General features: G+C 56.0%; 10 protein-coding genes, 2 long non-coding RNA genes and 2 other non-coding genes across 87 annotated transcripts; 6 read left to right on the top strand and 8 right to left on the bottom strand.

Moving 5' to 3' along the window:
• Nucleotides 1–56,007: 56,007 nt before the first annotated feature.
• Nucleotides 56,008–60,008, bottom strand: LOC138917048 (uncharacterized). Its single transcript, XR_011424442.1, has 2 exons — nt 59,115–60,008; nt 56,008–56,115 (listed from the first exon to the last, which is right to left on the bottom strand). It is a non-coding gene; the product is annotated as an uncharacterized lncRNA (long non-coding RNA).
• On the top strand, nt 59,257–69,954 carry ZFAND2A (zinc finger AN1-type containing 2A). Of its 6 annotated transcripts, none has more exons than XM_003362685.5 (7): nt 59,257–59,532; nt 61,185–61,281; nt 61,751–61,845; nt 63,491–63,619; nt 67,130–67,281; nt 68,150–68,233; nt 68,562–69,954. In XM_003362685.5, exons 2-7 carry the CDS (start codon nt 61,227–61,229, stop codon nt 68,578–68,580), a joined length of 534 nt encoding a protein of 177 aa, XP_003362733.2. In that variant the 5' UTR covers nt 59,257–59,532; nt 61,185–61,226; the 3' UTR covers nt 68,581–69,954. The 6 variants fall into 6 exon arrangements, 5 of the variants coding, with proteins under 5 accessions (XP_003362733.2, XP_023510859.2, XP_070087458.1 ...); XM_023655091.2 differs by having other exon boundaries at nt 68,150–68,404; XM_070231357.1 differs by lacking the exon at nt 59,257–59,532 and adding an exon at nt 60,090–60,578.
• Nucleotides 69,955–79,627: 9,673 nt separating this feature from the next.
• On the top strand, nt 79,628–229,021 carry C13H7orf50 (chromosome 13 C7orf50 homolog). Of its 12 annotated transcripts, XM_070231348.1 has the most exons (7): nt 197,509–197,602; nt 198,450–198,642; nt 198,829–199,932; nt 200,410–200,515; nt 215,432–215,628; nt 225,187–225,268; nt 228,287–229,021. In XM_070231348.1, the coding sequence occupies exons 6-7, from the start codon at nt 225,251–225,253 to the stop codon at nt 228,473–228,475; spliced, it is 207 nt and encodes a 68-aa protein (XP_070087449.1). In that variant the 5' UTR covers nt 197,509–197,602; nt 198,450–198,642; nt 198,829–199,932; nt 200,410–200,515; nt 215,432–215,628; nt 225,187–225,250; the 3' UTR covers nt 228,476–229,021. The 12 variants fall into 12 exon arrangements, with proteins under 12 accessions (XP_023510855.2, XP_070087447.1, XP_070087446.1 ...); XM_070231347.1 differs by having other exon boundaries at nt 198,829–200,515; XM_070231349.1 differs by lacking the exon at nt 197,509–197,602 and having other exon boundaries at nt 198,435–198,642.
• Nucleotides 133,812–140,828, bottom strand: GPER1 (G protein-coupled estrogen receptor 1). Its single transcript, XM_005598564.4, has 2 exons — nt 138,326–140,828; nt 133,812–136,128 (listed from the first exon to the last, which is right to left on the bottom strand). The coding sequence occupies exon 2, from the start codon at nt 135,846–135,848 to the stop codon at nt 134,736–134,738; it is 1,113 nt and encodes a 370-aa protein (XP_005598621.1). The 5' UTR covers nt 135,849–136,128; nt 138,326–140,828; the 3' UTR covers nt 133,812–134,735.
• On the bottom strand, nt 142,952–154,039 carry LOC102148317 (uncharacterized). 2 transcript variants are annotated; one of them, XM_070231355.1, is made up of 4 exons: nt 153,918–154,039; nt 153,643–153,809; nt 153,225–153,475; nt 142,952–145,607 (listed from the first exon to the last, which is right to left on the bottom strand). In XM_070231355.1, the coding sequence occupies exon 4, from the start codon at nt 145,588–145,590 to the stop codon at nt 144,601–144,603; it is 990 nt and encodes a 329-aa protein (XP_070087456.1). In that variant the 5' UTR covers nt 145,591–145,607; nt 153,225–153,475; nt 153,643–153,809; nt 153,918–154,039; the 3' UTR covers nt 142,952–144,600. The 2 variants fall into 2 exon arrangements, with proteins under 2 accessions (XP_070087456.1, XP_005598618.2); XM_005598561.4 differs by lacking the exon at nt 153,225–153,475 and having other exon boundaries at nt 153,918–154,037.
• Nucleotides 165,879–184,103, bottom strand: GPR146 (G protein-coupled receptor 146). 4 transcript variants are annotated; one of them, XM_070230632.1, is made up of 3 exons: nt 183,961–184,057; nt 176,957–180,466; nt 165,880–171,006 (listed from the first exon to the last, which is right to left on the bottom strand). In XM_070230632.1, the coding sequence occupies exon 3, from the start codon at nt 170,990–170,992 to the stop codon at nt 169,991–169,993; it is 1,002 nt and encodes a 333-aa protein (XP_070086733.1). In that variant the 5' UTR covers nt 170,993–171,006; nt 176,957–180,466; nt 183,961–184,057; the 3' UTR covers nt 165,880–169,990.
• On the top strand, nt 198,996–199,124 carry MIR9131 (microRNA mir-9131). The gene has a single exon (NR_128164.1). It is a non-coding gene; the product is annotated as a microRNA mir-9131 (primary transcript).
• Nucleotides 229,022–230,386: 1,365 nt separating the features above from the next.
• Nucleotides 230,387–246,049, bottom strand: CYP2W1 (cytochrome P450 family 2 subfamily W member 1). Of its 2 annotated transcripts, XM_070231344.1 has the most exons (10): nt 245,922–246,049; nt 241,603–241,785; nt 238,803–238,965; nt 238,281–238,430; nt 238,053–238,210; nt 236,851–237,024; nt 236,421–236,559; nt 236,110–236,294; nt 235,622–235,763; nt 230,387–235,364 (listed from the first exon to the last, which is right to left on the bottom strand). In XM_070231344.1, the coding sequence occupies exons 2-10, from the start codon at nt 241,621–241,623 to the stop codon at nt 235,168–235,170; spliced, it is 1,329 nt and encodes a 442-aa protein (XP_070087445.1). In that variant the 5' UTR covers nt 241,624–241,785; nt 245,922–246,049; the 3' UTR covers nt 230,387–235,167. The 2 variants fall into 2 exon arrangements, with proteins under 2 accessions (XP_070087445.1, XP_014585311.3); XM_014729825.3 differs by lacking the exons at nt 241,603–241,785; nt 245,922–246,049 and adding an exon at nt 240,320–241,014.
• Nucleotides 246,050–248,961: 2,912 nt separating this feature from the next.
• COX19 (cytochrome c oxidase assembly factor COX19) lies at nt 248,962–294,141 on the top strand. Of its 3 annotated transcripts, none has more exons than XR_011424435.1 (4): nt 249,022–249,183; nt 249,780–249,895; nt 251,163–251,334; nt 294,011–294,141. XR_011424435.1 is itself a non-coding variant. In XM_070231343.1 (3 exons), exons 1-3 carry the CDS (start codon nt 249,102–249,104, stop codon nt 251,241–251,243), a joined length of 279 nt encoding a protein of 92 aa, XP_070087444.1. In that variant the 5' UTR covers nt 248,962–249,101; the 3' UTR covers nt 251,244–252,025. The 3 variants fall into 3 exon arrangements, 1 of the variants encoding a protein (XP_070087444.1); XR_011424434.1 differs by lacking the exon at nt 294,011–294,141 and adding an exon at nt 252,554–256,503; XM_070231343.1 differs by lacking the exon at nt 294,011–294,141 and having other exon boundaries at nt 248,962–249,183; nt 251,163–252,025.
• MIR9134 (microRNA mir-9134) lies at nt 253,911–254,025 on the top strand. The gene has a single exon (NR_128167.1). It is a non-coding gene; the product is annotated as a microRNA mir-9134 (primary transcript).
• Nucleotides 266,647–330,299, top strand: ADAP1 (ArfGAP with dual PH domains 1). The gene is made up of 11 exons (XM_023655071.2): nt 266,647–266,921; nt 294,011–294,141; nt 300,488–300,579; nt 307,408–307,490; nt 317,895–318,007; nt 318,990–319,136; nt 327,731–327,814; nt 328,004–328,066; nt 328,743–328,814; nt 329,005–329,233; nt 329,316–330,299. Exons 1-11 carry the CDS (start codon nt 266,840–266,842, stop codon nt 329,342–329,344), a joined length of 1,125 nt encoding a protein of 374 aa, XP_023510839.1. The 5' UTR covers nt 266,647–266,839; the 3' UTR covers nt 329,345–330,299.
• A 1,309-nt stretch (nt 330,300–331,608) lies between these two features.
• On the bottom strand, nt 331,609–350,114 carry GET4 (guided entry of tail-anchored proteins factor 4). Of its 2 annotated transcripts, XM_070231342.1 has the most exons (10): nt 348,397–349,104; nt 347,848–347,965; nt 343,918–343,996; nt 343,488–343,569; nt 342,777–342,926; nt 339,075–339,213; nt 337,610–337,750; nt 337,239–337,314; nt 337,058–337,130; nt 331,609–332,521 (listed from the first exon to the last, which is right to left on the bottom strand). In XM_070231342.1, exons 3-10 carry the CDS (start codon nt 343,954–343,956, stop codon nt 332,436–332,438), a joined length of 786 nt encoding a protein of 261 aa, XP_070087443.1. In that variant the 5' UTR covers nt 343,957–343,996; nt 347,848–347,965; nt 348,397–349,104; the 3' UTR covers nt 331,609–332,435. The 2 variants fall into 2 exon arrangements, with proteins under 2 accessions (XP_070087443.1, XP_023510841.1); XM_023655073.2 differs by lacking the exons at nt 347,848–347,965; nt 348,397–349,104 and adding an exon at nt 349,219–350,114.
• A 487-nt stretch (nt 350,115–350,601) lies between these two features.
• Nucleotides 350,602–405,716, bottom strand: SUN1 (Sad1 and UNC84 domain containing 1). 50 transcript variants are annotated; one of them, XM_023655061.2, is made up of 23 exons: nt 405,579–405,705; nt 387,930–388,026; nt 381,222–381,410; nt 379,581–379,765; nt 378,377–378,403; nt 378,100–378,267; nt 372,273–372,470; nt 371,665–371,748; nt 371,308–371,418; nt 369,743–369,841; nt 369,134–369,227; nt 368,418–368,476; nt 368,129–368,274; nt 367,426–367,665; nt 364,660–364,746; nt 363,313–363,356; nt 361,985–362,120; nt 360,236–360,490; nt 359,560–359,644; nt 357,051–357,166; nt 354,425–354,592; nt 352,738–352,830; nt 350,602–352,356 (listed from the first exon to the last, which is right to left on the bottom strand). In XM_023655061.2, exons 2-23 carry the CDS (start codon nt 388,004–388,006, stop codon nt 352,243–352,245), a joined length of 2,775 nt encoding a protein of 924 aa, XP_023510829.2. In that variant the 5' UTR covers nt 388,007–388,026; nt 405,579–405,705; the 3' UTR covers nt 350,602–352,242. The 50 variants fall into 50 exon arrangements, with proteins under 50 accessions (XP_023510829.2, XP_070087404.1, XP_014585313.3 ...); XM_070231303.1 differs by having other exon boundaries at nt 367,426–367,635; XM_014729827.3 differs by lacking the exon at nt 405,579–405,705 and adding an exon at nt 393,456–393,622.
• Nucleotides 405,717–407,756: 2,040 nt separating this feature from the next.
• LOC138916961 (uncharacterized) lies at nt 407,757–410,547 on the bottom strand. The gene is made up of 3 exons (XR_011424231.1): nt 410,405–410,547; nt 408,446–409,783; nt 407,757–407,946 (listed from the first exon to the last, which is right to left on the bottom strand). It is a non-coding gene; the product is annotated as an uncharacterized lncRNA (long non-coding RNA).
• Between the last annotated feature and the right edge of the window lie 19,810 nt (nt 410,548–430,357).

Below are 430,357 nucleotides of genomic sequence, written 5' to 3'. Positions count from 1 at the left end.
ACCTTCTTCCGTCCCCCTCATCCCGCTCTATCCTACCCCCTCTGTCGAGGATCGCGGGCACCCACACGTGCACACACGCACCCCGTCACAACAAAGCCACGCGGCAGTGGCCCCCCGGCTCAGGCCAGGCGGGTTCCAAGCGGTGCCAGCGCCAGGGCTGTGCAAGTCCCTGTTAAACCAACATTTCTATTAGTCGAAGTTAACAGGCGTGATCTTGTTTCCAGATATTTAGCCACGTAGCAAGGGCTGGAGTTACACGTTTGAAGTTAGGGGGGAAAAGCGAAAAGATCTAAGCAGCCATTCTAAAAATACATTAACAGTTTCCAAAATCTATATCGCTGCTTAATTAAATATGTTATCCTGTTTATAGGATCTGTGGCTAATTATTTAGAGTCATTTAATCTACTCAATTTGCACGTTAATTAAACAGCATCGGTTTGCAGCGCGCGGCCCGGTGGCTCGGAGGGAACCAGCGCCGCCTGGCGGGGATCCCGGCCCCCGGCCCGTGCGCTCGGCTCGCAGCCTGCTGACCGGTCCTCGCCGGCGGGGGCTTCCGCGAGCCACCCGGCCTGGGGGACCGGCCCTGCCCGGTGGGGGCCACGGCCGCGGGAGGGGCTGCGCTGTCGGGGGGTGCGTGTCCAGGCTCTTCTGCGGGAAGCTGATCGGGATTCAGATCTCCCGTCATTCATTGGGAGGGGGGCCATCCATCCATCCCTCCATGCATCCATCCATCCCTCCATGCATCCGTCCCTCCCTCCCCAGGCGCGGGGAGACCGTGGCGCAGAGCCGAGCGTCGAGGGGGCGCAGTGGGGACAGGTCTGGGTTGGGGAGGGGGCGGCGGAGGCCAGGGCGCACAGAAGCCCCCTGCGCCCCTCTGCAGCCCGGGGCGTGGGGCGGCGCCGGCGGCCTGGTTAACTGCGGACTGATGGAGCCGTGCCCCGCCCCCGCACTCGCGGCCTAATTGTTTTCCCGGGCCCGTCCCCATCTGCTCCTCTCCGCCCCGTGTGTGTTTTGGCCTTTGTCTCGCTGCCCTGTACTGACACCCTCTTTCAAAGACCACTTCTGTCGCCCTTCACCGATCTCTTCTGCCCCATTAACCCATCGGCACGAGGCTCCGGGCAACAAAGGCCTGAAACCCGATCGAAGCGAGCGCGCCTCTCCATTGTCCGCCGCTGACCCCTGCGCAGCCCGGCCCGGCCGGCCCGACGGGGCGGGACCCGAGTGGGCCGTGAAAATAAACAGAGGAAGCCGCGCCGTCCGGCCGAGCGGCCCTGAGCAAACAGGGGCGCAGGGACCGCGCCGCCCTTGGCAGGCCCGGTGGAGCAGCTGCCGCCGCGGGAAGGCCGCCCGCCCGCCGGGCGAGAGCTAATCCGCCCGCAGCCCCTTTGTCCCTCCCTGGACGTGACACTGGCGGGCAGCGAGAACCGGCTGCGGCTGCGAGGAGAGAGGCAGGCGGCCGCGTGGCCTGGTAAACAAAGACCAATAGCCTGTTCCTAAGCCACGGGCTGCCTGTCCTCTTCCCCGAGAGAAAGAGAGAGAAGATGCCCAGCGCCTCTGGCCCAGAGCATCAGTCTTCTTGGGGTGCCCCCTGCAGTGAGGGGCCCCCAGCCCAGCCCCTCTGCTAAGGACTTCCTGTGCACAGTCCACAGCCCGGGAGCAGGGCCCACCCGGGGCCTGAAGAACCCAGGGCGGCTTCCTAGGCCGCACAGAATTGTCCCCCAAGCCTTGAGGGAGGCCGGGATGCTGTGGTGTGAGAGTGGAGGCTGCCCTCAAGAAATGCTGCCGAGGCGTCCACTGCCTGCTCGCCGACCGGAGATGAAGGGCCGTCTCTACAACTTCGGGCAGCTCTGGAGAGGCGCTGCATGGGCAGTGTGGAGGGGTGACCCCCCCCCGCCCCCCGCCACCGCCCTTGCCACTTGTGTCTCTGTGGCTGTGGTCTGGCCTCACTCTTCTGGAGGAATTCCCTCCCAGGGCTGCCTTATTCGGACCTGTATGGCAGGAGGAAGGTGGACCGGTGCCCAAGGGTTGGCCATATGTGCCACCAGAAGGTCACTTTTCTCAAAGGTGGGGCTTGGCGTGACCGCGGGAGGCTTCAAATGTGTGGAGACACACTCGCGTGCCAGTAACTGGTGCGGTCTGGGGCAGGCTCCCAGAGAGCCCCCTTCTCTTTTCACCCAGAGCCCACCACCGGCTTTTATTTTTTGTCCTACAAACACCGATCCCGTGGCTCAGCGATGGCCTTCTGCAAGGCCGTCCTGGGAGATGCCAAATGTGTCCCCTGGAGGATGGAGCCCTCCCATGTCCTGGCTAGGTGAAAGGGGACTCCAGCTTCTAACTCTGCCTAGATTACCTTGTTGTTTTAAAAACTCATTTTAGATAAAGAGATTGCAAGAACAAGAAAGGACACACTGATTGCCCAAGCTGCGGCAGGAACTGGCTCCATGGGCCCCTCCCTGCCCTGCCGCCCCTCGGTGCTGTGGCCCAGAGGTCTGATTCTGGGCAGCTCTGCCTTTTCCTGCTGCTGACCTGACGAAAGCGGGGGCTATGGTTCCTTTTAGAGGGTCTGGTGGTTCCCAAGAGTCTAGAAAGAATGGGGTCCTCCTCATCTCCTTCCGTTCCTTTGCGCGAAGCCCAAGGCACCTTCCGCTTTTGGTCCTAAAGGAATTTTACAAGTCGATTTGACGTCGTAGCAGAAGTGCGGGTCCTTTATCTGCTTTGGGTAAGCCTAGAGTGCCCACCCACGGTCGGATGCCCTGGGTCTTCTGCATTTGGTAACTTCTGCAAATGTTCAGGCAAAATCGAGAGATGACTACAGACTCCAGGGGCCACCAGCGGGACCCCAGAGCTGCCTCCTGTGAGCCCTGTAGGCTGAGGACTCATGGTCTCAGTAACTGGAGGCCGGCCAGCAGTGAGAGGCAAGGATAATTTTTAAATAACACCTTTATTGAGTGAGACGTCACTGACACACCAGCAAACTCACCCTTTTACAGTGTACAAGTCAGTGTTTTTAGTACGTTCAGAGAGTTGTGTGCAACTATCGCCACTCTCTAATGCCAGAACATTTTCACCAGCCCCAAAAGAAACCCCATTACCCATTAGCAGTCACTCTCCATTGTCGACCCCCTCCCGCCTCAGCCCCTGGCAACCACTAATCCACTTTCCGTCTCTACGGATTAGACAAGGATAATTTTGCAAAAAGAAATTCTACCAGTCTGGAAAGGAGTGTATAAATGAGGGATGTGGGAGTGAGGCCTGAAAACTCTCTCTGTGGATCGACACGTTCCTTATGAGACGCAAGAGACAGCAAACGTCACCTGGGAGCCAGAGGCAGGGGAAGAGGCCAGAGATGAAGGCACGGGGCCACTGGTCCTCAGCGCCCGCCATGTGTTTTAAACATCAGCAGTCTTCTTTTTCCCAGGGTTTACGGACATGCTTTTGGAATCGCCTCTGGCCCCTGTGTTGTGTGTCTGCGTCTGTGGGTGCAAGATGGCTCCCCAGCCCGGTGGAGACCACAACTTTCCTCTTGGTCCCGTCCTATTCAATTAGACGCCAACATCAGGGGTGGCTTGGCACCCAGATGTGCTCGCTGGGGCGGATGCTCACAGCCACCCCTATTTCCTTTCTCCCCAGCCTTGAGGACCCAATTTGCTATTCGATGGCTGTCTCTCGTCCTGGTGCCTTGCCAAGTATAATCTGGATTTCAATGTGTTTAAGAGGTTGCTCGGTTCGCAAAATGCCGTTCTGTTTCCCCTAAACAAAACATATTTTTGAATATAGCCTGTTTTTAACACCAAATCTTGCCGTCATCCCATTCTTTACAAGTCCGAACTCTTAGCAATCACCGCGTTGGGTTTCTAATGAGTATTTTCTTGATTTACAGCAGAAATGAGCAGTTTTCTGCTAATAACCTCTGAGTCTGAAATTAAAAGGGATAGAGAAAATAAACCAAATTGCAAAGATCAGCTCTTGTTAAATAAAGTCATTGTGAAAAGACATATAACAACATTTTCATGCCTCAGATCAGCGACATGATGGGCTCGTCATTCGAGGGTTGTAATTATTTAATACTACTTAGCAGCCGCAGAGCGCTCACCCTGAGAACGTTTAATGGACATTTGTTAATTAATTCTCAGCAGAGCCCGTCCAGATACTTTACAACAGAGAAACTGAGGCAGGTTGTTCTTTGTGTCTTGCTGTTGTCCTCATTAGAAGAAAAAGCTCTCATTCCCAGAGACACCAGCAGCAGCTGTCAAGGAGAGCCAGCCTGGGAGACCCCAGAGAACACGACTTCTGTCCCAGAAGCATGGAGGGGTCAGCCTGTCGGGCCTGTCAGCCAGGTGGGGGTGGAGGTGGGATCTGCAGAGCCCTTCCAGCCTCACATTGGCCCCATAAGAGTGTCCCGTGCTCAGAACAAGCCACTCTAGAGACAGGAGGAGGCAGGGCCCCATCCCTCTATTTGGTCGCATTCGAGGCTGTGTGACCTATTTGATTCTGGGGCCAACAAGAAGTAGGAGGCGCCCAACCTGCAGGGCTGTGGGGTTGAGAGCCGCTCAGCGCTCCTCTCTGACCAGTCCAACGGGCCAGGGCGAGTTGTCCGAAGAGGCCCCTGGAGCCCCGACTGTCCTCAGGGACTGGGGACCCCGTGCATTCTGGAGCAGCAACTGACCTGCGCCCTGCACACGAGGCTGCCTCCTTTGTTTTCATCAATACAATTAAATGAAAGTGGGCACCGGGCTTATTTGCATTTAAGTGTCAGCTCAGAGCTGCCGGCAAGGGCTCCAGCCCGGGGTGGGGCGGGGGGGGGGGCCAGCCCGCCCCCTTGCTATGAGGACTCCATCAATAGATATCGACGGCTTCGTTTTCCCCACACTCTGGGAACGACCTTCCAGCAGAGCAGAGTTCTAAACGTCGGTGAAGAGGGACGGACGTCAAGGCGGAGAAAACGACCGGCACCCCTGCACGCAGGACACCAAAGAGGGGGACAGGGAGGGCGCCTGTGCCCACCATGTTTCAAGAACTCGGAGAAGATGGGGTTAGAAAGGACTCCTTGCGCTTGGGCCTTTGGGGCCGGGCCCGAGGAGGTGGGGCTGGCTCTGGACCCTGTCGAGAAGGAGGGATCCTTCGGTCATTGGGCATCTCAGTAAATCTTATTGAGAAGAAGGAACGACCAGACCCACGTGCCGGCCGTGATTGGTCCTATCAGGCAGCAGAGGGGGTGTTTGATACTTCTGTGGTCCGCACACTGACACCGTTTTTGTCTGTGCTTAGACAAGGCTATGACATTCCCCTCGTTCTGTCCCAGAAAGTGACTTTTGTCGGATGCGGGTCCTCCGTCCAACAGGATGGCACCGTGGACCCCTGTGGGGCCGGTCCCTGCATGTCAGGGGCTGCTTGTCTTTCTTTCATCCTCCCCAGAGAAGAAAGCCGTTCTGGGCTCGGTGTCACCCAAGTTTCAGTTCTTCAGGTCTGCTGACTTTCTCTCTCTCTTTAAATCTGTTTGAAACAGAACCACTTTTTCACTCAGTCTCGTGCGAAGACTAAATCAGTGGAATCACAAGTTCAACATGCCCGTTGCCTTTCCTCATACCTAGACCGAGATAAACACACAGTCATAAAGTAGAAAATGCTGACTTGTGTGCCACCTACAATCGGCTCGCACGCCACCAGGAGCGTGCTTCCTTACACTTTGAAAAACCCTGGACCGGAGGGCTTTATGACGGATTCGGAAAAAGCAAAGGCAACGTTGGCCCCTGTGATGGAGTAACCACAGCAGCCCTCACTGACTGAGTGACGCTGGAGCGGTCACTCAACTTCTCTGATCCCCACGCTCTCGGCTTTACTAACAGGTGAGCTGGCTATGAGGACCCAGGGAGCTCATACTGGTGGAGAACTGGGGAAAATTGGTGTCATCTTTCTAAGGGGAGAAGGAAAGGCTGTCTGAATGTGAGCTGATCATTGGGCCTCTCCAGGGCATCAAGATTTCTTGAGTCTAAAAACAGTTGAGGACGTTATGCTCGGTGACATAAGCCAGTCGCAGAAGGACAAATCCTGTATGATTCCACTTGTGCGAGGTCCCTGCTGGAGTTCATGGAGACAGAAAGCAGATGGTGGGGGCCGAGGGCTGGGGGAGGGGGCTAGGGAGTGAGTGTTTTAACGCGGACAAGAGTTTCGATTTGGGAAGACGAAAAAGTTCTGGAGATGGACGGTGAGGATCCTCGTACGATAAGGTGAACGTACCTAACGCCACTGAACCGCGCACTTAAAAATGGTTGAGACGGTGCCTGTTATGCTGTGTGTGTTTTACTACAATAAAGAACAGAACGGCGGAGGGAGAGATGAGCGAGCGGGTGACGGGTACACGGGGACTCATGCTAGTAAATCTCCCTATTTTGGTTCATGGTTGAAATCTTCCATAATAATTTTTAAGAGGTTTCTCAGGTTTTCCTCAGCTGATTGTGTTTATCTCCCCATCAGAAGGGAGCTTCTCCAGGAACAGGCTGAGACCCTCTTGAGCTGGTCAGAACAGGCCCCCGGGAAGCCCCACTGAGGCCCTTTTACGGCTTCCTCCCGTTCCTGTGGTCCTAAGGTGCTGGATTCTGAACTAGCTTCCCTTTCTCCACGGTCAGTGCTCGCCGCTCCCCCTGGCAGCAGGGCCCAGGGCTCCCGTTGAAGCCAGCGCCAGTGCTGCTGGCTGCTGGGACCACTGTGTCCCTTCTCGCCTCCTCGCCGGCTGCCGGCCAGGGTCAGGGCGGGACATGCTGGGGGAGCACCCTGCAGCCGTCCTGCTCCCTCGGGCTCCCTCTGGAGGCGTCGGTTGATTGCGTTTAGCCCCTTACTGGGCCCTGAGGAGCACACCTTCCGTCTCTCTCCTCAGCACCGCAGAACGCTGATGTCTGGCGATGTCTCAGGTTTCCGGCATTCAAGATCTAGTTCTGGCGTTTCTGGAAGAGAGCTGGCTGCATGAAACCAGCTCAAAACGCCCTTCTCGGTTCCTCTCGCTGGCCCGCTCCCTCACCTTTAAGCTCCACCTGATCCAAGCTTTCCCCTCTGATCTGGCACCCAGAAGCCGGCCAGCCGACTTCCTGAGCCCAGCGGACGGTGGCGGGAACCCCTGGGCTCTGACACGTGCCTCTCTGCAGCACGACGGTGACCTCCCGAGGACGCTGTGCCTCGTGAGGAAGCCGGCCTCACCTGGTCATCATCGCACCTGCTTACCCGTTGCACCTGGAATTTCTTGACTCATCCCGAGGACAGGAGGACGAGGGCCCCCGGGAGAGAGAGAGTGGGCTCTGGTCCCTGGAAATGAGGGCTGCTTTTGTTTCCCGAAGAGTCAGTGGTCTCCTTCATCCTCTGAGTCCCTGTCACAGTGATGGAAAGAAAAACCAACCAGACAAGCAACATTTAGCCTCTGGGAATGCGGCCCAGAGACTAGGGCCCCACCAAGTTGAAAATCATGCTTTGGTTTTCTTCAACTCTCTCCCCACCTGTTTTCTCTGTGAATATATCACGGTAATTTAACACTTGGCTATTATAATTGCCTCCAACCTTTTTTGTGTTGGGTAAAAATATCTGAATAATTCAAGAAAGCCACCAAACAAGGAGTATTGGTTAAACGTTCCAGAAGTTTCTGACATGCAGTGGGAAATAGGAAATGCATTTGGAGGGCATCCTCCCCTCGCTGTCAGGAGGAGCCGAACAGAGACCGTGTCCCTTCATTTGAGCTTCGTGGTCCCTAGCCTCAGCTGTTTTATTAATTTTTTTTATCTACAGTTCTAAACTACCACTGCATTTATTAGAACAATAGGGAAGCTTATTGAGGTTGTATTTTTATTAAAATTTCTATTAAGTTTTGCTATCCGTGCAGTCGTGGATTAATTAATTTTTACTACTTTTCTAAAGCAAAAAAAAAAAAAAAAAAATATGAGAGCTGATCCCAAATTACTTCAGGTGTGAAACAAGCAAAATGAGAAAAAGAACAGTTCAGCAGGAGTGAGCTCCGGGAGTGCGTTCAGAGGGGGAAACGTTCAGGTGGAGGCGAGTGGACCGGGTGCATCTTGAGGGACGGAGAAGAAAGCCTGTCCCTGTGTAGGGGTGGCTGAGGAGAAGTTCTGCTTGAGTTCCATTCTTGTTGCTTCTCAAACAGAAGCACACTCAGATTTACTCTTTTCATTTCTTTTTTTTTTTGGAGGAGGGGGTGTATAATTCTATGAAGAATTTTTTTTTTCTGGGGTGAAATACACCATTTTAAAGAGAACATCACTTAGCGTAAGGCTGTGCAACCACCATCTCCATCTTGTTCCAAAATGCTTCCGTCGCTCCCAAGGAAACCCCGTACCCGTGAGGCGGTCACTTTCCGTGTCCCCCCTCCTAAGCCCCTGGTGTCCACTAATCCACTTTCTATCCCTGTGGACGTCCCTGTTCCGGACATTCCATATAAATGGAATCACACCCCACATGGCCTTTTGCACCTGGTTTCTCCCACCAAACTGTTTGCTACTCTTTGTTTTTCCTCACCAGTTTCTCAGTTAGGGGAACATGGACGTGAGGAGCAGCGCTGGGGGCGGGGGACAGCAGCCGCCTGCCCCAGCAGGATCGGGTCCCCCGAGGAGCCGTGTAGAGGGAGACGGGAGCTCCTCTGCGGCTGTTTGTGGGGCTGGAATTTTCCGAGACGCCGGCCTGTGGGCCCCCAAGGATGCTTTCTGGCGGAGTATGGCTATTGCCACCAGCCACATCTCCCTCTTCTCTAAACTTGCTCCATTTTGAACTGAAATATGGTAAAATCCTCCAATACTCCAGCTGGAAAGAAAAGCCCAGAATACCCCACCGGAGGGACAGGTGAAGGGGGAACAGGGCAAAGCAGCCCCCCGTCCCGAGCCCCTGGCACACAGCGGGCCTGGGCCCTTTGTTTCACTCTTCTTGAGACCCCGGAAAAGTGAGTGTTACCGTCCCTCGTCTTTACAAATAGAGAAACGGGAGCCGGGGAGACCAGGTCACGTGTCAGGGCCAGCAACGGAGCGGAAGAGCTGGGTCGGAGCCCAGCCTGCCTCCCCTGCAAACCCCATTCACCTGGGAGGGGGACAGTAGAGCACAGACTCCCAGAGGGAAGGAAGAGGCCACTCCCGGGAGCTCGCCCCGTCGAAGGGAGGCAGGAGTCAATCAGCGGTGGGCAGATCCGAGGCAGCCTGCCCTTCCCGGATCACCCTGGTCTGGGCCGTTCCGACTGAGACGGCACTACCAGGCATTCCAGACTGTTCCCGAATGTGGCCGTCGGCCTTGGGCAGTGTGGTCAGCCAGCGGCTTCTTGCCTTACTTCTCCCTGGCTGCCATGGCATGGCGCCTGCAGACCATTATCCGAGTGTCCCCACCTGCTACGTCTTCCTCCAGTGAATTCGAACAAAGACACAGGCACGAAACAGCTACACGAGTGCCGAGGTCTGGGGCGGAAAGCACCAAACCGGGGGCTGACCACAAGCCGGCTTCCTGCCTCCGTTGGGTGGAGAGAGTGCAGTGGGGCTGGGGGCCAACGGGAGGAAGGAGCAGCAGAAAGAGCGCTGGCCGGTCCTCAGCGCGGCCTCGCAGCCCGCTCCCCCAAGCAGAGCAGCTACCGTGTGCGTGCGCTTGTGTGGCCCTGGGTCAACAGTGGGCCTCACGCCCCAGGCACATCTGGCACCCAGGTGTTGGGCCTTCGGTCTGGCAGCCGGCCAGCGGGCAAGGATTCCCTTTCTCCCCTTCGTCTGCCCTCCCCACCGTCAGCGTCACCCGAAGAACCGTCTGGTCTGAACCGTCTGGTCTGGAGTCATTGCTGTAGTGAGATGGAGCCAAACGGCAAAGCGACTTCTGTCTGAGAACCTAGGCTTGGTTTTCCGCTCTCTGCCCTCTCTCAATCTGGCCTTCTTCTGCTCATGCTGGAATTTTCAGGAGAAAGGGCTGGGGGGCGGGGGGAGGGTGGGGGCGGGCTCTGAACTGATGTTTCCAGTACTTTGAAAGCAAGTTTCTTGCCTGATTAGAGCATCTGGAAATGAGAGGTGTCCAGATTCCATAGGAATCCGAAACCAGGGGAAGGCGGAAGATCTTCTGAGGGACGACGTTGTGAAAAGAGGCTTTCTTTCAGCTTTGGGACTATTCCCACGCTCCAGAACAGAAACTTCCCTCCGGGAGCCCTCGGCCCCGGACACGGCAGGAGGGGAGCCCACTGGCTAGTGATGCGGTGGAAAAAAAGAGGTCTACGTGGTCACTCGTGGTTCTTTCAAATATTCACAGATAGGGAGCACTCGTCCTTCCCTTTTATAGAGAGTTTTGGAGTTTAGACAGGGCTTTTGCATGTGACGTTTGTATTTTTTTTTTTTTCCCTCTAGAGAGACAGTCATTCCGAGAGGCTCAATAGCTAGATAACTAATTGCAGAGAACAGACCTGAGCATGCTGGAGGGCGAGCTGCTCCTTCGGGCAGGAGGTGGGTGGAAGCTTGCAACCACGAGGAAGCCCAGGGCGATGATTTGTCTGTCAAAGCTTGGAAGCGTAAATGCAGTTATCAAAATAAACACTGGCTTATATGCATGGGACCGAAAATAAATTAGGACAGGCCTACGAGAAGTCAGGCTGGCTGCCAACTGCAAATACAGGCGGCCTAAAAGAGAAGTCTGTAAACGCGATCCGATCTGTCTTTACGAGGTTCTCCCGGGAAACCTGCCTTGGTGGAATTCTGGGTGTTTGTTGTTGATATTCCTTGAAACAAAATAAAATCAGCCAATGTTTATGGCACCTCTGGAATGAGTCAGGTGTTGTTTTCAGTGCTGTAATTTGGGAGCAATAACGAGAACAAGGAAGGAAGACAGAGACGGTTACGAGGGTTGCCGCGTATGGAGCCAGAGTGGAGACGGGGAGAGTGGACGAGGGCAAAGCGAACTGAAAGGTTGGCAATAAGATGAAAAGTTAAGAGACATGGAAGCAGTGAGGTGACCCAACATACTCCTAACAGGCACCCCCAGAAGAAGGGAATAGAGAAATGGGGTGGAGGAAATACACAGAGATAACACCTCAGAATTTTACAGAATTGGTTAAAGATACACCTTCCTGGGTTCGGAAAACATAATTCACACGCAGGATGCATGAAAAGAAGTCCATATCTAAACACACAGCAGTGAAGAACACAGATTATCAAAGACAGAGAGACGGTCTTGCGAGCTGTCATCGAGAAAAAAAAATTTGGTCACCTGGAGACGAGTGACAGCGACCGCAGACTTCTCAAGCACAGAATAGAATCAGAGATACGATGGAAGGACAGCTGCAAAACGCTGAAAGAAAACGTCAGCGCAGGGCCGTTCACGCGCCGACGAACCATCTTACAGTGCAATAAAGACATGCAGACGTGTTCAAACGGGGGCGTTTACCACGAACAGACCCTCGCTGGAAGAATGGCTAAGGAAACAAGGAAATCCCGGGAGGAAGAAGGGACGTGCAAGACGCAGTGGTGAAATTTCAAAAAGCACAACGGTGGACGTGAGGGAGCCTCAGTGAGCCGTCGACCGACTCTACGACGTATCGTGATAAAAAGGACCTGTTCGGGGCTTTACAAACAGGATGGGAACAAAACTCTGGGTGAAGGAACGTAACCCAGGCATGGGTCATTGCCGCAGAAGCAAGTTAAGGTCCTCCTCTCCGTTAGAAGGAGCGAAGGAGTGAAGGCTGTGTTAACTCAGCGTGTGCGTGTTAAAATGAAGGACGCTCCTAAAAGACCACAAGTATAATTTTATAGTCGTGACGCGCAGTTTCACTTTAAATACATTTATTTAAGCTAAAAGGTAAATAAATGGGCTTAGAGAAACACAGGCAAGTTAAGTTGGTGGTCGCACAGGTGAGCGGAAGATGTGGCAACAGCAGTCGGGGTGGGCTGCAAATGGAGGAAATCTGGAGGACTCTGCTGTGAGTGACGCGTGACAGAGCTTGATTTTAGTTGGAGAGAGACACTGAAAATATCCTCGTTCAAGCGTCTGGGATTTTTTTCTGTGCAACCCCTGAACCGTAGATCCGTTCATGCCCCCATAAAAATCTTTTACATAATTCGAGCAATGTCGACTTCTGTGTGCGGTATTTACAAGGAAGTTACTCTTTAGTGACCTAGAGATCGTCTTCCTTCCTTCAACCAGAATGCACAGCTGAGGGCTCCTGCTTCTGTGCCGGTCTCTCGTTGAGGCTGCAAATCGACATTGTAAATGAGCACAGGCCTCGAGGGCCTGGAACTCAGGGGTCCCCACCCAGCCCAGCTGAGCCCGACGAGACCCCGGAATTCACCATAACACTTATTGCTTTCTCCGTTTGCCACGATAGATACTGAGCACGTCCCACAGCCCAGAAAAAAATCCTGCTCCCTGACTACAAGCGGCTTACCTTTCTCTGCAGACTCAGAATGACAGTGGAACTGCATTGTTCTCTGACACACACACTCACACACACACACACAGCTCCAGCAAGGCCCAGTGGCTGCCAAGTCGGGGTGTGGAAACACATGCGCGCTGTCTCAGGGGCCTTTGTCCGGTCGGCCCTGGCTGCAAAGGCTGGGCGTCCACGGCAGAAACACAGTGGCGTCCCTACTCTGGGTCAGGGTACCGCTCTCCCCTGGGCCTCTGACCAGCCTGATGCCATTTACTCCCCATTTATATTTATTATCTGGGACTTCAGAGCAAATTACTTGACTAGTCGGAATATTAAAGCGATTCTGTTAACACTCAGTCAGCCTAAGTCTCTATCGAAATTTTATCCGTGCTGTCTTCCCCGCGTTGTCGTCGTCAGAAGGAGTTTCTGAGCATGGCTGAAATCTGAATCTGGCAGGCTTTTCTACACATCCGCTCTTTGCAACTATAACTTCCACGCTCACATTTCATGACGCCTGTGCCCTCGGGCGTCTAAAGGACTCGCCTTCGAGTCTCAGAGAGAATAAATTGCTGCCCCCTTTAGATTAAATATAATTTGGTTTCTTTCTGTTGTATGACGCCCCTCACCCCTTACACAAATGTGTCTAATTTGAGTGTTCACGTATTAATTAACCACACCCAATGGCTAACAAGTCCACGTTCAGGAAATGAGGCCGTTTTGCTCTGATAAGTGTATAATGTACACTCTCTTTTTTTCTACTTTCTACAAATTCGCATTAACGAAGTTCTATTCTTTTCTCACCAGGGCTAAGAAGAAGAAAACTGGGAACTTTCTGTTTTGACTATATCCCACACCGTGTCACTGTGGCCGTTTCGGGGGGAAAGGGGAGAAAAAATTTGTTGGCTTCCAGCAGCCAGTGCGAACGTCTGAGCCGCCCCTGTGCGCCCCACCGTCACGTGAAAGGCCAGCGTGGTTGGGTGGTGGCAATGGTGGCAAGTTACTCAAAGAGCGTGTGTGGGGTCCCCATGCCACATTGCGTGGACCAAACCAGCAGTGACAAACAGGGACGCAGACCAGCCATTGTGGACGGCCTCACGACCCTTGCTCCCCACGGCTTCCCATCTCTCGCTTTTGTGCCCTTTACCCACACACGGGCAAGGCGGTTCACGGCAGTTTCCAGATGACAGAGATGGCAAATGTCGTCCTGGCCTGTGCGGCTGCAAAGCGTCGTCCGGCCACTGGCCGTTGCAAATCCTCTGCTTCATCTCTGCGTGGGAACGTTGCTGTTTTTGGTTGGCTGACGTTCAAAACCGATCCTAAAAACACACGAAACCAAACGACTCTGAAGAGCGCGTTCTTCTTGCGCGCCCGTCCCGTGTGCGCCTCGCGCACGAGGCTCCCCGTTCGAGCCGGGGAGGGCCTCCCTCAGAAGGGGAGATTGGCAGATCGGGGGGCCCTGTGGGACGGGCCCACTTTGCATCTTTACCTTAATTGCTTCCATGTGCCATATGTATCTGGAGCTCTGTATAAACAACAGCCCAAAACAACAGGAGGGAACACCACGCTTCTTGCAGGGGGATTCCGTGGCCATTGGGAAAACTGCCAGCGAAACTCAAGAACCGAACGCTCAGCCTTCTGGGGGCTCCAGGCCCAGCATAAGGCAGAGATGGGGTGGGCACGCGTCTCTCCCAGGCCCCGCGCGCCTCCCGGAGCCGCGAGTCGGGGTCCTCCGCCCAGCACTGCTAGGGGCCCACACACGGGTCATCTCTTGGTGGAGACAACACGGTCATAAAACTCTGTGCAGAGGGAGCTTCCGAGTTCTTCGAGGCAGACAGTTTTGCTAGGTGAGGAATTCAGAAAAAATAAGCCCCTTGACCCAAACTTCCCTTCAAATATACGACTTTTCTTTGTAAAGAGTAAACACATGACTCGAGTCTCCAGATTGAAACATCCAGCCTGCGTTTCAGCCTCGGTGGCAGATGTCCTGTGTATTATGCCTGAGAAGCTGCTGTTACCCCATAAATATTTATGGGGAGCTGTAATCCTCCCACGTTACGAGGACTTCCGCGCTCATTTTACTACCCGGGTCGGTGCTTGAGTTTGGGTTAGAAGTCTTTTACCAAAAGTGCATTTCTAACGCTCGAGAAAGCCTGTTCTTGCCCCCGTTCCTCCAGATGGAAACAGAACCACGGCGGGTTTCGGTAAAAATGTTTAAGCCTCTGAAACACCGAGCAGTTGGGCCAGATGGCCGCTGGCAATGCCGCCTAACGCGGCCGTGTTGATCCCGTGCCCGATTCAAAGGTATCTGGTAGGTCTTTCTTTGTGGGTGAGATTTTTATAAGAAAGTTTGGGATTTGTTACTCCATCCAAATTGGCCGCAGATCTAAGGCTACGGAAGAAATCAAGCTGTTTACATAATCCCGCTATGTCTTGAAAAGAATTTAAGTGTGCAGTTAAACTTTAGCCGTGTCTTTAAAATTATCAGGGTGTATTCTCCTCTTTGCAAGTTGTGATGTCTTTCCTGCATTTTTCACTTATCGATTTGAGAATAGCTGGTTTAGTAGTTAATTTAACAGCTTTCTATCGGCTAGAGAAATAGGACAAGGTTTCTGATCACACGGAACCCACATTTTAGGGAAGAAGAAACAGAAAGTGAAAACAGTCATGTAAATAGGAAGGAAAGTACCAAACCCTACGAAGGATGGAGAAAATCAGAATAGGGTGTTCTGGTTCAAAACCGAGAGGGCGGCCAGGGAGGCCTCACAGGGGAGTGAATTTTGATGGGACATCCATGCGACAAGGGAGGCATCCACGTGTGGCTCGCGTGGCCCGCCACTGCAGGCAGCAGAAGTCAGGGAGGCAGGCCCGAGGGAGGAGCTCAGTTTCTGAACTCACGGTCTGTAAACTGTAATGCGTCCTAGGGGCTCCCCAACCCACCCCCACTGTCTCCTTCCTTCTCCAGTCCAGGAGGGGCAGCTTTGGGAGAAAGTGGATTGGGAAATGTCAGCCACAGTCCAAGTCCCCTTACAGCATGTGGAATGTAGTCACAGGACACAACGATGGACCCCGGATTCAGCCATGAAATGGGAAAAGGCCCACCAGTCGACCAGACCCTCCAGATTGGGTCGGTGATGCTGTGCGAGGGCAGGCCATGGGGCCCCACGGCCGGGCGCAATTCTGCGTCTGCCTCATCCTATTCTAGACGCCTCGGACAGGTCCCTTGGCCCCTTGGAGCCTCAGTTTTCTTGCCCATCACGTCATGCCGACTTGCAGTTCTTGTAAAGGCTGGACAGAGTAAGGCGTTTAGGGCATGGAGGTCAGGCCATTCAAGAAAAGGCAGGAATCATCGTTAGTATTATTAGACAAGTGTGAGGATTTAAATAAACAATTCCCCAACCAGACAAATTTCTTCCAGAAAATTTATTTAAGGTAAAGACCGCTTACTCAGGCTGAATGCTTCGCTCCATGAACTGGTGAGCTCTGCAACCCATACGCCCTGATACGGCCCCGAGGGGCTGGTGGGAGACCCCCAGAGCCAGGGCCATCCAGGCGGGGCGCAGGGAGAAATGGGCCGCACCCACCCTCGCCCCCTGGACAGAGAGAGGGGCAACTGTTTGCTCCCCACGAAACTTGACTCATTTGAGAACATGTTCCAGGGGCTCCACTTGGTTTTATCACATTCTCTGCATTTCCAAAACCAGATCCAGGAAACTCACTGACCAGATCAAAGATTTCAAAATGATGTCTTCTACATCCAGCCCAGTTCCTGAAAGAAATTTCTAACTTTTGTTGTCAACCTACAACCATGTGGTTTTAAACTTAAAAATCTGTGCTGACCGAGACGCATTTGGAGGACCGACACCTACATCCAGGCGCAGCGCCGATGCTGAGGCCAATGGCTTGCAAACAGTGCCACCCCATGGCACCCGGCTTGGAAATGCTCGACACGCCGGCTCTGCAAAGCCAGAACTCCTGAGTGAGTGGGATGGATGAATACCGCTCTGAGCTTCCATGCTTCCTACAAAATGCTGCCCAGACCGTGGGGGTGCTCGTCTGTGAGACAGCTGCTCCCGAGGCACAAGCCAGCTCTCTTTCTCCAGCTTACAGTTGTTCTCTGCCCGCAGCGTGTGGACACTCGGCACCTCGGGGACCCCTCACAGCAACCCTATGAGGGAGTCACCGCTAGTATGATCTGTCTTTTGCTGATGAGGAAACGGAAGCAGACCAAGCTTACGCAGCGAGGCAGTGCAGAGACAGGATCCAAACCCAAGCATGTCTGACGCCAGAGGCCGTGCTCTGCCATGGAGGCCACAGTAGTTCCCGGGGAGAGATGCAGGGGGAGAGCCACCACCTAAAGAGAGCAAGATGCTCTGTGGTGTCACTGTCGGCCCCTTCTTACTGTATGCGGGGTGTCTGGAAGGGAGATGCCAAGTGGGAAAGCTGATTAATTAATTACCCATCCATCCGCCCGTCCATCCATCTGTCAGTCCGTCCATCCATCCGTCCGTCCATCCGCCTGTCCATCCATCCCTCTGTCCTTCCGTCCTTCCAAACTTCTATCCTTCTATCCATCTATCCTTTCACCCACCCACTCACACTTCCTTCCTTCCATCCATCCATTCATCCATCCATCCTTCCAACCATCCATCCTTCCAACCATCCACACTTCCTTCTTTCCATCCATCCATCCATCCATCCATCCATCTTTCCATCCATCCACACTTCCTTCCTCCCATTCATCCATCTGTCCATCCATCCATCCATCCATCTATCCATCCATCCGTCTGTCCATCCATCCATCCTTCCGTCCGTCCGTCCATCTATCCATCCATCCGTCTATCCAACTGCCCACAGCTCCCTGAGTGCCTATATGCGGGCACTGCCCTAGGTACTGGGGTGTAGCGGCCACAGTAGGGAATTGGGACTATCCTGACTGCCGCCCCGGCTTCCTCCTATTGTCCCTCTGGCCTAGAAGCGGCAACAGATTCTTGCTGATGTCACCTGGGCTGCCTCTCGATTGCCTCACCGCTGTGTAAACAGCTCCTCCCTTAGACTCCCCTGGCGATACTCGCTCCAAGTCGAGTCTGTTTTCTGGGTTAGCATTTGACCGACATAAAGCCACCAGGAAGTTTTAAACAGGCAAGTGACATGATCTGATTTCTGGTTTGGGCGGTTGCTGTTGGAAGATGGACTTTCCCAGGGCAAATGCAGAAACAGAAAGTCCAGTGAGGGGGCCTGGGAGAAGACGGTGGCCTGGACAAGGGTGTCACAGTGGTGACGGAGACGGAGAGCAGCAAACACGTCTGGGGGGTTGTCATTAGGACGTGTCGATGGATGGAACTGGAGAGTCAGCGAGGAAAAGTTAGGAATCCACGTCTCCTGGGTGCGGGGTGTTGGCCCGAGCAGCCGGGCAGGTGGGGCTGCCATTTACCGAGATGGGTAAGAATGGGAAGGGGCAGCTTTGAGGAGGAAAATCAAGAATTTTGGTTTGGACACGCTTAGTCCAGGACATCAAGGAAACCGCTGGATATTCAGGGCTCCCAATGGCCAAAGGGGAGGCCACGGGAGGCAATCTTCCCAAATTTGGGACTAAAGTTGACCCCTCCTTGAAAGGCACTTCTGAATTCTATGGGAAGAGTCCGTCCTTTTCAAAAGGCTTGCTCCCTGGATCATTGTGGAAACGTCCCAGAAGATGTCCCCGAGATGGTACATCCACTGTCTTCCAGTGAATACCAAGTGTGCTCAGATAGCAGAGCCTTTGGAATATAGCAATGGAGCAAAATCATGATGATTTTGTTAAACTATGAATATATTTTATTCCGTCGTAGGTACCCAGAACAATTTTACAGCAGGAAAGACTATTATGTGCGTATAGTTCTCTGCACTTAAAAAATGTAATATTTCAAGAAATCACATTTTAGCTAGACAGAAATAAATTAGAGAAGCTTATTTACTAAGTCTAATGTGCAGGCTGAGACGCGGAAGGTGTGATGTGGAACACAGGCAGAGACGGCGCTGCCAGCTGCCGTAGGAACGTCTGCCCTCACCAGCAGCCAGAGTCTAAGAAAATGCTATGAGGAAAAAACCTTAAATTAAACGCATTCTACCTGCCAACTTAATCTTCTTTCCCCCCGGGAAGTGTCCTCTTCCTTTGATTTGGGAGCAGCTTGGCTGAGTTCCCCAAACATGAACATTATTCCACCTGGGTCGTAGAGAACAACCCATCTGGTGGGGTCCCCGCGTGGACAGGTGACGGAGGTCAGGTCGGGTGACCGCACGGCCTCGCATTGGAGTCAAAAGGCCGGCCCAGTAACGTCTTTCTGTGCAAAGGCTCCTACCTATTTCTTTTGTGCCAAAGAAAGGAGCTTTGCTACAATTCTGTAAATGAAGGAGATTTATCCCCTGTGGTTTCCTAGACTGAACTGAAGGCATCTTTTCCCATATTTTCATTCAAAGGAGCATCTCCACAAGGTACAAATATAAAACGTCCCAGAAGAACTCATAATGAAAAGCAGCAGTCCCCCGCTCCCGTGGGCCCCCGACTTCCCACAGTCAACCACTTACCTGCTTCTGTTGCTTCTGTCTTTGGGGTTCCCGGTTGAAGGGGTTTCACCGCTGAACTCGTGTGGCCCCACCGGAAGGTCCAACCGCTTCTCCTGACAGCTTTAAGAAGCCGTAAAACCGCTCAGCACACCGAGAGCCATCAGTGAAGACAAATGTGCCAAGAGGTCGTTAAGAAATAGCTTTTTAAAACCCAGACAGAGTTCAGAACTCGAGTCATTCCTCTCCCTGCAGAAGAGAAGTTTTGCACGAACACCCCCAAGTTCACCACGTAAAACCGAGCTGAGCAGGAACATATAAGCAAAGCTTTTAGGGTACTGACGGGTCTTACAAGGTGGTTGGGACGAAGTAAATTTGTCAGTCCGTTTTCCTTCGTAACGCCGTGCTTGTGAGATAGAAAAAGAAATCTCAGCAGGACGGACACGTGGGTGACACCTCCAGAAGAGCATGATTCTGAAGTCAGCAGCCGAAAACCCCTGTGAGCAACAGGGGGTTGATTCCACAGGGCTTGGCATAGCCACATGCAATAATACTGGGAAATTACACACTCTTCTCTTTAATTTGGTCATGGAGAAATATGTCCAATGTGATGTTAAGTGAAAAGCGTGGGCATCAAAACAGAAGATTTTTCTCACCCACGCACGACTCTTGTTAAAGGCAGGGAAATACTCCGAGATGCCCCCCGTGGGTTTCCCGGGGCAGCGGGAGAGTGGGTGCTGTGCATTTCGTTTTCTTCCTCTGGCGTCTGCGTTTCCAGATGCTCAACGGCACGGGGTTTCCTGCGCCTCTGTCGAGCCAGCCCCTGCGCTGTGTTGGGGGGAAGACAACGATGAAGAAGACGCACCTGCCCCATGGAGCTGGGTGTCATGGGAAGAATGGAGGACCACCCACCCATCCTCCCCGTGAGCTCCACAGGCAGCACAATGCAGGCCGAGGCCAGCACCTGGCTGTGACCTGCGCCCCCAGCACCCCTTCTCTCCTCTCCCTTCCCTCCGTCAAGTAAGAACACAGCTTTGACCCGTGGCTTAGACGACCTCCTGGTTGGTACTCAAATACAAAACAAAGACGAAAACTAAAGCGGTGACAACAACATATGACAGTAAGGAAGCCGGACATGAAGGCCAAAATGCCCCCCAGGGTAAGCCCTGAACTATCCCAGAGTAAGGGACGGCAGCCTGGACACTGACACAGTTAGCCTGGCCACTGGAAGACGCGTCCTCGGGCTGCCATCAGCCCAGGGCGTGACACCCGGGACCTCCTGCACACACAGGACAGCTGTGTCCCAAGGATCCGCCCCTCGTGTACTCCGGGAACAAAGCCTGAGGATTTGGGCTCAGCCTCCTGTCTGACCCCGGGCGGCTGTTGACGTGGGTGTCCAAGAGGCCTGGACGCCAAGGAGATTTTTTGCCTGCTTTTTTTTTTTCTTTGAAGATTGGCACCTGAGCTAACAACTGAGGGCCATCTTTTTTGTTTTTTTTTAATTGCTTTTTCTCTCCAAATACCCCCAGTACCTAGTTTTACATTTCAGTTGTGGGTCCTTCTAGTTGTGGTGTGTGGGACGCCGCCTCAACATGGCCTGATGAGCGGTGCCATGTCCACGCCCAGGATCCGAACCCGAGAAACCCTGGGCTGCCGAAGCAGTGTACATGAACTTAACCACTCGGCCACGGGGCCGGCCCCTCCAGCTTTTTCTAAATTAAGCTTTTTGTTGTGAGATAATTGCAGACTTACCTTCCATTCTAAAAAATAATACAGAGGGAGCCCACGTACCATTTTCTCAGTTTCCTCCAAGAGTAACATCTTGCAAAACCCTAGTATAACATCTCAACTGGGCCATTGGCACACTCTACTGACAGCGTCGTTGATACAACGCACCCGTCTCGCTCAGATCTCCCCAGTTTCATGCCGGTTCCTTTGTGCGTGTTTGTGAGCGTTTAGATCTGTGGGTTCATCACGCGTGCAGGTTCCACCACCGCAGTCAAGATACAGAACGCCCATCACGTAAGGATCCTCTCTGCGACCACCCCCGACTCCCTCCACCCTCCCTCCCTCCAATCCTAACCCTTGGCAACTGTCCATCTGTTCTCCGTTTCTGTGATTTTCCGTTTCAAGAATGTTGTATAGACGGACTCACTGGCTTTTTTCACTCGGTAGGATTCTCTGGAGATTCACTCAAGTTGTTGTGGGCGCCAACAGTTTGTTGTTTTCATTGCTAAATAGTATTTTGTTGGATGAGAGTTTCAAAGAAGTTTTAAAGACCGTTTGCCCCCTCTCGGATGAAGGGGGTTCGCCCTGCCAAAATCTGTGTCGCTCAAATGCAGAGAAAGTTTGCGTATCTCCAGAATCTTACAAATCTGCTGGAATGACACTCGCCTATTGCATCTTTCTTAAGCATCGAACTCAGCCCTGATCGTGCGAAACTTCAGCTAAACTTTCTACCTTTTATTTTACTGCGATTAAATAATCTCTCCCCAAATATATTAAAACTTATAGAAGTCATCTTTATTATTTCTCTTTAAGGTTATTTATGCGCAGGCTGTAACTTACATCTAATTTCTATTTTATTTCCTTTTCCTTTGGCTAAAATACTGTTCATTTGTCTCTTATATTGGCTTGTTTTTTACTGTGCTCCTGCTATAATATATGGTCTTTAGTTTATTAGTTTGCGCCTTATATTAAATTATGTTCGTATAAGATTTGCAAGAAAAACGGCTTTTCAGCTTCCTTGGGAATTTGGGTGACTTCATTCGGGGAGGCTGATTCTCAAGAAAGAAATTACAGTCTGAAAGGTAAAGGGTCGGGGAAGAAAAGGAGGGTCTTTGAGGATGCAAACCAGACACTCGGGCTCCTGGGGCCTCGCCCTTTCTCTGAAGCTTCAAGGCACCTGAAGACATTGTCTTCATCGGGAAGAGCGACTGGTGAAGGCAGCTCAAGAGAGCGGCTGTCGGGTGCAGGGACCCCGGGGGGGAAGCAGGCATGGACCGAGGACCCTCCATGTCCCCCTGGAGACCCCGGGGCTCCCTCTTCTCTGACAGTCTCCCGGCGTCTGCACATTCATCTCCTCTTCACCACACAGGGCTCAGCCCAGCTCGTCCCTGTGCCCCCTCTGCCTGGGGCATTGGCTTAGATCCTGCTGCCAGGCTCAGCCCCGCTCTGGACCCGGGAACTGAGAATTGAATCCCCTCGCCTCTGCCCGCTCTCACGGGCCCCCGCAGATCCCGCCCAGCTTGCAGACCGGCCGCCTGTGCCTTGGGTGCCCACTTCTCAGCTGGTCTGTTGTGCTGTGGGCTGACGGTGGGACGGGAAGGGTCAAGGCCACAAGGCCCACAGGACGAAGCAAATCCCCGTGGACAGGGCTGCGGACATGGAGGCGGGCAACACGGCCACCTTGGGACACGTGACCACACTGAGAGGTGTCGTCCTCAGTGTTGCACGACAGATAGGGAGACTGAGTCAGAAGAGAGGTGTGCAATGAGGTGACAGCTCCCGGGGTCCTCACCTGCCATTTCAGCGACGACCAGTGGAAGCTCCTGCAAGGAGGACTCTGCGGTCGCTCTCTGCGTCCTCCCCCAGGACGGGGCCTCCACGCAGAGCATTTTCAATACAAGCCGACCAGAAGACCCGAGTCTGTCACTCATCGCAGTCGATGTGGAAACAACCCCATGTCCCTCAGCATCGGGACTTCATATAACTTACACCTAAATTTCAAATAGTCGTGTGTTTTAGGGGGCCTCACACCCACAGCAAACCTAAGGATAAGAGGAAACGAAGGTCAATACTTTCTCGACTCCACAAAATCGTCAGGGGGTCTCAGATCTTCCCGTGACATTCTCATTTAACAGGTTTTTGGGTTTGTGGGCCAGAGTGTCGGCTCAAAAGCCTGTGAGGAGCGACCTGCTGGGGTCCCCTTTCTCACAGGCCAGAGGGCAGGTGGTGGCAGTGACCAGAGCTCTAAGGGTCCGGTGAGGCTGTTCCAGAAGACCCCAGAGTCACGACCCCAAGGCCCTGCCAGCGGGCGGCAGACAGAGACGGCGACGCGGCCCGTGGCGAGCGCTGACGGGCAGCTCACCAGGACAAGCGGGCGCCCAGCTCTTTCGAGGAGGACCCTGGGCTACAGTATTGTTTTTGAGGCCGGAATCAAAGCAATTGGAAAAGCTTCAAACAAACAGTGCTTTCTGAAAAGAGGATGTGAGCCTTCCCCCAGGAGCTACATATCTGAGGCTGACTTCCGTGTTGCCGTGAGCATCACATGCGGCCAGCCACGCTCCTTCGTGTCATGGAAAAAGCGATGTGTAGGCTGGATCAAAGAACCCTCGAACGAGCGGGATCCGTGCTCCTCAGACTCCCGGGAAACAAGCCAGAGGGTGATCTCGTGTGGCAAAGCCGCTATTTCCTGGCTTTGCAAGGAGCGGTCTGTATTAAAACTGTTTTCCGTGTCCGTCCACACACGGATAAACAGACGTGGTCTCTCCCCACAACGGAGTATTATCCAGCCACAAAAAGGAATGGCGTACTGATACACGCCACAGCGTGGATGAACCTTGAAAACATGACGCTCGGTGAGAAGCCGGACCAGAAGGACGCGTGTTGTGAGACCCCAGAAGAGGCAAATCCACAGTGATCGCCAGGGGCTGCAGGGACCAGAGAATGGGGAGCAACTGCTTACTGGGGGTGGGGTCTCCTTTTGGGGTGATGGAAGTGTTTTGAAACTGCATAGAGGCAGTGTCTGCACAACACTGTGAATGTGCTAAACGCCATCGAATAGTTCACTTTAAAACAGTGGATTTTTGAATTTCACCTCAATTCCAAAAAGCAGTTTTATAAAGATCTTTACAGTATTCAGCCGTTCATTCATTCAGCGGATGCTTGTGCGCTTTTCGTGTGCGAGATGTGTGCCAGGAGCGGGCACTACGGTGGTGAGCAAGAGCCACACGGCTCCTACCTGCCAGGAGCGAACAGCTCCGCATGGTGGTTTTTTCAACCCGTGGAGATTTTCCTTTTTTTTTAAGGAAGACTAGCCCTGAGCTAACATCTGCTGCCAATCCTTCTGTTTTTGCTGAGGAAGACTGGCCCTGAGCTCACATCCGTGCCCATCTTCCTCTACTTTATATGTGGGACGCCTGCCACAGCGTGGCTTGCCAAGCGGTGCCGCGTCCACACCTGGGATCCGAACTGGCTAATCCCGGGCCGCCAAAGTGCGCACTTAACCACTGCGCCACCAGGCCAGGCCCCTCTTGGAGATTTTTAAAATACGGAGGCCGGGGTGGCAACCCTGAGATTCTGACTCAGTAGGCTGAGATGGGGCCCTGGCATCTGTATTTTCAAAACACCCACAGGTAATTCCGATGACCAGCCTGGTGTATATATAACTGGTTGAAAAAGCAGTTGAGATGACCTCTAAGCAAGCCCGTGAAAAGGCCAGCTCTGGGCTTCGAAATACCCTCAGTAAAAGCAGGCACGCCACGCTCTGAAGACGAGGTGATGTCCGTGCCCTTCACGCATGGGAACGGCAGACGTGACTCCGTCTCCTCATCCGTTGGGTCTGGGACATCCCCTTTGAATGGGCGTCGTGCTTGCCTCTTACCACTTGGTGGCAGGACTAAAATGGGTTTGACCTCCGGGGGTGCCTGCCACTCCCCAGAGTCTTCCAGGAGCAAATCAAGCTGGAAAACCAACCCTAGGAAAAGGACGCCAGGAACGACAGTCTCTGGAGAATAAGTGGCTTAGTCCTTAGGATTTACGGAGAGAGCTGGGCGTCAACAGAGGGCCCACGGCGGTTTCCAGAATGGCGACGTGGTCCTGCGTCGGCCACCCTGGGTTTCCGTGCTCTGAGTCTGGGCAGATTAACAAAGGAGGTGAAATTCGAGCTGAGTTGGATAAAAGACGGTGGGCAGAACCAAGTGGTAGGGTGAGGAAGACAAGTGAAAAAGGGACAAAGGGCCGATGCTGCTGCACGAATGGACTTTGAGCGTATCATGCCCGGTGAAAGCAGCCGGTCACAAAAGACCGAGGACTGCATGAGTCCATTCACAGGAATCCTGAGAGTCGGCAAGTGGATTAGCCGCTGCCTAGGGCTGAGACTTTGGGGGGAAATGGATATGACTGCCAATGGGTGGGGAGTCTCTTTTAGAGATAATAAAAGTGTTCTGGAATTAGATGGTGGTGATGGTTGCACAACTTTGCAAACACACTAAAAATCATTGAATTACACACTTTAAGTGGGTACACCATATGGTGTATGATTTATATCTCAATAGAGCTATTAGAAATCGATATTTATTGGACGTTTCTATGTGCCAGGGTGTTCAAGGGACTAGAGAGGTAGCCACGAACAAAACAAATAATCATCTTGTTCCCCATTGTGGTGGGAAACACATCCAGTACATGGGATCAGCAAATGAAAGAGGTAGTAGGTTAAATCGTGAGAATTGCTGCAGATCACAATAAAGGGATGCAGGGAACACTGTGAGGGCAGTGATTCTAGATGGGGAGGTCAAGGAAGGTCGGCCTTACTGAGAAGACAGCTTTTTAAAAAAATTGTGGTAAAATACAAGTAACACAAAATTTACCATCTTAAATTTTTTTTTTTTTTTTTTTGGTGAGGAGGATTGGCCCTGGGCTAACATCCGTTGCCTATCTACGTTTTTCTGTTTGAGGAAGATTGTCAGTGAGCTAACATCTGTGCCAAACCTCCTCTATTTTTTGTATGTGGGATGCCACCACAGCGTGGCTTGATGAGTGGTGTGCAGGTCCACACCCGGGAGCTGAACTTGTGAACCCCAGGCCACTGAATCAGAGCCTGTGAACCTAACCACTACACCACCAGGCTGGCCCCTATTTTTAATTTTTTGGTTTGCATTTCCCTGATGATTAGCGATGTCGCACATCTTTTCGTGTGCTTCTTGGCCATCTGCATATCTTCTTTGCAGAAGTGTCCGTTAAAGCCCTTTCCTCATTTTTAAATCAGGTTGTTTGTTTTTTCTGTTGTTAAGTTTGAGGCATTCTCCATATATTCTGGATATTAATCTCTCATCAGATATATGATTTACAAATATTTTCTCCCATTCTGTGGGTCGCCTTTTTACTCTGTTTATATTGTCTTTTGATGCAGGAAATTTTAAAATTTCGTGAAGTCCAATTTATCTATTTTTTCTTTTGTTTCTCGTACCTTTGGTGTCATATCCAAGAATTCATTGCCAAATCCAACGTTGTGAAACTTTTACCCTATGTTTTCTTTTAACAGTTTTATGGTCTTAGGTCTTATGTTCAAATCTTTGATCTATGTTGAGTTAATTTTTGCATATGGTGTTATGTAAGAGTATAATTTCCTTCTTTTGCATGTGGATATCCAGTTTTTCCAGCACCATTTCTTTCTTTCTTTTTTTTTTTTTTTTTGAGGAAGATTAGCCCTGAGCTAACTGCTGCCAATCCTCCTCTTTTTGCTGAGGAAGACTGGCCCTGAGCTAACATCCATGCGCATCTTCCTCTACTTTATATGTGGGACGCCTACCACAGCATGGCTTGCCAAGCGGTGCCATGTCTGCAGCCAGGATCCGAACCAGCGAACCGCGGGCCGCTGAAGTGGAACGTGCGCACTTAACCGCTGTGCCACCGGGGCGGCCCCAAGCACCGTTTCTTGAAGGAACTGTCCTTTCCTCATTTAATGGCTTTTGGACCCTTATCAAAAATCATTTGACCGTATGTGTGAGGATTTATTTCTAGGCTCTCCTATTCTACTCTATTCCATTCTATTCCACTCCATCCATTCCGCTGCTCCATATGTCTGTCCTTATGCCAGTGCACACTATTTTGATTACCGTAGCTTTATAGTTTTGAAAGTTCTGAAATCAGGAAGTGCGAGTCCTCTAGTTTTGGTCTTTTTCAAGATTGTTTTGGCTATTTGGGGTCCCTTGAGATTCCATAGGCATTTAGGATGAGTTTTTCTATTTTTGCAAAAATGTCATCGGCTTCTTGAGAAGGATCCCGTTGAATCTGTAGATTGGTTGTGGTCGTGTTGACACCTTGACAATTTTACGTCTTTCGATCCGTTTATTTACGTCGTCTTTAACTTCTCTCAGCAACGTCTTGTAGTTTTCATTGTGCAAGTCTTCATCTCTTTGGTTAAATTACTTCCTAAGTATTTTATCCTTTTTGATGCCACTGTACGTGGAATTTTTTTTTTGGAATTTCCTTTTCAGATTGTTCGTTGTTAGTGCGCAGAAATGCAACTGGTTTTCGTGGGTTGACTTTGTATCCCGCTACTTTGCTGAATTCATTTGTTAGTAATAACAGTTTTTGTGTGGTGTTTTTAGGGTTTTCTACACATAAAATCACATCACTTGCAAACAGAGGTAACTTTACTTCTTTCTTTCCAATTTGGATGCCTTTTATTTCTTTTTCTTGCCTGCTTTCTGTGGCTGGAACTTCAGTGCTGTGTTGAATGGAAGTGTTGCAGTGAGCATCCTTGTCTCGTTCCAGATCTTAGAGGAAGAGCTTCAGTCTTTCCCCATTGAGAGTGATGTTTGCTGTGGGTTTTCCTGTGGGGCCTTTACCATGTGGAGGTAGTTTTCTTCGTTTCCTAGTTTGAGGAGTGTTTTCATCATGAAAGAGTGTTGAATTTTTTCAACTGCTTTTTTGTCATCAATTGAGATGATTATGTGGTTTTTTCCCATTCCTTCTGTTAACGTGGGGGTATTACATTGATCAGTTTTCATACGTTGAACCAGCCTTCCAGTCGAGGAATAAATCCCACTTGATCATGAAGTATAATTCTTTGAATATATTGCTGAATTTGATTTGCTAGTATTTTCTTGAGGATTTTTGCATCAATGTTCGTAAGGGATGTTGGTCTGTAGTTTTCTTCTCTTGCAATGTTTTTGTCTGCCTTTGGCGTCAGGGTTATGTTCATCCCATAGAATGAGTTAGGAAGTCTCCCCTCCTCTTCAATTTTTGGAAAAAGTTTGAGAAGGATTGGTGCTAATTCCTTTTGGATGCTTGGTAGAATTCACTAGTGAAGCTTTTCTTTCTCAGGAGATTGTTCAATACCGATTCAATCTCCTTACTAGCTATAGTCTTACTCAGATCTATTTCTTCATGATTTATCCATTTCATCTAGGTTATTCAATTTGTTGGCATACAATTTTTTTTTTTGAGGAAGATTAGCCCTGAGCTAACATCTGCTGCCAATCCTCCTCTTTTTGCTGAGGAAGACTGGCCCTGAGCTAACATCCATGCCCATCTTCCTCTACTTTATATGTGGGACGCCTACCACAGCATGGCTCACCAAGAGGTGCCATGTCCACACCTGGGCGCGCCCTGGGCCACCGAAGTGGAACGTGCAAACTTAACCACTGTGCCACTGGGCCAGCCCAGCATACAATTTTTTATAGCACTCTCATAATCCCTTTTATTTCTGTAGAATTGGTAGTAATGTCCCTCACTCTCATTTCTGATTTTACTAATTTGAGTCTTTTCTCTTTTTTCCTTAATCCATGTAGCTAAAGGTTTGTCAATATTGTTGATCGTTTTGAAGAACCAACTTTCAGTTTCATTGGTTGTCTCTTGTTTGTCTTTTCTCTCTGTCATTTATTTCTTCTCTAGTCTTTAGTATTTCCTTTTGATAGCATTGGGTTTAGTTTGTTCTTCTTTTTCTAGTTCCTTAAGATGTAAAGTTAGGCTGTTAATCGGAGATCCCCCCTTTTTTGTTAAATGTAAATGTTTACTGTTATAAATTTCCCCTTTGACACTGATTTTGCTGCACCCCATAAATTTTGTTATGTTGTGTTTTTGTTTTCAATCATCTCCATGTATTTTCTAATTTCGCCTGTGGTTTCTTCTTCTTCTTTTTTTTTTTTAAAGATTGGCACCTGAGGGGCCCACCTGGTGGTGCAGCAGTTAAGTGTGCACTTTGGTGGCCTGGGGTTCACTGGTTCAGGTCCCAGGTGTGGACATGGCACCGCTTGGCACGCCATGCTGTGGTAGGCGTCCCACATATAAAGTAGAGGAAGATGGGCACAGATGTTAGCTCAGGGCCAGTCTTCCTCAGCAAAAAGAGGAGGATTGGCAGCAGATGTTAGCTCAGGGCTAATCTTCCTCAAAAAAAAAAAAAAAAAAAAAGATTGGCACCTGAGCTCACATCTGTTGCCAATCTTCCTTTTTTTTCTTCTTCTCCCCAAAGCCTCCCACCCCCCATACATAGCTGTATATTCTAGTTGTGAGCGCCTCTGGTTGTGCTATGTGGGACACCGCCTCAGCATGGCCTGACTGAGAGTGCCATGTCCGTGCCCAGGATCCGAACCGGTAAAACCTCGGGCTGTCAGAGCGGAGCATGTGAACTTAACCACTTGGCCATGAGACTGGCCCCGTATGGTTTCTTTTTTGATCCATTGATTCTTTAAGAGTGTATGTTTAATTTCCACAGATCTGTGATTTTTCCAGTTTTCTTCTATTGTTAATTTCTAACTTCATCTTGTGGTCAGAGAAGATGCTTTGTGTGATATCCATCTTTTTAAATCTATCGAGATTTAATCTGTGGCCTAATATATGGTCTATTCTGTAAAATGCCCCGTGTGTACTTGAGAAGAATGTGTATGTTGTTGAAATTGGGTAGAGTGTTCTGTTTACGTCTGTTAGACCTTGTTGGTTTCCTGTGTGGTTTGACTCCTTTATTTCCTTACTTATCTTCTGTCTGGTTGTCCATTATTCAGAATGGGGTGTTGAAGTCTCCAACTCTAGAACTGTCTATTTCTCCCTTCAATGCTATCAGTTTTTGCTTCATATACTTTGCAGTCTGTTATGAAATGTGTAAATGTTTATAATTGTTATATCTTCTTGCCATGTTGAGCGTTTTATTAATATATAATGTCCTTGTTTGTGTCTTGTAAACTTTTTTGATTTAAAGTCTGCTTTGTCTGATATTAGCATACCCACCTCTGCTCTCTTTTGGTTACTACTTGCATGGATATTTTTTCCATGTTTTCACTTTCAATCCATTTGTGTCTTTTATGTCCCTCATTTCCTGCATTAGTCTTCTTTTGTGTTTAGTTGATTTTTTTTGTGGTGAAACATATAAATCCTTTCTCATTTCCTTTTAGGTATATTTTCTAGCTATTTTCTTTGTGGTTACCATGGGGATTACATTTAGCATGCTAAAGCTATAACACTAATTTGAATTAACAACAGCCTAACTTCAATAACATACAAAAACTCTGCCCTTTTACGGTTCTGTCCCCACCCACCCCTTTCAGTTGTTGATTTCACAAAATTACATCTTTATACAGTGTGTGCCCCAAAACATAAACTAATAATTCTCTTAAATGCATTAGTCTCTTAAATCATGTAGAGAAAAAGGAAACCATTGTTCCTGTAATACTAGCTTTTATAATCGCCCATGTGTTGACCTTTATTGAGATTTTTATTTCTTCACATGGTTTCCAGTTACTGCCTAGTTTCATCATTCCGTTTCACCTGGCAAGACTTCCTTGAACATTCTTGAAGGGCGATTCTCGTGGTAATGAACTCCCTCTGCTTTTGTTCATTTGAGAATGTCTTGATTTCCCCCTTACTCTTAAAGGGTAGTTCCGCTGGATATAGGATTCTTGGTCGACAATATTTTCTTTTAGTACTTTGAATACATCAGCCCCTGCCTTCCGGCCTTCAAAGTTTCCAATGAGAAATCTGCTTATAATCGTATTGAGGATTCCTTGTATGTGACGAGTCACTTCTCTCTTGCTGCTTTCAAGATTCTTTGTCTTTGTCTTTTGAAACTTTGATTATAACGTGTCTTGACATGGGTCTCTTGGAGTTCATCTTATTTTGAGTTCATTGAGCTTCTTGGATGTTTATATTCATGTCTTTCATCAAATGTGGGAAGTTTTCAGCTATTATTTCTACAAATATTCTCTCTACTCCTTTCTCCTTTCTCTTTGTTGGTCCCCCATAACGCATACATTGGTCTGTTTGATGGTGTCCCACAGGTCCTTTAGGCTCCATTCACTTTTCTTGACTCTTTTTTACGTTCTGTTCCTCAGACTCAACGATTTCCATAGTCCGATCTTCTAGTTTGATGATTCCTTCTTCTCCCTGCTCAAATCTGCCTTTGAATCCCTCTAGTGAATTTTTCATTTCAGTTACCATGTTTTTCAGCTCCAGAATTTCTTTTTGGTTTCCTATCTCTTTATTAATAATCCCCTTTTGTTCAAACACTCTTTTCTTGACTTTCTCAACATCTTCCTTTAACCGCTGTGCCACCGGGCTGGACCCGCCTTTTGTTTTCTTGAGGAAGATTAGTCCTGAGCTAACTACTGCCAGTCTTCCTCTTTTTGCTGAGGAAGACTGGCCCTGAGCTAACATGCATGCCCATCTTCCTCTACTTTATATGTGGGATGCCTACCACAGCATGGCTTGCCGAGTGGTGCCATGTCCGCACCCGGGATCTGAACTGGTGAACCCCGGGCCCTTCCTTTAGTTTTATGAACATCTTTAAGACAGTTGTTTTAAAGTCTTTATCTAGTAGAGCTTTCATGGGGTCTTTTTCAGTAACAGTTTCTGCTGATTGATTTTTCTCCCTTTAAATGGGCCCTACTTTCCTGTTTCTTTGTATAGTCTGTGATTTTGTCGTTGTTGAAAACTGGACATTTGAATCTAATAATGTGGTAACTCTGGAATTCAGATTGTCTGCTTATCAAGAGCTTGCTGGGTTTTGTTATGGTTTTTGTTTATTTTTTTTCTTTTGCTGCAGCCTGTCTGTGCCAAGGATCAGCCTGGGATGTAAACTGAAGGTCTTCTCGGGTCTTTTCCGAGCCTGTGTCTTTCCCTAAGGATGCACACTCACTTTCTATTTTTCCCCTGTACATGCAATTGCTTTTAAATGTCCTAGTCTTTAATAGCTGCTTCCCAAGTGGGGAAAAAGAGAAAAAATGAAGGCGGGGAGGAAGGATGTCATCCCATTAAATCCCCTTGAATTCATTTCAGCTGGGGGTGGGGGAGTTACAAAAATGGGGAGAGTGCAACAACAATGGCCACTCTCCTCTTTGCACCTCTGTGATCAGAAACAGCAATCAGCAATCAGAGGACGCATCCTTGATATCTGGTGGATATCCGCCCTGTCTGTCTCCTGCAAGCTGCGTGCAAGCTGCTCCTGAAACCCTGCACGAGTACCTGCCACTGGGCTGGGGGTAAGGAATGGGTAGCTGCTACCTTGCTAAGAGCTGAAATTGACCCAAATGAACCACATTTTACTGTGTAAGGCTTCCCCTGGAAGTTGCAAGCCTTCAACAGACTCCAGAGTTCCAAAATAGTTACATGAGACAGAGTCAGCTGGTGCGATTGTTGTCTCGGTCTGGGGACAGATTCCTGGTGCTTCCTCCTCTGCCATATTCCCACAATCCTCCAAGAATAAAGCTTTCTGAGAGAAGATTTGAAGGCAGTGGAGGAGAGATCTGTGTGGACACCTGGAAGACAAGTTTCCTAGACAGAGAGAACAGCCATTGCAAAGGCTCCAGGTGGGAGCTGGAGGTTCAGCTGCATGGTTCCCTTTGTAAATGCTATTATGTTTTTAACTTCAAATCCTAATTACTCATCGCTGGTGTATAGGAAAACAGTTAACTTCTGTGTATTAACCCTGTATCCTGCCACCTTGCCATAATTGCTTATTAGTTCCAGGAGTTTTTCTGTCAATTCCTTGGGATTTTCTACAATCATGTTATCTGCCAACACAGACAGTTTTGTTTCTCCCTTCCCAACCTGTATACCTTGTATTTCCTTTTCCTGTCATATTGCATTAGCTAAGACTTTCAGTATGATGTCAAACGGGAGTGGTGAGAGGGGACAGTCTTGTCTTGTTTCTGATCCTGATTCAGATGGGTGGTATTCATTTCTTCCGTGACTGTCTACTCCTGACACCTGGGCCACCTGACCATGTCCACTTGGAGATCTGGCTCTGCTCCTGGGCCCCATATTTCTCTAATGGGAACCAGAGAGCACTGGATTTGTGAGTCAGAGAAGCTCCTACCGCATGTGTCTTCTTGGCAGCACTGCCCTGATGTCCTGACTTAGGGACTGCGGACCACCTGCTGAGTGACCCAGCTCCTGAAAGCCCAGATCCCTAGTCACTGTCCTGATTTGCCCAACGGACCACATTCCTGCCTCTTTCCATCCACCGCTACCTGCTAGGATGAAGGTTTGCATACTCCTCGGTGAAGGTTCCCATCGCCCATCAGCGGCTCTGTCTGCCCAGGGCGCATTCACCAGCTGTTTCTGCAAGAGACCCCCTCGTTGGGCTAAGGATTCAGTAAGGACTCTGCAAAGATGCTCATCCCTCATGGAAAGAAGTCTTTGTTCTTTCCAATTAAAAGGAAGGGTGAGGAGAGTCATTTTAGCAACAAGTAGGAGTCATTCCTCCCTGCTTGCACTTCCTGTTTAAGTAGGTATTGGCAAAACAAGATTAATCTATCTGCTCACGCAGAGATGAGTCAACAAGCCCCCGCTCTGTGCCAGGCTCCACGCACGGCGTGGGGGATGATCCATGATTCCTTCTCACTTTGCTGCCAACGTAGCTGGCATGAGCATCTGTGGAAGACGCACTGCTTTGGAAATACAGTATTTCTTTTGACATCTTTCCCAACTTCCCACCTTCAGAATAAATCTTTAAGTAGAGCATTATCAAATTCTCCACAGATGCCGGAGACACGAGGCATTCTCGTTGTCTGTCATAAAACGTAATATCTTTTAAAATCTCCAGCACAACTTAAGGGCATGTCCCTCTCATAAATCTAGGCTGCCTGTCTCCGATCAAATTCTGCTTTTCAAGCAATTTTATAGCTAAATCCTCCCACATAATTTGTAATAGTTTCTTTACAAAGGACATGAAGCTAACTATGATCCTTTGCCGGCTTATCTAGCATTTACCACTTTCCTGTTTTTAGAATCCTTATCCCTTTCAAGTGGAATTCTAAAAATATTAGTTAAGCCACCAACTAATTTCTAATCCTCGCTTCTATTAATATTGACTGATGGGCACTTCGTCTCCTAGCCTTTGTCCTTGTTCGATTAAGCAATTCTAATCTCTTCCTGACAATCTGAGAGTTGACAGTATGGCTGAGTCTGACTGGAGCACTGGGCGGGAAGGCATGCTGAGTCCAGCTTAGCTCTGGGAAGCCCTCCAGGTAATTCTTCTATATTTTTTCCTCCCCCTCTCATTCTCTCTTTGGGCAAGAAACCCACAATTCCTGCCCCAAGTGCTTGGTTAATATTTTTAAACGTAGATAAATTCTAAATTCTCCACTCTCTGTATCCTGCATGGTGCAGAACCAGGCCTCCGGACATTTTCATAGCTTCGAAGGTCTTCCCACAGCAAAGTGGCCCCGGCAAGCCACATGACCTGGAGCCTCGTCTATAAACGCAGAAGGCTTCTCTGATGAGCGATGTTTCCGCTGAGATCCGGACAGTGTGGTGGATGCTGTGGTGCGCCGTCCGGAACCCTTCCAGATCAAGGCTCGTTCCCCCCGCTCCGAGGGAACTGCCCTGAGCTAAAGGGAACCTCCTCACCCAAGGCTACACTGCTTCTCGAGGGAGCCCACACCAAATAACTAGGTGATGCAAGGGTACAATGGCCCAGCCCCTCTGCCTCAACTTGGGACTACTAGGAAGGGGCACCCCAGCTCCAGAGCTCCTCATGTGCCCCCTCAAGGAGCCTCTGCACACAGCTCTCCATCTCAGAGTCTGTTTCCGGGGACTACACTTGGTACCCAGCATGATCCCAGGAAGTAAACTCCACAATGGGATCTCTGAGCTGGGTCACCTGTCAACTGGCAGTGAGGCTGGGAACGAGGACGCCCCCACTGGGGGTCTTTGGTTGAGCTCTGATCACACCTGGCGTGTGTAGTGAAACCGCAGTTAAAGGTTCTAATGCTCCCTGACTTCAGGACGTACTGTAAAGCTACAGGAATCATGACGGCGTGACGTTAGCAGAAGAAGAGACAAATAGATCGACGGAACAGAACAGAGAACCCGGAAATAGACCCACACGAATACAGTCAGTTGATCTTTGACAAAGGAGCAAAGGCAGTTTAGTGGAGGAAGAATGCTCTTTTCAACAAACGGGGCTGGAACATTTGGACACCATGTGCGTAAAGAAAAAAGGATCTGGACACAGGCTTTACACTTTTCACAAAAATCAGCACAAAATTGGTCATAACTTAAGAACACCTCATAGTAAAATTCAAAACTATAAAACTTCTAGATGATAACATAGGAAAACATCTAGATGACCCTGGGTTTAGTGACGAAGTTTTAAGACAACACCAAAAACATGATCTATGAAAGAAAATATGATAAGGTGGACTTTGTTAAAATTAAAAATTTCTGCTATGCGAAAAACATGCCAAAAGAACGAAAAGGCAAGCCACAAATTGGGAGAAAATAATAACAAAGCAAGTATGTGACGAAGGACTTGCTCCCAAAATGCACAAATAAGTCAAAATGCAACAAGAAAACAAACAACGCAATTAAAAAACGGGTGAAAAATCGGAACAGACGCCCCCACCGAAGAAGATATACAGGTGGCAATTGCATGCCTAAGTGTTCACCCAATTGAACTGGAAACGTACATTCGCACAAAAACCTGCACACGAGCGCTTATAGGAGCTTTATTCGTGATTGCCAAAACTTGGAGGCAACCAAGACGTCCTTCGATAAGTGAATGGATAAACTGTGATCCATCCAGACGATGGAATATTATTCGGCACTGAAAAGGAATGAGTGATCAAGCCGTGAAAACACATGGAGGAAACTGAAATGCATATTACTGAGTGAAAGAAGCTAATCTGAAAAGGCTACATACCGAACAATTCCAACTGTAGGACATTCTGAAAAAGGAAAACTATGGACAGTGTAAAGACAGTGACGGCCAAGGGGTTCAGAGAGGAGGATGGATAGGTGGGACGCAGAGGATTGTTAGGGAAGTGAAACTATTCTGGATGATGCTGTAATGCTGGATACATGACATGATGCGTTTGTCCAAACCCGTGGAATTGGACAACATAAAGGGAGAACCTTAACATAAACTATGGATTTTAGTTAATAATAATATATCAACACTGGTTCATCAGTTGTAACCAGTGTACCACACTAATGCAAGGTGGTAATAATAGGGGAATTGTCCAGGAGTATATGGGAACACTCTGTATTGTTTGCTCAAGTTTTCTGTAACCCTAAAACCATTTTAGAAAATGAGATCTATTAACTAAAAAAAAAAAAAAGCCTTTTAACAGTGGTGAACTGGGCTGGGATACCAGCGGTGGGGAAGTCCCAAGTATGAGGACACTGGAACAGGATGGCCGTTGCTGGCGCTATCGATGCACAGGAGGAAGGGGATGCAAGGCTGAGGCTGGTTAATCACCACAGTGAGGTGAAGTGTGAACACCCCAGGGCTCGTCTGGCAGCACATAGAGAGACCTCACATCATGCGGGAGGAATCGAGAGTCAGGCCCAGGACTGAGTGACAAGGACAGCAGAGCTCCAGAAAAGGTTGCATGCCCAACCCCAGCAAATCTGCTATGCCAAGGTCAGCGCCCCAACTAGAAAGAGTGGGACCCTGAAACTTGGAATGGAAACAGCTAGGCTGATGCACTCAAAAACCCTTGAACTCCAGGTCCCTCTGAATGCTCTGGCCCACTCCACTCTCTGAAAGGCTGGCAGTCCCCACCTCCCCTCCTGGCCGTCAGGCTGATAATTAGGCTCAAACCACAATAGAACCCAGCCAAGGAAGAGCTGGGCCTGCCAAGGGAGGAAAGAGACGGTATCCTGCAGGCACTGCGAGACCCAGCCAAGGTGTGCCCCCAGAATATCCTGGACCGAGCGGCGGAATGTTAGATAGGGCCAGAGAGGGTTTGTTAACACAGAAACACATTGCTGGGACACGAGATTTGACTCCCTGGGAGACAGTGCTAATTTGCTTCTAGAATGGTTCTTGGAAGTTTGGAAAAAGCGATGACCCACTCTAAAACATTAATGTCATAAGTGCTATGGCAAACGGTGGAGGAAAGAATCAAAAATCTCAGAGAAGTGGGCATGCTAACGTGGGCATACCACATGAGGCTGGAAAAAACCACCAGCCAACCATGTTTCACAGCAGGGCCAGAGGACACTCCATTCACCATATCAGTAAGGACCAGGCTGGTGAGGGGGCACCAGCGTCGATGAGGAGCTCAGCAGCTCTGTCCTCTGTAAGCCAGAGCAGACAACAGCAGGTGAGAGAACGGGCTCCCTTCTAGCAGTGAAGATATTAGAGTCTCAAATAATAACTGGCAGTGCTTAATTATCAGAAGCATGGGGGTGGGGGGCTGGCCTGTTCGTGGAGTGGTTAAGTTCGCATGCTTGGCTTTGGCGGCCCGGGGTTCACGGGTTCAGATCCCGGGTGGGGACCAACACATCGCTCATCAAGCCGTGCTGTGGAGGCGTCCCACACAGAAGAACTACAAGGACTTACAACTAAGATAGACAACTATGTGCTGGGGCTCCGGGGAGGAAAAAAAAAAAAAGAGGAAGATTGGCAACAGATGTTAGCTCAGGGCCAATCGTCCTCACCAAAAAGCATACCTTAAAAAAAAGCAAGGTGCGTGCAATTATTGTAAGAGCAGCAAGGTTGGAGTGTTAAACGGGGAGAGGATGACCTGAAGATAGCTATGAAGATGGCTAATAAAACAGTATTCCTAGGGGACAGATGGATAGGCAGCCAATAAAATACAGGGGCTGAGGGAACCACCCCAATGTGAAGACAAAGTCCTCTGCTCCGTCTCCAGGCCTGAGCTGGCCTTTGGCCTGTTACCCCCTGACTGAAGGAGGGTTGGGTCCTTCTGAGGAAGAGCGACACAGACCACAGCAAAATGCAAACTGTCATGATGCCCCTGGCTTTCCCCAAAGGGATCCCCGTTGCGCTGACGAACGCTTTCTTTTCTATCCCTATCAGAAGGAGGATGAGCAGCAGTCACATTCGCGCGGGAAGGACGACAGCATGCGTTCTAACGTTGTGCTCCACAGCTGTGTTAACTCTCCCGTCTTTAGAAAATTGGCTGAAGGGACCTGGGCCATCTGGACATCCTGCACAGCATCACATTGGTCCACTGTATCAATGGCATCATGTTCCTAAGACCAGATAAGCAAAAAGTGGCGACTATGCTGAAGGCCTTCGTAAGACACCTGCTCCCCAGGGGGTGGGAGACAAACCCTGTCATGACTCAGAGACTCACCACGTTACTGAAAATTTAAGAGATCTCTTAGTCTGAGGCGTGTCCAAAATTCCTTCCAGAGTGAAGCACTGGGGACAAAAAGTTTTGCACCTTGTAGGCTTCCTCAGGTTCTAGAAAGAACATACTTTGGGCTCGGGAACAATGCTCCTTCTCATATCCTGGGTGACACCAAAGGCTGCCGGCTCTGACAGGGACCCGGGGCAGGAAAGGGCAGTGCAGCAGGACCAGGCTGCGGTGCAAGCAGCCGTTCCATTTGAGCCACATGAGCTGGCAGACCCTGTAGCACTAGGGGGATCTGCGGTGGGAAAGGACGTTGTGTGGAACTCATGACAAGCCTCGACGGGAGAAGTACAGCGTCGACCCCTGGGGCTCTGCAGCAAGGCCAGTCTCGCCCCACCCTCCTTTCGCCTGCAGCTGAGAGCCACATGACAGCTCCTGGCACCCTCCTTGGCCCTTATAGAGAGGGACCTCGGACTACGAGACAGGCAGCGACTGCAACCAGAGCTTCCCTCGAGGGCTGGAGGCCGTCAGAGCCAACAAGTGACAGGTGGGAGGGCCTAGAAGCAGCCCATCGTAAGACGGAGGGTCCACGGGGACCCGTTCGAGCAGGTTCGAGTGGCAGCGTGTATCATCTACCCCGATACACCCGTGCCTTTCTCTTCAGCCCCCACCTGTCGCCACACGAGGTGACCAGCTGATGGAGGAAGAAAAAGCCTGCACTTTGCTCCTGGTGGCTGGCTCAGTATTGAGTGCAAGGTGAAAATGGATGGCTGTCACGCGCCGGGTCCACTAAGAGGTGGCCTGAAAGCTGAGGGACAGTCTCCCAGCAGACAGAGCCTCGGGCAGCGCACCTGGTTGTCCCCTTTACGGGAAGAACAGGGACCCAAGGTAAGACTGTCCACGGGCTCCTGGGCAGTGGTTCATGGCTTGGCTGTCCTGTCAGGGGCCTGGAAGGAGAAAGATTGAAAGATGAGAGACAAGGAGGTCTGAGAAGGGGCGCGTGGATGGACCCGTGGAGGCAGGCACAAAACGCACGCCACACGTTGTCCCCCACCGGACAGCATCTACCACAGAGGGGACATCTGACAACCAGGAGACAGAACGACTTGGCCAGCGGGTGTCACCCAGCCTCTGTCACTGCCCACTCCAGCGCCGCCTGGACAGAGCAGCCACGGAGCGGGGGCGGAAACCATGCGCGGGCCCGACAGCGTGGGCTCCCCCTCTCCACGGCTGAGCTACCCCTGCTGCCCCTGAGTGGCCAGTCTGCCGGTCCCGAGACCCATGCTGAGCCCCTGAGACCACATCATCCCTCCAAGAGACCAGCCAGCCGATCTGTGGAAGGACCAGAAGCTCCTCTGGCCGGGGGCTGCTGAGCATTCGAGGTGGGGTTTGCTTTTCCTTCAGCAGAGCGCGGACTGCTCTGCTGTTCCAGGGATTGCAAAGCATCTGTCTCACTGGCACAGGATCCCCCAGAACACCACGGCAGAGGAGGGGCCCCTCTCCAGGAAGGAGGTGTGGCAGTGGGCCTCGGACGCATTGGTCCTGTCCCACCACGCATCATCCCGGAGCCGCTGACCTGATGGAGCAAAGGATGGCCTCAAAGACACGCACACCGAGCTGATACAAACAACATGCCCTTTGCTCTGGCAGGGATTTCCGGCACACCCCAGGCCCAAGTCGTAACCATGACATGGTGACTAAATGTTGAGTCATTATTTGTAACCATCAGGGAGAAAGGATGTCAGATCTCTAGACGGCTAGGAGTCCCCCACGCTTGGATTATCCCAGAGTATCATAAACACAAGAGAAGGACGTGGCTGTTTCTAGGAAAAGCGCACTTGCTCGGTAGAAAAAGAGGTGGAGACATCCCAGACAGAGGGAGGGACGTTGCAGAGGCGCCACGAGTCAGGGACCCGGGAGAAGTTCGGTACTGCCAACCTCAGGGTCGGGGCAAGAGCTATGGCCCCTCCATGACGACTTCCATCCTTTCTGCTCTGCATCTGGGCATTCGTTATGAAACCCATGTCAAGTCTCCAACCAAAACTGACACCCACCCCCTTCTGTGTGTTGCGAGCTGACGGCCTGCCGACACGCCCACAAACGCTGTCTTTCAGTACGTGGCCCTGTTTCCCCATATTTCAGTTCTCACGAAGCACGGGGTGGGGGGGCTGCAAGCGAAAATACGGAAGAGCCATCAGGGAGAATTTTGGCTGCAATAGCGTGTGTTGGAGTCTCTTCTGCTTTTTTACAAAATTTCAGACAGTGTATTTACTGTAGATGAGTCATTTTCCTAGGGCAGACTGACACGGTCTCTGGGCCGTTTGCTCTGAATCTGAGTCAGAATAACACAGTCCATCAAATGAGACGCACCCTCGCCCTGTGTAAACAGCTGCTTACCAACCAGGTTGTGGCAAGGGCCCGGCAGTGAGGCAGGAGACTCAGGGCTCTGGCATCCAGATAAACACAAGGAGGAAAAGGGGACGAAACCGCGCTTCTGGCCAGCACGCCCTCCAGCCGTGTTGGGGCGGATGGGGCGTTGTTCACTCCCTGACTGAGACGTCCCACGTGCGACTTATTACCTAAAGTGAGGAGTGTGAGCCGAGCAGGGGCTACCTTGGCTAGGACCTCGCCCTGCCCTCCTGTCCTGTAGCCTCGCTGAGGACGTGCACCTTGAGAGGCAGAGCAGAGCGACAGCTGGCAGCCTCACTTCTCTTTCGATTGGATCACCTGCCCTCAAGGCTTGTTTTTCTGTTCTCAGGACCAAACCTCGTCTCTATTTCTACGGCCATCAAGAATTTAAAAGGTGGCTCCTTTCAGTTCTTTATTCTACTTGTCCTCACAGAGGAGGACTCTCGTTTCATCTAAACGGTTAGAGCACTGTCTCTACAAGGGTGTTAAAAACCGTGGTGGCACAAACGCTGGGTCTACTCCTCTTAAATGTTAGTAACAGAATATTGATACCCAAGAAAGTTCTTATTCAGAAAGTCAAGGATTTTCCTTGAAAAACAAGCAACTGAGATTTGCACACCCATGTCCACAGCAGCACTATTCACAACAGCCCAGTGGTGGAGGCAACATAAGTGTCCACTGGCAGATGATGGATAAATAAGATGTGGTCCATCCATACGATGGAATATTAGTCAGCCTTGAAAAGGAATGAAATACCGACACCTGCTACAACACAGATGAGCCTTGAGGACGTTATGCTAAGTGAAATAAACCAGCCACAAAAAAGACAAATATTGTATGATTCCGCTTATGTGAGTTTCCCGGAGCCGTCAAATCTATAGCGACAGAAAGCGGAACGGTGGGCACCACGGGCTGGCAGAGGAGGATGGGGAGTGAGCATTTAATGGGGACAGAGTTTCAGTTTTGCAAGACGAAAAAGTCCTAGAGATCTGTTGCACGACGACGTGCCTCTAGTTCACACTACTGTACCGCACGCTTGAAAACGGTTAAGATGGAAATTTCATGTGACATGTTTTTTTTTACCGTAATAAAAGAACAAAACCCCTAGTAGCCGTGTGCTCTCGGTGTGCATTCCGTGCCTTCTCCAGTGACCAGCAAACGGTCTCGTGTACCGGTGAGCTTCCTGCATTTACAATGTAGCCACCGATGTGTCACAGTATCTCTTGACATTAACAATGATGCTCACAGCGAGTGGAGCGCCTGCCTCCCTGTGCCCCGACAGAGGTCACCTACCTCCTGCCCACCCCTTGGAGCGCGCACGTGGGAACACACATACCCCATTTGCAGGGTCAGGAGAAAGCCTGGCCTTTCCGCTGGGTGACGACAATTGGGGTGTAAATGCAGGTGATTTTACCAAGGACGCCCCACTGTGTTCTTCTCATCGTCTCCTAGTTGACACCGGTTCAATGCAGCCACAGCCGGTGCGCTCCGATATCGGCAACCTGGTCTCCCCGTGTGCTCCTTATTTATGACGCCCACGGGAATTGAGTAAAAGCCAATTATTATTGTGAGGAAGAAGGGAAAGAGCCTGAAATGTGTTTTCTACCTTTACCCTGAAGGGGGAACATCCGGCAGAATGGAAAGGATGGTGTCCCGCCAGCACACGCTCCCTCTCACAGTGCCCGAGCCCCCGGCACGCGGAGGGCTGCCTCCCCGCCTCAGTCCTGCCCCTGGATCGCCGGGGTCAGGAAGACTTACCGCTGCTTGCTGAGTTCTGCGCCTGAAGCGCTGGCGGCGTAATTACTCCTTCCCCTCGCTTGTGCCTGTTTTTACCAAGCTCCATTCTCCTCTTGCTGGATCTGTTTACCTTGTGCACAGTCGTTTCGCCTCTCCACCCACCTGCCTACCGTCCTGGCACCCTCGGACCTCTCTCATGCATAGACTTAACAGGAGTGGATTCCAGTGACCGCAGTTTTTAAGATGAGCTCTGGGCCAGCTTACAGGTACTTGGGACGTGCTGAGTCAAGGACAACTGAGGTGACACATCGAGGGGAGCATGAGGCACCCCGGAGCACTGAACGTTCTCAGAGAAAAGACAGGTCTCTAAGACACACGGGACCAAGGACAGAGAGGAGGGCTGGCACCAGGCTGGCTGTGCGGCTGAGAAGGGAGCGTGTGGTGGCTGTGTGGACCTAAGGGACACGGCACCTGCCACTCCCGGCCTCCTGCACCCACGCTCAGGGCCGCAAACACTATCCTAAGCCGGAAATTTAGTCTCGAGAAACCGTATGGAGAGTCCAGCTGTCCGTGGCTGACTGACGACGGACAGCTGTCGAGTGCGTCCACCCACCCGCACGCAGAGCGGCAGCCGCCCTGCCAGGTTTCACGTCTCCCGCCCTCTGTCGCCTCCCGCTCACCACCAACCGCTCAAAAGCCTTCAGCCAGGCCCTCCTGCCCTCTCAGGAACAGTATAAAAGGCCAGGAGATGACCAGAAAGGAAAGGAGCGTGGCCCGCACGGTGGACCCCAGGAGGGGTTGGCTTTGGACCACGTGAAGTGCGCCAGCCCCCTTGGTCCACTTGCCCCTCGAAAAGAGACGGTGGCATAGGCACGTGAGACGCCGAAACTTCCTCTTCAGCTGGACGGGAGTCATTACAGGACAGAATTCCAGATCCCTAATTAAACCCCTCTGGTTTCGTGTGCATGGCGGGGGGAGCACAAGCTCCTTCGCTGTGAACACCAAACTGCGGGCTCCCTTCTGACTCCATAGCGGCAGCCGTCGGCAACTCGGCGTCTCGGTGACTCGGTGCTCCTGCCCTCCCCACAGGCTCAGGAAATCGGAGCCCCTTCTGCCCGGCTTGCTGGCTGTCCAGGGGGACCCTAAAGTGTCAGGGACGAAGCACAGGTCTCCCCCAGCCAACGGTGTCTCACATCCTGGAACAGAATCCACCCGCTAAGATGTGGGAACTCCCGCCAGGAGCTTGGGGAGAAGCCCAGCGGTCGGTGCTCATGGTGGGGATGACCCGCTGAGTGTGCAGGAGGACCCTGCTCACCTGAGCTCTCCTTGGAGGCGAGCTCCCGCACCCCTTGCTGCCTGTGACCCAGGGGCCTCTCGGGAAGGGCCTGATAATTTATCGCTGCAATAAGTGTCTGTTTTTATAGGTTCAGTTGCTGGCAGAGTAGGACCCGGAACCCTTTCCAAAGCATCATCCAGGGGGTCGCTGGAGCTGCTGGGGCCTCGGGGGGCTGGCAGGGGCTGCTGCCTAGGAGGTTCGCACCTGCTCCTTCTGCCCTCCCTCCTTAAGCGCCTACTCTCCCCCCCTTCCCTCGTTTCTTCTTTCCCTTCAGGCGGAACTCTCCAGATCTAATCACAGTGCTCTCAGAATGGCCAAACCAACGCAGTTCAGCTCAGCGTGGGGCTTGACTGTCAGCAACAAAAAGGTAGGATGAATCCGGGTCTTGAAGGAACGAAGTCCGTATAAAGGACCCTGAAAATGAGCCTGAGTCCGTCTGGGAACAGTGTCGAGGGTCACCCCCTTCATTCGAATCTCAGACTCATGGGGATCATTTTCCTCAAAGATTCCGACGCCCAGAGCAGACAGGCCACGGCGGCTGGCCCCTCACTCTGACCGCTGATGTGGCTGAGCTCTGCCCTCGGGGTCTCGCATGCGAGGAGTGGTGCCCTTAGAGGGTCCGCACGCCTCTCCCTCTGCTCGTGTTGCATCCACAACAGTGGTCACTCCTTCCCCTGCACGGATATCAAAGTCCACGACCCTCTCAGAGACCCACCACATCCATGCCACCTCCCACAGGCAGCTTCCCCGGAAGCCTCCAGCCAGAGACGGGCTCCCCTTCCTGCAGACGTCCATGTGGTCAGTGGTCCACAGCGCTCACCCTCTCTGCACTGAGCACCGCTTTGGGTTGGACTGACTTTTTTTTTTAATACATGCTTTCAGGGGCCGGCCCCATGACCAAGTGATCAAGTCCGTGCGTTCCACTTCGGCAGCTCAGGTTTTGCTGGTTCAGATCCTGGGCGCGGACACTGCACCGCTCATCAGGCCGTGCTGAGGTGGCATCCCACATGCCACGACTAGAAGGACCCACAACTAAAATATACAACTATGTACTGGGGGGATTTGGGGAGAAGAAAAAAAAAGATTGGCAACCGATGTTAGCTCAGGGCCAAGCTTTAAAAAAAAAAAAAAAAAGTGCTTTCACTCTCCATGCAGCTTATAAGCTCAAATCTTAAGCTTTTTCTTCTCCCCAACAGCATCCGCTAAAGTATGCTGTATGAACCAGGTCTTCAACAGACCCCTCTGCTGGCAGAACCTAAGTGTCCCTGCCGGGTTAAAGAGAGGAAAGTGTGGGGTGATGCAAAGATCACCTCGTCTGTGCCCAATATTTTTGGGAAAAGAAACATCTCAGTTCCAGCCAATACGCATAGATTAAAATAATGAACAGACCCAGCAGCCAACTGGTAGGACTTAGTCCTCAAAATCGCCGCCGCCGCCTCCAGAATGGAGCCACCAGGGGGTTTTAATATTTAATGGAACGTTCGAGGGGGTAGCAGAGCAGAGCAGCAGAGGGGCCCGGCCGGGAACGGAGCATCGAGTCACTGGGAAATCAGGATGACAATTACTTATTTAGAACCCGCTCAGGAACCGACACAAAGTTGGAAACAAACAGGTGACTTTGCGTCGTCGTTGTTTCGTACCAGACTAGATTCTCCTGGTCCCGAGACTAGGAATCCTGAGACGGTGACAGCTGGGGGCTCAGACCACACTAACGTTTTAAAATCAAGAATGACACCTGTGAGGTGGGGCTGCCATACGTGATTCAGGGTGAGCACAATCATTGCCGAGTGATGAGGGCCAAAGCAAGAGTCTTTGCGTCCTGGACAAAGACATTGGGGGTGGCCACAAGTTGTCCCCAAGTTGATCCAGAACAATTTTCCTATTTCCCTCGATTAGCACAGTATAAAGATTGAAATTCAAAACAAAATTCTGCTTGCAAAAGAAACGAAACCCTTGTTATCTAGTGGACAGAGGCAGCTTCTTTCTTAACTTTTTATACTGAAATCATTTTGGATTGACAGCAGAGCTGGAGAGCAGCTCGGAGGGTCCCGTGTGCCCTCCTCCAGCTTCCCCTACTGTTAACATTTCTGTAAAAACTCAGTGGGTCTTCCACTGTCTCCCGCTCAAGAAGACACACACATAGTCCACGTCGTGGTCTGCCAGGGCTAGAACATCTTTTCTAGAAGCTTCCACCTTGACTGCCGCTGGGGCAAAGTTTCCTCTTGGTGGGAAGAGTGCTGTTTGGATCTCTCTCCCGTCAGCGAACCAGCGCCCGTGGAAAGGACGTGACACCTAATGTTAAAGGAAATCGATGCACAGCCTTGGCCGAGCGGAGTCAACGGAGGAATTGCTCTGACGGGAGGTCGAAAAAATCCTTACGAGGGTGAGTGTCTGGACCACGTTCTCGATGCTGTCTCATCTTTCTCTTTTCTAATTTTGTGTTTGCGTCTCAAGTCATACACAAAATCTTACACGGACAATTGCCAACAGGCAGCCCCTCCTCCCTTATTGTCGGGGACGCAGTAGGCCCTGAACAAAGGGCCCTCCAAGGTCGTCCTTTCTGACAGTATTTAGGAGGATATTGGAACAGAAACCCTTGCGCTGGGTGATTATCAACGGATGGTGTGAGCAAGAGTCACGTGACCCAGATTCTGTGATAAGAGGGGTCCCATATGCTAGATAACATCACATCCAAAAATTAAGAGATGAAAAACGTCAGGCCATCTCTGCTCCATTCGGCTGCTTCGCCCGGGAACCGGTGCGCGTTTATTTTTATTCTGCAGGGCTTTGCTTACTTAAAAATGTGTCGTCAGGCAAATTGTAGGCTGCCTCTCCTGCCGTTTGTCTTATAATCACTTTCCGGAATTAAAAATCTCTGTCTAGCTGACTTTGTGTCTATGAAATATTTATGCTCTGCATCGCACGTCTGGGGGAATACAGAGTTTGATTTCTGTTGGCAATTTCCACTCAGAGCATCACACCTCCCTCGGCGCCTTAGACTCTCAACGCCAAGGCTGGCGGCAGCGACCTAAGGAAGATGTCAGAGGACAAGGTGCTTCCGCTGGCGTGGCTCGCGGCCCGAGGCCGAGGGCTCAGCAATCCCGCCCCAGCAGACCTTTGCTCGTTAGGAAACAAGGGCTCCTAGGACTGGTTCCGGCGGGAAAACTGGCTTAACTAGAGTTTATGGTCATGGTCATCTTCATTATGAGGCCATACTATGCAGACAGATATGTGGCCACTCAGAATCTAAAGAGACACACTCCTTTCCCGTGAGGCCACCTGGGCTTACTTCCCCCTTGATGGCTCTTCCTTCGAGTCCTACGGTGAAGCTCTGACGTCATCTGAGCATCTCCCTCTAGTTTCGAGCCCGGAGGAGCCGAATTCACATAATGGGGTGCACAAGCATCACCTACGAAGGCTTAGAGGCCACCGTCCTCGTCCTCAGGGGGTTCGTGGTCTCATTACCAAGAACAACGTCGCTAACAGAGCAGATACCACGATGGACTGTCGAACGTGCAAATTCCACCGTGTACCCCTCCTTCACCCTGACATCCTACCTCCACCACTGCTCTTCATTTTCCCTCTTCAACAGCTGTTCCGGTTCTCTCCTTCCGGGCACGAGGTGAGACTGTACCTCTCGGCCCCCTGGGGTTGGATGTGGGACTGGTCGTGGCCGGTGAGCCGTGAACCTGACAGGTGGGAGAATCTAACAGCCAGTGTGAGGCCCCGGAGCCGTCTTTGTCTTTCTGCCAAGGTGATGGGCAAGCCTTCAAATAGTGATTGCTCTGTTGGCCCAGGTCTCAGAGGTGTGGACAACGTGGAGCAGAGCTTGTCCACCCTTCGTGGACAGGAAATGTGAGCAAGAGAGAAACCTTAGTTGTTTTCAACCACGTCAACTTTGGGGTTGCGTGGCCAGCCTAACCCAGCCCGTCCTGAGTGCTGTACCACTTTTCCAAAGGTCATCAACATCCCTCTGGCCACACTCCTTGAAGGATTCCCGGTTCTCACCCCAAGTTCAGCAGAGGGTTTGACGCTGTGGGTCCCTCTTCCGCCACTCCTTGATACGGCCGCAACACTCTTCTCTAATCTCGGGGTTGTTTCCTCTGTTTCTGCTTCCTCCCGTTGCTTATCTGCAGGCGCTCCTCGTTCTCAGTTGTGGCCATGTCTCACTCTCTTTTTTGGAGACTTTATCCATTGTCTTGGCTTTAAATAGTATTCCAATTCTAGTTCCGTGTTTTCTCTATTCCTACAGCTTCTCCAAAACTCAGCATGACCTCAAACAGCCTTATCCCATCTCCAAATTTCTACCCTTGGGAACCTCCCTATTCCCGCCCGTTCTTCTGGTTCTCCAAGCTTGAAACTCGGTGCGCCCTCCTTCTCTGTCCTTCACGCCCCATCAGCCAAGAAATTCTACCACTTCTTCTTTCTATTCTACCTGCTTCCTGAATATATCCCTTTCTTTCCACCTCCACTATACTGGTACATTAATACGATCTTAGCTCCTCTCTGAACCTTCTCAATATGTCTGCAGCTCACTCCCGGATTTGTCTCCCCAAACATCGGTCTTATACATCAATTTCTTGGACAGCGTTCTGCCTTTCTTCCCAGTCAAAGGAAGTTCAGATTTGTCTGCCTCGCATCCTAAGCCTTCTGTCTTTATCTGGTTCGCTTGACTTAAATCTTTGTGATTTACTCTTTAGGTTTTCTCTCTACCTTGCCCTGAATTGCCCACTCAGCGTGAATCGTGGACACCTGTTCATTTTATGATTCCAGTGTTCTTGCCCCTCCTTCATCTGTTAGTGGCACCTTAACACTGGAGTCCTGTCTCTCCCCGGTTTCATGTAATTACGGTGGGGCTGTCAACCAGTGGCCACGGAGAATGGACATATGATTATGGCCACCTTGGATCCTAGTTTTCCTGGGAAAGTCCCAGTTTATGCCTGTTACCCCAACAAAATAATTAACAGCAGTCCATTTCACTCTCAACAGTGTCTCAGTTAGGATCACGTGTAGTCACCCTACACATGACCCCAGAAAGCACATGGGAATCCATCCGTGGGATGACGACATGGGTGCTGCAGGAGAGACACTCACGGTGTTGGCCAGCTGTAGCCCAGGCTGCTGGCGCTACATCCCGTCCCAGGGAGGAGGCAGGCTGCTCGGGGCAGCAGAATAGAGAGGCCAGAGTTCAGAGGTGCAGGCGTCGAGGACCTCATCTGACTTCCTGGATCCAGGCACACCTGAAGTCTAGGAGCCAATATATTCCCCTTTTGGGAAAATCTATTTCGAGGTGACTTCTGGTCATTTGCAATCAGGAGTCCCGGCTGACACACAACTTTGGCTTCAGTCGTCGCCTCCCTGCCCAGCCCACTTCCCCCGTCTTTAGTGCCTGCTGGAGCCCTCTCCCACTGTGAAACGTTCCTAGACGCTCCAGCCCAACTTCTTCAGGCTTGCTCAGGCAAACTTTTATTCTCTGAATTCCAAGAATGATGACAGCCTCTGCCCTACAACCTCATAAGTACGACGTTTACACTTAACGTCCAGCTGTTTCAGAATGTGGGGTTTTTGTTTCCTCTCTGAGATAAAGACTATAAGCTCCCGGGAAGAGACAGGGACCCAGTTTAATCTCTTCTCATATTTTCTTGAGACCTAACAGGGTGCTGCGCACACAACAGGCACCCAATAAATATTTGTGGAGGGTATGAATTATAAATGTAAAGGCAATATTGACTGTGTGTCCCAGCAGAAGAGAGAGTCCCGTGGGAAACGGGCGGTGGGAAGTCACCTGTTTGCAGGCTGGACAAGCGGGGATGGGGCAGGGAAAACATGTTCTGTCCTATTTCTTTAGGCGTAAAAGCTTCTCCTGCCTAGACCTCGAGTTCTGTTACCCAGACTCCATTTCTTCATCTTAGACTCTTCACCCTGTTTCAGTCTGGCGTCTGCCTCCGTGTCTGGGGCCATCCTAAAGACAACAGTGACCTGCCTGTTACTAAACCCAGCGGACACTTTCAATCTTCCTCTTGTCTCTCAGCAGCAGGAGGCAGCTAACTGTTTCCCTCCAGAAATCTCTCTCTCCTCTTGGCTTCCATGATGTCTTCTTCTCCTTATTTTTCCAAAGTTCTCCTCCCATTTTCCTCCTAAGTTGCTCGTGCTCCATGGATGAGGGCTGTTCATCGGTCTCTCACCTTTAAACGTTGGATTTCCCTAAGGCCAGGCCTGGGCCTTCTTCTCCTTCACGTTACATCCGTTCGCTAGGCAATCTCATCAACACTTATGGATTCAGTTGCCATCTTCACGCTGACGATTTCCAACTTTATTTCTCCAGGTCAGACCTCTTCTCTGAGTCCCAGACTCATGCATCCAGTTGCTTATTTTCCCACTTTTCACTTTTGTCTCGTGGTTGATATGTCCTAAATTGAAATAATCCTTTCTGCTTATCAGTAAGAATTCTTTTGGCTACTAATAATAGAAAAAAGGAACAAAAAATGCCTTGAACAATAAGGATGTTTGTTGTCTCATGTTACAAGAGGTCCAGAGGCAAGCACGTTGATCATCAGCTCAACAATGTTATCAACAACCCAGACTCTTTCCATCTTTCTTCTCTGCCATCTCAGCGTTTTGACCTGGTGCTTAAGCTTGGCCCTTCATGTTAGCAGGAAGGCTGCTGTTTGCAAGCATCACAAAAATATCTTCTAGAAGAGGGCTATGTCCTCATGGGTATCTCTTTTTTATGAGAGAGGAAGTCTCTTTCCAGAAGCCCCTCTGAAGGACTAGATCATATGCTCATGGCCCACCTACAAGGGAAGCTGTCAAGGTGGGTGAGGTTTCTGCATTTCCGCAGTCGCTGTTATCTCTTACCTCGACTATAGCGACAGCCTCTTCTCTGCTCTCCTAGCTTCCGCTCCTTCCTCTCCTCAGTCTGTCCTCCGTGTATTGCCGCTGAACAAGTGTTTTAAAGTACCATGCATATGGTGGGCATCACGGCCACGTATTTTCTCTTCTCCATATCTGAGAAGCTTCCCACCATCGAGACTAGCCGTCAGGTGACACACCTGCACGGAAGGGGAGAGCACAGAGGGTCTGCCTAGAACAAAGAAGTCATTGCTCAGTTTTGAGTTTTAAACCTAAAATGTAAGAGTTCCCAGCAAGCCACAGTCTTAAAAGCAAGGTTTTCAAGAAAGAGAAAAGGGAGGCTGAACCTAAAAGCAAGATACGATGTAAGAGCAGTTTCCTGCATCACAGGGAGAGAACTACCTCTGGGGCTGGGGAGGAGTGTGAGGAGCTCTGAGAGGGAGGACACCGAGGTTTATGATGCTCCCTGGTCCCTGAGAATGGACTTGAGATGCTAAACAACTCAGGTGAACACAAGGAGGATCTGAAAGCAGAGGGATCCATGCCTGGTTTTCCATGTGCACCTCCAGGAGAGGCCCACGACCTCTCTGTGCTAATGCAGGGAGACTTCAGTACATGATCTCTGATGGGTGGTAAAGCAGCGGGAGGACCCGAGGTTGTCCTCCAGAGCCACACTCCCTACACATGAGCTACAAGAGATCCCAAGGTCCCCATGTGCCCTGGCGGGAAAGCTGAGAAGGTTGCTGAAACACATGTAACCTAGTGTTGGGACAAGCTTACATTGCATGTAATGAGTTCATGATCAGAGGCCATGGGGGGAACCACAGTACCAGCGGCAATGACGGCACATGACCAAAGGCCAGTGGGACGGATGTCAGGACCTGCAGAGGCCAGCGAACACCTGGTTGGCATGTAAACCAGAGCGTCTGCCCCCACTGCCATGAGAGTCTATACGCTCCCCCTGACCCGGATGCCACTGAAAGAGAAGGCAAGGGGGAGTCGTAGGAAGAAGCCTTGAAATGACTGAGATTTGAGCTAGATGGTGACCGAGGTCATGAGCTGACCTGGACTTAAACAGACGAAAAAAGCCAGAAGCACTGGAGGAGACTGGACATCCTATAATGGGCTGGAACCAATTGTCTGCCTGTGGCCGTCTGGGGTCTCCAAAGGAAAGCAGGGTTCGATTGTAGAAAATAGAGAGAGTTAAAATTATTTTTTGTGCGGCTGTGTAAAGTATACGTATATCATATAAATTTTGTTCCCTGCCCACCCCTCAAGGTCGTGCTTAAAACTTTTCAGCGATACCCCTTCGCACTCAAGATAAAGTCCAAAATCTTTCCACGACCTTCAAGGTCCTGCTCGGTCTGGCCCCTGCCTGCCTCTTTGCCCTCACCCCTAGCCAGTATAGACAGCAGAGGAAGAGTCAAGAACGTGGACTCAGGAGGCTAGGTTTGAATCCTGGCTCCTCTTGGGCCTGATTCTTAACACCGCTGTGCCTTAGTTTCCTCATTCATAAAATGGGATCATAACAGCGACCCCTGGGTGAAGGACACTGTGGTCCCTTTGACACGGAACCTCTTAATCTCAAGTTCGTGTGCCCAATGTGCAACAACCACTAAGACACCAGTGCTCAAAGATGGAGAAAGGTTTATTTGAACAGCCGAAACAAGAAAGCAGGAGGAGAAGTTCTCCCAAACCTACCTTCAAGAAAGAAGAAAGCAGGGGTCTCTAGAGAGCTAAGGGGCTTGGGAGGAGGAGTTTGAGAGAAATAAAGGGGAAGTCCATGTTTTTTTCACTCCAGATAAGCCCTCAGGCAACCAGACTTCCAGGTGTCAATGGCAGCTGGGGGCTGGTTATCTGGTGGTCGTAACTTCCTTAAAAGCATTCTTTTTCTTCTGCAAAACAAGATCATAAATCCCTGTGACCCTTGAGTCACCCCTCAGGTTAAACAAGAAGACAGCGAACTGACAAGATCAACTTCTTTTCATCTGTGTCTGTGTTGGGAACAAGATGGAAGGGTAATCGTGTTCTTATTGAATATTTACAGTAATCCTCGGGTACCCGGCTTCACCTTGATAGAGAATCAGTGTATTATTGGACACGCACCGTGGCTTCTTCCTTTCAAGTAGACTTGTTGAGGTTTGCTAACCAAGGCTCCAAGGTCTGCCTCCCTTTCCCTGGGGAGTCATGAGTATTACAAGGTCCTTCCTCCCCTGCTGACCGTGAGGCAGTTCTTAGAGACATCTCAGCAAGTTCTTAACTTTGATGTGCTAAGAAACTTGGGTGTGTGCTGGTTGCCCAACTTATGCTTGGTGGCCCCTCTCTTTGTACGAATGCAGATGTTCAGTGAACGACAAAAGGCTACACTTCAAAATTTTGACTTGACACTCTTTCGCTCCCACGACAATTTGGTGTGGTTTTGGCCAGATGGGGACCAAAAAGAAAAGCAGAGGTGGACCCTAGGCAGTGGACCAGGTGTACTCCTGGCAAAATCCCTGGGTGTCCACTTTCACATCTTCTCCTGACCTTCCCTATGCATCAGCTGATGCTGTGGGTGAATTCTGGTTCTAAAAAGGCATGCAGGTGCTCATCTGTGTGTGTCTGTGTCTGGGGAGGGGAAGAAGTAGCGTCTAACCAATTACATTTCTCTTCATTGGTTAAAAGCTCACTTATGAATCTTGTTTTTTCTAAAAGATTTATTTGAAATTTTTTTTTTTTTTTTTCTGAAGAAGATTCTCCCTGAGCTAACATCTGTGCCAATCTTCCTCTGTTTTGCATAAGGGTCGTCACTACAGCATGGCTGCTGACGAGTGGTGTAGGTCTGTGCTCAGGAACTGAACCTGGGTCGCTGAAGTGGAGCATGCCCAACTTAACCACTAGGCCGTGGGGCCTGCCCCAGAGATGTTTTTTATTAAATATTTCTTACATTTGAAAAAGGAGATTGAAAATGTTGTATGATAACACTGACAGATTTTAACATTTTGCCTTTATTTTAAAGAATGTAACCTTTTTTTCCCCTATGGCAGTGTGGTTACAACCTGTGCTAGGCAGAATTATGCCCCTCACCCCCCAATGATGTCCACATCCCAATACCCAGAACCGTGAATTTGTTACTTTTCATGACAAAAGGGACTCTGCAGGTGTGATTGTGTTAAGGATCCTGAGAGGGGGAGCTGGTCCTGGATCAGCTGGGCGGACCCAGTGCAATCATCGGAGGTGAGAGGAGACGGAGGAGAGTGAGAGTCAGACAAGACATGGCAAGGAAGCAGAGGTCCACGTGACGTGACTGCTGCCCGAGGCCACAGGCCACGGAAAGTGGGCAGCTTGCAGAAGCTGGAAAAGGCAAGGACGGTATTCTCCTGAAGCCTCCGGAAGGAACACTGCCCTGTGGACACCTTGATTTCAGGCCTGTGAGACGCATTTTGGACTCCTGGCCTCCAGAACTATAACATAGTAAATTTGCGTTGTTTTAGGCCACTTAACTTGCAGTAATTTGTTAGCAGCAATAAGAAACTAATATACTACCAAATGCAATATCATGAATTTGGGGCACGGCATGTTTCATTCTATGCAAGAATATGGATTTTTGCTCTAAAACTCAGCAGTTAAAGCTTAATGGAGGGGCCGGCCTGGTGGTGCAGCGGTTAAGTGCACATGTTCTGTTTTGGCAGCCCAGGGTTCACCGGTTCGGATCCCGGGTGCGGACATGGCACTGCTTGGCACACCATGCTGTGGTAGGCGTTCCACACATAAAGTAGAGGAAGATGGACATGGATGTTAGCTCAGGGCCGGTCTTCCTCAGCAAAAAGAGGAGGATGGGCAGCAGATGTTAGCTCAGGGCTAACCTTCCTCAAAAAAAAAAAAAAGCTTAACGTAAATATAATATAAAACTTTACATTTTACGTGTGTTGCAATTGGTTCTAGCAAGACCAGAATATCTGGGAAAACATGGATCTAAAGAAGACCTTTCACTTCAACATTTGGGATAAAGTTTACAGGAAAAGGTAATATCTAACCCATTTTTCTGATAGTAATTGATGAATTGAATTGTATTTTATCTTTAACATTCTGGTTATTTAACATTTTTAACCGACTTGGAAATTTGAGTTCCTATAGCATTAAGGTAATAGATATTTGTAGTTATCAAAAGGGCTGAGAAATTAAAGTTCTATACCAGGGCAGTTGATAGTAATAATAATAATTAATAATAATAATACACATATGATTTTTGATGCATGAATAATGATAAAATCTTAAAGGCTTGTATTTGTATTCATATTTCCTTAGCAAATGCTCTTCTTTAAAAAAAATCCTCCTGGAAGAAAATTAAAGGCTTTGACTGGCATTGGAGTTTGGCCAATGCAGGGAAGGGGGGCAGGGGAGGAGTCCTGTGAAAGCAGCGTGCCTATGGTTGCTCAAGGTGTGGGGTGCTGAGGGGGTGGGTGGAGGTGACGGTCGCCGTGGTTGGTTACATTACGCAAATAAATAAACTGACTCAGAAAATAAGAAAATCTATTGAGGATAATGAAGGCCAGGTTCCTTACTGCTGGAGGCATTTACAAACACAGAAAGGGAGACGGTTACAAAGAAATCCTGAGGTGTTGGATTGGAATTGAAGATATGGGCATGGATTTGTTTTTTAAAAAACAGGCATAGACATAACTATAGATGTGTCTATGTATACAAGCACATATATACATACATTTCCTGGCCTGTGCCCACTGAGAGGGCCCAGAGGCAACGACACCTTAGTAGCAATAAGCACACCACACACTCAGATCTTGGTTTCTAAATACCATCCTCCACTAAAAAGAAACACTGCTCCTTGGAGAAATAGCTGACTCCAGGGCTGGGGCAGGAGGAGTACAAAATGAGCTTGGAGCATCCTGTGCCAGAGGTAAAGATGGGTGTAAAGAAAGATGGTGGCATGTCAAAAGGACTCAGAAGCCAGCTTGAAGGGGCTCTCACTGACCAAGTGGGATGACTTGAACATCAAAATAAATAATGATAGCAACAGAATACTACCCGCTGAGTAAAACAGAAATCCATGTGTCCATATTGATATAAACAAATGAATAAAGGATAAACAAGGAAGGGGAATCTCTCCCAACTAATGTAGAAGAGATGATGGAAATTTTAAAAAGTACTATTTGGCAACGATCATAGTGATTTAGGCAGAAGTCGTTGATGGAGGTTAAGGTTGGCAGGCAGACGTCGGTGAAGAATAAGATAACGGTGGAATCACAGAAGATCTCCCCACACAACACTAATCAATTTACAAATGAAAAAATGGGGAAACCTAACAGACAACAATATGACTAGGTCATCAAGATTAATATTCCACCCCATCACCCCAAATTAATATTACCCATGGTAGGATGGATTGCAATTCTGTGCCCCGAATGAGCACAGCACCATTTCTGCGGCATTCCTACCAAGAAAACGTGACCCGAGTCTGGTCCTGAGGAAACAACAGTGGACCCTGAGAGTCATCGTTATGTATGAAAACTCCGTGATCTTTAATAAAAAACCATCAGGGACAGGAACCACCAAGGATCTGTTCCAACTTGAAGGAGACTGAAAGTCTGACGGTGGATGGGATCCTGGAGCAGAAAGGAAAAAGAGGCATTGTTGACACAGTTGGGAAAGTTGAAATGGGGTCTGCCCAATGGGACCTTAACGTTGTTTCAAAACCGATTTCCTCATGTGGATGGCTGGAGAGTGGTTATGTAGGAATGTGTGCTTTGGGGAAATACACACTGGAGTATTTAGGGGGTGACAGGGCATCATGTCTACAGCATGCTCGCCAACGGTTCAGAAAAAGACTAAGGAAAATGGGTATCTACATGTAGAAATACACACACAGTCGATCCTCATTATTTGTGGGTTCCATGTTTGTGAATTTGCCTGCTTGCTAAAATTTATTTTCAACTCCAAAGTCAATACGTTCGGTGCTTCCACAGTTATTTGCAGACATGTGCACAGTGGTTGAAAACCTGAGTTGCCTGATGAACACATTTCCAGCTGAGATTGAACAAGACGACACCTGCCTTCTTGTTTCGGCTCTGATACTGTAAACAACTGTTGTTTTCTCGGCCGATTTAGTGCCATGGCTTCCGCATTTTTGCGCTGTCTGTCGGTGAGTTTGCTGTTTACAATGGTCCCCCAAGCTGGTGCTCAAGTGCCGTCTAGTTTCCTAAGTACAAGAAGACCGTGATGTAGCGTGTGGAGAAAACACTCGTGTCAGATAAGCTGAATGGAGGCATGAGTTACAGCGCTGTTGGCCGTGAGTTCACTGTTAAGGAATCAACAATACTCATTTAAAATGGAGTGGGGGCCCAGAAGAGGGAGCTCTCAGCTCTACCACTCCACCTCACTTGCAGATCCAACAGGAAGCAGCCTTCTCCACTGTCTCAGCAGGAGGGCTTTCTCCTTGCCCGGCAACAGCCCCAGCTAATGAGAGACTGTCACAACTCTGCCAATGACAAGCCACCACACTTGGCACTCCAGCTTCCTCCAATGGACTCTTAGTTTATAACAGCCCCTCCCAACCGCCCCTCCCCCCCATAAAAGAGCAGTCCTCTCCTTTGTTCTCCAGATTACACTTCAATTTGCCATAGAATGTGTCTCAAATTTCAAGTTTTTGTTGTTCTCCAACAAACCCATCTTCTTGGATGATTTCTTCTTTTCTTTCTTCTCCCCAAAGCCCGAGTGCATGGTTGTATATTCTAGTTGTAGGTCATTCTAATTTATGTGACCTGCTGCCACCAGAGCATGGCAACTGACAGGTGGTGTAGTTCCGGGAGCAGCAAGTAAACCTGGGCCGCCAAAGTGGTGCGCGCTGAACTTTAACCAGTAAGCCATCAGGGCTGGCTCCCAAATAAAACTAGTTCTGCTGGTAAAATAACTGCCATTTTTAAGGCCAACAAATGCATATTAAATAACCTGTCTTTAAACAGAAAAACACGTAAAATAAGGTCAAGGACAAAATAAGGTCAAGTGATTGCTTGATGAAAATGCTGCGACCAGAGGCTCTGGGGAACCCAGCCCTGTATTTCAGCATTTGGTAACTCAGCATCCCCTGGGACCTGACAAATAAAAATGGCAAGTAATAGGATATATTGGAGTATATGAGGAAGCCATTTTGTGTAAACCTAATTCGGCCTGACCTTGTCTTTACAAAAGGGCCTGACCGAGGCTGTTGAGCATGCATTGTATATCTGCTTTAGAGATTTCCTATGGTGAGAGCAAAGGCCCTTGAGATAAAGATGCAACTTCCCTCCCCCTCCCAACGTTGGCATCTCCTTAAGGATTAAGCATCTTTCCTTAGGCTAGAAACTGGTTGCTGCACTCACCTGTGACCGCCCAGCTGAAGACAATAGACTTGCCTCCTGCTACGCCCACCAAGATAGCAGACCCACTACCTGCTGTGTCCATCAAGTGCTGTGCCGACAGGGCAATCTTGTGACTATTGCGGGAGGGACATTTCAACCATATGTGAAATGTCCTGTTTGGGGGTATATAACCACTCTGTATACCTCACTTATTTGGTGCCCTTTCTTCCTTTGGGAAGAAAGGCCCCGGGCCATGGTCCTCAGATTTCAGCTCAGAATAAACTCACCCAAATTTTCATTTATAGATTAGTTATGGATTATTTTCGTTGACAGACTTTATAAAACAGAATGAACTCCAACACCAAGAATCAACTGTGTACCTATTTGCATACGGGTGTCGATGCAAATAATCCTTAAGCAATCTATAAATCAAAATTTGAAGGGCATGTATTAAGAGCCAGGTCTGAAGATTATAGCCTGGAGCTTTGTTCCCCAAGGAAGGAAGCACACCCAAGAAGTGGGGTGCACACAGTGCTTATACACCAGCTTGGAACAAAGAGCATCCCTCACCTGTGACAGCAGCATCTCTTTTACTACTGTCAGGAGATGCTTAGCTGGCATGGCACGCCTGTGGTCAGCAGGTCAGGGGTCACAAGGTGTGCACAGCAGGTGGGTAACTAATCCTCAGTTTCCAGGAAGTACCGCCTATCCTTAAAGAAACGCAGATAGGGGTGGGAGCTACGTCCCCATCTTTAGGGTACCATTCCAGTCTTGGGGACATCCTAAGCGTTTAAAGCGGATGGACAAGGCAGGCCAGTCCAGCCCTTTGGAAAAACAGGGTCAGGCAGAGTTGGTTTGACCCTGATCGGCCTCCCGCTACACCCCACTATCCTAGTGCTTTTCACGTATTCACGGGGGAGGGCGCGATGGCGCAAATAAGGGGACACGGTAACATCGGGGCATCGGGGAGGCGCCGACATCCAAGTCCTCTTGGCGCCATTCCTGCCACGTGTCTGTCAAGGCCGCGGGCCCTGCAAACATGTCCTTTCTGGGGCAGACGCTCTGGGAAGCCGGCGCCCCGCCTGCCTGGACCTCCCCGGGCGCGGGAACGGGTGGACGCGGACCCAGGCCGCCCCCGCTCCTCCTCGCCCTCCCGAGCCCGCGGCCCCTGCACCCGCCGTGGGGCCCCCGCGCGCGGCCTCTTCCGCCGTGACGCAGCTTTCCCGCGCGTGCGGCCGGCCCAGTGCGCCTGCGCAGAGCAGCCTCACCGTGACTCGGCGGCTTCGAGAAGCGGCCGGACTGTTCGAGAAGAGAGGCGGAGGGGCGAGGAGTGGGCGGGCCCACGGGCGCCGCGGCGGGGCTTGATTGGCCGGCCTGGCGGTGACGCTATCGGGGCGCGCCCAGGAAGCCGGGCCTCGGCGGGGCGGTATTGGCCAGCTCGGCGGTGACGTCGTCGGGGCGCGCCGGGAACACGCTGGCCACGGCTGTGAATAAATGGCGGGGAGCTGGGAGCGGCGAGATGCTGCTCCCGGGGGCTCGGACAGGTCTCGGCTGCCGCTCGGATCCCGGCTTCCTCGTCCTTTCGGCCGTGTGCCGTGGGGCTGACCACGGAAAGGGAGAGCCTGCTCTCCGACTCCGCCACCTTCTGCTCGCCTCCGAGGCTGCCCGGCCTCCGACGCGAGCCAGGTACGGGCCGGGGCCGAGCCGGGAGAGCCTGCCGGGGGTCCAGGGCCAGGACTAGGGCTGGGGCCGAGCCGGGAGACCCTGCCGGAGGGCCAGGGTCAGGACCAGGGCCAAACCGGGGGCGCCTGCCGGGGCCAAGCCGGGGGCGCCTGCCCAGGGAAACCTGTCTGGAGGCCAGGGCCAAGCCGCGGGAGCCTGCCGGGGGGCCGGGGTCAAGACGGGGGAGACTGCCTGGGGTCTAGGACTGGGGTCAAGCCGGAGGAACTTGCCCAGGGTCCAGGGCCGGGGCCCAGGGGTCTTGCCCGGGGTCTGCATACGGGTCCAGGGCTGGGACCATGCCTGGGGAACCTGCCCGGGGTCCAGGGCTGGGGCCGGCCACGGGGTGTGTAGGGCCACGGTCGTAAACCTTGCCAGGCACGCGTGCCCCGGCTTGGATGGACGGCTAGGGCGTTAATGCCCCAGCAGAAAGACTCCCAGTCAGCGGCTCTCACTCTGCTGCTGTGGTATTGGGAGCAAGACCTCGTCGGGATTGACGTCGGATTCGCGTCAGTTCTTGAACTAGAGATCTCGGAACACCCTTTGGGTGTCGCACGCTTGCTAGGCCCTTCTGGTGCAGCGATGGGCAAACTCGACGTGGTCCCTGCGCCTTTGGAGTTGGGAGTAAAGAACGAAGCTGAGATTGGAAGCCCGGTGGGTGGGTGCCAGGAAGGGAATGACAGGGACCTTTAAGAGCAGAGGATTTGTGATTTAGGCGAGGCGTGCGAGCTGTTAGGAAAGGCCCTTTTGAGGAAGTGACACTTGTGTGGCCAGAGTCTCCCAGGCTTAGAGGACAGCATAGGAGACGCTCCCAGGAGTGGAGAGAGCTGTTGGGAAGGTCTGGAAAAGGCCCTTGGGACTTGAATTCTGGGAGGGACAAGAGTTTGGAGAGGCTCGGTGGGTACATGGCGGGGGCGGGGGGGGGGTGTGCCACGGACGTTGTGGCGTGTGCTGTGGACTTCAGTTTTCTCCCAAGTGCACTACCTTCCTCGGTTGTCTGCCTATTTTCCAGGGTGAGTTAACACCTTGCTCCTCTGTCTCACCAACTCCAGGTTAACTGTCATTAAAGGATAAGTTCTAAGTAAGACTCAATGCCTAAGGGAGTTACAGGGAGCGGCGAGGGACAGAGTTGAGTCTCTTTGGGGTAGTGTCGTCCACTGATGTGATTTAGCGCCTGGTAACAGAGTTTTGTTTGTGTCAACAAGTGTATTCAGTTGATGAGATTGTGCCTTAAGTGTCACCGAGGCTGTGACTTTCACTGGCAGCTGTGTAAAATTAATCTGGGACGCCTCTGTCAGTATGAGTCAAATATGGTTTAATGAAAACTTGAGTTCGGGGTGAGCTTCATAAAGTAGGAACTAAAAGGACTGAAAAACAATCCGTCTGGTAATGGGGTTGGTTCTGAATGTGAGCTGGTGCTTGTGCCCAAACTTCTGTTTTCCCCTTTGCTGAAAGACAAGAATTTGTGACATTTTAGTCCCCCACGGGGCCCGGGGTGACTTGGGCAGTTAGTGCTGCCTGCAGAGCACATTGGTTTACCCTTTTAGCTGTAAGTTACAAATCCTGGTGACTGGGCCTGGGCAGCATTTCCTTCCTCCTAATTGTTCTCATTCTTGTAGGGGACACTTCGCTCCACTGTCTGGCTTGGACGCTTTCTCACAATGGAGTTCCCTGATTTGGGGAAGCATTGTTCAGAAAAAACTTGCAATCAGCTAGGTAAGCACTTTTAAGAGCATATTCCTAGGAAATGGGTATGTTTTTCCATGTTTTGTGGGGGAGAACTGGCGGTTATCTGAATTAGCTCCTGTTCTCTGGGTTTTGGCTTTTCTGGTTTTCCAGTGTGGGGAACTGGCCTGAGGTGTGGTTCTGTTCAGCATTATCGCTTAGTATCTATAAGGCCTGAGAGGAGGCTGGCTGCCAGGCCGAGTGGATACCAGCGTGTTGCTTGAATGCTTGTGATACCGCCAGGTGGGATCTCTTTTGAAAAGATAGCTTTATTAGATTCTTCAATGTAGCAGGTGGAATTCATGTCAATTTCATGACCCCCAATTTGTCTCTCCTGTGATAACTCGAGGATGTATTTGATGGCATAAAGAACTTAGTGTAGGTAAATGCCTGTTTAATATGCTCTATAATTCTTTTGTTCTAGTTTTTAAAACATGTTACTGTTTTTTCTCTTTTTTAGATTTTCTTCCGTTAAAATGTGACGCATGTAAACAGGATTTCTGTAAAGATCATTTTACCTATACTGCGCATAAATGTCCCTATGCATTCAAGAAGGTAATTGATCATACTTTATTCACAAGGTTCTTATTCTTTGCTCTCTAAAGCGGTGCTGTCCGTAATAGTAGATGCTAGCCACATGTAGCTAATAATTAAAATTAAACAGAATTTAAAATCTAGTTTCTCAGTCACATAGCGGCATTTCAGGTGTTCACTGACCACATGTGGCCAGTGGCTTCTGTAGTGGATGGTGCCATTACGGGGCATTTCCACCGTCGCAGGAAGTGCTGGATAGCACAGCTCTTAACGCAGCAGGTTGTGCTTTCAGGGACTGGGGGAGTCAAATTGTTGTATCCAGACCTCCGAAGCTTACTTTACGTGTCACATGCTTGGCTCCTTTGATCCATTACACCAAGGGAAACACAGCTGTGTCTTCGTGGGGTGTGAGAAATGGTTTAATGCTTGACGTGGAGTCTAATCTGGGAGGTGTTAAAAACGCTCACTTACGTGGGTAACTGCAGCCTCGACATCAAGTGTAAGTGGTTCAAATGGTGCATGAAGGAAACTGGAAGATGACTTCAAGAAACTGACTTGCATAAGTCCACAGGTTTGACACTGTTGTTAGTGACTTTTCACATGGTTCCAAGCCTGTGTCCACTTTGTTTTGGGGTGGCACAGAGATTATTTTAGTGACCGCTTCGTGCCAGCACTCTGCTGCTTCACCATGAGGGCAGTTAGAAGCGTTACAAACTTCGATCAGTGGTGGCCAGGCCCTGACCCTCCAGTGTTTCCTGTGTCATCATGGGGTGGGGGGAGGGTGACTCGCGTACCAGACACTGATGACCAGGTCACACTACCCAGTTTATTTGTTGACTTGACCCTCCCTTGTCCCTAGATAGGGACAGTCTGGCTGGAGATCATTGGTAGTGCTTTGTTTCCTAATTTGGCAGACTTGCCACCTGAGGGAGTGCCCCTGGGTGACTCCTGCAGCCCAGCCCACAGACAGTAGGCCCCCATAATGCTCTGATTACTTGTCACCTGCTGGGTGTCGGTTGTCTCCTCAGTTTCCTCCCTGAGCTAGGTTTCCTCAGCTCCTCGCTGGCCCACAGGTTTTTTAACTGCGCTGGGCTTTCAGCTGCTGGGGGCTCTGTTGCCTCCCTCCAGAGCCCCAGGTGAGCTTGGCCCGTGATCAGGTACCTGCGAGCTCCACCCAGCTGTGTGCTCCCGCATCAGCTGCTGAGTGTCTCCCGTGTGTGGATCATGTGGGAGCCACAGAAGCATCAGGAGATGTGGGCCGTTGGGCGCTGGAGGAGCTTTATGGCTGGTGTGCTCACCTCCACTCTGGAGGCGTTTGGGCAGGTTCTCTTCTCACCTGGACGGTGCTGGACGAGCAGCCCTGCTGTCCTGAGACCATCGGATTGATGTCACCAGCTTCCTTCCTTGGCTGCCTGTGACAGACTGTCTTAGGGTCATTTCTGCCATTGATCAATAGTCCGTCTGTTTAAATTCTACTAGATTCCACTTACAGCTACTTTATCCTCCAGCTCTGGGGATGCCTTACCGTTAATCCATTGTACTAACAACACCTTCTTTTCCTGCGTGTTTGCACTCGGCTTGCTTTTGAATGCGCTGTACCATTGGACCTTTCCTTTTGCGAGTTTTGTCTGAATCTGGAATATCATTTTATATCCATTATTTTTAGGACGTTCAGGTCCCAGTATGTCCACTTTGTAACAACCCAATCCCGATCAAAAAGGGAGAGATCCCAGATGTGGTGGTTGGTGAGCACATCGATCGAGATTGTAAATCTCACCCTGGGAGGAGAGAGAAGGTAAGGACGTGGCTGTGTCAGCTCTGGGAGCGTTGGGATGTCCTTAGGGGGAAAGGCTGGTGACCTAGCGATGCAATTAGCCCTCATGGTTCGTGTGCAAAATGTCACCGCACTGAAGCATCAGCGTCTTCCCGTTTTGGGAATGGCACGGGTGTTTACAGCCCCGTAAACACATTGTTAGGGTCTACTTTAGGATTTGCTTTCTTTGCAGGAACTTCACACCTTCTCCAAGATGGAGAGTTAATGTGGTTTTCTAGACTCGTTCTGTTAGTGTGCACTTTCTCCTGAGCTGCTCCTGGGGAAGCGTCAAGTCAAGCATCTGGCGCTCTTGCTTTGGTGGCATTGGTGATTTTGTTAAAGTTACACGCGTGTGTGTTTGGAGTAAAGCACATTAGGAAAACAGCAGGCCCCTGCTCCCACGGCAGCCGCTTGCCACCTTCAGCCAGTTGTGTCTGTGTGGGCGTCTGCTTCTCTCCAAGAGAAGCTGTTACACCTGGGGGTGTTCTGCGCACCCTTCAGGTGGGGGGTTAGCTGTTTCCCCGCAGTGTGAGCTGAGCACTGAGCTGCTGTCTCCCCCGACGTTGCACGTGCTCTCCCCGTCCTCCACCCTCCCAGCAGGCTTGGAGTGTGCTTCTGGCTGGGGGTTCCAGGCCTCTGACCTGAGGACCTGGCCAAGAGATGCCCTTGGCGTTTCTCTTGCGATGGACCCTCGTTTCCTGTGCCTCCCAACAGTGGGTCCTGCTTCCCTGTGTCTGTGTCTTTCCCTCTTGGTTTATTCCCTGCACCTGCTGCCTCGGAGGAGCGTGGGAGACAAATTGGGAGCATGCTTCTCGCAGTCTGCCTTCTCCACTTCTGCTTGATCAGCTGCTTGGGGATGGCGTTCTCTCTTTGGGTTCTCCCCAGGTGTTGGCAGGCGGGCTTCGTTTTCTTGTTTTGGCTGTTGGGTTAGAGAATCCCAGGCCGCTGTGCCTTGGTCCTCTGTGGGCCAGGCTTCCTCCTGGCAGTATGGAGGCTCTCCTCCTCGGCCCAGAGTTTGGCAGCTTCACCCTGAATGTTCTGTGTAGGCCCATCTTTATCTGTCGTGCTGGGCACACAGTGGACCCTTCTGAACTGGAGACGCCAGGGCTTCCGTCTGGACCCTCGTCTTGGATTCTTCGATTTTCTCTGGACTCCCCTGCTTGGGTGCTAGACCTTCTGGACGGGTCTCCTTTTTTCCTCTTAAGTTTCTTTTCTATAATCTGCATCTGGGTGGTTTTTCCTGTGTCACAGGAAGTGTCCTCCTCACATGCCTGGTCTGCAGCTGACTGCTCGTTTGCCCACTGGGCTCTGGCCTTTGCTGTGGATCGTCTGTCCTGGCCATTTCCTCAGGAAACCCCAGGGGCCTGTGACTTCAGATCTTAAGCTGATCAGATTCCCCAGAAAAGTTGTTCCCTTCCTCTGTCTGGAGGGTACACTCCAGGCTTCCAGAACCCTGGAGCCAAGTGGAGAAAGCATGAGGTCTCCCCGTGGAGCAGGGCTCTGCGCTGTCCTCTGAGGCTTCTTCCATGTTTCTCGGGGTCCGCCACCCCCTGCTGCACTCCCAAGCCAGCAGCCTCTCTGAGCCTCCGCAGAGCATGAGTCTCTGCTGGCGCTGGGGAGCGGTCTTGGGTCTGTTACACAGATCTGCGGTTGTTCCTCCTGCTGTGGTCCCACGTCACCCTGAGCTTCTGCTACTACCAGCTTCTGAGCCTCTGGGGGTTTTGTTTCATAAACAGGAGAAAACCTGTTTGTGGCCTCCCTGCCTGCTTGTAATTGGCCTTCTCACCTGCAAGTCCCTTACTCCTCACCGTGCGCTTTTTTCCCTGAAATGTTGTGACTGTTTTTGCTCTGGTAGGTTCATCCGTTTAAGGAAGTCTCTTTTTTGTCGTTTTTATAGTTTTTCAGGAGGAGTCAGAGCCAGTGTGTGTGTCTAGTTCTCCATCCTTAACCAGGAGTGCGAGGAGACTCAAGGAGAACTTTGCCTTCAGTAGCTGACACACAGCAGACGCTTCTCTCCTCTCGGACTGCAGATTTGAGAGCTGCTCGGGCCTTCCCCAGGGCCCCCGCCCGGGTGTGGTCGGCGCTCTGCAGCGCCCCTCCTGAAGGCCCTGCAGGTTCCAGCAGGCCGTTTTCCAAGGCCGGCTGCCTTTTGAGATGCGCCGCTCCCTCTTTGCTGCCCTGTTGCTCTCCGGAGCACACACACGGGCTTGGAAGGAGCTCCACTCCAGGGCCTGGGCCTCCATCAGTTTCTTTTTTTTGAGGAGGGGAGAGGAAGATTGCCCCTGAGCTGACATCTGTTGCCAATCTTCCTCTTTTTTTCCCTCCCCAAAGCCCCAGTGCATGGTTGTGTATCCTAGTTGCAAGTCATTCTAGTTGCTCCGCGTAGGATGCCGCCACAGCATGGCTTGATGAGCAGTTTGTAGGTCTGCACGCAGGATCTGAACTGGCGAACCCAAAGCCAAGCGCACAAAGTTGACCACTCGGCCACAGGGCCGGCCCCTCAGTCACACACAGTTTCTAGTCATGGATTCTGGCCTGTAGGTATCAGCCATCTTAATATGTTACATTAAATACATAACAGTTACAATTCCACTAAATGAATGTAAGGCCTGCTAACTCTTGCTCTCTGTGTCAGCCTCAGACGGGAGAGTGAACTCTGTCTTCCTCAGCCCGGCGCACAGAGCCCTGTGTCTGTTGCTCCAGCCCTTCCTGCTCCCTCTGTACGCTGGATGCTCTGCCCTCCAAGCCCGCTGGAAGTTCTTGTGAAACCTCCCTGCCTTCTACAAGATCAGAGCTCCTCCTGAATGTAGAAGGCTCCCCTTATTCTTGACTCAACAGATCTACCACCTAAGTCTGCTGCCCGGCCCCCAGGGTGTGCCCTCCTTTGATCTCGCGTGCTTTGCCGCTGCTCCCTACAGGTGGCTAGAAGCAGCCCATGCCTCCTGTCCTTGCCTGAGGGCTGCCTGCCCTCCCTCTTCGCTGACATTACCTGCACAGAGTCCAGAGTGCCTGGGAATTTCTATCACCACCATCCCCCCCCCCAAAGAAAAACCCTCAATCAGTAATGGATAGAGGGTTTATAGACACATATTTCAGCTCCCTTGTTCCTGATGGGGACAACCCTGTCCCCAGAGCCCCTGGTGCTAGCTGCCATCTGTGGGACTGTGCATAATGCCACAGGCTTGGCCTCCTTCCCTGCCATGTCCCCAGTCCCCACTCCCCTGGGTTTTGTTTTTTCCTTGAGAACGCCTCCAGTCATCTCACGTGAATCCCCAACTTAGCTGCATTTGTATTTATCACGTCAAAACTTTTCTGTCTACTTGATTAGTATTCCTCTCTTTGGCAGTAAGATGTTTGAATGAAACCTTGACATCTTCGTTCAGTGCAGCTCAGAGCTGTTTCGAGTTTAAATGTTAATTGTCTTGTTGGGAGCTTGTTAGATAAATGCTTATTGATGTGGTTGAAACACTGAAGCACCTGTTGCTTTCTCAGATTTTTACGTACCGCTGCTCAAAGGAGGGATGCAGGAGGAAAGAGATGCTGCGGGTGGCCTGCGACCAGTGTCATGGCAATTTCTGTATCCAGCATAGACATCCTCTGGACCACAGCTGCACACGGGGGAGCCGTCCCATCACTGCGGCTGGGTGAGAAGAGTCTTGGGCCCGGCGTGCTGGGCTTCAGCTGTGCAGTGACATAAGCAGAGCCAGCTTCAGCCCCCAGCAGGCAGGACATCTTTGAACTTTGTTCCATAGTCAGTCGTTGATGTTAAATATTTGCTGTAGGAGTTTTGACAAATATAATCGAAATTAAGCTTGGATTCTAAATTAAAGTTGCATTTTAGTTGCATTGTTTCCTGTGACCGCCATAGCAAAGTACCGCAGATGGCGTGGCTTAAATGAGACATTCGTTGTCTCGCAGTTTTGGAGGCTGAAGTCCCAGATCGAGGTGTCGCCGGGCCGGGTCCTCCTGGAGGTTCTGAGGGCGTCCACCCCAGGCTCCCCCCTTGCTGCTGGGGGTTGGTGTCAGTCCTCGGCGTTCCTGGGCTTGCAGACACCTCACCCCGATCTGTGCCCTTCACATGGCTCCTCCCTGTGTGTCTGTGTCCACATGTCCCCTCATATAAGGACACCAGTCATTGAATTAGGGGCCCACCCTGCTCCACTGTGAGCTCATCTTAACTGTGATCATATCTGCAATGACCCTACTTCCAAATAAAGTCGCATTCTGAGGACCGGGTGTTTAGGATGTCAGTCTCTCTTTGTGGGGACACAGTTCAGCCCACTGACTGAGTTATTGACCAGAAGTGCCTTCCTCGGGTTAGTGGAAATGTCTGCCTCAACCTGCAGTTGAAGAACAATGGAAGCAGAAGTTCCTTTTCAGTTCCACCTGATTGTGTCTCGTGTTGTCTGTCCCCGGAACCAGGCTGAGGGTTCCCTGTGTCACCACGTATGTGGCTTTCTCGATAAGTGAATGAAGGGGTTGGATGGATGCTGACCTCACCTTTCCGTGTAGGTGTTCCGCTGCGGGAGCCTCTGGGTCCAAGCCGTCGGCCGCTTTACACGCCCTGTCTTCCAGCTGGCTCGCCCAGCGATTGAGGTACCAGTCCGCGTGGCGTGCATGGTTGTCCTGTTTGTGTCCGGTGTGGCAGCTCGTCGTCCGGGGTGACGCTGAAGAGTCGTGCAGTTTGTCCCTGACGTGCTCCACTGCTGTGCAGCTGAACCCCGAGGGGCGATGCGGGACCTGCCCTGCGGCTCCCTCCATGCCCAGGTCACGAGCGCAGGGCACCCCACGCAGTGGCTTCCAGCGCCACGTTCTATAGCTGCTTCTGAAATGCCGTGTTTGGCCGAGATCTTTTATGTGATTAACCACTTCTAGTTAATCCAAACAGGTCCAAAAAGTAAGCCGTTCTTTTGTTCTCTTTCAGGTGGAAAGTAAAGAGATGACTGTTCAAACTGACGCGTTGGCTTATTTTTGTGTCTGGTTTTAACTTTGTGGATGACTCTGCTGCTGTGGCACTTTCACACTTCTCACGGCAAATAGTCTGCAACTTTATGAAACTTTTCCAATAAAATGCACCAATTCCGACAACCGGAAGGTTACTACTGCTCTAAGGGAGGCAACGCTACTGTGACAGCCTCCCTCCCCCGAAATTAAATAAAGTGACTTAAAGGACAAAGGACTGAGTGTGCCAGATCGGAGGGCGGCTCTGTCCTGGGCTCAGGCGGGGGGACCTGGTCTTCCAGAAGCTTCCGTCACTTAAATAGCTGATGGCACTGTCTTCATCATGTGGCTTCTGTAGTGATTGGCCGTCTGAGCCCAGAAAGGGGGTAGGACCGAGGCCTACCTTGTTAAGGGTCCTTGTCCAGAGGTGGCCCCCAGCCCACCACTACGATCCCAGAGAACAGCCCTGTGACTATGTTGACTCCACGCAGGACTCTGACCCTCCAAGCATGACGGCCTCGGTGCCTGTGGACAGAGCTCTCCTCCCCAGGGACTGTGGGTCTTAGGAGACGGGGTGAGACAGAACGCCATCGATCTTAGCCCACTGGTCATCCAGCTGTCCATTCCAGCCGTCCCATTGCGCCTGGATTAACAGAAACCCAAGCGATTACTGTTTTTTTCTGGTTTCGCAGCCTCAAAATATAATGGGGTTGGGGGCTTGTATTCAGTTTCCATTCTGCAAATAGGTGGTCAAAGCTATTTCTACGCTGTGTCTTCCTGAGTGGTCTTTGTTGTGGACAGTGGTTGTCACGCTCCTGCGTGTGCCAGAAGCCCCCGAGGGCTCGTCAGAACGGCACTGGGTCCACCCATAGGTTCTCAGTCGGTGGGTGTGGGCTGGACCCTGAGAGTCCGCACTTCCTGCAGGTTCCCAGGTGATGCTGATGCCGCTGGCCTGGGGACCACGCCTGGACAAACCGTTTTTTCTGCACCTCTGCTGTCCAGTACAGCAGTCTGTAGCCGTGTGTGTTACCGAGCACGTGAAATGTGGTCAGTGCAACTGTGGAGCCGAATTTTTAGTTTAATTTATTTAGGTTTAAAAGCTATTAACTTGATTCAGTTACTACAAAACTTTTAAGTGTGTTAGGAACTTGGGTATGTGAATCTATGTTTTCATCTGTAAATTTTATGAACTTAAATACAGATCAGGTCTTCGTAGTGAAAATTTAGTGTCCAGATTGAGAATCTGAAACACACTGGACTTTGAAGACAATACCAAGAAAAAAGTAAAATATTTGATTGTTAAAAATATTGTTTACGTTTTGAAATGATACTATTTTGGATATGATGGATTAAATAAAACATTAAAGTTAATTTTACCTGTTTTTGTTTTGTTTTTTAACCGGCTGCTAGGAATTTTAAAAATAGGTAGATGGCTTGCATTAGGTTTTTGTTAGATAGCGCTGTTCCTGATCATCCTAAACTAAAGGACACAAACACCCACATTTGTTCCTCCTCCAGACGTGATTGGAATGTGTAAGTGCTGTACTTAAGAGCTTTCTGAGAGGCGTGAAGCACTTAGCATTTTCCAGTAAACACTGTGTTAATGGACCTTCAGACAGCCCAAGAGGGCGTGAAAGGTTGGGGAAGCAGAAGTCTGCTTGCTCCTCCTCACACTGCAGGACTGAGTCGTGCTCACTGTCGTTCACAGAGGCCGAGGTCCTGGCGCACCTCCCTGCCTCCCTCCCCGCTTCCCTCGGCCTCCCCCGAGAGCGTCTCCACAGCAGCACCGCAGGGCTCACAGCCTCCCGGAGGTTCTGCCATCGGCTGGGGAGGCGTGAGAGCCCTTTCCTAGGAGTGTTGGGTGCTGAAGGGGACGTGTGTTCTAAAATTTGATGGAAGGTTCGAGTTGCCGTCCGAAGAGTCATCCCAGCTCCCTCTCCGTCAGTTTCCCCACACCCTCGTCAACTGTTTTATTGGTTTAGTTTTTTCCTAATCTCATGAAAACATGGTGTCACCTTCCTTTAAATTGGCACATCTTTAATAAACAAAGTTGAGCATCTTTTCCTGAGAAGTGTCCTTTTGAGGAGTTTCAGCTGAGGGACTCAGCTGCCATAGGTGGCCCTGAATGAATGGCTCACAGTGGGCCAAGGATGGGGAACCCACAAGGGTATTTTACATTTTCATGGAAATTGCTAATATCCACGTAGGTAGAAAGTTCGGAGAATTCCTTTTCAGTGTTGAAGGTCTGTGTGCGCTTTTGAGAAAGGCCTTAGCGGTAAGCTGTGCTGTCTTCGTCTGTCCGCGGTGGGGAGGGGTGCACTCTCCCTGGCTGCTGGGGCGCGTTGGAACTGTTGAGAAGCACCAGGTGGTAGAAGGAGCTTTGGAGTTGTGACACGTGGGGTTAAGTCGCGTCTTGGCCATTGATGAGTGATCCTGAGCAAGCTGTGGAGCTGTCGGGTGTAGTTCTTTACCTGCAAACAGCAGCCACAGGTACGACTGGGCATGAATGGCGCACTGTGTCCCAGACACCATGGGAGGTGCTGGGGGTGTCTCATCTGCTGTGTCCCCTGGCTCTTGGGCATCTCCTCCAGGCTGGAGAATCCTCAAAGCCTGGATTGGAAGTCCAGGTTGAACCAGAAGGCTCGTTGAGAGGGGAGTGAGCATCACTGTCCCGCCTACGCGCCCACAGTCCCCTGCTGGACCAGTGCCTGGCCAGCCCACCTTGCGACGTTATCAGCCTTCTCCTTGGGGAGGGCTTTTGGGTCTGGCTGACGTGGGCAGTGAGTGAGAGCCGATGCATAAGCTGAAGCGTTGCTCTCGCTTTGCTGGCCGGGACAGGCTCGGCAGCAGGGGCCTGAGGTCTTCAGTCTTGCGCCCCTCCCTGCAGCGAGCGAGCAAAGCTGCACCTCTCCCTGCTTGTCCTGGGCTGGGCTGGGGCTGGTGTGGCCAGTGGCTTTGGCCAGGGCCCAGAGCCAGGTGCTGGTTCCCGATGTCCAGCGTCTTTACAGCCAGAAGGACTGGTGGCTGCTTGTGCTGGTGTGCAGGCTGCAGTCTCAGACGTGCTCACCAGGTGTCACCAACAGGCCTTCCTCTGAATCCAGAGGAGGGTTGATGAGCGTGTTAGTTCCTGGTGAAAAACTGGATACAGTATCACAGGGAGAATGGATACAACCAGCCCTTCCATCCCAAGGCAGTGTCTGCAGGTGACTCTTGTTAAAAGGGATTGGGGTATTTTTAACGTATTTTTAATTAGCCTTCCAGATTCATTCTTTGCTCTAAGCCGAGACCAAACTTGAAAGAATGAGTTCCTGAAACGGGTCAGCAGCTGAAATATTCTCAGTTTGCAAGTTTTAAGCTTGGGACTCAGGATCTTCAACGTTCGCTAAGTGTGGCGAGCATGGTAAGAGAGGCGGTGTGTCTGGGGACGCTAAGTGTGGCGGGAGCACGGCTGGTCTGACTCCTCTCTTCCATCTGCTGGGAGCTCTCCCCAGATAAATGTTGATTCGCTTTTCTGTGCTGAAAGGATATAAAAACCTGCGATCACAGTTTGCTGTGCAAGGTGAGTGGCTGTTGTGGGAGGAGCGAGGAGGAGAGTGTTTGGGCTGCGACGGAGGTGAAATGTTGCGTAAAGAGGGTGTTTGCAGGGCCGGCCCAGTGGTCCAGTGGTTGTGTGTGCATGTTCTGTTTCTCGGCGGCCCGGGGTTCGCCAGTTCGGATCCCGGGTGCAGACATGGCACCACTTGGCAAGCCATGCTGTGGTAGACGTCCCACATAGAAAGTAGAGGAAGATGGGCACGGATGTTAGCTCAGGGCCAGTCTTCCTCGGCAAAAAAGAGGATGATTGGCAGCAGTTAGGGCTAATCTTCCTCAAAAAAAAGAGGTGGTTTGCTGTCTGTTTTTAGTTTCTTGTGTTTGAGTGTATCCAGCTTTGACTCCTCCCTCCCTGTCGTTGGGACGTCTGCTGGGAGCGCTACTGAAATCCACATTTGTAGAGTTTTCATACAGCTTTCATCTATGTGATGAGATCCCCTTAGAATGCATTAAAAGCTAAGACTGTCTTGCAATAAATGCTACGAAAATTACCTTCTAAAATGGTCCTTTTAAAAAAGCACACCTATGGCAGAGCAGCCGGTTAATTTCACTTTCTGGAGATTTCATTGTCCTTCTGAACTAAACCGAAGCTACTTGTGTAGATAGCTTTGCTTTGGCTTAACCTTAAGAAGATAAGAGGGGCCGGCCCAGTGGGGCAGTAGTTAAGTGCGCACGTTCTGCTTCGGTGGTGGCCCGGGGTTCGCCTGTTCAGATCCCAGGTGTGGACATGGCACCGCTTGGCAAGCCATGCTGTGGCAGGAGTCCCACATATAAAGTAGAGGAAGATGGGCATGGATGTTAGCTCAGGGCCAGTCTTCCTCAGCAAAAAGAGGAGGATTGGCAGCAGATGTTAGCTCAGGGCTAATCTTCCTCAAAAAAAAAAAAAAAAAAGATAAGCAAGCACAGTAGGAAGTGTCAGAGCTCCAGTGTCTCCCTTTCTGGTTTGACGTAAACATTCCCTGGAGAAAAAGAGCAATTAGAAAGGCTGCTGTTTCCTTGCTTGTGGGATCCTGGGGAAAAGTCAGATTAGCTCAGGGGAGCATCGAGGTGTGGGCGCAGACACGGGGCCCGGCTGTGAAATCATTTCGTCCGTGGTTGTTGGCTGTCGTTTGGCCGAGAGTTTGCTTCCTTAGCCTCTCGACTTAGGCCCGTCCCCCTGTGCTGCCCCCACGCTGCCAGGCACAGGACACAGGTGGGCAGTCTGATTCTTTGGTCTGTTGAAGCCACGTCCACCCCGACCTGCGTTTCCTGTGCTGCACACCCCCCGGCTGATGGAGGACAGTGACCCTTGGAGGTTCTGTCCACAGCCGTGGTCCTTAGACTTGCTCAGGTGTCAGGAACCCGGCTCGTCCTGGCGTTCTGTGTGTAACAGGGAAACTCTGTTGAACTGAATGCTTCATCAGTGTAGTTCTCTGGCAAAATCATCAACTGGAACCCAGCGTAAGAAACCAGTAAAATCACCCAAGGTTAAGATAAAGTTTGCAGGAAGAAAGACAAGTGGAGAGAGTGCTATCACTTTAATTTTGGCCGTAAGTTAGAAAAGCAGCTTTGTTTAAGTCGAAGGCCGGAGATCCTGGGGGATGGTCAAGAGTGTTTTGCAAGATTTGGGCTCGATCCACAATGGTTCAAATTCTTGTTAAAACAGGTAGTAACATGGCAGAATTACCATGTTTCCTGATGCTTACTTATTGAAGCTGTAAGCCTGGCGCAGGATCATTGGTGATTTGATTTTTTTTTTTTAATTGATAAACTTTATTTTTTAGGGCAGTTTTAGATTCACGGCAAAATTGAGAAAGTATGTCGTATATACCCCGCCAACCTCCCCTGCTAGCGACATCCCTCACTGATTTGTTTCTTATAATTCTCCGAAGAGTAGTAAAGTCTGTTTAAATATGCATTTGCTTCTAAAAGTATAAACTCCATTGTGTCCATCATGGTAAAGAAGGCCAGAGTGGTGTCATTATATATAAAACTGCTTCTTATGTAGAAAAGAACAATTTTGTGAAAATTAATAGTAATACAGCAAAAAACAGCATTGCTCCACTCTCCTGTTTTGAACGTGTTATTTCCGTGGCTGCGTTGTTCTCTGGTTTGCAGTTCTGAAGACGGGCCTCCGAGTGGTTGTGGAGACCTTGGAGGAATTTTTAAATTACAAATATTTTACCCTCAAAGCAAAATGAATATTACAATGATCTGATCCACGTTTTAGAATGACCTTTCCGGCCGTGGTGCGAGGTGGAGAGTGGATGAGAAGGACGCAAGTGGGCGTGAGGTCATTGACAGGCTGTGGAAGTGACCCGCCGAGATCCTGGAGGCTAGGATCCTAGACTAGGTGGCGGCGGGAGGGACAGAAAGTCGTGAGCTCACGGGCATCATTTGCTCTTAAATTAACGAGATGTGCGGGACGAGGGGCAGAGAGGAGTAAGGATGACACCCAGCTTTCCTCACTGCCTCTTACTAGGTCAGGGAGGAGGGGACGGAGCAGGATGAGGAAAGGGACAGGTCTGGAAGGAGAAATCAGGAGTCTGAACGTGTCGTGTTTGAGATGTTTATGAGGTATTTCCTCACGATCATAAAATGTACGCACGTCCTCAAACAATAAAAGAATTTTGTAAGGTAACAGTATAAACCTAACACACAGCAATCAATAGCCTTCATTCCATAAATGAAAATCAGAGGATACGATGGAAGAGAAAATCCCATTTACAGTGGCAGTAAAGATAAAATACTCACGAATAACCTTAACAGGATATATGCAAGACCTACATTGGATAAAACTAAAACACTCATGAAAGGCACACAATTAGACACAAATCAATGGAAAGACAGTCCTTGTTCTTGGAAAGGAAGACTCCGTGTCATAAACGTGTCCCTTTTGCCTGAATTAATTTTAAATTTAAGAGGATCCCCATAAAAATACCAAGAAGTTTTTTTCTGGAACTAGACAGACTGCTACTCAAGTTCACACAGAAAACTAAACATGAAAGGATAGCGAAGGAAATGTGGAGAAAAGAGCTGTGGGGGAGGACGGGGGGTGGGCCCGCCCAGTGGCGCAGCGGTTAAGTTCGCACGTTCCACTTCGGCGGCCCGGGGTTCGCCGGTTCGGATCCCGGGTGCGGACATGGCACAGCCTCCTCCGTGGGCAAGGCTGGGAGGCAGCGGGTACTTCCACACAGCGCTGGCGGGAATGCCGCGTGACACACCGTGACAGAGGAGAACGTGGCAATATTTAGCAAGTCTAGCAGATATTTAGCAATCCCACTTCTCGGAATCCACCCTGATTATACCACCGACAATGTTCAAATACACATGCACAAGATTATTCATCCCAGCATGACTTAGAACTGTAGGACCGGAGACGATCTAAACACCCGTATACAGACAGTGGTGAAATGACATGGCAAACCCACCCCAGGGAGTACGGCAGAGCTGTGAGAAAGAACGAAGAGGATGTCTAAACGGAGAGGAGATGTCCAGGGTATATTGAGGGATTACAGGAGCACGGACAGTGCAGAAGAACGTGAGGAATGCTGCTCCCTTTTGTGTGAGGAAGAGAGGAAGTAAATATCCATCCATCTGCTTATTTTTGCTAGAGGAAACACAGGAGAAAGCAGAAATGAATGAAATTGGGTGCCCACGAGGGGTGGCGTGGGCGGGAATGAGTGGAGGATTGCAGGGGGAATGACGCTTCTCCCAGTATGCTTTCAGGTGCAGCTTTAACTTTTGGATCCATGTTAGTGTTTTACATATTCAAGAAAATTCAACACAGATGACTGGGGCGGGGGAGCCCAGAGCCGAAGACAACAGAACAGATGAACACAGCTATCTTTTACACGACTAACATAAGCACATTACAGGAGGAACATGCGCACTTTTTTTTATTGCAGTAAAAAACACATAACATAAAATTCACCATTTTAATGTGGATAATTCGGCGCCATTCAGTGTGTTCACAGTATTGTGCAACCATCACCACCATCTAGTTCCAGAACATTTTCATCACCCCGAAAGGAAACCTCATGCCCATTATCAGTCACTCCCCATTCCCCACCGGCCCCAGGCAACCACCAGTCTACTTTCTGTCTCTGTGGATGTCCCTAGTCTGGACTTTTCATATAAATAGAATCATACAGTATGATTGACGGGCTTCTTTTATGTAGCATAATCTTTTCAAAGTGCATCCATGGTGTGACATGTGTCAGAACCTCATTCCTTTTTGTGGCTGAGTAATATTCCATTGCATGGGTACACATTTGTTTATCCATTCATCAGCTGAAGGACATTTGTGTCCACTAGTGTCTCCTCAGAGGGACTGATGGCCCTGAGGAGCAATACCCCAGAGAAGGGCGATACCCAGAACTTCTGAAGACTGTTGGATACGAGGTTTGGGTTGACGCTGGTTCCAGGGGGTCCTGGCTTCCCTATTAGAGTGGACGGGACAGTGTCCAGGTAGTAAATGGACTCCTGGCCCCAGTTCGTCTCACAGCAGATCCAGTGGACTCACAGACTCATGCTATGCTCATTTCCCCACCTCTAAGTGCAAACCGGGATGGGTATCCTTCAGAGCTGATAGAACCTTCTCATTAGAGGTCCGTTCTGTGGAGTGAGAGTCATTGTGGTAGGAAAGGCCGTGTGGAAGCCACTCAGAACTGCCCTTACTGGCCAGGGGTGTCCATTGGAAGCAGTACCTCTCCTGGGTGGAACCACACAGATTAGCGCCCCTCAGACACTTAGAGGATGCGTGATTCCCAGATTTATGGTGGAGGACAGGAAAGTGCGGCCAGCCTAGCTAAGCGGTAGCTCCGAATCACAGCCGTTGTGATTATAAATTGTGTTGTCGTGTCTATTCAAACAGATCAACACAGCATTTGGCACCTGGTACGTGACCACTGATCTGTTGCCACCAAGAGAGAGAACTGGAAACCATATGTATTCACATGGGAGGGACAGGAGTTCACATTTATTGTCTGGTTAGGGGCTATGGTAACTCTCCTACCCCCTGACATCAGACAATGTCCCCAGTGGACAACACCTAAGGGACATCAGATGCTTGACATTTCACTGATCTGCTCTATTGATGGCATCATGCTAATCAGACCTGGCGAATAGCAAGTGGCAGGTGCTCTGGATGCCCCAGTAAGACACATGTGTGTCAGAGTCCCGAGCTTCAGGGGTCTGCCACACGACTGGGGCTTTTAGGCATCCAGTGGTCTCGGCATGCTGGCACACCCCCATAAGGCCAAGACCGTGTTATTGCCCCTTTGCCCCTGAGGTAGGAAGCCTCTCAGATGACCCTCAGTGATCCCCATGCTCTCATGTAATCCCCTCCCTTTGAGTGTGGGCTGACCTCGTGACTCGCTGCTAATGAACAGAATATAGCGAAAGGATGGATGTCCCTTCTGAGGTTAAGTTACAGAGAGACTGTGACTTCTGTCTCGTGTCTCCCTCTGGCTTGCTCACCCTGAGGAAAGCCAGCTGCCTTGTGAGCTGCCCTGAGGAGAGGCCCACAAGGAACGCAGGGAGGCCTTTGGCCGATGGCCAGTGAGGAAGTGAGGCCCTCAGCCCAACGACCTTCGAGGAGTGAATCCTTCCAATATCCACGTGGGTGATCTTAGGAATGGACTGTCCCCCAGACAAATCTTCCAATGAGACCACAGCCCTGGCGGGCACCTTGACTACAGCTTTGTGAGGGAACTTGAGGCGGAGGCCCAGAGCTGACCTGCAGAGACTTCAAAATAAATGTTTGTTGTTTCAAGCTGCTAAATTTTGTGCTAATTTGTTGTGCGGTAATAGAAAACAAACGCAATCTTCTTCCAGGAAGAAACGGTCCTACTTCCTCTGATTGGCCCTTTTGGATTTGGGAAGCAGCGTAGATCATGTTTAATATGACCACCACCCATTTACAGGGTAACTTGGAAGTCTGCTCGGTCTGAGTAGGGCCCAAGGCAAGAGAAAGCTCTGCAGCAGATCCAGTTTGTATTACCAGTGGCCCTGCACTTGGCCGCATGACTCAGAAGATCCAGTAGTCTGGAGATGGACATGGTAGGTGAGCCTCTGCCTGTGTCTCGGGCACAGGCCCCCAGGGTTGGTGTAAAGCCGTGCCCTCTGCTGCAGAGAATTTCACGCCCTCCTAAGAAGCTCCCAATGGGCTACCAGGCCTTAGTGGAGACTGGCCACCTGACCATGGACACCATGTTAGCAAGTGACTAGTTGGAACTGTCCACTATGAGCTGGACATTTTCAGTCCATGAAGGTATAATGTTGGGTGAGCGTGTCAGCAATCCATTGACGATGATATATTGTTTTTCTTGGTTATCTATCTCCTTGTCTTGTCCCCTTGTGCACACAGCTGTTTTCTATTGTGTGCTGGACGTCACACATGAGCAATTATAACTGGGGACATAGGACATCATCATCTTCCAGAAAGAGTTTACCTTTCATCTTTCAGCAGGCTAGTGGCACCAACAATGAACCCTGAATCAGTCACTTGAAGGCAGTTTCAGAAATCGAGATGAATTCAAGATGGATTTCATGAAGTCCCGGCAAGGGCTGGTCTGCTCCGGTTCATGTCCACTCCTGCAGTGTAGCCCTTCAGGGTTTCAACTCAAAGATGGGGGGGGGGGGGGCATTTACAAGAATCCTAGTTTGAAAACAGAATGGTTTTTCCTGTAGTCGGTAAGGCTGGACAGGCTTACACCTGTGGTCCAGCAATCCTACCCGCGCGTGTGTGCCTTAGAGACTCGCGGGTGCACAAGAGACGAGCAGGGTGTTCACTATAAACTGTCTGTGATAGCGCACAATTAGAAACGAGGGAGTTATCCGAAGAACGTGCAGCCAGAGGATGCTGGCTGGCTGTAGGCTCTCCCACATTAAGCATCTTCCCTGTTTGCACATCCCCGCCCGGCTGACACCCCACTTCACTGTCCCCATCTTTAAGTGACTCGCATGCGCTCCCTCCCTTTCCTCCCATTCTCAAAGTGTCTAGACTACAGAGTATCTCTAAGAACCGAACAAGGACGTAACTCACGTATCTGCCACCCAGACGGCTAATTTCGCTGGTTTTCCTTCAGACTTCGGCCCGCCTCCGCCCTCCACCTCCGACCTGGAGCTGACCGCTCATCCGAATTTACAGCGTCCTTGTGGACGCGTCTCCACCGCACTTGAACACCTTCGCAAACGCACTGTGTCGGTGACATTTAAACACTGCACACGGTTTTTAAATTACAGCATTTATGATTCATATAAATGTATGACGTTTGAGACGAATCCCTGCGGACCCCGACAGGCCTCGTCCGCCCGGTTAAGTCCAGGAGCCCCGCACCGGGTCGCCCAGCCCCACGCACCGGCAGGAGCCCCACAGCCCACACGTGGGAGCGTTGCCGGGCAACCGGCGGCTCCAGTGCCCAGCGGCGCCCAGAGATGACGCCACCGGCCCGCGCCCGGGATGGCCCCGCCCCCTCGCGGCCGCCGCTTGCCGTTGGCCGGCGGGGAGACGGAGGCGGGCCTCGGCCAATGGGCGGTGCCGCTCCGGAGGGCGGGACCGTGTTACCGGGGCGCCGCGCCTGCCGGAAGCCGGCGTCTGCGACTACGCGCAGGTAGGCGAGGGCGGCTGGTCGCGGGGCGGTCCCCACGTGGGTGCGCGGGCGGGCGGCGTGCGGGGGCGGCCGGAGGGACGGGCGGCTGGCCCGGCGGTCCTGGGGGCGGCCTGCGGGGCGCGCGGGGACTGGGGGCCTCCGCTGCCCCGGGCCTCAGTCCGGCGCGTTTGTTCCCCGCGCCCCTTCTCTGAGGAGCGTCCCCGGGGTCCCTCCTGAGTGTCCGCGCGGCCCGGGCGCGGGCGGCAGATGCGGCCTCTGATCCGGTGCGCTCGTGCTCCGCGGGGGGAGACCGAGTGAAGGAGCGAGGACCGCGGGGAGGATAAAGCAGGACAGGGCTGGCGGAGCGAGCCGCGCTGGTGCCAGGAGAGCAGCCCGGGTGGAGGGGGCGTGGGTGCGGGGACCAGCCGGGGGCGTGGCGGCCGAGCCGAGCGAACGCGGGAGAGGAGAGCGAGGAGGGCGGGGCGGCCACGTGGGGTCTGCGGGCCTGGCTTCTCCGAGTGAAGCGGGAAAGCCTAGGGAAGTTTTCCAGCCGAGATCAGAGGTAACTCGATTTAGGTATTTCAGAAGTCGTTCTGGATGCGATGTTGGAAAGGGGCTGCAGGGCGGGACGAACCAGGGTACTAATGGCAGACGAAGTGAAAGGTGGCCGAATTCTGGATGCGTGTTGGCGATATGGCCAGCGGGGTATATTGGTGGGTTGGATGGTGTGTGAGAAAGTGGAGTTGTGGGTGACGCCATGGTTTTCAGCTTGAGCTAAAATCTCCCATTTCACCAGATGACCATTTGTTGGGAGAAGGGACACTGCAGGGAGCTCAGGTTTGTGGAGGATGATCTGGAGTTGTGGTGTGACGTGTTCAGTTTGAGATGGCGCGCGCGCGCCTGTGTGTGTGTGTGTGTTTGTGATCTATGTGCGGTAAGGTTGAGTTGCCAATGTAGTATTGCAGTTTAGGGAGAGGTTTGGAAGTTCTCAGTGTGCAGTTGGTATTTAAAGCCACAAGGCAGTTGGGATCCCGGAGAGGGTGAGAATAGGTAGGCAGCTGAGCACTAAGCCTGGGGTCCTTCAGTCTGCGGAGGCCAGTGAGGTGAAGAGGTAGGAAAAGCAGGAGAGTGTGGTGTCTGTCTCCGGAGCCGACAGAAAAAAAGCGTCTCAGGAAAGGAGGCAGCATCAACTGGCGGATGTTGCCGTTCATTAGGTCAGATAAGATGAGCACTGAGCATCAGCCGTGGTGAAAAATTAATAGGAAGCGGGAAGGGGGTTGGGCCCTGTGGAACTGTCTGGGTTTGTTAACCAGCCTTTTGGAAGTTAGGCTCCTACCCTCCCACGGAGGCTGGAAGACACCTGTCTTCAGGTGTTGGCTTTTGGCAGCCTTGAGTTTTCTCAGGGGGCTGGGGTCATCGTAGGGATGCGGCCTTGAGCCCTTAGAAACTGTGTTAGGGTTTTGTTCAAGTCTCTGTAGGCCAAGGCTGAGGCCTAGTGGCGAGAGGGCTCAGAGGAACCTGAGTAGAGTTAGTCACGGAGAGAGTCCTTGTCCCTCACACATGGGTGTCATTGGTGGTCTTGATAAGGACAGTTTTGCTAGAGAGGTTGGACGAAAGCCTGATGGAGGAGGGTACAAGACAGAATGGGAGGAGAGGAGATAGAGACAGTACAAAGAGGCAGGTCTTGAGGATTTTGCTGCAGAAGTAGCAGAAATGGGGTGTCCATTGAACATGTGGAATGAGAGAGTTTTTAAGATGTGGGCACTTGGAGTTGATTCAGGGGAAGGAAAGAAGGAATAATGCAGGAGGGGTGTGGCTTGGAGTGATGTCCTGGAGTGGGCAGGGGATGGAACCCAGCGCACAAGTAGAGGGTTTGGCCCTGGTGGGAGTGGGGACCATTTTCCGCTGTAACAAGAGAGAAGGGGCGGTGGGGAGATGTGGGAGCCTGTGGGAGTCGAGTGATGAGGAGTTAGTGTCCTCTCCTGAGAACGGAGAAGGGCGAGGAGGTGCTGGAGGTTTGGGTGATCAGGAGAAGTGAAAGAATGAACCGGTCAGTGGTCTGGGGGAGTGGCTGGAGTCAGAAAGTGGGGTGGGGTTGCTGGGCATTGCTGGAGATCCCCCCTGAGGTGAGGGGTTTTCAGTTTAAAGTGAGACTAGTCATCCTGGTCCTGGGCTGTCTCACCCAGGGAGGAGCATATACCAGAGGAGAGATTTCGCCACGCGAGTACCATGAAGGGAGTTGAGAGTGTGCGAGGGCCAGATTATAATGGTGGACCATGGGAATTAAGTTGTGGGAGTGGGAACGTGAGAGCAGTGAGGGACACTGAAACGTGTGGGGTCAGTGGGTTGCAGGTCTGGGTGAGGTTGAAGGATTATTGGACCCCAGGGTGCCGAGAGGTGGTAGCTGGAAAGATGGGAGGTGGGCTTGGTGAGTGAGATGCTTGGTTATTGTAGTAATAGGGTTGGAGCTTGGCCCTGGAAGGGATGGGGTGGGGAGGCAGTGGGGACGGGTAGCAGGAGAGCAGAAGCTGGCGCCGTTCGTCTAAGCGGGCGAGTCAGAGCTCGGAGTTGTCCTGGATCAAGTGGACGGGAGCAAAGCCACAGTCCTGGCGCAGGAACTGGGATTCCGCTCCTGGACCCCTTGGACTGACATCCCGGACGGTTGTGGATTGTGAGGCCCAGACCCTCCTTCACGGGGGCCTTTGCCCCGGGAGTTGGGCAGTGCCCTTGCCTGTCACCTGCTGAGGGACCTCGGATGCACTGGGTGCGAGGGGACGTCAGGGGCTACAGGTGGTATTTTCGGATTTAAGAAGAGGGTTTTTTCCCTGTAGGCTGACGTACTTTTTTAAGGTCGTCTGGAGTTTCTTTTCAGCCCCAGAGCCCTGGCAGCCTCCGCCTGCTGGTACTGACTTGTCCTGATCCGTGACCGCAGGCCAGCCCGGTAGCGGAGGGTTTCCTCGTCTGTGTCTGACCCGGGCTGTCCGCTTTCTGTTGGTGGGGGTAGTTATTTGCTTCCCTGAACACTTTAGAGCTGGTATCTTAAAATAAGTTTTTTTTCCTTTTCCTGTAGAAATCACCGAACAGTATAAGGGAAAAAAATAAACGTTCTTATCATTGTACCCTCTAAAGTGTTAATACTTCACTGTATTTCCTTTGTGCGTGTTTGTGTGTGATTTTTCTTACGAAACGAGGGTCGTCTTGTGTACGCGTCGATTTACACCCTGCCTTTCAGTGGACGTTGCGCTGTGAGCGCGCACTGACGTCCTCTGAGGGCACAGGTGTGTGTGCTGGGGCGTGTTCCTCTCTCGATTGCCTCCTCTGGTAGGTGTGCCTGAGTCCCCTCATCTGTGTGCGTCCCTCAGGGGTCACGAGAAGTTGAGTTAATTTAGGTAAAGCTTAGGGCAGGGCCTGGCACGTGGCAAGCTCTAGAGAAATGCTGATTTACTGGTAATTATTATGATTAGCTTTCTTAACAGGCCCACCCCCTCCAAATCCTCATCCTCCCAAATATAGGGAAGACTTAGGGTGGCTTTGCTTTATAGACATTAATCTGAGTCACTAGGTTTTTTGCAGAAAGGCTTGTAAGGAAAAAGAAATAAAGAGTCTTGGTGGTTTCTGACATGGTGACGTCAGGCCACCTGCAGACGGCTGACACGCAGGGTCAAGTCAGTGACGGTCTTGGTGTAAATGTGTGTACGACTTTAATGGCACAAATATGGTTTCCTGCACCAATCGTGTCAGCGAATGTGTTTTTCCCTTTGTTTGTTTGTTTCTTTTTAAAACAGGACTTGAGGAAGCTGGAGAACACTTGTTAGCTGTGGATGTGCCAGATGCTCTCCACACGTAATTTCATGTCCTCCTCACAGCCACTCTGTGAAATAGGTTCATCTGTAAGAAAAAAAGAGGAAAAACAGTACTGGGGCATTGTATTCTTAGATTTATGACACATAATTTGAGAGAGATCAGAGTGTTTTTTTGGTTTGTTTTTTAGTATATTCACAGGGTTGTGTGACCGTCACCGCAACCTAATTTCAGAACATTTGCTTCTCCCGAAAGAGACCCTGTGCCTATCAGCAGTCACTCCTCACTCCTTCCCCCGCTCCCAGCCCTAAGCAGACACTCTTCTACTTTTCTGTGCCTATAATCTACTTCTTCTGGACATTTCACATAAATGGAATTGCACAACCTGGAGCATTTTGTGTGTGGCATCTTTCGTGCAGCATAATGTTTTCAAGGTTCATCCACGTTGTAGCAGGTGTCAGTGCTGCCGTCCTTTTTATGGCTGCATTGTATTTCACTGCATGTGTTTATCCATTCCTCCATCGATGGACATTTAGGTTGTTTCCACCTTTTGGATAATATGACTAATGCTGCTATGAACATCAGTGTTCAGGTTTTTATGTGTGGATATGTGCATTTTGTTGAGTAGATGTCTAAGGGTTGAATTGTTAGGTCACATGATAGCATGTTTAACTTTTGGAGCAAGTGTTAGACTGTTTTACATGCAGCTGCACCGTTTTATATCCTACCAGCAGTGGATGAGGGTTCCAGTTTCTCCACATCTTCACCAACATTTACTATTATCTGTCTTTTTGATTGTAGCCGTCCTAGTGAGTGTGAAGTGGTGTGTCATTTGATTTGCATTTCCCTAATGACGAATGATGTTGAGCATCTTTTTTTTTCATTGCCATTATTTTTCTCTTCCATCTCTTGATTTTTTTTTATTGAGGTCATAATAGTTTATAATATTGTGAAATTTTGGTTGTACATTACTATTTGTCGGTCACCATATGAGTGTGTCCCTTCACCCCTTGTGCCCACCCTTCAACCCCCTTCCCCCTGGTAACCACTAAACTGTTGTCTTTGTCCATAAGTTTATCTTCCACAAATGAGGGAAGTCATATGGTGTTTGTCTTTCTCTCTCTGACTTATTTCACTTATAATACCCTCAAGGTCCATCTGTGTTGTTGCAAATGGGACAATTTTTTGTCCTTTTTTATGGCTGAGTAGTATTCCATTGTATATATATACCACATCTTCTTTATCCAATCATCAGTGGATGGGAACTTGGGTTGCTTCCATGTCTTGGCTACTGTGAATAATGCTCCAGTGAACATAGGGGTGCATGGGTCATTTGAATTGTTGATTCCAAATTCTTTGGAAATACTCAGTGGTAGGATAGCTGGGTTGTATGGTATTTCTATTTTTAATTTTTTGAGAAATCTCCATACTGTTTTCCACAGTGGCTGTACCAGTTTGCATTCACACCGGCAGTGGATGAGGGTTCCCTTTTCTCCACATTCCCTCCAACATTTGTTGTTTTTTGTCTTGGTGATTATAGCCATTCTGACAGGTGTAAGATGATGTCTCAGTGTAGTTTTGGTTTGCATTTCCCTGAGGATTATGATGTTGAACTTCTTTTCATGTGCTTATTGGCCATCTGTATATCTTCTTTCAAAAAATGTTCATATCCTCTGCCCACTCTTTGATTGAGTTGTTTTTTTTGTTGTTGAGTTGTGTGAATCCTTTATATATTATGAAGATTAAGCCCTTGTCAGATATAGGATTTGCAAATATTTTCTCTCAGTTGCTGGGTTATCTTTTCGTTTTGATCCTGATTTCCTTTGCCTTGCAGAAGCTCTTTACTCTGATGTAGTCCCACTTGTTTTATTTTTTCTTTTGTTTCCCTAGTCTGAGAAGACATGGTATTTGAAAAGATTCTTTTAACACTGATGTCAAAGAGTGTACTGCCTGTATTTTCTTCTAGAAGTTTTATGGTTTCAGGTCTTACCTTCAAGTCTGTGGTCCATTTTGAGTCTATTTTTGTGTGTGGTGTAAGACAATGGTCTACCTACATTCTTTTACATGTGGCTGTCCAGTTTTCCCAGCACCATTTATTGAAGACACTTTTTTTTTCTCCATTGTATGTTCTTGGCTCTTTTTTCGAAGATGAGCTGTCTGTAGAGATGTGTGGTTTTATTTCTGGGCTCTCTGTTTTGTTTTAGTGATCTGAGTGTCTGTTTTTGTGCCAGAACCATGCTGTTTTGATCACTATGGTTTAGTTAAGTGTTTACTAAGCTGATTGATAGCTGCCTTTTCTGAATATTGCCTACCTATTCATCTCCTTGCTCAGGGCTTTGTAGCTGCTTTCCTATTTTTTTTTTTTTTTTTCAGGAATGAGGGCCTTCTTGAGGATTTCTTGTGGGGGGGTCTTGTGGTGATGAACTCCCTCAGCTTTTGTTTATCTGGGAAAGTTTTTATTTCTCCATCATATCTGAAGGATATTTTCACTGGATAGTATTTTCTTGGCAGAAAGTTTTTGTCTTTCAGGACTTTGAATATATCATTCTGCTCTCCTAGCCTGTGAGGTCTCCACTGAGAAATCTGCTGAAAGCCTGATAGGGGTTCCTTTGTTGGTTATCTTCTTCTGCCCTGCTGCCCTTAATATTTTCTCTTTGTCATTGACTTTTGCCAGCTTCACTACTATCTGCCTTGCAGTAGGTCTTTTTACACTGATGTAGTTAGGAGATCTGTTGGCTTCGTTCACTCGTAATTCCAGCTCTTTCCCCAGATTTGGGAAGTTCTCCACTATTATTTCTTTGAACAAGCTTTCTGCTCCGTTCTCCTTCTCTTCTCCTTCTGAATACCTATAGTCCTTATGTTTCACTTCCTAACTCAGTCAGATATTTCTTTGAGCGTTTCTTCATTTCTTTTTAGTCTGAGTTCTCTGTTCTCATCCCTCTGAAGCATTTCTGTATTCCTGGCCTCTGAATTGCTAGTTCGATCCTCCACAATGTCAGCTGTGTTGTTTAGGGAATGCAGATTTTTCTTTATCTTGTCCATTGTGTTTTTCATCTCCAACAGTTCTGATTGGTTCTTCTTTATAGTTTCTATCTCTTTTATGAAGATGCTCCTGAACTCGTTGAATTGTCTTTCTGTATTTTCTTGTAACACATTGAGTTTTTTAATGATAGCTGTTTTGAATTCTTTCTCATTTAGGTTATGAATTTCTGTACCTTCAGGGTTGATTTCTGGGTACATGTCATTTTCCTTCTGGTCTGGAGATTTAATATATTTTTTCATATTGCTTGACAGCGTGGATTTTTGCCTCCGCATAGTGATATTATCTGGTTGCAGCTTCCACCTGCCACCACTGGGTGGGGATCAGGTGCTGTGTGTCCTGGGCCTGGCACCATCCACGGCTCCCTAGCTCCAGCCCCTGACTCCTTTTCTGTCTGTGTGGCGCTCTGGCTGATCGCTGTGCTGGAGCGCTGGGCAGGGGGAGGAGTGCCTTCTATCACCTGCTGCCTCCCCAGCTGCTGACTCCTTTTCCCTCTGTGTGATGCTCCGGCTGATTGCAGGGCTGGAGTGCAGGGCGGAGGAGGGGCACTCTCTTTCTCCTGCGCGATCCTGGGTGTTCTCCCTGGGTCCTCACTAACTGCTCTCCTGGGGTGCCAGCTTGATGAAGACACCCCTGCACCAGCCCAGTCACCTCTGTGTGGGGGGCTTTCCCATGGGCTGTGAGGAAACTCAGAGAGTGATGTTCTTGTGGAGGGGCGCCCCTCCCCCCTTTCCTCTCAGCCCACGCAGGGTCCCAGGGTCCCTGCCGGCGGGCAGAGGAAAGTCCCCCTTACCACCTTGCACTTCCCCCAGGGGGTCCAGCCCCACCACCTGCAGACGTGCGGCTGTGTGGGTCTCCCAGATGTCTTTTGTGTTGTGTGAATGTCCTCTGTTGGACTGTGGGTGTCCTTCTGGTTGCATTTAGAGGGGAGAGCTCACCCCACCATGATGCTGACCTCACTCCTCCGTTGAGCCTCTTTTCACGTGCTTATTGACCATTTGTGTATCTTCTTTGGAGAAATACGTTCAGATCCTTTGCCCATTTTGAGATGGGGTTATCTGTCTTTTTTTGTTGAGTTGTAAGACTTCTTCACACATTTTCCATACAAGTCTCTTGTCAGATACATGATTAGCAAATATTTTCTCCAATTCTGCAGGTTCTCTTTTTACTTTCTTGCTGGCATGATTTTCAGCACAAAATTTTTAATTTTTACAGGTCCAATTTATCTGTTTTTCTTTTCACTGCTGATGCTTTTGGTGTCATAGCTAAGAAACTGTTGCCTGACACAAGGTCATGGAGACTTACTCCTATGTGATCTTGTGAGTTTTATAGTTTTAGCTCTTACTTTTAGGTTTTTGACCCATTTTGAGTTAATATTTGTGTATGCTATGAGGCAGGACTCCAGACTCATTCTTTTGCATGTGGACATCTGGTTGTCCCAGTACCTTTTGTTAAAAAGACTGTTCTTTTCCACTAAATCGTCTTGGCATGCTTGTTGATAATCACTTGACCGTAAATGTAAGGAAGTGTCGTTTTCTGTGACAAACGTTCATTGTCTCAGTTATGAGTCACCATCTCGTAGAAGTATTTAGAGAAACCTTTTTATTATATGGAAAATTCTCACCCCCTTTTAGCAAATAGACTTACTGATTAAACTTTTTAATGATAACTTACAGAATGAATATAGATTTAACTTCACTTTTATGGTAATCGATATGTAAATATTTGCTAGACTTTTCTTATTTCTTCAACCAGGTAATTGGCTGGCAGAGTCCTTTGCCTTTTCAAAGGCCCTGTGTCAACAGCCTCTCATTCTTTCGCGATTTCTTATTACTCTGCTAATTGAAATTTGTAGCCTCTGGCTTTGGATACTTTTTTTAGTTAAGGCTTAATTAAAGAATGTGGAGCCCGGAGTGTTCTGATTCCACGATAGTAATATTCTTTCAGTGTGCGGTAATCAGTCACAGCCCCAGACGGGGCGGGGGCGCCCCCCACGCTGGCCCTGGGTCCTCCTGGGTGCGGCCCCGTGATTGTTTGGCGTGGTCTCCGGCACAGCGTGATAGCCCAGGTTCGCGTACGCTTTCCTTGCCGCAGACGGGCGATCTTAGGAGCTCTGGCTCTTTGGTTCTGAGAATGGCGTTTAGACCCACATGCGGCCCTAGGTGTTCTCACTGCGGCTGGGCCCTCTGCACGTGATCACCTCTGGAGTCGCCGTCTCCCGCAGCCCGTTCCCGCTGTGCTCTGTTCTTGCATGGCACTTACCACCTTCTGGCATGGTGTACGTTCGTCTTTCCCCGTGAGACTGTGAGCTGCGCGTGGCCAGGTGTTCTGGACCGCCTGGTGCAGCGCGCGCAGCTCCTGGCACACGGTCAGCACTCTGCGGGTGGCGACAGGGGGTGTATCTGGAGTGAAATTGCCGGCTGGCAGGGCGTGTGCGTGCTTAATCCCACCGGCTAACACTTGCATGTAATTTTTCCTGTTTGTGCCTGTGGGAACAGTTTTGCTTTGTGGGGAAGTTTGCATCTCAGCAAGTCCGTTCATGGTGAGGGGGCGCCTGGGTGAGAGGACGTGCCCAGGACACAGCATCAGTGGGCCTGCCTCCTTCACCCGCCGGCCTTGCCCCTCAGGACATTCTGTGGCTCAGGGCCTTTGCACCTGCTGTTCCTCCTGCATTGCCTGCACTTCCCCCAGCTCTTCACATGGCTGCTCCCTCTGTCCTTCACTGGCCTCTTAGAGGCCGCCTGACACTCCCGTCACCCCACTCACTTTATTCCGGTTTATTTTCTTGGTAGCGTTTCTCCCCACTCACTTTATTCCGGTTTATTTTCTTGGTAGCATTTCTCCCCACTCACTTTATTCTGGTTTATTTTCTTGGTAGCATTTCTCTCCGTGTGTAAAAGGGTTTACTCGTTTCCTTAAATAGTCCCGTCTTCCCCACTAGAAGGGAAGTTCCTCGAGATCGAGGCTCTTGTCTGTCACTTGTTCGCTCTGTGTCAGCATCCAGCACGGGCCTGGCACCGAGGTGGCTCTCAGTAAATGGTTGTCGAATGAATGAGCTGCGTTTCTGAACGTCCGCTAGTGGAGTCCGGAGTGAACTCTGGTGTCGAGCGAAGAAGGCGCTGGTTCGTGTCCCCGTGCCCACAGACGCAGCCCTCAGCAGCACGTCTGAAATTCAGAAAGGTACACACACCACGTAATGCAAGTATGTGTCGTACATATAAAGTGAAACCTGGAGTATGGAGGGCGAAGCCACCGGAGTTGAGGATAAATAAGAGGACATACGTTTCTGTAATTTGTTAGAGTAAAAACTGATATTAGGAGGCCTTGTAAATAGAGTTTTAAAGGACTAGTATTTGTAAAAGCCTTCATTTTTTTTTCAAGTATAAAACATTGAAAAAAGCAATATATCTGAGCTGTAAAAATGTAGAAAGTCCCTTGTAATCCCACCCCTAAATATAAATAAAAGTTTTGTTTATATGCGTCAGACTTTTTCGTATATATATATATGTTGCTTTCTCTATTATTGTTGTTATTTTCAGTATTTTCTTAAAACAATAACATGGGGCCGGCCCTGTGGCCTGGTGGTTAAAGTTCTACGCGCTCTGCTTTGGCAGCCCAGGTTCACAAGTTCGGATCCCGGTTGTGGACCTACACACTGCTCATCAAGCCATGTGGCGGCATCCCACATACAAAATAGAGAAGATTGGCACAGATGTTAGCTCAGGGCAAATCTTCCTCAGCAAAAAACAAAAACAAAATTATATACTACTACTCGTAGTATTCTGTATTTTCTATTCTCTATCTGCAATACTGTCTCATTTGTTTTAATTACTGAATGGGATGCATTTTGTTGGTTTATTCTGATTTACTTATTTAATCCTTTATTGAAACGTGATTGGATGGTTTCTGCTAAAAACACGTGTAATGAAAAGCAGGACGTATATGTTTGCACGTGCTGGTTGTTAAATTATTGTCTCAGCTCCAAAAGCACGTTTTACGCGCTGCTTCATGATGCTCACGTTACAGCTTCTGGGGCTGCGCCAGATACGTTTCCACATCAGCTCCTTTTTAGGCTCCATCCGGAGGGGCGAGCAGCGGGGACTGGAAGCTGGTGGGGGTGGGTGGGGGTGAGGCCGATGGGGAGTGGGCAGCAGGGCTTCTTCCTGCTCTAGCTGCCCGCCAGCCGCCTGGCAGTAGCCTTCACTGCAGCAGCAGGAGCTGGTCCAGTTCCCACGTCTCCATCCAGGAATCAGCCAGACTCCTCCCTCAGAGGTCCCCCCTCAGACGACGTCCTCCCTCAGAGGTCCCCCCTCACGACGTCCTCCCTCAGAGGTCCCCCCTCACGACATCCTCCCTCAGAGGTTCCCCTTCAGAAGACGTCCTCCCTCAGAGTTCCCCCTCACGACGTCCTCCCTCAGAGGGCCCCCCTCAGACGACGTCCTCCCTCAGAGGGCCCCCCTCACGACGTCCTCCCTCAGAGGTCCCCCCTCAGAGGGCCCCCCTCAGATGACGTCCTCCCTCAGAGGTCCCCCCTCAGACGACGTCCTCCCTCAGACGACGTCCTCCCTCAGAGGTCCCCCTTAGACGACGTCCTCCCTCAGACGACGTCCTCCCTCAGAGGTCCCCCTTAGACGACGTCCTCCCTCAGACGACGTCCTCCCTCAGAGGTCCCCCTCACGACGTCCTCCCTCAGAGGTCCCCCCTCACGACGTCCTCCCTCAGAGGTCCCCCCTCAGACGACGTCCTCCCTCAGAGGGCCCCCTCAGACGACGTCCTCCCTCAGAGGTGCCCCCTCAGACGACGTCCTCCCTCAGAGGTCCCCCCTCAGACGACGTCCTCCCTCAGAGGTCCCCCTCACGACGTCCTCCCTCAGAGGTCCCCCCTCACGACGTCCTCCCTCAGAGGTCCCCCCTCAGACGACGTCCTCCCTCAGAGGGCCCCCTCAGACGACGTCCTCCCTCAGAGGTGCCCCCTCAGACGACGTCCTCCCTCAGAGGTCCCCCCTCAGACGACGTCCTCCCTCAGAGGTCCCCCCTCAGACGACGTCCTCCCTCAGAGTTCCCCCTCACGACGTCCTCCCTCAGAGTTCCCCCCTCAGACGACGTCCTCCCTCAGAGTTCCCCCTCACGATGTCCTCCCTCAGAGGTCCCCCCTCAGACGACGTCCTCCCTCAGAGTTCCCCCTCACGACGTCCTCCCTCAGAGTTCCCCCCTCAGACGACGTCCTCCCTCAGAGGTCCCCCCTCAGATGACGTCCTCCCTCAGAGGTTCCCCTTCAGAAGACGTCCTCCCTCAGAGGTTCCCCTTCAGACGACATCCTCCCTCAGAGTTCCCCCTCACGACGTCCTCCCTCAGAGGTCCCCCCTCAGACACGTCCTCCCTCAGAGGTCCCCCTGAGATGACGTCCTCCCTCAGAGGTCCCCCTGAGACGACGTCCTTCCTCAGAGTTCCCCCTCACGATGTCCCCCCTCAGAGGTCCCCCCTCAGACGACGTCCTCCCTCAGACGACATCCTCCCTCAGAGTTCCCCCTCACGACGTCCTCCCTCAGAGGTCCCCCTGAGACGACGTCCTTCCTCAGAGTTCCCCCTCACGATGTCCCCCCTCAGAGGTCCCCCCTCAGACGATGTCCTCCCTCAGACGACATCCTCCCTCAGAGTTCCCCCTCACGACGTCCTCCCTCAGAGGTCCCCCCTCAGACGACGTCCTCCCTCAGAGGTCCCCCCTCAGGCAACGTCCTCCCTCATGGGTCCCCCCTCAGACGACGTCCTCCCTCAGAGGTTCCCCTTCAGAAGACGTCCTCCCTCAGAGGTCCCCCCTCAGACGACATCCTCCCTCAGAGGTCCCCCTGAGACGACGTCCTTCCTCAGAGGTCCCCCCTCAGACGACGTCCTCCCTCAGAGTTCCCCCTCACGACATCCTCCCTCAGAGTTCCCCCCTCAGACGACATCCTCCCTCAGAGTTCCCCCTCACGACGTCCTCCCTCAGAGGTCCCCCCTCAGACGACATCCTCCCTCAGAGTTCCCCCTCACGATGTCCCCCCTAAGAGGTCCCCCCTCAGACGACGTCCTCCCTCAGGTGACATCCTCCCTTAGAGGTCCCCCTCAGACCGTCCTCTCTCAGAGGTCCCCCCTCAAATGACATCCTCCTTCACAGGTCCCCCCTCAGATGACATCCTCCCTCAGACATTTCCCCTCAGAGGTCCCCCCTCAAACATCCTTCCTCAGAGGTCCCCCCTCAGACAACGTCCTCCCTCAGAGGTCCCCCCTCAGAGGTGCCCCCTCAGGCGACGTTCCCCCTCTGAGGTCCCCCTCAGACGACGTCATCCCTCAGACATCCTCAGAGCTCCTTCCTTCAGACATCCTCCCTCAGACATCCCCCCTCTGATGTCCTCCCTCGGAGGTCCCAGCAGCGGCGGGAGCCGGTGCCCCCTCAGAGGCGGAGGGCCCTCCACCCTGACCCCTGTGACACGCTTCCCGGTTCTGGTTCCTCAGGCCTTTCTCTTGGTGCCCCCATCGCAGAGTCCCACAAAGGAGCTTGGTTTTAGAATTCAGGGGCTTTGCTGTTCTTACACGTGAAGGTGTAGGTACTTCTGTGCCTGAGAAAGTAGACAGAATCAGGTGCTTCTTGGGTCTTGCGTCATTCATCTTACGTGGCTCCAGTTGGTGCTTTTCCTCAGTCCAAGGAGGCCATCCCCGACTCATCACGGTCCCCTCCACCTGTGGGTGACGAACGCCCTTAGTGACAGGGCGCGTGACGGTCATCCACAGCCGGTGTAGTGCCGCAGCTTCCCTGCTGGATGGGGAAGTGTGAGTTAGTCCGTAACAGTAGAAAATAAAAACCCAAGATATTCAACGATTAGGGAATAGACAAATTTTTGTAATTTTCGCTTTTGGAAAATTTTGATACTGTCATTAAAAGTGGTATTTCTCTTAATCTGAAAAAGCGTTGCGTTCGTGTTTAGTTAGAAACACAGAATGTATAAATCCATGTATGGTTGCAGCTGTGTTACAACACTCAGAAGAAGACAGAAAGGAAATTCACCAAAATGTTAAACTGGTTGTCCGTAGCTCATAAATCTAGGGGATTTGACTTTCTTTTCACTTTATATATTATCCATATTTTCTGAAATACCTTTGTATTTGCTTTAAAATGGGAGAGTACCCTCCCCTCTTCGTTTAAAAATATTCTGTGGGCTAAGACCCTTTATTTCCTATGTCTTTAGCAATTTACTTTGTCTGTTGCAGGATGGCAAAACAGAAGAGAAAAGTTACCGAAGTGACGGGGAAAAAGAACAAAAAGCTGAAGGTGTCCGCGCGAGAGACCCCGCTGGCACCTGAAGGCGCGCCGGGCGGGGAGGACACGCGCCCCGAGGTAGGCGCACGGGTCGCGTTGGCCTCGCCTTGTTTGCTGACTGGGAGGGAGGACGGGGCGGTCAGGCTGCTGGCGTCTGTCTGGGTGGAGCAGAGGCTGACCCAGGTTACACGTGGACACACCCAGCGCCTTTGAAAAGTGATCATAGGAGAAATAGGAATTTCGGTAAATTTTGGGTAGGAACACCATGACTGCCTTGCTGCAGCCACCAGATGCACAGCCTGCGGTTTTGGGTGCCACGTTTTCAGGGCGGTTTTGACGGACTCGATTGGCCCGTTGGAGGCACTGGATGGCGAGGGCTGGAGCCGGGCTGCTGAGCTGCGCTCTGAGGAACGGGGGTGGCACAGCGTGTGCAGAGGGCGAGGTGCCCTTCCCTCGATGATGCGTGGCGCGTGGCCTGGGACTCTGTATCTAAGAATTCACACCGAAAAATGTTCATATCTAGCATAACGTAATCTGCCACCGAAATATGGATATGCATTTAGAGTTGTTTTCACAACCACCAAGTTCTGAGTGTTAAAATTTTTCTTCTCTATGGAGCTGTCTTTCCAGTTCCCAGCGTGCATTACAGTAGAGTACATTACAAATTTTGACAAAGTATTCAACATAACTAGAACGTGACTAGGCACGCGTCCCGCAGTGATGTGGCGGGGCGCTCCGTGCTCCCGCACCTGTGGATGAAGGTTGCTGGTTATGGGGTGGGAGAGGGTTTAGGGTGATTTTATCCCGTTTCTCATGTCCAGCTGTATGGACTGAGTAACCTTATTCACATAAATAGAGGAACGAGGATGGAAGTTTTGTTGTGCAACTACTTAATTCCTTGAACTCTGAGACCGTCGTGTGATTCTTTGGCATGTGTTATCAAAATTGACTTTTAAAGATCTACCGATAAATGGCGACTTGATTACGTTCTTCAGATCGTTCCGGAAGAAAGAATTGGAAGCGGCCTGACTGCTCAGGGATTTGTTGCTGGCTCGTTACGCTGGTGCACCTGTACAGCAGCCGTATCCCAGACTGTGCCTTCGCTTGGTGCCCTGACGTTTTTATGCCCCCGGGCAGTGTGCCCTAGTAAGATTCGGGGTGCCGGTAGCCCTTCTTTCATAAAGTGGGGAGAGGGCCGCTGTGCAGGGGGAGAGAGGAGGGGAGAGCCCGCCTGACACCCGGCCGGCTCCTTGACTGCAGGCCCCTCAAAGCGTTTTCTCAGAGCCGTTTCCAGCAGGAGTGCCCGTAGCGTCAGGGCCCCCCGGAATGGGTTCCCCGAGACTAGCTGTGCTGTGCACACCTTGCAAAGTCCCGGCGTCCCTCATGGTCTGTGTGCCCCGTTTGATGACTGCTGGTCCAGCTCGCTCCAGGACTCCATGCCGTGCAGTGCGGCAGCTCCACGCTCGTGGGAGACGGCGTGGACTGTTGGTCCCTCTGTGGCGCTGGCAGGAGAGGAGCCGTGGGACGGATGGAGCAGGTGCAGGGTGTGTGCAGAGAAGGCGCTCAGCTGTGTCTGGGCCATCTCTCAGCTGCCATCACCGAGGTGTGGGTGAGGAAGCCAGGCCGGCACCCGGGACCCCCACTTGTCCTGGGTGCCCCACTCCCTGGGTTCTCTTTGGCAGCTCATTTGAGCACAAGGCACCTTTCCTCTCTGTGCAGACGTCCCGCGGTTGACGTGTCGCCTCACCGATTCGTGTTATCCTCGAATTCTCCACCACCTGAGCCCCCGTTATGTCTGCTCCTTTTGGTTTGCAGATCCCAGATGGAAACAGGATTTTTAGGGCTATTCAGGCTCCCGTTCAGTGGTCCGGCTCACCCCAACTCCTACAGAACCTCAGTTACACATGACCCTCCTGAGCTGTTTTAGGACACTTTGCGGCTTTGTCCAGACTCCCTCCTCCAGTTTCTTTACAGTGAACTCCACACCGTCACCTTGGCGATTTTTAATTTTGTCCTAAAGTGTCCAGCTTTCCGTTTTTCTGGTCTCTGCTTGCTGGCAGCTGGTCACTGGCAGGACCCACAGACGGTGTGGATTTCTGGTAACCATCAGTGTGGGATAGCCTTCTCCTGAAGTCAGGACTGATATTCTTTTCGTTAAATTCAGGTAGTTTAAAGAGTTTGTGAGTGTTTTCCGTTATGAAAGTGTGTGTTGATTAAGAGAAATTTGGAAAACAAAAGCAGAGAGAAGAAGGCCTTTGGGTGAGTTCCCTTCCGGTCTCTCTCCTGATGCCTGGGTTTTGTTTGGTTGGTGACATCGTGGACAGTTCCCGGTGGAGGCACGTGCACTTTTTTAGTTTTCCGGCCACAGGGGTGCTGAGGGGCGGGAGGCGGGCCTTGGAGCGCCCCCGGAGCCTCTGCAGGCAGCGCGGGGACGGTGCCCAGCGCGGGGAGGCCCAGCGGCCCGGGCGCGGAGCCCCGACCGGCCAGCAGGGGCCGCAGCCCTCCTCCGGGAGGCAGCCGGCGGGTTGGTTTTCCTGACGACTCGGGGCCGCGCGTTTCAAGCCCTTGGAGGGTTTTCGGGTTGGTCTCTGAGTCGGTGCTGCGCTAGGGGCTTGTGTCCTGAGGACCCCTTCTCGGGTGGCGGGGCCGGTCTCCCGAGGACAGGGAGCCTCTTCCTCGAGTGCACATCCTGCTCTCTGCTCATAAAAATATTTCTTCCCTCGCTCACTCGCTCGCTCTCTGGTTCTCATGGGAAATCCTGAAAAGGGGTGCAGGCATTTTTTAAGGAAAGAACGTTGAACGCCGCACCTAATTTTAAGGGGGGGTGGGCCGACGAGGCCTGGAGGGCACATCCCTCTCTCGGGAGCTTGTGGAAAAGTACTGTGCTGTCCCCCACCGCCCCCCGGGCTCTGGGACGAACCTCCGGCATCCACATGGAGAGTGGAGAAGCCTCTGTCCCCGCTGGGGCCACTGTGTTGTCCTCCCGGAAATGTCCGTCTGGGGAGGCCTGCGGGTCCCGGTGGGGTCACTTCCCACAGCACAAGCGCCTTGAGCCTGCGCCAGGAGCGCTGAAGTGTCCCTGAGTGACGACACTCCAGCGCCCCGGGCAGTCTCTGCAGAGTTCAGTTCCCACTCAGCCGCCCGCCCGCCCGGGGCTGTGTGCTCAGCTCCCTGCCAGCTCCCCCTGCCCCGCCCCTGGCAGATGGCACAGCGGCCCCCCTTGCCTTTGTCTGGACGTGTGAAGCCATTGGTGCTGCTCCAGGAGGTTCGCGCCCCCCCTGTGTGCACCCAGCCCACCAGCTCATTCACCTGTGGGCCCTTGCAGGCCTGGACCGGTGGAGAAGACTGGTGGGTGCTGTCCCCGAGGCAGAAGGTGCCCCCTGTGCCGTCCTCAGTGTTGGGGCGACTGTCCTGTCTGGCCAGCTGCTGGTCTTGGAGGACCCAGCGCCTGCCCCCCTCCCCCTCCCTCCGTCCTGCGAGGTGGGGGTCCATGAGGCTGGGGCGGGCTTGTGCATCCTCCCTCCCCTGAGGATGCTGCCGTGGCCCCAGGGGTCTGAGGTCGCCATATCTCTGCCTGTTTCTAGCTTCTTGGGACCCTCCCCGGGAGCCTGCACTGAGGCTGTCCCAGTCTGTCTTCAGGTGGTTTCTCGAGGGTTAGGTCTTAGATAACGTCCGCGGGCATTTGAGTGGCGGAGGGGCGGGGCCGCGGTGTTGGCTCTGCGTCCCGCCTGTCCCTTCCTCGCCCTCGCTGACGAGGAACTTGGCGTTTCTCTTTCTGTCCCAGACGCTGAGACGCACAAGGGGGAGACGGTGTCAAGACAGCTGTCACACCACAGCCAGTGGGGTGTCTGCAGGCTCTGGAGGGCACCTCGGGGGAGCTGGCTGCCTCTCTGCTGCTGTAAATACGACCCTGGCTGCCTGGCGACGGGGTGGGGCGGGCCGGGGTGCAGCGGGCCCCCTCCTAGTCCCCTGCGGCCTGCAGAACTCCTCTCACCACGTCCCGTCGAGAAGAATCCCTTAGGTTTGCAAAGCACTTTTCTGTTTACAAAAGCACCTCCACGCTGGATTCCCCGCAGCCCTGAGATGCCGGGGGGCCGAGGTGCAGGTGCCATGCCAGCTTCACCGCGAGCCGACCAGAGAGGCGGGGTCGGCCGCACGGTCACCTGGCCAGCTGGTGACGGAGAAGAGACTCACACCTGGGTTCCTGGTCTCTGTACCTTTCTGAGCACACAGAGGCTGTCACCTGCCCCGAGTCCCTTGGTGTCGCTGGGCTGGGGGTCGTCTGGGCGTGGGTGGCTCAGCTGTGTGTGGTGTCCACGTTGCCAAGCACCATGTAGGGACCGTGCCAGCTCTGTTTTGGCATCTGCTCTCAGCACTGTGGATGCTGATGGTGTTGATGGAGAGACCGCGGATGTGTGGGCCAGACTGTCCTGCCATAGGAGTGACAGTCTGGAGTGCACAGTGACAGGGAGCCTCCGAAGGAGAGGAACCCTTTTTTCCTTCAGGATATGCTGTGTGCTGTCCCTAAGCTGCTCAGTCCCCAAGTCCCCCGTGTAGCCTCGTGCTCCCCGAGTGTTTTCAGGGCTTTGCTGAAACGTGGCCAGTGGATGGCGGGGCTGCAGGAGGCCAGTGCTTTGCGTGGCCAGCTCTCCCAGGGTCACGGAGGCTGTTCCTATGGAGAGGAAGCCACGCTACTCAGTATGGACCGTTATTGTTTTTCCTCCCGTTGTCATCTTGGAAATCAGATACGAATTACATGGGCATTACGCCCACGAGCGCTTTATAAAACCATCAAATGAGGCTGTGAGCTTTATGGCCTTGAGAATTTGCTCAGAGCCAAAATACTTCATCCCAATGGTATTTTGCCTCAAGAAATATGACTGGTCCAGCAGCGGATTTTTTTTCTCGTTAAATTGGTAGGGGTGAGGGGTCGCTGATCTCTGCAGACAGCTCCCTGGGAGCCTGAATTGTTTTCTTAGCAGAAATTCCCTCTGCCACTGTTTTTGTTTCTTCCTTTGTGGCTACTGAATGCTGGGTTGTCAAGTAACTGGAGTTATAACTGATAGGCTCGTGCGGCTGAGAGGGGTTCAAGCCCTGAGTAGCCATCTCACGTACAGGAGACCTGAGACCAGAGACGCCAGCGACCCCCCTGAGCCCGTGCTGTTGGTAGGAGGCCCGGGGCCCCTCTTCTGTCTCTGTCTTCGCTGGCTCTCTTCTTGCCTCTGCCATCTTCGTTCCTTTTCAAGGCTGAGTAATAGCCCACTGGGTTTATCATACGTTTGTTTCTGTTTCCACCAGTTCTTGGACATTTGGGTTGTCTCCAGTTTGGGGCTCTTATGAATAGGCTGTGAACATTTGTGTACAAGGCTCTGCGTTTTCATTTCTCTTGGACTGGGATGGATTGTACGGGAAGCACGTGTTTACTTTTTAAGAAATTGCTAAGTGGGGCCGGCCCTGTGGCCAAGTGGTTGGGTTTATGCGCTCTGCTTGGGTGGCCCAGAGTTTGCTGGTTCGGATCCTGGGTGTGGACATGGCAACACTCATTGGGCCACGCTGAGGCGGTGTCCCACACAGCACAGCCAGAAGGACCCCCAACTAAAATATACAACTACGTACTGGGGGCCTTTGGGGAGGAGAAGAAGAAAAAAGAAGATTGGCAGCAGATGTCAGCTCAGGCACCAGTCTTTAAAAAAAGAACCTGCTAAGCTGTTTCCCAAAGTGGCTGCACCCTTGTGCATTCCCACCAGCAGCTGAGGGTTCCAGGTGCTCCAGCTGTTTGTCAACACTTGGTATTGTCAGTGTTTTTAATTGTGGCCACTGCCGTGGGTGTGGTCGTGTCTTATTGTCTGTGTGGTTTTTAAGAACAGCCCGTTGAGGTATAAGTGGCTGAGAGTAGCCGTACGTGTTTCAGTCATCATTTCTTGCATTTCCTCTGGGCATCTCCCTGATGCCTAATGGTGAGCGTCTCTCATGCCTTTTGGCCGCTTGTGCGTTATCTTTGGTGAAGTGTCTGTTCAGCTCTGTTCCCCATGTTCACAGGCTTGTTTTCTCATTATTGAGTTTTGTGGGTTTGCTGTATGTTCTGGATACAAGTCCTTTATCAGATTTTTGTTTCATACGTATATTTTCTCCCAGTCATGTGGTCTTTGCATTTTCTCCACAGGGGCTTTCAAAGAGCACAAGTTTTGAATTTTGAGAAAGTCCAATTTATCAATTTTTCTTTCATGGTTTGTACTATTTGTGAACGTGCCGTTTCGAGTCTCTGTGTCCTGGAGCTGCCTCACTCGTTTTAACTCCTACGTAACATTCCACTGATGGGCGTACTCGGTTCGTGCAGCATCCTTGTTAACGGGCAGTTACCTCGCTGCCAGCATTTGCCCAGGAAGTGGTGCCAGTGTCGGTGTGCATCAATGTGTGACTGTTTTTCCAGGAGACACGCCCAGCAATGCAATGGCAGGTTGGGGGGTCTGTACGTCAAAGTTTAATACCTCCGGCCTGAAAGGCCCCCAGTGTTCGTTTCCTCCGTTGCGGCCCGCACTGCTGTTAGGCGTCTGCTGTTTTCGCTGATCTGGTGGGCAAAGAGTAGTCCTGGTTTTCGTTTAGACTTTCCTGATCACTAGTGTAGCCGAGACAGTTTACATTTTTTATTAAGCGTTTATCTTTCTCTCATGAATTTCCTCATCGCATCTTTTACCTATTTTTCTGTTGAATTAGTTGCCTTTTAAAGGATTTTTCTTGTGCATATACAGCATGTACTTTGTCCAGGTTTGTTTCTTGTCTTTTGACTTGATGATGGCAGACGGCTCTGTCACTCTTTCTCTTGATGGTGTCTGTTTTTGTTTTTGTTTTTCCTTAAATTCTTCTCTCTTCCACAATTAAGTATAAACATGTTTTCTTATATGTTTTTCTCTAAATTTTGTAGTTTTGATTTTTATATATATTTTAACTGATTGAAATTTATATTTGTGTTTTATGTGAGGTGGAATCTGACTTCATTGTTTTCTAAAAGAAAGATGCAGTTGTCCCATCTCATTTCTTGAACATGCTATCCTTTTAAAAAATTTTAGTCCTTCTCTAAATTTTCTGGGGTCCGCCTTCTATTCTACCAAGTGATCTGTTTTTCTCTTTTTGTGTACGGTGCTTTAAAAATATTTATGTTTTGATTAGGTAATGCAGGACGTGATACAAAATTCAAAAGAAACCAAAGGTAACATCAGGCAGCCCCCGGCAGCCCCCCGCAGCCCCGTTCTCCACTGGAGCAGACTCCTACCTCTTTCTTAGCTTTCCTCCCACTTTTCTAGGTTTCTTATGTCCCTTTCCAGAGATCTTTCTGTGCATGTGCACATCTGTCTGTGTGCACATGTGTGCGAGTCTGTGTGTTTACACAAATGATAGCGTGCTGTTCTGCACCTTACTCTTCTTTACTTAATATATATTTTGGAGAACCTCCCACATTAAAGAGAAGCCTAGTCTCTCTCTCTCTCTCTCTTTTTTTTTTTTTTTTTGGTAGCTTTTGTTGAGATACACAGATCGAAAAGTGCACCCATGACAAGGGCACAGTTGGTTGAATTTCACAAAGTGACGTGCCAGCGTTACCAGATCAGTCAGTGGAAGCCACCGGTCCCCACGAGAAGCCGCTGCCCCTCCCAGTCCCTCCCTTTCCCGATGGCTCCCCCATCCTGGCACGTCTAACGCCATAGATTCACGTTGCCTGTTTTTGGACTTTACATAAGCGAAACCGTTCCCTGTGTTACCTTTCTCATCAGATAACTTCAGATTTACAGGGAAGTTACAGGGTGGACAGAGCGTTTCTGTAGATGGTGGAGCCCCCACTGCTCTGTGCTCCCGCCCCGGGCTCCCTGAGATGCATTCGTCACAGCCGGTGGCTGAGGTTGGGGCATCGGAGTTCACACTTCACCTCAGTGACCGTAGTGTTTTCCTAATGTCCTTTTCCTGTTCTGGAGCCCACCCAGGGTCCGCATGACATTGACTCGTCCTGTCTCCCGGCCTCCTCTGGCTGTGACAGGCTCACGGTCCTTTCCTCTTGGTGACCTTGATCATTTTGAGGAGCGCTCATCAGCTATTTTGTGGAATGCCTCCCGTTTGGGTTTGTCTGAGGGTCTTCTCGTGGTTGGGGGTTTGAGGAGGACCACGGTGGTGAAGGACCATTCTCATCTCGTCCTGTCTCGGGGGCATGCTGTCCATGAGCCCTATCGTGATGCCGTTGACCTCGACCACCTGGCTGAGCTGGGTGTGTTCGGTTTCTTCACCAAGTTCCTCTTTCCCCCGATTCGTACTGTGCACAGCTTCACGGGGGCTGCGCCTCCACGGGGGCAGAGCGTCTCCAGAGTCACTTGGGATGCTTCTCTGCGAGAGAGCTGTCTGTTTTCCCCTTAAGCATTTGTTCCTCTTCGCATCACTTTGTCTTCACATCAGCGTGGGCTCGTGGAGGTTTATTTTCTGGCCTCAGCCCAGAACGGCTGCATTGATTTATTGCTGTGTGTTCCAGCCTCGGCCGTTGGGGGCCCCCAGTTGGCTCTGCGTCCCCTTGACGTGCCCCCTCGTTTTGTCGTTTGAATACTTCCTTCCTTTTTGGCGTCACGAGATGGTCCCGGATCATTTTGTGTGTCACCTGCTCAGCCCCTGAGTCAGCCTTCCTCCGGTTCCTCTGTTGGAAGATGGTGTTGGGAGCGAGGGCTGGGCACGGGCTGTGCTCCTTGCTGTGAGGCCCCCTCAGAGGATGGAGCGGGGTCTGTTCTAGATGTGTGTTCCGGTCCAGTCTTCGTTTCCTTCTCAAATCACCTAGGTTTGTTTTTGTTTAAATTTCAGTGTTGAGAGCAGTCTTTGGTGAGTGTTCTCTGTGCGTGTCACCTGTTCATCACATTAGATATTTCCTGAGAATACATTCCCCACCCTGCGCCGGGGGGCAGGCTTCAGGCTGGCCAGTGACGCGCCCCGTGGGCTGGTTTCCGAGGAGTGCCGAGCTCGGCCACCGCTTCTGCAGCAGCCCGGCCGTGTTCCCCTCCCGCTCCGTGAACACAGGAGGCTCTTGTCCTCCACGGGAGCTGTCCTGTTGCATGAGGGCCACGTGCTCACGGTCAGCACTGCACTGTCCCTGTGCCGGTCGGAATAGGAGAGAAACGTCACCGTGGGATTTTTACCCAAGTATTGCCTAGGGCACACTGCATAGCCTTTCAATGTTCAAAATACCTATTTTTTGTACCTTCGTTTTTGGTTATGTATTCTTTTCTTCTTTTAATCAAGAAACAAATATGTCTCGAGCGCCTGTGGTGTGCCAGACACCGTGTCGCATCTTGAGGGGCACACAGGGACTGTCCTCGGGAGTTTGGTTGTCTGGTTAGGACGTCACCAGCACAGGCTTGTCTAGATCCATTCATTGTTTTGGAAGGGGGCCTAATATCTTTATTGAGATATGATTCATGTGCTGTGCTGTTCACTTATTTAAGGCCTGCAATTCAGTGGTTCTTAGAATCTTAACAGAATTGTGCAGCTGTCACCCCAGTCTATTTTAGAACATTTTTATCATCCTAAAAGAAACCCCCTACCCACTAGCAGTCATTCCCCATTTTTCCCCAACCCCCCTGACCCTAGGCAACCCAAATCTCCTTTGTGTCTCCATGGATTTTGCTTTAGACATTTCACGTAAGTGGAATCGTGCAATCTGTGTTCTTTTATGACTGTCTTCTTTCACTTAATGTTTTCAGTGTTCATCCGTGCTGCAGCATCTATCAGTAGTTAATCCTTTTTTATTACTGAATAGTATTCCATTGTATGGACATACCACATCTCTTTTATCCATTCATCAGTTGATGGACATTTGGGTTGTTTCCACCCTTTGGATATTATGAATAATGCTGCTATGAAAACCTATTTTCATTTTTATATTCCTGAAAGTGGAATTTCTTGGTCGTATTTTCTCTACATCCTTGCCAATACCTGTTATATATTGTACATCTTTTTGATTATGGCCATTCTAATCTACGTGAAGAGGTATCTCACTGTAGCTTTGATTTGCATTTCCCTGGTGACAAAGATATTGAACATCTTTCAAAGTGCTTATAGGCTGTTTGTATATCTTTGGAGAAATGTCTGTTCAGATCCACTGTGCATTTTTGAACTGGGTTGTTTGCCTTTTTATTGCTGATTTGTAAGAGTAGAAATGTCTTTTTCTAGCTTCTTTTTGCCTCATTGTGAATCTATCATCCATTCATTTATCCAAACTGATAACTGAGAGAATCATTTTCTAAAGAAGATAATCACGTGTCTTTTTCAGGGTAGTTCTGTTTTTTAAAGTGCTGGAGATTTAGTTTATATTTTGAAAAACTGAAGTGGAGATTGTCGATGCACAAAGACAGGTACAGCAGTAGTAACGTAGGCTGAATTCAGTAGGGTGTGGTGAACTGAGTTAAATGCCCAGAACTCTGATGGGAGCCGATTGCGCAGGGAAGCCATGAACATCGAACACGCATCAGCAGCGACAGCTCCTGGTGGCGCCGGGCACGCTCCTTAAACACACCTCCCTCAGCGGGAATATAAGAAGCCCCTGGATCTAGTAGTGCAAGATTTTGTACATAACTTTCTTTTAGTTGAGGTGAAAGTCACATAATGTAAAATTAACCACTTTAAAGTAGCATTTATTACATCCACCACATTGCGTAACCATCTGTCTAGTTCCAAAACATTTTCGTCACCCCAGACGGGAACCTGTACCCATTCAGCCGTCACTCCCCATCCCCCCTCCCCCCAGTGCCTGGCAACCGCCTATTTGATTTCTGTCTCTGTGGGTTACCTATTCTGGAAATTTCATATAAAAAGAGTCATACCATATGTGACCTTTTGTGTCTGACTTCTCTCACTCAGCATCGTGTTTTTGAGATTCGCCCATGTTGTAGCAGGTGTCAGTGCTTCATTCCTTTTTATTGCTGAATAGTATTCCCTTGTATGAACATACCACATTTTGTTTAATTATTCCTCAGTTTGTTTCCACCTCCTGGCTGTTGTGAATAGGGCTTGTATGAACATCCGTGCGCCAGTTTGCATTAAATACCTGTTTTCAACTCCTGTATACCTAGGGGTGAAATTGCTGGATCATATGGTAGTTCTGTATTCAGTTTCTTGAGGACCCACCAAACTGTTTTCCACCGCGTCTGTGCTAGTTTACATTTCACGCCATTACAGCCGTGCATAGGGTTCCACTTTCTTCACGTCCTCGCCAGCACTATCATCGGTCTTTTTGCTTCCAGCCATCCCAGAGGGTGTGAATTGGTGTCTCGCTGTGGTTTTGATTGGCATTTCCCCCGTGGCTGATAATGTCAAGCATCTTTTCATGTGCTTGTTAGCCATTTGTATATTTTCTTTGGAGAGATATCTGTTCAAACCCTTTGTCCATTTTTAGATTTGTGTCTTTATTGAGTTGTACGAGTTCTTACAAATTCTAGATATAACTCTTTTGTCAGATATATAACTTTCAAACATTTTCTCCCATTCTGTGCATTGTCTTTTTACTTTCTTGATGATGTCCTTAGAAGCACAAACATTTTTACTTTTGATGAGTCTAATTTATCTGTTTTTTCTTTTGTCGCCTGTGCTTTTGCTGTCTTCTCTAAGAATGACATTCTCTGATCCATTTTGAGTTAACTTTTGTGTGTGGCGTGAGGTAAGGGTCCAGCTTCATTCTTGTGCGAGTGAGTGTCCAGTTGTCACAGCACCGCTTATGGAAAAGACTATTCTTTCCTATTGAATCGTCTCAGAATCCTTGTTGGAATAGCCTGTTCTGTGTAGGAGTCAATAATATTCCATTATCTTGTTATACCATAATGTATTTATCTTGCTCCTTGCCACAGTACTTAATACTTTAGTTTTTTAAAAAATACGTTTTAACATCTAGTAGGCTAAGTGCTTCCTCATGGTTTTTTGGGACAGTATTCTCGGCCATCGCCATGGATTTTCTTATTTGTATGAATTTCGGAATCAGCTTTCAGGTTTCATGAAAAACCCCTTGTGATTTATTGAGGCGGTTTCTGTGTCATTCAGTGAAATTTCACTGTTCTCTCTGAAGAGATCTTACATGCTTCTCAGTGAGTAAGCGACCCAGACGGTGTTCCTACAGCAAACATAGGGTAGACTTCATTCGTCTGTTTGTGTGTAAAACATTAAGATACGACTTGGTGATAAAAGCTGGTCTGTAAGGAGCTGTGGTCGTGTTATCCTCCCATAGTGGAAAATTTCTGAGGGATTTGGTTCCCAGCTCTGGCCTTCCTCTCGGTCCTAACGCAGTTATGTGGTGTGTCCCAACTCCCCTTCTGGGCAAATTCTTTCTGCCCCAAATTTGTCTCCAAAATCACTGTTCTTGGCCTGGCTAACCTTTTAATTTTTCTTGTACTCCTTGTTTTCTCAGGTTCTCCATGTTGACTCATTGTTTTGTTTTTTGTGGATTTTTTTGGTGAGGAAGATTGTTGCTGAGCTAACAGCCTTGCCCATCCTCCTTTATTTTGTGTGTGGGATGCCGCCACAGCATGGCTTGATGAGCAGTGCGTAGGTCCACACCCAGAATCCAAATCCATGAACCCCAGGCCACCTAAGTGGAGCGCGTGAACTTGACCACTATGTCACTGGGCCGGCCCTCCATGTTGACTCTGAACCTAACTTTTCTATAGCAGATAAAATTTAGCAGCAGCTCCCTGAGATCAAGTTAGGGCATTTAACTTGTGTGGCAAATATTTATTAGAAGTTGGGGTTTTTGTGCTGCTAAAAATAAATATTTTATTTAATGTTGCATAAACTTGTATGTTTTAATATATACCAGGTTACGGAGTGTTAATTGTATATTTATTCCATTGGAGTCTAATAACTTGCTGAGCGAGTCCTTCAGTTTTATGACAAAAGGCGAATAAGGCGAGATGATCTTTGTTTTATGGGGGAGGAGACAGAGACGAGGGCGCTTCAGGACGTCCTCTGGTTTGTAGCATTTTGCGTTGGCTTCTCCAGCATATAACTTGTAGCAAAAAAAAATAGCAGGTCTGTTAGTTTTACTTGATATCAGGTAGGGCCATGGTGACCTCCACGTGGCTTGACGTCTGGGTTATAATCACAACAGTCGTTTTCTGAGTCGAAAAATCCCACAAAACATGAAGAAACCCAGCAACGGGTGGTCCTGACCTGGGAGTGGTTGGTGTCGCGCACTGATCCGCCCTTGCACTGAGTAGCAGACAGTGCTTGGACTGCCGCGTGCAGGGAGCCGGGCAGCTGGCCGGGCCTTGGGCTGGGCATGTCTGCCAGGATGGAGGGGGCCTGCATCAGGGGCGGGCTTCAACTCCGTCCGTGCCCGGAAAGCACTTGGTAAAATGCAACATCCAAGAGTGATTAAACACAAACAGTGCTTCTCCCCCTGAGAACCAGTAAAGATTTGTTATAAAATCAGTCGCATCCTTCTGGATCTTTATCTCAAGAGGTGAGCGTTTCTGAAGAATCTGGAGACTCGGAAGTGATTCCACCAAAGCGTCAGTTTTCGTGTTTTGACTGCCCCCCGTGTAGACATACGTTGTGTGTGTACACGCGTGTGGTGTATGTGAGAGCAACGCAGATGGCTCGTCTTTGCAGAGTGCTTGGAAGGGCTGAGGAGATCCGGGCGGCCCCCTCCCGGCTCAGGCTGAATGTGCGGCAGCTGTCCCGTCAGGCTGGCCACCGCGGGGCCTTCCATCCTGTTGCCCTGTGAGGCCCCCGGAGCCAAGAGTCCAAACTTCTGCCTCCTGCACATCCCTCAGGTCGGAATGGCCCCCGTGTCCTGGTGGGTTTCTGGCTCCAGCTTCTGGGTACCCCTCAGTTTGGACCTGGCGACTGCCCACTCTGTGGCCATCTCTTTGATGCTTTATGAAGATGATTGGTTTCTGCATTTTGGTCACCATCCTCTCCCCATCACCAGAGATTTGGATTAAATCACATCAGGGTTTGGTGAGTTTCTTCTTTCAGGGGCCAGCTGGAAACCATCTCAGGGGCTCGTCCGCGAGGTCTCTGTCACCCTGCCCACCGCAGCCCTTGCAGAGCAGAGCAGCCACAGACAGTATTTAAACGAATGGACGTGGCCGTGTCCAGATGAAGTTTATTTGCCAAAATCGGCTGGCGTGGGGGATTTGGCCCAGGGGCTCTTTTTTACGTTGCCCTTCTCTGAACAATCTCGCCCACCAAAGCTGGCACGGAGTTCCCGCTGCTCACGCAGCAGGAGGGGTGTGGCCTCCCACCTGCTGGCCCTGTCTGAAACCCTCCCCCTCTCCAGAGCAGACCCCCTCACTGAGGTCCAGCCTCGCAGGCTGCAGGTGCTTCTGCCCAAGCCCTGGCCCTCCTCCCTGCATGGAAAGGAGGCCCAGGATTGCACTTCGAGCAGAGGTCAGCGAGGCCTGTGTCTAGGCTGTGGCTCTGCCCCAGCGCTGTGGTCCCTGGAAGAGTGGCCGGACTCTGGGCATACGGAGGGAGCTAATGGGGGCTGTGTCATTGCTGCGATGGGGCAGGTTGCCATGGGCACCGCTGCACAGAGGGCTAATGAGAAAAAGAGCACGGCATCTGAGCCGGCAGCAAGAGCATTTGAAATATAAAATTAGTGTCTGTGGAGATGGGAAGTTGAAGCACCAAGAGATTTGTGCCCGTGTTCCACTTATTCTGAGCTTGGACACTACGTGCTTGCCCGGAACACAGGCCCCGACGGTGCAGAGCCTGAGTGTGGGCCCTCCAGCCGTCTGAGTCCCCCGGCCTGGCTCTTCTGTCTCCTGGGAGCTACTGACCGAACTCCTGGCTGCGGCTTGCTGGGACGAGCGAGCACAGACCCATGGAGCACGGAAGCCCTGACTGGAGCTCCCAGACGGAGCCCTGTCCCGGGATTGAGGCTGGTGGTGCAGCAGAGAGACAGAGCTGTCGCTAGTGTGCTGGGGCATCTGTGCTGCTCAGCCTCCTCGGGGGGGTGGGGACCAGGTGTCCCGAGCACCACTGAACAGGAGCTGACCTCACGGGTGGAGGTAGCTGTGCAGTGAGTCCCTGACGCCGCCTGTGGCCTTCCGGGGGCTGATCCAGTCGTGGGGGGCTCTGCACTGCCCCCTCTCTTAGAGGCCAGAGTGGGGCAAGGAGTAGAAAGCACAAGGGGAGGTGCTGGCTTCCAGTGAGGTGGCGCTGCTAAAAACCGGAGCTGTCACTAAAAAGAGGGTGTGAGTCTCTCTGTTCCTGGAAATGCTCAGGCTGGGGCAGGCGGGGTGTTTTAGGGGCGCACAGCGGGCTCCTCTGGGCGGGGTGCAAGCGCTGGCCCGCACTCCAGATCCTCCTCCATTGCTTTGCGTCCCTGTGGCGTGTCTGATCACACTGTGGGGTTCTCTCAGCACAATAGAAACAGGTCCTCCCGGGCCTCTTGCTGAGCACAAGTCTTCTGAGCGCTGGGCTTTGCACTGGCCCGCATGTGGGGGCGCCGTTTCCTGCCTGCAGCAGCTCCCGGGCAGCTGGACGAGGTGGGTTCATAGCATCTCAGGTAATATGTCACTGGATGGTGGCCTTCATGTGGAGGGCCCGGTAGGAACTGTGCCATCGGGGTACTCACAGTCATGTTTTCTTAAAGAAAGTTCATTTTTGAAATAATCGTAGATGCATAGTAAGTTGCAGAAAATGTCCCGTGTGCCCCCACTGATGGTAGGCTGTGGTATCGTAACCAGAAAATGGACCCTGGTGCAGCCCCACAGCCCATTCGGATGTCACTGGTTCTACACGCGCTTGCTCGCGTGTCACTCTGTGCAGCTTCATCACAGATGGAGAGTTCTGTGTCCAGCCCTACAGTCAGGAGGCAGAGGGGTTCCGCCACCACACGGCTCCCTCGTGCACCCCTGTAGCCGTTCCCCCGCTGGATGAAGGGCATTTGGGTTCTTCTGAGGTCTTTGCTTTTACCACCGAAGCTGCTGGGAACATCCAGGGGTGTCAGTCTTCACTTCTTGGGGCGAATGCCTGGGAGTCTGATTGCTGGCGCTTCGGTCGGTGTGTTTAGTTTCCTGAGAAGCTGCCAAACGGTTTTCTAGAGCGGCCGCCCCAGGTCACGCTGGCACCGTCCTCGCAGGAGAGATGGAGAGATGCAGCCTCTCCGCATCTTCCCCAGCGTTTGGTGCTTCCCTAGTTTTTATTTTAGTCATTCTGATCACGGTGCTCACGTTTTGAAGAAGACAGCCAGAAGTGTCCCAGGAATGAGGAGAGGCAGAAGCTAACTCTCACTTTTCTGGGGCTCGACGATACATGCTGTCGGTTTTATCAATTCTAGACTCTGCCTGGCGGGCCGGCAGTGGGGAATTTTCCTGGCTTCATGGTGGGGCTGCCCGGCTGGGTCCGAGTTTGACGTGGCCCATGTCCGCCCCGCCTGTGTGTGACGTCCTGTCTCTTCTCCAGGAGCTTTACAGAGGTGGCTGTGCCGGCCACCCAGCTGGTCACAGACCAGCCATGAGCACGTGCGCCTCCCAGTCCCTAAAACGGGTTTTCTCAGCTCATTTGTCAACTCTGAAGAATTGCAGAAAAGTTGGAAGCTGATTAGTTTTCTCTGCTGCCATGGAGATCTGGCAGTCCTCATTCTAGGCCAAAGAAAACAGGATCTGCTCCCCCGGCCCCCCCAAATCCAGCTGTCCTCATGTCCGTAGCTAATGCTTTAATTGCCGCTGCGGTCAGCCCGGGAGATGTTTGTGAGCTGTGCTTCCTTGTGGTCAGCAGAAAATAGCTCAGCAAATGTAATTTTAAGAAAAACCCTGTTGATTATTTTTCCTGAGTTATACATGACCGATGTAAAAAAGCAAAAGAGAAAATACAGAAAAACATGCAGAGAAACCAGAAGGACTAATTCTGCCACCCTGAGATGGCCCTGCAGTTAATATTTTGGAGGATGCCTTCTCAATATTTTTACATTGGATTTATTGTCTTTTCCGTGTATGAGGGTACCTGCCCCAGCGCTGGGTACTGTAATTTTTTTTCATGTTTTCCACTATGACAGAGAGAAAGAGATTGCCCCTGGCTGCTTTAATTTCAGCTTCTTTGATGACCACTGTGGGCAGTCAGTGTCCGTGCACATATTGGTCACTTGTTTTCTTTTGTGAATTGCCCGTACATCTTTTACCAGTTCTGTTGCAAAGTCTGTCTTCTTTATGTTGATTTGAAAACACACTTTCCTTGATGTTTCAGATACTTTTCCAGTTGGGTTATTTTTGTTTATGGCTTTTGCCCTAAACAAACAGGCCCCCCCATCCCCCCTTGGCTGCAGGGCCGTCCGCTTCCTCCTGGCTTCCTCCTGGCTCTCACTGGCCCCCCAGGCCTCTGTACAGATGGTCCTACCAGGCTGCAGGGCCCACTGCCCACCGCCCAGCCTCCCCAGGCCTCTGCTCCTGCCCTTTACCCCCTAGGAGTCATGTTTCTCAGGTCATTATGGAAAGGGGGCGGTGCAGCAAAGCGTCCTCTGGCTGCCTTGGAAAACCAGAACCCTGCCAGCTGAGGGTCAGCTTCTCAGTTTTCTGTTAGAGCGACTTGGGCAGGGGGAGGCCCCTTGCTGGCTGGTGGCATATCCTGCAGGTCGTGGGCTGCCTTGTGAGCGCAGAGCCCTGCTCCATCCCCTCCAACTGGAGGAGGTGTGGTCCGGGACCCCATGTGTCATCGTCTCCCCACCCCCCTCGCCTCTGCCAGCAGATGGTTTAGCTTAGCTTTTGCTGGTGATGTGCCTCCTTTGTTTCTAGTGTCTCTGAAGGTATTTCGGTGGGAAGCTGACAACAGCTGCATGGGGATCACTAGGCACGTACCACTTTTGGGTGGACATCCTCCCACAGACTGGCTCTTGCCTGCTGCTTGAGCTTCTCTTGTTTTCTAGGCGTCTTTGGCAGCCCAGGTCGCCTCTCTGGTGGGTGGTTCCTTTCGCTTGGCCTCCGGGCCGGGATGCAGAGGGCCAGGGAGAGGGCGTCCAGCGCTCGCCGCACTGGGTCGTTCTTGCTCGTTTATGTCTCTATGCCCCACGGACGCAGGCCCCCTGGGGTAGCGCTGCGTGTCGTGCATCACTCTCAGTGGCAGTTGGGGAACGGATGGGCGGGTTAGAGTCCCCTCCGATGAAGGTGAGGAGGGAAGTGGCTGCCTGGTGGACGGAGATGTCTGTCTGCACCAACAGTTAAAGCTCTGGGCCCCGAGATGTAGTTGCGAATGGGAACCGTGAAGTGGGTTCTGATTTAGGGGCCAGTGGGGTGGAAAGACCCGTGGTCCTCAGCTCTGATCCGGGCTCTGACGTTCACACCAGCATGACTGTGTCAAATCATTGGAACCTTCTGTTTTCACACCTGGAAACTACACTCACTGTGCTCAGGGGTGGTTGTGGGACCGGAGGTCAAATGATGTGTTAATGGTAATCGTTAGGAAAATGAACTGGGAACGTGCCCTATGGGTATTAATAGCCGAGTGGGAAAAACCAGAGAAGGCCTCCAGTGCCGTGTGTGTTTGTCACATTCCCAGGGTGACCTGTAGGCTCATGATTTTCAGCCTAAGTTATTTTAAAGTAAGAAAGAAAAGCTCATTTTAAAAGTTTAAATAATACATATATGGAGAACTTCTGTCAGTATGGTGGGTTGGTTGACATGGGCAATACTCTCTTCTCCTTCAAACACTTAAAAATACTGGAAGAGATATGACAACACAATCGTGTGACGCAGCTAGCTCAAAAGCAAGAAGAATGCAAGAAATAAAGAAGAGACTCGAAGCCAGACCGGTGAGCAAAGCTGGAGCTGTAGTCCCAAAGGCATCAAAGCCGAGTGTCCACTATCAAGGCTGGTGTTTTAGCAACGACATGGCAACGTCAGACGCCCCAGACGCTGGAACTGAGCTCCTGCCCCCAAAGCTGGAACTGAGCTCCTGCCCCCAAAGCCGAGAGCCACTCGTCCTTCAAATGTGAATTAGAAAGTCCTACCCCCTGGAGGGACATAGCGGGAAGCCGGGTGTGGGAACAAAGAGCATTCACGTAGAATCAGACTTCCAAGCCTACAGCATGGGTCGCCGCCAGACCCGAATTTGCACGAGCCTGCGACAGGGAGCACCCGCCAAGAAGTTCACATGCTGATTTGTTCGGGCCACTGGAAGTCACGGACTCGCCAGCAGAGACAGACGCACTGCCACCCCACAGGGGCTCCCAAGGAGGACAGCTCCCTGAAAGGCTTTTTTTCAGGGGGAAAAGTGCAGTCCACGAGAGGAGAAAACCATCGTGACAGTCAGCAGGTGAGGCAGGCGACAATTCATAAGAACCTCGGGTCAGAAAACCTGCAGGACTTTCCATGTGTTTAAGGCGTTTGGAGGAGAAAAGGGAGAATCAGCGTGCTTTCCTTTATCCCTCCAACGTGAGAACAAATAGGTAGACTTGGAAAGGAATCAAACCGAAATACTGAAAGTAAAAATGTGGTCACAGAAAGCAAAAACTGAGCTGCAAGTGAAACAGTGGGCTGGTCGTGGCTGAACGGAGCACCGGGAGCTGGAAGGCGGGGCGAGGAGACGCCCCCCAAGGTGCGCAGGGAGGGGAGAGACGACATCGGGAGAGAGATGGAAGACCGGCTCCTATTCAATAGGAGTAAGGAGAGAATACAGAAGAGGGAAGAAAGATGGCATTCGAGGAAAAAATTGGTGAGAAACTTGTGAAATTGAAGCCTGCGTGTGTTGAAGGAGCGTGTGCAGTCCCAAACAGAATAAAGACAGACAGAGCCACACCTGGATGCGTTGAGTGAAGCAGCACATCAGACTGAAGGCTTCGACAGGCCCCAGAAAGGCTGGGCCGGTTAAGCGGGAAGGAAGGAGGGGACGGCCTGCGGATGTCGCTGCGCCCCGGCTCGGGGAGGAGCCTCTGTGGGATCTGCCTCCGTCTGTGCCCGTGTCCTGGGGCTGCCAACCGCCGACCAGAGAGGCTGGCGGAGGGGAGGAATCCACCTGTCAGCACCGGGACCCCGGCACAAGGGGACAGGTCGGCCTCCTGATGGTATTTCTGCAGACAAATTGTGAGGGATGAGACGGTCGTCGTCTAAGCTGAGGCGGGAAGCGTTGAAGGAAAAGGAGCGTTGGTGCCGGGAGTGGTTGCTGGGGGTTGTCAGGCGTCTGAGAGCTCTGAACTAGTCCCGTGTCTCTTCAGTGTTCTTTCAGTGGAGAGCTGAGCTGGGGAAGAGATGAGGAATGAATAAAGTCTTTGTGTCTTCCTTCCACGAGAATTCTGTAGAGCACACGACAGCATCAAGTGACCACACGGCGTCTCTGTCCGAGGCCTCTCACCCGGAGCAGCCGGTTCCCCTCCAGGGCACGAGTCCAGGGACGAGGCCCGTGCCAGGGTGGATCTTCACCGCAGCCCCAGGGCCTGTCAGCCACAGAGGCTCTTGTGGTCGGGAGACCCCCATCTGGGCCCCTGATAGGATTCCGGGAAGAAGTTGTCAGCTCGGCCTCACGGTTGTGTGTTTTGGTCAGAAAAAGGCGACAGCTTTCTGCAGTAGCTCTGCCCAGAGACTCGGATTTCTGAGCGTGTCTCCAGTCGCGGGCAGCCTGGGGTCATGGGACAAATAGCTGAGCTGGACGCACAGGACTTCACCGCAGTCTTGCTCTCGCTGGAGCGGGGAGGAGGGCACTGTCTCACGGGTTGTGGGGAGGATGGGGCGATGGCAGGCAGCTCAGTGGTCCTGCACCGTCCCCGCACCTGAGTGGCAGTTCTGGGGCAGTAGTCACTGTCTTGCTCTTGGAGGACGGGCCGTGTTCATGCCTCTGGAGTGCTGTGTGCCGGTGAGGGACCCTCACTGGGCCCCACACCCACTCTAGGCGAGCTGCCGGTGGCGGGCGCTGGGAGAGGGCAGGTCGCACCCAGGGGTGGACATCGTGCTCTCGAGGCCACCACTGGCTTTTGTCCCCAGCTGGGTGTTTCCCGCCGTCCTGCTCCTGCGGCCTATGAGGGAGGGTGTCTGGCTGCCTTCTCCAGCACCCGGCCGCCTCCCCTGCAGTCGGAGCTGAGCTGGGGGCGGCAGGGCAGAGACAGAGGCAGAGGCAGGGCAGGCGCTGCCCTCATGTTCCGCTCCGGGTCCCTTCTGCACGTGGCGTGCACACGCTCTCCTCCGCCATCCGTGGCGGCGCTCTGTGCCGGGCTCCCGCGTCTTGTCTGTTCCCTCAGTCCGGCTGCCCGTGGGTGGAGGGAGGGCTCGCAGCCCCCAGGTGTTGGGCGAACTCGTTTGGGAGCCCACTGTGGACCCCGCGCCCGGTGGAGGAGTCTTCTCTGGTCCTTTTCCACATTCTCCTCCCCGGGCAGCCCTGTCTCCTCTCCTTCAAGGTACATCCTGCGGCTGCCGCCACCGCCCACTCCAGGCCTCTGCACCTCACCGAGGTGGCCACACTGCCCGCCTGCCTCTCTGCTGTCTTCCTCGCTCGCTCGGCTGGAGCACCAGCTCTGGTGTGCGGGTGGACCTATCCGTCCCCGCTGCCAGCAGAAGGCCATCCGCGCCTTCTTGGCCTCCAGCCCCCTGCTGGCCCCGCTCCCTGCCAGCCCCCTCCACCCTGGGCCTCGTGTCCTCATGGGTGGGCAGCAGGCGGCTCTGCTCGCTCATCAACCTGCCCATCCTGGCCCGCCTGGGATGCAGGAAGCCCCCCAAACCATTTCTGGACTGACTCATTTTGGGGGTCACCCTTCTGGCTGTGGTCCGATTATCCGCTGATGCCCGGACGCACCTTGGTGTCTGTGCAAAGAACCCATGCACCTGTCTGTCCACAGAGGTCCCAGTTGTGTCCCCCGGGGCTGAGTGCCCACGTCTGTGCTGTGGCCGCACGGCCTGCGAGGCCTCCGGGGCTCGGCTCCTGTGGCCTGAGGGCGGCGTGCGAGCAGCGTCCAGGGACAGGGACGATGGACACAGCTTGTTCCCAAAGCAGCGCACGTGATGCGCCCTGACATGCTCTGCCTGTTTATTTAGCGGATGAACAGCATGGGAAGCGTAAGAAAGGAAGGCCCCCAGTTCCGCCTCCCCTTTTGTGTGTCCCTTCCCAGCCCATGTGTGAGGACGTCTCTTTCAGGCTCAGTCGAACTCTTCATGCGCACTTCGTTCTTAATTTCATTTTTAAAAACGTAGCTCCCCCTTTATGAAAGGAAACACACCATCGTGAAAAACAGGGAAAACGTGGAAAAGTTTAGCGAGGGAAATGTTTGGGACATGAGCATATTTGCGGGTTTTCCCGAATGTCTGACCCTGTGACTGGCTCCCAGGCGTTCACAGTCGCTGTGTCACAGGCGTCTAGTGAGTAAACGCCACCGTGGTTTAGTCCTTTCGCCATTTTGAAGACGGAACCATCCTTCAACTGGCCACGTGGGGTCGGCCGCCACATCCTTCTGTCATGTTCCTGGAGGCCCAGGTTGTCACTCCTGTCCCGAGGCGTGGGCGGCCAGGGGCTGGGACTGTCCCCTTCTGTGCCGATGGCAGAACCGGCTGGGAGCCTGGGTCTCCCGAGCGAATCTCCCTTTCAGTGGCCTGTGTTTTCTCTTCGTGGCTTCAGAATGGGAGGTCCTGTAGTCACTCTCGTGACATTATTGGTCACAGTATCAATGGGATATTTTGAAGCCTCTGGGAAGTTTTGCCCCCGAGGTGCCGAGAGCTTATTTGCGAGTGTCGTGTTCCTTCCCAGCTGCCGTGATGCCGTTCCCCTGTTGTAGCTGTGTCACCTCTCCATCCATGGGCTGGGACGTGTTAATCAAATAGGACACGCCGAAGTGGACCACTTCCTGTCTCTGCCCTCCTCCTGCTGAGACCGTCTCCACTTCCTGGCTGCTCAGCGGAAGCCACTGAGTTTATTATTCCCACTTAAGTGGGTTGACACCACATTTATTTAAGAAAGCTTATTTCATTATAATGTCCGCTAATGTTGCTAGGGCATATTAGTTGCTGGCTCATCAGACCGCGTGTGCAAGAAAGTTGTCCAGTTTGGGGTCTGGCATACCAGAGTGGGCAGATTAGGCTGAATATTTGTTCAGTCTTTTCAAAATTATTTTTGTAGTGGTATGAAAAGATTTCCCAGGATGGAGTGTTCACAGCTGGGAAAACAGTTGTTGCTTTGAAGATGGTTTTCCCAGGCACAGAGCTCATGTCTCCTGCTGTTAGGAGCATAAACAGCATCTACCGAAGGAATGGTGAGTCTCAGTGGCTCAGGGTGGCCTTTTTCCATCTGAGCTGCACTGTCCCCTCTCGGGCACACACTTCCACGCGCTTGGAGGAAACCGGGCTCAGTTTGCGCGAATGCACGTCTGAGCGTGGTTGGGAAGCGTGGCTGTCGAGCACACGCGCACACGTCAGAGGCCGTTGGCTTCTTGGGTGTGGACAGCCCTTATTTTGTGCTCATAGATAGGAGGCTGAGTCCTGGCCCACCGTTGGCCTTCAGGTTTGGTCTGAACGATGCTGGCTTTGCCTCCCCAAAGCCTATTTTCATGGCAGAGTCCTGCACAATCTTCGGGGCTCAGCACAGCTGCCACCTAAAGCCAGAGCCACCCGGCCTGGAGTCCGAGGTGACAGTAACCAGGCCCATACCCGGTGCGGTTCGGGGCAGACCTGTAGTGTGACTGTGGGACATCAGCAGTCTGGAACGAGTGTGGAGGTGCCACGACCAGGAGTGTGCCAGATGCCCGACATGCATCAGTTAGGGTTCAGGCCAACTGCCACAACCCGGGGATCCCAGAATTCGGTGCCCTAGGTAGGGTGGAAGTTTATTTCGCAGTCCCGGGGTGAGGGGCCTGGCAGCTCTGCTTCATGGTCCTCCATGGACCGGGCTCCTCACGTCTTACTATTCTGCCACCCCCTGGGGTGTGGTCACAGCTGGCGGGTCCGTGGGAGCCCACCCTCATGCTGGCGTTTTAGTTCTGGGCCAGGGGACAGACAGGGTGAGGACCAGTGGCTGCGTTGCTCAGAGCTGACCCAGAAGCTGCAGACGTGCCCTCGGCTCACACCTGCTGGCCCTGCCTCAGATGTCCGCCTGGATGTGACTGCAGACGAGGTCTGGGACTGATCTCCAGTTGGGCAGCCAAGAGCCCGATGAAAACCTGGGGGCTCTGTTCCCAAAAGAAGAAGGGTCCCTGGGGGAGAGCCTGTCGGGGGCCTGGGCTCCACTGCCCACTTTCCAGCTCAGGGAGGAGCCTTGGTGCGTTCCAGGAGGGCTGAGGGTGGTGCTTCGCATCACGGCCTTGGGCCGGTAGAGCTGGGCTTAATGGGGAGCTGGGCGTGGTGTCTGGGCCCCATTTCTCTCTGAGACTGTCAGGAGAGCTGTAGGTGCGTACCGCACGGGTCGCCCTGGGGTGCCACGAGGTAACGTATGGCACCTGCTCCAGGCAATGCCTGATAGGTGACAGCTGGTGTGACTCCGTGGCGGTTAGAACTAGTAATGTGTGTGCTCACACATGTCCTTTTGGGAGGGAGGGGTTACCATTTGTGTAGGTGGCGTAGAAGCTCATTTGAGTGAGTTTCTACATTTGTTGAGAGTGAGCAATTCTATGGACTAGTCTCTGTTTTGTTTTTTTTTTAAAAATTGGCACCTGAGCTAACAACCGTTGCCAATCTTCTTCTTTTTTGTTTCTTTTTCCCCTGCTTTATCTCCCCAAACCCCCCTGTACATAGTTGTATATCTTAGTTGCAGGTCCTTCTAGTTGTGGGATGTGGGATGCCGCCTCAACGTGGCCTGACGAGCGGTGCCATGTCTGCGCCCAGGATCCGAACCCTGGGCCACTGCAGTGGAGCGCGCGAACTTAACCACTTGGCCACGGAGCCGGCCCCTAGTCTCTGTTTTTGTTACGACCATAAAAACCAGTAGATCCTTAGCAGAGTGCTGGCTGTGGAGTCAGAACCCCACGGAAGCTTCCTGCTCCCCCTTACTAGCTCTGTGGCCCGAGGCAGGGTGACCCCTCTGCCCCAGCGTCACACCGGTGAAGTGGACATGAGCACGGACCCGTCTCAGGCACCAGGAGGAGTCCATGAGCACGTGCACAGCGTGGCGGGGTGCCTAGCTATGGTAGGCACTCAGTCAACATTGCTCTGTTTTTTTATTGAGCCCATAATAGTTTACAACACTGGAAAATTTCAGTTGTACGTTATTAGTGGCCTGTCACCACATAGGTGCCCCCCTCCACCCCCTGTGCCCACCCCCTGCCCCCTTCCCCCGGTAACCACTGAACTGTTCTCTTTGTCCGTGTGTGCTTATCTTCCACATGTGAGTGAAATCATCTGGTGTTTGTCTTTGTCTGTCTGGCTTGTTTCGCTCAGCACAACACCCTCCAGGTCCATCCATGCTGTCTGTGGTTTGTTTTTTAATTAAGGAGTAAATGAAAAGTGCTCTGAACTTCCTGAGTCTTTAGTCTCGTCAGGAAGTCGGGCTTCCTCAGTAGTTTCATCAGCAAACGTCTGATGAACCTGGGAAATTGAAATGCAAATAAAGGATGCTTTGTGTGCTGACAGCTTCTCAACCACAGGTATTCCGAGATGACCACATTTTTGTGTGCTCAAGTGTCCTTCTGACTGTCGATGACGCCTGATCACTGCGGTTTTTCCTTTAAATGGACGTAATGAATTGTGGTGTTCCACCGTCAAGCCCGGATGGTGGTTTTTCGAGAACAGCTCCTTCTGCTTTTACACTTTCACCTGAAGGAACCTGCAGCCCAGAGGGTGACACGTTCGCCCTGGCCCAGCGTGGACACTTGCTTTTTGCCACCCAGTTAGCCTGTGCTTTTGTCATTACCCTTAACCACTGGTTCACAGTCAGTTGTGAAGTGCCGGGAATCTGGGGTGTGGCCCCTCGGTGACAATACGGTGTTTCCAGTGAGGCTAACGGAGCACCGTTCCTGAGGACCAGAGACGTGGCTTTCCATGTGTTTTGTTTTGGTGCCACTTGAGTGCCTGTCTCAATGGCATGGAGTGTGTATGGAGGTGTCTGCCCGCCTCGCCAGATTGCGCAGGTGGAGTGCTCCACAGGGCGGCCCTGGGGACCCCAGGTCTGGCCAGACGTGGGTGATGCACAGGGAGTGTGTGTGTGCGAGCAGGTGAGTGTGAGCATGTACGTATGATTGTGCATGCACATGCGTGAGTGTGCATGTGTGTGTGCACCCATGCACGCAGGGCTGGAGGTTCCTACTTCGGAGTCCCCTGCCCCCACAGAGTGGCCTGGCACCTGGCGGCTGTCCTCAGGCACGAGTTTGCATTCTGCCTGGGTCGTGGCTGTGCGTCACTCCTGGCCCTGGAGCCTGGGCTGCATCTTGCTTTGCCGGGGCCCTGCTCTGGTCGGTGTTCTCAGAGCTGAGCTCAGCCCCGGCCAGGGTAAGAAGCAGGTGTCGCTCAGCAGCTGGATTCCGGTGTCTGCGGGGCCGGTGCTGGTGCTGGACCCATGCACCACCAGGCGCGCTCATCCTCGTCCCTCTGGTGCATGGGTGCCGCCAGCATGTCTGAAGAGGGAGCATGAATTTGTAGCTGGGGTGGAGGTTAGAGATATTCCCGTGCATGTGAATTGAGTTTCCCTGTAGGCTGTATTTTGTAAGAAAGAAATTCAGACGTGCATTTTCTCTTTCTTACTGCGCCCACATTCCCTCCCTGAAAACAAACACACACCCTCACACACCCACGACTCCCACACTATGATTTGTCCTAAGGGGTCTGAAAATCAGAGCTGAGCTAAGGTTTATACAACCTTATGGAACTTTGGTTTTGAAAAGAAAACAGAAATTTATTCAAGAAAAACAAGGGGAATTGTACTTTCCAAATGCAGACCTGGCGCGCCCATGTCGGAGCAGGGCCTTTGCTGGAGTAGTGTGTGGCTCTGCAGAGATTGGGGACTGAATGACTCAGAGTGCTGTGGCCCAGGAGCTGCTGCACCCCCGGCTCCCCCGGGCCACTGGCTGCAAGGGGCCCTCAGGGGGCCAGACGCCACTCCTATGCCTCATCCTGCTGTATTTCAGGCTCAGAGCCCATCCAGCTTAATCTGAAAGGACCGGATTTATTTAATTCCAGCAGGCACGTCATTTCCCCAGGATAAATTATTTGCAGAAAATTCGTTCTTAATGTTTTCTTCCATTTGCCTATAGTCATTACTGGCAGATGAAAGTATACTTAAGAATTTTTTTTTTTCTTGTGGGGAAGAGTGGCCCTGAGCTAACATCTGTTGCTAATCTTTCTCTTTTTGCTGAGGAAGATTGTCACTGAGCTAACATCCGTGCCAGTCTTCCTCTATTTTATGGGGGACGTCACCACAGTGTGGCTTGATGACTGGTGCGGGGTTTGTACCCAGTGAACCCTGGGCTGCCGAAGTGGAACATGTGAACTTAACTGCTGTGCCACCGGGCTGGCCCCCTATACTTAAGAATTTTTAAGGCAGAAGTATATATTTCTGGAGCATAAGGGAAGCAGGAAGCCCCAGATGTTTTTAGGTGTTTGTGGGGAATGAACTGCTCAGCTTGACAGGGCGCTGGGTGAGGAGCGGCTCCATCCTTGAGTGACCGTTTATGGAAGTGTCCCCATGGAGTGCGGGACCCTCCCAGAACCCAAGTGACCAAAGGAGGCAGCCAAGGAAGCAGGTCCCGACAGGACCCCCAGCCACGAGATGCTCTTCTGGGGCCGTAGGAGATTCGGGATGCACGGGGTTGCAGTGCCCAGTCCGTGTGGTCGCTCCAGGGCAGGGAGGGAGCCAGGCCCAGTAAACAGCCCCCAAAGCCCTCCATCCATCTTCCCGCCCTGTCTCCCCACGTTCACATCCCTTTTCCCTGTTTTCAGGCCCAGCCGTGAAGAGGGGGTCTCTCTCCTCCAGACTCTGTTTTGAGGCAAGGGGGAACTTGCTGTCCTTTTTCCCTACTGCAGTTTCTAATTCTGTGTCTCATGTTACGAGCGTCATGTCTGATTTCTAGCCTGTGCCTGACTGAACTTTTAAAAACAGGGGCATGGAGCGGGGGTGGGCTTTGAAATACGCCTTTGGTTTTACTGAGGGGTGAGACCATTTCATCGGGCAATACTGACCTTTGGTGTTAAATTCTGGTTTGAGCCTAGAGTTCTAGGCTTAGCAGCCGTGATTTAAGTGGGAGAATTTTAATTATGGCTGCAGACAGGCACGTCTGTGGCATAGTCTAAGGACTTCTTTCCTTCCTTTTTCTCCTGGCCCCTATTTATTGTGAAATATGCGAACAGAAAAGTGCGTACAACTTAAAGGAAACCACACCCGGGTCAAGAAAGACACCTCTGCTGGCTCTCTGTCCTCATCTCTCCGCTTTTCTGCAGAGTTGTATTTCCCATGGCTGTGTCCCTACGTCACACAGTTTGGTTTTGCTTGTGTTTGCACTTTACACGGATGGAATTGTATTCTGCGTATTTTTTGTGTGTATGCGTGTTTTGCTTCTTGGGCTAAACTTTACTTGTAAGCATTGTCCATGCTGTTGTGTGTGGCTCGAGATTGTTAATTTTTATTGGTGTATGAATTTACCATAGTTTATCCGTTGTTCTAGTGACGGTCATTTGAGTTGTTTCCAGTTTGGGGAGATTATAAACAACACGGCGATGACTGCTCTTGTACGTATCCTGCCCGTCTGCACACGTTCCCCTGGGGTTTATACCTGGGGTGGAATTGCAGGGCCTTATTGGGAATCTTCCTCTCTACTGGGTAAACCTGCTGTGTTAGTTCTCTATTGCTGTGTAACAAATTACCGCAAAATTTAGTGGCTTAAAATAACCACGTTTGTGTGGGTCAGGAAACAGGGGGGCCGAGCCGGGTGTTCTGGCTCACAGGCTGCAGTCAAGGTCTCGGCCGGGCTGCAGTCTCACCTGAAGGCTTGGCCGGGGAACGGTCTGCTTCCAGCCTGCCTCGGTGGTCATCGGGGGGATTCGGTGCCTCCCTGGCTGTGAGACTGGGGGCCTCCGTTCCTTGCTGGCTGTTGGCCAAAGGCTGCCCTTAGTTCTTTGCCACGTGGGCCTCCTCAGGGAGCTCATGGTGTGGCATCTGGCTCCATCATAGAGAGGGGGAGAGAGAGAGCACAAAAGATCGGAAGTCGTGATCTTTTATAACCTGATCTCGGAGGTGATTTCGCATCGCTTGCTGCCTTCTGTGGGTTGGAGGCTGGTGGCTAGGTTCAGCCCACAGCAAGCGTGTGACTGTCAGGAGGCAGCAGCATCGGGGCCTGGTAGAAGCCGCCCGCCACCACCCACTGTTTCCTCAGAGGTGGTCCTAGCGGCTCCCGTCCCGCCGGCAGCCCACACGCCTCTCTCTTGACAACACTTGGTCTTCTCAGGCTTTCTAATCATCTTGTGAGTCTGAGTAGCATCTCATTGTGGGCTTTTAATCTTTTGATGTTTATGTATTTTGTGACGTGAAGTGACATAGAATAAAAGGCAAAGATCTTAAGGTCAGACGGAAGCCTTTTGATAAATTCACGTACACGCCTCTGTGCGCCCAGGGCTTGTTCTCGATTGTCCTCGCTCTGTACTCATGCTTGGTCGCCTCCTGAGTATCTTGGCATTCAAGGCCGCTCCCGACCACTCCAAAATTCATAGCTCCAGCACTGACCCTTCAGCCACACTCCAGACCTAAGATCTGTTTGATCCTCAGCAACCATTGAGTGTCTCACAGTGAGGGGACTCAGAACCTCATTGTCCAAAATCCACGTCCTTGTTCGCCCCTGAGGAGAAGTCGAACACCACTGCTTCACTTGCTCAGGCAAAACCCTTGTGTTTATTCTTTTTTAGTTTATTGTGGTAAAATACACATGACATAAAATTAGCCATTTTAGCCATTTTTAAGTGTCCCTTTCCGCAGCATTGAGCACACTCACAGTGTTGTGCAACCATCGCCACCATCCATCTCCGGAACGTCTTCATCTTCCCAAACGGAAACTCTGTCCCCATTAAACACTGACTCCCATCCCCTCCCCGGGCCCTGGTGCCCACCATCTACTTCCTGTCTCCATGGATTTGCCTCCTCCAGGGGCCTTGTGTGAGTGAGTCACACAGGATTTGTCCTTTTATCCTGGTGTTTTTTCTTGACTCCCCTCTTTCTCTCACATCCCATGTCCAATCCATCAGGGAATCCTGTTGACTTCAGAATACACCCAGAGTCCGACTGCTTCCCGCGGCTCGAGTTGCTCCCGTCCTGGTCCAGGCCTCCCGCCCCCTCACCGCCGTGCCTCTGCTCCAGTCTCTGCCTCCGCCTCCCTCGGGTTGTGCTCAGGGCCCTGCGGACAGTCAGGATTCTCAGACGGGAGTCGTGCCGCACGCCTCGGCCGTCCTGCTCGGGACTCTCCAGTGGCTCCTCCTGAGTTCACGTCGATACCAGAGCTCACGTGCACACTTCCCACTTGCCTCTTCTTCCTTTCTTCCACACTCAGTAGATGGTCTTTATCAAGTTGAGGAAACTCCTCTATTGCTAGTTTTCTAAGAGTTTCGGTCGTGAGCGGATGTCGAATCTTGTCAAGTGCTTTTCTGTATCAGGTGTTCTGGTCATGTGATCTTTCTTCTTTGGCCTGTTAAATATGATGCGTTACGTTGACTGATACCTGAATATTGACCAGCCTGGCGCCCCTGGAGGAGCCCTGCATGGTCACGGTATATAATCACTTTTATATGGTGCTGAAGTCTATTTGCCAGTATTTTGTTGAGGAGTTTTGCATCTAGATTCATGAGGGATACTAGCCTGTAGTTTTCTCTTTTCTGTACTGTCTGTGTCTGGTTTTGAATCAGGGCATTTGGTGTTAATTCTTTAAATGTTTGGTAGAATTTGCCAGTGAAGCCCTCTGGGCCTGGAGATTTAGTTTTCGGGAGTTTCTAAGTTGCGAATTCGATTTCCTTGATTTTATAGTGCTATTCGAGTTATCTGTGTCATGTGACTTGTGTGTCGTGGAAGTTCATGCTTTCTGAGGATTTGGTCTCCTCCAGGTTTCTTTTTATAATTCTGTGTTCCCTGCACATAGTCTCAGGTTCGACCTTTGTTTCCTGAAATATGACGAGCGCAGTCGTATTAAGAGCTGCGTTTTCCATCCAGCGTGAAGCCGCTGTGGTTGAACTGTGCGTCTCCCACGCCCACTGTTGCATTTACGTAGCTGCCGCTCCCCCGCTCCCCGGGCTACCACGACTCTTCCTGGTCACTGCTTGTGAGACATGAATGGGTGCGTCTGAGGCCTGGGGCGGCTGTGTCCTGTGCGGGAAGCCTCTGGAGGCTCCTGCCGGGTGTCCAGGGTGCAGTGAATGAGGACCACGTCGAGTCTCACCTGAGGCTTGGGTCCTGGCCCCCAGGCTCGTGAGTGCCCCACGACCCCTCAGACTGGCTTCTTTTTGTTCCCCTGTCACAAAGCAGCCTTTTGTTCCTCAGCACCTAGGGCATCTCTTCTAGTCTCCTGTAAATCTGTGTGGGTACACATGTGTGCGTGCCTGTGTGTGTGCGTGTGCTTGGAGGGTGGGGTGAGCTGACGGGGGCTCGGGTCGCCTGCACATCAGGTGGCAGCCCGCGTGCAGCTCTCCTGGGCCTTGGCTCCCTGTGGGGAGCGTGGTGTGGACAGATGCCCTCAGGACCGTTGGTGGCCTGGGCACTCAGTCTCTGACTGCCCGTTTCAAGCTTTCTTCCAGAAATCTGTCTGGGAGTCCCCCGTCCTTTCACATGGTTCACACGCTGCCTGATCGGGCAGTTTCCGGTGCTGTGCTGTCGGGGGCCGGGGTGGGGGGTTGATCGGAATTTGAAGTGACATCAGTGGACTTTCTAATGGATTGTGAGCGTTGGATCTTCGGGCGCAGGGAGTGTGCTGTGGCCCTCTGGGCGAGAGTTCTGTAGTGTGACTTCAAGGACAAGAGCCGTCTGCTTCTAACGCCGCAGAGGAGCCGCCTCAGCCAGCAGTGGCTGGCGGCCCTGGGAAGTGAAAGGATGAGGCCTGCTGTGGTTTCCTTCATTTCCGGACAATTTACATTTTTGAGTCAGCAAAGAGAAATGCTGTATTGTTTGCTGAAGACGGAATGTTCTGAGCAGGCTGGTCTCAGGGGAGTGACGGCCACCTGCTTTCTTGTCTGCTCTGAGTTTATGGTGACCTCCCTGGAAGAGCCTGAGCCTCCTGAGGGTTGGGGGCTCACCTGAATTCCAGGTGACAGCTCAGGAGGAGACCGAAGCTTCGAGAAGGAGCCACACGGGCTTCCTTCGTCCTGTGTCCGTGTGACGAGCACTGTGGGAACCGATGAGGCTGCGGCCCCGCCCTCTCCTTCCGCAGCTCAGGTGGCAGTGGGGAGGACGACTCCAGAGGGGACCTGGAGGCAGGGGCGCGTCAGCGTGTGCTGTGTGCTAGCCGCCGTCCCGCAGGGGAGGAGGGGAGAGAAGGAGCAGGAACTCGTTGTAAACGTTCTGCACTCCACTGTGCTCGTCCCCTCTTGAGAGCCCTGCCATCAGTGATGCTCGGGTGCAGCGGAGCCGGCCTCCTGGAGAGACTGGGGCGCTGGCTTTCCTCGAACAGCTGGCGTCCTTCCCGGGCCCCCACAGCTGATCTCTTCTGATAAGTTTAGGTTGGTTCCACCCCGCTGCAAAGGCTTAGAGTTGCAGTCAAGTTTTAGTGCACTTTTGTTCTGTGTTCCTTTGACTTTTAAAACCCTCATTCCCAGACGAGATCCCCCACCCACTGGACAATGGCAAAAATCAGATTAACTCAGAGCAGCTGGCATTTTTCTGCCGGCCGGAACTGGGCATGTGCAGGCTCGCCTGCCCCCGGGCTGTGTGTCGGCTTAGGGCCTGTCTGCAGTGCCAGGGCGTTTTGGGGGCCCTCCCAGGCCTCGAGTTCCTTGAAGCTGGTGCTGCGTGTGTCTGGGTGCCTGGAGAGCACTGCAGGGCCGCCCGTGATGGCCGGCGCCGCCCACTTCCCTGGCCGCCCCCATCTTCCCACCCAGGCCCTCTCCCAGGGGGGCTGCCACTCCCTAGGCTGAGCGCCCAGGCAGGGGCTGCAGGCCGTGCGGTGGGTGCGCTGGGTGAAGGCACTCAGCAGAGCTCCTTGAACAGGAGGCCGAGGGCGCACTGGGTGGAGAGTGAGTGGCCAGGAAGCGGTGGGTGTTTCACAGGTGACACCGCTCCCTCCTCCCTCCCCTCCTCTGTGTCTGCTGTGAGCTGAGCTGACTCCACGCCTGCCAAACCCGGGAAGGCAAAGTGCTAATTAACGCTGCACACAGGCCTCAGCGATGGCCTCCGCTCGGTGCTCAGCGAGTATTTCTCAGTTGATCCGTCGTTTAAGAAGTGAAAGCTTTTCTTCCCTGAGTCTCAGTTGAGAACCACTGATGTCGACGATGCAGCTGGAAAGCTCGGGTGTTCAGACGTCTTCTCTGACCCTAGAGGACCTGCTGCTCTCACCGGCCAACAGCATGTTCCTTTGCCTTCCGTCTCTCGTGTTTTCCAGGAGATACTTTATCACGAATACACAATCAGTAGTGGAAAAGGAGCGTAAGAAGACCTTGAGGAACAAAGGCTGTGTGTCCTGGAGTTCTGAGCAGGTTGCCCCAGGGACTGACCCAGCACAGTGCAGAGTGAGTGACACACATGATAGCGCATTGGCTTCCTTCTGCCGGCTCCTGCTGCTCTCGTCAGATGGCGATGCCTGGAAAGGGAGCCGTGGGCAGTGATGACCTGCGGCTGCCAGACATGCCCGGCCAGCCTGTGACAGCTCCTCGGCGCCCTGTTACAGGTCTTGGGGGGCACTGGTCTTCGTGGCTTTGTGAGGATCCCCGAGCATGATTTAGTGAACCCAGCTTTCATTTTTACTAAAGTTCTTTCCTCTCTTTTTAATTTAAAAGCATCTCAAAAGACTCCCCAGATAATTAGTTTCCCACCATGGAAAAGAAAATAAAACTTGAGTTACTGGGCAGTAAGTGAAAAGAGAAAACTTTAATTGGAAGATTTACAAGAAGTGTGAGGATAGCTTCCAGATTCCAGATGGCCTCAGCCTCTCCATCCTCAGGAAGTGGTTGTGTCTGCTAAGGAAGAGCTCACATGGTGACCGGCCATCGTCTCCCGTCTGTAGGTAGAAACACTGTCCGACCGTGGCATCGACTTCAAAGGTGTTGACCGTTGTGCAGAAACGAGCACGCATCCAAGCAAGGAAGGCCGACTGTGGGGAAAATGCCCCTGTGCCTGCCTGTTTGTTTTGTTTAAAAACAGCTTTATTGAGATGTAATTTACATCATCAAGTCACCCTTTTAAAGCATGTACTTCAGTGCTTTTTACTATATTCACAGAGTTGTAACCGTCACTACTATCTGATTTTAGAATATTTTCTTCACCCCCTAAAGAGACTTTGTACCCACTAGCAGTCGCTCCCCACTGGCCCCTCCCATCAGCCCCTGGCAACCACTTGCTGCCCTCTCTCTCTCTCTGGATTTGCCTACTTGGGCGTTTCATAGAAATGGAGTCATACAATGTGGTCCTTTCGTGACGGCTTCTTTCAGTTGGCATCGTGTTTCCAAGATTCAGCCACGTGTAGCATGTGTCAGCACTTCATTCTCTTTTATTTTATGGCCAAATACTGCCCCACTTTATGGCTGGGCCACATTTTCCTCATCCATTCATCTGCTGACGGACACGTGGGTTGCTTCCACCTCTTGGCTATTGTGAATCATGCTGTTGAGCGTTCGTGCGCAAGTGTTTGTTGGAACACCTGTTCCAGTTCTTTCCAGTCCATACCTGGGCATGGAGTCGACATTGCACACATTTGTCCCGTTGCTGTGACGTTTGTGTGCATGCTTGCACTCACGCTCTGTCTTTCTGCATGTGCCGCCCCACCCGTGAACACTGTGATGTGTGTTTCCGTGCAGTGAGAGCTTCATTTCACGTAGCCACAGGACAGTGCTCAGTCTCGGGGGCTGAGTGGTCGTACGAGGCCTCAGGCCTCCCAGCTGTTGCGCTTTTGTCAGTTGACCCCGTGGCACCTTGCAGCATTTTTCCTCCCGGCAGATCATCCTGTCTGGGGTCACGCACTGCATTTAGTTGCTGTATCTCTCAACTCCTCTTAATTTGGAACTCTCCTCTGCCTTCCTTTGCCTTTAAGACATTGACAGTTTGGGTGAATAGCCTGTCCCCGTTTTGCATTTTCTGCTCTTTCCCCTGATTAGATTCAAGTTGTGATCTGGATGAGGACGTGGAGATGTCATGCCCTTCTCAGGGTCCCCGTCTGGAGTGGGCTCCTTGTAAGCGCCCTGGGTGTGCTATCCCATGTCTCTGCTGTGTGGTTACTGTCCCCCCAGTGTTAAAGCAGTCGGGGAGGTGGGGGTACACAGGGGCTCTGCACGTCCTACTTCTAGTCGTGTCCCCTGGTGTGGGCTACTCTAGGGGCTCCTGCCTGCCCGTCTTCCCTGCGACAGTTGCAGAATGTCGTTCCCCGCTCCTGCACTCTTCCCCATTTTGCTGTAAGCATGAGTCCTCCCCACCCATCCACCCACCATCTATCCATCATCCATCCATCCATCCACCATCCACCATCCATCATCCATCCATCCATCCATCCATCCATCCACCATCCACCATCCACCATCCATCCACCATCCACCATCCATCATCCACCATCTACCATCCACCATCCACCATCCACCATCCATCCACCATCCACCATCCATCATCCACCATCTACCATCTACCATCTACCATTCACCATCCATCCACCATCCATCATCTACCATTCACCCATCCACCATTCACCCATCCACCATCCACCCACCATCTATCCATCATCCATCCATCCATCCACCATCCACCATCCATCATCCATCCATCCATCCATCCATCCACCATCCACCATCCACCATCCATCCACCATCCACCATCCATCATCCACCATCTACCATCTACCATCCACCATCCATCATCCATCCACCATCCACCATCCATCATCCACCATCTACCATCTACCATCCATCCACCATCCATCCACCATCCACCATCCACCATCCATCCACCATCCATCCATCATCCACCATCTACCATCTACCATCCACCATCCACCATCCATCCACCATCCACCATCCATCATCCACCATCTACCATCTACCATCTACCATTCACCATCCATCCACCATCCATCATCTACCATTCACCCATCCACCATTCACCCATCCACCATCCATCCACCATCCATCCACCATCCATCTATCCATCATCCATCCATCCACCATCCACCATCCATTCATCCATCCTCCATCAATCCACCATCCATCCATCCATCATCCACCCATCCATCCATCTATCCATCTACCACCCATCCATCCATCCATCTACCACCCATCCACCCATCCACCCATCCATCCATCTACCATCCACCATCCACCATCCATCCATCCATCCACCCACCATCCACCCATCCATCCACCATCCATCCACCATCCATCCACCCATCCATCCACCATCCATCCATCCATCCATCTACCATCCACCATCCACCATCCAGCTGTCCATCCATTCATTCATTCCTGTGTGTTACTGTATTGTGTTTATTTCGTTGTCTGTTTTATTTAAATTATATTTATAGCTGTCTATTATTGGAATGGACTCATGGATTCTTATTTTTCAATGGTTTATAATTATTTACTCTTCCTAATTATCTTGGGGCTCAAATTGCCCCAGATTTGGCCAGTGGGAACCCTTCAGGTGGGTCCCTGTGTCCTTTTGGTGTGGCCCTGTCATTCTCTTGAAGCTTTTCTTACCTTTTGGCAGGACACCATGTTCGAAGGCTCATCTCATACCTTCCTGCCCTGGCCCGACTTGGCCATTTCTCCAAGGAGCTGGGTTCCTTTTTGAGGGTAAGGGTGTTAGAGAGCAAGGTCTGGGGCCAGGTGGGCCCACAGCCACCCAGGTCTTCTCTTCTAGCCCCTTAGAGCAGACAGAGCTGGGGAATATATGCACGTGTGTGTTTGTGTCTGTTTACACACACTCCGTGCAGGTGCGTACTCACTGTGTGTGCCCGTTCATCCATGCTCACACCCAGGACACACACATCTGTGTACACGTGTGCCTGCCTGTACATATTCTTATTTTAGAAATCCTAGGTTTCACGGATACCTCCAGTCCCGCCCTTTCCCACGGGGCTTTCCCTGCCTGCCCTTCTCCCTGCCGTATTTGCAGCTCCCTCTTCCACTGCGAGAACTCTGGCTGCTAGACCATCCACACGTTTGCTAATGTGCTCATTTGCCGTAGGTTTAAAGCAGCTTCAGGATTTCTTCTCCCCCTCTGCTCAGCAGGCAGCCACCCGAGGAAGTTTGTGTGCGGTTCTCTCCCCTCCCTCCTCAGATGGGAGGAACGTACACCAGGAGGTTTTTGTGGACCGAACGCTGCCACGCCTCACTGAGGGGCCGCGGGGGCCGGACGGGGCGGGTGAGTCACCCGCCTCATCGAGAGAGAATTATGAGGCTCACAGACAGTTATGAAGTCCTCTTCGGAGCTGACACAGCTTTCGTGTACTCACAGCTCTGTGCATTGAGCTGTCAGTGGGTTTACGGGGCACTGGTGCAGAGGGGGCTGGTGACCAGAAGAAGGCAGGCAGGCAGTCGGACGCTCTGATGTTATCTTGTGGTCTTCCTGCCAAAACCATCAGATAGGCCCCACTCTCGGACGGGTGCTTCTGCGAGGGCGTGCTTTGGGACGGCCGGGTAGGCTGTCGCAGAGCCCAGTGGGGCTTGTGATCTTGGCACTGTCTCCCAGACGGGAGCTCTAGGGTCTCAGGGTCAGAAGAGACTTCCGAGGCCACCTGGTCAACCTCTGGCTCGGAAAGAATCCCTTTCTGTTACGTCAGGACCTCTGCCTTGCGCTTGCCCTGCTAGCGGCCGCGGGCTCCGCTGGGGTGCTCTGACCCTTGGAGCAGTTCTGCAGCCAGATTTACAGGTCAGGAAATGGGCTTCGAGCGGTGAGGGGCAGGAGCTGGCTTCCGGCCCTGTTTGACCTGTGCCTGGGGCGAGTGCCAACTGCAGAGACCTCCGGGGAGGAGGCACAGAAGCGGGGGGGGGCTTACGAGCACAGGGCCAGCGTCTGCGTGCCAGGGGGAGACTTGTGCTGTGTGGTCTCAGAGGTGGTTACCTGGGGCCTCTGGGCGGAAGCTTCCTTCCCTGTAGCCTGGGGAGGGGCTCGGGACAGTCCCAGCTGGCCCAGGAGGCTGCCTTGGAGGTACGAGGTGCCTGTCCTGGGTCGATGGCTTTGGGGTTTGGTCAGATGCAGTCCCGCCCACAGATCCTTGGGGGGATCTCCATTCTGCCGCCCACCCACCCATGTCCTGCCTGATGCTCCTTTGGGAAGAGATCCGGCCCGTGACCTTGAGTGACCTCTTGGCGCACATGGTGGTGTGCCCTGGCTCCACGTGGTTTCTGCGTGGTTTGCTTTCTCCTGTTTGATACCAGGGCTGCCGAGCGCTGTGGACGAAGGGACAGGGACTTTGGAGACGGGCTGGTTCCTGGCCACATCACCATTTCAGATTCTGAGCAGCTATAGACTCTTACAGCATCAGGTTCTCTGAGTAATGGGGACGGTATGTGCCTCGTGCGTTTATTGGAAGGATCAGGGACGAGGCCTTATTCTCATACAGTGTCTGTCTCCCCACCCTGCCCGCCCCCATAAAAGCTAAAGGTTAAACATCCTGGGTCTCTACTCTGCGTACTTTTAAAGCGTCTCTGCATCGCCACTTTCTAGCTGGGGTGAGAACGATGAATGCGTTTGATGGATCCCTTGCACGTAGTCAGATCGTGGTGCTGGCGCTCCAGTCTGGGTCTGCCTTCTGCTGTTTGGAGTTGCCAACACTGAGCTCAAAGGGGGACTTAGTAATGAGCACTCATCTAAAATATTCCCTGTCGGGGTTTGCAGGCTGCAGTGCTGGGGAATGGCCGTCTGATCTGACCGGGCCCTGTGCTCTGGAATGGCACTCTGGGGAAGGGGAGAGCCATCTCCCAAGGGGCTCGGAGGATGGAGGGAAAAGCACCTGTTGCAAGATGGCGGCTCTGCCCTTGTAGACGTGCTGATGTGGGAGGTTCTGGAGAGGCAGGGGAAGGGGTCTTCACAGGAAGGGGCTGTGGCGCCTGAGTCAGCGTCACCCTCCCCCCAGTGGGAGGGTAGGTGCTCTGTGAGACAGGGCCACAGGCAAGCCCTGTCCAGCCGCCCACGTGATTTTCCCCAGTAACTGGACGTGTTAGTGCAGGGAACCAGCCTGGTGGGGGTCTGCTAGTCGTCCTGTTGCTAGAATTGGGATGTTTACGTAGAAAGTGAGTCTGAACCCTTGAACCACTCACTGGAGACGGCACGTCGCAAGCTCCCAGTGTACTGCGTGCACATGTCCCTCTGTCACGGTCTCCCTCCCGTGGAGAGTCACCCATCAACCCCTGGTAGGACTACCAACGACTTGTTCCCCTGAGACCTGAACATTACCCCCTCGTCTTCTCCCTCGGGAAGCCCTCCCCGTGTGAAGACCCTCGCAGGCCCCCCCAGGGCAGCTGTGCCCTGTCCTGGTTGCACTTCTGGGGAGGTGGCCCCTCAGCAGAGTGGGTGGGGCGGGAGGAGTGGGAGCCAACTCAGATCGGGCTCCTGCCTACTTCACACTCAGGGAGCCCCCCAGCCAGCTCAGGTGCCTCCTGAGTGCTTTGAGCTACTGCAGACACCATGGCTTATCCTGACAACGTGGAACCTTCTAGAAAAGCAAGGGTATATGGTGCATTTGCACCGAAACTTATTTTGGTACCCAGAGGTTGTGCAGCAGAAGTATCAGCCATCCTAGAGATGCCAGTCTGTGTTCAGGCGGCTGCACTTAGATGCTGGCCTCATCAGAGTTCTCTGGGTGGTGAGTGAGCCTTGTGATGCTGGGGGGACATTTTTTCTTTGTGAGGGAGAAGCAATTCTGCTACTGAGGCTCTGAGAGCCCCCTACCACACCCCCCACCCTTAAGGAGCTACTTAGAGACTTTAGAGGAATCAGCACGTGACTATATTTTATTGACACAACGGGACACTCCTAGCCCTCGTTAGTTTTTCTGTTTTCACGTTCTGCTGAGAACTGGTTGCATTGCCGTCATCGTCGTTCCCGCTATCATTTTGTAGAGGCCAACTCTTGACCACGCACGTCTCAGTGTCTCATCGTGGCATCCCGCTGAGCTCCCTCTCACAGGCTCGTCCCACGGTAAGGTGGATGCAGAGACTGTCACCATGAGGTGGGGGTCCAGGAGAGTGGCGGGCGGGCCTTCCATTGCAGAAGAGCCCTCGTGACCAAGGCAGCCCCAGTGCGAGGCTGTCACTCACCAGGTGGCGGCCAGGTGGCCAGCCTGAGAGGTGAAGATGCTCGGGTGCACAGGAGAAACTTCTCCTCTTCCTCTTTACCTCCTGGTGCGCCAGTTGACCTGCACCAGTAAAGTATCAGCCACAGACGTGGAGCACGCACCACAGTATCCCGTGTGGGTCAGATGAGTGTATTCTGACTCCACACTTCATTTTTCCCCAAGGTGGCAGATTTATGGCCGATATATAGGTATTTCATCCCGAGCGCCCCCTCCTCTTTGCGTTCATTGGCCAACGTCAGCACCGTCCGCGGCTGTGGATGCGGTGTGCGCAGGGAGGGGCGAGAGTGCCACACTGGTCCCATGCCCTCTCCCGTTGGTCCCTGACCCATGCTGTGATGCGGATGGATGTCCAGCTCCGTGTGTGACCATGCAGGATCAAGGGGGCTTGTCTCTCAGAGCCCCACGTGTGACCGCGGCTGGGGCCTGGTGAGTTCACGGCCTGTTCTCATGCACCTCTGGGCGTGAGGTGGCCGGGCTGTCTCCCACCTCGCCCCGGGGCCGTCCTGTGAGTGACACCACGTTCTGCTGTCTCTGGGTGCAGCTCAGTTGTCTCTACGCCGCACTGCTGAACTTCACCTCCGACTGCTCCGTGCTGTCGGGGATGACCGCTTTGAGGGCCGCGTGGCAGAAGCGGTTCAGAGTCGACATGTTGGTTTTCTGCTCAATGTACAGCCTCAGTTTGTCCCTAAAGGTCTCCCCGAGAAAGCTGTAGATGAGGGGGTTCAGGCAGCTGTTGGAGAAGGCCGCGAGGTTGACGATGTGGCCCGTTAACGGGTAGGCGTGGCGGAAAGACTGTGTGCAGGGAGCGGCCCCCGGCTGCGTGCGCTGCAGCAGGTGGACGCTGATGAAGATGTTCTCCGGCAGCCAGCAGATGAAGAAGACGAGGACCACGGCGAAGATCATCCGGAGGGCTTTCTGCCTGCGGGGACGCAGGCCGCGGTGCCGGTGAGCCTTGACGAGAACCCGGACGATGAGCGAGTAGCAGAGCCCGATGATGGCGAAGGGGATGATGAACCCCAAGGTGACCTCGAGCCACTGGATCTCCTTGACGTCTGCGAAGCAGAAGCAGACCTCCTCGGTGTGCTGCAGGTGCACGGCGGTGAAGGGCACCAGGGTGGCGGAGACGGAGGCCATCCAGATGAGGCCGCAGCTCAGCCGGGCGTGCTGCTTCGTGCGGAAGAGGCCGCAGCGCATGGCCCTGGCCAGGGCAATGTAGCGGTCGAAGCTCATCCACGTGAGGAAGAAGATGCTGCTGTACATGTTGATCTGCAGGAAGAGCGACATGAAGGTGCACAGCGCGGTGATGTCGTAGTACTGCTCGTCCAGGTTGAACACCTCGATCAGCGAGTCCGCCACCAGGATGAGGTCTGCCGCCGCCAGGTTGATGAAGTACAGGTCGGGGATGGTCATCTTTTCGCGGAAGCTGATGTTCACCACCAGGATCAGGATGTTCCCCACGAAGCCGATGGGGAAGAGGAAGATGGTGTAGAGGCAGGACAGGAACAGCCCGATCACGTACTGCTGGTGCTCCGAGAGCGCGCCCGTCTGGTCCGCCCGGGCCGCGCCGGCCAGCACGTGGGACAGGTTGAGCTCTGGGGAGGCGCTGTTGTAGACGCCGGGGTACGTCTCCATGCCAAAGACGGGCGCCGGAGGAGTCACTCCCATGTCTCCACCACGCGCCACTTTCAGGATTTGCCCCAAGGCCCACAGAAATCCGTTTTAAACAATAAATCCATCTTCAGAAAGAAAGGCGCTGCTCTTTGCAGCGAGCCAGACATTTGTAAAACCAGAGCTCGTCACAAGTAGCCCTTGCGACAGTTGGGTTTGTTTTGCAGAAAGTTGAGCAAACAGATGAGGTCAACGTCTGCGTGCGGAGGAGCACCCTCGCTCGCTTGTGGGCATGGCCGCTGTGCTGCCCCGCACCTGCTGCTCCCTCCCTGGGCACCTGGGAGGAGCAGAGAGAAGAGGGTTACTCACGGCTATAAGGCTTTCTCAGGGCCCGTGGCCCAGAGTTGGGGGGGCACAGGGGGTGAAGGGAAGGCCAGGCCTCGAGCTTTGGTCGGCCTTGAAAGAGGGTTGTCACTGAGCTGAAGTGGAAGAATTAAGCGCACCCAGTGCCCGTTTCCTTTCCCGCGGGCTCTCCTAGGTCGGGGACCGGACAGTGAGTCATCCGCATACACAGTGGATGCCCTTTTTTTTTTGAATAGTCGAATAGCAGGCTTACGAAGTGACGTGGATGTTGGAATGGAAATCTGAGGAAAACTACTATTTGTCGGGAGAGGAGATAAAATTTATTTCAGCAGCTGTTGGAAAGAGAAATAAGATGGGAAGGGAAAAACCCAGCTTTTTGGGAAGATAGTGGATCCAGAACACTGTGGAAATTGGAGCAGAACCTTTTCTCTTACAATAAAATAGGTAAAAGAAATCTACTTTCTTGCTAATCCTAAGTTTGGGTGCCAAAAATAAAACTGTTTTTCATAGTAAGGATGAGCGAGAGTGAGTAAAGAATAAAAATGTTAATTGTTTTAGGAAATAATATTTAAATTTTATTCAATGTTTTGACAAATTACTGTAAAACCTAATATGTTTTTGTAACGCTGTTTGTAACCAAAAACTTGGTAACCTAGAAACGGAGTAAAGAAGATCTAGTGACTTTTGCTTCTGACAGGGTTGGCATACGTGGTAGTTCACCTACAACGTGGCCCGTCAGTGTGGCTCCATGGGGGCTTCTGGTCGTTTGCCTCATTTCTCCGTGCTCCTACAAGTTCTCTGTGGAGTCGGCCAGCGGACGTTGGACAGGGTCTGCAACATTTGGGTTGTCACAACTTGGGAGGGGTGCTCCTGGCACCGAGTGGATAGAGCCCCGGGTGCCGCTGGACATCCTACAGTGCACAGGACGGCCCCACCCCAGAGAAAGATCCGGCCCCAATGTCAGTGGTGCCGAGCTTGAGAAACCCGGAGTAAGTCAGCTTGTCACAGTAAAATGGGTTTGAATTGCTTTTCTTTTAAGAGTCTTCATTTTACTCTGTGAGATCATTAGGAATCATTTTTGAAGTGTTGCCAAACCAGGCATTTATTGACTTACTGCTTGAAAATACTGCTTTAAAAAAAAGGAGAAAGATTAATCATGGCCTTGGTTCAGTTATTATTTTAAAAGTATTCAATACCCTTTGCTTAGCTGGGGTTGACAAATTAGATCTTATTAGTTATTTTGCATTCTTTATTCATCTTCAGTAGATAATCCCAATTGAACTACATAAATGTCACTGTTCTCAGATTCTGTCCAGAGTGTTTAAAGCCACTGTATTTAATTTCTTTGTAAAAACTGCTCAGACTAGTTGTTTTACCCTTTGTGGAGATTTTGGAAAGTTTTAGACTGCATTGTTAGAGGAAAGCTTAAAGACGCGGGGAGCCTGAGACGTGCTCTTGCTCTCTTCCCTGAGCCTGCTAAAATCCACACGGGTGTTTCAGCACGGCTCCTTCACTCCTTCCCGCGTCAGTGGACGCTTCGATCCTAGGCAAACACTGTTATTTTTGTAATAGTCTAATAAAAACATACAGGACCTTAGTATGCAATTTACCACTGACGATATCCTCATGAAAGATGGCCATGAATTTATAAACATGAAGATGAGTATTAAACAGTTTGATATCATTTTGTTTCAAATTTCCACCGCTTGTCCAGCTCTAGAAACAGCTATCAAGCATGTATCTCTGTAAAGGAATATTAATCCAGCAATTACTTTCTGGGTTGGGCAAGTGTTTTCATTGATGCGGGACGGTAGTGCCGTGCCGGCGTAATCTCATTTTCTCGGAGTGAGACAGATCCTTGCTTGCACACAATCTGACATGGTACTGGATAATATTGCTTTCCGCGTGTGCTATAAAAAGAAGCTTTGTGCAAAGCCGCCCTTAATGTAGCCTCGTTGAGATTGTCAGAGCAACGTTTGGGTTTCTCACGCGGGGAGCGGTGCATGCCTCGAGTCTCGGTGCCTCCGTGCCCCCTCACCGGAGGGCCATGCTTACCTACATTATGCATGAGATGCTGCACCTTGGTGAGACTGCCGAGCTGGGTCTGCTCGGCCCAGGCCCCGTCATGACACCAACCCAAACGCAGAACCAGGAACCCAGGACAGACTCACCTGTGCCGTGGCTGGCCACCCCCACGGGTGTCACTTCTGGGCAGCCCCCTCTCCTCTCCCTCAGAGGGCTCCTCGGCCGGCCTCAGGACCGTGCTCACAGAAGGCAGGAGGTGCGGCTGGACCCTTCCTGCGGGCCGTGGTCATTCTGCACCTCCACCCGTCGGAGAATGGAGTGGAAGCGGAGACCGGGCTGGCAGGGCTGCCCTGCGAGGGTGCCTGTCATTGTCGCTGACAAGACGGCCAGGGCGAGTTGCCCAGCAGCCAGCCGGCTTTATAGGCTTCCCGGGCCGCCCATTCGCTCTGGACTGCGCTGGGTGGCCTCCCTACAAGGCCAGTGTTAACCCTTTTTTTGCTGGCCTCTTTTCTCCCACACGGCGGCAATGAGCTCAGTCCCGCTAAGCGCTTTTATCCAGGCTCCCAGTTTACCTGCTGTTCTTCACTCACTGATACAGGTTTTTCTGAAGTTTGAAGAGATCGTAAATAGGTCTTGTTTCTCTTTTGGACACTAACCTGTCATTTGTTGAAACTTAAATATTCTGGCTTGTTTCAGTAACTGACTGGTTTAAAACCAAACCCTAAATTTCCTAAATTTAGAGAGTAGCATGTGAATTATACAGAGGGAATTTAACCCAGGAATTTCACAGACATTTGTAGAAAGAAACTTAAACCCAAGAAATAGCAGGTATTTTGGGCAAGTGAATTCAGAATCAGTCGTTTTTCTGCTCTCGTGGTAGCAGCGTCTCGGCTCTGCTGTCTCCTGGCCCTGAATCCTCTGGAGAACCTGCCTGGCGGGCGCTGGTGACTGGCCAAGGGGCCCTCCTCCCCCAGGGCCCCGCACTCCGCCTGTGCCTGCCCCGTGCCCTGTCCGTGCTCCATCGATCCGGGTAAACGTGCTCCCCAGTGCCCAGTGCCGACCGTCCAAGCGCCCCCCCTGCTGGTGGCTGGAGTTTCACCGTCAGCTTGGACAGAGGCTGGCAGAGCCGCCCCGTGAGGGCCAGAGACGTGCCCAGGCTGCGGTTCAGGTGTGTGAGGTGCGCAGGGCTGCGGCGCCTGGCTGCTCTCGCCAGGTTGGGGGGTTTTCATAAACGGCACCGTTGAATGGATGGCGTACTTTTCTCTTAGTGTCTCTTTTCCTTTTTAGTTTTCTAAAGCTGTTAAGACTGAACTCTGAGTGATCTTTCTTACCAGCGAATATGCATAAAGCAGACTCCTGCCACACTGGCACCAGGGCGGCCGGCCTGCGCTCTTCACAGACGAGAAAGCTGGGTCCGGGCTTGAAACCAGGCATCTGCTGGGACGAGGGCTTGTCCGGCACCGGGTGCTCCTCGGTCACCTGGCTGCTCGCGATCAGCTCGGCTTTCCCGCAAGCTTCCTGTCCTGTGACGAGCCCATGCGGGCGGGCTTGAAGGCGTTCTGAAGGATACTAATTTAGCACCTTTCAGATACATTATTTGGGAAATATACACGTACTTTTCAACCGAGAATACTGTGTTAAATTTTTTATGGAAAAAATACTAACATTCAGAGTTCTTTCCAGCTGTAGAATCCAGCCATGATTCTAATATCTTGGCTTCTTAAAATTTTGAATGACTTGATAACATAAACGAGGCCGATTTGATTTTAGACGTATTTTTGGCCAGCGGCAAAGTCGAGATGGTTTCAGTACTAAAAATGCCTGAGACACCATTTTGAAAGAAATGAGTCATGAGAAAGTACAGCTTCCTCTGGAGTTAAATAAATAAATAAAAATAAAAATCCAAACCTTGAAATAGCCAAGGCATGTCACTTAAAAATAGCCGCTCCCTGCTCACACAAACCCGCAGCCTGCAGGCTCCGCCTCGCGCCAGGAGGAGAGGAAGAGCGGGCAGCAGCCGCACCTGGGCATTTTCCGCTGCGTTTGCTCTGGGACAGCTGGTCCCGTGGCTGGCGTGGCGATTTGGTGCTTAAGGCTTGGAATCAGAGCTGATGGGGCTGCAGGACTGTGGGGCCCCCCCATCCCTTTAGAGCCCCGGGTGGTTAAGTGGTTCGTCCACCCTCGCACAACTAGTTAGTGTAGTTAGCATAAGGGGCAGGACCCGATCTTAGGAATTTCAGCCACTGAGCCCTTGTTCACGTTGCTGTGGGTAGAGGATGAGAGGATCTTGTGGAAGCTTCTATAAGGAATGAAGACCTTCTGTCAGTTTTAAAATCCAAACGTGAATGAGCGCTTGCTCCACGCTAGGCCCTGTGCCGGGTGGTCACATCCACTGTCTCCGGTTATCCTCTGTGGGACGCTGGCGGGTCGAGGCTGCTCTCGTCCCATTTCACTGATGAGAAGGCCGAGCTCGGAGAGTTTCACCCAGGCCTCAGAGCTGGAACTTGGCCCGGTCGGACCCACTGAAGCCCGGGGTTCTGGTCTCCCGCAGCCCCCTCCTACCGAGTTTTCCATTAGGGAAACGGGTTTAAGTGTTCAGAGATGACCATGCCGCGCCCGCCCTCCAGCATTCGATGCACGCTCGCCCTCACTCACCCTGGGGTATTTATGACACCATAAAGGAGCAGTCCCCGTGGTTTCCTGGGTGTTGACTTTTGCACAGCTGGGCTCCTCTTAGCTGTTGCCAGGAGCTTTCCGGACATTTCCTCTAATTCTTTGAGAGTGATGTGCCAGTGGCAACCAGAACGCAGTGCGTGTGGCTCACAGAAGTGCAGGCGGATGGCGCACACCGAGTTCTGCCCTCGGGAGGGGTCATCAAGTTCCTGGGGTGTGTTTATGGGCGGAATGTTCTAGAACGCCAGGCTGAAGATCTGGGTCCTTGTCCCAGCCTCACCTTAAGTGATTCCCAAGCTGTATCTTCAGAGAGAGGTGAGGAGCCACAGGAAGTGACGTCTCCCTCCCTCTCTTCCTCCAGTCAGTTCTGATTTGTCTTTTTAAAGTTGAGGTTTCATGTACGCTTCTTTCTGGATTAGAATGTCCTCCTGCTGCTGGAAGCCAAAGGCCTGTATGTTCTCGTTCTCTGTTGGCTCCAGATCTTTCTCTTAGCTCTGTCCTTGAAAAGCTCCAGTTCTCAGTGTGTCCTAACTGTCACAGGATGAGGGGTAAATGGACGACACTCACATGGTGCGTCTGGAAGCTGCCCGGGCCCCATAGGGCCTACCTTGGGGCTACTACAGGGCTGACCACAGAGCCTACCTCAGGGGCTCCCACAGGAGCTGCCACAGGGGCTACCTCAGGGGCTGCCTCAGGGGCTCCCACAGGGCCTATCTCAGAGCTTACCTCAGGGGCTGTCACAGGGGCTGCCGCAGGCCCCTACCCCAGAGCCTACTGCAGGGGCTGGTGGTTTGGGGTCTGGGGACCTTTTTCTAGCCATCTGATTTCCTCACTCCTCCACCCTGGTCAGAGCCTGGCCTTTTAATGTCTCATGTTGGGCCCCTTTATAGGCTTTTGTTTAAAGAAAGCTCCTACTGCTGAAAAGAAAAAGTTAGAGAACCACCAATTTACATTCTTATGGTTTGGTGTCTAAAATTACTCCTTCAGCTGAAATACTTAGAAACCTAGTGGCATCCAATTCTCTGGGCTCATCCTGTGTATTTGCTGTCCCAGTCCTGGGGACAGCCATTTCTCCAAGGAGCTCTGAGCACACATGAACTTTTAATCCCCTCATTGAGTTCTGAAGCTAACAAGCCTTTGGGATCTACTATTGTGTATTTATAAATTAATTTAGTTCCTTCCACTTGTGACCATGCATGAGTAACACAAGGGAACTTATACTCCTGCCATGAACCATAAAATGTAGGAAACAACGGTTTTCTGACATTAGGAGAATATGTGGAGCAGAACTATGACCTCCAAGAGAAGGGAAGACACACCGTGAGCCCCGTGTTCACCCTGGCTCCTCTCTGGAGGCGGTGGGGTGCCGAGCAGTGCAGGATGGTCTGGCTGTGTGGAGGGGGCAGAGGTTGGGTTTCTGGGAGGCTGAGGGAGCTGGAATTGGCAGGTACCGTACACGTCAAGAAAGAGCTCTGCGGTCTGGGTAGCGGTCCCCTGGAATCTCTGTCTGAATCCGTGCGCGCGTAGTGTGAGGTTTCTCAAGGCTGAGCTGAGAACACCCACAGGCTGGCTATAAGCTGAACAATTCCTAGAGCTTATGTGGGGCTGGTCAGTGTTCTAATTCTGCCCAGACTACGGAGATGTCTTTGAACATTTATGACAATGAGTAGAGACCCCAGCATGGGACCCCTGAGTATTTGGGCTACCCCTGACTCCTACTAGCAAAGCTAAAAAGCAACTCTCCCAAGAATCCTGCTGAACTGTGAGTATAGTAACCTGTCTGCCCGAGTAAGCTTCAATACCCGTGTAAAGAAGACGCTTAGTTCACTCAACAAAGGAAATTCACCATGTCCAGCATCTAATAAAAAATTACCATATTGTGTGAAGAAGCAGCCCTAACATGTCAGCCCTGATGCTGTTTATACTGCTGGATCATTGCCGGAGGGAGGGAGCGCGCTCCTTCCACACACCCTCAGCTTCGTCGTTCGTGTTCCTGCTGCACCACAGTGGGCGTGCTGTGAGCACCTCTTCTTGCACGTGGTCCGTAATAAGGGTTTATGGATGTGTGAGTAAACGAAGCAGAAGAAACAGAAGGGGAGTTTGGGGAAAGCATTTAACATTTTAATGTTATATTACAGAAGCTGCTTAACTGTATAAGATCCAAATCCTCTTTCTTCCAAAAAAAAGTGATGAAAATACATAAACATTGAGAAGATAAACTCACAAAAACCATGTTTTTGTTCTTTAGTTTACAGGTTAACATTAGCATATTCATTAAAATAGAAGCTATCCAGACGAGGACTATCATTCAGCGCTAAAAAGAAATGAGGGATCAAGCCGTGAAATGACATGGGGGAACATTAAATGCATATCACTAAGTGATAGAAGCCAGTCTGAAAAGGATATGTGCTATACGATTCTTTCCATATGAGCTTCTGGAAAGGACAGAACTATGGGGACAGTCAAAGATCAGCGTTTGCCGAGGGTCTCGGGGGGAGGATGGCTAGGCGGAGCACAGAGCATTTTTGGGGCGGTGAATACTCTGTGTGAGATGATAATGGTGGGTATGTGTCATTATAAAGTTGTCTAAACCTGTAGAACGTGCAACACCGAGTGTGAGCCCTGATGTGCATGGTGGACTCTGGGTCATAGTGATGAGTCCATGCAGTTTATCGACTGTGACAAATGCACCATGTGGTGGAGATGTCCACAGGGGGAGGCTGTGCATGTGGGGGCAGGGGGCTTATGGGGTGTTTCTTCATTTGTCTTAATTTTGTTGTGAACCTAAAACGGCTCTAAAAAAGTAAAGTCTTGATTAAAAAAAAAAAAGTCAGAGCTATCAGAGGTGTAGGTTTCACAACGCCAGAGAGACACTTTTCCTTTGCATCTCTCCCTTCTCTATTCAACCAAGAAAATCTTAATATAAATCCAGCAAGGATGAGGACTGTGAACTTTGGAGTAAGATTTGTTACTGTAGCTTGTACTTTTATATTTCACATGTTACTAGCCTTTCTGCAGATATCGTCAAATGGAAGAGGAGGCTTTTGAAACGCCGAGCTTTTCACTGACCTACTTGGGGCTCCTGGGGCACCAACTACCTGCCAGGTCACAGGGAGCAAAAAGTGCTTGGTGGTACTGTTATCACTGGGCTTACACCAATGATTTTAGGGCTTTTAAGCTTGTAGGTGATATTCTCAGACCTCCAATGGTGATAAATTTAAAAAGACAAAACAAACCTTTGTTCTTGGCAAGATTTGTGTGGCCCGAACTTTCTGGCTGTGTTGAAGGTTAACCAGCTACGACCATTGAGGACCAGACTGTAATATGGTCAGAAAGTTATGTGAAGAATGTCTCTGTTTTCAAGATCCCCTCTTTGTCATTTGGTTGGGGTAGGGGTGGAGAGAGATGGCAGCTCGCAGACAGCCGAGGCGTGCAATCCCCCTCACAGTTCAGACCATCGTAGCCAGACCAGGTCTGCGTGGGGCCAGCTTCTGCGCCCACGTCAACCGCATCCCTGCCTTGCAGCGTTTCCTTTAGGTGTGAGTGTTGGGGGCCAAGGGGTCGTGCTTGGGCATAAATTGAGTGACTGCCAGAAAGCTGGTGTTTAATAAGCGCCTTCCAACAGTCATTCCTGCTGCTGGCTCTCCCTGAGCGGGCTGGAGTTTCACAGATGGACGGTGTTCCCTAACCGCCGGGGAGACTCCGTCACCTGCCCGTCTGGCTCTTTCCAGCAGACCGGGGCCCCGACTTAACTCCCCACCCTCTTTAAGGAGAAGCTGTTGCTGGCCTCACCCCTCCTGCACCTGTGCGTGAGGCGTGCTGGGATGGAGAGCAGCGCGAGCCTGCAGGGCTTGTGGAGGAAGAGGGTGGCCAGGGAGTTCACACAGCTCTCGCCAAACAGGACCAGCTCCGCCAGGTTCATGAGGAGCTCATCCCTGGGCAAGCCGATGTCCCTCTGCAGCTTCAGCCTGGCCCGCTGCAGGAGCGCCATGTTGTAGAGGAGCCGGCAGACAAACATGATCAGGGCAATGGCCAGGACGACGAGGTGAGCAGAGGCCGTGTCCCTCTGGGGAGGAGCTGCCCGCCAGGCCAGCTGGACGATGAGCAGGATGAAGAACGCCAGCTTCAGGACAAGGGCAACCCCGAAGCCCAGGCTGACCTTCACGATTTCATACTCAGGCCAGGCGGTCAGCGGGTCCACCTGGCACAGGGTGGTTTTGTCCAGCTCCCTGGACGTGCCCAGCAGGGCCACCACTCCCAGGGAGCTGCAGAAGGCACAGCCCCCGAGGGCAGCCAGCCCTGCCGCAGGCCTCTGGGCCCCGCTGGTGGCCGCACGCAGACAAGATGAGGGGCCCTGCAGCAGGAATGCAAAGAGCATGGCCAGCTGCACGTACTGGGCATTGAAGTAGCAGACGTTGGCCAGAAAGGAGAGGACGGCGCAGCTCAGGTTGGTTGTGGCCAGGTAGTCGGGCCGGCTGATGGCGGTGAGCGAGAGCAGTGTCACCAGCATGTTGGTGACGGTGAGGTCTGAGAGGAACATGTCCAGGCCCCCCAGCCTGGCACGGCCCCGTAGGAAGGTGGTCAGGTTGAACAGCCCAGTCACCAGGCTCACCGGGATGAACAGAGCCACGTAGACATGCACACACCGGGAGACGACGCTCTGCGAAGCTATGACGTCTTCAACGGCCGTGGAGACGCGGCTCGGGTACTGTATCCAGGACATGTTGTGGGAGCTCATCTTGGGCAGCGTCCAGCCTGTAAGAGAAGCACACCCCGCAGCGTTACGTGGGGTCACTCGTCAGGGCATGGAGAGGACGGCCCCGGCAGGAGGGGCAGCGTTGCCCAGCCCAGTGCCCCTAAGCGAGGGATGCTCTGGGAGCTCTGGGAGGAAGATTTCTGCGTCCAACGTGATTCCCACCGAGAGCGAGTGGGCACAGGAATTGGTGTTGACAGCCGGTTTCCCTGTGGTGGGTTTTGGGACGAACTGAGGTGGGTGCCACTAGAGCAGGGGGCCCAGGTGCCTGTGAGATTGGAGGGAGGGGCACAAGGGCACCCCCCTCCCTCCTCGCCCCACACCAAAGTGAACCTTGTCGCTCGTAAAGGAAACGGGTCTTCTGAGTGCGCCACGTCCCAGTCCCGCTCTCTGAGGCGTGCCCACCGGAGGCCTTTATCTCCCCGAAGAGGAGTCGGTGAAGGCTTTCCAGGGACTGGAGTTCCGGATCTGAGCCCACCCGGTGCCTCCTGCTCCTGCCCTCGTGGAGGAATGGCCAGACCGCGTTGCCTGGGGGCCGGCAGCTGAGCTGGCACGTGTCCTCGGGCTTTTGGACCCAAGAAATTCTGACCATTCTGGCCTCTGTGAGGGACTCTGCTCTCAAAGCAGACTCTAGGGGCTGGAGCAGCGGGTGCCTGGGTGCTGCCCCGGACAGGATGCCCCCACCGGGCTGCTTTATTGCAGGGGCTGAGCGGTAAGGTCCTGCGGCCAGGGCACGGCTTTAAATAACAACACGACAGACTCAGCCCTCCTCGGCAGCTTTTGTCATGGAAATAATTTCATTTCCATATAAATGTCCCTTCCCTCTTAAATTTTAACTAAATAGCAGATGAGGCTAGAAGATAGCATTGCTGTTTATTCAAAGGAAATTGAAGGCAATAAAATGGGAAACTTAATTTTCCTGGAATGCTCAAAGGTGGGCCTAGCTCCTCTGCCCATTTTCATTTTCTCTGAGGGGGCAGCCATAGGCCACGGTCTGCGATGGGGCGCAGGGGTCCCTCCATGTGAGGCCATGTGTGGGTTGGAGCGTGTCCTTGCTTGGGCCAGGCTGGCAGTCACTTAGAAGTAGAGAGCAAACTGATGGCCTTTCTTCCCGACATGTGACATCTTCCCGAATTGTTGACCCTGTGTCCCCCAGACTTTGCGTGTGGAAATGTGTATTCTACACACATGTTGTCTAGCCTGTGGGATCTTTGCATCTGTGGATTTGTTGTTGACTTTTCTCCCTGTGGCACAGATGCCTTCAGTGCCTGCACACGCCCCATGCACGCACCTTTCTCGTTCGTGTGCACACCGTACACTGGCATGCACCCTACAGATGTTGCGTACCATGTATTTGCCTTGGCATGCGTGCTTTACTTGGGTGCACAGAGAGCTCTGCCTCGTCCTAACCCTCTCTCCATCCCACAGGCCTGCCGAGGGGCTGGGCACCCCCATTCTCCAGGCACGGCTCTGCCTTTCTTGGTTCGAGAGACACATGGTGAATGGTGATGTTTTCCATCTGCTGGTGCTTAAGGTGATTTGTGACTCCCAGGACACTGGGTGACATCGAAATTAAGAAGAGTGGCCAGAGCAAGAGGAAGTGATTTGGAATGTTTCTTTAATTAAGGCAAATCGGAAAGAAGATCTTGTGAACATTGACCACAGGTCAGAAAAAGCACCAGCCGTCCTGGTATCCAGTCCCTGCAGCTGGCCAGTGCTCCAGGCACTTTCTGGGGCATATGGCGTCCTTGCTGGTCGTGTTTGGGGCGTTCATGGTCAGGGGCCACCTGACCCTGACCCAGATCCTTATCTGATTTGGTGGCCGGGCTCTGGGTCACCAGCCGGGTGGAAGGAGCGCATGTGTCTGGTGCCGGCCCTGGGGGGCATCCTGGGCTCCTTGCTGCTGCTGGCTGGAAGGCCTGTCGAGGCTCCCTGCCCCTCCTCCGCCTTTCTGCAGGGTAAGGGCCTCCTCGTCTGGGTGAAGGGGCGTTCTGGCCTCCTCTCCTTCCTCTCTCCCCATGGGGTGAGCTGTCTGCCAAGAGGCCATGTGCCTGTGGCCACAGACAGGAGTGGTTCTGGCGCCGACACTTGCTTGTTGTGTGCGGGCTGCCTAGAATCTCGGGTCTCAGCGTCCCCTGCTGTACGACAGGCACCCCCAGCCACTTCCCAGGCCTTGGAACATTCAAGGAAAGGACGGCCACACAGAAACCCGCACCCAGGTGGGCGCCGGGCACGGTAGGCTGGGACTGGTTACGTCCCAGTAGCACGCAAGGCCAGGCCTCTGTTCTCTCCGTGCTGCGCCGGGCCCTCGTGCAGTTAACCCAGGTTTTGAGCTCTGATCCTTTTGCCCCCCAGGCTGTGTGAGCAAAAGGTGGAATTCGTGGCCTCAAGTACCGTGCAAACCCACACAGGTTCCCCTCCCTGCACCTGCCTGTGCCTCCAGAATCGGGCCAGGAATGAGGTGTCCCGGCAGGGGAGAGCTGACATGCTCCTGAATCCCCAATCTTGGGAGGCAAGTCTGGGGAAGAGTTGGCGGGCTCACTCGTCTGCCCCCTCTGGGTCTGAGGGGCGCCGAGCCCTCCTCCAGTGGTGTCCCTGGGCACACACCCCACTTACTGGGCCTCACTCACCCCCACCCCCTTGTCTCACAGTCTGACCAGCGGAGCCCTCCTAGGAGCCCAAGGTGACACCGGGGTCTGGGTTTGGTCGCCGTCACGTCTGCTGTGCTGGACCACCTCTCTCCTCACCACCGCTTTTGGGTTTTATTTGGAAGGATAAAATAACGAAACATGGAAGACATTTCCTCAAAATTGGCCACGATTCCAGCTCTTCCCCCAGCCGCCACCACCATGCCCAGCTCCCTTCTCTCCCGGGCTCCTCTTTGGTCTTGTCAGTCTCCCTCCTACCCCTAAAAGCGAGGGGCCAGGGCACAGAGAAGAGATGCAGATGAGCTCAGTGGCCAGGGCCCCGGCTGGAAGGTCGTCCCCACTTACTCAGGCCTCACACGTGCCCACGCTGTTCGAGGCACTTTCCATGTGACCATTTGCTCCAGCCTCACAGCTGTCCACACGAGGCAGGACAGTTACGACCCCTCTTTACAGCTGCAGTGACCACGTCACAGAGGAAGTCCTTTGCTCGGTCACACACTGTTGACGATGGCATCGAGATCTGAACCTAGGCAGCTTGGCCCAAGAACCTGTACGTTTTGAAAAACCTACATGCAGTGAGGTTTGCACCTCTGATCAGGTGAACACGACCATGCACAGGACCCCAAAATTCCCTTGTGTGGGTCCTTGGTGGGGAGCCCCGCCCTCCACCCCAGCCCCTCAGCCCCTGCCCTGCTCTGTATTTGGACTCTTCCGGAACATCCCGGGAGTGGCATCCATGTGCGCAGCACCGTCGGAGTCTGGCTGTTCTCTTGGCCTGATGCGTCGAGACTCAGTGTGATGTGCGTGGTCAGCTCGTTCCCTTTGCACTGAGCAGAACCGACTGTGGACACACCACCGCAGTCTGTCCATTGACCTTTTGAGGGACGTTGGGTTGTCTCCAGGCTCTGGCTGTTGTGCGTGAAGCTGCCTTAAACGTTGCACGCAGGTTTTTGTATGAGGGTAAAGTTCCTTTCTCTGGGGTGAATGCCTCGCAGCACACTTGCTGGTTCTGCCCTGAGAGTGCGTGTGACACTGTGTCAAGCTGTTCCCCCATGGCCGTGCCGCCAGCCTTCCTGCCGGAACCTGCTCGTGTAACGCAGTGCTGCAGGCCCAGCAGAAGAGGTTCAGAACCCCTGGGAGGATGGACCGACCCTCCATGGCCGACCCCCTTGCTGGATCTCCTGGCCAGTTTCAGGCCGAGAGCCGGACCCTTTCCTGAGCCGCACAGAGGGCTGCCAAGGCCCTGCTCTGGGGTCCCCTGGGAGCTCCCCAAGGCCAGAGCCTTGAGAATGTTGTGCTCTTTACAGCAGCTCTTGGCTGCAGCTCCTTAAATAGCCTTTCAGAAGGGTTCTGGGGAGCAGGGGCCCCACCTCACCAGGGACTGCTTCCCCAGAGTTAGAAGGTGGCCCGGCCCAACCATGAGAGCAAGGGAGTTGCGTCGGCACAGGAAGTGCTGGCTCCGTGCCTCCTCCGTGGGCCCCCGTTCCTCCCCAGGGGGCTCTGGGTGGTCCTCCTGGCCTTTGGGTCCCTCTCAGCCCCCAGGTCCGGGCCCTGCTCCCTCGGGCCCTTCCCTGGGCAGCTACCCCCTCATGACTGATCACTTCCTGTTACCGACCTGTTTTCACACAGTCGGGACTTCAGTCCCGTGGGAGTCCTGCTGATCCTCTTAGCCCTTGGTTATTGAGTGTTTCCCGTGCTTCTGCCTGGTTTTATTGTCATCTTAATGGATGAGTAACCACCACAGGACTGTGACAGTAATTTACTAACCATCCCCCACGGTGGACATTTAAGTTGTTTGTGAATTTTTGCTATTGGGGTCCTTTCCCATCCTGGGCCTCACCCCAGAAAGGCTCTCGAGTTCTTTTTCTGCACAAGAAGGGCATAAACCTTTGAAGTCAGGATTCTCCCAGGTGACCCTGCGTGTCCTCAGCTTGCCTGGGTGGGCACGTTGTCACCTTCAGGCCCGCAGTCCCATTGGTCTCAGATTCGACTCTTTTAGGAATTGTCATTCTGAGCTGCATTGTCTAGAGATTATAGATGCTCAGCACACAGTCTGGCTGTGATTGTTGCTTCACCACCAATTCACAGTGTTAAAGGCAGACGAGGATGCGGTGACCGCGTTAGACACTCTGTATTAACCCAGTGGTGGGAAAGTGGGCCGGGGCTGAGTTACTGGGCGAGCACCGTCAACGGCCTTCTGTCCGGGGCCCTGGAGAGAGCCCTGCCTCTGTCTTCCCGGGCACCAGCCCCTTGTCCCCGGGGCCAGCGCCGCCCTCCCTTGAGCCCTCTGGCAGGGATCAGCTTTCTTATGCCTCTGCTGTTGACTGCATAAACGTTTCCATTCAGTCCCCTGTGGTCCCTGCAGACCGGGAGCCAAGTGGCAGGGTGAGTCACCGTGTCAGCCCGTACATGGCGGGCCCCGGCCGTCCAGCCCTGGCCAGCTTTACGGTGGTGGGCACGAACTTGCAGGGGTGCAGGGCGTGGGGTGTGGTCTGGGACTGAGGGCAAGGTGGCATGTGGGAGCCAGCCCCAGGGCTGTCCTTGACCCTCATGTGGGGCCTGGGCAGGGGAGGGAGCACGGCAGGCAGCATGGCCCTCTGCCTGTTCGCGCTGCTTCTGCAGAGACATGGTGTCCAGCACCACCCCTGCTGGCTGCCCTCAGACTCAGCCCCAGCAGCTGTGCTTTATGGGCAGGGGGTAACCTCACTGAAGCACGAGGACGGACAAGTTCCATTTTGCTCCTTTTGAGTCTTCCAAAGCATGTGCCTCTCTGTCTGTCTCCCAGACACACCTACGTGTGCACACGCACACATGCACACACGTGTGCCTCCAGGAGACACAGAGCTCACCTGGTCCGGCCGTGCCCGGAGCTCCTGTTCTCCACACAGTGGATGTGGGTGCACCGGCTCCTGCCTGGGGCAGAGGACCATCCGCAGCCTCGGTCCCCACAGCCTCTGTGGGCACATTGTGCTTCCTGTGCAGGTGGGAGCCCAGGGCACGCCTGTGGAAGGCCTCCCCTCCCTCAGGGGAGGAGCTGAGCCCCAGATGTCTGTGGGCCGCGTTGTCTCCCTTTGAAGCCGAGCCCTTCCCCAGCCCGGCCCCTGGGTGTTCAGGAGACACGGGGAAGGGGCGTGCTCCTCATTGGTCCTCAAGGCCCATTCTTTCCACCACCCCCAGCTCCGTGAGAATCCTCTGGTCCTGGCTCTGGTCCGAGGGTGGAGGGGATGAGGGGTCTCCAGTCCAGGGGTGACCATCTTGTGTCTGCCGGAAATCCTGTGGTCCCTTAGTTTGTCAGCACTTTAAAGTGTTGTGAATACAGCCCTTCCTTCCCAAAGCTGAGCCTGAAAGAACTCAGCTTTTGCAAACCCACCCCCGTTTGAAAGATGCGACTTCACACCAACAGGCAGCACACACTCACCGAGCTGCTGTCAGGAGCCTGGCCCTGGGCGCCAGTTGACCCGGCCCGTCCCCGCAGTCCGTGGCACCATGGCCATAGAGCACCTGCAGTTGGCGCTGTGTGGGACAGGCTGGGCTCGCGCCAGGAGGGTGAGCGTGCGCCCCAGGGAGCCTCGTGCTGTCGCAGGAGGAGGGTGTGAGGAGGCCCCACTGCAGGATTCGAGGCTGGGTGGCTGACTGGAGGAGGGTCCCAGGAGGCGGGGTGTGCTCCCACACAGATGCTGTCAAGAAGTGGGGTGTCCCATGTGCTGCTCAGCAACTGGCTGTGGGAGGGCAGGCCGGGCAGTTGCGGCAGGACTGGTGAAGGATCCCAGTCACTCATGTCGAGAGAGAAGGACGGTGCGTTTGGCGGCCTCCTGCTGCCCCACTGTGTGCGGGTCTCAGAGAGAGAAGGACGTTGGTGTTTGGTGGCCTCCTGCTGCCCCACTGTGTGTGGGTCTCAAAGGACTGTGTTGATTCTGTTGTCCTGAGGCTGTTCATGCTGAGCCAGGAGAGGAACTGCTCCCATGCGGGGACCAGGCCACTGTGCTGGACTTGGCTTCCCGTCCTCCACCTCCCAGCCATGGCCGCCGGGTCCCTGTAGCAATAGGCCGCGCTTGCAGTGCTGGGGTGCAGAATGGGGCCACCAGGCCACAAGGGACGCCTTGGCCGTGAGGCAGCACCGTCTTACAGGCCATGTGGCCCTGAGGGCACGGGGCAGGCGCTGTTCACGGGTCCCCTCTCTTTCAGTCTCCATCCTCCCATTGCTACCTTCTAGGCCCCGCCCGGCTCTGCTGCGTGGACCCTCTGCAGCCCGAGGCAACTGGCTCGCAGCTCTGAGCAACCGTTCACTCGGCCAGCCCTGACGGCCTCACTGGGGCAGGGCAGGACGGAGTGGGCACGGGAGACTGCTGGGCCCCTCGGGGCAGCTGCGGGAGGCCCTGCTGGCCCTGGGCTTTAAGTTAAGGTCCACTTGGGCTGGATGGGTAGCCTGCCCCGGCTCAGCCCTGGCCCCAGGGGTCTGCAGGCATCGCTCCTGGGGCCTCCTCAGGAGCTCTGAGCAGTCACGGTGGTCCCTGTCCCAGGGTGGGTGGACACCCCCTGTCTGCCCTGGCGAAGCCCAGGTGTCCGCTTCACAGGCCGGGCATCTTGGGCACATCGCCAAGCCCCCGGCATGCGTCAGCTGTATAGCACCAAGCATCTTTATGAAGATGCTGTCAGGCGAGGGGAGCTGGCCTGGGGGTGGGGTGGGGGCATTCGGTCGGCTCCCGCAGCTTACGGAGAGGTCTCAGGTAGTCCCGGGCGACCTTTCCTTCCGGCATTCCACGTCATCCCAAGCATGACTGGAGCACAAAGCCCGCCTTGTGCAGGAGGCTGGCCGGGACCCTGCTCGGTTTGCAAACTCAAACCTTGCCTCCCAGGCTCCGCCCGGCCCTCCTCTGTGTGGAAAAACCGTGTCTGGGCTCCCGGCCCCGCCCCACCGCCATCGTGGCAAGAACCCTCCATTTCCAGGGTTTATGCCCCATGAAAACGTACACGTTCCAGATGTGCCTGCAGAGGACGTCCATCATGCGCCGCCGGACTGACGCTTCCCCGAGGTACTGCCCTAGGACTGAGACCCAGGCGTCGGAGTCTATGGGGCAGCGCCGGTCAGCGCCGGATGGGTTTCTGACAGTTGACAAACCTTTTCTAGCTCCGTCTTTTGGAGACAGAACTATAGGCACCGTTCATCTTTTCTTAATGAGGAAGACCTGAGCAGTCTGCTCAGTCATTTCCAGTTCCAAATGCTAGAAAAATAAACTTCATTTTATTCTTTATTGGAACCAGCCTATAGCATAAACAAACTTCGTTTTCAGAGAGAAACTTCTCTGAGCTGTTTAATCTCTCCGGTCTCCCCGCTAGCTTTAAATGCCGTAAACCTCAATTCAGAGAGCGAGAAGGGCCAACAGCTCACCTGTGCGCGGGCCCCGCTCGCAGCCTGTTCTGGGTCGTGCGCCCGCCGAGGGGTCTTGCTCTCAGGGAGAGGGGGCCTGCTTGCTGCTGCCGCCTTCTCTCCGCGCGATCTCATCCGCCTGCAGCCGCTCTGTGCCCTGAAAACAGGCGGCACAGAAACCCACAGTTCTGCGAGGAAAACAGGAATTCGCACTTAAGTCATTCAAACCACACACACTGCATTTTAGGCAGAGTATGGTTTGGCCATGTGACCCAGAAACGTTCCGATGGACCTACTTAGGGAGGTGGCCTGGCGCTGCAGACAGAAAAGCGGTGTGTGTGCTGTGCTCCCAGGGTCCAGGCCTCCAGCGGTTTCCTGCAGAATCCACACGCTGGCCCCTTCACAGAACGTCCCTCCCAGAAAGCAGGCAACGTCTGCAACTTAAAATAGGACCCAAACCCCACCCATGGCACGTGGGAAAGCGCTCACAACCTGTCTGCCAGAGGCAGTGCCCGCCAGCCTCCCCCAGAGCCTCGGCTCCAGGCCCGAGCGGGCACCTCGACCCGGGGGCTGCCTGCTGCCCCCAACAGCAGGGTGGACGTCAGATAGCTGGAGTCCTGGACGTGGAGCCAGGGACGACTCCTCATCACCCAGCAGGCTGTGCCTGGAACCTCACTCAGGTCAGGCAGAGTCAGGGCGCGATTGCCCAGAGAGAAGGACCATTCGTGGCAGATCTTCTCCATGCGCGGGGTCATCCGTGTCTGCTCACCCTCGCCCTCCTCACCCGAACCTTGCCGAGGAGGCTGGGCGCCAGGCAGGTAAGACTTTTGGAGGGATTAACCGAGGATGGGGCAGCGAGGGCTCAGTCAGTAGGGGAATCGGGATGTGGTCGGGGGCCCCCAGATTCCGAAAGGAGTGGCCCTGCCAAAAGGAGGTGAGAGCTCCAAGACGGATTTGGAAACTCGTGTCCCCTCCTCTGTAGCTTTCCCCGGCAGCCCTGGTTGGAAACTAAAGCGTGACTCCTCTTTAAACGCCTCCCCCACTGGGTGTCCAAGTCTCTTCTATGAAGCTTGCCCTGCATAAGATACAAGCGCACTGGGGGCCTTCCTGTGCAGCGCTCAGCCCATCCGGCGTCACGGATGGTGTCCATGGCCCGCGGCAGCTCCGTGGAAACCACAGAGGCCCCGGGAGGCGCACACAGGCTCCGTCAGCTGAGCCCAGGCTGGGCCAGAGGCTGTTGGTTTGAATGTCTCCTACAACACATGCCCCACATGGATGCTGTGGTGTCGGCGCTGGGAGCACCTGAGGACTCAAGCCAGCTGAGGCCTCTGTTCCCAGAGCCTTGGGGCCGAGAGACTGCTCTGGAGCTTGCCACAGGAGAGGGGGATCCTTGCGGAAGTTTGAGGACCACTGGCAGGGGCTGCTTTCCCGCAGAGATGGGAGACCTGAGGCTGGAGAGGGAGCTGGGCTTCTGTCAGTCTCTGGTTCTCCCAGCTTCCGAGAGACGAGGTGCCTTGTTGTTAGAGCCCCGTGGCCATCAGCCCCTCCCACTGGCATACCGAGCTGTGCACCCAAGAGGGATCCAGCCTCAAGTCAAGCCCTGAGGGAGCGAGCTCCGGCCAGTGACGGAGGAAGGGCCTCCAGCCCAAGAGCAAGAGCTGGAGCCTGGGTGCCTCCTAGGCCTCCTGGTCTGTCTGGAGAACCAGCCTGGGACGGGTCGTGTAGCCAGGCCCTGTGCTCAGCCCTGAGTGAGGACCCAGAGTGGAAGAGGCATGCACGGCCCTGCAGGGCCGTTGGGCTCTGAGTCAGAACAGGCAGCCCTGGGGCGTGCTCTGCACTTACACGATGGGGGCCGCAGGCCCCCGTCCCTTCGAGTTGCTGCCCCCACTGCTGTTGTAAGGACCCCTCCAAACAATGGAACAGGTGGGCCTCGTCAGTCAGCCCATCCATGGGCTGTGTGGGACCAGGGGTGGGACAGCAGGGCAGGTGAGAGTGGACAGTACTCGTGGGTGGGCACTGCGGCTCTGCTCCCATCTGCTTGGCATTGTGGGACGTTGTCCACAATCCTGAGTGAAATCCGGGGCTTTCTTTAGAAGAGCGAGTTCCTGGGAGGCAGTGGCCGCCCCAGCTTACACTTCGGGGTCTGTCCTGCCTCCTGCTCCCACAAGCTCTGGCCCTGGGCTTTTCTTCCTCTGAGAGCCCTGATGTAGTAAAACGAGCTCTCCCCGTGAACTCTCCCAGCCTTGCGAGGAGATTTCTGAGCTACTGGAGGAGCACAGGGCCTGGCTGACCCCGCTGCCCCGACCCATTGGTCTTCTCCAGCTGCCTCAACTGGGAGGCCTGTGTATGGTTTGGCTCCTTCTCCAGTGTCCAGAGGGGTTGCGAATGTGTTCCATCTGTGCTGTAGCTGCTGCTGGCAGACGGACGTGGCAGCCTCTCCAGGGCCGTGAGCTGTCAGTGCCAGCTGAGCCAGCCCACGAGAGCCGCCGTGGCCAGGAGCCCCCCGCGCCGCTGCCTCCCGCGCCCGTGGCCCCTTCCCCGCGTGGGCCCCTCCCCTTGCTTGTGGTTACATCCACCCCTGCCAGAACAGCCGTCCCACAAGCCCTCCACCCGCCTGGGTTGCAGCCGAGCCAGCCCGCGTGTAGGCGCGAACTACGGGGTGAACGCAGCTGCTCGCAGAGCGGCCGACTCTCATCCCTCCAGCAGTTAGTCGTCCAGCACGGAGGGGAAAGTGTTTAGACTTCAGAATCAGGCCTCGTTAGAGTGCGTTTCTTAGCTCTCGGGCCTCGGTTTCCTCCTGTGAGTGCTGGTAGTAATAGCGGCGCTCAGAGTGGCTATCTGAGGACTGACGGGGCAACAGACCTAAAAGTGTGAGCACAGGAAGGGCAGTGACTGCTGGTTTCCACTGGGTGGTGAGACCCTCACTCAGAGAGAAGGCCCGCATGTGTCCAAGGGGGCCCGCCTCTACAGCCCAGCTCCCAGGACTGGCCTGGATCCCTCTCCAGCCCACCGTCCATCTCCCGTTTGGATACCCCCACTTCTCCGCACCTGCCTCCCATCACATCCTGTCTTTCAGACTAGCACGGATGTCTTCCGTTTCCGCGCATCTGACTTATTTCCCCACGTGGACGTCTGTGCCCCGAGGCCATCTGCTCTGAATTGGCGGTTGGGGCGCAGGAGGACAAGGCTCACTGGACGGTGTGCTGTGTCGCCTTGTTTCTGGCCTGCAGCATCCCCACTGTGGCCTAGTCCCCCTCAGTGCCAAGGGCAGGATCAGGCGACGGACTTTTCTTTGCAGATACCAGCAGGAGGCAGAAGCTCTGCGTGTGAGACGTGCACATTCAATGTCTGGAAGTGCGTGAATGACGGAGACCTTGACCTCGTTCCGTTCTCCACTCTCCCCTGCCGGGACCCACCTCGGTCAGTTTGGGGCTGGTTGTCCAACTCAAGTGGGAACTGAGTCATAAAGTCATAAAGTGCACCCCCGGCCACGCCTCATTTCCTCATTGCTCCTCTGCGTGGTTCCTGGCCTCTGCTGAGAAGGCACTGACAACGTGTCTTAAGGAACAGGACTCTTCCTCCTCTGCGTCCCTTCCAGGACGAACTGTTGGGTGTTCTCGTGTGTGAGCACTGGACCATCAGACTGTGTTCCCTGCGTCAGTGGGTTTTGCCCACGGGCACGGCCCAAGTTACGGACATCTACCCCGCTAGACTGTCTGGCCTCCCAAAATGTCCCTCTTCCACACACGAACCAGCACCCGCACATTCCTAACAGCATCATTTGAAACAGCCAAAAGTGGAAACAACCAAATGTCCATCGAGGGATGAATGGATACACAAAATGTCTGTCCGGACAGTGGAATCTGATTCTGCCACACAAAGGAATGAAGCGCTGACACCCGCCACGACATGGATGGACCTTGAGGACATGATGCTCAGTGAAAGGAGCCAGACACAAAGGCCACGTAGCGCACGATCCCCCTTAGTGAAATGTCAGAAGAGCCAGATCCACAGAGACAGAGCAAGTGAGGCCGCAATACTGTCGCGTCTCTTACTGACGGGGGTACGTTATGGGAGTTGCGTCGTTAGGCGATGTCGTCGTTGTGCGAACATCCTAGAGTGTGCTTGCACAAACCTAGATGGCACAGCCCACTGCGCACCTAGGCTGTGTGGTGCTGATCTTACGGGACCGCCAGGCTGTGTGGTCCATCGTTGACCGAAACGTCATGATATAGGGCGCGACTCTACACCTTAAGAACACCTCCATCATCTCCCAGGGGCCCCTCCTCTCCCTCTGCAGCCATCCCTGTCCCCTGAGTGTCTGTCCCCACTGCATCAAGTGCTTGCTGTGCCTGCCTTGTCCTGCTGCTGTGTGACCAGCCAGAGGAGGAAGGAGTGGGCTGGTCGTGGATTGATTCCTCTTAGTTCCAGCCCAGGTGCCTGCCTGGGCGTCGTGCTCTGCAGGTTGTATGGGGTGGAGGCCTCCGGCTGGCACTGACGCAGAGGTGCTGACTGGGCCGTTCCTGCAGGTGCTTCTGCCCACAGGGCATCAAACCAGTGACCCCACCCCCACCCCCCAGAAAGGAAGTCTGCCCAAGGCCCCCACGGGTTGCTGGCTCTCTCCTGGTTGATCTTGGCGCATAGCCTGGCTCTCACCTGAGGAATCTTGGAACACCTGGGCGCTCTGGAGCGGGCCCATAGCAGGACATTGCCCAGCACCTCAGGGACGCAGCCTTTCAGACACTAGTCGGGTTTGGGGTTCTTGCACAAATGTTTTTCTGAAGAGAACTAGTTCAGAATTATTTGCATGTCGCCTACCCCTGGTTCTCACCCTCCCACCTCTCTCTCTCTCGCCTAACAGTATCATAGCTGACATCTGCTCAGCACTTCTGGCTGCAGGCCTCTCGGGGTGCCGTCCATGTGGCTGGATCTGGTGCCCAGCCCCGTTTGATGGGCCTCACTGTTGTCATTCTCTTTTTGCAGATGAGAGATCAGAGGCTGGGGAGGAAAGACCCATCAGACGGCTCAGCTGGGCGCTGGCAGTCAGAGGCCAGGATGACGAGGGGTCTTTGGGCGCTGTGCTGGGACACGGGGAGGGGAGTGGGTGCAGGGGCCTCGTGGGGCAGAGCCGTTGGAACAGGCAGTTTTCAAGAGACCTCTTCACCTCTTCTCGTGGAACCTGTGCTTGGATGAGGACTCAGTGTGAGTGGGGAGGAGACAACATGTGGAAGGAGGAATGTTCCAAGACACTGGATGGCAGCACTTCAGGCCACTGATGGTCGCTGTGCCTTTGCGAGGTCAGAACAGGGTGGGGAGGACGCCCTGCAGGATCTTGCTGAAGCATTCGGGGCAGAGCCGCAGAACAGCTTGTCTCGGAGAGCTGGAAGTGGGAGGAGAGTATTGCTGGAGAGCATCTTTGACACGGTTTCCGTCACTATATTGAGTGTATCTTGAAGTTCAAATTAAGGGAGGGCTTAAGATGTCTCCTGCCCATCCCATGGCAGCGTTATTGAGAAACACAGTTGAAGAGAATTCCTTCCTTGAGACCAAGTCAGGTCCTTTCTGTGCTGCCCGACGCTGCTTTTGAGGAGTGGGGTGGGTGGGGCTGGGTAAAATGTCCCGACAATGGCACAGGCAGTAAATGATAGTAAGGGAATTCACTAATAACTTTATGCCAGCATTTGACAACTTAGATAAAATGCACAAATCCTTTGCAAGATACAAATTACCCAGACTGACCCAAAAAGAAATAGAAAAGTTGATCAGTCCTGGATCAGTTAGAGAAATTGAATTCCCGATAAAAACCCTCCTACAAGGAGAACTCCAGGCGCAGCTGGTGTCACAGGTGCGGTCCCCACACGTGGGAAGCAACAACTTGGAATCAGGAACTTTTTCAGAAAAGCCTGTCGTCTCAAACAGCCGGGTCTCTTCCTCGTGGTGCTGGCCACAGGCAGGACACGGTCGTGGGATCGTAACTCTCTCTCAGAGCTTTTCCTTGAGTGCCCTGCAGACCCAGGGAGCATGGCGGGACTTGCAGGGCAGGCCCCGCGTCTGTCCGCTGTGCAGGCAGGCGTCAGCTAAGCATCCTGATGGCACCACCAGCCCCGGGACTCACTGTCAGGGGCCATCCTTCCGTGTCCGCCCTTCCTGCCCTCGGCCTCACCTCCACTCTAAAAGTCGCTGCAGAGTGACCGTCGTACCGTGGCAGCTGCTGGTTTCTATGAGAAACTGAGTCACACATCACCAATCTCTTAGGTTCTCCAAGGCCTTTTACCTTCTCCAGCGCCGTTAATCATGTGACCATACAGGTTAGAAGGTTAGAAGGTTAGAAGGGCGCTGGACCAGACATTAACCAGCCGGGTTGACTTGACAGCTGAGGGAGTGGAAGGAACTTCCAGATGGGCCGGGCTCGGCCAGGAGCAGGTGGGGGCCAAGGAGAAGGCCGGCCGAGCGCCTGTGGGCTCAGGTCCTGGGAGGAAGGCTTTGGTAACAGGGCTGTGGTGGAGGGACTCTGGGAATAAGGAGTGCTGGACATTTGGAGCCAGGACTCCAGGAAGAGGCCCCGGGACAGTGATGGAGCCTGGGGCGTGGTTCAGGAATTGGGAGGCCGCTGGCCCCCAGGCACAGGGCATCCGGGTACCGGGGACCCGTGGATTTCCTGCTTGCTGCTCTCCCTTCACAGGGCCTCAGCGGCTCCTTTTCTCATCCACTGCGCCTCCCCCACCAGTCATCCCAGCCCTGGCTGTGCACGTTTCTCTGATTTTCTGCAGGCAACTGTCCCTCCTTCTTGCCTGTCTCCTGGGCTCTGCCTTCAGCTACCCAGTTCTCTGTCTTGGGTTTGTTCCTCCCCACGTGTGGTATGTGGCCCCACAAGGCACCGCCAGCCTGTCCTTCACTTGTCCATGGGCCAGGCCCCTCCCTTTGGGCACTAGCTGTGGCCACGCGGGTTGTGACACTGTAGTCCTCTAAGGGACCTGAGACTCGACCTGCCTCTGGTGTGGGTGGTGAGCACTTTGGGGGTGATGGGCCCCCCAGACTGTGCCAGGCCAGGGACCTGATGTCAGCGTGTCCCTGTGGCGGTGCCAGGGTTGGGCACTGGTTAGGGTGGCAGCTGTATCAGAGGTCCTTCCCACTGACGCCTTGGCAATGTGCGTGACAGACGTTCGGACCGTGTGCAATTCCCAGCACCCTCCCCCCAGCCTCCAGTGTCTCCATGGTCCCTCCTGAATGGCCATTTTCTACTTTCTCCCTCTCTTCCCTTCTCCTCTCTGTTCCGTGCCATTTGAGGGTCACTGTGAACTCGTGTTTGTTTTTTTTTAATGCAGTGTATTTTAATTCTCCACTCACTGTCTTGTTTTATGCTCAAATTGTCCCAATGTGGCCAAGGGGAGCCCTTTAGGGCCAGCTTCTGGGTCCTGTTGACAGGACCCTGTTAGTCTCGTAGGTCTTCCTTGCCTTCTGGTGTCAGGTGCCCCAGGCCCAGCGGGGACAAGCCATGTCTCCAAGGAGCCTTGTCCCCTTTAGCAACCCTCTGTGGGTGTTTGAAACTGCCATCTACACATGACAGGAGCCCCAGCAGGGCAGAGGCCAGACCTGCGGGTCTCCCAGCCGGCTGCTTGTGCGCAGGCCCAGAGGCCATGGCCAGAGCGTTCCCACCACGCTGCCGTTCCCCAGCGCCTCTTGTTGGATATAAAGTTTTTTAAAAACCCAACATTTTCTTTAAACCCGCGTTATCTCACAGCTACCTCTTATCTGCGTCTCCGGCCCCAGCACTTTGTGCCCGACCTGCAGTGCGTGCCTTCAGTGTTTGACTCGACTGGTCTGTCAGAAAGGCCAGCACGAAGGCTCCGTGTAAATGACATTGTGCCGAGCCTTCCCTAAGCAGAAATCAGTGTGCACGCCCACCCTCGGCTCCTGACCCGGAGGCACCGGGCCCTGTGCTGCCCCTGGGCCTGTGCGGGCTCCTCGTGGCTGGCGTGTGTGCATGCGTGTGCGCGTGCATGCGTGTGTGGACCCAGCTCCCCTCCATGCTGCTGAGGGGGTGTTTTGTAAAAGCATAACTTGCTGTGGCTCCCAGGCACCACGTGGATCCTGGGCCAAAGTGTCTGCAGGGAATAGTCGCTGACGGGGACCCCTGCCCGCCCCCGCAGCTCAGGAACGGTAACAGGGTCCCGCTGTCTTTGCTCCGCAGCAGCTGGTTTGCGGTGAAAGCCTTTGTAGGAAACTGTTGCATTCCCGGCCTTGTCAGCTGTGAACCTGTTAGGAGCGTCTTTTCAGGGCGTGACAAGGCTCCCTCCGTTCTCCCTGGCCTGTCTGGCGCCCGGCCGGCCACTGGGTGGAGCTCCGCGCACACGCCCGCGTGCAGAGGCCAGAGCACATTTGACCTGGAAAGTAGATCCGAGTCACGTGTCCTACTGTAACGTAAAACCACACGTTCTCGATTTCACCGAGTTTTGCACATTAGTATCTTATGTCGTGGGTTCAAATAAGGCTAATGGTGGACAGGCCCAGAAGAGCTGCTGGGCAGTAGCTGTGGAATGTCCCTGCCCCCTTTCTTCAGGAAACAGTCACTGAGACATAGTTTACACAAGTGACGTGAGAGCTCAGGTTTTAAGTGTCCAGTTCAAGGAACTTTGACAGATGCGTACACCTGTGTCACCCACACCTCGACCGAGACGTGGGACGTTTCCATCATTCCACAAGGTTCCTTTGTGCCCTCCCCTACCGCAGGTGCAGGCCTGTCCTGGAACTCTGCAGATGCAGGATCCTGGTGGGCACCGTGTCTGGGGGCTTTGGGTTCCTCCACCGTCGAGAGCAGGCCATGATCTGCTGACCTCGTCCCCTGGTGGGGGACAAAGGCTGGCATCCAGTTTGGGGCCCTGGTGAATCAAGCCGCCGAGGATGCTGTGTGGACACGCGTTTTCGTTTCTCCTGGGTGAGTTCCAGAAGTGGAACAAACCCTGCTTGTTTGGTCTTACAAGGAGCTGCCCACGCGCCTGGGCCTCCCGTAGGGGAGGAGCCACAGGCTCGTGACCGGTGCTTTTTCTTCCTGACACTCGGCTCCCGTGTGCCTGCCTCCCCCCTTGTTCACACAGACGCTCACCCCGCCCCGCAGGCCGTCCTGCATGCCGGGGAGGGGCTGTGCCCTAAAGTGGGACCTGGCTCACACACTCTTAGAGGCCAGGAGGGCCGTCTCCAGAAACAAGCCTCCCTGGGGCCCGAGAGGACCTGGGAGTCGTGGGCACGGGCCTTCTTCCTCGGCAGCTGTCCCCGGGGGCTTCGGCTTCCCCGCATCGCCAGGGGCGAAGGGTCCCTGCGGGTCCTCCACGACTCTCAGTCCCTCCACAAGCCAGGACGCCTGGGCCAAGGGAGGGCCGGGGTCTGCGTCTGCGCAGTGACATGGGTAAGGGTGGGCTCTGGGGCCGTCCCCTAAGCTTCGAGCTTCCATTCTCCTACCTGTGAAAACAGGGTGATTTCACCCACCTCTCAGGGCAGTTAGTGCTGTGTTGAGGGTTACGAGGAGCTTGAGGTGCAGTGCCTGGCACCCCATGGACACTCCACGTCCCCCATTCTGTCTGTCCTTGGCCATTCCAGCCTCTCCACAGCTCGGCAGTGGCCAGGCTGGTTCCTACACCCACACTGGACGTTCCCACTGATGGCCTCAAACCATTCTCATCATTTAACCAAAAGCCATGGATGGTTCCCTTTGGGGGGCACCCCAGTTTGTTCTGGGGATACAGTTAGGAGTCTGCGTTCTTGTGAGCCTGCTCTGTGACCAGGTCTCTTCCTGTCGGCAGCAGCACCTGGCACACACCTCCAGGTGCCCTCTGTCGTGGAACCTCGGCTCCTCTTGTGCTGGTTTAATTCTCGCCGTAACTCCATAGATGCCTGTCGAGAAGTGATAACCTGAGCTCGCGATTACCGAGCACATCCAGGTACCTTGTGCTGTCTAGGAATGATCCACTCGATTTTCACAGCTGCCCCATTTTCCCGAGGAGGAAAGGGGCCAGAGAAGCTAAGAAGTTGCCCCAGGCCACACAGCAGGTAACAGACACAGATGTGAGCACTGGTGGTCCCATGAGCCCCCGAGAGCTGGCCGAGTGGCTTCTGCCAGCACCGGGCAGCACTGTTGTGTCTCTGCATTAAAGTTAGTCGTCCGGGCCCTGGGCGACCTGGACAGCCTCCTGTGCTGGCACCTGCTTCCTGTGGAGATCAGAACGTGTGCCTGCCCCTCGGTTCCTGCCCTGCCCTGCACTCTGTGTCCCTTAGGGACTTGGGTCTGGAGTTGTGTCCCCGAGTCACCTGTGCACTTTCTGGATGTCCCCCACTCGACGGCCGACAGACGTGCAGTTTCTCCAAACTCCACTCTTGGTGAGGACACAGACAGGTGGGCGCCCGTGCTGCTTCAGGCATGAAGGTTGTGGGACATCAGAGGTGTCGCTGAAACAACGGCTCCGTCCCTTAAATCCTGCTGTTCTTGCGGTGCCCTTGGCCTCCTTCCCCCCGGGAAGAACGGGGTTTTCTGAGGTGTCTGTCTTCTGAGAACTTTGCAGAAATCTTGCCCACTTCCCTGTTATGCGGCCAGGGCTTGTCCTTCGGTTGACAAGGAAATGGAGGGGAGGACACAGGTCAGGAGCCAATGGTGAGGGCTTTTGTCCAGAATATTCAAGAAGCAGCTCAAATCAGCTGAAACACAGGCAGAGCACCTGAAGAAGTGCTTCAGAGAGCGAAGGTACAGACGGCCAATGGCGAGAAGGGCCTCGGCCCTGTAACAGCTGGGGATTGCCTCCACGCTCCCACCGTGTAGGCAGAAAGATGAACAACGCCAAGGGTTGGTGAGGACGAGGAGCTGGCGTGCTGGCGCTCTGCTCCTGGGAGTGCACACCTGTAGCCGCTTTGGGAAGCAGGTAGGCGTGTGTGCAAGGTTGAAGGTGTGTGCCCCGACCCAGCACTTCAGTCCCGGGAGAGCACCATTCACACCAGCCCGAAGTTGGGAACAACCCAGATGTCCACAAACAACAGATAAATTGTGATACAGTCTATGGGATGCTAGACAGCAGTAAAAAATGGCATCAAGTCTAACACAGGCCAAAGTGTGCCCCGTTTGTAAGGGACACACAGTTAGACAGCCTCGTCGGTGAGCAACACAAACGCCAAGATGGTGGGTACCAGGCCGAGACGTGCAGCCCAGCCGCCTCCACAGCGTCTTCACAGACCAAGCCCATTTCTAAGGGCTTATCCCTTCCGAGCCCCTGACACCTTTGCATCTTGCTGGAGAAGCCAGGGGCCCACTCTTTCTGGCTGGGCTCAGTTGGGAGTGTTTTGGGACTGTGCTCATTTCTGTGCACCAGCTCCTGAAAGGCCTTGGCAAACCAGAGTCTAGTGGTGGCTGAGCAGGTGCCAGCAGCAGTCTGCAAATGTCATTGGATGCAAGACTGGAGGAGCCAGAGAAGAGAACGCAGGGAAACTGGTTAGAGCTCTCTCTGCAGCCGCCTGGCCTAAGGGTGCTACCCTGCTCTGCCCCCCGGGCCAGCTGGGCTCGGTCTGTTCCTGGTCTGCACGTGGGGTAACATTGGACCGTCCTCGTGGTGGTGGAGACCGAGGGTGCTGAATGCACTAGTGCATGGCCGGCTGTGGAGGGCTGAAGGAGCACACCCAGTGCTGCTTCTGAGGGTGACGCGCCCGCTCATGTCTCTGGGTCTCTAATGGGGCCAGCGTGGGGAAGAGGGAGTATCCTGGCCCCGTAGCTTCAGAAGGAAACGCAGCATCAGCAGGTGGGAGTCCCAGAGTGGTGGATTCCAGCTCCAGGTGGTGGAGACCCTGGGGTTAGGACCCAGGCTGAAGATGGTTGGGAGCCGCTGGCAGGCTCTGGGAGGGATCCCCCAGCCTGGCGAGGAGTGGGCTCCCAGTGTGGTTATCCCACACCTGCGGTTCCTAGTGGGGTCAGGGAAGGCCAGGCAGCAGGACGACACGGTTGGCCGTGTGCTGGTGACGACGGGCTAACACGGGCATGCAGCTCACTAGTCTGTTTCTCTATGCGTCGGTTCCTTGATAGAAACCTAAAAAACCAACCCTGCAGATTCTCTGAATGGGAATAACCTTACCTTGAGTCGAGTGGCAGGGGGCCTTCAGGTCTCCATCCTGGGCTTTGCTCACGGCAGCCTGAGCTGCGTCAAGAGGAGGGTTGAGAACAGTCGACACCCAGACTCCCGTCTGACACACAGACGCGTTCAAGAAAATACGGCAGGCTCATAACAGTTCTTTAAACTGCACGTTCTTTATTCACACAAAGTGGATTGTTTGAATTACTTCATTCCTGGGTGATTCACTTATTCATTTCTCACATTTATCGAGTGCTTACTGTGTGCAAAGCAACGTTAACCAGTGGCGAGACGGCCCCTCTTGCAGAGGGTGGGTGACAGACAAACGGCTCCCACGGGACCCCCCCTGGAGCCACCAGGACACCCGCCGTCTGCTCTCCCCGAAGCCCGCGGGCTGCAGTCAGTAGTTTTAAACTTTGTGTTCTCGGGGAAGAGGAGCATCTGCAGGAGTGGGGGGCTGCTCCTGGACTCGCCCCCGAGGCTGACCACTGGCACGTGTCTGAGCCCGAGCCCTGGGTCACCAGCAAGGACTGCCGGTCACAGGGCAGCAGCAGGCGCGGGGCCCGCATGGAACAGAACGATGCTGGCTAATGGACAGGACTCTGGCACGGAGCAACTGCAGGGAGGGGAGTAAGGGTGCTGAGACTCTCGTTATGGGGGAAATACCAGTTTCATGCTACTTCTGTGCTGTTTTCTGATATACATCACACACCCCTGGACATGCACATTTTAAGAATTCAGAAATTGGATCATAGGTATCAAATAATTTAATAGCCTTCAAATGTGTATGTTTTTTCTTCAGCAGCTGCTTCTTTCTCATATTTACAGAACTTCAGGCAAACAGGTGCAGCCCCTGGGGCAGGATTAACAGATTAGAAATGAGAAGGCCCCCAAATTTTCCAACGTGGTTTTAAATTCAAGAATTTGGCATGTAATTTAACTTCTCAGTAATTTATTTCTGGTTTATCCTTTGTCAGGTGATTTTTAGAAAGGAACATATATTTGTTGATTTCTTGATCTATCTGCCACAATTAGCAATAGATCCAGTTTCCTATAATAAATTTTATAACCTTCGTTAAGTAAACCCAAGATTAAACTCACCTTTTGGAATCTTTTAAAGAAAGAAGCATCTCAAGGTAGATGAGTTTTTGTAGATTAACAAAAATAAGAGCATTAATTTTAAAATTATAACAGTCAAGAAGTGTGGGTAGCAAAATCAGTGACTTTGGAACATAAACTGAAAAACTTTTATCCTGGTATCTTGTAAACTCACTTGAAGAAATACAGGATTGGTCAATTTAAAAAGTTAGGACTGAGTTCACAGTCTACCTTGGCTTTTTCCAGATAGCTCCTCATTCTTCTCTGAGTAGCTCAAAATCCTGTCCATTTTTTTGGCAATGTGGCAGAAGTACTGAGAATCAGACATCCCGGGGAAGTAAGAGAAATGCCAGTCCCAGACGAATTTGGCCCAAGAACGCCCATGGGCCCATGTTGGGTTAGTGGCCGAGCTGTCCCAGCGGGAAGGGGAGGGCGGAGGCACAGGCGCCTGGGTTTGACCCTCGTGGGAGATGGGACCCCAGGCATAGCGTCAGCAGTGCAGGGTCTCAGTTAGAGACGAGGGTCTGCACCGGGCTTGTGCTCCACTGGGAAGAGCCGACCAGGCTGCCAACGTGTCCCTGGGACCCCTCTGTCACCAGCAGAGGTGGGCACTGGACAGGGGGCGGGGCAGAGAAATGCATGGCTGCCCCGGCACGACCCTCCCAGGCCCCCAGAGACTAGCTGGCCAGTTTGCAACCAAAGCCACGGAGCGATGGGAAAGAAACAAGTGAGTGTAGGCTGCCGCCTCCATCTGGGGACGACGGCGGGGCTGCGGGGTCTCGGCCGTGGGCAGAGACCAGTGCCTCTGCTCTGTGCTTTCAGAATTGCGCCGTTCCCAGGAGCTTTGTCCTGGAGCAAGGGATCAGCAAGGACAGGAGTCTGTCCATTTTAAACCCGACTTCGCCACCACAGACCAGCCCACCCACCAGATCCCGTGCCCCTAAGGGCACCAGGCTCTGGGAGGGAGACCTTGGCCTGACCTTGGCCCCAGGTCTGCTCGGCCAGCTGGGAACCACAGACTGAGCAGCAGCTGTGTCGAAGTCAGAGTCCCTTGCTGTGCTGGGGACTCTGGAACCACACTTGTCACCCCGTCAGCCAACACCAGGGTTCTCAAGGGGGCACCGACACGGGACCCCCTGCCTTGCAGCCCTGGGCTCATTCCTCAGAGAAACGGACTCTCCACAGGGCCGTGTGCTTGAGGAGTCGGGGTCAGGCCTGAGGCTTTCAGGGCTTGAGGGGAAATCCTGGCACACCTGGCAACCGGGACAGCAGAGGGGTGGCTGAGCCCTTAAGTGGGAACAGCACATTCACCAACAGACGCAACCCAGGAGCTTCTGTCATTCACCCTGAGCTTTCCTGGCGAGGAAGCAGACAGCTCCACAGAAGCTGTCTAGTGTCAGCCGCCAGGGGCAGGGGGACCAGGGCCCTGGCATCCAGTGTATCATCACGATTCTGCACAGGCAGACTCGACTGGGGCACAGCGTCCTGGAGGGGTGGTAAAATGACAGCTGGCCAGTGGGCTAAATTCTCCAAGAGACTAGGACCAGGTGGGGTGGTTCCCCCGTGTGGCATGCCACAGAGAGCCACCCTTATCCTGGGGGCCAGGTGTGCCAGAACTCAGAGGCCGTCAGGCGGGCAGAAGTTAGGATGCTGTGTACACTGTGTCTTATGGAACATGGGGGCTGGGGCGCCCCGTAATCCCACTCATCTCCCCTCAGCAAGGTGCCCTCGGGGCACTCAGGCCAGGGCATGCTGCCAAATGAATTTGCTGCAAACCTGGGGAGGGAAATCTTTGTTTTTAGAGCTTTTTGGGTTTCGGAATTGGGGATCAGAGGGTTGCAGGCCTGTGATTTAATCATAAAGGCTCGGGCTGGTGTGGAGAAAAGGAGGTTCTTTCAGTCCCACGTGTTTGAAGTAGATGTCTGCAGAACGCAGGGCGGCAGAAGGATCTAGGTTGACGGAGGGCCCTCCGCTGGCGCAGACGTGGTGGGAGGGAGGGGGCTGCGGCTCCTGCACCCCCCCCACCCCCGTGTTTACCTTCCTCCTGACGCCCACCCAGCTCCTCCCGGTGAAACAGGCCCAGCTTAGGTCCCCTGCAGTGTCAGTTAACGAGGACCCAACAGGTGTCGATGACATTTCGTTCTCAGGGAGCCGGGATGCCTCCTGTGGCCCCCACTCTGGACCAGACGCCAGAGGGTACTCAGCCCCGCAGATCTCCCCACTGGGCAGCCCCTTCCAGCGTTTGTGGGTTTTCCTTCAGTTTATTTATCTTTAGTTTCGGGTGCCCTCTGGGGAGTGATCTGGAAGGACAGATCGATACTGAACACAAGTCAGCGGACGCTCCCGGAAGGGCAGCCGAGGCTGCAGGTGCGCTGAGTGGGCGAGCTGCGAGCGCTACTTGACTGCTCCCGGTGATGACAGCCGCGTCTTGGACTCCTCCTTCCTCTCTGACATGTCCTGACACTCCCCTGCATGTGACGCGGGCCGGTTCTCGGAGGCCTGTCCTCAGTGCCCCGTGCAGCCCCAGCCTCCTCCACAAACCACAAACCAACTCCTCGGGAGCACAGCCACCCACCCAGTCCGATGTGCGTGTTCTTTTGTATTGTTTCCTCCATTTTCATACTTCGTGACTCTGCTATCAAATCTCTCTTTATAAACAAACAAAAAAAATAAGGGGGGAATCAAGTATTTTAACACTAGAAACAAAGCATAAATACTGGCTTTAACTTTCCATCCCGTTGTGTAGGAAGCCCAACGTGGAGGAGCCTGAAGGTAGTAGGTTGGTGAGGGTGCGGCCCTGAATGTCGCGTGGGAGAGTACAGTTTGTCTGTACACCAGGCACCTGTTGCCTTGAACAGCACGGCCATGGCCTTTTTTGGAAAAACCCGGAGAACTTGAAGAGAACGGGCCTCGTCCTGTTCTTGCCTCAGCGCTCTCCACTGGGAGAGCAGCAGCGTGCCCATGACAAAGTGCTGCGTCCAGGCGAGATGCGGCCACCTCCCCCCAGGACTTGGGACCCGGGAGGGAGGGGGCGACGGGCTGGGGCTCGGTGCCTGCACACTGTGCCTCCAGGGCGCGCACCGGGGCACCTGTCGGCTGGCCCCGCAGTGGGCACTGGCGGTGGCCCCCAGGACCGGCACTCAGGGCGGCCGTGCCCGCGGAGCTGCCGTCTACGCCGACCGCTGCTGTGCCCCGGCGTGGTCCACAGAGCAGCTCTGGTGCCTGCAGTGCATCTTCTTTATCAGCCGCTGGAGTTTGCTGGGGAAGTTTCTGTTCATGTAGCGGTAAAGCAGCGGCATCACGGGGCTGCTGGAGAAGGCCAACAGTCGCGACAAATCCTTGGCGAAGAGCAGTATCCCCAGGTCGTGCCCGTCCACGGGCTTCCCCCGAGCGGTGAGGAGCGTGTGCCCCAGGAGGGTCAGGTAGTGTGGCGTCCAGAGGCCAAACTGTGTGCACACGGTGGCCACCAGCAGCCTGTGCACCGAGGGGTCCAGCCTCCCTGCATCCTGGTCGAGGGGCGTGTCCTCCTTCCGGATCCGCGAGATGAGCACGAGGGCGTAGAGCACGGCCATGGCGGGCACCAGGTACCCAATGAACACCAGGATGGCGTCGGCGGCCTCGGCGTTCTGCATCCTGGAGCACTCGACGATCCTGGCCGCCACGTGGCTGCAGATGTAGAACAGCAGGGAGGAGAAGCTGGTGAGCAGCGCCCCGCCCCAGACGAAGCCGCACACATGCCTGGTGTTGTAGACGCTGGACATGTAGGTGCGCGGCAGGGCCCGCTCGATGTAGCAGTCCAGGCAGAGCAGGGCCGTGGAGTACATGGTCACCAGCGAGCAGACGTTGAACAGCACCAGCAGCGTGACGTGGACCTCGCTGCTGAAGCCCCACAGTGCCCACCCGGAGGCCATGGGGCCCAGCAGGTGCACGGGCGCCAGGGCGCTGAGGACCAGGCCTGCCACGGCCATGTTCACGAAGTAGACATCGGGCATGGTCATGCTGCTCTGGTCGCACAGGTTCACCAGGACCAGCAGGGCGTTGTAGCCCAGGCCGACCGGGACGCCAACAACGAGGCAGAGCAGGGAGAGGACGGACAGGACCAGGTGGGAGTGCGGGCAGAGGAGCTGGTCCTCGCCCCTGCCCGTGCCGTTGAGCACGCCACAGCTCCACATGGCGCAGCCGGGCTCTGTGGGGAAAGCAGCAGAGAGTGAGTCATCTCCTTGAGCAGAACCCCCGCCTCCAAGGCCTTCGGAAATGCAGAGGGGGCACGGGACAAAGCCCCTCCCCTAGGCCAGCACAGAAGCCGTCAGGAGTGACGGCCCTCTAGAAAGGAACCTGTCCCCAGGGTGTGCACTCTGCAAGCAAAGCGGCCTTAAGTCCTGAGCTGGGCCACTTTGTGCCAGAAGGGTCACAAGGCTGTGGTCATCTCGACGGCCACGGCAAGCCCCCTGAGCCTGTTCCCAAGGAGAAGCTGAGCCGCGGCACCTCGTCCAGGACACTCGGGGAGGCTCTCCCACAGGCGCTGCGCCCCCTCCTGCATCCCAGCCAGGGTGGGCCCCAACCTGCTCGCCTCCTCGGGTTCAGGGGCTTCTCTCCACCAGAGGGGTGCTCTGCGGGCCCCTGCTGCCCTGGCCCAGGAGCCCCCGGGGGGTGCGGGTCCAGGGGAGGACCTGCCTGGCCGCCCCCCATTTCAGCCTCTTCACTCAGCAGTGGGATGAAAGGACAGACTGCCCACGAGGGCATGGCCGGTCGGCCCTCGGGCTGTAACGCACGTGCGGCCACAGGCCTTTTGGTGACAGGTAGTGACTCAGCCAAGGCCAGAGGGGCCTGTCCTGGCGGGAGGAGTGGACCTCCCCCTTGCCCAGCCACTCTGCCTGTCAGCCCCTCCACCACTGCCACTCAGGAACGCAGGCTTCCACCAGCAAGGCTGCCAGCCCACCTGGATGCATTCCTGCCTCCCTGCATCAACCCGGACCCTGCACAGCGCGCGTGGGAACCGCATGGTCCCTCTGCCCTGCCCCCTACACCTGTGTCTGGTGGCCAGAAACCCACCTGGTCTCTCTCATACCTCCTGGGCAGCACTGGAATGCTGCACGTGAGCCCCATAAGTGGGCGTGGGTGCACACGTGTGAGCAGCCGAACCAAGCTCTGTGTGCATGACCCACAGTGTGCCGGGGTGAGTGGCAGGCGCTAAGCCAGGTGGCAGGGATCCTGCCTTCTGAGAAGGGCTGTGTGGCCCATGGGACTGGAGGCCTGGCCATCCTGTGCCACCTGGTACCTTGGTCCTGTAGGCTGTCTCAAAGTGAAGAAACGCACCCAGACCCCTCTCAGCCTGGCAGTTCCTGGGGTGGACGAGTGGGAGATGACCTGCCCGGTGCTGGCGCTGCAACGGTGGGTGTGGGCAGGTGGCCCTGCTCCCCGTACCCCCCTCCACCGACCTTGGAGCCGCGCAGATGGAGTGGGAGACCGTGGCTGCGGCGAGTCGGTGAGACCCCGAGTGGGGCCGGGCAGGTGGGGGCGCCACGTAGGGAAGAGCAGACGTTCCTCAGAAACGTCAGTTCTTTGGAGGAAAACCTCACGTTCCAACGGCCTTGGGCTCAGCAGACCTGTGCCCAGGACGAGGAGACATCCTCGCGGCTCACACAGCCGTCTGTCTCCCAGGCTCCAGGGCGCCGTGAGGAGCCAGCCCGCCCCCGGGAGGAGGCGGAGCCAGGCCTGCAGCACCCTGCCTGGTGGGACGAGAACATGGGGAAAGGGGAACAAGCCGAGTCACCCATCAATTCCCGACCGTCCGCGTGGCCCGCCGCCATGCTGGGTGCTGGGCTCACAGCGGCGAGGGAGGGGAGCGTCTGCCACCGCGGGGCTCGGCCAGCATGCGCGGGTCAGCGGCGGTGGGCAGTGACGAAGGAAACGGGGCCGGCTGCTCTGGCAGCATCGTCAGTCACGACGGGCGGGCTGGGGCTGTGGGAATTCCCACTCCAGCGTGGACGGGAGGGACACCGTGTTTGTGGCAACGTTGTGCAACCCTAACAAGTGCCACCCGGCAGGCTTGGATGACATGCAGCAGGTGGGAAGGATGCAGGCCCTGCTGGCGAGGCGCTGGCGGCTTTGCCCACATGTGCCACCGCGTCACTCAGAAGCATGTACTCCCCCGGCGGGCACTCTGCACCCCGGAGGCTGTGTTCCAGGGACAAGGAGGGAGCACCCGGCAGGTGGTGCAATCCCGGGAGGCCGGCGGGTCCAAGCCAGCCCCCCCCGGCAGGGGCTCCCTCGGGAAGCTGTGGTCTCCCCGTGAGCTGGGGAGGAGTCCTTCTCTGTCGTCCTTTAGCTGACTGAACGTCTGGTTTCCATTCTCCTGGGTCTCCTTCCTGGTCTAATGCCGTCTCCTCCCACGGTGTGTCTGTCCGTCTGCTCAAGGCTCCTCCCTGCTGAGCTGCGGGTTTGAGGGTGACTGGGGGGTGGGAGCTGGGGCCCACGGTCGTGGGATGCTGGTCCACCAGACCTCCTGGCCTCAAGTCCCCAGGAAACACTGTGTGTCCTTGTGGCCACAGTAGACGTTTTTCACTCCAGGGCACCCTGTCCGCACCGTGACCAGCCCGCGGCCAGATACCCCTCTGGTCTGGCCTTGCCCAGCTTGCCTCACGTCCAAGGGCCCCTAGAGTCCGCCTGAGACGTGCCCACCCATTCTCATCTTCAAGTCTCTTCCTTACATGGGGACAGAAAGGGTGGGGGTCAGCCCCTGGACACAAGGGCCCTCTGCCGTCGCCAGGACAGGCGCTCGTGTGGGGTATCTGCCAGCAAGGAAGGCCGTGTGCCCTCTGCGCCCGCCATCACAGCCCTGGCCCGGGCACCCAGGGAGACATGCTCTCGGCCCCACAACCCTGTTCTCTAGGTCCTGCCCTGTCAGTTTCCCTTTCACTTCACCGGGTAAGGGCTCGTCCTGTGTGGCGCTGGCATTGGCTTGCCCGGCGCCTCCTCCCGAGTTCCCAGCACACCGCCAGGCGGGCAGCGCCAAGCCGTGGCCCTTACCTTCACTCCACATCCCCCATGTCTCTGCCTGCACCGTGGGCCCCGTCAGGAAGCGACGCTGCAGCAGAGGCACCAGGGAGGGCCCGGGTGCTTCTCCGGAGCCCACAGCCTCCTTATCAGCAGGAGCCGGGCAGTGCGGCTTCCTGTGCATGTGTGAGCCGTGGCGCACGCGCCGTGCCCAGTGTGGAAGCGCACCACTTGTTTTTCCTCTAGTAAATTGCTCACAAAGTCTCTGCCTGGCTTGGCAGCCTCGGCGGCCCCTCCCTATCTCTGTTTACAGCCAGTTTCAAGAAACAAGGGCTGTGCCTGGAGGGGCCGGCGCCGGGGATCAGGCATGCTCCCACCCTCCGGCTCTCCGCCCGGGGGGCACCCGCTGCTCTGTCCAGCCATGCTGGCACCTCCCTCGGCTTCCCTGCCCCATCCAGGAGCCGTGGGGCCAGTCTGGCCAAGCCTTGCCCAGTCCAGAGGCCAGTCCCCGTGCTCAGCGTGGGGGCAGGGTCAATCAGCTCCGTTTCTCCCTTGAAGAGTGCACCGAGCAGACGTTTGTCTGTGGAGATGAAGGGCAGGAAGCTGGGCCTCCCAGAGACTGCCATGGAGAGAGAGCAGTCGGGCGGCTGTCACTCGAGCACCGAGCACAGAGAGCCCTTGGACGGCCCGGCCATGGCTGAGGGCGGGCGGGCAGGCTCTGAGCATCGCCGTGCTGTGTGGCCATCAACGCGGACGGAAGGGGCCAAGCTGGCCGCGAAGCCGAGCGCTCCTCTAGGGGAGGGCTTCATCCGAGGACAGAGCTGCGGGCAGGCCCGTTTGTCCTCCAGCCGTGCCCCCCGCCCCCCCTCCCCCCCCCCCAGGCACGGGGCCGAGGAAGCTGCTGCCTGGACTGCCAATGGCCCGCCGCGGGGGCAGCAGGGGCGCAGAAAGGGCAGCCAGCGAGCGGCCCGAGTTGGGTGAGAACTGCTGGATTCTTGGGCAGTCGTCACGTGGAATAAAATCTGTGTCGAATTTCCTTGTGCGTTCACATGTGCGTGTGTCCCTGGCTCACGCCGCCTGAGAGGAGCTGTGTGCGTGCGCATGAACCGCCCCCACATAGACGGGAGAGCGACCAACGTCAGCGCCGGGTTTCAGATGGGAAACCCACTTGAGGTTTTCTCTGCCGGCAGCTTACAAATGCAGGATTCATAAACTTTATTTCACGCGCTTGAGTTAGCTTCTGTGCGCAGTTTTCTTACACGTCAATTACAAGGACAGTTTTGATGTCAAATCCAGGTTATGAGTTAAAGGTACCAATTTTCATCCGTTTTCGGTCAGTCTGAAAGCAACACCCTTTTTTGTTCCAGCATTCTTCCTGGAGGCACCCATCTCTCCAGGGGCCACTGAGAGATGTGGGAGCAAAGGGCCCCCGTCAGAGGAGCTGCTTTGTTTTGCAGACATGAGTGTCTGGCATTTTCTAAAGTGGGGAGTGTTCATTCTCGTCCATGTAAGGTTGAAGGGTGAGCAGTGTGGGAGAGAAGGAAACAGTGGGGGCAGAGGGCCAGGAGCAGATCGGTGACGTCACCCCTGCGGGGGTCATGTCACCAGGACACACAGACCTTCCGGCCCAGGTGCCTGGAGATGGGCTTGTCCGAGATGGGCAGCGCCACAGCGCTCGTCAGTCCTGCAGCCAGGCGTTTGTGGACGTGGGTCCAAGCACTCTCTCCGTGGAGCCAGTTCACTGTCGTGTGCATGGCACAGTGTGCACGGACAGGAAGCAGACGGAAGTGCTCCGAAGGCCGGAGCAGTGGCTGCACCCATGGCTCCACTTGGGGCTCGGCCTGCACCCCCCGAAGTGCCGTGCAGCTGTGGGTCTGGAGAGAACAGGCGAGGTGGTGGCAGGAAGTGTCCCACCTGCCGGAGCCGCGAGGCAGCTGGTGAACGGCGCTCCAGTCTTGCAGCTGGTTGCCCTCATCACGGCGTGGGTGTTCCAGAGAACGTGGTGGGGGTCGTGCTGTCCTGCCCTGTCCTGTCCTGGTGCTGCTCCTGCAGGATGGCCCCTACCTGTCCTCCTGCCCCCGAGCCTGCTGTCTTGGCCACAGAGGGGCCTCTGTGGGGGCTGGTCCCATTTCCTTGAGGTCACCCCATTTCCCTTTGTGCACTCCGGTTCTGCGAGGCCAGGAACCTGGGGACAGAGACTTCCCACTTGGCCCCCTGGGGACGCGGCAGGGCCTGAGAACAATGGTTTGGCTACTTCCCTCTGGCACAGGCCTCGGCCGCCCGCCGCCTTTCCAGTTAGCCGGCTCTGCTCACTTCCTTCATGAGAATGAGGAACTTGGAACGCAGTTGGTGCAGATGCTGGTGCCAGGAGGGGCCCCCTCTGCTGAGAAGAAGCCCGGCCTGGGGCGAGGCCCTCCTGCAGAACCTCGAATGGGCCAACACGGCGCACGGGGCACCCCACATTCTCCCCAAATGGCAGCATTAATAATCCAAGTTTTGGGGGTCCCGTCACCTGCTGCGTCCCCTCAGTGGAAGGAGTTAGGGTGGGCGAGGAGCCCAGTGGGCCTCTCGTCCAGGCTGGCCTTAGGAACAGGTCAGTCCCGTCACCACACCCTATCCCGGGCCCCTCCTGGACACCTCCTGCTCAGAGCTGTCCACCTCTGCCTGCCTGCGCTGCCCACAGAGCTTGCCCTCTGCTCCTGGACCTGCCCTCCCCTTCCCCGTGCCCTGGAGCCCCTCCTGCCCACTTCCTCCCACCTGACCAGCCCCCTGGCGCTGCTTTGACCCACCTCTCCCATGCCTGCCTCCAGGCTCACCCCGGCTGGCGTGGCCACCTTCTTCCCGTTCTCATCGCCGCCTCTCCCCCATGATTCCCCCGGGACTGGTACCCACTTGTGGCGTCCACCCAGGTCCTGCGTCAGTGCCCACAGCTATAGCTCGTCCACAGCCCCCTCTCCAGACCAGGCACCAGGAATGGCCCGACCTCCTGTCCTCCCCTCTCCACAGGGCTGCTCGAGTCCCTCCGTGGGTTCCCACTCCTGCCAGCCTGCTGTCTCACCTCGGTGGGGTCCTGGTTCTGCCTGGTTGGGGTCCCAGCCGCCTCCCAGGACAGCTTTTCTGAGCCAGAAACCCTTACTGACCTCACTCTACTGAGCCCAAGGAACATAGACGTGGCTGCGGGCTGACTCAGCGTGTGCCATGTCCGCAGGCAGACGGCGCAGAGTCCATCAGCTCCCTGCCTCGGGTCTTCCTGGGCAGAGATGCCGCACGTGCCCGCGAGGCCCTGGCCGCATGCGTCTGAGCTTGCTTCTGCTCTGCAGCGTGTTCTCTGAGCCCGGTCTGCAGACAGCCTTGTCCACACAGCAGGGGCACACTGGGCACAGACAGGCGTGTTCCTGCTGGGTTCCAGGGCTCCAGCAGCGGGAGTGCGCAGCCTGGTCAACTGCTCAGCCAGGAGCGGGCTGGGCTGTGGCCCCGGGCCTCTGTGGAGACACAGTGATGGCCTGGCGGGAGGGAGCGGGCCCACTTCTTCGGGTGCTGAACATCTTGGCTGAGAGAGAAGAATGAGGGACCGCTGGGGTTGTCTTATCATCTTATCCTGTTTTCCTGTAAAAGGACTCATTAACCATCTTAAGGTGACTCACACGCCCTCTCTTTCTTTCTGAGGGTTGTTTGTTTGTTTTCTGATTACTCTCGTGAAGAAGAAAACCTCCACACGGGCAAGTTTGCAGTGCCCGCCCCCGGGCCAGCCCAGGCGTGTGACCAGTCCTGTTGGATGGGATAGAGCGGAGCAGGTGGTTCCAGGCCTGTGGGGCCAGCAGGGGACAGGAGAGACAACAGCGGACCAGAGCAGCTCAGCTACAGGAGGGCGCTGGACGCCAGGCCAGGCCTCAGAGGGCACGCTGGCCTGAGAAGCACGAGCAGAAGCAAGCGCCCTGATGCAGGCGAGCCCTTCGGCAACTCAGAACCCTGCCCTGATGCCCGAGCAGCTCTTGGGGTCTCTTGCCTCTTTTCCTCCAAGCCTGGCTGCACGCACATCACAGGGCGACCTAGGGAGAGGCTTCAGGTCAAAGGTGACTTTCTCCTACAGAGGAGTCCGAGAGGACCAGGCCGTCGAGCCACTGTCCGGGCCCGAGGCTCCTGGCCTCGCGGTTTGGAGTTTCTTCCTCATGAGTGTGAAGTGCAGGCGCTCCGACCCCCCTGCCCGCACACTGCCTGTGGTGCCGGGGCCGCGCAGAGCCTCTGCAGGGAGCACAGCTGCGGCCAGCTCTGCAGCACAGGGGTGGCCTCGCCCTCAGAGGAGGGCTTGGCTGAGGCTCGCAAGGCCGGATCGTCCTGGTCCGAAAAGCTGGAGTCCCATTTGTGGCACTTGGCGAACGGCACTGCCATCAGGCCTCTTTGCTGGCTTGTGGGACGACCTCAGCCCACCAGGTCAGCAAGGCCTGGTGACGCAGCAGCCGCCTCTGACAGGCCTAACGAGGCTCAGCGAGAGTCCGTGGTGGTGTGGCAGTGGCTCTCTGTGCACCCACGGGGAGGGCCTATGGACGGAGCTCTTTGGGGCTCCCCGTCCCAGCCCAGTTTCTAATGACTTAGCTGCTGCAGAGCTTCCTCTCCTGGATCCTCGACTGGGGCCAGCAGTCACTCATTACAAATATGTTCTTGTGCATAAAAAGCAAAGTAGTTTTCTTCCAAGACACCCTCTGGACTCCAGCAATTATTTTTCACAAAGATGCTCTCCTCCACTTGCCAATTTCCATCCTGGGAGGGCTCTCGGCCGCCTCCCAGTGCTGCTGCATGTGCCCTCCAGCTGGGCCTCTCCGTCTCTGTGGCTCAGGAGGCTCCTCGGCAGGGTTACAGGCTCTCACGTGGATGCTGAAGACGTCTGCTCCAGGCTCACAGTGTGGAGAACTTGGAGAAGCCAGAGAGGAAACCCAGGATGCTGCCTCCAGACCTGGAGGCCCGAGAGAAGAGGCTCTCTGTGGAAGCACAGTGGGTCTGGCACTGGCCAAACCCTCCAGGCAGCTCTCCTTGCCAGCCTGGAAATCCGTGGGAGCATCTGCCCGGGTCAGATGGTTTCTTGCTCTGCCCTGGGCCCTGAGCAGGGGTTTGGCATCTCTGGTTTCTCCCTCGTTGGTGCCTGCAAGCCCCTTGGCATGCCGCCTCCTTAGGAGTTGCCCAGCAGACAGCCCTGAGGCCTGGCCAGCATGCTGAGCACCAGGTTAGCAGGCCAGAGAGTCCCTCCCTGTTCCAGGAGCAGGCACAGCACGGCCCCGCACTGCAGCACCGTGGCTGGCCATGAGTCAGCATGCCGGGCAGAAAGGGCCCTGCGGGACACAGGTTTAGGGTGGAGGCCTGCACAGGGGCAGCCAGGCCACAGGAGAGATGAGCTGTCTGGAAAGCTGGCCACACAGACAGGCCACGCCTCTGCCCAGCAGCCTGAGGAGCCCTGAAAGAGCAGGAAGGCCGGGGCATCCGAGCAGCAGGCATGGCAGCTCTCCCTGGCCATCAGGAGGGGTGCTGTCCATAGCTGCTGCAGGCCTGGGCGACAGACTGGAGCAGATGGGGACAGGTGCATGGCAGCTGCCCTCCCACAGGGCTCCATGCTTGGGGACAGTGTGGCCCAGGGTTGCGGGTCACAGGACCCTGCTATGCCATGGCAGCATAACAAGACAGCACCGGCCCTCAGTCGTTTTCCTTCTTGGAGAAAGCGGCTCTGACCCCAGGCCCCGCCTTGACCCCTGGCCTAACTCATTCTGCCCCATGCGAACCTTACCGGGAACCTTAGAACTCCATAATAAACGAGGCTGCTTTTGCAAAAGCTCGCACCTGCCGGCAGCAGAGAGAACTGAGTTGGTGACCACGCGAACTGGCATAAAATGCTGCAAGGAAAACTCCACGTCCCACTTAGTTTCGCGGAGTCTCCACGTGGTTAGGAATCTGGGCCCTGGAGCCGGCTGCCGGGTCGCCATCCCAGGCTCGCTCTGACCGCTGGGTGGCTCTGGTCAGGCAGGTGACTTACTATCCTACTCTCCAGCTTAGGCAAATCCTTGTGAGACTGTTGGGAGGGATCATCCAGTCACGTAAAGCACAGAAGGGTGAGCCGCCGTTAGTTCCTGTGCTGGGATGACGAGGGTGGGGATCTTTATCTTCCAAATACCGGGACCTCAGAGGAAGCTGCCATGTGACCCTTCGCTCGGAATCCTTGACAACTGACACAGGGATGGAGGGGGCCCAAGGGGAGGGGCGTGAGGACATGAGCACCAGTCAAAGGCGAAGTGTCAGTGCTCCCGGGGAGGGGACCCCTCGCCGCGCCGTCAGATCCAGAGGCTTTGCAGAGCTTAAAGTCTTTGTGGTCGGGTTAGGGCTCTCGTACCAACGGCGGATTTCCTGGCGTTGCCCTGGTGTTAACTGGAGCAGACACACTCACTCCCGGCCTGCACCACGGCTCTCTCCGCACGGGGAACCAGCAAGGGGACGGGCTCCACGGGCCCGGCGCCTCTCGGCTCGTGGCTCGGGACACCATCGGAGACTCCTGCCCTTTCCGCCCAGCGGTTCCCGCTTTCCACTCACTGCCGGCCAGGACCACACGCCCCAGAGGCTGGCTGCTGGAAGCATTTTGAAGCAAGACGTCGGCGTCTTTCTTCCTATGCCTTTTTAGAGAGGAGCCCAAAATGGTATAAAACAGCCTGACAAAAGTGAATGTCTGTAAGCAGCTAAAATGAACTTTGCTAAAATCCAGGGCTGAGGTAAAGGGTAACAGGCTGAAGTGACGAGAGAGCAGGCTGCTGGGGTGATGGGCGGGCCACACCCCTGGAATCCTGTGTGTGCACACGTGTGAGTGTGCACGGGCACACACAGCCGGCTGAAATGGAAAACCAGCAGAGAGGAACCCTCCTGTTCCAGGGTAGCTGAACTGGTTTCACTGAAACCTTTTACTTCCTCGCCTCTGTGAATCAGGAAATTCTATCCCCTGGTGCTCAGGGCCCATCAGAGCTGGGCCTGCCACTCTCGCCCGGGATGAGGGGGACCCACTCAGGTCCACGGCTGCCTTCTCACCAGCGTCTCTGCGCACGCTGATCCCCGGCCTCAAGGGCCCTTCCTTGCTTCTCACTGACTCGGCAAACTTGAAGCACCCGTGGAGTTCTGTTTTGGGCATCGGCGCCGGGGCCCCTACCTGCGCACTGGCTCCACACCCATGCCAGTCCTGCGTGTGCTCCCCCCGCTCCACGTGTGCCCCACACCTGGCTGGCCAACTGGGGAAGGGATGCCTCAGTGACGTCAGAGGCTCTCCCCCAGGGTGAGCCCCAGAGCCCCACTGCGACGAGGAAGAGCAGAGGGCGTGAGGGGCACTCCCTCTGGCACTTCAGGGACTGGGCTGTGGGCACAGGACCGTGAGGCCCGGCAGAGCATCCTGAATGGGCACAGTCGGCCTGGTGGACATCCCGAAGGCCGCTGAGTCCCATGAGACTCACCTTCACACGAATGTGCTAGAACCATCAGAACGCTTTGCAAAGGGCTCCTGTTTGTTTCCTTTGGTAATAACGGGCAGAGGCTTTAGCTGCAATTAACATCTCGCTGGGAGGAGCCAGACGCTCCGGAAAGGCTGGTGTTTTCCTAGGTTTCTGAGTAGACAGCTTACGCACACTGATAACTATCACAGGCCCTGTGCCCTCCCGGGGGTGATAAGAGACGGGCATTATGCGGATGGGCTGTTCGGAGTTTTGTGGTGTTTGCTTTCTATGGTGCTCAACTGCAGAGCAGTGAGAGTGGAGCGGGTGCCCCCACTCAGATTGCAGACACACAGAGTGCGTCTCTCTCCACGGAGGAGACGGGCATGTCTGCAGCTCAGGAAGGGCCGGGGGACCGAGACCCAGCAGCTGGGGCCTCGCCAGTGGGCCAGCGGGACGCCTGCACCGGGCCGGGCTTCCTGTCCCTGGAAGAAGATGGGACAGGCTCTCTGTTCAGGGAGCACAGTTACTGGGGCTTTCTGTTCCCTGACTCACGTGGTCGAGGCGAGTGGCCCTCCAGGTGCACAGACCCGGCGAAAACAAACACAGGGACTCACTTAGAAATTCAAGAGCCGGCCTGAGAACAGGCCAAGTCTCCATCTCAGACTCTGGGCAGGCCTGGCACCCCTCGGGGCTCCGCACGCACCCCGGCTTTTAACTGGGTGTGCTCCTGCCTGGGTGGAGCTCAGAGCCGCGCATCTAGCACCGCCCCCCCCCCACCCCCGTTCCTTCCCGGGAGGAACCAGCCGGGTATTCCGTCTGTCACATCTGGTCTAAGAGGAGCAGTTGCTCCCTCGCTTTGCTGGGTTCTCATTAAAAGCTCCTGGGCACGTGTGGGAGGAAAGGGACCCAGGGTGGCCCTGCTGGGGACAGAAAGGACACCTGGCCCATCTCGCCCGGGCCCTCTGCTGCCCGAGGGGTGTTCTGTCTACACATGGAGGCTCCCAGGACTGAGCTCTGCTCCCCGGCAGCATCCCATTTTGGCATCTCAAATTAGAAATCTCCAGACTGAGTCCCCTCTGGCGTTGTGGGGTCCTGGGCCCGTGAGACCCTGTGGACAGATGCAGCCCGAGCTGCCCAGTCACGTGTGTGGCTTTAGCCTTAGAGAGTTCAGGAGCCAGCAGCAAGCAAGGGGAAATAAGTGGGAAACCCTATCGAAGGAATGAGGAGCATGACTGTGTTGTGTGCCCTTGCACGGCAGCCTGATTCTCTGGGAGGTGACCCCCTCCTCCGGGGACTCGGGCCTGGTGTGCCATTCCATCGTTAAAGGCCAGGTGGCAGTTACGTTTTCAGAATTCCAAATGACAACCTAGGGGCTGCGCAGTGGAGGCAGCGTCCTCCAGGAGCTCCTTCCTCTCCCGTCCCAGAAGCAGCCTCTCCCTCTTCCTGTAAGTCACACAGGCAGACATCTTTGCAAGAATGTCGGTTCTTCCGTTATATAATAGGTATAATCGGTTTTACACCCTAACCTGAAACCCCACATGCACCCATGTTAGGTGGCTGGACCTTGCCTTTCTCTCATCAACCTGCCAGCGCTTTTGAATTACTGGGACACGAGTCCACACTGACCTCCACATTCTGTCCTCAAGCTGTGTTCCTCTGCCCTCGGGACGTTTCCATACTTTCTGGGGAGTCAGAGCACGGACCCCCAGCCAGACGCCCCTTAGCCACAGCTTCCTGCCGGTGACATGGGTCAGTGGGCTCTTGCCAAATGTGAGCCGCGGGGTTTAAAAGCCTGTCGTCTTTTTTTTTTTTGGCCCTCCTCCTGGGTTTGCAGGGCTCTGAAGCCAGCTTCTGGCCACTTTGTCATTGAATGCCTCCTCTGTGAGATGCTGAGCACAGGGGAAGGGAGTGTCGTGCTGCATGGTGAAGATAAGAGCTGGCCACGAAAGGGGGAACGGAGCCCTCCAGCGAGGATGTGTCCAGTGACGGGCGATCAAATACGAAATTACCCTGAGGCTCTCGAGTCTGCACCCCAAAGACTGGTGGATCACCAACTCTGGGGCAGTGCCCAGCTAGAGAACCAACTTAACAAGTTCGTGATGGTAACTTGAGTTGGGTTTCTTGTCGCTGGCAGACAGGTGTTTCTGAGGCTGGGAGCCCTGCCTTCCTCGGAAGCTGTGAAGGAGCCTGTCCATGCCCAGGGGGTTTTACGCTTTATCAAGCGTCCATACAGTTAACCACAGACTTAGTATGTCCATTTAGATGTAGTTCCAGAACTTACTGAGAATTTCATAATCCTAAAAGGGGAGGGAAGCTATAACCGTGGTGCCCAGGAGAACACGAGCATCCGACGTGTCAACCAACCTGCTGTTCAGCCTGCTACGCGGGCAGCACATCGCAGCTGCCCCCGACAGGTTAATGACCGCGGGGCGGCGGCCTGGCCTGGCTGCCCTGCCGGGCGCGGCGCGGCCCGAGGTGGCCCTACACGGGGACAGCGCCACGCACGGGGGACAGCGGACCCCAGGGGGACAGCACCCCCCACCCTGCACGGAGGACAGCGCTGCGCACCGGGGTGGCGCCCCCCACCCCCAGGGGACAGTGCCACCCCCAGGGGACAGCGCCCGGGCGGGGCCGAGGGACCCGAGAGCCCGAGTGTGCCCGGCCGACCCGACCCCAGCCCCGCGCCCACTCACCGCTCGCTGGGCCGCGGGCCGCGCTGTCGCCGCGGGGCGGGCGGCTCGGGCTCCGGGGACGCGGCGGGCTCACAGCGCGCGCCGCGCGGGGCCTGTGTACACACGTGACCGCCGCCCGCGGGGCCCCGCCCGTCCGTCCGCGGGGCCCCACCCCCGGCCGCTGGCCCCGCCCCCGGGTGGCGGGCGCGCTGGGACCCGGGGTCAGCGCGGGCAGCACCAGGCTCTGCGCCCGGGCTCTGCCGGGGCCGGTCTTGCTGAGTCAGAGCGCGCTGCAATCTGCGGGGCGCAGAGCCCCCACCCCCGCCCCCAGGGTTGTAATCTAGGCCTTCCAGGTGCACCTGCTGCGCTCCCCAGAGTGTGGTGGCCGCGTCCCGATTCCCCGCCGCTTCCTCGTTTTAGGAATTTCTTTGTAAACTGAGCTGGCCGCAGGAACCTGCTTAAAGAGACAGCGCGTTGTTTGCAGCCTGCTTGATTTTTGTTGTTAGTGTTCTAATAAAATGTTGGGGAAGTTTAAAGAACAAGGCCGTTTGCTCTGCTGTCATTCTTGTGGTGTGATGGTAGCCCTAGCAGCACGTTCTGGCCCAGGAGCTAAGAACATTTCCTTCTGCAGATGGAAGTATGCGGCAGTAATGAGGACAGCAGCCACAGCTGACCTGAGCCTCGTGGTGCTCCCTGCCGTGCTCAGGGCTTCTCTGTGGGTCATCCTGCCTGACAGCATAGCTTCCTGACCACTGACTGGAGAAGGAAGTTGGGGGTCAACTGGGGGACCAGACTCCCTATGGTTGAAGGGCAAGGCAGAGTCACTCTCTGTCCAGGTCATTTGTAGACCCCTCGGACCCCCCTACACCTCCTTGGCCCTGGTGTCGAGACCTTAGCTTGCTCCTCAGTCCAACACCAAGTCCGCATCACAGTGGGCTTCCCGCAATGGCTCATCTGCGCTGAGCCAAGATCAGTCGTAGGTCGCCAGCACTGACGTCTAACAGCCAGGGAGGACTTACTGTGTGCCGGCTTCTGTTAGGCTCTCAGAACAACTCTCGAGGGATATACTCCCACGTCTCACCAAATCTAAGGCGCCGTGAATGCTCCGGACACCGCTATTTTATGGACCGCTAAAAACAAAACAGTCTGCCAATTATGTTCTGACACTCTCCGTTTTAAGAAGCATCCTGACTTTAAAGATGTTAAAAGGAGAGAGGAACTGTGTCTAATTATCGATGAAATACCGTATTCTCTTGGTTTTAAATTTTATTGAGGCTCAGAAAACTTAAGCAACTTATCCAAGGTCACACAGCAGATAGTGGAACTAGGGTTTGAACTTGGGTGGTCTTTGGATTTCTAGATCAGGGTCTGGGACCTTGGGTTCTCCTAGCAATCTGCCAAGTAAGTGTTGTTACCTCCTTTGCGTGAATGGCCTCAGACGCCAGAATTCCTGGCCGGAGTGCCTCGAATGCCAGGCTTAACGACGTCTGCCCACAGGGTGCTCTGCGGCCAGAGAGCTGCTGTTTATAACTGGGGAGAGCCAGCCTCTCAGCTCCATCTAAACCACTTAGCCCTCAGCTCGCCGCACTGCCTTATCTGCAAAGAAAGAGTTTCTCTGCCACGCAAACAGGATTCGGGAGAAGGGCAGAGCACCCGTTTGTGTCAGGGAGACCACCCCCCAGCTGAGGCAAGCTCGGCGCCTTATAGCTGGGGACGGGGAACGTGACATGCTGCAGAGGCTGCCACGTTGCACCTTGCTGCTAGCTGCCCCCAGCTGTTCAGGCCAACTCCTGTGCAAGACCCAGATGTCTGCAGGGACAGCTCCACCGTCCCGGGCAGACCGCGTCATGGTCTAGTGTCGATTTCTGAAAACCAGGTGGGTTTGGGCTCCCCTGCGTCACTGGTGCCTTCGTTGTGCGCCGCGCTCTGCAGCAAAGGGAGACTCCAGCCCAGTTCTCCGCTGAGCTTACGAGATGCCTCCACACGGATTATGGAAACATCACAGGCGCCCTTTGCTTACCGCAGTCTTGAGACTTGGCAAGTCTTCCTGGTTCTTCTGGAGTGGCAGTTGATAAGATCAGCCACATTCCACACCAGAGGGACTCCGGCTGTTGGTCAGGCTGCTGGTCAGGGAACTTGAGAGCAGCCTGCTGGCCAGGGTCTGTTTGCACTGGGTCTTCCTCTCAGGGCTGGGTGGGGAGGGAGACAGGGTTACAGCCGCCCCAGCTGAGAAGGCAGGCTGATCTTCCTTTTGAAGATGTGCCTTCTTTTAGTAATTATGCCCCATAGGGTACGTTTGATCCTATGTGACGTGTTGATCAGGGACAAAGAACCTTTCAAACTATTAGTCCTTCTGAGTGTGGTTTATGAGAGGTTACACGTTCCAACCTCTGTGTGGCTGTGTTAACGTAACAGCGTTGTTCAGGGACGCGGTAAACTGTAGTAGGCTTTGAGAAGGAAGCTCAGAGGGCTTGCTGGGAAACTGAGTCTCACCCTGCAGAAGCCACTGGGCACACGGACAGCGTGTGGCTGATGTCTCGGCCGTCGGTTCAGAGCTGGGTCCATGGTTTCTGCATGGTCATCACAGGTCATTGCCCTTGTCAGGAAAATTGCCTCATGGCCCCCTCCCTCCCTCCCCCGCACAGTCTGTTCCTCCTTCCTGAATTCCGTCCCGTGCGGCATCTGCCAGGACCTTTTCTGTCCTCTGGAAGCAGATCTCTCTTCCGGTTAGTGACATGGGAAGCGCCCCGGGTGGGTGTCTGAGCGTGTACCTAGTCTTCTGGCCCAATGATGATCAAAACGTCGTTTTTAGCTGGTGCCCGTGAATGCTGTGCAGACCCTGGCACGTGGGGGCCACTCGCAGACTGGGGTGCAGTGGGCAACAACCAGCTGTCTGCTGACTGCCGCCCCCTCCGTCCGGCCCTAGCAGCGCCCTTCTTTGGTGTGGCTGAGCTGAAGCGTATGAGACTGGTGGCTGTCTCTTGAGCACCTGCTCTGACCTGGCCAGGGGGAGACAGGCAGTGAGCAGGTGCTCTGACCCTCACGGAGAGCACCACAGACACCGGGAGCAGCATGGGATGTGGGTGGGAACAGGCTGGGCTGTGGGACCGAACCAGAGGGGGGCCACCAAGGCCCAGAGAGATGGTGTCAACTCTCCCTGCCCACGGCTTCGGTGATGCTGAGAGCCCTGGTCCCTCCTGTTGTCTCTCCCGGCGCCCCTTCTAGCCTGAGAGGTTGACCGGCACTCCACACGCCCATGGCCCCGGCATGGCCCAAGGTCATGCTGCTTGGGTCTGGAAAACCCAGCCCTCCCAAGAGCTGGTGGGACAGCCGGTGGCAGCTGGGCGACGGGGAGCAGAAGGGCCATCTTTCTGGCTCACAGACGTCCGTACACGGCCCGCCAGCGGCCTACCCTGTGACCAAATTCCCAGCAGACTGGGACTCAGGATGGGGGCCATGAGGACCCTTTTAAAGAGAAGCTGGCTGTCTCTCCTTGATGACCAAGTTGGGAGCAAGGACACTGTCTCCCGTGAGCATGCTCTTTGGGGAGGGGTCCAGCTCTCCGCTCGGGACTGGGACCCCTGGATGCCAAGCGGCCACCCTGCCAGCCTCGCTGTCCTCTCGTCCCAAACCCCAGAGGAGCCTGTCTTCTCCACCTGCCCTGGCTTTCCCCACAGCCACTCGCGATAGGAAACACTCCAGCCAGGAGTCCCGGGGCGAAGGGGCGGCAGGTCCTTTATGGGAACAGTGTGGATGCAAGGGAGACACGCGGGGGCCGTGTGCACACAGTGCGCTGGGAGAGGAGCCTGGGGCCTCTGGGAGCTCGCTCCTGGGGGCTGTCAGCAGGGTGGGAAGGGTGTGGGCATTGGGGTGGGGGGTGCCCCTCTATCTCATCGTGAAAGTGGGAGGGAAATCTCAGGGAATGGTGGGTTAGCCTGTGATCTTTCTGACTACGCTTAATTGCAGCTCCAGCTACTCAGCCATGTGTCTGCTCTATCTAAGCCAGACGTGGCCGTACGGTGCCGACCATGCCCCTCGCCCTCTTGCTCTCGTGCATCGCAGGGGTTGAGGCTGAACAGGCGCCCTGGAGAATGCGCTCACGGGCCAGCGGGACACCCCGCACTGGCCTTGTGCTGCTGTCTCTGAAGCACACCTGGTGGTCCTCACCGTGCGATGCCTTCGCTTAAGCAGAGCTCCCAGTGGCCACGAGGCATCCTTCAGAGCGGTCAGGCGGGCTCCTCGGATCCAGAGCGCAGGGCGCCGGGGCAGCGTCGGCTCTCCACGGAAGCTTCCTCGGCTCCACTTTGCAGATGGGGAAACTGAGACCCCGGGAGACGAAATACCTACCCAGGGTCACGCAGCTGTCACGTGGTGGGACCCAGATTTGTACTGGGGTCAGAGCACTTTGGTGGGCCCCTCATGCCCCCGATCTGAAGGTGAAGGGACCCGTCAGTGTGTCTGCTGTGCTGCTGTCTCTGTGCGGCCCGCCCTGTGGACCTCAGGGGGTTCCCCCAACCCCTCACACTGTTATAGGGGCAGGTATCTCTCATGGCCCTCTGAGTGGTGGTGGAGAGGGAAGAATTGCAGTGGTCACAAGGGGCACTTTCCGTAGGTCTGTTTTCTAGAAGCTGGATCTTTTTATTTATTAACTTTTTTTTTTGCTGAGGAAGATTTGCCCTGAGCTAACATCTGTGCCCATCTTCCTCTATTTTGTATGTGAGCCACCATAGCATGGCCACTGACAGACGAGTGGTGTAGGTCCACACCCGGGAGCCAAACCCTGGCCGCCAAAGCAGAGCATGCCGAAGTTAACCACTAGGCCAGCGGGGCCGCCCTAGAGGCTGGATCTTGAGCTCACAGCTGAAAAAATGGCAGGAGTTTGGTCATGGGGGTCCTTGGCGAGCTGCTCCCCGAATTGGGGGGCCAGCAGTAACACGCAGCCCAGCAGGCCCCTCCCAAGGAGTCGAGTGAACACGTCCCTGAAGTCGGAGGACAGCTGAACATTTCACTGGACTCATTGGATCAAACTCTTCTGCCCCATTTTTAGACTGGAAGAACTCACAGTCCAGCTTCCAGACAATACCATCAGTAACCACGTCCCGTTACTTAGGAAGCTGTTCTGCTGTGGTCGTGTGTGTGTGTGTGTGTGTGTGCACGTGCGCGCAGAATATATAAGAAAGCTCTGCGCTGAAGTGTTTGGAGCACGTGCTGAACCAATGATAGGGTATCTGGGGCTGGCTTTGAAGTCACCGGAGGAGAGGGTGGGAGGGATAGATGAGCCCCACTGCTGAACACGGGGCTGCATTAGACTCTTCCACTCTTGTGTATGTTGGAAATTTCCTATAATAACAGAGGGAGAAGACAAGCGCGAGGGAATGGAAGAGAGAGGGCGACTCCTCGAGGCACGGTCAGACCCGAGTGCGAGTCCCGGTCCCACGTCGTTCCTCGCTCCGCAGCCTGGGCAGACTCCCCCCTCCATAGACCCCCACATGTCACTAGGAGCCATCATGGGGTTCAGAGAGCCGAGGGCAGCGCCTGGCTCCTGCTGGGAGAGGTGCATCTTCGTTGCAGACGTGGCCACATCCTCCACCTCCTGGTACCGGCAGAGGGAACTCGCTTTTCCCTCTTTGACTCGTTTGAAACCCGGCGCCCAGCGTATCCCCGGTAGGTTGGCAGAGTCACCTCTTTGTCCGCTGCCCTGACGGGCTCAGCGCCCTCGTCCAGGGCAGAAGCCCATCGGCTTCCAGATCCAGTGCCGCGGCCAACAGTTGAGACCTCAGACGTGCGACTCAGCACGGATACCTCGGAACCCTGGTTAGGGAGGGGAAGAGCAAGGATCTTTATTCTGGGAGTTTATTTTTTCTCTTTCCCAACCTTTAATCAACGTCAAGAATAGTGCACGCGGACGTGCTTCCTCGCCGGAGTGGAAGGAGTGCGCATCCCGAAGTTCACTTTAAACAGCTGGCACTGGGCATCTGGACTTCAGCTGCTCATCCAGGAGTTTGCCGGTCCCTGTGCGATAGGACGTGGCTGCTGTCTTTTGCCCGAGAAGCAGGAAGCGCTGAAGCTAGAAGGGTGGCCATCTCCACAACAGAGGCCCCCAGTGTCCAGATCTGGCCCAGCCGCGTGGGGAGGACAGTTCCCAATGTGCCAATGTGCTGATGGAGGCTTTCGGGGAGGCAGGGGGTGGGGTGGGGGGGAGTTGTCTGGTTGGCCCAGTGCAGCCTGTTGAAATGAAGGCAGGGGAAGGGTACTCCCAGGCTCGCTGCACAGAAAAACGTGGGCTCGGGGCCCAGGGCTGGGTGCTGGGCATTCGTGCAGGCCTGGAGCCAGGTAAGGGCTGAGCTAGACAGGTGGACCTGCCCCCATCCCCCAACCCCTCCGGTGGCCTTACTGCGTCTGCCTTGAGTGTGGGGCTGTCACCAAGATATGCAGCTCCTGTGGGGACAGGGCCTCTGAGCCACGCCCCCGTCCCCTGTTGCACAGCCCCCCAACTGGAGGCACAAAAGTTGTTTCTTAGGTTGGCTTTCTGTTCTCTTATCTTTTTTTTTTTTTTTTAACTTTTTGTTTTTAAATCATTACAGATTCCCAGGAAGTTGCAAAAATAGCACAGAGGTCCCTTGTACCCTTCACCCACTTTTCCCCGTGGTTACATTTTACATAACTCTGGGACAAAAGCGAAACCAGGGGAACTGTCCTTGGCATTGGCCCAGAGTGCGTGTGTGGCTCTGTGTCAGTTTATCCCACATGTGGAGATGTGGGGCCACCACGACCACAACCATGTGCTCAGACATAGGACGGCTCCTTCAGCACGGAGCTCGCCCTCGCGGTGTCTCCACTCCCCTCCCTCGTCCTGGCAGCCACTGATCTGCTCTGATTGTGTCCTTTTGAGGGTGTCGTGTAAATGGAATCCTGCAGTGTGGATCCCTGGGGTTGGCCCTTTTCATTCTTCCTGATGCCCTGGGACCCGCCGAGCTCTCGTGTGCGTCAGCAGTCCGTTCCTCCTTATCGCCCTCAGGATTCCACGCTCTGGAGGCGCCTGAGTGTGCTTGATGATTCACCAGTTTAGGTCATTTTGTTGTGTCCGGGTTTGGGCTATTACAAATAAAGCTGCCGCACAACTGTGCACAGGTTTTTGCGTGGACACAAGTTTTCACGTCTCGACTCCTGGGTCACATGGTCCCTGCATGTTTAGCTTTTTAAGAGACAACCAAGCTGTTCTCCAGGGTGGCTGTCCTGTGTCGCAACCCCCGCCACGGGGGGCCCACGTTCCCCGCCTCCTCGCCAGCACCGAGTGTTGTCACTGTTGTCGGCTCTTCCCCGGGGCCCGGCAATGCCAAGCATCTTCTCCTGGGCTTCTTTGCCATCCATGCGTCTTCTCTGATGAAATGTCTCTTTCCCACTTTCTAATGGGGTGGTTTGTTTTTTACTGCTGAGTTTTGAGAGTTCCTTATACATTCTTGACATGAGACTTTTCTTCCATACCGGGTTTGTAAATATTGTGTCCCAGTCCACAGCTTGTCTTTATGTCCTCTTAACAAGGCCTTTCACAGAGCTAGAGGTTTTTCAGTCATGATGAAGTCTGGTTTATTGATTGTTTATTTATTTAATGGATCTGCTTTTGGTGTCATGTTTAAGAACTGGTGGCTAGTTCCTAGGTCCCAGAGATTCTCTCCTATGTTTTCCTCTAAAAGTTTTATGGTTTTACATTTGACATTTAAATCTGTGATCCATTTGAGTTCATCTTTGTGAGGTTTATGTCAAGTTTTTTAAAAACAGTCTTTATTTTTTGAGCTGTTTTAGGTTCACGGCAAAATTGAGCGAAGGAACAAAGATTTCCCATATGCCCCCTGCCCCCTCACACACACAGCCTCCTCCACTGTCGGCACCCCCATCTGATGGTACGTTTGTCACCACTGATGAACCTACACGGACACATCATCATCACCCAGAGTCCACAGTCCACATTAGGGTTCGCTCTCGGTGTCGTGCGTCCTGTGGGTTTGGACAAATGTAGGATGACGTGTGTCCGCTATTATGGTCCCCCCCAGAGTAGTTTCACTGACCTCAAAGCCCCCTGGGCTCACCTGTTCATCTCTCCCTCCTCCCCACCGGCAACCGCTCCTCTGTTTACTGTCTCCATAGCTTTGCCTTTTCCAGAATGTCACGGAGTTGGAATCCTACAGACGGAGCCTTTTCAAAATTGGCTTCTGTCACTTAATGATATGCGTTTAAGGTTCCTCCAGGTCTTTTCCTGGCTCGATAGCTCCTTTCTTTTTCGCTCTGAATCCTGTTCCATTGTCTGGATGGACCGCAGTTTGTTTATCCGTCATCTCCTGAAGGACATCTCGGTCCCTCCCAGGTCTCGGCAGTCGTGAATAAAGCTGCCGTAAACCCTCGTGTGCAGGTTTCTGTGGGGACCGACATTTTCAGCTCCTCTGGGTAAATACCAAGGAGCGCCATGGCTGGGTCGTGTGGTAAGAGTGTGTTCAGTTTTGTGCGAAACCCCCAAACTGTCTTCCAAGGTGGCTGCTCCGTTCTGCGCTCCCCCCAGTGACGGATGAGAGGGGCTGGTGCCCCCAGCCTCGCAGCGCCTGGTGCTGTCTGGGCTCTGGGTTTTGGCCACTCTGACAGGTGTGTGGTGGCATCTCGTTTTAATTTGCGGTTCCTAATGACATGATATTGAGCGTTTTTCGTATGTTTATTTGCAGCTGTCTATCTTCTTTGGCTCCAGGTTTATTTTTTTTGCCTGTGGACATCCTGTCGCTCCAGCAACGTTTGTTGACAGGACTCACTTTCCTCCACCGAATTGCTTTCACACCTTTGTCAAAACTCAGATTGCTAACATGGGGCAATTTCGGGGTTCTCTATTCTTCTCTACTCATACATGTGCCTCTCCGTCAATACTACACTGTCTTGGTTACTGTAGCTACATACTAAGTCTGGAAATCTTTATTCTTCTTTGTCAAAATTGTTCTAGCTATTCTAGCTCCGTTCCCTTTCCATACAAATTTCAGAATGATCTTGTACATACCTACAAGACATCCTGCTGGGGTTTCGTAGGAACTGCTTAAACCTGCATCTCAACTTGGGGAGAATTGACCTCTTGGCTCTGTCGTCTTCCGATCCATGAACACGGTGTGTCTCTCCATTTATTTAGATCTTCTTTGGTTTCTTTTTTAGTTTTCAGCATACAGGTCCTGTACATGTTTTATTAGATTTACGACTATTTCTGTCTTTTTGAGCAATTGTAAACGGTGGTGTATTTTAAATTTTCGTTTACCGAGCGCCCATTGCTCATGGATAGAAATACAGTTGCCTTTTGTGTGCTGATCTTGTCCTACAATCTTGCTGGACTCACTCATGAGTTGCAGGACTTATTTTCTACATTCCTTGGGGATTTTCTCTGTTGAGCATCACGCCATCTATAAATATAGGCAGTTTTATTTCTTCCTTTCCAGTCCGAATGCCGTCAATTCCCTTCCCTTGCCTTGTCGCCCTGGCTAGAACTTCTCGTCCTGTGCTGAACCTCAGTGACGCAAGTGGGCATCCTTGCCTTCTGCCTGATGTAGTGGGGGAGGCACAGTTTATAGATGTTATTTATCACATTGTGGAATCTCCCTTCTATTACTAGTTTTCTGAGAATTTATATCATGGATGGGTTTCGAATTTCGTCAAATGCTTTTTCTGTATCAATTGATACGATCATGGGATATTTCTCCTTTAGCCTGTTGATAGAGTGAATTATATAGATTGATTCTTTAAAGTTGAACCAACATTGCATCTCTGGAATGAACTCCGCTCAGTCTTGGTGTATAATTGTTTTATACGTCGATGGATAGGATTTTTGCGTTTATATTTATGAGGAATTTGGGTCTGTGGTTTACTTTCTTTTGCAGTGGTTTTGTCTGGCTTTGGTTTCAGGGGAATACTGGCCACATCGAAGGAATTGGAAAGTGACCCCTCCTCTTCCGTTTCTGGAAGAGACTGTATAGAATGGGCCTGAATTCTTCTTGAAGGGTTTAAAAGAACTCCAGTGAAACCATTTGGGCTCGGATAAGAGGTTCTGGAATCGGAGGCGTCTGGGGCCTCCACCTCCCAAAGGCCGTCCACAACCTTAGTGACAGCGAGGCCCTGCCATGCCGGAGAGAGGGAGGGGTCGAGCTGGCCAAGAGACGAGAGCCTGGCTGTCTCTGGAGGGCTGAGGAGCTGGGCCGGCCGCGACGGCCTCCAGTGGTACTTCGCCTGGCTTCCTCTTGCTTGTGGCTGACAGCAAACCCCGCTCACCGGGGCTGGGGCTTCACTGCCGCTCCCCCTGCACATACTTTCCATCCACTAAACAGGTTGCTTCCCGGAGGGCCTGTCCCTGCTGGCAGGGCTGAGCGGGAGGCAGCGGTGTGTGCGGGTGCTTGGTAGGCTGGGAGCGGCTGTCTGCATCCCAGTGGGTGTTTCAAACTCCAGCACATCTCTCCGGCGATGGTTGTCCGGGAAGTGGCACGCCCCGGAAATCGGGCACGCTGATGGACCAAACATTCTGGTTAATGATGTCTATGTCAGACATGTTTCTTCTTTCCTTAATGACTCAGGATGACCACGTGATCTTGGAGTACCTGGCATGCTGGTTTTGAAAGCTAATTCTCAGTGCCTCTGGGGGAAGGTGGCAATTTCCAGAACGCCAGCCCTGCCGGGTTGCTGTATACCCGCCCTGCCCCAGCCACCCTGGCTTCTCTGGCTCACAGGGACCTCTGTGCCCCCTCCCCAGGACTTGGGTGCTTGCTGTCCCCTCTGCCTGGACCACCTCCTTCCCAAATATCCCAGGGCCGTCCCCTCACCTCTGGGTCTCTCCTCAACTGCCACCTTCCCAGCGCCATTTTCCTTGACCTCCATCCTCCCCCAACCATTTTAAATGACAAAATATGAATAAACCCACTTTCCGCCTCTCCTACCGAATTCTTCTCCTGAGTCTTCTGATGGAATCTCGCTGTGGACAGGTGCTGCTGTACCAGACACCACAGGCTGAGGGCCTTGTAAACAACAGACACTATTTCTCCCAGTCTGGAGGCTGGAAGTCCAGGATCGAGGTGCCTGCAGGTCGGGTTCTGGTGAGGGCCTGGTTCACAGACGGCTGTCTTCTCGCTGCGTCCTCACGTGGCCGAGGGCGGGGAGCTCTGCGGGGCCTCCTTGATCAGGGCACCCATCCCATCCTGAGGCCCCACCCCATGGCCTGCATCACCCCGGAGCCCGCCTCCAAACACCATCCCCTGGGGTCAGGCTGAATTCCGAGGGGACACAAACGTTCCACATGGGGCAGCAGGCAATTTTGTCTGCCATGTACCCTACGGCGTCCTTTGCTCTTAGGGGGGAGTCTCGTGTGAAGACGTTGTTCACAAGTATGCACGGAGGGCGTGCCGGCCCCCATCTTATACTCGCTCTTCCTGACCACAGCTACCAAGCTCAGGTGCCTGGGGGTGGGGTTCGAGGGTCTCTGGCTCCCGCGGGGTGGGCCAGCCACTGCTGCCCGGTTCACACAGTGGGCAGGCCTCTCCCACTCCACAGCTGGGCCTCGCCTGCAAAGGCTCTTGGGGCTGAACTGGGCACCATGCCTCTTGGGGCCCCTCTGCTGAACCCCAGGGGTGCAGTGAGCGGCCCTGTGCCTGCTGTTCTCTGACAAGGCCCCGGGACAGATGACTGCTAGGGGCAGCTCCACCTGCCAGCCCCAGGTCTCTGCATGTGGCCTCGGGGAACAGCATGTCCTGCAGGCTGGGCAGAGAAGGGCCTAGGAGGGAACACTGGGTCCCTGGCACGTTTCACACCCCCGCCGAGCCTCCCTTGCCTCAGCTGTGAAGTGTGGGTAACAAGGTGGCTGGAGTAGGGAGTGAAGCCCACTCTGAGCCACATGTCCCCATGTGTGGCGTCCTCAGCCAGCACCTTTGTGCCCGTCCACCCTGCCGCCAGCCCAGCTCTCTCTGGCTCTGCTCTCTGTCCAGTCTCCCAAGGCGGCCCATGCAGTCACCGGAACCAGACAGTGGGGCAGAGAACCCAGATCTGAGGTTCTTGGGTGAGAGGATTGACACTGGGGATACACCACACAATGAGCTCGCAGATCCCGCGGGACCCAGGAAACCCAGAACTGAGTCTATTCCGTGAGACTGGCAATCTTGGAAAGTGGTGTCTTTTTTTTTTTTTCCATTTCCGAGTCTCAGTTTCCTTATCTGTAGAGTGGGAGTGCCCACACCAGCATCCCAGGGATTAAACAAGTTGCGCAGGTGAGCACACTCAGCACAGAGGCCTTGGTAGTGGGCAGGCAATTTCCCACCCGACCTCCTCCTGCCATCCTTCCAGGCCTCTGCAGTCCCTGTGGGCCTGTCCCCACCGCCACTATTGAGCAAGCCTCTGTGTGGATGGGCCTGTGGGTAGCGCTGAAAGAGCCAAGAGGAAAAGCACAAAAAGATGGGACCTTGGCTCTGGGCCCTTGGAGATCCTTATCCAGCTGGGACACCCACACCCAGAGCAGGAAGCCCACACTGCCAGCCGGGGCACAGTGGGCAAGTGAAGAAACGGTTTCTGGAGCATGCCTCAGCAGCCAGAGTACAGCGCGTCCCCGGACGCCCGGCGGCTGACCTTTGCCAGAGAGGTGGGTGAGACGGGCCAAGGACAGCCCCCCTGGACCCAGCCGCACCTCCCGAGCCTGCTGCAGGCCTGGGGTGGTCTGGGCAGGCTCCTGACAAGAGCCTCTGCTGAGCACCTGGTTTTTGTTGGGTGATGTCAGTGTAGTGCTGAGCAGACACAGCCCTTCCTCTGTGGAGCTCACCGTATGGAGGGACTGGACATTAATCATAGACCTCTAGGGGGTTGTTATGTCACCACCTTGGGAGTGCTGGGGGCTGTGGTGTTGGGAGGGTGCTCTGTAGGTGAGGCAGAGGTTTCCCTGAGGATCGACATGGGATCTGAAGCGAGGAGGACCAGCTGTGAGCACTGCAGGCAAGGTGGTGTGTGCAAAGGCCCTGGGGAGGAGAAAGCAGGCCAGGTTCAAGGGGACGAGGGTTCCTTGCTGCGGGTGGTGGAGACGTGGGGATGACAGCACTCTGGACCAAAGCCTGCAGGTCACTCAGACTTGGGTCCTGTGATGGGCAGAGAAATGGGGAGCAGCTGGGGGACACTGCACCAGGTGCTTTTCCTGCCTCCCACCTGGGGGTGCTGCCAGGGAGTCTAGCCCCACTGCAGGGTGGGGAGAGTTGGAAGCAGGGCCTGGGGACAGGGAGACTCCTGGGTCTGGCCACTGTTCTGCCAGTTGGCTGCCCAGCTGTGGACAGAAGTTGCCCCGAGCCCCGGTTTGCCGTCTCAACAACCTCGTTCAATGAGGAACCTGGCACCTGGCATGGTGGTTTAGCCGGGCCGTCATCCTGCCCTGACTCCGCGAGCCACACAGACCAGGCCGGGCAGGGGGTCCGCGCCCACGTGCGGCCGCCGGCCCCGCCCACCTCCGGGCTCCGCCCATCACCGGAGCCACGCCCACCGCACGAGCCACGCCCACAGGCCGCGCGCCGGCGCGCTGGCGTCAGCGCGGGGCCGGCTGGATCTGGTTCCAGCCGCCGGCCGGCCTGACATGCGCAGTGCGCGGGGGCTGCGGCCGGCGCGGCGGACCCGACGGCCTGGACGCGAGGTCAGTGCGCTGGCCCGGAGCGGGCGCGCGGGGAGGGGGCCGGCGCGGGGCGGCCCTGCGCCCGGACCCCGGCCCGCCGCGCGTCCCCCGAGCGGCCCTCCCCGCGCCCCGCGCCCCGCGCCGCCGCCCACGTGTCCGGCCCCGGGGCCGAGCCGGGCGCACCCTCCCGCGGGCGGCTCGGGGCCGAGCTGCGTCCGCAGGGCCGGGCGTGGTCCGGCCAGCGCGCCCCTGCCCCCGGCCGTCGCGGCCCTCCTGCCACGGAGGGTGCGGCCCTCCGGCTGTGACGGGCTGGGGTCCCCGTAGCCCCGGGCCTTCCTGCCCTGCAAGGCCCGCCCCCGCCGCGCATCGGATCCCGGTGTTTGCGGCAGGACCCGCCGGGGTGGTCCCCGTGTCGCTTGTGAAATTATTTGCTTGTGGATTATTGCTTGGCACTGTGATTTCTTTCTTTTTAATTCGTTGTGTGCATCCAGGAATTCTTGCGAAGGGAGAAAAACCTAACCCATAGATAGTTTGCAAATGGGGTGGAGTGATTTGGGGAATTGCGTTTAATGATTCCTGGAGTGGACAGTGATGTACTTCGCAGACGTTTAATGAAGCGTTTGCTTTGGTTTTGCTGTTTTTTTATCTTGAGCCAATAACGTGTTTCCTTTTGGTTTTCTCCCCCACGTCTCAGCCTTTTGCAGGACCCCAGCGGCCTGCAGTCTGGGTGGAGAGGTGGTGCCGTTCCTGCAGGGCCCGGGGGGCCGGCTGGACCCCTCAACGCCTGGGGTGACAGTGGGGTAGGAAGGGGCCCCTGAGATTGGGCTGTTCACTTTGTACCCAAAGTCACGGTGCTTTTCTGTTCTAGTGACACAAGGTGCAAAGGCCACCGAAGAAGAAGGCAGTCCAGAGACTGCTGAATTGAGACGGGATGAAAATGTATCTGAAAATCATGTGAAATTGTTGTTTTTGCTTTGAGGGAAGCAACGTCGGCCGCCGCGGGGGAGCTCGCATTCTGTGCCTGCTCCCGGAGCCCCAGCCACCTCCACCGAGGTGGGGAGGTAGATGTCTTTGTGAAATGCGATTTTCAGGCATTAAGAAGCCAATTTTCATTAAAATGGCAAGATCAGGGCTGTCAGATGAGGGGTGACTGTCAGCTGGGTTTGAGGAAGTTGAGAAGTGCATTTGGAGTGTGTTCAAGGTTATTTCCAGGCTCGTTATAACTCCGGCCCTTCACTTTCCTCCAGCTCTGCCCGTGCTGGCCGGCAGCCTGCCAGAATGGCGTCTCCTAGGTAAAGACAACAGGCAGGCAGGCACCCTCCGAGTCCCAGTCAGTCCCACCACCGATGACCTGGAGGCAGATTGGAAATTGGACATGTGGGAAGGAGGTGGGCGTGGCCCGGAGCCGCAGAGCCAGGTGCCTTCTGTTGGCGACTGAGCAGGACTGTGTGTGACCTTTGCCTTCCCTCCAGTTATTGCTGGGGCCTGGAGGCGGTAACTGACGGTCCACGCCCGGCCCCAGCTCTGCATGGACCACTAGTAATAAAGGAGGTGGGGAGCGGCTGTGTGGCTGATCTAATGAGGGCCCAGCTGGTGGTCCTCCGCTTGGGGGTACAAACTCCTGCAGAGGGGGGCCAGCAGGGCCTGTTCGCCTCCCCTGCATGTGGGCGAAATCAACCTGAAGGCATAGCTGAGACTCTGGGAGGCGGTGAGGGTGGGCGGTAGGGGTGACCCGGGGAGGTGTCCTTTGTCATCTGCAGGTCCAGGAAGACCCACCCGGGAGGCAGGAGCCCCCACGTGGGCCCTGCTTCTGCCGAGCACTTACCCATTTCCCTTGAGGGCAGCAGTGTCCACCTTGCCTGCGGAGCTGCGGAGGGCTGTGGGGTCCACTGGCTCTGGCAGTACCCTGGGGCTTCGTGTCCTGTGCCAGCTCATGGGAGGCCTTGAAGGCAGAGGGCCCAGGGCTGCCTCCCGGCTGTGGGTGGTCTCAGGGAGGCAGGGAGCGAGGGCCAAGCAGCCTCTTCCCAGGACCTTCCCAGAAGGAGCCAGGTTCCTGCTGACACCTCACAGGTGAAGGCCACTCTCCCGTAAAGGCCTGGTGAGAAGAAACGCTGACCCTCCTTCTTCAGGGGCGTCAGGTAGCCCCTCCGGAAATGGGAACAGCCGGATGCTGAGTCGATCCCGTGGCCCTTTCATCAGCCTCGTTTTTTTGTGGACTGGACGTTCCCCTGATGAAATGTGTTGTGTCGTCACTGTCGTCCTGTCCTCGGCCCCCCTTTACCATTGTGGTCTGCGATCTTGTCTGAGACCTCAGCAGCCCCGAGGACTGTGTCCCCAGCCTTCAGCAGCACGTGAGCAGTTGGCCTGGCGTAGCTCGTGGGTGTGGGCCAGGCCTGTGAGCCGGTGTGCTCTCCCCACCTGCCGTGCACCCACCGTTTTCGTCTGAACATGTCCTTTGAGTTGTGTCCAAGCCAGTGCTCCTCCCCGGTCTCCTGACCCCCGCGTCCACTGCCGGGGTCGCCGTGCTGCTGCTCACCTCCCACAGGCCCGCGTCTGCTCCGCTTCCACACGCCTCTCCTGTCCTGCTTCCCGTGTCCCCAGCCTCAGAGGCAGCGCGTCAGCCACAGCTCAGCCTGTTCGCGCTGTCCCTCTGTCCCCGCTCTTCAGTCCTGTCCCCTGAGGCACCAGGCACGCGCTCTGCCCTGACGACCGTCCCAGACCGTGCTCTGGTGGAGGGGGTGCTGGAACTGACTGGTTCCACTTTGGACCAGTGCTGTTGGCGGGCCCTGTGCCCCTAGTGACAGCGCTGACCTGCCCGTGCCTGTCAGGGTCCACTGCGCTGCACCTGCTGGGACGGGCGGCTGTTGGAACTCCTCCCGGCGGGACTGAGCTGCAGCAGGGCTGTTTGTTGACCGGCTCCCTCTGGCCTGTAAGGTAAGCAGGAAAAGTGACGTGTGCTGCGCTCTCGCCGACATTGCCGTGTGTGGCTCTGCCCGTCGGCCCAAGTCCCCATGGGCACAGCTGTGCTCCTCCCCTCCAGACAGGAATGTGGGGGCTTCCCCACAGGCCCCTCCCAGCTCACAGCCTCTGAGGAGAGCGGGGATCTTCCCGCCCCCTCCCTCCCAGGAGCCCTTGCTCCTCTGTCATCTGTCCGTGTGTCTGCCTCCACTGAGAGGGGCCCTCCAGGGACGGGGCTGGACACGCCGTGACTGCCCGAGCGGGGAGACGGCCTGTGAGACGGAGTCTGTGCTGAGTGCAAATGGCAGCCCACAGTGTCTCAGGACTTTGTGTTTCTGGAAACCTAATCTGATCTTTGTGGGAGTGTGCTGTCTGGGGCAGGCAGCCTAGGTCCCCCTCCTGTCCAGAAGCATTCCTCGTGGCTGGAGGCTCCCACTAACTGCAGGCCGAGGGAGGGGTGAGACCACAGGGCCCTTGTGTGACACCGGTGGTGTCACCTGGCAGAGGGCAGAGGGGGTTATGTTCCTCGTCCCTGTCTTGCAGGCCTGGGGTGGGCCAAGGAGCCGAGGTCCCCCAGCTGGCAGAGAGGTTGTCCCTGCTGGCTCGGGACGTGCTGTCGCCATACAGACTGAGAAGGTGGTCACAGCACAGCTTTGGGAAAGCCCAGTCCTGCGTTGGTCCCGGCTCGCCAGAGCCCTGTGGACAAGTGAACAGCTTTGTAGGGCCGTTCGTCTCCCCGCTGGTGTTGGTGCCCAGCTCTGTACATCTTGTGCCTTCTGGTTTTTCCATAACAGACTTGCATCTGAATCCTTGGGCTAACAGAGAGGCAGCATGAGCGTTACGTCTTCTGGTGTTCTTTCTCAAGTGCAGCCCCAGCTACCACAGGGGTTCTGTGGCCCGCAGTTGTGTTTGCCGGTTCGTGGGGTGTGTGTTGCACGCAGCCCGCTGAGCACAAAGCTGTGCTGTGAAGCCGTGGGCAGCGGCTCTGTGCCCGTGTGGAGCCTTTGTTCTGCGCACTCTGATCAGGGCCGGTGGCTCCTGCCCCCAGGAGCTGAGCCTTGAGTCTGGCTTTCAGTTCTGAACTCTGTCCAGCCAGGAGAGCGAGGCGGGTCCACTGTCAGCCCCCTCCTCGTGCTGTGACCGGGAACAAGACCTCACCCCTGGAAACCCTCGTCTCCTCCTCTCTAGACCAGGAGGTCGGCTCCGTGGGGATTCTGCAGGCCGAGGCCTGTGACGTGTGCGTGTGCGTGTTTCTGGGAACAGGTCCAGCCGTTTTCCTCGTATCCTCCAAGGCCTGGGCGGAATGAGACTGGGTGCGGGTGAATTGGGACAGGGGAAACGCAGGGGAGAAGGGAGCGCTCTTCCTCGGAGGAGCCTGTGGGGTCCCACCCAGAGAGCCTGACCTTTCCGAGTCGTCCTGTGTGGTGTTAGAGCTCAGGGCTGGGGGCTGGGCCCTGGCTGGGGTTTTGTTCCTAACCCTGTCTCAAATTCAGGGAGCTGGAGCTTGGATAAGGACAAACAACTGTTTCCACTACCTTTAGGTGGAATTCAGCGTCTCCTCCCACTGTGCAGGGTGGCAGCAGGCCACGCTGGCCCTGGCAGGACCTGTGCGGGGCACGTGCGCTCCCATGGCTCCTTATGGGGGGACGTCTCACAGTGTCACCTGCACTTGGTCCGCCTCCCCGTTATCTGGTTACCGGACCCGCCATGGATGCGTCAGTGCAACACAGGTGGTTCTCTCTTACGTCTGAGATCTGTTTCAGCTTGGGCCCCATGTGTCTTGTGTGTTCTGGTTCTTGCATTTAAAACCTTCCTTCTGAGAAGGGTCCGCAGACCCCACCGTGTCACACAGGCGTCTGCATCGAGGAGCCGCACTCTGAGGAGGCCCCCGCCCTGGACAGCCCCCGGGACCGTGGCAGCCGCTTTCCCTGTCCTCCAGGAGCTCACTTACATCCGGCCGTGAGCTCCCCGAGGCCAGAGCCCGTGTCTGCCTCAGTGTCAGCGCCAGCACCAGCCCAGGACCCTGGAGGGCACCGTGCCCACCGCTCAGACACCCCGGGACCCACGGAGCCCGGCCAAGCCTCCCAGCCCTGGTGACTCGGCCGTGTCGGTAGCAGCTGGTTAGTCTGTCACAGCGGCAGCTTCCTGAACGGTTGATGTGCAGATTTCCTGAAGTTGTTTTAGTTGTAATCAGGATACTGCAAACAGCGTGGAGGGGGGACGTCTTATTTTGTTCTGTTCATGCACAGCAAGGAAGTGACTCGGTATCCCTCCCCTGTTAGGTTGGCCATTTGGGGGCGGCAGGAGGGAGTTTGGGGAAAATAACCTTTAGAGGGCGTCTCGGTTTGTACCCGCCTGTCTTGTGTCGGCTGAGTGTTGACTGTTTCTGATCGTTGATTAGGAAGGCCCTTCGGTCCCCCTGCGGCCTCGGCTCTTGTTGTGCGGCGTTCCCGCTGGGGAAGCCGGCCCGAGGGCTCTTCTCACCCCTCACAGCTGAGTGTGCTACTGGTCATCTCAAAATAAAAAGTTTCTTTAAGAATTTGTGGGAAACGCTCCCTCTTGTTCTTCATTATTTTGAGAAAAGTCGTTTGCTACCCTGAGTTACCCTTCTGAATTTTCATCATTGGGGCAGTCAGTCTGATTACAGTCTGGTCTTCACATGGGAACGGAATCTCTGACAGGAGCACACAGGGTCGGGGCTCCTGGGGTCGGAGCCGCAAGGAAGGGGGTCCTCGCCATCTGGGGGGCTGCAGGTGCGGGACCAGCTTCCCTCCAGGTGCACGTCCTGCTCGCTTTCTGGAGCCCGGAATCCAGAGTCCCTTCTGTCCCTGAGCTCTGGGCTCTGCAACGGTTGGCTTCAGGGCTGGGACTGGAAGGGTCAGCCGACACCGTGGTGACTTCAGGAGAGCCACCAGCACGGGCTGCGGACAGATGGCTGTGGTTAGGGCTCCTTGCTCTGCCCTGGCCTCATGGCTCAACTCTGGGGCAGGACAGCTCTCTGAGGGATGTGGGCTCTGTCCACATCTGCAGACGGAGGGCCGAGCCCAGCAGCTGTGCCGTCTGCTGCCTGGGCCTCCAGTGGCAGCCCCGGTGTCCTCCCCGGTCAGGCCTCCAGTGGCAGCGCCCGTGTCCTCCCCTGGTCAGGCCTCTGGTGGCAGTGCCCGTGTCCTCCCCTGGTCAGGCCTCTGGTGGCAGTGCCCGTGTCCTCCCCTGGTCAGGCCTCCAGTGGCAGCCCTGGTGTCCTCCCCGGTCAGGCCTCCAGTGGCAGTGCCTGTGTCCTCCCCCGGTCAGGCCTCCAGTGGCAGCGCCCGTGTCCTCCCCCAGTCAGGCCTCCACTGGCAGTGCCCGTGTCCTCCCCGGTCAGGCCTCCTGTGGCAGTGCCTGTGTCCTCCCCAGTAAAGGGGGTGCAGGCTCCTCATGCTTCTGCCCCCACGGCTCATGGTCACTGTTATCCTAAACCCCAGCCCTCGCCCTGTGCAAGGGCACGCTTTACTGCACCACCTGTCTCACGCTCATACTTATTGGCAGTGGTTTTTAATACACTTTTCTAAATCCTAATTCTGTAGGGTTGTCACTTGATGGGTTTTGCCTGGTGACGGGTAGGAAGGTGGTGGGTGGAGGCCTGCCCTGCTGAAAACTGGGGCCATGGGAGTTGATGGGCCCACCAGGCCCCACAGCGGCCAGCCCCCACCCCTGGGCCCTGCTGTAATGGAGCTGGCCAAGCGCCGCCCCCCCGCCCCCGCCATCCAACAGCCATCAGCCAGTAACAGCACCATCTGATCGCTGGGGATCAGGAAACACCGCCACCAAGAGTCCTGCTCTCCTGGGCCCTGTGCCTGAGGGTGGCCTGACGGCACCCCTGTGCTCCTGGCTCCACCCCAGGCCCTTTGTCCCAGCAGCACCACCTGATGGCACTTTGTAGATGAAGAGAGGGAACCCGGGCCGCACACTGTCTTCTGACGCCCCGTTCGATGCTCCCTGAAACCACTTCTGGTGAAGCTTGGTTCTGCTGCCACCATGAAAAGGCTTCTGGGGAATACGAGGTCTGATCCCCCAGGGATGGAGTCCTGCCCTCTCCCTGTCCGGCAGCCCTTCCTCCCAGCCGTGCTTTGGGTGCGACCCACCTGCCTGTTGGGTCCTGCTCTTCCTGACCCTTCCCCCCTCCGCCAGCATCAGGCTCGAGCAAAGGGCTTGACTTCCCCTCGGAGCTTCTAGAGGGGCCTAGCCTCTGCCCCCGTTCCATGCGGCCCTGGGTCCCCGGCAGAGCAGGGCATGTGGGCTGCCTTCGGGTCCCCCCTCCCGCAGGAGGACAGCAGGCCACAGGGACGCGCTCGGATCTGGCCCCAGGGTCGGACTGGAGAGGAAAGCGGCATCTCTGATCCTGCATGGTGCAGACTATATGGCATGGGTGGCATGGTGCGGGCTTGGGATGCACTCTGTTCACTGCAGTCTTGCCTCCGTCTTCCAGCCGGCTCCCTGCCATGTCTGCATGGGGTCCAGGGAAGGGGAGACCCCCCAGAGAGTGGGAACGGGCTGAGCGCACGGCCTCCGTGCTGGCGTCACTTCTGTCTGGCTGTCCAGTGGGGCAGATGTGACTAGTGGAGGCTCCAGGTGAGGTCAGAAGGGATGAGCCCTGGGGATGAGACGAGGTGGAGGCCAAGGAAGCTGGGGGCCAGGAGAGCATGTGTCCATCGAGAGCCACCTGTTGTCCAGTGGGGGCGTGGCTTCAACATAGCCGCTTCCCTTTCACCTTGGGGCCGGGTCCTTGCCAGGGGGCAGGCCACACGGGCCCCACAGCTGACCCCAGGGGCCCCATCCCCGCAACTACGATGGGAACGCAGGTGCTTCTCTGTGCCGTGCTCCGTTCTCACTCCTGAGGCAGGAGGAGGTGTGGCCAGGGCTGGACGCTGCACCGAAGACGGTACAGACGTGATCCTGGGGGCGCGATCCCGCAGACAAGGAGGTGGCCACGGGCTCAGCTGCACTCAGGCTCCGCTCACCCAGCTGGGCCGCCTCCAGAGTGTTAGGAGCACTGGACACAAACTGGGCCCAGGGCCCTGGGCCACCTGCCTCCTGGTGGTGGTGGGATGGGGGGGTGGGACTCGCTGGCCCTGTGGTGATGGGGCAACAGGGGGTTCAGGAAGGAGAGAGGGAGGGACTCAGACCCAAGTGCTTGTCTGGGGTCTGTTGCTGACCTGCTGGGTGACCTCACACAGTTCCTACCCCCTCCCCAGGCCTCACCTTCCCACCTGTCACCAGGTAGAGGGGTCAGTGCCCGTAACGGACACCATCTGGGTAATGTTCCGACCCGCCAAAGGATGACAGACCTGCTGGACTCGTCCAGTATGCACCTGGCGCCACCTCTGTGCCAAGCGCGTGTGACCTCATGGCGTCCTGGGAGAGGTTTAGGGTCCCTGTCCTCACAGACGGGGCCGAGCGTGTGACCTTGTGGTGTCCTGGGAGAGGCACGGACACGGTTCTGGGCCTGAATTCACCAAGCTAGTGAGTAGAGCCCAGGCCCTTAGTCAGCCCCGCCCCCAGCTTCGCCCTTGGACCCCAGGGCCCCTGGCCAGGCTGGAGTCCCCCAACGGGAAGGGGGCTGTCCTGGAGTGGAGGGGCCTCAGTGCTGTGCAGGGCACTGGAGCACCCTGGCCCACCTCCCTGGGCCCCACCTTGCCTGGACTCCTCTGCTCCACTGGCTGAGGGCACAGGTGCAGGCAGCCCCTGGCCTTCTGGGGCTGCCCCTTGGCCCAGCCCAACAGGCACCTTCTACCCACCCTGGGTCTGCTGTCTTCTACTCTGAGCCTCATTTCTTTAAAGCCACCGTCCTGTGGGGAGCTCTCTGCTCTGTCTGACCAGCTGGTGGCCTTGCCCTGGCCCCGATTGGCCTTGTCCTCACTGGCACCAGCTGTGGTGACCCAGAGGTCTGCACGTGGGCTGGATTTTCCCCACAAAACTATCTGAGGATGTAAACCTATCAGCATGAGGCACGTTTTCTATTTTGTAGGCAGCAAGAGTCCCCCAGACATGGTTGGATCCTGTCGGGCCACCTCTGAGCCTGACGTCCCTCCCCCGCAACCGCTCACTGTCCCACGCCCTCCTGTTGCCGGGAGCCTGTGGCCGGAGCCTGCAGTGTGGGGAGGAAGCTGTCTGGGTCGCCGGTGCCTTGCTCCCACCCCCACCTGCTGGCCTGTCGGCATCTCCAGGCACATCGGGCGCAGCTCCTGGCTCCACAGTCCTTTGCCAGAGCTGATGATGGTGGTCGGAGATGAGACTGTCAGAGCCCGTGTGTCTGATGGGGGTAACTTTGTTTTAGGTGGCCATACAGGTTTGCGGGGCAGAATCTAAGCCCGACCATCTGGAAGGCCCAGCCCCTCCTCAGCACTTGGGCCGGCCTCCTGCCTCCCTCTGAGGACCGGTCCTGGTGACTCAGGAGTCAGGACCAGCCTGGGTAGGTGGGGTCTCTGCCCTGCTCCCTCCTCCTGAAGCCCCAGTGGACCAGCTGTAGGACAGGACACCTGAGCTCTGCTGTTCCCCAGCTGTGGGGACCCCCAGGACGATTCCCCACGCGGCCCACTTCACACCTGTAGGGGGCCCACAGAGAGCATCCGTGACACCCGAAAGCTCTGTGTGGACGCTGCTGTTACATGAGTCAGCGAATGCCCCTGGGCTTGGCTGCACTGGGTGCCTGGAGAGGGAGCCTGTGTGCTGACCAGGACGTCAGGAGCTGGGGCTCGCAGGGGGCACCCCAAGCGCCCCTGGAGCTCAGGAGGACCCCTGCTGTCCCTTCTCATGACCAGCTGCACTGGGCCCAGCTCTGGGGACACAGCTGTGGTGACAGCCCCAGCCTGGCCACATGCTGTGCTCCTGAAGTGGGGCCAGTCCGAGCGGAGATGGGCTCGATTGTAAGGTACGCTGACTCCAGAGACTCCACGTGAGAGAGAGCGTGCAACGTTCGTTTACTGACTTGTACTTTGCTCCCACGGCCTGGGGACAACGTCATGTTTCCCTGGGGCAGCCGTGCGCTGGGCCTCAGCTCATGCTTACGCTTCTGCCACGTCCCCGCTGCCTGGGAGAGCAGGTGCCGCACCGTAGAGTGGACCGCGAGAGCGGACCACAGCAAGGGGCTGTGTGCCCCTGTGCGTGCACATGCGTGTGGGTGGTTCAGCCTGGAGTGTCAGAGAGTCCGGGCTGGGGGACCACAGGGGCCAGCCTGTGGTGCAGAGGTTGGGTCTTTATTTAAATTAGGGCTGAGTTCTAGGTCTCCTGTCTCCTGCTGAAGTTGTTTTTTCTTTACACCACATTTTGAAAAGCAGAACATGCCCCCCAATGTCAGGAGGTCTTCCTCAGTATCTGGACAGGTGGAAACACAGTGAACCCCAGTGCTAGTCCCCAGAGCTGCCTCGAGGCCCTGCTGGGTGGGCAGGGAAACCCCTCACCCCCTGACCCCCTCCTGCAGCAGCTCCACATTGATCGAGTGGTGGGTTTCCATACAAGGTCTAGCCAGGGAGAAGTGTCCCTTGCTTGGAAAACCTTGTAAGCACTGAGTGTGGTAACTCTTGTTTTCCGAGCGGGGAGATGCAGAGGATTCAGGGGTTTGTCCCAGCTCTGCAGCCGGGGGTGGGGCTGGCTTGGCTGTCTGCCGAGTCCAGGCGGGGCGTCCACTGCCACCCTGTCCCTCCAGGAATGCCTCGCCAAGTCGTCCGGCTTCAGCACTCGGCCCCTCCTGGGTTCTCACTGCCCGCTGGCCGAGGCCGGGACAGCAGCCCCTTCCCTGTGTCCTCACCCACAGCTCTGCCCACACAGACAGGGCCCTGCGGGCCGGGGCTGGCGGCGTCCTCCCCCCAGCTCTGCCTGGAAAGGAGAGTGCTTTATCTTTGCTCCTGGGAGCACTGGGAGAGACAATGGACCCTTTCTCTGGGACACAGAAAGCCACTGTTGACCCTCGCGGAGTCCAGGAGCTTGGGCCAGAGGCGCTGGCTGGCCGCCTGGGTCTGGGGCAGCCTGGGGCCCAAGTGCTCGCAGGCTTCTCAGGTCCTGTGGTTTAGGGCAGTCAGACCTTTCAACAGGGCACCTGCCACGCTCAGTAAAAGGTGTGAGCAGATGGCAAAAAGGCGCACGCTGCTGTGTGGCCAGCATCCCCGTCACAACCTGTGTCGCCCCGGCCTGCACTGCTGTGTCTGTCAGACCACTATCAGCGGCCCCTCCCCCTGAGGAAGTGGGTGATGTCTCTCATCTGGCAGAAAGCCCAAACTGGACCTTCCAGCTCAAAGCCAGACCCTGGCGAGGCTCTGTGGGAGGGGTCTGGTGGGATTTCGTCCAGATGGGTCGCATGGCTGCCCCATGGATGCTGCTCCCAGGGGCGCGAGGCCGGCCCTGCCCGTGGCGCTCGGCTCAGCACCATCCATCGCTCTTGGAGTGGCTGCTTCACAGTCCAGCTCCTGTGGTCAGTTTGGGCTGGAATGGCTGGTCTCCTTTAACACCCTTGCTGCTGACCCTCAGCCGCTGCCCATCGCCCCCCGCCAGCCCCCCGACTGGAGCTGCCCATGGCTGCAGCAGCTCCTGAGAAGCCCAGCCCGCCTGCTGATGGTGACGGAGGATCCCCAGGACGGCCCAGCCCCCATCCACGCGGGACCCCTAGAGAGCCCCACCCCGAAGGCCTGACACTGTGGTTGGGGTGCAGAGGGGACCCCAGAGACAGGAAATGACACACTGAGAAACCTGTGGCTCTGTCCCTGTAACCTCCTCCCACCTTTTTCCTGCTGGCCCCTGCTCGTGGTTTCACCAGAAGGAGCCGATGCAAAAGGTGCAAAAACGTGTCCTCATCCACGAGCGTGCCCCAGCCCTCTGCTGCAGGCCTGACAGGTGGGGGGGCGGCCTCCCCTCAGAGTGAGGCCCTGGCGCTGTGTCTCAGGACGCCCCCAAACCCATCTCAGCCAGTGCCGTGTGCACGACGCCTGCAGCTGACTGCGTGGAAGGCGGCTTGGGAGAGATGGTGAACAGGTGACAGCAAAGCAGACAGCGCCCCGAGGTTTCCTGGTGGCCCTGAGAGCACGTGGGGGCGGCCAGGAGTCTGGGGCAGAGGGTCACCCTGGCCCCATTGGAGGCAGGTCTTTGGCGCTGTCAGCAGAGTGGTAAACGTGGCAGGGTGTCAGCCTCATGTCTCAGGCTGCACTTTGCCGTGGGGCGGCCTTCTCGGCTCCACCCACCACAGTGGCCCCTGGTCCCAACCCCGACATCAGGCGAGGCTGAGGGCCACAGCTGCATCTGCCCGCCTCCTCGGGGGTACCGGTTTCCACACACCTGTGATCGGTTCCCCCTGCTGCAGCGACATCCCTCCCTACAGAAAGAGGCAGGGCACCAGGTCACCCCCAAATAAGAGTGCAGAGAGGGGCACCGGGGTGCACCTGGTGCTGCAGGTGACTTCAGCCCTGGCCCTGAGCAAGCCCTGGTCTCCTTCAGTAACGTGGGCAGGAAACGGTTAGAGGGTCGGCCGGGATCACAGTCATTCCAGAGCGAGAGGCGCGGTGCAGCCACGCGGGCCGTGCACAGCCGGCCAGAGTCCTCCCGCCGCTGTCGGACGCACCACGCTCTTCCTGCTGCTGCTGGCGGTGTGGATGCTGACCAAGCACCTGGTGCCTCGTGTGCCGAGGGCGTGCTCCTGCCCCGGGCAGGGGTCGGGGGCGCATCAGGCCCCCAAGTGAGAGGACAGCAAGCTGGAGGTCCCCAGAAGAAGAGCACTGGGCTGGAGGGCGTCCTGGCAGACAGGGTGGTTGAGGCCTCTGTCTGCACGAGTCCTCCCTGCCTTCTTGGGTCTGCACTCGATGCTCCCAGGTCTACACGGATCCTCCCTGCCTCCCGGGTCTATACTCAGTCCCCCCAGCTCTACACGGGTCCTCCCCACCCTCCCACATCTATACTCAGTCCCCCAGCTCTACACGGGTCCTCCCGGCCCTCCCGGGTCTATACTCTGTCCCCTCCCCCCCGGGTCTACACAGGTCCTCCCCACCCTCCCGGGTCTGTCTGCTTTTCTTAGGCAAAGGCTCTGCTCCTGAGACAGGAGGGAGGAGGACGGCTGGCTGGCAGAGAGGACTGGCTATGACCTGAATCCCCGAGCTGGGTGGGAACAAGGGTGCCCTGAGGTCGGGCTTGCTGTGGGGGGTGTCACGGAGTGTCAGCAGGACACCAGCCTCAGTGTCTTCTGATGGCCCAAAGCCCCTGCCCCTGGAGCCGAGATTCTGGTATTAGTCCCTGAATCTTGGCAGGGAGCACCCCAGAGGTGGTGTCACCTGCACACACCTGCGGGGACAGGACACTTGTGCGGCAGCTTCCCGTGGTGGCCTGTTTCTCTTCTGTGCTTCAGTGGGACAGGGGAGGCCCCAGGGCCACTTTCCTGCCTGGTGTGAGACCAGGGTGGCCTTGGGCAGGGCTCTGATGACCCTGTTTCTGGGGGTGGAAGGAGGGGCAGCCACACTGGCTTGGAGCCTTCCTCAGGGCCCCACGGCGCCCCCACACCAAAGGCCTCTTGCTCCCTGGCCCCTGGGGACCCCACTGCACAGCCAGGCTGCTGCACTTGGGCAGGCGTGAGGGGTCGGGGGGACAGGGAGGGGCCAGCTGGGGTGGAAGGTGGGGTCTGAGCCGGCGAGGGAGAGAGCGGCACCTGGCCTGCCCTGAAGCCGGCGTGTGGCCTCGTCCTCAGGCTGGGGGACCAAAAGGCGCAGGCAGCTGCTCTTGCCCACTGGAGGTTCTCACGGGATCCCCAAGAGGCAGAGCGGGGACCAGAGATTACGTGCGGGAAGTTGATCTAGGGCAGTGGCCCCAGGACCAGGAGGGCACTAGGCCGGGTGAGCTGGGGGTATGCTGGGCACTATAGGGTCGGCCTCGCTGTGCCCGGGCTGCAAGGGACAAGGCTTCCCCGCTCACCCCTGCAGACCTGCACTCACAGCTGTGGCCCGACCGCCTGCCTGGAGGTTTCGGCAGCTCCCCTCATGAAAACGGGCCTAAAGGGTGTGTGCGAAAGGTCCCGCCGTGGCTGATATCAGCCATGACTGCCCTTCCAGGTTTCTGTTTTTCTCTGCGTGGCTGCACTCACAGTCGGTTCTCACCAAAGGAAATCCCAGCCCAGAGGGAGCTCGATGTGCCGTTCGTGGACCCAGTGCCAGCTGTTACCGAGAGCCTCAGTTCCTGGGGTCCTGTGTTCACCAGAGGGAGGGAACCCCACGGGGGCTCCTCCCAGCTTTCCCTTGGCTGAGATCTGCAAGACCCTCCTCTGGTCCCTGGTGCCATCTCTCTGGGTTTTCACTTCTGCGGGTTCTGTGGGCTGTGTGTAATCCATGAATATTGTCCCTCTCGGGGTCTGCAGGAGAACCGGGGCCCCTTTCCCGGGTCTGAAGAACACCGGCCCTGTTCTCGTTGAAATCAGCTCCTGCGGATCCTGCCTGAGGTTCTGCCTGAACTGAGTTCCAGAAACCTTTCCCAGTTGCGCGCATGTGATTTCTCCTCGGTGTCTCCTGTCGGGAGCTAGCCGGGTAAAGGGGAGTGACGGTTTGTTGCACGTGGTCCCGTCGTCTTCAGCAGCCTTCCTGGGAGCGGTCTCTCCGTGTCTCCTTGGGCGGGTGCAGCCCTCTCTCCCGCCGGCCAGCTGTGGGTTTGTGGTTTACTTTCAAGGCATTTACCGAATGTGGTTGGAGCTGTTGCCCTAGAGGCTGGTGAGGATTTGGTTCTTAAATGCATCTAATCACGTAAGTGCAGGTTGCTTAATCTAGTTCGTGGAAACATCGTGTGGAAACATGAGGACGAGATTCAAAGTCTCTCAGCCACACGGAGCCCCGGTCCTCGAGGGCGGCTGGGCTCCGTTGGTTCGGTGGGGCCTGCCTGAAGTTTTTCACGCCCCCTGAAATGCTTCTGTGCCCTTGGAAACGCCATCCTGGAGACGGCCATCTGCAGAAGTGAGGATGTGGCTGAGGTTTTGATTTTTACTTCGCTTAACACGAGATTCTGTGTTTCGTCCAATCTAAAATCCTGGAGGCGGTCCCAGCACTGCGATATGGTCATTGCATTTTTTTTAAAGCTTTGAGAATTTCGGTTAGAGGCCTGAGCCGTAAACCGCACACATTCTGATAAGCGCATCAGCAGCAGATGTGTGTGGTGGCGGCTTCTTTCTCATGACTGATCCTGTTTTGGAAAGCAGTGCTGCCTGCCCACGTTTCCCTCAAGAGTGGGGTGGGCTGGTGGGGTGGACAGGGTGGGCGCCGTGCTGAGTCCTGGGGCCAAGGCTCTCCAGGGCAGCTGTGGTCCAGCCCTGCCCGCCTCATACAGCTTTCTTGAGGCCCCATCTTCTCCCGAAAGTCTTGTCCCCAGAAGGGGCCCCAACGACCTCTCTTACGGACTCCCACTTTCCTTTTGAGGTTGTTGGGGTGTTTGGTGGTGTTCGTGAGCCCCTGGGCAGCTTGTAGGTGAAATAACTTTGGTGGGTATATGCAGCAGTGACAAATGTGTTAAAACTGTTTGCTGATTAAAACCTCATCCTTTGGAGGGTCATCAGGTCGGTGGCAACCGGAGAAAGTTCCTTCTCAGTCAGAAGGGCAGCTGTGTGAGAGCTGGCACCTCAGGGACGGCAGTCTCCTGGACGGCGCCCGGCAGCCGCAGCATCGTAGGAAGAGCTCTGCTTCCCGGGCTGTTCCCACTGGCCCCCGACTACACAGGCAGAGGACGCAGGAGGGTCTGAGAGAGCCGTGTCCCCACCCCGATGTGCTGCGTGGTCCCTGGGACGTCCTGTCCCTGTCTGCTGTCTCCCGCCCCCCCCGCCTCCCCGGGTCCCTCTCTGGCCCCAGCACCGCTGAGACGGCCCCCCTCCAGCCTGACCCCCCACGGGGCATCGCCCCAAAGCAGCTGAGGTTGGCAGTGAGGGGTCACCTGGTCCAGGCTTTTAATGTTGGACATCCCGAAAGCCCTGGGAGAAACAGTGGGAGCCTCAGCAGGTCTCCTGTCCCCATCCACGCCAGGCAACACCGAGTTCAAGTCCCTGCTGCCAGCCCTGTGGCCCTGGCCGTGCCCTCTCCCTCCGGCCTCCTTCCTGTGCCCTCCGTGGGGACTGTGCCCGGTGGGGGGCCGTGTCCACCTCACCGGCTGTCACTGAGCACGTAGGGCACCCAGGAGTCCTCCACAGGACGGGGTCCCCTCGCGTGACCAGGCCCCTCGGCCCTGGGTTTGAGGGTGCTGCCGTGTCCCAATGACAGCTGGAGACAAGGAGGTGCCCCATTGTGGGGGCTGGTGCTTCCCACCCCTCCCTGTCCCTTCCCTGACCTCCCCAGCCTGCTGGCCCGCCTTGGAGGGCAGTGTTGACAGATCCCAGGTCCACCACGGCGGCAGCCTGACCGTCCCCAGGACTTTGGCCCAAGCAGCCAATGTGATGCAGCCTGCGTGGCTGCAGAGGGGCAGAGGCTGGCCTGTGCCAGGAGGGTTGTCTGCCTGCTTCTCTCGGTGCCAGATTCTCCATGGGGCCCGCCCAGCCAGCCCACCATGGGTCTAGGGAGTGGGTGCGGGAAGGGTCTGGGCTGCAGGTGTCCAGAGCGTGCACGTCAGACTCCTCTCCCCTGGGCCTCACACGCCCCACTCACAACACCAGCGGCCCTCAGGCGGCCAGGTGGGCTCGGAGCCCCTGCTGCCCCATCCTCTGGCCTGTCGGCCGTGCGGGCTCTCCTGGGCCATGCTGCCGCCCTCGAGCTGGGTCTGCATTCAGGACACGTGCTGGCAGGTTGCCACCTTTCCCCAGGAGAGGAGGGGTCCAGAGGCCCCTCCTGTGCCCGTGGTCCAAGCCCCCCATTAGGAGCTGGAGTCCCTGTGTGTGTCTCGAGCCAGGCTGCCAGCAGTCCCCAGTGCGATCCCAGGCCCTGCTGCTGGTGCATCCCAGCTGGCTTTAAAGCAGGAAGAGGGAGGAGCTGGGGAGAGCTGCTCTTTTGTTTTAGAAGGTTCCGGAAGGAGCCGGGTGTTGAGTAGGAACACAAAGGTTGTCAAGGGATTGGCATTTCATGAGGGGACCTGCTGGGGGTGGGGGGGCGGGGCAGAGGAAGGATGGGGACACATGGAACCCCGCTTGGCTTGCGGGGGCCAGGGGCACTGTCGTGGGCGGCTGGGCAGTGCACTCCTTCCTGGAAGCTGGCTCCCTGGTGCCTGCCTCAGTGAACGTGCTGGTGTCCTGGTGTCCCAGGGAGATGAGCGTGTGCACGGCTGCTCAAGCCGCCCCGCACCCTCCCCCCGGTTGGACAGTTAGTTGGGGAGGCAGAGGGCGCTGTGCTTCCTTGGTGGGAGGGGGCAGGGAAGATTGCATCAGGGGGCCACTGCCCCCTAGGGAGCAGCCACCAGCGTGTCCTGCACTGCCCCCCCGCCAGCCCTGGGAAAGGCTTGTCCTGCTGTCCTCAGGAGTGCCGGCCGGCACGGGGCTCGCGTATGCAGAAGGGGCTCAGCAAATGCTTGTTGAAAGAAGACTGGACCCCACCGGCCAGTCTGCTCCCGGCCCAGACCTTCCACACCTGCAGGGGGCGGGGGGACAGCAGAGCACCCACGGGGCTCCCCCAGGGTCTGGAGCTGGGGTCTGCCACACTGGAGCGCAGGCGCAGAGTTGGGAAACGGGTCTGTGGTCGATCAACTTTGACCCGTGCTCAGGTGGCAGTTAACCTGGCCCTTCCGCACAGGCTGTCTTGCCAGGCACTGGGTCCCCTGGAGCTCTGGCGTCTGTGTAGCCCCTTCCTCATTTACCAGGGCGAACACTGTCCCCGGGTCCTGGAGGCAAGGGGGCTCTGGGCCGGAGCCCACCCACTGTGGGTGTCGGAGCTCCCGAGGCAGCGCACCCATGTCCTGAAACCCTGACAGGTGGGTTGCCTTGATTTTCAGGGAGCAGCGGCATGCAGGGCCCTGCAGGAGACAGACCCCGAGCTGTCCCCAGAGGAGAAGAGGGTGCTCGAGAGGAAGCTGAAGAAGGAGCGGAAGAAAGAGGAGAGGAAGCGGCTGCGGGAGGCAGGCACTGCTGCGGCCCAGAAGCCGCCGGCCAGGCGCTCGGGCGCCGAGCTGGCCCTGGACTACCTCTGCAGGTAAGAGGCCGCGCCCCTCACTCGGGACCTGCTGAGCTGCAGCGGGGGACTGGCAGGACCATCCCCCTAGGGTCTCTGGTGTCCTGGGCGGGCCGCAGGCTGTGGATTCAGGTGACCTGGATCAGATCCAGCTTTCCTGGGACCACCGGCCATGCAGCAACCCATCGCTTCCCAGCGTCACCTATGCCCTCCAGGTGGCTCGAGACCCGCCGTGGTGGAGTTTTCACCACAGACATCGGGAACGCTGCCGATGGGGGCTACGGACACTGACCAGCACGGCCGTTTCCAGGGAGGGCGGGGAGGGGTGGAGGGAGCTCCCGGGCGGCTCCTCAGAGTCCGCTGTGAAGGGCAGAGGGACGCGGCTGTCCTGGAGCCGTCACCGTCGCTGGCATGCGGGGCCTGGCTCTGCCTGGGCATCGAGCGGCCGGGACAGCACGGCTGCAACCCTCGGAGTTGGCGGGTGACTGTAACCCTCGCCCCAGAACTGGGCCCCCGAGGTGCACCTTGGGACCGCCCAGTTTGCAAACACGCAGCCAGCGACTTTGTGCCAGAGTTTCTAGAAGCTTCTAGGGAAGCAGAGTCCTGTGTCCAGCGGGGCCTCCTGGACTCACTCACCGTGCTGGAGTAGCAGAGTCAGCAAAGCAGATTGTGGTCAGCTCCCCAGGACTGTCCGCCACGGACACGCTGCCTCACCGTTTCTGGGAGCGACGCTACTGAGATGGAACTCACACGCCATACGTCTCGCCCATTTGAAGTTACCGTTCGGTGGTTTTTAGTGTATTCACAGGGTTGTGAAGCCATCACCACGGTCAACTTTAGACATTTTCCAAAACACGCAAGAAGAGGCCCTGCACCCTTAGATCTCACCCCCAAGGCCCCTCCGCTCGCTCCCCGGCTCCTGGCAGCCACATAAATGGAGTCGTTTACTATGTGGCCTTGCGTGACCTTCTTCTGTTATTTAGTGCGATGTTGTCCAGGTTCACATACGTGGTAGGTGTCAGGATATCATTCCTTTTTATGGTCAAGTAACATTCCACTGTGTGTGTACACCACACCGTGTCTGTCCACTTGTCCACTGATGGGCACCTGTGTTGTTTCCACCCCTTGGCTGTGGTGAGTGATGCGGCCACAGACATGGGTGTGAGGTTTCTGCGTGGACGTGCTGTCCTTTCTCGCGGGCAGATACCTGGGAGTGAACTCTGGGCTCTGTGGTGGCTGTGAGTTTAAACGTCAGAGGGACAGACTCCCACAGCGGCTGACCTCTTCCATTCCCCCCGGCAGACGGTTCTCATTCTCTGTGTCTTTGTCAGCACTTGTTATTGTCTGACTTGCTGACGATGCCCATCCTGGCAGGTGTGGGGTGGTGTCTCGCTGTGCTTTTGATTCACATTCTGTATAGTGTTGACTGCAAATTTGGGTAACGCAGGAGGCAGCTGAGCCGCCCCCTCTTGGCTCCTCACTGGAGGGGTCACCAGGCGCATCTGACGGACTCAGGGCGCTGCCTCTGCAGGGAGAGGAGGACGGGGTGTGTCCCCAGGGCTGGAGCTGCTCTGAAGGGACAGCTGGCTGGTGGCTCTTTACTCCACACTCGTCAGCGGTGAGCCGGAATCCTGCTGGAGATTCCAGGTGCCTGCTGGGGGCGGGGACGCCGATCAAGCTGTCTGTTCTCTCTACCTGCTGCTCCCCCTCACCCTGAGCAGCTGTCAGAGCTGAGGGACAGGCGGCCCGGCCTGGACCAGCAGCCCCTGTACCCCATCTGCAGACCATCGGCCTTAACGACCCATGGTTGTGTGCCGTGCAGGCCCTTGGGGTCTTCCCGCATTCTGGGCTACCTGGCAGCTGGAGGAGCTCTCCTGGAACCAGCGTGCCATGGAGAGGACTGGCCTGCTCTGACACGTTGACAGACACCCTCTCGGGGTGGGGCCTTCCCACCCCTGGCTGGAGCCCTTGAGCCCTGGGAGCTCGGGCCGTGGAGGCTGGGAGGGCTGGCGGGGACAGAGCTGCTGTCCAGGGGTGGCTAGCATGGCCCATTCGACCAGGGGCTTTCCCCACCTCGGAAGCAGACCACCTACCTGCAGTGGGTTTTCGGGGTCGTGAATCATCCTCGCCCACCAGAAAGCTTTGGGCCACGTCCCGCAGGAAGTAGAGGCGGTGTCATGGCTGGCTGGTGCCTCAGAAATGCTTGGGGGCAGAGGTCACGCAGGTGTCCAGAGGCGTCCAGGGAGGGCACCTCTGAGACTCTCGCAAGGCATGTCCAGCACGGCGTCCCCAGCAGCATCTCAGTCAGCCACTCCATCCTTTGGCCTCCTCCGACTCCTGTGGCCCCGGGAGAGTTGGGGAGGCGCTCAGGTCCCGAGGGTGCATGTATCGGAGGTCAGGAGAGGACCTTTGCTGTTCGGAGCCCTCCACACCTCCCGACCCCGGGAAACCACATCCACGCAGAATAGCCGGGGCACTGGGGTGTCTTCCCAAAGCAAAGCCCAGGACCGAAGCTGGTTGGTGTGGAGAGACGCTCCAGCCCTGATCGGTGCCAAGGCCGTGCCTCCCCGAGGGGCCAGCGCGAGGGGGCTTCTGCGTCCAGAGGGCAGGCCTCCTCCCTCCTTTCGCGGCCTTGCCACAGCCCGTCACGTCATGTCTTGTCTTTGCCTAACCTTAAGGGACTGCGTGGGTCACGAAGCCAGGTGTCTGAGGGCCCTTGCTCCTGGGAGCATGGAGGCCTCTCCGGTGGTCTCGGCTGGTGGGGCCATCAGGGCTGTTGGCAACCAGGGAGACCAGGCACATCCCGTGAGAGGGGTGACTCCTTCTCAGAGTCAACTGGGAGGTTGGCCGGTCCAGAGGTAGTTACTGTGCGAGTTACCGTCCATGCCGTGTGCCCCTCCTACGAGGTGGGCCCAGAATGACGGGGACCTGCTTGCAGGGAGCTCAGGGCTGGCCCAGACCTTCCACCCAGGACATGTTTCGGTGGGCCCCTCACCATGCTACCCTCAGAGGCTGCAGACTTTCTGGAAAGTCACACCACACCGGGTGTGAAGGAGCTGGCCCCCATGCCGCCCCAGGCAATCCTGTGGGCGAGTCCTGGCCAGCAGAGCCCATCTGGGTGGGCTCTGCACCTGCCTGTCCCTGCTGCCCATCAGAGGGTGTCTGTATCCTCTGTCCCGTGCAGGGGTCTGAGCCTGGGACCTGGCCGCTGCCTCCTCCTGGCCGAGACCTACTCTCACTGTGACCTTTCCCCACTCCCCGGCGCTGCTTGTAGGTCGTGGGGGTGGATTGTTGTTCCGTGGTTCTGCCGTGGCTGCAGCCGCTCGCATTCGACTCTGGCCGGGACACTGAACTCTGTCCTGCTGAGTGCATGTGCACGGGCGGGTCTCAGGGGCTGGCTTGCTGTGCTGTGAGCGTGTGCCCACATGGGGGCCATCCCGAGGCTGGGGAGGACACCCATCTCTGGTCACCTGCTTGTCTGCCTGGTTTCTTCATTATCACAAGCATAGCTCGCAAAAGACACACTGCCCGCCCCACCACCCCGCACCCCTGCCCAGGACCTGGAAATTGGGACTCGCCAGATTCAGCAGTGGGCGCTGGCCAGCTGCACTGCCGGGGCCTGAGACCTGGGCCTCCTGGTCAGGCCCCAGCCTGGTCAGTGCAGAGCAGCAGCCCAGGGCAGGCCCTGGAGAGAGGGAGAGAGGGGGCAGATTGGAGAAATATTTAGGAGGCAAGAACCCACAGGACACCAGATGCATGCCACCTGTGTGCATAGCAGCACTACTCACGGTGACCAACAGGTGGAAGCAGCCCCAGTGTCCGTCGACAGGTGAACGGATAAACACAATGTGGAAAACGGTGAAAGTTGTCACAAGGAGATTCTGACACATGCTACGACATGGGTGAACCTTGAGGACATTATGCTGAGTGAAATAAGACAGTTACAAAAAGACAATACTGTGTGATCCTACTTACGTGAGGCCCCTGGAACGTCAAATTCAGACAGAGAAAGTAGAGGGTGGGGCCAGGGGCTGGGGGAAGGGGCTGGGGAGTTCGTGTGTAATGGGGACCGAGCTTCTTTGGGAAGATGAAGTTCTGGAGATGGACGGTGTGATGGCTGCACAACGACGTAAATGTGCTCAACGCCCCTGAACTGTGCACTGCCAGGTGGTTAAGATGGCACATTCGTACCATGTGTTTTACTACAGACACACACGCGCAGAATCCACAGGCCACGTGCGGGTGATGAAGAGGGGTGTCAGGTGGCCCCAGCTTTCAGGTCCGGCGACAGACAGGTAGTGATGCCACCAACTGAGAGCAGGAAGACGGGACAGCCGGGGGAGATGCCACCTCTCAGCGTGTGGGACACGTCTCCCTGGACGACATGTGTTTCTCAGGCCGATGCCCAGACCTGGCACTGTGGGTCTCGAAGGTGCACCCTGCAGAGGCCATACCAGCGACCCTCAAGAACAGGCTCTCTCAGCCACATGGGACAGTTACCGATTTCTGAGCATTTCTGGTTGTTCTGGTTCATGTTTCCCCGATTGCTGATGACTATAGAGTGACAGGGGAGACGGTGTCAGAAGCATCAGTGCAGGGGCCAGCCCAGTGGCCTAGTGGCTAAGTTCACATGCTCTGCTTTGGTGGCCCGGGGTTCGTGGGTTCTGCTTCCGGGTGCAGACCTACACACCGCTCATCAAGCCGTGCTGCAGTGGCGTCCCACACACACAATAGAGGGCGACGGACACAGGTGTTAGCTCAGCGACAGTCTTCCTCACAAAAAAAACGTATCAGTGCGGCAAGTCCTCTGACATGACTGAAAACTGTCCCTCGGGCTCGTGGCCAGAGGTCCCTGTGATGTCAGCTGGGGGGTGGGGCCGAGCCTGGACAGGAGGACAGGCGCCTATCGCTCCGTCGGCTGGCAGCAAAGGAGGTGGGGCTGGGCTGCAGGTATTACGCTCCCAGGGCCAAGTGGGTGCCGCTCGGCGATGCAAGCCCGCACCGAGTCCCTGCCACGATATGGGAGCCATGCCTGTGCCCCCTGGAGCACTGCCCCAGCCAGGGGCCTGGGGGTGGGACCTTAGCTAGAACAGGCACCAGCCTTGGGGACAGGCGGCCTGGGCTGGAGCCAGCTCTGTCACTTGTCATCGTGGGTCCTCAAGCTAGTCCTTCTCTGTGGCCTCGGCTTCCTCCTCTGACGTGGGGGCTGACACGGCGCCCAGAGCCACCCTGAGAGCCGAAGCACGTTCCCGAGTGTGCACGCCAGGGCATGGTGCTTCCTGCGGGGCTGGAGCCACTGGGCTCTGGCCCTTGGTCCTCTGCAGGCAGGGTCACAGGTCACGGCCAGAGGTCAGTTGCTGTAGACAGAGGGAGCCAGGGCCGGGGCTGGACAGAGGAGCAGGTGGACAGGCCAGGCAGGCGCCAGCCACAGGAGTGGACCTCAGGCTGCCCAGCGGGATGCGGATGGAGCCCGATGGGGGTGTGCGGGGAGTAAGGACAGACCAGGAGGCCTGCAGGTGCTTGTGGCCACTCAGTGTAGACCATATCCAGATAAGAGGAGGGCCAGGGGCCCGGTCCCCAGAGAGCAGATGAAAGGAGGGGAAGGGAGAGCAGCAGGGCCCTGCCCAATGCCAGCGACCAGGCCCACCCGCGGCGTGGAGCACTCAGCGCCCTAGGCTTCACCCCTGCGACTGTGAGCTCTCCTCCCGGGGCTGCTTCAGAGGACTCAGCAGGGACGTCCTCCGTGGGCTGGTGGGGAGACTGCCCCACGTGGACCCCGGGATTGCCTGGCAGCTGTGAGTCCCATGCGGGGGAGCTGGGCCCGTGCATGCACGTGGGATTGGGGCCATGATGACCCCTGGCCTACCCTTCTGTCAGAAATAAGCCTCCCCTCACCCCTGGGCGTCTGTGGGATATCACAGCCCAGGACGCGGCTCCCCTCCTGAGACCCCACACCGAGGCTCGGCCCTCATGGCGGGCTCGCCCGAGCTCCACCCTGAGAGGCCCAGACCCCTCGGCCGGGCTCAGGAGACACTCGGAGCTGCCCTGGCCTGGCGCCTGTGAGTGTGGCCGTCCGGGGAGCGGGGGGTGCTGCCCCTCTCCATGGTCAGCTCGATGTGTCCTGTAGGGGGTCTAGGCACCAGGCCCGAGGAGGGCAGGGCGGTTCAGGCAGGAGGCCCTTGGCCGATGAGCCTCCTGCTGGCTGGTTTTGGGGGCGACTTGTCCCCTAGTTGGCAGCGTCTGTGACAGTACAGACGTTCGAGACGCTGGCTTCAAGGTGGCCTCCGGTGGCGTCTCAGCGCCAGAGCCCTCCCCCCAGTTTCTCTGGAGGGGGCTCGGGAAAGGGTCCCTGTTTTTAAACTAAGGGTTGGTGGATGTGGTTCTTCACACCCAGGCGATAAAGGCCCTTTGAGGCTGTCAGGAGCGGAGCGTCGCACGCATTGCCCTGCCTCCTGGAAGGGCAGGTCAGCCTGGTGGTCCCACCGTGGGGGCGGAGGGGTGCAGCACCTGGGCCTGTGGGCAAGCTGTGGCCCCTGCCGGGCACGAGGAGAGAGACTGGCTTGGCTGCATTCCCTCCTTTCCTGGGGCCCCTCTGATCTCCTGCCCGCGCCCCATAGACTGCTTGCAGCTGCTGTGGGCAGAGAGCTCCCCTGGGCCGCTGGCGGCACAAGGAACCGCTCCGGCTGCCCACCCTCGGAGCCACAGGATGACCCAGGGAAGCACACTCCACCCAGGGCGCTGGGCCCCGTTTCCCCAGTAGACACCTGAGAGTCAAGCCTCCTCATCCAGGCTGGTGAGCGCCTGCCGGGTGCTTGTTGTCACAGCAGGGCCGTCACTGTCGCTGCAGGGGGGTGGGAGCTCCTGAGAGCATGAGTGTCAACAGGCCACTTCCTCCCTCTCCCGTACAGACAGCCCCATCAGGACCCCGGCGAGGCAGGTGTTCCTGCCCCACTTGACAGACCTGGACCAGGAGGTGCCCCTTGCTCCCTCCTTCCACCGTGATGGAGGCGTCCTGTCCCCGGGGCTGAGTGCCCGGCCCCGCAGCTGCATCCTCATTACAGACTGTGACCTGGGACAGGGGACCAGGGGAGCCCCACGTCTGGTGGGGAGTGGGGCTGACCACCGGCCGATTGTGACCCCTCACGTGCAGCCCTGAAATCTTTCTGACAACTCCTAGCTGGCCTGGCCCCAGGGTCCTCCCGTCCCGGCCGGCTGCCTGATCCCATGTGCTCCAGCCTGGGGGCAGCCGCTCTTCCTGGAATGGGGTAGACCTCCAAGCTGTGCCGTCCCCTCCTGTGAGGGCCCGTGACTTAGCAGTCTGCATGAGCAAGGGGGTCGGTATTTCTCACCAAAGTCTCCCAGTTTCTTTATAGGAAACATGTCTTCAGTTAAGTTACTCCCTTTCCTCACAGAGAAATTCAGTGGTGTCCTGCCCCACCCTACAGAAGCACAGTTTGCCAGTCGGGGCCGATGGAGCCCGGGTTGGGGGCCTGCAGAGCAGCTCGCTGATTCACAGGTGGGCGGGAACCACCTCCCAGTGATGGAGAACCAATTGGAGCAGCCTGGGCTGGGGGCAGAGGGAGATCCAGCATTTGGGGGCGCCCCGAGGGAGGGGGGAGCAGCTTGTTTCTGGGTCAGATCAGCCTTCAGGCAGAATGGAGGGAACTAGAGGGGTGAGGCTGCGTGGGGGAGAGGCACAGGGCGCAGTGCCAGGGGCTGGGTCCTGCCTGCAGAGGCAAGAGGCTGCCCCACCCATCACAGCCTGAGGCCCCATCAGTCCTGATTTCTCTGGTCTCCTAAGGGAATGGGTAGGGAGCTCTGCCTTTGGCGTGTCAGCAGTGTTGGCACCTCCAGACCATGCTCTCACGGGATGACTCTGAAAGCAGGCGTTGCCATGCGTGTGGGGGCTGGGAGGGCGCCCCAGGGAAGATGGCGGTGTTGGGAGGGGCCTGGAAGGAGACAGTCCTGCGGCTCAGGGGCTCAGAAGTCTGCCAGAAGTGGGCTCAGACAGGGCCTCGATCCCACGCTCCCTGTGGGGCTGCAGCCCCGAGCAGCACAGCTGGGCCTGTCCCTGGGCCTCGGAGCCACCACCACACCTATCAGCCTTGCCCGGGCACGCTGCGGCCCTGGGGGCACTGTGGGCTCAGAGCTGGGCAGCAACTGAGCTGCTGTTTGCCCCCATCTGGGGCATTGAAACATCCTTCATCCGTGACCTCACGGTGCTGAGAGCCGCTCACACCTCCACCTGCTGGAGAGGGTCGGGCTCAGCCTCAGCACCAGGCAGCCCATGCCCGTTCCAGGCCCCCACTCCCCACTGCCAACCTCGGATCGCTCCCTTTCTCTGCTCACTGTGGAAATACACAGAGATCCTCCATCCCCGGGGGGCTCTGCCTCCGGGGAGGTGTGTCCTGGGCTGAGCTGCAGGCCAGGCAGGGTCTGTCCTCTCTCCCTGCCGTCACCCGCTGTCACTTTCAGTCGTTGTTCTCGTCATCCTGCAGTTTGGGGGCCTCCTCTCTGCCCCTGTGCCCTGCAATCGGGCTCAGGGACGCTCTCGTGTGGGGACACTGGGACAGGGCCTGGCACAGGGAGCGGATCTCTCTGCCTGTCATGGGTTTCCATGGAACCCACACTCCAGGCTCCAGCCCCTGGCGTCCTGTGTCCTGTCAGCAATCTGAAGCCAGCCCACGGCTCCTTGGTCCTACCTGTCCACAGACACCCCGAGCTGCTTCTGGGGGCTCCGTCGGCCACGCGGGTGGTTGAGCCTGACGCAGCCTGGAGTCCCAGGGTCAGGTTGGATGTGTGGCTTGTCTACGCTGTCAAGGCAGCAGCGATGGGAACCAGGCTGGTGGAACTGGGTGCCCACACGGCCCCTCCCATACCCTCTGCCAGCTCAGGAGGAACCCTGGAGACGCTGCGGGCAGCGAGGCCACGCATTGTCCTCCAGGCAGGTGAATCGGCCAGGGCACAACTGGGGGATGAGCCACACGGTGGTCTGAACAGGGAAAGTCTTTTGCAGAGAATGACGAACTGTAACAGGGCCGGCCGGCCAGACAGGCTCTCTGGAGATCATGGGAGCAGCAGATGCAGGGGCCGGACGAGCCCAGGCTGAGGTCCACGCCTGGCGGGAGGGCCCAGCGTGGCTCCCTGCATGGCAGGCGCGGGCTCCCGGCTCCTCCTGGCTTGCTCCCTCCTGCTCCATCCACGTGCGCGGCCCACAGGCTGCCCTCACTCCAGCGGCAGACCATCCCTGCCGGAGCGCACAGTCAGTGCTTCCAGAAGAATGACTGAATTCACGAGATGCAGGGTGTTCACGGTACAGTTATGAAATCCCGGAACTGCAGAGCTGAAAGCCCTGGCCCCCTGCCGTCTGGACTAGGCCCTGTTGCAGATGTTTGGGCAGGCCCGGCTTGGCCAAGGGCCCGCAGCGGGCGTGCGGAGGTCAGGCCTCTGAGCCCCCTCTGCTCTGCGTCTGCCTCCCTCGGGCTGGGCAGGGTCCTCCCCAGAAGCCCCGCAGGCCTGGACAAGACCCTTCCAGCTCCTCCTGGCCCCTCCTGAGCTGTCGTGTCCTTGCGTTCCCAGCTGGGCCCAGAAGCACCAGGACTGGAGGTTTCAGAAGACGAGGCAGACCTGGCTCCTGCTGCACATGTACGACAGCGACAAGGTCTGTGCACGCGGGGGGCAGGGCGGGAGGGGCCGAGAGGTCTGTGCATTCAGGGGACCGGGGACGGGAGGTCTGTGCACGTGGGGGGCGGGGCCGGGCCTCCCAGGGACCAGGATGGAACAGCCCACTGGCAGGCCTGCTCAGACCACAGGCCGAGGTCTCCAAGCCCCTCACGCCCTCAGCCCCTGGTCCAGCACAGGCATGGGAAGGGCAGGCCCCAGCTGCCCTCGCCAGCAGCCAGGCCCCTGCCTGAGGCCATTCTTCTCGAGGCCCATCCCAGGTTATGAAAGAGGCTGGAGAGCTTGTGGGGGACCCTCTTGGGGTCACCAGTCCAGCCCTTTATCTTACAGAATGAAACCCCGGGCTCAGAGAGAGGGACTTGCTTGGGGTCAGGGAGCAAGAGCCTTGTCGGCCTGCCCCGGGGCCCCTCCACCCCAGCTGGGCTTTGTCCAGCCGCCAGACTCTGGCCATCAGGCCTCCAGGCTCCGGGGCCTGGGCTGTTGGCCTGCCCCGTCTCACCCGGGGGCACCCTCTTAATCCTGGGTTGGGGTGGGGTGGGGGCTGAGGTTAGGAGATGCCACCACTTCCAGCACGCTCCAGTGTGCGTTCCCTACAGGTCAGGACATCCCCCCGTGCAACCACAAGCCACTCAGAGTCGGGGGCTCCTTGTCACGTGGCCGCCATCCCTCCCACTTCTCAGCGACGTCCTTGTGCGGGGCACCCAGTCTAGAACCCACCCGTTTGCTTGTCTGTTCCTGCGGTCTCCTGCAGTCTGGAACTTTCCTTGTCTCACCTGCTCTTCATGACCTTGACGTGCTTGGCGAGGCCAGTTATCTTGCAGATGTGGACAGCTTGGGCTCGTCTGTCCCCGTCCAGATTCGGTGGGGCCCGTTGGTGCCCCCAGCGTGTCCTGGTGGTCTGTGCTGACGGTGCTCACGTGATCCAGCTCGGGTCGGCCTGGTTTTTCTCTGTAGAGTTACTGTTGCCTTTAGCGGCTGGTGCGTGTCTGCGGGAAGCTGCTCTGAGATGACGGAAACCCCGTTTCTCCTCAGACTTTTGCCCACCGATCCTCACCTCCGTCAGTGGGTGCTGCCTGGGTCAGTTGTCACTGTGCTGACCACTGCCGCCTCCCGTGCGCAGTGGAGTTAGTCCTGTCAGCACAGACCCGTGTTCCCCCCAGGGTTGGAATCCATCGCCCTCATCGTCCGTTTCGACAAGTATGGTTTTCGTTACGGTTGTGACAGCTCCCAGGGCCAACAGGTTGAGGTCGGGTACCCTGCGTGCATGTGATGGGGAGGGACCTCCAGGAAGCAGGCACCTGTGAGCCGAGCTCTCGAGTCAGGCTACAGGTGCAGCAGGGGGAACGGCCTTGTGAGCCGGCGCACAGGCTGGGCCAGGATGTGCCAGCAGCACTGCAGGAATCATCAGCCGGCAGTGCGGCCCGCTCCGGAGCCCCGCGCTGAGTGTGACAACGCGCTGCATCCTTGCCACAAGCCCGCTGTCCTGCACAGCCCCAAGTCGACTCCCCACTCGGGGAAGCTCAGGGCTCCCCCAGCAGGTTGGCAGCCATCTGTCCCCAGAGCCCAGGCCCAGGGGACAGGCCATCCCAAGAACGCTCTGGAGCAGGCGTCACCTGCGGGGAGCCAGCGGGGAGCTGTGTGCAGAGCTCTCATCACCCACCCTGCCTGGGCCTGGGCTCCGGGAGCTTCCCCTCCCCTCCCAGGGGTGAGGTGCTCCTGGCCAACGTGTTGGGGTGACAACTGGGCTGACCAGGTGCCAGGCCGCTTCCCACTTCCCTGGACGCGGCAAGACCCGCTCCCTGAGGTGGGGCTGTGGGCACCTCTGGGCCCCTGCTCCAGCCGGGTGGCCCTTGCCCCCTGGCTGAGACCACAGCCCTCACGGGCACGGGAGTGTCCTGGGGCAGGTGTCGATTTTGATGAAGGCTGATATACCTAGTTTTTCTTGGGTTGCCTGTGTTTTTGGTGTCAGAGCTAAGAAATCATTGCCTGAGCCGAGGTCTCACGGATTTCCTCCTGTGTTTCCTCCAAGAGTTGTGCGGTTTTAGCTCTTACTTGCAGGTCTGTGATCCGTTTTGGGTTGACTTTTGTGCACGGTGTGAGGCAGGGTCCGGCTTCAGGCTCTTGCCCGTGGCATCCGGTTGTCCTGGCATCGCAGATGGAGAGAAGGTTGTGTTGGAAATCGGCTGACCACGGGTGTCGGCCTTTATCCCTGGACTCTCGGTTCTGTGCACGGATCCATCGTCTCGGTGCCGGGACCACGGTCTCCATCACTGCGGCTCTGTCGTGGGTTTGAAGTCGAGACGTGCGGGCCGCTAACTGCTTCTTAAGTGGACTTCCAGCCGCTCCTGTCTTCAGCCTCATCTTCGCTCTCCTAGGAGTGACCGCACAGCCACTTCTGCCGCCTGGGGGCGGGCAGGGGGGCGACCCACTGCCCAGTTGCTTTGCTCAGCTGAAGTGTCTTCTGCCCCAGATCTTCCGAGTCGGTCATCGTTCATCCCCAGCCCCCAACATCGTGACTGTTTCCTTTTCCTCCGTCCTCTCTGTCCTGGCAGATTGATCTCTGAAAATAGATCTATTTACTGTCAGTGGCATTTCAGGAGGGCGTGAAAACTGATGGCTGCCGGCCCCCTTGGTGCAAGCCAGAGCTGATCTGTGAGGAGGTGGCCCAGGGCCAGCTGAGGATGGCCCCCAGGCCAGCCCGCCCTCCCCGTTCCCCCAGTGCTGTCATCCTGGAGCGAGGGGACCGAGGGGGAGCAGGTGTGGCCCAGGGCCCTTTGCCGATGGGGTGTCCTCTGCTGCCCAGCCACCTGAGCTCCTCAGGTCCTGGTGTGTGGACACTTGGGCCAGACGGTGCCCTTGAGGCACAGGGGTGAGACCCGAGGCGCAGCCACAGGACCAGGAGCCCACGCTGTGAGCACCTCGTGTCTCCACTGCTCGTGTCCCTGCACCACTGCCACCCCTGCCTGCCCCTGACAGTACTTGTCCTCTTCCCGTCCAGGTTCCCGACAAGCACTTCTCCACCTTGCTGGCTTACCTGGAGGGGCTCAGGGGCCGGGCCCGCGAGCTGACTGTGCAGAAAGCTGAAGCTCTGATGCAGGAGCTGGACGAGGCGGGCGCCGCCAGCCCGGACCCCCTCCTGCTGGAGAAGACCCAGCGCCTCCGGCAGGTGCTCCAGCTGCTCTCCTAGGGGCGGCCGGTGGGTGAGGCCACTGCCGCAGCGCGGGGGGTCCAGCCTTTGCAGGATGCAGCTGACCCCTCACCCAGGTGGGGGCCCAGCATGGGGCAGGCAGGGTCGCCGGCCGGTGGGCGGTAGGTCCCTGCTTCTCCTGGCACCTGACCCTCAGAAGGACCGCCTCTCTCTCCTGACCCTCCTTGGCCAGAGACCGTTCACAGATGACGAGTTTTAACCCGTTTACAGCAGAACGCGGTCACTCTGGAATAACCTAGAGCCGCCACTCCTTACCTTCCCACTGCCCTCCAGCTGCCAAGGAAGTTGCTTCGTGATGGAAATGCCTATTTTTCTACCAAAGATCCCGCGCTCGCCCTTCACACCAGCCTGGTCTGCAGCGTTGGGGTGTGGGGGTCCCCAAGTTTGGGCCTGTATTTGCCGAGGGGCCCAGGCCTGGCTTGTCCATCTCTTGCCTCCCTCCTGGGGCCGTGCCACGGCCTCGCTGCCCACTTCCAGGGAAGACCTGGCTGTGTTTTCAATAAAGACCTGCCCGTGTCGGCCGTGGCTCTTGTCCGGTGTGACTTGTGCTCCTTTGCATGTAGATCGTGAAGAGCTTCTGAGAGCAAGCCTCGGGCCGTGAGGCCGTCCGTGGCCGAGGCCTCCCCAGACGGCGTCCAGGCGTGCTCCTCCCATGGCACTCCTGGACGCCAGCGCTGACCGGCCACTCGCTCCGCAGGCCCGTCACTTCCCAGTGTCGGCGGTGACTGCACCGGCTGCCCTCCCACGGCCGTCCCAGCCGGGGAGACGCCTGCTCTCTGCATAAACATGGGTGCGCAGGCGGCGAGCCTCTGGAAGTCAGGGCGCTGAGCACCCCAGAGATGCAGGGGGAGAAGTGTCCACGCCTCTCCTCCAGCGTGAGAAGCCGGCATGGGGCCTAGGCCGCCCCACACAGCAGACCAAGTGCCGGCTGCGCGGGGTGGCTTCAAGACCTGCTCCAGGTGCGGATTCGTAAGCTGCGTTGTTGGGCTGCGGCGGTGCCCAGACCCCCGTGAAGCCGTGGGATGTGAGCTGGCGTGTTGTAGTTACAATGCCCACCGTGAGCCCCAGGCTCCAGGCCTGTGTGTGGGCCCCTTATTCCAGAATAGGGTCTCCAGCCTCCCTGTGGCCACTCCTGGCCTGGCTGGGCCTCCCCGGCCTTGGCCCCCGGGGACATGGCCTCAGAGCCGCGTCATCAGCCCTGGTTTGTGACCGGCAGGCCTTTCTGATACTTCAGCTTCAGTTATCATGAAACCCCTGTGTCGAGGGCCAATTCTGAACGGCGAGGTAGGGCCCTGGGGTGGGTGACCAAGCCCAGGAGGGGCCCACACTTCCAGAGGGGCCCAGGCAGGTCCCTCACTGCCCACTCGAGCCTTTCCCTCTTCTCACCCATGACCCAGACCCCTGGACTCTGAGGGTCTCGACACCCCACCTCCCACGCAAGCCTCGTCAGTCCCCACCCCCAACCCCTGGAAAGAGGGATGCCGTGCGCTCCCGGGGGGGGCGTTCCATCCCATCCCCCGCCCACTGGTGCAGCTGGAATCCTGATCATACACACGCACACGTGTACACATGCACACGTCCAGTTCTGGGGGGAGCGACTGGCCCAGCACCGCCTTAGGCCTCTGTGGCCTCGCAGACGGTCAGAAGCCCTGCCCCCCTGCTGTCCATCAGGTGGACCATAAACAGGAGGCCCTTGGGAACTGGGAGTCAGCGCAGGTCTGGGGGAGCCCGCAGGCCGGGGCGGCATCCTAGCTCCATGGGTAACCTCAGACCGCGAGCAGCCAGGTGTGGGCCTCCCCGTCTCTGAGCTTTGAGGTATCTTAAGAAGTACACTGAGAAGTAGACATACAAGGAAAGAAGATGTACAAGATACAAAGAAGACGCAGATCATTTTTAAGTAAGGAAGGTTGTTTGATCAACAACACAGCCCTGGGTTTCCCAGCAGCCGAGTCAAAAAGGGAAATGTGCTGGGTACCAAGTCCTTGTGTCTGTGAGTGGACAGGGTTGTGGAGAGCATGGTGCTCCCCTCGCTGGAGCACACACCATCCCCACACTGGCTCCAGGAGGCTCCTTCCTCCCCAGGAGCTCCCGTCGCAGCGTGAACTGCTGTTCTCTGCGGTGTCCTCCTGCAGAGGGAGGTGATGCAGTGACGTCACCTGGGACAAGGCTGTCGAGAGGCATCGCTTGGTGTGGGACCAAGCTCAGGAGCCAGGCGGTTCCTGGGGTCCCCATGCCGGTTGGAGATGATGCTCTGATGAGACCCTAGGGGCGGCTGAAGTGGAAGGTCGGAGCCTGGGGCCAGGCCGCCACATGGGGGTGGGGGCCACATGCCTGAGGACCGTCTTTGAGTCTCCGCTTCACCAACCCTGTGAGGGGCCACCGGCCGGAAGCTTCCTGAGGGTGGCTGTGGTTTCCCCTTTCACCCACCACCACTCACCAGGAGAGAGGAAGGAGCAGTCAGCCTGGCCCCAGCATGACGCCATGAGGACACTGAAGCACCAGCTCCTCCTGGCGACACGCTCCTCGGGGGCTTGGTGAGGGGATGGGGCTGAGGGGTGGGACTCAGTGGAAAGTCTGATGTGGTGGCTGCACAGCCCCTGTCCCCCCACAGGAAGCAGGTGCCTTTTACTTTACTTCTTCCGGAATTTATGTCTAAGAAACGCTCACCGACAGGTGTCTCCTGTCAGCCTCCTACCCCGAGAAGTGACCCTCGGCGACTTGCTTCCCTCTGACGCACCCCCGTGCAGTCGCCTCTATTTCCAGATACACAGTGTTCAGCGTTCACCCCTCACAACTACAGAGCAGCTGTCCACCCGGCACGACCCTGACGGCGGCTGCACGGCCACAGCCTCGAGGCTCAGAGCCAGAGGGGCTCCGGGACCCCTGCCCCCCACCCCAGCCCCGGGACGTGTGTTGGCCCCTGCGGGGGTGGGGGCGGCTCCCTTGGGATCCCGGGGCCCCAGGAGCTGAGACGGCCAGGTTTGTTCTGGGGGTATTGCTGACAGCTGGAGTCGGGGGCGGTGTTTTTCATCGACTTAGGAGGGATAATGTGAGCCTCATGCGGCGTGGCTGTGGGCCAGCCCTGAGCCGCCCGCCAGCCCCCAAAGCTTCCCCCGCTCACCACCCAGAGGCAAGGTGGCCGCGAGGGGAGCCGTCCGGGAGCCCCTCTGCCGGCGTGACCCCAGCCCTGGCGTCCAGCCCGTCTGCCCCTCTGACCCATGGTGACTGGGGACCCCCCTGATGGACGTCCAGAGGCTTCTCCCGAAATCACGCGGCCTGGAGGCTGGGCTCCCTGGACGTGCGGCCAGCAAGAAGCAGGATCCAAAACGTGGAAGTGTCCGTCGGCGGGTGAGTGGACGAACAAATGTGGTCCGTCCACACAGTGTGGCATTTACTCAACCTTAGACAGGAAGGAGATTCCGACACCTGCTACGACACGGATGAACCTTGAGGGCGTTGTGCTGAGTGAACTAAGCCAGACACGGAAGGACAGACGCTGTGTGCCCCCACGTACGTGGGGCCCTGGACTCCTCAAATTCAGGAAGTAGATGGGGGGCGCCAGGGGCTGGGGTCGGGGGTGGGGAGTGAGTGTTTAAGGGGGACCGAGTTTCAGATTTACGAGATGAACGAGTCCTGGAGATGGATGGCGGCAATGGCTGCACACAACAGGAGTGTGCTTAATGCCACTGAACTCTACACGTAAAAATGGGTAGGATGGCAAATGTCATGTCGTGTCTGTTCACCAAAATAAGAAAAATACGAAACAAAAACAACTAGGATATGAGATGTCGATGCCACGGTGGAGGCTTTGCCCACCCAGGATGTCTGTGCACTTGGCCAGGGCCGGACCGAGTGCCGTCCCAAGGAGGGGTAGGTGGGCAGGTCCCCCGTCTGTGCGGAGGGAGGTGGCGCCAGCAGCTGGGAGCCACGTCCCACGTCCCCGTTCCCCGTGCTGACGAGTTAAATGCAGCTTTGACAGGTCCTGTCTGGCCAGTTGGGTGGAGCTGCAGACACGTCCCCCCACAAAGACCCACCCCCTCTGGAGCCCCCTGCCCAGAAAGGGGTTCCCTGACCCCACCTTTGCGCCCCACTGTGAGTGAGGGGAACCCAGGGCCTTCCAGGCTGCCTAGGAGTCCGCGATTACTCCTCAGCCCTGGCGGGGGGATGCCCCCAGGCTCAGGGCTCCTCCCCGTGTCTCCCTCTCCCCTGAAGGGCCCACCAGGGCGATGGTGGCGGGGCCTCTGCCCGTCCTCGCTCCCCGCCTGCTCAAGCCAAGGACTGGGGAGCAGAACCGGCCGTGTGTGGGGCTGCGAGGGTCCTCTGGGGTCTACACCTTCCCGCCCAGCAGGAGGGCTCCCCGAGTTCCTTGGCAAATTAAAACAACTACCATAGAACATCGACTAACCGATCGGATTCTTTTGAGAAACTGAAAAATCACCGTGGAAGGTGGTTTCATTTTGACGCCTGTTCTTGCAAATTCCAAGAATAAGTGTCTCGGTGTCTGCTTCCTGCCGCCGGGGCTGAAGCTGGATGTGTGGGCGGCGCCGGGACCCAGATCCCCCGCCGGGAGGTGACTGCGGACGGGGCGCGGGCGGCACTGGGTTTTCAGCAAAGCGAAGGCTCCGCGATGGCTGCTTTCCCCGTGAGCACACCCACCTGCGCCTGGCAGAGCCGCCCCGAGGAGCCGAGTCTCAGACGACAGCTTCCTGAAAGCGTTTCCCACAGCCCTTCTGGAATGTTCCGCTCCAGCCCTGCAGGACGCCCTGAGTTCCTTCACCAGGATGAAGTCAGATGTGGGCTGATCACGTCGGGGACTTCCCTCGAACATGAACACGGCGCCCGCGGCCCTGCCTCCCCCACCCGTCGGTGTCGAAGGTCAGTTCAGACAGACAGGAAGAGAATAAAGCGAATGCTCGTCACCCCCCACCAGCCTTCCCCTAAATGAAACGGTGCAGGTGACCCACCACCGTGAAGCTGGCGCATCTGGAAGCATCCAGAGCCTGGACCCCGCCTGTACTTATTAGGGAACCCTGCTCCCTGCTGCCCGCCCAGGTGTGGAGATCCGTGCGTCCTGGCTCCTGGGTCCTGTCCTCTGAACCTTGGGGGCCGCTCCACTGTGAGCACACGCAGAGACCCTTCTCCTTTCCCCCGGGAGGGACACTCTCCTCGTGCACAGGGGTGCCCAGCATGGGAACCCTGGGCCACGGGGACCCCCCACCCCGTCTGCAGCTGCACCGGGAGTTGCCCCGTTCACTGGTTCACGCCCCTGTGGGCAGCTTCCCTACGTTGTTGCCGACACTTGGCATTGTCAGACTTTCTAATCATTGCTGATCTGATGCTCCCCCGGTCCTCACTGTGCCGAGTGTCCACCAGACGGGGCCTCCTTCAGGAAGACGCTCCGGCCCCAGCTGGGAAACGGGCTGCCCCTGTGCCCCACCCCGTGCCCCTGGCATCCCTGCCGAGAGCTCCAAGAGGGCAGAAACCACACTGCCACCATGTCCAGCCCTTGCCGCGGAGCAGGCATCGCATCACCTTGGCTATTTGTGCAGAATTCAGCAGCATCGCTAACTTCCCACCTTGTCCTCGGCCCCGCCCTCCACCTACCCCCCAGCTGGTGCTTCTGCACACTTTGCCTCAGAGAGGATGCCTGCAGAGAGATTAGGAGTCAGCTCCAGGCTGGGTGTGGGGGAGGATGGAGTCGGGCTTTGGGTATATCAGGGCCTCAGTTTCCCCATTTGCATCAGGGACCTGTGCGGTTGATGGGGTCTCAGGTGAGGGGCCCCCAGTGTCCTCCTGCAAACTCCTACTCATGCTTCCTGCCCAGCCCCGCTTGCCGCTGCAGGGGCCTTGATCCTCCAGGTGGCGGCTGTCCCTAGACTAGCCTGTCTCCCACTGAGGGCATCTCTGTGTTACCCTAGGACTCAGGGTCCTGGCTCCAAGGGCAGGGCGCCTCCTGGGCACAGCCCCCAGGAGCTCCAAGGAGGGGGTGGGGTCTTCAAGGGGCCCGGTCAATCCCGGGCCTGACATGGTGCAGAGCAAGCCTGCTGGGAACTGAGGCCTGAGGCTGGCCTGTGGGTGAACGCCGCCACCTGCCGTCTCCTGCACCCCAGCTGCAGGTGGGGACACCTCTGTGCCTAGTGGGGGGTGCCTGGCCGACACTGGCCCTGGTGGGGACCAGATGGGAGGCAGTGTGCAGGGGAGATGGGGAGAGGAAGTGGCAGGGAGCCTGGGGGAGGTGTCGTGGGGTGTGAGGAGGGGATTCTGCACCAGTGGGGCATGGGGGGCACCTGGGAGGGTCTGTGGGCAGAGGGAGGAGGGAGAGGATCAGGGGAGGGGAGGGAGCCCAGCTCAGCACTGGGGCCCTGGTTGCCCCGGGAGGAGACAGGAGGAAGAGGTCCCACAGTACCAGGTGGGGAGCCTGGAAGAGGCCCAGGGCCTTCAAAAGAACAGGATCAGGCCCGGTGCTCCCCGACGGTACCCAGATGAGGCTGCCCAGCCTGGGATACACAGCCTGGGGTGGCCACAGGAATGAACCCAGTGAGGGGGCGATGAGGGGCCGTCTGTCCATCCGTCCTGCCTCGATCATCCACAGAGCACCCCAAGCTGGGAGCCGGGGGCTGGGGAGCGGCAGCCCTGGGAGTTTATCCCAGCACAGGCCTGATCTCCCTCGGTCAGCGTCCCTGGGGCCTGGGCACAGCGCACAGGGCCTGGGCCGGCGGCCGCATGGTGAAGGCTGGTGCGGGCGTGGTGTCCAGGGTGGCGGGGCTGAGGCCGGGCGGCGGCAGCAGGCGGTACCTCTGGAGGAGGCCGGCAAACAGCAGGAACAGCTCTGACCGGGCCAGGCTCTCCCCGACACAGACACGGCGGCCTGCAGGGGAAACCGAGGCACAGGCTGGGGGCTCCAGGCCCGCTCTTTCCACGGCTGTGCGGGCGAGCCAGGCCATCTCCTGGAGTGAAGGGGCTGGGTCCCCCAGGGAGAGCCACCGGGCAACCTGAGGGTGAGGCCTGGGCCATCAGGACTGGGGTCAGCTCTGAGGGGACAGGAACGGGGGGCCAGGACTGGGGGCATGGGGGTCCCCACAGGCCCCGAGCCACCGAGGCCCTGGTGGGCAGGCCCACGGGTACCTGCAGAGAAAGGCAAGAAGGCCGCTGGCTTCACAAAGCGCCCGTCGGCGTCCAGGAAGTGGCCAGGGTTGAACTGGTGGGGCGTCGCCCACTGCGTCTTGTCTAGGAGCACAGAGCTCAGCAGGGGGACCACGGGCGTGCCCTGTGGGCAAGGTGCAGGGGGAGCACTGAGAGAGGCCCCCGGGGAGACAGGAAGGGGGGGGGCCCTCGGCCCACCAGGAGGAGGTCTGCTCGAGGGTTCGGCTCCTGCACACCTGCTGTGGCCAGCGTGAGCCCCACGTCACAGGCGAGGCACCCAGTGGCACCAGCGAGGCCAGGTGACCCACCAGCCACATGGCAAGGGGAAGCACCAGGCTGCAGGGGGCTGTAAGGCCGAGATCTGCCCCCCTCCTGTTTCTGAGGCCCCTTTGCTGCCCCCCACAGGGACCCCTGGGCATCATCAGGGTCCAGGAGGGGCCCAGGGCGCAGCCGAGGCCTGGCCCTCCCACCTTGGGGAGCTGGTAGCCGCACAGCTGGGTGTCGGCCGCCGTGCAGCGGGCCACGTGGGGCAGGAGAGTGATGAACCTCTGGACCTCGTGCAGCACGGCGTTGGTGTAGGGCAGTGACCGCTGGTCCTCCAGCCGGGGGAGCCGCTCGGGCCCCAGCACACGGTCCAGCTCCTCCTGCACCCGGCCTGCAGGCGAGAGGGTGGGCGCCAGTGTTCCCGGGATCCTCCATCCCCTCGGCCCCGGGGGACCCCACCCACTGGGCACGAGAGGCCATCCTGGCCGGGGGCGGGCATGAGGGGCCCGGGGCTCACCCTGCACGCTCGGGTGCTTGCCCATCAGGAGGGCAGCCCACTGCAGTGTGGCTGAGGTGGTCTCCGTACCAGCCATGACCATGTCCAGGGCACAGGCCACCATGTTGGCCTCAGCAAACAGGCCCGTGGGGTCTTTCCCCTGCAGAGGTGGGTGGGGCGGGGCTCAGCTGGAGCCTGGGCTCGAGAAAAGGGTAGAAGGTGGAGCTAGGGCAGGAAGGACGGAGCCAGGACCCGCTGGGCACTGACTGCGTTCTGGGCTCACCGAGACCTCCCAACTGCTCCCTGAGGCCGCACTGTGCGAATGCCCCGTTTCACAGATGAGGAGACTGAGGCTCAGGGAGGCCCCCAGCCAGGAGGTGGAGGAGCATGGCGCAGGACTAGCGTGGACCCCTCCCCAACCCCAGTCCTCCTGGGGTCGTCTCACCCACACCTGGCCCTCCTGGATCAGAGCATCCATGTAGCTCTGCACGGGGCCTCTCCTGGGCGTGGATGGCCGCCGGGCCTCCAGGAGGGTGCTCAGGATGGCTCGCACCTCCTCGATCTTCCGCAGGACGGGCCGGTGCAGCTGGAGGAGGGTCCCGAGCCAGGGGTAGATGTTGAACAGCTGGGGGCAGAGGGCAAGACAGCGAGGTGGGGGGCGAGGGCGCAGAGGGGTGAGGGGCGGGGCCATGCTGCCACCGTGTGTTCACGGGGCCCTGCAGATGTGCTGGGGGCGGGTGGCGCTCGCGGCCACAAGAGGGCGTCCCACTCAGAGCAAGGGGTCCCTCGCCCCGGGTGGGACCAGCAGCCCCAGGACTCAGAGGAAACCCCGTCCAGCGCGGGCAGGAGGAGCCGCCCGACAGTGACACACTGGGGGTCTCGGGCCCCCGCTCTCCATCCACCAGAGTGGGCAAGACAGAGAAGGGGCTAGGGTCCTCGCTATGGAAACACTGACCCTGCCACCAGTCGTTAATGCGAAAGCGCTCAGGGCGAGTGTGTCTGACCAGGTCAGCGGAGGGGCCACACGTGCCGTCGGCGCTCAGTAAGTGTCACCTGCCGTCCCGGCCACACCAGCACCACTGTGCCCCCGAGACAGCTGTGGTCCCTGGCGACAGTTACCCAGGGCATCTCGGTACCGAGGAGCTGGCACGGGAACGGAGGCCGGGGAGCAGCGTTCTGTTGCCCTCGGAGCCACGCTGACCTTCTGCCTCCAGCCTCCAGGGGCCCCCCGGTTGGACCCGGCCACCCTGGCTTTCTCCAGGCGGCCGTCTTCCTGCCCAGAGGACGTCCGGGCCCCCCCTCCCCCCCCCCACCGACCAGGAGCGAGTTAGAGTTTGGACGGAAGCCTGAGGACCCGAGAGGCTCCCCCCTCCTTTGAACAGGTGCGTCTGTTGCTGACGGGAAGGTGCAAGGATGGGAGCTGGGGTCCCCTACCCCAGCCCCCTCGTTTCCCAGGGAGCACAGGGGACTGGCCCCAGGGCCCATGGCCAATCGATGTCAGAGACAGGCCGTGCCCCGGGCCTCCCAGCTCTGAATCCAGCGCTGCTTCTGCAGGGGGACAGGGGCAGTGCTGGGACCCCCTCCCACCCCGGCCTCAAGCCGGCGCTCAGCTCCCTGCCCCCCACCCCGAGGCCGGGAGCAGCGACCTCTCACCTGCAGGCCAGGGGTCCCCAAGAGGACCATGACCTCATCGATGAGGCCCAGCAGGGCCACGAACACGGGATCCCGGTAGTCGAACCGCTGGCCGAAGAGGAGCGTGAAGGTGACGTTGGAGGGAGCCCAGCCGAGCAGGGCCAGGGGGAAGGGCCGGCCTGCGGGCAGGGGAGACAGACCTCAGCGGGGACGGGACCCCGGGGAAGGGGGTGCCCTGGCCCCACTCACCTCCATAGCCGTCCAGCTGCACCGTAAGGCACCTCAGCTCCTGCAGGACCTTGTTGGCCGCAGGCCCCCTCCCCACGCCCAGGCGGTGGAGGGTGCGCACGGTGAACTGGCGGGCGGCCCTCCAGCGCGGCCCGGATGAGAAGAAGACACCTACGGGCCAGACACAGGCGGTGAGCGGCTGCTGGTGGCGCAGGCAGGGAGCGAGTGGGGGTGGGCCCGGGTCTGGGGCCTCGCTGGGCCTCACTGCCCTCCCCCGGTCTGCTCTCGGGTACCTGGCCTCGGCTGGCCCATCCCCCATTGGTGCGCCGTGGTGCCTTGTGCCCTTGGCCTGCCATGTGGACACCCTGTCCCTCCCCACGAGCCACTCCGGGGGCACTGTCTCCTGCTGCCTCAAGGGAGGGGCCTCTCTCCTTGGGCCCCCACTCCTCCTGGGACCAGGGGATCCCATGCCCAGCAGGCCCCCAGGAGCAGAGCTGGCCCCTGCTCCCTCCAACTCCACCCTGCCCCCCACTGCACACCTACCGCCGCCTCCCTGGATGAGCTGGAAGATGGCAATGGGGGGCCGGTCGGCCAGCTCCTGCCCAGTGCCCACCAGGGCCTCCCTCACTGCCTCGTAGCCGGTCAGCACCACTGTTTTCTGGAGCCCCAGGTGGACGGTGAACACCGGCCCGTACTGCTCTGAGAGCTGCCGGGGACAGGCAGGGATCACCAAACGGTGTCCTTCCAGGTCCCCTGTGGCCCCTCAGGCCACACCCATGCAGGACAGACACTAGGAGATTCGGAACCCGGGCAGCCCAGGTGGGGGCAGCATGAGCAAAGGCCCCGGGGCCGCCATGGGGAGGTGTGTTTGGCTGGAGCAGGGCCCCAGGGGGCAGTCTCCAGCCAGACCCTGCAGAGCCCCCTGCCATCCCCTCCAGGAAGGTGCTGGGGGTGGCCGTCATGGGTTTCTCTTCTCAGGGGACACACTGGAGGGGGCTCTCCTGTGGCCCAGGATGAGCAGCGTGGGAGGGCTGGCTGTTGCACGGCCTGAACTGGAAGCCCAGGGTCTGCACAGGGAGCGGGCCTGATGGACTCCATCCCCTGCAGCCCCGAATGGCCAGTGTGTCTCAGGCCGGCCTCCCCCGCCCAGTGTGAGGACACACGAGCATGCCCGGCAAGGACGGGCCTCTGGGGCCTCCAAGTGTGCCGTCCCCCCAGTCCTCACGGCATCCCTGCCCTGGGCGAGGGCTGGTGTGTCCCCATTTTATGGGTGAGGACGCGGAGGCCGGGAGGCAGGAAGTGAGTTGCTGTGGATCCCGTGCACTGAGGGCCGGGCCGCTCCTTCCAGCACAGGACGGTGGCCTTGGGGCCCGCCCTGGGCACAGGGCCTGAGAGCCTGGGGGCAGCTGCTTCAGGCCAGGGCACTTCGTGGGTCAGCAGCAGCTGCCCTGAGGAGCCAGGGCTGCAGCCCCCTTCCGCCAACCTGCAGGGCCTGGGGAGCCACCGGGCAGCCATGTCGGTGGCTTCCGGGAGCAGGAGCACATGGGGCAAGGGAGCTGCGGCTGGGGCGGCTTGCCTGGGTGGCCTCACGGGGCGGGGCCGGCCTGCACCTCCACTTCACCCCGGCCCGGCAGGCTCCTGGCCGCAGGGAGGGCCCCCGAGGCACGTCCGTGCGCAGGGCCAGGTTCCTTCCGGTGCTGGGCCTCTGCTGTGCCATGCTGCTCCTGGGAGCACCCGCCTCCTCCCCTCCACTGCCCCCAAACCTGGCCCTCCCTCAGGCTCTCACCAAATCCTCACATGCCACCTCCTCCAGGGAGGCCTCCTGGCCTGCCACTCCCGGCCCCCTGCTCCTTAGCTAGCCCGTCTGCTTCCCTGTGTGGGGGGGTGGCTTTCTCTTCCCCAAGGCAGGGTGGGCACTCAGGCCTCCTGTGCCGGTCACAGGGGTCCTGGAAGACGAGGGCGCAGCTTCCCCGAGCCAGGGCTGGGGAGGCGGGTGGGGAGCCCGGTTCTGGGCCCAGGTGGCGGGAGCCGAGCGGCAGGACGGGGCTGCCCTGACCTACCTGCATTAGTGACCGGTCCATTTGCGACACCCGCAGCAAGTGCAGGTTCCCAATGAGCGGCAGCGGGCGAGGCCCAGGGGGCCAGCGAGGGGTGGGGGCCGGGGCGCGGGCGCAGGTGCGGAGCAGCCCCCAGAGCCCCAGGAGGCCCAGGAGCCCGAGGAACCCCAGAAGCAGCAGGGCCATGCGGACGGCTGCCGAGGCCCCAGCTCCCCTCCCGGGGCCGCCGTCCCCACCCTGAGCCTTATGGGCCTCCGCGAGGGCGTGCCGGCACCCCACCCACCCCCACCACCCCGAGAATGTGGAACGAGCAGTTTGCAGGGGACAGCCAGGCGGCTTAAAGCGACAGGCGTGTGTGGAATGTGGGGTCGAGTCGGTGGCAGGGAGCTGTGGGACGGGCTGCTGTCTGGGGGGCCGGTGTCCAGACCCGGGGCTTGGGGCACCCTCGTCCCTTTCCTTGCTGGAGAGAACACTGCATGGTGGCCGGGCTGCCCCTCCTGGCAGGTCTCGGCCCTCTGCCTCGGTCTCCCCATCAGAACCAGAGCTCCCTGGGCTTTGGGACCCGGGTCCTAGTTCTGAGGGAGGAGCCCCCGCCTTCCCCACGCTTGGCCCCCCTTGGCAGGATCCCTGGAACCGGAGGTCCGTGGGTCTCCTCAACCCGCCACCACCTGTGTCCGCCAGCTCCTTCCTCTCTGACAGGGCCAGTGGGGGAACACCAGGCCTGGAGACCCCGGGGTGCCCACGAGGGTCTACACAGCAAACCCCTCAAATCCAGGGCCTTCGGAGGCACCAGCCGTGTCCCCACCAAGCCTCGGACAGCAAGCTTGCCCGCTCAGTGGCTTTGTGAGCACAGTCACCTGGGCAGGAGGCACCGGCCTGCCCTGGGACAGCGAGGGGCGGGGCGGGGGCTGGCCGCCCAGAGGGGCCCACTCTGCTAGTGGTGCTGGGGCTGGGGCAGGGCCCGCTGGGCGACAGGTGGCGGGGGTTATGAGGCCCTGTCCGTCTGTGCTGCACTCTGGTCCCCGAAACCCTGGAGGCCCAGCTGGGAGGGGAGGAGGTGCCACTTTGTCAAGGAGCTGCGAGGGGCGGGGGGGCTGTTGGCACCAGAAGTGGCTGGGCCTGCTTCGAGCCTCCTGCCCTGACATGAGGCAGCTGGAACCCCATCCCTGCCGGCCGGGCCCCTCACCTGGGGCCTGTCTCCCGGGGTGCCGTCCATGCCCCTGCACAAACCCCAGAGCCGAGGCAGCCTGAGGGCCCCCACCCCCTCCCAGCCTCGATTTGCACACCTCCTGCAACTGGACTCTCATCACCGCGCAGGAGGACCATCCTGTCGCACAGCCGTGGGGCTGCCGCGAGGGAGGACAGCTCGCTATCCTCCGGGCCTCTGGGTCGTGCGGGCTGAGCGCCTGGTACCAGGGCTGCTGCTGAGCACACCGGCTGGGGGTCCTGTTGTCAGCGCCGCCTGAAAGCTAAGATACACCACCCGTGGTTGACATAGGTTAGCATAAGGGAAGCCATCTGATAGGGGGAACCGTGTTAGGACCCCAACGACCCCAGTCCACAGGACACCCGCCTCCTTGTCAGCAATGCTCTAGTTTGCACGTAGCCTAGCTCAGCAGGCACCTGCGTGTGAGAGAGATGCGTGCTCTGCCCTTTTCACGGCCTCGGCTTGTACGGTGAGCTCCCTATTCCAACAGGGCGATAACTGAGCTCTCCAAGTTTTCCCAGAGATGTCCTCTGGGAAAAAGCCCTCCGCTGGTGCCGTCACCGGTGATGATCTGGAATCTCAGGGACTCAACAGCAGATGGCCGACATCCTGAGACGCCCCTTTTCCAGCCCGTTTGCCCTATATAGCTGCTTCCGGAGGTTGTGGTTGTAAGATGGTTCTCTAGGGCACCAGTCCGCTGTCTTCCCCTTGCTGGCAAGCTTTCTCTCCCGCCGCCTTGCCTCTGGGCTGTCAGCTCATCTTTGCACCAGTGGAAGGCCCGTCGGGAAGTCACACTGTCGGCCCAGGACAGTTCACTGAATTCGTTCAGGAAGCATGTATGGAGCCCCCCCACCCAGTGTGTGCCAGGCTGAGCCAGCAGCTAGGGCTGCAGGTGATCCTAAAAGGGCCCCCAGGGCGCAGCGGGGGAAGCCCATGTGGCAGTGGCTTTGCCACCAACAACGCCCCGGGCGTTGGAGCTGGAGAGGCCAGTCACAGCGGGAAGGGCATTCTGGCAGAAGGAACAGCCTGTGCGAAGCCTGGAATGTGAGCAAGCAGGGGCCATGCAGGCAGCGTGAGGAAGGAGAGCTGGCTGGCCCTAATCGCAGCTGTGGGAGCCATGAGGGGACTGAGCCAGGAAGGATGCTCTGGCAGGAGGCGCTGGAGGCCAGGAACACGGGGTCCATGCGCACGCGCGCGCGCGTGTGTGTGTGTGTGTTTCTACACCCTCCTCCTTCAGCTCAGTGAGGCCTGGGCGCCTACGAATCGCTCTGGGCACAAGACCCAGCTCTTGGCGCAGCCCTCCTGGGCACCTGAGGAGCAGGTGGGGCGGCTGTGCAGGTGGACCCTCTGGAACCAGGTCCCTGCTGAGACGAGATCTGGTGTGCGGCCTGCAGGACCCGTGAGCTCTTCCTGGCAGCCTACCGTGGTCACCCCCATTTCTCAGAGAAGGAAGCAGGGCTCAGCTGTGAGGCATTAGCAGCCCCCACTGGGCCGCCGGGTGTGTCAGTGGGCAAGCGGGATCAGGGCGGGGCCCCATAGCACCCACTACTCCTCTCGGTACCGAGCACTTTGACCGGCTGTCTTTTCAGTGTCCCACTGTCCAGCGAGGCGGGTGCGTAAGGTGAAGGGCGCAAGCTTGGGGACCAGATGCATCCATCGGATTCCTGCCACTTGCTCACAAGCTGTGCCTCCTGGGGCAGTGGCTCCCTGTCTCTGAGCCTCAGTCTGCCCAGTCTGCACCCTGGGCATCCTGATCCTGGTGGGCGGTTGGCTGCTAGGATTTAGTGTGGACGAGCCAGCAGCATGGGACTGTGGGAACCTGGCAGACTGGCCCCTGAGCGTGGGGCCCAATGGACCGGGTGGCGGGGGAGGCCACCTGGAGCTTCTCAGAGCCCGTCCGGCAGGGCTGAGGCTCAGGGTCATCAGAGTCAAATCTGGGCGACATGGGTGTCAGTTAAAACGTGAAGCAGGCCCACCCCGCTACCTGGGCTCACCCCGCCCTGCACCCCTGACCTACAGTTCTGCCCGTCCCAGAGGTCACAGCCAGGGACTTGGATGGCAGAGAGGCCAGGGTTTGGGAAGCAGGGCAGTCGGCAGAATGACGGCCCCCAGAACGTCCACGTCCTGATCCCCAGAGCCTGTGACCACGGCAGGTTCCTTGGCAGAGGGAATGGAAGGCAGAAAATGGAGCTGATCTTGGGGTGGGGAGATGATCCTGGACCATCCGTGGGCCCAGGGGATTCAGGGCCCAGAAGGAGGAGGAGGAGGAGGTGAGCCAGAAAAGGGACCACGTGGGAGGCCTGGGGATGGGTGGAGGCCGGGCCGAGCCCGGGAGCCTCCAGAGGAACCAGCCATGCCCGGATTGCAGCCCTGGGAGCCGGCTCGGACTTTGGACCCCTGGATGGCAGGGAATGAACGCGCATGTGTAAGCTTCAGGAGTGGGCATTCGGGTCAGAGGCCACAACCTGTGAGCTCTGGAGTCGCACAGCTTTAGCCCCTTAGGGGAGTCCTGAGGCCAGAGCAGGGAACTGGATGGGGGAGGGCCGAGGTTCTAGAAGAGTCCATGGGATGAGCGCCTGTCCTGATTGCTCTCAAAGTCCTCCTTCTGGGAGCCCCGACTCCAGATGGATCCTTCCAGAGCCCCTCGTCCCTTCTGGGGCAGCTCGGGGTCAGTCCTCCCTGCAGGGGGGCAGGCCGGGCCGCTGTCTGCAGTGTCCGTGGGTCCCGAATATGGCAGACCCTGCTGACGGTATGGCCCGGCCTTGGGAGGTCCCTGACGGTGGCCCCCAGGGCCACCTTCCCTCCAGAGACCGGGTGTTTCAAACAACAGAAGTCCGTCCTGCGTGGAGAGTTGTCTGCACTGCGGGGCGGGCCTTCCTGCCTCTTCCAGCTCCTGGCGGCTGCTGGCGCTCCTTGGCCCCCGTGATGCAGGGTGAGCGCACCTTCAGGTCCTCACCTTAGTCACGCTGGCAAGGACCGGGTGGGCATATCCTTGGCGGTGCTGCCAGTCAACCCACTGCGTGTTTGGCGGAGTCTCGTGTGTATGTGTGTAGCTGTTAGTCGGGACGTTTATCCATTTACGTGGATAACGGACACACCAGTGGGAACGTCCCCAAGTCTCCCAGGGCCCTCGGTGAGGGGAGTCCCCCTCCCGTGTGTCACGAGCTTCCTTCTGCCCCTGGGCCCCTCCTCCCTCTGTTCTTGCCTTTATTTTTAAGGTAACCGTGTGGCCGAGGTCAGACGGACGCCACCCCCTCTGTAACTGTTGCCTCGTCTCTGGGCTGGGCGCGCGATGCGCCTTCCGCTGTTAAGACTTCCTGCTGAAAAGTCTGCGTGCAAGCATCTTTGGGCACAGCTGCAAGGGATGCTGTCAAATCAATTCCTAGAAACGGGGCCCTGAGCCTAGAGGTTGCTCCTTGTTGGATCCTGGTGGACGTACCCACCGGGCTCGGCAATGTCCTTGCCCCCACCCACCCACCCACCCACCCAAGGGCGCCCATGATAGAGGTCGCCAGGAGGAGCCCCCACCTCCCGGGGCCTTGCTCTGGGTGCCCCGTCCTCTCGCTGCGCCTCCATGCCCCCACCCCCAACATCCGATGCCACACGCTAAGGGGGCTTCCGGGCTCCGTCCCGCCCTCCCTCTTCTCTGTCCACACCTCCTCTGGAGGCCAGCATGCCCGTTTTCTCAGCACCAAGAATGGTTTTCAAGCTCACGACTCCCTCGCTTCGAGGTCCTGCCCACAGCTCCTGGCTTCTGGAAAGGCCCCTCCAGCCGCCCACGTGGGGCCTTCCTCGTGACTCATGCATCTGAACCCAACCGTTCTGTGCCAGTCGGGACGCTTTATAGGGGAAAAGAGCCCCAAACTGGCTGGAGCGGCGTCCTGGGTCAGATGGTATCCCCCCGCAATTCATGTCTACCCAGAACCTCACAATGTGACCTTATTTGGAGACAGGGTCTTTGCAGACATGATCGAGTTCAGACAAGGTCATCCTGGATGAGGGTGGGCCCTAGGAGACAGAGGCTCAGAGGGAAGACAGCTATGCCATGACAGAGGCAGAGATGGAGGATGCAGCCACGAGCCAAGGGGGCCGGGAGCCCCAGGAGCTGGAGGAACAGGAAAGACCCTCCCTGGGAGCCGCCAGACGGAGCGCGGCCCTGCGACACCTGGATTTCAGACTTCTGGCCTCCAGAGTGGGGTGCGGATAAGCTTGTGGTGTTTAAGCCCCCCGTTTGTGGTCCTTTATTACGGCAGCCCCGGGAGACTCAGAGAAGCAGCATTCAGAAATGGGGCAAACGGGTGACCCCGTGTCCCTCCACCGTCAGCCTCCAGGTTGTCGTCTGGCCAGCCTGCCTAAGCATCGCTCGACCCTCCCGGGAGCTCGCTTTATCTGACTTACCCTTTATTCCTGACGGGGCCCGGGCCATAAAGCTAGACCTTCACTCGTAGAAAACACGGAAGCTGCAAGCGATTTTTTTTTCCTGTAAAAGTGTAAATGATTTCTTTCTGGCAGAAAAGATCATCCCAAAGGTCGTGGTTTTATCATCCTGTAAGATATTAACCAGTGCTGTGTCCATCTCGTCCATCTCATCCCGCTTTCCTGCTTTTCCTTGGCCTAGGTGTGCATCCATCAGGGTTCTGGCATCTTCTTTGAGTCAGCTTTGCCACCTAGCCAAGTTCCCCCGTTAATGGGTTAAATACAACTGGACACGCGCTCGGTATATATTTGTCTGAGAACTATGTTCTCAGCCCTTTGAAAATTATGCTTTGACAGCAGAATTTATTAAAGTGGAAAGATCAGTCACAGCTGGCTTCAGGCAAGGATCGATCCAGGGGCTGGATGAGGTCATAAGGATTCGGATGGATCCCCCTCCCTTCTTGGGTGGGTGGCTTCCTTCTCGATGGGCTCTCTGCTCTGGGTGTCTGCCGCCCTACCCCGCCTCCTCCCAGCTGTGGTCCAGTGGGAGGTTCCGGGGGCTCCATGCTGGTGCTCAATCGGAAGCCTGGGGATTGTTCTGGTCCGACTTGATTGGCCAGGCCCAGCCGGCCAGATGCCCAGCCCTGAGCAATCCCAGTGGCCAGGGGGACGCAATGCTCTGACTGGCTGGCTTAGGTCACACTGACCTTGACACCCGAGGGTGGGGAGTGTTCCCCAGAAGGGTTTGGAGTTACATGGACCTCATTCCACACTCAGCCCCTCCACGTGTCAGGGCGGTGGGTGACACCTTCCAGCCACGGCCACGGGAACATCGCCCAGCCCACGAGCTCTTCATATAATTTGCCCTCCTCCCATCAAGAGCAGGGTCCCTGCCCTGGAGCCTGGGTGGGGGCTCATGACCATGGCCGAGGCGACACAGGTTCCACCTGCTTCCCTTGGGGTCCTGGCACGTAGGATTTGGCCGCTGTGCTGTGAGGAAGCCCACGCAGCCACACGCAGAGGAGCCACAGCCCACGGGACCCTGGTCAGGCTCCCTGTGGCCTGAGCGCACCATCTCAAAGGGGGTCCTCCAGCCCGAGGCCACACGGGGCTGTCCCCACCAAGGCCCGCCCACAGTGCACGAGCAGAGCGAATGACACTGCCATTTCACGCCACCGAGTCAGGGCTGCCTGTCCCCGTGGTGAATACCTCATCCACTGGGTGCATAACCTCCGGCAAGCGCCTTGACCTCTGTGCTTCTCCGTGTGTGAGATGAGGGTAACACACCTGCCCAGCTGGGCTCATTCTTTAAGACATATGAGCTGAACCCCTACTGTGCGCCGGGCACTGTTCTGGGTCCCGAGATCCCATGCAAAAGAGCCCAGCACAGAGACGCCTTCCAAAATCACTTCCCTTCTCTGCCAGCTAAGTGTCTTGTATAAAGCAACAATCCTTTGCCGAGTATAGACCTGTCAATTAAAAGCCGGCTGTCACCTTGCGGTCACCGGGTCTCCAATGCTTCAGCGGTCCCTCAGGGCCACTAGACTGAGAGGCTGCGGGCGACCGTGTGGGGAGGGCTGTCCCCGTTACCGCTAAGTGGTGAGAGCTAGTCGAGTGGAAAAGGGCTATTTGCTGGGTAATAAAAGCTCCATTGTTCACAGCCCTGGAAACGTATTAACGAACAACCCCGCTCGCAGCCCCCTGGTGCCGGCAGTGCAAAGCGGTTGTTTATATGGCAAGAACAAGGGGCAGTTCTCCTTTTGTCGTTTTAAGTGGGCCCAGAGCCCCAGGCCGATCGAACCCCTGACAACTGGAACGGGCTCTCCCTGCGGACCCCCGCTGTCCGGCCCAGCAACATCCAGTGCCAGCGCCGTGCTTGTCCCGGACACGCAGAGCAGAATCCCACCCCAGGCACCGAGATCCAGGGCGTGGGACTTGTCGACCTGGCACTTCTCTGCAGGCCCCTCAGTGGCTGGAATTAGCTCCTCCTCCTGGCATTAGAAGGAGCTGGTCACGTCAGGGCCCTGGGGGTGAAGAAGCCTGTCCAGAGGGGCCGGCCGGGGAGCTCAGTGCCGCTGAGGATCCTGGGTGCTCATCTCCGGGGCTGGCACTCGGCTAGTGCTCCGTAGCAGCGAGGTGGGAGCCTGGGGCGGACGCCCCTCAGAACCTCCAGGAGGACCCGGCCCGGCGACACCTCCATCTCAGACAGCTGGAGAGAGGAAACTTGTGCCGTCCTAAGCCGCCCTCATGTGGTGCTTGGCCGTGGCGGCCGCAGGAAGCTAACACATTCACACGGCGCTGAACGAGCGGGACAGGGTCAGAGAAACGCGTCACTGGGCGATTTCATCGTTGTGTGAACATCGTAGGGTGTCCTCACTCAAACCCACATGGTCCAGCCCGCTACACACCTCAGCTACATGGTGCTGATCTTATGGGACCCCCCCTCGTCTACGCAGTCATAGACCGAAATCGTGTTCGTTATGCGGCGCACGACTGTACTCACTCCTTCTCACTGGGCAAACCCAGGATTAGGCCCTGGTGCCCACGGGGAAAAGCCCCGCCAACACTGGGGAAGCAGAGACGACTGACCCAGCCTGCCAGGACCTGCGAGTCTGCCTGCCCTGGGCTTCATGTGGATTGAAGCTGTGTGTGTTTAGACAAGCTGCTGAACCTCTCTGAACTTTCATTTCCTCACTGCTGGGCACCTACCACCGGGCTGCTGAGAGCATCAGACACGGAAACAGGAGAGGCTGGAAGAGCAATGGGCCCACTGGGGTCAAGGCCTTTCAGAACCCAGCTGGGGCGGGGCCCGGGCATCGATGGGCGGGGCCTGGGCGACGAGGGGCGGGGCCAGTTTGTGAGGGGGCGGGGCGTGGGCTATCAGGAGGCGGGGCCTGGAGTGGGGGGCGGAGTCCTGGCAGTGAGGGAGGAACCCGGGCACCAGGGGGCGGGACCTAGGCTTAAGTAGGCGGGAGGGGGCGGGGCCTGGACGGCAGGGGCGGGGCCTGGGCGGTGAGGCCCCCGCGGCGGGGGCGGGGCCTGTGTGACGAGGGGCTGATCGCTGTTCGACGCGCTCGGCGCTCGCGCGGGGCCTGCTCGGCGCTCGGCCGGCCGCCCTACGTACGGCGCGCGTCGCACTCGGAAGCTCCGGGCGGCGCCATCATGTCGACGGCCATGAACTTTGGGTCCAAGAGTTTCCAGCCGCGGCCCCCGGACAAGGGCAGCTTCCCGCTGGATCACTTCGGTGAGCGGCGGGAGGCCCAGACCCCGGCCCGGGCAAGCCGCGCAGCCGGGTGGGCCCCTGGCGTCCGCGCGGGGCGCAGGTGGGGAAACTGAGGCTCGGCTCAGCCCCCCCCCCCCCCGCCCAGGGCCTCTCCGCCGCGGTCGGGGGGTGGGAGTCGGACCAGGGAGGGCCCCTCAGGCTGGGGACTGTGGTGTCACCAGCTGTCACCGTCGTCGAGTCCGCTCTTCGTAATCTCGGGGCTCGGACCCTGGGCCAAACCGGAAATGCCGCGGTCGCGCCCTTTGTGTTTGAGTCCTGGCTTCGGGCGAGCTCCGTGGAGGTTAGGGCTTTGAAATTGATGGGTTTCACACATTATTTCTAGATTGCTCCTTGTTTCCAGACACACAGCCAGGGTCCGCCGGGTGACACCGTGCGCCTGCCCCCGCCCCGGGTCTCCCCGCTGTGGGTGGGCTCGGCCCGGGGGTGGTTTTCTGCTCGTTTCTGGGGAAAACAGGCTCCGGAAGGAGATGCAGCGCTGCCGGGGGATTGGGAGGCTGCGGCGGGAACGCGTCCCGTTTGCACCTGTCGCAGAAGATGCTGTTCCTTCCTCGTTCCAGGCGAATGTAAGAGCTTTAAAGAGAAGTTCATGAAGTGCCTTCGCGACCGCAATTTTGAAAACGCTTTGTGCAGAAATGAATCCAAAGAATATCTGGAATGCAGGATGGAGAGGCAAGTACCCCCCCAACAGCCGCGGCTTCTCCCACCGCCCACCTCTGCCACCAAAGCGTTTTGGCCCAGGGGTCAGGGCAGTAGCCTCCTCCCCGCCGCAGGCTCGGCCTCCGTGTTTCGGGGCTGCAGACCCCCTGACATTGAGGCTCATCCGGGTGAATTGTGCCTAAGTCGATGGGCAGTCTTGGGACCTTTTCTTGAGTGACAGCGTTGTCCGCCAGTGCATTGCTTGGAGGATTTTCTCTCCAGATCTGGGAGCTCCAGACCCGTCATTAAGGTTTCGGGATCGTGCACGTACAGGTGCCGACTGAGTTAAAAGATGGGAGGGTTGTGGCACGCACTGCCTTTCTTTCACATTCTCAGACCGTAGAAATATGCATTCTGTGCTTTGTTCCGCCCAGACTTGGAGCTGTTAGGAATGTGACGGGGAGACAATGGCTGTTTAAGAAACGGTGAAAGATGAGGGACTCGTCCTGTCTCCACCAGGATTCACCAGGGCTCCCTTTTAAACAAGACAAACATGTTTCTAACTTGATCCGTTGAGATTTTACTTAAAGTCAGGACTGTTCTAACCCTTAATGGGGTAGAGCATGTGGAGTTATGGGTGGGGGTGGAAACGTCTTTCTCTGCCTCTGGAGCCCCCCTCCTTAGCTCACTCGGGAATCTGGTCTTCAGGCAGGCTTGTCTCACAACGGGCAACATAAAACAGTCCGCTTTGGCCCCATTTCCATTTTCCAGTCACACACGCAGACCTCCTCCTCAAGGCGCCATCCGTGGCGCTTCCCAGGCCCACAGGTGTGCTGAGGGCCGTCTGTGGACGTTAGGGACTTTGGGGTGGTGGGCCTTCTTGGCGCGTGGCCCTCGGGCGAGGCCCTTGTTCTGCCTTCCGAGCTGTTCGGGCTCACAGGAGCTTAGATCCGACAGAGGGCCACCCTGAGTGCTTTAAATAGCGCGCTGGTGGGACTCGCGTGTCTGAACGGCTGTCTTTTACACTGATGCGTCTTTACGAACTGGAACTGGGTGAGTGTCTTCTTGGTGCTGCCACACTTTGGAGACAGAGTGTGGGGCCGTCGCGCCCTGTCTGAGCAAGTCACAACGCTCCGAAGCGCACCTTAACCGTCCCTCAGCCGATGCTGTGCCCGCAGTCCCTGCTTGGGGCTCCAGATGGCTTCGCTGGCCTGGGTCCCCAGAGGCTCCGGCTCGCCTGGGGTCGACGTCTCTCCACCATCTTCACCGTTTGCCTGACGACTGTCTGTTTTTCTTTTAGGCAGCTAATGGCGCAAGAACCGCTGGAGAAGCTGGGGTTCGGAGATCTCATAGATGGGAAGTCAAAGACCAAAACCCAGTCTTGATGGGAGGAAGGCCGCCGGCTGTGTCGGGGGTCGTCGGGGACGGAGTGTGCTGCATGGACCTGTCACCCTGACTGCGTACTTCCTGGGGAGTGTGAGTTAGAAAGGGGCTCTTGGAATGTCCTTGAAACAGTCAGGTGATGTCAGAGTAGGCATCCTCTCTGGTGCACCCGTAGCCAGGATGCGGCTTGTCTCTGGAAGCTTCCCAGATTATTCTGAACAGTTACTGTTCTTTTTAGATTCTCATTTTCCCCAGGGGTGTAAGGCTTCATCTTGAAATCCAAGTATGTGACAGTGTCCCCAGGGAGGCCCGTGACAGACAGGAGGCCAGCGTGTTGAGCACCGACTGGGTCAGTGAGCGGCACCTCGGCCCTCCTGTGAGGTGATGAGTTTCCATGATGAGACGCTGTGCGTCTTTTCAGGGCTGACGTGCTGAACGCTCACGAACCTCTGTTGTGTAGACGGACACTGTCAGAAAACCATTCCCCAACAGAGTGGTTTCCTTTTGTATTTGTAAACATATATGCTAGCTTATTTCCTTTTTTTTTTTTTTAACAAAATAAGTATACAAACTAGGAAGTGAGTAATAGAAGTCGCCTGGCTTTGGACGTATTTGACGTCTTGATCTTTTCTTCATAATGCCCGAATCCCGCGTATCTTTCTGATCAAGGGGTTGTTTTCTGATTTGTATCAGACTGTATTTATAAAACTAGATGTTTGATTTGAATAACTCCTTCATTGTAACTCTGGAAAATAGAATGTCAGTACATTTGCGGTGTGGCTTACATGGTCGTCTTCCCGTTTCTTTACTCTAAGAACACCCACACCTGCCTCTGGGTCCCCGAGCGTGTGCTGGAGGATGTCCTGTAGCATCACGGTTCCATCCACCAGTGCTGAGAGCAGTCGTTCTCGGCCGGGCTGTTTCCAGAATTGACTGCAGGTCATTTAAACCTCACAGGTGTCCAAACCCTCAGCCAGGGTTTCTGGGGTGATTGGGAGTGTGGCCAGGGTTCAGAACCATGGGCAGAAGGCTCTGGGCCTGTTTCCCCTCGGACCTGCCCCCGTCGGTTGCTTTCCTCAGCTCCCGGTCAGCTGGCTTTCGTCCTGGTGTGGCCAGTGGCGGATGGTGTTGGCAGAATCCAGGGTGTGTCCCTTCTGGGCTCTGAGTCTTCTCCAGGCTCTCGAAGGTGAGGGCAGCCGGCCTAGATTCCCACCTGGGCTCCAGGAAGTCACCGCCCTCTGCTCCTCGGCTGTGGGTGGCAGAGGCGTCTCGCCCGCATCTGTCCTCTGCGGTAACGTCCCTCTCTTTTCAGTCCGAGGTGGTGCGTGTCTCCTGGTCGGGCCCTGCCTGTATCACGTCCCTCCCACGGCTGGTTCCATCTCGCTCAGCGCCCTTTACCATGTTCACGGTTTAGCTCCAACTCCTGCCATCTGCAGCTTGTCGCTGCTCATTATGTGGTCTCTGTCTTACGCTTCTAGTTGTGCTGCAGGTTTTTTTGCATATTATTGCCTAGTTTATGAAAAGTCTTGATTTTTTTTTAAGATTTTATTTTTTCATTTTTCTCCCCAAAGTTCCCCAGTACCTAGTTGTATATTCTTAGTTGTGTGTCCTTCTAGTTGTGGCATGTGGGACGCTGCCTCACTGTGGCCTGATGAGCGGTGCCATGTCCACACACAGGATTCGAACCGGTGAAACCCTGGGCCGCCTCAGCAGAGCGCTTGAACTTAACCATTCGGCCACGGGGTCGGCCCCAAAAGTCTTGATTTTTATTGCCAACTGAGCCATCAAACTATTTTGTGCTTTCTAACAGTACAGAAGGACGCATGCACAAGGTTATTCGTTGCGGCCCTTTTTGTAATTACAGAGCATTGAAGTGGCCCCAATGCCCGTGCATGCGAGTCCTCGCATCTCCCGTGTCTCCTCACAGTGGGCGCTGCAGCCGCAGCAGGGAAGTGGGGAGAAGGGTGGGGACCCACACTGGCCAAACCCACACGGAGCAACTTCACACAGGAACATGCTGTGAGCTGAGGACAGCAGAGTCCCAGAGGATATCTAGTGTGTTAAAGAGAAAGAGAGCCAAGAAGCCATACAGATAGCTGCATATCTGTACAAAAGGGAAATTCAAGAAGGACAAACCACAAACTTCTCGAACAGTCAGGAGCGGGTGGGCAGGCTCACGAGCGCCACCTCTCTGTACCTTTTACTCTCGTTCTGACTCTGGACCGCACTCGTGTTCTGCTTGCTCAAAACACAAGCCGAGATGTGGGGGGACCCACAACGGAGCACCAACAGTACCAACAGCCCAAGCCCAACCGATTACAAAGGCCAGCTCTGACCAGCCTGAAGGGGCGGGGGGACGACTCGCCGAAGTAACTTTGGAAAACAGCATTTTGACCAAAGCTAGAGACAAAGAGACAAAATTCTGTGCTCTAGTTAGTGAATTTGTTTTTCACACGGACGACAATTCTGAAACTATGCATATTCTAAGATTGAAAAATTAGATGTTGTGGGTAATGGGAGCCGGGTGTGTGGAACTCCTGGTGTTCTAACGTATAAAGGCAGCCAGATGTGGAAACAGATGCAGGGGTGTGTGTGAGTGTGTGCATCTCCATACAAGTGTTCCCCAGCTCCATGCACCCAGGGTCCTGGAAGCAGCAGCACCCTGAACAGGATGCACGCCCAGCGCCAGATCTTGGATTGTAAGACCGCTCTCTGCCGAAGGAACCAGGGCCCCTCGAAGGGATGGCTGACTCCAGGCCGGGGCTGGGAGAGCCCAAGGTGAGCCTCGACCGTCTTGTGTCGGAAAGTAAGGCACTGCTGCAGAGCAGTGGGGCTTGTCAGAAGGACACAGGCAGCCGCGTGAAGGAGACCCAGTGGCCACATCAGGGACACTGGGCAAGAAAATGAAGACCATGACAGGGTCTAGCCCTCAGAAGGCATTTCCACCCAGGAGCCCCTGCCGGTAGAATGAATAGTGGAATTCATATCAGTCGGGGAGGGGCAGCTCCTGACGCTGACTAAGGCAGCAGGAATGGCGGGAGGAGAGTCCCCGCTGGCACCTTCCTGGGTGATAATGCCTGCAGACAAGGCCAGCAGCCTGTCCTGGAGTCAGTGGGCAGAGTGGGATGGGGAACGCGGTTTGCCTGCCCTGGAGGACCTCCCCATCAGGCCCTTGGTGATGTCGCAGGGAACAGCGGGGACCTCACAGTGTGGGCCCCTGGACCGAGTGGTCACCACAGCTCGGGCCCCGATCCTCTGCCCTAGGCAGGCGCAGCATCACTTCTGTGGTTTTCGTGCCAGAAATGCCTAACCTCAATCTAATGAGAAAACACCAGACAAACCCAAACTGAGGGACATTCTACGGAATGAAGACCAGCACTCTTCAAAGTGTCAGGGTGCTAAAGACAAACTGTCTGAATTGCTGCCCCCACCCCAGGGGTCCAAGGAGACGTGAGGCTAACCACTCAGGTCCTGGGCCAGGAAGGGCGGTGGGGGCCAGTCGGTGAGACATGAAGATCTCGCAGAGCTCCCGGGATGTTTGATTCTTGTTCTGTCATTATGTAAGATGTTATTTGGGGAAGCTGGGCGTACGAACTCTGTCCTATTTTTGGAAGTCTGAAATTATTTCAAAACAAAACGTTAAAATATTTTGTACTAAACTCTTTGTAGTTGAACTTTCTATATACATAATTGAGCGAATTCTTTTCTGGAAATAACTTTCAGTGAATTTCAAAAAGGGTATCGCAGACATAAGTGGTTTCAGCAAGTCAGGAGAGGAAGCAGAGAGAGGAGCTGATTTCTTCACGAAGGAACCTGTGGTTTTCTAGATGTGCGTGCTGAAAATGCAGTGCTTAGCGATGCAGACGTCCTGTCTGTCCTGCCAGGCTCCCAGGAGGTATTTTTGGTAGTGCGTCATTTGTCATGTAAAGCACGCGTTTTGTCTCATCGTCAGGATGAGCCAACGGACGGCTTTATGAAAGGCACCGAAAGCCAATTTCCAGAATGGTTCCCCAGTGCTCCCCTTAGGTGGGAGATAGGTCGGAGAGGTCAGAGGCAGCAAGGGTCTGGCCTGGGGCCCCTGCCGCCTGCCCAGGAAGATGAGCCCCACCTTGGTCTGGCCCACGCGCGCCCCTGGGAGGGGGTGCAGGATGTCCCCAGGGCCTCCACACGAGTCACATCAGGGAAAGCTTGAGGCTCAGGGCTGTGTCCTCCCCTGTCCCCCGTGCGTCCCTGCACTCTGCCAGCCCTGGCCCTCCCAGCCCGCTGGCGCAAGTCCTGTTAGTTTCCTGCTGCAGCGCTGACAAGTGACCACAAGCTCCTGGCTTAAACAACACAAATTTATATTCCTGTTCTGAGGTCAGCTGGGGCTGCAGGGCTGCACTTCCCCCGGGGCTCCACGGAGTCCTTCTCTGCCTCTTCCAGCTTCTGGCGGTGCCTGCCGTCCTTGGCCCGCGGCCCCTCCTCCATCCTCAGAGCATCTGCTCCCTGACTGCTTCCGTCCTGTCCTCACGCCACCTTCTCTGACTCTGACCCCCCCCCCTTCTAGGGACCCTCTCGATGACATTCCCCCCGACAATCCGGGATCCTCTCCCATCTTGAGGTCCCTGATGTAACCGCCTCTGCAGTCAGGCTCACAGGCTCTGGGCACGGGCACGGGCACTTGGACATCTCTGGGCCATTGCTCTGCCCACCACACCTCCCTGGCCCGTGAAGAGCTCTAGCAGTGGTGTGGAAGGGACGTGTAGGGGACACCCTCAGGTCCCTGAGCAGCTGGCTGGCAAGGAGCTCAGCGCATGTCCATGCCCAGAGAAGGCTGGGTCCTGCCCTAGAGGACATGTGCCCCGGCAGCTGTGGGGTCTGTCTCCATTTTCCACAGCAACTGGTCATGGCTCGGGTTTTCCCAGGGCTGAGTTCAAACCCCACGTTGTTCTGTGATCTTGGGTGCTGACTTTGTGCTGCGCCTTGCTGGCCAACGACGAGAGTGGGTGTGCACTTGATAAACAGGGTCAGAGGGTCAGGACCAGCCGTTGCCTGAGTGGCCTGGCCCTTCTCCCTGGAGCGCTGGTCCATCTAGACGTTTCCTAGTCTTACGTAGACAGGGAGGTGCTCGGAATCCTGTACAGCAGGTGCTCACGACGCCTGACCAGGTGACGGATTGTTGGCGCTACGTGGCTGTCCTCTTCGTATTTTCCTTTATGATTATGTTTTGTGACAAGCGTGTGTTATTTTTATAGAAACAATAAAATCATTAGTTTAAGAAAACCCACTGCGTTTAGAGTAATTTTATATCATCTATGAGTTGCATGCCTGTGGCTGTAATTGTATATTGTCCATAAATAGAGCCCAGTGTATCTTTCCTGGTGAAACTGCTGGCGTGCGTGTTGAAACGTGACACAGCCCTGCTGGCGTCCGCAGAGCACATGGGCCTGGCGAGGGGCAGCCTGATGTCCCTGCGGTCGTCAGGATTGGCCCTTTGAGGGAGGGGCCGTGTTGTCTGCCCTGTGTCCCCGCAGGAAGCCGGCCCTCGGCGCCCCTGCACGCGGGCTGCTTTCTGTCCACGGGGCCCGCTTTGTGCTGGTCTTCACTGGCAGGGAAAGAGGGCCTGTCCGTGGTGCGGGGTCCCCTTGTGAGATCAGACACTTATGGATGAGAAGGCAGGGGTTTTATTGTGGCCAGAGACGCTCGAGTGGCTCTGTCGGAGCCCTGTGATAAATCGAGGGCTCTCCATCCTCCTCTGGAGGGATGTGGTTGGGTTTCCCGGTGGCGTGCACCCCGTGCTGCCAGGCTGCCAGGCGCCTTAGATTTGGCTCTCCCACTGGTGGCCTGGAGGATGTTATCCGTCAGCTTACTTCCATTAGGGGACACACACCACGTGGCTGTGCCCACCCTGCGCTACGGGATGTTCCGACCCCGCTGTCATGTGGCGGCTGCTGTGCTCCCGGGAAGGTGGGAGTCTGGGTAGCGTCGGCCCTGTGTGCGGTGCTGGTTGAACTGCTCCTCCGAGGGCCCGTGTGGGCAGGGAGGACCCGGAATGCTCAAGGTCAGGCACAGCAGGCCCCTCCCGGTGCTGGACTTGGGGGGTCAGCATGGTACAGGGCCCCTGCAGACCTGCAGGTGGTCCAGCTCCTGTCTGTGGCCGCTGGAAAGTCCTGAGAATTCCGTACCACAGCACAGGTCTCAGGCCTCTTGTCCCCTCGCCTTTGGAGGGCCCTCCAGCCTCTGTGCCCTGGTTAGCTCTTTTGTCACCTCTGGCAGGGCTGTCTTTCTGGAACGGCGCTCCCCTCTGGGTGTGCTTCACCACCTCTGGCTTCTGCAAAGTCAGGCCTGGTCCACCCCTCCCTCCCCTGGCCACAGGGGAGCCCCCGCCTTGTCGAGCAGAGGAGGGGCAGCTCTGGTTCTGTGCAGGCCCCGGCAGTGTGGGCGTGGGCAGCTCGGAGATAACAGTAGCCCGAGGAGGCCTCCAGGTCCTGTGACAGGAGAGAGCTGGCCCCAGGAGCCACCCTGAGGCTGGGCCGTGGGTGGGAGGGAAACCTCCAAGCCTGGCTGCGGGTGACCTCCTGGGCGGCTCCGAGCTCAGGCTGAGCAGTCAGGCCTGGCCCCGTGCAGTGGCAGCTGGTCATCAGAGTAGCCGTTCTGAGACCCATGTCTGGACCAGGCGGGAGCGGGCCCTCTGCTCCCAGAGGGAGTGGAGCGAGCGTCCGGGGGTGTGTTCTCTGGAATCACCCTGCCCCTGCCCTATGCACAGCGAGCTGCCGCCAGCCAGGAGCCCCTCCAGCATGTCACCTGGGCTTCCAGTCCCCCGCACAGGCTGGGGGTGGGGATTTGGGGGCAGGGGAGCTGTCCCCTGGCAGAGGGACTGCACAGGCCAGCTGCTTCTCAGGAGCACTGCTGTCGTCTCTGGCACACGTGCTTGCACACTCGGGCTCGCTCCACGCACAGTTCACTGGGCCTGCGGGTGCCGTGTTCTCTCGTGCACCCGCGTTGCTCCCCTCTTCCCCCTGCCCGAGCCCCTCCCTCCTCCTCCTGGGGGACGCCCCTAGTCCCTCCAGGCCAGGCCTCAGTGTCTGTCTGCCCGCTGTCGCTGGGAGAGGTTCTCAGCTCCAGGGAGGGGCTGTGGTCGGCCTCACTGACACAGGTGGAGGGCCAGAGTAGGCTGTGCTGGAGGCGCCCAGTAATATCTGTGGAACTCATTGCTGTCGTCCAGCACTGTGGACGCAGCCGGGAGACGATCAGACAGCAGACTGAGTGTGCCCACAACTGCCCGGAAACCAGCGTCCAGTCAGCCCCTGGTCAGCCTGGAGCCTCCTCACTCGTCTCCTTTCTCCCTGCAAGTGGAAGGTGGCAGACGGAACCCTAGTTACTGCTGCCGAGCCCTGGAGAGGGACCGTGGGGATCACAGGCCAGGGAATGCCCCGTTCCCAGTCTCATCCTGGCGCTCTCGAGGTTTGGGTGAGCATCTGTCTCAGAAGCACGGGTCGGCCCTGGCCCCTCCATCGTGGTGGTGGCCCCGGGAGACTCCGCCCTGCTGGGAGCCGCTGGGGAGATGGTAGACTGACTGTACAAAGGCTTCGTCTGCGGCCCGCCCCTCAAACCCTCAGGAGCTTTCCTTGCATCCTGCCCTGGCCTGCCTCCCATGTGGTTCCTGCTCTGGACAGCCGGCTGTGACCTCTCCAGGCCCCACGCGTTGGGGGTTCCAGGTAGAGCTATAGTAATGGGGCTGCAGCAGCTGGGGCGGGATACCGCCTCTCTTCCAATCCAGGGACGCCTCCACATGGCTCCTTGAGGGGACCTGCTTGGGCTTCCTCACTGCACAGCAGTCTCAGGGCTCCAGCAAGAGGGTGCAGCCAGCAGCGTCAGAGGAGGATGTCACTAACTGTCCCAGGTTCCGGGGAGGGACATAGACCCACCCTCTGCAAGGGGAAGAGTGTGCCGACTGTGTCACAGGTCTTGAACCCCAACATGATCTGGGGAGCGTTCCCTGGACGGGGGCTGAGGGCCAGTCCTGGCTCTGGGGCGGGAGATACTCAGCCAAACCTGAGAGAAAGCCCAGAGGCCAGAGGAGACTCAGGAACAACAGGGCGCCCCCCGGTCCCCATTGCCTGCAGCACTCTCCAGGGCTCAGCAATAAACCCGCAACTTCCAGTAGCTTCCGGGGCCCTCCGTTAGCCAGGGTTCTGCTTGCCACCTTCCACATTTGGATTTACAAACCCAGCTGCGGATGGGACTCTGAGCCACGTGGGGCCTTCCCGTGTTTCTGACCGCGCTTTCTGGATGCGAGGGGAAACGGTGCATTTGGGCCCCGGGGATGGAGCGCAGCCTGGCGATGGAAGCTTTGGGCTGTAGAGTGCAGGCCCCGGGGCGGCTCCCTAGGGGCCAGCAGTGTTGGAAGGACAAGGGTCTGGATGGGTGTCGGGGGCTGGGCTGGGGACACTCCCAGGGCGGGGTCTCTCCTCCAGGCGTCTGTGGTGCCCGGGGTGGATCCTTCTGGAGATGCCAGGCTGGGGTAGCATTTTGGGGAACAGAGTGGGCCACTAAATTGCAAAAGCCCCATGATGGATTGGTGCAGGCCACCCACTCAGGAAACCCACTCTCCTTTCCCTTCTTTCCTCTGACCTGGGGAACAGCGGCGCCTTGGGGACAGAATGTGGTGGTGCGGCGGCCCCTGCCGGACAGTGGCGGCACTGCAGCGCCCGAAGAGGGTTGCCTGGAAGGCACAGTGTGTATGTACCGGGCCCCACACTCTGAGAACTAGAGACAGGACCAGGGCTGTGCGCCCTCAGACCCCAGATCCTCCTGACACGATGCTGGGTGGGGGCCGGGGGCTCGGAGAGCAGGCCAAGCTGGGGCCCATCAACGCCGTGCCCGCTGCCCCGTGCCAGCACCTCTGTCATGTCAGAGCAGCTTGGAGCAGCTCACTGGGCACCACGGCGGGCAGTGACCAGTGGCAGGGGCTCCCCGTCCATACCCACAGACCGCCTGCCCAAGGGCAGGGGCTGCGGGGAGTGGAAATAGGAGCTGGGTCCTGAGGGAACTGTTGCAACAAGACGACACAGGGCTGCTGGGAAGGGGGAGCCAGGGCAGGACTCATTCCAGGCCAGAGGGCCTGTGGACAGCATGGCCCCGGCCTCCCAGCACCTGGGGCCCAGGCCTGGGGTGCAGGAGTCTGTCCAGCTATGGGCGACTGAGGCACATGGCCTGAGAGAGGCCTGGACGTGGTGGCCATGGGGCCTGGGTTTCTGAGACCACCCTGGCCAGTTAGCCCTCACTGGTTATAAGCTGCCCCAAACTTAGCTTCAAACAACTGCAGCTTGTGGTTACCGTTCTCATCTCTGGGACCGGCTTTGCCATCAGCTCTAGGAGCGGGTCTGATATCAGCTGTGCTCAGCGCTGTCCTCACCAGGCGGTACCTGAGGCTGCTCACTTGGGTGGCTGCACCTGAGCTGCGAGGACTCCAGCAGCTGAGGCTGATAGAGCCGACCAGGCACCACCCTCTCTGGGCTCTCGCGACGTGGCCACTGCAGTCTGGTGGCTTCAGGAAAGCTGGGCTTCATGCTTCGTGGCTCAGGCTCCCAAGGAGAGAGAGACAGAGACAGAGAGATAGAGATAGAGACAGAGAAAGAGACAGAGAGAGTGCAGCCACCGGGCAGGAGCTGCGTCCTGCTCTGACCCGGCCTCCGAAGCCACAGGCGTCCTGCAGCCTTCCTGCACTGGTTGGGGCAGTCACGATGCCCACCCAGATTCGAGGCGAGAACATGGATCCCATGGATCCGTGGGAGGTGGGAAGAATGTCAGTCATGTTCTAGAAGATGAGGTGGGAGGGAAGACAGAGTCCGAGACAGATGACTTATTAGATGGCTGGATGGGTGGATGAGTGGGGGACAGACAGAGGGATCGTCTCTGGGAGATGGGCACCCCGTCTGGGGCCCGTCCTGCTGTGCTGGCTCACGGCCTCGGGCATGGCAGAGGCAGGCGCTGTCTGCAGTGTGGGGAGCCTGACGAGCTGCACCTGCCCCCACGCCTTCCTGAGCTCTTCGAGGCTGCGAGGCTTCTTGGCCTTCCCCGTCTGGGGGGTGGGGGGTGGGGATGCTCATCTTGGCCTCAGCCCTGCACTCTGGTCCTGGAGACAACCCTCAGGAGATGTGAGACCCAGCCCCTCCCAGCCTCAGTCTCCCCACCTGCTGAGGGGCATGATGTCAGCCTCTCGTGGGGCTGCTGTCGGGGAGATGAAGGGCCCCCTTCATTCCGTGGGGGCCAGGTGGGCTCAGCACAGGGGCCTGTGGCCCCAGGTTCAGAGCACAGACGTGAGAAACACAAAAGCTGCTCAGATCTTATTTAAACACAGGGCAAACACTTCTCAGACCCGGGGCCTGTGTGAACAGGACTCACGTGAGCAGAGTCACACAGCATCTGTCCTTCTCTGACTGGTGTATGTCACTGAGCATCACATTTTCGAGGTTCCTCCACGATTAGCAGGTGTCAGTGCCTCATTCCTTAATGTGGCTGCGTAGTATTCCATCACTGACACACGACGTTGTGTTATCCATCATCCGTCGGTGGCCACTCGGGTCGTTTCCGCCTTTGGCTGTTGTGAGTGATGCTGCTGTGGACATTCATGTACCAACCTCTGCGTGGGTGTATGTTTTCGTTTCTCTTGGGTGTGTCCCTGGGAGTGGCTGGCTGGGCCACACGGCAGCTCTGGGTTTAACTGTTCGAGGAACCACCCGCCAGACCATTGCCCACAGCAGCTACACCATCTCAGATCCCATCACTTGCTTGTGTGAGGGTCCCGATTTCTCCACGGCCTCGCCAACCCTTGTTGTCTTGCCATCCCAGTGGGCGTGGGGGTGTCTGCTGGGGGTTCTGATGTGCGTTCCCCTGAGGACTGATGGGGTTGGGCAGCTTCTTGGCAGTCTGTATGTCTTCCTTGGAGAAATGTCTGATCAGATCCTTTTCCCGTTGTTTAATTTGGCCACTTTCTTTTTATTACTGACTGGTCAGAGTTCTTTACAAGGGTCTTTCTGAGTTGCACCGATTCGCATGTGCATTTGGAACCCAGGGCTCCAGGCTTGTTGCTGGGAGGGGCAGGGCCAGGGAAAAAGCACGATCCCAGTGCCTATCGTGGGTCTCACTTTCCTCCCCAAACCTGAGACTGGCAGCCAGCACCAGAGGACCTTTCGCCACTGGTGTCCACCCTGTCCCAGTGACAGTGGCTGCCTGGGGAGGCCTCAGCTGCAGGGTTAGGCTCCCATCCATCCTGGCAGGAGAGAGAGCCTTCCAGACCCACCGTCCTCCTGTGCCAGATGCCATTTCTCTTTGGGAAACCAAGAAAAAACAAATAGATATATATTTTGAGGAAAATTAGACCTCAGCTAACATCCACCGCCTATCTTCCTCTTTTTGCTGGGGAAGACTGGCCCTGAGCTAACATCTGTACCCATGTCCCTCTATTTTATACATGGGACGCCTGCCACAGCATGGCTTGATAAGGAATGCATAGGTCTGCACCCAGGATCCGAGCTGGCAAACCCTGGGCCACCTAAGTGGAGCGAGTGAACTTAACCACTGAGCCACAGGCCCGGCCCAAGAAAATATATTTTTAAATGGCCCCAAAGCCACTGAGCAAACCTTGGCACCCTTGTCCGCACGGAGAGGCCCCATCCCCATGTCATCTTTGGGGACGTCCCTGGAGACCCCCACCTTACGAGGGGTCTCTGGGGCTGGTGCCACTCCCAGACAGTGGTGTGGAACCATCTTTGGCTCCAGCCAGTCGGGCCTGCTCCCTGCTCTGCCTTCCTTCGGGCTGTGAATTATTGATGCCGAGGCGAGCGGTCCGTGCGCAGAGCTCATGAGGGCCGCTGCTGTGTGAGCTTCGTCTTTCTTTGTGGTTTTTCTGTTTCTCTTTCTGTTGGGGGTGGGGCTGGAGGCTGAGAGCAGTGGCTGCGGGAATTACATTGGGTGAGGGCTTACTTTAAAACAGGAACTGTCCCCGGCCACACCAGGAAGCTGTTCCCAGGAGTCAGGCACAGCCCTGCCTTGCATTTTAGTGGCCTTCTTCGCGCCATTACCGTGCTTCTGGGCGCTGGCTCCCTGGGGATCCTGCATGCTCTCCTCGGCCTCGCCCAACACTCGGGGGCCCAGTGGAGGGCTGACTCTGGGGGACTGACACCCACTGGATCCCCAGCTCCCCGCTCCTGGGAAGAGCTGCGGGGTCCCCTCTGGGGTCTGGCAGGGAGAGGCCCAGGGAGGGTGAGGGACTGGGGTAGAGGGATGTGGCCGCAGCCCTGCCTGGTGAGGCCGGAGGGGGGCGAGGGGAGGGTTCTGGGCTGGCGCCTGCTCTGTGCCCATCTTCCCAGCGCCACCCCGGGACCCTGTGCTTGCTCAGCCCAAGGGCTACCACGTGTCTGGGGAGGGCTCGAGGGTGGCGTCTGGTTCTGGAAGGCAGCGCCCACTGTCTACGCCTCCCACGCTGGAGCCGGGGCTAATTCAACCTAAACCCGCGGTCTCATGCCAGTGGGCGCTGGCAGGAGAGGTGGACACTTCCCTCTGCTCGGAGCCCCTGTCTCCTCCCCTAATCAGATGGAGAGCTCCTCAGACCTGCTAAGGGCTCTGCGTACAGCAGGTGCTCAGTGCATGCTGTCAAGGGGAGGGGCCTCTGGCCACCACCTGGTGCTGGGGAAGGAAGGGCCCAGCTACCCAGAAAGCCAGTGCCCACATCAAGCAAAGAGCCACGAGCGTCCGCTGAACACCTCCTTTGTTGGGCTGTGGGTGGGAGGGGTTGGCCTTCATGCTGGCCACCTCCTCTGGGCTTGGTGCATCCCCTCCCGTCTCAGGCAGGTGTGCCAACCCCCCCTGATTACCGAATTTCCTCAGGAACTGGAGACAGCAAGTGTCAGGGCAGAAGAAGAGCTGGCGGTGGCAGGCAGTGATGGGCAGCACCCAGGGGTCTCCAGGTGCCAGGGAAGGGCTCCCTCTGCAGGGAAGGGAGCCTGGTAGTGCCCCAGTCACCAGCCCTTGGAAAGTGGCTGCTCTCCAGGGAGAGGCTGAGCGCCAGGCTGCCAGGCTGAGGGCAGGGCCCTTCTCCTCCAGTGGCCCCAGCCTGGCCTTGCCCCTGGAAAGCTCAGTCCATTTCACTCCTTCCCTGGGCAGAGCCAGCCCTGCCTCCACTGAGATGCTGCCCGCTCGGCTGGGGCAGGGGGACCTGGTCTCACCTTGAAGTTACCTTCAACTAACTGCTGGGCGCCCACAGACCAGCTGTGTGTGGACTCCCTGTGCTGAGGGGATGCTGGAGGAGACAGACCCTACCTCTCCGCCTGGGGTCTGCTCAGCATGGCTGAGCGGTCACCGGCAGGCGGGCAGCAGGTCTTGTCTAAGCCCCTACCCAGGTCCAGAAGATGCTTGAGTAGTTAGGACTGGAGGCCTTTGGGCAGCCTGGCAGGCCAGGGACAGCTGTTCGGGGGGCCGAAAAGCAGAGAGAGCAGGAAGCAAATCAGCAGGGCTTGCTGGCAGGTGGGTGCAAGCAGAAGTGGGGGGCCGCCCGTGCAGACCCCTTGTCTGCCCCAAGGGCACTGAGCCGCCCTTGGCAGCCCTGGTCTGGGTCCTGCCCTCCCTGGGCTGTGCTGGCACCTTCTGGATTCTGCGTGAGTCCTGCCCTCCTGTACCCCAGCCCTGACAGCAGCCAGTGGGGACCAACGGGGACCCCAGGGTGGCTGCACTCCAGCCTGGAAGCCCAGGGCAAGGCCTGCTGGCAGCTCTCCCCTCTTGGGAATCTGTGTACATCCCGACTTCCTGTCTCGAATCCTCGCTCCCTCCCACCTCCCTCGACGAGGTCAGGGCCTCCTTAGTCGGATGAACCACCAGGGTGCCTGTCTCCCTGTCACACAGTTATACGTTCATCCCAGTCCTGCCACATAGAAGCCACGTGTGGCCTCAGGCAAGTGATTGGATTCCTTCATGCCTCAGTTTGCCCATCTGTAAAATGGGGGTTAAATAAGAAAATACACGTAAGGGGTCCTAACGCTGTCCGTCGTTGTGCTGTGTTATCATTAACATCCGTCAGTCTTCATTAAGTGGCATTCTCCATGCTTGTGCTGAGTGGCAGATTCTGACCCTGCACGGGGACCCAGAGATGAAAATGCCACCTGTTCCCACCCAGAAAAGCTCCAGTCTGATAGGACAGGAAGACATGTGACCAGTTGAAGCACACGGAGCCACAGGACTTGCGGTTTACAAACGCAAACCACCGCATTCCCACATCTGCCTGCACGATGGGCAAGGCTCTGGACGCCGCAGGGCCCGTCGGCCAGAGCACAGGGAGCCGTGCCTGCGCAGCCTCGGGGGAGGCCTGTCGCAGGGCACGTCCCCGAGTCAAATGCCCCGCTCCTTGTCCTGGAGGTGCCGCTTGTGGGTGTGAACCCACTGAGTCGCTCGCAGAGACGTTGTTTGTGAACTGGGGCAGGCATTGTGGCCTGTCTGCGATTCTGACCCACTGTGAATGCCTGAAATGCCCCTCGGCCAGCCGCTGGGTGGACAGGTTATGGTCCAGCGGAGCTTTGAGCAGAAGGCAGCCATACCCAGAAACCCCAGTGGCAGACGGGAAGAAGTAGGGACTCCCTTGCGGTGCCAACGGGCTGTGGACCGTTCTGGAAGGATGCTACAAGATTGCTGGCTGTGGTTCCCTCAGACTCCCCAGGGGCGGGGTGGGAAAGGCTGTAATTTTCTCGTCTGGTACTGTTTCCATTCGTTTTTATCAGGATGTATGCTTGCGTTCATAATTTAAGAAGAAGATGGAAAGAATTTGAAAAAGTGCAGGGGCGTGCAGAGGAGAGAACACCTTTTTGTTACCTGTGGCCTCCACGTCTCCCCAGGTCGCCCTCATGCCTGGGTCCCTGGCCTCCTGATGCAGGAGGGCTTTATCTAGTCCCTGTGGTGGATGGAGGGTGGGGGCCCCTCCTCAGACTGAGCCCACGGACACTGGAGCTTGTCACCCACTGACTCTCTCTCCCAGGGCAGGGATGGTGTGAGCCCCTGGTTCCCAGTGCTGGGCACACACCCCTTCCTTCAACAATTACCAGCGTGCCCCGTGGGCATGGTGCGCTCCCTGGTGGGCGCACAGTAGGTGTCCAGGCGCTGTTCCTGGCCCGAATGACTGCACGAACGACCCCACCCGGGGCCGGCCACCAGTCTGGCTGGTGCATTGCGCCGGGGCAGGTGGCACGCTGTGCTTGGATAGGGGTGGGCGGCGGGGAGACCTCCCTGGGCGCGTCCCCGGGGCGGGCGGGCTGGGGGCGCCGGGCCCGGGCGGAAGGAGAACGCCCGCCCGCCCGCCCGCGCCGCTGGGGGCCGCCCGCGGGCCGCGCCGGCCAGAGCGCGCCGTGCGCCCCGGGCCCCGCGCTGGCACACGCTCGGCGGCCGCGGCGGCGATACGAGCGGCGGCGGCGGAGCCGGGCCGGGCGGCAGGAATGCGGAACCGGCGCGCGGGCTGAGGCCGCCCAGGATGGCGCAGGGGCGGCGGCGGCGGGCGGCCTGCGCGGGGCTCTAGCGCGGCGGGGCGGACGCTCCCGGCCCGGCCCCGGCCTCGCGGGCGGGCGGCATCGCGGCCATGGCCAAGGAGCGGCGGAGGGCCGTCCTGGAGCTGCTGCAGCGGCCGGGGAACGCGCACTGCGCCGACTGCGGCGCCCCGGGTAGGTGCGGGCCCGGTGGGTGCGGGGCCCGGGTGGGTGCGGGGCCGGGGTGGATGCGGCCCGGGTGGTGCGGGCCGGTGGGTGCGCCCAGGGTAGGTGCTGGTCTGGGTGGGCGCCGGCCTGGATGCTCGCCCCGGGCCCGGGAGGGGTGCTGCGGCGCCTGCGTGGCCGGGGGCGCCGGCCGCGCTGCTTGGTCCCCGCTCGGGTGGGGCGCGGGCCCGGCGTGCACCTGCGGGGACCCGGACGTCGCCCGCCCGCGGCCCCCGGCCTCCGGCTGTGTCGCCTCCTCCCCTCCCCCCCAGGCTGCGTGTCTCGCTGTCACCCGGGGACCGCCGCCGCGTTGCGAAAGCCCCGGCTCCGCAAAGAAAGAGGAAATCGCGGCGGGCGACCGGCTGCAGGGGGAGGACAGGCGAGCCGGCCCGCCGGCTTCTTTGCGTGGGTGTGGGGTCCACCTGGCTCCCCGCCACCTGGAGGTGACGTCATGGGCCCCCGCCTAGAGCCACCCTTGTGCACTGCGCCCCGAGAAGGGGAAGGAAGCCCCGGCCGCCTCCACGTGGAGCCGGTGGGAAAGGGCTTCCCTTCCCCCCAGCCCCGCGCCTAGCTGCTCTGGGGCAGGCGGCCAGATCAGGTGGGGCAGGGGGGCAGGTGCGACTGGGAACGGGCACCCGGGCCACCTGCACCTCATCCTGCCAGCGGGCATCTCCCGGACTTTGCTCCTGGGTGGCCCCTGCTCTGGGTGGTTTCCAAGGCGCTGGCGTCCTGGGTGCTTCCTCTTCCTTCCCGGGGACGCTAGTCTTGGGTGGGCAGGAAAAGGAACGGCTGAGCTCTCAGACCGGCAGGCAGGACTCTGCTTCCGAGTGGGCAGCCCTGGCTGGTCCTCTGCGGGCGGGTGGGCAGGCACAGGCCCTCCAGGCTCACCTGCTCATGCCCCCACCCTGGAGGGTGGCCCAACTCAGGGGCTGTCCCCCTGGCACTCCAGGGGACACTCCACTGGGGGCTCCTAGTCTGAGCCCCTCAGAACAAACCTAACACATTCGGGAGTGGCCGAGGCCCCCGGGAGAGGGAAGGTGGGAAGACCCTGCCTTTGTCCCCAGACACCTGTTTGAGACGCGCAGCCTCTGGACACCCCTAGAATAGGACCCAGTCCCCAGCTCTGCTCTCTTGCCCCTGCGTGGGCTGGGAGGGGTCTCTGGCAGCCCCAGGTCAGCAGCTCGAGTGTCCCAGAGGGGAGGCAGTGACAGGCTTTTCTGCAAGCTGGGCTGGCTGAGAGGCCTTTCCGGCTCCCACCTCCCGAGGAGGGCAGCGCGGGCCCACTCCGAGGTGGGGGTGGCACCACCATGGCTGCTGTAGCTGCTCCTGCCAGCGGGGCTCACTCCACACTCTCCCCGCCCCCTCTCCCAGACCTGTATTTCCACTTGTTCCGAGAGCCGGCCGTGCTAGGGAGAGGCCGGTGAGAACGGGCAGTCAGCTCGGTCCGCTCTCAGCCTTGGCCTGGGGCGTGGGAGTCGGGGGAGGCCCTGCCCCTCTCCTTCCTGACCGCACTGCCCAGGAGCGGCTCCTTTGGACCGAGAGCCTCCCTGCAGCCGCCTCCAGGCCCCCCAGCCTGGCAGGAGGGCGAGGGGCTTCCTTGGGATGGTGTGCCCTGCAGCTGCCGTGCCCAGCCCAGCCCCTGGGGCCAGGGGCCACTGCCCCGAGCAGGCACACTGCCGTCTGGGGCAGGCGGCTCTGGGGAGCCCACCTTTCCCTGGTGTTGGGCCAAGCCCCTCGGTTTTCAGAATTGGCCCGTGACATCAGCATCCCGCCTCCTCTGCCTGGTTGCCCGAGGAGCAGGCAGGATGTGAGCAGTTGTCCCCGTCGTACAGAGACTGAGGCCTTGAGAGCTGGGGCTGTCTTAGTGGCGGGACGTGCTGTCTCAAAGGCAGAGCAGGGCTCCTACACCGGCCGCAGCCCGCCCACTCTGCCTGCCCCCTTCCAGCGTGCCCCGCTCCAGCCCTGCCTCCCCTCTCGCCCCCTCGGACGCTGCTTCTCAGCTGAAGCCCATGTGATCTGTCCACATTCTGTGCCACTGTGGGGTGCCTCTGGGGCCTCCTGTCCCTGCTATGGCCCAGATGGGCGACTAGGGGCCACTCTGGCATTGATGGGGGCAGAAGGGGGCACAGTGCGTTATGCTGTTGTCAGAGGACCGTCACACGGACCGGCTCCTGGCTGCTCTTCCCGCCCACAGCCAGCCAGGAGCAGGGCATCGCTGGCGTGGAGTCCCCACGGCGTCGGCTCTGGACAGCAGGGCGCAGCACAGGTCTGGGCGGCCTCTAATTGCCAGGTCTGGGGTTTTTTGGAGTGGACGTAGCAGACCTAGCCAGCTGGCCACTCGAGGGCAGCTGGGAGGGAGTCAGTCTGGGGGGTCCCTGCAACCCCCACAGGACCTGCTTCCAACCTTCCGCGTTATCTGCTCCAGCAGTGGACTCCCCCACACCCTGACCATGGGGCCCCGTCTGACGGCCTCCCTCCCAGGGGGCTCTTCTCGCTACGGACCGGGGGGCAGGCACACCTGAGTCCATTCCTCTGCGAGGCTTGGGTGGGGTCCCTGTCCTGGGCGGGTGGCGCCTCAGCGCTCCCTCCGGGTTGCCTGCCTAGTTGGGACAAATGATCTGTTCTCCCCTTTGAGCCTCAGGTCCAGTGCCCAGAAGGACGGGGTCTCAGCCTTTAACTGGGTTTTCGGGTGGGTGACAGTTGTGTGGTTCTTTGGTTCGCGTCGGCTGGCCATCTGCATCGCCCGGAGCAGCAGGTGAAACCAGTTCTGAGGGCTCTCCGGTGTGCCGGGGCGGGGCTCAGCAGGCAGACCTTCCTTTCCGACAGGTCGCGTGGTTTGGAGGTCCTGCTGCTCCGGGCGTGTGTGCTGTAGCCAGGACCCAGGGGTGTCCGCGTGTGAGAGTGGCCCTGGGGGCCGGTGCTCGAGGCTCAGCTGGGCCTGGAGTATGTGCCTGCAAGGCCAAGGCGGGGAACTCGCAGCCGGAGCTCCTCACTCAAGCCCAGAAGGCTTCAAGGCAGAGGTGACTTTTCAGAAATTGCTATAAGCCAGGCCAGGAGCATCTTGGTGGGAGGAATTGCAGGAATTTGGCCTAGTTTGAGAGAGGGTCCCCTGAGTGTGTGGCTGGCGGGGGCCTGCTGAGGGGTGGGCTGGGCAGACAGTCCCCCCTCCACCACGCTCCCTGGGGCAGCAGCCCACCTGGTTTTTGGGTGAAAAAACTTTTTTTTATTGTGGTAAAATATGCATGACATAAAAGTTACCATTTTAAGTGTGCAGTCCAGTGACATTAAGTACATTCACGTTATCGTGCAGCTGTCGCCACCACCTAGCTCCCAGAACTCTTATCCTGTAAATCTGGAACTCGGCCGCCATCAAACAACGACCCCGTGCCCTTTCCCCAGCCCCTCCGTTCTACTTTCCGTCTCTGTGAGTCTGACTCCTCTGGGAGCCTCACATGAGTGGAATCCTACAGTGTTTGTCCTTTTGTGGCTTATTTCACTCAGCTCAGTGTCCCCAAGGTTCATCCACGTGGTAGCAGGTGTCAGAATGTCCTTCCTTTTCGAGGCTGACTAATATTCCCTTTGCGGGGAGGACCCCGTGTGTTTATCCCTTCACCGCTGACGGAAACCTGGGTCGTTTCCACCTTCTGGCGATTGTGCATAGTGCTGCTGTGAACGTGGGTGTGCGGGTGCCTGCTTTCAAGTGTCTGGGGCATGGACTGAGGGGTGGAATTGCTGGTCATGTGGAGACTCTATGTCTGACTGCTCAGGGAACCGCCAGACTGTTCTCCTCACCTAGTTTCGTGCTTGGGCCACAGGCCAGCAGGACCGTGGTGCCTGCCCATCCGGCGGCCAGGTATGCAGGGCTGGTGCTGGCCACGAGTGGCACCCAGGGCTGGGGAGGGGCCAGGGCCTTTCCCTCTGCCTGCGTGCTTGGTGCCCTGGCCCTGACCAGTGCCCTCACCTCCCTCCTAGATTGCACCCCCCTCCCTGGCACGGCAGGCGTGGCCACCCCCATGTGTGATGCTGGGGGTGACTCACTGGCCGAGTTACCCCAGAGTGGGCTCCCTAAGTGCTCGGTTGAGCGGGGCACAGCCTGGCCTCTCCCTGCTCGCAGGGGTGTGACCTGGGCCTGTGCGCCGGATGCATCTCGAGCAGGGGGTGACATTGCCCCTGTCCCCAGGCCCCACACGCCGAGTTTGCTGCTGGCTTTAGACTCAGGGCGTTTACTAAGCCCTGCTCTGCGTTGGGTGCCTGCCAGCAGGGACGTCACCTGGTCACTTACTCCCCAGACCTTCGAGCTGGCTGCGTGATCCCATTTCACAAATAGAAGGACTGGAAGGGACTCTGCGGGCATCCAAGGTGGCAGGGGGAGGTCTGGGTCCTCCTCGTCTGGTCTTATCCACTTCCTATCCCACCCTGTCAGGCCCCCTGCAGTCTGGGACCTGTACTTTTTTTCTTATGTCTATTGTGTTAAAATACACATAACATAAACTTTACCATCTCAGCCATTGTTGAATGTGCAGTTCAGTGGTAGTAAATGCATTCGCGCTGTTGTGCAGCCCTGGCCACCTTCCATCCCCATAACTCTTTTCATCTTGTAAGTGTGAAACTCTGGCCCCATTGAAGCCTCACTCCCCATGCCCCGCCCCGGCCCCCGGCCCCCGCCGTCCACTTTGTCTATGAATTCGACTCCTCTAAGTGCCTCTTAGAGTCGTGGAAGCGGAAGTGGGATCGTAGTGTCTGTCCTTTTGTGTCTGGCTTATTTCACTCAGCACAGCGTCCTCAGTGTTCATCCGTGCGGTAGCAGGTGTCAGAATTTCCTTCCTTCTTTTTCAACTGAGATCTGATTGACAGGTAACACTCTGTTAGTTTCAGGTGTACAATGTAATGATCGCCACACATAGGTGCACAATTTTTTTTTCTTGTGATGAGAACTTTTAAGATCTACTCACTTAGCAACTTTCAGATGTACAGCACGGTATTAACTGGTCCCCACGCCGTACGTTACATCCCCAGGAATTATTTCTCTGACAACTGGAAGCTTGTACCTTTTGCCCCCTTCACCCATTTCACGCGCCTCCCTCTGGCAGCCACCAGTCTGTTCTCTGTATCTGTGAGTTCTGCATTTTTAGTTTTTGTTTGTTTCTTTGTTTTCTTAGATTCCACACATGTGTGTCTGATTTATTTCACTTAGCATAATATTTCACAAGGTCCATCCATGTGGTTGCAAATGGCAAGATTTCCTTCCTTTTTATGGTTGAAGAATATTCTTCTCTGTGTGTGTGTGTGTGTGTGTGTGTGTGTGTGAGAGAGAGAGAGAGAGAGAGAGAGAGAATTTTTTTATCCGTTCATCCACCAAAGGACATTTAGGTCGCTTCCGTGTCTTGGCTGTGGTGAATAGTGCTGCAATGAACAGGGAGGAGCTTATATCTTTTCGAGTTAGTGTTTTAATTTTCTTTGGATAAATACCCAGTGGAATGCTGGATCATATAGTAGTTTTAGTTTTAATTTTTTGAGGACCCTCCGTGCTGTTTTCCGTAGTGGCTGCGCCAGTTTGCACTCCCACCAGCAGTGCACTAGTGTTCCCTTTCCTGCACATCCTCGCCAGCACTTATTTCTTGTCTTTTTTGCTGATGGCCATTCTGACAGGTGTTGGGTGACATCTTATTATGGTTTTGATTTGTGTTTCCCTGATGACGAGTGATGTTGACCATATTTTCATGTCCCTGTTGGCATTTGTGTGTCTTCTTTGGAAAAATGTCTGTTCAGAGCCTCTGCACAGTTTTTAATCAGAATGTTTGTGTGTTTGCTATTGAGTTGCATGAGTTCATTATATATTTTGGATACTGACCCCTTGTTGGATATATGATTTGCAGATATTTTCCTCCGTTCAGTAGGTTGCCTTTTCATCTTGTTGATGGTTTCCTTCGTTGTGCAGAAGCTTTTTAGTTGGATGTAGCCCCGCTTGTTTATTTTTGCTTTTGCTTTTCGTATTAGATCCAAAAAGTCATCACCAAGACCTATGTCAAGGAGCTTACCGCCTATGTTTTCTTCTATGAGTTTTATGGTTTCAGGTCTTACATTCAAGTCTTTAATCTGTTTTCAGTTAATTTTTGTGTGTGGTGTAAGGTAACAGTCCACTGTCATTCTTTTGCATGTGGCTGTTCAGTTTTCCCAACACTATTTATCCAAGAGACCGTCCTTTCTCCATTGTATGTTCTTGGCTCCTTTTTCGTACATTAATTGTCCATATATTCCTGGGTTTATTTCTGGGCTCTCTGTTCTGCTCCTTTGATCTGTGCGTCTGTTTTTATGCCAGTGCCCTGATATTTTGATTACCGTAGCTTTGTAATATAGTTTGAAATCAGGGAGTGTGATACCTCCAGCTTTGTTCCCCTTTCTCAAAATTGCCTTGGCTATTTGGGGTCTTTTGTGGTTCCATACAAATTTTAGGATTGTTTGTTCTATTTTTGTGAAACGTGCCATTGGAATCTTGATAGGGATTGCTTTGAATCTGCAGATGGCTTTGGGTAGTATGGGTATTTTAACAATATTAATCTTCCGATCCATGAGCACAGAATACAATTCCTTTTTTTTTTTTTTTAAAGATTTTATTTTTTTTTCGTTTTTCTCCCCAAAGTCCCCCGGTACATAGTTGTATATTCTTTGTTGTGGGTCCTTCTAGTTGTGGCATGTGGGACGCTGCCTCAGCGTGGTTTGATGAGCAGTGCCATGTCCGTGCCCAGGATTCGAACCAACGAAACACTGGGCCGCCTGCAGCGGAGTGCGCGAACTTAACCACTCGGCCACGGGGCCAGCCCCTACAATTCCTTTTTTTGTTGTTTTGTCTTCAGTTTCTTTCATCGGTGTCTTACAGTTTTGAGTGTACAGATTTTTCACCTCCTTGGCTAAATTTATTGCTAGGTATTTTATTCTTTTTGATGCAATTATAGATAGATTTTTAAAAATTTCTCTTTCTGATAGTTCTTTATTAGTGCATATTAGTGCAATAGTGTATATTGATTTTGTATCCTGCAACTTTACTGAATTTGTTTATTAGTTCTAAGTTTTTTGGTGGAGTCTTTAGGGTTGTCTATATCTAATATCATGCCGTCTGCAAATAGTGACAGTTTTACTCCTTCCTTTCTGACCAGGATGCCTTTTATTTCTTTTTCTTGCCTAATTGCTCTGGCTAGGACTTCCAATACTATGTTGAATATGAGTGGGGAGAGTGGGCACCCTTGTCTGGTTCCTGTTCTCAGAGGGATGGCTTTCAGTTTTTCACGTTTGAGTGTGATGTTAAATGTGGGCTTATGATATATGGCCTTTATTATGTTTAGATACATTCCTTCTATACTCAGTTTGTTCAGAGTTTTCATCGTAAATGATGTTCAGTTTTGTCAAATGTGTTTTCTGCATCTATTGAAATGATCATATGATTTCTATCCTTCATTTTGTTAATGTGGTGTATCACATTGATTGATTTGTGGATATTGAACCATAATTCTATCCTGGAATAAATTGCACTTGATCATGGTGTGCGATCCTTTTAATGTATGGTTGAATTTGTTTTGCTTATTTTTGTTGAGGATTTTTCCATCTGTGTTCATCAGGGATATTGGCCTGTAATTTTCTTTTCTTGTGGCATCCTTGTCTGGTTTTGGTATCATGGTAATGAGGTTGGCCTTGTAAAATGAGTTTGGAAGTGTTCCCTCCCCTTCTGTTTTCTGGAAGTCTGTTAAGCATTAGTGTTAATTCTTCTTTAAATATTTCATAGAATTCACCAGTGAAGTCATCTGGTCCTGGAGTTTTGTTTGTTGGGAGATTTTCGATTACTGATTCGATCTCCATACTACTAGTTGGTCTATTCAGATTTTTCATTCCTTCCTGATTCAGTCTTGGTAATTTGTATATTTCTAGGAATTTATCCATTTCTTCTAGGTTGTCTGATTTTTTGGCTCATAACTGTTCATAGCAGCCTCTTATGATCCTTTGTATTTCTGTATCAGCTGTAATGTCTCCTCTTTCATTTCTGATTTTATTTGAGTCCTCTCTCTTTTCATCTTGGTGAGTCCAGCTAAAGATTTGCCAATTTTGTTTATCTTTTCAAAAAACCAGCTCTTGGTTTCATTGGTCTTTTCTATTGTCTTTTTAGTCTCTGTTTCATTTATTTCTGCTCTGATCTGTGTTACTTCCTTCCTTCCTTCCACTAACTTCGAGCTCCATTTGTTCTTCTTTTCCTTGTTCCTTGAGGTGCAGAGTTGGGTTGTTTATTTGAGATCTTGTTTCTTGATGTAGGCGTTTATTGCTGTGAACTTCCATCTTAGAACTGCTTTTGCTGCATTGCACACGTTTTGGTATGTTGTATTTCCATTTTCGTTTGTCTCAAGGTATTTTTTTAAATTTCTCTTTTGATTTCTTATTTAACCCATTAATTGCTTAGTAGCATGTTTTTTAATCTCCACGTATTTGTGAATTTTCCAGTTTTCTTCTTATAATTGATTCTAGTTTCATACCATTGTGATTGGAAAAATTGCTTGATATGATTTTGGTCTTCTTAAATTTATTAAGACTTGTTTTTTGGCCTAACATGTAATCTATCCTGGAGAATGTTTCACGTGCACTTGAGAAGAATGTGTATTCTGCTACTTTTGGATGGAATGTTCTGTTTATATCTGTTAAGTCCATCTGGTCTAACGTATCATTTAAGGCCAATGTTTCCTTCATGATTTTCTGTCTGGATGATCTATCCACTGGTGAAAGTGGGGTATTAAGGTCCCCTACTATTATTGTACTATTGTCTATTTCTCTCTTTAAGACCTAAATTAATATTTGCTTTATATTTTTAGGTGATCCTATATTGGGTGCATACATATTTACAAATGTTATATCATCTTGTTGGATTCACTACTTTTTCATTAGGTAATGACCTTCTTTGTCTCTTATTACAGTATTTGTCCTAAAGTCTATTTTATCTGATATAAGTATAGCTACCCCAGCTTTTTTTTTTTTTTGGTTTCCATTTCCTTCCTTTTTAAGGCCAAATAATGTTCCATTGTATGGATGGACCACATTTACTTACACACTCATTCATTGATGGATATTTGGGTTGCTTCCGTGTTTTAGCTATTGTGAATAATGCCGCTGTGAACATGAGTGTACAAATAGCTCTTCGAGACCCTGCATTCAGTTCTTTTGGGTCTATATCCAGAATTGCATTTCCCTAATTATTGGTGATGTTGAGCATCTTTTCATGTGCTTATTGCCCATTCATATATTTTCTTTGGAGAAATGTCTATTCAAGTCCTTTGCTCTTTTTTTGTGTGTGTGTGAGGAAGACTGGCCCTGAGCTAACATCTTTTGCCAATCTTCCTCTTTTTGCTTGAGGAAGATTGTCAGTGAGCTAACATCTGTGCCAATCTTCCTCTATTTTGTATGTGGGATGCTGCCACAGTGTGGCTTGATGAATGGTGTGTAAATCCACACCCGGCATCTGAACCCGCGAATCCCAGGCTGCCGAAGCATAGCACATGAACTTAACCACTATGCCACTGGGCTGGCCCCTCTTTGCTCATTTTTGAATTGGGTTGCTTTTTGTTGTTGAGTTTTAGTTTTCTCTCTATAATTCTGGATATTAATTCCCTTATCAGATATAGGACTTGTAAATATTTTCTCCCATTCTGTGGGTTGCCTTTTTACTCTGTGGATAGTATCTTTTAATGCACAAAATTTTAAAATTTTTATGAAGTCCAGTTTGTCTGTTTTTTCTTTTGTTGCCTGTGCCTTTGGTGTCATAGCCAAGAAATCATTTCCAAACACAATGTCGTGGAGCTTTTGTCCTATGTTTTCTTCTAAGAGTTTTATCATTTTAGGTCTTCATTTAGGTCATTGATCCATTTTGAGTTAATATTTGTATGTGGTGTTAGGTGAGGGTCCAGCTTTGTTCTTTGCATGTGGATGTCCAGTTTTCCCAGCACCATTTATTAAAAAGACTGTCCTTTCTCCATTGAATGATCTTGGCACCGTTGTCAGAAATCATTGGATTGTATATGTGAGGGCTTATTTCTGGGCTCTCTATTCTATTATAATGGTCTGTGTGTCTGTTTTTATCCCAATACCACATTGACTTTTTTGGGTTTTTAAATTTTTTTTATTATTCTTTATTTCTCTTTTGAGGAAGATTAGCCCTGAGCTAACTGCTGCCAATCCTCCTCTTTTTGCTGAGGAAGATTGGCCCTGAGCTAACATCCGTGCCCATCTTCCTCTGCTCTATATGTGGGACGCCTGCCTCAATAAGTGGTACGTAGGTCAGTGCCCAGGATCTGAACCAGTGAACCCTGGGCTGCCAAAGCAGTGTGCACAAACTTAACCACTGTGCCACTGAATTGGCCCCAAATGCCACATTGTTTTGATTACTGTAGCTTTGTAGTAAGTTTTGATATCGGGAAGTGTGAGTGCCCCAGTTTTGTTACTCTTTTTCAAGATTGTTTTTGCTATTTGGGGTCCCTTTTGATTCCATGTGAATTTTAGGATGAGTTTTTCTATTTCTGAAAAAGGTGTCTTTGGCATTTCGATAAGGGATGGCATTGGATTTTTAAATCGCTTTGGGTGATACTGACATTTTAACAGTGTTAATTCTTCCAATCCATGAATGTGGGATGTGTTTCCATTTATTTATGTCTTCTGTAATTTCTTTCAGCAAAGTTTTGTAGTTTTCATTATACAAGACTTTCACTTCCTTGGTTAAGTTAATTCCTAAGTATTTTATTGGTTTTGATGCTGTTGTAAACGGAAGTGTTTTTGTAACGTCTTTTCATATTGTTCATCATTTGTGTATAGAAATGCAGTTGACTTTGTATCTTACTACTTTGCTGAATTCATTTATTCTAACAGCTTTTTTGTGGATGCTTTAGGATTTTCTACGTGTAAGATCATATCTGCAAGCAGAGGATTTTACTTCTTTCTTTCCGATTTGGATGCCTTTTATTTCTTTTTCTTGCCTACTTTCTGTGGCTGGAACTTCAGTGCTGTGTTGAATGGAAGTGTTGCAGTGAGCATCCTTGTCTCGTTCCAGATCTTAGAGGAAGAGCTTCAGTCTTTCCCCATTGAGCGTGATGTTTGCTGTGGGTTTTCCTGTGGGGCCTTTATCATGTGGAGGTAGTTTTCTTCGTTGCCTAGTTTATTGAGTGTTTTTATCATGAAAGAGTGTTGAATTTTGTTAGCTGCTTCTTGAGCATCAGTTGAGATGATCGAGTGTTTTTTTCCCTTCATTCTGTTAAGTGGGGTATTATGCTGATTGGCTTTCACGTGTTGAGCCGTCCTTGCATTCCAGGAATAAATCCCACTTGGTCATGGGGCGTAATCCTCCTACGCTGCTGAATTCAGTTTGCTGGTATTTTCTGGAGGATTTTGCATCAATGATCGTCGGGGATATTGGTCTTCAGTTTTCTTTTCTTGCGGCGTCTTTGTCTGGCCTTGGTGGCAGGGTCATGCTGGCCTCGTAGGATGGGTTAGGAAGTGTCCCGTCCTCTTCAGGTTTGTGGAGAAGTGTGAGGAGGATTGATGGCGGTTCTTTAATCGTTTGGTGGGATTCCCCAGGGCAGCCACGGGGTGCAGGGCTTTTCTGTGCTGGGAGGTTTTCCATCACTGATTCAGTCTCCTTGGTTGTTAGAGGTCTGCTCAATGTCTGTCTGCCTGATTTAGTCTTGTGTTTCTGGGAAGTTGACCATTTCACCCAGGTTGTCCAATTATTCAGTGTAAATTGTTCATAGTACTGCCTTATAATTCTTTTCATCTGTTGAATTGGTAGTAACTTCTCCCCTTTCACTTCTGATTTTAGTAATTTGACTCTTCTCTCTCTTTTCCTTTGTCCATCTTGCTAAAGGTTTGTCAATTTTGTTGATCTTTTTGAAGAGCCAACTTTTGTTTTTACTTATTTTCTCTATTGTCTTTCTATTCTCTAGTTCATTTATCTCTACTCAAATGTTTATCTTTTTCCTTCTTTCCTCTTGCTTTAGGTTTAGTTTGTTGTTCTTTTTCTAGTCCTTTAAGTTGTAAAGTTAGGCTGTTGATCTGAGAGCTTTCTTGTTTTTTAATGTAAGCATTTGTAGCTATAACTTTCCCCCTTAGTACTGCTTTTGCTGCATCCCATAAGTTTTGGTAGGTTGTGTTTTCGTTTTCATTCATCTCTAAGTGTTTTCTAATTTCCCTTGTGATTTCTTCTTGGATTCATTTGTTGTTTAAATATGTGCTGTTTAGGGGCCGGCCCCGTGGCCGAGTGGTTAAGTTTGCGCGCTCCACTGCAGGCGGCCCAGTGTTTCATTGGTTCGAATCCTGGGTGCGGACATGGCACCACTCATCAGGCCATGCTGAGGCAGCGTCCCACATGCCACAAGTAGAAGGACCCACAACTAAGAATATACAACTATGTACCAGGGGGCTTTGGGGAGAAAAAGGAAAAAAATAAAATCTTTAAAAAAAAGTGCTGTTTGATTTCCACAATTTTGTGAATTTTCCAGTTTCCTTTCGAGAAGATACATTGTATGATATCTTTTATTTATGTATATGTGTACTTCTTCATTTATTTTTTGCAGGGAAAGATTCACCTTCAGCTAACATCTGTTGCCAGTCTTCCTCTTTTTTGTTTTTCCTTCCCAAAGCCCCAGTGTGTGGTTGTATATCCTAGTTGTAAGTCCTTCTGGTTCCTCTATGTGAGCCACCACCACAGCATGGCTACTGACAGACGAGTGGTGTGGTTCTGCATTCGGGAAATGAACCCGGGCTGCCCAAGCGGTGAGAGCCCTGAACTTTAACCCCTAGACAATCAGGGCAGGGTCCCAATCTCTGTCTTTTGATTGGAGAGTTTAACCCATTTACATTTACAGTAAATACTGATTATAAGGCACTTACTCCTGTCATTGTGCTGTTTGTGTTCTGTATGCCCTGTAGGGTTTTTTGGTCTCGTTTCCTGTGTTCCTGTCTTCTTTTGTGTTTATTTGGGTTTTTTTTTCTGTAGTGAAATGTTTAAATTTCTTTTTTTATTTCATTTTTTGTATCTTCTATAGCTGTTTTCTTTATGGTTACCATGGGGATTACATTTAATGTCCAGAAGTTATAACATTCCTATTTGAATTTATGTCAGCTTAACTTCAACAACATACAAAGACTGTGCTCCTTTATAGCTCCATCCCCATTTTTTTCAGTTGTTGATGTCGCAAAATTACATCTTTCTGATTGTGTGCCCCAAAAGCTGAAACAAATAATTCTTTTAACTGCAGTAGTCTCTTCAATTGTGTAAGAAACAAGATTTGGAATTACAAACCGAAGTTACAGTAATGTTAGCTTTTACATTAACAGTAGTTTTTTTCTTTAAATATATTAGTCTCTTAAATGATGTAGAAAACAGAGTACAGTTCCAAGCTGTTGTTCCAACAGTACTCGCCGTTATCCTTGCCCACGTGTCGTCCTTTACTGAGATCCGCATTTCTCCCTGTGGCTTCAGGGTGCTGTCCAGTGTCCGTTTGTCTCGCCTGCAGGACGCCCGTGAGCACTTCTTGCAGGGCAGGTCCAGTGGTCGCACCCCCTCAGCTCTTCTTTATCTGGGAATGTCTTGATTTCTCCCTCTTTTGAAGAACCGTTTTCCTGGATATAGGATTCTCGATCGACAGTTTCTTTCTTTGAGTCCTTTGACGATATTGGCTGTCTTCTGCTTGTAGTGTTTGTGACGAGAGATCTGCTCGTCACATTACGAGTCCCTTTTATGTGGTGAGTCACTTCCCTCCTGCTGCTTTCAAGAGTCTCTCTTTGTGTTTTGAAAGTTTGACTGTAATGTGTCTCAGTGTGTGCTTCTCGGAGTTCATCTTGCTTGGAGTTCTTTGAGCTTTGTGGATGTTCATAGTCGTGTCTTTCAAAAGATTTGGGAAGTTTTCAGCCAGACTTCTTCAAGTGTTCTCTTCTGCCCGTTTCTGTCTCTCCTCCCTCTGGGACCCCCGTGGTGCGTGTGCTGGTCCTCTTGATGGTGTCCCGTGGGTCCCTCAGGCTCTGCTCAGTCTTTTCTGTCTGTTTTTCAACCTTGGTCATTTCCTTGTCCTTGTCTTCAAGTTCACTGGTTCTTTCTTGTCCCTGCTCGAGTCTGATTTGACATCCTCTAGTGAATGTTTCATTTCAGTTATCAGTCTTCTAACTCCAGAATTTCCTTTTGGTTTCATTTTAGGTTTTTTGTCTCTTACTGATGTTTCCACTTTGTATACATATTGTTTTCTTGAGTTTCTCTGCATCTTCCTTTCGTTCTTTGAGCATCTTTAAGACTGTGTTTTAAAGTCTCTCTAATATATCTGCCATTATGTCTTTTCAGGGACAGATTCTGTTGACTTATTTTTTTCTTTTGAATGGGCCATACTTTCTTTTTTGTTTGTGTGCCTTGGGATTTTCTGTTGAACATGGACATTTGAATCTAATAATATGGTAACTCTGGAATCAGATTCTCCCTCTCCCCAGGGTTTGCTGGTTTTGGTTATTGATTTTTTCCCCCTGGTTGTTGTAGGCTGTCCGTGTGCTGAGGATCAGCTGGGTGTAAACTTCAGGTCTTCGCAGGTCTTTTCTGTGCTTTCCTTGGGCGTGCACGGTCACTTTGTAATTTTCCTCTACGTGCAGTTGGTTGTGAATGTCCTAGTCTTTAATGTCTGGCCTCCAAAAGGGGAAAAGCAAGGAATGAAAGCAGGAAAACAGTGCTGGCCCTTTCAATCCCCTGGAATCACTTCAGCTGGAGGGGGAGGGGCTTGCAACAATGGGGGGCGGGGAGTGGTGTGCAACAACAGTGGCCACCCCCTCTTTGTCTGCACCCCCGTGATCAGAAGCAGCAGTCAGTCATGAGAGCGCAGGCCCCCGATACTTGGAGGATAGGGCCCTCCTTGCCCACCCCGGCTCCTGCGAGCTGTGTGCAGGCCACTGTAGGAACACGGCACAGCTGCCCGCTGTGGGTAGGGGCAGGACGTGAGAGCTGCTGCTGTGCTCAGAGCTAAAACTGACCAAAATTAACTGCAGTTTGTGTCCAAGTCTTTCCCTGGAAGTTGCAAGACTTAAGCAGATTCCATATTTCCAAAATAGTTACATCAGACAGATTCTGCCGCTGCGCTTGTTGTCTGCGTGGGGTACAGATGCCTGGGGCTTCCTGTCCCACCATCCTCCCAGAATCCTCTCTGTGTGGGTACTCCGTCCAGGCTGTCAAGGACAGTTTGTAGGCCCAGAGATGGACAGCAGAGAGTCGGAGTCGGAGTCTGGGGCTGGGAGCAGACCTGCCTCCTGGCCCGATCAGCAGGCATCTTGCCACTTGGCAGAGCTGCCGCAATGGCAGTCTGGCTTCCAATGTGCCGTGGGAGCCAGAGGCCTGCAAGGGCTGAGCCTTGGGCCGGCCGCCCACCCTGGACTTGAGTGCAGGCACGGCGCCTTCCTCCACGCTGTGCATGTGGCCTGAATGACTTACCACGTGCGGTCCTGCCGAGCTAGACAAGGTCTTCACTCGGGCGTGTGCGTTCTAGTGAGAGACAGACGCACAGTGACTGCATACAGAGACCAGACAGGCAGAGCGTGACCAGAGCAGGGGTGGCAACAAGCAGTGTGAGGACGGTGGCCCTTGATGGCTACTGTGACAAGAGTGGTCAGAGGGGCCAGCCCCGTGGCCAAGTGGTTAAGTTCGTGCACTCTGCGTTGGTGACCCAGGGTTCGGGTCCTGGACATGGACCTATGCACTGCTCGTTAAGCCATGCTGTGGCGGCGTCCCACGAATAGAAGCCAGGATGACTTGCAACTAAGATATGCAACTATGCACAGGGGCTTTGGGGGAAAGAAAAAATGGCAACAGATGTTAGCTCAGGGCCAATCTTCCTCATCAAAAACAGAGAGAGAAAAAAAGAGTGGTCAGAAAAGATGATACTCCAGCTGAGACTTGCATGATGAAAAGGAGCTAGGCCTGCAAACATCCGGAGGAAGGACATTCCAGGCTGTCAGAACAGCTGTCCAAATGCCCTGGGTCCAGGCACGGCCAGTTAAGGGACAGGAAGAAGCACGTTGAATGTGTGGAAGGCTCTGGAACAAGAGAGAGGAGGGCAGGCGGCACGTGGTGCAGGGTGGCCCGGGTTATGCCACGGGTCTTTGGTGGGTTTCGTGGGGGACGCCTGATCCGTGTGTGGGTCCCGGGGGTGGTGATGGAGGGGAGGTGTGGGCACTGAGCCCGGAGCACCCCTACGGTTGGAAGCCGAGCCAGTGGAGGAGGCTGGGGAGGAACAGCCGGGGAGATCGGAGACCCAAAGAGCACAGAGTCGTAGACGCCACGTGCAGAAAGTGCTGTGAGGGAGAGGAGTGGGAACCCGCGTGCTGAGAGGGGACCTGAGAAGAGGGCAATCTGACCGCTGATTCGGGCAGCATGGAGGTCCCGGCGGGGTGGGGGCACAGCGGGAGCTGGAGGCAGCGCCTGGAAGTGACCTAGGAGGGGGAGCAGAGGCCTGTGGTGCATGCTGGCGGGGGGGGGGGGGGGGGGGGGGGGGGGGGGGCGGGGGCGGGGTGGGGCGTGGTGGGCCGATGTGGGAAGAACGGGCAGGCGTTGCTGAGGGCGAGGCTCAGGTGGTGGGGAAAGGTAAGGCAGGTAAGGCGTGAGGCCTTCTGGGGAGCAGCTGTGAGCTGGAGCCGGGAGCCATCGCTGCACGCTGTGCAGAGCCCGTGAGATCCGAGGTCCTGAATCAAACCGAGCGCCTCCTACGTGGCTGTCTTTCTCTAGAATATTCACCTCCTCAGCACGGGCTTGGGGGTGGAGGGTGGGGCTCGCCGTTGTATGACAGCTGGGCACTGGAGCCGGGGCGATAAGTGGAAGGAGGCGTGATGGGGGGTCTTGAGGCTCAGGGCTCAGGGGGTTGTGCTCTGGGCAGAGCTGGAGGCAGGGTCTTCTGCTGACAGGGAGGCTGGGGTGGCGAGAGAGGAGAAGGTGCGGGCCTCACTCGTTTGTGGTGCCACAGGTGTTCATGGGGTGCCTGCTGTGTGCGGGACGCCCCCTTATTGTGGGAATCCGTCAGTGCGCAGGGCAGAAACGCCTGCCCTCCTGGAGCCTGGGTCCCAGCAGGAGACAGAGGACGAAGAGAACAAACTCCAGGCTGCCTTGTGTGGGGAGTGACAACAGTGCAGACGGGGCAGCGGGGCTGGACCTGGACTGTGGCTCGGGGCGGGTGCTGCGCGTGGGGATGGGCTGGCCCCTGGAAATGGTAACTGTGATGGGCGATGGGCCTGGGGCTGTGAGCCCCTATGCTGGCGCCCACCCCTCCCTCCTTCTACGGGTTCTACCGGGATCTCAGCCCTCCTCATGCTGGGCCTCAGCCTGGGTATGGGCAAAGGTCTCTGAGCTGGGCCACAGGGCCCTGCCAGACCCCAGTTCCACGGCAGGTTCCACCACACTCCCTCCTCTCCCCTGCTGGGCCTTGGCCCCGGGGACACACCTGCTCCGCCTGGCTCAGCCCCAGGATGGGCCTCACCTGCCCAGGCTCCCGGAAATGGTGCGCGCTGAGTCACCTCCAGCGCCCGAGGGGAGGGCAGGGCAGAGCAGGGGCAGAGGCAGGGCAGATGCGGGCGGGGGGAGGGGCGGGGGGGCTGCGGGCAGGGAGCCAGGAGGAAGCTGGTGGCCTAGGGCAGAGACGGCCCTGGGTAGTCACCCCGAATCAGAGAGGGCGAGGGTGTGGCCCAGCGCTGAGCAGCCACCACACTTGTGGGGCAGGGCAGGAGTATAAACGGAGACCCAGGCCCCTCTCCCGCCCCTCACTGCAGGGCCCACATCCCCTCCACGCACACCAGCCCATGCCCTGGGCCACCCTTGGGCCCAGGGTGCCGGTACCAGCCTCCTGGTCTGTCCTGGGGGACAGAGGCCCTGGAGGCCGACTCCAGGCCATTGGGCTGGGAGTTTCCTAGTCCAGGTGCCCAGAAGCGTCCAGAGAGGAGCAGGGCAGCCTCTGGAGGCTCGTCTGTTTGTTCCTGGGCTCCTCGCCCCTGCGGAGGGCAAGGGGGGTGGCTATGCAGCCAGGGCAGGTGGAGCCTGGGACCAGGGTGTGGGGCTCTCCTGCTGGGGCTGAGGGGTCCTGGTGCTGGGATGTCCGGGCCAGGTGTCCTCCCAGCTCAGGACTGTGGGCTTGGATGTACCTGCAGACAGCATCCGCGCCTCCCCACCCACCGCCGCCTCTCCCCAGGCTCGATGGCGGGGCTCGTGCAGAAGTGGTCAGACCAGAATGGGGGGCTTGTGCGGAGGTGGGCAGACCCGATGGGGTCTGGATCGGCCCCTGCGGCCCCCAGGTACCAGCTGGATGTTGCCTCTGGGGGGAGGGAGGGCGCGTCCCCTGAGGCCCTGCTTTTTCTGCTTCTCTAGTCTTCAGGTGGCGCTGGGTTGTAGACACACCAGCTTCTCTTTAGAATTCTCTTTATTTATTTGTTTGCTTATTTATTGACTTTTCTTAAAGATTGGCACCTGAGCTGACATCTGTTGCCAATCTTCTTTTCTTCTTCTTCTCCTCCCCAAAGCCCCCGGGACGTAGTTGTAGATCGTAGTTGCAGGCCCTCTGGTTCCGCCGGTGTCCTCTGGGGCGCTGCACGGCATGGCTTGATACGGCAGTGTTAGGTCCACACTCAGGGTCCAAACTGGCAAAGCAGAGGGCGCGAACTGAACCACTCCACCACCGGGCCAGCCCCCTGGAATTCCCTTCATTGAGGTGTGATTTGTAGACAATAAGATGCGCCCCTTCCACGTGTGCAGCTGGCAGTCACCGCGATCACAGCTCAGATGGGCCACGTCGCTGTCACCCCAAAGCCTCCCGCAGGCCCCTTGCCCTCAGCCCCCTGCCCTGGCGGGGGAGGATGGGGAGCATCTTTCTTGTGCCTAGTTGCCATCCTTGCCCAGGGTCTGCTCCAGGCTTTTGCCTGTTTGTGTAATTGGTTGTTTGTTTTCTTATTGTTGAGTCTGAATAGGTCTTTGTGTACTTTGGACACAAGTCCTTTGTCAGATACACGGTTTGCCAAATGTCTCCAGTGTGACTTGCCTTTTCATGCCCTTGACTAGTGTCTTTCAAAGAGCAAATTTTTAAAAAATTCTGATGAGGCCAAATTATCCCTTTTTTTTTTTTTTTTTTTTTAAACAGATTCTGCTTTTGGTGTTATAGCCGAAAAGTCTTTTCTGAACCCGAGGTCAAAAAGATTTTTCTCCTGTTTTCTTTTGGAAGTTTTCTGGCTTTGGTTTTACGTTTAGAGCTGTGACGCATTTCGAGTTACTTCTGTGTCTGCTGAGAGGGGGCTCCGGAGGTGAATAGTTCAGGTGACGTCTACCTGTGCCAGCTGCAGTTGATGAGACATTGGTCTTTCTCCACCGAATTCCCTTTATCCCTTTGTCGGTAACTAGTTATCCTCACGTGTGCGGGTGTGTTTCTGGGTCTGTCTGTCTGTTTTCGTGCCAGTGCCGCACCGTGTCAATAACTGTGCCTTTCCAGAACATCCTAAACGCAGTAGTGGGCCTCTCCATCTCTGTCCTGCCTCATAGTTGTTGTGGCTGATCGCGGCCCCCTGCATTTACATATGAGTTTTAGAATCAGCTTGCTGATTTCTACTGAAGACAAACCCTGCTGTAATTCTGACGGGAACCGCATTGAATCTGTCGGTTAATCTGGAGAGAATTTACATCTTAACAGGGGTGAATCTTCCCACCCGTGGAAGTGGTATCTCTCTGCGTCCTTAGGTCCTCTTTCATTTTTCTCAGCAATATTTTGTAGTTCTCAGTGAGCCGTTTTGCACATCTTTTGTCATATTCACCCCTAAGTATTTCATATTTTTATGCTATTATAAGTGGTATTTAAAATTTTTTAATTGTGGTAAAATAAATATAAAATTTACCATTTTACTTTCTTGTAAGTGTATAGTTCAGTGTTAAGAACATTCACATTGTCGCATGATGCAGTCTATTCAGAAATTGATAAATAATAATGTATGCCCAAAATTACACAGTGTCGTAAACCATTATGATCTCAATAAAATTACTGGAAAAACAAAAACAAAATCATTAAATAAAAATAATTGGCATCAGGGAAAACCCCCACAAAATCCAGAACATTCACGTTGTTATGCAACGACCTCCAGAATGTAAACGGTATTTTTAGATGTTCTTTTTCCAATTGCTTGTTGCTGGTTTATAGAAATACAGCTGATTTTTGTATATTTGTCTTGTATCCTGCAGGCTTGCCTATTAGTTTTAGCACATGCTTTTGTAGAATCCATCGCATTTTCTACATGGATATGATCGTGTTGTCTGTGACTAAAAGCAGTTTTATTTCTTCCTTTCCAATCTGGAGGGTTTTTATTTCTTTTTATTGCCTTTTTGCACTGACTAGACCCTCCAGTTCCTGTTGAATAGAAGTGATTAGAACACATTCCTGGGCCTGCCCTGTGGTGCAGTGGTTAAACTTGCACGCTCCGCTTTGGCAGCCTGGGGTTCACGGGTTCGGATCCTGGGTGCAGACCTACACAGCGCTCATCAGGCCATGCTGAGGTGGCGTCCCACACACAAAATGGAGGAAGATGGGCACAGATGTTAGCTCAGGACCAATCTTCCTCACCTAAATAAATGAATGAATGAATAAATAAGTAACTAAATAACAGAACACGTTCCTGTCTTGTTCTTGATCTTGGGGAAGCATTCAGTCTTTCTACGTTAAGGATGATGTCAGCTGTAGATATTTCCTAATGCCTTATATCAAATTAAGGAGGTTCCCCTCTATTCCTAGTTCGCTAAGCATTTTTAACAGGATTTTACATTTTGTCAAATGGTCTTTCTGCATCTGTCGAGATGATCATATGGTTTTTCTTTTTTAATCTGTAAATATGGTGAATTACATGGATTGATTTTCAAAGGTTAGGCCAGGCTTGCATTCCTGTTATAAACCCCTGTTGGTCATGGTTTTTAGATTTTTTTATATATTGTTGAATATGCAAATCTTTTTGTGGACATGTTTTCATTTCTCTTGGGTAGGACGTGGGAGTGGAATTGCTGGTTTATAGGAGAGAGATGTGTTCAATTACTTAGGCAACTGCCAAACCGTTTTCCAAAATGGGTTGAACCCGTCGATAGTCCTGCCAGCAGTGCCTGAGAATCCCAGTTTCTCCATACCCTCGTCTACACTCGGTAGTATGTCTTTTAAATTTTAGCCATTCTAGTGGGTATTTTAGCCACTTTTAAATTTTAGGCATTCTGTGTAACAATGTCTCATCATCAGAGCTTTTCAAAAAGATACGAACTTCCTACTCTTCAAGTGACAACTTCATGCCGCCCCTGTCCCCAGCACACTTAGCTGGCTTTCGTCTGTTCACTCTTACGTCAAAGCTTAGGGTCTCCATTTGTTAATTTTAAACTTCCTCCAGCCGTCTTTGGAATCAGCCGCTCGGGGTGTGTCTGTGGGCGTGCACACGTGTGCGTATTTTCACACACTCACACCAGCCGAGCAGACAGGCTCGCATCAGGCAGCCTTCAGTTGTGGGCCAGCGGGTCCTCATGCCAGTTGCGAGGTGCCAGGCAGGTTTGGAACTTCCCCTTGAGCTTCGGAAATAAATGATCTGCCACAGCTGTAAGCCGTCACTTCTGATCACATGCCTTCATGGGTTCACCTGTCTGTGTCACGGCCATTTTCCCCTCTAAAGCAGAGCTTGGCAAACTCTTGTTTAAAGGGCCAGATGGTAAATGTTTTAGGCTGTGCGGGCCATGCCTTCTCTGTCACCACCACTTAACTCTGCCCTTTGACCGCAGAAGCAGCCACAGAGAATGGGGCGCGTGGCTGCGTGCCAATAAAACTTTATTTACAAAATCTGGCCTGAGGGCCACAGTTGGCCAGTGCCCACTAGAGTTCTGAGCATAGGCCTTTCAGTCCAGGAGACAGACGGCCTTGCCCCAGAGCCTCTGTGTGAGGATGGAGGATGGGTGGGCACGGGCACCCTGGCCCCTTGGCTGGGCGGGAGCATTTGGTGGTCTTGTTCAGACAATCTCAGCATTTCCACCCAAGTAGATAAAGGCCACAAGGAGGGAGGCCCGTGCCAGAGGTCCACACTCGGAGCAGAACCTGGCAACATCACCGAGCCGTGAAAAGTGGGGTCTCCCCTGCACCCGGTGACTTTCCTAGTTGGGCTCATTTCACCGGCCTCCCCCTCGCGAGTGGCTGATGCTGTCCCATCTCAGAGCTGAGGACAGCGAGGCCTAGAGGCGTCTGCCGTGCGCTCCACGCACAGCTACTACCGAGCAGCTTTTGTGAAGGATTCTGGGGACAACGGAGCCCAGTGGGTGAAGCGGGGGGTCTCCCCTCTCTGAGACTTCAGTTGTCCTTTTCTGCTCGTTCTCCAGGACAGCACAGAACTGGAAACCTCCTGCCGCTCCCTGCGGCCCTGTTCTTCCCCCAAAGCCGCTGGGATCTGCACAGGACACCGCCTGGCAGGTGTTCGTCCAGGGACTGAGTGGGGCAGAGGAGGCCTTTGGTCTCTTGGGAAACGGGCTGGTCTTCCATCATGAGCACTTGCAGAGCACCTGGCCTGTGCTGGGTCCTGGGGTGCTGGGGTGCTCCTCGGGAAGCCCACAGATAAGGGGGAGCCAGACTGTCAGCAGGGAGGCTAGCCCTGCAGCTCAGAGCTGCAGCCTATTGCTGACCCACGCCACTGCTCTCCCCCGCTCTCCGAGGCCTCTCTCCTCCAGGCAGTGGCTCAGGGGCCCAGACTCCTCCCCTCTCATCAGAGGCCCCCATCAGCCAAGGATGGGGACACAGCATGACTGGTGGGCAGTGGCCATTGGCCAGGCCTGGAGGGACATAGGCCCCTCTGCTCACATTTCACTGGCCAGAGTTCTGTCCCATGGCCGCGCTGAGCTGCCAGGGAGGCTGGGCAATGCCACGGCACTGTACCCCAGCAGGAGGAGAAGCTGACGGTGGCGAGCCCCAGCAGTCTGCCAGACTCGTGCTTGGGGGCCCAGGGAAGTGGTGTGAACCGGAACACATTGGAGGATGAGGGGAGAGGCTGTTAATCACCCCTGGACAGCAGGGCCCCCGGACAGTCCCGCAGACTGAGCCTGCTGTCACCATGTGAGCACAGCCGTTGTTCTCCACGCTGTCTGCGTGTTTACCACCTCCGTGTCCTTGATGGAGTTACGTCCACCCCACAGAGGAACGGCGGAGGCCCGGTTTATGGAAGGGCGGGACAGAGGGGCCAGGCCACTTAGCTGGCAGGCAGCTCAGCTCTGGAGCATGTTTAGGCCGCAGGAGCTGGGCGAGTCCTCGCTGGGGTCCTCCCTGCTGAGCACCGGGGCTCGGGGAGCCACAGCCCCCTTCTGGCTCTGGGAGAAATCCTGGGCCCCAGCCCCCTCCTCCTGCTCCCACCGGGCCCAGCGCTGAGGGCCACGGCCTCACAGGAGGAGCTGGTGGCCTGGACACCCCAGGCTGGCGGCCTGTCCAGCTGTGTGTCACCTTCCCTTTCACTTTCTCTCCAACTGGCGGCCTTCCGTCCCAATTTCCCCATTTCCTGTCGGGGCAGCGTTTCGCAAAGAAGGAGCCAGTTCCTGGAGCCCAAGGCGGGCCCAGCCAAGCCATTTCTTGAAGATGACACAGAAATGTAGGGACAGTGTGTTCTGGGAACACAGGACTGACCCAGAACGTGGAGTCACGCGGCTGTCGCACCTGGCTTGCTCTCCGCGCATCGTCCCCTGGTCCCTGGGAGAACTTGGTCCCGGCAGGGGGTCTTCTGTCCTGTACCGCCAGGACCCTTGGGCGGGAGGTCAGTGGGTCTGTGGCTCTCTGACCCTGTCTGTTCCCTTTGCCCTCTGCCCTCCAGGGGGCTTAGAGCTGGGGGCCATGGGCTCCTCTCCACCAAGGCCCCTGCTGCTCCCCTCCAGGGCCCCCACACACCCTGCCCGGCTCTCCCTGCAGACCCCAGGTCAGCGCTCAGAGCAGTGTGGGGTGGTGGCCTGTCCCTGGGTGTCCCCAGGTGGTCACTGGTGCCCTACTGTCTGTCTGCACCAGGTCTGGGCTGCCAGGAGGGGGCCACAGCACGCCTGGCCCCTGACCCCTTCAATCCCAGGGGTCGAGACAGACCGTGAACAGTCAACAGGCAAATAAACTAAAGTGCCAGGGTTGGCAGATGCTGTGAAGAAATGGGGTGGTGGCGTGTCTGGGGGCCGGGGCGCCCGCCTGGTGGGCGGGGAGGCGCGTGGGCCGTGACCTGTGAGCCGAGGTGGGCAGGGCGGGCGGCCGGAGCCGGTGGGAGACGTGGTGAGTCCCCACGGGGCTCCAGACGGGAGTGGGCGGGTCTGCGTCCTCGAAGTGTAAGTGCGGGGCCAGGGGACTGGGGGGGCACAGACACAGGAGTGACACATGGGCTGTCAGGAGGACCGCCCTGCCCCGCCCCTCACAGCTCTTCTGAGCGGGAGAGGGCACCCCGGAACCAAGGCTCCAAGGCTGGGGGGGTCTCTGGGCTGCCCCACCACTGATGCCGGCCAACCCCAGAGCAGGGGCGCTCCCCCTGCCCCACCACCACAGGCCCGAGGGAGCCCCTTCCCGTGCCTGCCACCCACACCCCATAAACCACCCACCCATTCACTATAGGAGACCCCCCACTGAGAGTCTGCTGGGGGCCAGCAAGGGGCGCTCGGGGTGACACAGCTGTTTCTCTCCTGAAAGTTCCCTATTCCGAGAGCCACTTAGAGGCTGTGTGTCTTGGGCCGAGGACCTGCCTCCCTGGCCCCCACTTCCTCTGCTTGACCCTGGAGCGGGTCACACCCCTGCGGCGCCTTCAGACTGGGACAGGGACGCTGTGAGCTAGGCTGTTTGGTGGGAGCGAGCAATGCCTGTAACTGCCAGACCCAGGTGCTTCTCGCTGCCACACTTGTCTGCCCGTCACCTGCCTGTCACTCCCCTGTGCCCCTCTCCTGTCTCCTGGTGAGCAGACCCTTCGTGTCCCCAGAACCAGCAAGGAGGTGGGCCTGGGCCCAGGGCATAGCCGGTGCCCTCGGGCGACTGGGAGTCTGGGGGCATGAGCTGGGTCCCCCCAGAGCCCGGGGCTGGTGGGTCCTTGGCCCAGGAACTGGAGGTGCCTGCCGCCCATACACTCACACGTGCACACTCACACGTGCACACACTCACATGTGCACACCCCGTGCACACTTACCATGAGCACTCAGTGTACACTCCTACATACACACATGCATACTCACCCACACCCACACTTCTAGTACACACATTCACACTCACACATGCACAGTCTGCACACATGCACACTCACGTGTACATGCCTACATACACACTCACATGTGCACACCCTACATACACACACGTGCACACCCCTCCATAAACCACTCACATGTGTACACCTATATATACACTCTCACACGTGCACACACATGCACTCATCTGCACGCCCATATGTATACACACGTGCACACCCCTACACACACACTCACACATCCACACTTACCCACATGCACACCCCTCCACACACACTTACACGTGCACACCCCTATATACACTCACACATGCACACACCTGCATGAACACTCCTCCATACCCACACATGCACACTACTCCATACACGCTCACACATGTACACACACATGCACACCCATGTGTACACACTCACATGCACACCACTACGCACACACACATGCACTCATGTGCACACCCCTATGTACACACATGCACACTCAGGTGCACACCCCTCCATACCCACTCACACATGCACGCTTGCTCACATGTATACCCCTGCATTCACACATGTGCCACACCCACACCCCTAGTACACACATTCACACTCACATGTGCACACTCGCCATGCACACTTGCGCACACGCAGCATAGGGCCGAGTGGGCCTCTGGTCTGGGCATTTGACATCTGAGGAGGGCACTGACCCTCCTGGCACCAGGATGGGTTCCTTGGAGGTCCCTGAGGGGAGGTGCAGGGCCATGTCCTCGGTGGGGCAGGGGACGGCCTGAGCCAGCCCACACATGGACACAGCTGCCTCCCGGCCCTGTCTCATCAGGAGGAAAGCATCTGCCCAGACTCCGGGCAGGGGTTGTCTGTATGACCGACCCCGAGAGCCCCTGGGTCTGTGGCCTCCTGGGCCCCTTTGATGGAGTGACTGCAGGGTGAGGTCAGCACTGGGCTCTCAGATGGGCGTGGGTGGACGTTTGCTGGTTTGAGGGTGGGCAAAGCCTGGCCTCCCAGGGGTCCCCACTGAAGCTGGCGGCCTTGGCCGGGAGCCATCAGGCATCATGATTTAAACCAGGCTGATCCAGGAGAAGCTTTGCTTGAAAATGCAAAGTATTTCAGAGACGACCGTCTGTTTGCAGAGAGATCTTCTCGTAGGACTCCTTCGAGCAGCCCGTGCTCCGTCTTAGTTATTATGAGGCAACGTGAAATGGGGAGGGTCGCACCACCAGTGCCCGCTTACCTGCCGCCCCGGTTCCCAGGCACCGTGTTTCATGGTGTTCAGTGTGGAAGTTTTCAAACCTGTGGGGACGTGGACATAGTTGTGCTGGACGCCCACATGCCCCGTCCGGGTCAACAACTGTGAGCACTCAGCCACACGTGCTTCACCTACATGCGCACACACGCTTCTGTGGAGCCTTTTCAAGTGAATGCGATAACAGGACGTGCCATCCCTGAGTCTGTTGCATGCCTGGTCAAGCTGGTGTCCTTGTCACACTGACAAAATTGGAGCTGATCACATGCTGTCATCAACACATCATCCCAGTGTCTCCCATGGCTACAGTCTGTCCACTCAGGGGTCTGAGGAGAGCTCTGTCCCCGGGGGCAGCTAGGATGATGGGCGGGGCTGCTCATCTGTGGCACGCCGCAGGGACCCCACTTAGGGCCCACAGACCAGTGAACCTCAGGGGTCTCCTTGCCAGCCTCCCTTTGCACAGGTGGGGAGACTGAGGCCAGAAGGAGGCCTGGTCCAGTATCCATCTCCCTCTGGGGTAGACCCTTGTTCAACCCTCTCTGACCGTCTGGCCTGTGCCTTCCAGATCCTGATTGGGCCTCCTACACCCTGGGGGTGTTCATCTGCCTGAGCTGCTCTGGAATCCACCGGAACATCCCCCAGGTCAGCAAGGTGAAGTCAGTCCGCCTGGACACCTGGGAGGAGGCCCAAGTGGAGGTATGGTCTGGGCATGGGGATGGAAGGGTGGGAGGAGACTGGGCAGTCATCCCCGTGCCCCAGGCTCCAGCTGAGGATATTGAGGGGCCGATGCTGCTCCAAGGAGGCTTGGGCTGGCCGGAACCTGAGGCGGGGGGGAGAGCCAGGAGCATCGGGCGGCCCAGGGGCTGGGCTGGACCTTAGCCCTTCCTGTGCAGCTGCCCCCACCCTCTCTCTCTGTCCCTGGGTGACTCCTACCTGCCTCCCTTTTGGCGCAGCTGCAGAGGGAATGAGTGAGTGAGTGAAAGATCACCAGAGGGACTGCCCACCCCTCAAGGGCAGCTCCCTGGGCTTTGGTCCCAAATCCCAACACCCCAGGACACTCGGTGCTCAGGGAACACCGCATGGAGCTGCTGTGCAGTGGGACAGGCCCTCTTGTTTTCAGAGGAGCCACAGAGTGTAACAAAAGTCACTCACTCACTCGCTCAGTCACACTCACGCACCCCTCCACCATTCATCCACCCACCATCCATCCATCCATCCTCCCATCCTCCCATCCTCCCATCCACCCACCATCCACCATCCACCATCCATCCACCCACCTATTCATCCACCTGACCCATGTTTATTGCACACTCGCTGTGGGAGGGCTGGCCAGGTTGCTGGCCCCTGGAGAAGGCCTTAGGGAGGGGCAGGGCAGGGAGCAGACGTATAGGCAACTCACCCCTGGGCAGCTGGGGTGGCAGGCAGGGCCCCGCAGCCCAAAGGAAATGGAGAGGGAGGGGCACGGGCGGGGGGAAAGTTCCAGACAGAGGGACGTGGCTGTGGACACTGCACAGGTGGGTGCAGGAGGGCAGGGGGTGGTGGTGGAGCAGGTGGGCCTGACCCAGGTGGAGGCGTGGGGAGGGGGCCGGGGAGCCGCAGACGGAGGCCTCTGGCTGCCCGGATTCAACCGCAGGGTCAAGGGCATCAGGAGACACGGTGGCCGTCCAGTGAGAGAAGGTGCGGCTTGGACGGGGGCTGCCGTGGGGATGGGGGGGTCCAAGGTTGGTGGCCCCATGTGCACTCCCCCCACCAGAGAGTAACAAGTTTGCTGTTTTCAGTGTAATCTTGGTGGCATTGGCCTCCCCTGGGAGCTTGTTAGAAATGCAGAGTCCCGGGCCCACCCAGGCTTACCTGCCGAGTCAGAACCTGCGTTTAACAAGGGCATCCCGTGCACACCGCACATTCCCCGTCGTGTGGTTGGAAACATCCTCAACTCGACGGGCCAGACAGCAGGAGGGCCCACCTTGATGCCGCCATGGGTGGGTTCTGGGGGCCCAGGTCGGAGAGGACGCACACGGTGTGACGCAGTGTGAGGAAGGAGGGGAGAGGGACGCAGACACGCCTGTGCTGGGAAGCCTCTGGGTGCCACCTGCGGGTGCTCCTGGGGCTGACGCTGAGGGCAGGGAGGGGGTGATGGGGCCTCCATTGCCCTCGTGTGGTCTGCACCTCTGCTGGAGTAATTAAAACAAGGGGTGGTCTCAGGCCTGAGGGGCTGGCCTACAGGGTGCTGGACCCCACCCCGAGGGAGGGGCCGGGTCTCCCTGCCATCTGGCGGTGAATCCGTGTGGAAGGGGCTGCGCGGCCCCCTCACTCAGCACCTTCCTGGGGTGGGACCCATGGGCCCAACCGGGAGGAGCCCGCTGGCTGTGGGGCCGGGCGCCAGGCCCGAGGGGCTTTCTCAATGTTTCCCTTTCTTTTTGTGTCTTTTCCGTTTTTTCCCTGAACTTTATATTCTTCCAGAACATCTTTTTTAGAAACAGCTTTATTGAGATGTAATTCACACGCACATTTCCCCCATTTAAAGTGTGCATTTCAACGGTTTTTGGTGTATCCCCAGAGTTGTGCAACCATCACCACAGTTGACTTTTGAACATTTTCACTGCCCCAGAAAGAAACCCACACTCTTTGGCTCCCACCCCACCCCCAGGCCTTTGAGCCACCCGTCTGCGTCCTGTCCCTTAGATCTGCCTGTTCTGGACATTCCACATGATGGATCCTACGCCACATGGGCTTGCGAGCCTGGCTTCCTTCACGGGGCACATTCTCAAGCTCACCCGCGTTGTAGCGCGTGTCAGGGCTCCATTCCTTCTCACAGGGGCTGAGGAAGCTCCCAGCAGGTGGGGCCCAGTTTTTCTTGTCCAGTCCTCCGTCTGTGGACACCTGGCTGTCTCCCCTCATCCGTGGATTTTGATAGTCTGGTCGTGGGTCTGCAGTCAGGGATCGCGTGTCTCGGAGACGCTCCCCGCGTTGACAGGCGTGTGGTGCTTTGGGCCGTCTCTCAGAGCCTCCCGTCCTCGCCTGGGCTGCCCGGTGCCCCTGTTGGGGGACTCAGTTTTTCTAACCAGGCCCCTCTGGATGGACATGATGGGCCTCGTGTTTTCCCCCTGTGACCACCGGGCCGGTGAGCAGCCTCGTAGGTGCATCTTCTTTACCGGTGGGAGCTGCTGGACGTCCGACCTCCTGGAGGTGGCAGTGTACCGGCAAAGGTCGTGTCACTGTCATTCCTGACAGGTTTTGCCAGACTTGCCATCGCAGCTGCTCCTCTGCCTCCCGCCTGTGGGAGGGCGTTGGCCCGCGTCCCTGCAGCCTGGCTCACCGCGCTCCTCCTCTGCTGATGGAGAGGTGGACGCTGCGTCCCCGGGAGTCTCCGCTTGGCAGTTCTTATCCAACACCGAGTGCGTGTCTTAGACTCGCTGGTTTGCTTCTCTGAGACGTTCTCTTCTGACCCTGGCTGCCTGGCTGCTGCTCTGCTGGGTGTGGTTCCCCAGGCTTCTTACAGACTGGCGAACGGAGCCCTTCGAGAGAGCAGCTGATGTTTTTTCTAGGTTGTTCGTCTTTTGACTTTGCTCACGGTGGTTTTCTGCAGTGGAAACTTTCTTACTCGGATGTAGTCAAATTTATCAACCTTGTCTTTTGTGGTTTAGGGTTTACCGCCTACTTAGATATGCCCGCTGTACCCTAGGATTATTTTTACTCATAACAGCTTTATTGAGATATAATTCACACACCAGACAGCTCACCCTTTCCGAGCGCACAGTTTGGTAGTTTAGTGAATTCACAGGGCTGTGCAGCCATGACCACTGTCTCATTTCAGAATATTTTCATATCTCAAAATAAACCTGTACCCACCTGGAGCCCTGCCCCATTCCCCACTGCCACCACCCCGCCCCTGGAGTGGAAAGACCTGCTTTCTGTCTCTGTGGGTTTGCCGATTCTGGACGTTTCACGTCAGTCAAACCACAGTCTGTGGCCTTGTGACTCTCCTCGCTCACCGAGCATCGTGTGTTCAAGGTTCGTCCGCATTGGAGCAGGAGTCAGCACATTGTTCATTTTGGGGGCTGAATCGTATCCCATCGTGTGGACACGCACATGTGGCTGATCCGTCCTTCAGGTGGCAGACATCTGGGTTGTCTCATTTTCCAGCTGTAATGAAAGCTGTGGCCGTGGGCATCCGTGTGCGAGTTTCTATGCAGGCACACATTTTCGCCTCTGCTGGAATGGAGCGGAATTGCTGGATCTTGCGGCAGCTCTGTGTTCACCATTTGAGGAGCTGTTTCCCCAAACAGCAGCACCTTCCCAGCGGCAATATGTGAGGGTTCCAATTTCCACACATCCTGCCAACGCTTGTTGCTGTCTGGCTTTAGCCGTCCTAAGGGGCGTGAGGCTGTATCTCGTTGTGGTTTTGATTGCTGTTTCCCTGATGGCTGAGGATGTTGAGCATGTTTCCCTGTGCTTCTTGGCCATTTGTATGTCTCCTTTGGAGAAATGTCCATTCAAATCTTTTACCCATTTTCAAAATGGGCCATCTTTTTATTATCGAGTTAGGAGTGTTCTTGTTATTGAGTAAGAGTTCCTCATATATCCTGGACACAAGTCCCTTATCAGATATCGTACTTGCAAATAGTTTTTCTCATTCTGTGGGTTGTCTTTTATTTTGTAAATAATAGGTTAAAAATGCAAAAAATGCAGTTTATATTCTTAGGGAGCTATCGATGTAGTTTTTTTTGTTATTCTTTGATTTTTTTTTGAGGAAGATTAGCCCTGAGCTAACATCTGCCGCCAATCCTCCTCTTTTTGCTGAGGAAGGCTGGCCCTGAGCTAACATCCGTGCCCATCTTCCTCTACTTTATATGTGGGACGCCTACCACAGCATGGCTTGCCAAGCAGTGCCATGTCCACACCTGGGATCCGAACTGGCGAACCCTGGGCCGCCGAAGTGGAACGTGCACGCTTAACCGCTGTGCCACCGGGCCAGCCCCACAAAAGTCTTGAATTTTGATGAAATTCCATTTATTTAGTTTTTTTCCTTCATTGCTTGTGCTTTTGGTGTCGTATCTGAGAGCCCATTTCCTAGTCCAAAGTCACGAAGATTTCCTCCTATATTTTCCCAAAATCACTTTTAAGATTATCCTGTCAAAACCGACTACGGTGGAGCTATTTTAAACAGAGTTGAAGCTGCCTTTCCAGAGAGATGGCCTTGCTGTCCCAAACCTTAGACGCGCCAAACCTCCGGACAGGCCCGCAGTGGCCCCGGTCTAACCAGCAGCTTTTGACAGTCAGCGGGGGAAGCACGTCCTGATCACGACGACAGGATGGCGATTGTGAAGACGGAGCCGGCGGGCAGCAGCGTTTCCTGAGACTCGCCCTCTGCCTCCTGCTGCCCTGAAAACTGCCTGGGGGACAGCGTCCCTGTGTGGCCTTCAGAGGCTCCGATTTACCACCTGGCGGGACACGGTTTGGGTTTCCACCTGAGTCCCTGCTCCCCAGGTTGCACTTCTCTGACCCCGAATAAACTTTTTGCTTCTCTTGCAGTCTTCCTCTTACTCATGGACAATCTCATGATTTTTTATCCACTACTTTTACTGTTTAAGTTTGGAAATTAGATCCTCAGTTCAGTTCACAGAAATCGCGCCTCCACCTCTCCTCCTCCTCCCTAACCCGTTGATCCTCCGCTAATGGGCGTTTCCCTGTCCATCTGAGATGTCGCTGAGATGGAGCCTGACTTGATCGTGCTGAGGCTGATGCCGGGTGTTGGATCCTATGGATCCTCTTCTGGCCTCCCAGCCTGTCCGCTGAGCCGGGCTTTCTGGGCAGGACTGTTGTCCTTAGAGCAGCATTTTAACAGGTTTTACTAAATGGTGGAACGAGTCTGAATTTTCTAGCATATTTTTGCTTGTTAATTTAAAAATGAACCTTAGAATCATTGCTAGCTTTAAAAAATTCTATTCCTGGTTTTCTTTTCTTTTCTTTTTTTTTTTTTTGAGAATCGCAAAAAACATAGAGATCAACCCAGGGAGGCAGCCTGTCTCGCCTTCCCGGAACGGGGGTCTCTGTTGCAGGTTCCCTCTGTGAGCCCAAGAGCATGTCATTTGTTCTTTGTAGGGGCTTTGGCCATTTCTCATCTGGCTGATTCTTAGGTGTTTTGCCTTGTTGCTTCATAAATGGGTCTTTCCTTTGTGATATCTGCCAGCAGACTGATGTTTTATATAGAAAAGCGATTGAACTCAGGATTGTAGTTCAGCACCAGCCTTTTGCTGAAATGTCTTAGTGCTTATGACTTTTTCCAGTTGATCCTCTTGGTCCTCTGAGCTCACAATCCAATGGTCCTGAAGGTGCAGTGACTTTAGAGGGAAGGGTCTCTCTCGGGGGACTGGGAGGCAGCAGGAGCAGAACACAGGAACCCCTTCCCTGCCCCGTCCTCGGGGCCCCTCCTGCCCTGCTCCCCACCAGCCTCAGGGCCTTTGCACGTGGCATTTCCCCGTGCAGGGACACCCTCGTGTGTGGCCTCCTGAGAGCCCTTCCCGTCACCCCCCTTGCATGCACACCCTGTGTCTGTCCTTCTAAGCCTGTTTACTGTTGTTGTCACACTCTGGTCTCTGCCGTCAGTCTGCCTCAGAGGAGCTGGGCTTCACCTGGGCCGGAGCTGGCTCTCATGCTCTGCAGCCTGTGTGGGGCACATGTTAGCTGCTCCCCAAATACGGGTCCAATGAGTGACTAAGCCAGGCTCCGTGAGGCTGAGATGGGGCATCTGGGCTGAGGGAGCAGCTCTCTGGGTGGGCGCTGCCGCGGGGCAGCCTGGGGTCTGCAACAGGGACAGAGCTCCAAGGCCGTGCTCCGCTGGGGCTCCCCTCTGCCACCCTCTCCAGGCCCCTTCCTAGGGACCTGGCCCCTCCCCCTGCCCTCCCCCTCACTCCAGCGGTTCCCTGGGACACAGGGGGACTGGGAGTTGCCGTCCAGCAGTGGCCGAGCCCTCGGGGCCCTGGGGTTGTCCTGGCGCCCGCCCCCAGCCTCCAGGCGCTCTGACCGGTCCTCTCTCTTGCAGTTCATGGCCTCCCACGGGAACAATGCTGCGAGAGCCACGTACGAGTCCAAAGTGCCCTCTTTCTACTACCGGCCCACGGCTTCCGACTGTCAGTGAGTAACAAAGGGCTTTTGTCAGGGTCGCTGGTAAACAGCACGGGGCCGGAGACGGCTCTGCAAGGACCCGCGGGGCAGGCAGGGCTGCCCAGAGTGAGCGGGCAGGGGCCACGCGGGCGTGCGGCTCTGTCTCCACCCTCCTCCCGCTGGGTTTTGGCTCTTGGCATGGTGGCCAGTGGCCGGAAGGAGGGTGGGGACCGACATTTTGCAGTTAGTAGCTGCAGCCACCTGGGTTCCGGGGGCAGCGGGGGTCTTGCCCGGCGGCTCAGTGTGGGTTTCAGAGGTCCCCGTGGGCAGTCCGGGAGGAGGATGCTGAGGCGCTGCTGTGCGTGTGGCTCGTGCTGGCTCAGCAGTGCAGGCGTGGACACGGGGAAAGTCAGACCCTCTCCCACGTGGCCCCCGGTGGCCGGAGGCTGGCTCGGGTGACCTCGCATCAGTCACTAACGTCTCTGAGCCTCGGCGTCCCCATCTGCCTTTCTGTGGGCGTCATGAGGTGACAGTGCTGCAGACTTTGCATGGGGATCCCCGCCCCCAACCTCTGGCATCCCCTCTCCCGTTCAGGCTGGACGGCCCTGCCATTTGTGCAGGCTGTTCCTACCCCGAGCCCTCACCAATTCCCCAGCGACACCCCCAGCACCCTGGGCCTGTCTGTTTTGCTCCCTCTGTTCTGCCTTCGGAGGAGCCCCTTCCTCCGGCCACTCAGAGCTGGGGGGCGGGCGCTGAGCACTTTCCTTCTTGGGTCCTGTGGGCTGGGGGCTCCTCCATGGGAGGGGGCCCCTCGGATTCTCTCTTCCCAGTGCCCAGCACAGGGCAGGCACCCCTGTGAGGTTCTGGGGGTCAGGGGTGACTGTGAGGGACCTATGGACCCAGGTTCTTGGGGAGGGGCTTTGGGGTGGGGCTGGGCTCCCAGCTGACTGGTCGGGCTGAGCCCCAAGGGAACATCCCCCCCACCCAGGGGCCGTCTCCTGCTCCTTCCACTGGGGCTGCTGGGAGATGCTGCCTGCTGCCCCTGTCACGGGAGCTGTTGCTCAGGCCGGCCGTCACCTCCAGACGCCTCCCTCTCTGGCCGTGGCCTCGGGGCCTCCTCCCTGACCGTGTCTTGCTGGCTCCCTCCTCCTCCCCAGGACTTCTAACCTCCTGAGCCAGCCTCCTCCCAGCCCTGGGCCTTCCTTCCCCAGGACGCCCATGGCCCTCTGTCCTCCCAGAGCCCGACCGTCCCCCAGCCCAGAACCTGGGATGTGTCTCCACGCAGGTGACCCCCATTCCTTGGGCAGCTGGACAGCTCTCGGCCGCCTGTGCAGGGCAGGTGGCCCTCCTCCAGAACGTCCTTCCTCTTGGGAAGGGGATAAGGACCTGGCCCACCGCCCCCCGGCCAGGCCCTGCACTCCGGCCCCTCTGGCTCCCCATCACAATGGCCCACCCTGTGAACCGACCCGCGGCTGGGCACCTGGGAGGGCTTGGCAGCATCTTCTCCATGAACCGCACAGAGCCAGGGACGGCCCGTTCAGGTCCCCGCCTCACAGACGGGACTGAGGCCAGCAGCTCCCTAGAGGCTTCACCTTCCCACATGTGACGTCTGCTCCTTCACCCTCATGGTGGGCCTGGGCCGCCCCAGCACGGAGCGGTGTCACAGCCTGAGACGCCAGCCACGGCTCCAGGCTCCCAGCGAGTGGGCCCCGCAGGCCTGCCCGGCCGGGTGGGAGGCAGCTGCGTCTGGACAGGATGCTCTGGGTCTGTGCGCACGGGCCCCACCTCTCCCACTCTCTGAGCTGCTAGGAGGACAGACTGGGTCCCGGGCCTCGGGCCTTACCAGGATGCTTGGCCGATCTCCCTCCGTCCTGGTCTCTGGAAGTGCTCATGGAGACCATGCATGTCCCTCCCAGGGGCTGCAGGTGACCAGGTTCCCCGGGAGGGAGCGTGCTCTGAACCCTAGGTGGGACCTGCCCACCTGATCCTCCACTAGGGAGAGGTGCATGGAGCAGAGCCTGCCCTGTCCACACGCACGGTAGGCATAGGCCAGCCCAGGCCAGGCCAGGCGGACCAGGAGAGTGTCGATGCTGAGCATAAGGTCTACAGCTGTGGGGCGGTGGGTGGTGTGGACTGAGTCCCATGTGGACTGTGGAGCTGTGGGGCGGTGGGAGGCGTGGACCGAGCGCTGTGTGGACTGTGGAGCTGTGGGGCGGTGGGAGGTGTGGACCGAGCCCTGTGTGGACTGTGGAGCTGTGGGGCGGTGGGAGGTGTGGACCGACTCCCTCTGTAGACTGTAGAGTGCTGTGGAACAGTAGGAGGTCCCCTTTGGGCCCGTGATGTAGACTGTGGGGTGCAGCTCCCTGATTTGCACGCTTTGGTCAGGCTCCTTGCAGGGTCAGCGCTGCAGCAGCTCCAGGGAGACAAAGGCTTGCAGGCCTCGGTTTCCCCAGCTGTGAGGTGGGGAGGGTGGGCAGCTGCGGGGGTGTTGTGAGGATGGAGATGGCGCCGGGTGGCAGAGTCTGGCCCAGGGTGGGCTCCCAAGGACTGTTGATCCCCCCCCCACCTGTCTGAAGCCCCGAGCCCACCTGGCGAGCTGGGATAAGGATCAGAGGGTCGGGCCACGTGGTCGTTTCAGCGGCGGGCATGGCTCAGGAGGCCGGGACGCAGGCTCTTCCTGTGTCACCTGCACCCTGGAGTTTCCGTCCCCACATCGGGGAAGGACAGTCATACTGGTGGCTCTCGGTTTTACTTCTGATGGAAACCAGCCCCTCCCTGCTTCCTGTGTGACCCGCGGGAGAGGCCTGGGGCCCACGGGGCCACGGAGCCAGCAGCCCCCCGCTTCCTGGCAGCCACGTGTTCCAGGAGAAGTCCCAGAGCCCCGAGCTCCCCAGGGCCCCGGCAGGCGGAGCGCCCCCCCTGAAGAGGCTGGGTGCTGGCTTCCTGGGGCCGCGGTGACTCAGCTCCACCGCCCGGTGCTGCAGCCACAGGGTTCACCGTCTCACAGGCCCGAGGCTGCAGCCACAGGGTTCACCGTCTCACAGGCCCGAGGCTGCAGCCACAGGGTTCACCGTCTCACAGGCCCGAGGCTGGAGCCGAGATCCACAGCACAGGGTGGGTCCTCTCTCCTCGCCTGCGGATGCCGGCCTCTCCCTGTGTCCCCCTGAGTCGTCCCTCCGTGCGTGTCTGTGACTCACCTGGTCTTTAAGGGCACGGGTCAGACTGGGTTGGCCACCCGACTCCAGGCGACCTCATCTTAGGTCATTAATCTGCCGCCAGTTGTCTGCCGGTAGGGCCAGTCTGAGGGCCGGGGGCGAGGACTCCAGCATCCTTTGTCGAGGGGGATGTAGTTTAACCCATCACAGCCTAGACACACAGATGAAATGCTGGGTGGCCAGGTTCCCTCAGGAGGCGGGGGCCCCGGGGCATGGGGCGGGCGGACGCGAAAGCTGCGGGGGCCCCGGCGCTTAGTGAGGGGATAGTGTGTCCTCTCTGTTTTCCCCTGGTACAAAGGAGAGAAAGAAACCCCCTTGGGAGCTGCTCACTGTGCAGAAGGGGAAACTGAGGCCCTGGGGGGGGTCACCTCCCCAGGAGGGAAAGCCCACCCCTGGGCCTCCAGGCAGGTGTCCTAGAACACGTGACTCAGAGGGTGATGGGATGCAGAGAGAAGGCGTCAGTAAGCACAGTCGGACGCCAGGCCCCCAACAGTGGGCCGGCAGGTGGGTGCGCCCCATAGCCGCTCTTGTCCATGGCTCGTTGGCAGGTGTGGCCACCCCTCGTCACAGGGCTGGGCGTGTCGTGGGTACCCTGTGGGTGCTTCCCTGGTCCAGGAGGCTGGGCCAGATGGCCTCAGGAGCCCCCAGGGACAGGCTGGCACTGATACCCTGCAGGGCGAGTGGTTCGGGATAGCTCTGCCAAGCGGGCGGGTGCTCCCTCCTGGTTCCTGCTCCCAGGGCTGCCTCCTGCTGCTGCTTCTGGAAGCTCCCGTGCCAGGCCCAGGAGGCCCTTGTGTGCAGGTGTGAGCCATGGGACTGGCATCCATGCCAAGGCAGTAGCCCCAGACCTCCTGGGTCCCATTTCTGATGGGCATGGACAAGGCCACAGGACGGCTGCCAGCTCCCTTGATGTCCGCCAGGCCCCTGGCTCACACACGTGTGACGTTGGGTCCTCCCCGGCTCTGAGAGGCCAGGCACGTTTCCCCGTGTTACAGATGTGACACTGGGCGCGAGAGGGACTCACTCCCCAGGGTTGTCAGGCTAGCCCCCCATAGGGGGTGGAGTGGTGTCTCTCCCCAAAGTCAAGTCAAGTCCCAACCGCGGGACCTGTGAAGGGACCTTATTTGGAAATGGGGTCCTTGCAGATGAGATCAAGTGCGGGATCTCCAACGAGATGATCTGGCTTTAGGGTGGGCCCAAATCCAATGGCAGCTGTCTTCGTAAGAGAAAGGAGAGGGAGCCTGAGAGGGACACACAGCGAAGCCACACGACGACGAGGCTGAGATGGGAGTGGTGCGGCCACAGGCCCGGGAAGCCGCAGCCGCCAGAAGCTGGAGGGGCCTGGAGCAGAGTGTCCTGAGCCTCTCCAGGAGGAATCGGCCTGCAGTCCAGGGTTAGACTTCTGGCCTCCCGGACCCGGAGAGGGTCCATCCCTGTTGTTTCAAGACACCCCGTCTGGGGTGATTAGTTACAGCAGCCCCAGGACACGCATGCTCACCGGTGCATGGAGCCAGGGCCCCAGAGGCAGGCCAAGGGTGCGAGGCGGCCTCTGGAGGACTGGGGGATCCCGGCGGACCTGGGTGCGACCCCAGCTTCGTGCCTGACCACCCGGGCCCAGCACGAGGCCAGAGCTCTCCTGTTCTGTTCCGTGTTCGTGACCAGACACGGAAGAGCCGGAAGCTGGGGAGCGGGGCCAAGGCTGCGCCCGCCCTCCACCTCGCACCGGGCTTGTGTTGTCCTCAGAGGGGCGGCCATCTCCGTGGTGACGTCACTTTATGCTCACGTGGGCAGAGGCAGGAGTGGAGGCGTGGCGGCCTCTGGGGACAGGGGTCTTGGCGCAGCAGCTGACGGTGCCGTCAGGGACCTGGGGCGGCCCCTCGGGGCCTGCAGTACTTTGAGTCTGCGTCCGACAGTTTCTTCCTGATCCCTGTGGGGGCCACCCAGCCAGGGGACAGTCAGGGGCAGCTTCCTGGCCTTCAGGGGTCCTGACAGTGGCTGGCACTGTCCTCAGAGCCACCCTCCAAGGCGGTGCCAGGGGGCCATCTCCCAGGTGACAGGGTCAGGGTTCTGGGCTGGTCCCCTGAGTCTGCAGAGACGGGGGAGGGGCCAGGCACATCTGCTGGTCCTCCGCGCCCCGTCCCGCAGGGGGCGCAGGCTGAGGGGAGGTGGGGACCCAGAGGGACAGCCTCAGAGGACACCAGGGCCAACATCTCCAGGATATTTGGGAATCCAGGTGAGCTGTCCACCTGGCCCCGCAGAGGGGTTCGTCAGAGGAGCAGGAAGATCGTGTCCGTGCCCTGGGACCTTACAGCACAGAGCTGGGCAGGACCACAAACCCCAGAGGCCGGAGAGTCAGCGAGTGCAGCCTGTGAGAGCGGCATGGGAATGCCACGGAGCAGGTTCAGAAAGGGTCTGGGGAGGTGGGGTTGGGTGTCAAGGCCAAGGTCATGGAGGCCCCCCCCCCCGCCGTGGACATTCAAGCTTGGAGATGAGGAGGTGTGGGGGCTGCGGGGGGCACAGGTGGGCAGGGGCTGAGTGGGAGGAATGGGGAGGAGGCAGCATGCTGAGCAGGGGATGGAGATGAGGTCAGGGCCATGGGGGTCACAGAGGGTCTTGTCAGCACTGGAAGAGCTGAGTGGAGGACTGTGGAGGGCATTGAGCCGAGGGCACAGTTGCCTTGTGTCCATCTGGCTCCCTGGGGAGAACAGACCCTGGGGGGCGGCCTGGGAGGAGGGAGGTGGCAGCCCGGATGAGGGCGGAGGGGAGGCTGAGCTAGGTTTGCTGATAATCAGTGCGGGGCCTGGAGGAAGGAGTGGTAGGCTTGTGCAGCCCACCAGGGAAGGGGCCCCCCTGCAGAGCGAGCCCCTCCTCTGCCGGCCTGGCCTTCCCTGGCTGCTGCCCTCTCGAGCCCTCTGATCTACTGTGCCCTGACTACAGCTTCCCTGATGAGGGTCGGTGCTGGTCCAGGCCAGGTGCGGGCGGGGCCCCCCAGCTCTCTCTGCCAGAGCCCACCCAGCGGACAGATGCTGTGTTCCCTCACGGGGCAGGGGCCTCTTCCTTCTCTACATCCTAGTGATCAGCTGAAGGGAGGTGGTCAGTGGGATAGGAAGCAGCCGTGGGAACTCGCCACGCCATGCCGACCCAGAGCACGTGCTCCATGGGGACGCCAGTCCTAAAAGGCCACACACGCACGGCTCCATTTACAGGAAGTGTCCAGAACGGGCAACTCCAGAGCCAGGAAGTGGACTCGTGGTTTGGGGGGGCGGGAGCAGGGGGTGACTACGGATGGGTACAGGTTTCTATTTGGGGTGATGGAATGTTCTGGAACTGGGTAGTGGTGAACATGCCATGAACCCTGAGTCGACCACTTTAAGTGGGTGAATTATGGTATGCAATTGTACCTCAGTTTTTAAAGGCAGGGTGTTAAGTGGTGAAACTGGTGAGCAAATGCTTTTAAAAATGGAAGCTGCAGCCCTTCTGGCCAGTGTTTGTGGCCACCCTCCTGACCACGGGGCTTCCAGGGCCGGGTGCCCACAGGGCCCCAGGAGCGGCCCTCGGCCCCGCTGTCAGGCCCAGGGAGCGTTCCCCCGCCCTCCGCCAGCTGGGTCCCGGGCTCCCGGCTTACTGTCCCCTCTCTCTGCAGACTCCTGCGGGAGCAGTGGATCCGGGCCAAGTACGAGCGGCAGGAGTTTACGCGCCCCGAGAAGCAGGAGCCGTACTCTGCAGGTGAGGCCACAGGGTCTCTGCCTCTGTCTCTGTCTGTCCGTGTCTCTCTCTCTGTCTCTGTTCCCTCCCCATCTCCCCGGAGCCGGCAGAATCTCTGGGATCCTGCAGCCGCGCCTCTGCTCCGGGTGAGGGCAGGGGGAGGGTCCTGGCAGGGGGAGGGGTGAGCGGGCACACAGCAGAGGCAGCACCAAAGCCAGGGGTGGGCCAGGCCACCCGGTGGTCCCGTCAGCACGGGGAGTGATGCCCGTTCTGAGCACAAGGAAAACCAGCCAGGTGGTCAGATGCGAGGTGGCTCCAGAGCCCATCGGAGCAACCCCGTATCCCACCACACGGCCGCGCAGGGCCAGTGGTCCTGAGTCCAGGGGCTGTGGGGCCAGGAGGGGCTCTGCGTGCAGCCGGCACACCCTCGGAGCAGCCCCCCCATCCCCTGTCCCCGCCCCCCTCGTGTGGCCTTGATTCAATTACCATCGCCCTTGCAGCATCTCCTTCCCTCCCCACGGTCCCTAATGAGAGAGCAAGGGCAGCACACGGGCATCTGCTGTCAGCGCAGGGTCTGCGCATGCTCCGTCCCTGCCTGACACCCGGCCTGCCGGCCCCGGGAGCCCCGGGAAGGCCCCAGAGCAATTCTGTCTCCCAGGCGTAAACCTGTCAGCGATCCATACAGCGCTGTGTGGCCTCCTTTCAGAGGCGGTGCAGGGTGGCTGACGCTGCATCACAGAATGCTGTGTCTGTCCTCCCGTCGGGACATCTGGTTGTAAGTGACAGGAATCCACCTCAGCTGGGTGTAAAGAAAACGCGAATGGGATTGGCTCACATAATTGGAGCGGCTCCAGGCACAGCTTGATCCAGGGGTTCAGTTGGTGTTGTCAGGACTTGGCTTCCATGTTTCCACCTCTGGTTCTGCTTCCCTGGGTTAGCACCAACCCTCCTGGTGGCAGTTCTGCTCCATCAGAGATGGTCAGGGATGGCTGGTCTGGACGGGCGTGGGACCCAGTCACGATGACCAGGGGGGTATGGTGTGTGCCTGCCTCTGGAACTGGGAGCAGTCCTCTCGAGAAAAAGTGGGATCTGGGTTCCAGAAGTGGGGGTGCACCCAGGGCGGCAGAACCCACAGATCTGAGCCATCACAGGCGTTTGGAGAGTGGGGTCTCCAGGGGCATCTGGGTGTCGGTTCCAGGTGCTCAGGTTGGCTGAGGCCAGCAGAGCCCAGAGGTGTGACGGCTGTGGTGAGCTGGGGGACCGCGCCCCCCGCCCCTGCCCGTGGTTCCTGCTCAGATGCTGCCTCCAGCTCCCGCATCGTCCTGCCCTTCCTCTCATGGGCCGTCCCCAGTCCCCCGGGAGCGTGTGAGACGTTGGCGGGCCGACAGAAGTTTGCGGGGACCCTAGCAGCATCTGAGCGGCTGGCCTTTGAAGGCCGTGGCTGTGAGGAGGCTGCGTCTCTGTCAGGCCGTCCCAGCCGGCGGGAGCAGCACCCCTGTTACTGTCACTTTTGCCCGTTGCCCGGAAAGCCGGTCACGAGCAGAGGGAGGGTTAGCTCACAGGAGGCCAAGCGAGGAGGTGGGAGAGTGAGTCTCCAGCCGGCTCCCTGAAAATGGGGGCTCAGGGTACTCGTGGGGTGCAGGGCGAGGTGGTGGGAAGTGTGCAGATAGATGATCTGGGGTGAGCAGCGGTGAGAGATTGATGGTCTCCGCGCCTCTGCACGGGACGCATGCTCATCACATGGCACGTGACACATCTCAGGGCGGGGCTTTTAGCCTCTGGGCGTCTAAAGGTTGCCTGTCGGACGTCTGCGCAGCCCAGTTGATGGGTCAGTGGTCTCAACTGGCCTGGAGTGGACACAGGGTCCTGATTCCTGGAAAACAGCTCACGCACCCATTGCCGGGGCGACCCAGGCCCGGGGAGGTGTCTGCAGGAGCCGGGTGGAGTTGGGCAGCAAGTCGCCGGAACAGCCCGTCAGCCACGCGGCGGAACGGCTAGAACTGCAACCGGTCATGGCACGGAGGAAGGAACTTTGGTTACCAGCCACCGAATCCTCCAGGACTGAGCTGTGTGCCGGTTTCCCCCCGAGCCCCCTGGACAGCTGCGCGGCCCCGTGGGGATGTCGTCCATCTGGACACAGGGTGCCCACCCTTCACAGTGAGGACAGCCCAGGGAGGTGGGCGAGTGTGGCTGGGGCTGCGGCCACAGAGAGAGCACTCGGGGGCTTCTTGTGGGGGCTGCCGGGCAGCGGGGGCGCGGACGTGACTGTGTGGACCCCGCGTGAACCACCCCGCAGAGGACAGCGTCTTGAGGACCTGCTGGAGGGGCGGCGCTGGCGTCCTGGACCACTCGCTGTGCGCTGGGTCCTCATCCTCAGCCGCGTGGGAGGCAGCGGCCCAGTGTGGCTCTCACCCTGAAGGGCAGAGTGGGGCCTTCTGGCCCTTTCCGCTTGTGGCCTCTTACCTCTGAGTGCCTGGCCCCTGGCCTGGCCCCGAGGGCTCCCTCTCATCGAGGCGACCCTGGCCTCAGCTCCGCTCCTCCAGAGCCAGTGCAGAGGCCCTTCCTGCAGCCCTCACGTCCCGCCCCCGAAGCTCGCCCGCCGCCTCCCCAGGCCCCAAGTGGTCATGTCCATGCCCCCCTACCCCGGCCCAGCCCTGCAATTCACAGAAACAGAGCCCTGGGGCCATCAGCTTGTGTCCTGCCTCCACCGAGGTCCTCACGGGGCCACCATCGGGGCAAGGCCACCTCAGGGTCATGTGGGGAGGTGCCCAGTACGCTGGCTGAGAGCCCCAGGTCCTGGCACCGCCCCGCTCTGGGGACCCAGAGGGGCCTGAGCCGTGGTCCTGTGTGTGGGTCCTGCTGGAGCAGCCCCTAAATCTCACCGGCTCGCTGCGGAGGCCTCCCCTCTCCTCCCGCCCCCGATCTCCTCCAGGAGTGGGGCAGCATGCGGGAAGCCCCAGGGGCACCGCCCCCTCAGCCCAGTGCCCCAGACCCGCGTCATGCCCAGCACGCGGCAGGGTGGAGGGGCAGCAGAGCCCAGCATCCAGGGCGGCCGGCCCGCGTCCAGGGCAGGAGGGCAGGTGGAGCAGACGCGCCAGGACCGGCCGGCCACCCCGGAGCTGCCCCGTCCCTGTGGGTCCTCCTCAGACGCCCCTCCCCGGCCGTGAGGAGCAGCGGGGGGTTTCCAGGCGCCTCCCTCCGGCTCCCCATTGGCCGCAAGACACACCCCCTGGCCCACACGAATGCAGAAGTGCCCTGTGCGTCTGCGGAGGAAGGGGAAATGCAGTGTGGAGGTGAGGCGCCCGGCCTGACCTGCCCGGAGTGGGCTGGAGCCATGGGCCGCCCCGCGGGGTCGCAGGGCCGGCCGCCGTGTGCTGTGTCGGGAGCCTGTACCGTCAGCTTGGGTGTGGTGCCCTGGGGTGTGGGGAGTGGGCACAGCAGCGTGCACCTGCCGCCAAGGCCTGTCACCCTGCACAGCTGCCCTGCCTCGGACCGCGCTCAGGGCGTCCCAGCAGGGAGAGTCCGGCCCCCGGCATCCAGGAGCTCCTGGGACCAAACAGACAGTTCAAGCAACAAAACAAATGACGATAGAGGATTTTAACCCAGAGGATAAAGTACACGCCAGAGTCCGTTCCCAGATGAAGAAAGAACTGAGTCAGTCCGTCACAGGGGAGAAGGGACGACTCCTTCTCACAGAATTCCAGCGAGTGAAGGCGCGAGGATCGAGGGATGCAGGAGGTGGCCAGCAGTCGGAGCCCCGGGGACTGGGAGCAGACCAGACCGTGGCGGACGCCCAGTCGGCGGTGGAGTAGGAGGGGCGGGATTTACCTGGTGTCTTCCCGAGACGCTGACCAGGACAGAGGGGAAGTAGCACCTTCCCGGGGGGGACCCAGCAGCCCCCTTCTGGGGGGACCGAGGGGCGTGGACGATGCGCACTGAGAGCCACAGTTCACCTCAGCTGAGAGGAGATGCCACGTGAGCCCGGCCCCGGGACCCTGGACGGGACACCGACCGCGTTCCGCAAGATGCCGAGGCTGTGGAACGCACGGCAAGATGGGGGACCGTCAGAGGCTGCCAGCGGCCGGGAGTCACGCCACGTGCCGCACCATCTGGACGGCAGCCTGGGGCTGGGGGACATTAGAGGGACCTCGGTGGACGGGGCGGAAGTTGTCAGCAGTGTTGCCCAAGCTGACTGTGGCTTTGATAGCTATACTGTGGTCAGGCGTGTGCTGATGCTGGGGCCGGCCCACGCGGTCGGGAGCCTGCCGCGTCCCCCGCTCAGTCACTGCACATGTGCGTTCCCACCCACTGACAGGCCGGGCGGGACCTGGCACCCCGCGTGGCTGAGTCTCACGGGACCTGGTGGCAGGGAGGGCGCGGGCCGGCCTGTGGCAGCAGGGGCTGGGGTCCAGGTGGCCCCGGACAGGCGGGTGCTGACCTGGCACTCCCCACCGCCCACACTCCATGCCGCCACCTCAGCCGAGGTCCTGGGTGTGGGGAGGAGCCTGCACCCCCATGATAACGGGGCCTCTTGGGCTGGGCGCGCCCCCACCTGCCCCACCCCAGGCCCTGCTCGCGGGGGCTGACCCTGGGTACAGCTGCTCCTGGCTCCCTCCCCACACTGGCTCCGTCTTGAGCCAGAGTCTCAATGGCTGCCTTTCAGGCCGGACAATGCCCCCTGTTGTCCAGAGGGCCAGGCCGCCCCCAGTCACCGACAGACACAGCGCTTCCTGCGAGGCGTCGGGCCCCCGTTCCTCCCGTGGGGTTATCCTCTCCCTGCCTCCTCTCCGCCGGTCCCCGCCATGGGTTAGGGTACTGCCTCCTGAGACACCTGGCTGTGCAGTCAGTGCTGTCCTGCCTGGGTCCCAAATGTCACAGGGAGAGCTGAGTGCTCAGAGGCAGGTGGGGCCAGGGCCTCACTGAGTGACAGAGCCCACCCCCGTGCCTCGGTTTCCCCATCTGTGCAGTGGGGAGGACATGGTGCCCAGTGCAGGGTTGTTGTTGGGACATCAGCTGTGGGGTACACATTGGGCCCAAGGTGTCCCTGAGGTAGCTGGTGGTGTTTGTGGGGTTTGGCTAGGACTTAGGACTGTCCATGCCCCGTGGGTCCGGGCGGGCTCCCCACTGGACTCAGGACTGCCTGTCCCGACCCCGCAGTGTTTTCCATGTGGGGGTCCGAATTGGCTGCTCTCTTGCCTCAGACCCCTGTGTGTGGGTCCCAGGGTTTGGGGCGTGTGGAGTGGGGGGGTGCTTTTGGACTAACCTGGCCCCTGAGGGGTGGCCCCTACCCCAGCTCTGCCCAGTACCCAGTGGGGCGTCCACATGTCTGGTGCAGGTGGCCGACTTTCTGCAGAGTCTGGCAAACCCGTTTGTGAGCATGGGGGTCTCTTCCTCTGGGTGCAGACCCTGTGCTGGGTGCTGCGGGGGCTCAGGAGATGGGTAATGTGACCCTGGGGAGCCCCTAGCCCGACCCCTGGCCTCATTGTGAGCCGCCTCCCCCCAGGAAGCAGGACTTGCTCCCTAATTCCCTGCTGGCTGCTGTGTGACCTTGCAGAGGTCAGGCAGGGTCTCTGGGCCCTGGATTCCTTGTGCATAAAATGGGAGACAGCTTGGTACCCCAATAACGTGGGCCTACAGGTCGGGGCCCTGCCTCCTGGCTCTCGCTGCGGCCCACGCCAGCAGACCCTCCTGGCAGCTGCTGGGCGTGTGCTGGTTGTTGAATGAATGAACGAACGAGGGAACACATGTGGGCAGGTGTCCCAGTCGCACATCCTGGGGCCCTGCCAAGTGGCCAGAACATTGGCGTCTTGACACCCACGAGCTGGACGTTCTGGACTGTGGTCTGGAGCCCCTGACGTGAGCCAGGCCCGAAGTAGCCCCTCCCCTCCCGCCAGCCCGCCCGGGTCGGGGCTCAGACGCGCTCCTCCTGTGGGCCCCCCCTGCCCCCACCTTAGCCGAGCCGCTGGGCGACGTGGGGAGGGCCAGACATCCCCGGACAGCCCCGGGACATGGACGCTGTGCCCTCCGCCGCTGCTGCCCTGGTGCAGGCCCTGCGTGTTCACACGCCCACGCGTGCACGTTCACACACGCTCACACGCCATTTGCAGCCGCAAGTGGCACGTGTGTTCACACCTGCACTTCGAGCACGTTCGCACGTGTGCTCTTAGGTGTGGATGGTCACATGCAGCTTGCATATCACACGCATGTTCACTCACACGCAGGAACGCCGCCTCATCGGCCGTTGCTGAGGCCTTTGTCTGATGGTGGCCCGGCTCACTGTTCCCGGAACGCCAGACAGCCGGGCTTTTACTCCCCACTGCAGAGGGCCCCTGCTCTGGCCAGGCCCTCCGACCGACCCCCAGCCTCCGACCTTTCCTCGTTGGCCTCGTTGGGCCATTTCAGCCAGAACATCTGGGAGTCCCGGGTGGAGGCATGCCTGGGGCCTGGTTGCTGTGGGGTGAGGCTTCTGTGGGCCCGAAGAGGCTCGTTGGGAAGGATGGTGGTCAGAGCTGTGCCCCTTGGTCTGGGCGCCCCGCGCGCTGGCTCTCAGGCGGACAGGACGGGAGTGGAGCTCCACCCCAGGGGCTGCACCTGGGTCCCCTGCAGCCGCAGCCTGAGCCCTGCCCGGCCGGCAGCCCTCCCCGCGGGGCTCAGTGCGACCTGAGACGTGGTGGGTGCCAGGGAGAGAATGAACCCAGGTGGGTGGGCAGAGAGCCAAAAGTGCCCCAGAGGCTGTGGCCCACGCCCGTGGATAGCAGAAGCCCGGGCAGGTCCCCGGTGAGGTGGGCAGAGCTGGCGGGAGCAGGCAGGGAGCCGGGGCGGGCCGCTGGGCAGCAGGCGGGAGGGACGGGGTGGGAGGGATGGGGAGCCATGCCAGACAAGGTGTGGCTGCTCTGTGCTGGGCCCTGCGGCAACCTGTCGGCATTCGACTGGAGCTTGCAGGCCCGGGACCCAAGTCCTGGCCTTCTGCGGAGTGGCTGGGGTGGGGCGGTCTAGGACTCAGTTTCCCCGCTGCCTCCCAGGCCCTGGCTCTATGCCCAGAGGACACCCCTCCACCAGGGCACCCCCCCAGGTAGAAGCCACACAGCGTGGGGGCCCATCTGCCACCCCGGGGCCTGGGCACAGAACGCCCAGCCTGGCCCACAGACAAGGCCCCGTGGTGCCCGCTCCAGTTAAAACGTCCACGTGTATTCACACGCATAGGGTGTAATGGACATGTAATGTGCACACCCAGTGTGCAGCTGGTTCCACGGGCTCTGACAAACGCAGCACGCGGAGCCGCGCTCTGCAACACGTCCGTGGTCAGCCTCCCGCCGCGCCCCAGCTGCTTTGGCCACCGGTCAGCTGTGTCAGGTTGTGTCCAGTTGTATGACGACAAGAAAAGCCCCAGTAGACACGCGCCCTGGCTTTCATGGGATCGTAGCGTCCATCTCTCTTGGGTTGTTGTTTTTCTCTGAGTCACGGGACAGGTGTCTGCCACCTTTAGGAGAAAGTGCCGAGCGTCTTGAGAGCGGCCACCCCACGTTGCAGGCCCTCTGGCATGCAGAAGGTGCCGCAGTGCTGCATGCTGGCCCACACCTGGACGTCGGCGTTGCGACTGCTGAGGCCCTTCCAGCGGGTGTGTGCTGCTGTCTCATCGCCACCTGTGGTGCTGAGAATCTCCTCCCGTGCTGGTTCCGGGCAATCCCGGACGACTTTCTGAGAAGAGGCCGAGGAGAAGCACCTGGGTCGTGGGCCGGCTCTCCAGCCTCCCAGCAGGTGGTGCTGGGCCCAGCACCCAGCAGATGCTGGCACACGGTGGCACCCGGCACAGGATAGGGCCCAGCACACAGTAGGCACTGCACACAGTGGGACTAGGCACATGGTAGGATCTGGTGCACAGTAGGCACGGGCACACAGTAGGTGCTCAGTAAATGGTGAGTGAGGCATCTGCCTCTTCCCTGGGACCGGCCTGTCCTTTGGGAGAACACGGTCCCTCCCAGCATAGCCGGGCTCCAGTGTTTGCGAGCCCAGCTGCGTGCAGCCTGGAGAGGCCCGTCTTGGGGGGACGGCTGTGGCTGTGAGCCGGGTGTGACAGCACGAAGCTGGGGCCTGGAATCTGTGGGGATCTGGCGACTCTGAGGCCCTGGGCCTTGGTGAGCGTGGCCGTGGGCCCACTGCTGGAGAGGCCGGCGTGGCAGGAAGGCTCCCAGCACCAGGGAGCTGGCTGGTCGGGGCCATGGCAGAGTCTGGCAGCCACGTCCCTTGTCACAGGGGTGTCCGCAGCTGGGAGAGGCTGGCGCAGCCCGAGGGGGGCGCCGCTGATGCAGGCTGAGGGCCAAACGGCCATACCCGAGCTGGGCCGCAGTCAGGGACCCTGGCCAGCGCCCATCCTAAAATACTGCGGTTGCTGTCACAGCGCCTGAAATTAGGCATCTTGGCGGCTGGCTGTCGGGAAAGGACGGGAACCAGACAGACTTGGGCAAGCGCTTCCCTCCGTCTTGCGGCCTCTGGTTCTGGCTGGGCCAGGGGTGGGCCAGTGGGAACGTGGAGTGCACGGCAGAGCAGGAGCTCGTCACCCACTGCGGCTGCAGCAGGCTGGCCTCCCCCAGCTTGGGCTGCCGCCTCGCGTCCTGAGGCACTGCTGCCACCTGCTGGGCACCACGGGCAGCGCAGCCGAGGGCTCCTGCTGGGCAGGGAGCCCCAGACCCGGCGCCACCCAGGTGACCTGGGACCAGGACCTGACGTCTTGGAGCCTCAGTTTCCCCTTCTGCGCGAGGGCAGACACCCTGGCGTGTGCCTTGGAGGTCTGGGGGTTCAGAGACGAAGGCGGCCGAGCGCTCAGCCGGGGCCTCGCTGGCCGTGTACAGGGGCTGGCAGGGGCCCTCCTTGCAGACGTCTCTCCTCCAGCCGGCCGCGAGAGAGCTGCAGCTCAGCCACGTCTGCGTCCACACTCAGCTCACGAGGCTGACCCGGGGCCTGGGGAGGCCGGCCTTGATGCGAAGGCAAGTGGACTTCAGCTTTCCCCGGGCCAAGTGCTCGTTTGGTCAGTCAGCGAACACTTTGGGTAGGGCCCTGCTTGGGCTTAGGGGACACGGCAGTGGCCCCGTTCCCAGCGCACACAGAGGGATGTGTCTGTGGTGCCGTGTGCCGGGCCGGGGCACGTCAGCCTCTCCCCGGGCTCTGAGGGCTGTGGGGACCTCTGAGCTGTTGGGGAGGGAGCAGGCCCCGTCTGGCACCGTCCCGAGACGGACAGACCGGGAGGCGCCAGCTGCCCCCTCCCTGACACCAGGCTGCCGCCTTTTTATGGCCACATGTCTCGGGAGCAGAGCAAACAGCCCGTCTCCATGGTGTCAGGAATGGGGCCGCCTTGGCGGCTGGGCTCTGCGCTCCAGCAGGGGGGCCGCACGCGCCTGGGCCCTCACAGCACCCTGAGCCGGCCTCGCAGGGCACCTCTCCCCCGTGGCAGCAGGACCCACTCCCCAGACAGGGCGCTCAGAAGCTCACGGCAGTTTGTACAGGAGCCTGCAAACCCTGACCGGGTGACCCCACCCCTGGAATGTGCCAAGGACAGCGGGGCGCCCCGTGGACAGTCGGTCACACGGAGCACAGCAGAGCTGCTCATGGGACCGAGAACTGGAGACAACCAGGCGGCCATCCACGGGGCCTGGGTTGGCAGGGCAGCGTCCGCAGGGTCCCGTCGGTGAGGAAAACGGACGAACCACTGACGTGGGGGCAGCCCCGTGAAGCTCCAAAAAGGGTGGTGTCCAGTGAAACCCAGCCAGGCCCCGGTGTCCCCCGGCTCCTCTCGGATAGGCAGAGCGAGTGGGACGTGGGGGCCTGGGAAGGGCACCTGTGCCCAAGGGCACCGCGCTCCGGTCCTGCTGCGCCAGCAACCCTGTGGCTCCCGGCTCCTCAGGGCCCAGCCCCCACCGCCGGGCCAGTGGGGGCAGCAGGGCCAGCCGCTCCCCGCACTCTGACCACCGCCACGGCGCCCTGTGCTGCCGCGGCCCCGTCTCCCACTGCCCCCTCACGAGGACCCTGGCCCAGCCCAGCCCCTCCCTCACCTGCCAAGTCAGTTGTGCTGAATAAGGTGACGTCCCCAGGTTCCTGGGACTAGGGGGCGGACGCCGGCCCGCACAGGGGTCTCTTGGGTCCACTGACGCCGAAGCTCCCTTCCCACGGCGCTGCCACCTCCAGGAGGACACCAGGGAAGAGACGAGCAGCCCGTGGGAGGCAGCAGCGGCCAAGGCTCCCGGCACCCTGCATCTGCCCAGCTCGCGCCCACCCAGCTCGCGCCCACCCAGCCTCCCCCCGGGGCTGACGTCCCTGGGGACGGGCAGGACGGCTGGCCAGAGTCCCCTGCCCGTGCCCTCCGCGTGGTCAGGATGGCGGCCTCGGCCCCGTCCCTTGTGACCCTCTGACCCACGGCCCCCTTCTCCCCAGGATACCGAGAGGGCTTCCTCTGGAAGCGTGGCCGGGACAACGGGCAGTTTCTAAGCCGGAAGTTTGTGCTGACGGAACGAGAGGGAGCCCTGAAGTATTTCAACAGGAACGACGTGAGCCGGGCTCGGGGGCAGGCGGTAGCAGGTGCTGTCGTCGGGTAGTGTCCTGGCCTCCCCTCCAGGACAGCCGCACCACCTCCTCAGCTGCCCACATGCATCCTGGGAGCCATGCTGGTCCCACAGGCACATGCCACCCCCCATGGGGACATGCCACCCCCATGGGGACACACTGTTCCCCCCATGGGGACATGCCACCCTCCATGGGACACGCCACCCACCATGAGAACACGTCACCCCATGTGGGGACATACTACCCCCCCATGAGGACCTGTCACCCACCCCTTGTGAGGACATGTCACTCCCCTGGGACACCCCCATCCGCCCCTCACTCACAGTCACTCCCCAGGGCCAGGCCTGGGTTGGGCGATGCTGGGGGCACAGAGATGGCCAGCCCTTCCTCGGTGGGCACTCCCAGGCTTGAGAAGGACAGAGGGGGCTGGCTGAGGTCAGTGGTCACCCCACCCAGCAAGCACATGTTGCAGTGACCCTGGAACCCCCAGGCAGCTGTGGGGAGGGGCGGGGGTCTGGAAGGCCCTGCAGCTGGCCGAGCCCGGCCCCACCAGCTCCAGGTGGGAACATCCCCTTGTGGGACAGAAACCACGGGCAGCTTCTGGCCCTTGACCCCACAGCCAGCCAGCCCCCTGTGCAAGGAGAAGAGAGATGCCAGGCTGACAGGACAGGACAGGGAGGGCCTGGCGTTGGGTGGGGGCAAACCAGACAGAGCAGCTGTGTGCCCAAGGGCCAGAGGAGGGGTCTACCTAGAGGTGAGCGCCAGCCTTTGCCATCCCCTGGGAGGGGGATGCTGTTACCTTAGACCGACAGACCAGGAAGCCTGGCCCAGAGAGGGTAAGTAGCTCACCCAAAGCCACACAGCACAGGATATCTGTGGCCAGCATCGGCAGAGCCCGCCCTGCCTGCCCCCTGGAGCTTGGGGCTCTCTGCCCACCTGGCGCTGAGGCCCGGCCTTGCTTCCCAGGCCAAGGAGCCCAAGGCCGTCATGAAGATCGAGCATCTGAATGCCACCTTCCAGCCAGCCAAGATCGGCCACCCCCACGGCCTGCAGGTCACCTACCTGAAGGACAACAGCACCCGCAACATCTTCGTCTACCACGAGGACGGGAAGGTGGGTGCGTGGGCTGGCTGGGGGGTGGGGTGGGGCAGAGCTCGCTACCCACCCAGGGCGGGAGTTGGGGGCTGGAGGGGCCCGGAGCCACGCGAGGAGGTGGTGGCTGTGCCGGCCTGCACGTCCCGCCCTGGCGGCCCCCTCCCTCCCACCAGCGTCTCCGGAGGGCGCGGCAGGGCCCTGAGCAAACCCCACGTCCGTGCTTTGGTCGGCAGTGCCCGCTCTGCCCCTTCGGCCTTCGTCGCGAGCGTGTGTGCCCGTGGTTCGACAGCGAGAGCGCCTGGGCTCGTCCCCAGAGCAGCGGCCGTCAACCCTGTTCTTCCCTTGTTTGTGGTGTCGAAATACCCGTAACACAGCAGTTCCCGGCTCGACCGTTTCCAGTGCACAGTTGGGGCGCTGAGCACGCTCACGCTGTCGTGCGGCCGTCACACCATCACCTCCAGGACGTTCCCTCACGCCAGAGAAACTCGGTCCCCACTGAACACTCGCGCCCCTCCCCGTCCCCAGCCCCGGCCCCTCCGTCTGCTTTCTGTCTGTGAACGTGACGACTCAGGGACCTCATGCAAGTGGGATCGCACAGTGTGTCCTTGGTGACTCACTCGTTTCACTGAGTGTCGTGTAAGGGGGGTCCATCCGCGGGGGAGCAGGTGTCGGGGTCTCCCTCCTTTTCAAGGCTGAGTGGTGCTCCCCTGTGTGGGTGGACCACGTTCTCTGTCCATCATCCCTCGGTGGACACGTGTCGCTTCCGCCTCTTGGCTGCTGTGAACGTGGGTGTGCGAATATCTGGTTCAACACCCCGCTTCAGTTCTTTGGGTCTACACCCGGGAGTGGAATTGCCGGGTCGTATGGTGCTTCTACTTTCGGTGTTTTGAGGATCCCCCAGACTGTTGTCCACAGCAGCTGCCCCATCTCACGTTCCCGCCAGCCGTGCGCCTGGGCTCCGGTTTGCCCTCTGACACGAGTTTCTGCTTTTTTCAGTTTAGCCGCCTAATGAGCGTGCAGTGGCGTCTCCTTTTGATTTGGATCTGCGTTTCCCTGGTGATTAGTGATGCTGAGCATCTGTTCATGTGCTTGTTGGCCATTCATATGTCTTCTTTGGGGAAGTGTCTGTTCAAGTCCTTTGCCCATTTTTTAATCAGGTTGTTTGGTTTTTTTGTTGAATTTGAGGAGTTCTCTGTATATTCTGGGTATTTATCTCTAGTCAGATATATGATTTGCAAATATTTTCTCCCATTCTGTGGATTGTTGTTTTACCCTGTGGATAGTCTCTCAATGCATACAATTTTTAAATTTTCATGAAGCCCAATTTGTCCGTTTTTTCTTTTGTTGCCTGTGCCTTTGGTGTCGTATCCAAGAAATCATTTCCAAACACAAAGTCGTGGAGCTTTTGTCCTGTTTTCTGCTAAGAGTCTTATCGTTTTAGGTCTTCGTTTAGGTCACTGATCCCTTTTGAGTTAATTTTTGTACGTGGTGTTAGGTGAGGGTCCAGCTTCGTTCTTTGCGTGTGGGTGTCCAGGTTTCCCAGCACCGTTTGGTGAAAAGTCTGTCCTTTCCCCATAGAATGGTCTCGTCAAAAACCGTTTGATCGTGTACGTGAGGGCTCATTTCTGGACCCTATTCCGTTGGTCTACGTGTCTGTCTTTATTGCCAGGACCACACTGTTTTCATTACTGTGGCTTTGTAATAAGTTTTGAAATCAAAAGTGAGATTCCTGCAGTTGTATTCTTCCTTTTTAGGGTTGTTTTGTCTATTTGAGTTCCCTTTAGATTGCATATGAATTTTTTCAGATGCTTCTTGAGCATCAGTTGAGATGATCGTGTGTTTTTTTCCCTTCATTCTGTTAAGTGGGGTATTATGCTGATTGGCTTTCACGTGTTGAGCCGTCCTTGCATTCCAGGAATAAATCCCACTTGGTCATGGGGCGTAATCCTCATACGCTGCTGAATTCAGTTTGCTGGTATTTTCTGGAGGATTTTGCATCAATGATCGTCGGGGATATTGGTCTTCAGTTTTCTTTTCTTGCAGCGTCTTTGTCTGGCCTTGGTGTCAGGGTCGTGCTGGCCTCGTAGGATGGGTTAGGAAGTGTCCCGTCCTCTTCAGGTTTGTGGAGAAGTGTGAGAAGGACTGAAGGCGGCTCTTTGAGTGTTTGGTGGGATTCCCCAGGGCAGCCACGGGGCGCAGGGCTTTTCTGTGCTGGGAGGTTTTCCATCACTTGTTCAGTCTCCTTGGTTGTTAGAGGTCTGCTCAATGTCTGTCTGCCTGATTTAGTCTTGTGTTTCTGGGAAGTTGACCATTTCATCCAGGTTGTCCAATTATTCAGTGTAAATTGTTCATAGTACTGCCTTATAATTCTTTTCATCTGTTGAATTGGTAGTAACGTCTCCTCTTTCACTTCTGATTTTAGTAATTTGACTCTTCTCTCTCTTTTCCTTTGTCCATCTTGCTAAAGGTTTGTCAATTTTGTTGATCTTTTTGAAGAGCCAACTTTTGGCTTCATTTATTTTCTCTCTTGTTTTTCCGTTCTCTATTTCATTTATCTCTATTTTTTCCCCTTTCCTCTTGCTTTGGGTTTAGTTTGTTCTTCTTTTTCTGGTTCCTTAAGTTGTAAAGTTAGGCTCTTGATCTGAGAGCTTTCTTGTTTTTTAATGTAAGCATTTCCCCCTTAGTACTGCTTTTGCTGCATCTTGTAAGTTTTGTTATGTTGTGTTTTCATTCTTATTCTTCTCTAAGTATTTCCTGATTTCCCTTGTGACTTCTTCTCTGATCTGTTGGTTGTCTGCCTTTCACAATTTTGTGAATTTTCCAGTTTTCTGTATGTTACTGATTTCTCATTTCATCTTGTTGTGGTCAGAGAAGATGCTTTGTATGAAACCTATTTTTTAAAACCCACTGAGACTTAATTTCTGGCCTAATATACGGTGTGTCCTGGAAAACGCCCCCTGTGCGCTTGAGAAGAATGTGTCTGCTGAGTCGTGGGCTCTGTTCCGTTAGATCTAGTTGGTCCGCTGTGTTACGCCCTGTGTCTCCTTACCTCTCTTCTCTCTGGTTGTTCTGCCCATCCCTGTGAGTGGGGTGTGGAAATCTCCAAATATTATTGCAAAACTGTCTATTTCTCTCTCCAGTTCTGTCAGGTTTTGCTTCGTACATTTTGATGGTCTGTCATTAGGTGCATAAACGTTTATAATTGTTTTGTCTTCTTTCTACATCGAGGCTTTGATTGACAGATAACGTCTTTGTCTCTTGTAATGTTTTTAACTTAAAATGCATTCTGTCTGATAGTCGTACGGCCACTCCTGCTCTCTGCTGGTCACCATTCGCCCGGACTATCGTTTCCATCCTTTCACCTTCAACCTGTCTGTGTCTTTGGATCTAAGTGTGTCTCTTGCAGACAGCATGTCGTTAAATCACGTGTTTTTATCCATTCTGCCACTCTCTGTCTTTTGATGGGAAGAGTTTAATCCATTTACATTTAAAATGATTACTGATAAGAAGGGACTGACTTCTGTTTGTGTTCTCTATGCCCTGTAGCTTTTTTTGTGTGTCATTTCCTGCCTTCCCGGCTTCTTTTGTGTTTAGTTGACTTGTGTAGTGAAATGTTTAAATTTATTTTTAATTACCTTTTGTGTATATTCTTTAGCTATTTTCTTTGTGGTTACCATGGGGATTACATTTAACTTCCTAACGTTGTAACATTCTGATTTGAGTTTATACCAGCTGACATCAGTAACGCAGAGACACCGTGCTCCTTTATAGCTCCATCCCACTCGTGTCAGTTGTTGATGTCACAGAATTACATCTTTATGATCGTGTGCCCCAAAAGATAAACAATTCTTTTAACTGCATTAGTCTCTTAAATTACATAAAAAACAAAGAGTACAGTTCCAAGCTGTTGTTCCAACAGTACTCGCCGTTATCCTTGCCCACGTGTCGTCCTTTACTGAGATCCGCATTTCTCCCTGTGGCTTCAGGGTGCTGTCCAGCGTCCGTTTGTCTCGCCTGCAGGACGCCCGTGAGCACTTCTTGCAGGGCAGGTCCAGTGGTCGCACCCCCTCAGCTCTTCTTTATCTGGGAATGTCTTGATTTCTCCCTCTTTTGAAGAACCGTTTTCCTGGATATAGGATTCTCGATCGACAGTTTCTTTCTTTGAGTCCTTTGACGATATTGGCTGTCTTCTGCTTGTAGTGTTTGTGACGAGAGATCTGCTCGTCACATTACGAGTCCCTTTTATGTGGTGAGTCACTTCCCTCCTGCTGCTTTCAAGAGTCTCTCTTTGTGTTTTGAAAGTTTGACTGTAATGTGTCTCAGTGTGTGCTTCTCGGAGTTCATCTTGCTTGGAGTTCTTTGAGCTTTGTGGATGTTCATAGTCGTGTCTTTCAAAAGATTTGGGAAGTTTTCAGCCAGACTTCTTCAAGTGTTCTCTTCTGCCCGTTTCTGTCTCTCCTCCCTCTGGGACCCCCGTGGTGCGTGTGCTGGTCCTCTTGATGGTGTCCCGCGGGTCCCTCAGGCTCTGCTCAGTCTTTTCTGTCTGTTTCTCAACCTTGGTCGTTTCCTTGTCCTTGTCTTCAAGTTCACTGGTTCTTTCTTGTCCCTGCTCGAGTCTGATTTGACATCCTCTAGTGAATGTTTCATTTCAGTTATCGGTCTTCTAACTCCAGAATTTCCTTTTGGTTTCATTTTAGGTTTTCTTTTTATTGATACTTCCATCTTGTTTATGCATCATTGTCTTGAGTTTCTCTACATCTTTCTTTTGTTCTTTGAGCATCTTTAAGACTGTGTTTTAAAGTCTCTCTAAAGACTATCTGCCATTAGGGCTTTTCAGGGAGATTCTGTTGACCTATTTTTTCTTTTGAATGGGCCATACTTTCCTGTTTTCTTGCGTGCCTTCGGGTTTTTTGTTGTTGTTGAGCATGGACATTTGAATCTAGTAGTCTGGTAACTCTGGAATCAGATTCTCCCCCTCCCCAGGGTTTGCTGTCTTTTGTTATTTTAGTTTTTTGATTGTGTATGCCATCTCTGTGTAGGCTGAAGATGAGCCGGGTGTAAACTTCAGGTCTTCTTAGGCCTTTGGGCGTGCACGGTCACTTACTAATTTTCCTCTACGTGCAGTTGCTTGTGAATGTCCTAGTCTTTAATGTCTGGTCCCAAAGGGAAGAGCAAAAAATGAAGGTGAGAAGAAGATGGTGCTGGCCCTTCAATCCCCTGGAAGTCACTTCAGCCAGAGGGGGAGGGGCTTGCCAAGCGGGGCAGGGGCAGCAATGGTCACCCCCCTCTTTGTCTGCACCCTCATGATCAGAAGCAGCAGTCAGTCATGAGAGCGCAGGCCCCTGATACTTGGAGGACAGAGCCCTCCTTGCCCACCCCGGCTCATGCGAGCTGTGTGCAGGCCACTGCAGGAACACGGCACAGCTGCCCGCTGTGGGTAGGGGCAGGACGTGAGAGCTGCTGCTGTGCTCAGAGCTAAAACTGACCAAAATTAACCGCAGTTTGTGTCCAAGTCTTCCCCTGGAAGTTGCAAGATTTCAACAGACTTGAGTTTCAAAATAGTTACCGTCACACGTCACGCAACGATGGGCACATGTTCTGAGAAGGGTGTCATCGTGCGAACGTCACAGACTGCACTCACGCAAATGCAGATGGCACAGCCCTCCACACACCCAGGCTACGTGGTTCTCATCCTGGGGACCATCGTGTGTGTGCCGTCTGCCGTTCACTGAAATGTCATGATGCAGTGTGCGACTGTACCTCAGACAGACCCCTGGTGCCGTTGGTGTCCAGGTGGGGGGACAGTTTCCAGGTGCTCCCTGCTCTGCCATCTTCCCAGAATCCCCTTTTCAGCTCTCCGTCCAGGCGTTGGAATAACACGCGTGTCCTGCTGCCCGATCTTCTGCGGAGGCCACACTGACGACTGCCCACTGTGGAAGACGAGGCTCAGCTCCCTCCTGCCCCCGCCCCTCACGCGCACGGCCGTGTCCCATTCCCCACCGCCCGTCACACTTACACCGCAGTCTCGCCCCTGTGTCTTCAGCGTTTGCGGTGTTGTGACGCTGAGCAGTGGAGCAGACCGTATCACTTTCCTTTCCTGCGTGATCTTTTCTCTCCCCTAGACCTGGTGGCTGTCTTTTTCCCCTCTAGTGAGCTTGTGCTCGTCACTAACTCACCCACACTCTCCGCGGATTGTCTGGGTCTCTGGATGTGGTCAGGCGCCCGGGCAGCAGCCGACTTCAGCCCTCTGGAGGCGCCCCTCCTGCAGCCCCGTCTCACTGCGGGGCTGGCTCTGCTCCCTGGGCCCCTATTCCTTCTCACTTTCCTCCCTCCTCTTGGTGGAGCACGTCCTTCAGTGGTTTTCTGAGAAAGTGCCTGGGAAGCAAGTTTTCAGAGACCCTGCACATCCGACAGCTTTACCCTCTGAGTGATGTAGAGTTTGGCTCATCATAGAATTCTGAGTTGGACCTGACGTCCCGTCGTGACCCTGAAGGCACTGCCCCACTGCCTCCTTGGCCCCGGACAGTTGCTGATGACCTCCCCACATCTGGGCCCGTCTCCCTCTTCTGTGCTGGAGCTCGGTGACTCCTCCCCACCCAGGGATTCACGTCCATGAGGTCGAGGAGTATTTCCTTCAATTATTTGACAGTTTCCTCCCCCACTTTCTCTGCTGCTGTTTTCTGGAACTCATCATTCAGCCATCGGCTGTCTCAGATTGGTTCTCTCTTGTGTTCGCACTTTTATTTCTCTCTACTTTCTGGGAAGCTTCAAGTTTGTCTTCCAGCTCTTCTGTTGGAAATTGTACTTCTGCTTGCGGTGTTTTAATTCTGCGGAGCTCCCTTTGGCTCTCGGAGTGTTCGTTTCACAAAGGGCACTGTTCCTGTTTTCTAACCTGATTGTTCTTGTCAAATCCTGAAGCCGGCTTCTCCCTGAGCAGCGTGTCTCTCTGGAGTTGCTGTTTCCTGTCTGTTCCCGTGCTCTGTTCCCTGTCTTCCGCGTGCGCCCTCCTGGGGGGCTGTCAGATTCTCCCGAGAGCACTCCTCCGCCTCGTGCCGACGCGGTTGCCCCCCGCACTGTGGGGCTGAGCGGGATGGGGCTCTCGGGCCTTGGTGTGTGCGTAGTCACACAGTTCCCCGTGTCTGGAGCGGTGCCCCCACGTGCACGCCCGCGCTGGGGCTCCCCGTCTCCTGGGCCAAGACCCTCCTCCGCCCTCTGCAGAGAGTGAGCTCCGTCCTCTGCGGGGCGAGGGCCGTCTGTCAGCCAGCTCTCCCGCAGCCCCTCCCACGTCCAGGGGGCCGAGGGCAGCTCACTGCCAGCCCTTGGGGGCTGCGTCCCCGCCACCCCCTTGGCTTGGGTCTCCCGTCCTCAGCAGACCTGCGTCTGCTGCGGCCCTGCCCACCTCACGGGTGGAGGCCTTGAAGCAGCCCAGCTGCTGGTGCAGCGTTTACAGGTGTTAGCAGGGAACCTGGCTCAGGCGCGCGCCGGCCTCGGCTTTCTCCAGGAGCTCTGCCCCCGCTGTCCTCGGGGAGACCAGGCCAGGGAGGGAAGGGGCAGGTGATGGAGCCCAGGGCCTTTCCATGTGCACAGCGGCCCCTCTCCTCCCTGCCCCTGAGAGCCTGGTGCCTGGCCTGGTGCTTGGATGCAGCTGCGCCCATTAGATGTGGCTCTGCCCCAGGGGAGGGAGAAGGAACCGGAAGACTCAGTGGTGCCGGGAATGGGGTGGGGGCACCAGGGATGAGCTGAGGCTCCTAGCAGGGTCCAGAGTGGAGGTCACGGCCTGGATTTGCAGGGCTGGGTCAGGGGTCCTGTGCTGGCCATGGGGGGCGAGGCTTGCGCGGGGCAGGGTCTCGAGGGGCGGGGCCTCGAGGGGCATGGCCTGTGAAGGGGCTCAGGGTGGGGCTTGTGGAGGCGGGGCCTCTGAAGGGCGGGCCCTGTGGTGGGCGGGGCCTCAGGGGTCCAGTGGAGGCGGGGCCTGTGGTGGGTGGAGCCTTGGCAGGGCCTGAGGGGCGGGGTCTCTGGGGTGGGGCCTCAGGGGTCCAGTGGTGGAGGGGCCTGTGGGGGGCGGAGTCTGGGCAGGGCCTGAGGGGCGGGGCCTGAGGTGGGCGGGGTCTGGGTGGGCCTGAGGGGGCGGGGGCCTGAGGTGGGCGGGGTCTAGGCAGGACCTGAGGGGTGGGACCTGAGGTGGGCGGGGCCTGAGGTGGGCGGGGTCTAGGCAGGACCTGAGGGGCGGGGCCTGAGGTGGGCGGGGTCTGTGGGGCGGGCGGCCGGGAGCAGCGGGGCGCGCTCTGGGCGGCTGGGGCGGTTCCGAGCAGCGGGGCGTTAAGCGGCCGTCTGAGAGCAGGAAGGGCCGCCCGGCCCCGCCCGCTGTGCCCGCCCCTCCCGAGCGGCCTGCCCGACCCCGCGCCGGGCCACACCGGACGCTCTGGTGCGTGGTCGTCGCCCGCGTGGACCGCCCTCCCCCGTGGGCCTCCCCCCTGCACGGCGCCCCGCGCGGCGGCCCGGCCTGAGTGGGGGCAGCCCGTCCTCGACCCCGGCGCCCGGAGGAGGGGCCGAGGGGGCAGGGCTCCGGGGGCGCCCGCCCTGGCCGCGGCCCACACCGCCTCTGCCCGCAGGAGATGGTGGACTGGTTCAACGCGCTCCGAGCCGCCCGCTTCCACTACCTGCAGGTGGCCTTCCCGGGCGCCAGCGACGCAGACGTGAGTGGCGCGGCTGTCCCCCTGGGGGTCGTGCTTCCTAGCGGGGGGTGGTGTCGGGGGCTGACCAAGGGCCCGCCTGGGCCCCAGAGTGCCCTGCCCTGCCCGCCGAGGCCCCGGGAGGTGACCACAGGGCCCCTGCTCGACGGGGCCCGGGGCCGCGGGGCCGGGCTGAGCCGCTCTCTGCCGCAGCTGGTGCCGAAGCTCTCCAGGAACTACCTGAAGGAGGGCTACATGGAGAAGACCGGGCCCAAGGTGGGTGGGCCCGCTGCCGGGCTCCGAACCTCGGGCCCCTGGGGGCGGCGGGAGGCCGGGGGTGCCAGCCACCCTCCCACGCGCGGCGCGGCTGCCTGTTTCAGGGGGTCATCTTGGCATGGGTCGCCTGGCCCGGAAATGTTTTGTAAGAAAGGGGCCCCACTGGCCCGGACGGTGGGGCTCTGGGTCAGGCCCCAGCCCTGCCTCGCCCCTGTCACATACCTGTCCCCTACTTGGGCCAGGCGCCCCCACTGTGCCCTGTGGAGTCAGCTCCGCCCTTCCCTGCCATGGGCTGGGGTAGGGGGCAGACACAGGTGACTCCGATCCCAGGTCCCGGGTGGCCTCGCAGGCCAGATGGGGGCGCTTTGGGGAAGTGTGGTGCAGAGCAGCCTGTCACCCACGCCAGGACCCTACCTGAGGCCCACAGGGAGGTCTGGGGGTCAGCCCGGTGAGGAGGAGCTGTGCAGAGGGAGGGACAGCACGTGCAAAGGCCCTGTGTGCAGCCAGGGTGGGAGGGCCACAGCAGAATGCAGCATGGCCTGCAGGAGGCAGCAAAGAGTGGACGGGTGGGTGGATGAACATCCGGCCCTGGCCTCCTGGTGGGGAGCTGTGGTCAGCTGGGGACAGGGGCCTGCCTCGGGCCGACCAGCCAGTCACTGCACGCTCTGACGCACAGCAAACAGAAGGCTTCCGGAAGCGCTGGTTCACCATGGATGACCGCAGGCTCATGTACTTCAAGGACCCCCTGGTAAGGAAGGGCCGGGGCCGTGGGTCAGCCAGGCCTCGGGGGGACGGGCTCCTACTCCCCTCATCACCCTGGATCTGGGGGCCCAGGCAAAGCTGGGCGCAGGGAGGAGGCACAGCCCTGGCTGCCCCCTTGCATGAGGTGGGCCGGCCGGGGGCCCGGGACCAGCCGCTCAGCCTGGCCCCGCCGGCAGGACGCCTTCGCCCGAGGGGAGGTCTTCATCGGCAGCAAGGAGAGCGGCTACACGGTGCTGGACGGGCTCCCGCCGTCCACCCAGGGCCACCACTGGCCACACGGCATCACCATCGTCACGCCGGAGCGCAAGTTCCTGCTGGCCTGCGAGACGGAGTCGGAGCAGCGGGCGTGGGTGGAGGCCTTCCGCAAGGTCGTGGACAGGCCCATGCTGCCCCAGGAGTACGCAGGTGAGGGCCGGGCGGGGCGGCCTGGGGACTGTGCCCGCACCCCGTGTGGCCCTGACCGGCTGGACGCCTGTCCCTTTTGCAGTGGAAGCGCACTTCAAGCATAAACCCTAGCGGAGACCGTCCTGGTGGCCGAGGGACTGGACTCACTAGACGCGGCCGGCGAGGCGGCGGCCGGATGCGGGGCTGTGGACGGAGGGCGCGGGCCAGCCCCTGCCCCACCCCGAGGGGCAGCCCGGATGCGGCCGCGGGGCCTGAGCCTCAGCCACCGGGACCTGTTTCTCTGGAAGCTCACAGCGGGCTGCCCGGCCTGACCTCTGACCCCATCATGCTGCTGCCCCGATCTGTGACACCCCCTCCCACACCCCTCCCCACGGACCCTCCCTCCCTGAGGCCCGGCCCTGCCCCCAGGAGGACTTGCCCCGATAGGAGGCTGGGCCTGGGGACAGAGGGCCAGCCTGCATGCCTCCCCGCCCACTGCCATCCTGCCCACGTCCCCCGGCCCCCCAACACGTATTTATTGAGCATCTGCTGTGTGTCAGTCGTGGGGCGCTGGGGCGCCTGCCTGGGTCGGGGGGAGACGGGAGGGAGACGGGAGGGGGAGCACCTCGAGTGCCCGGCTTGGCACTGACCAGCCACCCACCCTACTAGCCTGACCTTGAGGCCTTTGAACCCTTGGAGGGTGGCGGCCTGAGCTGCCATGAGGCCAGTAGAGGCCTGGGCCCCACTCACCCCCACCGGCCCCCAGCGTGCTGTGGGCTGGCCAGTAGGTGCAGCCACCGAGCCCCCTCCCCAGGTGGCCTGGCTCTGTCCACTGTGGGCGGGCATCTGTGAGAACGGCTGGGGGGTGGGGACGGTGCACGGGGTGCGGTCTCCCTAGGAGGCTGCAGTGTGTCACTGCGGGGGAACCGGGCTGCCCCAGCTCTCCCGTCCTGCTCGGCTGAGACGTGTCCGCTGCAGGGGAGCCCTGGACCAGCCCTCGAGGGGACTGGGAGAGGGTCCCCAAGGCGGGGCATTCTCCCCACCTTGTGTCACATCCTGGAATAAAGTGGGCTCTGGCGTGGCCTCATTTGTGTGTCCGCGGCTGGGGAGGGGGCTCAGGCCCCCGGGAGGACCTGCCGCCTGGCCTCAGGTCCACGCCGGGAGGAGGGGCACCCCCAGGAGCAGGGCACCCGCGGGCCTCTGCCTGGGCTCATGGCCGAGTCCCAGCGCCCCAGAACAGCCCAGGGCAGGTGGGCCTGGGGTCGTCCTTCGTGCTCTGAGCCCCCGTCTCGCTCTGCGCCTGAGCGCCCCGCCCACCAGCCCAGGCTCCGCGTAGACCCGGCTGCTCAGGCGGCGCGAGCTCCTCACAGAGGGTCCTGGCCCCCATCCCAACTGACCCAAGGCTGCCAGGGCCCGAGACGGCTGGGCTGGGGGTGAGGACGGCCACAGGGGGCCCTGGCCCTGCCCCCGCCCCCAGGGAGAGGGCCGGCCCGCTCCTGGCACATGACCACCCCCCCCAACCCCGGGGCTGCGGGTTCGCCCTTTTCCCAGACGCCGGGTCCGCCCCTCCCCGGACGCCACCGTCCACCCTCGCCCACCGCCTTCCAGAGGCGGGAGGCGCCCCTGGATCCGCCCCACTGCGGGGCTCAGCCCACCTAAGGCCTCCCGCACCGTCTTCTAGACCCTTCCTTGACCCTGACAGTGCGGGCACGCTCTCTGCGTGTGCACCGTGTGCGAGCGCGCGCACCCAGCGCCGTACCCGGGGGACTGACACCCTTCCCATCCTACAGACGCGCAGCTGCGACGGCGCAGAGCTCCCCCCTCCCGGCGGGGCCGGGCCGCGAACCGCACCCTGGGGACGAGCCGCGCTCCGGGAGGCCGGCGAGCCCGTGGGAGGAGGGTCACGACGGCGGCCGCGGGTCCGCCCGGCTCGGGGCAGCGGGCGCTGCTCGTCCGCGTGGATCGGGGGCAAAAGCGCGCGTAGAGCACGTGCGCTCCGCTCAAACTTCCCTGAAACCCAGCCATCCTGCTGGACGCGACTCGGGTTCAAATCAAGCGTCGCGCACGAGCGGGGCGTCCGTCGTGGCTCGGCCCCCGCGCAGCCCCCCCTCCGCCTCCGCCCAGAACCCGGGCAGCGGGGGCCGACCCCGGACAGGCCGCCGCCCTCTGAGCGGATCTGGTTTCTCCGAAGTCGAATAAACCACCGTCTGTCGAATAAACCACCGTCTATTCGTATCTACAACTACCAGACGTGCCCCGCACGGGCCCCTCGTCTCCGTCCACTCCGCCCACCGCGGGCAGAGTCTGGACAGACCTGGAAACCGCCGGGCACTCAGGCCTCTACCCGGACCCGGCCGCGGCCCAGGAGCTCACGCAGAAAGGACCAGCGCGCAGAGCCCAGTATAAAGGATTTATTTAAACTCAGCAATTAACATAAACCTTCCTTTAAAGTCCATTTTTACAGTAAATAAATTGTATTGTTTTGCTCCTTCCCATGCATGATCACTGTGCATTAATCTACAACTCTTACTTTAATTGTGAAAAAATAAAGTGTTTCCCCTTTTGCAGTTATTCTGAGAACCTGTGGTGTAGCATCAATGAGAAAGGACGGATTTGCTCATCCCTGGACTGGTTATTTGGTTCAAACCTAAAATGTCAGGTCAAAAAAGAATCAATCAGCAATGAAAATAAATACCGCGTCCTGGAAGGCAGCCAGTCCTGCCGCGCCCTTCATGAGACGCGCTCCCACTGGCCGGGTCTCGGCGCAGGGCCCAGGCTCCCGGGATTTGGCCCGGAGCTGCTGCCCCGGCGTGCTCCAGGACACCGGGGGACAGGCCACTGCAGGACATCCACGGGCAGTTGGCCCGACGGCGGCCACCTCCCGCTGTCTGAGGGGCACGGCTCCCGCATGCCGTCTGTGGCAGGGACGGGCACGCCTGCACCAGGCCCGTCAGCGCTGGGCCCTCCCAAAGCACACGAGAAACAGAGGACGGGGAGAGGGTGGAGGCGCGGCCAGGCCGGAGCTTTATTGTGGGTCGATCTGTGGGTACACGGTGCAGCCCAGCCGGCACGCCACGCAGCCCACGGCACAGCCACGTGGCCCGCGGCCAGCGCACAGAGAAACGCCCACACGCAGCCACCACCGCCTCGGAACCGCTGGGCGTGGGGACCCGCGTCCAGGACTCGCGGTCGGGGCGTCTCCACGCAGGTCCGGACGGCGGCGTCAGTCCAGCTCGATGGGGCTGCTGTCGTCCTGACTGTCCTCGCCCTCCTGCTCCGAGGAGCCCATGAGGCTGCTCAGAAGGTTCCCTGGAGGCAAATACACGGTCAGGGCCAGGGCGGCGCCTCACTGGGGCTCCTGCACCCCAGAAACCCAGTCCCACAGCGCCCGCTCGGGGCTGTCAGGACCAGCAGCCCGACAGTGCTCATGCCTGTGACCCAGAAGCCCACAGCAAGAACCTCTGCAGGGGGCACGAGAAACGCTCAGGACGTCTGCTGCGCGGTTGGATGACGAGGACGGCCCCACATACCCACCAGTGGGGCCCCGACCCAGCCCCTGGGGGAAGCCAAAGTCATCGATAAGCGGTGTCACAGGAAAACCCTGGATAAACCACACGCATGAGAACACATGACACACAAACCAGTAAGATGCGTCCAAGTCCCAAAGGCCACACGTGAAACACAGCTGCTGTCGCCTGTGGGGCTGTCACCGCCGACACTTTCCCTGTCTGTCTAGTTTTTATCCAGAGACAACCCTTCTGTCAACACAAAGTCCACGTTTACAAAGTCTGCGTAAACCAACCCCGGGGGAAATGAGCACAGGAGAGACCCGCAGCGCAGGCAGCGTCCCTGGACACGGCCACCACATCTCCCCTGACCTGCAGCTGGACTCAGGCTGTCACAGCGCACCAACAGCGTCAGGGGAACCACAAAGGCTGGCTCTGAAGTTGCGCCGGAAGATAAACGAGCATGAGAGTCAGGACAGTGGGGACGAGGAGCGACATCGGAGACCAAGCCCAACAGATGTGCACGCGGCCAACCGACAGTCACCTGAGCACAGGGGGGCCACTCAGAGGGGCGGCCGTGCGAGCGCTCGGACGGCGGGTGGGGGCCCCTGCCAACGCCTCCCCCAAACCAACTCCAGACACGCTGGACGAGCAAAAGCCAACTTCAGAGTAGTCTCAGAGACGGACATTCCCCAGAGGCACCTGGCAAGGCCACCACACAGAAATGCTCGCCCGCCCAGCCCCAGAGCCCCAGGCGGGAGCCTCTGATGCGGACACCGGGCTCTGCGGGACGAGCCCCACCCAGGCCTGCCGCCGCGTCACCTGCAGCTCCAGCACTGAAAAGGACGTGGTGTAGTCAGTGTGCACAACACGGGGCCGTTTCTGCAGAGTCAGCCGTCTGTGTATCTGCCCAGTCAGCTCCAGAAGGAAGCCGAGGAGACCTTACGCTGTCCAGGCTGTGAGAAAAACTGTCGGCCAGGTGCCTGCTTGTGAATTCGGAACCCTGTGAAACGTGATGTCCCCGCTCAAACCTAAAATGTCACAGATGAAGGGCTACAAACCCACAGGTCCCGGCCCTGGTGAAGGGAGATGTCGACATCAGAGCTCAGGAGAAGGCAGACAGCGCTGGAGACCCGAGGCGGCACCAGGCTGTGCAGGATGCGGGGTGGTGGCCTGGCCTTGAAAGACAGGGTCAGGAATCTCACCTCTGACATCTGCCGAGACTAAACTGAACAGACCTCTAACCCGTAAGGAGACGATCAGTGATGGAAAACCTCCCAGCACAGAAAAGCCCTGCACCCCGTGGCTGCCCTGGGGAATCCCACCAAACGATTAAAGAACCGCCATCAATCCTCCTCACACTTCTCCACAAACCTGAAGAGGACGGGACACTTCCTAACCCATCCTACGAGGCCAGCATGACCCTGCCACCAAGGCCAGACAAAGACGCCGCAAGAAAAGAAAACTGAAGACCAATATCCCCGACGATCATTGATGCAAAATCCTCCAGAAAATACCAGCAAACTGAATTCAGCAGCGTAGGAGGATTACGCCCCATGACCAAGTGGGATTTATTCCTGGAATGCAAGGACGGCTCAACACGTGAAAGCCAATCAGCATAATACCCCACTTAACAGAATGAAAGGAAAAAAACACACGATCATCTCAACTGATGCTCAAGAAGCATCTAACAAAATTCAACACTCTTTCATGATAAAAACACTCAATAAACTAGGCAACGAAGAAAACTACCTCCACATGATAAAGGCCCCACAGGAAAACCCACAGCAAACATCACGCTCAATGGGGAAAGACTGAAGCTCTTCCTCTAAGATCTGGAACGAGACAAGGATGCTCACTTGCAACACTTCCATTCAACACAGCACTGAAGTTCCAGCCACAGAAATTAGGCAAGAAAAAGAAATAAAAGGCATCCAAATCGGAAAGAAAGAAGTAAAATCGTCTGCTTGCAGATATGATCTTACACGTAGAAAATCCTAAAGCATCCACAAAAAAGCTGTTAGAATAAATGAATTCAGCAAAGTAGCAAGAGACGAAGTCAACACACACAAGTCAGTGGTATTTCTGTACAAGAAAAATGAACAATGTAAAAAGAAACACAAAAACAACTGTTTCAATAACCTCAAAAACAATAAAATACTTAGGAATTAACCAAGAAAGAGAAACCTTATACAATGAAAACTACAAAACATTGCTGAAAGAAATTAAAGGAAACATAAACAAATGGAAACACATCCCACATTCATGGACTGGAAAAATTAATATTGTTAAAATGTTGGTATCACCCAAAGCGATCTAAAATCCAATGCAATCTTTGCAGAAAGAGAAAAACCCATCCTAAAATTCATATGGAATCCAAGGGACCCAAATAGCCAAACAACCTTGAAAAACAAAACTGGGGCACTCACACTTCCTGATTTCAAAACTGACTACAAAGCTCTAGTAATCACAACGGTCTGGTCCTGGCGTAGAGACAGACAGACCGACCAACGGTGCAGAACAGAGAGCCCGAAATGAGCCCTCACGTACACGATCAAACGGTTTTTGACGAGACCATTCTATGGGGAAAGGACAGACTTTTCACCAAACGGTGCTGGGAAACCTGGACACCCACACGCAAAGAACGAAGCTGGACCCTCACCTAACACCACGTACAAAAATTAACTCAAAAGGGATCAGTGACCTAAACGAAGACCTAAAACGATAAGACTCTTAGCAGAAAACAGGACAAAAGCTCCACGACTTTGTGTTTGGAAATGATTTCTTGGATACGACACCAAAGGCACAGGCAACAAAAGAAAAAACGGACAAATTGGGCTTCACGAAACCTTAAGAATTATGTGCATCGAGAGAGACAACCCACAGAGTAAGGCAGAGGGGGTGGGAGGGACGAGCGGGTGGAGCACAGAGCTGCTGTGCGTGACACCGTAACAGTGGGTGCACGTCACACGGCTGTCAAAACCCACAGAGCGACACCACCACAAGTGAACCTACGGCCGCTGGGTGGTGATGACGTGTCAGGGCAGGTTCACTGACAGTAAATGCGCCCTCTGATGGGGACACTGATAATGGGGAAGACTGTGCACGTGGGGCAGGGGACGTCTGGGAACTTTCTGGACCATCTTCTTAATTTTGCTGTGAACCTAAAACTGCTTAAAATAAACGAAGTCTTAAAAAAAGGCAATCCAGAGAACAGGAGAATATTTGCAAATCCTACATCTGATAAAGTAGTAATATCTTTACACGCAGCTCCTGAACAGACCACCTGTCTGTCCCTAAAAAGGCAAGTGACGTGACTATCACACAGACACCCGAACGGCTGCTCGCCAGGCGGGTGCAGATCAGGCTGCAAGGAGACAGCAGCTGACACCATCGGAGGGCCGCTGTGACCACTCTCAAAACCACGGAGAACAAGCCCCGTGAGGACGCAGAGAATGGCAGCCACATGTGCTGCTGGTGGGAACGTGGAATGGGGAGCCACTGTGGACCGAAGTCTGGAGGTTCCTCACAACATTAAACACAGAGCCAGGAACACACGACTCGGCAGTCCCGCTCCTGGGCATGAGCCCCAAAGAAGTGAGGCAGGGCCTCCACAGGGCATTTGCACACGCACGTTCACAGCAGCGTGACCCACACGGCTAACACAGAAGCGACCCGCACATCCATCCACGGATGAAGGGATGAGCGAAATGTGGCCCGTCCACACGGGAACGTTCTTCAGCCTCAGAACGAAGGCGATTCCGACACCTGCTACCACATGGACGGCCCTTGAGGACACCGTGCTGAGTGAAATGAGCCGCTCACAGGACAAACACCGCACGACCCCACTCATACAGGTCCCTGGAGGAGATGAGGTCACAGAAACAGAGCGGACTGGCGGGCGCGGGGCGGGGGAGTGAGTGTCTAATGGGGACAGAGTTTCAGTTTTGCAAGATGCAAAAAGCCCGGGAGCTGGGTGGTGGGGACAGGCACACACAGTGTGAGTGTGCTCAACGCCCGGGAACCGTGCACTGAAGATGGTTAAGATGGTGACGTTCTCTGTATTTTACCACAATAAAGAAAGAAAAAAACCTGGCCTGGATTCTGTGGCCAGTGGAGAGAGCCCCGGGCACGACTGTCCCTCGCGGAGCACGGGCCCCACCAGCTATGTTTTGGGAACAAGGCGAGAAAAGGAGCTGGAGGCAGGGCAGAGGGCCGGGCCCTGGGGAGACGCCGCGCAACAGCAGTGCGTGCACGGCAGAGCCCCGAGGCAGAGGCCGGGGTGACAGGGCCTGACCCGTGCAGACCGCTGCCCCCACCCCAGGGGCCCCGGCCTTACCGAGCAGGCCTCCGTAGGAAGACGTCTGCTTGGGTGGCACGCCGAAGAAGAGCTGTCCTATCCTGTCGAGGTACTGAGAGGGCACAGCGGTCAGCGCGGACCTGCTCAGCGCAGAGGCGGCCCCGCCCACCCCCAACGCCAGGCCGCCCGAGGCCGAGCGCCCGCCCCGCGCAAGGCTCACCTCGTTGTACATCGGGTCACGCCGCAGGGACGGCTGGTACTGCTCACACAGCACTGTGAACACTGTCAGCTTGCCCCTGGGACGAGAGGGCACGCCCGCCAGCGGCTCACCCGGGAGAGCAGGGCGGGGAGCCGTGCGCTGGCACACTCGCACGCCTGTGCACACACCCATGCCGACATGCTCCCTGTACACACCCACACGCTCACACCTACACACACCTGTGCACGCATCCATGTCTACATGCTCCCTGTACACAGCCACATGCTCACACCTGTACACACACTCACACCTATAAATGTACATATACACATTTGCATACCTACACACACACCCCTATACACACACACCCACAATGCACACACGAAACTCACCCGTCTACAGCCAACAGCAGAAACCAGATGAAGTTCAGCAGGGGCTGCACGAACGGAGGCCCGCCCTCGATGGACGGGTGCTTCTGCGTGTACGTCGTGAACACCACCGACGCGCTGCTTTTGTTTTTCAAACAGAGAAACCTGGAAATAAGAACATCCTAGTGAGTGGGGATCCTGAGGAAGGAAGACGGGGTTTCTATAAGCATTTACGTGGACGGTGCACAAGGGGTGCCGCCATGTGTGCGGGCCTGGGACAGCCTCTCCCAGGCCGTCCCGACACGGCCCAGGGCTGGGGTGACAGCCCCGACGTTCTGGAGGCCGCCGCTGGGCACGGCCATCCGGGCCTTCACCCGCAGGTGGAATGTCAGGCCTGCAGGGCGATGCACCCAAGGGCAACAGGGCAGGGGGGTGGTGAAACCTGTCTGCTCCGCACCCCCAGGCACCTGCCCGCATAAGCAGCCGGCCCAGGGCCCCAGGCGCCATGCTGGGCACCGGGACAGGCCTTGGTTTATGCCCACGGAGGACACAGCCCTAGGTGCGACCCTCGATAATAGGTTTTTAAGGCATAAAGAGGGATCAACGAGAAGGGGTTCAGTGATCTCATGTTCAGCCCAGAGAAAGTATCTACACCAAGTGCCACAAAGCCAGGATCAGCGAGGTGTGGATTTTAAAAAGGTTTCATTTTTAAAGTCGATGGCGGCAAAAAGCAGCCACGCGTGGAAGCTGTGAGGTGCCGCGAACCACCACAGTGTTCTGTGAGCCTGTCCCCTCCAAACTCAGGGCGCAGCCCGCCCACTGCCCACCGCCCGCCCGAAGATCCATGCGCTCCGTGGGAGGAGGGAACCTCTCCCCACGCCGCGTCTCCACCAGGAGGGAGGATGGCCCCAGCGGGAACAAGTGGGATGGGAGGCGCTTGCGCAGGCGACCCTGCCCCACGTGGGCGCTCACTGCGCTGCCCGCTCGACCCTGCAGCTCGCGGCAACATCGTCAGGTCGGCTGCTGGAGAGAAAACGGGCCGAGGCGGCCTCACGGGCGCGAGGGAGGAGCCGGGACCCAGCAGGAGGGCAGGGTGTGGGGGGCGCTGTGCGCACGGTGAAGCGCAGGTCTTGGAGAGACGGCCCGCGGACGCCGGCTCGCCCCACACTCCCGGAGACCAGGCGAGACTCACAAAGACGGGCGTCCTACAAAAGAACGGTCGTCTGATCCTAAAAACCCAAATCACAGAAGAGACAACGGAGGACCAGCGGTGACAGAAAAATGCTGATTTAGAATGAAAAACTCACTTTTACTGCTCGACTGAAACTTTACGAGCGCCCGAGACCTGCGCTGGCTTAAGAGAGTCGACGAGCAGCATCGGCCGTCCCGCGCGGTCTGCAGCAGAGGCCACAGGGCAAGTGCGCCCAACGGCTCAGAGACACCGCGCGTCTGAGCCGGGGGCCGGGGTGGGGGGCGCGCGGGTACCTACTGTAGCACGGCCTGGGCCACGAACATGTCGACCTCGCTGCGGAAGCCCCTGGAGGTGGAGTACTCCACCAGCATGTTGGCGCAGCCCTCGCCGTCCGTCGAGTGCAGGAAGTGGTACCGAGACTCACAGTAATTCTGTTCTGCGGAGGGAGAGGGGCCCGTCAGGACACGGGGCGCACGACTGCCGGGCCCGCCCCGCCCTCGCCGTCCACACAGCCGCCCCTCGGCGCACACCAGGGAGGGACGGGCCAGCAGATGCCGCGCACGCCCTGTGCCCGGGGGTCCGCGACTTTGCACCCAGCCGCCTCGCGTTTGAGGCGTCAGCCGCACACGGCTAGGGAGGCGGCTTCTTCAGCTCGGCCGAGCTGCGCCAGCTGCCCCGAGTTCCCACACCAACATTGTCTCAGCGGAACCCCGAGGAGCAGCCGCAGGACAGGCCCTGCTGCCCCGCACAGCAACTGCAGGACCCTGATGCAAAACCCACCGACCCGACTCAGCGCCTGGACTCCCGGAGAAGCAGCAGGACCAGGTCGAGGCCCGCCTCTCCCACAGCCCCGAGGTCGCCAGGAGCCCGCACCCCGCTCCCGGCCCACGGCTCACGCCCCTTCTTCTGCAGCACTTTCTGCCCTCGAGCAGACTGCACGGGACTCGGTGGCCGTGGACGCTGACTGCCCCTCCACAGAGAGGGGGGCCCACGGTCTCGTCGATGCCCCATGGAGCAGGCACCGCAGAGAAGACCCTCTGGACGCAGGCCGGCCCGTCACAGCGGGAACAGGACCCAAGAGGCCTGACAGGGCCCGTGTGCAGAGGCACGTGCTGAGTGGCCTGTGTCACCAGCATCTGGACGTCCACTTCTGCTGTGCGCCCTGTAGGGGCTGGACCGGGACACTCAGGGTGGGGTCCGTGGCAAGCGGTCAGGAAGGTGGCCTCCAGCCCTGAGATGGACACTCATCCTAGCGGCTAAGTCACGCACACAGTCTCAGCCCGCGTTTGCCGTGGCCGAGCCTCTAATCAAGGGCCGGGCCGCAGTGCTAACAGAGCCAGGGGAAGGGGGCGGGCGCGCGGGGGACACGTCCTCCACGCCCAGCCGTCTGAGCATCTCCGTGGTGAGCTCGCTGCTCAGCTGTCGAGGGTTCTGACGGTCCCGACCCGCCCAGCGCCAGTGGACGCGCCAGGCTGTGAGCCGGGCCTGCCCTGACACCCTCCCCCCACCACCCAGAAGGCAGCTGCCCTTCTCCCGTGGGCCGCCCCCTACGCCAGCTGCCCCACAGCGGCCCCCACTCGGGACACGGGGCCGTGTCTGGAGACGGTTTTTGCTGCCACGACTGCGGGTGCTCCTGGCATCTGACTGGAGCCCAGAGACGCTGCTTGGCACCCCACAGGGCACAGGACGTCCGGAGCCTTGGCAGTCCCGAGGCACAGACCCAGCTCCAGGCGCAGCCACCGCACCTCCTGCTCAGGCCCCTGGCTCGTCCAGCCACCTGCCCACAGCCCGGCCGTCTCCCAGAGCAGGGCCATCACCCCGTCCCGCTCACATGCCACCCTGGTCCCCACCACTGCTCCTTCCACGGGTGAGGCACTGAGCCACGGCCCCAGCGGCCCGCTCCCTCCTACCTCCTGTGGAGAACACGCGCCCTCCCGAGACAGGCTGTCTGCCCCCAGGCCCCGCATCATCGCACAGCACCCCCCACCTAACAGGCCCTCCAGGCTTGGCCTCCGCTCTCGCCCGCTGCAGCCGCAGAGAACACACAGCGACTCGGAGGCAGCGTCTCCTTCCGTAGTCGCGGCCCGTCTGCCCCCTTCCCTCCCTCCAACCCCCCAAAACCACCTTCTGGTTTTACAGCATCCACGTAAGCAGAAAAACCAGGCAAGCAACTGCGCCCAGCCCAGCCCCAGGCCCCTCGGAGCCCTGGACGGAAGACCAACGCTGCACGAGACGAAGGACTGGGTGGGGTTCGTCATGAGGGCCAACGGAGGCGCCAGCGGGTGGGCCGCGGGACGCAGCAGAGAGCAGGCCACCGCATACCCGCCTGGAGGCCCCACCAGCCCGGGGGAGCCCTGACGCGGGCCTTTCCCAGGCCAGGCTCCCTGCAGACACCTGAACGCAGCCCCTCCAAGCGAACAGGACGCCCACCAGGACACCACACCTCCCCCGACGGCCTGTGCCCAAGGAGTGCATTCACCTGCTCCATCTTGAATCGTTAAGACCCTAACATTGAACATACGTGCTGAGCCACTGAGCATGCACCATGCACGCTGCCTCACGGACACGGGGGCGGCCCACGCTCCGCCTGGCATCCCCCACGGGCCCCACACACACGGGTGGGGCAGGGCTGTGGAATCACTGTGCCCACCAGCAGCTGCGGGCCACCCCTGCTCTCGCAGGCCCTGCTCCTCTGAAGACGGGGCAGGGGTTGGGTGGGCGCACGGCCCCCACCACCTGCTGGGCCAGCCAGCAGACGGCATGGGGCTCCTGGGGGCGCTCCCTGGGCGCCCTGCACCGCACAAGAGGGCTGGGCTCCGAGTGCGGGAGGGTGTGCGGTGTAGACAGACAGCAGACAGGACACAGACGGGCGCTGTGAGTGAGCAGAGGGGAACCCGTGCTGGCGAGGGGACTCAGCTATGCCCTCAGGAGAGTTTCCTGAACTTCGGGGCCTTCGAATTCACTCAGATCTATCTGACTCATTATTCTCAGTAACGTTCCTCTGGGGAGAGGACTGAGCTGGTATGCCAGCACCCAGAGGAGCCCCACGCCCCACCGGCCACAGCAGGTGGGACACATAGCGGAGTCGAGCGTGTGGCGGGCACCCAGCCTGGCGCTGGCCTTGTGAGAGAGGGAGCGCGGGCGGAGGTGTTCTCCCAGCCCCACATCCCCATCAGAACGGCCGTTCCAGGGGGCCTGCCGTTCCCACACTTGTCTGCACTCACATCCAGAGAGGGCGCCTTCAGCCCAGACCCTCTGAACTCCCACAGCACAAGCCGCCAGCCCATGCCCTCTGCGCCCCACCCAGGCACCTGCCTGGCACCTTCCCTTCAGCGGGCCCGCCAGGTGACGTCCAGCGCGACAGGTGCACACTCCCGTCTGCAGCCAGGGTATGTGGAGGGCCCAGCGAGGGCCGCTTTCTAACCGCCGACCAACCGTCGTCCAGTGCCTCCAGCAGCAGTGCCCGGGCGCCCCTCCCTGTGCCCAACTGGCGGGCTGGGAGCTCAGGACACGGCCTGACCAGCCCCTACAAATGCTAATTAGAAGATGCCACAGGTGCTAAACAAAGACAGCACCTAGCACCCGTGAGTGCTGGTCTGGACAAGCGTCCCAGGAAGGAGGCCCCGTGCTGGGAGGGGCGAGGCCTTGCCGCCCCCGAGAGAGAAGGGTCCCTGGGGAAGGGCCGGCCCAGCACAGCTGCCCACCGCAGCCGCGGCCTTGGCGGTCCTCCTTGGAGCAGGTGGCTCCACCGAGACAGACCGGTTGGCGCCGGGACGCTTGCCCTTCACAGAGAGCGGCCGTGCTGTTCCAGAGCAGGCGCTCCCCTCCTCGGGCGCTGCGGCAGGTGATTTCAACCCACCAAAATGGAAAAGCAGACAAGAGCTGCAGGGAGCACAAGGAGGAACAGCTGCCCCGGGACGACAGGCGCGCAGCCCTCCGGGAAGGGCCTGGGGCCGCCACTCCGGAGCCACGCTCTGCACGCGGGCTCTGCGGGCCTACCTTTCCACAGCGTGAGCGCCAGCAGCTGGTGGAGCCGGGGGTGGCCCAGCTTCCCGGATCCCCCGCTGGACCACTTCAGGGCTCTGGACACAAAAGCCACTCGCTCCGGAGAATTGGGATCCATCAGACTGAACAGTTTAGCCAGGTTTTCTAAAAACGACACACACAGAGGCCCTGACCCGAAGAACAGGCCACCCCTTCAGCTCTCTGCACAGCGCACCTCACTAACGCTCATCGAAAGCAGCAGCCATCGCCCTGCAGTCGAGAGCAACCAGGGCAGCGGGGGCGTCCCAGTGCAGCCCCAGGGGCTGGAGCCATCTGGGCCACCCTCAGTTGGCCTCCCCACTGCACTGCCAGCAGCCACACACTCCTTTCCGGGCTTGCGGCTCAGCCGGCATTGGGAGCCAGACACGGGGAGGGGAGCATGGTGAGAAAGGTGGTGCCAGAGCGGCCGAGGCAGGAGCGGCCTCCTTGTCTTTCCAGCTGGCGGCTCCCACGAAGGCTCCAGCTGCAGGCTGGGCAGCGCGGGGAGGCCAGCAAGGCAGGTCTGTGGCAAGTGACGCCCCACCTCGCCTGCCGGCTAGGAGGCCGCCGTCCATCAGAGCCAGCACAGCAGGGTGGCTCCCGTGCACGCGCGTGTGTGTGCATGTGTGTGGCTACCCAAGAGACCAGCCGGGAGACCGTCTCGAGGGCACAGTGAGAGAGCCTCACCCAGGAGCTCGTCGGCCACCTCCACTTCTGCCTTCTCCAGAGACTCTAAGACCAGCATGGACAAGTCCGCAGCACTGTTTTGCTAAAAAACATGGAAACGAACAAAAATCCCACAGTTAGAAACAGAGCTCGGGCCGTTTTGAGGATTTGTGGCAAAGCCAGGCAGCTGCTCTGGGTTCCAGGTGGAAACCCGAGAGAGCGTGAAGCCAAGAAAACTCTTCTGAGCACTGGAGACACCCGGCCAACCGGCGGAGAGTGGATGCCCGGCCTGGGGGCAGCGCCCCAGACACGGCCGGGCATCTGTGCCCGGACCCCAGGACACTCACCCGGACCCCAGGACACTCGCCCGGCTGCAGGCAGAGCGGCCAGCACCGAGGACGGCCCGCCCAGCCCGCAGGCCCTGGCACGGAAGCCCCGGGCAGCGGCTCACCTGGCCGTGGCTGAAGAACAGCAGTGCTCCCGAGCACATGAGCTCCCGGGCCTCGGCGTGCTTGCTCTGCGACGTGTACCTGCAACGAGACAGGGCAGCAGCACGCAGTCAGGGCGGCCACCCCCACGACACGCACGCGCCGCCCCCGTCTAACACGCTCTCCGAGTTAGTGCCCTGGGCCCAGGAGGGATGGTTTCAGACGGCAAAGGCTGAAGACGAGGCGTGAGCGTGAGCGCTTTATGACGCCGCGATGCCAGACACACCCGCCACCAGGAGTGGAAGCAAGGCTGTGCTCCCGCCCGAGGTCGCACCTCACCCAGCGGGCAAGGCGCCCGCCCCCCGGCTCTGTCCAGGCCCCAGGTGGGCTGTCCCACACCCGGCTCGCGCTGCGTGCACGGCTCCCTGCGGTCAGCGACATGGCTCAGGGTAGCGGGAGACCTGTGCCCTGCAGCGCCTCCCTGCAGCGCGCCAGGACTGTCAGGAGGACGAGCCACAGGCCAGGGTGACCGCCACCTGAGGCCAGGCCTTCCACGCTGGCAGGCACTGCACGGAGGGGTGGGTGACGCACCCTCGCCCACCGGAGAACCACGGTCAGGACGACGCAGGGAACCAGGGACAGCAGAGCTCCGCACAGAGACTGACGGGCGGATGGCACCCACGGTGGCCGAGCGACGTTCTCGGTGTCGGCTGCAGGCACGGGCCCCACGCTGACTCCCTCCGGGAGGCACAGGCCTGAGTGGGCACTGTCACCACAGCCCAGCGTCACCCTCCCACTCTGAGCGCATTTCTCACAAAGTGCAGGAGGCGGGGAGAGCCGGCCTCCCGAGCTGCAGAGGGGGACGCACGGGGCAGCCCGACACCCGGCAGCTGACAGGGTGGAATGGACGACGCTTTGGGGCGGCGCGGCCTGGGCCTCACCCGAGGAAGCGAACTCACAGGTACGGCCTCCCCTGGCGCAGCCTGCGCAGCAGTGCAGGCGGCACATTTCGCTCATCAGCTACACGTTTATCGCAATGGTTGTCAGAAAAGAAACACGACCAGCCCACCGGACCTGGGCCTCTAGCCCAAACCAACCCACCTCAGGAAGGATGGGGCCAGCAGCGCAGCACAGGAGGCTCGAGCCGGGAGCCCCCGCAGCGCCCAGGGCCACAGTCAGGCACGGTCGCCCATGCCCGTAACCACAGAGAAGGTCTCTTCTTCAAAGAGGCCCTGCAACCCGACGCCCCCAGGAGAACACAACCCCACCGGTCAGCACGCAGGGTCCAGCGGCCCGGACGCCGAGACCCACCGGGAGACCCCAGCCGGCTGCACAGCAATGGGACTGGGAGGAAAGACTTACGCCCAAGAGAGCAGCCAGCGTCAGCCCACGGGCCACTGGCCCGGCTGCAGCTTCTCGACAGCACGGCTGGGGGCGGCACCCTCCCACTCTCACCGCACACGTGCGTGCACACACGCCGCCCACCCCACACCAGCTCCGGCCGTCCTCCTCCAGTCCCGCCAGGAGCCGCCCTGCACACGACCTGCTGCCCAGCAGCACCAAGGAGGGTTCTGGAGACCAGCCCTCAGAGGAGCACAGCTGCCGCCTGCACACACATCGGCACTCTTCCTAGGTGACCATCAGGCCAGCCTGACGTGGTTTATTCACGACGCAACATGGTTCCAGATTCTTCCACGTCAGATACAGCAAGACAGAGCTCTCAGGAGACCAGGTGAAGCCAAAGGAGTCCAAGAGGCAGACGAAGGCCCCTGGGACAGCGCCGCTCTCGGGACGGGCGGGTGCGGCCAGCTGCGGGCACGGGAGCCCCGCAAGGAGGGTGACCCGTCTACTGGGCCTTGGGACTCCCAGCGCTCACTCCCCTTCCAGCTGGAGTGGCCTGCAGATCAGGACTGCCCGGGACGGCCACCGCGGAGAGCGAACGCACTTCTCCCCGCGGAACGCCGGGCAGGGGAGAGGTTCACTGCTGGGTGACAGCGGGACGAGGCGCCCTCGGGGTCCCAGCGGGCTGGGGTGGCCAAGACAGGAGCCTTCCGGCACGGCGCCACCCCGCGGCCCTGGCCTCCGTGGCAGCCTGTCCACAGCTGACCACTGTCCACACTGCAAGTCGGCCTCCGCGTTGCTGACGAAAGGACGTCGGACCAGCACGTGCTGGTGCCGTCTGCTGCCAATGGACACGGCAGCACCTCCAGACCACAGGGCACCGCGTCTGCGACGCTTCTAGTCACTTTACTCTTATTTTTATAAAAGGGCAGAACATAGAAACGGAAGCATTAATGTCAGGGACAGGAACGGTGCGGGCGTCAAAGTCTCCACTAAGTGTGGTCCGGCCACCCCTCCGGGCAGGCGCTCCTTCCACCCGGGCACGGAGAACACGTGTTCTAAGTGTTTCTTTCTACAAACGTCCTCATTCGACGTGAGTCCAAACAAAGGCACAGGCCACAGTCAACACGCAGCACAGGTCTCAGGGGCCCTGAGCAGAAGGCCGGCTCCAGCCAGCTGGGCAGGCGCAGGGCACGCTGTGGGGACCCCGCTGGCCATGACGGCAGCACGGGCCACCATCAAAGGAGTCACCCAAGCCGCGGGGTTTGACCGAGCGCCAACAACCCAACAAGCCTGGAGAACGGACTCCCTCCTCCTCGTTGGGGCGGAGAGGTCTGAAGACACGGGACCACCCAGTGCCAGCAGCACCGTTGGTGACACAGCCCCAGGCACTGACGCCGGCCCCCAACCGAGCAGCTGCACCAGCGACCTCTGCCCACTCCCGTGGAGCACACTCCCAAGCCGTCTTCTGGGCTGCCCAATGTCTCCTCCCCTCCTCCTCAAACTGCCGCGGGACATAACGTAAGCGAACTGAAACAGCATAACTTGGTAAGTTTATCCAACACGTGAGTGGATAAACAAACTGGGCCATCCACACAACGAGAGGCCGCTCAGCGATGAAAATGAACGGGTGACTCACACGGGTGAACTCAGACAAAAAACAGGACACACTCTACGATTCCACTGAAGACGGAAACCAGTCTATCATGACAGATCAGTGGTTGCCCGGGGTCAAGAGGTGAGCGATTGATTGTAGAGGCGGATGAGAAAATTTGGGGGCATGATGGACATTTCCAACATCTTGACTGGTCATAGTTTCATGGGTGTACACATATGCCCAAAACTGAACTCATCAAATTGCACGTTTTATATAAATACTTAAGTATAAAAATATTTATTTGTAAAAACACATAAAAGAATACAGTTTGGTGAATTTGACTTCTCCAGGAGCTGCCCACCGTGGAGGGCTCTAACCCAGGGCTGGCACTGAGGGTCTGAACGTGGGCTGCACCCTGGAGGGACAGGGACCACGCCAGCCTGTTTCGGTCAGGCCTCTGGGACGGCCACAATTGCCACTGTCGACTTGGCCCTGCACCCCCACGAGGCCGACGGCAGATCACGCACTTCTCACTACTCCTGAAGGGGTGCAGGGGCCCCGAAAGGACCCAGGAGGAGGCCAAGGCTCAGCGAGGTGCAACAAGGTGTCCTGGGTCATGGGTCACGGGTCATGGAGCAGAGGCGGAATGCGAGCCCAGGTCAAGGCTGGGCTGGTGGGGAGCCTGACGTTCATCACCACCCCCCAGTGTCACCATGAAACGACCACGGGCAGAGGGACTCGCCACTTTAAAGCTAATCGACGCTTACGTTCCTCATGTAGCAGTCGCTGCAAAGCTGGTTCAAGGCAAGGACACCATGTTTACCTCCGGGATGATCCCGTTCTGCTGACTAACCACCGGGGCAAATATTTATATACAAATCCCCAAGAACAGCACAAAAAGCTCGCCGGCACCGGTTTCTGACCGGCTGAGCCGCCCAGCGGGCGCTCAGTGTCACCGAGTGCAAGGCCTTCGCTCATCTTCCTCGTTCCCCGAAGAACCATCGCTCACTCCTACCTGGTCCTCTGGCCACAACGCGCCACATTTAACCCAAACGTAAACTGCAAACTGGAACCCCAGCAGAAGGGACCTCCAGAGTTCCCAGGACATTGATCTCAAGACCGATTCCAACTGGCTGTTGGGAGAAAATTTTAAAATCTAAGCCTAAATGGTGTAAAGGCCAGATCCAAATACTCTTAAATATCAAATACCCTTAAATACCAGTACATTTGCTGTTATGGGGCCCTGCACAGAACAGACTAAATTCTCTAAGACTATCTCTAAAACACATCTAAGTTCTAATGAATGGTCCAATCGTTTTCTGGCTCCAACTACAAAGGACCACAGAAGACGTGTAATGTACACGAATGCCTTCTAAGTACAAAAAAACCTACGGCCGGGGCTGTATGACAGCAGAAACACCGTGACACGCTGCAGTCCAAAAAACTAATGCAAGCGACATGCTACTTTAAAAATTTCTAGGGGGATGCTAAAATAAAAACCACTTTACTTAACCCAATAACACAAAGTACCGATTCAACGTGAAATCAATCTTTTAAAACTTACTGAGCTATTTCACGTCCTTTTTTACACGTGTCTGGAACCCGCGTATGTCTACACTCACAGCCCGCCCCATTCGGGACCTCCCACCTTTCAGAAGCTCAGAGGCGCACGTGGCCAGTGGCCAGCGCACCCGGCAGCAGGTAACAATACCGGGGTCATAAAAATAGCCGGTTTAGTAACAACACACAGCATGCAGCAGGGCAAGAGCGACAAAACAGGCAGAGAAACGTGTTCAAACCCTCACGACTCAACTCCCTGTGGGAGGACAGTGAGACTCCGCGTGGGGGTTTCACACCCAGCGGCGCTTGGGGCTCGGCGGTGGGAGGGCCGGGGGAGGGGAGAGCGGGGGAGAGAGGGCCGGCCGGGAGGTCAAGGGCAGGGCCCGAGGTCGGGGCCAAGGACTAGGGTATAGGGATCGAGGGTCTGGGTTCGGGCTCCGGAATCGGCGGTCCAAGCTCTGGGGTCGGGGCTCTGGGTCGGGGTCCAGGATCTGGGCAGGGATCCGGGGTCCGCGATCGGGATCCAGAATCGCGGGTTTGAGGTCTGGGACCCTAAGTCCGGAGTCCGGGGTCGGGACCCAGGGGCCGGGGTCCGAGGTCGGGTCCGGGGTCCGGGGTCGGGGTTCGCGGCCTTGGCCGGGGTCAGGGCTGGGGTCTGGGACCGGGTGCTGGGCCGGGGTCGGGGCCGAGGTTCGGGGTCTGGGCAGGGATCTGGGGGCCAGGTCCGCGGTCCGGAGCCCGCCCCGCGCCGCCGCGCGCCCCGACCCCGCGACAGCAGCGGCGGGGGCCCTGGCGGCGGCGGCGGGCCCTGGCGGCGGCCGGCTACCTGAAGAAGAGCGTCCGGTACATCTGGTGGGCTTCGTAGTAGTCGCCCTTCTCGACGCTGGCGCGCAGCTTGCCCTCCACGCGCTGGACGCCGCCGCGGTTGCGGGCGCCGTTCCGGGCGCTCTCCTGCTCGGCCATCGCCGCCGCCGCCGCCATCGGGCCGGCGCTCCGCGCAGAGCTGACGCTGTCGCAGGCGCGGTCGGCAGCGCCTCTCGGCTTCCGTCCCGGCGGCAGCCCGACGCCCTCTACGGTGGCCGCGAGGAGCCGCGCGCAGCGGGGGCCGGCGCGCCCGCGAGCGACCACGTGACCGAGGGGCGGGGCAGCGGAGGGAGGCCACGTGACCGTGGGCGGGGCAGCGGAGGGCGATCACGTGACCAAGGGGCGGGGCAGCGGAGGGCGATCACGTGACCAAGGGGCGGGGCAGCGGAGGGCGGCCACGTGACCGCGGGGCGCGCTGCCCCACAATGGCGGCGGCCGTGACGGCGGAGCGCGGGCGCGCGGCGGAGGGGAAGCGGAGGCTCGGGCGTCCCGGCCCTGGCCCTCCCCCGAGTGCCCGCGGGTCGCCGCCGCGGAGACACTTCCAGATCGGCAGTGAGAGCGCTGCGCGGGCCGCTGCACCGGCGGGTCCCGGGCGGGCGCGGCGCTCAGGTTCCCGCTGGACGAGGCCGCGCGCCGCGAGGGCTCCAGGGCTCCGAGGGCCGGCCCCGCCGTCAGAAGCAGCACAGGCACGGGCTCGGGCGTTGCAGGAGGGCAGGGCCGTGGCGCACGGGGCTGGGAGCCCTCGGGGCCACGTCCCCGCGGCAGCCGCTCGGGCCTGAGCCGAGCCGCCGGGCCGGCCGTGCGCGCGGTCCCCCTGCTGCGACGGCCTCCCGGCCCGGGTCCCGAGCAGGCGCAGGCGTCCCGGGGGCTCCCGGAAGCGTCACCTTCCCTCCGTCCCCTGCAGGACTGTGGCGGGCACCGGCCCGGAGACTGGGGCGGGGGGGGGCCCGGCGCCCGAGTTGTGCCGCCCGCCGCGGGCAGCGTCTCCTCTCCGCGGCGTCGCCCCTCCCCGTCGCGGTCCAGTGTCCCCTGCAGAGGCCTGCCCCAGCCCTCGTCGCGGCCTCGCGCCCCCCGCCAGCAGCCCCGATGGACAGACCCCGGGCCAGGCTTGCAGGGGCGCTGTGCCCGCACCTCCCCCCGGCGGCAGCAGCACCCATGACAAGGGACCCTCCGGAGACCCTCTCAAGCAACCTTGTCTGCACTCCAGTCCGCTGCAAGCGGGGACGGCACGGCCCAGGCGAAGGTGGGCGAGCTCCGCGAGGACCCCTCACCTTCAGAGCGCGGCCGAAGGAACACGCGCCTTCGCCGTCCCTCCCCCACCTCCACGGGCAGAAACGAAGCCAACTGAGAAAAGAAATAAACTGTTTATTGTTCATTTGAAACATCACATGCACTTTTAAAAATTAAAACTCTTTATTTAAACATTTCAATAGCATCTTGTCAATTTGGTGGCAGCAAAGGAAGCACTACCAAAGACGAATATTTTGAAAAGCATTTACAAAAATACATTGCACAAAGTCCTATCTCGCATCATTAAAAATAAATTACTATTCAAAATACTTCCACCCCAACTCCCAAATTTTTAGTTTTATATAGGAAATTTTGACATATATTTATCCTGTAATATATGAAACATCTGTATACATTTTATCCAACTTAACTGCATAGGCATTAGTTCCAATTCTAAGAGTGAAAAAAAAATGCTACTTTATGTAGTTTTTGTATATTTGAGGACTGTTGTGCAATATACATAAAACTCTTCAGAAAAACCAGTCAGCACCATCATTTTATCTTTTTCTGAAAATACAACATTTAAGGTACACAAAAAAACTGTCTTAACCCAATAAAACTTAAATAGTTAAGGTAGTACGTCTGTGACGCGGGAAGCGCCGTGCAGATGCCTCATTATAAAGTCCGCTCAGTGGCACAGGCCAAGTGTTAACTGTTCGTCAGAACCAGCCGGGTCTCTGGGGAAGTGAGGAGCAGGGTGGGCAGTCGCGACTCAAGGCAGAGCCCAGGGGCGGGAGGAAGCGCGGCCGTGAGAAACTAGGGCCACAAAATGCAAGGGCCTCGGGAATTTGCCGCTTTGCACGACCTCCTTTGATAACTGTCAGTGGAATAAAACATAAGCCTCTGAAAGATTTAGAGCACGTTAGTGTTCGCTTTTCAGCAAAATTCAAAATAAAACATCCAGGAGGCTGGAATCTGGGTCCTCTTCACGCTGTGAGGGAGACCTCCAGGTGCCCAGTGGGCTGAGCCTGGGGGACCTGAGAGCTCTAGTGACGCGTGTTTGGGTCCAGACCAGCCCCCGTGTCAGACTCACTTGACGCACGGCAGAGTGAATGGGGTTAGCGCACGGGCCCCAACCCGGAGAATCTCAGGAGGGGCAGACGAGGCACAAACACCCGTTCCCGTCACCTGCCCACCTGGTAACTGAAAGTAACTACTGGTGCTGAGAAGGACAACCGTCCCAAAGGAAGGGAGTGCGGAGTTCTGAAGTTTGGTGACACTGTGTTTCCCTGAAAGAAAGATGTGCTGGATTCAACAGATGAAATATATCTGCCCCCAAAGTCCTTTAAAAGGGCCATGAAAGGCTAAATACCAAAGCTTCAGGAACACTTCAAACGTTTTAATTTCATCTGCTTTGTTCCTGAAGTCAAGAAAATAAAAAGAGCTTTATGTTCACAAACAAATCCCCAAAACAAAGTAAGTGTTTTCGTGAACCATACATTCAAATGGCTTCCAGAGATCGCTGTTGCTCACGATCTCCGGGCAGCCAGCATTCGACATGCAGTGTTTCTGTGGACAGGACGGCACGGTGGGCTCGGGGCATCCACCGCGTGTGCCTCCACGTCCTCCTGCTGGCAGTGCGTAATGTTTATTCAAGGGGTGGCGTGGCCCTGTTAGTCTGTATGCCCATTCAGGAAGGTTCCAGTGTTTCAGCCGTCCCAGTATATACAAAATGTACAAGAACAGTAGTGGATCTTTACTCGACAGGTTCTCCGTGAACTCTGAACCGATAGAGACACGTGTATTCAGGATGGCCCCAGTTAGAAAGGATCCGAAGTTCCACTATTTGGAAAGCTCCTTCAGGTCTTTTCTGAAATTGAGGGGGGGAAAGTCACACTTACTGCAAATTAACACCCCCAAGCCCAACCCCTGCCCCAACTACTGGATTTGAGTGGCAGGCGCCAAGGTGGAAATTAAGTTTTTCAGAATGAACTAAGTCATCTGTCACGGAACATGAAGCTCATTACGAGCCAGAGACGGACTTTCCATTTCCGTACCTGACATGTTCCCGCAGAGCAAAACACACTGACACAACGCTCAGGGAAAGCAGAGCCGGGAGCTCCAACGCGCTCTCCCCAGAGGGTGACCCTCACACACTCAGGACAGTTCTGTTAATGTCGCTGGCTCCTCTGACACGAGGAGCCAGGAGACTCGGGAGCCCCCAGGAGGCTGTGGCCACGCAGGGCCTTACCGGCACGGGGAACATCTGGAGCGACTCGCCGTCCTGATCGTACGTGAACCGGCCCAGAAGCTCCCCTTCTTCTTGATACTCATTTTCCAATCCCTGAAACCAAACCGTGCAGTCAGTGAATGATGGAAAAGTGACAGTGAGAGTTAGGATTGCTTCTCAACATGAGCTGGGGAAGAGGCCACTGACGCGGTGACAAGGCTTCTCGTTTTGTGAGGCCTCACACAATCCACGACAGCCCATGGGGCAGGCACTATTCCTCCCGCTATGTGATGAAGAAAACAGAGGCGGAAGGAGGGCGGGCAGCAGAGGGTGACTGTCTGACCGCCCGGCCCCTCGGTGCCTGGATGGCCCCCTGGGCCCCCAATGCCCCACAGTGGAGACCCTCAGACCCGTTGAGCCCATGGGCATGAGAACAGTCAGCAGGATGTGGAGACTGGAGGTCACCTCACACAGACAGGAGGCAGAGGGCGGGTGCCAGGGCAGGGGGTGGGGACGGCTGCACGACATGTGCGTGAGCCTCATGTCCCTGAAGTGCACACTGACAGGGGTAAGAGGTAAATATTACATATATTTGACCCCAATAAAAAGGTAACCAGTAGGAAACAGAGGGGAGTATGTGAGTGTCTGTTTCACATGGGACGGACATCCTAGGCATGAACATCCATGGAAAAAATTACAGGCAATGCGCAGAGGGAGCTAAATGCAAAAGAAGCCTGGCAGAGGGAGTGCGTCTGTAACAGAACAAGACATCATTACTATCTATATAAGAAAAAGCTCAAATATCTGTAAGGAAACTGAAATCCCAAAAGATAAATGAATAAAACACAACTAGAACCCTCAAGAAAGAAAACATGCGTGTGAGCTACACAGAAACGCGAGTCACGGCATTTTCACCCACAAGTTAGCAGAGAGTAGGAGGACGGGACTCAGTCCGAAAGGAAGCTGAGGTGACCACACTTCTGAGACATCAAGGGACGTGCCCATGCCCGCCCCACCCCGAATCAGCAGTGCCGCTCCCGACCGTCCATCTGAGGACAACTGGAGATGCTGCGCCGACCCTGGGACGGCAACTGGAGCACCCGACGTGGGAGGCGGGAGAGGGAGGCACGGGCTAGCCACGCAGCAGTGTCCCATGCTGCTACTTAGAGACAGGCAGAGAGTTATTGCCGTGGAAAAATATTTATGGTAAATTTGGCTTTTTAAGGCAGGAACCAATTTTATGAACTGTGTTGTCTCAACTATATTTTTTAAAGGGACAAAGAAGAGACCAAAACATGCTACAATATTAACGGTGACTTCTCCAGGTGCTGGTATTCTGGGTGTTCTTTTTCCAACTTGCTTATGCTCTTCTGTAAATTCAACACCACACAGTTGTCAGAGCTGCCTCTAGAGCCAAACAGGCAAGAGAGGTGGGATAAAGTCTCCAGGTCGGGCAGGCTGACCTCGATCTGTCCGGCACCGCACACAAGCTGGGCGCCAGCTGGCACGCTCCTTGTGAGTGGCTCCCCCAGGGAAAGCACTGAGATGCCCCCCAGACGTGACTGCATCCTCAGAGTGTCGAGGGCAGAGGAGGAAGAGCGGCTACAGCCAGGAAGCAGCCTCGCCGCCTCAGCCTCAATGGGGCTCATCTTTGGGAAACGCCCAGTGGGAGGGGAGGAGAGCGCCTCCCGGGGCCAGAAACACTCACGTAGACGGCAAAATCCTTGGGGGCGCTGGTGATGTTGCCGGTGGGCGACAGCGTCTTCGGGATGTGCTCCAGCGTGAAGGTGGTCGGGCGGATCTGCATCGACAGCCTCACCACGAGGTAGCCCTGGGAGCCTCGGAACGCCCAGCAGTTCCCTGGGTAAATGTCGGGCTGCGAAGGCAAAGCGCTCAACTCAGCAGGCGAGCAGGCTCGCCACACGGAACACAGACGCAGCGAGAGAGGCGCGAGGTGCTGGGACAGAAATAAGAGAACTCCAGCGTGGGAGAACCTGTCAAGAGCAAAGTCGAAGGCAGGCTGGGGAAAAGAGTGTGCCACGTAAACCCCAAAGGGTCACTACACGGGCACCGAGTCGGGGCAGTGGGGCCCGGAGAGAGACAACGTCAACTGTCCTCGAACGCAGAAGACGCTGCACCTCACTGACAAACAAGAGACACAGGTTTACACCATAGGCCGCCACCCCTTCTCCCTAACCGACTGGCAACAACCCAGAAGTCTGCCAGACTCTGCCGTGGACACTGGGGAGGCGCACAGGCACACGCTGTGGTCCACGCCAGCACGGACCCCTCGGGAAGGCCATGTGGCGACATCGAGCGGGACGGCTCACGTGCAGTAACCCCTCTTCTGTCCCTAAGATGCACTGGCAGAAACACAAATGACACAGGCACAGGGATACCTACTGCAAGAGTGGTTTTAATAGCAAAAGAGGCGCCACGTGCCTGCAGACAGGGCCTCGCTGAGTAAGCTGTGCGACAGCCGCCAGGAAGAGCTGGGCAGCTGTGCAGCTGGCGTGACCAGGACAGGCCAAGAGGAGGCAGAGGCACACAGCACGGGGCAGTGAGGCTGTGGGAGGCGGGGCAGGGCGTAACGGGGCGTGCCTGTTTACGTACGTTTTCACAGAGAGATGCAATGGCACGCCCACATATATTTTCGGTGTATCCTCTGTGTCAGTTACGGACTTCCTGCCTCTCGGCTCCAAGTCCACCCTCTGGCCTGCCCTGTGCAAACGGCTCTGGGCCCTTTCTACAGTTTCCTTCACTGGCCCAAAGAGTCAGCTCTGTCTGCAGAGGGCTGGGGGAACACTGCAGCTGCCCCGGGCACCCCTCGCACAGTGTTTGGAGGCAGAATGCCTCTCGTGAGTCACCTCATGGTGAACAGCTGTCCCCAGCACCCTGGAGGGTAGATTTCTCGCAAGTTCCACCAGCGTGGCCCCACTGAGTGCGCCATGGTTGTGCCCTCCACAGTGAGGTCTGATCTGAGCCGGGGGTGGGGCTAGGGGACGCGTCCTGGGCCCTGCCTCAGTCATGGGGTCCAAGCCCATCCTTACGTCTCAGCCCCTAGGCTGTCTACTTCTCTTTCCTCCACCCCCGTTACGGTTAACGTGCTTTATTGTCAACCTCCCCGTTGGGTGACTGTGGGGTTTCTCCCGAGAGAAGTGTGTCAGGTGGGCCTGTCTCCACTCTCTTGCTCACGTCCGTCCAACCTCTCAAGTACCTGCTACGTCCCAACCACAGATCCAAGCAGCGTCACAATGACAATGCTGTGCACCAGTGGGATTTTGGGGGATGTCAAGCATATCAAGACTCTGAGCCACATGATGAGCAGGACTGGTGCAGCCTGAGGCGACCATGAAGGTATGTGTTGACCCCACAGGCCACGGGCTAGAGGCCACGCCAACGTGCCGCGGAGAATCCGCACAGCCTGCAGTCCCGTGGCCGGGCCAGCATGCACAGGCTAACGGCTGACGGCTGGAGGAAAGGCCGCGGTCGTGTGCCAGACCTTCCTCTGGGCGACCAGGGCCAGAACTGTTACCAGACCACAGGGCCCTGCATCTTCAGTTTACTGATCCTCACTGAATGCTGAGCTTAATTCATGAATTCTTTAAGACTGGACTTATGTTTTTAAGTGAAAGACAGCCATCGTGGATATTTCACACGAAAGGAATTACCTGAATCTTCTTCAAAAAATGTCGTTAATGTCAGGGAGCTTTTCAGCACTGCGCTAAAATAAGCGTGTCTGACAATTTAAATCCTTCATCCTCAGGCCTCCAAGTTGGGACAACCCCTGCTGGAGAACAAGACCCTGGACGGCCCCCTGCTCCCAGCAGAGGAACCACAGGTGCTGGCCAGCGGCACACGCCAGTGAGGACCACGGCACAGGAGGGCCCTCCTGGCATGCTGACGTGCTTGTCCCCACCCGTGCATCGCCCTGACAACGTGAGCACAGCCCGCATCTCACTGGGGTGCCCTCCAGCCGGGCGGTCAGCACCGTCTGCTCACATCACACAGGACAGAGCCACCGACCCAGCAGGGACATGATTCGTGATCCCCACCCGCACGACGTTAAAACGCAAGCAGAACGAACCGATGGTCCTGGAAGTCGCCCGGGGAGGCCAGAGGGGACCTGGGGTGCTGGACAGCGGTCTCTCAGTCTGGGGCTAGTTCCACGGGCGTGTCCGCTTTATGACGATTCACCGAGCTGTGCACTTACGACCGGCACACTCCTATGTGCGCTTTAATCAAAAGCTATGAAACACATCACCACTCAGTCCCAACCGGCTGTGATCACGCCCGAGGCCCCCGGCCCGTGGCAGCCAGGAGCGCGCGCTCACCTGGATCACGACGCGGGGCGACTGGGAGAAGTACCACAGCGGGATGCCGAACAGGCTGAGGAGCGCCGTCTTGGTCTCGTAGGTCTCAGCACAGCGGGTGCTCAGGATGCTGCCCCCTGGAGCAGAGGGGACATTGGTGTTGGGAGCAAGGTCATCGCCCATCTCAGGGACTGATCTGAAATTTTCTGAAGATTCTCAAGTTTTTAACCTGTGAAGGAATCTCCTGCTTCAACATCTGCCCCATTCGTAATTTCCCTTTTCCCAGGTTCAGGCTGGCAGACTGTCACTGCATTAGGGCACACCATGTACACACACTGAGCCAGAAAGACTCCTGACGCACTGGCCCCGCGGCCCCCGTCTGCCACTACAGGGATGGCGACCCCAAACGAACTCTTGCGCATGTTTTTAAATAAAGAATACTGATCCCACTGGGCCCAGTGCCACCCGGCAGGTGAGCTTCTGGAGGGCCTACTTCTCAGGCCAAAGTGACATAATATTTTAACAGTGGCCCATTGCTGGGGGACAGGGAGTGCCAGCCGACAGGTCTCTGTTTGGGGTAACGGAATTATTCTAGAATTAGATAGTGGTGATTGTTACACAACATAACACACACAACGAACTGCACACTTCAAAATGGTCAAGTTTACGTTATGTGAATTATATCCCAGTAATAGTAAAAGAGAACTAAAAAAAAAGAGTCCAGTTTGCCCCTCAATCGGAAATAAGGCAGACAGGATGTCAGTCCCAAAGCAGGCCAAAACAAACGAGTCGGTGTAGGAAGCAACAACAAAATTAAAATCAAAACAAATAAGTAAATAATAAATCCTGAAAAGTTTGCATCCTGAGGCGGTGGATCCTAAATCTGGCTGCACACCACGATCCCGGGCAGCTGCAGGGGGCGGGCCCCGCCCTGGCCTCCTATCGCTCGCGGGGCCAGGGGACGGGACGGAGAGTCACACTTCAAACGAGAGAACAAGGTGACCTGACCAGCTGTCCACTGACCTGCACGTCCAAACCACTGAACTACCTTCTAAAATATCCTATTGTCGTTCTAAAAAAGGGTCTTCTTAGATACGGCGACTCACTTTTTTAACTTACAGAGTCTATAAATGCCTTGTGTAGTAACAGAACCTTCAGTCCAGCCTCCCCAGGACCATCAACATTCCGAACTAATGATACACAGCTGTAAAGGTTAAGGACGCTTCTAAAAGGAAATGACAACTACTGGTCCCAACCCAACGGTCAAAATACCATTTGATGACTCTGAATTAAAAACAATTTTTTCAGAAATCAATGAATTTCAAAACACGTAAATAAAATCACTCAATATTCTAAAAGAGGTCATCCTGAACACACACGTGCAACAGAGAGGGGCCAGCCTGGAGCATCTCACGTTGGAGGCGGCCAGCGGTTTCCACGGGGACAGCAGCCCTCACCCCCACGTTAAGCCCCTGTGAGACGGGCCGTGGCAGAGGGACCAGCGTGCAGAGCGGACGCCGACCCCCCACTGCTGGGCTAAGCGAGCGAGCAGACTGTGGTGGGAACAGCCCTCCTCCTGCAGCCCCGCCCTCGGAGGCGCCGGCGTGTAGGAAGCGCCTCCTTTCTCCGAGAGAGCGTGCGGCTCCACCAGCCCTCAGGTGGAATTCCTAAACATTAAAACTTTAGAAAACCCAGATTTTCTGTAACCTGTAAGGTGGCAAAACCTTCCTGAATGGACTCGATGTGCCTCACGCGGCGTGAACACTCCCCGCCTCTCCACAGGAACGCTCCCGTGTGTCGTCAGCTGTGTGGACCTGGACGCCACCGAGGAGTCAGGCGACAGGCAGTGCGGGACCACAGAGCTCCACTAAACCACCATTCTGAATTTGCAAAGACAGCTGGCCTCAAAAATTCTCGTCTGTGCACACGTGGCACGCAGCACTGCCCAGACTTGATGCACCACGTGTTGATTTTATTTCTTTAAGGAACGAAAACAGCGCCACCAGCACCCTATTCACTTCATCTGTTTTGTTTTCTTGACGGATACTGGCTATTTTTCTGCCTGTGATCTGTGTCCCCCACTGAAGGGGAAGCTCCCGGAGGGCGGGGACGGTGGCTCACGCTGTGTCCCTGACACCCAGCCGGCATTTAAACAATCAACCGTGGAATAGCTGAGGCACGCACGTCCACATCCTAGAGAACACGAGTGTGCCGGGAAGCAGGGTGTGAAAAATGCTGCCCAGTGTGCATTTCCTTACTGGACTTCCACACCTGGAAAAAAACCAAACACTTTACAACCTACACGCTCACAAGTAAACAATGCGCCACCGTTCCTGTGGTGGTGAAGCCTGAGGCTGGGGAACAGCGCTCCCGGCAGGCCCTGACCGCTCCCGATGGGACTCCAGCGACGCGCCCGGAACAGCGCTCGCTGACTTTTACAAGTTCTCTCGAGCTTCCTACTGCTGTGGGGGAGGCGGGTAACCGCTTCGCCAGCGGACACGTGCTGCGGCAATCAGCAGTCTCCACTCACCGCCAGACTCCAGGGCGAAGTCCACCATGCCGGTCTTGTCCTGAGAATACAGCTTCAGAGCGTTGTCGACGATGGCGCGCGCTTGCTGGCGGGGCGGGCGCAGCAGGGGAGAGCCAGACACCAAAAAGGGGAGGCAAGACGTGTGAGTTAATGACGGACGTGAGGGCCGTATTTCTACTCACCACACACTTCCAGTTAACTGTACTTGTGGGTGACAGTGTGGGGGTGCTTCAAGCAACTCCAGCTTCAGTCCTGCACCCGACTGCGGGGCCATCGGGGGAGATGGGGCTGTTGGCCTTCCCACCCAGGCGCAGTCACACCCATCTCAGAACCAGAAAACCCCCTGGAGGCCACAAAATGTGGAGGGGGCAAGGACTGGAGTCGGGAGCTGTGGCTGGTCCTGCATGACCAGGAAACGCTTGTGTCATTTCAGAGGGCACGTGGCCACCCAGGTTGAGGGGATCTTTGGGACACAATGACCAACGCAGGAGAAAGCGCCCCAAGCAGCAGCTTCACAACAGCAGCAGGAGCTGAAGCTCACTGAGCAGGGGCTTGTCCGCACCGCCCGCTGCGTGGAAGTGCATCCTGAGCCCACTCTCAGGACCAGACACCAGAAGTGGCCAGACCATCAGCTCATCACGACGTAGCTTTCAAACATTGCTCATTATCGACTTACCGCTTCCGTTATCCCCGAAATTCCGGCCTCGTTCACAGCAGATACCACGGTTTCAGAAGTCGGCATCTGTTTTGTCACAGAGATGTGGTGGGTAATGTTCTTCAGGATCTGCAGCTCCAAATCTCGTAACAAAACCTGCACGTCATCCTTGCTCACAAACTGAGAAGAAAATTTCTGCAGCAGCCACTCAAGGGAGGCATCTTGCTCGTCACCAGAAAACATGAGCTTGAGGGTTTCTCTGACTCGAGCATCAACCTAGTAGAACGATTAGTAACTGTCAGTGAATCCACTGTTTTAACTAAGTCCATGCACCTCTCCGCTTCTGTCACCTTAGCTATCTGGGAGGGTCACACAGCTTCTCAGCATCCACAGCATAGCGGGCCGGCCCCGTGGCTGAGTGGTTAAGTTCATGCACACTGCTTTGGCAGCCCAGGGTTTCATCGGTTCAGATCCTGGGCATGGACATGGCACCGCTCATCAAGCCATGCTGGGGTGGCATCCCACATACCACAACTAGAAGGACCCACAACTGAAATATATATACAACTATGTACTAGGGTGCTTTGAGGAGAAAAAGTAAAAATAAAATCTTCAAAAAAAAAATCCACAACGTAAATGCAACAAATTTTTCCCTTCAGAACCCCTCCAAAACTGCTGACCAGAGAAAAGCACGGCATGAAAGAAATGTGCACCCAACCCAGGGAGCAGAGCAGCTCCGGCCAGCTGTCGGCCTGCGTGTGCCCTCGGCAAGCACTGATGCAGCCCCCGGGGCTGGGGGCAGACACGGGAGCCCCGTGAACCGGTAAGGAAACAGTCACGTCAATGGCTGAAAATGGAACTGTGTGTTTGCTGGAAATGCCACGTGCCCTGTGACCACACACCACGATGAGGTAGGCGGCTTTCTCTGCCTCCTCCTTGAAGCACAGCTCTGGGTGATGCCTGTGGATCTGGCAGTCACTAAGCAGCTCTGTGAAAGCTCCACAGTGCGGGCACACCACCGTCCGGCCGACCACGCCCCTCATCAGGGACACTGCCCGCCCCAGCCCACGGCCCCTCCAGCCTGCCTTCACAGCATGCAGCACCCGTGCTCGTGTCCGTTTCCCATTTTCACGCAGCTGTAAATGTCCAGATCTCCTCTTTTGTGCAAGGACACGTGGGCCTGCAGCGATGTCCGTGACCTGTCAGGGCACGAAGGAACGCCGCGGAGGGCGGCACGCATCTCCTTTGGTGAAAGAACAGGAGGCCATGCCGATGCGTGCTGGCGCGTGGCCGTGCGCACAGACCCCAAGCACGGGAAGACACCCAGCTGGGTGCCACCATGTTACTGAAATGGGGGGAACCTGAGGACAGTGGGATTTTTTTTTTTTTTTTAGGAAGATTAGCCCTGAGCTAACTACTGCTAATCCTCCTCTTTTTTTGTTGAGGAAGACTGGCCCTGAGCTAACATCCATGCCCATCTTCCTTTACTTTGTATGTGGGACACCTACCACAGCATGGCTTGCCAAGCGGTGCCATGTCCACACCCGGGATCCGAACCGGCGAACCCTGGACTGTTGAGAAGCGGAACGTGCGCACTTAACCGCTGCACCACCGGGCCGGCCCCAAGAGTGGCATTTTTAATTATTTTATTTTAAATGTGTAAAAACTTTAAATACAGTAAAATAAAATTTTTAAAGGAAGTTGAAATTAAACAACTTAATAAATATAAGACACTCTGGAATAAGACGACGTGACGCCGAGGAGACTCACTTGCTCATGGACTGAGTCTGCGCTCTCACAGGGGGCCTTCAGACGCTGCCAGTCCGACAGCTCCGCCTGCAGGTGGCCCAGCTCCAGCTCCAGGTGCTCCACCACGGAAAGCAGGCGCCGCCCCTCGTCCGCGCCACTGGAAACCAACATGAGGGGACGTGAGTCACCCAGCAAGTGCGATCAGTAAACACGCAGGAAAAACCGACCCCATCCCCAGGCCAGTGAGCGCCGTGAACGCACCGACTTGTCCCACTTGACGTGGAAGCATGGCACCGGCTTCAACCGAAACCCCGAGAGTGTCCACGTCAGCACGGGACGCGCGTGCACAGACACGAGCCCTGCATGGCAGGACCACAGCAGAACCGCCCGGGGGCTCCAGTGCTAAGCGCAGGAGCTCTCAGAACTAGGCAACGCTGGGAACTGCATCTAGCCCTTAAACTACAGTCTGCGACTGAGACAACATTCACCAACAATCATCATAAAGCTGAATGTGAACTTTTCACACTGAGGGCAGGGATAACTGAACTAAGGGTGTAAGCCTTCCGAGTTTGCTTTAACAATTCCATTTTTATGTGGGAACTGTACATTATAACATAGAACTCTGTGATATGACATTTACCCTGGCTCATTTGCAGGTGCAGCTGTTGAGACGCTAACAATTCACCTTAGAAAAGTACACTCTAGGGGCCCGCCTGTTGGCTCAGTGGTTAAGTTGTTGCACTTGCTTTGGCGGCCCGGGGTTCACCAGTTCGGATCCCAGGTGCGGACATGGCACCACTTGGCAAAAGCCATGCTGTGGTAGGCATACGTCCCACATAGAAAGTGGAGGGAGATGGGCACGGATGTCAGCTCAGGGCCAGCCTTCCTCTCCATGGGGAGATGCCAGTGGAAGGTGGGCGGAGGACGGAAGGCAGGGTCCTGCCCACTCGAAAGGCTGCTGGGGCAGGACAAGGCCTGAGCTTTGATGCCAACGCTGCCAGCAGAGGTCTGGGCACAGAAGTCCACTGACACCGTGACGCGAGCTCTCCCATGGGCCCCGGCCCATCTGCGCCCCAAGGGTGGCCCTCCAAGCACACCCAGGGAGGGAGTCTCTCCAGTCCAACGAGGGGGGCAGCACTGCCGTGTGGAGAGAAGTGGCTACTAACAAGCCCTCAGACCCCACTCTGTCCTCAGGTGGCTCCAAAGGGTCCCCAGAGAGACACGCAACTGGGAATGTTTCTAGCCAGAGCCCTCACTCCAGGTGCAAACAGCATCCCCTCGCTAACGACCATCACAGCCCCCCGCGACAGAGACAGGAGGCCAAGGAGCAGTGAATTTGAAACCATTACCTCATTGTTCTCTGCTTGGTCTGCTCCAATTCCCTCTGGATGGCCTAAAAAGTATGAGAAACAACCTGTTTAAACACAAGTTACGTACTAGCTTTTCATAAAATTATGCTCTTAAAACATACGTATATAGAGAACTACACATATTTATCTGGGATTCTTTTCCCTTGACTCAAAGTCCAGACCTGCCTCTGGCTGGCTGGTGAGGGGTGTTTATCTTATCTTTCACAGTAAACTTGTAAAGGACACACAATGGGTATTCAGAGAGGGCACCAAGCGCACAGTACAGCTTGACGGATCTTCAAAATCAAGCAGGTCCTGTAACCAGCACTCAGGCCAGCAGCAGAATGGTGCCACCACCTCTGGGAAGCAGTTTTTTAAGTGTAGAAGGACAAGGAAAAGGAAATACGAATTTACACAAGAAGATATGATTATTACATGGTCTGTCTGAAGATGCAGGCGCCGACAACACCAAATCAAATACCGCGTCTGCTCAAACGACCGCTAACACGAGGGCTAGGCCTCCCCAGCGCCCCACGAGACCACACCAGCACCCCGTGAATGGACGCTGTATTCCTAGCAAGAGGCCAGCGTCTGCTTCGGGCCTCTCCTCTTCCCCTCGGGACCATGGAAACATGTGATCGACTAACCAACTGAACTCGCCCGACGCTGACAGGTCAGAACTGGCAGCTGTCCCGAGGCCTCCAAGGCTCGTGCACTTCTAACCCTGAGGTCAGTCAACAAACATGCCACTTCCTCCTATGCCCTGCCCGGCGTTAAGCATTCACGAGGCAGGGAACCTGACCCCAGCACTCCACACTCTCTAGGGTCTAGATCAGCACAAACATCCTGGCCTCCTTCTCTGCCTTTACCAACACTGATGCTAACACACTTTCCTACCAGAACATTAATTTTGTCTGTCGAAAGGTTCCGGTCCTTCATTCTCCCTCTAAACACAATGTCACTTTGGTGGAGGCTGCGTGACACTGAGAAGAAACAGGGACTCTGGAGCCGGGAACAGCTGGGTCTGAGGCCAGGGCCGCCTGCAGACTGGGGAGCCCGCCTCGCTCTCACAGCCCCGCTCTGTCCCCTGGCTGCACCTGGGCCCAGGCCTCCCCCTCCGAACCGGCAAGCCGGACACACTGAGGAAACATTAAAGCAATAAAATGGAACCACCAGGACAAAAAGGAAAGAGTCCGAAGTATTTTTTTCAGTTTTATAAAGGACGGCAGCAAGCACCCTAAAAGCTGCCCTTTAAAGGCTGAGCGTCGTGCAAACACTGAGCGCAGTGGACTTGCCTTTTGAGGGAACTGCTTTGCTGAGGCTACAACTAAAAGGTGAGAATGATACCTCAGATCGCTCTGTCATCCTTCCAAGAATCTCTTCCAAGTTTGAGATGCGCAGTTCATGATCTTGGTGGAAGGTCATATAGTCAGTCTTGAAAAGAAAAATGGACGGACAAGTGGTAGAAAAAGTTAAGCAACAAATAAACAAAAACTTGGCAAGTTAGGCCGAGTTATTTCCACACAGAAGACCCCAAATTAGAGACTATGTGTTCACAATGTGGTAGAGCCTTCTGGAGGGAGTAACCCACTAGAAATGTCCTCATCTGCATGTCTGTTTTCACAGATCTTAAGCCTGTGCTAAAACGCACAAACAGCTTTCCTACTTAACATGAGAATGTTAACTAAGAAGTCCTGTAATTACCAGAAAACACTCTGTAGGAAGGAAATCAACTACTGCTCACTCAACAAACACTCCTGAGGCACCGCGTGCATTCAGTGATTTCGGTAGACAGCTACCGACAGAGACATGCACTCGCCCTCCAGCAACTGCATGGTCACACACGGTGTGCGACAGACACAGCGCTTAGGAACACGCCGCTCAGAACTTTTCCCCACAACACTTGACGACCCCCTCAGGGCACTGAGGCACTTTATTAAGGAGCTAAGCAGGCGGGCTCCTCCAACAGCTGGCAGGGGCAGCATCGACAGAGCATCAAATGAGGGGGAACCGAGGTTTTCTATGTAAGCCAACTGCTGGAAAAGAGAGTTTGTTCAACACGTTCCCACCAATTCGCAGAAGGTAAAACCACTGTAGGCTTATCAGACATGCTCCCTGGGAAGGCCTAGAAAAATGAGTGCCCGTCACACGGTCAGAGGCCACAGGCAGGGAGAGCCATGCAGACGGGCCTGTGCACCCCAGCAGCCGACACCCATGTCAGAAGACGAGGGCAGCCAACGTGCTTCTCACAGGCAGTCTCCTCTGTCAGTTTATACCCCATCTCATCCAAGATAGAACCTCCGTGACTTACAAAACTTCACATAAAAATAATACGCACTGGAGCAGGAGGATGAAGGTCATGTTGAACCCAGGGCACTTAGACGGTGAAAGGCGAGCCACTCAGCTCAGCCGTGCCGCCCTCACCACCACATCCTCCGTCTCTCACTGCGCAGCCCAGCAGAACCTGCGCCACGACGCACAGCACAGCAGCCCCCAGCCCCACGTGCGACTGAGCACTGGAAACGTGGCGGGTGCAAGTGAGAAGCTAAAGTTCATTCAGTTTAAATTAACTTAAAGTTACACAGCCATGTGCAACTAGCGGCACTCTCTACTGGACAGTGCGGATGTGGAAGACACACACAGGCCAGTAGCTCAAGGGAAAAGGTACCAGGTCACCAACTGTCAGGGAATCAGAACGTTCAACACTGGTATGTGGCTGCCTCGGAAGGAGTCTGGATTCTGCCCGCACCGGGATGACCTCAGGACCATACCTGTACACAGGGAAACACTGGAGGACACCTAAGAAGAACGGGCAGACCTCGCTAACCCAACTCAGAACCTCATTTTAAAATGAGTCCAGGCTGCATAAAATTTAGTTTACAGAACACTAGATAAACTGACTCGGTTTTTTGAACAACGGTCACCTGCTCTTTACAAGGAGGGCAAATAACCCATGACTAGGTTGCCAGCTCACCCCTCCCTTTCTGCTGTCTCAGGATTCCTCGCCGTATCAGCCTGTGTGGCTGAGGCCACCTCAGGCCTCCTCAGGAAGAAATGCTCCCTAAGACCACAAGCCTGACACCTCCAGCTGTTTCAGTTTTTTCAAACCAGCATCTGCCTTTGAGGCGGACTGGCACCAACCCTTCCCGCTGTTTCGCAGCGTCTGCAAAGTTCAGATGTGTCCTTTCGTGCCCCTGTCTGTCTACGAGCTGTTAAATGGCCAACAGGAACAGAACAAACATAACTGTCAACTGGATCTTAGTGAAATCGTGTCAATCTTATGGCTGAGAAATGGACCAAAAGCAACACTTGAGGAGCCGGTGCAGGACCGTGAGCAGACGGACAACGCACACACTGCCCGCAGACTGCCGGGACCCCAGGAGGGAGGGAGTCAAGGGTCCCTCCCCGACCACGGCAAGACAGCCGGGTGGGCGGCGGGCTCTCTGCTGAGACAAGACATCAGGGGGAAGCATGCTGTAGAGGGGAATATAGAATTTTAAAGGCTTCAATCCAAAGTATCTAAATTGAATCATTGAAATTGAACTTAAGAAAATAAACCTCAGTTTTGAGGAAAGAAGACTGACAATGCTCTCCTTGAGAATACCAAACATACGACATTTACACACAGGCTGTGGATCCACATGGAACAGCTGCTACTCACAACTACGCCAGAATCTTGAGACATTTTAGACCACAGATAGGAACTTTTCGAATTCGTGTTGATAGGAAACACAAATCAAATCACTGTGGACAGCGCCAGCGAAGTTTCAGAGAATTATATCCAATCCACTCGCAAACTGAAAGGCAGGCTATGGACAGCTCCCAGAACAGGACACAGAGGGTCCTGCTCCTCCCGCTGCGGCCCGACCCCACACGGGCTATGACCCAGAGCATCCCTGCCCACCTGCCCCACACCCACGGTGCGCTCCCAGCCCGAAGGCGGCCTCCACTCCGCTGGGGTCAAGGCACCGCAGCCCCCGGTCGCTGACAGGCGCCAGGAAACCACACCGCCCCGGGGCCTGCTGCCCCGACAGCCAGCAAGTGCGACCCTGCTCACGGCAGCGCCCCCCCAGTCCTTCGTCCCGCAAGAGGAAAAGAGCTTCTGGGCATTACCGCAGAGCCCGAGGGCACGTCGGCCCGGACCTCCTTTAAACGCTGCTCCACCACACGCTTCACCAGGGGCAGCACCCCTTCACTCCCGGCGTCCATCTGGTGCACCTGCGCTTGGAGTTCCTGAATCAAAACTGTCAGCTCTCTGAGCTTCTGGTCGTGGCTGTGACACTGTCCAGACAGAAAGGTCATCTGCCTCTCGACCTCGCTCATCTGAAGCCGGGGAAAAGCCTCGTCACCAGCCTGCAACAGTCAGAGGACGCACCAGTGACAACGCAGATGAGAAACTAAACCCGGCGTCAGACCACCTCAAGTACAGGACGATCAAAACGACACAGCCTAACGGCAAGCTGGCACCCCAAGGCCACAAACGTGCCGGAGGGACACACAGCGACGCGCGCCGTGGGCGAGCCTCCCCAGGGGCAGACCACAGGCAGCTTTATTTTCATCTTTATACTTTCTGTATTTCCCAAAGTAATAAATACTATTTTTTTAATTAAAATTAAGTAAATAGTGAGGTTACTTTAAATACGCATTAAACTATTTCAGAACATTTAAGGAGCCATAAGACTTGCTTACTTGACATTCAAAAATGTTTTCTAACCCAGGGTGCCCAACTGAACCACCCCGATCAGGAGGAGTGTGACCACGTCCCCCACAGGATAGACTCGCGGACCAGGCCAGGGGCATCTGATGGCTCGCTCACCTCCGGAGGCCGGGCAGGGGGAGGGGCAGCGGGCGTGAGTGTGTTCCTGGGCTCACTCGGCCTCTGCGCTCCGTACATGTGTGTCCAGTTTAACAGCGGCAGGAATGAGCGGAAATCGCCCTGGCCCCACAACGAAAGCCCTGCACCTGAGGGAGAGGACGCACAACCATACACAGGTGCACACACTGCTGTCCAGACCCGCATCTAAATACGCAACTCTGTCACCAACTTACATATGTGCACGTGTGCATGTTAATCATCTGAGGTAAGTCGGTCAAACTCTACTTACCCAGCAAAAGTAACAGCGGGATGACCAAGATTAAAAATTTGCAAATATTTCGAAGGCACCTAGAAATAAAAAGAAAAACATTTAAGTTGGAAAAAGTCAAAGGCAAGGTTCACCATTCTACGTCACCTGTCTAGACAATCTATGCAAACACCCCCACGCACACGTCGAAACTGAAGTGCACCGTGTTAGCAATGCCGCCAGTGTCCTCTACAAGGTGCATGTCCACCTGCAGGAGGGCCGGCCTCTAACATGGTCCAGCCCACGTCACAATCAAACTCGTCGCTAACTATCGATCTGCGAGGCGCCGTGCTGGGGGTCCCAGGGGAGCGAAAAAGCCCCGGGTCACTAGCCCCTTGGCCGTGGCCCACTGATGCGCCCAGGCCGTGGGAGCTGCGCTGAGTGGGGCCTGGCGTCTGGCTGCAGGCCTGGCCACACCCTTCCCAGCGGTGTCACCTTTGACAGCTGCTAACCTCTGCACACTGCTGTTTTCTTTAAGAAGGACACCCGCCTTTCCTTTGTCACAGGAGTGGTTTGAAAAATTAAAGCACTTTGTAAAATACAGTGATACATAAATGCAAAACATTAATAAACCAAACTACAAAAACTATGTAAATACAAGCTGAATCATTATAAAACAATAAATCAAATGATATCTTGCAATTAGCATAAAATCAGTTCTTTAAAATACCAAGCTGGCGTGGAATCAGCTTCCTTACCTTGTAAGAAGAAACACATTCAGCCAAGAAATCAGAGTGACAAGCTGGTACCAGCCAATCCCGAGCCACCAGAGCACCCCAGAGGCCGCCTTCCCTACGAGAGAGCACAGCAGCAGCTCGGGGAGCGTCCTCAGGGAACCGAGCTTCCACGCGGACCGTCTGTGAAAGCCAGGCCAGCACACAGGACATTTGCTAACAGACACTGTCAGAGCGGGCTGCGGTGAAGTTGGGGATGGAGCATACTAGCTGATGCCAGCCAGCACAGAAGGAAGATCCACACGCTCGAACACAGGAGCGTCAGCCACAAAGCAACGTGCAGTGCTGACAAACACACGACACAAAGGAGGAAGCACCGATCCACGCGTTCTCGACTGCAGGAGGACCAGGAACAGGCTCACACGGAGCCCGACGCTGAGACGCACAGACTCATGCGACCACAAGCAGAGACGCTAGCATTTCTAAGGAAGAAGAAGGAAACATGCCACATCAAGACTGAAGCTTGTAAACCTAAAATTCAATTTCTATTTGGTCAGGTAAGCCATTTATTGCGGGTGCCTGACTGCCAAAAGCCTCGGAGAGAATGCCAACACAGAAACCCAAAATAACCACCTGGAGCAACCACGGCCAGCCAGACGACGGACAGCACCGCCTTCAACACCAACCAGCCCGCAGCGCCGATCCTCCGCAGCGTCTGCATCAAGAGGCGGCCTGTGACAGACAAGACGTGTGCGGGAGGGGCACACGCACGCGCCCCAGAAAACCAGCTCGCCATGGCCGCACACAACCACAAACCCTTCCAGTATGCATTTTACCAAATGCTCTATCACTAAGTTTCTTCTCAAGAAAAAAATAAACCATTTTAGGTCCAAGCAGGAAACTGAAATTAACTATGAAAACCCTGCCGTACGTCTCAGTAGTTCTCACTCACTCCTGCCTGCAGATACCTAACAGGGCAAGTGCAGACATCCCTCAGAAGATCCACGGGCGTGGCCAGCAGCCCCCCTGTATGTGCCCGCAGCTGGTGCTAACAGGATTTACACTGGACGACAACGCAAGACCCCAAAGCAAGCAAAATCCCACCGACACCAGCAGTTAGCACGCTCCAGGTGAGATGAGGAGGACTCAAGGACCAGCGTGAAAATCATTCTACAGGCTACATTTTCCAGTGAAAAAGTACTTAGAATTATAAATGGTAGTACCACTGGATGACAGGAAAACACAACAGACTTTACGTCAAATGTCACATATTATAAAAAAGACAGAAAACTGCTTATAAAATCAATTTTGTTTCATTTTTTTAAGAGTAACTGCTGAAAGCTAGATGCTCATGTTAGCATTTGCGTGTTGACTCCTAAAACTACTAAGTAATTCCCACATGGCTGATACACAAAGAAATACTGTTGGGGCCAGCCCCGTGGCCGAGTGGTTAAGTTCGCACTCTCTGCTTTGGCGGCCAGGGTTTCACTGGTTCAGATCCTGGGCGCCGACATGGCACCACTCATCAAGCCATGCTGAGGTGGTGTCCCACAGAAGGACCCACAGCTAAAAATACACAACTATGTACCAAGGGGCTTTGGGGAGAAGTAGAAGGAAAAAAAGAAAAAAAAAGATTGACACCAGATGTTAGCTCAGGGCCAATCTTCCTCACCAAAAAAAAAGAAAGAAAGAAATCTGTTGCTTTATGTTATTAATTGGCAGTTAAGAGACGATTATTTTTGAAGCTCAACTTTAAAAAAAAAGCTGCCTAATAAAGGTGCTCCTTTACCAAGAAACGTACAGGTATAAACTGGAAAACACCTAATTTTTTATGTAAACTTCCTTGTCACAAAGGTTTAGGATACAGACATTGGTCACTAGAGTAAACCTGTATTTCGCATCTGCAGGACCCAGGGGTGGGCAGCTGCTCATTAAGGTAATTCTCCAACGCGGGAGGGTAACTAGTCTTTTCTAAACCTTTCACTCCACCTCAAATAAGCTACTTTTCATACATTTAATTTACACTGAATACATTTCAAAGAAGCTTTTCAAGAAACGTATTCTCCGTATTTTAAACCAAAGTTGGAAGTGCTCCTGTCGGTTGCATTCTAGAGTCCCGAATGCAAACACATGAGGACAGTGGGCCTTTGTAGGAACATGATCACAACAGAACAGGACGGAAAGGAGTGAGAGACGACCTGCGTGAGCCAAGCCGCGCCCAGCGGGCCCCGCCGCCCCTCCTGGCCTCGAGGACGGCGAGTGGACGGCTGCATGCGTGTCAGGGCGCTTCTGCCCCTTAGAGTCGTCGCCTGCGGGGTGGTGACAAGCAGTTAACGGGACAGATGAATATGCAGACCTTGTCCATCTGAACTGCGCACAACAATGGCAGTTTGAAAAAATTAGGAAACACAATTATGCAAAACACCCACAACAAACCCAAAGCAAATTCGATGCAGTGGTTACGAGATTCCACCACCAGGGGTTTAAGCCACGGCCGACCAGCCCGCCACATGCCGCCGGAGCACGCACTTCCCGTGTCCAAGCAGCGTACTTACACAGCGACTCCCCGTGCACACCGAGGCGGCCATCCTCTCTGAAGAGCTCCGTCACATTCACTCTCCCACAGTAGCTGGAATGAGCTGCAACACACGCAAAAGAGGCTCAGAAGACGCATGGACGCAGGGCTCAGACGCTCCCCAGGCCCCAGCGCGCCACGCAGTCAGAACAGCCACCTGCAGCTTCAGGACAGCTGCCGGCGCGGACAGGCAGGGAGCACAGGCGAAAGGGCTGAGGCGAGAGGAGACTGCCAGGTCCCACCCGCCTAGATAACGCAGACGGGCCTGCTTAAAACGCTCTTCAAACACCATTCTAAACTCCATTCAAAGAAGTTTTTTGCTTTTAATAAGAATCAAAAGAATCTATTAACTTTTTATTTTAAAAGTAACTTGGAAAATGTTTAAATGTTGATCAACTTTCAGAACAGTGAATTCATTGGGAACACAGTGGGACTTTCACAAGCTGCCTTTCAGAGAGAACCCAGGAAGCACCGCAAGACAGAGGCGGGAGAGAGGAGACCGCCAGAGGCCCATGCGCGAAAGGAGCGCTTTCTCCACCTCGAAAGCAGTATTTGGTGGAAAAAAGAGGAAAAAAATTATTTAAATACCTGTTGATTCACGGCTTTTTGACTTATAGCTTTCTGATTCACGATCTTTTGATTCATAACTTTTCAATTTGTAATTTTCTGATTCATAATTGAGCTTCATTAAAACCACTTGAAAAAGTTGAACTAAGAATGATGAAAAAGATGACGAAGTGTACTTGGCCAGCCACCAAATCCTATCCACGCAGAAAGATGCACCGCCTATTAAGAAACCGTGAACACAGTTACTTCTTCCCACAAAGCCCACACTGACCCCCCTGAGAAGCCAGGGCGCCAGTCACTCATTTCAGGCCCAGCAGAACCGACTTTTCAGATGGACACCAGAGACAACAGCCTGGGACGAGCCCTAGTGACAGACGGCCCTCCGCCTAGAGCGACACGCACACCTGACGGCAGAGCCGCAGAGCAGACGTGGGGAGAGCCGTGAGCACGAGGCCCCACAGGACACCTGCTCTGAGGCCACTCACCCCAGCGCTGCTGATCCTCACGCTGCACGACTCAGGGCCTGCCAAGGAGCCATCCCCCCGACCTCCCGCCCACACGGTCGCCTTACGACCTGCCCAGAGAAGGGCCATCAGGCGAGGGCCGCGGCCCCTCAAGGTGTCTGCTGCGGCCTTCGCAACGGGACAACAGAAACGACCCACACGAGCGTGCGGAGGGATCGCCTCAATTGCCGGCCGCACCAACCCGGGCCGCCCTCTGCTGCTTCCCACCAGCGCCTGGAGCTTCACACACAGTGAGGCCCAGATGCTTCTTTCTGTTCACCTAAAACGTGTAGGTGACATTTTACAAGTCATAGCTGCGGGAAGTTTGTTTCTTGAAAAAAACATTTCTTCACTGAGCAGCAGATGAAGGCAGCTTGTTTCTACATGCCGGGTTCCAACAGGATCACCGGAGACAAGGGGTCATCCACCCTGGTTTGCCCCGAAGGGCTTCCAAGACTCGGCTTGTCCACTTCCTCCTCCAGCTTGGCGCGGCCTCCATGAGTTCAGAAGCATGGCAGGGGCCGGCTGGAAGTGGCGGCGTCTGAGTTGGAGTGATTTTAAAGAAATAAAATTTGAGATTTCTTTTTTCCCAAATAGCTTGAGTAGAGGGAGGCTATTTGAGAACTGGAACCCCATACCAAAAACCATAAAGCCGGGGCTCTTATCCCCTGGGATCCATGCCAACTTACTTTGCACTCTCCTCACACTCCTCTTTGTTTCACACTGCCGTGTAAACTCGGTGTAGGTCTTAGTGCCGTGAGTCGATCTGACCCCCAGCGCCCCTGTGCACAGCAGAGCGAAACCCCGCCCCATCTTTCTGCACCATCCTCTCACCTTCCAGTGCATGAAAACAGGGTTTTCAGGGCCAATTTTTTCAGAAGTGGGTGGCCAGGTCCTTCTTCCTAGTCTGTCTAGTCTGGAAGCTCTGTTGAAACCTGTCCACCACGGGTGACCCTGCTGGTATCTGAAACAACGGTGGCACGGCTTTCGGCTTCACAGCTGCCACGGTATGACAACCGACAGACAGACGGGTAGTGTGGTTCCCTGACCAGGAAATGAACCCAGGCCACGGTGGTGAGAGCACCAAATCTTAACTACCAGACCACCAGGGCTGGCTAAACTTTATATAGAGGTTGTTAAAAAAAGAAAAAAATTGATTAAGAAGTAATGCATGGGAAGTCTCACTGATCATCAAAGACACCAAAATTTCATTTTCATCCACCAAATTGGCAAAATTTTATCATAACGAAAATATGAAGAATCAGCAAGAGTATAAAAACGGGGACGCTCACACTGCCAAGAGGGGAGCGGCCTGCGCCAGTCTTCCACGATGTCAGCCGGGAAAATCTGTTTAACTGAAATTGCACGCGATCTTTTCTTCAGCAGAGATTATTCAGAAGCTGCTGGTGGCACAGCTGTTACATGTGTTTTAAGCGCTAATTACAGTCTTTTCAGGAGTGTGGCCTGTCAGAGCTGCTCCCCCTAAAGCTAACCGCTGATCTTGCAGCTGCTCAGCTCAGAGACTGCGCTCGTGCAGCTGAGCGCCACAGCAGGGTCTATGCAGTCAGCTTCCGCCTTGGCTGCTCACTGGGTGGGTAACAGAAATTCTCCTGTACAGACTGGTCGGCTGCCCCAATCCCAAAGCTGCTTGTCTCCACAGGCAGCAGGCGTTAAGTCCTTGCTTCTCTCAAGACGCAGGCTGGCCCAACAGCAGATCCTGCTCTCAGGCACCGGACCCGGGCGGTCTTCCAAGGAGGGACGCACTTGCTCTGCGTAAATGGGCATCTCCTCCTTCAGGCGAGACAGAGCACGGAGTCTGCTTTCAGAGCGGGATTCCCTGGGTGCTTCTGTGCAACCCTGGAACGAGGTCAGCCCGAGGCCCAGGAGGTACTGCCCGGCAACAGGCCCGAGGGCACTCTGGGGTCCCCGCTGGGTGCCCACTTCCAGCACCCCGTGCTCCTTGAGGAGGACCCCACCTCAGAGAGAGTGGGATCCGGTCACCTGCACACACCTCATCAGCAGCCCGCCTTGTGGAGGACTGTTTGACGTCCCGAGGAAAAGACTCCAAGGCCTTCACAAGCCTTTTCCTGGGAGCTGAAGGCCATGTTTTATCAAGAGTGCACCGGACCTGAGCCTCAAAAGGCCCAGGACCCAGACACCACACGGCTCTGCGGGGGAGCCCCACCTCTGATGCACCCGCCGCACCCTGCTCTGTGCACCCAGAGCGCAGCCTGCATGTGGACACACACGGACAAGGCCCAGGACCCAGACACCACACAGCTCTGCGGGGGAGCCCACCTCTGACACACCTGCTGCACCCTGCTCTGTGCACCCAGAGCGTGGCCTGTGCATGGACACACATGGACCAGGAGACACAGCAAAAGAAATGCTGTTCTTAAAAGTCACACACAGAAAAGCTTGAACGTCCATCCAGACACTGGCGAAATAAATTTTGACACAACCATAAACGCAGTATTAGACAGGCATCAAAAGGAATGAAGTAGGAGTGGCCCGGTGGCGCAGTGGTTAAGTTTGTGCACTCCACTTTGGCAGCCCAGAGTTCGAGGGTTTGGATCCTGGGTGCAGACCTACATACTGCTCATCAAGCCACGCTGTGGCGGCGTCCCACACACAAAATAGAGGAAGACTGGCATGGATGTTAGCTCAGCAAGAAAGTTCCCCAAGCAAGAAAAAAGAGGAAGATTAGCAACAGATGTGAGTTCAGGGACACTCTTCCTCACCAAAAAAACTAAAGATATTAATCTCAACATATAAAATGGAAAAAGATGCAAAACCATACATATATATTCCGATAGCATTTAAGGAAAGACAAAACAGACCACCTATTTCCACAGGTGCACAAGCAATCCAGGCAACGGCTCACAACACTGCAGTCACCAAATGCCACTGAACGTACACTCAAAACAGTGAATGACTGACTTTACTGTTACACGTATTTTACCGCATTTATAAAATAAGAAAAATTCACACTCAACTCTTCCAGCCATGTCCCCTCTAGAAGGCAAGCCACATGGGGACAGGGGATGACGCAAGGGGACAGTTTTATCTGTTCTATTTAAAGATGTGACGCTGAGAATATAAGTAAAGACAGAAATAAAGAAAGAAAACGTGGGGCGTTAATGCTAGCTTGAGGAAAGTTTTATGTATTTCACGGGAATCTGGTTACATACAGCAATTTGTGCAGTATGATGTCAACTCTGTACCAGGGAGACCCTGCAAGGCTGGACCCCTCGCGCGTTTGGCATGTGTGGGACCTCTGGTGGGAAGTTATGGTGCTGGCCATGCGCTTCCTTGCCCATCTCTGTGATGTTCAAATGTCCTTTGATATACGTTTTAGTCAAATAATTACAAATATTTTTTAAGAGTAATAAATTAGTGTTGACCCTACAAACCACTGTTATAGACTAAAAGGCAAGAACAGAAGCCAAAAGCAAATAAAAATATAACTCGTTTTCTCCTCAAAAACAGTCAAGATCAATCTAAGCAGGAAAGTTCCATGAATTCCAGAAGCTACAGCACAACCACACCGGGCACCCCTCCATCTGAACAGGCCGACCGCCACGCGCTGTGGAGCAAAGCTGGCAGCTTCCTGCGCTACAGCAAGGACCGCGGGAGAGCAGCAGATGCCCAGACACTCAGCGATCTGCAAGCAGCCTGGCTACCGTCTGCGGAACGCGCTTCCCCCTAAGGACGATGCTGCGCTCAACCGAGCAACGGTATGCTTCAAACCCTGTTCCCGGCATCTCCGTGCACAGCACGAGTTGGGGCCGGCACGGAGCCTGGGCTCCGGGCCCCTGAACAGTGGCATCAGGAGGCCGCGCGGCATCTCGGGGAGAGCACCCTGCAGGCAAGATGCCTGGCCCAGGTCCAAGCCGCTCCTACTCACCAGCGCGTTTCTTAAGCTCGCTCAACCTCCACTGGCCGGCCTGCACAGTGGGGACAGCAGCGGTGCCACGGCTGCTGCGAGGTCAGAGAGGTTGCCATGCAGAGCGCTGGAGCACAGCGCATGCTCTGCCACACGGTCTCCACGGGGTCCTCACACGACGCAACCCAGAAAGTGACAGAGGAAATCCTCACACGGGTTCTGCCACCTACTCTTCCCTTCTCTACCTTCCACTCTGCGGCGTTAATGCTAATGGTGCCAGGAACACCACAGCAGACAAAACCACACGCAGCAGCCAAGGGTAAGATACTACAACGAGACAACTCAGTCCTCGCACCATCCTCCCTCGTGCCAACACGGCTGTTTGAAACAATGAGCTGAGTGGACACGCATGCTGCCCCGCGGTGCATTCACGTCCTACCCCACCCACCAGACCAAGAATGTCCCCAGCTCTGCAAGACTGACCAGCACGTGGCGCGCACAGACGAGGAGCCAACGGCTTGGACACGAGGCAACACAGTCTCAAGGCAAAGACTCCTCACGCCTCCATCTGGCAGGGGAGCAGCAACCACAGGGCAGGGGTAGCGTCCCGGAGCCAGTGGGGCCTCGGCACACGACAGAACCTGCAGGCCGTGCTCTCCTGGCCCAGCAGGGAGGCTCAGCCACCCCAGCAAAGACCAGAGCCCACGGCCGGCCCAGAGAGCGCCCTGCAGGCCTGCCTGGGGAGGGCGGCAGCCTGCCGTTCTCACAGGCGACGCCTCCGGAGCAACCCCAGGACCCATGTTCAAGCAAGTACTGCTCTGCCAGCTGGCGGGGCCATGGCCGCACCGTGGCACCCTTGGCAGTGACTGCTGCCGTCCCAAACAGAGCCGGCACTCGGCGCCCGCCGGAAGCTGCACACTCCCTCCCACCGACGCCCTCTGCAGCAGGAGCAAGGGCCCATCCTGGGCGCTTCCTCAGCACCCGAGCCCCAGGGCTGCTCTGCCGACACGGAGGCGCCCGGGCTCCACAAGGCTTTCACCCACACAGGCACTTCCTCCTGCTCACCCAGAGTTCAAACTGACAGGATTTCAGACACCCCAAGGTACAAAAATACTAACCACATAAAATGCAAGCTGAGCACAACCAGAGGCCGCACCACTAGGATACACGACTGTGTACTGGGGGCTTTTGGGAGGAGAAGAAGAAGAAGAAGAAGATTGGCAACAGATGTTAGCTCAGCGCCAATCTTCCAAAAAAAGACAAGACGTAAGCTGAAAGAGGATGAGGAGGAGCGAAATTGACTGTTGGTGAATTTCTTAAACTTTTAAAGGTAATTCTGAGTCCAAGTCTACGACAGAAACAGTGCAGACTCCGAGGCCCATCAAACCAGGTTTGTAGGAAGAACCGGAAACACGTGGACACGAGATCTCTCTCTCACTTTCAAAAGCACGAGCCTTACGTTTCTGGGTCCTGTCTCTCGAGTACACTCTTGAGGAGGTCCCGTGGGCCACAGGGAGCGTGGTGAGCGCGTCCTCGCGCCCGGAGAGCAGGCTGCAATCCCGGCAGGTGAAGCCATTGCTCCTGGCGGCCAGGTCGCCGTTGCCCTGGACGGCGGCTTCACTTCCACCTGGAGTGTTCAGAGGGGACGGAGGCGATTTGTCACAACCTGCATCACACACCTGACGGAAACTCCCATCTTGAAAAGTGCAGGGAAGAAAAGGGACTCCACTAGTTACCTTTAAGATCTCCATCATCGTCAAGACCTAAAAAACACACACACGTTTTTGCCGTTGAGTTCAAATTATTAAAACAGAACAAAACCCACAAAAAACGTAAAGCTTACAACGGTTAGTGAGTCAGCATTACAGCATTAGGCACGGTTTATTCCCTAAAACACCTAGAATTAAGGGAAATTTCTGCAGATGTGCACAGACACGGTCCTCTGATTCAAGGTGAAAGCAGATCTTTGGAGAAGGTGCAACGTCTACCTACGTGTGCACGTGCAGCCTGCCACGCAGCGAGACAGAGGGCACCGCAATGCGGGAGGAGCCTCCTCCGGCACTCCCCTCGGCAGGCAGGCACCTCCCCGCCAGCGCCCGTGCCTCTGGGAGCTCCCCTTGCTGGCTGGACAGAACAGCAACACCCCCTCCCAAGCTTCCCGAAATCAGCAGACAAATCTCTGGAACTAATCTGGATCTTACCATCTTCTCAAAGGGCCACCTCAGTGTCCACCAAGTGAACACAAGCAAGCAGCTGCGTCCTATTAAAGCTAGTGCTCCTGCGGCCGGCATGTCTTCAGGGGCAAGGACGGGGCCGTGCTGCTGCTGCCTGAACTCGAAGCAGCTCACAAGCCTCGTCGTCTCCTGCTGTCCGCTCTCCTGAACTGGGTGCCTTCCAAGGACTCAAAGACGCCATGTCCGCCTTGCTGCCTAGAGCTGTCTGCAACCTGAAATCCCACTGGGGAATTCTTGCAATGTCTTTGCTTAACCATCTTACAGAAGTAACGTATTTAGAGGGGCCAGCCCGGTGGCCTAATGGTTAAGTTCCGCGTGTTCCACCTCAGCAGCCCGGATTCAGTTCCCGGGCGTGGCCCTACACCACTCATCGGCTGCCATGTTGTGCTGGCTCACATACAAAATAGAGGAAGAGCGGCACAGCTGTCAGCTCAGGGCAAACCTTCCTCAACAACAAGAAGTAACGTACTTAGAGAAACAGAGTTCTCAGAGGACCACCGACCACAACAGGTGGGTCTGCCCTGGGGCACAGCCGGATGGGGAGCATTCGGAGCAGCTGCCCCCGCGTGTCCCGTTCGTGAGCCAAGAGGACGGCCTCCGCAGCACTGGGGCTCCCTCCACACACAAGTGGCAAGGGGACAACCTGGCCATGATCTCGCCCCTTCCCAGAACAGTCAGAGAAACAACCAAACTGTAGAAAACTCACCCCAGAAGTGGTCCACTTTGGTCTGCTCACGGATCAGAGACTCGTCCAGCACAGGAGGCTGGAGACAGGCCGCGCCCTGCAGACCACCAGAGCCTCTCCGGCCGACGGCCAAGGACATGGCCTTCCCCGAGGCGTGGTTCACACTAAACGCCAGCTTGCTTGCACTTCTGCGCTGTTTTGCTGTTCTGAAAAGAAAGGAATAAGGAACAAGTTTATAGACTTTTTCTAGTAAATACAAACTGATTACAATTCACCAACACAGAACTGTGGTTTGAGAATAAATATCCTATTTTTAAGGCAACATTTTCTTATGTCTTTTCTGGTGTAATGAAACATCTGTCAATCTGAAAAAGGAATTCTTAAGATGGGGAACAAGAACTCCTTCTAAAACTGTATACACAAAATAGCTTTCAGATTTTGGGTCCCACAACCCAAAAGTGGTTAAAACTTTAAAAAAACCTAAGAATAAAAATGACCCCAAAATAAAAAATTTTATCATTTTTAAAGTTAACCTCTTCCCTTTTAAAAACAAGTTGCTGCACACACATCCGCATCCTGCACCATTTCACAGCCACTAATGAAGACAGAACTGAACCGAGTGCAGCAAGGAAAAGCCGTGCTCTAAGGTGACTCCTGCGCTCACACTGACCGCCAGCGACAAACGGGCAGGGAGGACTCGGGCAGGCGGAGCAAGGCCATCGCCTTCGAGGGACGAGCAGGGGCGAGAGGCAGTACCACGTGAGCATGGCGCACGACGGGGCCAGGTGACAGAAAGCCAGCCCTGCCACAGCGTGGAGCCACACGCCGCAACCCACTGGCGCTCACACCTGCACCTCCGAGAACCTACTCGACCGGACGGCCACAGTAAGGTCCCGGAATCTCCTTCACTGCACGCACTCAGCAGGCGACTGCGATGCGCGTGGAAACCGTGGCCGGGCCCTCAACAGACCCAGTGCCGGGCTCTGCTCTAATGCTGCCTTCCTCCACCTCTCCGAACAGACCCCTCCCATTCCCGAGACGATGGCCACTCTGACTGGAAACATCATTCTTCCGTGAGCAACAGAGTGAAGCCACGACTTTCATTCTTTATCTCTAAATGGCACGAAGACCTCGCACGCTTCTCCTTCTTGGGTACAAACAGATGATGCACACATGGAGAGTTTAGAAGACGGAAGATGAGCAGCAGGAACACAGGCAAACGTCTAAACTTCATGGTGTGTCTGTTGGTCCACGTAGACTTTCACAGACGTAAAGCGTTAACCATACAGGGACCAGCCACGACGCCACGTGGCGACCTGGTCAGAGTCCTCCCCCTGGAACCCCATTCGGTGGACAGCGCAAGTTAGCTCCTGCTCGGAGGTGACCTTTGAGTGCTGGCGCTGTCACGGAGCTGTGTCCACGTCACAGGGTGCCGCGTCCCCTCCAGAGTTGGAGCCGAGCAGACAGCTGGAAACCACAACTTGCGGAACACCAGCACCAGACAACCCGCATGTCCCAGCACCAGTGTCTGCCCTTCTTCAGAGCAGGAGGGCAGCGTGTGTGGGTTTGGGAGTGTGCACATGGCCTTCCCTCAGCACAGTGTGTGCACGCGAGGTCCTACCCAGGGTGAGGATGTGGTGCGAAGTGAGGAGGCTGGCTCACCTGGCCGCTCTGTCCCTCAGGGAGGCAGCGCTGCTGGGGCAGGAGGGGGCGTCCCCAGCCTGGCCTTCCTCGGTGGCACATGCTGTGGTGACCAGGCGCAGACTACGGCGGGACATCCTTGGAGAATCAAACACGGGATCCAATTTGTGCTCGGTCTCGAAATCCAGAGCATCAGAAGAATAGCTTGAACTGGAAGGAAAAACACTGGTCAGAGCTGGACAGCACTCACGGCACCACCTCTGAAAGACAGCAGACAGGCAAACAGAGCACGTGGTCCACCGGGAATCCGCGACAGCAGCCATACTGTGCGATGGTGCTCTGCACGGCAAAGCAGGCTGCACCATCAGGCGGCAGACACTCGGCCTCAGCACTGTGCAGCAGCCCCAGGTCACCCAGCTGTCCTAGGACACGCTGCCCACGAGACCCCACCCACGGGAGTCACATCAACACCAACAAAAAGGAGAGACCCCTCCTGGCAGCCAGCATGTCCGACAGAGCAGCCGGTGAGATGCGACCGCCACCTGACATTTAGCCAGCGGACCAAGGAACGAGTCAGCAACAGGAAAAGAGGAAACAGCGAGCGACTAGAGCCTTGTCACTACTTCGCCTCTAGCTCACAGGAGGCTGGAGACACACGGTGACAAAGAAGAGCCACTTCAATTCCCCTCCACGTCACGGTCTCAACTGAGAGATGCTTCCTAGTGTGTCCTTGCCAAGTGTTTCCAAATCAAGACACAGGAACACAGCACCTTCTCTGTGCCTCCCCTGGGAGGGGTCACACCTGAGCTGCCCGAAGGCTGGTGGCCGAGCACACCTAACACACCCTTGCACTCAGGACAGAGATCACACGTCTCCCACTGTGAGGACCCACGTCAACAGGGAGGGAGGGACCACAGCCCAGCGGGCAAGGGCACCCGGAAGGAGCGAGGGAGGGGCGCGCATCCGGGTGCCACAGAGAGGAGACAGCGGGGACAAAGCGGCCCGGAGCCCACACTGTGACCAGGCCACACGGGCGGGGTGGGAGTGGCTGAGGAGGCTGCACAGGAGACCTGGGGCCTGGCCACGCACGGCCGCCGTGCCCTGCCAGGGAGCGGCCTGCGAGGCCCCGAGGAAGCCCCATGGGGACGTGCAGGCGGCAGCCGCCAGCCTCTCCCACGGCCCTTCCCGCAGGCACGGCCATGAGGCAGGAGCAGGCTGGGGGAATGTGGAAGCCAGAGTCACCAGCCATGTCTGAGTAAAGTCAATGAGCTTAAGAACATCTCTGATTGTATTTTACATTCGAGAAATATTTTCAGAATCAAATTCATCATTAACCTACTAGATCCGACACTAAAGCGTCCTGTCAGACCCCAGGAGGTGACCACAAATTGATTCCAGTCGTCACGGGCACCTCCCGCCACACGCCACCTAAGAGATAGGTCTTTTCAGCTTCGCCCAGAGGCTGCGCTGACCCAAGCCAGCACCTGGCAAGGACACCAAGCTGAGCAGTTTAGTGTGATCTAAAGCAGAGCTAGCTTTCTTCCAAACTATTTTACACAATGACAACGTTAGTTTAAGGAGATTATGTTATTCCAAATCAGAGTGTGTCGTGTCGGTACGGACCAACATCCCCCCCACCCCTCCTCTTCTGAGAACTGGGTTTACAGCACAGCCGTTCACCAACAACTGGGACGTCAAGAGAGAACAGTGAGGTCCAAGCCAGCCTCTGTCCACGCCCCGAACCAGGTGTGACTCCCGGAGCAGTCAGTCTAGACGAACACACAAACGCAGGAGCAAGCAAGCTGACAGTGGTGCCCTGGGGCCACACCTCGGGGCCACTCTAACACTGCCGCTGTCTAAATGGGGCCTGGCTTTCAAACACAGAACCCTTGGAACGCCTCCGCCACCGGGAGGTAGGGGGCCAAATGCTGTCAGTGTGATTGACAGGGCCTGGGAGGAAGTCGACCTAAGAGTGTCTGCAGCAGCACCATGCCCGAGACGAGGGGACGGAGAAGTAAGCGGGGGGACACCATGCGTGACGCTGTGAGGCCGGGAGGACATAAAGCTCTACACACACCGTCACAGAAAGGCCTCCAGGGCACACTGTGAAATGAGAAAAGAAAGCGCTCTAGCGTCATCCTACTTGTGTTAAAACAGACGATAAAACCACATGTTCCTACACACATGCAGAAACGTGTAAGCCTAGACAAGATCTGGAAGGTTCTCTTCCATCTGGTCACAGTGGTTCCTCTGGAGCTGGAAGGTGGGGCCCGAGGCACGTGCACTCAGAGCTGGGCAGGGCTGAACTCCAAACACGGCAGAAACGGAGCCGTGGTCAGAGGGGACGAGGAGCGGACGGAGGAGGGAGGGACCGGCTGTTCGGAGCTCTGCCCAGACCAACGTCCAGGCCTCCTTCCAACACAACGGGGCTCAGCTGACCTGGTGCGTCCGTGACCTCAAAGGCCTCTTCTCCTCTAAAAGTCCAGCACATCCCAAGCGCCCGCACTCCCACCGTCTGTAACAGGGGCTGTGGACGATGCCCGAGCCCCAGCAGGAAGACTCGCGTGTCTGCTGGAGACAGGAGGCCCCGAGCACCCAGTCCAGGCAGCTCGACCTCATCAAGGGCGGTGGCGGAAGTACGTTGCCAATTCCCCTATGAGGCCTGGGGGCTTCAGAGGAAAGCCCACCACAGAGAATTTTAGACTGAGGTGTCCAATCCAGAACTGGAGAGAATTAAATAACATAACTAGGATATAAAGATCATCATAATAATACAAGGGCCGGCCCCATGGCGCAGCAGTTAAGTTCGCACGCTCCGCTTGGGCGGCCCAGGATCCTTTTGCCTGTTTGGATCCTGGGCGCGGACATGGCCCCGCTTGTCAGGCCATGCTGAGGCAGCATCCCACATGCCACAACCAGAGGCACCCACAACTAGAATATACAACTGTGTACTAGGGGACTTTGGGGGAGAAGAAGAAGGAAAAAAAAAAAGATTGACAACAGATGTTAGATCAGACGACAATCATAAAAAAAAAGGTAACATAGACAAAGACACCAAAGATAAAGTACAGACCTAATCCTCAAGAGTATGAGATTTTAGTTTAGTTCTCTCATCAACTACGAATTGTTTTCATTATGCGTTGCTCTTTTTAAAACCTCTGTTATTTGGAGCACCTTTAATTAAAAGACTGAAAGAAATCTGCCACAGCTGAAAGCAGACACATGCGGAGGGCAGGCCTCGGCTCCACCGGGCGTGGCCGCGCCCCTCCCGCCGGTGGCAGCCTCCTGCCGGTACCGGTACCGCGCTGACCCTCCCGTTGCCAGGGAGCAGCTCGGTTACGGGAGAAGCGATGTGAGCTAAGCAGGTCACAGACGGCGACCATGCTAAGAAGTGACCCAAGGCCCATGTCGAGACATCACCCACCTGGCTGCCCAGCCCATCTGCGTTGCAGCCCTGACTCAACCGCCCACTCTCACCCTCCCCCCCACCCCCCCCACCCCCTCGCACTTGGGATCTCCTGGCACGTTGGCTCTTCAGCCTCATGGGGATTCTGACCCTGACTCACCCGGCCCCACCCCCAGGGGCGAGTCCCCTGCCCCGATGGCGTCTGTCCCAGTAGCCTGGCAGCACTCCCTCAGATGAACCCAACCATGAACCCAACCGCTCTCTAGACGCTGCAGGCCCTGCAGAGAATCGTGTCAGTGCAGGGGCAGGAGGTCAGGGCACGGCTGTCCCCAGCCCCACCGGCTCCTCCCACCGCCTGGTGACCTGTGTGGTGGTCCATCCCCAGTGCTCACGGCCCTTTCGAACTCCCTCCCCTCCTCACTTCCAGCTCCTCCGTGCCCTCCTCCGCCTCCGGCTCTCTGGTCTAGAAGACCCTGTGCTTCTCTCTCTCCAGAGGAGCAGACGCCAGCACAGCTGCCTCAGCCTCCTGGACGGACGACGGACGGACGGACGGACCCCACGACACAGCCCATTCGCGCTTTCCCCTTCCTTCCCAACCCTAGAGCCCGCCCCACTTTCCAGAAGCCGGACTCGTCAGTCACCTCTCCGCTCTCCCACGTCCTCGACTCTCTACGGCTCCTCACCATCCGCGTCCAGACGCACTCTCGTGTCTCCCCAGCGTAACTATCAACCCACACAAGCCGGACTAGCCGCAGAGCCGCCCCGCTCCCTCGGCCCACTCCCCTCCACCCCGCCAGCCGCCGCGCCCGGCCGCTCGGGCCAGTGCCTCCCACGGGCGTGAACTCGCTGGCCGTGTCCCGGCGCTCGCTGTGCTTGGCCGGTCCCTCCTTCCCGAAGCCCTCTCTTCTTCTGCTCCTGTGCAGACACTGTGGATCCGGAGCAACAGCCGCTCCCCACCTTTCCCGCCTCACGGCTAAGCCAGCCTCCTACCAGGGGCTGAGAGGGTCAGACACCTGCCTCGGGCGCCCGCACCACCCGGGCTGTGGGTCAGGGCCCCTGAAGGCTTCGGGCCAGTCCCCCTGACACCGTGCCCAGGGGCTGCTCCTCCACCACATGGAGCTTCGGGACTTCCCAACGCCACCACCCCCAACACCACAGGAGCCGGGGAGCGGGGCTCACGCTGCCCCCAGCAGGGCGCCCCGCCACAGACAGGCGGCGCCCAGGCCGCCCGACCCCAGAGACCCGGCCACCAGTTCCAGCACACACCGGGAGACTCCAGAGACCAACCGCCGAGGAGAACGAGAGTCCTGCTCAGGCTGACGGAAAAACGAGGCTCTGGGAAGCTGGAGCACTGCCTAAACATCTCACGTATGAAGTGGTTATTTTAAAGTACTGAGGGCTTTTCGCTGTGATGCTGGTTGTTTTTGAAATCCATTATCTTTCAGACATTTGCTTCACAACAATGTGCTGGGGAGGGAGACGGAGACAAGCGCTGCCGACTGCCAGGGGCTCCCCGCGCACCGCAGAAAGGCACTCTGACTGCGGGCGGGCGGGCGGGGCAACCAGGGCGCTGAGGCCCCGCGCGCTCACTCGAGCGGGCTCGGAGGAAGGCAGGCCGGCGAGCGGTCGCCACACACAGGAGGCGAAGCGGGCTTAGCAGGAAGAGGGGCTGGGCCTGGAGGGACCACCAAGCGAGGACCACTCCTCCAGCGCCAGGCCCGGTGGCCGAGGGCTGTGGGGAAAGCGGGCCAGGGAGGCCCAGCCTCCGGGACGACCAGCGTCCACCGGAGCTGGAGGACGAACGTTTCCAAGGAGAGGTGGGGACGCAGGGGCACAGGGAGAGACCCTCCAGCCTGGGCCATGCGGCGGGGAACCCTCAGCGAGAGGGTCTGTCGCTCCCACTGCTGGCCCGCTGGGCCTCAGAGCTGTCAGCTCGCAGCCCCTCCTCCAGCCCCGCGGCCCCGCACTCTGCCGACCCGACCAGGCCACGCGGACGACCAGACCGTGAAGCTCCACACGTTCTCCTGTGAACTGGTGGCACTGCCGTGACCCTCTCTTCCTTCTGCGCCCCCCCCGCCCCGCCGCTGCCCTCGCCCTCGGCCTCGCCCTCGCTGCCTCCTCCAGCTCCTCCATCCCCGGTCTGCGCCCGCCTCTGACACCCCGCGCGCTGCAGCTCCTCCTGAGCCAACCTGGCCACAGGCTCCCTGCCGGAGCCGCCCCCTGGCCTCCCACTGCCCTGGGGCTCATGGGACCACGGCTGCCTGCCCGTCCTGCCTCGTCTCTCACCCCGACCACGTCCACCTGAAGGGGGCTGGGACCCCCGGGGACAACCGCGTCGCTGCCCCGATGCTGAGACCAGACACACACGTTTCATAAATCCGTGTTGAAAATAGCTATAGAAGCTAACAATAAATTACCAAGAACAATTATCTGTATGCTCCACAACACAGAATAGGAATAGCTTTCCTTGAGGTGGCCCGCTCACTTGTTCTAAAACACTACAGGACTTTTAACAAAACAGCCTGTTACTACAGAAAGTGCGACGTGATCTAGAATCGTGCATAAACTCAATCATTAAATGTGACATTTGACTAATGCTGTTAAAAAGTACTTTTCTTCAAATACCTTCCAATTTTCTTAAAGTTCCAATGGCGTTTTCACCCTTTAGAAGACAAGCCACTGAAAACAACCACACGCACACTTGCCTTGTGTGCCAGGGTGCAAAGGTGCCCAGCTGCCCATCAAACCTGACGGACCTGGCCGGCGTTCTCCTCGGGCGCTCACCACCCTCTCACAGTCCCCAGCTGCATTTCAACCACCCTGTCTATCTGAGAGGGAACTAGAGATGCAAGGGGCAAGCAGCCACCGTGAAGACTTGAACTTCAAGATTCAGTATCACATCAGAAGACGGAGAAAAAGAGAAAACTTAGATCTGACAAAGCCTCGCTCCTGAACCTTGGGCTTCCTCCAAATTGTTTACGAGGCCTCCTCTCAAAGGCAAATCATTTTCCAGGATATGTCTGTTAACGTTCAAGCAGCCGGCCTTCAGGAGAAATCACAAACGCCAACCGTGACCACAGATTTACTCCTGAGACCACAGCCTCTGGGTGGAGTCAGAAACGGCAATTCGCCCACAGTGACTAACCACTGAGTCACCGGAACCGTCGTGCCGTTTCCATGTCAGCTCAGCAGGTTCACAAAGCCGCAGGCTACCGTGAAGTTCACAGACATCTTCACTCCCCAAACAGAACGTTCGGCTGCGAGGACCCCAAAGCTCCCGCCAACTCAGCCGCGTTCCCACAGGGAAGAGGGCGCGCGCTCACCTGAGTGCATACGTGTAGCCAGTGTTCTCAGGCACACACTGAGGAGGCGTGTACATGTGGAGCCGAGAAAAGTCCATGTTCACGATCTCAAATCATACTGCAGAGGGTGGGGAGAAAGCAAGGCAGAGGTTAAACGGTTAGAAACACACAGCAGTCCTGCCCGTCGCGGCCGGCGCATGCTCCACGCTCTGGCCGGCTGAAACGCCACGGTCGAAACTTTAACCTAAGCTAGGACTCGCACTCTCTTGTTTTGCTTTTTTTAAACAAAGGAGACACGTTTTCTCATGGTTACCAGTCCAGGAACACTTCTGTTATGTTTGGTCCCTATAGCGATAGATCCATAAAGGCGACAGGGGAAGTTCTAGACCAACCGACTCACAATTATGAAAATTAGGGCACTTTCAAAAGAATACCGAAAGCAACTCAGAACCCTTTTTGAAAAGTATTTTTAACTTCCTGAAGGTGTCAAAATGTTCTCATTCTTCTGAAATAAGTTTACCCTGTTATTCACTAAAATAGAACTACTTCTCCTTCCAGGCAAGAAGCCCTCACGTACCTTCCTAGACAGCCAGAGTTTTCACAAGCACCTCAGAATCAGAAACTGCAGCGTGAGTAACAAAGCAGCTTAAGGCAATGTTTATACTTTTATTTTTCCCCAAAAGAAAACATTATTTTTAAATTAAAAAGTGTTGAGCATATTGTTTTTCAGGTTGTCATCTAGATTTCTTGGTAATGACTCAAACTTTCCTCTGGCTAAAAATATTCTCTCTCTCATACACACACACTCTCTCTCTTTCCAAAAAAAAAAAAAAACACTCTTCATAGTAGTAACGTGACCATAATCTGTTGTTGAAAAATCTAAGGAAGATAAAACTAAAGACCATCCTGGACAAACAAAAGACTGAATTTCTACTGAAATAGTGTAATCCTAGAATTTGTATGGAACCACAAAAGACCCCAAATAGCCAAGACAATCTTGAGAAAGAAGAACAAAGCTGGAGGTATCACACTCCCTGATTTCAAATGATACTACAAAGGTACAGTAACCAAAATATCAGGGCACTGGCAAAAAAACAGACACACAGATCAATGGAGCAGAACAGAGAGCCCAGAAATCAACCCAGGCATATATGGTAGGTTAAGTTACGACAAAGGAGCCAAGAACATACAATGAGGAAAGGACAGTCTCTTCAACAAATAGTGCTGGCAAAACGGGACAGCTACATGCAAAAGAATGACACCGGACAGCTGCCTTACACCACACACAAAAATGAACTCTAAATGGACTAACCACTTGAACGTAAGACCTAGAACCATGAAACTCCTAGAAGAAAACACAGGCAGAAGCTCCTTGATACACGTCTTGGTGATGGTTTTTTGTATCTGACACTAAAGGCAAACCGATCAAAAGCAAAAATAAACAAGTGGGACTACGTCAGACTAAAAGCTCCTGCGCAACAAAGGAAACCATCAACAAGATGAAAAGGCAACCTACCAAATGGGAGAAGATAACTGCAAATTACACACAGTCACGCCTTGCTTAATGTTGGGGATCATCTGGTATGTCTGAGAAGGGTGTCGTTGGGCGATTCTGTGGTGGTGTGAACATCACAGAGTGTATTCACACAAACCTCAATGGGGTAGCCCCCTACACGCCTGGGCTATGTGGTACTATCTTATGGGACCACCGTCATCTGTGCGGTCCGTTCTTGACTGAAATGTCGTTGTGCAGCACATGACTATACCTGATAAGGGGATAATATCCAAAATATATAAAGAACTCATACAAGTCAATAGCAAACAAACAATCAGATTAAAAAATGAGCAGGAGATCTGAATAGACATTTTTCCAAGGAAGATATACAGATGGCCAATGGGCACATGAAAAGACCCTCAACATTACTAGTCATCAGGGAAATGCAAATCAAAACCACAATGAGACACCCCTCACACCTGTTAGGATGGCTATTATAACCAAGACAAAAAATAACAAATGTTGGAGAGGGTGTGGAGAAAAGGGAACCCTCGTACCCCATCGGTGGGAATGCAAACTGGTGCAGCCACTATGGAAAACCATATGGAGGGTGCTCAAAAAATCAAAAACAGAACTACCATATGATCCAGCTATCCCACTTCTGGGTTTATCTGAAGAAAATGAAAACAGTGATTTGAAAAGATATATGCACTTCCATGTTCACTGTAGCATTGTTTACAATAGCCAAGACATGGAAACGTTCACCAATGGATGAATGGGTAAAGAAGATGTAGTATAAACACACACACACTGGAATATTATTCAGCCATAAAAAAGAAGGAAATCTTGCCATTGGCAACAACATGGGTGGACCTCAAGGGCATTGTGCTAAGTGAAATAAGTCAGACAGAGAAAGACAAATACCAGATGATCTCTCTTATAGGTAGAATGTAAATAAATAAACAAAACCAAACTCATACATACAGTGAACAGATTGTTGGTTGCCAGAGGCAGGGGTGGGGCGGTGGAAATGGGTGAACTGTTTGTTTTTTTAGGTTTAAACAAATTGAATTAAAAAAATAGGTATTAGGGGCCAGCCCGGTGGCACAGCAGTTAAGTGCACATGTTCCACTTCAGTGGCCCGGGGTTCACTGGTTTGGATCTGGGTGCGGACATGGCACCACTTGGCAAGCCATGCTGTGGCAGGCGTCCCACATATAAAGTAGACGAACATGGGCATGGATGTTAGCTCAGGGCCAGTCTTCCTCAGCAAAAAGAGGAGGATTGGCAGCAGTTAGCTCAGGGCTAATCTTCCTCAAAATAAATAAATAAATAAATAAATAAAACGACTGATTTCTATAAGCTAAGACAAAAGTACTTTAATTCATACCATTTTCTTTGAAATAGTCCAAATACTCTTTAAAAGATTAAGTACTCATAGAAATAAACATCACTGTTCATATATAACAATTTTACTGTACCTACTAATTTCAACAAACACCACAAAACTCCTGCATTTTAAAAAACATTTCAATTCTTCTCAAGGACCTGGCACACGCAGAACAGACGCCCAACAAACACAATCCATTCTTATTTGGCATTGTACTAACATACACAAACTTTCTGCAAGTAAAATTAACTTTGATCTTTTTAATCCGAGTATTTGTTCAATACCTGTTTCACTGCCTCCAACTCCCTTTTGTCTACTCTCACCACCAGTACAGGTACAATGGCACAGACGCTGGAGAACAGAGGAGGAAGGGGAGGAGGAGCAGCAGGAGGAGGGGGAGCAGGAACGGAGGAGGAGGCAGTGGAGGAGCAAGAGGAGGAGCAGGAGGGGGAGGAAGAGGAACGGGAGGAGGAGCAGGGGGAGGGGGAGTTGGAGGGGGAGCAGGAGGAGGAGGCGGGGGAGCTGGAGGAGAAGCGGCAGGAGGATGGCCTTAGCTGCCCTGGGGCTGGCTCGGCAGTGTCCTTCTCTCCCTACAGCCACACAGCGTTCCTCCCAGCTCCAGCAGCAGGGCCAGGCCTGTTCCCATCTTCACTGCGGAACCAGAGCCACACCCCAGCAGCAGTGTAACAATGGCTTCTGACTTCGCTCATGTTTGCTAACAGCTCACTAAGCAACCAAAATGCCAGAGTGAGTAACAATATTAATACCCCATCATTGTTCTCATCCTCTAGAGTGCATAATTTTTTTATTTCCTATTAGTTACTCACTGACTAACAAAACCCAAACTTCCAGCTTCATTTCCAAAGTGACCTTTCACTTTCCTCTTTCACTATACCTGCATTACTGACCATTACTAAATCCAGGTTAAAGCTGTTACAGTCTCTGCTCACGAACTTCCACCAACTTCTCTAATACTGAATTGGTATTCAACGTGTACTCAGTGAAGTGGGTATTTCTCGGATCAGTTTACAGGAAGCATGTGATAAACGAGTGAATGGCAGATGCCCAAAAGCCAAATACTTCAGCATGCGCTTGAAAGATCGTGACCATGCCATAGGGACACTGGAGCGCCCAGCTAAGCACTCAACGGAGTCCTGCAGATTTGGGCTCAAATCCCAGCTGTGCCCACTCGCTGACTGCCCTGAGGCAGCTCCTGAGGGCGGGAAGCTCCGTGAAGCAGGCCAGGGGCAGGGCTGCAGGCCGGGGGACAGAGAGCGTCACAGGAAGTCCTGCCCAGGACTCAGCAGGGAGGAGAGGTTACACAGCCCAGTGAGGAGCAAGAACAGAAACTTACAGCGCTTTTATTTGAAAAAGTTACATTCCTATGTTCTCACATTTGGTTAATTTCTAATGCATAACAAACGGTGTTTTCGAAAGCTATCGAAGGCGCATGACCAGCTATAACCACATTTGCCAAACTGGTTCTTCCAATCAATGAGACACATGATAAAGCCGGGCCCCACAGCCTCCAGTCGGGTGTACCCCAGGCCTTATGCCTCAATTCAAAGTGACAACTTCTTGTCTCTGAAATAAAATTCCATCAAAGAAGCAAGCGCAGCTACTGGCCGTCAGTCCAATTTCCTAGGCATGACAATCACAGGCATGACAGGGTTACAGCAGAGTGGCCAAGGAAAAGATCCTACAGGTGACAGCACAGAGGCACAAGCTGAGTAACAGAAACAGCAGTAGATTTTTGGTAAAATATTTTATAAGAGGACCTACAACTGTAATAAAATGCCCAAAGATAACGCCATCAGGAGGGCACCCGTGTGGACAGACAGCACTCCCGGGCAGCGGCTCTGGAGGAAAGGAAGATGGGAGATGGCAGCGGAGGGGCAGACCACACATCACCATGACCACAGTTCAGCAGCACGACAGAGGAAGGGGAGGGTGTGACCGCACGCCCTCGCTTTCTCCTACTCATTCTGATCTCCACTCTGCAACCCCAGGAATTCTACGTTACGTTCTCCAGCGAAACACCTCTAAGTACAAAACCATCAGCAGACTCCGGCCCAGCTTCATCGGACCTGCGGCCCAGGTAAGCGCCATTTTGGCCATTGCTTACTCTGCAGCCCAGAAAACCACCTCTCCCTGGAGAAGGGCAAGAGGTCCACACTCACGCAGAGCAGAGCCCGTGAAGAAGCAGGTGGACGCAGAGGCAACCAAGCTCTACCCAGCATCTCAGAGCCCCTCCTCCTGTCCGTCTGCAGCAGACCGGCTTGCACGCCTGACGGCTAACGCTGCTGGGATTCAGCTCACGACCTCTCCACACCGGGTCCTCCCCATCAACCCTGCTCTCTCATTCCTTCCCCTCCTCTTCCTCCTCCCTTAACAGATCACGACATGCATTCAGAGCACTTTAAAATTAATCTTCAGTTCCCTCCACAAAATGTGAGCATTAAATAAAATCATAGGACTAAATAAAGTAACAAAAAAGGATTAAATGAAATGATGCCGCGAGGCAGTGCCTGGCACACGACACGCAAATGTGAGCTTTAGTTATTCTGTGGAATAGAGTTACACGGCCTGGGGTTAACACTTCTAAAAACCAGACTTCTTTTTCCTTCTGGGTTAGCAATCCCCGACGTGAAGATCCACTCACCCCTGGCCCAAATAAGAGGCAAAGCCCCCCGGGCAGCTCGGAGCTGACGGGCCAGAAGGCCAGTTCCAGCCCTCTCTCGGCAGATCCGACCCAGCAGCACACACGCGATTTCGATACTAGTCCTGCTGATAACTACCGTGAGCGCTGAGCGTTCTCAAAATGCTGTTCCCAGGCTCCACTTACACCCCGCTAATTAAAGCCCACACGTAACAGGAGAGGCTCCTGTTCGTCCCAGGCCTGGGGCGCCCTGCCACCGCCCGCCTGAGGCTGGGAGACCTCGTCGTCATTCATAGCCCACAGGACTGAAACAGTAAGTATAGAAGTGGACTGAAAACGTTTTCAGTGGCATCAGAACAGCCTGGAAAGAATCCGAAGTCAACATTCTGCAACCAGATGTGTCACAAAGGGGCCCTGTCCAGGCTCCACTGTCCTCATTTTCTAGTCCCTTCCAGGCCACTCCCTCCCTTCCCCTGAAAGTGCTACGACCTCGTCACAGGCCCCCTTCCCTGTGAGTGCCCTGGACTGGTCCCCACCTCCACACCGCTCACTGCACGCAGGAAGGGGCTCATGGCAGGCCCAGCTCCAGGCGCAGGCGGAACCCTCCCTGGCCGGCCAGCCCAGCAAATGAGCGCACAGGGGATGCGAGCCCCACGGTGCACGAGGGGGCCCTCCCCCTGCCCCCGTAAGAGAGGGCTGCTTTAGGATGACAGCTTTCGAGTGGAGCTGCCAGTCCCAATAGGGAAAAAGCACGCACCTCAGGAGACGGTGGGCCAAAGGGACATCATCAAGTGGAAAAGAAAACACTCTTGCTATAAATCACCCGAGTGTCTCCTTTTATCTTGTTTTCACTAGTGGCTAAGAGAACACGAAAGCTAGATGCACAGGCAAATGGAGAGGGCCTCTGTTTAGGTCACAAACTGGCTTCAAAACTAAGGAATTAAGTCGGTGTGTTTACAAACATGCGCGTCCCCAGCAAGGCTTCTTAAGCCACACTGGCTTCCTCCTCCAAGGCCCTCACCTTCTCCAACACACTCTGAAATGTTCCCATCACACGCAAGAGAGGAAGACACACACTCAGCTTTTGTTCTTGAAAGCTTCGGTCAGAATGGATTTTGGTTCTAGCCCTACATATAACTCGAATGTCTCCTGTTTAGAAGGTCTGTGCTAATCCAGTAACAATCTAGAAAATGAGCCTGAAAATTCTCAAAAATTACAAGTCACACAGGGTTGAAAATTGTGCTCCAGGTGAATGGCAAAACCAAAGGAACAGAATAAAATGGTTCTGAAATAAAATCAGCACATTTTCTTAGGAAATGCTACCAGTTGTAAAGAAAAACTGGAAAAAGGCAAACTTTCCAAAGGTTGGCAGCACGTCCTTGCATCACTACAGACCACAAGTGCCATCATCTAGCAGACAACCCTTTGTCACAGACAACGCACAAGGCAATCGAATTTGCTCCAAAGGCACTGTTATAAAGATCAGCGAGCTCCCCATCGGGCCTGCCCAGAGCCGACCAGTCACTGACCACGTGGAGTCGGGCGAAAGGCAAGTCCAGGCCGAAGCCGGCTGCCGTGTCTTTCCGAGAGAAACCCTGGCAACAGGCCCCTGCAGAGCGGTCTCGTGCCCCAGCCTAACGGCTCCCCCCTACCCAGACGACAGTCAGACCCTGTGGCTCTCCTCCGCAACCCGTCCACAGGGACAGCAGCCATCCCAGGGGACGCAGCAGACGGGACCCTCCTCCCAGCTCTGGGCGCAGCTCCAGACACTGCCACCTGCCTCGAGTGCCGACTCAGAGGGGCGTTCCGAGCTGGCAGCACAGGCTCCGACTGCAGGCCGCAGACCCACAGTGGCCCTCGGCCTCCAGGCCTCAGGAGGTTCAGCCAGCAGTGGGCACTCAGCTGGCCGGCCCATCCTGCAAGGACCTTCCAGAGAGGCGCCGCGGGGTGTGTGCGAACACGCAAACACATACACACACACACACACACACACACGCTTGTTCTAACCTATCCTCACCAATCCTTAATCAGTACTAAATCTTAACATAATTACTGTGCTCAGTTCTTAATCCTGTTAAAATTAAATAACGTAGAGACTAATAAAAACATTAGTGATTTTACCTATAGATTAAAAAAATCATAAATTGGGTTAGAAATTCCAAAGATCATGTTCCTGTAATTACTTCTACAGCATAATAAACAGCAATTGGTCTCACATCTCTATTTTCATTTCATTCCTTTTTTTTTTTTTTTTTTTTTTGCTGAGGAAGATTCGCCCTGAGCTAACATCTGCTGCCAATCTTCCTCTTTTTGTATGTGGGCTGCTGCCACAGTGTGGCCGCTGACAGACAAGTGGTCTAGGTCCACGCCCGGGAACCCGAACTTAGGCTGCCAAGGCAGGGCGCACCGAACCTACCACTAGGCAACCGGGGCTGGCCTCTATTTTCATTTTAAAGAAGCAAAACAACGTTTAGGAGAAACTATGATTTATACTGAGTGAGAATCTCTAAAAATGAGCTGATTATTTAAAACAGCAAATCAGAAACAAATGACTATAACCTAAAAATATCTGCAAGAGCTTTAGATCACTATGTGTGTTATATCTACACTTGAATATATGTTTTTAAAACTTCTGGAAAAACGCCACACTAAATTTAATCGCAAATTCTAGAGAATGGGACTTCTCCCCATCTGTGTTGTTTGAAATTTTCTTTAAAGAGAAGGTATTGGTGTTATAATTTAAACAATGAATCCAATAAATATTATTTTCACAAAAAACAAAGTCTGACCCTCATCTGTGAAGCGGTGTGGGGCGGCCAGAGCCCGGTTCCTCGCGCCCCTGTGCGTCCTCCACTGTGAGAACTCAGGACTCTCACCAGGAACACGCGGCCCCAGCCCTCAGTGTTGCTGGAGGCCACAGCCGCTGCCCAGCACTGCCCGGCACGGGTGAGAACGCTCAGCAAAGTCAGCTGTCAGCAGCAGCAACTCTGCACTCAGACAGCTTCTGGCCACGACGTGATGTTTCTTTCCTTTCTTTGGAAATGATGAAATAACAGGAAAAGGTGTAGGCTAGATGGGTTTGTTTACCTAAGAAAACAGCACTGAGTTTTAGGGAAAATAACCACCTCTCTGAAGACACACGACCACAAGCTCACATCCCCCAAGGATGAGCTCCAGACCCTTCAACAAAAACTCCACTTCCTCTGATGGCGATGTTTGTCACGGTGTTCCAGCAAAAGTCCAAAACCAAACTACTTATTTCCTACACGTTCTGAAAGGGTCCATGTCTCAGACCACAAAAAGCATCGACACCGCGGCTGCACTTGCTTCACACCTGGAGCACACTGCGTCGCCTCACAACCAGTGCGCTTGGGATGCCCACAGCGCTGTCTCTCCTGGGAAGAGCTCGCCCACAGCAAGGGCCTTCACACGGCGCTGCCGGGCAGGGATCCCTGGGGCTCCCACACCCAACACTGCTCCTCCTAAGGCCACGCGTGCCTGACTTTGCAGGGCCACTCTGACGGGTGAAGCAGGCAGCTGTCCACCTCATCCCACGGGGAGGCTCCTTATCTCTCTGTTTACGGGTGTGAACTGTCTGCACATTGGACACGCCTGGGGTGCCCTGTCTGTCACTGGTCTTTCCTGACTCTCCCATTGCCTTCCCTCACCCCAGAGCAGACGACAGTCCCGCCTGCGATGGATTCCATTCCTCCTACTGATCTGACTTCTACACTCGAGTCATTTTTATCCAATCCATCTGGGAGTCCTCTGTATACGGAGAGGAGGCATCTGACTACTTCCCAGGGGACACTTCTGCCTGGATCGTCCACAGGGACCTCTAGTCAACGCGTCCCAATCGGCCGTCAGTTGGCTCCTCCCTCAGCCAGCAGCGCCCTCCTTCCGGTGGGCACCCTCCTCACTCCCACTCGCTACCGCACCCTCTCTGCTGGCTTCCTGCAAACGCCCTGACTGGTTTCTCTCTCTCCAACCTTGCCCCCTCAAGCCAGAAAACTGTCGGAACGGCCCATCTACAAGGAGATCTGGCCCTCTCACCCCCTTCAGGCCCAACCGTGGCTCCCCAGCACCCACAGAGAAGACCCAAGACCCTGATTGGACCAGGCCTCCTTCCAAACGCCGCCTTCCCGCTCGTCTCCAGGGACCCACAGCTTCACTGAGAACCAGCTCGGGCAACGCTCTCCCCCACCATCTACACGCTGCCCCATGCTCTTCACTTGTCAGCAACGCCCTCCCCCCCCCATCTACATGCTGCCCCGTGCTCTTCACTTGTCAGCAACGCCCTCCTGATTCCTGATTCCCCATCCCCAGCCCCTTGGTCTCCTTCCACCCCAAACACTCCTGGCTGACTTCTCCTCATCCTCAGGATTCAACTAGGTACCACCTCCAGGAAGCGCTCCTGGACCCCCAACCCCCACATCCAAGTTAGGTGCCAGTCTTAGTGCTCGCCGGTGTCCGTCACTTAACACAAATTGTACTAATTATGTAGGAACGAGTCTTTCTCTGCAGCTAGACCCCAAGCTCTCTGAGAGCAGGAAGCTCACTTGCAGCACAAACGAACACTGTGCAGGCGCCCACAAAAGCAGGGGTCTCAGCGCTGTGCACGCTGCCTGCTTTGCCATGAAGCTGAAAACACCCTTGTGCTCCCCGCATCACCCTCTGGGCCCATCTGACTACGCCTTGGAGAAACCACGCCCCACGTGCTACAAACCATGAGGGGCACGAAGGGGGCGGTGTCAGGGCCTCCCGACTCTTCCTCGAGCCACCTAATCAGAACAGTCGTGCCAACTGTTTCAACTTCCGAGCACACCTGGGAATGACACCTGGACAGCAATGATGGAATTTCACTTGTACCGTAAACACAAACAGTCAATCCACGCCATTTCTCAGTCCCGCAGTGCTCTGTCCTCCAAACGCGAAGCACCAGGCTAAAGCAAGCACTTTCCAGGACTGAAAGGCTTGCAGCATAAACCGCGAGAAAAGAAACCGCCAAACTGATCTGTTTGTCACATTCCAGTGACATCAATTAAAGATCACACACAGCCAACAGAACGACTGAGGCCGACGCAGCAGGACGCGCAGCTCTGCTCTCAGGCCGCCAGGCCCGGGAGGGAGTCTCCGCCCCGCGGAGCCACTGGCCCGCACTTGATTGCCTCCCCACGGCTCACTTCACTCTGCACAAACGTCAGTCAGCATCTGTCACACAGTTCTTATCTCCAAGCTAAAATTCACACCAATGACCATTCCGTGTCCCTGTGCAACTGAAGGAAAAGCGAAGGCCAGCCAACCAGCGAGCACAAGCAGACAGGATTCAGGCTGCGAAACTGACGCGGCACACGGGCCTGACGACCCGGCGGCGACTACAGCACACGACTGCGACAGAGAGCCCCGCACGGGCAACATCACGTCCCTATTTCTCATCGTCAACCCTAAGTGAATTCCGGACCAACGGAAGTAAATGGTTTCAAACACAGATCCAGCAGGTCTGGCCTCCCTTTCCTGAAAATCCGGCGGAGACGCACTCCAGAAGAGCAACGAGCTCTAAATCGTGGAGCGAGAGGAAGAAGAAAGTGAGAGTTTTCAATCAACTAAACAGTCCCGCGAGGCTCCTGCCGGCCGCAACGAGCGCAAGCACCCAACTGAAGCACGTGCAGCACCACGCTGAGCCCGCCATCACTTGCGCTCGGCCACCTCTCTGTCCTGTCCCCACTGCCCTGGGAGCCCAGACGCGGGCGCCCCCTGTGTGACGGGGTCCGGGCCACTGAGCCTCACTCAGCAGGGGCCTTGTGAGCACGGCGAGCCTGGGCCCCAGCCCCACTCTGAGCTATCGAGGTGACAAGGAGTGTGACGCGAAGGGCAGCGGCATCCGGAGTCATGATGTCTCCTACCAAAATGTGGCCTGGCGTGTACTGCAAGCAAATTCAAACCGGCTCTGTCCTCAGAATCTGGAGACCACTGGTCGTCATAAATTCAGGACCAAGAACAATGGTTAGAGAAGACACTTCATCGAACACCAGCTTTCTCTGAAAATAGGTCACCCAGGAATTTCCCGTTAAAAATGGTGTATTGAACACAGACGTCAATTTCCACTGTCCTCCAGACACCCTCTTAAAAAGGGCTTTTTTAAAGGCATATAACCACGAGGACAAAACAAAAGGGAGAAAAGACAATAGCAAGAACTTGGAAGCTAGAAAGCAAATGGATGAATGAAAGCTCGCAACGAGGAACACTGAGAAACAGCCCAGTTTCACTATGGATCCCCGAAGGCTTAAGAGCGGCACCTGTGTATACTTTGAAGCAAGGATGTAGGATGGAACAAAAATTCAAGAGGAACCAAATGCTCACAGTCTGTTTAAGAAACAGGCAGGGGCCGGCCCAGTGGCGCAGCAGTTAAGTTCACACGTTCCACTTCAGTAGCCTGGGGTTTGCTGGTTAGGATCCCGGGTGCAGACATGGCACCGCTTGGCACGCCATGCTGTGGTAGGCGTCCCACATATAAAGCAGAGGAAGATGGGCACGGATGTGAGCTCAGGGCCAGTCTTCCTCAGCAAAAAGAGGAGGATTGGCAGCAGATGTTAGCTCAGGGCTAATCTTCCTCAAAAAAAAAAAAAAAAACAGAAAAGAAACAGGCAAAACCACGCGATCATCTCAATTGGCGCAGGAGCAGCACTTGTCAAAATCTACTATCTTTCACAATGAAAACATTCAGCAAACCAGGAACAGAGGGGAACTTTCTCACCCCATAAAGGGCATTTACTAAAACCCGCAGCTGCCATTGCACCCAGTGGTGAAGGACCGGAAGGTGTCCCCTAAGATCAGGAACAAGACAAGGAGGCCCACCCTCCCCATGGCTACTCAAGGTTGTATGGAATCCTAGCCATGGCAGCCAGGCAAGAACAAGAAATAAAAGGCATCCACGCTGGAAAGGGAGAAGTAAAGAGACTTCGATTCACCAATGACACCATCTCATATAGAGGAAATCCTGAAGAACTCACAAAACACTGAAAGCTGATAAACAAATTGAGCTAAGTTGCAGGATACAAGATCAACACACAAGAATGAGTTGTTTCTTTACACCCATAAACAACCTGAAAATGAAATTAAGAAAACAATTCCTCTTACAATAGCATCAAAAAGAATAACAAATTTAGGAATAAATTTAACCAAAGACATGCAAAACTGGCACACTGAAAACACTGCGGAGAGGAATGAAAGAAGAAAACCCATGGATGGAAAGATCCCCTGTCCACAGGCAGGGAGCCTGTACTGTGAATGTGGCAGCCTCCCCTCAGTGAGCTACCGACTCAGGGCAATCGCCATCAAAATCCCAAGGGCCCTTTTTGCAGATATGGTAAAGCTAACCCTTAAATTCACATGGAAGTGCAATGGATGCCACACAGCCAAAAACAGCCTTGAAAAAGAACAACAAAGTTGGAAAACTCACAGTTCTCGATTTCAAAACTTATTAAAACTTATTAAAACTGTGTTACCGGCACAGGATAGACATACAGACTGAGAATACAACTGAGAGTCCAGAAATAAACCCACACATCTATGGTCAACTGATTTTCTACAAGGGAGCTAAGACAATTCAATACAGAAAAAATACTCTCTTCAACAACAGCTGGACAACCGGACAGCCACACGCAAGAGCGTGACGTCGGACCCGCACCTCACACCATCTACAAAATGAGCTCAAAATGCATCAAAGACCTAAACACAAGAGCGTGACGCCGGACCCGCACCTCACACCATCTACAAAATGAGCTCAAAATGCATCAAAGACCTAAACACAAGAGCGTGACGCCGGACCCGCACCTCACACCATCTACAAAATGAGCTCAAAATGCATCAAAGACCTAAACACAAGAGCGTGACGTCGGACCCGCACCTCACACCATCTACAAAATGAGCTCAAAATGCATCAAAGACCTAAACACAAGAGCTAAAACTATAACTCTTAGACGTAAATATAGGGGTGAATCTTCACGACCTTGGACTTGGTGATGGTTTCTTAGATACAACACACAAAGCATGAGCAACAAAGGAAAAACAGATAAACGGGAGCTCATAAAAGTTAACACCTTTGTGCATCAATGGACACAAGAGAGTGAAGGGGCCGGCCCTGTGGCATAGTGGTTAAGTTCGGCGTCCTCCGCTTTGATGGCCCAGCTTTACGGGTTTGGATCACAGGCGAGGACCTACACCACTCGTCAGCCATGCTGTGGCTGCGTCCCACATACGAAACAGAGCAAGACTGGCAAAGATGTTAGCTCAAGGACAATCTTCCTCAGCAAAAAAAAAGTGAAGAGAGCTCAAAGAGTGGAAGAAAGTATATGTAAATCATGTATCTGAAAAGGGTCTGGTATCCAGAATGTATAAAGAACTCTCACAACTCAACAAAAAGACAAATAACCCAACTTTAAAATGGGCAGAGGACTTGAACAGACATTTCTCCAAATATGATAAGATAGGAAGCACAAGAAAACATGTTCACCATCATTAGCCACGAGGGAAATGCAAATCAAAATCAAAATGAGATAGCACTTCACACCCACTAGGATGGCCGTAATAAAAAACAAATAATGGAAAATAACAAGTGTTGGAGAGGGTGTGAAGAAACTGGAACCCTTGCACACTGCTGGTAGGAATGTAAAAGACTGCAGCCACTGTGGACAACAATTCCTCTTTAAGGTAAATATATGGTCATCATAGGACCCAGCAGTTCCACGCCTGGGTACAGACCCAAAGCACTGAACAGGCGCTCAAACGGAAACCTGTACACAAATGCGCATCGCAGCACTGTTCACTCAAACGTCCACCGACAGATGAAGGGGCAAGCAAACTGTGGTCCAAGCACACAATGGAATACGACTCAGCCACGAAAAGGAACGAAGTGCTGATACACACGGCAACACAGATGAACCTCGAAAACATGACGCTCAGTGAGAGAAGCCAGACACTGAAGGTCAAAGACTGTACGAATCCATTTATGTAAAAACCCAGAAGAGGCAAATTCAGAGACAGAAAGTAGACTAGTGGCTGCCAGAGGCTGGGCGCCGTGGATAACGGGGAGTGACTGCTAATAGGCACAGGGTTTCCATTTGGGGCGATGAAAAAGTTCTGTGTTGATGGTTGTGCAGCACCGTGCACGTACATGATGCCCTGAACTGTACAGGTTAACATGGTAAACTCTGTGTTGTGTGCTTCACCACAACAAAAAAAAGCAGCTAGCCACGTGCACCCACCCCCTCCTGCCCGCTCCCCACAAAGACTGGAGGACAAAACCGAGGTTCTCTAGACCACAGGATAAGAGGAACAGTGGCGCCCCGCACGCCCCCTGGCCTGTTTCCTTACTAACTGTGGGGCGCCACAGCCTCACTCTTCCACTCAGCTTCTAAAACAAGGCAGGAAATCGGAAAGCCCTTCATTGGGAGTCCAAGAAGCCCAATAAAAGGTCCGAAAACTAACGACACTGAGGGTCCCTCAAGGAAACCGAGCCCATCATACCAGCCAACGGGGACAAGACTAACACAGGCGCACAGCACATCTAAAGGACCATGCGGGCCCCACTCAGACACAGTGTTCCACCAAGACGGCACGACGCTTCAGGACACACGGACCAAGGCACACAAAAACAGGCCAGCAGAAGGAGACGGAGACCTCCCGCGTGTATGAAATGAGAACAAGTTGCCAAATTTTAGAGGAAAAAAACAACCAAGACAGCTCTGGGAAATACGAAGGTCAAAATAAAAACCTAAACAGATGAGTGAGAAGAAAAGAAGGATGAAATCTCCTAGAAAGTGGAACAAAAAGACAAACATGGAAAAGGATAAAAGGAGAAGACGGGTCCAAGAGGTTCCCCACCCAAATAACAGTATTTCCAAAGCACACAGAAAAGAAAATAAAGAGGAGAAAACTGTCAAAGAAAATCAATGGAAAAAACCCCCAGAACCACCAATCATGAGTTTCCAGACTTAAAGGAACCAGGGATAAAAACAGACCAAAACACAAGACGTTCCCGAGCACTGAGGACCAGGGAGCAAAAAGAGACCACACACAATGAGGCCACACTCGGGGTCAGCAGTCAGGGCAGCGCAGCAGCTCTGGGAGCTCGGACACCGGCGACAGGCCTAACCCGGGGTGACACCGACGGCCAGCAAACAGCAGTGACAATGCGCCGATGGGTAGGGCGGGGGACGACCCCTCCCACCTGCCTGGACGGGACAGGCAGGGACAGCGCTGCCCGAGGGCGTGAGGGCCCCATCAGTCAGTGTCGGTGAGCACGCAGCAGGTGGGCAGGCGGGCAGATGGACAGGTGGGCGTGTGGGCAGATGGACAGGTGAGCAGGGGCACATGTGGTCAGGTGGGCAGATGGATAGGTGGACAGGGGCACTTGTGGGCAGGTGCACATGTGGGAAGATGGACAGGTGGACATGTGGGCAGGCAGACAGGTGGGCAGATGGACAAGTGCACATGTGGGCAGGCAGGCAGATGGATGGGTGGGAAGGTGGGTGGGTGGGCAGATGTACGGGTGGGAAAGTGGACGGGTGGGAAAGTGGACATGTGGGCAGAGGAGCAGAAAGACGGGAGGGAAGGTGGACAGATAGACAGGAAGGAAGGTGGACAGGCAGGCAGACGGACAGGTGGGAAGGTGCACAGGCGGGTAGGCGGGCAGGTGGACATGTGGACAGGTGGACATGAAGGCAGGCGGGCAGATAGACAAGAAGGAAAGTGGACAGGCGGGCAGGTGGACATGAGGGCAGGCAGGCAAGTGGGCAGATGAACAGGTGGGAAGGTGCGCAGGCAGGCAGGCAGGTGGACATGAGGGCAGGTGGGCAGACAGACAGGAAGGAAGGTGGACAAGCGGGCAAGTGGACAGGTGGGCAGGCGGGTAGATGGACAGGCGGGAAGGTAGACAGGTGGACTTGTGGGCAGATAGATGGGAAGGAAGGTGGACAGGCGGGCAAGAGGACAGGTGGGCAGGTGGGTAGATGGACGGGCGGGAAGGTGCACAGGTGGGCAGGTGGACATGAGGGTGGGCAGGCAGGCAGGTGGACAGGTGGGCAGGCAGGTAGATGGACAGGCAGGAGGGTGCACAGGCAGGCAGGTGGACATGAGAGCAGGTGGACATGAGGGCAGGCAGGCAGGTGGACATGTGGGCAGGAGGACATGAGAACAGGTGGTCAGATAGACGGGAAGGAAGGTGGAGAGGCAGACAGGTGGACATGAGGGCAGGCAAACATGAGGGCAGGCGGGTAGATGGACGGGCGGAAGGTGGACGGGCGGGAAGGTGCACAGGTGGGCAGGTGGACATGAGGGCGGGCAGGCAGGCAGGTGGACAGGTGGGCAGGCAGGTAGATGGACGGGCAGGAGGGTGCACAGGCGGGCAGGTGGACACGTGGGCAGGTGGACATGAAGGAAAGCAGGCAGCTGGACATGAGGGCAGGTGGACATGTGGGCAGGAGGACATGAGAACAGGTGGTCAGATAAACGGGAAGGAAGGTGGAGAGGAGGACAGGTGGACATGAGGGCAGGCGGACATGAAGGCAGGCGGGCAGGTGGACATGTGGGCAGGCGGACATGAGAACAGGTGGTGAGATAGACGGGAAGGAAGGTGGAGAGGCAGACAGGTGGACATGAGGGCAGGCGGACATGAGGGCAGGCGGGTAGATGGACAGGCGGGAAGGTACACAGGCGGGCAGGGCCTGGGCACGCCCCTGGCACCTGCCGGGCGGGGAGACGCGGGCGCCGCGCGGGTCCAGAGCAGCGCCCCGCGCGCGGCCTGAAGGGCGGGCCCTGCACGGGGGCGTCTGGAGGGGCCGCGCGGGGCCCTCGGGGTCTGGAGGTCGGGGGGCGGGCACCGAGCAGGCCCACCGTTGGGAGCCGCGCCCGGCAGAGCTGGGGCCGGCGGGCCTCGGCCGAGCGCGGGGCCGGGAGCGGGGCCGAGGCCGCGGGGCGGGGGCGGCCGTTGGCGCCCAGGCGGGGCCCGCGTCCCGTCCCGTCCCGTCCCCGCGCCCGTCCCGTCCCCGCGAGGCCCGCCCGGCGCCCCCGCCCCGCCGCCGGCCGCACGCAGAGCCGCCCCGGCCTCGCCGCCGGGCCGGACCTCACCTGCCTCACGCCGCCGCCGCCGCCGCCGCCGCCGCCGCCCGAGGCCTGCTCCGCGCCGCCCCGACGCGGCCCCAGGAGGAGACCGTGCGAGCGCCGGCCAATCGCGCGCTACGCCCGGGGCGGGGGCGGGAGCAGCGCGGACGTCCACCAATCCCGAGCGCGCCACCTGAAGCTCCTCGGCCAATGCGGAGGCGGCCTGCCCAGGGGCCCGGCCAATCGTGAGCGGAGAGCGAGTCGCGGGGCGGGGAAGTGGGCGGGGCTCCGAGGCGGCGCGCGGCGGGGAGGGGAAGGGATGAGGGCGGCGGGAGTGCGGGGCGCACGGGCACGGGGCGGGGTCAAGGAGAGGACTACGGTCTCTGGGAGGGGTCGCATCTCCCGGAGGGGGTCGCGTCTAGGGGAGGACCCGCGTCTCGCGGAGGGCCGTGCATCTCAGGGAGGGCTCCCGTGTCTTGGGAGGACCCCCAGCTCGGGGAGGGGGCTCATCTCAGGGAGGGCTCCGGTGTCTGGAGGACCCCCAGCTCGGGGAGGGGGCGCATCTCAGGGAGGGCTCCGGTGTCTGGAGGACCCCCAGCTCGGGGAGGGGGCGCATCTCAGGGAGGGCTCCCGTGTCCTGGGAGGACCCCCAGCTCGGGGAGGGGCGCGCATCACAGGGAGGGCTCCGGTGTCTGGAGGACCCCCAGCTCGGGGAGGGGGGGCATCGCAGGGAGGGCTCCCGTGTCCCAGAGGACTTCCATCTCGGGAGGCAGCAGCCAGACCACCCCACGTCCAGTCTGGAGGTCATTGCAGCCCCGTCCCTGCTGCGCTCGTCCCTGGGCCTGGCTTTCAGGAGAGCCCTCGGTTCCCGCGGAGCCCATCTCGCGGCCCTGCTCTGGGCACCTCTCCCCCGAGCCCGCCCCAATACCTCTGAGGTCTGGAGAGCCCCTTGTGTCCCCCCAGGTCTAGGCAGCCCACCCTCCCGGCCCCACGGAGGCCTGGTGCTTGCAGACATGGACACCTCCTCCTGTGCAACTTCGCCCCTCCTGTGCTGCCCCCAACCCAGAAGCTCTGCCCCACCTTCTCTGCTCCTGGGTTCTGGCTGGTTGACACCTAGACCCCTCGGTTCTCCCTGGAACAGCTCGGCACTTGTGGAGGGTTCGGCCCTTTACTGTCTCTTTCCAATTTCCTAACTCTCCTTCCAGGTAGATAAGGAAGCTGTTATCGGCCTCCTTTACAGAAGAGGAAATGAGGCTCCAAGGGGCTGGAGGGCTGGGTGAGGTCAGAGAAGAGGCAAAAGATTCCAGTCGAGCCATATCTCAAAACCAAGTCCACTGTTCCTTCCAGCCTGCCACGGGTGCTGCCCGCTCTAGGGACGACTTCCACCCCTGCAAAGAAAAAAAAAAAAAGTGGCAGGGGTCATTTTAATGAAAACGTATTTGTTAACAGTAACGGCAGCGGATCAACGCCGTTTTGGCTCAGTGTCTATGAGGGGTTCAGAGCCATCCTTTCCGCTTCTCTTAGGTTATGAGCTCACAGCACAAGGGCCGTGTCTTTCGGTGAGATTAGAGAAAGTCTCATCCTTGGTATAGATTCTACAGATGCTTTTGCATAAGGAGGAGCAGGTGTTTCAACTGAAACCGTGGCAAAAGAGGCAGGAGAGAAGGTTTTTTTTTTCAGTGTTGCCCCTGGGGGTGGAGGCAGATTGAGGCAAAGATCTGGGTGAGGGGCTGGCCCGGTGGCGCAACAGTCAAGTTCGCATGTTCTGCGTCTCCGTGGCCAGCGGTTCACAGGTGCGGACATGGCACCACTTGGCACACCATGCTGTGGTAGGCGTTCCACATATAAAGTAGAGGAAGATGGGCATGGATGTTAGCTCTGGGCCAGTCTTCCTCAGCAAAAAGAGAAGGATTGGCGGTAGTTAGCTCATGGTTAATCTTCCTCAAAAAAAAAAAAAAGATCTGGGTGAATGAATTCTAGACCTGCATTGTCCACAGTAGCTACCAGCCACTGTGACTATGAGCCCTGGAAATACAGCCAGCCCGAACTGAGATGTGCTGTGTGCGTACAAAACACACACAGAATGCTGAAGACTAAGTGTGAAAAAGGAAGAAGGTAAAATATCTCCTTAATATTTTAAAGTATTGCTTACGTATTAAATTACAATGTTTGGATGTATTGATTAAATAAAATACATTATCAAGGTTCATGTTTCTCTTTGCTTTTTTAACGCGGCTGCTAGAAAATGTTAAGATTTCACGGGCGCCTCCCGTGATATTTCACGTGGACAGCTGCGTAGATGTTCGTGGAGTCTTCTGGACCAGGACCCCACGGCGAAGACAGATCACAGAATCAATCTTCTTCCTCCCAATAATTACGACATGACCAAGGACACCTAAAAAAAAAAAAATAGTTTACCAGCAACAACAAACAAGGAAGGATGCAGACCCACAGGCCATAAGGCCCAAGGAGGAGACAAGCTTCTGCTGGGGCTCAGGGGCCCCCCGGGAGGTGCCAGATAATGAAAGGAAGTTGGCAAAATCCTAAGGGTCCTTACGAATGACCCCCACCCGCCAGTTTTCAGAGGAACAGCTGAGGGTAAGTGGGCTCGGAAAAGCCTTTGAGACAGAAGCTCTGACTGCTCACCTTGGGACTATGATGGAGCCAAGGCAAGGCCAAGGCCACCCCCACACCGCACAGCGCCCGCCCTCTCCCTATTGACTCAAGACCGTATCTACTCCCACCCCTAGCTAGGAATTCCGCCTCTCAGCCTCCAAAAGCTGAGCAGAGCCCCCGAGGGTGCACCATTTGGGCCTCTAGGCAGAGGAGGGGGGAGTCAAGGAGGAAGAGGGGAAAACATCCTGGCAGAAAACAGACGGACGCTGAGAACTCACCTGCAAAGGAGAAAAGGAGGCAGACAGGATGGTGTGGGGGAGCCAGAAGCATGAAACTGCGCCCCGCCAGCCCGCACACTTGGTGAGGGAAGAAACCCACAACCCATCTGTCTCTTCCTCCCGCGGCAGTGACATCATCCAGAAGACACCAGACCAGGGACCCCTCGCTGCGTTCCTCCCTCCTGGACCCGCGTCCACCTGGACCGGCTTCCGTCTAGTTTGTGCGGACATTTCTCTTAGGTGTAGTTCTTCGGTTTCATTATCTGTGCCTCTCTTTTCTCTCAAGAATAGTTTAGCTATATGAGTTTTGATTTTTCTTTTTATTTTTTTTTTTGAGAGCATTCGCTTTGATGGTCTTTAAATTGCTGTTAAAACCTTAAATTCAATCTATCGTTTGTACTATCAAATCTATTTGGGGGAAAAGATTTTGACCGATGGTTGTGCCAGCTCTGTACCCAGAGCCCACTGCCCCGGGGTCCTCACTTGAGAAGATGGACATCCACGTGCTAGGACCTCGGGCCACCGGTGCTGGCCTCCACCCTCTCACGCTGGAGGGCTGGCACAGCCCATGAGGCCTGTGTCCAAGGAGCCCGTCACTGGAGGGACAAGGAGAGGCAGGCAGGTGGATCTGGGGCTCCGTGCCTGGGAGCCTCCCCTCCAAGCCTGGGTCTCTGTTCCTCTGCCTGGGGGGCTAATAGCCTGGCGGGACGCTGGGTGACACATAGCACTTCCACAGCATCTGTCCCCTAGGTCCCCCATCTTCCCGCTGACCAGTATGGAGCAGTATGGAGTATTGGTTGGAACCAATTGGTTGGAACACTTGGGAAACTGAGGCAGAGGCTGCCCCAGCAGTCCGGCTGGCGTGGAGCCGGCAGGCAGCCAGTCCGCAGCCTGATGCAGCAGTTCCATCGCCTGCCCGCGTCTCAGGGCCGTGGGCACCTGTCGGCTCAGCTCCCAGGAGAGAGGAGTAGTTTTCCTCCGTGCTCTCACACCTCCCGCTTGGCAGCAGGTTGTGTCTTTCTGTTGTAAACAGAACCTGACTCCCCAGAGAGGAGTAAGAAAGACCGGCTGAAACCCAAGAGCCAGCGGCTGTGAGCCTGTGGGGAGGGCACCCCAGCAGGCAGGCAGGAGGCTGGTGAAGGAGAAGTACCCAGAACAGCACCTCCGAGGCCCAGGAAACCCCTTTCTCTTAAGGAGACGAGTCGACTTCCTCATGTGCTGCTTGCTTCTGGTTCCTCCTTTGTGGGGGGAGGGGGGAGCACCCACAGCGGCAATGCGGTTGGACCCTGCGGCTCCCAGGTCCTGGTGCGGTTTCACGGCTCGTGACTGCAGGAAGTCCTAAAAGGAACGTGACGGAGAGCTGGGGCAGTCCCTGCTCCGGCCAGCCTTTCCAAAATCCGGAATCCAAAGACCCATACAGGGATGTGCTCACCGTTGACGAGGGGTCTGTCTCTGGTTCACTTCCCCGCCCCCCATCCCTGGAAACAACAGTCAGGCTGTGGGAGCTTTGTGAGGATTGGGGCTTCCAGATGGCCCACGTTAAGTGGTGGGACCCAAACAGGCTTTAGGGGAGGGTCCTTCCTTGTCCCAGGAGCTTCTGGTGGCTCCTGGCATTCCCTGGCTGGTGGCTGCCTCACCCATCTCTGCCTCTGTCTTCACCTGGTCCTCCCCTTGTGTCTCCACGTGTCTCCCTCCTGTAAGGCCACTTGTCATTGGATTTAGGGCCCACCCTAATCCAGGATGACCTCACCTCAGGATCCTTACCTTAATTAGATCTGCAAAGACCCTTATTCCAAACGAGGTCACATTCGAGCTTACAGGCAGACACGTATTAGGCATTACTATTCACCCCACTACAGTTGTTCAGCAAACCTGCTGAGGGACATCCTGCCCCCTAATCCTTCACCAAGCAAAATAGTTTGCATCCTAAAGACCAAAAAACCATCCCAAATCTCCTACCTGTGCACCCATTTCTCTCCTTGAGAGAATTGTCTGTGCTCTCCCCCCCCACCGTCTCGTCGCCTCTCATTCTCTCTTGAACCCCTCCTCACCACGCCACCGAAGTCACTCTTGCCGAGGACACCAGCAACCTCCGGGTCACTAAAGCCAGTGGTCAGTTCGGGCCTCATTGTGACCCGTCAGCGTTTCACCCGGTGACCACGCGCTCCGCCTCGACGCCCCTCCTCTCTCAGCTCTGGGCCCCTCTCTGGATCTGTGCCCGTCCTGAGGCTCCTCCCCAGCCTCCTTGGCTGGTTCTTCCTCATGCCTCTGACCTTTAGACATTGAAGAGTTCGGGGCTCATCTTTATGTCTTATTTCTGTCTACACGCTTTCAACACCCGTCGTAAGCCGATGACGCCCAAACTCCATCTCTAGATGGGAGCCATCCCTGAGCTCCAGGTGCTGAGGACCTGCTGCCCACTCCCCACCTCCTCTTGGGTGCCTCAGAGGCAGCTCCAATTTAACACCTCAGAATGGAATTCCAAACTCACCCCAGCTGCTCCTTGAGCCTCCCTCAGGCCAAAGGCAACCTGCTCCTTCCAGTTCCTTGAGCCAGAAGCCTGGAGCTACGCCTGACTCCTCCCTCTGTCTCCATCAGAGATGCTGTGGCTCCATCGTTACAGCAGATCCAGAATCGGAGCATGGCCATGCCCTCTGCGCCGGGACCCTGAGCCACGCCCACCAGTCTTTGCTCGGATGACCTGATCTCCTTGCTCCCACCTTTGGCCCCCAGACCCTTCTCGGTCATGTGACTTCTCCATCCGCAACCTCCAGTGGCTTCTGGGTCACTTGGAGGAGAAACCCAAGTCCCTGCCGTGACCTTGAGTGATCCTCACCCCCTTCTAAATTTGTTTTCTCTTTTTTTTTTTTTTTGAGGAAGATTAGCGCTGAGCTAACTGCTGCCAATCCTCCTCTTTTTGCTGAGGAAGACTGGCCCTGAGCTCACATCCATGCCCATCTTCCTCTACTTTATATGTGGGACACCCGCCACAACATGGCGTGCCAAGCAGTGCCATGTCCGCACCCGGGGTCCGAACCAGCGAACCCTGGGGCCGCCAAAGCGGAACGTGCGAACTTAACCACTGCGCCACCGGGCCAGCCCCCTGTTGTCTTTTAATTGGGGTGAAATTCACATAACATAAAATTAACCTTTTTGTGAGAAAGTAAGATGGAGCAGCCAATGTGGAAAACAGTTTGAAGGTTCTTCAAAAAATTAAGCATAGGGGCTGGCCCCGTGGCCGAGTGGTTAAGTCCGTGCACTCTGGTTTAGCGGCTCAGGGTTTCACTGGTTCAGATCCTGGGTGCGGACATGGCACCGCTCATCAGGCCATGCTAAGGTGGCGTGCCATATAGCACAACCAGAGGCCCTCATAACTAGAATATACATCTATGTACCAGGGGGCTTTGGAGAGAAGAAAAAGGAAAAAAAAAGAAGAAGAAGATTGGCAACAGATGTTAGCGCAGATGCCAATGTTTTTAAAAAAAAAATTAAACACAGAATCACCATGTGACTCAGCAATTCCTCTGGGGTTATAGACCCAAGAGAACTGAAAGCAGGACCTCCAGGAGACACTTGCACACCCATGTCCACAGCAGCATGGTTCACAATAGCCAACGGGTGGAAGCAACCCAAGTGTCCATTGACGGATGATGGATGAAGGAAATGTGGTCCATGCGTACAATGCGATAGTACTCATCCTTAAAAAGGAAGGAGACTCTGACACCTGCTACAACGTGGATGAACCTGGAGGACGTTGTGCTCAGCAAAACAACTCAGACACCAAAAAGACAAATACTGTGGGAGTCCACTCATATGAGGGCCCTGGAGTCGTCAAATGCACAGAGACAGAAAGCAGGACAGTGGGCGCCAGGCCCTGGGGAGCGGGAGGGGGAGTCAGGGTTTAATGGGACAGAGTTTCAGTTCGGGAAGATGAACAAGTCCTGGAAATGGGTGGTGAATGTGCTTAATGCCCCTGAATGGCACACTGAAAATGGTTAAGATGGGACGTTCTACGTCATGTGTATTTTACCAGAATATTCTGGGCCCTCTGAGCAGCCCCCCAGCTTTCTCCTGAAGATGAAATCCTCTTACTGGTTGTAAGATCCACCTGCCAGAGGGCTTTCACCTGTTCAGAAGGAAAAGGGCAGCTTGAAGACAGTGACCCGGGAGCTAGACGGGTGAGAACGAAGGCTGCTCCTCCGTTTGGGGGGAGCGTCCTCCAGGGGCCTGGGCCAAGGACACCAACAAGGAGGGACCATGAGGTGGTCCTGGCCAGCCAGGGAGAAGCCTGGAGGAGAAGAAAATGGAAGCAAATGGGGTCCAGGAAAGCTGAGTTTCTGGGCAAAGCTGCTGGGAGCTAGTCTTGAGTAGAGATTTAAGGGGGTGCCTCCAGTCAGGGGCTCAGGGTGCTAATGGGAGAAGTGGATGTAACAGCCATGTTTACGTTTTTATTAGCTTTCCATTCACATTTCCATTTCACAAGCAAGACGGATTTGTTGTAGAAAAAAAACATGAAAAAATAAACAGTGTGAAGGGGAAGAAAACCTAACGCCACTTTGAAACATCACTATAGTGACCCGCAAACCACAATTTTTTTTATACAAACAGTTCCTATTTCAGAGCGTTATCTGACATGCTTCTTTTTTTAGACAAAATGGCATTACAGCACACATTTTCTTTTGTGACCTGCCTCTCTCGTCGTCTAAATGGATTTTCCTCCTCGTGTTTCGTTCTGGCCCTAGATGCCCCAGGCCGGAATGGGTGCCTGCAGCTACGTCCAGGCCTTCTGCGCTGTGAACCGTGCTTGAGAAACATCGCCGAATGCCCGCCTTGGCTCTCTTGTCCTCGTATTTCCTGAAAGTATATTCCTGGAAATGGGGTCGCTGGGCCAAAGGGAAGTGATATTTTTGGGGCTTCTGTCTTCCAGAAAGGCTGTGAGCCGAGGAAACTGCCGCCCTCCGGAAAACAGGGAGCCGGGCAGAGTTGCTCAGCTGTCGGGGGCCTCCCCACTCTGTAAGCTCTTGATGGTGGGGACGTTTGGTGCCGTGAAATTAAACCACTTTTGCGTTTAACTTCAAGGATCGTCTGTAAGGCTACTGACGGTCGCTGGCAGAACGGCTCCCATGTGAGCCCGGTGTCTCAGGAGGTGTGCAGCCTGCAAGTAACTGCTGTGAGCTGAAGACGACAGGACAGAGGCCACACAGACGATTCGCGTGCACCAAACGGGGCCCCAGACCCGCACAAGGCCCCAGCGGTGCAAATCGGGGAGCAGTGGGCGGCCTAGGGTGCACGTGTGCCGGGAGCCCGGGGGTGCAGCAGCCTTGGACCTAAGTGTTCACTTTGTAGACGTGATGATGGATTCGCAGTTGTGCGAGAGCCAAAAGCACCAGGACTCTATGCTCAGTTTCACGTTCGTACGTATTTAAGGAACTTTATAGTTAAAACAGTTTAAACACCCAGAGGGGGTCCGTGCAGGTGATTTTCACTCGAGGGGGCCCCTGAGGCAGCTGTAATGTGAGGAAACCGGGCGGGGTCTCTGGCGGGGCCTCTTGGGAGGGCCGCCTCAGAGCCCCCACGAGGCCTGCTTCTCTGGGTGTTCAAGCTGGTGGCCTCCAACCCCACCGTCCCCGGCCACTTTGCGGCTGGGCTTGTAGCAGCACTGTTCAGCCCAGCGACTTACATTGGAACAGAAGGTGGGGCCCCGGCTCTGGCCACCTGCCCTCCCAAGTTAGCTCCCAGCAACAGTAGCCTCTGGGCTTGGGCAGTGGCGTGATGTTGGCCCCCTCCTTCCCAGAGGGGCAACCCAGACACCCCACCGCCAGACCCCTGCCCTCTGTGCTGGGGCTGCAGGTGCACCTGAGCTCCCAGGACGGGTGTAGGGGACCGACGCTGAGACCACCAGCGGGGGACACAGCCGGGTCAGACCTCCCTGGGAACACAGTGACACGATGTGACGTCATCCCCCACGTGTGCTGTCACTCTAACACGAAAATGAAAGGAGGTGTTTCTTTGAAATCACGTGTTACTCTGTTAGTTACTTTTCTGTTACATAAACGCTGTTATTTAAACAAAGCAACCGCAGGACTAGTTAACAGCTCAATGAGTCGGAACGAATAGTAGGAATCACCGGGAAAAGAACATTTGTCTAATGTTCTTTTTTTTTTTTTTTTTTGAGGAAGATTAGCCCTGAGCTAACATCTGCCACCAATTCTCCTATTTTTGCTGAGGGAGGCTGGCCCTGAGCTAACATCCATGCCTATCTTCCTCTACTTTATATGTGGGATGCCTACCACAGCATGGCGTGACAAGCGGTGCCATGTCTGCACCCGGGATCCGAACTGGCAAACCCTGGGCTGCTGAAGCGGAACTGTGCCACTGGGCCAGCCCCTAACGTTTTGTCTTTTGATACAGCAAATTATCTCACCTTTTTAAAACTTCTTTTGTGGATATTTAAATTTTGGAGGCTACGTTGTGTGTATTCTGAAGACACATAAACGTAAACCTTCCCGTTTAATTGAAGGTTTTGTTGAGATAACTGCAGATTCCCGCGCAGTTGTAAGAAACCATGCGCCATTTCCCCAGCGGTGACGTTCTGCAAAGCTGTCGCAGGCAAGTGCAACCGGGATGCTGACCTTGATGCACAGGCTTGATGTCACACAGGCTCCCTGAGTCTAAAATGTTCATTTTTAAACACTCTGAAGCAAATTGCAAGTCCCCAAAAGTTAAATCTCTTTCTCAAGGAAGTGGTTTTAAAGCACAGAGGTAATTGAAACTTGAAATCAAAGCTGGATCTCAAATACGAGAGAGTTTTAGTAAAGGAACGAGGCAGTCACGTTAAACTTTGCTGTCCTTTTCTGTTGATCATCTTTCGGGTCTGAGGCAGTCCTGCTGTCGTCAAGCGAGTTTGTTTTTTTCCCTGTACAAGTTATTGTCACAAGTTGCCCAGAGCATCAAACAACTCAGGGGCAGTCAATTCATCTACTTGCAGTCTCTTCAAAGATCATCCAGCAGTTTTAGAAAAACGGCATATAAATTTCTATTTTCTATAATCGCTTTCTCCACTCCTATCCTTGATGTCTTTCCAAATTAGAAAAAGGACAGTCCTCTGGTCCCATACTTTGAAAAATACGGGTTTACAACAGGCCAACAGTGTAACATCTTTTCTACGACGGCAACAATGACAGATTATCTCCTAGGAACTGTGGAAAGGAGGCTTTCTCCTTCCGTTTCCATAAAGCCAAAAACCTCCTTGTTTCTGCACGTTTTGAGGAAACTAAAAAGCGACCCAAACTTTCCTTGTGAAAACCCCAGCGTCGCAGGAAAGCAAAGCTCACCTTTATCAGCAGAGTTGTGTACGAGGTGTGAAGGACAGTTAGCAGGTAAGGTCTTCCTATTTTCTTGGTAATAAGATAATCGACTGAATGGAATTTGTCAGAATTTGCTTTTGCACTGACACCAAATCTGCAAACAGATGAGCAAAGTCTGGTTTATATTTGAACAAGACATCCACAATCTTCTGTTTCAGGTTTTCTGCGGTTTCCTTAAATCTTCGGAGAAACCACGAAGACGATTTGAAACTCCTTTTTTCAGATCAAAGTCTCTGAGGGCTGGACGAGCCCTGCTCCGTGGCTGGGCGTGAGCATCACTCGATAGATAGAAAGCATGGTCGTTGCTCACACCGGAACGAATGGGTTCTGCGCTGTTGGGGTAGACAACGCCTCTTATCAAAATTCCCTCTGTTGTTCACGCGCACCCCTTATCAAAATGTTAGTTCCTCTTTAGTTAGTTATTGTCACTTTACTGGGGGGCACTTTAACGGGGGACACACGCGTGTTCATTAGCGTGGTGTGCCCGAGCTTGTTCAGTATTCGTGACCGGATATCGGTGGCTTTTGGTGAGACAAAAAAGTCAGGACCGGTGTAGCAGAACATTCCTGTCACACTGGGGACTTGAGTTCAGTCCCCCCACGTGGCTTCCTCCCTTGCCCCTCACACCCAAGCCCACTGTCTTCCTCAAGTTGCGCAGGACGCTCTGCTCTGGTTACTTATCTCCCTCAGCCAGCTGTGTGTGTCCCTCCCTCTGTCATAAAGCTAACAGTCGTTTATCTTTTTTCTTCGGTGACATGTGGGTCACGCTGGCATTGGTATTGTCATTGTTCTAGTTCTCATGATCTGAACTCTTAGAAAATGTGGCCACAATATTCCCCACGTGAAAAATTAAACCAGCACCATCCCGATGCAAAGCACAGGAAGTGAGCCCACAGGCAGAGTCACGATGGACCGCTGATGCTCATGATGGACCGCTGACCCTCACGATGGACCATTGATGCTCATGATAGACTGCTGATGCTCACGATGGACCATTGATGCTCATGATGGACTGCTGATGCTCATGACGGACCGCTGATGCTCACGATGGACCATTGATGCTCATGATAGACTGCTGATGCTCACGATGGACCATTGATGCTCATGATGGACTGCTGATGCTCACGATGGACCACTGATGCTCATGATGGACTGCTGATGCTCACGATGGACCACTGATGCTCATGATGGACTGCTGATGCTCACGATGGACCATTGATGCTCATGATGGACTGCTGATGCTCATGACGGACCGCTGATGCTCACGATGGACCATTGATGCTCATGATGGACCGCTGACCCTCACGATGGACCATTGATGCTCATGATAGACTGCTGATGCTCACGATGGACCATTGATGCTCATGATGGACCATTGATGCTCATGATGGACTGCTGATGCTCACGATGGACCATTGATGCTCATGATGGACTGCTGATGCTCACGATGGACCATTGATGCTCATGATGGACTGCTGATGCTCACGATGGACCATTGATGCTCATGATGGACTGCTGATGCTCATGACGGACCGCTGATGCTCACGATGGACTGCTGATGCTCATGACGGACCGCTGATGCTCACGATGGACCATTGATGCTCATGATGGACCACTGATGCTCATGATGGACTGCTGATGCTCACGATGGACCATTGATGCTCATGATGGACTGCTGATGCTCACGATGGACCATTGATGCTCATGATGGACTGCTGATGCTCATGACGGACCGCTGATGCTCACGATGGACCATTGATGCTCATGATGGACTGCTGATGCTCACGATGGACCACTGATGCTCACGATGGACCATTGATGCTCATGATGGACTGCTGATGCTCACGATGGACCATTGATGCTCACGACGGACTGCTGATGCTCATGACGGACCGCTGATGCTCACGATGGACCGCTGATGCTCACGACGAATGACTGATGGTCACGATGACAGCACACTTGAGTGGCTCCCGCTGTTGGCGTGTCTCGGAGCTACAGAACAGCGAAGACCCACTACTGTGAACCACACGTCAGGGCTGCCAGCACCAGCAGAGGGAGATCTCATGGCAGTAACTATGGAGGGCAGATAATCTGGGCAGCAACCATTGGACACTAAAAACTGGTGCTTTTAGATCCTATTTTTTAGGCATTTTGTATTTTTCCTCAGCCTTCCACACCCACCACGGAAAACCAGCGCTTTTTGTATCCTCTCAATGGGTTTCCTGGGACACAGGACTTTCAGAGCCAGAAGCCGGCTGATCCCAAGTAAATCAGGGCGGGGACCGTCCTGCCAGTCATCATGGACATGTACTGTGTGCGTGAAACAGACATCGGGCACTGAAGACTCAGTACGAAGGAAAGAATGTAAACCATCACAATATATTTTATATTGTTTAGATAGTGAGATTATTTTTTTATGTAGTGGGTGAAATAAAATATATCCTCCAAACAAATTTCAACTTTTTCTTTTTCTTTTTTAAAGCAGTCATTAGAAAAGTCTAGATTCCGTGTGTGTTGGCATTGCATTTCTCTTGGACATGGCGTACTGGACTCCGAGCTCCCCAGAGGCAGGAGTGGGGTCTGTGGGGCCATCAGTGGCTCCCCGGTGCCAGCACAGGGCCTGGCCCGTATGTGCTCCATAGATCCTCCGTAAATTCTGTAGAATGGATGGACTCTAGGTCTGTTAGTTTGGATGGACGCCAACCCCTTTGAAAACATTATGTCAGGAAATATTAAAAAAATTTTTTTTGAGAGGCCAGACCGGTGGCGCAGAGGTCAAGTGCTCACGTTCTGCTTTCGCGGCCTGGAGTTTGCCGGTTCGGATCCCAGATGTGGACATGGCACCGCTTGGCAAGCCATTCTGTGGTAGGCATCCCACATATAAAATAGAGGAAGATGGGCATGGATGTGAGCTCAGGGCCAGTCTTCCTCACCAAAAAGAGGAGGATTGGCAGCAGTTAGCTCAGGGCTAATCTTCCTCAAAAACAAAAATTTTTTTTTTTGATAAAAAGTTTTATATCAGCTTTTGCCCCAAGTGCCAGGCTTGTTCCTCAGTCTCGTCCCAGAGGGAGGAGCCACGGGGCGGCCAGCACAGCTGCTCCCCTTCCATCAGGACACGCTCTCCTTGCACAGAAATCCGTCAACAATTGTGGAAGACGGTTTGTTTACACTTTTTGTAGCTCTTCATCAGGCTTTCATGTCATGTACAAAAATTTGTTATAGGGCCAGCCCCGGGGGCCTACTGGTTAAGTTCAGCATGCTCCGCTTCGGCGGCCCAGGTTCGCTTCCCGGGCGCAGACCTACACCCCTCGTCTGTCAGTGGCCGTGCTATGGTGGCAGCTCACACTCAAAATGAAGAGGAAGATTGACAGCAAATGTTAGCTCAGGGCAAATCTTCCTCAGAAAAAAAAGAAAGAAAGAAATTTGTCATAGAACAAGCAACGTGATCCACAGAGAAAACCTGCATTTTAACCCAAATCTGTGAGACTTGAGGCAGGAGGAGAGGGCTGCTGGGAGATCAGGTGCCCCGTCTGGCTGGGAACGTGACCATGTTCTGTTCTCTCCCTCGCGTGTTTAAAGGACCTCGGTGGTCACATGAACGACCTTAGACAAAGAGGCCGTACGTCCCTGGCACAGAGAATTGACGGGTCATTCTGGAACAACCCCCATGAACGGCTGGCCCAGGAGCCGAGCGATGTCCCAGTAAAATGTTCGATGCTAACTCTTCTCAAACCAAAATCGTTATCTTTGGAGACGTTCTCCAGAATCCAGGGATTCCTAGAATTAAGCGCCTCATCCATAGAAATTGATTGCTCCAGTTATCGGCAGTCCTTTTGCAGGGCATTCACCCTGGAAGCTGCCCGGGGTTGCTCTGGGCTCCAGGCTGGGTGGTCCAGACTGTTTACTGTTTGCTTTGGTCGTAAAACTCATTTACAGAGCTCTGCCTGTCGCGGGCTGGCATCCGCTGGGCTCTGAGCTGCACGCAATCCCACGGAACCCTCACAACGAGGGCACCGAGGCAGAGACGAACTGCCCAAGTTCACACTGCAGGCCTGTGGCAGATTGAACGCGTGAATCCAGACCCGGTGACTCCACAGCCTGAGGCTTCAGCCACTATGAAAACTGCCACACGTGTAACCAAAGTGTTCAGAAGGCATATGAAAGTATTTAAAAAATTTAAAGAGAAACATAGATCCTTTTAATCCCATCACCTGGAGGTAACTTTTTTTTTTTTTTTTGCTGAGGAAGATTGGCCTTGGGCTAACATCCATGCCCATCTTCCTCTATTTTGTATGTTGGATGCCTGCCATGGCATTGCTTGATGAGCGGTGCATAGGTCTGCACCCGGGACCTGAACCTGTGAACCCTGGGCCGCTGAAGCGGAACGTGTGCACTTAACCATTACACCACGGGGCCGGCTCCTGAAGGTAACTATTATAAACATTTTTATGTCTGTCCTGTCACTTTTCTATGTACATATACGTATATTTTTATAAAAGTGGATACTGCATGTGCTAGTTTATAACCTGCTCCCTGTTCCTCACAGCACATGTGGACACTCTCCCGCGTCCATCGGCAGAAATTGAGATCCCAGGGCCAGAGGAAGGACTGAGCTCAGGCGATTTCTTCCCTTCTCACCAATGGCCTCATCGAAGTGATGTGTGGAAAGAAAGGAAAGAAAGGAGGCGGGGAGGCCAGCCTGGTGGCGCAGCAGTTAAGTGCACACATTCTACTTTGGCGGCCCGGGGTTCACCGGTTCGGATCCCAGGTCTGGACATGGCACCGCTTGGCAAGCCATGCTGGGGTAGGCATCCCCCATATAAAGTAGAGGAACACGGGCATGGATGTTAGCTCAGGGCCAGTCTTCCTCAGCAAAAAAGAGGAGGATTGGCAGCAGTTAGCTCAGGGCTAATCTTCCTCAAGAAAAAAAAAGAAAAGAGGCCTGGGGTGGAGAGGGAGCGGCATCAGGAGAGGAGAGATTACAACATATTCGGGGAGGGAGGGAGGGAGGGAAGCAGTGCCAGCTGTGGGTGGAGGAAGCAGCGTCCCAGAATAGGCAGGCGGGGGGGCTGGACGGATGCGGGGGGCTCCTCTTTCCTGCGGTCTCAGAGGCTCCGTCCACAGGTCCGGGGGCGGGGCTGGCACCGTGGGGATTAACTGAAGCTCTGGTTGGAACAACCGCTCCAGCCGGCCCGGCTGCCTCGGACACCCAGGCCACAGAGGAACTGGTGGCTGGCGTGGCCGGATCTCTGTTCTCCAAAGAAATGGAGCGGAGGGCTTGGGAGCAGTTTAGACTGGGTTTGGGTTTCCCGAGAAATCCCCTGGTCAGTGCGGCCCCTGGTCCCCAATGGCTCCTCCCTGTCCGTCCCTCATAAGCACAGCAGACGGCTGGTAAACCCTGTCCTTGGCCACAAAGCTCCCGCCGACCTCTCTGTTTAGGTCCGTCAAGGAAAGCGAGTTGCCTGGAATAATCATGAGTTCTGGCCACACCACGTGATGGGAAAGACTCAGGGCAAGTGGAGCCCTCTCTCCTGCATTTCTGGTGGGAATGGCAAGTGTTACAGTCACTTTGGAAAACAGATGAGCCACTTCTTACGTGGTGAAACACACACTTACCACGCGACCCAGCTGTTCCACTCTCGGGGGTTTGCCCAAGCGAAACGTAAGCGTTATGTCCGCGCAAAGACTCGTACGTGAATGTTTACAGCAGCGTTCTTCAAAACCGGACTGGAAAAACCCAAATGTCCCTCAACTCGTGGACAGTTCAAAAATCGCAGGGCCAGCCCTGAAGGCCTCGTGGTTAAAAGTGGGTGTTCTCACTGCTTTGGCGGCCCGGGTTTGTTTCCTCCTCATCAAACCACACCACCTGCCTGTCAGTAGCCATGCTGTGAGAAGAACTAGAAGGACTTACAACTAGGATATAGAACCATGCACTGGGGCTTTGGGAATTAAAAAAAAAGGGGGAAGATTGGCCACAGATGTTTGCTCAGGGCAAATCTTTCCCAGCAAAAAAAAAAAAAAAAAAAAAAAAAAGTGGTATATCCACACAATGGAATACTACTCAGCAATAAAAATGGAATGAACCATGGATATAGGCAAGAACACGGGTAAGTCTCAGAAACATCGTCCTGAGCACGACAGTCTAGAGAAGACAGCTGTGATCTGAGCGACAGAAGACAGGTGAGTCATTGCCCAGGGCCTGGGAAAAATCTGGGATCTAGAAATCTATGCCCCAATACGAGGGCAAATTAAAGGCCTTTTCAGACAGGCAAAGACACCCCTTTCTGAGGACGTGTGTGTAATATCAGCAAACGAAGAAGGAAACCAGGAACAGGGCGAGCTCGAGCCCAGGTGAGCAGTTGGACCAGTCTGGAGGGCCGTGGGGTGACGTCCACACTGACGGCTGGGCAGCAGCTCAGACAGCACAGAGGCTGGAGGGCTCTGAGACAGACAACTACACGGAAAAAAGTGAGCCTTCTGGGCAAGATCTAGCACGAGAGCCTGGGTCCGTGTGAGGATATAGTGAAGGTGCACTCTTCTTTTGTCAAAAAAAAAAAAAGAAAAGAAAAGAAAAGAAAAAGAAAGGCAATTACAAACTCAAGAAATAAAACAAAAAGCTGTAAGTGAAAGTTGTGGCCTAAACGTGAAGCAAAGCCAATGGTGGCCTTATGTTGAGCAATTCATGGAGTACCATCATTTTCTTGGGCACAAAGAGAGGAAAAGCCGGGCCCAACGGGCCGTTCAATGAACAAAACACATACGGCCATCATCGGAAAATACTGCTGATTGATTTCTAGCCTTTGGAATCCATCCACAAGCAAAGCACGAAGAAGTAAATATTTTCAGTCTGTTCTAACTATAAACGGCAACTTTGACAAGCTGGCTGTCTGGGGGTCTCTTCTCTGAGGGCACTAACCCCATTCATGAGGGCTCCACCCTCATCCCCTAACGACCCCACAAAGGCTCCCACCTCTGAATACCATCACCCTGGGAATTAGGTTCCAATATGAATTTGGGGGCGACACGAATATTCAGTCCATGACGAATACTGTCAACAAAAGTACGGACTTTATTCCGATTCCGCGTTTTCCCACTAACATCGTTTTCCCCATCCGGGCCAGGCTGGGATCCCGAATTGCCCCGAGCTGTCCATCGCTCAGCAATGTTGTAGAACGTCCTTGTCTGGGTTTGTCTGATGTTCCCCCATGATCAGATTGAGGTTCTGCGTTTGTGGCAAGAAAACCCCAGAAGCATGTCGTGTGCGTCTCAGTGCATCGTATCAGGGGGCCAGGCTGTCGTTCCGTCTCACTCCTCGAACACTCGGTTAAGGTGTGTTGGTTCAGTTTCTCCGCTACGGAGTTACGATCCGTCTGCTGGTAATTAATAACTGTCTTGGGGGAGATATTCGAAGCCACGCAATAATCTGCCTCCAAACTTTCGCCCACGAACCCTAGCGTCCTTCGGTAGATCTCGCGGGCGACGATTATTGCCGTGGCGTTTGCCCAACGTTGACTTTCTCTTTCCCTCGTTCCCAGCACGTCTGTTAATTGAATATTTCTGTAAGGCAGAGCCGTCCTCTCTCCCCGACTTCTTTATTCTTTCTCCATCTCACTGTGGACCCGTGGATTTGTACGTTATCCTGTAAGTTAGGATCCAAGAGTACTGTTACTGATTTCGCTGCTCATATTGTTGCGGCTTGGGCCATCAGGAGCTCCTTCGGGGTGGCCCCCGAGCCTGTCTGCAGGTCCCCATCCTTTCTTGAGCGCTTGCCTACTTTGTGGCACTGCAGGACCCTCCAGGCTCATCTTGGATTTCCCCGCCCCGGCCCTGGAATCAGCCACTTCCTTCATCTGTACGTGTTGGCGGACTTGGAGCACTTTTTCCACCAGGAAAGGAGGGTGTGGTGAAGGCGGAAGGGCCGTGCTCCCGCCCTCATCTCCCAGCCGGGGTCCCAGACACGGGTTCTCCCCCAGCTCCGAGGTCTTCCCTGCAGGAAGGGTGTGACGAGCCGCAGGTGGGTGGCCTCTTTGTGGTCCTCGTGCGGGCTCCCTGGGGGCAGTGTCTGGGGCGCGGAGCTTGTCCTCAGAGCTGCAGGGTGGGGACTCAGAGCCTCGCTAGAAGAGGACGGTCTCATCGCCAACAGCGCAGCTGCAGTCCCTCAGCCCAACTCCCCCTCCTCCCCACTCACGTGCACCTGCTCCCCTCCCAAATCTCTGGGGAAGGGGGGACGGTGGGAAGCGAACCCCAGTCAGAGGGACGGGAGTCTCATTCCTAGTGGCTCAAACACTTTCTCTTATTTAGACACGAGCTTAGGATTTTAAAATTTTAATTTCTCCAGGTCATTCTGACCCGTATGTGTCTCTGTTTCAAGTCTGTGTTTTTACTTTGCAAGTAACAGAATGCTCAGCTCAAACCAGCTTAAGCAATACAGGTTTCAGTGACTCAAGTCACTGCAGAGACCTGGGTGGACTGCAGGTACCACGTGATCAGGGTTCAGCCTCCATTTCTGGGAGAGAGAGAGAAGGGGAGAATGACCTTTTCTCTTTCACGCATCATCAAAACAACAGCAAACAAACAGCTCATGCCCTGATGGGACGACCTGCCACTCAGAACCGGAAACGCCAGTGGCCCGGAAGCCTGCGACACTCCCGACCCGCCTACACTGGCGCCTGGAAGGGAATCCCGGGGCACTGCCACGTGACCGGGCTCGGCCAATCGGGGCCGCCGACTCTGCCTCCAGAACGCGGTGCTGAAGGCGCTCCTGCGCATGCCCGGCCTACGTGCGCTGGTGCCTCCCATTGGCCGAGCCAGCTCACGTGGCCGCACCCCGCCGCAAGGGCGGCTGGGAGGACGTCTCGGGCTGTCGGCGTCGTGAGGCTCGGCCGCTGCGGGTGTGGGGCCGCACGGAGGCGGCGCGGTGCTGACCCGTCCTGAAGTGGGGGTGGGGGGGACGGGCGACAGGGGTTGGCGGATGTCACAGTGGCGCTTTCTCTCCGTGTGGCCGCCGGTGCAGGGGCTGCTCGGTTTCCTGGGCGCTGAGTGGCAGTTCACTGGGTGGGCCGGGCAGCAGAGACTGCAGACCCCTGACCCTGTGACCTCTGACCTTGGGACCGTGGACGCCAGGGCCCCTGACTCTGGGACTCTTGGACCCCTGACTCCAGGTATCCCTGATCCCTGGGACCCCTGACTCTGGGTATCCCTGACCCCGGGACCCCTGGGACACCTGACGCTGGGACCCTTGGACCCCTGGGACCCCTGACTCCGGGTATCCCTGACCCCTGATTCTGGGTATCCTGACCCCTGGACCCTGGGACCCCTTTCGCTGGGACTCTTGGACCCCTGACTCCAGGGATCCCTGACCTCTGGGACCCCTGATCCCTGGGACGCCTGACCCTGGGTATCCCTGACCCCTGGGACCCCTGACTCCGGGTATCCCTGACTCCAGGTATCTCTGACCCCTGGAAACCCTGACTCCAGGTATCCGATTTGACCCCTGGGACGCCTGACCCCGGGTATCCCTGACTCTGGGTATCCCTGACCCCTGGGACCCCTGACGATGGGACCCTTGGACCCCTGGCCTCACTGGGCCGGGAGGGAGGCCTGGCAAGACCTGTAGGCTCCTGTCCCTCGGCTGCCCCGGAACAAAGATCCCAAGCGCCTGCTGCGTCGTTTGGGGACGCGAGTTGCCACGTGACACGGGAAGGGCACGTGGGTGGGAGAGAAGCTGCAGGTCACCGAGCTGTCAGAAGATCCGGTTTGTCCCGCAGGAGTCTGACTCTCCACGTCGGCCGTCCTTCATCCCGGCTTTGCTGCTTTGTCCTCAGGGGCCTCAGGTTGTGTGTGAAATGTCTCCAGTTGTGTCTCGCGAGTGAAGGGGGAGCTGTCGTCCCACCACGGAGACGGAAGCCCCTTCTCCCGGGCAAGTGGACTCTGCCCAGGAGGGTCGTTTCCTGCAGCCTTACCTGCGCAGCCGTGCCGGGAGCAGGACTGTGTGCGCCTGTGTTAGGACCAGACGCCCCCTGCGTGGACACAGAGCCCGGAGGCATTGATCCCGAGCACGAAGATCTCAAGTGCCCGTAATTAGGAGGCTGTGAAAGAGCGCGCCTGGTCTGCGCCAAACCCGGGTCCCCCACCTTCCTTCCCAAGGCCGCTGTTCTGCCCCCTACATTTACCATCGTCCCCACCTCTCTTTGCTCCGTCTCAGTCCAACCTGTCAGCTGCCTTTGAAGAACGGAAATAAGGAAACCCACATAAAGTCCTAGAGGGTGGAGGTGCTGGCACGTGGGCCACGGAGCAAGCCTACTTGGGCTTCTAAGTAGAGTCTGTGTCTGCAGTTCCCGCCTGTTGCCAGCCAGCAGCGGGCGCTGCTCGTCTCTCCAAGTTCCACCTTCCAGGACATTAAGAAAACCCCGCGCAGACGCCTGAGAAGAGGAGCAGGTGCTTTCGCCCTTGGGACAGGTTCCGGGCCTCGTGTCCCGGCAGCCTCTGAAGCCATCGTTTGCTTCTAAGACGAGTCACAGGAAAGAGGCTCAGACCCCTGGGGTTCAAGGTCAAGGACGTGCCCAGGTCCAAGCAGAGAGGCTGAGGGGGTCATGCATAAGTGGAGGCTGCAGTCTCCCTCCTGAGATACCAGTTGTCCTCGACGGCACTGCCTGTGGCCTCTTAAAATGGTATTAAAATGGTAACTGACTCAAGTCTGGAAAACGGGAAAAAGGAAAGCCATCCACAGCCCACCACCCTGAGCAGCGTGCAGTGATTGCTTCTCTCCTGTCTCACGTCACGTGGGGGATGTCTGGATGACCCTGGCTGTTCAGAGAATCCTGGAGAATGGGGAAAAGCCAGGAAGAAAGATTGGTCTTTAGAGAAAGTTTAATTCTCCAGGCTGATCGTCAGGCAACTGGTAGTGGGCAGGCAAGCCTTTGGCAAGAGGACACCACACTCCCTGCTCCTGCCTGGAGGAGGCGGCCTCTGGGAGCACTTACTATTAGCCTTGGCCTTCCAAGCTCAGCCAGAGGCTGGTTTTTAGAGTTTTAATACCTGCAATTATGAAATAGTTCACACAAAATTCACACACATGCAAGTAGACAGAAGGGTATAGCAGGCTTCTCGATACCCATCGCTGGTTCGATGATTAAGAAAGATGGGGGGGACAGCTTTGCCTGTTCTCTGTTCCACAGAGAGGAAGCCGCATGGCCCGCGCCCCTTACGGCCGGCCTCTTTGATTCCGCCTGCGTCTGAGAGCCATCCCTGAGGCCGTGTGCGTTGGTCATTCGCTCCTTTTCACGGCCGTGGGGTATCCTGTGGCCTGGATTTGCTGCAGGTCGCTGACCCAGTCGTAAATGTGGATGGACATTCGGGTTATTTCCAGTTTGGGGCTGGACTCAAGCTGCTAGGAACACTTGGGTACGAGTCTGTGCCTTTTCATTTCTCAGCAACTTCTTGATCAACCTTTGCTGTGACCTCCTGAGCCTCCTCCCCTGGAACAGAGCCCTGCGGTCCATGCAGAAGCAGCGGGTGTGCTGACTCGGGCTCCGAGCATCACCATTGTCAGCTGGGTTTCTGACTTACGAGTCACTCTCAGCCGAGTTGTGTTTTTGAGTAGGTAATACACGCACAAGAAAGTGAATTCAAAAGTGAATTCAAAGGTACCAAACAGTGTAGGCCGACCTGCCCCTCCTGTCTTCAGCCATATGGCTCCCCTCCCCGGAGGCCACCACTCTTACCCGTTTCTTTTGTAGCCTTCTGGGAATATTTTATGCGTACAAAAGCAAATGGGAAGTTCCCTCACTCCGCCTGTTGTGTGTGGTGCCTTCTCTACGCAGTTGTTGTTCTTGTTTTTACGACTCTTAGTGTCTTTTAGAGGTTATTCCACGCCGGCAAGTACAGGGCTGCCCTGGCTGTTAAAAGGGAGATTTTACCTTAAACCCACTCACCCTAGAGGCATCTCATGTTGTCATTCAGGTCACAGAAAGGAGATTTTAAAAGGAAGTAGAACTTGCCTTTGAACCGTGGTGCTGGGAGCGGCAAATAGATGAATTACCTTTATGAAAATAACTCTTTGAGCTTCTTAAAATTCAGGAAGTGAAACCATGGGTTATGCAAAGATTTCTTAGATACGGCACCAAAAGTACAATCCATAAAAGAATCGATAAATTAGATTTCTTTCAAAACTAAAAACTTCCGTTCTTCAAAAGACATTGTGAAAGCATGAAAAGACAAGCTCCAGACTGAGAGAAAATGTTTGCAAATCATATCTATGATAAAGCACTTGTATCCAGAATATATGAAGAATTCTCATATTCAATAAGAAAACAACCCAATTTTTTAAAAAAATGGGAGACTTGAAGATATGTCACCAGTGAAGATACACAGATGGCAAATAGGAACATGACAAGAGGCTCGACAGCATTAGACGTTAAGGAAATGCAAATTAAAGCCATATGGAGATACCACCACGTACCTGTTAGATGGCTACAATTAAAAAGGCTGATGTCTCCAATGCTGGCAGAACGGGAGGGTCTGGAACTGGCATGCAGTGCTGGTGGGAAGATAAGATGGAACCACCAGTTTCGATAATAGTTTGGCAGTTACTCAAAGTCTTAAATATACATCTACCATGATTGCCATTCCACTCCTGGGTGTTTCCCCAAGAGAAATGAAAGCGTGCATCCACACAGAGCCTTGTACACGAGTGTTCTCAGAAGCTTTATTTGTAATAGCCAAAAACCCGAAAGAAACACACATCAAAATTGTGTTGTAGCCACACAGTGGAATATTACTCAGCAATGAAAAGGAATGAACTACCAGCAGACATTACATCACGGATGGATCTCAAAATAATTACGCCGATTGAAAGAAGCAAGATCGACACACAAAAAAGTACATACCGTATAAATCCATTTGCAGATAATTCTAAAGTGTGCATACTCCTGTGTGGTGACTGAAAGCAGGTCAGTGTTGCCTGGAGACGGGCTGCGAGGGGGAGGCTGGGGGAGGGAGCAGGAGGGCAGAATTGCTGAGGGGCAGGAGAGGACTTTCGGGAGAGACAAGAGGTTCGCTGTCTTGTGGTGGTGGTGGTCCCGTGGCTGTGTCCACGTGTCAAAACGTAGCAAACTGCCCACTCAGCATGTGCAGTTAATTGTAGTCAAGTATAGCTCAACAGAGCAGTGAAGACAGCCGTCAATCATTCCATCAGGGACTACAGACATGTCAAACACGACCTATAATTCTACCCCGAGCTGTCCCGCCAAGAGTGATGGAGCACGCTCACACGGTGTGAGAGCTCAGCGCAGTTTTAGTCACGATGGCCCCGGACTGCACCACCTGAATGTCCACCCGCAGGGGGACGGGGAACAGCAGAGTGCATATTTGTGGCAGAGGCCGTAGGGTCCACAAAGCCTAACGTATTTACTCCCCGGCCCTTTGCAGAAAGAGACTGCTGACCCCTGGACAGTGAATGGACGGACAACCTCAACAGTGTCACGCTGAGAGAAAAAAGCCGGACACACAAGACCACATGTGATCATGTGAAACCATTTATGTGAAACATTTAGAAGAGACGAGACTTTAGAGATGGGCAGGTCGGTGTTGGCCGGGGCTGGGCTGGGGGCAGGGACTGACTGCAGGTGGGCCGAGGGAGCCCCGGGGTGATGGGAGCACGGGCTAAAACCCACCCACCCAAGCACTCGCCAGGGGAATTTCACGGTGTGTGAATTCCAGCTCGATAAAGCTGAGAACCTCAGGGACAGCATTTTTACATCCCTCATCTCTGCCGCCTGGCACATGGGGGTCAGGGCTCCAGGAATATTTGCTGATTGAATTGAGTGAGGAGAGGACAAGAGCCTGCAAAGCTAAGTGGCGAGGGACCTGTTGCTTGTCAGCAGGAGTGTTGAGATTACCACCTTTCGTGGGCCAGGTTTTCACGTCTCTCTGGACACACACACCTGTTAACGCTGCGCCAGGGGGCTGCCTCTGACTGTTTCCCCTGAAAGATGGACAGGAGCAAAAGTGCCGCCATTTCTGTGGTGGCCAGTGCGGCAGCAGGGCTGGACAGCCACAGGTGTCGGCACCCCCCACACCTGCCTCGCGCTGGAGGAGGTGAGTGTGTTCCTCAGCACACTGTCCTCTCGGCCGAGCTCTCTGACCTTTACTCTTGGTTCCTGGGACACTTAACGGCTGACCAGAGAGCAGATGGGCCTTCTTGCTGGAGGTGAAAATGCGTGGCGCCCAGGGCAGGTCCCCGCGCTTTGGCGGCATCGGTTTCTCCTGGAGGGCTGATCCCTCTTGATTCCGGAGAGGTGGCCCGAGGCCTGACAGTGTGCATTTCTACCAGGGTTCCAGGTGATGCCGAAGAGGACAGGGTGGAGAAGGCAGAGGGCAAGGGCCATCAGGGGCCTGTGGAAGAGCACCCCGAGGGCAGCCGACGTCCCTGCGGCCATTGAAGACGTCGGCCCCAGAACCTGGGCTCAGAGAGCAGCCACATCAGGGGCTCTGAGGGGACGGCCCCCTGCGGCCTAGGCTGCAGGGACCCAAGCTGTGTGCAGAT

Source organism: Equus caballus, chromosome 13 (genome assembly GCF_041296265.1).
Source record: "Equus caballus isolate H_3958 breed thoroughbred chromosome 13, TB-T2T, whole genome shotgun sequence".
NCBI lineage: Eukaryota > Metazoa > Chordata > Mammalia > Perissodactyla > Equidae > Equus > Equus caballus.
Note: the sequence above shows the minus strand (reverse complement) of the source record. Positions and strands in the feature narration are given on the sequence as shown.

Coding starts and splice junctions, on each gene's coding strand:
- ZFAND2A (XM_070231356.1), top strand. CDS start 60,471: ATGGCGGGGGCGGGGGGGGGGTGTGCCACGGACGTTGTGGCGTGTGCT. Junction 61,282..61,750: donor AAAAACTTGCAATCAGCTAG/GTAAGCACTTTT, acceptor TCTCTTTTTTAG/ATTTTCTTCCGTTAAAATGT. Junction 61,846..63,490: donor GTCCCTATGCATTCAAGAAG/GTAATTGATCAT, acceptor CATTATTTTTAG/GACGTTCAGGTCCCAGTATG.
- GPER1 (XM_005598564.4), bottom strand. CDS start 135,848: ATGGGAGTGACTCCTCCGGCGCCCGTCTTTGGCATGGAGACGTACCCC.
- LOC102148317 (XM_070231355.1), bottom strand. CDS start 145,590: ATGAGCTCCCACAACATGTCCTGGATACAGTACCCGAGCCGCGTCTCC.
- C13H7orf50 (XM_023655083.2), top strand. CDS start 153,876: ATGGTTTGGCCATGTGACCCAGAAACGTTCCGATGGACCTACTTAGGG. Junction 154,440..215,431: donor GGAGGCTGGGCGCCAGGCAG/GTAAGACTTTTG, acceptor CTTGATTTTCAG/GGAGCAGCGGCATGCAGGGC. Junction 225,269..228,286: donor ACATGTACGACAGCGACAAG/GTCTGTGCACGC, acceptor CTTCCCGTCCAG/GTTCCCGACAAGCACTTCTC.
- GPR146 (XM_070230631.1), bottom strand. CDS start 172,081: ATGGCCAGGCCTCCAGTCCCATGGGCCACACAGCCCTTCTCAGAAG. Junction 171,007..172,035: donor CACACAGCCCTTCTCAGAAG/GCAGGATCCCTG, acceptor CTTTCCCCACAG/AGCCCGGCTGCGCCATGTGG.
- CYP2W1 (XM_014729825.3), bottom strand. CDS start 240,502: ATGGCCCTGCTGCTTCTGGGGTTCCTCGGGCTCCTGGGCCTCCTGGGG. Junction 237,025..238,052: donor TGGGGACCCCTGGCCTGCAG/GTGAGAGGTCGC, acceptor CTCTGCCCCCAG/CTGTTCAACATCTACCCCTG. Junction 235,365..235,621: donor CTTCTTGCCTTTCTCTGCAG/GTACCCGTGGGC, acceptor TTTCCCCTGCAG/GCCGCCGTGTCTGTGTCGGG.
- COX19 (XM_070231343.1), top strand. CDS start 249,102: ATGTCGACGGCCATGAACTTTGGGTCCAAGAGTTTCCAGCCGCGGCCC. Junction 249,184..249,779: donor CTTCCCGCTGGATCACTTCG/GTGAGCGGCGGG, acceptor TCCTCGTTCCAG/GCGAATGTAAGAGCTTTAAA. Junction 249,896..251,162: donor AATGCAGGATGGAGAGGCAA/GTACCCCCCCAA, acceptor TCTTTTAGGCAG/CTAATGGCGCAAGAACCGCT.
- ADAP1 (XM_023655071.2), top strand. CDS start 266,840: ATGGCCAAGGAGCGGCGGAGGGCCGTCCTGGAGCTGCTGCAGCGGCCG. Junction 294,142..300,487: donor GGGAGGAGGCCCAAGTGGAG/GTATGGTCTGGG, acceptor TCTCTCTTGCAG/TTCATGGCCTCCCACGGGAA. Junction 328,815..329,004: donor TGTACTTCAAGGACCCCCTG/GTAAGGAAGGGC, acceptor CCCCGCCGGCAG/GACGCCTTCGCCCGAGGGGA.
- GET4 (XM_023655073.2), bottom strand. CDS start 349,373: ATGGCGGCGGCGGCGGCGATGGCCGAGCAGGAGAGCGCCCGGAACGGC. Junction 343,997..349,218: donor TACCGGACGCTCTTCTTCAG/GTAGCCGGCCGC, acceptor GTCTCGTTGCAG/GTACACGTCGCAGAGCAAGC. Junction 337,131..337,238: donor GTGACCCGATGTACAACGAG/GTGAGCCTTGCG, acceptor GTGCCCTCTCAG/TACCTCGACAGGATAGGACA.
- SUN1 (XM_023655061.2), bottom strand. CDS start 388,006: ATGGACTTTTCTCGGCTCCACATGTACACGCCTCCTCAGTGTGTGCCT. Junction 378,268..378,376: donor CGATGATGGAGATCTTAAAG/GTAACTAGTGGA, acceptor TGAACACTCCAG/GTGGAAGTGAAGCCGCCGTC. Junction 357,167..359,559: donor CTTCGCCCTGGAGTCTGGCG/GTGAGTGGAGAC, acceptor CCTCTGCTCCAG/GGGGCAGCATCCTGAGCACC.